The following is a 576,716-nucleotide window of genomic DNA, read 5'->3' as shown; positions in this document are numbered from 1 at the left end:
AGGCTCCCTGCTCAGCAGGAAGCCTGCTTCTCTCCCTCTCCCACTCCCTCTGCTTGTGTTCCTGCTCTGGCTATCTCTCTCTCTTTCAAATAAATAAATAAAATCTTTAAAAAAAAAAAGTAAAACATTTTGCTCTTTGGGCTTCCAAGGACAAAAAGCATTCATCCAAGGAAGCAAAACAAAGTCAAGAAACTGTAGATATGAATCACTTGTTTCATGAGTGTGTGTATATGCATATATGTATACACATATAATATACATACACTAATCACAAATGTAAAATAAGGATTTTATACATAGGATTGTGTGTAACATAGGAATTATAAACATACAATTCCTTTTTAGTGTTTAAGGACCACAGCTTAACTGAGGACAACTTGGGGAGAAATATTACCTATTAAGTTTGATGCTTTGGGTCCATTTATGTAACTCTTTCTTTTCGGGACTTGTTTCATAACAAATAATGGCAGAATTTACTCAATGTTTCTAATAAAAACTATCGTAAATTGTGAGAAATGAAATAAAAATGTTGGTAAATGACCACTAAGAAATAATAAATGGGAGCTAAAAACAGATCGAAGACACAGCTGTGTCTCAATAATTAAAAGGGTTTTAGTCTAGCTGGATAACTGCCTTAATTCTCTGTCTCACTTTGACCCCGATAAAGGAGTTGATGAATGACATGAATTTTAAGAGGTTACTCAGTGACTTCAAAAGAGGTGTCCCAATAATGATCGTACTAATGACTCAATTGAATTTCTAGCTATAAAAATGATGCTTATTTGCTCTAATTATATATGTATATATTCAAGCTGTAAGATCTTTTTTATATAGAACAGCTCCTAAGGAGGAGAAATTAAGGTGTGGCCATCAAGAGCCAAATGGCCTGACATGTAGAAATGCTCAGGTTTTCCTTTGAAGGTTCAACCACTTTACCCTAAGTCTTTTCATGTGTATTATGTATATTGCTCAGCAGTGTGGCATAGACACATTCCTCCCTCCTTTCACAAAGAGAAGCATTATGGTGATTTCTTGATACTTCATGCCAAAGACAACGGTAGGTTATCCAAAAATGGTCTAATTTGAGTATGAGAGAAATATTCTAAAAATTCAGAGTCTTTGAGATTAAATAATAAAGATCTAAGGCAAGAGGAACTGTAAAGCTATTCAACTACCTCATGTTGACTCCTGCTCAGAGAACTTTTTTCCCCAGATAATGCAGAGAATGTGCATAGCACTAATTAGACAGGTATTTATTGATTCATCACTCAGAGAGCTACATGTATGTATAGGATTATTCATAAATAGTAGCATGTATTAATTTTTAAATATTTTTTCTAGATCCTGTTGGGTTAGACAGGCATCATGTTATAGTGATAAGAATAGGGAATGGATAAACTGACAGACAAGAAAAGAGGGAAGAAGGGACAGTCAAGGGGAAATGGATCCACTATGACATGCAAATGTAAAGTTCCCTAGCTAAGAACAATGAAGCGTTAAAAAAAATACATGTAAAGGTATTGTGGTACTTTTCCATTAATTTTTCAAAGGTCTTGACCTCCTAAAGAAAAATTTCTGACTAAAAGGGGTTTTCCTCGCCACCCAGTTACTTCTTCTGCTGGGTCCTACAGAGAAATAATGCTCCTATATTTGGCCCTTAAGACAGTTGCCACGGAAATGAGAGCTGCAAACACTTTCAGCTTTCTGGCTTCGCTGTGGGATCCAGCGTAACCATGATTAAGCTGTCAGAGAACATCCTTAAGTACAGTTTTACCTGATAAGTAAGAGTTTCCAGAAAAATGGTGACACATACAGGAAGGAAAATAGATTGTTTAACTCACTCTGAAAAATCCCTTTGATTCATAGACTGTCTACATGATTGAAACCATCTCTTTCTCTACACAGATTCTTCTCAATTCACAGACAAGTATCTCAGGGAGCAAATAAAACGCCCCTAGCTTTGCATAAGGAAGTATTACACTAACGAAAGGAAAATAGGGTGCCTGAGTGCTGAAGAAGAAAGCAAAATGTTAAAATTGGGGGAAACCAGAGTGAATGAGAGGGAGAGAATCAAATGCCGTTTAAACCATTTTGAGGAATATTAAATACGCTATTGGAAAAAAGAAAAACCACTGTGGATGTTAGAGAACACTGACTTTTCACAACTGGAACCAGAAATGATTGGATATGGAGGGGCTCTACAGCAGTGGACTTGAAACTTTGTTATCTTTCTGTTCCCAGCAAAGGAGACCGGGCTTCTCTGGGAAAGAACTCTAGCTTTCACTCTGAAACCACTGAGTAGTTCTACTCCACGTCATTGACCCCTAATGAAACTCTATTGATTCAGGTCAGTGTTTTTCATTAGTTTTGGGATTAGAAAAGAGAACACACCACTCCATGTGGTATCATGGCTGCAAATGAAAGAGCTGGTTGGCAGAAGCCAATGTTTAGACAGCTACTTGGAAGAAGACTTTCCAGATAATGGTGGAATAGGAAAAAGAAGTGGCAACTTGAAAAGATTGTACCCTCCATCTTACATTCGGAATTTATAAGTTCTTTTAGTTAAAAATACCCCTGTCATCTATATGCTTGCTGGTGGGTGTCTAAATTATTGCCACCATTTTGGAGAGCAATTTGGAAATATCTAGAATATTTGAAGATGTGGATTCCATACAAACTAACAATTTTACTACAGGTGGATGCTATGGACTGCATTGTGTCCTCCCAAAAATCATATGTTGAAGCCCTGACCCCCAGTGTGGCTCTATCTGCTGATTGGGTCTTTAGTAGATAATTAAGGTTAAATGAGGTCGTATGGGTGGGGCCTTAACTGATAGCATAAAAAGAGATATATCTCTTTCTCCCCCTCTCTCTCATTGCCCCTCTTTCTGCCATGTGATTACATAAGCTAGAAGGTGACTATCTACAAGCCAGCGGAGACCTCTCACCAGACCCCAACCATGCGAGTACCCTGATCTTGCACTTCCAGCCTCTAGGACCATGAGAAAATAAATATCTGTTGTTTAAACCACCCAGTGTATGGCATTTGGTTATGGTAGACCAAGCTAACTAAGATAGTGGCTATCCTAGAAAATGTAAAGATATTCATTATATTGTTGTTCCTAAACGTACAAATATGGAAACAACCTAACTTCTTGTAGAAAAATAAATATATACACTGTTCACATAACAGAATTGTACTGAGCAGTTGAAATGAATGAACAAGGGCGCCTGGGTGGCTCAGTTGGTTAAGCGACTGCTTTCGGCTCAGGTCATGATCCTGGAGTCCCGGGATTGAGTCCCACATCGGGCTTCCTGCTCAGCAGGGAGTCTGCTTCTCCCTCTGACCCTCTTCCCTCTCGTGCTTTCTATCTCTCATTCTCTCTCTCTCTCAAATAAATAAATAAATAAATCTTAAAAAAAAAAATGAATGAACAATAGTAACAAGTATCATGAATCTCAAAAATATAATGTCAAGCAAAAAATCAAGCTGTAAAGGATATTTATACATGCTATCATGTAAATTTTGAAATACCTAAAACAATAGTTTATAATTTTAGGGATACATACTTGCATAGTAAAAGTACAAACATCTGCCTGGAAGATGTTTGTACACCAACTACTTCTAAGAAGAAAGGGAAAAATAATAGTGAAGGACAAGGGAGTAACTTTTGCTATATGTGTAATGTTTTCTTTCTTAATAAAAAATGAGATTTGTGCAAATTTCAGCAAATTGCATCTTTTCAGTCTAAGTGGTAAATGCATGGTGCCTGTTATATTATTTTCTGTTGGTTTCACATATTTGATAAGTAAAAGATGTTTTCCCTTGTCATCTGGGTTTTCAGCAGTATGGTAGTACTTTTTAGACAGATAATTCTTATCCACCTTTTATATATGCTGCAATAGGAAGCCCAGAGAAGTTAAGTCATATGGCCAAAGTGTCCCATCTAGTTAAACAGTGACTTGAGGATAGAAATGAGTTGTCTGTCCATAGCACACTCCATACGTCTGTTAATTTTCTGCTGTAGAGACAGTGACTCCAACTTTGTCATCTAAGACAGAAATAATCCAAATCACATCCAACTGTGGAATAGCACATTTGAGCTCACTGGATCTTTTCTGTCCCCCAAGTCATACTCCACGGTTGATGTGTTACTTATTTTGCTTACTCACAGGCATCCACACAACTTAGGAGAGTTCAGATTTTCCACTTTTGAAAAAAAGGATATGAGGAAACAAGACTGCTTACTGATCTACAAATTTTCTGAAACAATCAAGAAGTTGGCTGAAGCTTTATAAATGGGAGTTTTACTGATTATAATTAAGTTTGGTTAGAAGATTTTGGTTAGGAAATTTATATTCTTTGTAAAACAGATTTTTAATACTGTTCAACATAGATTTACAGCATGAGAATTAGAAGCCATTTATACTGAATTTCCAAATTAATCCTAGTAATTGAGTTTTTGAAAAATGAATGACATGAAGGATTGCGCGATATAATATTGAAACAATAGGTAGGAAATATTCAGGGACATTAAGAGTAAGTGTTTTTTCTGCCAACACCTAACATATTCAGACAAAAATAATCATTATCTAATCTTTATCACGTTTTACATAGTTGGGGCAAGAAATTTTGGCTTTGTAAATTAGGTAGTGTCAACTCACTTTAGATAACTGATAGGATTCTTTAACCTACATTTTATAAAAAAATAAATAAATACATAGGACTTGAAGGAAGACTGAACTTATTTTGAGAAATAATGATAAATACACAACTTTTGCATAATTTCATACTAAAATTTACTAAGAATACAAAGCTGAGGATAGGTGATATTATTTACACACAATGGCTGGTGCACAGACACACACAACTACATGCTTAGCCAGCCATAAGTAAGAACATGGTCTCCACACTTGCTCAAATTAGATAGCTGTTTTTTTTTCCATTATCTACATTCTGCTGATTCTTTAGTGTGTCCCAAAGTATTCTCATCTGTTCTTTCCATCATCAAAGGCCTTATCTCTATTTGCTTATCTGACTGCTCAAAATTAATTTAAAATCTTATCTTGATAAGTAGTATTCCTAAAATGTTCTTTCCGTTCAACATGCTTGGCAAAAAGTTGTGTGCCCTTTGTTCTCTGGCCAAATGCCTCAATGATATTCCCATACTGTGTTGATGGAAGGGATATTTTAACTCTAGTCCTTTGGGCAGGAAGAGTGTCTTTTTTGATTGGAATTGAGCACTGTGAATTGTGTAAGACCGATGAATCACAGACCTGTACCTCTGAAACAAATAATACATTGTATGTTTAAAAAAAAAGAAGATAGTAGGAAGGGAAGAAATCGGAGGAGATGAACCATGAGAGACTATGGACTTTGAGAAACAAACTGAGGGTTCTGGAGGGGAGGGGGGTGGGGGAATGGGTTAGCCTGGTGATGGGTATTAAAGAGGGCACGTATTGGGGCTCTTGGGTGGCTCAGTAGATTAAGTGTCGGCCTTCGGCTCAGGTCATGATCCCAGGGTTCTGGGATCGAGTCCCACATCCGGCTCCCTGCTCAGCGGGAAGCCTGCTTCTCCCTCTCCCTCTGCCTGCTGCTCTCTCTCTCTGTCAAATAAATAAATAAAATCTTAAAAAATAAAAAAAATAAAGAGGGCATGTATTGAATAGAGCACTGGGTGTTACAGGCAAACAATGAATCATGGGACACTACATCAAAATAAATAAATAAGTAGGAAAAAAATATTTAAAAAAAACAGTAAAAACATAAGAATGATGACACTTCTTTTTTTTTTTTTTTAAGATTTTATTTATTTGACAGAGACACAGCAAGAGAGGGAACACAAGCAGTGGGAGTGGGAGAGGGAGAAGCAGCCTTCCCGCCGAGCAGGGAGCCAGATGCAGGGCTCGATCCCAGGACCTGGAATCATGACCTGAGCTAGAGGCAGACACTTAACGACTGAGCCACCCGGGCGCCCCAGAACCATGACACTTCTTGTGTCCAACCCCTAAACACTTCTAGGGGCACGGCAGTTCAGGGGTGTTTTGTAAATGATAGCATGGGGTTGCTACTCGCATGCTACTTTATGGGTTTTTACTTCATTATTTTTATATGGTTTGATAAGTGACTTATCCACAGTATTTCCAAGAGAAGTAAAATGTACTTACATATTTCTAATAACAAGACAGAAAGAAATAATGTAATACAGTCTACTTATATATTTTTTCATTCCCTTAAAATTAATTTAAAAGACCTTATTTGGGAACATAATTTATTTTGACTATGGTGTTTCTTTGTTTATATATAGTTAATTCTTTTGTACATGCCATTTTTTCCCAAACTGAATTCTGTAGAACTGTGTTATTAACTCTTTTGTTAAGTGTGAAGGAAAAAAAAAGTGTTCAATTCTCAAGTAAACTGGTATATTTAGGGTTAGAACAAATTAAATAAATTTCATTTTTGAAGACCTCAGAGCCTATATGTGACTATCCATTATACAACACAAGAGATGCTAAAATATACAGGGTAACACCCTTCCTTTTTGATTCTTATTATAGAATGCTTATTTGTATCATTTAGACACTGTATTCATATTTAGGCAGATTATATAAATTTGGACTTACATTTCTAAATTGGCATCCTAACCCAGTTTTTAAATGCAGCTGAATTTTTTACTTTTTTATTTAAATTATAAAATTTATGTTCATAGAAATTCAAACCATATATAGGTATGATGAACAAAAAGCAAATACCTCTACCTTCTCCTCCCCCAGAAGTAACCACTGTCATCAGCTTAGTAAGTCTCTCTTTCTAGTCATTTTTATATGAAACAATTGGATTCCTACTTCATAGGGGAAAATGTCAAACATCTTCAAAATTGGATTGGAGGGAAAATATTTTTTAAAAATCTTCAGATAATATATTTCCCCCATAATTCCATGGCTTACATTTTGAATAGTGTTAGATTTTATTTTAAGTGCAATTCTTGACTTTTAATTAACAAAAGTAATTAGTTACCATGAAAGTGAGATAAAGAATAATACAATTTCTGTAAATCTTTCCCCAAATTGTGCTAGATAAATTACATCTTTAATTTTGATCTTTCCTTAAATCCTTCTCTGATTTACATCAAACTACCAAAATAAGCATAAATCAAACCACACCTTCATTCACCAAACTGAGATAAGACCTCAACGCCCTCTAGTGGGGTGACTGCCATCCTCCATCGTGTATGACCAACCCCCTGAGTCCAGTGGGTAAGATGAAGTAACATGAGCTCTTACTCTTAGAATTGTACTTCCCTCTTTCATTCATCCAACAAATATTTAAAGTTGTACTTAAAATTTTCTGGTAGAAATGAGTCATCACCAAGAAAGCAAGGGAAAATTATTTTGGAAGGAAATGTTCATATATAAAATATCAAATAAATTTTATCACTATAATCAGTCTCTGATCTTCCAAGTTATTCCACTTGCCTTGACTGCCTACTCTTGGCCACCTCATGACTGTCTACTTTTTAAGCTACAAAGATTTAAATCTATTCTTTCATTTAAAAAAGAAAAACAGATTCATCTTTTTCATTGGTTTCACTTCTCTGGATTTATCACTTTCCTTAAGTATTACTCCACTCACTTTTCCAAACAATAACAGAAAGTGTTAGGAACCACTGGATCCATTTGTCTGCTTTTCTCCCTTTGGAATATGGGCTATCAACCTCCCCCACTTAAAAGATAACACCTGTTGCAAGGAATGATGAGAGCACAGTGCTTAAGAGCACAGAGGGTGGATGGACATCTTGGCTCTTTCCATAGTTTGGCTATTGTGGACATTGCTGCTATAAACATTGGGGTGCACATACCCCTTCGGATCCCTACATTTGTATCTTTGGGGTAAATACCCAGTAGTGCAATTGCTGGGTCATAGGGCAGCTCTATTTTCGTCTTTTTGAGTAACTTCCGTACCGTTTTCCTGAGTGGCTGCACCAGCTTGCATTCCCACCAACAGTGTAGGAGGGTTCCCCTTTCTCCGCATCCCCGCCAACATCTGTCGTTTCCTGACTTGTTAATTTTAGCCATTCTGACTGGTCTGAGGTGGTATCTCATTGAGGTTTTGATTTGGATTTCCCTGATGCCGAGCAATGTTGAGCACTTTCATGTCCATCGACAAATGAATGGATAAAGCAGATGTGTATATTCCACACAATGGAATATTATGCAGCCATCAAAAGGAATGAAATCTTGCCACTTGCAACGATGTGGATGGAACTGGAGGGTGTTATGCTGAGTGAAATAAGTCAATCAGAGAAAGACATGTATCATATGATCTCACTGATATGAGGAATTCTTAATCTCAGGAAACAAACTGAGGGTTGCTGGAGTGGTGGGGGGTGGGAGGGATAGGGTGGCTGGGTGATAGACATTGGGGAGGGTATGTGCTATGGTGAGCGCTGTGAACTGTGTAAGACTGTTGACTCACAGACCTGTACCTCTGAAACAAATAATACATTATATGTTAAAAAAAAAAAAAAGAAGAATATAGCAGGAAGGGAAAAATGAAGGGGGGGAATCGAAGGGGGAGAAAAACCATGAGAGACTATGGACTCTGAGAAAGAAACTGAGGGTTCTAGAGGGGAGGGGGTGGGGGGATGGGTTAGCCTGGTGATGGGTATTAAAGAGGGCACGTATTGAATGGAGCACTGGGTGTTAATATGCAAACAATGAATCATGGAACACTACATCAAAAACTAATGATGTAATGTATGGTGATTAACATAACATAATAAAAAATAAAAGAAATTTTCTAATAAAAAAAAGAGCACAGAGGATGGAGCCAGCAGGCCTGACTCAAAGTCCAAATGAGCTATTTATTGTCCTTGTGACTTTGAGCCAGTCACTTAAACCATCTCTGTCTTAGTTTTCTTGTCTGTAAAATCAGAATGATAATAATAGGATCCATAGGCAAAGGATTTAAGAAAGTCCATGTACAGGAGGTAGAACAGTGCCTAACTCAGTAACTGTTACTTAATATTACTCTTTCATCAGAGTTCTGTGAATGAAAATAAGATAGCAAGAATGAAAGATTTGAATCATGCCTCTTTTTTTCCCAAACCAAATGCAGCTATCCATTAGGTCCTCACCATCCCTTGTTTAAATGATTGTAGTAGCCTCTTAACTGGCCTTTCAGCCAGCAATCTCTACCAATGCCAGTCCAGGGTGATCCATAAGATTTATTTTCCTGAAAAGAATATTGATATTTCTAATTCAGGTATGATGAACTCATCTTCCTATTGAAGACAACTATAAAATCTACTATATGAAAAAAACTGTGTGAGGGAACAGGAAAGTGCCCAGTTCAGGCAAGATTGGAAAGGAAAAGCTGCAATCCTTGAGAGAAGAGAAGCACTGGAAAGGAGCGCCATACTCATCATGACTTTTTCCCTGAGGGCATTTTCCAATTCAAAAAAATAGGGGAAGATCCCTGATGATGAATAATGTTGAGCACCTCTTCATGTGTCTGTTGGCCAATCCACATGTCTTCTTTGGGAAAATGTCTACTTCTGTCCATTTTTTTTAACTGGATTGTTTTTTGGATGTTGAGTTTTATAAATTCTTTGGATATCATCTCACACCAGTCAGAATGGCTAATATTAAGAACACAAGAAACAACAGGTGTTGGCAAGGATGCAGAGAAAGGGCAACACTCTTACATTGTTGGTGGGAATGCAAACTGGTGAAGCTACTCTGGAAAACCGTATGAAGATTCCTCAAAAAGTTAAAAATAGATCTACCCTATGATCTAGCAATTGTACTACTAGGTATTTACCCAAAGAATACAAAAATACTAATTCAAAGGGATACATGCAGCCCAATGTTTATAGCAGCATTATCAACAATAGCCAAATTATGGAAAGAGCCCAAATGTCCATCAACTGGTGAATGGATAAAGAAGTGAATAATAGATTACTCAGCCATAAAAGAGAATGAAATCTTGCCATTTGCAACAATGTGGATGGAGCTAGAGAGTACTGTGCTAAGCGAAGTAAGCCAGTCAGAGAAAGACAAATACCATATGATTTCACTCATATGTGGAATTGAAGAAACAAAACAAATGAATAAAAGGAAAAAGAGAGAGAGAGAGAGGCAAACCAAGAAATGGACTCTTAACTATAGAGAATAAATGATGGTCACCAGAGGGGAAGGGGGTGGGGGATGGGAAAAATAGGTGATGGAGATTAAGGAGCTCACTTGTGATGAGCACTGGGCATTGTATGGAAGTGTTGAATCACTCTATTGTACACCTGAAACTAATATTACACTGTATGTTAACTAACTGGAATTTAAATAAAAACTTAATAAATAAACAACTATAACAATCAAACGGGAGAAATAGGCCCCAAGCAGAAAGGCAGGAATCTTATTGAGCTCAAGGAGAAACAGGTTGGAATTTCGGAATGCCAAAGTATCTAGCACTTGGGAAGAAAAATTACACAGAGCAGGGATTCAAATTTGAGTTCAAGCCCAGGCAAGATAAAGGGGAGCAGAGCTGTGTCAGTAAGTACCCTGGGCTTTCAGTCAATGCAGAAGTATCACATCTGGGAGTAAGGGCAAACATGAAATAGAAAATCCTTAATAATGATGAAAACCATTTCTCAAAAAACAAAATTATTTTCCTATATTTTATATACCTCCTGGAAGAAAACGTAACCTTCTGTGAAAGAAGATGATAACATTTATAGTCTCTCCAATTTTTCATCCACAATATCTAGCTAAGAAAAAAAAGAGCCAAATAACTAAAAACCACAATTTAAAAGAAAAACAAAAATCAACCTAGAGACAAGATATTGAAGTAATCAGACAGGGACTTTAAAATAAAGATAATTTATGTGTTCAGTAAACCTAAGGAGAATATGGATAATTTCAACAGAGACCTGGAATCTGTTAGAGAACTTCTGGTAAACTGGAAAACAAGTCAGTAAACTATATTTAGTTTAAAGCACAGGGAGAAAGGGGGATAGAAAACACCAAAAAGCGTGTGAGAGACATAAGAAGAAAAGTGATAAAGTCTAACATACATTTATTTAATTGGAGTTCTAGAAAGAGGAGATGATGGCTCAGAAACAGTATTTGATGAAATACTGGCTAAAGTAGTTTCAAAGCTGATTAAAAGCCATCTAACCACAGAATTAAGATACTATGAATCTCATGTAGAATACAAGTATAAGGAAAACCACACCTGGGTACATCATAGTTATGCTGCTAATAACCAAGACAAACAAAAATCTTGAAAGCACTCAGAGGAGAAAAACCCCCACACATTATCTTCAAAGAACCAACAGGAGCACCTAGGTGGCTCAGTCGTCAAGCGTCTGCCTTTGGCTCAGGTCATGATCCCAGGGTCCTGGGATCGAGCCCCGTGTCAGGCTCCCTGCTTGGTGGGAAGCCTGTTTCTCCCTCTCCCGCTCCCCCTTCTTGTGTTCCCTCTCTCTCTCTGTCAGATAAATAAATAAAATTAAAAAAAGAATCAACAATAAAGCTATAAGCTCACTTTTCAACAGAAATTATGGAAATCAGCACATAATGGAATGACATTAAAAGGTTAAAGGTTTTTTAATAAAGACCTTCCTATCATTTCACCTAGAATTCTATACACAGTAGAAATGTTATTAAAAAAAAAAAAAGAAGGCAGGCGCCTGGGTGGCTCAGATGGTTAAGCGTCTGCCCTCGGCTCAGGTCATGATCCCAGGGTCCTGGAATCGAGTCCCGCATCGGGCTCCCTGCTTCTTGGGAGCCTGCTTCTCCCTCTGCCTCTCTCTCTCTCTCTCTCTCTGTCTCTCATGAATAAATAAATAAAATCTTTAAAAAAAAAAGGAAGAAGGCAAAAATCAAGGTCTTTTCAGACAAACAAAATCTGAGAGAATTTATCACTAGTAGCTCTTCACCACAACAAATGCTAAAGACTTATTTAGCCTGAAGAAATAATCCCAGACGGAACCACAGGCTTGCATAAAGGAAGAGCACCAGAAAGGGTATATAAGTAATCTAAATGAAATAGACTGGTTTATAAAAGACAAATAATAATAATCTGATTATAAATAGAAGTAAAATGCATGACAAAAGCACAATAGATCAGAAAGAGAAATGGAGTTAAGCTGTTGTAAAATTCTGTTTGGGGGGAATTGTAGAAGTACTAATCAAAGGTAAATTATAAGAAGTCTAAGATGCATGTTGTAGTCTATTGTTGCTCAACAAACAACCCCAAAATGTACTGGTTTAAAACAATAACAGCATTTATTTTGCTTACAAATCAACAATTCAAGCAAGACTGGGTGGGGACATCTTGTCTCTACTCGGAATCAGCTATGGTGGCTCAAAGGCTGGATGCTGGAACCATCCGAAGACTTAATAATTTATCTGTCTGGCAGTTGGTGTTAGCCATGGGCTAGAACCCTCAGCTATGCCCAGAATACCTCCATGTGGTTGTTCCATGTGGCTACCTACCATAGCATTGTGGCTGGAGTCTCAGGTTGGGTGCTTGGAAAGAGAGCCAGGCAGAAGTTATATCACCTTTCCTAACCTATTATCACAAGTCCTGCAGTGTCACTTCACTACGTTTTATTAGTTTAGAAGCACGTCACTATGAACAACTCATATTCAAAGGGAGGGAAAGGAGGACTCTTTCTGTTGTTGGGAGGAACATCAAAGAATTTGTGAACATGTTTTAAAAACACAAGAGTAAGTTTCAACAATTATCAAATAATTGTTATTATACAGATGACACCTCCTGACAATAATGCAATTCAGCTATAAATCATTATCAAAAAGCAGCATTTAAAAATTTAAAAATTCCCTGTATATTTGGAAAATAAAGAGCACACTTGCATTAATAACTTATTGGTCAAATAATAAATCAATAAAAATTTTAAAACTTAGGATGAAATAACAGTAAACTTACTGCATATTTAAATATATTTAGAGGAGATATTTGAAGAAAAATTTTACCCTTAGGGAAAAAAAATGCTGAACATTAGTAACAGAAGGATGTAACCTTAAAAGTAAAAAGCAAAAAAACCAATAAACCGAGAGGAGGAAGTAAAATAAAAATAAAATTAATAAAATAGAAAACAAAGACACAATAGGATAAACAAAGTCAGTAGTCCATGCTTTAAAAGTTCTAACAAAACTGGCAAAACCTCTAGCAAGATTGATCAAGGGGTAAAAAGGGCATAATTATACAACACTAGCATAAAAATGGATATAACCAAGATGTAACAGAAATGTATTTGGCTGAAAATGTTTGCATGTTCATTACAGACTTTTCCTTTCCAATATTGGCTCTGATGATTAATAAGGAGTGGAGAACAAATGAAGGTTCACTAGGTCCTGTTGCAATTGAATGTTTGGCAGCCCTCTCTAATATGTCAGTGATCAATTTTCCTTACCCTGGGACTATCTCTATGTTGCTAGTGTAAATGACACAAAATCATGATGCCTAACAATGGGCACATGAATGATTTTTTAAACTTTTTTATTGAAATACAGTACTCACACAAATGCACAAGCCAAATAAACAGATCAATGGGTTAAGACAATGTAAACACTTAGGTAATTACTATATAAGCCAAGATACATGAAGTTGCCAAGAATTCAGAAATCCCTTGCAAACCCCCTCCTTCCTCCTATTTCCTCCTTTTTCCCACTATCATGACTTCTAACTCTATGGTTTTAAACTTTATAGAGATGGCATCTCTGCAGAACATATATTTTTGTTCTTGATTTCTTTCAGTCAATGCTGTTTGCAATTCATCTATGTGGCTGTATGTAGGTGAATTTTTTTCATTGCTATGTGCATTCCATTATGTAAATACATAACAATTTATACATTTAACTGTTGATGAACATTTAGAGTGGTTTCAGTTTTTGACTATTATGTATATTGCTGCCATGGAACATTTTTTGTATGTCTCATGGCACACATGAGCACATACTTCTGTTGGGTATGTAAGTAGAAATACATGCTGGTCGTGACATATGCATATGTTCATCTTTATTGAATTACGCCAACTGTTTCCAAAACAGTTGAAGCAATATAGAGCAGTAGTTGAGAATTTCCACTGTTTCACATACTTATCAACACTTTGAATTATTATTTTAGTTTACCCATTCTGCTGGATTTATAGTGCTATCTCAGGATGCTATTAACTTGTATTGCCCATGTATTAATTTTTTGTGACTGTTGTAACAAATTATCACAGACTTGGTGTCTTAAAACAACAGAAATCTATTCTCTCACAGCACTGGAGTCCAGAAATTCAAAATCAGTTTTACTGGGCCCAGATCAAGGTGCCAGCCAGGATACTGTCCCTCCTGAAGCTTATTCTTTAACTGTTCCAGCTCCTGACAGCTACCAGCATTCCTTGGCTTATAGGTGCATTGCTTCATCAGATCTTTAGTAATTCTATTTTTCTTCGGTCTAGAAGGAAATGCTACATAATTAGGAATTAAAGATACTGTGAAACACTTAAGAATGTTCATGAGCATCCATGCCATTCTAGCAACAATAATTTCTGCCTCCATGATTACATTACCTTCTCTTCTATGTGTCAAATGTCCTTCTGCCTCTCTTTTTTTTTTATTATGTTATGTTAATCACCATATATTACATCATTGGTTTTTGATGTAGTGTTCCATGATTCATTGTTTGCGTATAACACCCAGTGCTCCATTCAATATGTGCCCTCTTTAATACCCATCACCAGGCTAAGCCATCCCCCACCCCCCTCCCCTCTAGAACCCTCAGTTTGTTTCTCAGAGTCCACAGTCTCTCATGGTTCGTCTCCCCCTCCAGTTTCCCTCCCTTCATTTTCCCTTCTTACTATCTTTTTTTTTTAACATATAATGTATTATTTGTTTCAGAAATACAGGTCTGTAATTCAATAGTCTTACACAATTCACAGTGCTCACCATAGCACATACCCTCCCCAATGTCTATCACCCAGCCATCCATCCCTCCGACCCCCGTCCGCTCCAGCAACCCTCAGTTTGTTTCCTGAGATTAAAAATTCCTCATATCAGTGAGATCATATGATACATGTCTTTCTCTGATTGACTTATTTCAGTCAACATATGAGTGAAATACCCTCCAGTTCCATCCACATCACTGCAAATGGCAAGATTTCATTCCTTTTGATGGCTGCATAATATTCCATGTGTGTGTGTGTGTGTGTGTGTGTGTGTGTGTGTGTGTGTGTGTGTGTGTGTGTATATATATATATATATCACATCTTCTTTATCCATTCATCTGTCGATGGACATCTTGGCTCTTTCCATAGTTTGGCTATTGTGGACATTGCTGCTATAAACATCGAGGTGCATGTACCCCTTCAGATCACTACATTTGTATCTTTGGGGTAAATACCCAGTAGTGCAATTGCTGGGTCATATGGTAACTCTATTTTTGACTTTTTGAGGAACCTCCATACTGTTTTCCAGAGTGGCTATACCTGCTTGCATTCCCACCAACAGTGTAGGAGGGTTCCCCTTTCTCCGCATCCCCGCCAACAACTGTCGTTTCCCGACTTGTTAATTTTAGCCATTCAGAACATTCCAACCCAAAGCAACAGAATACACATTCTTCTCTAGTGCCCATGGAACATTCTCCAGAATAGATCACATCCTAGGTCACAAATCAGGTCTCAACCGGTACCAAAAGATTGGGATCATTCCCTGCGTATTTTTGGACCACAATGCTTTGAAACTAGAACTCAGTCACAAGAGAAAAGTCAGAAAGAACTCAAATACATGGAGGCTAAAGAGCATCCTACTAAAGAATGAATGGGTTAACCAGGAAATTGACTTAAAAAAAAAATTCATGGAAACAAATGAAAATGAAAACACAACTATTCAAAATCTTTGGGATGCAGCAAAGGCAGTCCTAAGAGGAAAGTATATAGCAATACAAGCCTTTCTCAAGAAACAAGAAAGGTCTCAAATACACAACCTAATCCTACACCTAAAGGAGCTGGAGAAAGAACAGCCAATAAAGCCTAACCCCAGCAGGAGAAGAGAAATAATAAAGATCAGAGCAGAAATCAATGAAATAGAAACCAAAGAACAGTAGAACAGATCAACGAAACTAGGAGCTGGTTCTTTGAAAGAATTAATAAGATTGATAAACCCCTGGCCAGTCTTATCAAAAAAAAAAAAAAAGAGAGAGAGAGAGAGAAAGGACCCAAATAAATAAAATCATGAATGAGAGAGGAGAGATCACAACCAACACCAAAGAAATACAAACAATTATAAGAACATATTATGAGCAACTATATGCCAGCAAATTAGATAATCTGGAAGAAATTGATGCATTCCTAGAGATGTATAAGCTACTGAAACTGAACCAGGAAGAAATAGAAAACCTGAACAGACCCATAACCACTAAGGAAATTGAAGCAGTAATCAAAAATCTTCCAATAAACAAGAGCCCAGGGCCAGATGGCTTCCCAGGAGAATTCTACCAAACATTTAAAGAAGAATTAATACCTATTCTTCTGAAACTGTTCCAAAAAATAAAAATGGAAGGAAAACTTCCAAACTCATTTTATGAGGCCACCATTACCTTGATCCCAAAACCAAAGACCCCTTCAAAAAGGAGAATTACAGACCAATATTCCTGATGAACATGGATGCAAAAATTCTCACCAAAGTACTAGCCAATAGGATCCAACAGTACATTAAAAGGATTATTCACCATGACCAAGTGGGGTTTATTCCTGGGCTGCAAGTTTGGTTCAACATCCGCAAATCAATCAATGTGATACAATACATTAATAAAAGAACAAGAACCGTATGATCCTCTCACTAGATGCAGAAAAAGCATTTGACAAAGTATAGCATCCTTTCTTGATCAAAACTCTTCAGAGTATAGGGATAGAGGGTACATACCTCAATATCATAAAAACCATCTATGAAAAACCTACAGCGAATATCATTCTCAATGGGGAAAAACTGAGAGCTTTCCCCCTAAGGTCAGGAACATGGCAGGGATGTCCACTATCACCACTGCTATTCAACATAGTACTAGAAGTCCTAGCCACAGCAATCAGACAACAAAAAGAAATAAAAGGCATCCAAATCGGCAAAGAAGTCAAACTCTCACTCTTTGCAGATGATATGATACTTTATGTGGAAAACCCAAAAGACTCCACCCCAAAACTGCTAGAACTCATACAGGAATTCAGTAAAGTGGCAGGATACAAAATCAATTCTGCCTCTCTTTTATAAAGATACTTGTGGTTGCATTTCAGGCCCACTAGATAATCCAGGAAATCTAACTCATAGTCCTTAATTTGATCATAATGCAAAGTTGCTTTTTGTTTGTGTGGGGTTTTTATGTTTTTGTTTTTTGTTTTTTTGTCATATAACATTCATGGGTTCCAGGGATTAGAACATGAATCTTTTTGGAGACCATTATTCAGCCAACTACTTTCCTTATTTTGATTGATTTTTCACATATTTTTGACCATTTCCATATCCTTTTCTATGGAGTGCCTACTCAAGTCTTTAGCTCACTTTTAAAAATTGGGCTTTTTCTTACAGATTTTTATAAAAGTTCTATGTTTTACATACAAGTATTTAGTCAGGTAGATTTATTGAAAGTATCTTTTTCCACTTATAGCTTATGTCTTCATTCTCTCCTTTCATGAAGAGAAATTCTTATAGTACAATTTATCAGTGTTTTTCTTTAAAGTTAGTGGGTTTTGTTTCCTAATTAGGAATCTGATCTCAAGGTCATGGTCATATATTCTTACCTTGCATGTCTTGATCAACAATAATTTAGACTTAGTTTTTATGTATAGTGTCAGGTTGGGGTCATGTTTTCTTTTATTCTTTTTGGATATCCTATTGACTTGGAACAATTTATTATAATGTTCCACCACTCTGCAGTTACCTGTATCCTAAATCAATGGCCATATACATATGAGTCTGTTTCAGGACTTTCTGTTCTATTCCATTGGTCCATTAGTCTATCCTAGTTAACACCACACTATTCTAATTACTATGACCGTACAATAAATCTTGATAGTCAGGCAAGCTAGCCTCTCACCTTTTTCTTTATTGGTCCCTTAAATTTCCATATAAATTTTAGGCTTGTCAAGTTTCACATAGGCTAGGATTTTGATTGCACTATAAGCTATAGATCAATAAAGGGAGAATTGACATCTGTATAATATTGAGTTTTCCAATCCATGAACATAATATTCCTCCATTTATTTAGGTCTTCTTCGGTACACTTCTATAGTTTTTGAGGTTGAAGATCTGTGTATCTTCATTAGATTCAGTGATGAGATTTTTATATTTTAATACTATTAATAGTCTCTTAAATTTCATTTTCTAATTACTCATACCTGGTTTGTAAAAATAGAATTGTGCTTATATTTGTATTTGCATAACAACTTTGCATCCAGCAATCTCCAAATTCTTTGGGATATTCTATGTATATACTGTCATCTGCAAATAGAATTTTATTCCTTCCTATTTCTTCCTTTCTGATCTCTTTTTTTCTGTTTCTTGCCTTAATGTACTATCTAGAACTTCTGTACAATGTTGAACAGAGGTAGTGATAAAGGACATTCTGTCCTGGGGAGACCTGGGGATTGAATGAGAAGGAACTCTTTGAACTTGTACATGTATATTTAGAACTCTTTGAACTTGTTCATGTGTATTTTTAAGTATGCTACCCACTTAAAAATATAAATCATTTAACAACTTAAAGGCCATAATTTTCACATATGAAGCATGTTTAATAGTTATGTCTTAGCCTAGAAGGAAATGCTGCATAATTAGGAATTAAAGATACTGTGAAACACTTAATGAGCATAAGCATATATACCATTATAGTTTCAATTGAATAAACCTCTCGTATTGACAAAACCTTGAGTCTTCATTTCAGTTGAGCTAAAAATGAACTAGGTGGGGCAATTAAAGTTACATTTTCTATAATCCTTTCTTGCTCCAAAGACAATTATTTAGATTTAGGAAGAGTTTGTATCCAGCAAGTGGCATCTGTTGCCTATTATCAGGAGCAGAAACCTGAGAGCTTCTGCCAGTGCATCTTGGTATCAGTTTAATTGCCAAGGAAAACACAATGCAGTCAACTACTGGGTGGAAAAATGCTTCATTCATATAGAGAAAAGACAGAGCAGTATCAGTTTCAGTAGTGAATGTCAGTTTCCCATGGCCAGCAGGTCCCTCCCAGAAGCCAATAGAGGGCAACTGGCTTGTAAACAGCCATCTTGTTGTGCTGCAAAAGGACCCCACCCTCTCTGAAGGGGACATCACCTTTCCAAAGTGGGGTTTCCAAAGATACACACACAGGCACCATATTATACACATGGTTAAGCAGAAAAAAGTACATATGGAGTCTGAAATGGAAAGATATTCACAGACTATTCCAGCATAAGCTATAGAGACTGTCTCTTGGTAAAGAAGTGTTCTAGGCCCAAGGCCCAGTCTTGTGTGACCCAGTGGGAGATCAAAAGACTGTATCTTGAGACTGCCTTTCCCAACAGTTTGGCTCTTTCATAAAAACAAAACAAAACAAAGTTAAATTACAAGAGTCGTAACATTAAATGAGTTAGAAAATATACACATAAATTACCCTGAGATTTTTTATCCATAGGGAAGCTGCATAGTGAAGCATAAGGATACAAGATTTAGAATCTATGTTTTATTTATTATCTATGAACAACTGAGCAATTTTTAAGTTCTCTGAACTTTAGTTTCCTCATATGTAGTAAAATGGAGCTAATACTACCAGCTTCCCCAAATTGTAACATTGAGATAACATATGTAAAATCCCTAGCACCTCCCTTGCAGAGGTATTAAAAACTCACTTGCAGGGTCAAACTTACAGGAAAATCTAGGTAGTACAAATACTGCTTTGCATTTCTTTATAAGAGGAAAACTAGCAAATAATGCAGTTGCTAGGAAATTTTATTTAATACTTTACATATCTGAGTAACTGATTAAAAAGCAAATATTTATCAGTTTTAAAGAGTTGCACAAAAAGAAAATAATAGGGAAACTAATTGCTTTTTTGCCAAATTCATTTGGATGTGGGGTCAATTTCATTAAACTTAAAAAAATTCTAAGTCTTCAGACCCTGGAGCTTTAAAAGTAGCAGTTGGAATTAATACTGGTTTGGGATCCATGGTTCACAGAAATCGTTACATTTCCTTTGTTTCTTGATGCTGCAGATTTAACAACATATTGGTAGAAACATGTAATTTCTCACATGGATTAAACATCAAGAGACCAATTTGTGCATATAAACTAAAAATTGAAAATACATTCAGATATGATGGAACTGTGTAGCAAATACAAAGTTGTTAACAACTTTCCAGAAGGAATAAAAAAAGTATTAATAAAGAGTGGTCTTTTTCATCATTCTCAAAAATTCTTCCTCATTTATTTCTCCATCCCTGTCACGATCAGCTTCATCAAGCATTTCCTGTAAAACAAAATATAAATATATGTGAAATCATTAAAAATGAATGATATAAATTAATATTCAAATACACATATTTTGAATGTATTTGACCAACTAAATTAAGATTTATATACATGTAAATTATAATTATAAAAATAAAAAATTACCTGAAGCTCATCATCTGTTAAATTTTCCCCCAGTTCTTTAGCAACCCTCTTGATATTGTTTAGTGTTATGCTTCCAGTATCATCATCATCAAATAATTTGAAAGCCTTCAATATTTCTTTTTCATCTTTTTCACTCTTTAAAAACAGAAGCAATTAAATGTCATTAATCTTTCATTTATTCTATCGAATTGGACTTATGGGGTGTTTGAGGTCTAGAGTAGCAATGTACCAGATAGCTGAGTTCTGACTTTACTGCTATAACTTTTTTTTATTATTATGTTATGTTAATCACCATACATTACATCATTAGTTTTTGATGTAGTGTTCCACGATTCATTGTTTGCATATAACACCCAGTGCTCCATGCAGAATGTGCCCTCTTTTAATACCCATCACCAGGCCAACCCATCCCCTACCTTCCTCCCCTCTAGAAACCTCACTGGTATAACTTTTAACAATTATTCCAAATGCACTCACATTTGCTCTCAAGGTATCTTAAATTCAGGGTTTGTTAAAGTGGAAGAGGCAAGGTTGATAAAGAGAATGTATCTCTTATTAACACCAGTAACTGATAACCATTATGAAAAATGTAAGCTCTAAATTCTGAGAACAGGGAGGTTGTCTCATCCAATGCTCTCTAGAATAGTGCCTGGCAAAAACGGGCACTCAGGAGATGTTTGTTGAATTCAAGGCTTCAAAATTCTGACCCTATTCTCTCTATCCAGCCATATATCCTTATTATTTCCTAACAACCTTCTCCACACTGGACAGTCTTCATCACTATCCTGAAAACATCTTTAATCTTGCTATTCCTATCTACCTAAATCCTACCCATCTTTAAAGACCTAGTTCCAATTCTTCCTCTATGAAACCTCTGATTGTTCCAGCCAAAAAAAAATGTAGAAGGCTATTGCTTGTATTTCTTTGAAAAACAAAATCACTACTATACCATTTTTACACTCATTATGGCAAAAAAATCTTCAAAAGTAATGGTGCCAATTCCTTCTTTGTTGATTTCAGCTATCATTTTTTTTATTTCTTCTTTCTTTGGTTCAAATCCTAAGGCTTGCATTGCAATCTGAAATAGGAAGCAAATAAATTATAATACGTCACATTCTCATTCCTAGGTTTTAAAAGACCTATTAATGACTAGATTTTCTCTTTTTCACTATGGACAAGGCATAAACCTAGAAAGTCAGGTCAGGAGGCTTAGGTTCCAGTCCTACTATGCCACAGGATATGTCATTGTCACATGCTGGGTTTTGTTGTACTCATTCATAAAACAAGAATAAAATGCCTAACAAGATACTATTTTGTTAGTACAAGGCAGGTATATATATTGAAGGTGTAGGTGTCCACACTGATGAGTTTTTATATCAAGCTTTTAAGACAGCTGCTGTTAAAGACTGGAAGATTGTCACAAATAAATGATGGTTTTTAAAATGTCTTAGAATTAGAAGTAATTTCAAAACCTTCAGTTCTTTCACATCTATGGTTCCAGATCCATCAACATCAAATAAATCAAAGGCCTCTTTAATTTCTTGCTTTTGGGTTTCATTCAGTTCAAGTTTTGCTGCTCTTTTCTTCCCTTGGTCTGAACCTGTGCAGTAGTTGGATGCCTGTAATAAATACACATGTGCATGAAAAACTATGTAACTGGAAAACTTACCAGAACCAGAATCATTGATGATAAAGATAATAAATAAGCATATTCAAGAACCTATTCCCTACTATATAATGACTATCAGCAATTTCCCTTTTCCCTTTGCTAATATTTATGCTTTTAGTTATTAATATCTTGGTGGAAAGCCTGGTTCTTTCTACCACTTAAATTTTTCTTGCAAACTAGTGCTTTTTTTTCTTAAGATTTTATGTATTTATTCGAGAGAATGAGAGAGTGAGAGAGAGCACGAGAGGGGGTAGGGTCAGAGGGAGAAGCAGACTCCCCGCTGTGCAGGGAGCCTGATGTGGGACTCCATCCTGGGACCCCCGGATCATGACCTGAGCCGAAGGCACATGCTTAATCAACTGAGCCACCCAGGTGCCCAAACTAGTGCTTTTTGAGAGAGAGAAGAGGCAAAGGCATGCATGCTCCAACAGATGTTATGTCCAAGTACGAGTACGAGCCTTACTTGGTATATCTAAAAAGTAGTGTCTAAGGCACACCTTTCATCTAGGCCTATCTGTCTCATAACAAAATTTATTTTGTGGGATATGCTTGCTTGAAACATAATACACTCGCCCACCTATTTTAGCGTACTTTTCTATATTGCAGAAGCTGAGAGATGAAAACTACATTTTCCAGGTGAAAAACTACTCCAGGGATCGGAGTAAGAGTAAAAGTTGGGCCAATTATCAGTATCCAGGTAGGGTGGAGGTCATCTTCCTGCTATGTGCCATTTTCCCGCTAACAAGCAAGGTCACAGAGTTACTCCTGGGGTTTTTCTGCAGCCTCATTTCACTATCTTGTCTCCAGCTTCGGGTTAAGAAGCAGTGGCAGCAGAGATGGCAACTGGACATCACGGTCCTGTGCGCCTCGCCTCCGGTTTCACGTGGGTTTCACGTGGCGGCGGCGGCTTCTTGGTCCCTGGACGGCAGATACACAGGTGTGTAGTTCCAGCCTTCAGAACCTTCACCTCCCCAAACGTGGCGGAGTGAGGAACTACCCTGGCCACTTTTTCAGAGTTCAGGACCTCTTTCCTAGAGGACCCTCCAACAGTTTCTAAGCCTCTTATTCTCCGTATTCAATTCCTTTCTGGCTAACCAGTGGTTTCTGTTTCCATCACGGAACCTATCGCGGTTGGCGGCGACGACGAGGAACGAATGAACTGGAGGCCCGCTCTTGCGTCCCTAGAGCCACGGGCAACGTGCTTCTAGTTGGCCACGAGAGGAGGGGTTACTAAATGACACTCGAGGATCAGGGGGTGAATAATACATTTCATAAACCAAAAAAAAATTCCTTCCTTGCTCCGGGTTGAAATTTCAGCCCTAGCCCCGGCCCAGCAAGGGGTTACGGCTTGGCACTCACCATGTCACCAACCGGTGCCCTCAGCTGGGACCTCCGGGTCTCAGGCGCCAGCCGCGCAGCCCAACTGCCGTCTACACAGTTCAGAAACCGTTGCTAAGGCAGCTTTAGCCACTCTCTCAGGCAGCCCCGCCCACCCAGGCTTGCCTACTGATTGACAGTTATTTTACCCAATGGTAAAAAAAAGAAGGCGCTTGAAGCCCGCCCTCTCTCTCTACTCTCTACCAATAGAATAACGCTCTGCCTTTCCTAGCCGACCGTTAAGCAGAACTTTCCCTCTGGTATCTTAGCGACCAGACCCACCTGGGCAGCCCGCTTGCTCCGCTTCGCACATGCGCAAAATGCGGGCGGAGAAGGGGGCGTCTTTGTCCCGGGGCTTTGGTGTCCCAGTGCTAGCCCTAACGTCGTCTGAGGTGGGAAGCTGGGATCTGAAGCCTCGCGTGAAGATGGAGAAAAGAATGAGGTTAGTAACGAGGTGCTTCCACCGACTGCTAAGTCTTTAGTGCAGACGCGGAGAGCCTTTCTTTGCTTTTTTGACCTCTTCGTGCCCCGGGAAAGGATGAGAATCCAGGGCCTGGCGGGCCGGGTAAATTGGTCCAGTTTTGGTTTACCGTCCGGCGGGGATTAACAGAGGTGGGAGGGGACTGACCTTTCCAGGGCCGCTAGATATTTCTCTGCCTCCACAGTGCCTGAGGCTTGGCCTTTAGCTTTTCCCTTTTACCTGGTTCAGAGGGATTCTGGCGCGGTAGCCGAATGGCTGGAAGCAAGTAGGTATGGGGGCAGGATGGGTGTTGGGATGCACCAAGCCTCACTGCATAGGAGCTTTTACCAATGTTGTATGTATTTGCCGGGTAGGACTTTGGCTCCAACCATAATCACGATCAGACACCTATCCCTCCTCCCCCACCCCACTCTCTCACCCTCAGCCATTCTTGTGGTTGAATCCCAAGATGTGGCCGGCTTTCCAGCCATATCCAGCATAGATCCACAGTCATGAGTCAGACATAGGTAGCCTGATAATCCAATTGACTCAGTCATTGCCGAGATGTAGAAGCCCATAACTACTGTAAATCAAAGCAAATTCCTGTCCAGAGGGCCAGACTTGTTGGTTTGCCCAGTCGTGAATCTGGTCAGGGACCAGCAAAAGGGTGGGATAGAATGAGGTGGACTGACTTCCTGGTAGAAATGAAGAGGTGATAGTCCTTTAAAACTTCTAACCCTAATTCCTCACACATCAGGACTCTTTTATACCTCCTGCAGTACCTTCTGCCGAGTAAGTCCTTTATTTCCCAAAAATCATACTGGATTCTCCAGTAGTGGATTCATGAGGAACATTAACTTTTGCCTAGTATTTTTTTTCTCCCTTTATCCCACTTATCTCCTTGAAGGCAGGGCAAGAAAAATGTGCAAAGTACATTCTTGAAGCAGTCTCCCAAATCAGTGTTCATACTGTAGTATGTAAAGCATGGCACATTTTCCAAAACCATCATCCTGTCTGGTTCACATTATATCCCAGTCAGACACCCAAGCTTTGTAATCATAGATAAACAACACATTAGGATTCTGGAAAATGGGTAAGTTATTCTAATATTAGAAGTGATTTTTCCATATAAAGTTGTCCCAGTGGAAATTAAAATTATGCAAGTTCAAGATATTTTGTGAATTAAGTAAAATGTTCATTCACTTAATTATAATACAGTAGACCCTTAAACAACAAGGATTTGAACTGTGTGGGCCTACTTATACATGGATTTTTTTTTTTTTTTTGGAGGTTTGCCACAATTTGAAAAAACTCCCTCTTGAACCCTGTAGCCTAGATGTACTGAAAAAATTTTTTATTAAAGGTATTATTGTAAGAATACAGCATATAATACATGTAACATATAAAATATGTGTTAATTGACTGTTTCTGTTATCGGTAAGGCTTCCAAACAACAGTAGGCTATTAGTAGTTAAGTTTTGGGGGAGTCAAGAGTTAATATTTGGATTTTCAGTTGTGCAGTGGTGCTTGTCCTTAGCCCCAGGTGTTTAAGGGTTAATTGTATTTTGATTTTTCAGGCCATTAACCTCACCGGGAAGTTTGCCCTTGATGAGTTTCAAGGACATTTACTTCATCTTTACTACTAATGTTAAGGGGATTTCTGAGACCCAGAAATGAATAGGGATCAAATATATAGAACCGAATTCTAACCTAGATCAGTTTTGATCTTATGGCAATTAAAAGGCTGAGTAATATGTTAACCTGCTTTTATATCACTTTATGATTTAGGTTCTTATATTTGGGAAATTAACTTCTAGTAAAAATGATTTTTTTATTATAGTCTCAGATTGCGATTTCTAGGTCTTGGGTCTAAGAAGTACTTAGTCTTGAAAAATAGCTGTGACTAATCCAGTTGTATTGTAAAACATTAGTAGTAGTAATAATAATTAGTCTAGGAAAATATTAAATCCATTGGTACTCTTAATTCTACTAAATTTACTTAACACTTTCCACATGTCCTATACTGTGCCAACTATTGGGTGAGTTTGAAAGGAGCTGAGTGTAGAGTATAAAGATGAATAAAAGTAAGGAACCCACAGGTTAGTGGGAGAGAAAGGACAGACATAAATACAGAGTTTTAAATTCAGGGTGCTAAGTGCTTTAGTAGATGTGTGTAGAAAGTGCTTGAGTACAGGAAGGAGGCACTACTTCTTACTGGGGCATTGAAGAAGGTTGTATCAAAAATGTAGAGCCCTGCATCAGGCTCCCTGCTCAGCAGGAAGTCTGCTTCTCCCTCTTCCTCTGCTCCTCCCCCCACTCATGCACGCTCTCTCTCTCTCACTCTCTCTCAAATAAATAAATAAAATTTTAAAAAATGTGGTATTTGTCTTGGGTCATGAAAGATAATATAGCACTTGCCAAGATGAAGAAAGGGTAGGATATTCAAATCTGAATATAGCATGTGTGAAAATGAAAATAAATGTATGTTCTAGTGTGGCAAGATCATAGGGTTATAAGGAAAGGTGGAAAATGAGTCATAAATTACATTGAGGTCCAATTATGGGACACCTTTGTCAAACTAAGGAGTAAAGATTTTTATTTTCTAAGATAGATAGATGTTTTTAGGCAATGGACTACTTTGATTAGGTTTGTGCTTTGCAAAGATAATTCTGACAACCATGTGAAGGAGGAACCATTCTGGAAGCAATTAAAGGATCTCAACTAAGGTAGTGCCAAATAGGAAGCATGTCAACACTAAAGGTGATTGAAACTTAAATTTTGGTGGAGTAATACTGACAGCAATCTGTTTAATCTTGTCAGTTTTGTACTTAAAAGTTAAGTTAGCAAATAAGGTGAAAACCATTCATTCATTTGTTCATGAAATATTTATTGAGTGTCAGCAGCATGTCAGACAATATTCTTGGTATGTGGGATACCTCAGTCCTCGTGGGAATTACATTCCAACAGAGGGAGATGGTCAATAAATAATAAATAGATATGTAAACTGTGTACTACTTTATAAGGTGGTAAGTTTTATGGAAAAGAGGACTAGAGCAGTTAAAGGGAATCCAAGTGTAGAGGAAAAAAAGGAGTTTGTTGTGTTATATAGGGTGCTCAAGGAAGGCCTCACTGAAAAGGGTAAATGTGAGTAAATATTTAGAGGTGGTAAGGCAATAGATTTCTCAGGGATGAACATCCCAGAGGGAATAACTAGAACAGAAACTCTTAAGTTAGGGAGCGTGACTTGGAGATTGCTCGAGGGATAGCGTAGTAGAAAACAAAGAAGAGTAAGAGGGAGGAGTGCAGATTATTAAGGCTTTAGTAAGACCTTGATTTTCATTCCTAGTGAAATGAGAAGGCATAGCAAAACTTTGAGCAAAAGACTGAAAGGATCTGGGTGGATTTTTTAAAGGGGCTCCTGTGTCAGACAAAGGAGTAAAGACCTTTATGTTCCAAGTTGAAGGTTTTTAAGTAATGGAATATGATTTAGACTGCTATATTGGGTATAGACTGGAGATATGCAAACTGTTGATTTTGATAATGAAAAAAGCTAATCATACCTGTCAGAAAATATTAATATATTTTTAATTAATTTATTTATTTATTTTTGATGTAGTGTTCCATGATTCATTGTTTGCATATAACACCCAGTGCTCCACGCAGAATGTGCCCTCTTTAATACCCATCACCAGGCTAACCCATCCCCCCATCCCCCTCCCCTCTAGAACGCTCAGTTTGTTTCTCAGAGTCCATAGTCTCTCATGGTTCATCTCCCCTCCGATTTCCCCCGCTTCATTTTTCCCTTCCTATCTTTTTTTTTTTAACATATAATGTATTATTTGTTTCAGAGGTACAGTTCTGTGATTCATCAGTCTTACACAATTCACAGTGCTCACCAAAGCACATACCCTCCCCAATGTCTATCACCCAGCCACTCCATCCCTCCCTCCCCCCACCACTCCAGCAACCCTGTTTGTTTCCTGAGATTAAGAATTCTTCATATCAGTGAGATCATATGATACATGTCTTTCTCTGACTGACTTATTTCGCTCAGCATAATACCCTCCAGTTCCATCCACGTCGTTGCAAATGGCAGGATTTTTCTTTGATGGCTGCACAATATTCCATTGTATATATATATACCACATCTTCTTTATCCATTCATGTGTTGATGGACGTCTTGGCTCTTTCCATAGTTTGGCTATTGTGGACATTGCTGCTATAAAGATTGGGGTGCACGTACCCCTTTGGATCACCACATTTGTATCTTTGAGGTAAATACCCAGTAGTGCAATTGCTGGGTCATAGGGTAGCTCTATTTTCAACTTTTTGAAGAACCGCCCTACTGTTTTCCAGAGTGGTTGCACCAGCTTGCATTCCCACCAACAGTGTAGGAGGGTTCCCCTTTCTCTGCATCCTCGCCAACATCTGTCCTTTCCTGACTTGTTAATTTTAGCCATTCTGACTGGTGTGAGGTGGTATCTCATTGAAGTTTTGATTTGGATTTCCCTGATGCCGAGCGATGTTGAGCACTTTTTCATGTGTCTGTTGGCCATTTGGATGACTTCTTTGCAGAAATGTCTGTTCATGTCTTCTGCCCATTTCTTGATTGGATTATTTGTTCTTTGGGTTTTGAGTTTGATAAGTTCTTTATAGATTTTGGATACTAGCCCATTATCTGACATGTCATTTGCAAATATCTTCTCCCATTCTCTCAGTTTTCTTTTGGTTTTGTTGACTGTTTCCTTTGCGTTCAAAAGCTTTTTATCTTGATGAAGTCCCAATAGTTCACTTTTGCCCTTGCTTCCCTTGCCTTTGGAGATGTGTCTAGGGAGAAGTTGCTGCAGCTGAGGTCGAAGAGGTTGCTGCCTGTGTTCTCCTCTAGGATTTTGATGGACTCCTGCCTCACATTTAGGTCTTTCATCCATTTTGAGTCTATTTTTGTGTGTGGTGTAAGGAAATGGGCCAGTTTCATTCTACATGTGGCTGTCCAATTTTCCCAACACCATTTGTTGAAGAGACTGTCTTTTTTCCATTGGACATTCTTTCCTGCTTTGTCGAAGATTAGTTGACCATAGACTTGAGGGTCCATTTCTGGGCCCTCTATTCTGTTCCCTTGATCTATGTGTCTGTTTTTGTGCCAGTACCATACTGTCTTGATGATGACAGCTTTGTAATAGAGCTGGGAGTCCGGAATTGTGATGCTGCCAGCTTTGCTTTTCTTTTTCAACATTCCTCTGGCTATTCGGGCTCTTTTCTGGTTCCATACAAATTTTAGTATTATTTGTTCCATTTCTTTGAAAAAAGTGGATGGTATTTTGATAGGGATTGCATTCAATGTGTGGATTACTCTAGGTAGCATTGACATCTTCACAATCTTTGTTCTTCCAATCCATGAGCATGGAACATTTTTCCATTTCTTTGTGTCTTCCTCAATTTCTTTCATGAGTATTTTATAGTTTTCTGAGTAAAAACTGAGAGCTTTCCCTCTAAGGTCAGAAACAGGGCAGGGATGTCCACTATCACCACTGCTATTCAACATAGTACTAGAAGTCCTAAACACAGCAATCAGAAAACAAAAAGAAATAAAAGGCATCCGAATCAGCAAAGAAGAAGTCAAACGCTCACTCTTTGCAGATGATATGTTGCTTTATGTGGAAAACCCAAAAGACTCCACCTCAAAACTGCTAGAACTCATACAAGAATTCAGTGAAATGGTAGGATATAAAATCAATGCACGGAAATCAGTTGTATTTATATACACCAACAACAAGACAGAAGAAAGAGAAATTAAGGAGTCGATCCCTGTTACAATTGTACCCAAAACCATAAGATACCTAGGAATAAATCTAACCAAAGAGGCAAAGAATCTGTACTCAGAAAATATTAATATTTTTAAAAACCTCAACTCCTGAAAAGTATTGCATGTCATGGTATTCTAAACCAAATGCCTTAAACAAGACTAGGCATATTAGGAAAAGAAGGATGCTTTTGATGTCACATTAAGCTGGCAAGTTAAAGTTGTTAGGGAACCCAATAATAAAACAGCTGTTTGTGGAAAACATTGGTGCTGATGTATTGCAGAACAAAAATCAGAGTGTGTCAATTCAATGCCAAGAAAAGTTATCAGAGATGTTTTTTTGATCTTTGAAATTATTTATTTCACCATTCTCTTTGCTGTCTTTGCCTTTTTATACTCAACTTTTTAGAAGATGAGGGATTTTTGTTTGAGTTTTTATTTTATGTTAGTTAACTAATGTCTCCAAAATAATTATTTAGGAGCTTTTCTAAACTTAGGAATGCTAAGACTTTTTTTTTTTTTTAATTACTGCTGAAACTTGGAATAGAGTCTTCAAATGCTGAAATGGCATTTCTCTTGAATATTTATTTGTTTATTCATATTTTATTGAATATAGTTGACACAATATTATATTAGTTTCAGGTGTACAACATAGTGATTCGACAACTCTATATGTTATGCTATACTTATCACAAGTATAGCCACCATCTGTAACCATACAGTGCTCTTACAATACCATTGATGATATTCTTCATGCTGTACCTTTCATCCCTGTGACTTATTCCTTCCATAATTGGAAGCCTGTACCCCCCACTCCCTTTTGCCCCTTTTTGCCCATCCCCTACACCCCTTCCCTCTAGCAACCACCAGTGTGTTCTGTGTATTTATGGGTCTGTTTCTGCCTTTTCTGTTTGTTTTGTTTTTTAGGTTCCACATATAAGTGAAATAATTGAATATTTTGAGATCAGTTTTATGTAACTTTTTGCTTGTAAATTTTGTTTTGTTTAAATAATTTCATGTCTTCTCTGGGAAAACTGTTTTCACATAAATACAGACTTTGAAAGTTTGAAATAGTCCATGACTTTTTCCTTTTGCTCTAAATTCTGTAGGACTTTCCCATTCATATGGTAATATGTTGTGATTTAAACATAGTATAAAGAGGAAACCATAAACAGAGACTCTGATGCTTGGGGGAAAAAGGGCATATCCATATCAAGGGTATGAACAGGCTTGAAAGAAGGCAAGAAAGTTTGGAAGTGCAAAATGCAGTGGAAAATTCTACAGGAGAAAAGGTGAATCACTATCATGTCGGGTAGAGGGGCAGCCAGAAGGCAGTATTGTATGGTAGTTAATAGCATGGGACTCTGGCATTAGACAAATCTGAATTTTAGTTCATAACCTACTAGCTTTGAGGTTTGGTATGTTACTTATCTGTTTTTCATTTTAATAGGTTAAGTGTAGTACCTACCTCATAATATTATGAGAACTATATTACATAATGCATGTAAAGTGCCTCATACTTAATGAGCTGTCAGAACACGTTAGAAATGAAAAAACAAACAAAAAGCCAGTCCTTTCAAGCTTGTCTTTTCAACAAATTATTCTGGAGTACCTGGATATCCAGGAGGAAACAAAATGACCCTTCCTCACACCATTTACAGAAAATCAGTTTAAGATGAATTATAAATATAAATGTTAAAGCTAAAACAAAAAGAGCTAAGTTGGAGGATTCATACTCCCTCACTTCAAAACCCATCACAAAGCTACAGTAATCAAAAAAGTGTGGTCCTTGGGCACCTGGGTGACTTAGTCGATTAAGCATATGACTCTTGATTTTGGCTCAGGTCATGATGATCTCAGGGTCATGGGATCATGTGTTCCTGGCTTAAGGATGAACATATAGACCAATCAGATAGAATTGAGAGTCTAGAAATAAACCCAAAAATCTGTTGCCATTGATTTTTTACAAAGACGCCAAAACCAGTCAATTGGGAAAAGAATTGTCTTTCAACAAATGATGCTGGGACAATTTGACATCCAAATGCAAAAAAATGAAGTTGGACCCCTACTTCATCCCATGTACAAAAATCAAATGTATCAGTGAACTTAATATAAGATATAAAACTATAAAACTCTTTGAAGAAAACACTGGGTCAAATCTTTATGACTTTGGATTTGGCAATAGATTCTTAGATATGATACCAAGAGCATGAGCAACAAAAGAAAAAATAGACAAATTCAACTTCATTAAAATGGGAAACTTTAATGCATCAAAATGATTATCAAAAATGGAAAATACAACCTACAGAAAGAGAAAATATTTGTAAATTGTATTTTGATAAGATTCTTGTTTCCAGAATATGTAAAGAATTCTTACAATTCAACAACAAAAAGACAACCCAATTTTAAAATGGGCAAAAGATTTGAATAGATAATATACAAATAGCCAACCAGTACATGAAAAGATGCTTAACATCACTAGTCATTAGAGAAAGACAAAATCAAAACCGAAATGAAATATCACTTCACATCCATTAGGATGTCTATGATTAAAAAAACAAAAAACAAAAAAACATAAGATATGTATTGGTGCGCATACTGGGTTGAATAGTGTTCCCTCCAGAATTCATGTCCACCCAGAATCTCAGAATGTGATTTTATTTGGAAATAGGGTCTTTATAGAAGTAGCTAGTTAAGATAAGGTCATGCAAGATTAGGGTTGACCCTAAATACAATGAATGGTGTCCTTTTAAGAAAGCTATATGAAGGAAAAGCAGATACTGAGTTTTGTTACCAAAAGCCATGGACCTCCAGGAGCCAAGTAGAAGCTGGAAGAGCCTTCCCTAGAGCCTTCAGAAGAATCATGGCCCTGCAGATACCTTGATTTCAGACTTCTGGACTCCAGAACCATGAGAGAATAAAAATGTATTGTTTTTTGGGGTTTTTTTTTAAGGTTTTATTTATTTATTTGACAGAGAGAGACACAGCGAGAGAGGGAACACAAGCAGAGGGAGTGGGAGAGGGAGAAGCAGGCTTCCTGCAGAGCAGGGAGCCCAATGCGGGGCTCGATCCCAGGACCCTGGGATCATGACCTGAGCCAAAGGCAGACGCTTAACGACTGAGCCACCCAGGCGCCCCTAAAAATGTATTGTTTTAAGCACCCAGTTTTTGGTAATTTGGTATAGCAGCCCTAGGAAATCAATACAGCAAGGATGTGGAGAAAGTAAAACCCTCATATATTGCCGGTGGGAAAGTAAAATGATTTAGCTGTATGGAAGACAGTTTGGCAGTTCCTCAGAAAGTTAAACATAAAGTGACCATGTGACCACTCCTAGGTGTATACCCAAAAGAATTGAAAACAGATACTCAGATACTTGTACACAAATGTTCATAGTAGCACAATTCACAATAGATAAAAGGTAGAAACAACTGAAATGTCCATCAACAGATAAACAAGGTGATACATACATACAGTGGAATATTACTCAGCCATAAAAAGGAATGAAGTACTGATACCTAATACTGTGTGGATGAACCTCAAAAACATTATGCTAAATGAAAGAAGCCAGACACAAAAGGTCACATATTGTGTGATTCTATTTATATGAAATATCCAGAATAGGTAGGTCCATAGACATGAAAGACTAAAACCATAACATTTTTAGAAGATTATCTCAGGGGCTAGGCAAAACTTTTAAAAATAGAACCCAAAAAGCAATAGCCTTTTATAAAAAGGAAAAAAAAAAAAGATAAATGAACTAGGAAAGTAGATTGCCAAGCAACAATAAGGGCCACTTGAGGTTTGAAATGATACCAGCATGGTTGTGTTTGTCTTTCTTTTTATTTTCAGCTGCGGCAAGGTAAGCATGGAGTAGAGAGTTGGATTTCATCAAGATTAGTGTCTTTGCAAGGTGAGTAGGATGAACCTGAAGAGGGATAAGGATTTTGAGGATATGTGTGCAAGGGAGTGAATGTAATAATTGACAGATAGGAATTTAAACTGGGTAAGAAGAGAATTGATAATATGGGGTAGGGGGTGAAGGACAGCGAAAACATGGTAGGATCAAATAATTGTAAATACTACCAGAATCACTGCCTGCGTGATCCACTTCCCCTACTGGATGAAGTGTTCCTTCTCCACATGACCATACCTTTATCGAAATATCATTATAGTACTGTTATCATTGCACTGACCATATTTAGTGGAAACTATATATACCAGAAACTCCTCAAAGGCAGGGACTATATCTGATTTTTCTTTTATAAGCAATTATAACCATGAGTTACACTGAATAAATTTCCAAGTGTTTATTTTATTTGCAGATGATGATTCATGGTGATGGCTTGCAGGGTCATAAATAAAAGAAGGCACATGGGACTTCAACAACTTTCATCATTTGCAGGAACAGGAAGAACTTTCCTAGGCCCATTAAAATCATCTAAATTTATTATAGATGCAGAGTGTCATGAAAGTGTGTTAATCAGTTCAACAGTAAGGCTTCTCGAAAGTTTGGATTTAACCAGCGCAGTGGGACAACTTCTCAATGAAGCAGTTCAAGCACAAAATAACACATACAAAACTGGAACCAGTACTCTTCTGTTCCTCGTCGGTGCATGGAGCAGTGCTGCTGAAGAATGTCTCCATTTAGGTGTCCCCATTTCATTAATAGTGTCTGCAATGTCAGAAGGCTTGACCTCTTGCATTGAAGAGGTAGTTTCCCTTCAAGTACCTATCCACAATGTATTTGACCATATAGACAGCACAAAGACATTTTCTGGACTTGAAACATTTAGTGGCAGTTTGTGCCCTTTTCTACAAATCCCTTCAGATACTGGTTTACAGAAAGAGCATGATCTCAAAGATGTTGCCTCTCCATCACTGACCATTTACAATCTTTCTGGGATACCTGTTAAATCACCTAAACTCTTTAGACCTCAGGCTGAAGTTGAAGCAGATAAAAACACGTTACAAAATCCTCAAACTCTGAAAAACAGTCTGCTCACAGGCAACCATTATAGAAAGTCAATACTAATCCACAGTAGGCATTTTAATAGGACAGATAATAATCAGTGGATAAACAAACCAGATGGATTTCTAGAACAACATGGTGCAGCTTCTCCCCATACTTACAGATGTAATGATTTGGTAGAGTTGGAGATGGGTTTAAGTCATGGAGATCACAACAGCATGAAATTGGTAGATGAAGCAGTACGGCTGCAGTATCAGAATGCAAGTATGCGGCAAGGCAGCTGTACGATGCCATTTAGGTTTGACATTTCAAGACTCTTCACTTGCTGTTTACCAGGTGTACCTGAAGCTTTCTCTTGTGTCTGCCCAGGATTTGTCACTGTAGTATCAATATCTAATTCTGCTCTGATTAGGGAATTACAGAATCAGCCTCTCCGGATTATTCTCATTGAGGGTGACCTCACAGAGTATTATCGCCACCTGGGATTTAACAAGGCTACAAATATTAACACAGTACTGGAAAGCATGAAGGTTCAAGACAGCTCAGAAGAACTGTGGACAAATTATGTATTACAGGTACTAATTAAGTTCCATGTGAACCTTGTCCTGGTACAAGGAAATGTGTCTGAACACTTAATTGAAAAGTGCATACACAATAAGCGGTTGGTACTTGGGGCAGTGAATAGCAATGTGATGCAGGCTTTTGCAGAAGCTTCAGGAGCAGTACAGGTGACCTATATCACACAAGTGAATGAAAACTGTGTGGGCAGTGGGGTCTACGTGACCTTCTGGAGAAGTATTCCTTCGGATGTCATGGATAGAATCAACATAATCACAATCGTGATAAAAATAGAAGGAATTAATTTGGTTACAGTAGTGCTCACTAGCCCAGTCACTGCACAGATGCAATCCAAAGAAGATAGGTTCTGGACTTGTGCCTCTCGTCTGTATTATGCTCTAAAAGAGCAACAGGTCTTCCTTGGAGGTGGTGCAGTTGAATTTTTGTGTCTTAGCCATCTTCAAATTCTTGCAGAGCAATCACTGAGTAAAAGAAACCACATCTGTTCAGGATGGCTTCATAATACTTCCTCTTGGCTGGCCTCATCTCTGGCACTATACAGATCAACTGTGCTTAAATGCCTGGCAAATGGATGGCACAAATACCTTTCAACTCTCATATATAACACGGCCAATTGCTCATCAGAATTCGAAGCCAGCACATTCATTCAACAGCATCTACAAAATGCCACAGACTCTGGCTCTCCTTCATCTTACATCTTGAATGAATATAGTAAATTAAATAGTGGAATTTTTAATTCAGGCATTTCAAATAAACTGGAACAGATTCCAAGCATTTATGACGTTGTTATACCAAAGATTGAGGCATGGCGCCGAGCTTTGGATTTAGTACTATTAGTACTTCAGACAGACAGTGAAATTATTACTGGACTTGGACACACACGGTTAAATTCACAGGAAACAGAGGGCTTTTTATTTTTGTAGTGTTATTGGCTAAGTCTTTGGAAAATAATATTTTGTTATATATCATGCTAATAATAAATTTCCTAGTAGCCAAGTCGTAGTGCCTAAAATGCCAGCCATTAAAGATTATTGATGTCTGTCAGTAATTGCAGGGTCTGAGATTTCACCCAACTTACAAGCTAACAGGTTAGCCTGTTAACTATTTCGTGGTATGCTACAGGATACATGAGACACTTGGACAGAGACAAAGCACTTTTATTATTCACAGCAAAAGTGGTAGCCAGAGCTTCCTGTTGGTTTGTATCGGTTCCCATTTCTCTGAGCCCCATAAGAGCAACATAAAAGGCCAGTGATGGAAGCCTGCACATACAGTGGGTTGTGTTACAGAAAAGGAACACTGAGCTTGGGACATTGACTGCTTTTATAGTTGCAACTTGCAGTTGCAAGGGGGTAGTTGCTACCTCATGCCTCAAGGTTGCTTAGTGTAAACGCAAGCCTAAGACATGGACTGGGTAAAGATAGGTCAGGTCCTTGCATTCAAGGCACACCCAGAAAGTATGCAGTGTCATTCAGAGCCCATAATGGATAACCTCTTCCATTTACTCACTTCTTAACCTGACATGTTCTTGGCCAAACTTGAATTTTCATGGAAGAATGCCACTCTGTTTACTAGTCTGATTAATCTGATAAACAGGTTGTTTCGTCAATACCAGATCTATTCAGTTGGTTTCATATAGCAGTTAATTAAGGCTACTGTCAACAGACTCTGAGCAGCAGGATGAAACCAATCTGCAGTATTGACCTCAGTCATGTCCCCTTGGGTCTTGAATTTAGTCAATTTTAAATTCCAACGGGGTCTTTTTATTAGGCTGAATGTATTGTAAGACCAATGTATCATATATTATGACCCTCACAAGGGAGCTTTGACTGAGTTGCTGATCTTCGGTGTCAATGACAAAATGACAGGAGGCAATAGGTGGGCCAAAAACAAATCCCCCCTCCCTGATGGAGAGGCCTACTATGGCCCATTTTTCCCACATACAAGCACATAACCCCAACAAGGGCACGGTCACTCTACTTCGGGATTTGTTGTGAAACCTGATTTGAATCACCATTATATAGATTTGATTAAGTCACATAGGTAGTGCCACCCAGTAGTTGCAGCCTCAGTTGCCATAATGGCAAAATCCAAGGCTACTCAAACATTTAAGAGAAGCATAAGATCAGTTAGATTGAAACAAGGTTGTCCTGGTTTCTGTGTTTGTACATTTTCACATCTTGCAGCTGCCATCGATCGCATTATGAACTGCCTCCAATACTGAATAAGTCTTAATAAGGAGAAAACATTTGTTTGTTTGACTCCCAGGGGGATTAAGTGCTATGACTCTGTCTAAACAATGCTGAGAAATGGCTTGGCAAACAGAGTTCTGGATTTTGTTTGGGTTTAGCAGCCACTTTTACTGGTGGAGGTTGTTAATGGCCACAGTCAAAACCATTGAGACAAGCTTCTAACTTGACCAGAACATCATCTATATAGTGAACATTTGGGATATCAGAGCATAGAGGCGCTCACACTAAACCCCAACTCGCCAATAGGTTAGGATGGGTTAGAGCATGGTAGTAGATGGCAGGAAGTTTGTCTCATTTCTCTATATAGAGCAGCAATACCCTGGATGGGAGGATCTCCTCTGGCACTCTATGAGCATTTACAATATAAGCATATAACACCTCAATACCAATTACATATTTTCATAACAATTCGTTCTAATCCCATCAATTGACTTCAGTCACTTTATCCCCTGTATGGGAATATGGCAAGTTTAACATTGGCACATTAGGAGCTTTAACTGTGGTGAGGAGATTATGTTAGCTCCCTGGTTGGGAGCTCCAGAAAGGAGCAAGGGGTAAAGGTTGCATCCAAGGAGCCTCTTTTTTTCTTTTTTTGGCCCCTTGCTTCAGTGTTGGTACCAGCTTCTTTCCTGTGCACTTCCCAGTATCTGGGGAACCCCCACACTCTGGGGATCTTTCTTTTTGCCCTCCATGTAACTAACCTTGCACCTCCTCAGTGTCCTGCAGCCTTTGGTACCTTTGACCACCCTGTGCCCGATACCAGCTTCCCCTATGGGACTGGGTAGAATGGTGACGAGCACCTGTATCTAACAGCTGTAAAAGTTTGAGTCACTTTCTTCCCCCATGTATTCCCATCATACTTGGCTTTCTCCTTAAAGCAACTGAGGTCAGGGTAGAGGGTGAAGGAGTTACCAAAAGTGTAAAGGGAAAGAATGGCTCCAATATTGCATTTACTTTTGTTTTTGATCAGCTGTCCAACTTGTACTCAACAAACTTGCAATTTTATTTCCTCCTTGCTGGTAGCATTTGTTTTAGCTTTGAGGACCCCTTCACTTAGCAGGAATAGCCACACTTCTTGGCTAGAGCCCTGGGGCATGCTGCCTTGTTATCATATTAATATTGCTCTTCCCACCCTGAGGTGAGTGAGCAACAACCAATACACCATTTGGGTGGCTTGTTTTAATCCTACTTCTCACTGCTTAGCCTCCAAACATAAATTAACAGGCAGGACAGTGGGAGACTCATTCCCCTACCCCTTTCCCACTACTTAATATTTACTGTTGGATCCCAGGGAGTCATATCTCTTAACCCAGAGCAGTGGGGCCCTCATCTTTTTCAGAAACCATGGCTCTCTCAGCCAAAGCAGTAAAGAACTGTGTAGGGTCTGAGATTTTGCCCTGTTTATAAGCTATCAGTTAAAATGTAATGGGATACAGCCAGAAAACAATCCTGGATCAGAAATGACTTTACAGTAGCCAGAGCTTTGTGTTGGCTTATTTTGGTCCTCTGTCCTTTCAAGTCCCACAGAGGTGACATAAAGGGCCCATGATGAATGCATGCGCAAGAGGTGGTGTTACGGGAGAGGAGTGCATAACTTGGGCAAATCACAACTTTTACAGTAAGCAGAAGTAAGCCTGTTCTTGGTCTGGAGTGAGATGTTACATCATCATTCAGGGTTACTCGCTAGAAACACATCCCTGAGAAATGGCCTGGAAAAAGAGTGCTCAAACCCAGCAAGAATATGCTGAGAGTCCATAGCATTCTGTGTATCCCAACAAAGTCTTGCTCTTTTGCCACTTAGCCATTAAATGAACATCTTAAGAATGGAATTATGTGTGGAGTTGAATATTAGAAAAGCTCTGGGGAAATAACAGTAGTAATTAAGTTATTGATTACCTACCATGTCCCAGGCACTATTCTAAATTCTTCACATATTGTATTAATGTTCTAGGGTTGCCATAACAAAATACCATGTATTAGGGGGCTTAAACAACAGAAATTTATTTTCTCACAATTCCGGGGGCTAGAATTTGAGATAAAGGTGTTGGCAGAGTCGGTTTCTTCTGAGGCCTCTTTCCTTCACTTGTAGATGGATATCTTTTCCCTGTGTCTCACAATGTCTTCCCTCTGTATCTGTCTGTGTCCTAATTTCCTCTTCTTGTAAGGACATTAAGTCATAATGGGTGAGGCCTTCCCTAATGACCTCATTTTAACTTAATTAACTCTTAAAGAGCCTGTCTCTAGTACAGTCACATTCTGAGGTATTGGGGATTAGGACTTCAACATATGAATGGGGGGGACACAATTCACATATATTCACATATGTATTCACATATATTATCTCAATCTTTGAAACATTTATTTTCTCCATTGTATGATGAGGAAATGAGTTTAGGAAGGTTAAGAAACTAGCCCAAAGTCTTAAAGCTAGTAGGTAGAAGAGCTGGAGTTTACGATTTTATCTGGCTCCAAAGTATATTTCTAAGTATTAACTGTGAAAGGAAGCTTTTTCTGTAAAGTAACAACAACAAAAGAATGTCTAGTTTATTTATAAGGATAATTTAAATGTACCAGAATATATGACTTGGTTATCTTCTACTCAGGTAAAAGTATTAACTTTTGGTTTGGTGGTTGTCTTAAATGTGGTCACCTGAAAACCTTGCACAGATAATCATTCCAGTTATATACACCATCTTTGTTCTAAGTTAGAATAACAACAACATTAAATGTTGAATTGTTTTTTAAAATAAGTGTATTTTACTTGTTTAGGTATTGATACTTTTACTCTCCTGTGTATTATTAACATTTAGTTTTTGTTAAAATAATACGAAGATTATGAGCACTACTAATATTAATGTAGATGTTTATTTATATAATAGATTTTTTGTGAAGTTGGTATTTGCATGTATTGGTACTATTAAATATTTAGTAAAATCTTGTTATAAATACTTTCCTTTGACACTAGAAGTCTCATTTTAATACAGATTGTGTAAGTTCATTTTGTTTTCAGATTGTAAAAAACTTTGTACTGTTATGTGGTTTATCAGCTATTTTTCTAATTCTTACCAGGGATACCTTTTAAGTTTTAATTACTCAAGGAACTGTTCTTCCTTGCATAGGGCAGTCCCTCATATAAACTTGATTCATTTAAGTAAGTGGGTTTTCCAAGAAACCCTGTGCATAAGCAGGTAGACATTTCTCAAAAGACCAAAGAAGTGTTGACATCTTTGAGACCAATCTGCTGCTTTAATATTATAAACTACAAAGAGGTTTGCAGTTATTCTACATCCCATCCACATTATAGCCAGTCTTCCCAAAGATAAATAACCCTTCCTGGACCAGGGGTTAACCGGCTCTTCAAAAAATAATCTTTAAGAAATTCCAGCAATGGAATCCCTGCATATTCAGAGTATGGGCAGGTATACCTGCCTACCCAGACACTGGACAGATGCAGGAGCAAAAAGGAAGTGGGAAGCAGCAAGAGTGAAGGGGTTACTGACAGGTCATTGTGAGTCCCCAAAATTGTTGAAAGACTCTACCTGAATGGAAATATGATAAATTTGAGAAGTAGCTCATAGGCATCACATTCTGGGTAAGTACAAAGCAACAACAAAAAGCAAAAACAACCCCACTTCTATGTGTATATGTAGATGGAAGAGAATTGACTAGTGTTGTAGTGATCTAAGCTCTGAAGAATATCAAAAATATCCAACACATGCTTCCTTCCAGGATGACTGAGCCACACTCTGAGGAAAAAATGTTGAAAAGAAATAAAATAGAGCAGGACAGGAATATTTGGAATAAAGGAGAGGGAAAATTTACATTGGGAATGATAAAACAATGTCATTTTCTATTAGGCTGGGTGGCCAGCAGACTCAAGATGAAAAGATCTCTGAAAATAAATGTAACCTTGAAGGCAAGGTCTGTAGACTTCTAGGAAACACAGAGCTAAAGGCAGAAAAATTTTTCCAACCGGTCTTAGCTTTGACAAATAGAGAAGGGTTACACAAAAAGGCTCTATTTCTGGTTCGTCATTTATAACAGGACAGAGACCATGAGCCACGAAGCTGAGAAATTGACCCTGGCCCATCCACATCTCCATAGGAGACCCCTCGATGATGGATACACAAAAATCCATGTAATTTGGACATGAGGGAAGAAAGAAATGCTATTTAACCTCAGATGACCTGAGTGCAAGAGAAGAGATTAAAATGGATGAAAGAATTTTTAACAGAACATGAGAACTCACAATAAAAAAAACTCTAGCTATAATGCAGATCAGAATATTTTTAAATGAGTTAAATCATTTAGATAAAAGTTTTTGAAAAAACAGCATGCATTAGAAATGAAGTTCTCGGAAATTAGATGGCAAACAACAGGTTATGGAATGACAACTGACACAACTCGGAAAAGAACTGGATGAAATCACAGGTAAAACGAGCACATAGAGTCCACCAAAAGCATGATAAAGGAAGTAAATTTCTTTCCCAGGAACTCAGGAGAGGAATCTCTTTCATATCTCATATCTCATATCTCATTTCCATAACAGAGATCTGCACTGTATCAATTTTTTTTTAAAGATTTTATTTATTTGACAGAGGGAGAGAGAGCAAGAGCAGGAACACAAGCAGGGGGAGCGGGAGAGGGAGAAGCAGGCTTCCCGCAGAGCAGGGAGCCCGATGCGGGGCTTAACCCCAGAACCTTGGGATCATGACCTAAGCCAAAGGCAGACGCTTAACGACTGAGCCACCCAGGCGCCCCTGTATCAATTTTTTTTAAGATACTGACTTAAATGGCCAAACTTTACAAAGGATGACTTCCCTGTATAACGCACAGACCGGTATAACATTAGGGTCACCCTCTGGAACTTCACAAAGCCACTAATGACTCATTTAACTTCAGGAGCCATCCTTGGCTGGCTAGTTCATGCCATTGTTCGACTCTACAAGGCTTTGTTTCATGAGGGGAAAGCGATGGTGGGTCAGAGGAGTCCAGAGCCTCTCAGGGTGCCAGAGCCTTGCAGTCACCAAAAGTCAGGGTTTCCAGGAGCATTGCTTTCCAGGCCCACAAACTTTTGTCAAGTAAACAGGAGGTAATCATCATCACAGGGATTAACTCATAACTTGTACTAACCAAATTCACAGAGAACTGTGTAAACCAAGACACTAACTTCGTATTAGTATTTGTAACATAACTCCTAGAAAAAGCAGAATACTCATATGAACTGAACCAAGAATTGTTTCCTCCTGTGTCTGAAAGCCTCTGGGGAGCTAGGAACATTGCTTGTTGAGGCTGAAATTGAAGCCAAGGGACCACTCTGATGCAGCACTAGCCAGACACCTCTCTTCAGGACAATGCTGAACACCCACCACTAACCAGGAAGGTCAGCTTTTTGCTCACTTCTGTTGTCATACTCTTTATTCAGGTATTAAGTTAATGAGACACTGCTTTCTTTTTACTCAGTTATATTTCAGACTTGCTCTCTGGGGGGGCAGCATCCTGTGGCCCCTCTGAATGTTAACTTACTGATTGGGGAGACATCTCCCCTGTAGTGATATCTAATAACCACAATCACCCACTTCGTGATGTTTGTTAAACCCACCAGAACTTAACCTTATCTCCAGGTTCTGGAAGCAACAGATCAGTCTCCTTTGGACCAGCTAAAAGTTCTCTCTTCTATGGTAAAAGAATGATAAAAAGGAGGTATCTGTCAGCTTCCAGGATGTACTTATAGTGTAGTCAGATAAGCATTAGACTTTAAACTAGAAGAAATTTTTCATAATCTGACTTTGCCCCCTGTGTGACCTTGGGCAAGTCACTTAACCTTCTGAAATCTGTTTATCTGTAAAATATATTCTTAAAGCAACTTTGAGGTTTGAGTTAAATATACATTATGATAACTCAATGTAAACTGTGTGCAAATACCCAGGGAAATAAGTCAAGCAATTGAAACTTTGTTATAAAAGAGTTTCTTTTTTTTTTTAAGATTTTATTTATTTATTTGAGAGAGAGAGAATGAGAGATATCATGAGAGGGAAGAGGGTCAGAGGGAGAAGCCGACTCCCTGCTGAGCAGGGAGGCCGATGTGGGACTCGATCCCAGGACTCCGGGATCATGACCCGAGCCAAAGGCAGTTGCTTAACCATCTGAGCCACCCAGGCGCCCCATAAAAGAGTTTCGTGAGATTTCTGTTCCTTTTGTAGCTTTACAATTTTAATGGTTCTTTGTGCCCCTTCCTCCTTTGCCCTCCTTATAAGTGATTAGAAATAATGCCCATGAACTTAAAAGGTCAGTGTGCCTACTTTGGAGATAAGAGCAATAGGAGAGGTGAGTACTGGGCAAGATGTATTTCACTTCTCAAGATGGCTGGAGGAGAGAACCCAGGCAGTTGAAGATAATAATGACAAAAATTAATAATAGTAGATTTGGTGTAGTGCTTTACCCTTTTAAATAGTTACTGACCCTAGCCACTTCTGAGAGTAGCAGGACTACTGTCTACCACATGGATTTGCTGGCCTAAGGGAGCAAAGCCAAGCCCCAGCTAGGGAGACTCAAGAGTAAGCAACATATGATTGTAGACCACAACACCCTTCAATCAGCCTCGACGTGTGCATGTGTCATCTGTTCCGAATCATGTTGTCAAGTTCTTATGATTGCCAACTACTTTACTTTAGTATTTTGTTTATATAGAGTAACAGTTCTCAACCTTGGCTTCAAATAAGAATCAACTGGGGAGCTTTTATGACTGCTAATGTCCTGACTACATCTACAGATATTTAATTAGTCTGAAATTAGAGTGCCAGGCATCGGTATTTTTAAGAGCTCCCCAGGTGATTGGAATATGTAGCCAAGACTGAGAATCACTGACATGAAGTGATCATTTTTCCCTTGCTCAATGGTCCTCAGTCCCTAGCTGCACTTTAGTATCACTTGGGGAGCCTTTAGACAAATTAAATCAGAAGCTCTGGAATTGGGGCCTGGGTATGTCGGTTTTTAAAGCTTCCTGTATGATTATAATGTGTAGCCAGAACTGATGATCACTGCTATAATTTAAATAGAATATGAAGAGATGGTCTTTTTAATACAATGTTAATTGCTATCCTTCCTTGGGGAAACTGAATCTACATGTTCAGGGGAAATACACAGTTGCAACTTGGCAAAAATATGAAAAATCATGCACTTAGCTCCAGGCTAAGGAGATAATGTAGGAAAAGAGCACAGAGATAAGGAAGAATAAGGAAAGATAACAAATCTCCATGAATTATAGGAAACAACTTGAATTTCTGAAGTACCAGATATAATCAACTTGAATTCAGCAATCATCTAAAGAAGGATCATTCCTTGCAAATTGTCAATCACAGATCATATCTACCATTAAAGACCACTTCTTCATGATGGGGAGCACTTTCCAGGCACTGGCTCACGTAATCTTCACAACAGTTCTGTGAGGCAGGCTGTTATTTTCATTTTACAGATAAACCGAGACACAGAGGCTAAGTGTCTTGCCCAAGATACACAGCTATTTAGAGGTAGAGTTTGGCAGTGGGTCTTGAGAGACCCTAATGGCAGCCAGTGGTCTCTGAAGAAGGGTGGAGGCACAGACAGGAAGGTACAATGTGGTGCAAGAGGAATATATTAGAATTTCTACTGTCTATTTTTTTTTTTTGTAATTTTAACTTTTTTCTTTAGGTTATATAATTTACATATATTAGTTTGGAAGGACATATATATATAGAGAGAGAGATATAAGTATGCATATAGATATATGCATTGGGTCATATGATCAAAAATGGTTGAATATCACACTAATAAACACAAATATACAAATTCTGCATATGGCATAATATCCATCTATGTTGATAGAGTAGAAAGGAATCTAGGAGCAAATTCATTAAAGGGTGAAAATCAGGGGCTCCTGGTTGGCTCGTCAAGAGTCATGGGGCTCAGGGGTGCCTGGGTGGCTCAGTCAGTTAGGCAGCTGCCTTCAGCTCAGGTCATGATCCCACAGTCCCTGGATTGAGCCCGCATTGGGGTCCCTGCTCAGCTGGGTGTCTGCTTCTCCCTCTCCCTCTACTCCTGCCCGACTAATGTTCTCTCTCTCTCTCTCTCACTCACTCTCTCTCAAATAAATAAGTAAAATCTTTTTAAAAAGAAAAAAGTCGTGGGACTCTTGATCTCATGGTCATTGAGTTTGAGCCTTGTGTTGGGTATAGCGATTACTTAAATAAATCAATAAGTACATATTTAAAAAAATAAATAAAGGGTGAAAATCAAATGAATTTTGGTTAACTCTATCTTCTATATATAAAAATATTGAGACTTAAAAAAATACATTTTAGTGACATACCCTCAAACATTTTGAAATACCTTTCAATGAGCCATTCTAAAAACTCTAGTTTCTTTGTTATTTTTAAATGAGTTTTCACCTGTGACCTTTTAGCAATATGTTTTTATGGAGCTTTTTTTTAAAAAAAGATTTTATTTATTTATTTGACAGAGAGGGAGACAGTGAGAGAGGGAACACAAGCAGAGGGAGTGGGAGAGGGAGAAGCAGGCTTCCCACGGAGCAAGGAGCCTGATGTGGGGCTCGATCCCAGGACCCTGGGATCATGACCTGAGCTGAAGACAGTCGCTTAATGACTGAGCCACCCAGGTGCCCCATTTTATGGAGATTTTTAGACAGTTTAGGACTTTATTTAAACTGGATACTTTCAAACTGTTTAGACTGACTCCTAAGATAACAAAGTCCATTCTGTGTGAGTAGCAAGCATGCTGATTTACCTGGGCTGCTTTGTGGCCTTACTTCCAGGCTTCTAGATCATGATGTTCCAGCTCTTACTTCACATCTGATTGTGTCCTTGATCAATTTTATTACATGTTCTGGTACCTCCATCCTTCCTAAGTACTTTTAGTTCCTTCCTCATAGCCAGACCCCATTCTTTTTATCTTTAACTATGTACCACCTTTTTCTCTTCCCTATTCACACTTCCATCCTGGGAGCTGGTTTGTTTGTCTGAATGTTTGTTTTTTAAAGTACATTCATCTTTAAATTCTTTCCATTATTCCTCAAGAACATTTTTATTTATTTATTTATTTATTTACTCTTTTTTAAGATTTTGTTTATTTGAGAGAGAGAACACAAGATGGGGGGAGGTCAGAGGGAGAAGGAGACTCCCTACTGAGCAGGGAGCCCGATGTGGGACTTGATCCTGGGACTCCAGGATCGTGACCTGAGCCGAAGGTAGTCGCTTAACCAACTGAGCCACCCAGGCACCCCTTCAAGAACATTTTTAGAGTAAACTCTTAATCTCTTTTTCCCCTACACACCAAAGTAACCATTATTAATATTTGCTGTACAGTTTTCTAAGGTCTTGTCTGTGTATATGGATGCATATATGTTTTTTCTAATCAATAAGTGGGCTCATACTAAACATACTGCCATATAACCTATTTCTGTCCAATAATGTATTAGTGGATTTCCCCAATATTATTAAATAGAGTTCAGTTAAATAATTTTAATGGCATCATATTATCCCAGTGTAATAACTTACTATAATTTATTTAACCCATATCCTATCATTTAGTTCAATTCAGCTTGACCAGTATTATAAACAAGATTATAAAAAATGTATTTGTACTGAATCTTACCTCTTCTGATTATATCCTTTGGATAAGTTCTTAAAGACAGATATTTGGCCAACAGTTAGGTGGACATTTTAGCATTTCTCGTATATTTTTGCCAAATTGTTCTTTTAAAAGGCTCTGCAAATTAAAGAGTCATTTCCACAGCCATTGTCAACATTGGATATCATTATTAAAATTTTGTTTGACTAATTTGTGAGAAAATGCAATCTCAAATAATCTTTACAAAAGAACAGTGATTTTCTTTATAGTTTTAATGTTTGTAAAATATCTAAATTTTCCTTTGATTTTCTTCCTTTAGTGTTATGTTTAGACAGGGCTTCTCTACTCCAAGATTATGTTACAATCACCTATACAGACTTCTAGGAATTTTATGGTCTTGTTCATCTTTCACATTTAAATATTAACCCATCTGGGATTTATTTTAGTAGGAGATATAAGACTCTAAAAGAACTTTTTCCAAATGGTTATCCAGTTGTCCCAACATCATTATAGGGCTTTTGTTGCCCACTTAGGTATTTCTTAGCAGTGAGGAGGAAATTCTAACTGAAAAAGGAAGATGGTCTCAGTTGCTAAGAAACATTTTCATGGCCTTCTAATTATGGATTCATACTGTTCAGTGTTCTATCATTCTTTTCTACAAACATAGCGCCATATACTGTTGGAAAAGGAACACTATAGAAACCTGTCAGACTAACAGTGATGAGAATGAAGGCGACATCCCCTTGATAAAGTCTTCCCGTGCTATATTGAGAGCTACTCTCCCAAAGAATGTTTTAGAACACATTTTGCTTTGTAAATGTCATCAGAGCTTTACCCTGGAAAAACCTGAAAGATTTCTTCTTTCTTTTGACCTGTAGGTGGCAAACTTCCACTCTCATCCTCTTAAAATTTTGACCTGCTCGTTTAAAGTCCACACAAATAAAAGGTAAGATGATTTTAGTGTGGGTTAGCATAAAAATAAAGGTGAGGAGATTTAAAGTAAAAGGATAATGAAAGTGAAAGGCAGTTCCTTTTTTATTCTTGTATGTCTTGAGATGATCAGAGACATGGGTCATAGTACCAGCTCTGCTAATATTAACTAGCTTTGACTTTGGGAAGGTAATTCAAGTTCTCTTGGCCTCTATTTTCTTACCTTTAAACCACAAGGTTGAATGAAGTCATCCTTATTTTCAGCTCTAAATTTTATGATTCTTGGTACCAATTTAAATCCCTGACAGATTTGGAGTGATAGTGAAACTCATTTGAAAAGGGGCAAAAAGGTCAAATTGTTCTTTCAAAAGTCCCTGAAAAAATTCTTAAAAGATTATAGTGATTAGGCCAGACTTTAAAGTTGATTACAAAAGCTTTAGTGCATGATGTTTGAACACTGGGGTTTCAAACCTGGCCAATTATAGATTCAAACCTTTATGATGACTTATTTTATTACAAACCAGAAGTAATACAATAGAAAGCGAAATAACTTTTTTTTTTTTGAGTAGGCTGCATGCCTAGCACAGGGCCTAGTGCAGGGCTTAAACTCACGACCCAGAGATCAAGACCTGGGCTAAAATCAAGAATCGGACGCTTAACCAACTGAGCCACTTAGGTGCCCCATAATTTTTTTAATGATATGAAAAAGAATTAACTTAGATCTATTGTTACCACAGCCATATCCACAAATTACAATGGATTCAAAAGAAGCAAATAAGTTATAAACCTGCAAGAAACCAGAATGTAAAATATAAAACCCAAAGAAACTGGAATACATATGCATCCCTTTTGTGGGTGGGAGATAAATTAGTGGATATTAAAAGAGAGGACACCATTGACTGTAGATATATATTTCGATACTACAAGAATAAAAATATTTTGAAATGACAGGAAGAACTAAATGTGATACACTATTAAAAGCTTGCTATTTTAAATATATAAATATATATAATCCAGGCAGCAGTCAGGTACCCTAAACTCAGGTTAAACCTGACCCAAATCTTAAACCCAGTTACTGTGATATCAAAAACACTGGCTCAGTGGGTGGAGCGTGAGACTATTGATCTTGGGGTTGTGGGTTCAAGCCCTACATTGGGGGTGGACATTACTTAAAAAATTAAAAAGACTGAGAATTGTATTGTGCCCCCCCAAACACACACACACACACACACACACACACACACACACACGCACACATTTTTGCTTCTCTCTGTCCTCTGTATTTTATTGGCAAACTATTTTTTTCTTTCCTCCTCCCACCCTTTACTTCTCTAATCTTAGTTTCTACAACTAATCTACCCATTCATATTATGCACTTCATGAGTTTTTAAAAGTACTTTAAGATCTGAGTAAGTTATAGAGAGGGTAAATGTCAAAATGTGTAGTGCTGACCTTTCACTATTTCCTCTTTACCCACCCTTCTTTCTTGCTTTTCCCTCTCTCATCCCCCATCCTTCTTAACAAATTTATCCCTAGCCTCAAAAGAGCTCTTCTTATATTTGCTGATGACTACAAACTCCCATTTTCCAAAAAGGGCAGTTCTACCTAAGAGGATATTAGTAAATAAAATTTTCTTCACCTAATTTCATCCATAAGATTGGCATTTAAGTTCCTATTTGAAAAAGAAGAAACAGGGGCACCTGGGTGGCTCAGTAGGTTAAGTGTCTGCCTTCGGCTCAGGTCATGATCCCAGGGTCCTGGGGTCCAGTCCTTCATTGGGCTCCTTGCTCAGCAGGGAGACTGCTTCTCCCTCTCCCTCTGCCTGCCACTCCCCCCTGCTTGTGCTCTCTCTCTCTCTGACAAATAAATAATAAATAAAATCTTTAAACAAAAGAAGAAGAAACAGTTTCCACAAGGAGACATGGAAAAATGAACAACTTTTCTCCAATAATAACAGTGTATAGCAAAGCAAATTTAAAACAGCATTAAATACTAGATAGAGAATATATGAAAGAATTCAGGGTTGGTGACTGTGCAGAAAAGCTTGCATTATATGCATTGCTGGAGAAAATGCAAATTGGTTCAACTTTAAGTTGTTCTTGTGTAAAGATGTTAATAGTAGTATTATAAAAAACAGAAACAAACCAAGTATTCAACAATGGGAGTAGTTAGACAAATATTTTAACATAATAGAATGAGCCCTATTAGGCTGCTTTTAAAAATGTCAAGTATACATTTTACTTCAACACGTGAACAAGTCTATAAATAGTGAAAAATTAAAAAAACAGAACTCAAGATAAAATGAACTTTATGGCAATGTAAGCAAAAATAATAGCAAAGGTTGGTACCCAGAGGAATGTAAATAATTTTGTTTCTTATTAATTTCTAAAGTTAATTTCCAGTTTTTAGAAATGACAATAATTCTATTAGTCATAAGTAGTCTATCTTATGTTATACCTTTATATACACTAAGACCAATTGTTCAAGTCTATTTGAATTGATCCTAATAGTTTGAATCATTTCCAAAAGAATTTTTTTCCTTTTAGGATTACTTTAAATCAAATTTTTCTAATTTGTCAATTGAATCTAAGAATAAATTATCTTTAAAAGTTTATTAGTATGTGACACTCTAAAACTCATCTGACCAGCACTGCTCAAAACTGTCAATATTATTTTAAAAAACAACAAACAAACAAAACAACAAGGAAAGTCTGAAAAACAGTCACAGCCCACCAGAGTGTAAGGAGATATGACAAAAATAATGTGGTATCTTGGATTGGATCCTGGAACAGGAAAAGGACATATGGTAAAGACTAAGGAAATCAGAACAAAGTATGGATTCTGGATTCTAGTTAAAAATTATGTATAAATACCAGCTCATTAGTTGTAATAAACCATATGGGGTATATAGAAATTCTCTGGGCTATTTTCACAATTTTTCTGTGTATCTAAACTATCCTACAATTAAAATTTTATTTTAGAAATGTTAGTATGTTTAGACAACTAAATACCATCTAATGTGTTGAATTAGTGTACTAAGTAACAGAACCTAGTTTACTGTTAGTGACCAATTGACAAGGTGAAAATTTGCTATTGATAATCATGCAGTAGATCAAGAGAACACTTCAATAAGGGAAGCTGTCCTTCAATAATGAGAATGATACATTATTAAGAGCTGAGGATGTAAAGAATACTGTATATGAAGCACTGTCTTTGCCCCATGTATGTATAAACTATTACCCAGCGGGACCAGATGATAAAAATACATTCCAAGGGCCAAGGCCAACTCTAGCTTCTAATAAAATGTTCTCCCTTATCAATAGGTAAAGTTGTTACTTTCATACTACAATATATAATGATGTCTGTTTCAGACTGTTTTGGGATGTCTTTTCCTTTCCTGCATTTTCTTTTCCTTTTCCATTTTGTTTGCCATTTTTCTTGGCAATTGCATTTAAAAAATTTCCCAACGTGTTTATCTGGTGATGTGAAGAAGATTCTTTGTATGTTGTCCACTACGAATGGAAAGCAAATTGCAAATTTCAGAGTCTGTTGACAACCCTAAGACTGGATTGATGTCTAAAAAAAGGAGACCTGTTTCCTGTGTTAACCTCAGAGCAGGAGGTGGAAAAGGCTACTTCCCAATGGGTTTTTACTTTGGACTGATATCAAATTAAAAGAAATGAGGCAGATATAATATATTTTTCCTCTCATCACTCTAATTAAGTCAGACATGAAAATGGTTTCTTTTTAATGTAGTAAGAGTATCTTAAATTGGCATCTGTGTTTTCTCGTTTAAAAGCAATAGAAACCTCTGTTGATGAAGTCATTTATTTTTTTAGAAATAATTATTGGTTTCCTGCAATATTTCTGAAACTGCCTTATAAGAAACACATGGGTCACTTGTCAAAATGCAGATTCTCACTGTCTCAAGAATCTAATTCAGTATGCCTGAGGGCCCAAGAGACTGTCTTTTGAGTTAGAGCCACCTTCTTGTCAGGCTATCTTTTACTGATTAGTTGTTTGTGGTAGTTCTTAGCTCTGGCAAACAACAGAATCATCTGGACAATTTTTAAAACTACTAAAGCCGCAGCCAGCCTACCCCTACCGTACCCCCAGATTATAATTTATTTATCTGGAATGGAGCCTACACATCAATTTTTTTAACTCTTCCTGGTTGATACTACTGCAATCAGAGTCTAAACCATTAGTTTTGGTATGGAACCATAATTAGTTAGAAAAACCTGTACTTAACTCCTTAGGCTCTATTCAAAAAAATATTGGCTACTGAACACAGCAATGAATCTCGCAAGCATAATTTTGAGCAAAAGGAGCCAAAAGCAAAAAAGAACATATAATTGGGACTAACTGCTAGTAGGTCCTGGCTGTTTGTGGGGTAAAATAGGAGATGGAAATATTCTGGAATTAGATAGTGGTGATGATTGCACAACAGAGACTACAGTAAAAACTGCTGAAGCGTACACTTTAAAGTGGTGAACTTTATGTTGTGGAAGTATATCTCAATTTAAAAAGCTACTAAAAAAGAGACAACATATGGTTTAGCCATTCTTGTAAATTTCAAAAAAAAAATAGGCATATCTAAACGAAAGTGTTTGAAATCAGGTTCCTGGTTATCTTTGGGGAGGCAGGGAGGGTCGTGCCTGGCAAGGAGAATAGGAAGACTCAGGAGGTGCTAGCAGGGTTCTTATTTCATGACCTGAACTGTGGTTACAGGGGTGAATTCACTTTGTGATCATCCATTTAGGGGCTGTGTATTTATGATTTGTGCTCTCAGAAATCCGAGTTGTCAAGAAAACATTAAAAGATAATTTAGACTCCTCCACTTAAAAATACAGGGAAAATTAGCTAGTTATCTAAATCTATAATAATCTGATGAGACGAAGATAATGTTTGACAGTACAGGTCATTTAGTATTAGACTTGTTTTCCAGAGATGGCTATAGAATCTCTGTCTTCAGAACTCATGAAAAATAATCTTGCAGTAAAATCAGTTCTATTATGGGATGGTATCTTGTGTAATTAGCCAGATAATATTTTGAGACTTGATCTAGTTCTTTGAGTCTACCTTTAGTTTACATTTACTTTTTACTCTGGGAAATAAATAGACAAAATAAAAGAAAAACTAGGAGAACTTTGAATTCCCATAGAGAATTGGCTAATTCATAATATATTTTTTAGTTTCAGCAAAACTTATTATAATCTGTTTCACCAGTCATTAAACTGAATCTTTCTAAGCTCAATTTAATTTCCTTTCTTTTATGTTATCACCAATAATTTTTTTCTTAATTGTCATTAATATGCCGACAGTCCTAGATTCTCCTTCCTTTCTTTGCTTATTGATTTTCCAGGTTCTATGAATTTTGTTGTTCCCACTTTCTTTCTTCATATGTTCCAGGGTTTAATTACCTTATTGGCTCTTTTATATTTCTTTAGCTCTGCTCACATTTCTAAGATCTTTGGTTTCCAGAGATGAGTACAATATTAGAAGGTTCTGGAACATGTCTCCTTCCTTTTGCAGCAATGTTTGTAGGCTACAATATGGTTCAACATTGACTCCTCTGGTTCCAGGATTACATCTTTAGAATTGAGTCAATTTAACATTGCCACTGATTTCATAAGCTTTGTTTTGCATGCAGTCTATTACCTTTGAAATCTTTTCATGAATTTCCAGAACTCCTTATTCCATTAGCCACTTGTAGACTATGCTTTTATATTCTTATATCTAATGTTTGCTTGTTTTTTACAAAAAAACACCCAAACATCATTTTAAATTTGCTTTGTTCATAATTGTTCTAATTTTTCTGAAGACATCACCAATAATATAAGTACCCATGCTATTAGCCAGATTCAGAGATAATGAGTAATTTTTTCTAGTTCTTAATTTTTCCAGTTGTTTCTTCATTGTCTGACAGATATTTTTTCAATGATTTTATTAATGGTGCTATTTACACTTAAGGAAAATAAAACTGCAGAAAAAAGATTGTATCTTGTTTCTTAACAACTAAGCAAGTATATATTTTATATGTATTCTCCCTCATTGAGGATCAAATTTTGTGGTAACCAAAAATAATTTTGTAGCTAGAAGGAATTTTATAGATTCTTTTTTCCAATTTCCGTAACTACAGATGAGGAAACAGACCCAGAGAAATCCATATAGTTAATTACTGATAAAGCCATTTTTCTTCCATTGTTTATTGCTTCATTGTATTTTATTTACATCTTTTTTTTCTATGTAATATATATATTTTTAAAGATTTTATTTATTCATTTGTCAGAGAGAGAGAGCACGAGCAGGGGGAGCGGCAGGCAGAGGGAGAGGGAGAAACAGGCTTCCGGCTGAGCAGGGAGCCGGATATGGGACTCAATCCTAGGACCCTGGGACCATGACGTGAGCCAAAGGCAGACGCTTAACCTACTGAGCCACTCAGGCATCCCAATGCAATATATTTTTTTTAAAGATTTTATTTATTTACAGAGAGAGACAGAGAGAGAACCTGGGGAGGGACAGAAGGAGAGGGAGAGAGAATTTCAAACAGACTCCCCACTGAGTGCAGAACCCCATATGGGGCTCAATCTCACCACCCTGGGATCATGACCTGAGCCAAAATCAAGAGTTGGACACAACCAACTGAGCCACCCAGGAGCCCCTCTATGCAATATTTTTAACATGTAAGCACACTGCATCATTTTAGCTTTTTTTCTCTTAATTTCTTTAAAACTTTTTGGTAAATTAGTTAACTCCTTTTTAGTAGCAAACATTCAAGCTATTTCAGCACCATTTACTACATTATTATATTAGCACAACTTTAAGAACTTCCTCGGAGCAAAGCACTTTTCTTTGTTGTTGGTTTTTAATGTATTACATTTTTTCCCCACCCTTACTGAATTTTCCAAATCCAGCCACTCCCAGAAAAGACCCATCCCTTCACACTCTCAAGCTCTATTTCCTTTTTTAGATACACATTGTATAATAATAACAGCTGACAGATATTGAGCTCCATGCTAACTGTTCCCATTTTGCTGACAAGATAACTGAAACACAAAGATTTTTTTATGGCAGAGTGAGATGAGACCTAGGCTTCCTTATTCTGGATTTGGTATTTAACTTTCTATATATTCCTCCAATAAATTCTATTTTTATGTGTTTCATAATGTCCATTATATACTTGTATGTCATACTTGTATATAATTTATTAATTTATAAAGGTAAAGAATTAGCCTAATCTAAAGAGAAGCCTGGCCTTTGCCCTCAGCTCCCAGGAAATGATCTCCCAGCAAATGAACTCTTGGAATGTCCTGGCTGATAACACTGTCTTTGTTTACCTGAGGACATTGGACTACACTGGATGGTTTAACAATGTGATACATGGTAGGGGCTTTGGACCAAGTAGTATCAGCTTAACCTTCAGTGGAATTGGACACTAAAGGTATGATCAAACCCCAGTAAAAACTCTGGACACCAAGGCTCAGGTGAGCTTCCCTAGTTGGCAATACTCCAAGTGTAATGTCACACATTGCCAGAAGTTAATGTTGTTTATGACTCCACAAGGAGAGGACAGTTGGAAGCTCCATCCATAGAATTCTCCTGGACATTGCTCTATATATGTCTCTTCTCTTGGCTGATTTTAACCTGTATCCTTTCACTGTAATAAACCATAACTGAACATAACAGATTTCAGTGAGTTCTGTGAATTCTTCTAGTGAATTATCAAAACTAAGAGTAGTCTTGGGGACCACCTGAACTTGCAGTTGTTGTCAGAAGTGAGTGTGGTCCTGGGAACTCTGAAACATGTGATCAGAAAAGTTTGGAGCCATTAGTCTAGACCATGTTAGCAAATGATTATCTAGTTTCTTCTTAAAGATCTATGGAGATATAAATTTCATCAGTGATCTATTTTACCGTGATGGTATAAATGTAAAATCACGGCAATACTAGAGTCAAATTTCAACAGCTCTAAAAATGTGAGTCCTTTTCCTTTTCTTTTCTCTTAATTTACTTGGGGTATTTTGTTCTCCTCTTCTTGGTTCTAATGACTGCATTAAAAAGTGTTGATGGCTCCATCCCTCTTAAAACTTTCTCCTAGCTGATCTCATAGAATCAAAGGCCCCTAAAGGCTAAGACCACAATTTATTTATATTTTTAGTCCTAACACTTAATACAATGCCTCAGTTCCTTTTGTCAGGAGAAAAACAAAATCATTGTCTCTAATATAGAGATAGTATTGGAGGAAGAGGCTGATTTCTAGTCCCTGGTTTTTTATTTGTTCTGTCAGCAGTGAGCAAGCCACTTACCTTCTCTGAATCTCTGTTTCATCATCTATAAAACAGAATGTGGGCTCAATGTTTTTTGACTTTCTTTCCTTCTCTTCTCTTCTCTTTCCTTCCTTTCCCTTCCCTTCCCTTTTCTTTCTATAGCTATTGCACTATTTTCTTTTCTTTTTTTTTTAAACATTTTATTTATTTATTTGAGAGAGTGAGAATGAGAGAGAGAGAGCACATGAGAGGGGGGAGGGTCAGAGGGAGAAGCAGACTCCCTGCTGAGCAGGGAGCCCGATGTGGAACTCGATCCCGGGACTCCAGGATCATGACCTGAGCCTAAGGCAGTCGCTCAACCAACTGAGCCACCCAGGCGCCCGCTATTGCACTATTTTCAAATGAAATCTCACACAGAAGCCCAGTTGAAGCCTAAACAAGTTGAAGAAGCAATGAGAAGGCACCTGGAGCCTCTTCTGCTCAGAATCCTAGCCCCTCCTTCCCATGGCCTCGAAGGCCCTGCAGATCCCTATGACTCTTTAGAGCAACACCAGAAACCCACTGAGCTAGAAAGTTTTCACAGTTCTATCAGGCTTTAAAATGCTGTATTCTGGAAGCAGTACCAAAGTATTTTTTATAGTATTATCACCCCAAATGTTATTTAATTACCAAAAAAATTTCATTTGATCCAATTTTGCTTTGTATTTTTAACACAATTTTTACATTGTAAAACAGATTCAATTGAATTCCTGAAGAGATGGAACAAAGGACAAAGTAAATTGGAAGCCAAATCCATCGTTTTCCTTTTTTTCCAACTTAAGTCCAGTAACACTAAACATTTGGTGAGAAATTAACAAGCCCGGAAATCTTCAATGACATGGGTTCTTCATCTTGTCCTGAGGCTGCCATTTCTGTCTTCTGGAAGAATGGGAAATCATTAGATGAGAGGCACTTATACAAGTTGAGTACTGAACTTTCTAAATGCTTTGGGAACAGTCTTCCGGTTAGTTTGTCTTAAAGGTTATTGGTAAAACCTGAACTTGGATTGAGAGTGAAAAGCATTTGGCATTGTACCTAACAATAAGCATTTACATAACATTTATTTCACTTAAATTTACAACTTTATGAGCTGAATATTAATATATTATTATTATCATTATTGTCACTATTTTTTATTTAAATTTAATTAGCCAACATATAGTACATCATTAGTTTCAGATGTAGAATTCAGTAATTCATCAGTTGCGTACAACACACAGTGCTCATCACAACACGTGCCCTCCTTAATACCCATCCTCCAGTTACCCCATCCCCCACCCACCTCCCTCCAGCAACCCTCAGTTTGTTTCCTAGAGTTAAGAGTCTCTCATGGTTTGTCTCCCTCTCTGATTTCTTACCATTCAGTTTTTATTATTGTCACTATTAATTCACTAATAAGTTTAATGCATTTATTTTTATTGTGATTATTACTGTTTGAACTGACATTCACCATCTTATCCTATATTATTTACCATAATTTTCTTTACTGTCTGTTATTGATCTATTAGACAAGAGGAAGATTAACATACTATTTCTGTTCTTTAAGTGGTTGCTCTTAAATTTTAATATGCATATTTAATTTAATGAAGTTTAATTGATATAAAATCCTCCTACCAAACAATGATCTTTAATATACAATTGACTTTTTTTCATACCTATCTCTGGATCAGAGGCCTCTCAGGCCTCTCAGACCCCTAGGTTTATGAAAGGACCCCCGCTATAGCACCTAACATGCATGGAGCCATGCATACCTTAACTTCCTTCCTCTCATGATTATAATCTCCAGCTCTTTAGCTGTATATCTTGTTCTAATGCCCCTCTGGCTGTATTTAGCACTAGCTTTCCCTCCACATCCTGATTTTTATTTCCTCTTTATTTCATTATTTGGAGATCTCCCTTTCTTACTTCAAACCTATTTTAAAACTTTTAAAACTTTGTGGAATGAGCAGATCTCCAATGTTGGTTTAATCTACCATATTAACTGGAAATCTCAGAGCTACTTTATTACTTCTTTACAATTATGGAAGCAAGCATAGAGAAGTTATGACTAGCCCATGCCAGTATTGAAAAAGAATAAGCAGACTTTATTTTAGCTCTTATAATTCCAGATCCAATATTATTTCCATAATACTGAGATTCATTCTTTTTCCCTTCCTCCTGTAAAGTTTTTCCTAGATTCCTATTGACTCGTAACACCAGTCAAATTTTACCTTTCCAAAGAAAGTTCTGTGCATTCATTATGGCCCCAGAAGCTTTAGCCCCATTTTTGCCAGTATAATTTTTTAAAGCCATGTTAAGCATTTTTTTCCAAGCCCAGAGTCAGGAAGAATAAGTAGATGCTAAGGTTTTAGATGAATCATGAAAACTAAGGTTTACTTTAGCCCTCTTTTCCTCTCATAGCCCGATACAAAGCCATGTGAACCTCGTCTGCTTTATTCATAAGTCCACACCTTTCTTTTAGCCTCACAAATAAGAACTCGTAGTCTCTGGACTCCTGTGAACCATGCATGAGAGACTTCGCATCCATAGCTATCAGTATAATTAGCTTTTGAAAATTCATACCTCTTTGCCATTTTTAAAAGCATACTCTTTCTCTGAAGAATTCTTCTCATCTTCACTATAACAAACACTTCCATTGTCTCAGCTCACACCAAAATCACACTCAGCTCACACTCATACACATTTCTTAAAGTTCACTATTAATCTGATAATCATTTTTTGACTGCTATTCCTGGCTAAGCACTAGAGTCCAAGGATGAGGGAGGGAGCAAGTTCACTGTGAAATCAGTGCTGGCATAGTTATAGGCAGATTATACTACAGAATAAGAAGGAGCATTTATTCTTTTGGAGATAGAAAGGGTAGGGATTGGAAAAGGCTACAGCACGTGCAAAGGCATGGAAGTAAGGGCACCTCCGGGAAGGTCAAGTCTGTCTGGGGCAGGGGATCCAAGATGGGAAAGAAGCCTGGCAGGGAGGATCCCAGAGAGGCTGGCAAGGGCTGGGCTGTTTGCCCCAGATTCAAGTGTTTGTGTTTCATTCTGGAAGCACTGGGCAGCCCTGGAATAATTTTAAGCAGAGAAGTGGATTACAGTAGGGAAAGCTAGAGCCAAGGAGACAAATGGGATAATTATAATGCCTGGCTCGTGGTTAGCACTCAGTTGAATTGTTACATTTTTATTCATGGATGAATACCCCATCCCCATATTGGCCTGCACACACTTAAAAATTTTTAAGTGTAGAAGAATGAATGGTGTCTGCATAAAGTAGAAACTAGTTTGGCTAGACCACGTTCATTGCTTACATTCCACATGGCTCAAATACCCTCTTAATAAAGATGGGCTCATTTAGCTTGCTATTTACTTAGAGCAAAAGTAGCTCTCTATCTGGCCAGAGTGGGCAGAATCCTTGCTTAGGTTTTGCACAGGATGTGTTCACAGGTACTTTTTGATTACTCAGAGCCTCTTTTATTCTATTTATAATCCAAGTTCTTTGCTTTTCTTCTTATTCCTCCTGGTGTCCAATGTTTCAAATTTACATTTAAGGACTCTTCACCTTCACAGGTAGTGGGGAGAATGAAAGAACAAAATAAGTTCATTTTAATAAGCATTTTTGGAATGGGAATTCTCACTAAAAGTTTCCCTAAATTCTACATGCTTCCCTAAAGACTTTAATATCAGTGGTATATTTATGCACTTTGAGAGTCAGGTTCTTTTGTACAGAAAATATCCATTCCAAATTTTGTTTATTTGGAAAATTATTTACATAGCAGTAAAATTAAATTCCTGGTATTACTGATTTATTTTTCTTACTTGTTTCTCTTTATGGGCAGTTAACAATGACAAGAAAAAAGAGAATTCATGAGTTTTGTCTTAAATATTTCAGTAACTTGAGAATTTATGACAAAGTATATACACTTTCCCTGAGATATGAGTTAAAATTTTAAATATTTGCTGTACCTTTGCTTCTAAGCCAATCCAGACTATCTTTTTAAAGGAATATGTAGGTTTTTCATTTATTGAGATGCATTTATTGATGGTACAGATGAACTTATAAAGGTTAGTTAGGGGTATGGATGACAAAAAACTGAAGTGTTGATAATCCATGTATTCATTACTGAAGATGAGATTTGGGATAGGGTGGGGAACAGAAAATATGTCAAATTTTCATCCTACTTCAACTACAAAATTATGGTTTGTTGTTTTTAATTCTTTATGACAAGTTTTGTTTTGTTTTGTTTTTCATTAACGACCTGTGTCAGACAGCAGGCAAGGCCACGGCCAAGGCCTCTGAGAATTGGCCAGTAAAGACCATGAGCCCTTTTTAGCTTTAGAGGGTTTATTACTTACACAGACATGGAAGAGTAGCCAAAGGTACCTGTTTTACAGACCAAAAAGGATGGCACTGAAACAAAAGGGCCAGATGATTACAAATCAACTCGAAATACTCTCTGTTGCCAAGGAGGGAATTCTAGATTGCCACTAAACAATTTTATAGCCTGCGCTTCCTTCTAAGGGGGAGTGAGGCAGAATGCCTCACACCTCATGAGAACCAGGGAGACAGTGAGATACTGTCTCATGTCAGTCTCCCTGACAGATAGGAAAGCAAGTGAGAAATGTCCTGGTAGCCCCTCCTCACAAGCCTTCAGCTTCTCGCATTCCAAGAACAGAAGGAGGCTCATCAAACTTAGGGTAGGCTGCAGACCAAATCTGGCCTATTTGGATACATGCAGGGCCACCAAGGAGCAATGACAGAGCTGTCCCCCCCCCTCCACAATTTACTGGTTACCTCCCTTATCTGCAGAGTCACTCATCTCTTCTAATCTGCAATGATATTTTCTTCATTTTTCCCCTTTCCTGTTGCTGAAGTAAAGCTGTATGATCCATCTGCATAGAACTTACTCACTGTCTGTTCTCCTTTGTTCACTACCTTTTCCCAAATTATCTAATATTTTTCACTATGCTCCCAGGAATAAGAAGAAAAAGTATGAGCTATGTATTTCAGTGTAATAAAGCACACCAAAACTTAGTGGTTTAAACCAACAACAATTTACTATTTCTCAAATTCTATGTGTTGGCTGGGTGCTACTGGTTTTTCCTGGGTTTATAGCCAGAGGTTCAAGATGGCCTCAGGCACATATCTGGCAGCTGGTGCAAGGCTAATCAGTAGGGGCACTTGGTTCTCCTGTGGCCTCTCATCCTCAGTAAGCTAGACTGGCTGCCTCACATGTCAGTCTCAGGGCAGCATTCTCAAAGAACCAAGGCGGAAGCTTAAGTTCTAGTTTGAAAGTCATAACTTCACTTCTACTATATTCTTTTGGTCAAAGCAAGTGAAAGAACAGTCTAGATTTGAAGGGTAGGGAATAGATTCCTCTTGATAGGATGAGTTGCAAAAGGAGTGTCCTTGTGCTTTTCAATCTACAAAGTAAAAAGGCTTGACTAAGTGTCTTCAGGTGAATAGGTTCATTGAAACCCAAACAAAATATGACTTCCCTTTTAATCAGTTGACTAAACATCTTCAATTCTGATCATAGCAATAAAATCCCTGTAACACTAACAAGTCACAAGGGTAGAAAATTAAGGAAATTGTCATAGACCTAGAAAATATTTGCCAGAGGAAATGGAGGGTACTAAGTCTTATTTCTGTAGGCAAAGTGACCAAAGTGTGGTTTCCAAACCTCAGAAAGTTATTCCAAACCTCTTTAGTTAATAATAGAATGGAGAACACCAGCCAAAGATTTTGTTACTTACAGGGAATTTGCAAATTAACTGTCTTAAGTAACTATTGGTTGACCAATACTCACTGATAGAAGTTTGCATTTTTACCATCTACCTTGCATAACTGTTGAAAGTGAAATGAGATAATGTGCCTAGTGTAATACCTGGCTTACCTTTGTCTCCTGGCTTAGTCGTTAAGCGTCTGCCTTCAGCTCAGGTCATGATCCCAGGGTCCTGGGATCAAGCCCCGCATCGGGTTCCCTGCTCCATGGGAAGCCTGCTTCTCCCTCTCCCACTCCCCCTGCTTGTGTTCCCTCTCTTGCTGTGTCTCTCTCTGTCAAATAAATAAATAAAAATCTTAAAAAAATAAAAATAAAAAGATATAGTTGTTACTATTATTTTATTTAAGGCTTCAAGAATTTACATTGTTTAATGATAGACATTGTGTTAGGTAGTTTCTTAATATATTTTGTAGTCCAAGTGGGTGCTTTGATAAACTTGCTTTATTTTTTTATCTTTGATTTATTTTATTTTATTTTATTATGTTATGTTAGTCACCATACAATACATCATTAGTTTTTGATACAGTGTTCCACGATTCATTGTTTGCGTATAACACCCAGTGCTCCATTCAATATGTGCCCTCCTTAATACCCATCACCAGGCTAACCCATCCCCCCACTCCCTCCCCTCTAGAACCCTCAGTTTGTTTCTCAGAGTCCATAGTCTCTCATGGTTCATCTCTCCCTCTGATTCCCCCCCCTTTCATTTTTCCCTTCCTTCTCCTAATGTCCTCCACGCTATTCCTTATGTTCCACAAATAAGTGAAACCGTATGATAATTGACTTTCTCTGCTTGACTTATTTCACTTAGCATAATCTTCTCCAGTCTCATCCATGTTGATGTAAAAGTTGGGTATTCATCCTTTCTGATGGCAGAGTAATATTCCATTGTATATATGGACCACTATCTTCATTACCCATTCATCTGCTGAAGGGCATCTCGGCTCTTTCCGCAGTTTGGCTATTGCGGACATTGCTGCTATGAACATTGAGGTGCATATGGCCCTCTTTTCACTACATCTGTGTCTTCACAGATGACATGATACTTTATGTGGAAAACCCAAAAGATTCCACCCCCAAATTACTAGAACTCATACAACAATTCAGTAATGTGGCAGGATACAAAATCAATGCACAGAAATCAGTTGCTTTCTTATACAATAACAATGCAACTATAGAAAGAGAAATTAGAGAATCGATTCCATTTACAATAGCACCAAAACCCATAAGATACCTTGGAATAAACCTTACCAAAGAGGTAAAGGATCTATACTCTAGGAACTACAGAACACTCGTGAAACAAATTGAAGAAGACACAAAAAGGTGGAAAAGCACTCCATGCTCATGGATCAGAAGAATAAACATTGTTAAAATGTCTATGCTACCCAGAGCAATCTATACTTTCAGTGCCATCCCAATCAAAATTCCAATGACATTTTTCAAAGTGCTAGAACAAACAATCCTAAAATTTATATGATATCAGAAAAGACCCTGAATCACCAAGGAAATGTTGAAAAAGAAAAACAAAGCTGGGGGCATCACGTTGCCTGATTTCAAGCTATATTACAAAGCAGTGATCACCAAGACAGCATGGTACTGGCACAAAAACAGACATATAGACCAGTGGAACAGAATAGAAAGCCCAGGTATGGACCCTCAACTCTATGGTCAACTAATCTTCAACAAAGCGGGAAAAAATATGCAATAAACTTGCTTTAAAAACTCTCCAAGGTAAAATTATCATTGTGATATTCTATGGGATAAAAATTTAGAACCTCCATTTTCCAGCTCTTCATGTGTTGGAAACTGACCTAGCACAATTGCAATAGTCAGCCATTGGTGTGTAACAAATAACCACACCACACACACACACACAAATCCCAGTGCCATTTAACAAAAGCTTTTATTTTTCTCAGAGGTCTGTGAAGTAGCTAGGGAAGATGTGCCTTCACCTGCAGCACCTGGCTCTGTCTCATGCTAAAGGCCTACAAATAGGTTAGAACATCTCTGCTCAACACCTGTTTATTTTTAGGCCCAGATGAAAGGGGCAGCAACTATCCAAAGTAAGTTCATCTCATGGTAATGGCATAGGCTCAAGAGAACAAGCAAAAATATATAGGGTCTCTTAAGGTCTAGGTTGAAACTGGCATACTGTAATTTCTGTCCAAGACACTGAAATAGCCAACGTCACCTTTAGTAGGAGGAACTATTAAGCAACAGGGCAAGCTCCAAGTTACAATAAGATATGGGGAATTGAAGCCAATAGTGCAAACTACCACAGCAGTATTAAAGAATTTTGGCCTGTTGCAAGACACTCCCTACTCCTACCTCCATAAAGAGGCATGCATCCTGGTTAGGTTTCTCATACTTTCTCAATAGGACATGAATCTTTTGGCTGGTTGACTGTTGAATCTTACGATTCCATCCTCAAATAATAACATGGGATGACTGCCTGTTAGTTACCTGATAGTATATCTTTGAATTCTGAATTATGCTGCCTCATAATTATAAAATCTCAGTTTGGAAAATCACATTTATGAGGATTTTCTAATGGATCATCTCTTTCTCAAAATAGTCTAAATTTCATACTTGGATCAAGTCAGGTTCCAGAAGAATTTCTATGTACAGCATATCATGTTGGCCTCTTATAAAACTGCTTTTACTCAACTACGCTTGGGTGTTAAGCTCTCTGCCTATGTTAAAGAAAATTATAAGGAAATTAGTTTATGGATCTAATTATTAAAATCAAGGTTGACATTGGTGTGCTCTACACATTCCAGTTTTTTAAGATCCATGGAAGAATTTTTTCTTGGCTCACAAAAACAAGAATTTTCTGGGCTCTTCCTGACAAACTGGCTTATTTTTAATTATAGTCACTGTGATGTAACTTTTCATTGTTCCATTCTTAAATTGGCCACTAAGAAGCTCTGATACAGATTTACAAGCCATCTCTGCTGGAGCAGAGCTTCTGCATAGTATAGTCATTATGTGTCAAGCTTTAAGTGAGTTGACACATATTAAGTTCTTAGAAGTTGCTTGACAAAGAATAAGTGCTATTTTGCCATTTTGATAATTGTTATTTACTTATTTATTTATTTATTTAGAGTATAGTTGACACACAATGTTACATTAGTTTCAGGTGTACAACTTAGTGATTTGACAAGTTTATACGTTATGCTATGTTCACAACAGGTGTAGCTACCATGTGTCCCATTACATCACTATAACAATATTGTTGGCTGTATTCCTTATGCTGTGACTTTTATTCCTGTGACTTCTTCATTCCATAACTGGACTTCTGTATCTCCCACCCTTCTTCACCCATTTTGTCTATCCCCCATTCCCTCCCCTCTGGCAACCGTCAGTTTGTTCTCTCTACTTATAGTTCTGATTTAGCTTTTTGTTTGTTTATTTACTTTTTTTTTAGATTCCACATGTGGGTGAAATCAAATGGTATCTGTCTTTCTCAGTCTGACTTATTTAACTTAGCATAATACCCTCTAGCTCCAACTGTCATCTCAAATGATGCCATCTCATCCTTTTTTATTACATTGTGTGTGTGTGTGTGTGTGTGTGTGTGTGTGTGTGTGTGTGTGTGTGTATCACATCTTCCTTATCCATTTGTCTATTGATGGACACTTAGGTTGTTTCCATGTCTTGACTACTGTAAATAATGCTGCTATAATACATGGGGGTACATACATTTTTTCAAGTCAGTGTTTTCGTTTTCCCTAGGTAAATACCCAATAATGGAGTTATTGGATCATATGGTATTTCTATTTTTATTTTTTTGAGGAATCTCCATACTGTTTTCCACAGTGGCTGTACCAATTTATATTCCCACCAATAGTGCACAGGGGTTCTTTTTTCTCCACATCCTTGCCAACACTTGTTGTTTCTTGTCTTCTTGATTTTAACAGGTATGAGGTGATATTTCATTGTGGTTTTGATTTGTATTTCCCTGATAACTAATGATATTAAGCATCTTTTCATGTGTCTGTTGGCCATCTGTATGTCTTCTCTGGAGAAATATCTGTTCATGTTTCACATATTTTAATTGGATTATTTGGTTTTTTGGTATTCAGTTGTATAAGTTCTTTATATATTTTGCATACTAACCCTTTATCACATATTTCATTTGCAAAATAACTTCTCACATTTTCTTGATGGATTCATTTGCAGTGCAAAAGCTTTTTATTTTGATGTAGTCCCAATAGTTTATTTTTGCTTTTGTTTCTTTTGCCTTGGGAGACATATCTAGAAGAACGTTGCTATGGCAGATGTCAGAAATATTACTGCCTATATTCTTTTCTAGGACATTTATGTTTTTAGGCCTCATATTTAGGTCTTTAATCCATTTTTTAAAGACTTTTTTATTTATTAGAAAGAGAGAGAGATATATCACAAGCAGGGGAGAAGGGTAGAGGGAGAAGCAGATTCCCCACTGCGCAGGGAGCCCAACGTGGGGCTGGATCCCAGGACCCTGGAATCATGACCTGAGCTGAAGGCAGACGCTTAACTGACTAAGCCATCCAGGCACCCCTCTTTAATCCACTTTGAGTTTATTTTTGTATATGATGTTAGAACATAGTCCAGTTTCATTCTTTTGTATGTATCTGTCCAGTTTTTCCAGCACCATTTATTGAAAAGACTCTTTTCCCCATTGTATATTCTTGCCTCCTTTGTCATAGAGTAATTGGCCATATAAACCTGGGTTTATTTCTGGGGTCTTTATTTGGTTCCATTGATCTATGTATCTATTTTTGTGCTAGTACCACACTGTTTTAATTACTACAGATTTGTAGTACATCTTGAAATCTGGAATTGTGTTAACTCCAGCTCTGTTCTTTCTCAGAATTGCTTTGGCTATTTGGGGTCTTTTGTGGTTCCATGCAAATTTTAGTATTATTTGTTCTAGTTTTGTGAAAAATGCTGTTAGTATTTTCGTAGGGATTGCTTTGAGTCTGTGAATTGCTTTGCATAATATGGACATTTTGACAATATTAATTCTTCCAGTCCATGAGCATGGTCTATCTTTCTATTTGCTTATGTAATCTTCAATTTCTTTCAATAGTGTTTTGTAGCTTTCAATCTTTCTATTTGTTTATGTAATCTTCAATTTCTTTTAACAGTGTTTTGTAGTTTTCAGGCTTCAGGTCTTTCGCTTCTTTGGTTAAATTTATTCTGGGTATTTTGTTATTTTTGGTGCAATTGTAAATGATATATTTTTTTTAATTTCTCTTTCCATGACTTCACTGTTAGTGTATAAAAATGCCCCTGAATTCTGGGTATTAATTTTTTATCCTGCCACTTGCTGAACACATTTATTACTTCTAGTAGTTTTTTGGATTTTCTAAGTATATATCATGTCATCTGCAAATAGTGACAATTTAGCTTCTTTACCAATATGGATGCCTCTTATTTCCTTTTTCTTGTCTGACTGCTGTGGCTAGGACTTCCAGTACTACATTGAATAAAAGTGGCAAGAGTGGACATCTTTGTCTTGTTCCTAACCTTAGAGGGAAAGCTCTCAGTTTTTCACCACTGAGGATGATGTTAGCTGTGGGCTTTTCATATATGGCCTTTATTATGTTGAGGTATGTTCTCTCTAACTCCATCTGAGGGTTTTTTTTCTCATGAATGGATGTTGAATCATGTCAAATGCTTTTTCTGCATTTATTGAGATGATCATATGATTTTTATTCTTTGTTTTGTTGGTGTGTTATATGACATTGATTGATTTGTGAATATTGGCCCATCCTTGCATCTTGGGAATAAATCCCACCTAATCGTGGTGAGTGATCTTTTTAATATATTGTTGTATGCAGTTTGCTAATATTTTGTTGAGGATTTTTGCATTTATGTTCATCATGGATATTGGCCTATAGTTTTCTTTTTTATGTGGTGTCTTTGTCTGGTTTTGGTATCAGGGTAACCCTGGCCTCATAGAATATATGTGGATGCTTTCCTTCCTCTTCTATTTTTTGGAATAGTTTAATGAGAATAGGAATTAGCTCTTCTTTAAATGTCTGATAGAATTTACATGTGAATCTATCTCATCCTGGACTTTTATTAATTTGGTAGTTTCCTGATTACCAAGTCACTTTTATTATTTGTAATTGATCTGTTCAGATTTTCTATTTCTGCCTGGTTCAGTTTTGGAAGATTTCCAAGTATTTTTTATTTCTTCTATGACTGCTTCATTGACCCATTCATTGTTTAGTATCATGTTATTTAGTCTCCATGTGTTTGTGTTTTTCCAGTTTTTTCTTGTGATTTATTTCAGTTTCATATCATTGTGGTCAGAAGATATGCATGGTATAGTTTCAATCTTAAATTTATTGAGGCTTGTTTTGTGGCCTACTATGTGATCTGTTATGGAGAATGATCCATGTGCACTTGAAAAGAATGTGCAGTCTGTTGTTTTTGGATGGAATGTTCTGTATATATCTGTTACATCCATCTGGTCCAATGTGTCATTCAAAAATACTCTTTCCTGGGCGCCTGGGTGGCTCAGTTGGTTAAGCGACTGCCTTCGGCTCAGGTCATGATCCTGGAGTCCTGGGATTGAGTCCCGCATCAGGCTCCTTGCTCAGCAGGGAGTCTGCTTCTCCCTCTGACCCTCTTCCCTCTCGTGCTCTCTATCTCATTCTCTCTCTCTCAAATAAATAAATAAAATCTTTAAAAAAAAACAAAAAACAAAGATACTCTTTCCTTTTTTATTTTCTGCTGGATGATCTATCCATTGATGTAAGTGAAATGGTAAAGTCCCCTACTATTATTGTATTACCATCAATTTCTCTCTATATGTCCATTAGTATTTTCTTTATGTATTTAAGTGTTCCAGTGTTGGGTGTGTAGAGATTTACAATTGTTACATGCTTTTATTGGATTGATCCCTCCATCATTTGCAATGCCTTCTTTGTCTTTTGTACAGTCTTTTTTTTCCTATTTTGTCTGATACTGCTACCCCAGCTTTTCTTTTTTTCTTTTCTCTCTCTCTTTGCACAGAGAATATTTTCAATCCTTTCACTTTCAGTGTGTATGCATCTTTAGGTCTGAGGTGAGTCTCTTGTATGCAGCATACAGATTGGTCTTGTTTTTTTTGTTTTATCCCTTCTGCCACTCTGTGTCTTTTGATTGGAGCATTTAGGCCATTTACATTAAGGTAATTATTAATAGGTATGTACTTATTGCCACTTTAAAAATTTGTTTTCTAGTTGTTTTTATAGTTCTTTGTTTTCTTCTCTTGCTCTCTTTCTTTGCATGATGAGTATCTATAGTGTTTTGTTTGGCTTTCTTTCCCTTTATTTTTTGCATATCTATCATAGGCTTGGGGTTTGTGGTTACCAAGATGTTCATATATAACATCCTAAGTAAATAGCAATCCATATTAATTTGATGGTCATTTAAGTTCTAACACATTCTTAAAAAATAAAACAAAACAAAAACAAAAAAGAAACTCTTCCTTTTTCTTTTTCCTTTTATTTCCCTTCTTACTCCCTTCACATTTTATGTATGTGTTGTCATATTTTACATCTTTTTATTCGTATTTTTCTTATGTCTAATTATGGCCATATCTTGTCCACTTAAAGAAGTCTAGTTTAGTGGTGATAAACTCCTTTATCTTTTGTTTGTCTGGGGAACTCTTTATCTTTCCCTCAAATCTGAATGATAACCTTGCCAGGTAAAGTAGGTTGTAGGTTTTTTTCCCTTTAGCACTTTGAATATATCATGCCACTCCTCTCTGGCTTGTGAAGTTTCTGCTGAAAAATCGGCTGATGGCCTTATAGGTTTCTCCTTGTAAGTAACTTTTTGTTACCAACTTTCCTGTTACCAAGAAGCACAGAGAATTCCAAACAAGATGAACCCAAAGAAGTCCATGCCATGGTACATAATAATTAAAATGTCAAAGATTAGGGGCGCCTGGGTGGTTCAGTCGTTAGGCGTCTGCCTTCAGCTCAGGTCATGATCCCAGGGTCCTGGGATCGAGCCCCACATTGGGCTCCCTGCTCGGCGGGAAGCCTGCTTCTCCCTCTCCCACTCCCCCTGCTTGTGTTCCCTCTCTCGCTGTGTCTCCCTCTGCCAAATAAATAAATAAAATCTTTTTAAAAAATGTCAAAGATTAAAGATAGAGAATTTTAAAGCAGCAAGAGAGAAACCAAAAGTTACCTACAAGGGCAAACCATTTTTATTATTTTATTATTATTACAGGTAATAATGGAATTAGCTGAATATAAATAAAGTTCAACAAAATAAGAGAATATGATCCTATTTTCTGACCTCCTATTTCATTTTGGAATAAAAAGAGCTGAATTCATCTGTTGCTTTTCAAGACTTTTGTAATCAAATTATCTAATAAATAAACAGGCCAAGTATTAGATGGGAAAATTTTATTTCCTTCCACTTAACTGATGTTTTACTGATTAAGTTTAAGTTTGTATCATTTGGACCAAAATAGATTTCCACTTCTTGCCAAGAACATTTAGAATGAAATAAGTGAGAGCTTCAGTAAAGACTGGAGTAAATATTACTAAAGGATGGACAAGAGATTGAAACTCTCTTTAATGGTTTGGTGGGATTGGGGTTTTGGTGGGTTGGGGAGGGTAACAGTTCCAATGTGGGAACTCTCTTCTTTAAAATTGCTAGTTTTTGGCCCCAACTGGGCCACTAAAATATCACTTTCTTCCCTTGTACTGTGGCTCAGAGAAATAAAGGATAGAGTGGAAGTGAGGATATTTGGAACTGAATCCAAAATCAGTTAAGATTGATAATCTCACTAACAAAAACACTACTCCCACAAGGGTCTTACAGGGGCAACAAACCAAAGCTCCAGTGTTCTTCCTATCAAGTTTTATGCACCCTTGCCTTGATGGTGTCCACAGTCTAACAACACAGGGAAAGAAAACAGCTGTTTTGCCCACAGCCAACGAGCAAAACAAAGAACACAAACTGTCAACCCCCAGCCCTCAAACTCTTGACCAGAAGGAAAAACTCAAATAGTTTACTGGAATCAAGGAGGAAAAAATTAAGGAAAAATGTCCCAAACAATTTGAGGCTAATTCTGTTATTCAAAAGAACAGATTTTGGTTAAAGAACAGAAGCTGAATAAATGTAAAAGACATATGAAAAATCCATACTAGAAGAAGACAATCCAGGATACAATTTCAGGTAATAAATTGGAAAGACTTTATACTTTAAGTAAATTAAAGAGTATATTTATAATGAGGAGTCTACAAATACTTTATACTCAATGAAAAGAGTATAGGGAAAAAGTTAAATGTAGATAACTAAAATTAGATATTAAAATGCAGACTATTTAATTATCTACATTATATTAAATTGTAGTTAAATTAAATGTAGATAGTTGGTTTTTAAAAACAATACCAGGCAGTTTTTATGGGAAATAATCACTATAAAGATATCTACAAAAAGGACAAATGCCAGTAGGACTTTATCCTATGTGTCATATGTGTGTAAAATATGTGTAAAATCATATGTTTTTAAAACGATGTATACATGAGGTTATTTACTGCAACATTGTTTGTGAGAGTAAGATATTGGAAATGAGATAAAAATGCCCATTAATTGGAGACCAGCTAAATAAGTTTGACAATCATACATTGGAATATACAGCCATTAACAAGAATGAGGCAGATCTTTATGAAATAATAATGCTAACTCTCCAAGATGTATTGTAAAGAAGGTTTAGGAGAGAAGCTGGTTAGTATTCTATAGAATACTAACATTCGTGTAAAAATACTTATTTGCATTTATTTGTTTACACATACATACCTCTGGAAGGATCCACAAGAAAATGGCAAAAGTGCTAGCTTCTAGGCAGGACCTGGGTATCAGGTGGACAGGGATAGAGGGAGTTTTTCACTCTATACCTTTGAGTTCCTTTTGAAGTTGATGTCATATACATTTAAATTCATTAAAAATAATATCATTAAGGAAAGAATTTATCTGAAACAGCAAGTAGCAAAATTGACAAGGTACAGTCTGTGATGTGAAGGACAAGCTTCAGAAAAATCATGCAGAATGCAGAGAAAAAAGTCAGAGAAATTGTCCAGAGAGATATGGAGGCCACATCACAAAGTTTCAAACTATGATCAGTATCACCAAAGTATGTATACTATGATTCTAATTTTATAAAGATGATGCTATAAATATAAATTACCTTATATTTTTGTGTGTAAATATCTACTTATATGTAATTGTATAATCATCATCATCAACAAAAACCACACTTGCTATGTACCAGGCGCTATTCTAAGTGCTCTATGTATGCTATTGTTAATCCTCACAACAACTCTATGAGGGGTGGGATCCCATCCCTGTACAGAAGGGATTCCAAGACACTGAGAGTCCTTGCCCCACAGTTGCACAGCTAGTAAGTGACAGAGCTAAAATTTGCACCCAAGTAGTTTGGCTCTCCAGTCTGCCTTCTCACAGGAAGATAAGCAGCAGTCAGTTAATATCTGGAGAATGAGACTGTTGGGAATTTTTATTTTTATTTTCTAGATTAACATGTCTGAATCATTTGGATTTTTATAATAAAGTAGTGCTTTTGTAATTTACAAAAAAGGAGCTATGAATTAAAGAAGGGGTATAAAACATTAAGCAAATGTCTGAGACCATTCACCATAACTCACTCTTATTAACTGAAGTTTTGTAAGAAATCTATGTACCTATAAAGTGGCCTATAATACCACTTCCTCCAAGTGCAGTGTTTGGGGTTCACTCTGATGCTCACTGATTAGCTACTTAATCAAGCTCTCTGACCTCAGGAAATTAATACCAGTTTTGCTCAATGTGCCACTCTCTTAAAACAGAGTATGGTCAGGATTCATGGTCTTTCTAACCTCTGTCAGACACCTAAACCACTGGGTTCTGGCTCCTACATTTATGTGTATAGTTGAACATTGTTGCTCCTCTTCTAATTGTCATGTCAGCATGAAAACTCTAGCCTGGACATCATGGTCCTCTCGGCAAGAATTCCTGTTCTGTATCTTCCTCTTTCAGTTAAACAATACCATCATGTCTTGGTTCAGGAGGCTCTAACAGAATACCATAAACTGGGTGGCATATAAATGACAGAAATTTACGTCTCACAGTTTGGGAAGCTGGGAAGGCCAAGATCAAGGAGCCCGCAGATGCAGTGTCTGGTGGGAGCCTGCTTCCTGGTTCATAGATGGCTCTCTCACTGTGTCCTCACTCGGCAGAAGGGGCAAGGTCTGTCTCCGGGCTCTCTCTTCTAAGGGCTTTAATGCCATTCTTGAGGACTTCACCCTCATAGACCTAACCACCTCCCAAAGGCCTCAACTCCTATCACCATCACATTGGGGATTAGGATTTCAGCATATGAATTGTGGGGAGACACAAACATTCAGTCTATAGCAAGCAACAGCAAATTTATGAGGGTGGACGTTATTATTATTATTATTTTTTAAAGATTTTATTTATTTGACAGAGAAAGACACAGTGAGAGAGGGAACACAAGCAGGGGGAGTGGGAGAGGGAGAAGCAGGCTTCCCGTGGAGCAGGGAGCCCGATGTGAGGCTCAATCCCAGGACCCTGGGACCATGACCTGAGCTGAAGGCAGCCGCCTATCAACTGAGCCACCCAGGCGCCCGAGGGTGGACATTATTGACAGCAATTGCAGCATTTCCAAATTTCGGAGATATTCCAGACCAAAAGCAATGATATAAATAACCCTTCCCTGCCTGCAATTCCTATACTATAATGCAGTTCTTAAAATACTTTAATACAACCTCTATAATAGCATACTATACTATTCTATTATTTGTAAATACATTTATAATAGTGTGTACTATTATATACACACACACTAGATATTTACCATATTAATGATGAGGGATAAAGATAATTGAGGTCTGTTTGAAACATAAGCTTTTCACCAGAGCATTGTTTGAATAGCTATATTATTTGTATCTTAAGACTTCTACTGCTTGTGGCATTTACTCTTTTCATGACAATGGGTCATCACTTAGTAAGACATTAAGGCTTAAATGCAACATTTAAAATTATTAAGAATAAGCAATTAGAAAAATCTTAAGAGCATCTTTCCCTCTCAAGAGCCTAGATCTCTGTCAAGAGCCTAGATCACCTTAAGAGTTAAGATGATGGTAGAATTAAAAAAATCAACTTATTCCTGGTCTCAGTCAGGTTTATTTAGATACAATAACTACTGTATATGGGCATACACTGAGAATATAGATATGACAAGATGTAGCTGTAATAAATGTAGGTATAATAAGAGCTTCTATGTATCTGTGTGGAGTGGGGATCCCAGCTTGAACTTAAAGTGTATCTACAGTTTTATTGACAATCCCCACCCACCTTCTCCCACCACTAAGATTATCATTAGTCCTCGGGGAGCTTGGTTTGGAACAAATCTAATTACCAAACATGCCCAGACATGTTGGAACCACGTAAGATTCCACTGCTTATAATTTAGTACAGTTAATATTATGAGTCTTCTATATAATGTAGGTATAATAGAGAGAGGTTTTTCTTTTACTCTTTCGAGCGGATCCTGTAGATGCCTGTTTGTCTCTGTGTATTGCCTAAAGATCAGAAATTACAAAAGGCCATTGGACGGGAAATTAGCCTCTAGTTGGCCCAGTTTCTTTAGTATTTCAGCCTAATGGGTTAAGCTTGTGTTTCATTCTTTTAATTCTGGAATCTGGTTCTTATTTAGCCATCTGATTCCTAGGAATTACTTTTGAGGGATAATAGCACAAGAGACACAGGCTAGAAGAAGGCATTACATATAGGATTTCCTGCTTATAGGTTTGCAAAGTACTTTAAGCCTCTAATTAAGTAACTAATGGGGGAGAATAGAATATATCTAAACAACGTACTCACCACCAGTTTCTACACAAATGTGCTGGATGGCTTGCTCTAATGTCTGACTCAGAGTAAAACATTCTGGTGCATTTGTGTACACAAGAGAAGAAATCCGACCTGATGATAGACGGACCCAAATGTGGTGTCTACTGGGAAAGAAGTGGCAGTGTTTAGCACTTCATTAAAAAGATCTCACCCAAAATATAATACTGGGGTGCTGAATTTCTTCTTTTTTTAATTTTTTATTTAAATTCAATTTAGTTAACATATAGTCTGTTGCTAGCTTCAGAGGTAGAATTTAGTGATTCATCAGTCTTATATAACACCCAGTGCTCATTCCATCACGTGCCCTCCTTAATGCCCATCACCCAGTTACCCCATCTCCCCATCCCCCTCCCCTCCAGCAACCCTCAGTTTGTTTCCTACAGTTAAGAGTCTCTTATGGTTTGCCTCCCTGTTTCCATCTTATTTTATTTTTTCCTTCCCTTCCTCTACGTTCATCAGTTCTGTTTCCTAAATTCCACATACAAGTGAAATCATATTGTATTTGTCTTTCTCTGACTTATTTCACTTAGCATAATACTCTCTAGTTACATCCACGTTGTTACAAATGGCAAGATTTTCTTCTTTTTGAAGTAGTAGTATTCTATTGTATATCCTGTAGATGCCTGTTTGTCTCACCTCTTCTTTATCCATTCATTTGTTGATGGACACCTGGGTTCTTTCCATAGTTTGGTTACTGTGGACATTGCTGCTATAAACATTGGAGTGCATGTGCCCCTTCAAATCACTATGTGTGTATCCTTTGGATAAATACCTAGTAGTGCACTTGCTGGGTCATTGGGTCGCTCTATTTTTAACTTTTTGAGGGACCTCCAAACTGTTTTCCGGAGTGGCTGCACCAGTTTGCACTCCCGCCAACAGAGTAGGAAGGTTCCCCTTTCTCCACATCCTCGCCAACATCTGTTGTTTCCTGTTTTGTTAATTTTAGCCATTCTGACTGGAGGGATTCTGAATTTCTTAATTGACAAGATATTATGCTGTCAAATCATCTATCAGCAATATTCAGTGTCTCTTTCCTTATAACTTCAACTTCAATTCTCTGTTCTTTTTTCCCACCATTTTTTGAAAATAAATATGCAAGAAAGTCACCAACAACAAACTGTCATCATTTTTTTCTTGCTAACCTCATGCAGGTGTTGACCGCTCCTTCTTTCTACAGTATTTCTGATTGTAGAGCAGAGAGATTTTCTGATTTCCTAATAACAGTAACAATACTTGGAATTTCAGTATTTTGGGTTTTTTTTTTCTCTGAAGGGCACATTAATCTTATATACTCTCTCCAAGAATTACTATATGATAATTTCCAATCTCATTAAGACTTTTATCTATGCACAGAGAATTCAAAGAAAATTAATATTCAGTACTCATTATCAATTTTTTTAAAAAGAAGTCTGCATTTTTATTTCTTTTCTCCACATCTATAGCAAATATTACAAGGAGTTCCTCAAAGTGTTTAGAGAAGAAAAAGGAAAGTAAATTAAAAAAAAAAAAAGAAATGGATTCTGTTCAAGCTCAGAAGGTTCTTGACTTTGATGAAGTTATAATATAAACAGCTTAAGGGAACATGGGATTTAAAAGCAGTTTTATATGTTGGAAAACAAGCAGCATTTTTATGAGGCTACTATTGGAACATATACCAAGGCCAACTCCTGCTTTTAGAGCAAATGAAGTCTTCCATTACCAGTTGCTTAGCCAACCTGTTCCGTTCCAGCTTAAGTTTTGTAGTGTATGTTTTCCCAAGTAAAAGACAAAACAAAATGACAACAAAATCCTGTCACTAAATGAGCATTTTATTAAATATACTGTTTTTCAGCGATTTTTTGTTGTTGTTGTTGCTCAATTACAAGGATAAACAAGTTATTCTTCTGGGCTCCATGTCTGAAACTCTTTCTAGTGATGGGATTGTTGTAAATACCAGAAAGACACTATATAATGAGAATGCTTTTAAATATAAAAAGAACCCTACAAATATAAGTCAGCATCATACCAAATCACTTTGTGATATGTACATTTTCTCCTTTTGTTTTTATTTTTCTCTTTTATCCCATCATTATTTTTTGAATAATCAAAAATCAAAACTATTATATTGGAATTATAATGTTATTCAGTTAGTTTGAAAATGTTTAAAAGATTGGTTTTGCCTTTCTGTAAAACTAACAAAAGTACTCTACACTACAAATTTTTACTTCCAATTAAGGCTGGCATATTTAAAAAGATCAGAAAACATGATCTGAAGATCTCATTTTCTTTTTTTAATTTTCTTTTTTTTAATTTATTTCAATTCTAGTGAAGTTAACATACAATGTTATATTAGTTTCAGGCTTACAATATAGTAATTCAACAATTCCATATATTACTCAGTGCTCCTAAGTGTACTCTTGATCCCTGTCACCTGTTTCACCCAACCTCCCACCCACCTCCCCTCTGGTAACCATCGGTTTGTTCTCTATAGTTAAGAGTCTCAAGAAAAAAGAAAAGCCTCTTTTTTCTTTGTTCATTTGCTTTGTTTCTTAAATTCCCACATATAAGTGAATATAAGTGAAATCATACACACACACACACACACATACACACACACTACATCTTCTTTATCCATTTATCTATTGGTGGACACTTGAACTCCTTCCATCATTTGGCTATTGTAGATAATGCTGCACTAAACATACTGCATGTATCCCTTCGAATTAGTGTTTTTGTATTCTTTGGGTAAGTACCCAGAAGTGCAATTACTGGATCATAGGTCAGTTCCATTTTTAATTTTTTCCCACCAACAGTGCAAGAGTGTTCCTTGCCAACACTTGGTGTTTCTTGTCTTCTGATTTTAGCCATTCTGACAGGTGGAGTGTGATATCTCATTGTAGTTTTCATTTATATTTCCCCGATGATGAGTGATGTTAAGCATCTTTTCATGTGGTTGTTGGCCATCTGGATGTCTTCTTTGGAGAAATGTCTGTTCATCTCTTCTGCCCATTTTTAATTGGGTCATTTGTGGATTTTTTGGTGTTGATTTGTGTAAGTTCTTTATATAATTTGGATATTAACCCTTTATCATGTATGTCATTTGCAAATATCTTCTCCCATTAAGTAGGTTGTCTTTTAGTTTTGTTGATGATTTCCTTGCTGTGCAGAAGCTATTTTGATATGGTCCTAATAGTTTATTTTTATGTTTGTGTCCCTTGCCTCAGGAGACATTTCAAGAAAGAAGTTGTGGGGTGCCTCGGTGGCTCAGTTGGTTAAGCGTCTGCCTTCAGCTCAGGTCATGATCCCAGGGTCCTGACATGGAACCCTGTGTCAGGTTCCCTGCTCAGCAGGGAGCCTGCTTCTCCCTCTCCCTCTCCCCCTCCCCCCTGCTTGTGTTCTCTCTCCCTCTCTCTCTCTGTCAAATAAGTAAAAATCTTTAAAAAAAAAAAAAAGTTGCTATGGTCGATGTCAGAGAAATTACTGCCTGTGCTCTCTTCTAGAATCTTTATCGTTTCAGGTCTCACATTTAGGTCCTTAATCCCTTTTCAGTTTATTTTTGTGTATGGTGTGAGAAAGTAGTCCAGTTTCATTCTTTTGCGTGTGGCTGTCCGGTTTTCCTAACACCATTTATTGAAGAGACTGTTTCTCCCATACTATCACAATATCATTGGATATTCTTTTTTGCTTTGTTGAAGATTAATTGACCATATAATTGTGGGTTCATTTTTGGGTTTTCTATTCTGTTCCATTGATCTATGTGTCTGTTTTTGTGCCAGTACCATACTGTTTTGAATACTATAGCTTTTTTGTTTTTTTGGTTTTGTTTTTTAAAGATTTTTATTTACTTATTTGACAGAGAGAGAGAGAGAACACAAGCAGGGGGAGTGGCAGGCAGAGAGAGAGGGAGAAGCAGGCTCCCCACTGAGCAGGGAACCTGATGCAAGGCTCTATCCCAGGACCCTGAGATCATGACCTGAGCTGAAGGTAGACACTTAACTGATTGAGCCACCCAGGCACCCAAATACTATAGTTTTGTAATATAACTTGAAGTCTGGAATTGTGATACTTCCAGTTTTTCTTTTTCTTTTTCAAAATTGCTTTGGCTATTTGGAGTCTTTTGTGGTTCTATACAAATTTTAGAATTGTTCTAGCTCTGTGAAAAATTCTGTTGGTATTTTGATATGATTGCATTAACTCTGTAGATTGCTTTGGGTAGTATATTTCAACAATATTTGTTAACATTTTAATAATATTTGTTCTTCCAATCCATGAGCATGGAATGTCTTTCCATTTGTTTGGGTCAGTAAAGATCTCATTTTCTAAATACTAGTTTTTCTCTTCAGTTTTCAGTGATTAACCAGCTGCTTTTGTTGTTGTTGTTAAAATTGCCATGGAAGTAAAATTTCACAGCATGGTATGCATCCCTCAGAAATCTCATCTTATACTTCAAGGTAATTCAAATTGTTCCAAAGGCATTTAGAGGAGAGAAATCAATGGTTGTAATACATTATTTCTTTTCTTGGTGTTTATAAACAAAGATCTCCTTTGGGAAACGAAACCAAGTGTGTACAAAAGAAGGCAGAGAAAATAAGAAAAAATTGTCAGATGCCTACAGACCCAGGGAGTATGGTCTGTGTTTGGCCTGTGTCCCATTCCTAGGGGTTTCTGTTCAGACCAGTACTATAGTGAGCATATATTTTGTATATTAAACATGCAAAAAGGAAACACTAAAACCTGAAATGTAGTCCACTTCCAGTTATCTACATGCTTATTAATTTTTTTAAGTATTTATTTATTTGACAGAGAGAGAAAGAGAGAGAGAGCACAGGCAGGGGGAGAGGGAGAAGCAGGCTCCCCGCTGAGCAGGGATCCTGACTCAGAACTCGATCCCAGGATGCTGGGACCATGACCTGAGCCAAAGGCAGACACTTAACCGACTGAGCCATCCAGGAGCCCCTGCTTATTAATTTCTTTTTCTGGTTTATCAAAAAAAATGTTTCATATGAGATGGAGGTTCTGGCTTACTCCTTTGCTGCTTCCCCTAATGATTAGTGTTTACTATTATATCATAACCTAATTTTTTATTATTAGCCTAAGTAAAAATAAGAGAGAAAGAAGGAAACCCATTCTTTAAAAATCAATGCATTGCAATGAAAAAATAGAATTTGGGAGTTAGTACAGTTCATGTCTCTAGGATGGATAATTATGAGGAGCTCTCAGGTCAGAGTATACTAAGCAGAGCAGAAACATATGCAGAAAACAGACCTGCTTCACTGTTAGTTACTAGCCCTTAGTTTGTCTTCACTCAGTTTTTACTCATCTAGAGGACAAAAGCGTGAAGAACCAATGCCAATAAAAGAATGTTCTACAGGGGCGCTTGGGTGGCTCAGTTGGTTAAGTGTCTGCCTTCAGCTCAGGTTATGATCCCAGGGTCCTGGGATTGAGCCCTGCATTGGGCTCTGCTCAGTCAGGAGTCTGCTTGTCTCTCTCCCTCTGCCCTGCTTGTGTTCTCTCTCTCTCAGTCTGTCTCTCAAATAAATACATACATACATACATACATAAAGTCTTTTTAAAAAAATGTTCTACATTCTTTACCATATCCCTTCTTCTGAAGGTCCTTTTTTCCTACAGCTTGATCATTTTGCTCTCTTCATCTTTAAAAACCCATCAAAATGAACTTACCTTAGAATCGCATTGAGTTGAAGAATGGTGGAATATGCCCTGCCAAAATATGCCATTTTGGCAAAGGATTATTTCTAGCTAAACGCACTTGAAAAACAGCACATGCAAGAAGGGCACTCTGGTCTCCCCCATTTCTTCCTGAAAGCAGGAGATAAAATTCCCCCTTGAAAGGTGCCGTCCCAGGACCAGGAGGAAAGGAACATTCTTATCACCAGAGATTGGGAGTGGAGGCTGAGAGAAATCCGTAAAAACGAACCTTGTTAAAATAACTCTTAACTTCCTTTAGTTTCTCCATAGGTTTTAGTTACTTTTCCACAACTGTTTCTCCTTGTTCAACCTAGTATATAAACAGTTAGGTCTAGCCACTTCCTTGGGTCTTCATTTTCTTGTGATGTCTCCTATGTACATGAAAAATAAAATTTGTATGCTTTTCTCCTCTTAATCTGTTTTATTTCAACTTACTTCTCAGGCCCAGCTGGAGACTCTAAGAGAGCAGGAGAAAAGTTTTGTTCCCCCCAAGTGTAGACATTATGTAATGGCTCAGATTCTTTTAAACTACCTTTTCTTTATTGCTTGATGGTCCTCTAGTCTGTCTGGGATGAGTATACCTAAAATTGAAATTGTAGTAATCATAGAGCTCATCTTCCAAATGATTCTACTTACTTTCCGGTTTCTTGCTTTTTATTTGAGCCTCAGCCTTGGGTGGGCATTAAAGAGGGAGGTACTTAAGGAGGAAATGTGATAAAAACTTTCAAATGATACACTTCAATAAAATAAAATATGCACACATTTCACAGATGAATGTTGTATATTTTGATAGTCAAAATTTCTGTTAGTAACTCATGCTGATCTGCTTAATACTTTTGTTATGCAAAAGTTTTTCTCTTGAAAAATTACCATTAATATTTGGGTAAAAATGAAAAATTCATACTATCTATATATTTTAAGCAAAATATTTTATTTTTGTGGGCAATTTTTTTTTTCTTGAGAGAGTGCATGTGCAGGAGGGGAAGGGCAGAGGAGATGGAGAGAGAGAATCTCAAACCTCAGTGTGGAGCCCGACTCGGGGCTCAATCTCGTGACTCTGAGATCATGACCTGAGCCGAACCAAAAGTAGGGCATTTAACCACCTGAGCCACCAGGCACACCGTGGGTAATTATTTTTAATAATATTAAAAATTTTCCAGAATAAACAGTACTTTCTTACATTTTTAAGTTCTCATTTAAAAGATCAGTTTATCCTGAAATATGTTACAGAGGAGAAATGGAAGGATTTTTTTGAAAAAGTAAGTATTTCATATATTACATAAAACCTCTGCATTTCCAATTATTACTTGCTGCATTAAATTAAGTATGCAATCGTTTAAGATAATAGGAAACATTTGGTTTGAAGCTTTTTATTGATTTTGACTAAAGCACAATTTGCCTTTATTACATTGGTAAGAACCATATGTAATAAGATAAAAAGTATGTTTTGGATTTTTTGTAAAGTTAGAATTTGAATTATAAAATTATAACACTTCATAAAAATAAAACACAAAGAAACTTGGAAGAAAATTAAATAGAATATGAACTAAGGTAAAAATGTACTAAATCAGTTTGTTATAGTGATGAACAAAAATAGCAATACAAGGTAAAATTGGCATCACTGGCCAAATTGAATGCATCTTGAATTCATTTGTAGTGTGGAAATTAATTCAGTTCTTTAAATATGTCTCTCTCTTTACACACACACACACGCTCACATATACTTATATTCAACTACTTTGTGCCCAATCTACCAGAGAACATTTTTTCTTTTTTTTTTATTTGAGTATAGTTGACACACAATGTTACATTAGTTTCAGGTGTACAACACAGTGATTCCACAAGTTTGTATATTATGCTGTGCTCACCACAGTGTAGCTACCACCTGCTCTTACAGTTTTAGTGTATATGTGCTGTGGAGGCGAGCATGAGAATGTTTTTTTCTCAATTCAGTTATCTCCAACAAATGTGTTTTGAATGCCCTCTATGTAGTACTAGTCCCTTCGGGGGCTATCAAGTTAAGTAAGACGCTGGTCCTCTGAGAACTTACTGTCTAGTGGAAGAAATGAATTATGCACCCCCACACACACAATTATAATAGAAAATGTAGTCAAATAAACACCATACATGAGAACTTAATGGTATAGGAATTCAAGGAGTTCATTTTGCTTAGGGAAACCAGAAATCTCACTTGAAGTAAAAGTGTGGTCTTTTGCAGGAGGGTGAGATTTTTATAGAAATGATGGCAGAAAAGCTGAGAGGACTGATGTAAAACCAGCAGCACAAGTAATGGCACAGAGACAGCCCCACGTAGAGGAATTAGGAGCCAGTCATTCTGTTTCACTGCAATGTGTAAAGTGGCGAGTAGCTGGCGAGGCAGGAGGGTGGGCAGAAGCCTGAGAATGGAAGTGAAACCACTGGTAGAAAATGGTCCTTTATTCAGAACATGGTGTGTATTCTTTGGAGGTTCTGGAGGAAGAATATGGCATACTCAAGTAGCAGTTCAAAAAAATTATTTTCAAATGAGACTACAGGTTAGACTGTAGCTACAGAGATTGATGAGCAGGTACTTGCATTGCCCAGAAAAACAAAGGAAGCAGTGGAAGTAAACAAGAAGACACAAAGCCAGACATATTTCAGAAGCAGAATCTTTAGGACACGGTAATCAGAAGAACTGGGGAGCTAAAGGAGTTAGTTATTCTGACAGGTAACAGAAGGTTAAATTGAACTAGCTTAGGCAGAGTTCACAAAATCCAGCCCTGGGAGCACTGAGATCCAAGTAGAGGCAGGGAGCCAAATGCCACCAGGTCTCTCATTTCCTGTCTTCCTGTAGGCTAACACCAATCTTTCCTTCTCCAGAAGAGTTTTTTCCACATGGCAAATGTGGCACTAATATCCCCTGAGGTTTATGTCTGAGAGGACACTGAGAGGAACTGACAGACAGATACTGCTTTCTTTTCAAGTCCAAACATCCCAGAGTATAACTGTAACATTTTTAGATCTTCCCATATACCAGGCACTGTGCTAAGCAATTTGCATGTATTATCTCATTTAATATTCATAAACTTTCTATGAAGTAGGTACTATTACCATACTGACTTTATAATTAGAAAAACCCATTAGAGGACAGTAGCCCAGTGATGGAAATCCTGGCATTTGACTCCACAGAGTCAAGCATTTACCACTGTGTACTATTGTTCTTTGGAAGCACACTGTGGATCTGCCCTGGAACCAATCCACTGAGGCCAGAGAAAGAATCCTGGAAGACCATGGCTGTGTAGCTAGGATGGGACTGTACTTGAAGAAGCAGGGGTGGCAGACAAAAAAGCCTCTAGAAAGCCATCAAACAAAGGAAAATCCAATGTATGAGCCAGGGAGCCAAAAAGTAAATCATCAAGAAGTAATCATCTGCAAGGGAACATAAGGAGTGTGCCTTGGACTAGTTTAGTTTGTGCTGGCCGCTTATGGAGGTGGATATAGCTACCAGCTCAGTGGGGATGGGAGGGCTGTGCAATCCAGAGAGAGGCTAAGTCTGTAAAGCTAGAACTGACGCTCAGAGCAGTGCTGATTGAAGTAAAGGGAGTGCATGTTTTTTGAGGAAGAAAGTATGGAAAGGGATCTAAAAATGCAAGAAAGAGTGTGAATGCTTGGTGGAGGAGCTGGGGAAAGGAACCTGGGAAATACTGTATTTGGAGAACAGGAAAAGGAACAGGCAGTAATAATGGAAGCAGAGAAGAAGCCAGCAGGAGAAGAGAAGGATGGGAGAGGAAACCCAAAGACAAGAACACTGCAAGATGACGTGCATCATCCTACACCAGGGCGGGGCCAAGAACGTCTAATCACGTACATCTGTTCTTCAGCAAAGTGTGGGAAGGAATAGTCAAACTAATAACTGTATATAGAAGGGGGAGGGCAGCGGGTCAGGAAGCAGCTTGCAGGTGTAGATAAGTCTCTGAAAAGGGTCAGTGAGGAAGGAAAGGAGAGAAATGGGGTGGGAAAAAAAGCATTTTACAGTAGGGAATCCCAAAGTCTGCTGTAGGCCCGGGGAGAGAGCCAATAGAAAAGGAGGAATCACATGTGGAGAGCCCCGGAAAGGAAGGCCTGTCTGGAAGCTGGCTCTCCAGCAACCTCTACTATCTGGAATACAATGAAGAACCAAGAAGCAAAAATAGTCTGAACAGCTGAAATCAATGTCTGTAATTATAGTTATTCAATTAAGTTCATGGGTTTTACATAAAAGAAAATGGATTCTTTTGCAAAATAGAATTAAACTTACTCTAGCTAGATCAGAGATGAAGAAATGTTTCTCCTCAGCTCTAGTCTGACAACAGGAAACTACACCCACATATACACTTAATAAAATGTCAAATAAATTAAATTCCCATTTAATGAGCTAAAGATGGCCACAGAGCACAAACAGACGTAGTGTATTTCAACACGGCTTTTTTTGAGCCCAGAGGCCCTGGGATAAGAGAGGAGGGACAAGAGCAAGGGCATGAAACTGACACTGTCCATACAAGGTAGGGTTTTTCCACCTAGAAGCATCATTCTAGAACTTACACTAACACCATATGTCATTACATTTAATGAAAGGCTTATAAATACCAGGCTTTCTGGTTCTTGAACCAAACTCGGCACCAGCAGGACACATCAGTGTACAGTCGGTACCCAGGTCACCCCAGATGATCGCTCTGCTTCCGGTTCTCTAGTATGCTAGAAAGTACACTTCCTGTCTATGCCAGAGATTCTTTGGTGCCCCTGCATCCCTTCTCCTGCCTGCTATGTGCTCTGGGAGGCAGATCAGTATGGACTGCGTCAAAGGAATTTATCTTGGCTCCTACTTGGGTTAACCATTGGGAAGAACTGAAAGGACACTAGAGAATATGAGGAGAATGAGGGAGGTCAAGGACTTATTGTCACATCTCTCTTCTAGCAGGGTCTTCTTAAGTTAGCTGCAGCCTCCCACCCAGACCATAGCTCCTGGGAGCAGTTAGATCTAGGTTCTAGAATCTAACTTCTCCCTCTCCTTCAGACCTAGAGTTTGTATTCATTCCCATCATTAGTAACTCCAGGATATGGCACGGTGCTGTTTCCTTAAACCCTACTCAGACTTCTTAGACTCTCATCAAATCACCCAAGTTTGAGGTGCTATTTATTTCTTGCAGGATTTGACTGCTATCACCATCCCATGGCAGGTAGGTTTCAGCTCCCGTGCCAATTCTAATCAATTAGTAGGAGCTACTTTGAGCATCTTTTGTGAATGATTCTGAAGACTACGTCCAGGGTTTCAGTGATTGATGGGTAGTGATGAAGACGAGTAGCTCTTGTTGTAATGGCAATCCTTGTTCTGGATTTTCCCAGTTACGATCACCTCGTGTCCAAATTCTCAGAAGATTCAAAACCAAACAGAGAGAGATTTGTTACAAGTAGGTACACTGAGAACAGTTATAAAGGGGTGGTTAATAGACTAGCAGAAGAACAGTGAAAGGAAAGCTCAAAAGTAGACAGACAAACGTACAAGCAAACAAAACCACACATGCGGACAATAGCAGAGCGCAGGCCAATCTAGAGTTCAATCTGCCCCGTTAATCGTGCTCTTGAGCAATTAAAGAAAAGTCTAAATATGTTTGGCATTCTTGCTTTGAAAAAGACAAAAAGCATATCATACATTTGATAAAGAGTTCTATCCCGAAGGTCTAAAATGTTTATCAGTGATCTGAAAAGCTGTCTTATACCTTGCTGTCTGGTTTGTACTCCATGTCAGTTCATCAGTATCTAGAGAGATTTCATGAAGAGATTTCACTTACCCATTTATTCCCCACTATTGCCATTGCCAACATTCCTAAAATTCTGGTTCATTACAATAGACAATGAGAGCTGATGATTTCAGCCCTACCATGTGTCAAGAGCCAGTGATACCAGGGGCGCATGGGTGGCTCAGTCATTAAGTGTCTGCCTTTGGCTCAGGTCATGATCCCAGCCGGGGTCCTGGGATCAAGCCCCGCATCGGGCTCCCTGCTCAGTTGGGAGCCTGTTTCTCCCTCTCCCACTCCCCCTGCTTGTGTTCCCTCTCTCTTTCTGTCTCTCTGTCAAATAAATAAATAAAATCTTAAAAAAAAAGAAAAAGAGCCAATGATGCCAAACTAGTGACCACGAGACAGTGAGCTGTCTGTTCTTCCCCTGAGGTACTTGGGGCCCTTGCTTACTCTACACCTCCCAGATCCTGTTGCTACCATTCCCTTTTTCACCCCATTGAAATGTACTGCTCGGGGCAGACTCTGTGTTTTAGACAGTGTAATGCCAATAGTTTCTTCAAGGTTAATAAACTCATGAGAAAAGATAAGTGAGCCTTCCTCTGATCTGAGAGAACAGAGATCCCACTTCACATCAACCTTCTGGAGCTATGTGGCAGCCACTCTTGAGGCTGTGTCATGCAAGAAACAGCTAAACAGTTGTTATGCTGCTTACTTAAACCCTACTCAGACTTCTGTAATAGCTTTGTAGGGGGTGCAAAATTGTGTGAGAACTTGGGGCTCATTTGACAAGCTTCCAGTCTGGTGAAGAAGGCAAGCATGGGCACTACTAACTACGATTAAAGAAAAAACATTGCTTGGGGTGCCTGGGTGGCAAAGTCGGTTAAGCGGCTGCCTTTGGTTCAGGTCATGATCTCAGGGTCCTTGGATCCAGCCCCACATCGGGCTCCCTGCTCAGCGGGGAGCCTGCTTCTCCCTCTGCCTCTCCCCACCTCACACACTCTCTCACTATCTCTGTCTCTCTCTCTCTCTCAATAAATAAAATTTTTAAAAAATAAAAAAAACTTTGCCAAAGCAGTAGGGTCACCATGCAACCCTGAGCATGCTAGAAAGCCCAATGTACTCAGCCCTGGACCTCTCTGGGAACTACAAGAGCTGTGGGAGCTCTGAGAACTGGACCTCCCTTCCATGATAGGGCCAATATGATCCAGCTGGAAAGAAGAGTCTACAATCTGCCTTGTGAGCCAACCAGAGATGTGAACCCAGGCTTCATTGGTGAATTTCCTCCTTTGTGCTTTATCCTACCTCTAATCTTAAATTCCTGTTCAAGTCATTTCTTGACACCTGTGCCACATAGATGTGCTATTACATTTGGTTTTCAAGTGGCCATCAACAGAGACATAACTGAGAATTCTTCTGATCCCCAGATGTAGCCACTATAGCACTTCTGCATCCTAGCCCTAAGAGCTCTACTGCCCACCCCCCCACCCATAACCCTTTCCCTGATCCCAGGGCCTGAAAAGCACTGACTATGCTCTGTACCTTGCTGGATGCACAAGGTGGGTGAGGCTGCACCAAGCTTATTGCCATCCGAGAGCTACATCTTAGGACATGAAGCTCCCTAATCTTGGCATTCTGAAAACTTTTTGGTAGACACTTTCCTCTCCTCTGCTGGGGCAATGCCACCTAGGCTGTGGCCTGGGTGATTCTTTATCTACTTTTTCAACAAGATATTGTTTCTGTTAAACTTCATTTGGGGGATTCTTTTTATTGATACTTAAAATTAGCCTGTTGGAACTAAAAAAAAATCTTTTCTCTCCTAAAAAGCCCTGATTGTTTTTTCTATATTAACTATTGTCCCAGCTATGGGTTTCACAGTCTATTCTTGAAACACAAAAGCTGAACAGTAATTGCTTCTTTGTTTTTGCATTCCTGCTTTAAGAATTCTAATCCTCCTTGAGGCACTGGATGCCTCCAACCAAATTAATAGACCCTCTGGAACAAGGAGGTTTTCAGAAGAGAGGGCACAACCCTGCCACAGCCATGAGAGGCACAGAAAAATGCACATCCCATCTTGGAGACACTTGAAGGATAGGAAATTTGTTAAAGAGGAGTAAGTGTGTCAGAAACGCAACTGGAAAATGAATGTGGAAAGAAGTTAGGATGAGAGATTTTAGAACTTTTAGTTTCATGCTCAGTAGGGGAAATCCCTAGATCACTTTACCTCCCCTAGGGCTCCCTGCAGGAGGGCATGTCCAGACTTGCAGAATGTGAACCCTGGAGAAGAGAACAAGATGGGAAAGAATAGGAAGAGAAAACATTTTAGAGTTGTTCAAGATATTCAAAATAGGCAGCACTGAATATTTGGCCTACTGATGCCTACTACTCGATAAAAATTTAAAAGACATGAGAATTTAGTTCAAAATATATGTGACAGCTAAATAAAAAGAGTAATATGGAACCAGTCAGAGGAAAATATTACTTTTCTTCATTCTAGGAAACACAGATGAAGAGGGAATGTTACTTGGGTTTAAAAACCCAAATTAATGGCATGGTTGAAAAGGGGCTTAGTACTTTATTTTTTTATTTTTAAAGATTTTATTTATTTATTTGACAGAGAGAGACACAGCGAGAGAGGGAACACAGGCAGGGGGAGTGGGAGAGGGAGAAGCAGGCTCCCAGCTGAGCAGGGAGCCCAATGTGGGGCTCGACCCCAGGACCCTGGGATCATGACCTGAGCGGAAGGCAGATGCTTAACAACTGAGCCACCCAGGTGCCTCGGGGCTTAGTACTTTAAATAAAAAGTACAACTATCCAGTGTCTTCCAGAAACTCACCCATGTAAACTAAAGCTTGGCTACATAATCTTTCTGAGCTTCAGATATTTGTGTCAAAGAAATTTGGCAGAGGAAAAATTTTCCCTACCCTTCAAGATTCTTCTAGCTGGTCTAAGAATTAAACTGAATTGAGGTAGGTTAACAGAAGGAAAAAAAAAGTTTAATTACATGCTCATGGAGGTCCAATAATAAAACTGAGATCTAAAGAAATGACTAAGGCAAGCAGTTTTTATACTTTATTTAGACAAAGAAACAGTAAGTGAGGAATTAAGAGGACCAAGAAAACGTATGTTGGGAGCTCCAATTATTAAGGAATTCTAAACAAAATTTGGGCTGGGGTAGTAAATTAGTAAAAAATAACAAGGTTTGTGTATATAGCCTTTTCAGCTTTAAATTCCCTATCTCTGGTGAAAAGGATATCTCTTTACCTCCTGGTATAGGGAGAGTACCTTTCATGTGGGATATTTATTTCCTGTTTTTTGGAGACAAAAGGGACTCAGCGTGTCCCCCCAGCCCCATACTGGTGTTTCTTAAGTAACTTTTACTTCAAAATAATCAATATGCCAAAGTGGCACATTTTATTTTATTTTATTTTATTTTATTTTATTTTATTTTATTTTATTTTATTTTATTTTATTTGAGAGCGTGAGAGTGATCGGGGGTGGGGGAAGGGCAGAGGGAGAGGGGGGGAAAATTCCAAGCAGGTTCCATACCCAGCACAGAGCTGGAGCCAACACAGGGCTCAATCTCACAACCCTGAGATCATGACCAGAGCTGAAATCAAGAGTCATATGCTAAACTAACCGAGCCACCCAAGCACCCCGGCACATTTTAGGGCTGGCTGCCCTTGGCCCATACAGAAACATATGCAAAATTTTTAAAGCATTTTTGTCTGTTTATAAGTAAATATGAGTTTGTCTTTTACTATTTTGGCCTTTAATTGATAATTATCAGTCAGTCAGCTCTGAATTGGTTTAAAGTAGATAATCATATTGTTAACATTTACTAAATGTTTATTATATGCACTTTACCTGGAATAATTCATTTAATCCTCACAGAAACCTGGTGAGATGGATACCATAGTATGCCCATTTAATAGCTGAGGAAAGTGAGGAAAAATTAACTAAGCAAACACTATGTACAGATACTATGTGCTTTGTATTTGGTATTTCATATACTCCTTTAAAAAATAGCTATGAAGAGCACTCAGTCAGTTAAGCATCTGCCTTCAGCTCAGGTCATGACTGTGGGGTCCAAGAATCGAGTCCTCCATCGGGCTCCCTGCTCAGCGGGGAGCCTACTGCTCCCTCTCCTTCTGTCCCTCTGCCTGCTTGGGTGCTCTCTCTCTCTCAAATAAATAAAATCTTTAAAAGAAAGTTAAAAAATTAAAAATAGCTATGAGATTCGATTATTTTTCCTATTTTATAGACAAGGAAATTGAGACTCTGGTGAATTTGTTTTGAGGTGGTACAACTAGTAAGTGATGGCAGAAGGATTTTAATCCAAATCTACCTATTAAACCAAATTCCTGGCTCATGTAATTTTGAAAAGCTAGAAACAATAACAGCAACCCTTACTAAAGAAGTCTTGTCTCCTATAAATTTCCTAAGCACCTTCCCACAATTTACCACTATTAGGATCCCAACCCCCCCTTTTCCTTTGTTTATTCACTGCTTCACAATCTATTGCTCTTTGTTAAAATGGCACATAAACACCCAGGTCTAACTGCCTCTTTAGGTTTTCATCTCTTTTCTGTGGAGCCCCTTTACACATAAGAATATTAACATCAGTGAAGAAACATATGGTTTTTCTCCTGTTAATCTGTTTTCTGTCAATTTAATTTGCAGGCCTCCAGTAACTAAATCTAAAAGGGTAGAGAAAGGTTTTTTTTTTCTCTCCCCTATACTTGTCAGCATTGTGTTACTTGTATGTCTTATTTTGGTAATAAGAAAAAAATAATAAAAGAAGTAATAAAAGAAAAGGCATTAAATGTGGTGGTGGGAGTGTATGTGTATATATATGTATATATGTGTATATGTACATGTATATATACACATATATATATGTGTATATGTATATGTACATATACATATATAGAGATACTTTTTTTTCCTAATTGCCTGCCTGTCTTCTCTCTTGCCTAAATGGAGTTGAGCAAAACTCCTCTACAACATACATGAACAAACAATTCACACAAAGACTATTAGTAAATTATGTACATGAAGTACTTTACCACAGCAGTATTTGTAACAATGGCAAAACACCACCTAAATGGCCTGAAATAGTAAATAGTGAAATGAAGTATACACATACCAACTCGATGACATTTAATTCTTAAAATATGAATTCTGTAAATAATGGAGCAAGATAGGAAATTATAACGGTAAGTAAGGAGAATATAAAATAAAAGTATTCCTAGACTATGATTGCAACAGTGCAAAAAACAAAACAAAACAAAACAAAAGGACATTAGCCAATGAGCAAAATAAGAAGGGAGCACAAATAAAATGAGAATAACTGATGTCTGAGACCAGAGGAATGCGGGTGAAGTCTTTTTTGTATTCATTACTGTTGTTGTCATACAGTTGCTTAAGCCATAGATGAAATCCAAGGTCTAGAACAGAAACAAATGGGTGGAAGTGGAAGAGGCAGCCATTAGGCAGTCCTTTAGGAATTTTGCAGTAGATGAAGCAGAAAATGGATAGTATCTGAAAAGCAGTGGTGTGTGCTGTCAAGGGAAGGGAGGGGCTTTTTTGAAGATTGGAAAAGGATCTACATGTTTTTATGCTGATGGGAATAATCTACTAAAAAGGAGGAAAAGTGATGCTGGAGAAAATTCTTTCATCCAGGGAGAGGAAATGTGACCCAAGGCTTAGGTGGGAGTGGGCAGAAGGCAGGTCAGGGGCCGGGTGATGTATATGAGAGCAGATGCAGGTAGTCGGATGGTTATTTGACGGTGGGAAGGTAAAGAAATTCTATGCTGATTGATTCCATTATCTTCAGTAAAATAAGAAGCAAACAAGGTGTGAACTGAAAGTGAGGGTTGTTGGAAGTTCAAGCAAAAAGAAGTGTGAAATTGTCTTAGAGATTGAAAGAGTTAATGGATCAACACAGTATGGTCGGATTTCCTGAGAACTGAGGGTCTGTTCGAGGTTAGGGCAATAACAGGTCTTATTGACATCTCCCATGCAAGACAATCTGTCTCAACTATATAATGGCAACGCTTTTCACACAGGCTTTCTTTTTTCTAGGACTTTTTTTTTTTAAGATTCATTTATTTATTTTAGAGACAGAAAGAGAGAGAGCAGGGGGAGGGGCAGAGGGAAAGGAAGAGAATCCCAAGCAGACTGAGTGTGGAGCCTGATGCAAGGCTTGATCCCATAATCCTGAGATCATGACCGGAGCCAAAATCAAGAGTCAGAAGCTCAACTGACTGAGCCACCCAGGCGCCTCTCTTTTTTCTATGATTCTTAAAGAAAAGAGTTCAGTTTCAGTATGATAAGTTGATATTATATTCCCTTTTCATTTTATGTGTGAACAGTGATGTTGAAAATACACTGAGCAGTTGTCTTGAAGTCTCAGCTTACATTTACTCTCTGAATGTTTTATCATTATACAAGAACATCCTCTAGAAACATCAGAATGAGCTGACCCTAGGCACTGACAACACCACCCATCAGAAGCCATGACCTGTGATTTATGGGTGTGAATTAGATTGTAGAATCTCAAGAGATTTGATACCCCTCAGCAACTGCAAAAAATAAAGAAGTCTGTATCATATTGCTTCATATGAATGATGTAGTTTGGGTTTTTTAATTTGATGGCTTTAAGTGAAGACAGGGCCACACAAATAGCATGACTAACCCCTCTCAAAAGTTAAGATACTTTTTGCAGCCTGCACACTGATGTCATTAAGAGTACTTAATACCAGTGATGTAGATATGATTGCACACTGTAATTTATTCTAAGTGGATCAGGAGATGGGGAAGAGAAATGAATAGGGAACTCTGAGGGAAAACAAACACATTAAAAGAAAAAATAAAGTTAAGACTAGATAATTGACCAGAAAAATGATCAGTGTATATTTTATCTTTTGTTCCTTTAAAAATATATATTATATGGGGAACACAATGAGCAGGAAAGAACAGTTAAAAAGTAGATGTACCTGACTGGGATTTCCTTTTTATTTCCCCAAATGTCCAGCTCATAGGGACTTCTGTGGTCCATCTTTGTGCAGAGATGAGACTCTTTCCCTTCCAGACTAAAAGTTAAAATTCCGGATGTTTATAGCCTAAAGTTATTGCCTGTGAATCTGGTAACTTGACCAGAGAGTGTTGCTTTGAACATTGGTGTTTTAGGCACTTCTTGGATAACTGAAATGACTGTGCCTTAGCACTTGCCACACATAAGACTAACGACTCACAAAATAAAACAAAACAAAAAAATAAATGTCCAATAAACTCATGAAAAAAGTGTTCAATTTCTATAATAACTTTAAAAATCCAAGCTAAACCAATAGTGAACTGCTATTTTTTTTATGTCAAGTTGTTCAACAACTGTATTTAAGACAATACTGAGATAAAGAGAATGTAGAAAAAGAGAGATTCCCACCACGCTTTTGGAAAAAGTATAAATTGACACAATTTTTTCAAACCAACTTGATAAAATGTACCCAAAGTCTTAAATTATTCATCTATTCCATCAAAAGTACTATTGAGTGTTTTCTATATCAAGGCCTGGAAATCACATTCTATCAGTGAATTTACATAAATAATTACAAGTACAATGAGTCTTGTGAAAGGGAAATCAAAAGGAAATAAAAGCAAGGAATTAATCCTAAAAAGTAACCAGCATGATGTAATAAAATGTAATTGAAACAGTGAGAACTACCTAAATGTCCACAGTGGATTAAATAAATTATGGTATATCCATGCAATGAAATAATGTGATGTCATGAAGAACAAACTTACAGGAAAATACTTAATGACATATAAAAATGTTCATAATATACGGACAAATGGTTAACCGTGGTATAGAAGTGTGTTCAGTATGGCCCAATTTTGAAAAACAGAACAAAACTATCTATCTCTATCTTTACCCACTTATCTAAGAAGGATGTCCCAGCAAAATGTTACCAAATGATAACTGCTGCAACAATATTTTCTTCTTTGTGTTTATTGTCATGAACATTCCCTACAGTTGCAAAAAAAAATAGTAACAAGTATTTAATTGAACTCAGGGTAACTGATATTTGCAAGAGAAGACTTAAGGAACATATTACTCAGCCACCCTTCCAAATTATCTAAAATCTGGCCTAATTTAAATAAGATCAACAGAATACAATGTTTCTCCTACAGAAATGCTTTTACAGAGTTGTGACTGTTGAATTCAGCTTTATTAAGGCATTCTGAAGAACATTTCTTAATCTTAGGCAAAATTACAGTCCACTTACATTGATCCTTATGTTACTCACTGCTCATTTTATAAGGAGCCGCTCAGCATGTTTGTAAAGAATTCATGCCAGGAAAGCCTACTTTCCAGTGAGTTTTATCAAACAACACAGATTTTAGAGCATGTCTTGCTTTTTTTATTATCTTGTCTGCCAGGAAGTTTAGAGCTAAATTCAGTGATTGATTAATGTAAAGATCCAGCCCCTAGTCCAGTTAGTTCTATCTGCTTATTTTTATAATTTTGAACTCTGTTTTTTCATAGGCAAATTACCTCAAATTAGTTTTCAAAATAGACATGCTAAGTAGAGAGATGTAGAATTGGAAACTAGTACTCTTTTGCTGTTTGTATATGTGCAGAATGTTAAAGGGTTGTAAAATAGTTGTCCTTGTAATAGTCAAAATGTTTTTCCTGATTAGCTTAGCCTTTTGCATGGACAGTGAAAACATTAACTTTAGCTCAGTCTATTTGAATTGCAGTGGTTCTAAATTGAATCTACACTGTAATTTCATTTCTCGATGAGTAAACTACTGGCCAAAACATTAGCTTTTCAGAAAGCATAATGTTCTAGAGAATTTGAATTAATTAAATACATTTTAAAAAATTTATTTTATTTTTTCTTGATTCCGATATAATTAACATACAGTGTTATATTAGTTTCAGATATACAATACAATGATTCAGCAACTCTATACATTACTCAGTGCTCATCATGATAAGTGATGAAGATGATCTTCATCCCCTGCACCTATAATGAAATGCATTTTTCTATCATAGAGGGAATATTGAGAAAACATTTGAAGTTTTCAAGTCTAGTTAACTCCTGTTCCAGCTTTTTTTTTTTTTTATAAATCATTACTCATTCTTTCTGTATTTCTTTTGTGAGAAGACCTTAACCTTAAGAATACTGATTTGAGATAAAATTTTGTTTTCTCCAAATGACTAGGGGCTGCGGTGTTTAAATGACCTTCTTCATCCCAGGGGATGACTGCTATAGGTCAGCCTTGAAATCATTGGCTGAAGAGTTACAAAGTCATAGTTTTGGCTGAGGTTATAGTAAACTTGGACTACAGACAAAGCTGATGCTTCCTCACTGATGAAAGAAAAAAATATTCAATCCTGTCCTCTGAACACAAATAAACACTGGCTATACCCAGCCAGTTTTGGTGGGTTGGAGTTTATAATATTTCTAAATGTGGTATGCATTGCTGTTTGACCATATGTGGTCAGGTTAAAGTTAAATGTGTGGGAAGATATCTGGGAAAATAGAAGTATTTCCAAGGAAGGAGAAAGAATCTTAAAACTGAAGAGATGAAAGAACTCTATTCTTGGTCTATTCCATTCTTTTGTATCCAGACAGACTAACAAAGGAAGAGTCTATAAGTGGATATCATATTAGGAGAACTGCAGGAAAAGTGTTCTTGTAACTTCCTGCTGTAATGCTCCCTAATTCAGTCTTTGACTAGAAGAAGCTGATGATACATGGGAATTTGCATGATTACCACAATACATGATTATGGTAATGAGAATTGCCCCGTTTCAAAAACCATCTGTCTTATCAGTGTCCCTTTAAGAAGTGAATGTTCCACATGTGATCTGTTCAAAGTTCAGAGGAACTGTAACCGCTGATCATCTGGTCACTAAACATTGTAGCTTTTTTTGGCAATTATTTACCCTCCTGGTTCCTACTAACCATATGTTCTTATAGGGAGGTAGGGGGTGCAGAAGTCATCAGAGAGCTGTCCCCTAGAACCCCACAGGACATAGCCACAGATGGCTGACTCACAGCATCTTCACTTTCTGGACCCTCTGCATTTACCTTTTTGTGTGTGTGTTTTCGGTTTTTTTTTAAGGAATTTCACATCAAATTCTTATATTTTTCTTACTACATGTATGATAAAATAAGTTATTTAAATGGGAAAATAATGCATATAATATATGCATATGGTTAAAAAATCAACGAGCACAAAAACAAGACAATTGAGAAGTCTTTTGTAGTTTCTAGTCCCCAGTTCTCCCTAGAGACAGGCATTCCTGAAATACTCTGTGCCAATAAAAGCATATATATTGTGGGTGCATGTATTTTTTCCCACCATGAAAATGGAAGCACACTATACACATGGCAGCACACCTAATATTTTTCACTTGTTTTCCACTTTTCAATATATCTTGGAGATCATTCCATAGCCATACCTAAAGATCGACTTCATTTTTTAAAAAAAACTACATTAGTTCACTACAGAATCGCATCTGGTAGTGATAGGCTCTGAAAAAAGTATTTATTAAATGAATGACTCTACCATAATTTCTTTTACAGGCCCCTACTGATACCCCCCACCCCAATCCCTGCTTTCTTTTCTTCTGTCGCAGCATGAAGCCCAACAAGAGATCAAGACCTGAGCTGAAATCGAGAGTTGGATGCTTAACCAACTAAGCCCCCCAGGTGCCCCTGATAACCATTTTTATTGCTTAATTCCAGGCTTTTGCAACCATTAGCAAAGCTGAAGTACGTGTGTTCACACATCTTTGGACACATGTATGAATATGTTGGTAGGATAAATTCCTAGAAAAGAAACTGCTGGTTCAAAAGGCACACTTATTTCAAATTTTGAATGCTCTTGCCAATTTGATCTCCCACCAGCAGTGACAGAGAGAGTGCCTGTTTCCTCCTGTTCTCTAAAGCTATATATTAAACTTTCTTACTATGTCCATCTGAGAAGTAGAACGGTATCTCTCATTCTAGGTTTAATTTGCATTTCTTTTACTCACATGTTTGATATTTCATTTATATATTTTACAAGATTATCTATGTAAATATTATGTGCTTATCTATATATTTTGTATCTCTTTTTCTATAAACTACTTGTTCATATTCCTTTGCCCATGGGTCTTTTCTCGGTGATATTTAAGGTCTCTTTACGATTTAGAAGGTTCACTTTGATGTCATGGACACTGCATATCCTCCCAGTTTGTCATTTATCTTTTGAGTTTGTTTAGAACAGGGACAACACTGGTGGTGGGTACTTGCACTAAACCTACATAATCAAAGGTTTCATTCATAGCACTTTCCCCAAACCAAGGAGCAGTTTGTCCCAAAGATAAATTCAGGTTCCCACTTCTTTCAAGGTTGCTTTAAGATGACAGGTTTTCTGTTGTTGTTTTCATTTTAAAGTCCCAAATGGGAGCCCTGTCTATGCCCACAAGCCCCAGACTCAGGGTGCCATCTCAGGCTGACAGAACGTTGAGTCCCAGAGGCTCCCACATGCACACACCCCCTCAGCTATCCAGCCCTCAGGACTGTTGGACAGGCCATGCCATAGCCTGCCAGAACATCTTGGGAAAGCATTTCCCACCCTGCGCCCTTGTTGCGTAGGTTTGAATGCTGTTTCCGGTCAGCCCCCATGTGTGGGACTAGTGGCCAGTAAGGCCACCTTGATGGATTCCCAGGTGTCTCCCATCTCACACAGCCCAATTCAGGCCCAGCATCTAAGATAACAGGTTTTTTCTTAGTTTTGGAACATTAAAAGAAAAAAAAGTACCTTGAATTGAGGGTCAGGATGCTCCTTTAAACTAATGTCAAAATAAAAACAAATGGACAATGAAATTAGCATCTGAGCAGATTACACAGAAGATAAAGAATAACAGGGCCTTCAGGTAAAGGACCATCTTTGTAATATATTTATTACTAATAACAATTTTTGAATGGAATTAATATAAGGATGGCTGAGCTCCTTCTTTGATTTGCTAGCTCTTCCCACTCAATTCTTACTCTAGAGTTGAGCTAATTAAAAAATATAGACCATATGAATAAACCTATTCCTTCTAGCATCACTCTCTATAAAAAAATAAAAGAACGAGTCTTTGTGGTTGTCCATTGGTCCTCAGGAAAGCCCCAAAGATAGTTTAAGAGTAAAAGACATCATGATGTTTTAATTTTTCTGAGCTTAGGGGTTGAACTTGGGAAAGGAAAATCACAGAGTCTAATGAGAAGAGACTAGTTACTTGATTAATAGAGTCACAGAGATGCCTGAAAACAGTGAATGACTAGGTTGGCTATTTAGTTAGAGTGACAATACAATATTTAAGAATAAAAATTGCCAAATGTACCATAATTAAGTCTTGGCTATTTCAGAAACCTTCAGGTGTATGTAGTTTGTTTATTTGTTTTTCAAAATCAAGAATACAAAGTCAACTTAAGGCACAGAACATTATTCTGGTGAGATCAGGATCTGCTACCTGGGCATAAAAGGTGAAGGGTATCTTTTTATTATCTCTTAGGGAAAAAAAATAGAGTGGCTCACTGTATTATATCACAGCTGATAGTCATAATGATGACTTGAGAACTGATAAAATTATTTCTGATGTACAAGGTTTTAGAAGATAGTCATTTCTGCATTTTAGTGGGATTTCATAAGGAAATAAGTTTAGTGTGGTTTCATTAAAAAACAGTTAACATTTAGAGTTCCACAGTCACTGACCACACCCATACATAATGTAGATGAGGAGTGGTTTTCAAAAACAATTTTTTAAAACGAACTTAATGCATGCACTCATTTAAAAATATTTGTTCAGGGCGCCTGGGTGGCTCAGTTGGTTAAGCGACTGCCTTCGGCTCGGGTCATGATCCTGGAGTCCCGGGATCGACTCCCGCATCGGGCTCCCTGCTCAGCGGGGAGTCTGCCTCTCCCTCTGACCTTCTTCCCTCTCATGCTCTCTCTCTACCATTCTCTCTCTCTCTCAATAAATAAATAAAAATCTTAAAAAAATAAAATAAAATAAATAAAAACTTTAAAAAAATATTTGTTCAGGCCCTGCTTAGTGCCACAAGGCCCAAGGATACAACAATATTTAGGGTAGAAAGATCCCTCCTTTAAGGGATCTTGTGTTCTATTGAAGTAAAGGGACTGACAATAAATAAGGATACAAATAAACAAGATACAGTTTTAGATAATAAGTTTTATGTGATAGGGGCGCCTGGGTGGCTCAGTCGTTAAGCATCTGCCTTCTGCTCAGGTCATGATCGGATCGAGCCCCGCATCGGGCTCCCTGCTCGGCAGGAAGCCTGCTTCTCCCTCTCCCACTCCCCCTGCTTGTGTTCCCTCTCTCGCTGTGTTTCTTTCTATCAAATAAATAAATAAAATCTTTTTAAAAAATAATAAGTTTTATGTGATAGTAGCCAGAGGTTATTTATATAAAATAAAAATAATTTGACCACCCAGAATAATCAGTACTAACATTTTAATATATCTCCTCCTAATATGTGTTTGGGAGTATCTATATGGCTGCATAGCACACATTAGTTTGTATGAAATACAACATGATTTATTCAAATTAATTTGTTCACTTTTATTTAGATGGTCTCTCATTTTTCTCCATTAATAATCAATGTTATAATGAAACCAAAGTTGCTAACATCTGTGATTTTTTTCTTTAAATTTCTTGCACCAAAATTTGTTGGCTCAAATGAAATTTAATTTCAAAAATTGAAGGACTTGACGCACATACTTTTAAACTGTCCTTCCAAAATGCTACAATAATTTATCCTCCATCCATCAGTTCATGAAGTCTCCAGTTCACCTAATTCTGTTTTCTTATATGCACCCCTATGTTTACTGCAGCATTATTTAGAATAGCCAAGATGTAGAAGCAACCCAAGTGTCTGAAGACAGATGAATGGATAAAGATGTGTTATGTACACACACACACACACACACACAAATGGGATATTAGCCATAAAGAAGAATGTAGATAAACCTAGAGGGCATTATACCAAGTGAAAGAAACCAGACAGAGAAAGACAAATACCATATGATTTCACCCATATGTGGAATAAAAAAATAAATAAATAGATAAACAAATACCAGAAACAGAATCATAAATACAGAGAACAGACTGGGGAGGATGTTGGGGGGACAGGTGAAGTAGATGAAGGGGATTATGAGGTATGAACTTCCAGTTATAAAAGAAGGAAATCATGGGGATGAAAAGTACGGCATAGAGAATATAGGCACTAGTATTTTAATAACATTCTATGCTGACAGACGGTAACTACACTTACCGTGATGAGCATAGTGTAATGTATAGACTTATTGAATCACTGTATTGTACCCCTGAAACTAATGTAACACTATATGCCAACTATACTTCAATAGCAGTTCACCTCATTCTTGACAATACTGACTAATACCAGTTCTTTTTTTCTCTCAACTTTAGGGGAGAAAATTTTCATTTTTATTCTAACATGCATGTCTTCGTTCTAAAATGTAATTTACATACCATAACATTCACCATTTTAAAGCGTACAATTCAGTGTGTTTTTAGTATATTCATAAAGTCGTGCGACTGTCACAACTATCGAATTCCAGAGCTTTTCCATCACTCCAAACAACCACCACAAACCCATACCTACCTCAGTCACTCCCGATTTCGCTCTTCTTCCAGGCCCTGGTAACTGCTAATCTGCTCTGTGTTTCTACGGATTTACCTGGTCTGGACATTTTGTATACACTACAATATGTGGGCTTTTCCATCTGGCTTCTTTGACATAGCATAATGTTTTAAGGTTCATCCATGTTTTAGCATGTATCAGTACTTCATTTCTTTTAATTGCCAAATAATATTCCATCATACGGACATACACATTTTGTTTACCCATTCACCAGTTGATAGACATTTTGGGTTGTTTCTACTTTTTGGCTATTATGAATGATGCTGCTATAAACAGTCATTGACTTATTTTTGTGTGGCCATATGTTTTCATTTCTTTTGTATATATATGTACGAATGGAATTGCAAGGTCATATGGTGACTCTGTGTTTAATTTTTTGAGGAACTACCATACCAGACTGTTTTCTACATCAGTTTTGTGTTCCCACCAGCAATGTGCAGAGGTTTCAATTGTTCCACACCCTTGACAACACTTGTTATTTTCTATTTTTTAAAATTATAATGATCTTGGTGTGAAGTAATATCTCATTGTGGTTTTGATTTACAGTTCCCAATGATTAATTATGTCGAACACCTTTTCATGTACTTATTGGCTATTTTTTTCAAAGATTTTTTATTTATTCACTTGAGAGAGAGAGAGAGTGAGCAAGAGCATGAGCAGGTGGGGAGGGTCAGAGGCAGAGGGAGAAGCAGACTCCCCACTGAGGGAGCCCGATGTGGGGCTCCATCCCAGGACCCCGGGATCATGACCTGAGCTGAAGGCAGATGCTGAACCTACTGAACCACCCTGGTGCCTCTGGCTATTTTTATACTTCTTTGGAGAAATGTCTATTCAAATACTTTACCTACATTTACTTTTAAAATGGGTTGTCTTTTTATTGTTGAGTTGTAAGAGTTCTTTATATATTTTAGAGACTAGATTCTCATCATATATATGATTTGTAAATATTTTCCCTTATTCTCTGGGTTCTTTTTCATTTTCTGAATAGTGTGATGCACAAAAGCTTTTAATTTGGATGAAGTACAATTTATCTATTTTCTTTTGTTGCTTGTATCTTTAGTGTCACATCTAAGAAACCATTGCTAATCCATGGTTGCACAGAATTACACCTATATTTTCTTTTAAGAGTTTTAGAGTTTTAGCTCTTACATTTAAGTCTATGATCTTTGTTAATTTTTTAATATGGTATAAGAGGTCCAAATTCATTTTTTTTCAACATGAATATCAGTGTTCCAGCACTATTTGTTGGAAAGACTATTCTTTCCTCATTGAATGGTCTTGACACCATTGTTGAAAGTCAGTTGATCATGAATATCAGTTTATTTCCTGACTGTCAATTCTATTCCTTTGATATATATGTCTATCTTTATTCTAGTACATTGTAGCTTTGCAGAAAATTTTGAAATCAAGTCTTTCAACTTTGCTTTTCTTGTTTAAGATTGTTTGGGCTATTCTGGGTTCTTTGTGTGTCCATATTAATTTTAGGATCAGCTTGTCAATTTCTTAAAAATAAAAGAAGTTGGAAATCTTGACAGAATGCGTTTAGTCTGTGGATCAATCATCTTAACAATATTAAGTGTGCCAATCTATGAATACAGATGTCTTTCCATTTATTTACATCTTCTTTAATTTCTTTCAAACAATGTTTTCTAGTTTTCAGTACACAAGTCTTGAAATTTTTGGTTAAATTCATTCCTAAATATTTTATTCTTTTTTGATGATATTATAAATGAAATTGTTTTCTTAATTTCATTTTCAAGTTGTTCTTTGTGAGTATAAAGAAGTACAACTGATTTTAATATATTGATCTTGTACCCTGCAACCTTGCTGAAGTCATTTATTGACTCTGATTGTGTATGTGTGGGTGAATTCTTTAGGGTTTTCCATCAGATCATAACATCTGAAAATATGGTTTTACTTCTTTGTGATCTAGGTGACTTTTATTTCCATTTCTTGCCCAATTCCCCTTGCTAAACTATAGTGTTAAGTAGAAGTGGTGAGAGTAAACATCCTTCTTTTGTTCCTGATTGTAGGAGGCAAATTTTCTTTTCTTTTTTTCTTTTTTTACTATTTTACGTATTATGTTAGCTGTGAGTTTTTCATAAATGCCCATATCATTTTGAGGAAGTTCTCTTCTATTCCTAGTTTGTTGTGTGTTTGGTTTTGCTTTTATCATGAAAAGGTGTTGGATTTTGTCAAATACTTTTAAAATGTCCATTGAGATGATCGTGTTTTTTTATCCTTTAAACCTTTAAGCACCTATTAAAATGGTGTTTTACTTTGACTGATTTTGCTATGTTTAACCAAACTTGCATTTCTGGAATAAATCCCACTTGGATATGATGTATAATCCTTTTTCTATGTTGCTAGATTCTGTTCGATAGTAATTTATTGAGAATTTTTGCATCTGTATTCATAAGGAATATTGGTCTATAATTTTGTATTCTTGTGATGTCTTTATCTGGTTTTGATGTCAGTAAAATAGTAGCCTCTCGAATGAGTTAGAAAGTATTACATCCTCTTCTATTTTGTTCTTGTTTTTGGAAGAATTTCTGAAGGAGTGGTGTTAATTCTTCTTTAAACATTTGGTAGAATTCACCAATGATGCCATTTGATCTTAAGCTTTTTTCTATGGGGGGTTTTATTAGTTGACATGCATTTTTTGTTGCTAGTGACACTAAAATTTTATTTTTACTGTTGTCTCTACTTGTTACTTTTTTCCTTTTTAATTTTAATTCCAGTAGAGTTAACATACAGTGTTATATTTGTTTCAAGTAATAGTGACTCAACAGTTCCATACATCACCCAGTGCGAATCACAAGTTATTCCTTAATCCCCATCACCTATCGACACTAACATTTTAAAATATATTGTTTTCATTTATAATCCTTTTAGGTACATCTGAAATTTTAATCCTTGCATTGATCTTTCACAATGTTTTATATAAAATAGGTGTATACAGGTATTCCCCACTTTTTGAAAGTTCACGTTGTACCACTTCACTTTTGTGAAAGACCTACCTTAGTACTTGTTTTAGTAACTGAAAGAAATCTGAAGATGATTTTCACTTTCACACAAAAAAGTCAAAGTTGAAGATTGCACTCTGCATTGGTTTTGCAGCAAGTCACTATAGAGGCAGTGCACACCCCAAGCAGAGATTGGCCCCGCCAGGCTCCTTCCCTGGAAACTGTACACAGGAGCTCAGCATCAAGCCGTCATAGCTTTGAGTTCTGTGAGCATCTGAGCTTTATCTCCATTTATTTTGTGCATGTATTAGCAAGATGTGTCCTAAGGTATCAGAAAAGGCTTTACAAGGTTATTTTTTCGGTCTGGGAATACCCCAAAAATTTTCCAATACCTTAGTGATAATTGCTTCTTCACTTTACATCATTTTGACTTAACAAAAGGTTTCACAGGAATGGTCTACTTTTGGATAGTGGAGGAAACCTGTAGTACTTTTGAATAGTGGAGGAAGTCTGCAAAGGGCAAGTTTCTCCTCATTACTCTTATTATTTTAAAGGATATTTACTTTTTAAAAGGTAAAATCATAACTGTCATACAGGAAAAAGTGAATATTAACATTTATATCTTATAAAAGATAGAGTTGATATCTCATTAATTCATGAGGAAACCAGTAAGATGTGACAACAGGTTTGAAAAAGAATTCAATGAGCCACACATCTCAAGGCAGAAGGAATGCTGAGCTGAATTTACGAATAGATGCAGAACTAGCTTATTCCATAGGTAGAAGAGGTATATTCATCAGAGTTCTCCAGAGATAAGAACTACTAAGATATATAGATATATAGAGATGATAGAGCTATATCAGAGATTTTTATAGGATCTGGCTTACATAGTCAACGAATGTTGAGAAGTTTCATAGTCTGCCATGAGCAAACTGGAGGACTAGAAAATCTGATGGTTTAACTTCTTCTGAGGCTGAAGGCTTGAGAACCAGGAATTTCAATGTTTGAGGGCAGGAGAAGATGGATGTCCCAGCTCAAGGAAAAAGAGAAATAATTCACCATTCCTTCACCTTTTTGTTCTATTTAGCCGTCACTGGATTGGATGATGCCCACAGCATTAGAGTGAATCTTCTTTACTTGTTCTACTGATTCAAATGTTAATCTCTTCTGGAAACACGTTCACAGACATACCCAAAAACAATGTTTTACCAGCTCTGTAGGCTTATCTTAGCCCAGCCAAGTTGACACGTGAAATTAACCATCACAGAAGGGAACTCAATGTCCTTCATTAAATATACTTCATTTGAGTGTTACTGGTTAATGTATTAGTTTGCTAGAGGTGCCTTAATATAATGCCACAAGACTGGAGGGTTTAAACAATGTAAATCTTTAAACAATGGAAATTCTCACAGTTCTGGAGGCTGGAAGTCCAAGATTAAGGCCCTGCAGGTTTGGTTTCCGGTGAGACCTCTTTCCTTGTCCTGCAGACAGCAGGCTTTTTGCTGTCCTCATAGGGTATTTTCTCTATGTGCACACTCCTGGTGTCTTTCCTCTTTGTATAAACACACCAATCCTATTGGATTAGGACCCCACCCTATGACCTCATTTAATCTTAAGTATCTCCTTAAAAGGCCCTATCACCAGATATAGTCACATTGGAGGTTAGAGCTTCAACATAGGAATTTGGGGGAGAGAGTGACAAAATTCAGTCCATGATAGTTATCTACAATTTACAAGAGTTGTAAAGTTGCTCAAAGACAATGAAAAGTGTAGAGACCCCATACACTTAGATACCTAGATGATGCCTAATTTTCCACTGAAGATATTTCTTTTGAAGATATTCCATTGAAGATATTTCCATTGAAGAAAGTAATTTACATTTTTCCCTACAATGAAAAAAAAAGTATTTGCTAGTCTTATGTTTATTTATCCAAATGAATTTTACAATACTGTTGTAGAGTTTTTACAATTGTGCTAAAATTTAAACTAGTATGGAATTTTACATTGGTATTTTACTATATGTTTCTATCCAGGAACATTTGAGGGTTTTGTTTGGTTGGTTGGTTTTAAACTCTCATTAAATCTTTGCAGTTTTCATCATTTGGATTCTGAACAATTCTTAACTTTAAAGTAATTTATCTTGGTATTGTGAGGGAAATTCCTATTTCCTTTATAGTTTTATAATAGTTATCACTGGAACCTAGTGGTTTTTAAAAATAATGAGCTTTGTACCCACCATCTTACATTTATTTTCATCCTTATAGCTGGGTAAATTGATGATGTAATTTGACTACTCATGGTTCCAGTAAGAGCAAACTGATTGCATCTAAGAATAGTGTGTCTGTCTCTGCACGTGTACAAGTGTGTGTTGGGAGAGGGCTGGGTAGGAACTAGAGAAAACTATCTTAAGGATATCTTATTGGAATTAACGGTATTTATCTTGGAGACCTAGATTCCCAGAGCTGGATTAACCATTTCCTGTGATATGGCCTCTCCTGGTTTTGGAAGGAACTAGGAAACAAGGGTTAATTGTACAAGTAATGAAGTTCCTTGAGATCCGTGGTCCATTAGCATACAAGTTACTTAAACTGCATATAGCTCTTCTCCAGATTTCTGGATACTACTGTTAAAAAAATGTTTTGATTTAGATTTTATTCTTTTGTTCTTGGAATACTCAGCTTTCTCTGACACAGAGTTCCAGGCTTATTCAAGTCTACCTAAGTCAAAGTAAGTGGCAACCTCATGAATGCTACAGTAGCATTAAGCATTCCCTGGGATAACTACAGAGATCATCTGGAAGGGATTATTTGTTTCAACAGATTTTCAATGCAGATAAAACCTGTCCATTTTGGAGAGAGAGGTCAGAGAACATATACCAGCCTAGGGACACGTGAGCAAACTGGAGGACTAGAAAATCTGATGGTTTAACTCCTTCTGAGGCTGAAGGCTTGAGAACCAGGAATTTCAATGTTTGAGAGCAGGAGAAAATGGATGTCCCAGCTCAAGGAAAAAGGGAGGAATATGCCAGGTTTTAAAGCTCCAATCGCTTCATACTTCTATTTAACATTCTAGTCAGGCATCTAGAGTTAAACCCCTCGCGGAGACTTATGAACAAATGCTTTCATCTTTTGATACACTGATGTTTTGAAACCAAACATGTTCCTAAATAAAGGAACACTGTACTCTCACATCTTCCTAGAAGCTTTCCCTAACCCCAGCCTACCCCCCAAATTGAATTAGCCCTTGTCTGAAATCTTACACCACCTCATTTTATTCTTCTATGGCCTTGGCACTGTATCCATTTGTGTTGTTCATGCTGCCGATCTTACCTTCCGCACTGTGCAGACAAGATCCTGCCTGATTGGGCATCTCCCACTGCACTTACCCAAATGCTTTGCATATAGGAGACGCTCAAGATTAAGAAATTTTCGGGATGGATATTTTGCTAATCTGTAGTACCTGGAATTTTCTACTGAAAATTACCAACGTCCAATGAACTTCAATTTCGTAGTTTGGGATTTTCAGAAAACTACGCCCCCCCCCCTTCAAGAAATGCCTAAAAATTTAACCAGGGCTAGTGCCAGTTTAGGAATAAGACATTATTAACCCACTTCTATCACATAAGGATTTGAGGCCTATCTTCATCTCTCCACGTTGTCTAATTCAAGTTAGGGTGGTAAAAGAAAACCTTTTTTCTTTTAGCAGTCTGGTCTGCTCCCCTCCTCTGGCCTCATTCTTTCCTTTTGTTAGTCAATGACTTCAGCCTCTGCCTTCAAGTTTAACGGTTTGTGCCCCACGCGTACCCCCTCGTCTCTTTTGGTGATTAGAGGTGTTCAAAACTTATTCTGACACAGAATCCTCCCTCATTTCCGATTCCTTTACTTCTTGGGGGTGGGAAGAGTTTCTTCGCTTTGAAACGCTGACAAGGAAAAAGAATGGGAGAGAAAGTTGCACTTAAACGTTTCAAAGTTGCGTCACGGCTGGTTGCACAGCAAAGGCTCCGCAGTGTGGAGGAAGACTAAACGTGGCTTGGATGGCGCAGGGTTGGGCTGGGGCGACTTCTGGGGAACGTAGCCGGGGTCGAGCCCCTAGAGCTGCGGAGGCCCCTGCGGTCGTCTGCCTAGCGGCTGCCCCCCCGCAACCTCCCCCGCCCCCGGCTGCGTTGGGCTCCCCGCCGGGCCTGATGTCGCGCGCTTGCGTGCTGCGGCCAGAGCTCCCGACCCAGAGGCCGGCCCCAGAAAGCCCCGAGCGAGTAGGGGGCGGTGCGCAGGAAGGGAGGAGGGCCGGGGGCGTGGGGGGGTGTGGGTGTTCGGGGGTGGAGATGTAGAAGATGTGACGCCGCGGCCCGGCGGGTGCCAGACCAGCGGACGCGGTGCCCGCGGTTGCTGCCGGATCCCAGCTAGGGCAGGCGGCCCTCTCGAGAGCGGCGGCCGCGGAGACACCCGGCCGTAAACCCCAGCTCCCGAGCCCCCCGGCGCACCGCGCACTCGGGCAGCCGGAGAGGGGAGCGGCCGAGCGGCTCGAGGCTGGGGGCCCGCGGGCGCGGCCGTGCGCTGCCGGGCGGGAGGCTGGGGGGCCGGGGCCGTGGCCGTGCCCCGGACCGGGTCAGGGGCCGGGGCCGGGGGGCGGCGGCTCCCCGCGCAGCTCCAGGGGCGCGGGCACCCCGGCAGAGCCCCGGTGGGGCCATGGCAGCCGGGAGCATCACCACGCTGCCCGCCCTGCCGGAGGACGGCGGCAGCGGCGCCTTCCCGCCCGGCCACTTCAAGGACCCCAAGCGGCTGTACTGCAAAAACGGGGGCTTCTTCCTGCGCATCCACCCCGATGGCCGAGTGGACGGGGTCCGGGAGAAGAGCGATCCTCACAGTGAGTGCTGGCCGGCTCTTCCTCCCCCATCCCATTTCCATCTCCTGTGGTTCATCTCCCCCGCCCCTCCATTCCAGCTTCTTCCTTCTCTTCACTCCGACCTTAGTGGGACGTGTGGTTTCTTTCCGCGCAGCCCTCGGCGGTTTCGGGTTCACCACTCGCCCTCTCCTCCCCCGGAGCTGCGGTGTCGGGTTAGACACTTCCCCGGGCTTCAGAGTGTGCCAGTTTCCCCTGGTAAACCAGTCCCCTGGGCCCAGAGCCGCAGGGTGCCCGGGCCCGGCCCGCGGACTCCCTTCGCGCACACAACCTGTTGCTTAGGGATGTTCGGCGGCGGAGGGGTGAGCGGGCTCGCCGAATTGCCGCCCGGGTCCCCACCCTGAAGTTCCAATCCCTTCTGTGTTGGGGGCGCGCAGTCCCGCGGACAAAGACAGAGGGACCAAAGCTGAATTAAGTTCTCTTTATCGGAAAAATACCTTCCCAGGGTCGTGCCCCGAAACTCCGACTTGGTAGGATCCGAGCCAGCGGGCACACTGCTCTCACCCATCTATTTCTGTTTTTTCCCTTATTGCCGAAAGCTTTCAGAGCAAAAGATACGGACTTTGTTAATAAAGTGCGACACACTTTTGTTTTAATAGTGACAAAAGGTGCAAAAACTTTAATCCTCCTGCAGTTATTAGCTTGGGGACCCTGGGCCTGTTTCCTCATACCTAAAGTGGGGGTAACGTCTACCTTGCATCAGGTTTGAGGATCAAATGAGAATTTATATAAAGTGCGCAGAGGACTCATTTCACTAGTGTACACTTTCCTGTTCTGTAAAAAACAAATATATATTTGTGGCTATAGAAATAACACTGGCCTACAGTTACTGGTTCTCAAACTTGAGGGGTGCATTAGAATCACCTGGGGGGTTATAACACAATGCTGAACCTTGTCTCCCAGAGTTTGATTCCTTAGGTCTGGAGTGGGGCCTGATGATTTGCATCTCTGACAAGTTCCCAGGTGATGCTGACCTGGGACCACACTTTGAGACCAACTGGTCTATAAAGAAGAGGAGGAAAAGGGCATAAAATGGGCTGATTAACAACACTGGTGGAATCTGAAAGAGGATCAGGGTATATTTTAACGGTCATCCTGTAAGTGTAGGTGAGACCTCCTTTTTAAAAGCTGTGTGTTTGGCCTTCCTTCCTGGGTTTGAGGTGAAGGATCTGCCCGGGTGCAGAGCTTCACTCCCCAGTAGTTACCTCTTTAGCATAGGATGCTGATGGAATGTCATTCACACCTGTGAGGTGACTGAGGACGGGGCCAAAGCTTTGCCATCAAACCTCGGTTGTTGAATGAGAAATGTGCTTTTATATTACTTGGGTCTTTATTGATTCCAAAATAACAACAAGCAAAAGATGCAGGTCTAGTTTTTTCAGGCCTGCCGTAATTTTTAAATTTTATCAACCACTTATATTATCCAGTAAAACTGAAAAGATACTTGTAACCCAATATATATGGGTTAGTGCTATTTCTCTATTTTAGTAACTTGAATAGGTTTCCCGAAATTAGGTTTTAAACATTGTTTGAAGTTTGTTTTGCAGTTGTCTTCTAGGCCTGCACAGCTGATTATGGTCAGGTACATATATGTCCTAAATAGTTTTGTTCTTTTCTAGTAGCACAAACTGTAATAAAAAAGGAGCATGTTCTATGACTAGAAGACAGAAGAACTCTCCTCCAGACGAGGTTCATGGTGGGGCTTCCCCTAGTCCTTTTTTAAAGACACTTCATTAATTGCAGAATCATTTCTTTTTTCTTTGAAGCTTTTGATACTCTTTCCTTTAGAATAAAATGGTATAGGGGCTAGTGAGTGAGGATAATCTGAATTGCATAGCACACTACCACCCTTGTAATAACAGCTGTTAAATTTTTCTTCCCAACTATGAGTTTTTCATAATCTTCTTTTAACTCACTGGTTCTCAAAGGGCGGTGATTTTGCCCCTGCCCCTCACCCCCAACATTTGGCAAGGCCTGGAGACACTTTTGGTTTATATTTGGAATTGTGCTACTAGTACCTAGTAGGTAGAGGCCAGGGATGCTGTTAACCATCCTACAATGCCCAGGATACCTCCATTATACCCAGCAAAAAATTTCCTGACCCCAAATGTTAATTTTGCTAAGGTTGAGAGTCCTGCCAACTTGATAACTAGCTATAGACAGCATGTTGAAAGTGAAGAGTAGAATACTTATCCAGATTTGTGGAAGATAGGGATTTTTAACAAATCATCTTTTACCGGGCAATAGGCTGACAAGAATAAAAACCTTAAAATGATGATTTAGACCACGTCTGTGTAGCTCAACCTGGACATAAGTTTAAGTACAGTATATTTTTCTGGCATGTAAAAGATGTACTGATAGTTGACCAAACCAGGGCAAGACTGATGGGAAAGATACAAGAAAAAAATGATTATGGACGTGATATAACAATATCTTCGCAACCACATCTCCATTACCCAAACAAATAAGACTGACCAGAAAACGTGGAGAAAGAAAAGCAGAGTTAATGGTTGCCATAATTTCCCACTAAATTATGGCTCAGATATCCAGACCTCTTTGAAAAGTTGAAAAACCCATGGCCTTATTCCTCAAACGGTTTTGTCCAGTTGACCTGAAAATCTCTCGGAGGTTTATTACTTTGGCATTAACATTTTTTGCCCAGATGTCTTCTAAAATCCAAATACCTTTGAAAAGAACAGTTCAGTCATTATCAGATTTTAACATTTAGTGTGAGTTAAATTGTGAGTATAATTTCTTCCCCCATAGCTGACTAGGACTGGAATTTAGGGAGGGATGGTATAAATGTGGGGTGCTGGTTAGGTATGGGGGTGTGGCTCAGGTGCTGAAAGAGAGACAGGGCAGGGAGGTGTGGGGCAGGGAGGGCAGAGGTAGAAATAAAAGGGGAGGAAGAAGATGACTGAACATCAATTTTCCAACTTCTCAGTGTTGTTGAAGGTCACTTTTGCTTCACACCTGGGTATTCTGTGTTGTTTTCACTTGAAAGGGCTGATTTTCCTCCACTTTTTTTTTATAGAATCTATAATAACTATTATATATACCATATAGCAATATATACGATTTGTTATGTTACTTGTGTTTTTAACTTAAAGTTCAAACTTGATACAGTGTCTATCTTGACAAAATGGGATTTAATAGATCTTTTGGATTTAAATAACTAGTTACAGTTTAGTTTCTCACCCCATGTGTGTCAGTTAAGATTCTTCAGTTGCAAGCAACAGAAACTAATTCTAGCTGCTTAAACAAAATCTGTTGTAAGAGTATGGGAGAGCAGGGGCACCTGGGTGGCTCAGTCAGTTGAGTGACCAGCTTTGGATTTTCATTCGCGTTGTGATCTCAGGGTCATGGGATTGAGCCCTATACATCAGGCTCTGCACTCAGCAGAGTCTGCTTGTCCCTCTTCCTCTGCTCCTCCTGCTGCACTCATGCTCGCACTCTCTAATAAGTAAATGGATAAATAAAATATTTAAAAAAAAAGGAGTATGGGGGAGCAGACAGGACCAAAGGGAAGCCTTGGAGAAGCAAAGGCAGGTAACCACTGAGAAGGTCTACTCCACTGAGTGTAAGGTCCTGCTGTAGTCCTGGAGTAACTTTCTTTTGACATGAGAATTTTGATAAAAGCAAGATGTGGTGACAGAGTCTATGTTTCTCCAGTGTGTGTGCTGCTCACCCAGCTTACTTGTGGTGTCCTGGATATTTTGATTGGCCTCTTCAAATGCCCATGGGATTGTGTAACATTAAGTATATACTTTAAAGCTGTGAACCATGTAAAAACTTCAGAAGAAAGAACACTTTATCCCAAAGAGCACATACATACACCACGTACTGGAGAGCAGTGAGTGAAATGTATGCTGCTTATGGACAGTTTAGTGTTAAATGTGTTCCAGATGCTCTTATTTAGGAAAAAATGGCGGTAGTTAGCCGTGCTGTTTCTACCCTTGGGCTTCTCCTAGGAGGTGGCGGCCTGTTTGCCATACTTCTCTGCTTCCAGACTCCAGTGGACACTGAGACTGGGAAAGGCAGGGGGACCTGCCCGCTCCTGTGTGGAGCAGGGATGGGATCCTGGCCCGCTTGACACCCGTGCCCTTTGCCACGGCACGTATTCCATGCAATTCCAGGCATAAAAACAAGGGCTTGTGAAATTCAGAGGGAGGCGTCAGACCTTGTAGTTCACTGATCTTGTTTTATAGAGGAGAGGATTGAGGTTCAGAACAGTAACTGATGACCTGAGTTCATCTGCTGGTTTACCCATTGATCATCCTGAGTGAGCTTCTTGCCCACTTGGTCCCTTGCCTTCTCTTCCTGCCCTCCCCCAGCCTCACTGCACTCTTCCGTTCAGTCCCAAGAGCACTCCCCAGGGCCCCCCCTTTGTGGGCTTCCTCCATTTCTTAGCACTGTGGCCAAGTGCGGAGTGGAGTTCTTACTAGTTCACAGGTTGCCTCTAGTTGTGTTCCTTGGGTATTGGATAAAGTCACCTTTCTTCTCTTCCTTTAGGTAAATAGCACTATTGATGCAGTGATACTAGATTCTCTCCTGCCATCTTTTTTGGGTAATATCTGGCAAGTGGATGCCACGAATTTGCCTTAAAAAACACAGTGTTTACTGTAATGCTGTTTATGTGCAGTAAACAAATGAAGTAAGAATGTAATAGCTCATTTAATCATGGAAATCATGTAACTGCATGAAAGGACAATTCATGAGTCATAGATATTACCACACCTTAGAAGCCTTTTAAGAAGTGTTTGATGCCAAGTGACTTCAGTGTAGAAAAGGCAGTAGCCCCTTGTGACACACCCTGAGGGCTCTCCTTGTGTTTATAAAATGGCCAGTATGTAATTAGACTTTGACAATGGTATAACAATGGTGTTCTAAGTATTCTCACTTAGATTTATGACGCCATTTTAAATGGATGGCCATGATTTTTAAGTTTAATTTGAAAATAAAACATTACAGATGTAGTAAACAAAACACAAATCATTCTTTATATGTTATAATTATAAAACTGACTTTATTCATCCATGCATTGATTGTCAGAAATCACCATCTATGATACCGAGAAAGGTAATTTTTAGGTCTCGCATCACTGGAACTGTTATTTTTCAACCACAAGATGCCTGTACAACAGGATAATAACTACACATGTGCCATGGCCTTTGCTTGTTTTTCCAAATTCCAGTGTTTGTTGATTTTCTAAAAACCCTGATTGGGCCCCTTTGTCCTGTAGCACACATCTGTTAGAAGGCTGGCCTGGGGTAACAGTCGAAGACATGAACTGGAACAAGGCAAATCAGCACATTCAGGGCAAAAACCTGAACCCCATGACTATATTCTGCCCAAGCAAATGTATTTTGTTTTGCTCGTTTTTGAGCTGATCATTTTCTGCACTCTGAGATCCGAGAGCTGGTCTTGTAAATGCTGTCAATGCTCAATAAATATTTAATGCTTGATTGTTTGTAAATCATTTGGAAGATTGTATCGTTAGGAAATTCAGTTGTGGCAGCATGATTTGCAGTGTTTCCTTGTTGTATCCATTGTTAGATTCGCTATTGTGTTCTCTTTTGCTATCAAACTCCTCCTCTAAGCTAGGTTATTTATAGCCCCAGAAATTTAGGGGAAGACTAAAAGTGGTGACTCCCAGGGAACCTTACCTCTTGAGCCATAGACTGGTTCTTAGAAGCCAGACTAGTCCCATTCTAAATTCCTGTAGGATATTTTTAGTTTGAAGAAATTTGGAGGACCTGGAGGCAACAGACAGCCAATATGCAGTGTTTAATTTATGTCTCATCCCGGCCGTCCCCCGTCACTCTTCCTGTGCAAGGTGACTTTTGCCCAGTGTATCCTTAATGCTTGCTTATTCATTTACAGAAATCTGTAGTGCATGTGTGATTTATTTTCAAAGGGCTACTTACTTCCCCATATTAACTTTACCCTCTAGATGGAATTATTCTGTAGAATCCTGAGGTGAAAGTTTTCCAGATTTTTAAGATATTCCAGAGATGATAAAATGAGGAGGAAGTTCCAAGTGTAATTGAACTATTGAAAGAAATGTTCCTGTTTAATTTATAATTTAATTAATTTTTTAAAAAAAATTTTTGTTTATCTGACAGAGAGAGTGAGAGAGCACAAGCAGGGGTAACAGCAGAGGCTTCCCGCTGAGCAGGGAGCCCAGTGCAGGGCTCAATCCCAGGACCCCGGGATCATGACCTGAGCCAAAGGCAGCCGCTTAATGACTGAGCCACCCAGGTGCCCCTCTTTAATTATTTAAATTAAGCTATACATTAATTTGTAGTTGAAATTTATAATTAAACAATAAAATGAGTCAAGAAAGAAGTGTTTGTGTTGTTTTTTCCTTAAAGGAAATTTGTACAGAGTAATAATGATCTGGCTAGATTCTCTGAATACGTTGTTCTCAGTTCCTCGTTTAGGCACTTTGAGAAGATGCCAGCACCTTAGGGTAGGAACCAGGAATTCTCCATATAAATAAGCATCATAAAGCCTTAGGACCTTTTCCTCAGGAAGTGCTTACTAAACGTCAGCTGCTGATGAAAACATTTTGTGTGGACCACCCACCCTGTGTAATCACTGCTCATGGGCCCTATGCTGTAGAAAGCTTAGTTGAGGTTTCTTGTTCTCTTGGTGCAGTAATGCATACATTTAGACACTTGGTCAGTCTTTTAATGAAGATGATTATATGTAACAAAGAAAGTTATATTTGAAAAGTATTTGGGAATCTTAGAGGCTGCCTATTAACATTTCTTAGAGTAATCTGTATAGAAAGTTGAATCATTTTTCAGGATTAATAGTTTAAACTTGTTAGGAATTCTGTTTTCTTTAAGAAGCATTTTGGATTTTTTTATCATGTACTATGTGGTATAAAATTCCTTAGGTGTGCTGTGCATTGTTCATTCTTTTGTGGCCAATATCCTGGAATCCTGTGCTCTCTTCTTCTACTTCATCTTCTTTTCTCTCTCTCTCTCTTTTTTTTTAAGATTTTATTTATTTTTGACAGAGAGAGAGTGTACAAGCAGGGGAAGCATCAGGCAGAGGGAGAGGGAGAAGCAGGCTTCCCACCCCGCAGGGAGCCCGATGCGGGGCTCCATCCCAGGACCCTGGGACCATGACCTGAGCTGAAGGCACGCGCTTCACGACTGAGCCACCCAAGCGTCCCTCTTCTTTTCTCTCTTTAACTCTGGATCCTGCCCCCCAAAATTCTACTTAAATCATTTTGGGCCCCACCAGCCTTTCACTTCACACATGTGGCCTCATCCAATCTGTCAGCCTATTTGACAGCCTACTTGGTACTTGACACCCTACAATTTGGCACTTGATATTATTTCCTGCCTTTATCTTCTTGAGAATTCTTTGGTTCTGTTCCACCACATCAACTTGGTTTTCTCACCCATCCAACTGTCCTTTCTTCTGGTTTCTCATCTTTTTAGTCTTTTGCTTTCATATTCCCCAAGGCTCCATTTTTGGCTCTCTACTCTTCTTTCTGTTTACTCCTATTCCTTCAGCAGATCATTTGTAGTCTCTGTCTCAGTCCCCGATTTCCCATCTCTGTGTTAGGACTGTGTTTCCCCTGCTTGAAGGACAGATAAACCACCATAGTCTCAACTCAAAATGCATAAAAAAAAAAGAACTTAACATCTTTTCCTGAAACTAGCATCCCTTTCTACCAAATTTCTGTTTGTAGTGAAATTATTCTTCTCATTCTCAAAGCTAGACACCTCGGAGTCTTCCCTGCCTTAGTGATTTTTCTTTGCTCTGTCTTTTGATTTCCCCTTCCCTTTACTTACCTATGACCAGACCCTATCTGACTTCCCTTTTCAAATGTAATCTATCTGCTCAATCTTATTTTCTACGATTTACCATGCATACTCTCCTGATGCTGCCAGTGCTCTTGCTTAATTATAGTCTCTCATCTGACAGACCATCACTGTTACAATGATTGGCCTTTGCTTATGTGAGCCTTGTTTTTGGAAAATCCTTTTTCCTATCAATTCCTCTCTTTCCGTTCCCACCTTTCTCTTCAAAAATCCTTTAAGACCTAGCTCAGCAATCTTCTATGTGAGACGTTCCCTACCTTCCCAGGGAAAATTGTTTTTATCTGTTTTCCCCATGGTGCTTGGTACATATTCTACTTCAGAACCTGATGATTTCTGTTGTTGGACATTGTTGATGTGTTTCTCTCCAGCAGTGGGACTGAGCTTCTCGGAGTGGGCAAGGACTGGGATGGATTTTTTTGTATCTGACCTCATTCACGGTGGCCACTCAAAGAGTGTTTGTTAAATTCTACAGGTAGCTGACAGATCAGCCGCTGCTTCTCACTTCCGTTCTCACCTTCTCACACCCTCCTGCTCTTTGCTTTAATCCGCTGTTTCCTTGAGCTGGGAAGTCCTCTCATCCTTTTTCCTGATCCTGGTCCGAATCGTGCTTCAGGCCACCTTTCTTTCACAACATCCTGGACCATCTTTCCTTTCCCACATGCTTCTAATAGTTTGATGTGTTTTAATTTCATGTCCCCTAATGTTACTGGAAATTCCTAGTTGGGAAGGGTTTTAAAAAAAAAAAAACAGGGGCGCCTGGGTGGCTCAGTCGTTAAGCGTCTGCCTTCAGCTCAGGTCATGGTCCCAGGGTCCTGGGATCGAGTCCCCGCATTGGGCTCCCTGCTCAGCGGGGAGTCTGCTTCTCCCTCTCCCACTCCCCCTGCTTGTGTTCCCTCTCTCTCTGTCTCTCTCTATGTCAAATACATAAATAAAATCTTTTAAAAAAAAAGTAAATTAAAAAAAATACAGACATAACCTAGCAATCTCTTACTCTCTTTTCTTCTCTGAGGGTCTGAGACTGAATTGATTCATCCCAGATCCTTTTTGGCTCCATTTGCTGAATGACTGACCAGGCTGAAGCCTATGAAGGGGTTCAATCAATATTTGTAGAACGAGCTAGAACTTTAAATAAATAAACATAAATACTTCAGTATGAGGCATGTAAAGGCGATAAATTGAATGCAGCATCGCTGTAGTTCTTTCTGCAGACACTTTTCACATTATTCAAAAGAAGAAATAATGGTAAAACATAATCATTTGTTGGGATTACTTTTTATGATGGAAGTTTTTCTTTTCAGCTATTGAATAACATCAATATTTCTCGCCAATTCCAGAACTAGTTCTAATCCTCTAAATAAGGAGTACAGATCTGACAATTCATACTTGAATCAGACACTTTAATCCTTAAACCTCTCTCTTGGGGTGCCCGGGTGGCTCAGTCATTAAGCAGCTGCCTTTGGCTCAGGTCATGATCCCAGGGTCCTGGGATTGAGTCCCTCATCATGCTCTCTGCTCCACGGGAAGCCTGCTTCTCCCTCTCCCACTCCCCCTGCTTGTGTACCTGCTCTCTCTCTCTCTCTCTCTCTCTGTGTCAAATAAATAAATAAAATTAAAAAAAAATCCTTAAACCTCTCTCTCTCAAATCTAAGACCAGTTAATCGTTTTATAAATTAGGATTAAGAACTATCTGGTACCATTGTTAGTATCCTCTTTGGCTGTGAGGGAATGGCCCAAATAGTTTAATCCTAATGTTCAGATTTATAAGCCAAAATTCATTACCACAACTTAAAACTCTTAAAAGGACAGAAATTGTATGACAAGGTGAGTCAGTCTTTGTGATGTGATGTCTGTAACGATGGGTGGGAGAAATTGTTGAATGACCAGTCTTACTCTACTCCTTTCTAAGCTGAATCATTTTGCAAATAGAAAACAATTCATAGGTTTTTCACTGGTCATTCCAGAAATAGAAAATGGAAGAGAGTAACAGAATCAAATAATACCTCCATTTAAAAAATTACTTTTTGAAATGTATCAGTTGATGAACAATCTGTCTTGAATTAGAAATAAAATTAATTTATTTACTGCTTAATAACATATATCTTTTAATCTAACACCTCCAGTCCCATCTATTAATTATATTAGTTTTCTTGCCTAGATTTTTTTTTTCATTCTCCTGTGTAATTTGATCTTTCTCCTTATAGCTATTTCTAGCTTTGACTCATTTGAAGATGGTGTATGTGTGTTGGGGAAAGGTGTCATTTACTTACTGGCTCAATGGCTACTTGAAATAGATGGGGACTCAAGGAAAGAAAGTCTCTTTAATCTTGGAAATTATGATCTGGGATGGTATAATCTTGCATTTTGCACGGTTGGTCCTCTTTTGTTACTTCTTGTTAGAAACAGAAGTTTGGAGAGCCTTTCTCAGAGTCTTTAATCTTTAAATGTAAGATTAATTAACCTTATTTCCTTATCTTCTTTGGGGGTAAAGCGTTTGTCCAAAAAAATTATGTGAAAAAAGAAATACTCTGTGTTTCTAAGTTTTAGAAGTTCTTTTTACATACTTACATTTTTACATTACTCTAAACTCAATAATTTAGTAATGGGAATATAATGCAAGCAAAATTGGGAAGACAGTCTTGCTAACTGGTTTAATAGAGATACTATATATAAAGAGGACATGTACAGTAAATGTTGGATTAAAAAATGATGAATTACAGCAACTCTTTCGGCTGGTACACGGTGGGAAAAGTGAGGCACAGATTATTTTGTGGGGAGGGTATTAAAGCCACAAAGTATTCATGGGATCTGTCCAACCTTGGCCAGATTCCTAAGGAGATTGCTGTAGTGATAGGCAGTCTCTGCACAGGGCAGGAGAGGAAGGGCCAGTTGTTTGACCTTCACCTCTATATTCCTGGGACCTTGGTATTTACAGAGTATTTTTTGAATGAATGAAATTCTTGAGCATATGCTCTATGTCAGCTGTACAAATAATATGTTTAATCTTGATTACATACAAGCTTATGAAGCACAAGTATCATTAACCTCGTTTATAGATAATACAGTTTTGGTATTACCTTTTCAGAACACGATCTCTTTGTGACAACAAGTAATGAATTATAACTTCTAGACTTCTTGGTGTTTAGAATACAGATTCATGGTCAGAATTCTAGATCGACAATGTAGCAGAAATTTGAACAGAGCAATTTAAAAAAAGAATTTAAACTCTTCCCAGAGGCTTTGCCATGTCCAGCAAAGTTAAGGTTTCTGCCATCTTTTCTCCCATGATTTTATTGCATTACTTTTGTTTAGAAAATATTAGTCATTTAATATGAAACAATATCTTGGGCGCCTGGGTGGCTCAGTCAAGTGTCTGCCTTCGGCTCTGGCCATGATCCCAGGGTTCTGGGATCGAGGCCTGCATTGGGCTCCCTGCTCAGTGGGGAGTCTGTTTCTCCCTCTCCTTCTGTGGGTCCCCCTGCTTGTGCTCTCACTCTCTTTCTCACAAATAAATTAAGTCTTTAAAAAAAATAAAACAATTCCTTAAAATTTAGGGATTATTTTCTGAAGAGCTCAAAGATTTTTAAATGCATGTACAAAAATAGACTAGGACATAATTAAAGGTAAATACTATATAAGGATGTAATGAACCTTGGGGCACTTGGGTGGCTCAGATGGCTAAGTGTCTACATTTGGCTCAGGTCATGATCCCAGGGTCCTGGGATCGAGGCCCACATTGGGCTCCCTGCTCAGCGGGGAGCCTGCTTCTCCCCCTCCCTCTGCTTCTCCCCCTGCTCATGCTCTCTCTCTCTGTATCTCTGTGTCTCAAATGAATTAAAAAAAAAAAAAAAGAATGGAATGAACCTTGAAGACAGGGTCTGGAAGGTTAAAATGCAGGATAAGCTGAGGCATACAGAAAGTGCAAAGAGAATAACTGAAAGGGTGTTTTAAAAGTTAGTTCCTGGGGCGCCTGGGTGGCTCAGTCGTTAAGCATCTGCCTTCAGCTCAGGGCATGGTCCCAGGGCCCTGGGATGGGGAGCCCTGCATCGGGCTCCCTGCTCCGCGGGAAGCCTGCTTCTCTCTCTCCTACTGCCCCTGCTTGCGTTCCCTCTCTCACTGTCTCTCTCTGTCAAATAAATAAATAAAATCTTTAAAAAAAATAAACAAGTTAGTTCCTTTCAAGGAAATTTGAGATAGGCTCACTATTTAAGAACATGTGGTATAAGACTAAAAACCAACCCCCCAAAAGCAGTTGTAGTTGGACCGACCTATTTTATTTTAATCTTCCATTTCATTTAAAAACTTCTTTTAATCTGGTCCATCAGTAATTTTTTGGTGTCTGCTGTGTGAAGAAATAAAGACCAAGACTGACAAAGACATGTCAAGAAAGCACTTAACCAGACACATCCAGAAATGTGTCTAAAATTAAACAACTCTTTCCTTGAAATCACTTGCCCCCCTTTTCCGACTCCCCAATATTTTTAAACAGTATCACCATCTTTCTTGCCAGCCGGGCCCATCTCTTGGAGCAAATGTGTACTCTTCATCTTCCTCAGTGCTCACATCCTTTTCTCAAGCCCTATGCATTTCAGTTATGCAGTGTCTTCCACACTTGGGCTGGTCTCCACACCCTTGCCGCAGCTGCCCTGGTTCTGTCCCTGACTGTTGCAACTGCCTGCTAACCCATCCCATCTGTATGAGTCCGCTAGGGCTGCCATAACGAAATACCATGGACTGAGTGGCTCAAGCAACAGAAATTTATTTTCTCATAGTTCTGGAGGCTACAAGTCCAAGATCAAGGTGTCTGTAGGTTTCTTGTCTTCTGAGGATCCTCCTTGGTTAGCAGATGGCTGCCTTCTTGCTGCCTCTTCACTTGGTCATCCTTCTGTGCACACACAAAGTTCGTCTTATAAAAGACACCAGTCAGGTTGGGTTAGGGCCCTCTCTAATGACCTCGTTTTAACTTAACCACCTCTCTAGTAGCCTGGTTTCCAAATACGGTCATTTTCTGAGGTAGTGGGAGTTAGGGCTTAAACATATGAATTTGGGGGGCAGTGAGATATAATTCAGGCAGAGTAATCTTTCTGAAGACCAGCTCTGATCATGTTATTCCTCTCCTCTGTGAAACATATGGACTTAAAAGGGTCCAACCCCTGGTACACACATTACTTACAGATGTGGGAACTGTTGAAAGTTTGTAAGAATCATAGAGAATAGGAAATTTACCAGCAGATGGGTAGTTGTCATAGATATCAAAAAGTGGAATAAAGATGTTTTCTGGAAACTAGAGACAGGTAGTAAGCTTAATGTAGGTCCTTGTTAAAAAAAAAATCCCAAGAGGCTTAAGAATACTGAGAAAAAACAATAAGTAGTATATAGGGTAAAATAACAAGAATAGTAACATGCATAAGCTTGATATGTTGATTTCAGTGGGCTATCTGACCTTTTTTTTTTTTCAGGTTTTATATTTATACTGTTTTTTTTTTAAGTATTTTAATTCCAGTAACATACATTGTTATAATATTTTCAGGTGTACAATATAGTGATTCAGCACTTCCATACATCACCCTGTGCTCATTATGACAAGTGCACTCCTTCCTTAATCCCCATCACCTATTTCACCATCCCTCACCCACCTCCCCTCTGGTGACCATCAGTTTGTTCTCTACAGTTAGAGTCTGTTTCTTGATTTGTCTCTCTCCTTTTTCCCCCTTTCTTGTTTGTTTTATTTCTTAAATTCCACATATGAATGAAATCATACAGTATTTGTCTTTCTCTGACTCAATTCTCTTAGCATTATACTCGAACTCCATCCATTGTTGCAAACAGCAAGATTTCATTCATTTTTATGGCTGAATAATATTCCATTGTGTGTGTACACACACACACACACACACACACACACACACACACACACACACCACATTTTCTTTATCAGTCCATCAACTGATGGACACTTGAGCTGCTTCCATATCTTGGCTAATGTAAATAATGCTGCTATAAACATAGGGGTGCATATATCCCTTTGAATTAGTGTTTTATATTCTTCTGTAAATATCCAGTAGTGGAATTACTTGATCAGGTGGTAATTCTATTTTTAACTTTTGGAGAAACCTCCATACTGTTTTCCACAGTGGCTGTACCAGCTTGCATTCCCACCAACAGCATGAGTGTTCCTTTTTCTCCACATCCACGCCACCTTCTGTTGTTTCTTGTGTTTTTTAATTTTAGCCATTCTGACAGGTATGAGGTGATATCTCATTGTGGTTTTGATTTGCATTTCCCTGATGATAAGTGATGATGAGAATCTTCATGTATCTGTTGGTCATCTGTATGTCTTTGGAGAAATGTCTATTTATGTCTTATGTCCATTTTTTAATTGGATGATTTGTGGGTATTGAGTTATAGAAGTTCTTTTGTATAAGTATATTTTGGATACTTAACGCTTTATCAGCTGTGTCATTGCAAATATCTTCTATTCTGTAGATTGCCTTTTACTTTTGTTGATTGTTTCCTTCACTGTGCAGAAGCTTTTTATTTTGATGTAGTCCCAATAGTTTATTTTTGCTTTTGTGTCCTTTGCCTCAGGAGATATATCTAGAAAGAAGTTGCTATAGCTGATGTCAAAGAAGTTATTCCCTATGTTCTCTTCTAGGATTTTTATGGTTTCAGGTTTCACGTTTAGGTCTTTCATCCGTTTTGAATTTATTTTTTGTGTATGGTGTAAGAAAATGGTCCAGTTTCATTTTTTGTATGTTGCTATCCAGTTTTCCCAACATTATTTGTTGAAGAGATGGTCTTTTTTCCCACTGGATGTTCTGTCCTGCTTTGTTAAAGATTAATTGACTGTGTAATTGTGGGTTTATTTCTGCGTTTTCTATTCTGTTTGACTGATGTATGTATCTGTTTTTGTGCCAGTACTGTACTGTTTTGATTATTACAGCATTGTAATAGAACTTGAAGTTCAGAATCGTGATACCTCCGGCTTTGCTTTTTTTTTTTCCTTCAAGATTGCTTTGGCTATTTGGGGTATTTTGTGGTTCCATACAAATTATAGGATTGTTTGTTTTGGTTCTGTGAAAAATGCTGTTGGTATTTTGATATGGATTGCATTAAATGTATAGATTACTTTGGGTAATATGGACATTTTAACAATATTCTCCCATTCAGTGAGCATGTATTGTCTTCCCATTTCTTTGTGTCATCTTTAACTTCTTTCATCAGTGTTTTTTAGTTTTCAGAGTACAGGTCTTTCACCTCTTTGGTTAGGTTTATTTCTAGGTATCTTATTATTTTGGGTACAATTGTAAATGGGATTGTTTTCTTAATTTCTCTTTTTGCTTCTTCATTATTGGCATATAGAAATGCAACAGATTTCTGTACATTGATTTTTGTATCCTGCAACTTTACTGAATTTGTTTATCAGTTTTAGCAGTTTTTTGGTGGAGTCTTTAGGATTTTCTATATACAGTATCACGTCATCTGCCAATAGTGGAAGTTTTACTTCTTCCTTATGGATTTGGATGTCTTTTATTTCTTTCTGTTGTCTGACTGCTGTGACTAGGACTTCCAATACTATGAGAGTGGACGTCCTTGTCTTGTTGCTGACCTTAGGGAAAAACTCTCAGTTTTTCCCCATTGACAATGATGTTAGCTGTGGGTTTTTTATATGTGGCCTTTATTATGTTGAGGTATGTTCCCTCTAACCTACTTTTTTGAGGCTTTTCCTCATGAATGGATGTTGTACTTTGTTAAATGCTTTTTCTATGTCTATTGAAATAATCATATGGTTCTTTTCTTTTATTGGTATGACGTATCATATTGATCAATTTGCAGATATTGAACCACCCTTGCAACCCAGTAATATATTCTACTTGATCATGGTGAATGATTTTTTTAAGGTATTGTTGAATTTGGTTGGCTAGTATTTTCTAGAGAATTTTTGCATCTGTATTCATCAGGGATATTGGCCTGTAGTTCTCTTTTTTAGTGGTGTCTTTATCTGGCTTTGGAATCAGGGTAATTCTGGCCTCGTAGAATAAATTTGGAAGTTTTCTATTTTTTGGAATAGCTTAAGAATAGGTATTAATTCTTCTTTAAATATTTGGTAGAATTCCCCTGGGAAGCCATCTGTTCCTGGACTTTTGTTTGTTGGGAGTTTTTTTTTATTACTGACTCATTTTCTTTCCTGGTTATCAATCTGTTCAAATTTTCTATTTCTTCCTGTTTCAGGTTTGGTAGTGTATATGTTTCTAGGACTTTATCCATCTCTTCTTGGTTGTACAATTTGTTGGCATATAGTTTTTTGTAATATTCTCTTATGATTGCATTCCTGGAGTGTTTGTTGTTATCTCTCCTCTCTCATTTGTAATTTTATTTGAGTCCTTTCTCTGTTTTTCATGGTAAATCTGTCTAGGGGTTTATAAATTTTATTGATTTTTCTCAAAAAAACAGCTCCTGGTTTATTCATCTGTTCTATTATTTTTTTAGTTTCTATATCATTTCTTTTTTTTTTTAAGATTTTATTTATTTATTTGACAGAGAGAGAGACAGCAAGAGAGGGAACACAAGCAGGGGGAGTGAGAGAGGGACAAGCAGGCTTCCTGCGGAGCAGGGAGCCTGATGCGGGGCTCGATCCCAGGATCCTGGGATCATGACCTGAGCCGAAGGCAGACGCTTAACGACTGAGCCACCCAGGCGCCCCTATATCATTTATTTCTGCTCTGATCTTTATTCCTTCCTTCTGCTGGTATTAGTTTTTTTTTTTTTTCTTTTTTCTTTTTATGGCTCCCTTAGGTATTAGGTTAGGTTGTCTATTTGGATTTTTCTTGCTTCTTGAGGTAGGCCTATATTTCTATAAACTTGCCTCGTAGAACTGCTTTTGCTGCATCCCAGCCATTTTAGATTGTTGTGTTTTCATTTTCATTTGTTTCCATGAACTGTTTTGTTTCTTCTTTATTTCCTGGTTGACCCATTTATTGTTTGGTAGCATGTTATTTAACCTCCATGTATATGTGGTCTTTCCAGATTTTTTTCTTGTGGTTGACTTCTTGTAGTGGTTAGAAAATATGCATGGTATGATTTCAATCTTCTTGAATTTGTTGAGACTTGTTTTATGGGCAAGTGTTCCATGTATACTTGAAAAGAATGTGTATTCTGCTGTTTTAGGATGGAATGTTCTAAATGTATCTGTTAAATTCTTCTGGTTCAGGGTGTCATTCAAAGCAATTGTTTCCTTGATTTTCTGTTTAGATGTTCTGTGTATTGATATAAGTGGGATATTAAAGTCCCCTACTCTTATTGTATTATTATCGGTTAGATCCTTTATGTTTGTTTTTAATTGTTTTATGTGTTTGGGTGCTCCTGTGTTGGGTGCATAAATATTTACAATTTTTGTACCTTGTTGGATTGTCCTCTATTATTATATAGTGTCCTTCCTTGTCTCTTGTTACAGTCTTTGTTTTAAAGTCTACTGCGGGGCACCTGGGTGGCTCATATGGTTGGGCATCTGCCTTCAGCTCGGGTCATGATCCCAGGGTCCTGGGATTGAGTCCCACGTCGGGCTCCTTGCTCGGCAGTGAGCCTGCTTCTCCCTCTCCCTCTATTGCTCCTCTTGCTTGTGCTTTCTCTCTCTGCCGGATAAATAAATAAAAACTTTAAAAAAAATAACAAAGTCTACTTTGTCTGATATAAGTATTGCTACTCCGGCTTTCTTTTGATATCCATCTGCATGATAGATGTTTTTCCACCCCCTCACTTTCAGTCTGCAGGTGTCTTTAGGGCTCAAATAAGTCTTTTGTAGACAGCATATAAATGGGTCTTGTTTGTTTTTTATCCATTCTGTCACCTTATGTCTTTTGATTGGAGCATTTAGTCCATTTATATTCAAAACAATTATTGATGTGTATTGATTATTTTATTATTTTTTTTGTGGTGGTTTCTGAAGATCTTTTCTGATCCTTTCTTGTCTTTCTCTCATGGTTTGCTGATTTTCTTTAGTGATATAACTGGATTTCTTTCTCCTTATTTTTTGCGTATTTGTTAGTGGTTTTTGATATATGGTTACCATTAGGTTTGTATATAACTTCTGCATATAGCAGTCTACATTAAGGAGATGGTCATTTAAGTTTGAACCCATTCTTTACACCTCTCCTCTCCATGTTTTAGGTATATGCTGTTATATTTTATATCCTTTTATATTGCGACTTTCTTGACTGATTTTTTTTACATAAATATTCACTTTTTTTTTTTTTAACTGCTTTTGTGTTTTCTACCTTATACTGTCACTTTTAGTTTCTCCTTTCCACTCAAAGATCCTCTTAATATTTATTACAGGGTTGGCTTAGTGGTCATGAACTCCTTTAGTATTTGTTTATCTGGGAAACTCTGTATCTATGTGTTCTAAATGAGGGCCTTGCTGGGTAGAATATTCTTGGCCACAGATTTTCCCCATTCATGCTATTGCCTTCTTGCTTGCCACGTTTCTGTTGAAAAACCTCCTGTCAGCCTTATGGGTTTTCCCTTATAAGTTACTGTCTTTTGTCTTGCTGCTTTTAAGTTTTTTTCTTTATCACTATAATTTGGCAATTTAATTACAATATGTCTTTGTATGGGTCTGCTTTTGTTGATTTTGATGGGAGTTCTCTATGCCTCCTGGATTGGGAGATCTGTTTTCTCCCCCAGATTATGGAATTTTTCAGCTATTATTTCTTCAAATAAATGATCTGCTCCCTTCTCTCTCTCTTTTTCTGGGACTCCTATAATGCAAATGTTATTACGCTTGATGGAGTCACTGAATTCTCTAGGCCTATTTTCATTTTGCATAATTCTTTTTTCTCTTTTTTGTTCAGCTTGATTACTTTCTAGCACTCTGTCTTGTAGGTTTTTAATTCATTCCTCGGCTTCTTCCAGCCTGCTGTTCTTTCCATCAAGCACATTTCTCATTTCATTTTTGTGCCCTTTATTTCTGCTATGTTACTCCTTATCTCTGTGTTATGGGTCTTACTCATGTTTTCCACTCTTTTGTCTGAGTGTCCTTATGATCATTACTTTAAATTCTCTATCAGGCATGTGACTTACAGCTTTTTCACTTACATCTCTGGTCATGGCCTTGTCCTGTTCTTTTGTTTGGGATGAATTTATCTGTCTTCTTATTTTATCTAATTAGTCTCTTTGCATGTTTATTTGTGTTGGGAAAGTCAGCTACATCTCCCGTTCTTGAGGGTAATGATCTTATGAAGAAGAGGTCTGGGAGTGCCCTGCCATGTACTGGCCCCCACTCCCCAGGGTCTGGTGCTTCCAGGAGTGTGTCCAGTGTGTGTTGCATGTGCTCTGCTGTTGTGTCCTGGCCGCTTCATCCTCAGGCCACTAGTCTGCAGAGGCTCTCTGTGTCTGTTGTGGGCAGTGTTTGGTCCCCGGCCTGAAGGTGGTGCGTTTTAAGTAGGTATGCTTGGTGTATTTGTGAAACGAGACCTGTCACCACTACTGCCCAACTGAGGCCCTGCAAAACCCCCGTGTCAGGAGCCGTGGTGTGGGCAGGGGTTTGGGCTGGTCTTCTGGCAGAGGGGGTCTGCTGTGCTGGGACTGAGGCAAGTGTGATTGGGAGGCGTGGTTCCACTTGGGTGGGATGGGGTTTGGTGTAAGCAAGTTAGGTAGCCAGTGTCTGAGCTGTGCTGGTTCCTGCAGGTGGCTGGGGAGGAAAAGGGTACCTAGCAGTTCCTTTGTTTCTTGAGGCGTCTCTCTGTGAATGCTGCCTCTCTGGGACATGCTCTGAGATAAGCAACTAACCTCCTTATGTGTGCCCCAGGTGCTCTTAAGATCGCTGTTTCCATGCTGTATGTCTGTAGGCTGTTTGCCCTGCCTTTTCTTCAAGAGCAGTACATTGCCTTCTGACCTCTCCCAGAGCCAAGCATGCTGACCTTTAAAACTCTAGGCTTTAAATCCCACTGGTTGCAAGAACTCATGAAATTGTTTTCCAAGCCAATTGCTGTGGTGATTCGTTTTCCCCTTGGGCTCCCCTGTGTGTTAGTCTGTCTCTCGCCCTTCTCTACTATTGTGACTCCCTCCCCACCCCATTGGCCACGATCCTCCGTTTCTCTCCCAAACCATATCTCTGCACTTCCTACCTTCTTTGATGTGTCCTCTTCTCTACCTTTAGTTGTGGAGTTTGTTCTGCCAGTCTTCAGGCCAATTTCTGGGGTATTTAGGATGATTTGATAGTTATCTGGTTGTATTCGTGGGACAAGGGGAGCCTAGGGTCCTCCTACTCCACTGCCATTTTTTCTCTCTCCTGACTGAATTTTTCATACCAACCTTTTACAAAAGAAGTGTGTTTTCTTTGGGAGAGAGTCTAGAGTTTTTCATGTTTGGGCTTGTTAGGCCAGGGTCCATGAACCCCTTCACTTTTAATGCACAGGAAGATAAAAAAAAAATGAAGATAAAGAAAATTGGTGATAGGGATTTATTGCTATGATCTAAAAGTATTCTTAATAGCTGACTGTATTATCTAATTACCACCAAAGTGATACTTTAGATTCTTATTCTAAATCAAAGTTATAATTTTGGTGAGACCCTCCACCCAGCTTTTAACAGCAATGTAGCTAATCTTCCTGTACAATAGGAGAATTCATTTACTTATTTACATACGTGTTTTGCAAAAATAATTTTTCTTGAAAGTCACTTCAGGAAGTTACATTACTCAAAGTTGGATATTCTTTGAGTGTTTTAATGAGATTAGAAGAAAAAAATCTATTTGATTATACCTACATTGCATATTTTCCAGACTTAAATTATTTTTGGCCTTGTTTAATGATGTAGAGCTGTAGAGATTTTATGTTGTAGAATTCTGAAGAACTTTGGCCTTAGCCACCAGTCTCACCTCCAGAAGTGGAGTTAGGCACCTCTGTTTTTCCGGAAGGAGCCTCACTCCAACCATGGCTGACAGTTAAAGCATCTGGTCCTGCTCTCTAGAAAGGGCAGAGAGCGGAACCTTTTAAAAAACCTGCTGTGGGGAATAATATTTATGGAAGCCTCACTCAAGGATATATAGTATAGCTTTACTCCAGGTTGGAGAGTCTAACCTGAGGGGTCCATCCATGGACAAGCTTTAGGTTTCCATGATTCCAATTCTTAATCTCAGGAAACAAACTGAGGGTTGCTGGAGTGGTGGGGGATGGGAGGGATGGGGTGGCTGGGTGATAGACATTGGGGAGTGTATGTGCTATGGTGAGCGCTGTGAACTGTGTAAGACTGTTGACTCACAGACCTGTACCTCTGAAACAAATAATATATTAAATGTTTAAAAAAAAAGATAGTAGGAAGGGAAAAATGAAGGGGGGGAATCAGAGGGGGAGATGAACCATGAGAGACTATGGATTCTGAGAAACAAACTGAGGGTTCTAGAGAGGAGGGGGGTCGGGGAATGGGTTAGTCTGGTGATGGGTATTAAAGAGGGCATGTAGTGAATGGAGCACTGGGTGTTATACACAAACAATGAATCATGGAACACTACATCAAAATCTAATGATGCATGGTGATTAACATAACATAATAAAATAAAATTTAAAAAAGTAAGTGCAAAATATCATGTCAGGGTGTTTTTCAAGAGGATACATAGTATTTTATCAAGATTCTCAGAGTTGTCCATGATCCAAATTATGTTAAGGACAGTACACTAGAATCACTAAAGTATATCTTCTATTTAACCTGACCAGCAGTGAGAGAACCAATTTGAATGCATTGGTTGGTGTGAGCCTTTAGCTTATGGTGAGTGATTTTTTTTAGTATAACACCTGTATGAAACTCATCTCTGTACTAATTCTAAGAAGTGTTTAAAGCTGCTGTTTATCTCACTTCATAGTATCCACTTTGAATCCCTTGGGAAAAATTTCTCTTTGGTAACTGTGTCAGGAGTCCTTACCCTTCTCCTTAACAGCCAGTTTGTTTTAACCTTACTGTCTCTGAGAAACTTGTTCCTGCTATTGGCTTCTGGAAAGCCAAATACATGGTCTGCTCCTTGCATGTATAATGATCTCAAACCTGGCTTCACCATTTTTCAGCACTTGAATTTGTTTGCCTCATTTAAAAACCATTTTTAACATTTTTTTTTGTCTTGGTATGTTGTCAGTATCTTTAACTCATCTTACATATTATTTGGGACCTGACAAGTTTTATCTCAAGAAAAATAATGTATTTTTTTTTTTGGAGGGACTACTTGTTTTTACTGATACTTATTTTATTTAACAAGGCTGCTATATGGTAATGCAGTATTTTATTCTGTTAACAATACTCAAGAACTTTTATAATATCAATAGAACTTAATCTAAAAGAATCAACTTACTTTGTTTACATTTCAATATTGGGTATGAGAGAGAGTCAAAATAATTACATAAAAAATTATAGTAAATGCTCGTTGTTAGTCTACATACAACTTAGTTTTTGGCATAAAGTTATTTAGTTGCCAGGAAGAACATTTGGTTTACTTCACTAATAGGAATATCTCTTAATGCTGGGATGGCCTCTTGGTATTTCTTCTGCTGTTGATTTTTAGCATAGTTATCTGTGATTGTATGAATGGAGTTGAGTGGAGAGCTACTCATTATGTTTATTCCAAATAACAGTAGGTAACCAATTACTATAGTAATGAGGAAGTAGACGGACAATGCAACTGCCCAGTATTTTTGAGGCCAATAGGTTAATCCTAAGGAGTTTAGCCAAGATTCAGGAATAAATGCCCACACAAGATACAGGATGAAGCCAAATTGGGAGCTTAAGAAAAGAACAGGGCACCTGGGTGGCTCAGTTGGTTAAGCAACTGCCTTCGGCTCAGGTCATGATCCTGGAGTCCCGGGATCGAGTCCCGCCCGCATTGGGCTCCCTGCTCAGCAGGGAGTCTGCTTCTCCCTCTGACCCTCCCCCCTCTCATGTGCTCTCTCTCTCTCTCTCTCTCTCATTCTTTCTCTCAAATAAATAAATCTTTAAGAAAAGAAAAGAACAAAGCCATAAACCTCTCTTTCTGGCAATGGCGACGGTGAATTTTCCACCATTTTTCCTGTGGCTTTAGACAACTTTGCAGGATTTGCCTCCCTGTGGAAAGGGCTTGGCAGGGCTGGCTTGGGGCACGCGCGCCTCCCCAGGTCTGGGCCACCGTGCCTGGGACCGGGCCCTGCCCTCTCGGGGGAGCTTCAGTTTCTTATTCAAGGGTTGGGGGGTGGGGGAGGCCCTTGACCTTGGGTCCTCGAAGCGGCCACTCAGGCCCTTCCCGACAGCTCAGCCACTTCAGCGCTGAGTCTCCCCCCCCCCCGCCCCCCCGCACAAGTGCCTTCCCGAAAGCCTGCGCGGGGGCGAGAAAGGGGAAAACTAAAAGGCCGGGTCACTGCGGCGCACCCCACCTCCGCCCAGGTGCAGGTGCAGGCGCGGGCACAGGCGCACCACGACCCTTGCCGGCCTGGAGCTCGCGAGCGCCGGGGACGGCCGGATCCAAAAATAATGTATTTATTGATTTGGTATTTTAACCACAGGTGTCTAATATATTGTCATGTATTGCATTAGATACTGGGAATTAAAAAAGTCCAATAAGATAGGCCCATACCCCCTTAAAACATGTGTTGTCTGGGAGGACAAGAGGTGCAAAATGTTATGGCTGCTTTGCTTGTGTCATGTCCTTGTGTTGTAACAAAGTGAGGTCATTCCAAGGAGGATAGTCAATTCTGACAGGAAAGTCAGAAAAGACTTGGAACAGGAGTGACTGCCGAACTGGATCCTGGGAGGCAAGGAGGTGTTACCACCAGAGTGATGCTTTAGATTTTTATTCTAAATCAAAGTTACAACATTTTGGTAGACCCTCCACCCAACTTTTAACAGCAGTGTGGCTAATATCCCCATTCAGCAGAAGTCATTTAGTTATTTACATACATGTTTTGCAACTCAACTAATTTTTCTTGGAAGGCAAATAAAGGCATGAAGGCCAAGGAAACAGTGCCAGGTCTGGTATGTTTTGGAAACTGCAAATAGTTTGGCATGGCTGGAGTGTAGGGTTATGGTAAACAGCAAGGCCAGCCACATAGGAAGGGCCTGGGTTCTGATAGGCCTTGTAAACCAGGCTGAACAATTTGATCTTTATCCTCAAGGCTGTGGGGAGTCAATGAAATATTTTAATCAGGGGAATAAGAGTAGCAAATTTGGGCTTTTATAAAATCACTGGGGTGTGTGGGATGGATTGGAGGGTGTAAGCTGGGAGTAGGGAGGACAGTTAGGAAATTAAGGTAGTCCAGTTTCACACCATTGCCTGGCACACTGTAAATGATGTATGTGCCCTAGAGGGGAAGGGTCTCCATTTTGTCAGGAGAAAAAAGGAAATTATTGGAGCAATACTGAAAATATTACCCCATTTATGAAAATGCATGCACACAAAAGGGTTATCTTCTTATGGACTATTTAAGACTAAGGTCTGAAAGGGATACACACTGGACTGCTAACAAGTGGTTATAACTTTGGAGAGAGGAATGGAATTGGGAGAGAAGAGATGAAGGCGAATCTTTACTTCTTTACCCATTTATTGTGAAAATTAAAAAATATATATATATCCATATTTATTTACATAAAAATTTCTGAGAAGAATGAATGGGGAGTGAGGGAGTGGAGGCAGGTGTTGGATACTATTCTTTGTGGGGTATGAATGTGAAGGGTGGAGATAAATGAGATAGTGACCCACAGGGTACTGTCTCAGGAAGAAGAGGTGAACACAGCCCATCAGTTGACTGTTGGAGCACTGCTTGTGAGCAGGGCTCAGGCCTATGCCTTCCTCTCAGAAGGAGCCCACTTCTCATTTACCTATCGCTTGGCTTCTCTCCTCTTCACTCCCACTCAAGGGATGCATGGCCTTGGTTACTCTCACTGTAACTGCTTTACTTTGCTAAGGGAAATGATGCTTAATTAGTACTTGAAAGCAGAGCATTATTTCTAATTCACTGTATGGTCCAAGTCAAAGCACACCAAAAATCTATATCTGAACATATTTTGCATAATGCAATTTACTCTTCTAAAGTGTGAAAATCATAACTCTGTTCTTTGGGATGATTTGGGACAGATGTGAAGGGCCTGGATCAGAACACATGGTGGGGAGGGGGAAGCATGTCACTGTGCACTGGGCTTGATGTATGAACATCAGTGCCCACCGAAGGTCAGCCTGGCTTTGGAGTCTCATTAGAGGTGGGCTCTGCTCGGCGGCGGGGGGGGGGGGGGGGTGTTGGGGTGGACCCTGCTGCCTAGGGCTGCAACCAGATGACCTAGCAATGTGATTTTTAGGAGGCCTGTATGAGTGAGTTTTCCAGAGAAACAGAAACAATAGGAGAAACACATGAGATAGAGAGGGAAGGAGAAGGGGAGGGAAAGAGGGAAAGAGATTTATTTTAAGGAATTGGTTCATGTGATTATGGAAGCCGGCAACCTGTCAGCTGGACACCCAGAGAAAAGCCAATGTTGTGATTCAATTCCAAAAGCTATCTTCTAGCGGAATTCCTTCTTATTCAGGGAAGGTCAGTCTTTTGTTCTATTCAGGCCTTCAACTGATTGGATGAGGGCCCCCCACATTTTGGAGGAGGGTAATCTGCTTTACTCAAAGTCTAGTGATTTAAATGTAAATCTCAAACAAAAACACCTCCACAGAAACATCCAGAATAATGTTTGACCAGATATCTGGGTACCATGGCACTGCCGAAGTGACACATAAAATTAACAATCACAGGGCCCTTACTGGCATAAATTCTAGAGTGTCCTGACATATCCAACCCTGGTTTGGATAGGACCAGCTTGTTCACTGTGATGCCTCAAGGACGTGAGTCAGAGTTCCTAACAGAGGGACTAGACTGACCTCCTGTTAATACCGAGGGGTTTAGTTTTGCTTTGGTCCCCAGGTCGTCACTGAGGCCCTAAGGAGATTCCCCCTTGTATGACTGGTGCTTTCTTTTTTTAAAGATTTTATTTATTTATTTGACAGAGACAGAGACAGCGAGAGCAGGGGCACAAGCAGGGGGAGTGGGAGAGGGAGAAGCAGGCTTCCTGCTGAGCAGGGAGCCCGATGCGGGGCTCGATCCCAGGACCCTGGGATCATGACCCGAGCCGAAGGCAGACGCTTAATGGACTGAGCCACCCAGGTGCCCTGACTGGTGCTTTCCATGGAACATGGAGTCTAGCTTATTTTTTCTTTCTCCCCTCCGCCCCCCTTCCTCCCCCTTCTTCACTACAATTGACATACAGCATTATATTAGTTTTAGGTTTACAACATAATGATTTGATATACATATACATTGCAAAATGATTATCAGTTTAGTTAATGTCCATCACCTCACAGAGTTACAGATTTTTTTTCTTGATGTGAGAACTCTTAGGATCTACTCTTTTAGACACTTTCATATGATATCATTAATTATAGTCACCATGCTGTACATTATAACCCCGGGACTTACTTATCTTCTAATTGGAAGTTTGTGCCTTTTGACCACCTTGATGCATTTTGCCCACCTTCCCACCCCCTGCCTCTGGCAACCACTAATCTGTTCCCTGTATCTTTGAGCCCATGTGTGTTTTAGATTCCACATACAGTATGTCTTTGTCAGTCTGACTTATTTCACAGAGCATAATGCTCTCAAGGTTCATTCATGTTGTCACAAATGGCAAGATTTTGTTCTTTTTTTTATGGTGGAATAATAATTCATTGTGTGTGGGTGTGCATATGTCTATCACATTTTCTTAATCCATTTACCCAACAGGCAGTGAGGTTGTCTCCATGTCTTGGCTATTGTAAATAATGCTGCAATGAACATGGGGATGTGGATACCTTTTTAGATGGTGATTTGTTTTCTTTGGATAGATACCCAGACTTGGAATTGCTGGATCATACGGTGTTTTTAGTTTTAATTTTTTGAGGAACCTCCACAGTGTCTTTCATTAACTTTTTCTGGTTCTCTTTTCCTTTCCTGGACATGTATCAGTTAACTTTGCTTCTTTAGGATTCCTGAAACCCAGAATGATGATCCTATTCTAGAAAAAACAGTGTGTTATCAGAGCAAACAAACAGAGGATTCCCAGCAAGATCACAGTGATACACGTGGAGCTGTTTCAGGCTGTTCTTGTCTGTGATCCTGGTAGGACTACTGCTGTCCCTGGCCTCTGTCACTGCCATCTGCCCCACAGGCTGCCTTGCTCTTCTCTTTTCATACAACTGAACTGGGCCTCAGAGGCCTGTTCCTGAGGACTGGTCAGCAGAGGGGAGTGGAGGCTGTAGTCTGATTAGGTAGGACAAGTGCTAGTTTTTTTTTTTTTTTTTTTAAAGTCCCATTCTGGGCTCTTATGGGGAATGTCTGTTGCTTCTATCATAGCATCAGCTTCTTTTTTTTTGTAGAGAAAAAATCACCATTGATTAGAAGCAGGGATGTCAGCATAACTAGAGGCATTTCTGCTCTAGGTTTTTGAGCCTCATGGAAAGTCCAAGATGATCTCTGTCTCTGTCTCTGTCTCTCTCTCCCCCTCTCCCCCTGGCACTGCTGGGAGAAAGCTGAGGATGTGAGGGAGTGGGATTAGGTGCTGGGCCAGCAGCAGGGGAGTTCTTCCATGTCTGCACATCTTCCTTATCTGTACCCTGGACACTTGGATGAGGCTTGGGTCTCCTGGACTGGCTCTCCTTATCTTTATAACCTCAGGAGCAAAGTGACTTCCCACTAGGAAGCCAAAAGGCCATACCAGAATACCACCAGATACACAGATTTCAGGGTGCTGATTTTGTAGCAAAATGGCACAACATGACAAACTCTCTTTGGTAGCTTAGTTGCTGTAAAAAAATAGATGAATGTGTTCCACTAATTTATGAGCTTAGCTTGGCTAGGACAGTGTGGGCAAGTAAGATTTTAGGTATGGGAACATTTAGAGACTTTATGTCTGTGATAATCAGATTTTTCTTTGAAGTAAGGGGCAACACTATGTCCAGGAGAGAGGTGTGGCTGTGGGCCGGGAAGCCTTAAAGCATGGTGGGAGTTTATATTGCTGCTGTAGCGAATGGGAGAGGAAGACACCTGGGATATGCCCCTGGCAGCTGAACACTTGCCGAGGGCCCACCCAACACTGGGGACCTCACATTTCTAATAACACCTAATGACACTAATAATTGTGTCACTTCCTCATAGATTTCCTGATAGATCTCCATTGCATATGTTAAATAGTTTGAATGCAGGAGTGGAGAAGTTAGATGGGTATATTGATCTACAATTGGGGCTTGGCTTTAGAAGTGCTCGGAAGAAAAAGCAGGAGAGTTGAATGCTACCCCACAGAGTTGAGACTGGTAATGAAGTGAAGTCCAAGAGGCTAAGAACTGGCAGATCAGTGGTGGAGTCTGGGTCCGTAAAGTCAATGAGGCTGAAAAACCAGCAGAGGGAAATGAGGCTATACTGTCCTGGAGATGAAGATGAAGCTGCAGCCCTCGGATGATGGCACGGCCATGGGAGTAGTGAGTACAGGGTGCTGGGTTTGATAAGCTGAGGATCGCTGAGGCTAGGTTGTTGTTGGGGCTTCTACATGAATGGTGAGGTCTTTCAAGATGATGAGAAGAGATGTGGGGTGCCAAATCCCAAAGGTTTCTGTGCGTGACTGTGACCAATCAGTGGATAGCACCAACGAGAGGAAGTGAGGGTATGAACCTCGAAGGAGGAAAGACTTCTTCATTCAGTATGGTAGCAGGAAAGTAAGAGTTGTAGATGCTGGGTACGGGAAGCCAGAAAAAGGCTTCATACAGGAGGAGGGGAAAGGCCTGATCCCAGTTGAATATGGCTGTTCAGAAGAATTAACTGGACCCCAGTGTGCTTAGCTCCCAGTGGTGTTGCAATGGCCTGTGGTGACCAGCAAGCCCTTAGGATTTGAGTGTTGCAAGGGAGAGAGGTCTGGATGGCGTAAGAAAACATCTTTGGGTAGGGAGCCTATTTTCTGTTTTTAAAAACATCAGCATTGGAACAGGTGATCTCCAAGGCATCTTCCTGGCTTAAAAGTTCTTTCCCGAATCTGAAAAAATGCTAATCAGGAGTTTGATCCCTTGTATTGCCCAGCTGAAAGACTATGGCTAGATTCTCAATAATATTTTCTTCATGTGAAAATCACTATTCCCTTAGAGGTAGAAAGTAGTGTACTTTAGAAATTCATGGGAAAAATAGTTATAGTAAAAAGTGTGAGTTGATTAAATGAGATATATTTGTGTCTGGTCTTGGAACAGTTTACTTAGGAGGGCCAGACTCCCTTCCGTGCCCAAGATAAGAAATTTCAATTCAGGGCATCTCAAACAGAATCACTTTTTTTTTTTTTAAGATTTTATTTATTTGACAGAGAGACACAACGAGAGAGGGAACACTAGCAGGGGGAGTGGGAGAGGGAGAAGAAGGCTTCCCGCGGAGCAGGGAGCCTGATGTGGGGCTCAATCCCAGGACCCTGGGATCATGACCTGAGCTGAAGGCAGACGCTTAACAAGTGAGCCACCCAGGTGCCCCCAGAATCACTTTTTGTGCATAAAACCTTTGTTTATTCCTCCAAGAATAATATTGAGATAATGTTGGATGCCTTTATAGATGTCTGGGTTTTTTTTCTCTTACTCAGCCTCATATATCTTTCGAAAGAAGCAGAAAGAATAAGTCAGGGGAGCCAACAGAATAAGGGAGGTGGAAAGTTGAAGGGGGAAAGGAAGAAAGGAAAAACAAATACGCCCTCCCCCCAGATGCGCAAGAGAAGATCTAGGCTGAAACAGACTTTCATATTCAAAACTCGTAAGTAATGAGTTGTATGGGACTCTTGGCACGCTCTTTAGAGAGTGGTTCCAAGTCTGACAAGGAGAAAGGAGCAAAAGAAAACAAAGTGACAGATTTTGTGGTACAGGGGAAGGAAGAACATTCAATAATTGTGTTTTTAGGGTCCTTTTTGGGAGACGGAAGTATGGATAGAGCCTGAGCTCTATTTGCTTTACCACTTGCATACTTTTATGATTTTTTTTAACTTTACAAACTATAGTAATTAACTCTTTGTCTTCGGATTATAAAGAATGAGGAGAGATCATACAAGATTTTCTTTGGGAACATGAGCCCTCTTATTTCTTGGTATTTTCATCCGTTCCCCTGCTTTTCCACCACCCCCTCTACCCGCCCCCCCACAACTAATTACTTGGAACAAGGCACAATTTAAGCATTATTTCAACCAGCTATTCCTTGAGGAATGGCAAATGAAAAAAATGATAGTGACATGCTTCACAGAAACAATATGGTTTGGCGTCTAGCAGTAGACGAGGACTGGGACTGCTGATCTTTGGCCCTAGGTCACTACCAACCCTGGACCCTGCTTCCTTATCTTTAACCAAGAAGATGATTTCTTTGGACCGAGCTCCGAGGATTTTTGGCTCAAATTCTGCAGGAGGTTCAAAGAATCAGTTTCTGGGAAGGACTCATAATGTCATAAGAAATAGGCATGGCCAAAGGACAGGAGTAGAAGCCCAAAGAGGGCACTTCATGTCGGGCCTGTCCCCAGCGATGGCCAGAGTGATCCTAAAGTGATAGACATGTGAGGCCAGCCTCCCTTAGCCCGTAGGTGGCTCTAAATGTGGCCCTAGGAGCCACTGTTATCAGAGTGGAATTACGGAGGTAGAACAACAAGCAGGAACTGGCCTTCTAAATAGGGGCTACAAGTGATTCCTTAGCAAAAATGTGTTGAACAGCTGTTCTTGACATGAGAGAAAAATTCAAAACTATGGTCGATTGTTCTTTCCAGCCCTAGCCCTACCCTTGGTCCTTTTCTTTATTCTCACTTCTTTGTTAAGGTCATTCTCATGGATTCATCTTTCACATTTGTGCAGGTAACTGGTATCTCTGGGTTTGTGTATCAGTTGTGCCTTTTTTTAAAAAAGATTTATTTATTTGCTTATTTATTTATCTGAGAGAGAGAGCACGTGGTGGGGAGGGGCAGAGGGAGAGGGAGAGAATCCCAAGCAGACTCTGCCCTGAGCACAGAGCCTGCTATGGGCCTCAGTCTCATGACCCTGAGATCACAACCTGAGCCAAAAACCAAGAGTCAGACACTTAATCGACCGTACCACCCAGGCACAGTTGTATGATCTTGGGTATGTTGTTTAATTTCTTTAAATACCAATTTCCCCATCTGCCTGGTGGTGATACTAGCTACTAAAAGCTACTGTGTTAGTACTGTTGTGAGTATTAACACCGAATGACACAGGCAGAATATTTAGTATCGTGCTGTCAGGTAGGAACCCTAATGGATGTTAGCGGTCACAGTTTATTATTCCTGAATCTCCCTTTTACACCCTTGTCTCTCATCTGTTCTCCAGCGTTTCAGTTAGCTACTGCTATCTAACAAACATCTTGAAATCTGATGGCCTAAAATAACCATTTTATTATTTCTCATGATTATGTGGATTGACTGTGGTTCAGCTGGACGGTTTTTCTGCTAGTACAGTTTGGGATTTCTCATCGGCAGTCAAATGGTGGCTGGGTAAGGAATATCTAAAGAGGCTTTATTTACATGTCTGTCACCATGGCAGTGGTAACTGGAAGCCTGTGGATCTCTTTATGTCTTCATGTGGTCTCTCCATGAGACTAGCCTGGGCTGCTTTAAAGAGTGGCTGGATCTCATGAGCAGTTTTCAAGAGAGCAAGCTCCAGTGTGTAAACACTGTTTACATCATGTCTGCTAATGTCCCATTGACCAAATTCAGTCAACGTGGCCCAAGACTAGAGTCAGTATGGGAGAGGCTACACAAGGTATGACTATCAAAAGGTGTGGTTCATTGGAACCACCAAAATAAGTCTACCACATCCAGTTTCAAAGTCTCTGCTGTCTGGAAAACATCTTCATTTGGACGTCACTCTGTTAGCTTGAACCTAACTAACTTCTCTTCCAATCAAATGAGCAATTCATTTTTTTTTTTGGATGAGCATGGAGCTGCTGCTGGATCATAAACTGGATATCCTTATTTTATCAACTTTCTCCTTTCAGTTTTCATATTTCCAAGTTGAAACCTAAACATTTCCCCCCTTCTTTTTTTTTTTTACCAAAATTCAGACTTATGAAACTCTTACATTTATTCCTTTGTCCTCCCTGCTCACTGCCACCATCACAGTCCACATCCGTATTATCTTACACCTGAGCAGCCCCAGTAAATTTTCAGTTAGGTTTTCTTTAAACTCTACTTTTAGTATGATGTGTTTCTTTTCAAGAACCTGCAGTATGTTTATCATTCTTGTCTTGACCTAAACTTCCTGCTTGGTTTTTTTTTTTTTTTGAGGCCCTTAGTTATCTGACCCTACTCCATTTCTACAACTTTTTTTTTCTTTTTTACAATTGTGTGTCATTCACATGCCAGAACCTGAGAGTGAGGAGGGAAGATACTTAAAGTGTGTTTAAATCCATCTACACTATAAATATTTTAGAACACAGAGAGGAATGAAGGGAGCCAATGTGGAGACAGAGCAAAAGTCCTGAAAACAAGAAATAAAGTGGAAGAGATTTAATTGTTGCTATTTACATTTTTTGAGATTTAGGTAGGAGGAAAAGAGGAGATCAGATATTTCAGGGGATTCATAATTAAATCACCCTAAGTGAATTCCTTAATTAAAACAAGCTCGTGAGCTGTCTTTTGTTCATTTGGGACATGGCTCAGTTGGGTCATACATCCACAGTCTTTTCTTTTTCTTCACAGTCTTTTTTATTGTTATCAGTGGTGCCAGGGTGTATGTTCTAGTGCTGGGCTTGGTACACAGTAATGTTTGTTTTATAAATGTTTGTTAGATGGAGAGTGTAAACAAAACAGTTAAATCCATACATGTATAAACTAAATAGGCATCGACAAAGTCAAATAAAAGGGTGTATTTTTTATATATTAAATGAAGAGAGATGTAGAACCTAGGTTTATGAGTTCACCATGGAATGTAGACATCTGTTAAGCACTCAATACATATGCTCTAGACCCTGAGACTAGAACTGGGGGGAATGAAGGCTTAGCTAGTAAGACCGTACAGTGAACGTACCTGTCTCTTCCGTGGGTAGAGCGTATAAAACATGTTAGGAGTGTGAGAAGAGAAAGCCATTGTATTTTTTTTTTTTTTTTTTTTTTTGGATCTATGAGCCTTTGGATCAGATAACATTTTTAAAATGGGCGTTGATTGAATAGCTTCCTGTTCATTTGAGGAAATAACATTGTAAAGTGATAAACATAGAAAGGCATTAACCTAAGGAGGTTTAACCAGCATATTCAGTTATTCACTGGATTATTTTGATACTGTTCATTTCCATCCCAGAGCACAGTATTTTTGTGAAACCAGTCAAAGTATTTAACCTCAATAATGGAGATATTGTGTAAGGATATGGCCAACACTTTTGAAGAATCTTTCCCACCCCTCCAGCTTTTAAGCATTAATTTCAAATACCCTATTTTAGAGAACTCAAGTGCAGAGTAGTCCACTTTATTAACTTGGACTTCAAGTCCGGGACATTCTCGGGGGGTGGAGCCATGCTCTTCTTTAACAGTGATCCTGTTTTCTTCTTTTAAATTCTCCACACAGCTGAAGAAGGGGCCCTGTTTCTTACTAGAGCCTTTCAGGCAAAGGAGCGGTTTCCAGCTTCCTACTAAATCCACCCAGCTATGTCATGCAGGGGATGCAGGAAAGAATTTTCCTTGGGAGGGCCTCCTCGGAAGTTTTGGAGATGGGCCTTGAGCTCTTGGCCGGAATTAGGGTTTTCCAAAGTGGAGGCTGTAGTACTGCTCGTCACTGATTGGGAGACGTGCTGCCTGGACTATTTTCATGAGAGTCAAATAAAACTCTCTTGTCTTAAGCCTGCTTTGAAAGGTGTTTTCCTAATGATTTTACCAGTCAAATAGAATGACTGTGTGGGAGAGCGCAGTTAAATAACTGGAACACTCTGGGCAGCTTCCATTCTCCACCCTGTGCCTCTACTTGCCTGCCCCCCTCCCAAGCTCCTCCTTCCCCAGGCACACACTTGCTGCTCTGTTTTCTGTTCTGGAGCTGCCTGAATTGCATGATTTTTATAGATGAATGTGAACTCTTCAATCCAGAAAGAGGTGCCAGGAACACAAACAGTCCAGCTAATTGGCATTCACCCCTAGGGGAGGAGCATGACCAACCAAGCTGGTTGCATTATCTCCATGGGGCACTTAACTTTGAGAGAAACCTCAGGCTTTCTCAAATCATCCAAGAAGCATTTCAAAAAGAGAAAGAATCGCCAAGAAAAGACTGTAATCAGGAGGGGCTCCATCTCTTGGGTATGTTGGATTGATGGCAAAAATACTTGCTTGTGGCAGCTTATAGTTTTATTGTGCATCTTATCTGAGCTATTTGTGATTTCAGGGTACTCCAGCCTGAAATCTGGAGTACCCTGTTTTCCCAAAATAGCTTTTGGGAAGAGGGATTTCAAATTGGTGACCTACAAGCCACATCAAATTACCATCATAGACCGTGTGTGTGTGTGTGTGTGTGTGTGTGTGTGTGTGTGTGTGTGTGAGAGAGAGAGAGAGAGAGAGAGAGAGAAGGGGGGGTGAGGTAGGGAGGAGGGAAGGAAGGAGATGGGAAGTGGGGGAGATTCAAACTCTGCACTTGACTGGTACTGAGTAGTTGCTGCCCCACTAGCCAGGGACATGTGTCCTATATATAGTCCATGGTCCATGACCTCCCCACTCCTCCCTACTCCCCTTCATCTCATCAGTCAAGCTGATTCACTGTTCTGTGTTACTTGCATAGTCCCTGTAGGCCTTTGAGTGGGCTACCCTGTTTTTAGTACAAGTATTTTCATTTTTCATCGTGTTCCTTGAATTCTGAACTCCATTCTTCTGAGACAAACCAAAGGGGTTAAGGACTTTTCAAGAATTGATTTGCATTATAGAACTAAAATTTAGGAACATCAGCAGTTGTTTCTCGGGGAAAATATTTTTCAGCTATAGCAGTGGCCGACCCTGATTGAAGGTCTGACTTTCAACTACTTTTTCCATGTCAGGATATTGACTTCCTCAAGGGCCTATCTGATGCTGGCCTCCAACAACAGAGCAGCTCTTCTAAAGCTTCAGAAGGCTCTGCTGGAAGAAATCTCCTCATAAGTAGCGCAGACTTCTGCCCCAGGGGCCAGGGAGCTTCCTGCTAACTCAGTAAACATTGCAGGAGACACAAAGAAATGTGAAGTGATCACATGTTCTGTATTCACCAGAGCAGTTCTTGGAATTCTTTTGCTAATGAAAAATATAAAAACCTGTAGACATTCAGCTATGTGAGGCACAAAAAAAAACATTTTTGTCTTGTCTTTGTACCCCTTCCACCACCTAATGTTTTAATATACAACTAACAAGTAGCACAAGTGAATTTGAGCATATTTCTTTCTTCTAACCCTGTATCCTCACCTTTTAGTGGAAGTGTTCAGAGGTTATGAAGAAGAGAATGGAAGAAATGGAGAACCCATGGATGTAGAATAGCCCACAGACTATAAAATCAGCCTGTGAATCACTGAGAATTTGCTAAGTAGAATAAGCCAACAACAAAAAAAATAATTTTCAAATACTGATTCCTCTTTGAATCATCTCATATATTTTCCCTATGATTGTTAGAGTAAAATTAAAATTTAGTATTAACTGAAACTTTACATCATATTTTTATGTTGTATAATACAGTTGATCATTGAAGAACGTGGAATTTAGAAGCGCTGATTTCCCCCCACCCGACAGTCGAAAATCTGCATATAACTTTTGACTCCCCAAAACCTTAACTACTGATAGCTTACGGTTAATCAGAAGTCTTACCGATAACATAAACTGTCAATTAACAACCATTTTGTATGTTGCATGGATTTATATACTTTGTTCTTAAAGTAAGCTAGAGAAAAGAAAATGTTAAAATCAGAAAGAAGAGAAAATACATTTCCAGGGCTGTACTGTAAAAATTCTGCATATAAGTGGAACCACACTGTTCAAACCTGTGCTATTCAGGGCTCAACTGTATTGTGTTTTATTCCATGTGCCCAGATAGGACCGAGCTCGAAGTGGGTCAACAATAAAATGAAAATACCTACGTACCATGGAGGCCAGTTATTTGGTCTAAGGGCTGTTCTACCTGTGGGTTCTCAATTTATTCCATTCCTTTTTACCATAGAAACTAAAGTTATAGTAAAAATAATGTCTAGAGGCATCGATCTTCCTTACATTCCTTGGCTTTTATTGTCTTCCCTCAAATAATTCTATGTATCTTAAAATATATATTTCAAATGTTAATTATTAAACTAGATGAGATTTTTAACTAAGCTGACTTTTTAAAATTAATTTTATTTATTTTGAGGTAATGATAGATTCACATTCAATTGTAAGGAATAATACAGAGAGATTCTATGTACTCTTAGTTTTCCCCAGTTGTAACATCTTGTATAGTACCATAGTGCGATATCACAACTGGGATATTGACATTGACCCAGTCAAGATACAGAACATTTCCATCAAAAGGTTGCCCTTTTATAGCCATATTCAATTCCTCAACCCCACTTCTGGAAACTACCCGTCTGTTCTCCATTTCTATAATTTTGTGGCCAACTTATTTTTAGAAACATTTCTCTAACCATTGGTCTCTGGGGAGAAAAGACCATTTAACACTTGTATAGGGTTGATGCCTTTTGTAGGTGGAAGCCTATGTTTATCGGTGCAGGCTGTCATCGATGCTTTGTGTTGGTGTGCCAGGAGACAGTGTGGGCTCCTGAAATCCAGATGACTGAGACATCAGTACTGCAGTTCTTGCCAGGGAATGCCCCTGCCAATGGTTGATGGAATTTTCCTGCCTAATGATGCTGCCTCCACAAAGCTGGCCAAGAAGTGCCCTTGGTAGCAGAGCACTTCAGGCCTCTTCCTGATGCTGGGCTAGTCAGATACTCTCTGGAGGCACCGGCAGCTGTGGAAAGGGTGTGGGAAGACGCTTTCTCTACCTATCAACCTGTTGTGACTATTTCCTGAGGAGTGCTGAGACTTTCCTTTTCTCTCCATCTTTGAAGTTATGTGCAGCTCTGCTTTGACCCTGTATTACACTTGGGACTTCTGGAATGCCTCAAGATACCAAATAATAGGCTTTTCTTTCTTGCTGTCAGTCTGACTTAATTATCTGGTGCCACTATAGAAGTAAAACCAACCGCCATTCTTAAATGAGCAGCTGTGTTATTAGAAGAGCCAGGGATCATCTGACGTCTGCCGCCATTTGGGCCTTGTATTACACTTGCTCTTATCTGTAGCTCAGCTAGCCTGACTGCTTCCATTTTAGGTCATGACGTATGCCCTCCAGTAGAGGAGATATTGGAAGAATTTGATTTTTGTAATTCTTTATGGATTAGAATTGCTCATAACAGCCTCCTCTTTGGCATAAATCAGCTGTACATTGTCAATTTTTTGTAATTGTGGAAATTAAATGGTATAGTGTAGAAGTAAAATCATGGTAAGAAATTTGGTATTTTAGATATAATGTATTTCATTTATTTTAATTTTAAATGGTTTTAAATGTTTTATCATTATTATCACATAGTAAAAACAATTTTTACTTTATGGATATAAGAGTTGATATTAATGGTATCATAAAACCATGTCCTGACTGAGTAGTAAGGAGGGAACTCATAGATTTCTAAGGTTCTTCCTGCTCTTCTTTTCTTCCTTCCTATTTTTCTTACTCTCATATATTCAATTTAACCTTTTTGCAAACTGAGGAGTTGCTAAGAATTTTAATGAACCATCTGTGTGTCAAATGTTCTTACCTATAAATTTTAACTAGTCAGTTGAGTTGTGAAGAAAATGGGGTGTGGGTTTTGGGTTCTAGGATGAAAGGCAAAAGAAAATAATTTAAAAATGAAAGTTTAATGAGAGGGGCTATGTGAAGCTTGTTTGTTGTTTGTGGTCACAAAAAGAAGAAATAAATATAGGTTGTTGATCTTTGTTGATTATCACCTCAAGTAATCCATATATATATATATATATATATATATACACACACAAATATATACATATATATATATATACACACAAATATATATATATATATAGAGAGAGAGAGAGATTTAAAGTTTTTCATTTTCAACAAATGAGTTTCTTGTGTTACCTAGGCTCCATTGTCAGTAATCTACATTAAAAAGCTCTTAGTACCTGGTCTTCAGCATTAAATTGGATAATTCCAACATATTTTTTTTGCTCAAAAATATAATTCTAGTGGAAAGCTAACACACTTTATCACTCAATTTTAAATGTAAAAGTTTGTTTTGAATGAGTAAGAAATTAAAATATGTTCAGTGTTCTGAGATGAAGATGCTAGGAAATAGGAGTACCTGTCATCTGCAGACCAGTGATATAGCATAAGAGAATCTTTTTTTGTTTTGTTTTGTTTAGAAATCTTTTTATCATTAGGGCATTACACCTTTTTCAGAACGGGTATAATTTACAGAAATTATACAAGGCAACTTTTTATCAAAGATTGATATTTTGCTACGCTTTAACTGAAATGTTATTTCATTTGTAAAAACCATCTCCGATTACAAAAAAATAATCAAAAACCTAATTGGATTTAAGTTGCTTTTCCAAATGTCCTAAGATCTTAAGCAGGCTCCATGCCCAGCGCAGAGCCCAGTGTGGGGCTCGATCTAATGACCCTGAGATCATGGCCTGAACCGAAATCAAGAGTCAGCACTTAATGACTGAGCCACTCAGGTGCCCCTAGACAACTGATTATCTTCGTGTATTGAGAGTTTCTGTTTGCTTCTGTTTCAAATTACTTAAATGATAAATAACATTAATGCTAGCCCATCTAAGAAACACTGTACAGTTGCCACTAGCAGGTAAGCTCTGTGAGGGCAGAGACTTTGCAGATGTTGGTTAAAGTTGTATTTCTAGCTCCTGGAATACTCCTGACATAACAGGCCACCAAGATCACTTTGTTGAATGAATGAATAAATAAATAGTTAACACGGGATAATAGGTTGAGAAATTAGTGTAAGTCTTTGTCTTCTCACTTTGAGAATAGTGAAACTACAAATTGATTTGCTGTAGGTAAAGAATCAGCCTCCCTCTGGTAAGATATTATATATAGGATAAATGACATATTTTTATAAGATACCCCAGACCACATTTTGTAGGTCACACTTGCCCTCTCCTAGATATTCTCATTCTCAAGTATAAGGTTTCCTAAGAAATAATATAATTCCTTGAATCTCAAAACAAAGCAATGGAAAAGAAATAGGTAGAGTAAGAGGCCAACATATTTGATGATAACTCTGTACTAAAACTTGTATATGGAGAGAGATCTAGTATCATCTCATCTTCACTGTAGCCATAGGTAATAGCAATTCTTGTCCATTGTGCAGGTGAGGAAGTAAGCTCAGCCTGTAAATGGTAAAGCCTGATTTTGAGTCCAGTTCTGTTTGACTCCAAAATCCATGCAATTTGACACCATATTTTTTCTGAATACTACATTCTAATTTCTGTGGTTTATTTCAGTCGAACTTCTTGAAGAAGTTGTTTGCACTCACTGTTCCCACATTCTTACTGTGGTTAAATCCAGTGAATACTTTTCAGTCATGTTAGCAGTCTCCTTTTGCAGCAATTGACCATGAAGGGCTTTTTGTAGGTCCCACTCGAGATTATGTCTTCACTTGGTTTTTACTCTTCCTGGTTTTCTACCGCTGACTACTCCCGTGGGGTTTCATTAAATTTATGGGTTATTTGGGGGGAAAAGTGACATCTTAACTATATTGAGTCTTCCCATTTGTAAGCATTCATACCTCCCAAGTCTTTTAAAAATGACTTTTGATAAAGTTTTAGAATTTTCTCCATAAAAGTCCCAGGAACCTTCAGTTATTATCACAAATGGTATCTTTTAAAGAAATAATTACATGTTCTATCAGTTTGTTGTGAGTTACAGAAACTCAATTGATTTTTATATATTCTATATCAAGCAACGTTGCTGAATTATTTGTAATGGTTTATTTGTATTTTATTTTGACATTTAAAACACTTTATTTAGAAGTAATCTTAGATTTACAGAAGAGTTGCAAAGATTTTAGAGTTCTCCTGTAGCCTTCACCCAACTTTCCCTAAGGTTAACTTCTTACGTGACTATGCCACTTTTGTCAAAAATAAAAAAAAAAAAATGATACTGGTACATTACTGTTAACTACAAACTTTATTTGGATTCCACCACTTTTTCCACTAATGTCCTTTTTCTGTTCCAGGATCCAGTCTAGAATATCACATTGCATTTAGTCTTTGATTTTTAATGTAGAAAATCGTACTATCTGCAAAGAACAACAGTTTTGTCCCTTTGTGTGTGTGTGTGTGTGTGTGTGTGGTGTAGGTATCAGGTGTGTATATACATACCTTCCGGTACTCGCTTGGGCTGACCACTCTTACCCAGGCTCTACTTGCTCTATGTCCTCTACTCCTCCTATAAATATTGGTGCTTCCCAAGATTCTGTCCTTTGTCCTTAATTCACACCTGCTATACATTGTTCTGGAGGATCAAAGCCACTTTTTATCTCCCTGTGTGGATTCAGTGTAGCCTCTGTGCCCCCAGGGAGTCACTTGTTTGCTACAATTACCAAATTTTTATTTCTAGTATAGATTTCTTTTTTGAGCTCCAGATTCATATAACTGTCTTCTGGATATCTCTATCTGGATTTTCCACAGACTTCCAATATGTCTTAAGGGAGCACATCTCATTGTCTTCTCTTGTCCCTCCTCTTGCTTTTCCCATCTCCATAATCTGCCAGTTATCCAAGATAGGTTCTGAACTCCCTCCCTTTTTTCCTTCCTCTTTTTTTTCTTTTTTCCCTTCCTTCCTTCTCTGCCTTCTCTCACCTCCATTCCCTTCATTCCCTTCCTACCTGCTCCTATTAATTCTGTTTCCTTCATTTCTCACATGTTTACCTTCTCTCCATTCTAACATTTCATTAAAAGCTCTCATCATTTCACGCTGTCAAACTCCTTAACACAGTATTCAGAGCCTCTGGCCTCCACTCCATCTTGTCCCATGATGCTCTTTTCCACAGCACACACAACACCCTCACTCTCTGTGCTAGCCGGACCTAGTCACCTGACGTTCCTTGGGTAAGCGTGTTTTTCCCTTTCTCCTTTGGAAGTTGTATACAGATGCTTTTGTTGTTGTTGTTGTTCTTACTCTTTTTTCCTAACTCCTGCTAATTCCTTTGGTCTGTATTCGGTTGTCACTATTTCCAGGAAACCTTTAATTTCCCACGCTGGGTTATATCTACCTTCTGAGAACTCTCAAGGTAGTTTGTATTTCTCTCATGACACTTAAAGTGTTGATCTTGTTTAGTTATTGGTCTGTATACCATTGCTCTTCTCCTCAACAATACTGTATGTTCTTCAAGGTCAAAGAACAATGTTGTATTTTGTTTTGTGCTTCCTATTGCTTAGCACAGTACCTGACACATAGCTGTTACTAATAAATGTTTATTGAATGAATGACTAAATATATTCACCATTCTTGGGAACACAGACTTGTGTATCCAAGAATGACATTCTTTCAACAGACACAAAACACCCTAAATGTCAGCTTCCTTATTTATAAATGGGAAGTGTACACTAGATGATCTCTGAAGTCCTTTACAGCTCTAACAAATTGCTATTTATGATTTTAAGATTTATCATCCTTGAGAACAAATTGATATTGTTTTCAAAAGAAAACAATACACATTCTGGGGGAAATTCCAAAGGAGTTCCAAAGTATTTTGAGCAGTGGCAATAACTCTGGAATAATACTTTGGCTTTTTGGTTATATTGAATAGTTAAATGTGTCCAGTGCTAATAATCTGAGCACTTGAACATTTGAGTGGTTTATTTAGGATGATCAGAGTTTCTGTTCCTTTGCTAACATAGCCAAATCATTTTAGGAAGACTGTTGCTGAATTTTCTTTTGCTGAAGATTTTCAAGTAAAAGTAAGACAGCTGTTTCTCATGGATATTGTAGATGAGATTTAAAATGTAACTGTATAATCATGAGACTAATTGAGCACTAAGGTCTTGCCTAGTGATGAGATCCTTCAATTTTATGGTTTACAGCTTTGGGGTTTTTTGTTTTGTTTTGTTTTGTTTTTTGGTATAACAGAAAAAAAAAGTTGGATAGCACACTGTTTTTCCAAGTTCATCTTACTGAATTTAATATTAGCATTAGAAAGCCACCAAAAGTCTATGTTTATCAAAATTGTTAACTTCTGTGTATCAAAAACTTAATATTGTGAGTGGTCTCCAGCTTGCTGAAATGATCTGGGTTACATCAGTGTCCAAGGTCCAATTTATTTATTTATTTTTAAAGATTTTTTTATTTATTTATTTGACACAGAGAGATACAGTGAGAGAGGGAACACAAGCAGGGGGACTGAGAGAGGGAGAAGCAGGCCTCCCGCTGAGCAGGGAGCCTGATGTGGGGCTTGATCCCAAAACCCTGGGATCGTGACCTGGAGTCGAAGGCAGATGTTTAACGACTGAGCCACGCAGGTGCCCCCCAAGATCCAATTTAAAAAGGTCTTTTAATGTAGTGGGTTTTTTTTATAGGATATATATGTATGTATCATTGATACAGAAAACCACATAAAACATCTCATCCTTTAATGAATTACTAGGTGAACATTCTTGTACCTGTCACTCAGATCAAAAAAACAGAATTTTGCCATCCACTCTAAAAGCCTCTCTATGTCCCTTGTCACAATCACAGTCCCTTGCTTTCCCAATAAAAGTGTACAGATTTTTATTCTAATCACTTTTTCTTTCTTTTTTTTTTTTTTTAAGATTTTTATTTATTTATTTATTTGACAGGCACAAGGGAGGGGGCAGAGGGAGAAGCAGGCTACCCACTGAGCAGGGAGCCCGATGCGGGGCTCCATCCCAGGACCCTGGGATCATGACCTGAGCCGAAGGTAGACGCTTAACTAACTGAGCCACCCAGGCGTCCCATAATCACTTATTATTTCTTAATAGTTTCATCACACCAATAGGCATCCTTAAATATTCTACTTTGTTTTGCTTTTTAAATAGGTGTGTTTTAAGCTGTCAGTCTGGATTTTGCTGATTGTTTTAGCTCTCTAGGACTTGGCTATTTAGGACAAATGTGGCTTATTTCATACCTCGGTTCTAGAATGACATTCTACCTGGAATATCATTCCTCCCTGTCTCCCTACCCTCTACCTTCTCCATGAAATTATTTCCTACTCACCCTTCAAAACTTAGCTGAAATCTCATCCCTCCTAGAAAGATTTCCTGATTTTCCATCTAATAACATGTCCTTTTCTGTAGTCCCATAGAACCTGTATAAAACTCCAGTATCACACCAAGGGCATTGCCGCAATTGTTCCTTTACCCGTTTTTCTCTTGCATGAGATGCCTTCATCCACCACACACTCACTAGATACTTCTGTACAGTAGGCACCGTGCTAATGCATGGGATATAGAGATGGATAAGTACTTCTCACTGCCCTCAAGAACTGCATAGTCAGGAAGGGGCAGATCAGTATGGTATAAAATTGTTCTGAGTGGAGAAAACAGGACAATAGGAGAGTATAGAGGAGAGGGTCCCTATCCTAAACTGTGGAGAGAAGGGAGGAGGGAAGGACCACAGAAGGTTTCCACAGTAAATTGTAATTCCAGAGTCTAGCTCAGTGTGTGCCACAGAATAGTACTTATTATATAACAAACAGGAATGTTCTATTTTATAGTCATTTATTCAGCACCTTTTAGGTGGCAAACTTTGTAGTATTATCATGGAGAAAATACCTTTTTTAATAGCTATGGAAGACACTTTTCAAGTGTATAACTGAAAACCTGTGTTTAAAGTAGGGGTTAGTTTTTATAGAAGATGAAAAACCAAGGCTTTAACATTTATCTAAGTATAAAAATATAAATTGGTTTTACATTTCCAGACACTTTTAAATTTCCAGGCTGAGGATGACAGCTTCCCTGGTTAGGTGCAGACAGAATGGATTTTTATGGTTCACAAGAGTTGATGATTAAGTCATCCTCCATTTTTCAGAACAAATTTTGTTTTGCAGTCCTGTCTGTTTATGATATTTTCTTTCCTGACAAGTGCGGAAAATTTTAAAATGTACTCTTTATATGGAAATTTAATGTAATTGCTTTCATTTCCTTTCTTAAAGTACTTAATATTTAAACCTCTTATGAAGACCTTCTTCCCCTCTTCCCCCCAGCAAATGAAATGTGTCTTTGGCTTATGCCTTTGCTAGGTCATAAGATCTACTGGCTTTGCTTATTAAGAGTCTTCTAAATCTCAAGTATGATTATTGTATCTTTCCTCCCCATGATGCCAGTGCAACATGGAACAGTGACAACTAAAAATCTAACTTGAATGCAACCAGATTTATTTTCACTGGATTGTACTGATTTCAGTATTTTTGAGTGCTCACTGAGATTTCACATTGTACAGAATCTGCAGAGTATCTGAGGGACTCTATCTGGAACATTAGCACAGTTTTTATACCTGTTATGGACTGAATGTTTGTGTCCCCCCCCCCCTCAATTTATACATTGAAGTCCTAACCCCAGTGCAAAGGTATTAGAAGGTGGGCCTTTGGGATGTCCTCTCTCACCACTTTTATTCAACACAGTCCTGGAAATCCTAGCCACAGCAATCAGATAAGAAAAAGGAATAAAAGACATCCATTGGTAAGGAAGAAGTAAAACTTTCACTATTTGCAGATGACATAATACTATATATAGAAAATCCTAAAGACTCCACCAAAAAACTACTGGAACTGATAAATGAATTTGGTAATATTGTAGGATACAAAATCAATGTACAGAAATCTGTTGTATTTCTGTCCACAAATAATGAAGCAGCAGAAAGATATTAAGAAAACAATTCTATTTACAGTTGCACCAAAAATAGTAAGATACCTAGGAATAAACCTAACCAAAGAGGTGAAAGACCTGTACTCTGAAAACTAAAAAAACACTGATGGAAGAAATTGAAGACAACGCAAATGAAAAGATACTCCATGCTCATGGATTGTAAGAACAAATATTGTTAAAATGCACATACTATCCAAAGCAATCTACAGATTCAATGCAATCCTTATCAAAATACCAACAGCATATTTCACAGAACTAGAACAAATAATCCTAAAATTTGTATGGAACCACAAAAGACCCTGAATAGCTAAAGCAGTCTTGAAAAAGAAGAACAAAGCTGGAGGTATCACAATCTAATTTCAAGTTATACTACAAAGCTGTAGTAATTAAAACAGTATGGTACTGGCACAAAAATAGACACAGATCAATGAAACAGAATAGAGAGCCCAGAAATAAACCCGTGATTATGTGGTCAATTAATCTTTGACAAATGAGGCAAGTGTATGCTATGGGAAAAAAAGATGATCTCTTCAACATATGGTATTGTGAAAACTGGACAGCTATATGCAAAAGAATGAAACTGGGCCACTTTCTTACACCATATACAAAAATAAAAGTGGATAAGGACCTAAATATGAGACTTGAAACCATAAAAATCCTAGAAGAGAGCATAGGCAATAGTCTCTCTGATACTGGCCATAGCAACTTCTTTTTTACATAGGTCCTTAGGCAAGGGAAACAAAAGCAAAAATAAACTGTTGGGACTACATTAAATAAAAGCTTCTGTTTTTATCAAGAAACTAAAAGACAACCTACTGAATGGGAGAAGGCATTTGCAATGACACATCTGATAAATGGTTAGTATCCAAAATATATAAAGAACTTATACAATTCATTGCCAAAAAAGAACTCCACCAAGTAACCCAATTAAAAAATAGAAGAAATAAACGTACATTTCTCCAGAGAAGATGTACAGATGGCCAAACAGACACCTGAAATGTTGTTCAACATCACTCATTATTGGGGAAAGGCAAATCAAAACCATAATGAGATATCCTTTCATAATTGCTGTCAGAATGGCTAAAATAAAAAACACAAGAAACAAGTGTTGGCAAGGTGTGTAGAGAAAGGGACCTCACCAGACACGAAAGCTAATAACCTTGATCTTGGATTCCTCAGCCTCCAGAACTGTGAGAAATAAGTGTTTGTAACTTACGTCACCCAGTCTATGGCATTTTTATTATTATAGGCTGAATAATCTAATTGATACAATACCTTTTAATACATTGGTACCCAAATTAGCATTAACTGCCCAATGAACTGTCTTTGGTTACCTGTTTTTGTTCTTTTATAACCTAAAAAACTCTTTATTAGAGAAAGTTTAAAATATTTACAAAAATAGAAGGACCAGTATAAAGATCCCCATGTATCCATTATCCAGCCTCAGCAGTTATCATCACATGACCAATTGTTTAAACTATACGTCCACTAGCTCTTTTTCCCCTCCCTGGTACTGCATTATTTTGAAGTATATCCTAGGTGACATATCATTTTATCAGATATTTTAGAAAATAATTATGTAAGTCATTATGTAAGTAATATGTACATGTTAGTACATATTAGATACATAAATGATTAATATGTGTCTCTAAAAGATAAGGACTTAAAAAAATAATCAGTTCCATTCTCATGCCTAAAATTTAAAAATTCCCTTAGAAGCAGAAAATATCCAGTCAGTGTTAAAATTTCCCCTTGGCCTTATATTTTTCTACAAAAAAAATTAAAACTATTTGCTTTAATCAGAATTCAAACAAGGTTTACACATTGCTTTTATTGTATGTCATTTATGTTATCTTTAAAACAATTTTTTTTAAGAGATTTTATTTGAGAGCATGAGTGGGGTGGGGGTGGAGAGGAGCAGAGGTAAAGGGAAAATCAGACTCCCTGCTAAGTAGGGAGCCCAACACAGGGCTTGATCCCAGGACCCTGAGATCATGACCTGAGCCGAAGGCAGACACTTAACTGACTGTGCCACCCAGGCGCCCCCCTTATGTATCTTTTAATTGAGAAACATCCTCTCCCTCTTGGAACTCATGAACTCATGAATGTGATTATTTTCATAGTCATGTTTAATATGGTACACACTTATATTTTATTCTAGATTATTTTAAAATGCTGACGATGCTAACATTGTTATGTTCCTCTAAAAGTAACATATACTCAATGAAGAAAAATTTCAAAATATCAAAATGTATATGAAAATAAAATATTTTTGTTTCATTCTATAACTGTTAATTCTTTGGGATAATTTTCTATTAAATTGTATATATTCAAGTGTATAATTTTTATTAGTAAGTATTCCCTCTGCTATTACTTTGGGCTTAACTGAAATTAGAGATTTTTTTTAAGATTTTATTTATTTGACAGAGAGAGATACAGTGAGAGAGAGAGAGCACAAGCGGGGGAGTGGGAGAGGGAGAAGCAGACTCCCCGCTGAATAGGCCCAATGTGGGGCTCGATCCCAGGACCCTGGGATCATGACCTGAGCCAAAGGCAGATGCTTAACGACTGAGCCACCCAGGCACCCCTGAAATTAGAGATCCTAATTAGGAATCTTTTTTTGGGTGCCTGGGTGGCTCAGTTGGTTAGGCGACTGCCTTTGGCTCAGGTCATGATCCTGGAGTCCCGGGATGGAGTCCCACATCGGGCTCCCTGCTCGGCAGGGAGTCTGCTTCTCCTTTTCCCGCTCCCCCCTCTCATGCTCTCTCTCTCTATCTCATTCTCTCTCAAATAAATAAATAAAATCTTAAAAAAAATTTTTTTTTTGTAGTTCTTACTCTTAATAATAGAGAACAAGGTGGATACCAGAGGGGAGGGGAGTGGTGGGATGGGTGAAATAGGCGATGGGGATTAAGGAGCACACTTGTGATGGGAACAGGGTGATGTATGGAACTGCTGAATTATTATACTGTACACCTGAAACTAATATAACACTGTATGCTAACTGGAATTAAAATATATATAACATAAAGTAGTAATATGGCAAAAAAGATCTTTTTCCAGTTCTTGTGGTAGAAGCTTTGATTTTTCACAATTTTTGCTTTGGTAATATAAACACTTAAAGCTATAGCTTTTCCTTTAAGCATGTTGAGTATCCATTATCATGCAGTTAGGAAATGTTTTCTAATTTCCCTTGTATTTATCTGTGTTTTTTGGAAGTGTACTGCTTAATCTCCAAATACTTGGAGGATTTTCTAGATAACATATTGGTACTATTTCTAATATAATACTTTGTTTGATTTTAATCCTTTTAAATATATTGAGACTTGTTTTATGGCCAGTATGTAATTTATTCTTGGGAGTATTCCTTAAAAAAGAATGTATATTCTGTTTGGGTGTAGTGATCTTTAAGTGTCAACATGTAAAAGTGAAGTTGGATTTTCATACCTCATAACAAAAGTTAACTCAAAATGGATCAAAACCTAAATGGATAAGGTAAAACTAAACCTCCTAAGAGAAAAGCTTAGTTGTAAATCTTCATTCATGACCTTGGATTATGCAGTGGTTTCTTAGATAGGACAATAAAAGCACAAATAATAACAAAATTGATAAACTGGATTTCATGAAAATTAAAAATTTTCTACTTCAAAGGACAACATAAAGAGTGGAAAGTCAACCCACAGGATGGGAGAAAATATTTGCAATATTAGAGTTTTTTGTCTAGAATATATAAAGAATTCTTACAACTCAGTGATAAAAAGACAACCTAATTTAAAAATGAGCCAAGGATCTGAATAGATATTTCTCTAAAGAAGATATACAAATAGCCAATGAGTACATGAAAAGATGCCTAATATCATTACCCATCAGAAAAATGCATATCAAAACTATGAGATATCACTTCACACCCAAGTAGGCTGGCTGTAATAAGAATGAACAGAAACAGAAAAACAGAAAACAAACAAACAAACAAACAAACCACCAAAAACAAAAACCCAAAACACAGACTATAACAAATGTGGTCTGCATGTGGAGAAACGGGAACCCTCAATTTCTAGCGAGGATGTAGAATGGTTGCTTTGAAAAGTCTGACAATTCCTAAATGATTAACCATAGTCACCATATGACTTAGTAATTTGACTTTTCAGTGTATATCGAGAAGAAATGAAAATATGTCTACCCAAAATTGTGTTTCCGTAGCATGTTCATAGCAGTATAATTCATAGTAGCCAAAAAATGGAAACAAAACAAATGTTCATCAACCGATGGAGGCAAATCAAATGTGGTTCATCTATTCGATGGAATGTTATTTGGCAATAAAAAGGAATTAAGTACTGATAATGGCTACCACATGGATGAACCTGGAAAACCTTATGCTAAGTGAAAGAAGCCAGTCATAAAAGACCATATATTGCATGATTCCATTTATATGAAATATCCAGGATAGAGACAGGAAGTAGATTAGTGGTAGCCTAGGCCTGGGGATGGTGGTATTGGGGACATAGGAGGTGTCCTAAAGGCTATGGGATGATGAAAATGTTCTAAAATTGATTGTAGTAATGGTTGCACAACTCTGACTATACTAAAAACCACTGAATTGTATGTACACTTTAAATGAAGTGTATCATATCTGAATTACTATAGACTGTTAAAAAACAAAGGAATCAGGAGCACCAATAGTTCAGGACAAGAGCCCTTGATATTACTTAATATCATTGAGACTTTAGAAAAAGAACTTGTCAGCTGGAGTTAATTGATTTGAACAATTCAAATTCACTAGGCAAATAAGCATAGGATAGCTTACAATGCTGGCAATTAATTTTTTTTAGCAGTTTTCAAATGACTATGATGTTAAGAGGAGAATAAAGTCTCAGGTGAATGAAAGCTACATGATGTAAAAAGAAAAAAGTCAGGTCAAGCTGGTAGATAATGTTATTCATATATTCCATATTATTGTCAATTTTTGCTTGAGATATTTTAGGATTCTATTATTAGGTGCTACACATTTAAGATTATTATGTCTTCTTGATGTATCTGACCTCTTATCATCATGGAATCACCTTCTTCATCTCCATACTACTTACCTTGAAGTCCACATTATCAGATAAAATTAATATAGCCATATCAGCATTCTTAGGGTGTGCATTTTTCCCCATGTTTTTGCTTTGTCTTTGTATTTGAAGTGCTTTTCTTATAAACAGAGTTGAGTTTTGCTTTTATATCTTGTTGACAATTTTTTCCCTTAAATGTAAATGTTTGTTTACATTTAGTGTAATTATTGATATGTTGGGTTTAATCTGCCATCTTGGAATTTGTTTTCTAATTTCCCCATCTGTTCTTTGTCCAGCTTCTCTTTTCCTTCCTTCTTTTGGATTGAGTAGTTTTTTTGTATTCTATTTTGCCTTATAGCCCAGCTGCCAACTGTTTGGGTAGGTCAGGAGTTAGCCTTGCTCTCGAACTCAACCCCTGGCTTGTCTTGGAAGATCTCTCTTCATCCTGCTTTGTATATCTCTCTTCATCCTGCTTTCCAGTTGGTGAAGGCTCAGTGCTTGTCAGAGGGATCTTACTCAGAGATTGTCCTGCTCCTAGCCTTCAGGGAACTGCTGCTTTGCACTCAGCAAAGGCCTGGGGGTACTTCGGGAAGATTTCTCAGCGCTTCTGTTCTGTCTGAGCCTTTGATGTGTAGTGGTTGTGCACTAGGTGCAAATTGTGTGAAAAAGAACTGGCAGGTGGGTATGGAGTAGTTCTTTGATTAGAGCTCCTCAGAACTCTTAATTCCTCACATCAACAGCTGTTAAGAGTTAATAAAGTTTCAGCTGGTTTCTCCATACTTTCCTTTTTGGTGGGTTTATTCTTTCTCCTGTCAGAGATAAAAGCAGTTAGGCATCTCTTTTTTGGGAAGGGATCATTTGTATGTGGAATTTAGTTCATTTAGGTTACTTTGCTTCTCAGCTTTAATGGGTTTTTAAAGAAAATTTATGATTTTATGGCTTATACAGCTTGTTGTTTTAAGCTAGGGTTATTTCTAAAGTGTATATTTTTATAATTATATGGCAATGGAAACATTTTTTAAGCATCTACAATTAATGTTTATTTTTTAGTGGCTTCTTGAGTGATAATTGCCTAGTGTGGAATACCCAAGGAATCTGTAAAAGGTCAATGAATAAATGAATGGTGGCATTTACTTTAGGTATTGAGTCACTGGTATTGGCCCCACATTAATATACATAATCTCCCTTATGATCAGTAATACACACTTAATGATGGTGAGCTACGGCTAGGGTACAGTTTATTGATTAAGCACCAAAAGAAAGTATAGTGATTATGAAATCTTGCCTCATGAGCATTTATGCAGCCTTATGAGTTAAAATATATTCATAATTATATTCATAATTAATATGGCTTATGTGGATCACTTTAGAGCTGTATACAAGGTTTGGTCATACTCATTAAGATAATTTTGGTTATATTTGTTAAAAATAAAGCTTATTTTTTACACTTCCCTGTAATGCTGTGAAAAAGACTTTATGCCCTTTGTTTAGTTTTCATGTTTTGATTGTATTTCTTTTACCTTATATTATCTTTTAAGATTCTGTAGAAGAATTTTGCCTGGTAAGTGCAGGCTTACCTAATGCTATGCTCTCTGAAATCTAGGAGTGACTGGTCCACAGAGGAGAATCAGGCATTAAATGTTCAACAGATTTTTTTAAATGTAAATTCTCAAACATTCATAAAGTAAGTAGTGCAAATAGAATAATAAACTCCCATGTTTCTAATAACTGTTGGCATAGGTTAATCAAATTTGTTTTATTTATCCTGCCCACTTTATAAAAAAAATTGGTAGAATATTTTATTTATTTTTGATTGCTAAAATGTTTTAAAGCTAATCTCAGATGTTATGTCTTGTTTTACCTGTAGGTTGCTCTGCCTGATACAGAAAATTTTAAAACATAATTACTGTGACATAATAATATCAAATAAAGTTAATAATTCCATAATTTTTCAAACATTGCTTTTTCATGTCATGTTTCCCTAGCTACCTGGCAACACCTGGGAAAATTAACTTACTTTGTTTCTAATGTTATCTGATTAATATTATGCTGATTTCTAAACATTTGAATATTTACTGTTTTTTTCTTTTTTTTTTTTTACTGTTTTTTTTCTATTGCTCTCAAGAATGCGCTAGATATGTTCATAGGCCATATAATGGCCTATGAAAAAATTCATTCTGAGACCAGGTAAATTTTATAAACAATGTATACTTGATCCCCTTATGGTGATTTATAAGATATATAATGCAGATTATAAGTAGCAAAGGTCTGAGAAGTTTGGTAATAAAGAGTTAACTTGGCTTATCCAAGAGTTTCCTAAATTTATTTAGCCCCAGAACCTGTTTTTTATGTAACCTCTGTTAGCTAAAATACATTTTGGAGAATACTATTTTAGGCAAGAGAATGCTTCCTCTGAATGGCAAAACAGAAGCTGTTAACTTCATTTATATTTGATTTAATTATCCTTATGGCATAATCATAATCATGTAATATATATTGTTTCCCTAAAATCTGCTTAATATTGATAATGCAGTACAACAGGTCATCCTCTTCAGGATCTTACATTCTGAAAATCTTTCAACACACTGTAAAAGCAAATCAAGTATGGGCATTTTGTTTTTTCATGAGATAGATATTTGCCAAAAAAAAAAAAAAGGTATACACCACAACCCGTCTGTAAAGAAAGATAAATGCATTGGTATTGTATTAAAGGGGAAGCTAGAAATAAGATATGTAGAAACTTAAGGAAATATAAACCAAAAGATAATAGTGATCAATTAGATTATATTTTATTTGTGAAGGACTGGTTAAAAATATCTTTAAAGGGGCACTGGGGTGACTTAGTTGGTTAAGTGTGGACTTTTGATTTCGGCTCAGGTCGTGATCTCAAGGTTATGAGATGGAGCCCAGGTCAGGCTCTGCACTGAGTGTGGAGTCTGGTTAAGATTCTCTCCCTCTCCCTTTGCCCCTTTCCCTGCCCCATCATCCTGCGAGCATGTGCACTGTCTCTCTCAAAAAAAAAAAAAAAAAAATTTTTTTTTAAGAAGTTTAAACTTAGGCAGTAGTGTGGAAATCTTACATTTTTATGTACTTTTATTTTTAAAAAAGATTTCTTTATTAGAGGGAGAGAAAGCATGAGCAGAGGCCAAGTGGAAGCTAATTGCTCATCAAAGGAAAACATTCTCCATTCTGCCACTCTTCTCTGCTCACTGACACTAGAGTGAGAAGGGAATCTAGAGGCACTCATGTTCTAGAGGATCTGCATCTCATCCTAATATGATCTAATTGACACTCATCCCCGGCCCCCCACCTTGCCAACCCTCCAGAGTGGATTAGCTGGTTGCCCCTGTCTTCATATAGCATAAATGTGTAGACGGTTGTTTTTTCTGTGATGCCACAAAAGCAATTTTTCCATTACAGTCAAACTGCAACTTCAAGCAGAAGAGAGAGGGGTTGTGTCCATCAAAGGAGTATGTGCAAATCGCTATCTTGCCATGAAGGAAGATGGAAGATTACTGGCTTCTGTAAGTAATACTCTTTTTGTAGTTTTTTTTTTCTTTGTTAGCTTTTGTTGCTGTTAATTTACTAGTATTGGTATTTATTCTTTATTAAGGATCTTGCAAGTATTATATAATTTAACCTTAATATTCACCCTATAAAATAGTATTACTCTCTTTATTTCACAGATACAAAAACTGAAGTTCTGAGGGAGTAAGTAACCATGGAAACACAGCTCATAAGAGGTAGAGCCTGGATGGCACTTGAGGCAGTCTTGACTCTAGAGCATGAGCTCTAATTCATTGCATTTTACTGCCTTCTCTGCAAAGCTATTAAGCTATAGTTGTTTAAAAAAAATTCTTATATTGTGCAGTTTGAAGATCAGTGGGATGGACATATACAATTTTGAGTATCAGTTTTTAAGTTTCTTTTTTCAGATTTCACATACAAAAAGTTTGCAGTATAGAATACTAGGTGAGAAAGTGGTTTCTTAACCTAGATACTGATACTGGCACTACCACATATTAGCTGTGTGTGCTTGAGCAAATTATTCCGAGTTAGTTTCCTTACCTGTAAAATAGAGACAATAATGATCCTATCTTATAGAGTTTTTGTGAGGACTAAATTAGAGAATTTATATCAAATGCCAAAATCCAGGTCATGCATAATAGGTCCTCAAAAGTTTTACTTCCTCTTCCACTACTTATTTATATATAAGCTCATTAAGGACAAGGACTGTACTTTTTCACTTTTTATCACAGCTAGTCAGTAGTCCTAGCTCCTGGCTAGTACTCTTTTCACTAAATGTAGCCTCCCTGTCAACTCCACCATTGTCATCAGAACCAGGATTAGAGGTCTGTTGGGCAGACACAATATGTGGGAAATACTGCAGAGGAATAAAGCAGTATACAGGATAGATCCCACTTCTGTCTCACTGGGGGAGTAGATGGGACATATACCCAGAAGTGTGTGTGTGTGTGTGTGTGTGTGTGTGTGTGTGTGTGTGTGTGTGTGTGTGTGTACACACAGATGATAGCCATGATACCAATACCAGGAGCCAGTTACCATTCCTTATAACTTTCCCCAATAAGAGACCCAATATTACTGAGCAGTTGTGGTGTTTTAAGCCATACACATAGTTTTTGAAATTTTTTCTGAGTGACGACCTTTGGATTTCTGAAGGTACCAAAACAGACTTCTTACAGAGAAAAAGAATATTTCAATCATCTGATCGATTGTCTGACAAGGATATATTTATGTTGATATACTATCAATTTACGTGACTTTTGTGGGATAAATAGCAACTCTGGGTGTAATGGCGTGCGGCTCCCTCTTTGGTAGTTGAATAAACTGTAGAATCCTCTTCAAGAATAGCCAATATTTACTGAGTGTACAGTGTGCCAGATGCTATGCTAGGCATCTGGGTTATAAAATTGAATACAAAATTGTCTGTGCCCTTAATGAATCACAATCTTGGGGAGGCAGAAGTGTAAGTAAGTATTTGTAATAATTGTAAGGGTTTTGATGTGTTGCTTCTATACCTTGTATGAATGCACAGTAATATTGGATAGGAAGTAAGAAGTATGACATAGGAAGTAATAGAGGAAAGGAAGTGATTAAACTTATCTTGGAAGATGACCCATCAACAGGATTTTAGATGATGTAGGAGAAGGAATTTATCAGGCAGTCAGGGAGCAGAGGAGTGGAGATGAGGGTATAGATACTTTTAGAACATAGTACGTGAAAGACATGGGTGCAGAAGGCTTAGGAGGTGTTTCTCCAGCATTATAAATAATTCACTACTGCAGGAGTGTAGAGTACAAAGGAAATGCAAACTGGAAGAGAAGAGATAAGGCTGGAGAGGTAGATAGACTACCTGCTGACATGCCTTCTACAGCATGTGTTACAAGCAGTGGAAAGCCATGAAGAGTTTTAAGAAGAGACACAATCTGTTTTGAATTTGAGAAAGATCACTCTGGCAACATTACAGAGGACGGATTTGAGGGGGCTGACATGGTGGAGACAAACCAGTTAGAAGGCCATCGTAATAGTCCAAGCAAGTCATGATGAAAACCTGGCAATGACAGGACAGAGAGGATTGAGTAAAGTACTAGCACTTGAGATTGATTAGATTTAGGAGTGAAGTAGAGGGAAAAGTCCTAGGTTTCTGGTTTGGATGAGAAGGTAGATGAGAAAGGGGAAAGAGGAAAAGAGCAAGTTCTGGGAAAAGGTAATACAGGTTCAAATTTAGACTTACCTAGTTTGAGTTGCCTAAGAGAAATTCAGGTGGGGATGTTCACTACATAGTTGTAATTTGGGTCTGGAACTTGGAAGAGAGGTCTGTGTCCATATATAGATTTGGGTGTCATCAGCATACAGGTAATAGTCAAATTGGGGAAATGGATGCGGTTCCTGGGCAAAAAATATCATCCCAAAAGATTGACTACTTGGGACTTGTACTGTTGTCTTTTTTTCCTACCAGTCTGTTGTCAACTTAAAGGGTGATGTAATATGTTGGGAATCTACCAAAGGAGCATTTTAAATATTTCCAGGACAGTGAATCAGTAATTTTGGATGACCTTGAGTTTGTAGAGAGGAGAGGTTTATTCCTACTCTTCTCACATCAGGATGTGACAAAACACATGTAGTGTGAATCATGATGGCTTCTGCAAAGGTTTGGTGTTGGTTTGGCTACTGTCAAACAGTGAAGGTGGTGGAGAAAATAAAGGAGATGCATACCTTTGCTTTTGTTATGACTAACTGTGGACAACACTAGGCAAGTGGTTTTAAAGCTCTCACTTTTTCTCTTTCTTCATCTGGTTCAGTGAATGATTTGGAACTGTTATCCTGTAGTTTTCCACTTAGATCAGAAGATCCAGTAACCTAGTAATCATGGTGGACCTGTAAGATACTCATGGGAGGGGTTATTTATCTCCAGAACATAGGCTGGAATTTATGTTCATCTGTTATGATGAAAAGCTTCATAGTTGTCAAAAGTGATGAAAACAGAAGCTACTCTATTTTAAAGCACATCTCTGAAACTACTGGGTTCCATAAAAGAGGAAATGAATTTAGAACAATAGACATGAAAACTGAACTATCTTCTCATTCTTAAGAATTCTCTACAAGTTAGAATTAAGAGAATTCTGACCTCTTCTTTTGGTGAATAGTCATTAAGCTTTCCAAACTGTTGATTCTGTGCCATCAGAAGCAGAAAGTACTCTGAAATAAAGTGTTTTATAGTTTCTTCCTTAGCTCAGCTGGACCTTTCACAAGATTAAGGTATTTTATTTAGTCTTAAATGTGTTTCTTTCTCTTTGGATATATGTTAGTTCTTCCTGATATAACAGATTTCCTTCAAGTTGATGCAGTAAGAGTTAATTTAGCAATGCTTAGAAATTTTTATCACAAACTATGTAGGGACAAAGTCACAGGTATTACACATAAATGGAAAATTTAGGATTTATCAGTTTCCTTTGAGCAATGGCACCAGCCAAGATTCAGTTGTTGTCGTTCCCATCATAGGCTTTATTCTTGCCAAGTTCACGAGTTAATCTCCAGTCTTACCATTCAGTGTATGCGGCTTGCTTCTTTGACTCTTCAGCAGCAATCCTGTTTCTTCCAAATTAGTCTGGGTGGGCTGTGTCATTTTTCAGATGAGAAGTGCCCCTACCCTCAATCAAGGAGGTGATGTCGGTGGGTCAATAAGTGACTTATTTCTTTCCAAGTCAGATCCATAGGCAGTGAGTTGTCAACAAGAGCAACTTTTAGGTAAGAAATTAAAAGTCTTGACCCTCGGCTATTAATATTATCTGTGCCAAACATTTAATGCGTTGAGATGAATCACTGATGGTAAAAGACACCATTGCCGGGGATGTCAGCAGAGACCTCACTCAGGTGACAATGAGAAGAGGCAGCTGGCATATAAAAAGCAAAGAGAACAAAAAAACCTAATAGCAACTTTTGGTAGAAGTCCAGTGTTGTGACCACTAGCCATCATGGGGATGCAGATGCCTCTTATAACCTGGAGAACCTGGGGTTTATGAACTTGCACTTGCCACAAGCATAATTCTTTCCACTCTTCTACCTGGCCCTGTTTCAAGACTGTTGTGTTATGGCACATCCCTGGATTCTTCTGCCTTCTCCCCTGTTTATGATTCTTGCAGTGATTTGCAAAACATTCTCATTTCCTCTTAGAAGACTACTCTGGACACATAAAATATTTTGGTGTCTAAGAGTCATGTTGATTGCTGCCAGTTGAGAGTATGAAAAAAGACTAAGTTTTTTTCCCCAATACCTTCACATAGTAATGGCATGAATGCTTTCAAGCTAAGGAGTCCTCACTGTTTGAAAACATTTCTTAAGGGTCTTTCCCCTGCCCCCTTTTGAAGCTAAAAAATACAAACATTTAAAGAGTAACTGTAGGGGCACCTGGGTGGCTCAGTTGTTAAGCGTCTGCCTTTGGCTCAGGTCATGGTCCCAGGGTCCTGGGATCGAGCCCCGCGTCAGGCTCCCCACTCAGCGGGAAGCATGCTTCTCCCTCTCCTGCTGCTTGTGTTCCCTCCCTCACTGTTTGTCTCTCTCTCTCTGTCAAAATAAATAAATAAAATATTTTTAAAAAAAAGAGTAACTATATTTAACTGCCAAAGCCTATATTTAGAGGCTTAACTTGAGTAGTTTTTTAATACATAACAGACTTATTCCATTCCATAGAGGATAAATTTTGTTGTCATGAATAACAGAGGTCCAGAACAAATATTAGGATTTATGATTTCTTATGTGTTCACAAAATTGTAGGTTTTAAAAAACTGCATATAGTGAGGTTAACTGTACTTTTAAATTTAAGTCACCAAACAACATCAATGTTGGCATTGGTAAAGAAAATTTGCCTGGTCTTTATGTGCTAGGAAATTGCATGTTGATTTCTATATAATGCTATAGATCATGATATCCTGAACAAGATATCTCAGTATCAAAGATGTGTATGTAACTTGTGTGGATCCATAATAGTGAAACATGAAAAAAATTTATTCTCTGAGGAGATACACTTAATTACTGTAAAAGTAAAATATATTGAGACCTACCTATACAGCAAAGTAAGGAAAATAGATTTTTGAGGGCTCAGTTATCTAGATTGACAATATATACCGATGAGGTTTGTCAAAAAAATATAGTAATTGAAGTGGAATATATATTATTTTTAAGAGGTAAAACACTAGATTAAATGCAAAGTTTACTACCTAATGAGAATTATTTTTAGAAACCAGCCTTATAAAAATTTTACACAACCTGTATGTATATACAAAGGTTAAGGTCAAATTTGCTTTTAACTTTTCACAATTTATGTGTTTTATTTTGTTCTGAAATAATCAACACTGATACTTACATCATGTCTGTTTTTAATTCTCAGAAGTGGTGTAAGCAAAGCATTTTTGGATCCATGTTGAGCAAACTCCCTCATAAGCCAAAACTGAAAAATCAAAGTACTGTAAAAGAATAAACAATCCAAAAAACAGAACATGGGGAAATGGCCATAAAGTTCACATCTAACCTTTAGCAGTGGACCAGATTTGTGCAATCGATGTGTAAGGGGAAGAGATGACAGTGAGGAGGAGAAATTAACCTGCCTCTTATTTCTTTTCTCATTGTATATCCAGACTTATGTTAATCTTGATCATCTAGCTGAGCTATTATTTGTCTCTACTATAAAGTTATTCTTTTCTCCCGCTTTCCACCCTGTATTCTTTGGAAGTAAGTCACTATACATAGTCCACATTTAAGGGATAGGGGCTAATGCTCCATCTCCTTGAGGGAGAAATATTTACAAATTTGGAATTCTTTTGCATGAGAAATCTGTCTATTCTCCATTTATTTATTTATTCAATCATTTATATCAATATACATATACTCATGGATATTTATTTTATACTTTAGGTTATAATCCAATACTGTGTTATTTATTTTGTTCAAATTGTTTTTGCTATGGTCATTGGGAGCTTTTCCAGTTGGCTCCTGTACTCTTTGACACACCGCCATCAATGCTGGAAGATTTTGAGCACTTCCTAATGGCTTACAAGATGCTCCAGGTTCATCTTCTATATTCTCTCCTGTAGTCTAGGAGGAGCCGTTTCTCTAAGGAGCCCTCATTGCTTTTATGGGAAATGGTATTAGAGACCAAGATCTGGATGTTAGGTTTGCTTTTTGCTGATGAAGTGTGTTTACTTCTAGGCCTTCTCACCTGACAGAGCAAGAAATATAGGCATATACTATCCTGGGTATATATACATCTATGATTATTTCCTTATCTGTATATTAAGCCAAACATGAGTACTTACCAATGTCTCCAACCCTAATCTGCCAGTATCATATGAATCATTTTAGCCTTCCCCTCTTGTCTGTAACTTCCCACTCCAACAGTGAGAAACCTGGTTCCCACCATCTCCTACAATCAGTTTTTTAATATGTGTAAATACCACTTTACTTTCTCTTTGAAATTTCAAAGTCAAATCTAGACAAAAACCCATTTAAAATGTTAATTATGCTTTTCCAAACTCTACTTGATTCTTTCCTCTTCAGATACCCCTACAAGGGGTCAAACTCCCAGAACCATCTTTAAAATCATTAGCACATTGTTATCACTGTGAACAAATGTTTTAGGACTATGAGCTTAGCTGGTTCATGTGGACAGCCTTCAGAGAGGTCTTGTGGTGTGCACTACCACTAACACCTGACAGGTTTATATTACTCTCATACATGTACATCTACATTCCCTTTTTAGGTTCCATACCTTTTCGAATTGAGACTAGCTCATTGGAATTATTGTAACTTAACACATTTTCTAACATTCCAAATAAATGAGAACTTTTCAACTGCCAATTCTGTGGCTGTTAGCATTAGGAAGGTGGGGGGAGGTTAAATGACGTGTCTATTGTATAGTATGTGGTCAGTACACATTATCTTCGTTAGAATGTCTAATATTCATCTCAAACTCAACATGTCCAAAACTGACTTCCTCATCTTTCCCCATGAAACCTGTTCCCACTTATAGCCTTCCCTGTCTCAGCTGATGGCAAGTCCACATTCTAGAACATAAACCTTAGTGTCATCCTTGATTCCTCTATTTCTCTTGTACTGCATGTCCAATCTGTCAGGAAACCCTGTTGATTCTACTGTCAAAATATATCCAGATGCAGACAGCTTTTTACCACCTCTGCGGCCATCCCTGTGGTCCAAGTCTCCACTGTCTCTGCCTAAGTTACCGAGCAAGCCTCTAACAGTGTCTTTGTATCTGCTTTTGGCCCTGCGTAGTTTTGGCAGCCAAAGTTATGCTGGAAAAATATGTCAGATCATTCCACTTTTCTGCTTAAAATCCTACCATGGCTTTCCATTTTCTCAGCGTAGCAGCTAAATATTTACAATAGCCTACACACCTCCTATCCCAGTACCTTTCTGACCTCATTTCCAAATACTCTTCCCTTCAGACCCTCTGCTTCGTACACTACCCTTCACACATCCTAGGCCTGGTCCTACTCTAAGGGCTTTGCACTGGCTAGTCCCTCTCTCTTCTCTGATAGCCGGATAGTTAACTCCTTCAAGTATTTGCTCAAATGTCAGTTTCTCACTGGAGCTTACTGTGACTGTGCTATTTAATATTGCAGCCTAATCTCCACCCCACCATTCCTAATCCCTCTTATCCTACTCAGCTTTACCTTTTTCTACAGGATTTATCATATTGTAACATGTAACTTGTTTAGTTATGCTTATTGCTTATTGTGTGTCTCCCCAGCTGGAATTTGAATGGCACAAAGTTCACTGATGTATCCCCGTGCCTGGAAGACAAGCTATGCATTAAATGAATGAATACATCACTTGAATTGTATGCTTTATATATCCCCAAATTACTCTTAAATTTTGTTTTTTATTTATTTTTTATTTTACTTATTTATTTGACAGAAAGAATGAGGCAGCGAGAGAGGGAACACAAGCAGGGGGAGTGGGAGAGGGAGAAGCAGGCTTCCCGCGGAGCAGGGAGCCCGATGCGGGGCTCCATCGGAGGACCCTGGGATCATGCCCTGAGCCGAAGGCAGACGCCGACTGAGCCATGCAGGCGCCCCTTACTCTTAAGTTTTAAAAAATGAAAATTTAATTTTATGAAAAGGTGTCAGACTAGATACATGGGCAGAGAGTATCCACAATCTGAAGTAAGCTACTAATAGCATGGAGTTTTAGATAATGTGTATAGGCTAATTATGTCACAGGATTGCTGTGATATTTAACTGATATGCATGAAAGAGGTCAAAAGCCATGATTAAGGAATTTCCCAGCTCATTGGCCTATATAAAATAAGGCCTCAAAGGCAGGGTACAAGTGTTATAAGCCCTTAGAAACTACTTATCCACTTCCTCTGTGATGTCATTCCTCTGAGGACCCCCTTTTCTTATAAGTTTGAAAAGGTGAGCAGTTAAACATTGAGAATAGGGAAAAAGCTCTGTAAATGTTTATAAAGATAAGCAAAAATTATATTGCATTCACTTTTAACATGAACATTGAGATCATAGTCATTAATAATGACTTGTAAACTTAGGATGGAAAGGCTTGAAAATTGTACTTATATTGGGGCTGTTAAATGCCTGCTTTACTTGAAAGCTGAATTTTGGCCCTACCACCCATTTGGAAAAATGTAGTTTGTTTTCTTTTTTTTTTTTTTAAAGATTTTATTTATTTATTTGAGAGAGAGAGAGATTGAGAGACAGAGAGCATGAGAGGGGAGAGGGTCAGAGGGAGAAGCAGACCCCCCGCTGAGCGGGGAGCCCGATGTGGGACTCGATCCCGGGACTCCAGGATCATGACCTGAGCCAAAGGCAGTCGCTTAACCAACTGAGCCACCCAGGCGCCCCTGTAGTTTGTTTTCAAGTGTGTAATAGTTTAGTAAATTTATGTATCTGAACATTCAGCACAGATGCAAGTTTTCCTCCTCTCCCCTTTGTTTTTGTAAAGATACAAGTAATTTCTATAAAAAAAAAGTGGTTTTATGATGTATTATCTACTTAATCACTGGTACTTTTGCTTTTCTCTGAAATACTAGGAACTGGCTGAGAAGGCAGATATTGTTGGCATGGTATGTATCTCAATAGGCCAGGCATTGTAGGGAATGCCAGCTTAGCAAGGTAGGGCACCCAACACTCAAAAATCAATGTCCAGAATGATGACTGAATGATGTGGCTTAAGTCTCCCTCTGGGGAACTAGCCTGTGAAGCTCAGTGATGACCATTCATGTTACCTTTATGATCACTATGATTTTTTTTCACTCTTTGTGCCTGCTTCTTCTACTCCTGATCTTAAACCTGGAATAGGGAAAGAGGAAAATTTTTATCAGGGGCACTGAAAAGTGACAAAATAAAGTAACACAGGATGACTTCCATTAATATGAAAAGCACAGTAAATTTCACCAAAGGTAAGGTGAAAGTATTGTCTACGGAATAGCCACATTTTTCTAGGTGTAAGTGTTTCACTGTTACCACACTTTTATCTTTACATGTATCACATAGCTGGGTCCTTGTGCAATGTATACTTCTCTGTAATGCTACCTGTCATTGATGTGCATGAGAAGGACTTAAGTTGCTTTATTAGTAATTTCTTGCAAAAAATGGGCAAATTAGATAAGTTTGTATTTCCATTTTTAAAAAGTTAACAGTGATCAAAACGTTAAAGCCAAGTAAATATCCGGTAAAATTCTTATCCCTTGTAGCAGATTACAAGATCTAATATCACACCCTTACTTTACATGACTGAGATGCCTGTTACTCACATTTAGATCATTTTCATTTTGGTTATTATGCCAGCTCTTTTCACTGTTCTGTTTATTGATTTATGTTTTTCTCACAGTTTGTGCCACTGTTTAGTTTATCTTAGAACTAAAGAATCTGGGAAAAGATTCAAGTCTTTTGAAAGTGTTTTATTAAACCTGAAGTTTCCTAGATTTGAGTATATAGAAATAAGCTGGAATCCGGTACACTCATTAATACAAAATTATAGGCTTATGTCATATATCTATGTGTACATATTGTATTTATATGTAGAGATACAAATATGTATAGATTTATATGGTTTTCTATATGAGTTTATAATTCTTCCTAATTGTAATATAAAAAATAATTTTTCCTTTCTTCCCTTAAAGTAAATCATTTGTTGACACCCCCCCCACCCAACACACACCCCAGAGGTCAGTAACTATCATCAGTCTATCCTGTGAAGTTGATTTTTGAACATTTATGTGAAATAATGTAGCAGCCTCTTAGACTCCATTACTTGGAATAGTATTTCCAGGTCTAAGTATTTGTGAATCTAGCTATCCCCCACCCCCCAGAAAGAGTTGAACTGAAATAAAAAGGGAGAATAGTTTCCTTTCCCACAAGAAAGACACTGCCAGAAATCAATATGGTCTACGTTACTTATTCTTCATTATCTATTAGTGTTTTGAGAATACTAATCATATAATGTTCCAGTACAATTTGGGGCATTAGCTATTTTCTGTACAATAAACTATTGTTTTTATGCCTTAGGGTAAACACGAGGGAAAAAAATTGCTATAATTTAAGGAATTGGTTCTGTTTCTGTGAGTAAAGTATTAACAAAACCCTTCTTTAGGAAGGTTACCTCTGGGTTACCCTTGCCATCACTTTCATGGAACCCTGATAAAAGTAAAAGTGATCCCTGATTGGTAACCTGCCTCTGGACTGGGAGGAATATGGATGTACCATAAGTACCTAGCTGGAAGCCACAGCTCTGTGTTTCACTAAGTGTACTGTGCCCTTTGTTACCGGATGTATCCCCCTTTGTGAAAGCTGTGTTCATGGGATGTTTGAAGTCCAAGGCAGTGTGGTTCCCAGCGCATGTGTGTGCTCTTGCTGCCTGACACCTGGTCTGTCCCCTGTGGGGGCTGGAGAATGGTCCTTGGATTCTTCCTCTGAAGAGATGTGTCTGAAAGCTCTCCTGCTGACTTGCTGTGTTCCTTCCCACATCCCTCTGCAGAGCTAAATTCTGTCAGACTTTTGGTCTGTTGAATCTTGCAAACTAGTTTGACTCTCCTGCTGAAGCCAAGAGCACTGCTGCTGGTTGAGCAGAACGGGCAGTGTAGTGTCATAAGTATTTCATATGAAAATATAAAAGTAACTACGAATTCTTCCTTTATTTTTCAGAAATGTGTTACCGACGAGTGTTTCTTTTTTGAACGATTGGAATCTAATAACTACAATACTTACCGGTCAAGGAAATACTCCAGTTGGTATGTGGCACTGAAACGAACTGGGCAGTATAAACTTGGACCCAAAACAGGACCTGGGCAGAAAGCTATACTTTTTCTTCCTATGTCTGCTAAGAGCTGATCTTAACGGCAGCATCTGATTTCATTTCACATGAAAGACGACGTATATTTTTGAAATTTGTTAATGAAAGAAAAGAAAAAAATGTGTACAGCTATCTGCTCAGTTGGCATGGATGGTCAGATAACCTTTTTTCTAATAGTAAATATTTAACCATTGCCTTACTAAGGAAAAGCAACAAAAATTCCTGGAAAATATATAGACTTCCACCTTTTGTATTGCATTTGCCTTTATCCAGTGAAGCTTACAGAGAGCTACAATCTTTTTCATACATTTGCTTCATTTGAAAAGAGGCTTATAAATTTGCAAGTTTTCGTCAAACAAGTTTTCTTCATGAAAATTATACACACTAGAAAATTAAAGTCAGATATTTAGTTAACCCCAAATGTCCACTACTTTTTATAATATGGCACACATTATTCTCCATGTACAATTTACTTACAATTTTTTAAAACATGAAAAGGATTTAATCCATTCCTGTCATGGTTCTGTAATTGTCTGGCAGTTCCTTGTGATAGAGTTTATAGAACAAGCCTGTGTAAACTGCCGGAAGTTCTTCCACGGTGAAATCAATCTTGTCAAATCCTTCTCTGTACCCATAGAGCAGCAGCCTAGCAACTCTGCTGGTGATGGGAGTTGTATTTTCAGTCTTGACCAGGTCATTGAGATCCATCCATTCACACCTTAAGCATTCATGCTGGCAAAAATTTATGGTAAATGAATGTGGCTTTAAGCGACAGATGATATACATATCTGATTTCCCAAAAGCTCTGGGATCGGTGTGCTGTTGCCGGATGCTCAGGAGGGACCTGAATTCTGATTTTATACCAGTCTCTTCAAAAACTTCTCGAACTGCTGTGTCTCCTACATAAAAGAAAGATGTACAAATCAGTAAGGATCACATTTTTAGAATTTTAATCATCAAAGATTTTCAGATAGAGTAGCATTATCTAAAGATTGAAAAGCAAACAACTTCATCCTAGGGAAGTATTCAACATAAACTCTGCCATCTGGACATCCTGGAACACCAAACTATTTTCTTACCACTGTACGTCTTAGAAGCTTTTGAAATATTGAATATTTCTTTGGCTATTTATAGGCTTACCTAGCTGTGTATTTTGGGGGTCACATTTTTAACCTCTTCTGACTCTTATTTCCCAAAAATTGAAAACATAGGTCCCTGCAGTTAATATTCCTACGTATTTCTTTATTATTATCCTGTTTGTGATCATCCATCAAAACTGCCTAAACTTAAACATATCAGTATTGAGAAAAAGTGATTCATTCCTCCTTACAAAAGTCTGTAGAGCTGCAGAATGTATTGAGCTGTGAACCGTTCAAAGCTTTCCCAGTGATCTTGGGTGGGGCTGTCAAGCCTCTGACATCCTAGAGCAGTTTCATTTATAACCATTTTGTTATGCTCCCTTAGTTATCCTGTCAGTGGAATCCCAGTATGGTAGTTTTTGGCATTTCTTTTGTTTCTTGAGATTCTAAAGAACTATTTTATCAAAAGTATTAAAAAAAAAACTTGCAGTTTACAGAATTTTATAATACAACAAGGGTTTCACATTTTATAAGGTTTTTTTCAATATTATGCAAATTTCTGGAGCAAGATTTTGATTGCCATTAATGTTTTTGCGGTTGCTTTTTCTAAATCTCCAGAAGAACCCCCTAAATGGACTTTCTCTAATTTTGTGATGCTCTGTCACCATCTCCCAAAGTGTTCATGAGAAAAACCCTTTAAAAAGCTGCCTTCTTTGCTCAAGTTTGCTGGAAGCTTCCCAATTTCACAATTGCTACAGGCATAGATTTTTGTTCAAAGACCTCTATTCAATGCTTCTGTTTCGTTTGTCAAATAGAAAATTATATTTGCCTTCTCAGTAGTCCTACTGGTGAAGAATAGGCAAGGAGGGGGAAGTCAAGGGAAAAAAGTCTCAATTTCCACATATTCTGACTGTAGACTGTCTTCATTGCCTACATATGCTTGTGGGTTTTTTCCCCCCCTAAGAAACAGCTCTGGAAATACGCACAGGAAAAGCAAAGTGTTCTAAAATATAAGACATTTGTCTGCCATTTTGAATTACATGCTGACTTCCCCTTCCCTTGAGATTTGCCATAGTTTAACATGGTTAGAACTTAACTGTTTTAAACTAAAAACATAAAAGAATTTGTGAGTAAAAGGAAAATCTTCCTTAATAAAAAAAATAATTTTCAGCTTGGAACATGTTATTTAATTGTTACAGATTTGGCACTAGTCTTAAATTTTAGACATCATTTGCTGATTTCACTTATTGTTTAAATGTTTTATTCTTTCAACGCTTTGAAAAATACCCATGGGGGTTCTGTTAAACTCTTAGTGCCACTAATCCAGAGTTTGGCATTTCATTTGGAGTCTAGCCTTTTTATGTATCATGGAGGCACAGGACAGACTAGTGAGTTCATCTACCCTACTCAGCAGTCCACCTGAGCAGTTGATTGGATATCAGCACTGCCTGGTAGTTTGATCAATTTAACTTGAATCAGCCTATCATTGACTAGAAATCGAATGGGTAAATAAGTGCTTTTGCATCCAGGGTATGAATGATTCCTTCCACCTCAAGATGGAAATCTTTACCCCAAGGCTTTTTTGCCAAGAATTAAAAAAAAATTTTTTTATGCAGATAAACTGCTTTATTCTGTTGTCCTTTATTTTAATGTACTGTAAGCCGAACTGAAATAACATTTACTGTTTTATATGTTTAAAGAACATAGGAAAAAACCAAGAGGGTTTTGTTTTTATTTTTGCTGATTGAGAGGTATGTTTAAATATGTCCCAATGTTTTGTTTAGTTACAGGACAGTGAAATGGAGTTTGTTATTTCTACTTTGTAATATTTAACAATAGGATTAGGTTGAAATAAAATAGGAAAGATTGTGCAGAAGGTGGGTTTTCCTGGTGTTTCCCTCTGCTTCTGGTGCACTGATGAGCTCTGAGCAGACCCCACTGCTTTATGGTCCTTTGTCCACGCAGGAGAGTCTCTTCCTGTCAATGGTAATGAAATTTTTTTAGGAAGGCAATTTCTCTGTTTTTAACCTTGTAGATACTTTCGTACTATTAGGGTATTATATTAAAGCCTGAAGATTGCATTCTACTTTGTATATGCCCCCCCTTAATTTTTTTAAGCACTATGGACAATAGTGCTTCATTTACCTAGTATTATCAAAGAATGAAGGATTCCAAACAAATGTGTTTTTCAGTTAACTAGTGTTTACTACTTAAGAGCTAATATGAATGTGTGTACATTTGTGATGGCTGTATTCCTAAAGTACATTACATACTTTCCTAAATACAGAGCTTAAAGAAAATAATTTTGATAATTATTGGGTAACAGACTTCATCGTTAAGAATAATCTAATCTATTGTGTTATAAGACAGAAATGCTCTAATATAGACAGACATAGTCTTTCAGAACTCTGTTGTCAGTTATCACTTCTAGCTGCTTTCAGGCAGTTCTAAGGCAAAGCTTTAATGAATACTACTACTAAGCAGTACGATGAATGCCAGTTGCTGCTTTCCTTGTAACTCCTCATGGCTGAACAGGGGGGTTGTTGTGCCAACCACAATCACTGAATTCAGAAATCATTTTTTTTTTTTTAATCTGGACTTGAAGCATTCTGGAGTACACTTAAACCTGAAACTATGCACACTTGGCTTGGAAATGTGCTTCTTCATTTGCATTACAATATAAGTATATTGAAAATTCACAAGATCTGTTAAAAACTCAAAAGGAAAAAGTCAATTCATTTGTGAAGTCAAGATGCAGAAGAGGAAGCTAAACATACCTCCTGTAGCTTGATTTTTGCCCCATGTGGATTGGGTAAGGGTGTAAGACATAAATTTAACTAGCTCACACACTCATATATCACATAAGGATAGTGTGAGATTAATTAGGTGTTCCAAAATAAATGGCCCTCTCCTTCAGCACTTGTACCACCACAAAATCTTTTATTTCAACAGAAGACCCAAGCAATGGACTCTAGGCAGAAGATCCGTAAGTACCTAAAAGCCAAAATTTGCTACGGATTTATCTCAGTGTAGGAAATTTACTTATGGCTTGTTAGGAGTTGACTATGTACTGTGTATAGGGCATTTTAATCTGTGTAACATTTAAAAAATCAAGTTTCAAGTATGTATACATTTTTAAATATTTAAAGATAACCTAGGAAGGTGCCTTTATATATAAATGTTGGCTAAATAGGGGACATGCATATGGAGGAAAAAATCATGGAGAAATAGTACTGATATCAAATGAGGCATCTACTGATTTATTATGATGCAGACTGCATTTGACCCAACCAAGGGTCAAGAATAGGTAGGAAAACTACGTTTTTATTCTTTCTTCTATTTACTGTAAATTCAGTAACATGGAGAGTTCTTAGCTTATTTCACATTTCCATGTTTGAAATATTGAGCTCAGGAAGTTGCTTTAGGGAACTCTCACTTGAGACTTTCTTGTTTGAGACATTTTACTATGTTTTGGCTTCCTGACTATTTAAATAGATAAAATTTTTATAGGGGAGCATTAAGTCACTACTGCTCTGTAACTGACTTTATGAATACTTATTTTGAGGTTCATTTAAAAGTTACTATTCATCCTTGTGTGGTGAAATGGTCAAGAATTTGTGTTTTCTTATAGTTTAATTCCAGAAACACTATTAGTCATATCCAAAATAACCCTTAATGCTAAACTTTACTAATGTATATGCAAAGCTTTTTATTTTCAAACAAATTAATCTAGAAGCAACCCTAAACAGAATAGGTGGCATGCTCCTAGTGGTATTTTTTATATTAGTGGGATAAATTGTACTATTACAAGTTTTACTGCTAATTTTATATTAGCCCTGAAGTAACCTCTCTGAAATTTCTCACTTGGTAATTTAAAATCTTATTTTCAGCTATAGAACAAAAAAAGTAAACACAAATTTCCTGAACATTTTCAAGCCAATTAAAAATATGGAAGGTGTCCACACCAATATCTTCTCCAGGCTCTGACAGGCCCCCTGGAAACTTCCACATATTCTTCAACTGCAAGATAAAAGTCAGAAAATAAAGTTAACAGAGCTTCATTCACTAACACATACACAGAGACTCCACAAAATCCACCCACAATTGGTCAAGGGGTTGAGAATTTATCTTTTGGTAATGGCATGCAAATTTCTTTCCCCTTTCTTCTTCTTGGCGGAAACTGGTTACTTATGAAATCTTTTCCTACCTTTTTCTTCAGGAAAAAGAAGTGGTTTTGTTTGGTTAATGTGATAAATTCTGTATGAATGAAGCAGTGGAGGGAAACATCTACTGAATTTGTGTAATTTTAAAAATTTTGCTGCTAGTTAACTATTAACAAATAGAGGAATCTTACAGATGCTGCTATAAATAAGTAGAAAGTACAGTATAAATTTAATAACTAAACTATGCTATTTTTAATTTTCACATTTATTTTCTGTATTGTGTCTAATCAGATTTCTCTTGTTCTGTGTGTTAATGATTTTATGTACACAAATGTAATTGCTTTTCATGGGTAGTACGAATAAATTTTATTAGTTTAAGTTTGCATTGTGTGTGTGTGTATCATTTTATTTTTTGGTGGGGGGGCAGGGGGAAGATACGATCGTAGAATGAGAGCACATATGGAAAAAAATTATAAATATGAAATGGCATGGGACAGTATTCTGATGGCTGACAGGATTATTTTTTCCTGTTACCATTCTGTTATATATATCTATTAACATGATAAAAACAGTAGAATGAAAAATTATGATGTACTCATAAACATGCTACAGCTTGGAGCCAGTACACTTTATACTTCATTCATAAAACAAGTTTATGGACCTTTTACTGGTGTGCTTTTTGACCCACTCATTGCCTGGATGAGTGCTTCATAAAGAATGCCATTTCTCAACTGTGCTAAGTTGGAGACCAATGGCATGATTCCCAGTTTCCACAGACTGTTGATTATGTGGGTATAGAATTCAGGCTTTCCATCATTCCCTGTCTGGCTCAGACTTGAGATTAATTTAGAAAGCATATTTTATTAATGTAGAAATATATCTTTGAGTTTATCACTACATTAATATACTGTCTTTGGGATTCTGTTTTGAAATGGTTCCAGAAGTTGTTTCTATAGTCTTTTTCCTGATACAATGTTATATTTACCACCAAAAATTCTATTTCTAACAAAAATGTTATAATGGGCAGGAAATGCTTCCCCAAAACAACTTTTAAAATCTTTACCTAGACTTGACTATAAATAGAATTGTTGATTAAACTATGAACTTATTAGAAGGGGAAAATGCTAGATGTAAGGACTGAAAACAGCTTACATAAATTTGATTTTGATTATTTCATAAAACAGGTATGGAAAGATTAACTATATATTTTTGTGGTACTTTGTGGTATTTTGTGGCACCACTTAAGTTTAAAGAGCTTATTTGAAAAAAGCTTTCTCCTCCCTTCCAGAAAGCTTGAGCCTGCAGTTAGTTCAAAGTGGTCGGTAGAAAGGCTCAAGTTAAGTGGTTTGAAAAACCTGGTTAATGTTGCAGATATGATCAGTGGAGGGTTGAGTATATCTTCTCACCTTTTTTAGTATTAAAATATACTCCCACTTAGGTCTTTTTTTTGTTGTTAAAGATTTATTTATTTGAGAGAGTGAGAGTCTGTGCGTGTGGGGTGGGGGTGAGGGGTGGCAGAAGGAGAGGGGCAGGGACAGGGTAAAAAGCAAACACCCCTGAGCATAGGGCCCGACCCGGGGCTTAATCTCACAACCCTGAGATTATAACCTGAGCCGAAATCAAGAACTGGACGCTTAACCAACTGAGCCACCCAGGCACCCCTTCCCATTTAGGTCTTTAATCCATTTTGAGTTTTTGTTTATGGTGTTAAAAAGTGGTCCAATTTTATTCTTTTACACGTAGTTCTCCAGTTTTCCCAACACCATTTATTGAAGAGACTGTCTTTACCCATTGTATATTCTTGCCTCCTTTGTCATAAATTAATTGATCATATAATTTTGGATTAAAAAAACATTCCCATTAACTGGGTTTAGCAATGTAAATAATAACAGCAACTTCAGGGAAGATGGTGGAGTAGGAGAACGCTAAGCTCACCTCATCCCATCATCCACCTAGATAACACAAGGAGAAGTATCCAGCAGTTCAGTGCTACCACACCTCTGGCAAATGCCTGATTCTGACTCAAGCCCAAGGTGGCCCCAGACTGGCACAACAACAACATAGGGACCAAACCCTAGCCATGACTGGACTAATGCAACGGCAGCTCAGTTACGACCGCAGGGCATATGCAATACATGTAAGAAACACCCTGAAGTTCTGGTGAACAGGGCACTCCAAGACCTCTTCTTTATAAGGCGACTACTTTCAAGAGCAGGAGACGTAGCTGACTTTCCAAACACTCAGACACAGGGAGTCAGACAAAATGGGGAGACAGAGGAATATGTTCCAAATGAAAGAACAGTCCAAAATCACAGCAAGAAACTAAATGAAACAGAGATAAGAAATATGCATGATAGAGAATTTAAAGTAACGGTCATAAAGATACTCACTGGACTTGAGAAAAGAATGGAGGACCTTAATGGGACACTCAAGAGATAGAAAACGTATGAAAGAAGCAATCAGAGATGAACACAATAACTGAAATTAAAAATACACTAGATGGAATAAATAGTAGACTAGAGGAAGCAGAAGAATGGATAAGCAACCTGGAGGACAGAGTAATGGAAAGCAGTCAAGCTGAATAGGAGAGAGAAAAAGTAATAACAGTAAATGAAAACAGGGAACTTAGTGATACCATCAAGCATATAAACATTCACATAGAAGTCCCAGAAGAAGAGAGAACAGGGGGCAGAGAATTTATTTGAAGAAATAATAGCTGAAAACTTCCTGAATCTGGGGAAGGTAACAAAAATCCAGATCCAGGAGGCACAGAGAACTTCTAACAAAAGCAATCTAAGGAGAGTCCACACCAATACACACAGTAATTAAAATGGCAAAAAGTAGTGATAGAGAATTTTACAAGAAGCAAGAGAAAACAATAACATACAAGGGAAACCTCACAAGGCTATCATCTGTTGGAGAAATCTTGACATTGAATACCCAGCCTACACTAACCTAAACAGGTTGATAGGTCAAATTGTTTTCTCCATCACTTCTTCCCTCAGATTTGATGGAGCCCTGAATGTAGATCTGACAGAATTCCAGACCAACCTGATGCCCAATCTCTGTATCCACTTCTTGGCCACATATGCCCATGTCATCTCTGTTGAGAAAACCTGCCATGAACAGCTTTCTGTTGCACAGATCACCAACGCATGCTTTGAGCCAGTCAACCAGATGGTGAAATATGACCCTCGCCATGGTAAATGCATGTCTTGCTGCAACACAGTTCCCAAAGATGTCAATGCTGCCACTGCCACCATCAAGACCAAGCATACCATCCAGTGTGTGGACTGGTGTCCTACTGGCTTCAAAGTTGGCATTAATTACCAGCCTCCCACTGTGGTACCTGGTGGAGGCCTGGTTCAAGTACAGTGAGCTGTGTGCATGCTGAGGAACACCACGTGGCCGTGGCCGAGGCCTGGGATCCACTGGACCACAAGCATCACCTGATGTATGCCAAGAGGGCCTTGTTCACTGGTGTGGGTGAGGGCACGGAGGAAGGAGAATTTTCTGAGGCCCGCGAGGACATGACTGCCCTTGAGAAGGATTATAAGGAAGTTGGTGTGGATTCTGTTGGAAGGAGAGGGTGAAGAAGAAAGGAGAGGAATAGTAAAGTTAATGACACAGAGGTGCTGCTTTTACAGGGAAGCTTATTCTGTTTTGAGCATTGAAAAGTTGTGCTCTGATCAGTTAATCTGTACGTAGCAGTGTATATTCTCATATACAATTACTGACCTGTGCTTTAAAACACAACGCCTTGTTATAGACCCAAGTTGTCTATTTCTCTGATGGATTTGAATAAAGTATTCCCTGTCTTAAAAAAAAAAAAAAGAAGAAAAAGAGTACAGACCTGCTAGCCTCTTCCTTTTGGTTCTCTTGTATGATCTGACTTTCTTGGTCTTCCCTTACTCTAATTTGGTTGAATGCCAGAAATTTGATTTTTATTTTCACTATTCTAATCTTTAATGCTACTACCCTTTCAGAATTCACAGACATTGTGTTTAGATAATTCTCACTAGCTACAGTATCATCACTGTTACCAATGAGACAGAAGATACTATAGAGATGTCTTAATACATTTGTTCATTCAACAAAAATGTATTGAGGGCTAGGCTATGGGACATATAAAAATTAATGCACAATATAGCAAGACCAGTCACTCCTTCTCCATGTACCACTGTATTTTTTTTAAAGATTTTATTTATTTATTTGACAGAGAGAATGAGAGAGAGAGAGAGAAAGCACAAGAGGGGGGAGGGTCAGAGGGAGAAGCAGACTCTCTCCGTTGAGCAGGGAGCCCAACACGGGACTCGATCCCGGGATTCCAGGATCATGACCTGAGCTGAAGGCAGTCACTTAACCAACTGAGCCACCCAGGTGCCCCATGTATTTTTCTTAATAACACCTACCACCAATTTATATATCATTTATTCACTTATTATTTGTATCTTACTCATTTGAATATAAGCTCCAGATGTAGAAATTTCGCTTTGTTCACTGTTTGCTTAGTGCTTAGAACAGAGCCTGCAACATAGTATATGTAGAACTCAGTGATCTTTAGTGAATGAATGAATAGGTTCCTACTGTTTACTCAGTTCTTTAGCCACTGTTAAGTTTTTTATTTCTCAAAATCATAGGGAAGGGACAAAGGAATGGAATATATGGGTAGGAAATGAGAAAGGATGAGTTTTAAGTATCATTTTCAGATTTGTGTTTCAGAGTATCCATATGCCTGTGGTGAGGGTTAAACTTTCCTCTAAAAGAAACACTTTATACTATTCCTGGGGAGAATGAGGCACTTAAGGGAAAGGAGAAAAACTGGCTCAGATGTCTGAAAATAATGCTAATTATTATTTATGGTTAGTAGCTATCATTTATGCTTAAATTCCACCTAATACCACAATTACAGAAATTAGATATGATTCAGTGTCTCACTTTATACTTTTTTTACAATTTTTTTTCTTTTAAGGATTTTATTTAGTTATTTGAGACCGAGAGATACAGAGAGAGAGAGCATGAGCAGGGGGAGAGGCAGAGGGAAAGGGAGAAGCAGACTCCCTGCCGAGCCAGGAGCCCGACATGGGGCTTGATCCCAGGATGCTGGGATCACAATCCAAGCCGAAGGCAGACGCTTAACCATGTGAGCCACCCAGGCACCTCTCACTTTATACTTTTTATTACAACACTGAACTATACATGAATACTGTTTTTATATTTTATTGCTCAAAAGATACTCTGTTTATAACTTAAAAAGAAGTCAAAACCCTAAGTAGGAGTATCATTCCTATTTAATTCATAAAGAAACCAAAGTCTTATATAATTTGAATTTGTGCTAGAGGCAGAGGGGGATCACAGCTAGATTCTGAAAAGTAGCACTTTCTCATTCTTAAAGAACCAATCATTAGCAAGTGTGAATATGCAGCAAATGAAGAGATTGGAAGCCTAGTGTTCTAGTTTACTGGCTCTCAAACTTGACTTGTACCTGACTCACCTGAGGGTGCTTCTTAACACAAATTGCTGAGCAGCATCCCCAGCATTTCCGATTCATCAGGTCTGGAGTGAGGCCCAAGAATGTGTATTTCTAGTAAGCTGATGCTGCTATTGTCTCTCAGCTCTAAACCCACCCTCCATGCTCCTCCTCCTGATGCTGGAGCTGGGACCCCTCTAACCAATTTCTGCTTTGCCGGCTCACTCCCTCTGAGGCTCCGCTAAACAACAGATTTTCAATGTAGATGAAAAAGCCTTGTATTGGAAGGTTTTCAATTTGCCCAGATCTATCAGGGTTCATCTACACTGAAAGCCTGTTTTTAGTATAGCCACCTTCATTAATGATCTGAGCTAGATCTTCTGGAGAACTTGCTGCAGCTTCTACATCAGCACTTGCTGCTTCACCTTGAACTTTTATGTCATGGAGATGGCTTCTTTCCTTAAACCTCATGAATCAACCTCCACTAGCTTCAAACTTTTCTGCAGCTTCCTCACCTCTCTTAGCCCTCATAGAATTGAAGAAAATTAGGGCTTTGCTCTGGATTAGACTTTGGCTTAAGGGAATGCTGTGGCTGATTTGATCTTCTATCCAGACCACTCCAACTTTCTCCATATCAGCAATAAGGCCGTTTCACTTTCTTATCATTTGTGTGTTGACTGGAGTAGCACTTTTCATTTCCTTTTAGGATTACTCCTTTAGCATTCACAACTTGGCTGTTTTGTGTCAGAGGTCTAATTTTCAGTCTGTCTTGGGTTTCAACATGCCTTACTAAGCTTAATCATTTCTAACTTTTGATTTAAAGTGAGAGATGTGTGACATTTCCTTTCATTTGAACACTTAAAGGCCACTGCAGGGTTATTAGCCTAATTTCAAGATTGTTGTGACTCAGGGAATAGGAAGGCCCGAGGGGACAGAGAGACAGAGAGGTGGCGGGTGGAGTGGGGGGAACAGGAGAATGGCTGGGAGGTGGAGTAGTCAGAACACACACAACATTTATCGACTAGGTTTGTGGTCCTATATGGGCACAGGGTGTGGTGCCCCAAAACAATTACAATAATAACATCAAAGATCACTGATCACAGATCACCATAATAAATATAGTAATAATGATAAAGTTTGAAATATTGTGAGAATTGCCAAAATGTGAAAAGAGACACAAAGTGAGCAAATGCTGTTGGACAAATGGCACTGACAGATGCTTGATGGAGGGTTGCCATAAACCTTCCATTTGTAAAAAAACCACAGTATCTGGGAATACAATAAAGCAAAGCACAATAAAAAGAGGTCTGCCTGTACATAGTTTTGACTATTGCCCTGTTTTAAAAGTATAACTCAACTCAATTCTTTCCTTTTGAACTGCTGTAATACATATCACTATAGAAACTGATTTCTACAAACTGAACCTGTTAAATCATTTGTCTTGGCAGATTTTATAAGGAAAAAAATAACTCACCCAAAAAAAATCACATTGTATAGGTTTGGGGTAAGAGCGTTCAGCCATAGCTGCCAGGGAAGCTCCTTCTTTTCTTTTTTTTTGACTGCAACCCAATTTTTAAATTATTTGACCTAGGTTTGTTCATGAATTTCTATATTTTAATAAACAAGTAACTACATAGATTCTTATTTGATAGCTCAACCAACGCTGAAAAACTGCTTAGAGTGGAGCAATCATGTTAGTCTGGCTGTTAAAATAAAAACAAGAGATGAAAATTGTTAAAGAGGAAGGGAAAAAATTATTTTATCAGGGAAACAAGCTCAGAATGGCTACGTTGCAATTGAATATCCCTTAGCTGGTCAAGTTGGCAGACGCTGATAATAATTTGGCTTTCAAATGTCATACACACACATACAAAGTAAAAAAATGAGAATAAAGAATCAGAGGTATATGTCTCTACATATAGAACCCTATTCTTCTCTAAATGATACATCCTGTACCAAAATGGAGTATGTTTACATAATTAATAATATAACTTCCTTCCAAAAGGTAACTTAGGTACAGAGAATAAGAGAACTTATGTTCCCCATGTTCTATAAAATGTTAACTTCAGTTACTAAGTGTAGAATTTGGGGCACAACTGAAGTTTAACATTTTCTGAAACAACTAAATTCAAACTTTTCCACTAAAAGACATACACATATTCACACTCCATGAACTGCACCAGACAAAAAGCTCTCTGGGTGTTTATCTTCCATTCCTTTTTTTTTGAGAGAGATTGAGAGAGCATGCATGTACACACTTGCGTGCATGAGTTCGGGGAGGGGCAGAGGAAGAGAAAGAATCTTAAGCAGGCTCCATGCCCAGTGTGGAGCCCAAAGCAGGGCTCAATCTCATGACCTGAGCCAAAATCAAAAGTTGGATGCTTAACTGAGCCACCCAGGCACCCCTATCTTCCATTCCTAAAGTGGTATCAGAGAAGTCCTCACTTCCAAATAGTTTATTTCAAAGAATGGTGAACTGACCCAGATCTAGACATGTGAAGAATATAGATCATTATGATTCAACTATTATCATGTCTTAACTCCTCCAACCTCTTTGGCCTATGAAAGACAACTGGTGTGTGTTACTCTTCCTATTTTTCAACTACTTCATCCCTGTCAACTATTTATACTGATGATACCTAAAATTATTTTCCTTTTATCCTTTATGTTTTTAGAACATTGTGCTCAGTTCTCTTTCATATGTTTGGTATGTACCTATTTTTCTTGGAGTGGCACTGTGCTATATGGCATGACTCTACAGAGGACAATTCTATAGAATAGCTAGAATTGCAGCTGTATGGAAAGTCCCCCTTCGCCCCCATTAAACCTCTTAAAGAGACCAGTGGGGCTAGGCCATGCAATCCTAGACTCAGAATATCAGTATCTTCCTTGTACCCACTCCTGCAGATGAAAGCCACTGCCCAGAGCTTTAAAGTACTGTGGGTCATGATGGCAGAAATTGTAAAAAGAAATTCATTAATTAATACGCTTCAACTCACACACCTTTTTCGTATGCAGTAACTCATCAGGAGGAGTGAGAAGAAATGTCTGGGTACTCCCACTTAAACATCTCTTTCAACTTCACCTCATACTCTCTGTAATGAATTCATTATTTCCCCTCTACCAATATCCCTGTATCTGTAGAGATACGATTATTCTAGTCCCACCCTCAACTCAAAATACCAAATGATTTAAAACTCATTCTTTTTCTTAACTGACAAATTTAATGTCATCAAATCTAACATTTAGGAGTGGACCAGATTTGTGACATCAATGCATAAGGTGAAGAGATGGAGGTGAGGAGGTGAAATAGTACCTGACTTATTTCTTTTCTCATTGTATGTCAAGACTTACAGACTGTTTTTAAAGGCTTTAAAGGCTTAAAAATTGTTAAAGACTGGGAAGGTCAAAAGAAAGCCAGAGTAGCAATACTCATATTGGACAATTAGACTTTAAAATAGACACTGTAACAAGAACAAAGAATGACACTATATGATAATAAAGGGGACAATCCAACAAGAAGATATAATGATTGTAAATATTTATTCCCCCAACATGGGACATCCAAATACATAAAAGAGTTAATAACAAATATAAAGGAACTAATCAATAATAATACAATAATGGTAGGGGACTTTAACACCTCACTTACATCAATGGACAGATCATCTAAACAGAAACTCAACAAGGAAACATTGCCTTTGAATGATACCCTGGACCAGATGGATTTAACAAATACATTCAGAACAGCCATCCTAAAACAGAATACACATTCTTTTCAAGTGCACATGGAACATCCTACAGAATAGATCGCATATTAGGCCACAAAATAAGCCTCAACAAATTTAAAAAGACCGAAGTTATACCGTATGTCTTTTCTGACCACAATGGTACAAGACTACAAGTCAACCACAAGAAAAACTCTGGAAAGACTACATATACATGGAGGTTAAATAACAGGCTACTAAACAATGAATAGGTCAACCAGGAAATAAAAGAACAAAAGAGTAAATGGAAACAAATTGAAAACAAAGGCTCAAAACCTTTGGGATGCAGCAAACGTGGTTCTAAATAGGAAGTTTATAGCAATATAGGCCACCTCAAGAAGCAAGAAAAATCTCAAACAACCTAACCTTACACATAAAGGAGCTAGAAAAAGAACAAGAAACAAAACCTAGTTTACTGAATTAATGTTGAAGCCTCTTATTCTCCTAAGCCAAAAGAAGACATTACTTTGTTGCTATTTTTAATTAACACTTATAAAGACAGAAATGGAATGATAAGCTCAAATGAATAAATAAACCAGTAGCACATGGACAAAAAAGAAACAAAAAAAACAAAACCTAAAACCAGCAGAAGGAGGGCAATAATAAAGATTAGAGCAGAAATAAATGATACAGAAACTAAAAAAACAGATCAATGAAACCAGAAACTGATTCTTTGAAAAAACTAATAAATTGATAAACTTCTAGCCAGATGTGTCAAGAAAAAAAGAGAAAGGACCCAAATAAATAAAATCACAAATGAGAGAGGAGATATAACAACCAACACCACAGAAATACAATCATAAAAGAAAAAGAACAGAAAAGAATATCCAGTCCCTGGATGGAGTCCCGCATCGGGCTCCCTGCTCGGCGGGGAGTCTGCTTCTCCCTCTGACCCTCCCCCCTCTCATGTGCTCTAATAAATAAAATCTTTAAAAAAAAAAAAGAAAACAATCCCATTTACAACTGCACCCAAAATAGGGGCACCTGAGTGGCTCAGTCGGTTAAGTGCCTGCCTTTGGCTCAGGTCATGATCCCAGGGTCCTGGGGAACAGGAAGCCTGCTTCTCCCTCTCCCACTCCCCCTGCTTAGGTTCCCTCTTGCTGTCTCTGTCAAAATAAATAAATAAAATCTTAAAAAAAAATAATTGCACCCAAAATAATAAGATACCTAGGAATAAACCTAACTAAAGAGGTGAAAGACCTGTACTCTGAAAACTGGCAGAAAACAATTATAAAAGAATATTATGAGCAATTATATGTCAACAAAATAGGCAATCTGGAAGAAATGAATGCATTTCTAGAAACATATAAACTACCAAAACTGAAACAGAAATAGAAAATATGAACAGACCCATAACCAGAAAAGAAATTGAATCAGTAATCAAAAATCTCCCAACAAACAAGAGTCCAGGGCCAGAAGGCCTCCAAGTGGAGGCCTACCAAACATTTAAAGAAGAATTAATACCTATCCTCTGAAACTGTTCCAAAAAATAGAAACGGAAGGAAAACTTCCAAACTCATTCTGAGGCCAGCATTACCTTGATCCCAAAACCAGACAAAGACCCCATCAAAAAGGAGAATTACAGAACAATATTACTGATGAACATAGATGCCAAAATACTCACCAAGATACTAGCTAATAGGGTCCAACAGGGCATTAAAAGGATTATTCACAATGAAGTGGGATTTATTCCTGGGCTGCAAGGGTGGTTCAACATCCGCAAATCAATTAATGTGATACACTTCATTAATAAAAGAAAGGACAAGAACCATATGATCCTCTCAACAGATGCAGAAAAGTCATCTGACAAAATATAGCATCTTTTCTTGATAAAAACTCTCCACCACACAATCTACACATTCAATGCAATCCCTATCAAAATACCATCAGCATTTCTCATAGAGCTGGAATCCTAAAATTTCTATGGAACCAGAAAAGACTCTGAATAGCCAAAGGAATATTGAAAAAGAAAACCAAAGTTGGAGGCATCACAATTCCAGACTTCAAGCTGTATTGCAAAGCTGTAATCATCAAGACAGTATGGTACTGGCACAAAAATAGACACAATGATCAATAGAACAGAATAGAGAACCTAGAAATGGACCCTCAACTCTACGGTCAACTAATTTTTGACAAAGCAGGAAAGAATATCCAATGGAAAAGAGACAGTCTCTTCAACAAATGGTGTTGGGAAAATTGGAGAGCCACATGCAGAAGCATGAAACTGGACCATTTCCTTACACCATCCACAAAAATAGACTCAAAATGGATGAAAGACCTGTGAGACAGGAATCCATCAAAATCCTAGAGGAGAACACAGGCAGTAGCAACTTCTTGCTAGACACGTCTCCAAAGGCAAGAGAAACAAACTATTTTTGGGACTTCATCAAGATAAAAGCTATTGCACAGCAAAGGAAACAGTCAACAAAACTAAAAGGCAACCTATGGAATGGGAGAACATATTTGCAAATTACATATCAGATAAAGACTACTATCCAAAAATCTCTAAAGAACTTATCAACACACCAAAACAAAAAAATCCAGTCAAGAAATGTGCAGAAGACATGCACAGAGATTTCTCTAAAGAAGACATCCAGGGCGCCTGGGTGGCTCAGTTGGTTAAGCGACTGCCTTCGGCTTAGGTCATGATCCTGGAGTCCCGGGATCGAGTCCCACATCGGGCTCCCTGCTCGGCAGGGAGTCTGCTTCTCCCTCTGACCCTCTTCCCTCTCATGCTACCTCTCATTCTCTCTCTCTAATAAATAAATAAAATCTTTAAAAAAAATTTAAAAAAATTAAAAAAAAAAATAAAGAAGACATCCAAATGGCCAACAGACACATGGAAAAAATACTCAACATCACTTGGCATCAGGGAAATAGAAATCAAAACCACAGTGATACCACCTCACATAGGTCAGAATGGCTAAAATAAAAAACTCAGGAAACAACAGATGCTGGCAAGGATATGGAGAAAGTGGAACCCTCTTGCATTGCTGGTGGGAATACAAACTGGTGCAGCCACTCTGGAAAACAGTATGAAGGTTCCTCAAAAAGTTAAAAATAAAGCTACCCTATGACCCAGTAAGTGCACTACTAGGTATTTACCCAAAGGATACAAACATAGTGATTCAAAGGGGCACATGCACCCCAATGTTTATAGCAGCAATGTCCACAATAGCCAAAATATGGGAAGAACCCAGATACCCACAGATGGATGAATGGACAAAGAAACACACACACACACACACACACACACACACACACACACACACACACACACACACACAATGGAATATTATGCAGCCATCAAAAAATGAAATCTTGCCATTTGCAACGACGTGGATGGAACTAGAAGGTATTATGCTAAGTGAAATAAGTCAATCAGAGAAAGACAATTATCATATGATCCACTGATATGTGGAATTTGAGAAACAGCAGAGGATCATAGGAGAAGAGAGGAAAAAATGAAACAAGACAAAAGCAGAGAGGGAGACCCTTAATCTCAGGAAACAAACTGAGGGTTGCTGGAGTGGAGGCGGGTGGGAGGGATGGGGTGGCTGGGTGATGGACATTGGAGAGGGTATGTGTTGTGGTAAGCACTGTGTATTGTGTAAGACTGATGAATCACAGACCTGTACCCCTGAAAAAATAATACATTATATGTTAATAATAAAAAAATTTTATGGTTCATCAATGTAATTACTCCTACACAAACATAGTTAATTCTTTTCTCCGTTATACTTATCCAGGAAAAATTCTAATCTAGTTAAACCTGAGTATTTGCCTTTTTTTGTGCCTGAGCAGCTGAAAATTCTTTGAGAAAGTCACAGAACTCTTTTTGATTCCTCTCATTTTCAATAATACCCACAAATCTAAGAGGACATTTAACACCATTTGTCAATCTTACTATACTTCCCTAGTTGCCTTCATTTTCTGAGATGAATATTTTATACCTTCTCTTCTATCCTCACATCTATAAATAACCTCTCCTCTCCCATCTTTCTCAGTTGGTGACTCTTCCTGCTATTTCTTTGAGGGAAATGGAAGTGCTCAGATAGGAGCTCCCATGTTGTCCCATCACTAAATCTGTATATCTCCACAAATCTTATTTTTTGTTTTTCCTCTTTTAAGAATGAAAATAACTGTCCCTCTCTCTTTCACAGCTAGTCTTTCCATTCCTGCTTTGGATTTTTATCCTCTTTTACCTTTTTTAATCTATTACTCTTCTGCATTTATCTTTCTCATTCCTTCATTATCAGTTTATTCTTCCCTACTAAATATTTCCATTCAGTTATAAACTTGCATTAGTATCTGTTGTTAAAAATTCATCTATTAATCTCAAATACCCTCATTACTACTGCATTTATCTTCTTCCCTTATAGCAAAACTTCTTAAATAAATTGTTCTCTAACTACTATCTCATTGTTTCCAATCAGGACATAGAGGCACACAATGAATTAAACAAGGAAATTTTAAAATAAAGAATTATTAAGTCACAATATGAGTAATGATAAGATCTAGGAAAAGTCCATAGGGCTGTAAGAGAGATCCAAAGAAGTAAAAACTTGAAAGGTCAGCTGTTTTAACAACCTTTGTATTCTCAGCACTTGGCTCAGAATGGGAGTTAATGAATGCTGAATGAATGGAAGAATTTCTTGACAGTCTGAGAAACACAGTTGTCTTCCCACCTAAATATAGCCATTTATAATTTTTCTGCAGCCATAATATAATAGTGAGCAACATGAGGTTATCCTGACATTTTCAAAGCCTCCATAGGTATTTTTGGAATTAAATAAATATCCTAATAATCCATAACTGCTTAGAAAGAACTTTTAAAATATCTCTCTGTAATTCCTTGAGCATATAAAAATTTCTGCATTTTATTTTTCTCTAGGGAGAACTGAAAATTTTAGAAAGCAATTTACAAAGCAGAAGCAACTTAAACAAAACAAACAATGAAAGAAAAAAGAGGCAAACAAAACAACAGACTTTTAACTATAGAGAATAAACTGGTGGTTACCAGAGGGGAGTAAGTGAAGGGATGGGTGAAATTGAGGAAGGGAATTAAGAGTACACTTACTGTGATGAGCACTGAGTAAATATAGACTTGCTGAATCACTATATTGCATACCTAAAACTAATATAACACTGTAGGTTAATTATACTAAAATTAAAAAAAGATTTTTTTAAAAGCAGAAGCAACTTACTTTATTTCGATCTTGTACAACCAATATTTTCCTAGTATTTTCATCAAATACAGCTCCTGTTGGGGGAAAAGTAAAAGATAATTGAGAAATAGTAATTTCATTCACCTTAGACTCCTCCATGCGCCTATCTGTGGTCATCAAAATCGTACCCATCCTGGAAGGCCTAGTTCAAGTACCACTTCATCCCTGACCACTTTTAAAATCTCTCCAGTAATAAAATGACTGTTCAGTTATTCACATTCTTTTAACAACTTGGAATACTAATGATGGTTCTAGCACATGCTAAGTTGTAGGATAATCAGCTGCATAAGCTTCTTCTCTAGATTATCTATTCCTGATGGTACATTGTTAAATAAATTAATCTTTCGCTTTCTATCCTTCTGTAGCATTTATTTTAATGTCAAATCTTAAGTGCTTAAAAATATTTATTGAATAAATGAAGTGACTTTTCCATTCTCATTTTTATTCCTTGAATCACTATGTATATAGAACATGGGTTGTGCCTCTGATGCTCTCTCAAATATCTCAATATTCAGTTCAGGATCTCACTGAAGTCACTTACTTTTTTTTTTTTTTTTTTAACCCCGTGTGCATATGACTTTATAACATACCAATACATTGCTTTGGGATAATTGTTTATTTTATATATGTCCTAAGTTCTAATCCTTTTCTTTTATTCATACATTCAATATACACACTGCAAGCACACTCTGCATTTGGCTAGACGTTAGGGACTCAAATAAATAAGATTTATTTGTTTTTGACAATCCTGGGTCAAAAACATAAGTGACACCTTAATGATTTGTATTAATTCCTTTAAATGCTATAATTTAAAAATATTTATATTTACATAATGTGAGGAAATATTGTTAAAAAGATATTTTCTACATACCCTTTCAATAGTAATTGAGTTCTTATATATAATACATATGGGTTCTCTATATATTATTTGAACCCTGTTATGTGTCAGGCATTTTTCTAGGTGCTAGGGACATAGTGGTAAACAAAACAAAATTCCCTATCCTCAGTGGGCTCACATTCTGGTGTGTATGAGAAGGTAACAAACAAATAGAAAACAAATTATATAGAACATGAGGTGACAATGCTATGTAGAAATAAAATATAGAAAGGGATAGGTATATATAATACAAGGAAGGACAAATTTCTCTGAAATGAAAACTCCACATTTTAGTGTTTAAAAAAAAAGAAGGAAAACCACTAAGTGAGATATAATTAACATTAATGTTGGCTTCCATTGGAAAACATAAACTATAATTTAATTGGACTTTATAAGGGTTAGAATGCCAAAGAAATGCCAAGGAAATCTACTTTTAAATTTTAATAATTTGTCATTACTCAAATTGCAATTTTCCCTAATGAATTATAAACATGAGCAAAATATTTACTTCAAAGACAAAACCAGCATGGATAAGGCACAATGTGAGCGACCCCTGCTGGTCACAACTTAAATGGCAAATAAACACAGATCAGGGATTAGAGATTTTTATTATAATATGATTAGTCAAGGTACTGTGCTAAGTGCTTTATGTGCATCATCTCAGGTATTCTTCACAATAATCGTGTGAGTGGTATCATTTTGAGTGCCCAAGTTCACACAGCCCTAAAACTGTCTGTCTGGATTCTCAGCTGGTATTCTCACTGTGCAACCGTGTCCCTTCCCCACACAATTGTGTTCTCTGGGGACTTGAGTTTCTACTTGAAGAGCTACCTAATCATTCAAGAAATATTTATTGAGTATCTGCTTTATGCCAGACACTGTCTTTAACCTGACAACACAGTGGTGGAAAAGACAAATAAAATACCTGCCTTCATGGAGTTTATATTATTGTGGGGGAAATTAAGTACATGATATAATTTCAGATTGTGGTGGGTGCTATATAGAAAAACAGACCTGGATAAAGGGACCATGAATGATGCAGGAGGACTGTATTTTAGACAGGAAGGTGGGGAGAATTTTGAGAAGATGTTGGAGCAGAAACTTCAGCTCTAAAAAGCTAGATAAACAAAGCCCTGGGAAAGAGTACTACAGGAAGACGAGCCAATAGGTGTGAAAGCTCTGAGGCAGATACAATCTTGTTGTGTTTAAAGAACAGTAACAAAACCATAGCTCACTCCATTCCAGTGTGGGGAAGGAAAGATTTTTCCTCTAATACTTAGGTTCTATGTCTAGGGCTGTGAACTGAACTGACAGAAGACAGATTAATGGAGAAAAAAAGTGTGTATATATATATGTGTATATATATATATATATTTTTTTATTATATTTACATGGCCTGGGGGTGGTGATGGAAGAATTGATTAAAAGAATTGAAAATCCCAAAAAAGTGGTTAAGCCCAGGGGCATATATACCATTTCAACAAAGAGCAATACATTATGGAGACATGACAAGACAAAAGAAAAAGAGGTTTGGGATAAGGAGGTAAATGGTGGAAAAATGATTAGGACATATACGGGGGAAATTAATGGAATACAAGAGTTATTTTAATAAGGTTTATTTGTACAGACTCATCTTGGTGTCAACTCCCCATCTTCTATAAGAATGTCTCCTCTTCCTGGTACAAAAAATGTATGCCCTGCTTTAAGGTAAAAAAGGGGAGGCAGAGGACCCTTCCTGTATCTAGTGTTTCTCGAACTCAAAATAATCAATATGCCAATGTGGTATATTTTGTGGTGGTATGTTCACCAGCCACATCTACCTTCTGCTGCTTATAACAGTAAATGTCAATTACTTTCCCTTCACCTAAAAAACACTATACCTTTCCAGAAAATTTCTTACATGATTTCATTACCACCCCTAATAGCCACTTCATATCCTAGTTATACTTCAAGACTTCAAGTTCCAGATCTCTCATTGCCTGAACTCCTATGGTATATCTTAACTATTATACATACTATTTAGTTATAAACAAGTGCTTCATAGTATACTCTATATGCATATATTACCAATTCTGTAGTAATAACTGGATTTAAAAGTCTAATTTAAAAGTCTATACCAATGAATTAATAATTATCTGCATGACTTTCTAATGAAGTGTGAGGGTGCTATCAAATTACCAGTCTTTTGAAGTAGAGCTGAATGGAAATTTCTAAATGCCTCTACTTGTTACAAGGGAGTGAGATCATGGATAGAGAAAACATTAGACATCCTTGAACAACTCCTTTTTAACTTCAAAGGTGCAAACTACCTTTAAAAACGCTTTTAAATTATATGAAGGCAAATAAAATTAAATTACTAGCTTATATATAATACTGCTTTTATTTAAGTCATAAGGACTTACTATTTCAGTTTTTTTTTACCCCTGGTTCTCAAAGGATGGTTCAGGGACCAGCATTAACATTAGCAGTAGCAGCAGAGAATTTATTAGAAATGCAAATTTTCTGGCAACCCACACCAACTGAATCAGAAACTCTTAGATGTGGGGCCCAGCAGTGGTGTTTTCAGCAAACTCTCCAGGTAATTTTGACGCACTCTACAATTTGAGAACTCCAGTCTTAACCTAAAGCAAATCTCTCAAGACCATGTCTTTGAAGTTAATCAGTGTCTTGAAAAGTCCATAATATACTTAAATCATGCTATCTTAAGCAACTGTTTGGCACCATAACTTAATGTAATTATCTTTAAGAAGTAATGTCCAAATAAAAAATCTGCTTTGCTTTACCTTAAATTTAACCTAAAAGTTATCTTTTATTTTACACATTCACATAATTAGTACTAATATGTTTTACCATAATGATTTAGCCCCTGAGCCCAATTCAGTGTTACCATTTGAGTACTGAAGTTCAAATACCTCTATAAAAGTGTTCAAAGGTATCCTCTTAAACACCAAACTTGTTTGGTGTGCTGCCCTCTGCTGATTCATAAGGCAAACTTCATCTATTTAAAGCACTCCTTAATAATCCCAAGGATAAACATTTTATCAAGCTACTCATTACACATGAATAAACTATCACTTAGCTGTAAGAAAAAATTGGCTGAACCTCTAAAAGGTTAATTTTATTGTTAGTTTGAAACTGACCTGCAACTCCTACTTGATGTGTAGCATATCCTGGTAATCTGCTGGGTCCCTCTCCCAGCCACAGTGTCAGCGTGGATGAATCCGATTCTGCATGGTGAAAGCGGAAACCCAGGGAAGCAGCAGGGGCAATAAATCGGCTTTGGAGGATGGGAATATGCAGCCATACCGCTATCCTACCTTCTGATCTCCACTGTTGTACTGCAGCTAAAATGCAGATGAGGATAAAAATCTGTAAACATTTTCCAGTGAAAGGAGTGGAAGATCTCAGGTGTTACCTCTTCTAAAAAGCCATCCTAAAACATCCACCTCCCTTAGTAGTTAGCTTGGAAGCGATGGGGGAGAGGAATCCTAAAACGCTCTGGTTCACATCAACAGCATGGGAACTATCATGTTTTACTGTAATTAGTACCTTGCTTATGTGATTTTTCCATCAGACTGAATTCCTTGAGAATAGTCAGTATAGTCAGTATATCCATATCACCTGACCACAATGCTTGGCACATAACTGGTGCTCAATATTTGTAGAATGAACAAAAAAATTCAATTTAAATAAAATACCATTTTAATGCTGTTCCTTTTAACATCCTTAGTTTTAATCTTTATAAATGACTATTATGGGCTTCTACTTACACTTTCTTTAAGAGATGTTATAATTTTTTTGGCTTATAAATTTCACGGTGGTTAAAACTCTAACTTTGTTTTTAAATAATGTATACCAGTCCTAGAAAAAACTGAAAATATAATGAAGAAATCAAAACTTCATATCTTACTAGCATGCAGTAAGTAAAATTTTTGTAAGTAAGTAAAAATTTTGACATTTTTCCATGAATATAATTTTGGAATTATCACACCATATATAATTTACAGCATATCTTTTACTACTTATTATAAACATTTTGCTGTCATCAAAATTAATGAACGTAAACTTTTAATGACTGCTTAATTTTCCTCAGATAGGTACACCAAAAGCTACTTAACCAACCTCTTACTCCTACTCCTAAATACCAAGATGAACGTAGATTTTTCTGTTTTTGACTTCTGCAAATTCTCTTATTTTATTACCTAAGATTGAGCCAGAAGAAAAAGATTCTAACATTTGGTCCTTACTAAGTTCTAGACACTCTACATATATTATCTCATTACGTTCTCACAACCTGAAAGGCAAGTATTATCGCCCCTAATTTATGGGTGAATAATATTGCAGTCTTAGAAAAACTTCTCAGATCACTTTCTCCATCCATCACCTCACTTAATCTTTAAAATAATCTTGCAAATTGTGTGCGTGGGTGGTGGGAAGGTTTGATTATTTATTTAATGGTTAAATTTCTTTTCCCCCTCTTCTCCAGCTGTGCAGTAAGTGACTCCCCCGTTGAGGACCCTGTTCTCTACCTCTTTAAAAGGCAGTGGGTCTAATACAGTGACAAACACATGGGAGCCTTTCATAAAAGCTTCTTGATTTGGGGCTATGGAGTCAGATCCTTCTCGCCCGCCTCTTTCTCTGATTTAAATCTTTTTAAAATTGATGTACAATTACATAAAGTGAAGCACACAAATCTTAAGTGTACATTTAATGAGTTCTGACATATGCATACACCTATGTAACACACTCCAATAAAGACTAAAGAACATTTCTATTATCTCAGAAAGTTCACATATCCTCCCTAGTCATTCTAATCAAGTGAAAAAGCTAGTTTGACTTAATAACAAAATTTGCACTAGCTCTTAGAGGCAGCATAATGCATTAAGAACAGATTCTAGAGCCAAGGGAAGTTACTTATCTCTCTGTGCCTCAGTACCATCACCTTTAAAGTAAAGGTAACAGTATCTACCCCAGAGTTGTTATGAGGATTAAATGAATTAATATTTGCAAAGTTCTTAAAAGTGTTTAGCAATAGGAATTCATAAATGCAATATGTTTTATTAAAACATTAAAATGTTTATTAAAAACTATAAAAAGTATATGGTACTACACAGATTATAAATTAGTTTCCTATAATTTATCTTCGAGCACATGTATCCAGTAAAGTAATTAGGGTTGGCATTATTTATGTACGCAACGTAAGAGGCAAATATTTTTAGTGGTGGTTTGCCTTCTACCCAACTAAGCACCTGTCAGAATCTGGGGCTTGAAACCCGGATGTGTGACTCTAAACCCAACCCTCAAGCTTTGACTTTCTAAGAAAGTGCTTTAACCACCTGGCTACTGATGAGTGACAAGTGTGTGCAATAAATACCTGTATCTTCCTATACTACACATAGGTAGATATATTAGAGGATGAATTTTGACTTGATTCTCCTACTGTTGATATTGTTGGAGTCAGCAATTATTCACAAGTAGGAGAGAAAATGCAGTGAAGAGGTAGTTTGGGAAGGAGAATGATTAAAGAATGAAATAACTAGCTCAATTATATTGACAAGTGATGCTCACTTGCTTTATTAATAGCTCAATAGGATAAAGATTATCTGAAGTTTCTTTTTAGAGTGAGAGAATCTTTCCATGGCTAAATTTCCGTACTAGGCCTTCAATTCTAATAGAAGAACCATCAGGGGCAGTGTGAAAAAAACCCAACCAAATCACGGGCTTCTCTCAAACTGAAGGCTTCTCCAACCAAGCTTTCTTTCCTCTTTGGACTTAGGTTCAAGGAGAGTGAGAGTTTTCTTATTGAAGACTGAAACCGCCCACTACCCTCCCTTGTTAACCATAAAAGACTTATTGCTCTGTCTCTAGCAAACTCTAGTTCTTGATGCGTCAGCCTGACCTAATTTGTGTACAAAAATAACCACTTAGTATCTCTCTGGTCCACTCATTGTCCACCACCTGTATAGTTTTGTCTCGGGCAAAGTGCCCGCAGAACTAAGGCTCGGTAAATGATAGTAAATAATAATGAAATAATATTAACATTACTGAGCGTTAAGTATGTGGCAGAGACCGTGATATGCACTTTATATGCATTACCCAACTTAACCCTCAGCAATCCTATGCGATACTAACCGGTTTTATGGTAGGGGAAATGGTAGTTTACACAACTTGCCGAAGGTCACACACTAGAAAGTGCAGCAGAAACTAGGGCTGCCGATCTCAAAGTCTGGGATAGTTACCATTTCACCCAACCGCCCCAGAAACCTCCCAGCAAGGGACACAAGAACGAAAGGGGGCGAAATTGGTACGGGTCACACCTGCCCTCTCTCCCTAGGGCTCGGTACTTGATTCGCGGAGAGCGTGTCAGGTGAACAGGGGCCCCGGTTACTTCATTACAAAGTCTCCGGAGCCAGGGAACCCCTCGGCCCAGGAACACTTGCCCTGCAAGTCCCTCTGGAATGAGGCGGCGTCCAGGCGGTCCAGTGCGCCGAGCCGCGGAAGGCGCACTGAGACGCCCCCGAATCTGTCCAGCTCTCCCCGCAGTTCTTCCGCTCCGACAGGAGGGTTCCACCTGCAACCCGGACCGCCGGAAGCCCAGTGGTGCCCCAGGAGCCTTGCGCTGCAGGTCCGCAAGAGCACAGCGCGCCAAAAACGTCCCGTTGGTAGTGGCAGCATTTACGCGTCCGCGTCCCACCACTAGCTCGGCCCCTAAAGTAACCCTCCTTTGAGTTCCAGAGCGGAGGTCTCTACCGTAAACTTTAGAAGAGTGCCACCCATCTATCTCGAGTTGGGCTGTTACCACTTTTTTTTTTTTTTTTTTTTTTTAGCTTTGTACGGAAGGGACCGCGCAGTCCTGTTCACCAGCTCCTCTCAGGAATTTGCCCGGTTTCAGGAAAGCCGGAGAGAAACTTTTCCACCGCTTTCTTTTTCTAGTTTAAGTCAACAGACGTTTGTTCAGGGATGGGATGGGAAAGGCGGGCAGAGATGCCAAAAAAATCCTTTCAGGAATTTACAATCTAAATGACGCTTGTGTCCACATAATCCGTCTTCCTTTGCAAAAGTCAGAACTTCTTCTTCCAAGATGGCGGGGTCTGAAAATGCTCGCGTCTCCCTTTTTCTACTGCGCTCCACTTGGGGTGTTACGGCGCAGGGCGGAGTCTCACTGACTTCTGCCCCGGAAGTTTTTCTTCCAGGGACCCGAGCACGTTGAGCCGGCTTTGCGGTAGCTTTTTCTAGGTTGCCTCCTGATCATGTCTTCCAAGAAGAACAGGAAACGGCTGAACCGAAGCGCAGAGAATGGTTCAACCTCGCCTTCTTCTGCTTCCTCTCCTTCGGGGCCCTCGGCTCCTTCTGCCGGGCCAGGCACGGCGGCAGCGGCCGGGATTCTGGTGGTGACCAACTTCTTAGAAAAGGGTAAATTGTTCTGGGTGGGAGACCTGAGGCCGAGGGGGCGCAGCCTGAGAAGAACGTAGACCTAGCGATGCCGCCTTTAAGGTGCAGAGGCATTTGAGAATTGGGCGAGACACGGGTGTGAGAATGGCACACAAGTTCGTACACCCGAAGCCGTGCCTGCATTGGAGAAGTTAGGCAGAAACGGCTTATCCGTGGATTAAGTCACGCTATCACTTTTGTAAATTGTTTTGAATTTGTAAGTTGCACTTGAAACGACTTTGCCTCGTTTAAGATTAACGACATATTTAACTGTAACATTGCTTAAAGGTAGCGAGCATGGGATATATATACACCAGAAAACTAAACACTCAGTAAAGATGTGGATACATCCTTCCTGAGAGATATCGCTGTGTCTCTAAGAATGAAAGGCTTTAGGGTTTTTTCCTTCTACTACACAGGTTCTGATATTTAATAACAGCTACCAGTTACATAGTATTGTTATCAGTAGGTTGGGTATGTCACATATCTCATTTAACTTTAATAGAAGCCCTGGAAGATGGGAATGTATTATTATGCCCATTTCACAGAAAAAGAATAGTTAATGTAATTGGCTCCAGGTTCCGCAGGTACCCAGTGGCAGGCGGTATTTGACTTTAAAGCCCTTATCCTAGATCACAGCTCCCTTGAGTTAGGAGAATGGATTTATCGGAAAAGTTAATTGGTAAAGCTTCTGTGTATTGAAGCTGTGTTATAGCTTTGAAAAAATGGAACACCAGTTAAACTGTGTGGCAAGAATTTTATGTCTAATGCACAACCTAATGACAATCTTAGAGTTAACACAGTGTTTTCAGTTTCATTTAGGGATCAGAGAATAATTTGTTCTGTCCTGAATATATAATCTCTTTTTCAACTGGATCCTTCCCTTGAAATTTAAACCTGATTTCTCTTACATCTTAAATCAAAACAAAAGTTCCACATTTTCTTCTTACCACCACCCTCTCTGTTTCCATCCTTTCATTGCCAAGTTTCTTTCTTTTTTTTTTTTTAAGATTTTATTTTTAAGTAATCTCCCAGCGTTGGACTTGAACTCAATACCCTGAGATCAAGAGTCGCATACTCTACTGACTGAGCCAGCCAGGTGTAGCTCATTGCCAAGTTTCATAAATGGAGTAGTCTCTGCCTACTCATCTGTCACCTACTCCTTAGCCTATTTAAGTTTTGACATCTATCCCATCATTCTATGGAAACTGTCCCTGTCATGGTCACTGATCATCTCCATGTTGATAAATATAATGGACAGTTTTTCTTTACTTCCCTTACTTGACCTCTCAGCAACTTTTGGCATTGTCTACCGTTTCCTTTTTCTTAAAACACTTTAATTTTGGGGGGCACCTGGGTGGCTCAGTAGGTTAAGCATCTGCCTTTGGCTCAGGTCATGATCCCAGGGTCCTGGGATCAAGCCCCTCATGGATCTCCCTGCTCAGTGGGAAATCTGCTTCTCTCTCCCCCCATGCCCCTCCACCTGGCTCATACTCTCTCTCGCTTCTCAAATAAATAATTAGAATCTTAAAAAAAACCAAACAAACCACACTTTAATTTTTGGCTATGTGCCATTAAACTTTCCTAGTTTTTCTCCATCCTTTTGTTGGTAGGTAGATTTTCAGTTTCCTTTGCAGGCTCATTTTCTCCTTGGCTGCCAAATGGCTAAGTTCCTCAATTCTTAGTCCTAAAACCCTCTTTTTCTCTGTATAAATCTTTCTTTGTCAAGTTCATCCAATGTCCAGAGTTTTCCATCTATACTTTCATCATTTTCTAATTTATATTTGTGACTTATACTATTTCTGAGTCTTGGTTCAGGTGCCTTCTAGGCCAATACTACTCAAACTCTGTAGGGAAAGTTTTTTAAAATATGATATATTGGGGTGCCTGGGTGGCTCAGTTGGTTAAGCAGCTGCCTTTGGCTCGGGTCATGATCCTAGGGTCCTGGGATTGAGCCCCGCATCGGGCTCCCTGCTCAGAGGGGAGTCTGCTTCTCCCTCTCCCTCTGCCCCTCCTGCAGCTTGTGCTCTCTCTCGCTGGCTCACTCTGTCTCTCAAAAAAAAAAAAAAAAAAAATATATATATATATATATATATGTCACAGCTTGGCACTGTTGTAAAATACAATAAAAAAGAAATTACTAGAAAAATAAGTTTAAAAATAGAAATTTTTATTGGATTTAGGAGATGTAGGATTACTCTGTCCAATTGTAATAAAAGCTACTAACCTCTTATTTGCTGTATTTATCCCATCATGAACCAGTAACAAATAGTTTGCTGACCACACTTTGTATAGCATTGTGCTGTACATCTTTTCTTGGATTTTTCTTTTTTTAACACTTTATTTTTTTTTAAGATTTATTTGCTTAGAGAGAAAACAAATGAGCTGCTGCTTGGTATAGCCTACTGCCCTGGGAGGTCTTGATCGTCTTATGTGGCCCCTTCTTGTCTCCTGCCATTTCGCCTGTACTCTTTTCTCAGATGCACAGTGCTGCCTTCTGTCCAGTACTTCTCTGTACAAGCTGTTCTCTTTGCCAGGAATTATCTTTTTTTCCTCTTTGTTTAGTTAATTCCTACTCTTCCTTTGGATCTAAATTTAAACATTACTTCTTTGGAGAAGCATTGTTTCTTCCAAATTAGATTCCACATAATAGGCTTTCTCAGCACTCTTAGTCATTCTTACATTGTATTAATCTTAGTTTACAGTTACACAGTTATTCAGTGATTGTTTAAGAACTCTCTCATCCTATTAGATTATAAGCTCTGTGAGTCCAAGGACCATCCACTTCTGTTCACTTTGTATCCCTAGTGCCTAACATATTATCTGCCATGTGTTGGGCACATAATAAATGTTTGTTGGATGAACAAATGAAGAGTGGGTGGTTGTTTGAAATTACCTTTACTAATCTGGCACATGAAGTGTTCAATAAATGTATAGTTAATTAATGGGGAGAGCGGATGCTGAGATGTATTTTTAAAGTACAGTATGGTGGAATGAGGACTGGTGAAAGGAATTGTTTGGAGGACAGCTTGAGTAGATTTGAATGCTGTAAGAGAACGCATGGAGATGTTTTAGGAAATAAGGTCAGTGGATGAGAATTTGATCGTGATCTTCATAGGGAGGAAGTGGAGGTGTTTAGAGAACCTGTGATTTGTCAAATCCTGGTGCATGGTGAATGTGCAGGATAGGATGGAAGGAAGAGAAGAAGAAAACCTAGAATATTGCCAAGGACTGAATACACCTGTGAGGTACTTATCAAGAGGGAAGGGTAATTCATTGAGGTTTAGGAAGAAAGAAATGGCAGACACTGAACCGTATGAGGTCATGAGAAGGATGCTTTGCTATTATTGATGAGTATGCTATGTAAGAGACCGAATGCTCATAGGAAAGTTGAATTTCTTTTCAGCCTCATTATGAAATATGCTTATTCTATAAATGCTCAGTACTGTTAATCTTAGCTCCATGAGATGCTTTGTTTTTCTAGATTTGTTCAGCTGATGAGAGAAGGAAAATACATATGTTGGGTAGTTAATTTGTAATGGCAAAAATAATTAGACATGGTTTTGCTTTTATTGACTTTGTTCCTTTTAAATTACAAAATATCTGTGTTTTTTTTTATTATGTTATGTTAATCACCATACATTCCATCATTAGTTTTTGATGTAGTGTTCCGTGATTCATTGTTTGCGTATAACACCCAGTGCTCCACGCAGAACGTGCCCTCTTTAATACCCATCACCAGGCTAACCCATCCTCTCACCCCCCTCCACTCCAGAACCCTCAGTTTGTTTTTCAGAGTCCATCGTCTCTCATGGTTCGTCTCCCCCTCCAACTTCCCCCCCTTCATTTTTCCCTTCCTGCTATCTTCTTTTTTTTAACATATAATGTATAATTTGTTTCAGAGGTACAGGTCTGTGATTCAACAGTCTTACAGAATTCACAGCACTCTTTTTTATTATTAAGGAACACTAATATTAGAGAACTATGATTATGGTATATGTGTCTAATAATAAATTTTATAACAAAGTTTGTGATGGGTTAAAATTTCGTGTCTCATGGATTTTAATGCTGAAAAGGAAAATAGTGTGTAGTCATCTACTATGTTCATTGATTTCATGGATATCTATTATGCAACTTCTATATTTGATGCACTCCTAGGCATTGGAGATACAGAGATGAATTTGACCCAGTTTGTGCCCAAAGCAGCATATGGTTTAGGAGAAAGTCAGACTATAAAATGAATGTATATTATGATGATAAATGCTAGTATCTGGGAGTATAGGGTGCTGGAAGAAGCAGAAGAAGGACCAAATGTGGACCTTGAGGAGGTGAGGGGGCAGGGTGGACATGTTAGCACATCATTTTCAGAGGTGTTGCCAGCGGGGCTGAATTCTTGTCCCCTTCCTTGGCCAAAAGTTGAAAACAATAATGGTCATTTTAGTCAGTGTGTGCTTACCTAAGGAATAAGACCTGTGTTATTATCTTACTCATGTATTCTTGGCATTAGAAAAGAAAAATCTGACTGGTATCCTGTGGATCAGAAGTGGAAATGTAATTTAACCCTCCAGAGTTAAATGCCAGTTCCCCAGCTCAAGTCTTTGAATACCAGTAGTCAACTCAACTAGAATCTGTAGCAAAAGGTTACTATGCAAGTATGAGAAGCCTATTTCATGTATGTTCAGTTTTTAAAGAAATTAGAGATATTTTTCTTAAAAGATGAAAACCAATACCTAGCCCATAAGACATCTTTTTTTAGTTAGCACTCATATTGTCAGTCAATGGACCCTCAAAAAGGTTTCGTTTTAAGTCTTTTTGTTAAAAAAAGGAGGATTGGAACTGTGGTTTCTCTAGGGTATGGTAAGTGCATTCATGTGGTTATGTGGATAGAGGATTTTTATTTACTCCAAAGAAAGCAGACTTTAACTTCAGCTATAAAAGAGTATGAAAATAATTTTCTTTCCCTTTTTGGTAGATGACAAAGTTCCTAAAACATTCCAGAATTCCCTTGTTCAACTTGGACTCAACACTATGAAATCTGCAAATATATGTATAGGTCGACCCGTGTTGCTTACCAGTTTGGATGGAAAACAAGAGGTAAAAGAGTCTTTTTCATTTCCTTAGTTGAGAAAGATTTGAGATGTTTTTTATTTTAATTTTCAACAAAGCAGTAGTAAATGAAAAACTATATTTTAAAAGATCCTCCCATCTATATAAACCTTTCCTTCCTTTGATGTCTATGACTATACTGGGAATAGTAGCCCCTAAATGTCATAATGTAGAGAGTGGCCTTTCTTCCGGAGGTAGTGACACACATAGTATCAGCCCTAGCCCCCCGAGTCTGTTAAATTTTTTTTCACAGAAATGCTGTTTGGGAATATGAAAGTCATCTCTTTTGTGTACAAATATTTGATTGCCCTCCCTGTTTTCGGCTGTTTGTTCTCGCTGCTATTCATCTTACTTGAGGCTGGAAGCCCAGAACCTTTCCTGGTTCTGCCCTGCTTCTGGCCTCTGCTTCTGACATTTTTTCTGCTGCTTCATTAGCCAGGGTCCTCTCATCCAGTGGGATCCTCTGAAAATGATTTGAAATCTGTTATGTGCTGAATGGCATACCGCTCATTCTTTTCATTGTTCTTAAAAAGAAAAAAAAAGTCCTTTGCTGTGTCTTGTGGAAGACTACAAATGTATGAGCTCAGCCCACTATTTGGAACTGGAAGTCTTTGCTTCTCTCCCTTAACATTTAAGTCTGATGAGATCCAGGTTCTCATGAAGCTCTTGTGCCAGGTCCTTCACTATTTCCTGGATGTAGTTTACGTTCCAGGCTGGATTACCTTACAGTTAGTTTGTCTTTAGTATTTTTTCCTGTTTTCTTCTTATTACATGTTAATGCCTTTGTCTCTTTTCCTAAATTACCTTTCAAATCTTCAAATCGTTTTCACTGTGGGATCATTCCTAATCTTCACAAGAAGATATAATATTTATCTTAAAAGTTTTTTCTCTGACTTCTCAGATTGTAACTCCTTGGGGTTAAGGACTGTGTTTTGCAGATCCATATGCTTAGCTGTGCTTAGTTTTCTGCTTTATAAATTAATGATACTCTATGAATATTTATTTTCTCATATTTTAATTTCCTGTCTTCTGGGCAGGTCTATACGGCCTGGCCTGTGGCAGGATTTCCTGGAGGTAAGATTGGCCTGAGTGAAAAGACACAGAAGAATGTGGACGTGAAGGTTGGTGATGCCATCCAAGTCCAGCCATTGTTGGGTGCTCTGCTACAGGCTGAGGAAATGGACCTGGCACTCAGGTTTGGCTCTTTTCTTTGGTGACAGTCTGGATCAGTGCTGCCCAGTAGAAATAGAACAAGAGTCACAAATGTGAACCACATATGTAATTTTGCATTTTCTGGTAGTCACATTTAAGAAGGAAAATGAAATTGGTGAAATATTTGAAAAGTTTGAAAATATTTGAAAAGTTTGATACTTTTCAAACTACGTCTTGAAAATCCAGTGTGTATGTTACACTTGTAGTGCATCTCAATTTGGACTAGCCACATTTAAGCGCGTGATAGCCACACATGGCGAGTGGCTAGTGGTCTACTGTATTAGGCAGCACAAGCTAGATGAGTCCACCTAAGGTATGAACTAGAGACTCTCTAATGTCCTCTGGTTAGAGTATGCCCTGATATTTTAGGTGAGAGGAATTAGTATTGATGTATATTTAACAATAGTTTTTATCTTGTTTTACGGTGTAATCACGGCTGTTGTAAAGGAGGGAGTAGAGTACTGTTAATAGGCAAGAAACAAGTTTTAATCAAGACTGTTCCAGGGGCGCCAGGTGGCTCAGTCGGTTAAGTGTCCGCCTCTTGGTTTCAGCTCAGGTGTGATCTCATGGGTCATGAGAGTGAGCCCCTCACCCTCCCACTGGCTCTGCGGCTCAGTGGGGAGCCCACTTGAAGATTTTCTCCTTCTGCCCCTCCCCTGACTCATGCATGTGCTCATGCTTTCTTTCTCTGTCTCTCTCAAATAAATAACTCTTTAAAAAAAAAAAAAAGGACTTCAAGCAAAGTACCCGTTTATATATTTTAACTCGTTGATTATTCAATCTAATAAAACAGTTATTTCTGTCAGACTTTGAAATAGTCCCTTACCAAAGACTAATTGAATCACCTTATCAATACAGTTAACGTTTATCACTGATCCTCTTGGATACTCTGTATCTAATAGGATTGTAATTCAGTTTGCATATGCAAGTCTTACCAAAATTTGCTTACAAAAAGCATCTTTTGATACTTTAATACTACCTTACTAACAGTTTGGGGGGTGTGTTTATATGCAAGAATCACAAAACATTTAACAATCATTAGCTTGATTTTATTTATTTTTTAAAATATTTATTTGAGAGAAAGAGTGCGCGCCAGTGCGTGCGCAGAAGCAGGGGGGAGGGGCAAAGGCAGAGGGAGAAGCAGGCTCCCCCCCCCCCCCCCCCAGCAGGGAGGCGGATTCGGGGCTGGATCCCAGGACCCTGGGATCATGACCTGAACCGAAGGCAGACGCTTAACGACTGAGCCACTCAGGTGCCCCTCATTAGCTTGATTTTATTATGTTTTTGTCTCTGTTGCTACTTTTGTAGATTACAGGCTTGAGCGTCATCATATTTTTTTATAAACCAGGAAACTTTTTTCAGAGGAATTAATAACATTTTAACTAACAATAAAATAAAAGGAAGAGGGAAAAGAGAACTCAACATGTGTTGTGCACCAGCACACACAGGCACACACACTTTTTCCCCTCTTCTCTCATTTAATTCTCCTGCAAGGTGCCCATATTGTCCCTTTCTTAAAGATGAGGAAATAGGCTCTGTGAGTTAGGTAGTAGTTCTACTCAGATTAAACAGTATTAATCTTTAGACTGTTCTGAAACAGTGCTGCAGGTTGCAGTCACCAGTTGACTGGAATTTTTGATATCTAACTAGTGTGACCTCTTCAGGGCACAGCAGTCTTAGGTGGTAACAGTTGTCTACTACAGAGGAACTGTATGTTTTAAATGGAAGCTTGGTTTTTAAAATTTTACTAAAAAAAAATCTTGTGTTTTAAATGTGGCAACAGAGCTTAGATAAGAAACTTAATTTCCAATCAGAAGAATCAGTAATTTTATTCTGATTAAATCCTTCAGTTGCTTCTGAGTTTTATTAGTAAGGTTAGGGCTCCTTCTAGTGGAAGTGATTTTATCTGCACCCATTCTTTTTTTAAAAGCAAAACTCAGTATTTTTACTCTTCTTACACATATTTCTAAATATCTTCTATTCAGAGTTTAATAAATAGGAATGATTTAAGTAAGTATAACTGGTTTCAGAGTTCTATAGACAGAAGTGAATTTAAGCATTAAAGGAGCTACAACTTCCTACATAGTCTATATGTACCTTTGATTTGAAATTTCTTTCTTGTTCTATTTTTCTCTCTCTCCTTTTTATGAATATGCAGTCAGTTTTCATTTTTAGCGGCAAGTATGTGCTATAAAGTTGCTGTGAACACTACATTAGCAAATACTGAACCATTGCTCCTAGGTTTATATTTAAATGTATATTTAATGTATATTATTTGCAATATATACTAATATTAATATGTTTAGTGCATATTTAATATACAAATATGTATGTCTTATATACATTATAATCTTAAAGCAACTAATTCTGATAGATTTTATCTTCTTTATTGTATAAAAGAGAAGCAGTAGTTTAGAAGTGTTATGTGACTTGCCTGAGGCCACCTCACTAAGAGATGTCAGAGTTGGAATTCAAATCTCCAGCTGGCACAAGACCTGGGACTTTTTGCTGTACACTGCACTGCCTCCTACTGTCTCCACTCTCCATCCTCTTGTTACCTCTGAGAGAATTGAAGCAAGAGTACTTTCTCAGCCTCAGCCAGGAAAGTGCTTAGCAACTCGAATTTTTTTGCATGTCTATGACGAGGAAAGCTCTGCTAGTATTGATTTTAGGGTTACAAATAAATTTTAGCAAGTAGGTGAATCTACAAATAATGAAGTTGACTTTGTTGGTTTTGTTTTTTGCTGATAAAGTATTTGGAGAACAAGGCTTAGATTTGGACCAGATGGGTCTGCTAATATACCTCTTCCTGAGCTAAACTATTGCTTCTCCACTGATCTCTGGCAGAGCTCTCAACTGTGGGCCTCCTCTGCTGGTATGGGCTACTTGCATGTGGGGAAGAAGGAAAAATGCACATATTCTGAGAACTCTCCAAGGACGTGTCTCTTTACAAGTGTAATGATTTTTAGATATACCTACTTCCTGTACTCAAGCAACCTTCTAGGAAGATAGTCATTAGTAGAAGAAGGGGTTCTCATTTTTCCCCTTCTGGATTAAATTCCATTATGCTATTACTCTCCTTTTTTCTTATTTCTACCTTTTCATGTCCTATCCTATAAAGGACTTAATTTTCCTGAAAGTTAATTTATAAATTATAGAAAGGGAATGAAGTAAGCTATTAATAAAAGCCTTTCTCCAAGCTAGGCAGTTTCAGAAATGGAATGATTAATTCAGGCTGGTGTTTTTCAAATGTTTTTGGCTATGACACACAATAAAAAATACATTTCATTGTGATTCAGTGTATGCATGCATCCACAGATACAGGGCACATACGCACTCACATGTGTAGCTGTAAACATGAGTATATAGATGTGTGTGTGTAAGATGTGTATGTATAAGGAAGTAATGCTTTTCTAAGCAGTATCTTCCCTTTCTATGTGTGATATACTTTGACATTTTGTATTCTATCAAAAAAAAAAATGCTGGATGGGATTGACTGAAATGATTTCATGATCCACTAATGGATGGTATTCAGTATTTTGAAGAACATTAGTTTAAGTCATTAGGACAGCAAATTGCAAATGATATTTTCATGGCTATAAGAAGTATCTGAGAAGCACAGATCATTCCCAAATTGTATGAACCATTTCCAGTTTGTAAATTATTCTTTTGACTAGGTCTGTATTACAGCCATGTACTTGTAATTTTATATTACATTTAGTTTCTGGTGTACTTAATGCTGATTTCTATTTCCCCCACCCTTTACAGTGACAAAAATGTGGATATTAATAAAGAACAACTGACTGGTTGTCTTCTGAGAAAACTAGGTGAGGCATATATTTTAAATAGTTTTTTAAATTGTAAGAAGCAAGGTAGCAGTAAATAAAGTAATGTGTCTTTGAGGTCTTGTATAGATCATAATTTTCTTCAACATAATATGGAGAGTGTTCTCAATGAATTCATGTTCTTTTGGGATGGGAAGTTTTTTCTCCCCAGTTAATTGGCCGCTGAGCATTGGAGAGAATATATGACTTATCTGTGGACAAAGTCAGTGGGAGAACTGAGACTTTTAACCCTTGAGCTTTGTATTCTTTTCCAGTGAGAAATGTTATCTTGGAGTACTAGTTAGGTGTGCCATTTCAGGTTCATTTATTATTGGGTGTGGACTGTCAGGTTATTCGTTGATACAGTGGATAGAATCCTAGATGTATTGAGTGTGGAGAATTGTAAAGAATTATCTTGTCCTTCTGTCTCCAGACAGTGCTCTATCAAATGAGAATTGTCTCTTTTTCGGCAACTATTTTATTAATACTCTTACCTTTGATTTAGTCTTTTCAGTCAGACAGTTTTGTTAATAGATGGAATAAATTACTGTTTAAACATGAAATGGGTGAAAAGCTATGCTAACACATATATTTAAAAAATTATTTTCTAGATGGCAAGATTGTTTTACCAGGCAACTTTCTGTATTGTACATTCTACGGACGACCATGCAAATTGCAAGTGTTGCGAGTGAAAGGGACAGATGGCAAGATATTGAGAAGGCCTCAGAATGACTCTGACATTGATGCCCAGGGAATGGCCTGTGAACAGTCCAGCATAGAAACCAGTACCCTGGATGTATCCCTACAGCTAAGCCAGTTAGATCTGGAAGAGCCTCGGGACCCAACATCAAGCAGTACTCCCTGCAAACCAGTAGATGACAGAATGATAAATAAAGCTAGTGACATTTTGTCGGATGTTACCCAGAGTCCTGGGGACAGCAGCAGACTTGGACTAGGGGAAGTCCCAGGACTTAAATGTAGTTTTGAGTCAGCCAGAGGAGGAAATGAGCAACTTGTCAATGAAGAGAGATTGCTAAAGTCATCATGTGTGGGAACAAAGTGCAACACTGATATTTTTTATTTTATTTCTTCAACTACAAGAGTCAATTTTACAAAGATTTGTACAAATTCAAAAGAGCAAGACAACCAATTCAAAGTAACTTATGACATGATAGGAGGCTTAAGTAGTCAGCTGAAAGCAATTAGAGAGATTATTGAATTGCCTCTCAAACAGCCTGAACTTTTCAAGAGTTATGGTATGATTTCTTCAGTGTATTGCACCAAAAGCATTAAATTCAAATTAAAAAACAGTTGGCTCATTCCACTTATATAATAATTGCTAACCTTCTTTTCTTGTTTTTCTTTCCTGAGTGGTAGGTATGGTAGGAGGTGTGAGTTGCTTTGGGACATGCCAGTTAAGTGAGCCTTTTTCCATGCTTGATCTTTTTAGGTTGTAATGTGAGTTAGTTGCAGCCTTCCACAGTTGTTTGTATTAGGACTAGAATTAGTATCTTGTCATTCTAGATCAGCTGTAATGACCAAAGAAGTAAACCAAACATTCAAATATGTTAGATAAAACTTCTTTGTTAGGAAATATAATTGTGTGCAGATCTCTTTGCATTGAAGCAAGTGGTAAAGGGAGTGATTGGCTCTTAGGAAACTCAGGGCTTCCTGTGTGGTAACTGCCCAGATCCTCTGCATGTATTTGGTGCCTACCATCTCTTTCTCTGCCTTTTCATTTTTCACGAATCTTTGTATATATATAAAGATTATAAAATATATGAACCCTTTGATTAACGTTTTGCTAGTAATGCTTATATAGTCTAAGGTGGCTAGTTGGATGAAAATGAGGATTTATGGCTTGCTCTGGATGCCCTTGTTCTTGTCTGAGCTTTGTGTTCTGATCATTGAGCTTTGCTGTGTGGGATGGGGCGTGGCAGTTGTGTGGCTGGTGTCCAGCCAGTTTTTTACCAGTGTGCCTGGCCTGTCTATAGAGAGAGAGAAAGTCATTGCTGGAGATCAGTGTTTGGGCCAGTTAGTACGTTTTGGGGGGAGGGGGCTGGGGCAGAAAGTCTGACTCTTACTTTAGTTTTGTGATACAAGGTAAATTTATATTTTATAACTCATATTTGCAGTCATATGACAACACAAGAAACCTAATAATGCTGAATCCATTTTTCTCTTCTTTTTCTTCTAGGAATTCCCCCACCTAGAGGAGTGTTACTCTATGGCCCTCCAGGTACTGGAAAGACAATGATTGCCAGGGCGGTTGCTAATGAAGTTGGAGCCTATGTTTCTGTAATTAATGGTCCTGAAATTATAAGCAAGTAGGTGCATAATTTAATAGAATAAACAGTGTTATTAAATCACTTCTTAAAAGTGATTTTTAAAAATGACTGCATAGCATTCTGTCTGGATATTTCATATGTTGAAATACTTTAAATTTGCTTTTAATTGTGTATACAAATTAAGTTTGGAAAATAATTTTTGAAAGCAATTTTAAGTATTCTGGAAGTATTTGAAAAGTTAGATGAGCCTTTTTAGACAAAACTTTAAAAACACTAAGAGTTGATCCTTAAATGTATTTTATTTGTTACAGATTCTATGGGGAGACAGAAGCAAGGTTACGTCAGATATTTGCTGAAGCCACTCTACGGTATTTACGTTTAGATGTTTGTAATTAGTAGTCAAGTCTATGTTAATCAAAGTAGAGTTACTAACACTTCATATGAAACATGAAAGAAAACTACAAAAATAATACTGATAGCACTAGAAATGATTGTAAATCTAATGAAGTTGTATTTAATCTGTTTTTATCTAATATTGTTTTGGAAGTTTGATCAATGAGTTATTGAATTACATAAAGTAGGAGAACTAAGACAGTGTTGTATGATAAGTCATAGGATTTTACTTGAGCATATATATATATTTATGATTTTCTTTCTTTAGAGTACCTATAGTACTTAGGCGTATCCAGTTTGTGTTATAGTAGCCCTTTATGCTTAAAACTTTTATTATAGTTTGCTTCAAAGGGACAATTTTTAATCAATAAAAATCAATAAAAAATCAATAATCAATAAATCAACAATCAATCAAAAAATCAATAATCAATAAAAACAATTTTTATTGATTATTCCTCAGTTTAGACTACCATATTACAATGCAGTGAGTATAAGAGTGTGGTCTATAACTTGGTCTAATATATTCATAATAAGGCTATGTCCCTACCATTGTTTTGGTATTCAACTTATCATAATTCAGCTCTCATCAAAAGAACTTTCATTTTTTTTTAAAGATTTTATTTATTTATTTGAGATAGAGTGAGAGCAAGTGAGAGAGAGAGCGAGAGAACATGAGTGTAGGGGGAGGGGGAGGGGCAGAGGGAGAAGCAGGCTGTCCACTGAGCAGGGACCCCAACATGGGAATCAGTCTTAAGACTCTGGGATCATGACCTGAGTTGAAGGCAGACGCTCAGCTGACCAAGCCACCCAGGCACCGCCAAAGAACTTTCATTTTTAAAGTTTTTTTTTTTCCAGAGATAGCAGATGAAATAAGGTAGTCCCTTATAAAGTTGGTAGTCCCAATACTGAAAATTTGAGAACCAGTGGTATACCGTATAGTGTAGTGTGTTTTCATTGTTGTTTTGTTCCTGGCAGTTGAAGCTTTCTATTGTGAGAGAATTCACACCTTTTTATGGGAGAACTGATCACCTTGAAAGTTTTTTTTTAATAGGCCAAAAAAAAGAGAGAGAGAGAGCACATTTGGAATTTCTATACCTTGGACTTTACACCTGCTCCAGGGGACATCTCTGGCCTCAGATTCTGAATTGATGCAATCATAACAATTTACTGGGTATTAGCGGGCAAGGTCTGTTTGGGCATAGACTCATCTCATGAGCAGTAGACTATTCTTTTTTTTTTTTAAAGATTTTATTTATTTATTTGACAGAGAGAGACACAGCCAGAGAGGGAACACAAGCAGGGGGAGTGGGAGAGGGGGAAGCAGGCTTCCCGCGGAGCACGGAGCCCGATGTGGGACTTGATCCCAGGACCCTGGGATAATGACCTGAGCCAAAGGCAGATAGATGCTTAACGACTGAGCCACCCAGGCGCCCCAAGCAGTAGACTATTCTTAATAGTCTGCTTTTTATTGAATTCAGATTTGCTAGAATGTGATGAATTAATAAATTGGGTTAGAATTAATGTAAGGTTTTTCAGTTTAACATCCAATTGTCTTTGTCTTTAATATTATTAACTGAGTCCTAAATTTAATACATTGCATTTCTTTTTTTAAATTAAGTTTTTATTTTAATTCCAGTATAGTTTACAGTGTTGTATTAGTTTCAGACGTACAACATAATGATTCAACAATTCCATATATCAGCCTGTGCTCCTCATGACAATTGCGCTCCTTAATCCCCATCACCTATTTCACCCTTCCCTCTGGTAACCATCAGTTTGTTCTCTATAGTTAAGAGTCTGTCTTTTGGTTTCTCTCTCTCTCTCTTTTTCCCCTTTGCTCATTTGTTTTCTTTCTTTCTTTCTTTTTTAAGATTTTATTTATTTATTTGACAGAGAGAGACACAGCGAGAGAGGGAACACAAGCAGGGGAGTGGGAGAGGAAGAAGCAGGCTTCCCACCGAGCAGAGAGCCTGATGTGGGGCTCGATCCCAGGACCCTGGGATCATGACCTGAGCCAAAGGCAGATGCTTAACGACTGAGCCACCCAGGCGCCCCTCATTTGTTTTATTTCTTAAATTCAACAGATAATCATATGATTTTTGTCTGTTACTTATTTCACTTAGCATTATACTTTCTAGCTCTGTCCACGTTATTGCAAATGGCAAGATTTCATTCTCTTATATGGCTGAATAATATTCCATAGTGTAGATATACCACATCTTCTTTATTCATTTATCAGTTGATAGACACCTGGGCTGCTTTCATAATTTCACGATTGTAAATAACGTTGCTATAAACATAGGGGTGCGTGTATCCCTTTGAATTAGTGTTTTTGTATTTTTTGGGTAAATACCCAGTAGTGCAGTTGCTGGGTTGCAGGGTAGTTGTATTTTTAACTTTTTGAGGAACCTCCTCAGTGGCTGCACCAGTTTGCATTCCCACCAGCAGTGCATGAGGGTTCCTTTTCCTCCACATCCTCACCTACACTTGTTTCTTGTGTTGTTTTCAGCCGTTCTGACAGCTGTGAGGTGATATCTCATTGTAGTTTTGATTTGCATTTTCCTGATAAGTGATGTTGAGCATCTTTGCATGTGTCTGTTAGTCATCTGTATATCTTCTTTGGAGAAATGTCTGTTTGTGTTTCTGTCCATTTCCAGTTGGATTATTTGTTTTTTGGGTGTTGAGGTGTATCAGTTCTTTACACATTTTGGATAGTAACTCTTTACCGGATATGTCATTTGCAAATATCTTTTTCCATCTAGTTCTGTTGATTGTTTGCTTTGCTGTTCAGGAGCTTTTTATTTGATGTAGACCCAACAGTTTATTTTTGCTTTTATTTCCCTTGCCTCAGGAGACATCTAAAAAAATGTTTCTATGGCTGATATCAGAGAAATTACTGCCTGTGGTCTCTTCTAGGATTTTTATAGTTTTAGGTCTCACATTTAGGTTTTTAATCCATTTTGGATTTATTTTTGAATATGGTTAAGTTTCATTCTTTTGCATGTGCATTTCAATTAAAAACTTAAAAGTATTCAGTTTCAATCGAAATGCAATAAATCAAATTTAAAAATCAGATGTAGGGGCGTCCGGGTGGCTCATTTGGTTGGGCGACTGCCTTTGGCTCGTGTCATGATCCTGGAGTCCCGGGATCGAGTTCCACATCGGGCTCCCTGCTCAGCGGGGAGTCTGCTTCTCCTTCTCCCGCTCCCCCCCTCTTGTGCTCTCTCTCTCTCTCTCTCTCATTCTCTCTCTCAAATAAATAAAATCTTTAAAAATATAAATAGATAAAAATCAGATGTATATTAAAGAATTCATTTTACTTGTTTGTTTTTAGGCACCCATCAATTATTTTTATTGATGAACTGGATGCACTTTGTCCTAAAAGAGAAGGGGCTCAGAACGAAGTGGAAAAGAGAGTGGTAGCGTCACTCTTAACACTGATGGATGGTATTGGTTCAGTAAGTATAGCACCAGTATTGATTCTGTGTAGGAAAGGGTTGACTCCTAATAATATGTATGTAGTAGCAAAAAGTATCAAATATGTCTGAGTTTTGGGGTATTCTAGGATAGGGAAAAATATTAAAAAATAAAGGAAAGACCCATAAAATAATTTTCTTCAACAGTTACCTTAGTAACTTCTAGGAGGGTGTACTGCCGTGTTTTTCTAGCGTATAAAATAATATACAATGATGGATTTCTTTTGTAGTAAATGGTATTAACTTAAAAGCCTGAAGCATAAATCAGTAAGGTTCAGATCAATGAGAAATTTCGTAAGTCGTATATGCTCATGTAAAAATTGATTCTTTTGGGGCTTTAAGTTTAACAAGTGAAAGGAAAGAGTAAGAATAATGGAAAATATGTACAACATTTAAAAATAATCTACCCATGTTACCAGTTTCTTTGATAGGGCATACACTCGCATATTAATAAAAACTATGTGCTGATTATGAAAGGAAGATTCATAGGAGTAGTGACAAGAATGAAGAAAAATTCTCTCAGACCCCTGACAGCCATTTACCAGATACATTTCTTATGCAGGATTGTAAATAACTCATTTTTTTAGAGTTATAATATGTTAGAACCAAAAGAAATTTTAGAAATTGTGTAGTCCCAAACCCTCCTTTCTTTGCACATTAAAACCTGGATAGTTAGAACTTTCTGGTTTTTACTACCTATTGGTAGAAACTAAACATGTGAAAATAATGTGAGGGTTGGGTTTTAAGTCTCCATTATTTGCTAACATGTGTTAGTTTTTTTTAAAAAACTTATTTATTTTAGAGAAAGAGCATGAGCGCTTGTGAGTGTATGTGCGCAGGTCGGGGGAAGGACCGAGGGAGAGAGAATGTTAAGCAGACTCCCCACTGAGCGTGGAGCCCAGGTTCCGTAACCCATGAGATCATGACCTGAGACGAAATCCAGAGTCAGACACTCAACTGACTAAGCCACCCAGGAGCCCCAACATGTGTTAGAATTTTAAGAGTAACAGAAGAGTTGATACCTGAGGGAGGCTGGATGACTACCTGGTTCTTAGTCTTGGTGCTGTAACTTGCTGTGATTATGTCCCAGGTTTGGTTCTCAGCCTTTAAAATTGGAGAATTCAATGATGCTAGTATGTGGGGGGTGGCAGGGCTCTGAGGACTGCACCACAGTAACAACACTCACAAGAGACATACATAAACTGGGCTGCCAGTTTGTCTGTTTACAGTAAGTAGAATCATTAAGCCGACCAAATATCTTTGTTTATGGATGACTCTTTCCACCTTGAAGGCTAATATGAATAGAGAGCTGTATTAGAAGAGTTCTGGTGAGTATGAAATCAGATAGAAGGCTTCGTTTTAGAGGATCTTAATTACTACATTATCGCTGCCTCTTTTTCTGCTGCTGGGATAGGTCTGCTGTGGACTTGTGTTTTTGCCTTTACGCAGGAGTGGGAGCATGTGACATGGATGTTTTAGTATGAAAATGCTTAAGGGCCTGTATTTGTCTTCTAAATTCATAATTCATGGATTTATTGTAATCCATGCATTTTCTCTTGGCACAGCCAGTATAAGTGAATAGGTTTGAGCTTCCTTACTTTGAATCACATGTCAGTTAAGCTTGTCTCTGTGAGATTATACGTGGGTCATCAGAATAAAATGTTGGATAATTTTCACAGATGGTTGATCATTATCTTAGTTCTTTATAATTTGTGGTTTCAAATTTCATTCCTATGTGAAAAATTCATATGTATTCAAGGGTGGCTGATACTCAGGTGTTGGTTATATCGTCTGTATTTCCCGGAATTTAAGCATTTATCAGAATAAAAAAGTACAGTCCATATATGAATAAGATTTCTTAGACAACTGTATAATAGAGCCTTGTTCTATTTGAATAATATGCAGGTCATAGTCTTTGCTTTAAAGTAGGGGAAAAGGACAACTTAAACAAATTAGAACAACTGTATGGTACAATGTTATATGTTCCTATTTACGAAATGGTGAAGTTTAGATGCCAAGGGTGGGAGAGACATCACTTACTGTAGTTGGAAAGGTATGTAGTGGAAAATTTTCTAGGTGAGGGAATATTTAGGCTGAACTTAGGCAAATGTGGGGTGAGTAATTAAAGTGTAAAGGATAAGACTTAGCAGCCTGGGCACTTAGATCTTGTTTATATAGCTAGTGCCTATATATATATATATATATATATATATATATATATATATACATACACACATACACACACACACACACACATATATTAGAAAAATGTGTAATTTATTCTCATTTTATTTTGTAAGGAAGGAAGTGAAGGACAGGTGTTGGTCCTTGGGGCCACAAATCGCCCTCATGCCTTAGATGCTGCACTTCGAAGACCTGGACGATTTGATAAAGAGATTGAGATTGGAGTTCCTAATGCTGCAGATCGGCTAGATATTCTCCAGAAACTGCTTCAAAGGGTACCCCATTTGCTCACTGAAGTTGAACTGTTACAGCTGGCAAATAGTGCTCATGGATACGTTGGAGCAGACTTGAAAGCCTTGTGTAATGAAGCAGGTGAGAGTGCTTTGCTACTGTGAGTCTGTATTGATGGGCTTCATAAATCTGGTTTATTTACATACTTACAATTTATATCTTATTTCTTAATGGAAATAGCTAATTTTTTTCTTATCATAAAATATATATTTATTGAAAACTAGATAATTCAGAAAACTATAAAAAAATAAAAATCACTCATACCTCCTAAAGGTAACCCACTATGACAGCATATATCCTTTCACACTTTTCCTAAGTACACACAGACACACACATACATATGTATCAGATGCCTTAACGGCAGTATTGATGATAACTATTTATTGATATTGTGCTATGGAAATTAGGGAGCAGTGCCTACAGGAGGATCAAAATTTTCCTTAAGGAGCAGCTTTGTATTTTTTGAAGTGCTGAAAAAGTACTTATCAAAATCTAAGAATTCTGTGCCTCAGAGTATGTGATGGTGATGTTTAAGTCTGAAAATGTATAAGGACTGTTATTAATCAGTTGACTCTTTGACTTTAAGAACTTCACCACGGCATAAACTGTCTTTGCTTTGGAAGCCCTTAAGACGTTTTAACATTTGTGTAATTTTTCAGAGTAATTTTAACCATGAAAAATGTATTCAAATCAGGGCAGTTTTTATAAGCTATTGAAATATTTCATCAGGCAAATAAGAATTTACTGAAAAAATACCTGATTGTTGTTTTTGTTTTTGTTTGTTTGTTTTTTGGTCCTAAGAGGATGTGTTTATTTTCTGGTAACCTCTAAAGGCTGTTCCAGTTTGTGACCTATCCAACAATTATAAAAGGTATTTTTAAAAAAGGTTAGCCCTTTTAGGTAGTGGAAGAAATTGAATTTTTGAGTTGGAACTTTAGTTATTTTAGAGCTTTAGTATAGAAATATGGTAACTTCTTCCAAATTATTGATTCATAGTTAATATAGTAGGCTTTAAAAACCCTTCCTTAAGTCCTTTCATCTTTCTAATCTGGCTCTATATGTGCAGAGAAGAGAATATAGAACAAAAAACAGGTTGGAAAAGAAAACTTGGGAGGGATATTTAGGGGTCTTTGAATATCTTACTCTTGTTGGAGCAAATCAGTTTTGTTTTATTCTTTTTGAGCACTATCACAATTTCCATGTTAGAGGACTCACAATTGGGGAAAACTATAGGTTATGTAGATTACAAGGCAAACGTAAATATTCTTTTGGGGCATTTTAGTCTAGGACAGGTCCCTTTCTAACTAGTTTCTTGTGCTTTGCAAGAAATTGTGGATTTAGTCATGGAAATGAATTCCTTAGCAATCAAGAAGCAGAATTATCAGTGGATAACTTTGCTTCCTTCATTCCGTTAGGTGAAAATGAAGAATGTGGATTGCTATGTAGGTATTGCTTTGGACTTGCCCATCTAGGCAAGGATTCATTCTTCAGTATCCTTTCATCAGACATTTTTTTTACTTTCTCATATATTTCATGCACTCTAGAAGGCTCTGGGATTCTTGCTGTCCAGAAACACACAGTCCGATGAAAGAAAGAGATTTGTGAATAACTACTTACACAGTGAAATATGTACTCATAAAACTATGGAGAATGTAGTGACTTTCCCTTTGGGGAAAGGAAATGCTGTGGTTATTTAGAAAAAATCATATCTAAGAAGAAGCTTAAAAAAAAAGTCCTATAGACAGAATGGGGGGGGTGAGAAGGTGGGAAAGGGTAAACATTTTTTTGACTGATCCTCACATCAACCCTGTGATACAAGTATCACGCTCAGGAGAGGTCTCATAGCTGGTATGTGGCAGAGTTAGGGTATAAACTTAAGGTCATTTTATTCCAAATCTGTGCTCTGCATCAAAATTAAATCATAAAACACACATTTTTGTCAAAGTGGTGTAAGGCTTTTTTAATTTAACTTTTTATTTCAAAGGTAAGTATAGTCCATAAATTTTGTCCTAAGACATTGAGGGGAAATGTGATCATCTAATTTACATACTAGATGTAAATAGGACCATCTACTTTCATGGGCACTATAGTACCCCCAAGAACTTTAGGAGGATGACAAGAAGATTTGAGAGATTTCACCCTTTACTATGTTACATTAATTGGAAAAGTGAGCGGATCAGAAGGAAGGATGGAAAGGGGCCTTCAACCTGAAGATAGATAGATAGATAGATAGATAGATAGATAGATAGATAGGTATGTGGGATATACTTGGCACATACGAGCAGTAAATAAATATTAACTTCTGTTAATGTGACTTAATAGTAATTTCAAATTATCAGTATTGAACTGATTTTCTTTTTTCCTCTAGTCTAGCAATGAATTGGTTTATGAGAAGATAGTTTTTAAAAAGATTAGCATTATAAATAAAGTGTCCAGTAGGGAAAGTATGTGGTTTTGTGTATACTGTCTTAAATACTTACGTATGTTGTGTTATGTAGTATCATTCTCTATATAGCAGAATAAAGTTTAAGAACAGTGTACTAGAATTTTTTTGCAAGGCATTTTTCTAAAGAAGCAGGGAATGTAGTAGAAAACAGATTGTGAGAGTTGGACAGACCTGCTTTTAAAATCAGGCTTGTGATCTTGGGCACGTTCTTTGCCTTATCTGAGCCTTAGTTTTCTCTATTGGTAGATTTAGGCAGTTGTGGCAGATGATATCTAAGTGTTCTTGTAAATATGATATTCCCTAGATATAAGGGAGGACAAGAAAGAAAGGGGGGAAATCAAAAGGAAAGGATAGGAAGGATTAGAAAAAGGAAAGGGGAAAATAAATACCCAAGTTATTTACTAAATGTGTGCTGGCCTTATTAGCTACTTTCTTCTTACACCTGACATTTCTGCCCTTTATTATGTTCTCTTTTGTACCTGTTTTTCTGAATAATTTAAACATAAGTGATTAGTCAGGGCTTTCTTCCCCAGCATTCTTAGAGATAATGCCACAAAGCAGACTAGTGTCAATTGTGAAGTTAACTGCATTTTCTGATTGAAACAATTTTATAATTTCTGCCTATGGACTTTACTTGAGTAAATTATAAATTTGGTTAATAGTGCAACTCAAAAGGAAAGATAAAACAACTCTAAAACTCGATAAGCATTAAAAATAGTAGGATTACACATAGACATAAGCATATCCTACATACTGAACACATGGGTATCTCCATATATTATGAGGTATTATTGAACATAAGAATAAACTCAGCTCTGTGGTAAATTTGAACTAGTCTCCTACTTATTCTTCACGAAATCCACATTCATTTCATATGTTCTCCATTCAGGATGGATCACCTGGAGCAGAGGTTCTCAGACTTCACCATTTATCAGAATCTCCTGGAGAGCTTAGTAAAACAGATTGCTGGGCGTGCTCCACTCCAGGAGTTGCTGATTCAATCTTGGCTGCTGCTTGTGAATTCTAACAAGTTCCCAGCCGATGCTGTTGGTTTGGGGACCACACTTTGAGAGCCACTAACTTAGGACTTTGGTTCTTAAACCTCATTATGCATCGGGTTCACCTGCGAAGCTATACACACATTGCCTCTCCATGTTTAATTAAGGGAAGTAGGGAACTGGAGCCAGTATTTATGTTTCCCAACTGATTTTAAAGCAGCCAGTCTTGCAGTTGCTGTGAGCAAATATTCTAAATTATTGGTTTAGACCAGTAGTTCTCCAGTTTAAACCTGTCTAAGAATCACTTGTAGAGCTTGTTAAAACACAATTCTGGGCCCCATCCTACAGGTTCGTTAGGTCCAGGTGGGGCCCAAGAATTTGCATTTCTATAAAGTTATAGGAGATACCAATGCTGTGGGTGCAGGGGCTATACTATGAGAAGCAGTGATCTTGGCCCACTAACCCTGATTTTTGGAGACTGTAACTGATTTAAATAACTGGATAAATTTAGAGACTGTAAATCTCTGCCAACCTCTGATGGTGTTGAGTTTTTCCCAGAGTGTTTATGTGACAGTAATGTACTATTCTGAACTATATCATTTAACTCTCCTTCTAGGAGAAAATAAATGTCTAAGTTTGTCTTGTAGGTACATATAATGGTTCTGAATAAAACTTTAAAATGACAATTCTGAAAGATAGAAAAGCTACAATTAAGGGAACAGTTAAGAATTAACAAGAATACAAATAAAAATATAGATATATGTTTTTCCTAGAATGTTTGCTTGCTTAAGATTTGTGGACCTGTGTGTTCTTTGAGTTTTTTGTGCATTGGCTCTCTGATGATTTTTCTTCTTCTTGGACTGCCTTCTAGCCAGAGAAACCTTGCCCTTTTTAACAAAGGGTGGTACACAGATGTCTAATAATAGCATACGTTGAAGTGGTTCAGAATTTCATATGACCTAAGTGAATTATGTTTCCCATTGTTTTTGTAATTTAAAGGTTATTGTTTGTGGGATACTAATACAAAAGATCAAAGTCCCTGTAGAATATATTTGTGCATGCTTTTCCAGAGGCTAGAAGGTTTACAGTCCATTCCATAGTTTGTGAGAGTAATACTTCATCTTCTACAGTGTGCTTATATCAGTTTTTTAATTTTTTATTCCAGTGTTACTAAATATTTTCTGTATCTTTTGTTTCCATAATGAATGTGAAAATTGGAAATACTACAGTAGTGTTGCTTTCAACACTTGGATCTTTTATCTGAGCAGATACAATGTTTAATGTTGAGCATTGGGTGTGAAACTTACTTTCAAATGTTATGTTTTTTTTTATAATTAATTTTTGAGCTAGAGTGTGGTTTGATATGTTGTGACTTGTCCAAAAGCCTAATGTTTTGTAGCTCACCTTTTTAAGCAAAGAGCAGCTGCATTTTGAAATGTTTTATCTCAAGTGGACAAGTTGTTTACAAGTTCAACTCTGACACATCCTGACATTTAATGTCTATGTTTGTATTCTTCCTGGGATTAGGCTGCCTTTCTAATTAATTAGTTGCATAGCCTTTTATTAATTCCTTCAAAATTTATAATGTTTTAAATTAACAACATAGATAAGCATACCACACTTTTTTGGAAAACATGAAATGTTAATTATGTAGCAGAGACATGAATTATATAAACTCTGCTGAATGTTAGAAGATGCTTAGCAACAATGTTTTCCAAATATAGGGATTTATTATAAACTTACCCTTCTAAGGCTGCCTGTGCCATTTCAAGAGAGTGAATATAAATAGAGCTTGATTTCTTCAAGAAGTGGACTCAGTCATTTTGTTTACAGTGAAAGGAAGTACTTGCTTCACATCCTAAGAATTTATCTTTAGCATCCTTGTTGATTACATATCATTTCAACATGTTCATACCAAATATTTGGGCCTTGATAAGATAGCATCACAGACAGGAAGAATTAAAAGTCTTATTTAAACAATGATTTTGTCATTATTACACTTAAGTAGGTCTAAGTAACAATCCTGAGTCTAATTACTATAACATAACTTTTTTTGAGGTGGAAAATTTTATCTGTCTTATACCAGAATTCAGAGATATTTATCTGTTACTCCCCTCTCCCACCCTTCACTAGCTAATTTTAACAGGAATTTATGGAAGATCTACTATGTACAAAGTATGCAACTGTCCAGCTCTTACGAAAGGATTTTTCTAAAATTTTCCACCATTTCTTGAATTCTGCCAATGTTGTTTTCTAAGTTAGAATTAAAATATTGATTCTGCAAAAATTCAGTATTTTTAAATGAAGTTCAGGTAAGTAATGGTGTTTTGTGGTAAGCTTATGGTGAGCTGTAGATTCGAATGCTACACTACTCATTTAATTTCTTATTTTCTGTTTCCCCACCTGCTAACCAGGGATACCATATTTTTTTAAGAGTTCTTAGGAGGTTTAAAAATGTAGTCTGGCTGCAGTAGTTATGATTTATACAGAAGCTCATAATGTCACTGTCTCTCTTTAAAAAAAAATCATATTTTGTGTGTATTTGTTCATTTCTCTGGTGGATGCTTATTTTCATTTTGGTAGTACTGGTATTTTATGGAGTATTCCTGGTTATCCTAGTACTGGAGATGTTAGGGAAATCTGGCAGAATCCTTTACTTGCTAGAGAAGTAATTTTTCCTGAATTTGGATCAGTAAAAGTCTTGCCCATCAATAACAAAATGCAAACTAGAGATAATTTGATAGGACTTGTTTTGGGGTGCCTCCATGACAGATTTTCTTGCTGAACTTGGGACCTCTCATGTCATACACAGGCAGAGTCGCAGACTCTTCCTGCCCCTCCCCATTCCACATTGAGTCTGCCGCAGGCCTGCAGTACAGCAACAAAATTAAATTGATGTATCACTATCATCTTTCTTTAATTAATGCTTCTTATAATGGATCCTATCTTTATTCATTATTGTAGCTGGGTAAACAAGCAGTAATTATGCAGTGTAAAATCTCAAGAAACAATGAATTTTCTCCTCTGTTTTGTAATTATGAAATGTAGTGATAGTTTTATCTGTGATGTTGTGAACAACACTGCATACATACTGTGGATTTTTTTTTATAAGAGGTAGAATTTTTTTTTTTTTTTTTTTTTTGGTCAGTGAATTGGGTATCTTAATATTACTTTTGTTCTTCATTTGAAATGACTGAAGCCAAATGGTTTGTTTCAGAGAAACAGGTGGTAGTTTTGATTCTGTGTAAGCTCTCAGTGATATATACCATTTACTTCACTAGTGGAAACTTTTCTGAGTTGTCTTGCCAATATAAAAGTAGGAAACTTGAGGAAGGGTTTTCTTCCTAATTAAAGCAATCACAGAAATAAAAAATCAGTCTGTCTAAGTAAGTTATTTCTAAGAGTTATTTTTTATTTATTTTTTACTCTTTCTTTATCAGATTCTTTCAGCTTGATTTTCAAAATTTATTCAGAATTTGAGCTTTCAAAAAAAACTGAACTCTTTCTTTTGCTCTTGTCTGGACTATGGTGTTACCTGCTTCCTGCCCAGTCTGTCTACCACCTCCCAACCCTCCTTATCCTTACATTATCTGAGGTACAGGACTGAATTGCAGGCTTTGGAGATGAGAGTCTTGGTTAGAGATAACTGTCTGCAGTTAGATGGTGATGGAAGCCATTGAAATGAATGAAAATCACTTAGACTAAGTGGAATTCAGACATTTATTCATTTATTGAGCCACACACTGCACTGGGTGCTAGGTCTGCCTCAATGAACAAGATGGACTTGGACCCTCTCCTCTTAGAGCTCAGCGTGCACAGGCAAGTACTGCAGAGTAACAGGTAATCACAGTACCTGTGTGTGTTGTGTGTTTGTAAGTGATCAGGGAGGTTTTAGAATGCTAATAAGGAGAGAAGAAGGGTCCTGGGGAATACCACCATTCAGTGTTTGGCTTGTTAGAAAAGATCTGGTAGGGGCGCCTGGGTGGCTCACTTGTTAAGCGTCTGCCTTCGGCTCAGGTCATGATCCCAGGGTCCTGGGATCGAGCCCGGCATGGGGCTCCCTGCTCGGCGGGAAGCCTGCTTCTCCCTCTCCCACTCCCCCTGCTTGTGTTCCCTCTCTCGCTGTGTCTCTCTCTGTCAAATAAATAAATAAAATCTTAAAAAAAAAAAAAAGAAAAGATCTGGTATAGAAGACTGGGGAGTGGCTAGGAGATGGGAAGAGAACCAAAAGAAAATGGTGACCCAAATGAGGGAAGATTGCAGAGAGGAAGCAATTAAAATTAATATTGTATTAGTTACCACTAATCCAGTGTGTTAGCCATTGCTTGAATTGCCTTACACATATTAATGCACTTTTTAACTCACCGCATGCCTTATAAGGTTATGGTCATTTTATAGGTGAGGAAACTTAGGTCGGAGAGGTTAAGGAACTTTCCTAAGATCACATAGGAAATAAGTAGTGGAGCTAGGATCAACAGTATTCGTGACCACAGTGACATCAATTGCTTAATTTCTTACCTGGGAAATCATGGGGGCCTGGGAAGAGAGTAGTTCTAGTGGGGTCCTGTGGCTAGGTGCTCGACTGTAATAAATTGAGAAGTGATTGAAAGTTGAGGGAACAGAGATAGTACTTGTGAACTACTTTTTAAATTTTAATGTTGTGTTGTTATTTAGAGTTTTGTACCTTCCGGAAAAAGGGGATGAATATAGTGGCCTGCCCTCTGCCTTTGCCGCATCTGTGCCCCTTTTCCTCCTCATGTCAAAATCAGATCAGGTTATATTCCATCATTATTTTCCTGGTTCTTCTTCTCTGACCTGGGCCTTGCTGTAGTCCACCAAGCCGTAAATCTTCATCCTGTCTTGACATAAGAATTGTGCTGTAGTCAACTATCTTTTTTTTTTTTAACTCAACATTGTAACATAAGTAAATAATTTGATATTAAAAATTTGAAACTAAAAGCTGTATTTTTAGGAAAGTTTGTTAAACCTGGGACTGGTGAAGTGAATTTATCTCGATGTTTTAGAACTAGAAGACCCTTTCAGAAATCATTACTAAATTCCCTTATTTCATAGATGAGGACAGACTATGTGGTCCATCCAGGTTCAAGCAGTGGGTGAAATCTTGGCCCAAGATTCAGGTCTTGAGACCAGTATGCCTTGTGTAGTGCTACTACTTTTAAAAGCAACTTTTGAAAGTGATAGTGGCTTCAGAATAGACCTGGCTTCTGCAGTCAGCCTGCATTACACCAATCACTTGAGGTTAAATAAAGCAAGAACCACAATACCCTCGGGGTGCCTGGGTGGCTCAGTTGGTTAAGCCGCTGCCTTCAGCCCAGGTCATGATTCCAGAGTCCTGGGATCGAGCCCCACATCGGGCTCCTTGCTCTGTGGGGAGCCGGCTTCTCCCTCTCCCTCTGCCTGCGGCTCCCCCTGCTTGTCATCTCTCTCTCTCTCTGTGTCAAATAAATAAATAAAATCTTAAAAAAAAGAAAAAGAACCACAGTACCCTCTTTGAGGGTATTTTGTTTGATTTCTTTTCTATTAATGAGCAGTGAGAAATGGAACTCTCCCAGTGATGTATCAAGTGATACTTATCACCTTGTCTGTTCTTAATACTGAGTTGAGGGAGAGTAAAGACTCCAGATAAAACAGAAATTTTCTATAGTTTGGATATTTAAAAAATATATTTTAAAAAAGGAGACTTAGATTTTATTGTAGTTGCTTTCAGTCATCATGTGCCTGAGGAAATTTTACATTCAACTTTTATAATTCAAATCTGACATCCAGATGCCATGTTTCATGTTACTTTGTCATATAATTAAATGTCTGTAGGGTAAGTAGTAATTCTGAAAAGCATTATTATTCCTGTGATCAGTTTAAGCTCATTGTTAGTTTCCAATGAAGGAACTTAATTGCAGTCTCAAAAATAATGTCATTATTTAGTAAGCATTGGGTATAAAATTGTCGATTCCATATGTGTAAGGCAAGATGATATTTGTTGATTGAATTTGGAGCAGATGGTTTTGAAGAACATGAATTTAGAGTAATTGCTCTTATCCGGAAGTGATTATTTCTGGATAGTGATGCAGAGCTTGAGGGGGAACATGTTTTAGACTGGAAAGAATGTGTTGGCATTAGGCTTGCCTGAGGCATTTTGACTCTTCTTCATTGTGTCTTGTTTTCCATTCTCAAAACTTTTGAGAGCACTGGAAAATAGAATAATTAAAACAAAATGACCCAAATTTATTGTTTAATTAACTACACCTGTTTTTTGTCTCTTAAAGTTGTTTTTTAAGAACATAGATGTACTGCTTCTGTTTTTGTTTACATTTTAAAAATTAACTTTAAACTTAGTAAGGAGAGGAAATGTCATAGATTGCTTGCCCTAAGCTATATTCGCTGATGGTGTACATGTGTCCATTTGCTCCTCTAGGTAATTGTGTACTTCTGGTTTATAAAAATATGTGTATTTTTTAAAAATTTAATTTCTTGGCAAAGATTCTAGTATGGCCTTACTAGGAATGGATGATGTCCAGTCATTTAAGCTTAGCATCATAGAATTTTAAAGCTGAAAAAATAATTTAGATAAAGTATATTTTATTTTTTCCATTTAATAAATTATTGAGATAACATATGACCAAAGAGGCTAAGCTTTATATAGTGACACCTGAGCTAGTGGCAGATCTAGGACGACAGAGAATTGGTTGCATTAATAATAGCTCCAGGGATCTTTAATTTTTGCAAGCTCTGATATACATTTAATATTTAATTCATATAAATTCTGTTTCAACTTGTACATTATTTTCAAAAAGCATTTGTATAAAATAGAATAGCTCTATATAGAGTCTAGAATCATGGAACCTTAGATTGGGAAAGAATTAGAAGGCCAATGGCAGGAATTTCATGGATCCCTTAAATTTTTATAGCTTGTACAAATCTGTAATTTTCCATTTTTTTTTTTTAAGATTTTATTTATTTATTTGACAGAGAGAGAGACAGCAAGAAAGGGAACACAAGCAGGGGGAGTGGGAGAGGGAGAAGCAGGCTTACCACCGAGCAGGGAGCCGGATTCCAGGACCCTGGGATCATGACCTGAGCCGAAGGCAGACGCTTAACGACGGAGCCACCCAGGCGCCCCTCCATTTTGTTTTTTTTTTTTCCCCGTTTCTGACAGTGCTGCATGTTGTCTTCTCAAATATCTGTAAATAGATTAATAGAGATGGATTTAGGTTTATTTAAAACATGTTGTTTTATGTTTCTAAGTGTGAATTCTTTTAAGGACAGGGGTTTTGTCTTTTATTGTTCTACAGGGCCTCATAATCTCTAAAGTTATGCTAATTCTTGTCCCTATGCCTTTGTGTATACTATTCCCTCTGTCTAGAATATTCTGCTGCCTCTGTGGCCTCAATTCTCACGTTACCAGTTTAATATCAGCTCATTTTTCAGGTCTGACTAGGTTGGACCCACATTTTAGTCTCTCTTCATTTGTGAAATAGAAGAATATACTAAATGATTTCTCTGAAGGTTGTCTAACTCCAAACTGTGACTAATCCCACAAAACTGGGTTAGATGTCCCTGACATGTGTTTTTGTACCACTTTGTTCTTTCCATGTCATAATATTCAGCACAGTTTATAATAATTGCTATTATGTGTCTTCTCTTTTAAACTGTTAGACTATGAGAGTCTTATCTGCTTCTTGCTCTTGTGGACTTGTACATGTAAGAGCTCAATACATTTGTTGAATAAATTATGTTTAGGAGGTACTCAGTGAATATTTTGAATGAGTGAATAAATGAATTAATATTGAAGAAGAGTGCCCGTGAAGGAGTAACTTGTGGTTGATGAATATATATTTTCTCAGTGGCTTCGTGATATAGTATTTTAATAGTTGCCTTACTTTAATATGAACTGTAACTGAATTGGCGAGTAAGTAATGCAGGTATGGCATAGTGCTTCTCTTATCGAGAACTGTTTTTTAAAAAATACTTTCACATTAATTAAACATAAGGAATGCTCTTATCTCTCCTCAAGTCCTGTTCTTTCCTTCTTTCTCACTCCCAGTCCCATACCAAACATATCCATTTGTATAAACATATTCTGAAAACTGAAAACTCACTGTGAGGACTGTAAATTGTATACACAATACATACTGTGCAAAGTAGTATATTTTGCACACAAGTCAACTTATTTACTAAGTCCTCACTGATACTAAGACTAATAAAGGCTTCTGTATAGACAATTAACAGAACCTTTTTTACTATTTAGGTATGTATTCAACTTTTCCATTGTGTTGTTTTTTTAAAAAAATCATTGATTTGTAGGAATTCTTAATGTAGTTTGGTTATGAGACCTTTGGATATATATATATGTATATTTTAATGTCTTCTGATTTTTATTCTCTTCATATTGTCTTTGGAGGAACAGAAGTTTGTGACTATATGTAATATATTTATTATAATGTATATAAATATAACGAAACTAGTTTATCAGTATTTTCCCTTGTGACTAGTGATTTTTGAATTCTTTTTAAGAAATCTGTCGGGGCACCTGGGTGGCTCAGTTGGTTAAGCATCTGACTCTTGATTTTGGCTCAGGTCATGATCTCGGGGTCGTGAGATCAAGCCCTGAGTTTCACTCTGTGTGCTGGGCATGGAGCCTGCTTAAGATTCTCTCTCTCTGTGCCCCACCCTGCTCACGCACTCTGTTTCTCTCTTAAAAAAAAAAAAAAGAAAGGAAGAAAAAAGAAATCTATGTTAATTCCACTGTCATGAATATTTTATATTATCTTCTTTAATTCTAAAGATGTTTTATTGTCTTACCTTTCACATTACCATCTATAATTTATACACTTTTTCCATGTAGATAATCAGTTTTAACCAGCACCAGTTAGCGAAATGAGCATCTGTCTTTCCTTGCTCTGCAGTGTTACCTTTGTTATAAATCAAGAGTTTGAGTTTACTCTGAATTCTCTGTTCTGTTTCTTTGACCTCTTTATCCTTCCCATCTTTGTATTTTTAGAATACATCTTTTATAAATGGCACAAATTTGGGTTTTTTTTTACTTGGGGGAGGGGTTATTTTTTTAATCCATCTGTGCTGTCAGTCTTAAATCACGTATTTAATACATTTAAATTTGGATGATATCTTAAATATTTAGATTTAATCTGCCTTCTTTCTATTTGTCCCACCTTTTCTGTTCCGCCCCCCCCCACCGTTTTCTTGCCTTCTCTTGGAATAGGCAAGTATTTTTATTATTTTATCTTCTTCCTGTTATCTTTTTCATTATATATTTTAATTTTTTTTAGTGGTTATCCTATATATTATATTATGTCTCCTTGGCTTATTAAGAGATTAATGCAAGAACAGTACAAACACTTTGGGAATACTTTGATTCTCTTTACCCCCCAAACGTTGTTTTATACAATTCTTATTCATTTGTATTTGTCTACATATTTGCTGTCACTATGACCATGCCTAAGTTTGATGCTTCACCAGGAGGAGTCACAGGACTTAGCATATAGTTATACTGACTACTGTGACTTATTATGATGTAAAGGATACAAGGAAGAGTCAACAAAAGGAGAAGGCACATGGGGCAAGGTGTGGAAGAAACTTGGTACAAACTTCTAAGAGTTCTCTCCTAGTGAAGACACATAGGACATGTTTAATTCCTCCAGCAATGAGTTGAGTCAGCATGTATGAAATGTTGTCTACGGGGATAATTCATTAGAGACCCAGTGCCTAGGGAGTCACACAATGAACCAATTTTCCCGTTATTCAGTTGCCAACTACTAAAGACTCTATGCTTTCTTCACTGATTTGTGATAGATTATCAGAGCTTTATCATATATTAAATTTGTATATCTATGGATCTGTCTCTGAACCCTGTGTCCCATTGTGGTGTCTTTGGTTTTATAACTTTTACATGCTATTTGTAATACTACTAATTGTAGTATATCTTAATATCTGGTAAGATAAATGCTACTTATTTACTTGCATTATTGTTGACTTGGTTATATATAGACCTTTATTCTTCAATCCTATTTTTAGTGAAAGTTTATTCTGATTTACCAAAAATATACAATTGGCATTTTGATTGGGATTGCATTTAAAATAAGTAGATTGTTTTGAATGTAATGGATATTTTTATGGTATTGTTTTCCCATTCAAGAACTTGGAATGTCACTCTTTTATTCATATCTTCCTCTTTATTAAAATTTCTCCATAGAGGTCTTATATGTTTCTTTGTTAGGTTAATTTCTAGCTAATATATCATTTTTGTGATTATTGCAAATGGTTTCTTTTTTTTTTTAGTTGTATTTTAAATTTGCTCTTCTTGGTGTAGAGAAGTTTTATATTGATAATTTCTTTGTCAGTTTTCAGCCTTGTTTAATTCTCTTACTAATTCGACTAGTTTTCTTCTGATCTTTTTGGCTTTTCTGGTTAGATGATTGTCATATGCAAATAATGGAAGTTTTGTCTCTTTCCATCCTTTTACCTTTCTCTCACTTTTATTTTTTTATATTCTTAGTAGCCAGGACCTCCACGATTAAATTATCCAGTAATAGTAATAGTGGCATCTTTGTCTTGTTGCCAATTTTAGAGAATGCATATAAAGTCTTTTCATTAAGTGTAATGTTTGTTAAAGATTTCTGGAATATAATCTTAATCAAATACACTTTGCTAAGAGCATTTTAAATTATTTTTATCATTACAAATAGATGTTGAATCTTACCAAATATTTTTTTTCTAGATCAGTAAAAATAATTACTCCCAATTTAGTCAGTGTGGTGGGTTTATAGTTTTTCTGATGAACTGGCCTTTTATTTCAGAGATAAACTCTTTGTGAATATGTGGATTTTTTAATACACTGTTAGATTTAGTTAACTAATATCTTCTTTAGAACCTTTGCCCCATGCCCATAAGTGAGAAACGTTTTTTTCTTGTTCAAATTTGGATTTGGGGAGTCAAGTTACATTATCCTCCTAAAATGTTTGAGTGATTTTGCTTTCACTTAATAAAAACTTCAGTCAATATATATATAATCAGGAGAGAGAAAAAGGATAATTCTAAAAAAATCTCATTGAATTGTTATTTCTGGCATGATCCAGTTAGGAGATAGAACCTATACCAGTTACTTTTACAGAGAAAATTTCATATAAAGAATTGATAACCAATTATAAAATTGTTAACTAGGTAATTGAAAGGAAGGTAGCAGCTACAGGAAGGAGCTATCGCTCCTGAGGCTGGGAAAACAAAGGGAAAAGTTGAAATTATTAAAACCTAGGAGATGAGCTGTAACTCAGATGCCTGAAGAGCAATAGCCTGATATTCTGAAGGCTAACTCAGTGTTCTGAGAAGGTAGCACTGCTACGTTTGTGCTGGTGTCCCTTAAGGGTTGGTAGAATGATGGTCAAAGGAATAGCAAACAGACCGGAAGTCTGCGGGATATAAAGTCCATTCTTCACTCGTCAGTTTTGTTATCTCCCTCTAGAGCTTTGCTCTAGCATTGGCAAAGTCTGCTGTGGAGCAAAAAAGTAGTTCGCAGTCTCAGCCTCAGAGCTGGGTATGGAAGCATGATTTTCAAGCTAAAAGTCAGTAATTTAATAAGTGGTACAATTGAAAACTAAATCAGATAATATTTAAATAATCTCTCTGTGAGCTACAAAAGACATCATACAGCAAATTAGATATTAAGAATAGAATGTTAGTAAAAATTGTTTTAAATATTCTCTAAGATAAAATCAGAACAAATATATTTTATTAGGAAATAAGGGTTAAAAATAACTTCATTCAGCTTGAGTATTTGGAAAATATCAATAGAATAAACCCAAGAGGAGGGAAATTAAAAATAAGGTTAGATTTAATGGAATAAAGAGCAAAACAACAAAGTTAAAAAAATTCAAAGGTTAGATTTAATGGAATAAAGAGCAAAACAACAAAGTTAAAAAAATTCATTCTTTGAAAAGATTTTTAAGATTATGAAGTCAGACCAAGATCCATTCAAGAGACAGGAGTATACTATTGATATTTTTGGTGAGAGAGAAAAGAAGATACAAATGAAGGGATGCTTGGGTGGCTCAGTTGGTTAAGTGTCTGCCTTCGACTCAGGTCATGATCCCAGGGTCCTGGGATCGAGTGCCACTTCGGGTTCCTTGTTCACCGGGGAGCCTGCTTCTCCCTCTGCCTGCTGCTCTCCCTGTTTGTGCGCGCGCTCTCTCTCTCTCTCTGTCTCTCTGACAAATAAATAAAATCTTTAAAAAAATATTTTTAAAAAGTTACAAATGAAATACAGAGAGCAGAATTAACTACGGACAAAAGAGAGGTTTAAAAAACAAACCAGTGTTCTCCTAGATGTTAAAAACCCTCTCTGCAGAAAAATAATGTGGGATATCTATCTCACTGACTTTTCCTATTAATTTCCTGGCAGCTTGACTTTGCTTAGATTCACTCTACTCTTCTAATGTAAATACATGCATTAACATTTCCAGTGTAATTACTAAAATAATAGAAAAAGAGTATAACTTCAAAACTAGTAGGAGGAAAAATGGAATATAAAAAGAACAAAACAAAAATCAGTCTGAAAGAACCCAAGAAAAGGAGAAGGTAAGGATTATACTATAGTCATGTTAATATTAGACCAAATAATTTTAAGGCAAAAAGCATCCCTGCAGATAAAGATGAGTACTGCATGTTGATAAAATGTTCAGTTAATTGGGAAGGCATAACTATTTTAAAGGTAGCTGTGAAATTTATAAAGCAAAACTTTTTGTAACTACAAGAAGAAATGAACAAAACAGCCATTTTAGTGAGAGAATTTTAATGCATTTCTGTCAGTGGTTGAGGATAGAGAAGATTTGAACAACAAAATCAACAAACTTGAACTAAGGGATATATGTTTAGAACACTGAAACCAAAAATATATATACTGAAGCACACAAAGAACATTTATGAATTTGCAATTCAAAAAATTTCTTAATACAAACCTTATTCTCTGACCAAAATTCATTTAAGTTAAAAATCAATAAATTAGAAAATTTTATTGTTTGGAAATTAGAAAACTCTAAAAACTCATTGATTGAATTATAATATGCACATTAAAAGCTGTTTAGTATTGAACAATAGAGATATATCAAAATATGTGGTATATAGCTAAAGCAGTGCTTACAGGGGAATTTATAACCTGAAATTCTTAAATTAGAAATGAGGAAAGGTTGAAAAATAACAAGCCGGGCATTGTAATTAAAGAATAATAGGCTCTAGGGGCACCTGGGTGGCTCAGATGGTTAAGTATCTGCCTTCAGCTCAGGTCATGATCCCAGGGTCCTGGGATTGAGCCCCCCATAGGGCTCCCTGCTCAGTGGGGAGCCTGCTTTTCCCTATCCCTCTGTGGCTCCCCCTGTTAGTGCTTTCTTGCTCTGGCAAATAAATAAATTAAAAAATCTTTAAAAAAAATAATAGGCTCTAGAAAACAAATATTTAATACAGATTGGGCAGAAATGAACAGAAAAGGAAGACAGTTAAAAGGAGAAGTAGAGTGTTTTGTGTACTGTTTCATACTAACTGCATGCTCCCTTTGTTGCTACCTCTACATGGTCATAGTGGGCTCTGGGGTTATCTCAGCCTCTGCTCAGCCTCTCTTGTTGATCCTATTACTTCATTAGAAACTCATCTTGAGCAGATTCTTTACCTCTATTTGAAGAATAGTTCTTGGTTTTACTGGGGCGGAGAGGCAAAAACTTGCTAGCCTTTCTCTAGGTCCCAACTGCTTGCAGTCCTTAAATTACCCAAATCATCTTTCAGGGCACCACTGCTCTTGTATTTGTTTCTTCTTACATTATCGCTGGTTCTTCTAGGTTGCCTTTTTTTTTTTTTCCCCTGTGTATTTTGTTTCTTTATAGTGCTTGTTAGAAGGCATCCTTAGATATCTAGTGATCTTCAGGTGTTTTCTCATATTTGAGAGTGGAGTTCCCAAAAATTGGTTAGGTGCTCTGAATTGCTGGGGCTTGTGAGCTTGTGGTTTTCCGTGTAGTGAGCTCTGCATGGGCCCTTTCCTTGAGTGAACGAACCCGTCGTTATCCTTAGTCTTTCCTCTTGGGCTGGTACCTTTGTAGAAGGATCTTTGACCTACATATGTGGCAGGTGTATCCTGATAGTAAACTCTGGGAGCCCCGAGGAAGAACAGAGTGGAGGAGGAGGGAGGGCAGTCTTACTAATTTCTCTATTCAGTATGATTCCCTTGTCTCTGGCTGTACTTTGGGTCCCCTCAATTCAGAAATGGTTTGTGTTACTTACTGAGAGAAGACATCTTTAGAGGTAGGGTACAGGAGAAGATATTTGACTCCATGCAATTAGGGTGGGGATCTTGATGATCTAACTGCTTCCTAATAGACTTCTCTCCTAACCTTCCATTTTTCTATTTCTAACCCCGATTTTTCTCTCTTTTTTTTTTCCAGAAGTGATTTATGCTGTCCAACTTTGACCTTTTTCGATTATACGTGGGTAGGGTGAATAGGAGCGGCATCTATTGGCATAAATCTGGTTTCTCTCAGATTTTTCTCACTATATGTTAGTGTGTCAGCTTTCCTGAGTGAGTTATGTTCAGTTACTACTTGTTCATTTGCTATTCAGGTTCCAAAATTTTTGTTGGTATTATATTGTTTTCTCTCCTGTTTGCCCTTCCAGCTTTATGTTTCTTTTTAAAAAAATCCCCTTATACTCATTGTAGTGGGGTTTTAGGAGGGAGCAAAAGTAAGTGCTTGGATTTAATCTGTCTTTACTAGCTTGAATGACTTTACTTCAAACCTTTATTTTTTAACTCTTGATTGATATGCTCAGTAATGGCTCTGGCTCACTTTCATCTTTTAATTTTAAATTTATTTGAGAAATAGTAGGTAAATATATGTTATCTCTCATTTGGATATGTTCATCACAGAATCAGTCTTTCTGTTTTACTATTTCTTAACTTTTGAAAACTCCTGTCTTTATTTTTTTGCCTTTCCTGTCTTTGGGAATTACTCCTTTTTTTCTTGCTATCTTCATAGATATGGAGATTTTTGCCCAGCTCTAAATTCTGTAGTTTGTATTTGAAATCACAGATGTTTTGCTATTTCATAAATATATACTTATAATATTGTATATGCTTTTCAAAACCATATATTGTCTTTTTTTCCAAACCCCTTCCTCACATGAAAATAATTGATAGTTTCCTGGGAAAGATTACTATAGATCAATTTTCTGAATATTGTTGAGATATTCACTTTTTTTTTCTTACTAGCAAGGATACCTAGTCTTCTGTTTTGGGAGTTTGTGTCTGCTTTCCTTGCACCAATGCTTCTGTTTCTCTATAAAAGTTCAAATAAATGAAAGCAAGTAAAATGGTAGTTATGGTATCATTTTATCTTTGTAAAAAAATTCACGGAGGCGTAGCATCCATGTTTTAGACAAAAGACCATTAACATTATGGAACTAGCTCCTGTCCTAGGACAAGTTTCGATATTTAGACTGAATTTCTAAGGGGTCTCTGAGACCAGAATTCATCTAAGTGGACCTTCATCATTCGCTGGAACACAAAAGTCTCACTTTATTAAACAAAGCCAAGGCAAAGAGCACATACCTAGGGACTTTGCTGCCTAGAGTTCTTTGTCACAGATCAAAGGGCTCTAAATCTGGCAATTTAGCTGTGAAGGAAGGGGAATTAGGACATTTAGTTCTGTCAGTGTTTAAACTGCAAGCAAATAGTAAAAACAAAGAATTTGCATCTGTCACTTTCCAGGTCAGCATGATCATTTTTAAGTTATTCTTGATTTCTCTAAATTTGAGTTAGTTGAACATCTTTTTGGCTCCTGCAGTATTTTACTATTCTGATTCCACTCCTCCATCTCTTTGTATCCTTTTTTTAAAGCCATCATTTCTTCTTATGCTTTTCAAATGATAGGCTTTCTTAAGATTGAGACTTTAGCTCTCATTCTTTCATCCCTGGTCTCTTTCTAGCCTCATTTTATAGGTCTCTCCTATTCCTGTAATACCAGATCTCATGTGTATGCACACAATTCTAAAGTCGGATTCTTTCTTGAGTTCCAAAACCAGTTTCCAACTGCTGAATATTTCCTTTAAGATGTTCTGCCAATACCTTACAAAATGTATGACTCTGGGTTAATTTGTTAATAAAAAGGGCAGAGGCAAGAGGTGTGTTATTCTCTAGGTTATTTAGATAACTCTTTAATGGTCTTTTTTGCGGATGTTTTGTATGTATTATTTCATGTTTATAAAGTATCTGTCTTTTCATATTTCATTTCAGTTTGTCATATTTTTACCACCCAAACTAAGCATTTGGAGTTTTGCCTTCATCTCCCATATTCGTCAGGCACCTCCCCCCACCTCCATATGTACACACACAAGCACACACAATTTTAAATGCTATAATATGTGTGAAGTTTGGGTTCATTATTCATTTTTTGGTAATGATTTAGTCTATTTATGGGACAGAAGATAAATCTTGTATTATTTTTCTCTTTACAGGTCTTTATGCCTTAAGGAGAGTCCTGAAGAAACAACCTAATCTCTCTGATAGCAAGCTGGCTGGATTGGTGAAGATTACTCTGAATGATTTCTTACAGGGGATGAATGACATCAGGCCCAGTGCCATGAGGGAAGTAGCAATTGATGTACCAAATGTAAGTCATTTGTACTCCCATGCTAGCTACACTGTTTGAATTGAACTCTGAAGAAACTGAGACTCCAGGGAAAGAACCTACCTAGGCTAAACTTTAAAAAAACATTTTTTTTAAATGAAAATTTTTATGGATGTAATCAGCTTCAGTGCAGTTGTAAGAAATACTTTAGGGAGATCCTGTGTATTCTTCACTTACTTTCCCTGCAGTGGTAACATCTTGTAAACAGTACTGCAGGATCACAAGCAGTATATTCATATTGATATAACCACTATCTTATTCAGATTTCCATGGTGTTACTTGTACTGTGTGTGTGTGTGTGTGTGTGTGTGTTTAGTCTGTGCAGTTTTATTACTTATAAAGGTTTGTGTGTCCATCACCAGAATCAAGATACTGAATAGTTCCATCACCACGATGATCCCTTGCTTTGCTCCTTCATGACTATACTTAGCTTGTTCCTGCACCCATTTCTAAAATTCTGTCATTTTAGAAGTGCTATAAAATGGAATTGTATAGTAGCAACCATTTGGTATTAGTTTTTCCCCATTTAGCATAATTCCCAGGAGATTCATCCAAGTTGCTATGTGCAACAGTACTTTGTTCCTTTCTATTGCTGAGTAGTATGCCATGGTATGGCTGTACCATAGTTTGTTTAACTATTCATCTGTTGAAGGACATCTGGTCTGTTTCTAGTTGGGGGCAATTGTGAATAAACCTGCTATAAACATTCATGTGCAGGTATTGTGTAAATGTAAATTTTTATTTCTCTGGAATAAATGCACAAGAGTGCAACTCCTGGGTTCTATGCTAATTGTATATTTACTCTTAAAATGTCTACTAGGCTCATTTTAGAACAAAAAAAAGTCTATTTATGATGCCTCTACTATAGATGCCTGGTGTTTCTTCAGGTTCCTTTACATTTTCTTCATCACTGACATGCTTTGCAAAGTTCACACACAGATCACCACAAGGGCAACAGAAGCTACCTTTTATGGGTGAATCATCTGCTAAGTTATCACCCGAGTGGGCCTAACATTCTGGAAAAAAATGGCCTTATAATTCTCTTTGAATATATTAATATTTCTGGAAAATGAACATTGAAACAAGGCATTGATGGCATGTCCTACATTATATTGGGATAGGGAATGGACTGTTAAATTTGGCTTGATCATTAGGATGTTTATATCTTAGTGTAGCTTGAGGAAAGTTTACAGATTGCTCTCTGACGGTTTTAGGAGAGCTCTGATGGAAGAATGGAATTTTGTGACTATTCTTTCCCTTTGCTTCAGTCAGATCACTCCATTAGTTTTTCTTTTTTGAGTTAGTCTTATTGCTTCTGAGATACTCCCTAGCTCTAACATGACAGTTATTTGAAAACTTAGAGCCTTTTTAGAGAGTCAGGCATAGTTTTGTGCCCTTTGCCCCATTGTGTATATATTTATAGTTCTCTTGGTCATTAACTAATGTTTTTTAATTGCTGTAAGCTGAAACAAACAAAAAAAACCCCCCAAAAGTTAAAGAGACTAAAAGGGTATTAAGTCAGTGGAATAGACTGTGTGGAATGATATAGTGGGGCAAAATCAGTGGATTTGTTTTCACTTTTTTTGTTGTTATCTTGTTTTGCTTTTCTTGTTTTTACTTGTAAGAATGTTCTTGGAAAATATGTTTTGTAGCCAATAAGTCTGGGAAATACTGGTTTATATAAAATCAGTTGTATTTCTTTGCTGCAGAGCTTTTCAGTGTCAAAAGAGAGCTATTACAGAAACTTATTTGGCCCTGGACCGTGTGGAGCAGATACCTTCTCCGTTTTACAGTGTGGTAGATTGCAAAAACAATGACGGCAGATTCTTCCCATCACTGTATGGTGGCTCTTTTTGCACAGCAACTTTGTAGCTCCCACCATAAAAGAGATGAAGTCAAGCTTTCCATCCCTTGAGTTTGTACTTGGCCATGTAACTCGCTTTGGCTGATAGAATATTAGCAATCATGATGCAATCAGGCTTGAAAGCACTGGGGCTTGCCTTTTCTTGCTGTTCTTTGAAACCCAGCATTAGTTATGCTAAGAAAACTGTGCTGGTGTCTTGGAGGATGAGAGACCATGTGGAGCAGAAGTGAGCCCTCTTAGCAGAAATCCCCTCCTTGCAGCCACCCTGCCAGTTGTCACACATGTGACGGACACCGTGCTTAACTGTCTCACCCCAGGCCAGAAGTTTACCCAGACCAGAAGAGCCACCCAGTTAACTCTTAGAATTGTCAGAAATGAGGAATGTCTGTGGTTTTGAGCCACTAAGTTTTATGGTAGTTAGCAAAAGCTTAAGTGGCAAAGACTCTTCTTGTTAACTTCCTACAGAACACAATTGTTTTGTAAATTAAGGTGGGAAACAGTGCCCTAGAGACAGGAACATCCCCAAGGACTAGCTTCTAGTTTAAGCAGCTTTATGTAATTTTAAATTCTTTTTGAAACTTTTTCAAATTCACTAATGAATTTACAGCTTAACTTTGGGGTTTTATCGAAGCTGTGTAACACAATGTGCTAATTTAGTATGAATAATTTCACAACTGGAATTATGGAATAATGAATGATTGATGTTGGATTAGTAGAAGTTTTCCATTTCTTTGGAATTTATGGTCTAAAGTTTGGGCACATTGGTATGAATACTTTTACTTGTAGTATTTACCTGTATTTTATTGGCTACTGTTGCATCAACTAATGGGTCAAGTAGAAGTCATCAAATGCCACATGTGAAAATTTGGGGTGATACGGTTATAAACCACTGCACCATCCAAAAACACTTTAGTGTTTAAAAAAGTTTAGGAACTAAAGAAACACAGTAAGTTTTTTAAACTTAAAATTACTGCCAATGGAGAATGTGTTTAAGCAGTGGCTATCCACTCTTGGAATTGCTGAACTGATTTATTCATCACAGGAACTGGTACTACAACTGCATTTTTAATTGCTCTAATGAAAGATTTTTTTTTCCCTTTATTTTCTTTTGATACAGTATTTACAATCCATGGACTTGTGCCATTTTCCATTTGGCACTTTATTACTTGGCCTAAGGCCATGGTGTACTGTGATGTTACTCATGAGCTCCAGAGTGATTAGCCCTGGTCAAAATACTTCTTTTACATTGCTTTTTATGTTCACTTCAGATTATAAAAATTTTCCTGAGAAGTCAACATTTCTATAATTGAATTCCTAAACTTTACTCTTCTGCTGTCAGACTATTTCATCGACAAAAATATCTCCAAATTATTTCTGCAGAAGGTTTACTACTTAACTTTGCTATAGAAAACCTGTTTCAAGTAGGTAGTTAATTGTGAACATTTTTTAATAGTAAATTAAGCATTCAACATCTTTTGAGAAAAGATTTCAGTGTGTGAAATTACAACTTGTAAATCACACTTGCCTAGTTATATTTAAGTTTAAAAGAAATGTCTTAAGATGGGAATATTGCCATTTATAATATAATGAATTATTAATTTCAGGAGACCACAAGTGTTAGCCACTTACTTAAATGTAATGTTTCCTTTTTGAGGACTTTGTGAATTGGTGATTATACCAATTGGTATATTAAAAGTCAAATGTATTTTACAGTTGATTGGTAATTAAAATCAAATGTATTTCTTTACCACAGGAATCCTCAGAATCTTTGACTCTGCCACTATGAATTTTGAAATTTCAATTTTTCACCCAGAAATAACAACTGTTAACATTTTATTGTAGTTCCAATAGATTTTTAAAATTTTGATAGGTTGTTTTTCTGTGCATATAGTTAATCTTAGGATACATACGGTTTTATGTTTTGCTTTATTCACTTAAAATTATATGGTCAACATTTTACTTTAAAATTTCTCAGCAAACATCTTTTTAATGACTGTATACTAGACTGTTATGTGGATAAACTGTAATTGTTTTATCCTTCTTCTCAAATATCTGGGTTTTTTTCTGTTTTTCTCTAAAGTGATTATACATACATTTATATCCAAATCTTTGCATTTATGATTCCTAGAAGTGGAATTACCACACTAAAATATGTGGTTTTAAGGCTTGGGACAAATGTTATTAAGCTCTTCCCCCCCTCCCATAATGATTATTTTAATCTATAATTATGTGATAAAAATTTAAAATTACAAGGAGCTTAAGTAAAATCTCATTTTATTTTTACTTTAGTCCTTTTCTCTTTTATTTGCCACTAGAGTTTTTCTTGACTGAAAAGATCTTTTTCATTATGAGGAATAATACTGGATAATCTTTTTAAAAAGATTTAAAAAAAAAGAAAATGAACTGTCAATTGTATATCTTCTCCTTCCTATAAAAATGTTAAATTTTTAAATAATGGGGTGTAAACTGGATGATTTCTTTTTATGGGATTTTAAGTTCCATGAGAGCATAAGTTCTTACCTTTTATTTTTATCCTAGCACATAATAGATGTCCGATCAATATTTGTTCAATGGACAAGTGAAAAACTATAATTTTCACAAAAAAAACATAGTTAATTTCACATATATTTAAATATTGCATCATTCTTCTATACTAAAGTATAATATAGTCTATTATTGCCTTCATGTAACATTCTTCAGATTCTTCGTATTTTATAAAGCAAGTTTCTTTATTTTTTAAGATTTTATTTATTTATTTGAGAGAGACAGAGAGAGACAGAGACAGCGAGAGTGAGAGAGAGAACACAAGCGGGGTGAGGGGCAGGAGGAGAAGCAGACTCCCCGCTGAGCAGGGAAACCAGCGTGGGCGCTCCATCCCAGGACCCTGGGATCACGACCTGAGCTGGAAGGCAGACGCTTAACTGACTGAGCCACCCAGGTGCCCAAGCAAGCTGTTTCTTTAGTGAATTTTAACCTTAGTGAATTTTAACTTAACTGTTCAGTGAATTTAACAATTTTGAATAAAGATGCATGTAATAGTGCCAAGCTGCCTATCCTGGAAGGATACAAAGTAGTCCTTTATATTTTCTGCTAAAACATGTTGCTTTCTTGTATTGAAAATTCTTTTTATTAAGGTAACCAAAAAAGAAAAAAAAAGAAAAAATACAATGCTTTTAATAGTTGTATTTACATATTATCTTTGCGATGTCATTTTATGTATACCATAACAATTATCACTGAAAAATGGCATTCTTAACCAAATATATACAGATTGATTACCATCAGGTTTAATTGATTTATGCATCTTAAACCATCCCCACCCATACCCCCAGGCTTTCCCTATTTCATGTAGCTTTAGGTTGTTTTATTATTTGGAAATAATCTATCTTTATACTTTTGGTATTGCTTTTGGATTGCAGTTTTCAGAATTTGGACATTTGGTTCAGAATAAGCTAAAAGCCAATAAAAAGAGAGGGTTCTACTTTCATGTGAACCCACTTTTGTAAAGTGAACTGCAACCAGAGCCTCAAGACTAATTGTATAGCCCCAAACCTCTTTGTAAACTTGGATCCAGGTTAAACTTAGAGGTAGGCTGCAGTCAAGTTGAGTGTATACCAAATGTCATCAGTTAAATAAACATATCTCATTGACTCCCATTTTAAAAAGTAGCAAACTTAATTATAAAAATAAAGACTGGGTGTTTAATTACATATTCAAAATTTACTGATGTATTTTCATTTGGCATTTTTTCAGATGAGAATAGAACATCAGAATGTGACAAGGCAGTTGAATTTCGAAGGATGAGCTCATTAGCATTACTTTTCTCTTGCAGAGATTTGAGTTAAATAGTTTAATTGACCATAATTACATTTCATTCCTCATGTACCCTCAGGATAATTAGAAGGAATTTGAGTTTCTATTCTTTAAAAACAGTACTGTATTCCGTGTGTTCTTTATTTTTTACAGATTCAAAGGATTGAGGGTTTTGTGATACTTTACTAAATAACAGATTGCTTTTTTTGGAATAGATATACAATCTGTGGAAATTCTATTAATTCCATATTGGTTCTTGGCAGGGCTTTTGAATTCGGTTTCTTTTGATTTTGCTTCTTGTTGTCTAGACAGAAGAGTGTCTTCTATCACTCCCAAGATCCCAGTCTTCCCTGCCAACTTCTCTTGTGCATTTTTATAGTTTCAAGTAATAACAATTGAACAGGAAAGCACATTTGGGAAAGTAGATTACTTTTAACCAGGAAATACTCTGTGCCAAAATCAAGATTGTAGTTTTAACTGTATTAAATATTTTAGAAGTTTAACTCTTTCATTCTACCTTACTTTTCTCAGGCTTATAGTCTTGAGGAGGAATGAGAGAGATACAAAAGTTAGTGTAAAGATCAACAGTTTCTGTTCTCAGCTCTGATCCTGGTTAACTTTGGTGAAATCTGACACCCTTCCTTTCAGATGATAGAATGAAAGAAAGTTCTTAATTTGCTGTTTCTGATGTCTGTCTTCTTTTGAATTTATAATGTTGAGATTATCATAGAGGCATATGCTGCACTTGTATGTTATATTTGGTTGGTACTCAATACTTGAGTGTTTGCTAAAAACACAGATTTTCATTTACTGTAATTATGGGTTCCATTGGTAGGGTTGATGTGGTTCTTTTGTGGAACCACACGTCTTTACTTCATCTTGTACAGATATGGAGTAATTGCTCCCTCCCAACACTTCGTTGAGTAATTTTTCCAACAGAAATTACTGATCCGGCTTAAAAGCCATCAGCCTGACTACCTGTTGATCATCTCTAGAATGAAGTCTAAGCTCTTTAGCTTGCTATTCATAACCTGGTTCATGCCTCCTTCACTTTTCTTCTATTATGCTCTTGTCTTGTTGAACCACTCCTGTTTTTGCATGTGTTATCTTCTCTGCCTGAAAAAGTTGTTTTCTGACCTCTCAGTTAAAAAGATGTTGTAACGTGATCCCTTACACATACACACACACACAAAATACACATATATGCCTTGTGGACATAATATACCTAATACACAAAATACACATATATCCCTGTGGACCTTTTGTCTTATTCACATTTGTTTCCCCACTGCTTGGCAAATGGTAATAACTAAATAATAGAAGTTCGTTAAATGACTGAATATTTTGTGAAGCATTTTGGTTCGTAAAGGTTCTTATTTTTCAGAAATAGTTTTTTTGCCCTTCCATATAAATATGTTTATTTTTTGGTAATAGCTTTATTGCAATACAATTCACATATCAATTCAATCATTTAAAGTGTATATTTTCATGGTCGAGTATATTTAAAGAGCTGTACAGCCATTACTGCAGTCAAGTTTAGAATCTTTTTATCATCCCAAAAGGAAATCCTATTCCCATTACCCATCATCTCCCAACCTGCCCGTCCTCACCAGCCTTAGGCAAACATTTATCTATTTTATATCTCTATAGATTTGCCTATTATAGACATTTCATATAAATGGAATATAGGATATTTGATTCTTTGTGACTGGTTTCTTTTACTTAGCATAAAACTTTTGAAGTTCATCCATGCATCATGTATCAATACTTTATTGCTTTTTATTGCCAAGTAATACTCTGTTGTGTGGATGTAGCACATTTGATTTATCCATTCATAGACATTTGAATTGCTTCTACTTTTTGGCTGTCATAATTAAAGGTACATTTGAACATTGGTGTACAAGTTTTTGTTTGAGCACCTCTTTTCAATTCTTTTGGATCTATAAGTAGTAGAATTGCTGGGTCATTGGGGACTCTGTGTTTAACTGAGGAACTAACAGTTTTCCAAACTGACTGCACCATTTTCTATCCCCACCAGCAGTGTATGGCGTGTTCCTCTTTCCTTATGCTCTCACTAAAACTCATCTATCTATTTTATTGTCTTTTTTATTATAGCTAGCTTAGTGGGTGTGATATGATAACTCATTGTGGTTTTTGATTTACCTTTCTTTAGTGGCTAATGATATTGAGCATCTTTTTATTTGTTTATTGGCCATTATGTGTATGTTCTTTGGAAAAATATCTCTTCAGATCCTTTGCCCATTTTTATTTGGGTTATTTGTCTTTTTATTATTGAGTAATAAGCATTCTTAGATATTCTGGATAAAGTCCTTTATCAGATATATGATATCTGATATCAGATAGGTGATTTGCAATATTTTCTCTCATTCAGTGGGCTGCCTCTTTCATTTTCTTTATTTTTTTTAAAAAAGATTTTATTTATTTGACAGAGAGAGCACAAGCAGGGGGAGTGGCAGGCAGAGGGAGAGGGAGAAGCAGGCTTCCCGCAGAGCAGGGGGAGCCCAGTGTGGGACTCGATCCCAGGACCCCAGGATCATGACCTGAGCTGAAGGCAGTCGTTCAACTAACTGAGCCACCTAGGCACCCTGCCTCTTTCATTTTCTTGGTACTGACCTTGGAGGCACAAGTTTTTAATTTTGATGAAGTCCAGTGTACCTTTTTTTCTTTTGTTGTGTGTACTTCTGGTACCACATTTGAGAAACCATTGCCAAATCCAAGGTCATGAAAATTTACCTTATATTTTAGGAATTTATAGTTTTAGCTTTTACATTTATGTCTTTGAGTAATTTTCCACCCAGCTAGGGTTAACCCTGCTCTTGTGTTTGTAACCATAGCATTATAGAAACTACAATTATAGCTTGCAGCCATGAGAACCCTATATGGGAAAAGTGGTTTTTTTTAACCTGTGGTAAAATATACATAACATAAAATTTACCATTTTAACCATTTTTAAATGTATAATTTGGTGGCATTAAGTATGCTTACATTGCTGTGCAATCATTACCACCATCCATCTCCAGATCTCCAGAACTTTTTCCTCTCCCAAACTGAAACTCCATACGTATTGAACAACAGCTCTTTATTCCTTCCCTCATCATTAAGTATTATGCTAGCTTTTTTTTTCTTAAGTTCTTTATTAGGTTAAGTTCCTTTTTATTTCTAGTTTGCTGAGAGATTTTTTTTTAATCCTAAATGGATGTTGAATTCTGTTGAATGCATTTTCAACATCTTTGAAATGATCATAATGTGTTTTTTTAGTCTGTCAGTATTATGAATTACATTGATTTTCAGTGTTGAATCAGTCTTGTATTTCTGGATGAATTTCACTTGACTGTGATATAGTACCCTTTTTATATAATTGCTGGATTTTATTTGCTAATATTTTATTGAAAATTTTTACATACATGTTTATGAGAGATAATGGTCTGTAGCTATTTTATGAAGTTTTTTTATCTGGTTTTGGTATTAGGGCAATGCTGGCATTATGAAATGAGTTGGAAAGTGTTCTCTTATCATTTATGTGTTAGAATAAATTGTGTAGAATTAGTATTATTTCCTTAAATATACTCCACTGAAACCATCTGGGCGTAGAATTTTCATTACTTGGAAGACATAAGTACAATTTAATTTCTTAATAGTTGGATTGATGGAATTAGTCATTTATAGATTTCTATTGTTATCATTTTACTGTCTGCAGGATCAGTAATGATGTTCTATCTTCTATTTCTCATTTCCACCCAAATTGCTTTTGTTCCACCCTTCTTTCTTTCTTGCAGTAGTTTTGAAAAGACATCTGCTGTCTCCATTTTCTTTGTTTTCCATATGTAATATATCTTTTTTCCTCTGGTTGCTTTTAATATTTCCTCTTTATCACTGGTTTTAAGCAATTCAGTTATGTGCCTTGGTAGTTTTCTTCATTCTTGTGCTGGTTCATTGATAATCTTGTATGTGTGGGTCTTTAGTTTTAATCAAATTTGGGGGGGAAATCTTGGCCATTATTTCTTGTATTTAGTTTGTTTCTTGCCTCCCTCCCTCATTGGGGACTCAAAATATATATGTATATTTGTCTGATTGAGATTGTCCCAAAGTTCAGTAATGCTGTGTCCATTTTTTTCTTTTATTTTTCTCTGTTTTTTTTAATGTCTGTTGTTGTGCCTACCAGTTCACTAACCTGTTTTACCCCCCTGAAATATCTATTAGTCTATCCATTGCATTTTAAAAATTATAGACATTAAATTAGTTTTCTTCTCCAGAAATTTGATTTTAACCTTTTTATGTTTTCTTTTCTACTTAGTGTTTTCAGTGTTTCCTTTATTTGAACATACGGAATACATTTATAACAACTGTTTTAATGTCTTTATTCTGTCATCTGTAATTTCTGGATCAGCTTCAATTTATTGATCTTATGGGCTGTCTTTTCCTGCTTCTTTGCATGCCTGATACTTTTTTTTATTAAATTCCAGAAATTTTGGGGTGCCTGGGTGGCTCAGTCGTTAAGCGTCTGCCTTCAGCTTAGGTCATGATCCCAGGGTCCTGGGATCGAGTCCCACATTGGGCTCCCTGCTCAACGGGAAGCCTGCTTCTCCCTCCCCCACTCCCCTTGCTTGTGTTCCCTCTCTCGCTGTCTCTCTCTCTCTGTTGAAAAATAAATAAAATCTTAAATAAATAAATAAATAAATAAAATTAAAATTAAAAAAATTCCAGAAATTTTGAATTTTACCTTGTTGGCAGCTGAATAATTTTTATATTAATACTCCTAAAGTTTGTTCTGGGATGTGGTTAAGTTACTTGGAAATAGCTTGATTATTGGGGTGGGGGGTGCATCTTGCCTTTAAATTTTCTTAGGTAGGACCAGAACAGTGTTCTATCTAGTACTGGGATAAGATGCTTTTCAGTATTATACCCAATGCCTGGTGAATTATGAGAGCAGACACTATTCCTTCTATTCATTTTGGGTCTCTGGCCTCTCTCACCCACCTTCCCCTGCCTCAGTTTGTTTTTCTCACATGCGTTCACTGATAACAGGATATATGAAGGAGACCCTCATCAGAATTCAGGAGTTCTCTCCCTATGGACTTCTGTTATCTCTAAACCTCTGCTCTGTGATACCTAGCCTCTTTGGCTTCCCCATACTCCTATCTTTACCTTCTCATCTCAGGGAGGCTGTGGGTTCTGCCTATGTTTCCCCTTCATTACTGTAACCTGTGACCTTTTTCCAGGCAGCTTGTTGAGTATAATCAGCTCGTGTCCTTTCTCTCAGGGATCATTGTCCTTTGTTGTGTTCTGAGAATTAATGTTTCATATATTTTGTCAGTTTCTTCAATTTTTTTTCTTTTTCAGACAGAAAAATCTTTTTTTCTTATCTCTTTTACTCATTGGCCAGAAACAAAGGTCTCTATTTGGCAGGGTTTTTTTGTTTTGTTTTGTTTTTAAGATTTTATTTATTTATTTGTGAGAGAATGGGAGGGAGAGAGAGAGCATAAGCAGGGGGAGCGGCAGGCAGAGGGAGAAGTAGGTTCCCCGCTGAGCAGGGAGCCTGATGTGGGACTTGATCCCAGGACCCTGGGGTCATGACCCAAGCCGAAGGCAGATGCTTAACCGACTGAGCCACCCCGGCATCCCTATTTGGCAGTTTTTAAAAGTGTCTCATATTTAATGATTTATATCCAAGCCACAGAGTGGAATGTATTCCAATATCCCATGTTAAAATTGCATCAGAATTTCATGTACTTTTCAGAGAAATGCTTTATAGTTTTTTATGTAGTTTTTATTTGTTTTGTTTTGGGTATTAAGAATGAACCTTCTGGTTTTGACCCAGTAGAAAGACCAGTGCTATAAAGTGGAATGGGATATGATGCTAAAGTGGAAAAATATGGTAGAGTGATTAAACTTAATCTGAAAATTAGCAGATGTCTGAGAACTCCACTATAAACTGGAGGTAAATTTAAAAAATAAGTTTAGAGGCCCGAGATAAAAGTTTTTTTTCTAATGTCCAGGGCTGTAGATGGGTACTAGGAGGTAGGAGGGGAGTATGTGAGAATATGAGTTCTAGAGAATTCTAAGTTTTTTTTATAATGTAATCATCTGTCTGTCTTTATTGGGGAGCCCCAAGACCACCCTCAGGCTTGATTCACTAGGATGACTCAAAAGCCATTACACTCATGGTTATGATTTATTACAGTGAAAGGATACAGATCAGTATCAGCAAAGGGAAAAGACCCATGGGGTGAAGTCAGAGAAATTAGGCACAAGCTTCGAGGTGTCCTCTCACAATGGAGTTACATGGGAACATACTTAATTCTACCTGAAACGATGTGACAATATGTGTAAAGTGTTATTCACCAGGGAGAATCATCTGAATTTTGGTGTCCAGGGTTTTATTGGAGGTCAGTCATGTAGGCACACATCACCTCCATGTTTGACTTAGCTACTTAAATTCCAGCCATTTCCAGAGCAAAAACAGATGTTCTTAAATCACATTGTCAGGGTAAGCTTATCTGGTCAAACTGGTACAGCTTAGCCTAAGGCTTCAGGTATAAAAACGCTCTTATTGGGCACAATATTTAAAAGGCCAGAGATTATCCCTCAGAAGGGTGCCAATGGCCAGTCCTAAAGATTGGCCTTTCTTTAGAATGTGCAGGGTTTAAGCAAGCCAGGCCTTCTGAATTAAACTTTTTTGAACACTCTGTCTACTTACTAACTGCTTTCTTTATTTGGATTTCACTAGTTTTTTTCTTAATGTCCTTTGTGTATTTCAGGATTCCATCTAGGTTATCATATTACATTTAGTTAGCATGTCTCCTTAGGCTTCCTTCCCTGGTCTGTGACAGCATTTATTCTTAGCTTGTTTTTGATGGCCTTGACAGTTTTGAGTATACTGTCAGGTCTTTTGTAGAGTGCTCCTTAATTTGAGTTTGGCTGATGTTTTTATTATGGTTAGGCTAGGATATTACAGGTTTTAGAGAGGAACACCACTGAGGTAAAATGCCATTTTCATCCTGGCTTGACAAGGATATATTATTAATTTTGAACCTTTAATGATCTGATTTAAAAATCCCTCAACCCCTCATGAGTACTTAACTAGATTTTAGGTGGATGCACTGCTCACATGCAGAATTTGTTTTCCGTGTTGTTGTTTTTTTTAAATCCATGTTTAACTGTCTGGCTACTTTGCTTTTTTCAGTGAAGTATGAGGATGTCTAATGTGCACAACTTTAGATTTCCCTAGCGATAGCAAAGAAAGGAAGCCGGGAATGAAAATAGTCTTATTTGCTTAAGTCACAGATTAGGGAAGCTAAAACGGGTCTCTTTTATCAGATTGGAATCTGGAGTAAAACTCAAGTCCCTCAGTATGATTCTGCCATTATCCTCATATGCATCTCTTCTTTCATGTTATTCAGTTATTAATGCATTTGTTTGATGTCTGCCTCTTCTTCCAGACAGTAAACTCAGTGATGTAGAGACCATGTCAGTCTTGTGTATTCTTCATACCTTATTCTGTATACCTACCTATATTCCTAGAACCTGGCCAGACATTTCAAACATAGCAACCTTGCAGTAAAATGAATATATCAGAGTGAATGAGTGATTAAATAAATAAGTGAATGGATATTTGATATTAAAACCTCTACCAACTATACCTATGGGAGTCTGGCTCTCTCGTTGATACCTGTAACACATGAGCCTCCATACCTATCAGAAGTTATAAAAGATACACAAAATCTCCCCTAGGTTAGTCAAGTTTTGCTCAACAGTCTACACGTAGGCTTGCTTAGTTCCTGAGACTTGCTTGACTTGTCTCACTGAACTTACTACATGCCTAAAATATATGTCTCATTTCTCTAGGCAGCTTATTCCCCAGAATTGTCTTGTGGTATCTTTCAGACCTGGTTCCCAAGTTGGTTCTGTCCCACTAACATTCATACCCTCAGTTGTTACATGTAGCACATTCAGCATCCTTGACAAGCTTTAACTATAAGGTAACATCGTTTGTTGTTTTTCTAAATATTGACCATCAGGACTGTGCTGTAAGAATTATTTTCTGATATCCCCTTTCTTCTGTCAGGGCTTTCTCCTCATACCTGTTGCCTCAAACCAAAACATCAATAGTAGTCTTCTTCCTCAACATCTTGACTCTCTGGCCAGCACTGGCTTTTCTTCCATGTGGGAACTTCCTTTCTGGTCTATATCTCAAGACACAGAGTTGAAGCTCCTTAATAAGTTTGATCAATTTTCTGACATAGAGGGGACCTCCTCCCTTTGCTTCCTATTTCTCAAAAATTTGGAGCATCTCTTTGGACAGTCTTGGCAGGGGAGGGTTTTTCTTTCCATTATGCAAAAATTTTTATTGTCAGAGGAAATGGTTTGAATTTATGATCCAGCTATTTGGACAGATCTGGGCTAGAAAATGTGATGCAGGGCATATGTATAGCCTTTGTACACTTTTACATGTTAGCAACATTTTTCCATTAGGTCTGACCATACATGCTGGTTTATTCCTAATTCTCTCCTATTTTTCCTGTCTCACCTCCTACCAGCCCATCCCCCTGCTATTTCTCCCTCTTTTGCCACTTTATTTTTAAAATAATACGAGTGAAATATGTCTGCTTATTAATTTATTCCTTTACTAGACATTGAGCATCTGTAATATACAAGGCATTATCTTAAGAAGGTCCTGGTGATACATGCCTATATAACAAAAGAGTCCTTCTGTTTGACTGTTCACTTGTAAATTCCCACAGAAGATAATCAGGACAAAACTCATTTTAAAATTTTTACTATTTAAAACATCTTTTCTGGACATTTTATATTTCTTTAATATTGGGACATTTTGTTACCTATTACCTGTGGTTAATTTAAAATTCACTTGAGAAACTTGTAGAACATAAGCTTCTTTAGCACCTCAGTTTGGGGGGCCAGTCTGTAAAAAGTCCCTTTCTCTTTGTTCTTATATTTTTCATTTCCTTTATCCATATTCCTTTGTCTTTTCGCAGTTCTGCTATGCCAGAGAAGGAATGGCAGGGATTTTCTAAGCAGTTTCCTTAAATATTCAAAGCATTTTCTTCTCTTCACAGTTAAATTATTTAAGGAATTTGGTAAATTAGAAAAAATATAAAATATTTTAATGAAATAGAAAGAATTTTCTAGGTGAGACTTTATATTATTTTCATGGTGAGTTTTTACTTTTTTTTTTTTAATTGCTGCTGTTGTTTTTTTTCTTGTTTAAAGTTTCCATTTTTTATGAAATTTTTCCTGGACTTGCTTATCTGGCAAAAGTAGGTTGTGTTTTAAAAGCTCATTTTGGAAATGAGTAACTTTTTTTTTTTTTAAGATTTATTTATTTATTTTAGAAACAGAGCAAGTGAGAGAACATGCTCACTGTGAGGAGGTACAGAGGGAGAGGACAGAGAGAATTCCAAGCAGACTCCCTGCCAACTGTGGAGTCCCTGGGGGTGGGAATCGATCCCATGACCCTGAGATCACGACCAGAACCGAAATTACAAGCCAGATGCTTAACCGACTAAGCCACCCAGGCACACCTAACTACTTTTAAGTTGAATTAAATTATAGAGTTTTGTTATCTAAGGCAGTCTTATTTAAATAATAATATAATAAATAATATAATATATAATAATATTTATAAGATTCATACATACCCAGTTCTCTGAGAACAGATCATTAAAGTATGATTGTAAGGTAATATTTTAGAAATTGAACTCAGGTTTTAATGTGACCATTCAACTGATTATGAAATTTATACCGTTTGAAATTTGGTTAAAACATTTGCCTTTAAGTTGCTCATATTTTCCATTATCTCCCATATTTGCAACTGTGGGAGATATCTGTAATTTTTTTATTTGAATAGTTTATTTCTTCTTTATCTTAATTTTTTTTCCTTATTAGGAGTTATAGGAGCATCTGGCTCCCATAGCCTTCATATGTTTCAGTGAGGTCCTTAAAGTGATTTACTAAAGAACAAAATCACCGAGATTAGTGGCAGTTTGCAATTAGTGGCAAAGTTTTGGTATACAGTTTCTTTTATTCTTTCTCATCTACTTTTTTAAGCTCCCTGTACTCTTACCTCTGATATTGTTAGATATTTTCAACTAAGCTTGCTTATGCAAAATGGAAGTGAAACAGGAAGCGGGGGTGGGGGGGTGGGGGGGGAAACAGAGTGGAGAGAGAAAAGAAAAGGAAAACATACTTAAAATACTTAGCCCCTCTTACCACCCGGTGCAGAGTACTTCTCTATATTTGTACTTCCCTCACAGTTCACCTACTTTACTTTTCAGAGTCCTCACTTAGTTGTCTTTTTTGTTGTTGTATTTTTTCTGCAATTTTTATTTTTAATGGATTGGGTGGAGAGAAAGAGACTGTAGATGGTTTATGGCACTGTAGTACAACTGAAACTTTGACTTGTTTTTTAAAAAAAAAAACCTGCATAGACTGTGTTTTGAAAGCATGGGGGAAAATATTTTTTGTCTTTTCACTATATAAAGCTAATGGCTTTCACTTATTTTCACTTAGGTCTAAGAGCACATTTTGAATACTTACTGCTTCCTAATTTTGCTTTATCTCCATTAAAGAAGCATCTGGAAATGTATTGATCTTTCTTTTGGATCTTGGAGGTTGGGTTTTCTCAACTTACTTCTTTCTGCATTATTTAGTATCTTTAGTAATTTGAAATGTTTATGGTTTCTAAACAAAGTGAATGTATTTTAAATATTTGAGTTGGTTAAAAGTTAACATGTGACCCCGCGGAAAATTTTGAACAGGTGCCAACCCACTTGCTACTCCTGGCTCCTTGTCCTCCTGCTGGGACTTGTTAGCATGAAAGAACAAAATGAAAAGTACTCTTTGTCACAATATTTTCTATAAAAATAACACTTTCAAAAGAATTTTTTGTACCTGGCAGTATAAAACTTGGCATGTAACAAACATGAGCATCTTGACTCAGAAATGTTGTAAAGACACTCAGTCCCCCTGGAGCTACTGAATTCCTCTCTCATAGTATATCTCTTAATATCTGCAGTTCGGTTCATTACTTTTTACTTTGTCCTTGTGGAACTTCTTTGTAAGTTGTTGTTTTTGTTTGTTTTTTAAATCTGATCATCAAGTCTTTTGGCCTCCGTGGGTATGCACTTTGAGGGGTTCTTTTGTTTTGGTGTTGGTTTGTATATTGCTGGATGGATGCTTGTCCAGAAAGTACTGTAAGAGGTTTGTGGAGGGCATTTCCCTTGGGAAATTTATCTCACTGCTCCGTCTATACTTGTTTGACAGCTGTTCCTTTACTTCTAACTTTATTATTAATTCAAAAAGTTATAAAGCCATATCTGAGCAGCTGTTCACTGTTTTCACCAGGACCCAGTAAGAAAGAAAGGACCCAGCTATTATCAGGAGTGATTTTAAGTTAGATTGTAGGAATAATTTTCTGGCAGTTATGATATAGTGTAACTTATTAAAAAGAGAGTTACAGATTTTTTTAAATTTTTTTAAAGAGCATAAAATAGTATTTGTTGAAAGATGAGAGGAGTTGAAAGATGAAATACTGTCTGAAGGTGGGATAGTGAACCAGCTAGTTTTTGAATTCCTGCTCTAGTTTTAGGATTTTATGATTTCATGCTGGTATTTATTCTTCTCTGACAGACTAACTTTTCCCATGACTTTCTCTGCTTTAAGATTCTTCCGTGCAATAGTAAGCTCTTTAAGCTGATTTATATTCATTTTTGAATTGATATCTTAGCTGTAGATTTATTCATCATTTATTTGGCATTTAGGTGCTAAATTAAAATGCAAAACTTATTTACCGTTAGTTTAAGAAATGTAATGATCAGACAACAAAGGAAAAGAAAAGAAAAGTTATGGTAGTTCAGGATTGCTCATGAAACTACAAATGCAACTGCCTGTTGGCTTTGATCTTTTGTCACTAAGCCTTCAAAATATAACTCTTCATTGTAATCATCTTTCAGACATTTAAATAAACTAATACCTAGTATTTATTAAATAGTTACTGTGTGCCAGGCAACGTGCAATTAATATAAACTATACTGTTTAATTATCATAATGAAACTGGGGGCTTAGATTTTATTATCCCCATATTCTAGATGAGAAAGTTTAGAGAGATCAAGTAAATTACCCAAAGTCATACAGTAACTGGAAGATCTATAATATGAAAAAATATATGAAGTTAAAAAAAGCAGAATATAAAATTGTGAATACATTATGATCTCAGTGAAAACACACACACACACATTTGAAAGACTAGAGGGTACCATTAACAATGACTACTTTTAGGTGTTGGGAAAACAGATAATTCTTATTATATTGTCCTTCCTAATTTCTTACAGGCTGTACCTATTATAAGGATAGCTGATACATAATCATATGAGGTGGGAATTGCCAATTTTTTTTCAGGAGTTACCCATGATTGCTCTCATTCCCTCACATTCTATTCAGTAAGTCCTACTGGTTCTACCTCCAGAATATATTCTCATGCCCAAATTGGCCCTCCTTGCCATCTCACTGCTGTAATCCTGCTCCAAGCCACCATCTAACTGCATCTTCCATATCCAGTCTTGCCTACCCGCCCCCCCCACTAAGTTCATTCCCCATGCAGTAACTAGAGTGATTTTCTTATTTACTGTATTTTAACCCTGAGAGCAAGGATTTTATAGACCATTACCTGGTATGGGACTGAGTATGGAGTAGGCACTTAGTGGTTTTTTGAATGGATGATGGTGGCATGGAAAGGTGGTCAGCTTCATTGCTCCCAGCTCACCTTGCAGCCAGTTGGCAAGGGACAATAAGAAACTGCTTTAGACTTAGTTGTAGCTAGCTCTCTATGTGACTAACCACAGTAGTGGTTTTTTGGATGCATTTCTTGTATTGCTTTTTTTTTTCACTCATTTGCTGTCATTTTCACATTCTAACACCTAGACATAAGTCTTACATATATGCACAATTTCCAAATGTCGGTCCTCACCATCTCACATATTTGAGAGCTGTAGAACTGTTTTGTATTTTTTTCAGTAGATTTTGTATTACTTTGTTTGAAGACAGCTATTTTATGTCTTTAGACAAAGACTTTTCTTATTTCTTTTTCTGGAGTACAAAATTTTGAGGACATTTTCTCACTCATCTTTGTGCCCCTACAGTTACTAACACAAGTCCAGCACATAGAAGACATTTCTTGTTTTATTGAATTTATTTCACTCATAAATTCCAATCACAGTATAATAATTGGAAACTGTTCCTTAATTTCCAAACATGTTCCTTTTACTGTAATTTCTAATTACTTAGTTGTCCAAGTCTGAATCGTGGCTGTTGCCCTTGATTCCATGTTCTTTTTTACCACCTCTTCTTCAGATCTAATTAATTTTTAAAACTCAATTGATTTGCCTTATTTAATGTAGTTTACTATGGTTTAATAAAGCTTTCATTTTTTTTTCTCTGTATAGCCCCACTGCTACTACTTTAGTGCAGATAATCACCATCTCTTATCTGAATTACTGTAGAAGCCCCCTCCAAGTTCTAATCCCTACTCTGTCTTGTAGCCACAGTTGTCTTCCAGAAATCTGATCATGTCATTTCCATTATTAACTTGTTCTCCATATCTCTCAAGATAAAGTCTAAACTTCTTGATGCCCTATGAGTCTTCAAGGTCTGATAGCTTCCTCTGTTGCTAACCTTTCTTTCTACTCCTTTCTATCCTTTCCTGGCTCCCTAAATTCTAGCCATACTGAATTACTTTTAGTTCTCCTAATTTATGATTTTTTTTTTCTCTTTCTCCTCCCATGGCACCTACTGTTACTTTCAGCTGGCTAGTTTCATCTGATCCCACCTCATATATAACCTCTGAAAAGTTTTTTTTGACCATGTATTTAAATTCTGTGACTATAGCATGTACCATGCTATATAGTAATTGCCTAATTATGGAAATATATCCCTTTAAGGAAGTATTCCATCAGGTCAGAAGCTCAGTATGGACAAGAATTATTTTGTCTCCAGCAACCAGCATATTATGAAATAGGCATTTAGTCAGTATTTATTAGATTAATTGATATTTCTGCAAATGATGTTGCCTCATGTTTTCCTGAGAAGCTAGAGACCTTCTGGTGTAACTCCCTCAACTCCCTGCGTTCCCACCAGTCTTAAACTTTTTATCTTTATCCTTTTATTTTTGAAGATTTTATTTATTTATTTGACAGAGAGAGAGTGAGCATGAGCGGGGGGAGGGGCATAGGGAGAAGCAGACTCCCCGCTGAGCAGGGGGCCCGATGTGGGGCTCAATCCCAGGACCCTGAGATCACGGCCTGAACTGAAGGCAGACGCTTAACCGACTGAGCCACCCAGGCGCCCCTATCTTTATCCTTTTACACTCCTTTCCTACTACTGTTTGACAAGATAAATACTTAACTAAAATATAAAGTGGGAGATACAAATACAGTAGGAATAGAGGAGTATTAACTATCTTTCAAAAAGTTGAGTGGTGAAAAAGAAGGCGATAGAACATTAGATAGAAACAGTATCGAAGGAAGGTTGTTTTGAAGGAGAGGGAGAAACTGAATGTTTGTAGGCTGAGGAAAGAATATAGGGAAAAATACAATCAAGGCAGTAACAGAGAAAGTACAACCAATGAAGCAAGAGCTCTCTCTTGGCAGAGAGGGAGGGGACGGGATTGTTTCAGTCTTCTTCTGCTTCAGCCTTCAGGGCAGTGGAACAACTCCTCAGCAAGACTACTAGGTCCATACAGTGGCATCGGTGGTTTGGCCTCTTCCATGCTAGTGAACACTCAGTTTTCCGATAAAATCATCCTAATTTCTCTTGGCGGACAAGCCCTCTCCAACTCCAGGTCCAGCTGACTCTGTTTGCTAGTACTCCCTAATCCTTATTAACTACAGAGATCATCTTTTATCACATGGATTTCTTTGTGTTTATATTAGTGATTTCCATGTGTGGTTCATGGAGGTACTTAGTATCTGATATTAAGTTCTTTTAAAAAACTCTTTTTTCAAGACTCTTTAAAAGACTGATTAAAAACCAAACACACACAAATGTATTGAAAACCAAATTTTATCGTAATGAAGATTTGCCAGATCTGTTTAGTTTCATACAAACCTGAGAAAAAATACTCCCTAGGCATTTATAGGCATATAATTGAATTTTATATTTATAAAATGTCATTGATTAAGAAAGATATAATTCTATATTAACCTTTAAGAAAATTTTATCTGTATATGTGTACTTATTTAAATTAGCTTAAATAAGTATTCTGTATAATGCTACATTACTTAAAGTAAAACTCAGGGTGCCTGGGTGGCTCAGTTGGTGAAGCATCTGACTCTGGATTTTGGCTCAGGTCATGATCTCAGGTTTGTGAGATCAAGCCCCGAGTTGGGTTCACACACTGGGTGTGGAGCCTGTTTAAGATTCTCTCTCTCTCTCCCTCTCTGTCTCTCTCTCTCCCTCTCTCTTAAAAAAAAAAAAAAGTAAACTCAAATGTGCTCTAAGACGTGGAAAGTCCACTCCTAGTGGAGTACATTGACAGTGTGCTCTTCTCATTGTATAGGTATAATAATTGCATAGTAACAATTGAATGAGCATCATGCAGGATCATAACAGTAACACATTATCATTTTAATTTTCACAAGTTTAAGGAGTGCTTCTCTGACTTTTACATTTCTGGTAGTTATTATAAATACAGCTTTGATACATTATATATAACATATATACTGTCTGTGTGTGCTCATAAATGTGTGTGTGTGCTGTGTGTGTATGTATGTTCCACTGCTAAAAGGCATAAAAACAAAAACTGTATAATTAAAGCATTCAGTTCAGTAACTGTTGTTAAATCTACTGACCACAGTTTCTTTAATACTCTATACTTTCTGATCTATTTAGTTTTTTTTTTTTTTAAGATTTTATTTATTTATTTGACAGAGAGAGAGACAGCGAGAGAGGGAACACAACTAGGGGGAGTGGGAGAGGGAGAAGCAAGCTTCCTGCTGAGCAGGGAGCAGGAGCACAGAGCCTGAGCAGGGAGCCCCGATGTGGGACTCGACCCCAGTACCGCGGGATTGTGACCTGCCTGAGCTGAACGACTGAGCCACCCAGGCGCCCCTCTATTTAGTTTTTGATAGTTGTTGACTACCCTCCTTAACACTCTCTTCCCAGAATGTTTATTTCTATGAGAGTATGCTGCAGTATTTTGAAGTGTCTTGATATCTGCATCCTACTTTATTTTTTTTTAAGATTTTATTTATTTGAGAGAGAGAATGAGCAGTGGGGTGGAACAGAGGGAAAGGGAGTAGCAGACTCCCCGCTGAGCAGGGAGCCCAATGCAGGGCTTGATCCAAGGACCTTGGGATCATGATGTGAGCCAAAGGTAGACACTTAACTAACTGAGCTACCCAGGCATCCCCATCCTACTTTAAAAAGATTCAGTGGCAAATTTAAAAATTGATAAAGTATGTGTGTTTGTGTGTGTACTCTTGGTGTGTGTGTAGAGAGAAAGCGAGAGCATGCATTAAAGCATGTGTGGCAAATATTAAAAATTGGTGAATTTTGGCAAAATGTATATATATACTTACTGTATTAATTTTTCAACTTTTGTGTATGTTGAAAATTTTCAAAATTTTATTTAAAAAGAAAAAGGAAAAGAAAGACACAAGAAAGCAGAAGCAGGAACTACCCCTCGGGGTGTGACAACTCGGCTGCACTTTCAGGCAGGCCTGGTTTTAACAGTAACAGTCACCTTCTGTAGTAAACAGTCAACTTTGATCCTGTATTTTTAGGGCCATAAGCTTATGTGCATTGATCTCAAGTTTAATTTTAGTTTTATTAATTGGTGAAATCAGAAATCAGGAAAAAAAAAAGGCAAAATAAAACCCAAGGCTGATGATACTGTAGGGAAACTTAGACAGGTATCACTCATGCTACTAAAATAGATAAGGCAGTTGGGATAGCAAACTGACATTATGCATCAAGAGACCTAAAAATATGTTCATCCCTTTTAATCCAGTAATCTTACTTTTTAAAAATAAATCCCAGGAAAACAATTTAGAAAAGGATAATTAAATCTGCTTTCAGGATTATGGTTCATAATATAGCATTCTTCTGGTTCCGTGGACGAAAAACGAAAACAACAAAGTCCCCCTCTCTAAAACCATGCAAGTTCTTTTAAAAAAAAATAACCTTTTCCTGATACTAGCAAAGAAAACTTTTCTCTTTTTTGGATTTGTGAATTGTTTGTTTTTCTGAACTTTTTCTTCCTCTTTTTTTTCCCCTTTTGCCTCTTGAATGTGGGTGGTGCCCAGCAAGCTGCCTTTCACCCACATCTCTCCTCTCCTGGTGGCAATTTTGATTGATGTCATAATTTTTATTGTTTGTATGTAGAGCTCTCTGAAATTGAAATTCAGTTCTGCCCTCTTCCCGGGGCTCCATCTGTGATGCTTACATTCCCACTGCTCCCTTTTTGTCTCTTGAATATCCTGTCCTGTCTCAACTCTTCATATCCAGAAATAAAAATCTATCATATATTTTTCCTCTTAAAATTTATTTTTCTCTTCATAGTCTATCAACTCATCTTGAAATCTTCAGCTTTAAATTCTCCGTCTTTCTTACTCTAACCTCAGAACCCTCCTACTGTGGACCTGCAGTATCCCTCTGGTGTGTCTTCATCCTCTGCATGTGGTTACCCTAGTTTAGGTTTGTTTTTTTAAGAATGTTTGTGATAGGTCCTTAATTGATCTCCCCACATTCTTTCTCCTCTCTAAGTGAATCTTGTCAGAGAAGTCTTCCTAAAGCACAGATCAGACCATATCACTTTCCAGATTAAAAATCTTCAAAGACTTTTTATGAAGAGAGAGGTTCTTGAACTCCATCATCTAGTCTTCAGGGTCCCCCACTATATAGTTTCAACTTAGTTTCCTTTTTAAATTTTTCTCCCTCATATCTTTTTTCTCTTACTCCTTCATACTTTCCTCTGAGCCTTTTGTGATTTTTTTTGCCTCTACTTGACCATTCCCCTGTTTTCACATTTCCAGATCTCATCTGTGCTTTAGAAGTTGACTTTCAGATTTGCCTTCCAGCTGGAAGTAATCTTTTCTTCCTGGGAACTCCCAAAAGCTTTCTCTGTGTCTTTGTTACTGTGTTTAGCATCCTTTCCATTGTACTGTGATTATTTATGTACACATTACTGGTGGTTGTTAAGTTCTTTAAAGTTTTTATTCATGTCTTATGTTTCTATTTCCTGTGTATATGATCTGATATGTAGTTCTTAATGGATATTTACTAAGTAAACACCATGTAAAGAGTTGTCTTATTTTGGTGGGTTTCTTTGTTGAGAAAAAGGAACAAAATTTTGAGGATACTTCATGAATATATCAAAGACAGAAAAAAATCGTATGTTCCCTAAGAACCTACAGAAATATTTTTGGAAGTAATACATAATGCAGATAAATTTGCTAAAAGATATATGTAGATGAGACCTTGCATCACTAATTCAAACCATTTTCAGACAGATGAAACTTAATTTTTTAAGCCATCTAGAAAAGAAGATAAACTTAACACCGTGTTCAATCATTTAAACAGTTATTTATACAAGCAGAAACTTTTTTCTTTAGTATTTCTGTAATATATAGCTCACATTTCATGTACTCTAATTTACTTCTAGAACTTTTTAAGGATCTTCTAGATTCTTAAATGGTTCTATTCCCCCTCTTGCACTTTTTATTGATTCTTTTTTTTTTCCCCTCTGTTTCTCCTGGCAAAACTTACATTTAGGTAATGCTCTGTTTTTGTTTTTTTTTTTAGGTATCCTGGTCAGATATAGGAGGACTGGAAAATATCAAACTGAAATTGAAACAGGCTGTAGAATGGCCCTTGAAACATCCAGAGTCTTTCATTCGAATGGGTATTCAACCACCTAAAGGAGTTCTTCTGTATGGACCACCTGGATGCTCTAAAACAATGATTGCAAAGGCTTTGGCCAATGAGAGTGGCCTGAATTTCCTAGCTATAAAGGTAAGGTGTTAAATTTTTTAATTGCTACTTTCTCTTCCAGCGCCACTAACACCCATCCTTTGATTCTTACCCTTAGAAAAACATGAAAAGGCATCCTAAGGAGTGGCTGAGGTTTAAATAAACTAGTGCTTGTAATCAGCAAAAATGGTGGACTACTTTATTTAGTTTTGTGATTTTCAATATTTCTTATGTCTGTGTATCATAGAAACCAGTCTTGTTTAGTTTCTGTATTTTTTAATTGTGCTAATAACCTCTTTTGCTTAACTAAGACTTAATTTAAATATGACATAAATTTAATATTTATATAGGGAGAGTTTTCAAAGAAATCTGATCATTTATATGGTAAAACTAAATTCCTTAAAACATTTTTCTAGTCAGGGAATATCTGTACAAGGTTTTTATTCTGAAACACACACATACATTATTTGTTCATTGCCCTACCCTGTTACTTGGGGTAGATAATCTTATCTGACATGTAAGTAAGTCTTACTTGACTTGACTTTAGGGCCAGATATTTTTTTTTTAAAGGTTTACTTATTTATTTTAGAGAGAGAGAGAGAGAGAGAGCATGTGAGCAGGGGGAGGGGCAGAGGGAGAGGGAGAGAGAATCCTCAAGCAGACTCCCCTTGAGTGTGGAGCCCAACATAGGGCTCCATCCCAGGACCCTGAGATCATGACCTGAGCTAAAATCAAGAGTTGGATACTTAACCATTGACTGAGCCACGCAGGCACCCCAGGACAAGATATTAATTTTTTAATTAACTTTTATGTAATATGATCATATATCCAGTTACTAAATATACATATATAGAACCTTAAATCCATTAGTGGAAGGATTTTATCACAAAAATATGTACTTCAGTCTGTTAAATATCAAATTCATTTCAGAAAAAGCACATGATAAAAGGCTCTGTTTTGATAGTACCGGGGAATTTTTTTCATAACAAAATATGTTTTCTATCTTAGAACACTGATATCCTTGGCAGTTTGAAAGCATAAAATTTATTTCAGAGTAGCGTCAATTTTTTACTTAAAATTTTTTTGGAATAATGTTTAGGTATGTTTAGTCTATTTGCTTTTTAAAAATCAGTATCTTTGCAATCACTAGTGTTTGCATATTTGTGATTATCTTGTGGAAGATATTAGATACTGAAGATAGGGGAGGGGACCATTTTTACTATGATCACTTACACTGAATCACCACCACAGTTTTAAAGTTTGCAGCTTTAAACGTTGGAGTAATGAGTGATTTTGAAATTTCAGAGACATCTTGATTTCTCTTTGGTTCCTTTTCTCTTATGTCATGGTAATGGACATAACTGTTTTACTGGCACTTCCTACTCTTTTTACTGTCATCTCCATTTTTCTGTGCCTACCTTGTGTTTTCCACAATTGTATATTCATAATCCTTGAATTTTTTTCTGTCTTCTGGATATCTGAAACCTACTTGATGAGGTCTGCACTCAGAGTTATTTATACTGGAATCTCAAAGAGGAGCACATGTATTTTCCTACGAACTAGTATCTCATTCTTATGTGATCTAAGATAACTGTTCCAGATGTTACCAGGACTGCTTTCTGGCCTATCTTAGGATTACTTAGAGAAACATTTATTACTGTTTTTGAGTATGAAACATTTCAGAACTTTAGGCAGTTTTACTTTTCTCACTGTGAGAAAATGTACAAAGATTCTTTGAAAGGTTTATCTTGCACACTGTTCATGTAAAATAGCCATGCGTGTGTTAACGTATTTGAGCTTTTTCACTAAACTCATGTTCATTTTTCTTTTAGGTCATACTCACACAAAGGATAAGTTATGTTGAGAAATTTTCTTATTCAATTGAGTTCATACTTGCTTAAAGATAATTACGTATCCTACTTACTAGTTTTTATTTAAGGTAGATTTTTATTCAATATACATTTTAGTATAGTTTGGCAGTATTATTCAGTTTTTGAATCTGGGTGGAGATTATATTTAATGAACAATGAATGTTCATTTTACTATTTTTTAAGTTTTCCTACATGTTTAAAAATTTCCAAAAGAAAAGATTGGGAACACGAAAAAATTTTTGTTTTTCTCTGCATTTTCAGTTGTCTTTTCATCTTGTCTGATCATTGCTAATGAGAAAAGTTTAAAGTAGCTATGTTATACAGCTTATGTATGCACAAATGAAGTCAGAGAAGTTGGGAATTTATATTATATTCTTCCTAGTTTTTTTTTTTCTATGAAGGAAAAGTTGTTTTTTTTTTGCAACATATATGTTTCTTTTCCAAGTGATTTAAGTGTTAAGTTTGAGCTTTTGAAATCACAAGTCTGACACATTTTGAAAATGACCAAAGAGGGGCGCCTGGGTGGCTCAGCTGGTAAGTAAGCCTTTGGCTCAGGTCATGATCCCAGGGTTCTGGGATCCAGCCCCGCATCGGGCTCCCTGCTCTGCAGGAAGCCTGCTTCTCCCTCCTTCACTCCCCCTGCTTGTGTTCCGTTTCTCGCTGTGTCTCTCTCTGTCAGATAAATAAATTAAAAAAAAAAAAAAAGAAAGAAAATGACCAGAGAAACGTACATAGACAATGAAATTTTCTAGCCTATTGGAAAATACAAGTATCTTACATGTATTGAAGGGGAAAACTCCCTAACATTTTTTACAGTTGTAGTTACCTTTAATTCCCAAAATAAAGAATTTAAAGATTTGAAACATTTCTTTCTCTGACTTTATGAAAGAACACTTTAGCTTCCCCTGTGCATCTTTCCTAAACAGTGATTAAAAGATGTATACTCAGAGTTCAGATTTCACCTTGGCTTGTGTGGACTCTTAATATCTTTTGGCATCTGTATGTGTTGTTGTGTAGACTGTTAACACTTGACATACGGTTAAGTTTGGTTTGTCATCTGTGTCAATTATATCAAAATATTTTCCAGTTTGAAGTTTCCTCTCTGCTTCTCTCTTGCTTTTGTCTGGAGTGCTGCAATAGATTAATTACCCTTGTGTAGCTGGGCTGCTTTACTTTATGGAGAACTGTTACTGATTCTGGAAGAAAGATGGTTAGGCATCTGACAGGGATTTTGAGCAAGTCCTTTATTAGCTATTATTGGTGAGTACAAGAATGTAATGAGCTTACTGTATGCTTGATTTTTGGGGGGGAAAGTTTCTTTCTGATAACTTGTCTCAAGGAGGAATTACATAAAATACATCCCATTTCAGGAAACTTTTATTCAAAAGCATGCACAATTCCAAGTACTTACTGTTCTTTATTTAACTAGATCCCCTACTATTCTATTATCAAAGGTACAAAGTAATCTGAATTTGGTAAGTTCCAAGTTTATATTTAAGCTTTTGTTTTTAAATTTTGTGGGCTAGCCTATAAATCATAGTTTCCATTTTGCAGATACTGTGTGGAAAACTGCATAGATATACCTCTTTTATATACTGAATGCTTTAAGATTAGTTTCTGGGATTGCAAATGAAGATAATAATGTTTCAGACAGTGAAATGACTTTTCCAAGGTCAGAATTGTAGTGATGAAACTGATATTTGATCTCAGGACTTTCTGAGTGCAGAGTCTAAACTCTGAACCACTGCATTATACAGTCTTTTATTCCCTGCCCCCACCCCCCTTTTAAATTTAATGCCCAGTCCTTTTTTTCATTATTTACACCATGATACTGGAGGAGGTAGTTCAGGCAGTTTCTATTGGGCAGGTTCAGAGAAATGGAAAGATGTTTCTGGGACAGTTAAAAAAAAAATTGTTCTTGTAGGACAAAGAAAACTGAGAAAACATGGCTTTGGAGTAGAAGTTGGTGAAATTAATAAGAAAGAGTAATCACTGCCAAAGAAACAGGAACCTGATGAATAAAATGGAAGTATATGGAAGGAGACTAGTGGTTGAATAAGGTGGAGCTTGAAATTTACCTATTACTATATAATTTGTGGTCTTTTTTTTTAAGATTTTATTTATTTATTTGAGAGAGAGAATGAGAGATAGAGAGCACGAGAGGGAAGAGGGTCAGAGGGAGAAGCAGACTCCCTGCCAAGCAGGGAGCCCGATGTGGGACTCGATCCCGGGACTCCAGGATCATGACCTGAGCCGAAGGCAGTCGCTTAACCGACTGAGCCACCCAGGTGCCCGTAATTTGTGGTCTTGAAATCGTGTTACAATGAAAAGAGTACTAAGCCAGGATTCAGATAGCTTTGGTTTGGTTCCTAACCCTTGCTTTTTTTAGCTCTGTAGCCTTAAAGAAGTTCTCTTGGTCAGATTTTTTTGTTTTGTTTTGTTTTGTTTTAATCTGTATAAGCTCTTTGAGAGGATTTGTATATTAAGTGAAAAAGTTTTGTAAGGCGTAACTACTCAATTCTTTAAGTGCAGCCTGCGTATAGTTATAGGCGTAACTACTCAATTCTTTAAGTGCAGCCTGCGTATAGTTATGACTTCCTGTCAAAGAGTTCAGTGTGAAAAGGGGAAGACTTACTTACTTGACAGTGTAGAAACCTGGCAAACACTACCTTAGCCAGGTGATCAAGGTTAACATCTTCAGTGATTAGTCATGTTGACAGTGTGTACCCTTGTATGATGTGACAAGAATGGTACTTTATTTCTGGGGTCTTCCTCCATAAGACTTATAATCTGTGTCTGACCATGAGAAAAACATTAGGCAAAACCAAATTGAAAGACATTCTATAAAATATCTGACTAGTACTCCTGAACCTGTCAAGGCCATCAAAAACAAGGAAAGTCTGAGAAACTCGCAATAAGAGGAGCCCAAGGAGACCTGACCTGACAGCTAAATATAATGTTATTGTGGTTTTCTGATGAGATCCTGGAACAGAAAAAGGACATTAGATAAAAACTAATCTGAGTAAACTATGGATTCATTTTAATGAACTATGATTCATTTTAATGAATCAATATGGATACATTATTATTAGTTGATTATAACAAATGTACTGTACTAATATATGATAATAATAGGGGAAACTAAGTGTGCAGTGGGGGTTTAGGGGTGGTGTATATAGGAACTCAGTACTATCTTAATTCTTCTGTAAATGTTAAACTTTACCAGAAAAGGTCTTTTAATTAAAGAGTTTTAATTAAATAAAAGAGTCAGTATCACAGATCCAGACATAGTTCAGACATTTAATGAATGTAACTGAAGTTAAAAAGCCTGGCTCATAACTCTGTACTGCACTACAGGAAGAGTGGAATGTATGGAAGGAGAAAAGCCATGGGGAGATTGCCAATTCCTTGGGTGAGGGCTTTAGGGGAGACCTTCTTTCCTGTTCATCATCCTGCTGTTCATGGTGATAATGGAAAGTTCCTGGGAAAAGAAAGCCCTGAGAGGAAATTGGCTGGGGAATCTGGGTTTGGGGCTTCCCTGAGCTTGCCTGTTTCACTGCAGTTCTCAGCCTATAAAGGAGTGTTTTGGTTCTGGCCCCAGACCCCACCATTATAAAGAATACTTTCTTTTAGTGTTTTGGTTATTTTTTCTTTCACCTTGGATATAGCTTCTAATTTAGTCTCACCAGGAACTATGTCCAGATTCATGCCTTTTGTGGACCCTAACTCATTATTCTCCTTCTACAGGTCTATTGCCATTTGAGCTCATCTAGAGTCTGAAATCTTTTGAGTTTCTATTTAATTTCCTTTAGGGCTTTTTTTTTTTAACTTTAATAATTCCCTTGGCTTCTCCAAATACTGTTGTCTTATATGCCCCATATGCCTAAATTGGCAGTTATTAGCATCATTATTAAATATATACTTAGTTTTATCACTGTTTGAATGGCTCTTAGGGAATAACTAATGGTAATTGATTATTAGGACAAATAGAATGATGTGCCATTGTCAGTATCACAAAATTATGTAGAAGTTAGATTGGATTTACTTAACTTTGGCATGATTTGTACACTATATAAGCTGAGATGTTAAAGTTGAAACATCATATGTTAAAACTTCATGTTAATAATTTTTTTTGAGTTGGGCTTGTATCAGTCAATAAAACTGCTATATAAAAAATGTCCCTTGACATGAAAATACTTTATAACATTTGGCTAAATGCAAAAAATGATAATATGACCTGTAATAACAAAACTTATAGCATTTGGAATCTTAGAAGACCTAGATTTAAAAAGAGAAGAATGCTTTCAGACTTCTAAGAAGTTTGCCTAATAACAAAATTTTAAGTTGGATTGATTTAACTTTTTATTCATGGATTCCAGCTAAGAGAGATTAGTCATTTTTTCCTTCTTTTAAATCTCTTGAATAAAATTTAATTAAAGTTGAAATGTTACAGCTTCATGTCTATAATGCTTTAAAAACTATTTGTAAATGTTTTACAATAGCAACAGTTGTGTAACTCGGATTATTAAGCTCCTTCTATGTGTTCTGTGTTCTCTTATTTCTGTACATGGTAAATAAAGATGCATTAGATGCTGTCTATCAACTCATAGTTCAGTGAGAGACACATTTGACTAAACAAGTGATATAATGAAATGGGTAATATTTAGAATCTTGATGATTAAATGTATGTGAGAAATGAGAAAGAAAGAGAGACGTCAAAGGTGATTAAAATTTTCACTTTCAGTGACTGGTAGATGGAAATTCCCAAACTTTTGGAAGAGTTAGCACGTGAGGAAGAGAGGCAAATTAGAGGTGGGAGAGCAGATACCAGACTGGGATTTAGACATGTGGAGTTTGAAATGCCTGTGGAACAACATGGCAGGTAATATCCAAAAGGCCATTTTTAGTATGGGTTTGTAGCTCAAGAGAATGGTCATTTCTAGTGGTGAAAGCGTGGAAGCTGAAACCCAGTGTTTGCAATTCTGCATATTAGTCAATAAAGGAGTTGGAGAGTGACTAGAGTGGTCAGCAGTAATGTAAGGGGTTTCTGGAGCCATGTCTACATTCATACTTTATAGCTAGCTGAATGGTACTGCTGTGCAGATTCTGAAATGTATCATTTTTGTTTCCTGAATTAATAAATTGTGGGGGAAGGTTTGTGTTGTACTTTTTTTGAGAGGAACAGCTTGAATTGTTCCCTTCTCTGCTAGCTCTTCTCTCTTTTTAGGGTTTTTACTTGCCCAAGGCATTTCTTGCCTGGTACTTAATGCCTGTTTTCAAACCTTTTGATGTACTTTCCCAAAATGGCCTTCTGTATGTGCTGATGCCGTACTTTTTGTTAATTTTCAAGATCTTTTACTCACATTACATATATGTAATTCTATCTCATGTGAGTTTGGGTTTTTATGAGTATATTCCATAACATTTAACCATAGTTAACACTTAGGTTAACTTGCCTTCCCTAGACATTTTAGAACTTATAAAAACTTGGTTTGAATTGTAATGGCCAAAAGCAACAGGCAGGTGTCAGACACATTTAAAAAGCCCTTAGGAAGACAGGAAAAAACCCAGTACTGATTAAAGGGGCAAAATTGCAGGGCAGTTTTTTTGAGGTGTAAATATTATACTTGAGTTTGTGACTGATAGGATATAAAATCATGAAACAATAAAAGATAAGTCAGATTTAGTTCTCACTGGATTAATAGCACAGCTGGACAAATCTTTATGTGAATTTATGTTGTTTTGTAAACTTGAACACTTGAAATCTTAACCGTGGAAACATGAAAAATAACATTACTCCAAAATAAGCCTACTTATGGTACTTAATTTGCTTTGGTAGTATTTCTTGATTACCCTTATGGGTGAAGCACATTATCTGGGCAGGTGAAATGTGGCAGGACAAATATACCACAGTTATTTGGTAACTAAAACTGGAAAAGAAATAACCTTATCTAGTCCCATCCACCCTATCTCTTCTCTGGATTTATATATTACTTTTTTAAAGAGTTAACCTATCAGCAAATGTGGCACTCATAGACCATACTATTTATACCTAACCCTTATATTTTGATGTAAATGGTCTCTTGTTTATAATGGAAATTAATAAAATTCTTATTTTCAAATTAACCCATGTTAGCAGCTATTTATTGACAGTTACACTTCGCATTTACCGCTTGTTCTGCTCCCGGAAATACCTTTGAATTTGAATTGCTGGTACCATGTAAAATCTTTTTTTTTTTTTCAAAGATTTTTTTTTATTTATTTGACAGGGCACACACAAGCAGGGGGAACAGCAGGCAGAGGGAGAAGGGAGGGTGAAGCTGGCTCTCCCCACTGAGCAGGGAGCCCGATGGGGGACTTGATCCCAGAACCCTGGGATCGTGACCTAAGCCAAAGGCAGATGCTTAACCGACTGAGCCACCTAGGTGCCCCACCATGTAAAAATCTTAAGGGCACATTTCCTTTTTTAAAATTTTTTTTTTATTTTTAGAAGGGCGTGGAGCAAATAGAAGACATCATAGTTTTTAGAAAGAGTAGTGTCTGTGAACCAAAACCCTGCATTATCATTATTTTCTGCCATTTAACTTTTCTAGGGGTTTTGGCATTTCATTCAACTTCTTTGCACTTTGTTTTCCTCAGGTTTTAAATGAGGTAGGTTAGACTAAATGACTCCTAAAGCCCTTCCACTAACACCATTCTGAGTATGCTTAACATAGTGCTTATATTCTAATCTATTGTTTATCCCTTGTTCTTGTTGATTGCTAAACTTTTAGGGCATTTCCTCTAACTGTGAGGTGTGATACTTAAGAGACTTGTATGCCCACTCTGCGTGACTTTTGCAAATTACTTAAACTTCTTTCACTTCATATTTTTTTTCTGTAAAGTTATGATAAGAATATCCATCTCAGAGGACTGGTGTAAGCAGTGGAGGATAATACAAATGAAACATTTAGCAAGATTTCATGAAATTAGTTGACAGTAGTTGCTGCTTTCTTCTGTTTTTAAGAATTGGATATATATTGGGCCTCAAATGAAACAAAAAAGTATAGCATAATAGCTTATAATTCCTTAAGTTTTCTGTTAGAATAAAATGTAATATATGTCTTTGAAACTGAATTTAATCTTTTGCAACTCTTTGTACCAGAATACAGTGATTTTTGGCTATTTGAACTTTAAGCTCAAAACAGACCTTCCTTGGTTATGATATTGCCTTGACTTCTTATAGAATTCTGGATCCATGTAACATATCAGTGTAGCTACTGGGTCGCATTTTGCAGGCCAGTCATCTAGGTAAGATTTATCAGCATGTTGGTCTCTGCAAAATCATATGTTCTGTAGGGATCCTACGGAAGTCTTTTTTTTTTTTTTTTTTAAGATTTCTTAAATATTTATTAGAGAGAGAACGCGATTACACATCTGGAGGTTGAAGCAGACTCCCCGCTGAGTAGGGAGCCCGACTGGGGGCTTGATCTTAGGACGCTGGGATCATGACCTGAGCCAAAGGCAGCTGCTCAACTGACTGAGCCACCCAGGTGCCTCTCCTACAGAAGTCTTTTTATTATTGCTATGACTTATTAGTAATACTTGAATTATTCCAACCCATATTTTCTTTATAGTGCAAAATTCTTAGGTTAGATTTTCAAATCTATTTTTTTTCTTTTTGTTTTTTGAAGAAAAAGACATTGTTTCTTATTTACAGTTTTCTTGTGGCTTACCTCTATGTAGTAGAGGAATGACCCTTTACTGGTTAAGGTTATGTGCCGTATTGTCATATTTCAACAAAATATCAAGTCTGTTTGCCTAAACCTCATATATTTAAAACATTAATTTTTTTGTTATTAGTAGCAGGGTATTGATATATTCTCAGAGATCATGAAATGATATAATCTTATACTTTTCAACACTGATGTTCAAGTCATCTTTTTTAGATAATCTATGGAGAACAATAATCATTGCTCCAGATTCTCTAGTTACTTTCCTTCAGTTAAGCCAGATAATTAGAAAGCAGTATTATATGCGTTGTATATATTGCCTGAATATAAAGATATGTCTTCACTGGATTACTATTTTATGTCATGCCCTTGACATTTATCGAGAGTTGCTGTAAAAACAATTAACAGTAATTCAGATGTGGCATGATAATAATTACATTAAACACAACAGTGACACCAGCAATTTCCTTCCTGATTATTATCAGGGCACACTTGATTAATTAGTTACCCTATATGGAATAACATTCTACATAAAAGTTTCTCACCCTTTCTTCACTGTACCCTCTGACCTCCTCCCCAACAAAAACCCATTTTCCTAATTATCTAAGGTTTGTGTTTTTGAGCAGACCCTGATTCTTGTTTTATTGTTCACTTTCTTAAGTGTTTGTCCACAGTCTCCTTTGGGTAAAAGTGTAATTTATCATATTGCAAATGAATAGCACCTGCTTTATTTATTTGACTTTATGTATTATGAACCAGCAGACATTGTTTTGCACTGTAGTACCGGACTAAAAATGATCGTGTGAGGTGAAGCCACACAAAAATGATCAATGGGGATAATTACAACTGTTCTACAATCTTTAAAAATTTGGCAAAAACATTAAAACTCTCTTACTCTTGGTTATAAATATGTAAGGCAGTGCATTTTGGCTGCATAACGACAGCTTTCTTGCTGGTCTCTCTGCTTCCAAACTGTCTCCTTAGTGTAGCCATTCATTTACACTCTAATGGTATAAAACTCCATTTTATGAGGACACTGCAATTTACCCATTTTTTTAATTGAAGTATAATTGGCATACAGTGTTATACTAGTTTCAAGTGTACAGCATATTGCTTCAACAATTCTGTACGTTACTCAGTGCTCACCACAATAAGTGTAGTCACCGTCTGTCACCGTACCGTGTTATTACAATATTGACTATATTCCCTATGCTGTGCTTTATATTTCCATGACTTACTTATTTTATAATTGGAAGTTTATACCTCTTCATCTATTTCACCCATTTTTATATTAATGATTTCCAGGATTAGGATTTATTTTTGGTTGCAAACAAACAGTGCTTCTGTAATATTCTTGTATATGTCTCCTTTGGTGTATGTACAAGAGTTTCTCTATGGTATTTATACCTAGAAGTTATTGTCATTGGGCATGAGCATCTTAAACATAACTAGGTGAAATTGCTTTTTAAAGTCATTAATTTTTTTCCCTTAATGTTTTAATCAGTTTTCTTAATATTTTTAAGTCCAAGTTTTTTACTTACCAATCGTGTCATTGATATTTTCAGTGACTTTTGATCTTGTTGACAGAAATGAACTGTTTAAAATTGTGTGAGATTAATCTAGATCAAGGGTCAGCAAATTACACAGCCTTTGGGCTAAATCCAGCCTGCAGCTTGTTTTAATCTAGCCCTCTAGTTAAGTATGAATTTTACATTTTTAATGGGATGTTAAAAAAGAGGAATATGTGACACAAGCTATATGTGGCCCATAGAGTCTAAAATATTTACTGTCTGGCTCTTTATATTTTGTCTTCTCAATTCCACAGTACTCAGGAAAATGCCTTCAAGTTTATTTATCTCACTGATGGCTATATAAGTGTAAATTTTGTGTTCCTATTACATGGTTTAACATGTGTCTTAAAAACAAGCTTGAGGCACCTGGGTGGCTCAGTCATTAAGCGTCTGCCTTCGGCTCAGGTCATGATCCCAGGGTCCTGGGATCGAGCCCTGCGTCAGGCTCCCTGCTCGGCGAGGGGCCTGCTTCTCCCTCTAACCCTCCCCGCTCTCATGTACTCTCTCTCTCTCTCATTCTCACTCTCTCAAAATAAATAAATCTTTAAAAATAAATAAATAAGTAAATAAAATGTTTAAAAAAAAAAGCTTGTAAAATTGATTTGGTATTAAGTCGTTGCTATTTTTTCAAAATCCTTTTTTTAAAAATGTTTTTATTATTGTTATGTTAATCACCATACATTACATCATTAGTTTTTGATGTAGTGTTCCATGATTCATTGTTTGTGTATAACACCCAGGGCTCCATGCAGAACGTGCCCTCCTTAATCCTTTAAAAAGTGAGAACACTCTGCTTCAGCATAACTAATGTTTCATCCTTTGTCTTCATTGAAATTAAATCTATTTTGGGTTGCACTGTTTAAGAAATTAAGATAATTAAATCATTAGTGACGAGATTAGAGTCAGGAAGTCTCTCTGTAGCATTTTTGGGGAAATAAGCTTAAAAACAATTTCATTATGTAAACATTTCTTGGAGACAGTTTAGGTACCAATGTATAAACAGTTGGTATACTAATTATAAAGTGTAGTCATCAAATGCACTGTCCCAAGCAAGTTTTCTTAAAAATGTGTTTGCTTACTGATGGTTTATGTGTTTCCTGGTTGTTTGTAGATTTCAGTCACAGATGTAGAAGTACCTTAAGTGTTAGATGTTATTTTATAATATGTCATAATTATGTTTTTAATACATCTGCCCCCTAATTAGCCTCAAGTACTAACTTTTTAGATTATATATAATCTATTACTCTGAAATAATTTTGGAAAGATTATTTTTAAAGACAAGAAAACAGACATAAATAGATGAGAGGTTTTTTTGTTTTGTTTTTTAGGGAAACAACTTTGTTAATGTTATATAAAATTTACTATGTATCATCTTGGATTAATAAAAAAATCAGGCAGAAAGATAAAACTGTCTCTCTTATTATTTAAGGATTTCTGTGTTGATGCTATCAAATAATTCTTCTTAAGTGAACATGACTGACGGCAGTATCCTTGGAGCAGCTGGGTTTTGTCAGCCTGAACGTTAAGATACTCTTCCTGTTCTTTTCTTATCTTTATCCTTGACTGTTCCACCCTAATCCCCATGTGTTCTAATGCATTCATTTGTTGCCATACTATCATATTTCAATATTTTTGAAGCACCCGTTGTGGTGGTAGTATATAAAAAACAGTATTAAAGATCATCTCCTTTTTATCAGGCATATTTATAATTTGAAAGACTTTTAATGCCTATAATTTTTGTCCATCTTTCCCATCTGTTTTTTTATTTTTTTTTCCCTCCTGTCTTCTTTTGGATTAGTTGAGTATATTTTGGTATCCTGTCTTATCTCCCCTATTTTCTTAACAGCTAAACCTCTTTGTTTTACTTTTTAAAAAATACTTGCTCTAGGTTTATAGTATACAATTTATAGTTTACCTTCAAATAATATCATACTACTTTATGTTGTAAGACTCTTACAATTTACTTTCCTTTATGATGTATTTGTTCTATACTTTATCTCTACATATATATAAACCCCACAGTATATTATTACTTTTGCTTTAGATGGTCACTTGTCTTTTTAAGAAATTAATGAAATATATTTAGCCACGTATTTACCATTTCCAACAATCTTCATTTCTTTGTATTTGATACATATTCCCTCCCGGCTTTTTTTTTTTTTTTTTTTTTTTTAAGAGAGGGGGGAGAGAGAGAGAGAGAGAGAGAGAGAGAGAGAGAGAGAGAGATGGGGGAGGGGCAGAGGGAGAGGGAGAAAGAGAATCTTTTATTTTTTTGCTTTAAATCTTTTTTGGGGGGAAAGGACACCACACTTCTACTCATTTAAGAGAAACATTTTTACAGTCTTGAGGTCTTTCATTTTCTTTACATTTATCATGCCATGAATGCATAGGGAATGGGTTCCAGCAGTTTAGGCTCCTTTCCATTGGTCCTCACAAAGTGTGCTTCTTTGAGTGGGGCAGGCTGGCACTTCAGTTGAACTCAAGTACCTTTCTCTTTGGCCTCCTTTCTCTGATCATTTTCCTTCACACGCTTCAGGAAGCTATCTCGGCTCTTTGAGTGTTTAATATGCTTACGTTAATTCTCTTGGCAAGAATCTGGTGCTTAACTTGTTTGTTTACAACAATGCCAACAGAACTCTAACATCGTAGACTCTTCCAGTTTTGCTATGGTAACATTTGCTATGGGCATTCCTTTTTGAACAGTGCCCATTCCCTTGATGTCCACAACATCACCTTTCTTTACAGATTTGCATGTATGTGGCCAAAGGAACAACTCCATGTTTTCTAAAAGGCCTAGAGAACATATAGTGGGTACCTCTCCTCTTTCCCTTTGTGTTGGTCATTTTGGTGAATTCCTGGAAGATGGCGGTTCCACAAAAGAGAATCCTAAGCAGGCTCCACACCCAGCACAGAGCCCAACGTGGGGCTCAGTCTCACAACCCTGAGATCATGACCTGAGCTGAAATCAAGAGTCCGAGGCTTAACCTACTGAGCCACCCAAGCGCCCCTCCTTCCTTTAACATTTGGAGATTTGTTGGTGATACTTTCCCTCAGCTTCTGTTTATCTCATATAGTCTTTAGTTTGCTTGCAGTTTTTAAGGATATGCTATTCTAGCTTGACGGTTGTTTTTTTGCAGTGCTTTTGTGCTAATGTCACCTGGCTTATATGGTTTTGTATGAGAAACCAGTACTGATTCTTTTTTTTCCGCTTACATGTAATGTGTCTTTATGTTCTCTCACTTCTCGGAAGATTGTATCTTTATTGCTGGTTTCCAGCAACTTGATCTTGATGTGCTTAGTGTGATGTTTTTTTCTCCCATCATATTTGGGGTTCGTTGAGCTTTTTAGATGTGTGGTTTCATTGATTTTATCAAATTTGTATGTATTTTTGTTTGTCTCCTTATGCTTTTGTCTGGATCTCTAATTACACATATTTTAAATCTTTTGACATTGTTATATAGATCCCTGAAGTCTCGTCATTTTTATTAAATCTTTTTTGTTTCTGTGCTTCAGTTTGAATAGTTGCTCTGTCTTCAAGTGTATTGATTGTTTCACTATAGTGGCTATTATATTTATAATACCTGTTTTTAAGACATTGTCTGCTAATTTAATCATTTCTGTTATTTCTGGGCCTGTGTGTATCAAATCTTTGTTACTTGTCTCTAATATTTCTGTCTGTGGATCAAGTGTTTTTTTCTTCAACTTCCTTGAACTGTCTAAACTTTATAGAAAGTTTGCAGTAGTCACAAATAATTTTTTTTCCTTAGAGCATTTGAGAATAAGTTGCTGCTGTATGCTGTATCACCCTGAATACTTTAGTGTATATATCTATAGAAAATACATCCTGTCACATAACCATAGTACAACCATCAAATTAGAAAAGAACATTATTATTGCCACTTAAGTTTTATCACTTGTCCCTGTACTGTCCTTTATGACAGAATGATCTGGTCCATAATCATGTGCTGTATTTGTCATGTCTCTTAAGTCTTCTTCAGTTGGGAACAGTTCCTCACTCCTTCCTTTGCTTTCATGACCTTGACAGTTTTGAACATTACAGGACAATTATTGTGTAAAATATCTCTCAATTTGGTTTTTTTTTTGATATTTACTCATGATTAGATTCAGATTTTTCATAGAAATAATGCTGTGTTCTCATTGCATCCTTTCAGGTGATACTTGATTTTAAATTGTCCCATTGCTACTAATGTTAACCTTGATTATGGTGGTGTCTGCCAGGCTTCCCCATTGCAAAATTACTGTTATCCCCATGAAGTTAATATTGCTTTGTGGGTAGTTACTGTGAGACTGTATAAATAGCTTGTTTTTAACAAATGTTAATGGCAGGTTTCCATCCCTTTGAGCACTTTCTTACTATCTAGGCAGTAAGATTTCCAGACTCATTTTGTATATCGCCTATCCCAGCCTTGGAATCTGCCATTTCTTTAAGAGGCCCTGATACCTTTTGGTGGAGAATTTGGAAGCCAAGTTTTTAGAATTTAAAGCCATGCTCTGGGTGCTAGGTGTCCTTATAATTATTGGGATTCGGCTACTCTCAGGTTCTCCCAGGGAACAGAGCTCAGGAATACGAGTGTGTGTGTATATACACACATGCACACACACACACACACACACATGTACACACATACAGGTGTGTGTATATATATATATATATATATGCACACATGCTTTTATATTTATTTACCTAAATATATTGAAAATCTTGATTTTATACTAATAATTCCAATTTCAGTTCAATACAGCAGAATTCGTTCTCAGTTTCTTTATTTAAATATTTACCAGTCCTCTAATAGTGAGGAACCTGGCTACTATTATCCTTAATTATTTATTTGATCAGTCCTTTTAAATATAATTCCCCTTTACTGCCTCTGCCCCTTTTCTTCCAGAACAAACATACTCCTCACCTGTCAGGATGGTCAGGGTGCCACCATCTTCCTTTCCCATCACTCCCCACCTCTTGTAGCACCATCCTCATCCCACTGACTTGAGCAGCCTCTGCTGGGCTGCTCTTCCCCATGTGTACTTTTCTTACTCCACTAGGGCTCTGGTACCAAGTACGAGGCCACCCTGTCGCTCCAATGCTTTCCTTATCCTGTCCCGCCCCTCCATGTTCTTCCTTGACATCTTCCATACTGTACACCTGGCCGTGTCCTACCCTTCCATGAGGATACCTGTCTTACCCCACCAGGGCTACAATATTCGGTACAATATTGCACTGCCTGCCTTCTCATGTGGACACTTTCCTCTGTTTGCTTTGTGTCAGTCCTCCATGCTGTTCTGCTCCCTTGTATGGGAACTCTCCATATCATACCTTGTCCAGACCCTACTGGAATGCCCCCCTCATTCCACTCAGACTGGGACACCTCGTGTTGAGCCACCCTTCCCACTGCGCCAGAGTTCTCCTTACCCTCTTGATCTCTGATACCTCATGTTAGGTTGGCTGCTACCACTACCCCCGTGCTGATGTCCACTTGTCCGTCTGCGTTCCTCCCAACCCCCTCTCCAGCCAGAGGAGATAACTCCCTTAGAACAAAGTCTCAGGACCACCAACACTGCTCACCCTCAGTCAGAGCATCACACCATGTCATTGACAATGATTCTTGTCACCTTCAATGTGTCCATTCATTCAGCCTCTGTCTGAATCTCCCTTCAGGTATCTGCCACTCAGCACTTCATCCAGCTGATAGAAAAGCTCTTTTGCCTGCTTGTGTCCAGGTATTTTAGAAGGGGTAGCAAGGGTGAAATGTGTGCACTTCTAGTAATAAAGTTCTATAAATTTTTACTAACTGGTCATCAACAGGGAGAATCCCTATAAAAGTGGCTTGTCTCCAAGTGATACACTGCATATTGCTGATTCAAAGATGCACATTTTTTTGTTTGTTTGTTCTGGAGGGTTTTTTTTTTTTTTGGACATTTAACATTTTTGAATGTTAACATTTTTTTCTTTCTTAAATATCTAAAGTATCACACATTGAATGAAAAACAGTAGGCTTTCCTTTTTTATTGCATACCTATCTCATGACACATAGTCATCACATGACAAAAGTCATGAGATAGTGAAAACAAAACAAGGGGCGCCTGTGTGGCTCACTCAGTTAAACATCCGTTGAATTCGGCTCAGGTCATGATCTCTGGGTTGTAAGACTGAGCCCTGTGTTGGGCTCACTCACTGGGCGTGGAGCCTGCTTAAGATTCTCTCTCTCCCTCTCCCTTTGCCCCTGCCCCACCCCCAAAAAATTAAAAAAATAAATAACTAAAAACAAAACCCACAAAACCCTGTTGTCCTGAGACCACAACTGTTCCCTTCAGACACTGGTAGAAAGTTTGTGCTATCATGCCACATGTCTTTCTCAGCTGTGGGAACTTTCTCTCACTGTACTCTTTTAAATCAGCTGAGAAGAGCATGTTTAGCCCTGCAGATTCATATAGTCAGTGTCTACATGGCCAAGTCAAGTGAGAGCAGAGAGCTCGAGAGTGGCATTTACACAGGAAATACTCAGGGACTGTAAGATAATATCATGGATTACATGCCTTCCATTCCATTCTCAAGAATTATTACGGAGTCATAAGAAGAATAGCCCTGAGGTCTTGTTTCTTGTCAGAGAAGGATATTGATCTAGGATCAATATCCTTGGACTAGGATCCAAAATGACATGTAGACCTGCTCAGAGCCAGCCACTGGTTAGATCTGGGAATACATGGATGGTATCTCTGCTGGTCTTCCAAATTAGACTGTTCCTCCTTCAGTACCCAGCACCACGGACCTGATAACATAGTAAAAATATGCATTGACAGATAGATGACGAAGAAGAAGTTAAACTATTATGTTTAGTCACAGCCTTTCCTTTGCATTGATGTTTAGTTTTTGGAATATGTTCCAAAATATTTTGGAAATATTTTTAATATTTGAGGCATAAATAACACCCAATGAAAATAAGTATGCTAAAGGAGCCAATTTAGTTAAGAGCAAATTTTTATTTTTTTCCTCTTTTTCTTTATGTATTCATTTTCTCTTTCATCGAAAGACATACATGTGGTTGCATTTACAAGGACATTGAACGGTTGTTTTCTTTTCATGCAGGGGCCTGAATTAATGAATAAATATGTTGGTGAATCTGAAAGAGCAGTTAGAGAGGTAAGATGATTAGCCTTGAAGTGGACTCTGCATGGGGGAGCCATCCTTCTGTCCTTCTCTATGGTCTCCATTTTGTTTTGGGTTTTAGATTCTGAAATTTCCAAATCTAAATTCTGCTACATTTGTTCTTCAGGCAAACATTATTTTATTATTTAAAAATGCAGTTTCGATCATCTATAATACTTTGTGTTTAAACATCATAATACTACCAGCCTTCAGTCTTACCAAATGAAGATTTTTGACAACTGCCATCATTTCATTAAAAAAAAAACAAAACAAAACATCTGTACTTACAAGGATTGCTTGATCTCAGAATGAGATTTAAATCCTTTAAACTATGTAGTCCTTTAAATTGAATAAGCCTTAGTATGTGAAAATTTCACTGTACTCTCCTTATTTTAATTATTTTACCTTTGCCTGGTGATTTAGACAATGCATCCCCCCTTCTAAGATTTAAAGCCAGTGCCTAATTGATAGGCCACTCATTCATATTGTGGAAGTTGCACAACTGGTAAATTCATGCAAAATCAGGGCACTTGGAGTTGGGTAACTACAGCAATTTGACCACAGGTCTTGGCTTCCCTAGGCAGAGGTTGGCCTGCCTCACACAGACACCCTGTATTCTTACAGAAGCTAAGCAAGGACAAGAACACACTAACAGCAATGGAATGGATGGTCTCCCATTTGTGAATACCTGGGTGCCAACCCAAGAGTATTAGAGATTGGAATACTTGGTTTTTCATCTAAGAAAAAATCTTAAGTTACTTTTTGTCCTTTTTTTTTCCCCTTTAAAATGTAGATAGTGGTAATTGTAGGAAACATTAACAACAGTATCATCATTGATTACGATAAGAAAAAGACAATGTTTATTAATATTAATGTTTTGGTAACTGTTCTTTATTTTTATGGTAGTGATCCTTGTGACCAGAAAATGGGGGCCTAGGTACAGATAACACACGTTTGGATTTCTTTCTGCCTGTGCTGACTTTTTCTAGCCTGTTTCCACATTTTGCCCCCGTGGCTATTTGGCCAGTCCCTATTGTTGATAGTCTGAATGACTTCTGGTCTAATCAGTCTGTGCTCTTCCAAGGTTTGGTCATTTTTCTTGTCCTGGCTTTACATCAACCATTACTTTCCTGCACAGTCTTCAGAGAAATGAGCAAGGAGTGTGGCTTTTGGGTTTATGGGTATTTTACATGCTAAGCTATAATTGATTTTACATGTTTATGGTTTTTTTTTAAATGTGTTTATGATCGTTAATAATAGCTGTCATTTACTGAGCTCTTACTATGTTCCAGGCATTGTGCTAAATGCTTTGCATTCTTTTTTTAACTCAGTTCTTAAAATAATCTTCTGAGGCAAGTATTTATCATTATCTCCATTTTCTAGATGTGGAAATTGAAGTTTAGAGAAGTACAGTTACCGGCCGAAGGTCACGATTAGGCTCTTGACTTGCATATAATAGATTTAGTTCCTAACATAGTTTTCAAACTAAAGCCAACTGCAGAATTTTCTGAAATTTGCTGATCTTTAACTGATATGGCACTCTTTTCACCAGATCTTCCGAAAAGCGAGAGCAGTGGCCCCTTCCATTATTTTCTTTGATGAACTTGATGCCTTAGCAATTGAAAGGGGCAGGTAAGAAATATTTAAAATACTGTCAATTACATTGTAAAGTAAATAGCATTTCATATACAAATTTTATTTATTAATACATTTAGCCTAAATAAAACCATTTTTATAATTCACGTAGTTTTTTTCTCTTACACCCAACTGTTTCATGTTATCACTTTATAATACTTTCATATACATTTTTTTTAAAACACTGATATCCATTTAGGGCATTTGAGTTCATTTTTATAGCTTATTATATATTATATATATATTATATATATAAATGTTGACTGCCTGTCAACATTTGGGTTGTTATATACATATGATAAATGTAAACAAAACTCCATTAAGAATAATTATACAATACAGTAAAACCAATTATAATAAAAGGTGTTATTTTACTGATTTTAGTATTCTCTGGATTATGTTTCCTAAAATATAGTTACAGTAGAATAAAAAATAGTATTAATAGTTTTGTTCCTGAATCTCAAGCAATAAAGATTATTTATATCATTTCAAACAGATGTGTGTATATATATACATATATAGATGTGTATATATATACATATACATCTATAGATGTATACAGATGTATATGTGTGTGTGTGTGTGTATGCGTATGTGTGCGTGTATCTGAACTGTTTACAAGTATGCGTTTTTTTCTTCTACAAATGTTTGGAGGTCCTTTTAAGGATTATATATTATAAGTACTTCATGTGGAGAATGTTAATTTGTGTGCTTTGTGCATACCTTCTTGATGTATATATTGATTAGAAAAGTTTTGCTTGGGATGCCTGGGTGGCTCAGTCGGTTAAGCGTCTGCCTTCGGCTCAGGTCACAATCCCAGGGTCCTGGGATCGAGCCCCACATTGGGCTTCCTGCTCAGTGGGGAGCCTGCTCCTCCCTCTGCGTGCTACTCCCCCTGCTTGTGCTCTCTCTCTTTGATAAATAAGTAAATAAAATCTTAAAAAAATAAAAGTTTTGCTGATGGTAATTACAGTGAAGGTAGAAGGCACCTTTTAGGTCCCCAGCATAGTAAGAGGCATTGGTGCTCTCTTCCTTCCCGGGTAGAGCTGCCTCATCAGATGAGAATATGAACTGTCATTAAGAGACTATTATTAAGAGGTAGTCTGCCCTGCTCATCACTCTAGCCATTCGATATCCTATAAATACCTACTGGTCTTTTTATTTTATGAGTTGAAGTACTTGGACTCTTTTATTACTTCTGAGGTGAGGTGTCACAAAAGGTTACAAACAGCTCAAGTTCACCTTAACTACAAGAGAAGAAAAAGAAGCCAGAGAAGTTTGCTGAAGCAGTGTGACCTGCCACATTTATGTGACATCAGAGACATTTTTGGAGCCTAAAAAGGAACAGGGTGGGATACATTGTTAAATATGAACCAGATGGGAGGTAGTATATGTAGCAGAGTTCTCATAAAATGCCTTTGAAATAAAATGGTGTGAGAAACCAGACAGGGCACTTGATAGGAATATCCTATTTTTGCAGGCAATTTGGCCCAGTAGGAATTTGCAAATATTTTAGAGTTGCTAGTGATTTGCAGCCTCCAGATATCGTTTCTCCTAATAGTCTTCATCATATTGTGTATTGTATACCTCCCTCCCTCAGTGTCTTACTCAAACCAAGATCAAATAAATTCTATGGTGTTTCCTTTGTATAGAAAAATTTTTGGTCGGGTTCATTGATGTTTCAGAAAACAACGATGAGGGGCGCCAGGGTGGCTCAGTTAAGTGTCTAACTCTTGGTATCTCAGCTCTGGTCTTGATCTCAGGGTCATGAGTTCAAGTCCCCCCATTGGGCTCCACACTGAGTGTGGAGCCTACTTGAAGGGAGGGAGGGAGGAAGGAAGGAAACAACAAAACAACAAAACAACAGTGAGGCTGATAAACAAATGTAATGCTAATGGTCCAAAGTAGAGACTTGGTTGTTATCTTAGGTGCACTAAGGCTTACATAGATTGTTTTTTATAGCCATAAGAATCTCAAAGAGTGATAGTCTGTTTTCTCTTGTGGGTTTTTTTTTTCCTGTTTTTGTTTTTTTAAATTGTGGGATGGCCAGCATTGCCTAGAAAGTGATTGTTTTATCTAATGAGAATGGCTGGCACCTAAAAACCAAAACATATAAACCTCCACATGTATATTTTTGTTCTTCAGCTATTTGAATTGGACAGTTCCTAGAAATTGAAAAAACAGCTATTGATAGATACCAAAAGCATAAAATTCCCAAGATACTAAACCAATTTTATGCATTGTTAAAGAAATAGAAAACATAGAAAGATTAAGAACTCCATAACCTAGGAGGCATTTCTACATAATATTGGGCTATAGAATAGTTATTGCTTTAATTTATTGTTTTTATGTTTTCTATGATAACATTCAGGTCAAACCCATATGACTAGTTAAAAAATGACAGTGCATAAAAAGACTGTTTCTTCTTATCAAGATTTTAATTTCTAAACTTAAAATGTTTAACAAATTATGATATACTCTAGCCCCTATTACCTGTGTGTGTTAAATTAATTATTTTGATTATTTGAAGTTACTCATGAGGTTTGCAGCCAGGAAGCACATTGTAAATAAAGCACTGATATATTGTTTGCTTAGCTTTAGAAATATTTGTGCTTTCAGAACGAAAGATTTTTTCATGCTTATAGAAGTATCCAGTTACAACCACTATTTTCTCCTCCTTCCTGTTCCCATTAAATTTCTTGACTTGAAAAATAAATAAGCCTGTTTGTTCACTTTTTTTTCTGAATGCCATTTAAATTATGGGTGTTCTGAATTCATATTGTGAGTTGGAGAAAATGTTATAAGATTCCCTTTATGAAGTGCTTTAATGATCTCTAAGACTTGGGAGAATTGAAAATGCTGTTAAAGTAGCAGAGCTCTTTGGAAAATAGATATTATATCAGGGAGTAAAGCACTGAGGTAGAGAAGAGATTTAAATTATACTGGGCTAATAATGATATTAGGTAATATTCATTTAGTGCTTGTTAGATACTAGAAACTATTCTAAGTGCTTTATAGGTAAAGAAACTCACAGAAAGTCCCCTGCAAGGTAGGATATTATACTGTTGACAATTGGCTCCAGTACTCTGCCTCACCTCCCAACTAGCTTAAATATTTACCCTTTTCAGGGTCATAGTCAGGAGGGGAGAGCAAGCTGAGCAGTAAATCATTAGCCTTGTCTTAGGCAGCAGTCCTGTCCTCAGAAGTGGAGAGATATAGAGCGAGTCCCCATATGCTGTATTCTCTTAGCCCAGTCCCCTCTGATGGAGAAAATGACCACTGACTAACCTGGAGATGCCTAGAAGAACTTTTTCTGTCTAGGACATTTTAGCTAGTCCCAGGATCCTAAATCATCCTCATTTGCTGACATTGATTGCCTGGTAATGCCAAACCTCAGGCAGGATTAGAAGAGGTTCGAAATCAGGAACGTACCTCTGAAGCTAAAGAGGCTCATCTTGTTTGTTTAATTAGCTTCCAAATAATGTGACTCTCTTTGTTTGGACCTCACTCACTATGTTATGGTCTTTTTTTTGTTCTAACTTCTAATCATCACAACAACCTTAGAAAGTATAGGTCCTGTTTTCATCTCCATTTTACAGGTGAGAAAGCTTAGACGTATAGATGCCCAAATACCTTAGCTCAAGGTCATGTATCACTAAGAGCAGAGCCGGGATTTGAATTTAGGTATTTTGACTCCAGAACAGATACTCTGAGCCACTTTTTGACGCAACCACCATACCACAGGTGCTAGGATTCCAGGTGTAAGTAGTTAACTAACCTTTCAAGCTTGTGTTTATTGTGCATTTTCTCTGTGACTTACTTTAGTAAGGACCCTGTTTGTCTAACTGGGCTGTTGTTACATTTCTCATTCATTCACTTGTTCAGTAAATATTTATTGAATGCTTAGTCTGTAACAGGCTAATTTATGTTGGGGATAAAACAGTGAACAGTACCTAGGGCAATTTCCTTAATTTCCTTAACCTCTCTATGCCTTTGTTTCTTCATTTGTGAATTGGAGATGATAGTACTAACAAATTTTAGGTTGTTAGAATTAAATAGACATAAAGTGCTTGACACAGTACCTGGCATTTTAGTAACTGCTTAAAAAACTTTAGTGTTTCTTATAATGTCTGCCTAGATACTCTACTACTAATAGTAATTATTTCCGTATAGATAGAAATATAGTAATAGACATAGAAATGAATCCTGTCCCAACAGAGTTTACATTCTAGTGGATGAAACTGAAACATTCGGGAAATTAGAGAAAATGTTCTACAGATGACAGGCACTATGGCATTTCATCAATCTAAGATGCCTTTAGTTGTAAGACACATCATTATTGTATGTACCATTACTGATGAAAAATGTAGCCTTAAACTGTGATATGGTGCCAAGAAGTCACCAACTCCAAGAGACATCTGATTTCAAAAATTTAAAATATGAAAAAAAGGTTGTATCTTAGAAATTGAAGAATGTGGGGTGCCTGGGTGGAATAGTCACTTTGAGCATCTGACTCTTGGTTTCAGCTCAGGTCACAATCTCCTGGGTCATGGGATCGAGCCCCGTGTTGGGCTCTGCACTCAGCAGAGAATCTGCTTGATTCACATGCATGCATACATTCTCTCTCTCTCTCTCTCAAATAAATAAAATCTTAAAAAAAGAAATAGAAGAAAGATAATAATTGTTATTTGGGAGAAAGAGGATAATCTATTCTGTTTTATAAAGGCAATGCTATTAAATATAAAAAATGTTCAGGATATTGTTTTATGACCAGAATGTAAAAAAGATGATTAGATATACAGAAAAATGGAAAAGATTAAGTGCCCAGTTAAAAGCTGACTGAATGATAGCTTCTGTGAGGTGTTGGAGAATCTGTGATATTAACTACTTCCTTGTTATTGCACTTAATCGTCTGAAATTAGTACTTGGAGTGGTTGGGGGAAAAAGTAAGAAGTTCTGAGGCAGCTTTCATTGAAAAGGAAGATTTCAGGCTTAGCAACATCCTGAAAAGCTCTGAATTTTAAAATAATGATCAGGAAATGGAATACCCTCTTTTAACAGATTTCAGGTAAATTCAGTGAATTCACGACACTAAGCACTGTAGAAGAAATTTTTGTGGCTATCATTTCTCTAAATGACACTTTCAAGGAGGGTTATACATTTTTCTAATGTGATATTTGTGGTAGTTTTAAAAATTTAATAAAATCATAAAATTTTGTAGCTGAAAAAGTTCTTCGAAGTCATCTAGTGCAACTTTTGTTCTTCCAGGCAACAGAAGCCCCTAGATTTTAAGGCAAGAGGCACATAACTCCTTTGTGGCCTAGACAAGACTAGAGTTCGTGTCTTCTGATTCACTGCTCTTTGAACTATACTGTTGTTGCCTCTTACACTACCAGGATGTGAAATAGAAAAAGTGTGTTGTTTATGCTGTAGTAAAAATTCTCATGTATCTAAATGTTTAAAGAATAGTTTTTATGTTTAAGAAACTCTAACCGCTAATTAAATACTTCTGACCACTCTTTTGTAAATCTGTATTTCAAGTTACTAAATTAAATGCCTAGTTCCTGGTATGCAGATTTTCCTAATTTATACTTAATTGCCTCAGATATAACATAGTTTTCACATTTGTAAACTCTTAATATTAAACAAATGCTGGGGAAAAGAGAGCAAAAGAAGATAACATATAACATTTTTCATTATAATAGTTCCATAAAGTATGGCAGAGTTCTGTGACTGTTTTTTGCTTTGTGTTTTGTCTGTGCACTGTGGCTGAATACTATACCACAGATTAAAGGTACAACTTAGAGAGATGGTCTGTTGTAGCATTTTATTAGAAATTGGGAATTATTTTTTGTTGTTGTAGGACAAATAGGTCTCATTATGGCTGTCTTGTCTTTGAAATGAAAGCTTGCTTGTGTTTCACATGCACTAAGAGAATTATCATACGTAATGCTTATGTTCAGAGTAGTGTGTGTTTGGCTAGCCTTCTGTAGGCCTTTCTTAGGTCTCTTCCAAACATGAATACTGACTATAGGGGTGTGGGAGGTAGTTTTAAGAAACAGAGTCAGATGCCTACCATTTAGAACTCCATGACATTTAAAAATGTATACTGGAAAAAATTTAACTTGGATAGATGAGATGCTGGTCTATAATTTAGAAATCATGTCAAGGGGCAAATGATGGGGCATTTTATTTTATTGAAGGAGTTGAAAAGGAGATGTATATATCATTTTTGTGAAAATTTTAGTATTGAAGAATAAAATCTGTTTAATCACTACCATCACAGCAGTGAGATTTTCTTAGGCTAGTGGTTGGCACACCTTTTCTGTAACAGGCCAGTTAGTAAATATTTTCGTCTTTTTGGTCCATGGTCTATTGCAGTTCTTCATCTCTGCTGCTGTAGTGCAAAAGCAGCCATGGAGAATACGTAATCAAGTAAGAAAACAGTCGGCTGGCCACATTTAGACTGTGGCTATAGTTTACTGACCCATTTTAAGATATCATAAACATCCCTTCGGTCGATGGCACTGTAAGACTTTTGAATAGGAATAATTTGGAAAAGGGGCTTGACTTCTGAAGGGAAAAGAGAATTAATGTTTTAGGAAAGCCTAGCTTCAATATTTTCTACAGCTGAACATCTTTTTTCCATTGTTGTGTTGCCTATCTCTAGCAGATAATAAAGTTTTATAAAATCATTTCATTATGTTAGTGATTACACATTTGTTTTTAAACTTTTTCTTGGAGTTGGTTTTGATTTCCTAGAATGTCAGTTTTATGGTTTTTGTTTCCTACTGCAGCTTTGAAAGTCAGCCAAGAATATTTCTCAGCCCATAAAACATTTTCACTATGCTATTCTCCAGCTAACTCTCAATGATCTGTGGAAATAAAGGGCAAAGGAAGCATGGGTAATGGGAATCCAAAGAATTTCCTTCACCTAATCATCAACATTAAATACAGCCACCATTTCCTCTTATAACAAATAGCAAATTGTACAAGTAGGAGTTTCACCTCTTTCTGTTTAGAAGTGCCAGTTGGAGGTGTCAGTAATAAGTTTTCGAATATGAATATTTTTATTAAAAATAATGAATTAAATAAATTTTCTCGGGGCTACGCAATACCAACACAGAATGCAGAATTTTAAAACTATAAGGATCTATCACTCTATATATTTTCTAATTTAACTCCCTTATTCATACATGCCAGTAATTACAAAGTCCTCAAGGGAACAATAATATCTTCATGCTCTTATCTCAGATGTCTAGCATAGTGCTTAGTAAAGAAGCACCCAGACATTTATTTTTTGAATAAAGGAATGCAGGCTTAGAGAAACTAGAGATTAAGTTCACTTAGCTGGTTGTTAGCGGAGTCTGACTTCACTATGTTTTAGTGTCTTTTGTGAACCAATTTTCTTTTAAAATTAAACACTGAGACTGTCTTTCAGAATTTTCTCACCTGTCTAATGTTCACAGAAGCACCATCATCTTCATTATAAAGAACCATTTGTAAGCTTTGGAATATATTCACCTGTCAAAGAGCTCTAAAAAGAATTAAATGAAGTGCTAAGTGATGCTTTTTTCAAAAAAACTCAATAGTTTTTATACACACTAACTCTGAAAGTGGAGCTGGACTCATTAAACTTTGTCAGTCGTGTTAAGGATGCAGGATGATAAATATTCTTTATAATGTACCTGATAGCAATGTAATCAAATGATAACAAAGGATAGCAACAATAATGAAGATCATATTTTTAAGTCAGTGAGGAGGCGTTTTGAAAAAGATTCTTGCCTGCCTTGGTATACTAATTAATTTTGTAGAAGGGTCACCAAGTTACCCTCTACCCGGAAGGCTACTCAGTAAGACTTACTTTATAGTAGTCCAGCTTATTTTAATCAAGTTTCTTCTCAAGCCTTTGGGTTCCAAATCCTGGGTGTCTGTAGCTATACTTAGAGCATATAAATGAAGATCCTGCCTGAATCAGTATCCATCCCCCTCCACGCAAAAAAAAAAAAAAAACAAAAAAAAGCTGACTTCATTGAGAAGGCAAAAGAGAGCAGAAAAAAAACAGATGAAGAGAACTTCTTTTGGTATAGATCCAAGAAATCAAACAAGTAGAGATTTTCTTCTAATTAGTGTTTCTTGATCCAAGCATTTCTGTATATGTGAACACAATCTTATAATGTATTATATTTGTTTTAGAAGGTTTTTCATTTAAAAAAATAATTTTTAAAAAAATATCTGAGAAGTATAAAAATATTCTTATCTGGAAATTTTAGCTATTCAAAATAAATCATTCCTTGAGGACTCTTGAGGAGCCCAAGCTACTATTACATTTGAACAGCTAATACACAGTTAACATTAAAATGTAAAGAACTCTAAGTACCAATGTATAGCAATCTCCTACTAATATGTCTTACAGAAACAAAGTATCTTAGTTTAGTTTATTAGGCTTACCGGCTTGGGCATGCCTAATAGTTATGAAGAGCTTCAGAAGATCAGTTCTTATCTTAGTATTATGTTGGTGGTTCTCCTGGCAAAATTAAGGAAGTTTGATAACTTTCTACCATGTTGTAAGTAAATCTAGGTAGGGAACTGGCAATATGAATCTGTATGTATGTACTGACCTGTGCTATACTAACTTCTGAAAATCTTCTACCAATGGTGTCAGCAACCATTTATATACCGGTCTCCCCTTTATTAGTTTACTTGTTAAGGTAACTTTAAAAAGTTATAGATTTCTTGGTTAAGCCAATTATAACAGTGATAATTATAATAATGATAATGCTTATAATTCCTACCTGTTAACATTTTCTTTGTGCTGAGTGTTGTGCTAGAACCTTTATACGTTTCATCTAATTTTGAGGAAGGTATGAGCCTACCCATGTTTTGAGAAAACTGAGGTTCAGAGAGATTTAAATACCTTTTCCATAAGATTACACAAAAAAGTAAGTGGTAAAGCTGGTATTTGAACTCAAGCTCAGTGACTATCAAAGCTCTTTCCCAAATTCAAAGCAACCTTCTCAATGAGTACTAACCAGTGAAGTCTTTACTGGGATGATTTTTAAAACTTCATATTATATAATAGTTCATTATATCCTGTGACTTTAACTGAATTCATTTATCAGTTCTAACAGTTTTTTGCTTGAATCTTTCAAGTTTTCTATATATAGAATAATATGTCATCTGCAAATAGTGAAAGTTTTACTTCTTCCTGGCTCATTTGGATTCCTTTATTTCTTTTTGTTGTCTGATTGCTGTGGCTAGTACTTTCAATGCTATTTTAAATAACAGTGGTGAGAGTGGACATCCCTGTCTTGTTCCTGACTGTAGAGGAAAAGCTCTCAGTTTTTCCCCATTTAGATGGGAATTAGTTGTGGATTTTTCATATATGGCCTTTATTATGTTCCCTCTAAACCTACTTTGTTGAGGGTTTTCCTTATGAATGGTGGTTGTATTTTGTCAGATGCTTTTTCTGCATCCATTGAAATATTCATATGGTTTTTATCCTCTCTTTTATTAATGTGGTATATCACATTGATCGATTAGCGATTGAATCACCCTTGCAACCCAGGAATAAATCCCACTTGATCGTGGTGAATGATTTTTTTAAGGTATTGTCGGATTTGGTTTGCTAGTATTTTCTTGAGAATTTTTGCATCTGTGTTCATCAGGGATATTGGCCTGTAGTTCTCTTTTTTTGTGGTGTCTTTACCTGGTTTGGATATCAGGATAATGCCATACAACAATAATGAAGCAGCAGAAAGAGAAATTAAGGAATCAATCCCATTTACAATTGCACCAAAAACAATACGGTACCTAGGAATAAACCTAACCAAAGAGGTGAAAGACCTATACTCTGAAAACTATAAAACATTGATAAAAGAAGTTGAAGATGTCACAAAAAATGGAAAGATATTTCATGTTCATGGATTGGAAACACGTATTATGAAAATGTCTATACTGCCCAAAGCATCTACACATTTAATGCAATCCCTATCAAAATACCACCAGCATTACTGCTGGATATTTACCCCAGAGATACAAATGTAGTGATCCGAAGGGGTACATGCTCCCCAATGTTTATAGCAGCAATGTCCACAGTAGCCAAACTATGGAAAGAGCCAAGATGTCTATCAACAGATGAATGGACAAAGAAGATGTGTGTGTGTGTGTGTGTGTGTGTGTGTGTGTGTGTGTGTGTGTGTGATGGAATATTATGCAGCCATCAAAAAAAAACCCCACAAAAAGTGAAATCTTGCCATTTGCAATGACGTGGATGGAACTAGAGGGTATTATGCTAAGTGAAATAAGTCAATCAGAGAAAGACATGTATCATATGACCTCACTGATATGAGGAATTCTTAATCTCAAGAAACAAACTGAGGGTTGCTGGAGTGGTGAGGGGTGGGAGAGATGGGGTGGCTGGGTGATAGACATTGGGGAGGGTATGTGCTATGGTGAGCACTGTGAATAGTGTAAGACTGATGAATCACAGACCTGTACCTCTGAAACAAATAATACATTATATGTTAAAAAAAAAAAAAGAAGATAGTAGGAAGGGAAAAATGAAGGGGGGGAAATCGGAGGGGGAGACAAACCATGAGAGACTGTGGACTCTGAGAAACAAACTGAGGGTTCTAGAGGGGAGAGGGGTGGGGGGATGGGTTAGCCTGGTGATGGATATTAAAGAGGGCATGTATTGAATGGAGCACTGGGTGTTATATGCAAACAATGAATCATGGAACACGACATCAAAAACTAATGATGTAATGTATGGTGGTTAACATAATAAAATAAAATTAAAAAAATACCACCAGCATTTTTCACAGAACTAGAACAAATATTCCTTTTTTAAAAAAAAAGATTGTATTTATTTATTTATTTGACAGAGGTAGACAGAACAAGAGAGGGAACACAAGCAGGGGGAAGTGGGGAGGGAGAAGCAGGCTTCCTGTGGGGCAGGGAGCCTGATGTGGGGCTCGATTCCAGGACCTTGGGATCATGACCTGAGCTGAAGGCAGACGCTTAATGACTGAGCCACCCAGGCGCCCCTAGAACAAATAATCCTAAAATTTGTATGGAACCACAAAAGATCCTGAATAGCCAAAGCAACCTTGAAAAAGAAAAGGCTGGAGGCATCACAATTCCAGACTTCACGTTATATTACAGAGATGTTAGTAATTAAAACAGTATGACACTGGCATAAAAACAGACACATAGATTCAATAGAACAGAATAGAAAACCCGGAAAAGAACCCACAGGTATATAGTCAATTAATCTTCAACAAAGTAGGAAAGAATATGCAGTGGGAAAAAAGACCATCTCTTCAACAAATGGTGTTGGGAAAACTGGAGAGCAACATGCAGAAGAATGAAACTGGACTACTTTTTTACACCATACACAAAAATAAATTCAAAATGGATTAAAGACCTAAATGTGAGATCTGAAATCATAAAACTCCGAGGAGTAAACCCAGGCTATAACTTCTTTCACATTGGCTTTAGTAAATTCTTTCTAGATATGTCTCCTGAGGCAAGGGAAACAAAAGCAAAAATAAAGTATTGGAATTTCATCAAAATAAAAATCTTCTACACTGCAAAGGAAACAATCAACAATGCTAAAAGGCAGCCTATAGAATAGGAGAAGATATGCAAATGACATATCTGATAAAGGGTTAGTATACAAAATATGTAAAGAATGTATTAAACTAAACACCCCCCAAATGAATTATGCAGTTAAATGGGCAGAAGACGTGAATAGATGTTTTTCCAAAGAAGATATACAGATGGTGAACAGACACATGAAAAGATTCTCAACATCACTCATTACCAGGGAAATGCAAATCAAAACTGCAATGAGATACCACCTCACACCTGTCAGAATGGCTAACAACAACACAGGAAAGAACAGGTGTTGGGGATGTGGAGAAAGGGGAGCCCACTTGTACTGTTCATGGGAATGCAAACAGGTGCAGGCACTCTGGAAAACAGTATGGAGGTTCCTCAAAAAGTTAAAAATAGAACTACCATGTGATCCAGCAATTGCTGTTCTTGTTATTTACCCAAAGAATACAAAAATACTAATTCCAAAGGATACATGCACCCCAATCTTTACAGCAGCATTGTCTACAATAGCCAAATTATGGAAACAGCCCAAGTGTCCATCGACTGATGAATGGATAGAGAAGATGTGGTATATGTATACAATGGAATATTACTCAGCCATAGAAAAGAATGAAATCTTGCCGTTTGCAAGGACATGGATGGAGCTAAAGAGTATTATGCTAAGTGTAATAAGTCAGAGAAAGGCAAATACTATATGATTTCACTTATATGTGGAATTTAAGAAACAGAACAAATGAGCAAAGGAAAAGGGGGCAGGGCAAACCAAAAAATAGACTCTTGGCTGTAGAAAACAAACAGATGGTTCCCAGAAGTCAGTTGGGTGGGGGATGGGGTGAGTGTGTGATGGGGATTAAGGAGTACACTTGTTTTGATGAGCACCTTGTGTTGTATGGCAGTGTTGAATCACTGTGTTGTACACCTGAAACTAATATTATGCTGTATGTTAACTAAGTGAAAGTTAAATAAAAACTTAAAAAAAATAATTCATTATAGTAATTACAGAATTTTAATTTTCTGTGTCACCATTTCTAGATCTAGGGCACCAAGAAATGATGCATGTTTAGAAGCATTTTCTCTGCTTCAATTATTAGACCGCCTTTTTTCAGAAAATTAGTTTGAGCCAACATATATTAATTTTCCTTATTATTTATTTTATTGGATTACGTTCATGACAAATAGCATGGGGATGTCCAGGAGTGTGAAAAAAATTCTCTTCAAAAAACTGCTTTTGGCAAAGAGTGAATTGAACTGTGAGATTAAGGATCACTTGTTTCTCTAACATTGTGTTTCAGTTAAAACTATACAGATGTAATGAGTATTGCCTTTGTTAGCTTGGAATTTTTACTGGAAGTCATGGCAAAATGGAAAAATTCATACTTTTATGTCATTCTCTATGTTAACAGTTTATACAAAGCTACAGTTATGCAGAGCACATGCAGCTTCCAGAGCTTAGGACAGCTGGAGAATAGAATTCACTATGTATGTCTCTACTTTTATAGGATATCCTGTTAATCTAAAATAGCTTATTTACTTTCAGGTTCATGCTGAATATTGATCATACTCTGACAGCATAGTTTTAAGCTAGAAAACTCAAGGCAGTATTGATTTTTGACATTCATTAGTTTTTGCTTTCAGGTTTTGAATTTTGGTGGTTATTTCTTCTTAATTGGCATCTATTTATTTCTTCAGTACAGTTAAATGTTTTCTTTCAACTGTAATCAATAGGTCTCCCCCCTCACTGTGTGATGGTTTAAAAGATGGCTGTTATAGATATTTCAACCTTACTTTGGCACATTAGTGTATTTGGTTTGCAAAACTCTGAAGTTGTTTATGCTTTGTAGTATTATGGAAAGAGTATAGACTCTGGAATCAAGTAGATATGTATTCAGATCCTGCCTCTGCCATTTGTTAGCTGTGGAATCTTGGGCAAATTACTCAACCTCTCTGTGCCTCAGTTTTCTTATATATATATGATGAGAATAAAAGTAGTATTTACCTCACAGTGCTGTTACTGGGATGAATAAAGTAGTACATGGGATGCATGGCACAGAGCAAGTTAAATACGTGTCATTTGTTATTAACACAGTGTCTGGGAGGTATTCAGTGAACAGTAGGTAGTTTTTATAATTACTTATGAAGGTTTTCCCTCACATCTTCTGGGAGAGATCAGAACTCTCCATATTCCTGAGGCTTTAGGTAAGGTACAGATAAACTGCCTTATGCAAGCATAATATATACTGAGTTTTAATACTATAAGCAAATGATTTATCAGGAACCAAAGAGCTTAATTTTTTTTTTAATGGGAATCAGAGATCTTGTTCAAGAGATTATTTTTAAGTCATCCCAATAAGGTGAGCAAGGAATCTTAAGAAATATCTGATTTTGATAGACTCTTCAAATGTTTCATTATTAAGTGTTATTGTCAGCTGGACAACATAGGTAGAATTTTAAATATATGGAATATTGTTTACAGGAAAATGGAATATGTGGAATATGATACAGTTTTTCTTTTCTCTAGAATTTTTTTTCAAAGTTAGTTTAACATGAGTTAGATTTCTTCAGTTTAAGAGTTTTGTGGTATTGGAAATGACTTATTAAAAATAATGCATTTGTGGGGCTCCTGGGTGGCACAAAGTGTCTAACTCTTGGTTTTGGTTCAGGTTGTGGTCTCAGGGTGATGAGATGGAGCCCTGTCTTGAGCTCAGCACTGAGTCTGCTTGACTTTCTCTCTCCATCTCCCTCAGCCCCTCCTACTTGTGTGCTCGCTCTCTCCTCTCTAAAATAAATAAATAAATCTAAAAAATATATAATGCATTTGTTTATGGAAGAGCCAACTTCTTTCTGAGGGATAGACTTGTATTTTGTAGATGAATTTATTACTATAATATCAACACTTTTTATTTGGAGTATAAAAGGCTTATATTCAAAAAAATTTTAATTGTTTAAAACATGTTTAATTATCAAAACAAATTGTTTAAACTGGTTAAATGTTTAAAACTTTAAAATTTTTTTAAAGTAAAAAAAAAAATCTGCTTACCTTTCCCAGCCTCTTTTGTCTTTCTTTTTCTTTGCCTATAAGAAAAGATATTAATAATTTTAGTGTTTTCATAACTTACAAGCTGTATCTTTATAATAGATTTTTACTTTTTTAACAGAATACTGGCAAAACTAATGTTTCATGTGATTTTATTTTTAAAGAATTATAGCTTATTTAAGTATTCTTATGCTTGGAATTTTTTAAAATACAAAATAGTTTCTCCCTTAAATTTTTTTTATTTTATTTTAAAGAAATGTGTATAGAGGAGCCAGAAACGTAGTTATTGTTCCTGTAGTGTTATCATCTTCATGGTATTTATTTGAAGAAAGTATAATTCATACTCTTTCTGAACTTTGCTTTAAAACGGGGGGAAAAATAAAAACCTTTTTCTATTTCTTTGTCTCCCCAATTCATTTTCTTTCAGGTGGTTATACCCACCTTTCATCCAAAAAATCCCAACTCCTTCCCAAGTATATAGGTTTCCTAATGAGATGATTCATTTTAAAAGACGTTCACATTAGGCTTGTCAGGGTCAGGTAAAGAAAGTAAAAGCAAAATAGGACCTAGAACACTTGGATCTATTCTTGACATTTTTACTGAGTAAGCAGTTACTGGTATGTATGCAGACAAATGGTGCCATAAAATCTACAGTTTCTATTACTAGTGAAATTGATACTTAGACTGAGAAATACCCTGTTTGTACCTGTTTCAATATTAGCTGCTGATTGAAGAGGTCATTTTACAAAGAAAACTTTTGAAATAAACCTTAACTGTAAATTTTGATTGTAGACTGTTATGTCTCGTTAGCAATAATTTTATTGGCTTCAGCATTTGAGAATCCTGAGTACATTCTTTTTTTTTAAAGATTTTTATTTGTTTATTCATGAGAGACAGAGAGAGAGAGGCAGAGGGAGAAGCAGGCTCCCAAGGAGCAAGGAGCCCGATGCGGGACTCGATCCCAGGAATCTGGGATCATGACCTGAGGTGAAGGCAGACGCTTAACCATCTGAGCCACCCAAGCACCCTCCTGAGTACATTCTTGATCTCTTTGATTCTTTTGATAGTTCTGGGGGAATTCTCAGGTTTTATTTTTTCAGATATGAGCTTTTATTTTATTCTCTTTTCTCTCTATGGAACTGTCTCATATGGCACTATATGTTTCTTAGGTTTTCCACTGGATTCCATATGTCTGTTACACTGTTTTTATTCTTTCTTTTTTCTCTTTTTGTGCATCAGTTTGGATATTTTCACTAGCCTGTTTTCCAGTTCAAGAATCCTCTGTTCTCCTGTGTTGTGTTCCTCCAAAATTTATGTGTTGAAGTCCTAACCCCCACATGATGGTATTTGGAAATGGGACTTTGGGGAGGTAGTTAGGTGTGGATGAGGTCATGAGAGTATGGTCCTCATGATGGATTAATGCTCTTTTAAGAAGAGACATCAGAGAGCTTGCTCTCTCTCTCTCCCATATCCGTGAGGATGTATCAAGAAGGCCACCATCTTCAAGCCAGGAAGAGTACTTCCATCAGACTCTAGCTATCCAGAATTACACGAAAATAAATTTCTTTTGTTTAAAGAGCATTGTCTATAGTATTTTGTTATGTAGGTGTGAGCTGTCTAATACACACGCCTTCTTCTTTGCAAATTCCTCTACCACTTCTTTTTTCTTTTAAAATTTTAAAAATTTTAATTCCAGTGTAGTTAATACACAGTATTCATTTCGGGTGTACAATATGGTGATTCAACTCTACCTCTTTGTTCATTATTCATGTATCTTTCATCACTCATTGTACACTTTTTACTTGCATCAATCTTTTTGGTAAAGATTCCAGGATGTGCATTTCTGCCTCACACCTCTTTCTTTTATGTCTAAACCTCAGGTTGTTTTATTGGCATTTCACATCTAACATGTTCACACTTAAAGTCCTTTTTACTCGGTGACTCAATGGAAACATTGGTTTAGCAGCTCTATTGATTGTATCCTCTTAATATTTTTCATATCTATCCACTTCTTTTATCCCTGTTGCCATGATACTTGTTCATACAACTCTCTGTATTGGATTACTGAGAACTTGTTCTAACTGAATGGCTTCAAAATAGCTTAATATTTTTTTATATATTTTTCTAAGTAAACTTTATTTTTTAGAGCAGTTTTAGGTTCACAGCAAAATTGAGTAGGAAATACAGAGTTCCCATATACCCCTTTCCCCCTGACACGTATAGTCTGTCCACTGTCATCATCCCAAATTAGAGAGGTACATTTGTTACAGTTGATAAACCTGCATTGACACATCATCACCCAAAGTCCAGAGTTTACATTAGGGTTCACTCTTGGTGTAGAACATTCTGTGGGTTTTGACAAATGTGTAATGATGTGTTACCCATTTTTGTAGCATACAGAGTACTTTCACTGTCCTAAAGATCCTTCATACTCTATTTGTCCCTCTTCCACCTTTAACCCCTAGCAACCACTAATCCTTTTATTGTCTCCATAGTTTTACCTTTTCCAGAATGTTACATAGTTAGAATCATGTAATATGTAGCCCTTTCAGATTGGCTTCTTTCACTTAGTAATATGCATATAGGGTTCCTGCATGTCTTTTCATGGTTTGGTAGCTCCTTTTTTTTTTTTTTTTTAAAGCATTGAGTAATACATTGTATGGATATACCAGTTTATTTATCTATTCACCTACTGAAGCACATCTTGGTTGTTTTCTGGTTTTAGCAATTTGAATAAAGCGGCTATAAACATCCATGTACAGGTTTTGAAGTAGTTGTAAGTTTTTGACTCATTTGGGTAAATACCAAGATTCATGATTGCTGGATGACACAGTAGGAGTATGTTTAGTTTTTTAAGAAACTTCCAAACTGTCTTCCAAAGTAGCTGCACCATTTTGTAATCCCACCAGGAGTGAATGAGAGTTCTTGGTTTTCCACATCTTCATCAGCATTTGGTGGTGTCAGTATTTTGGATTTGGGCTATTCTAATAGGTATATAGTAATATCTCATTGTTTTAATTTGCAAGTTCCCTAATGATGTGATGTTGAGCATCTTTTTATGTTTACTGCCATCTGTATAACTCTTCGGTGAAAGGTTTGTTCAGGTCTTTTGTCTACTTTTTTAATTGGGCTTTTCATTTTTGAGTTTTAAGAGTTCTTTTTATATTTTGGATATCAGTCCTTTATGAGACCTGTCTTCTGCAAATATTTTCCCCCAGCTTCTGGCTTGTTTTCTCATTCTTTTGATAGTGTCTTTTGCAGAGCATATGTTTTTTGTTTTTTGTTTTTTAAAGATTTTATTTATTTATTTGAGAGAGAGAGAATGAGAGATAGCATGAGAGGGAAGAGGGTCAGAGGGAGAAGCTGACTCCCTGCTGAGCAGGGAGGCTGATGTGGGACTCGATCCCAGGACCCTGGGATCATGACCTGAGCCAAAGGCAGTTGCCCAACCATCTGAGCCACCCAGGCGCCCCGCAGAGCATATGTTTTTAATTTTAGTGAAGTCCAGCTGTTATTTCTGTCATGGATCATGCCTTTGGTGTTGTATCTAAAAAGTCATCAGCATAGCCAAGATCATTTAGATTTTCTTCTCTGTTATTTTCTAGGAGTTTTATAGTTTTACATTTTGTATTTAGGTCTGTGATCCAGGTTGAGTTAATCTTTGTGAGGAGTGTAAGCTCTGTGTCTAGATTCTTTTTTGCAGATGGAGGTCCAGTTCTAGCAGTATTTGTTGGCAGGAGTTTTTGGTTGATGACTTATTTTCTATATAGACAGTCATTTCACCTGCACACAAACACAGTTTTATTTATTCCTTCCCAATCTGTATATCATTTCTTGCCTTTTCTTGTCCTGTTGCACTATCTGGGACTTGTAGTACATTGTTGAAAAATAATGGTGAGAGGGAACATCTTTGCCTTGTTCTTGATATTAGTGGGAAAGATTTTTGTTTCTCAACATTAAGTATGATGTTATAGGTTTTTTTGTAGTTATTTTTTTATCAAGTTGAAGAAGTTCTCTTTATTATTAGTTAGCTGACTTTGTATCATGACTGGGTGTTGGATATTTTTTTTTTTTTATTGAAGTATAGTTGACATACAATGTTAAATTAGCTTCAGGTGTACAACATAGTGATTCCACAAGTTTTATACATTATGCTGTACTCTCCACAAGTATAGCTACTGTCTCTCATCATACAATGCTATTATACCATTGACTATATTCCCTGTGTTGTACCTTTCATTTACATTACTTATTCATTCCGTAACTGGAAGCCCACTCTCTTCACCTACTCTCCTTCACCCATTTTGCCTGACCCCCTCTTCTCTGGCAACCATTAGTTTATTCTCTGTATTTTTGGGTCTGTTTCTGCTTTTTATTTATTTGCTTATTCATTTGTTTTGTTTTTAAGTTCGATGTATAAGTGGAATCATATGGTATTTGTCTTTCTCTGACTTATTTAACATAATACCTTCTGAGAGTCCATTCATGTTGTCACAAATGGCAAGATCTTACTTTATCATGACTGTGTAACATTACGTTGTGTGTGTGTATGTGTGAGTTTTCGTGTGTATGTACGTCACTTGGGTTGCTTCCATATCTTGGCTTTTGTAAATAATGCTGTAATAAACATAGGGGTGCATATATGTTTTCGAATTAGTGTTTTAATTTCCTTTGGGTAAATACCCAGTAGTGGAATTACTGGAACTGGATCAAATGGTATTTCTATTTCTAATTTTTTGAGGAACCTTTATACTGTTTTCCACAGTGGCTATACCAATTTGCACTCCCATCCACAGTGTACACAAGGTTTCCTTTTTATCGACATCCTCACTGATTCTTATTCTTTCTTCTGTTTTTAATTTTAGCCATTCTGACAGGTGGAAGGTGATATCTCATTGTGGTTTTGATTTGCATTTCCCTGATGATTAGTGATATTGAGCATCTTTTCATATGTCTATTGGCCATCTGTATGTCTTCTTTGGAAAAATGTCTATTTAGATCCTCTGCCCATTTTTTAATTGGATTATTTGTGTTTTTTTGGTTTTGAGTGTTTTGAATTCCTTATATCTTTTGGATATAACTACTTATCAGCAATATCATTTGCACATATCTTCTTTCATTCACTATCATTTGCAAATATCAACTCCCATTCAATTGCCTTTTTGTTTGTTGATAGTTTCATTCACTGTGCAAAAGCTTTTTATTTTGTTGTAGTCCCAATAGTTTATTTTTGCTTTTATTTCCTTTGCCTTAAGAGATATACCTAGAAAAATGTTGCTATGACCAATGTAAAGAAAATTACCACCTATGGTTTTTTTTTTTTTTTTTTTGGAGTTTTATGGTTTTAGGTCTTACATTTAGATCTTTAATCTGTTTTGAGTTTATTTTTGGGTATAGTGTAAGAAAGGGATCATTTCATTCTTTTGCATGTTGCTGTCTAGTTTTCCCAGCACTGTTTATTGAAGAGACTGTCTTTTTTCCATCGTATATTCTTGTCTCCTCAGTCATAGATTACTTAACCATATAAACATAGGTTTATTTCTGGGCTTTTTAATCTGTTCTATTGCTTTATATGTGAGTTTTTGTGCCAGTACCGTGTTGTTTTGATTCCTACAGCTTTGTAGTATCTCTTAAAATCTGGAATTGTAGTATCTTCAGCTTCGTTCCTCCTTCGTAAGATTTCTTTGGGTATTTAGGGTCTCTGTGGTTCCACACAAATTTTAGGATTATTTGTTCTACTTCTGTGAAAAATGCTGTTGGTATTTTGATAGCAATTGTATTAAATCTGTAGATTACTTTGGGTAGTATGGACATTTTAACAATATTTGTTTTTCCAATCCTTGAGCATAAAATACCTTTCTATTTGTGTTGTTTTCAATTTCTTTCATCAGTGTTTTACAGTTTTCAGAGTATAGGTCTTTCACCTCCTTAGTTAAGTTTATTTCTAGGTATTTTATTCTTTTTGATGCAATTGTAAATAGAATTGTTTATTTCCCTTTCTACTACTTTGTTATTAGTGTATAGAAATTCAACCAATTTCTGTGTATTAATTTTGTATCCTACAATTTTACTGAATTCATTTATTCTAATAGTTTTTTTGGTGAAGTCTTTAGTGTTTTCTATGTATAGTACCATGTCATTTGCAGATAGTGACAGTTTAACTTCTTCCTTATCAATATGGATGTTTTTTATTTCTTTTTCTTGTGGATTGCTGTGGCTAGGACTTTTCAGCCCTGTGTTAAATAAAAGTGGCAGGAGTGGACATCCTTGTCTTGTTACTGATCTTAGAGGAAAACCTCTTAGTTTTTCACCATTGAGTATGATGTTAGCTGTGGGCTTTTCATATATGGCTTTTATTATGTTGAGGTATGTTCCCTTTAAACCCACTTTGTGGAGAGTTTTTATCATGCACAGACTGGGTGTTGGATTTTGTCAAATGCTTTTTCTACATCCATTGATATGATTATATGATTTTTTGTCTTTTAGCCTGTATGATATGATAGATTACATTCATTGATTTTTGAATGTTGAACAAGTGAACCATACATGAGATAAATTCCACTTCATCACAATGTACAAACTTTTTACACATCGTTGAATTATACGTACATTATTATACTTTGTTGAATTCAATTTGCTAATATTTTGCATATTTGTATAGTTACTGGTCTGTAATTTTCTTGTTATGTCTTTGTCTGGTTTTGGTATTAGGATAATGGTGCTCTCATAGAATGATTGAACAAGTATTCCTTTTACTTCTGTCTTCTAATAGAAATTGTAGAGAATTGGTAAAATTTCTTCCTTAAATGATTGTTAGAATTTACTGTAAGCTCATCTGGGTCTGATGCTTTCTGTTTAGAAGATTATTAATTCTTTTTTATTAATTCTTGATTCAATTTCTTTAATTGATATAGGCCTATTCAGATTGTCTGTTTCTTCTTTTGACAGATTGTCATTTCATCTAGATGATCAAGTATGTGGCCATAAAAGTTTTCTTGTATTATATTTCATAATTTAGTTGACTCTTGAACAATGTGGGGGTTAGAGGTGCTGACCCCCTGTGCAGTTAAAAATCTACGTATAACTTTGACTTCCCAAAAACTTAACTACTAATAGCCTACTGTTGACCAAAAGCCTTACTGATAACAGAAACAGTCAGTCAACACATACTTTGTATATGTATTATATACTATTTTCTTACAATAATGTAAGGTAGAGAAAAAAATGTTAAGAATATCATAAGGAAGAGAACATAAAGTACTGTAATGTATTTATCAAAAAGAAACCCGCTTATAAGTGGACCTGCGCAGTTCAAACCCATGTTTAAGGGTCAACTGTCAATCCATTATTAAACTTTTAAGATCTGTGAAACCTGCAGTGATGTCCCTTCTTTCATTTGTGTATTAGTAATCTGTCTTCTCTTGTTTTTCTTAGTTATCCTGGCTATAAGCTTATCGTTTTTATTGATCTCTTCAAAGAATGAGCTTTTGCTTTTGCTGATTTTTCTCTTTTGACTTCCTGTTATCAATTTTATTTCTGCTCTAATTTTCCTACTTTTTTCTTGTGTTTACTTTGGATTTAATTTGCTCTTTTTTTTTAATTTCCTGAGGCGGAAGCTTACTGATTTTAGATCTTTCTGTTTTTCTAATATATACATTCAGTGCTATAAATTTCCCTTTAAGCACTACTTTTACTACATCCCACGAATTTTGATTAGTTGTATTTTCATTTTCATTTAAACTATTTTTTTTTATTTCTGTTGAAATTTCTTCTGTAATCCATGTATTATTTAGGAGTGTGTTTTTTAATCCATGTATTTTGTAATTTTCCAAATGTCATTTTGCTATTGATTTTTAGTTTAATTTCTGGTCTGATAGCACACATTGTATGATGTCTGTTCTTTATAATTTGTTAAGGTAGATTTTATGGCCTAGAACGTAGTCTGTCTTGGTAAATACTCCATATGCTCTTGAGATGAATGTGTATTCTGCTGTTGGATGAAGTAGCATTTGGATAGCAATTATATTGAGTTGGTTGAAGTTGCTGTTGAGTTCAACTGTGTTAAAGTAGAATTTTTGTCAACAACATATAGTTGGGTCTTGTTCTTTGATCCACTATGACAATGTCTGTCTCAATGATTTGTTTAGACCATTGATGTTTTAAAGTGATTATTGATATAGTTGTATTAATATTACCATATTTGTTACTCTTTGTTCTTTGTTCCTGTTTTTGTCTTTGACTATTTTTCTGCCTTTTCTGATTTTAACTGAGCATTTTATGATTCCATTTTCTCTCCTTTCTTGGTGTATGAAATATGTATTTCTATTTTTTCCCCTTTTTTCAGTGGTTGTCCTGGAATTTGCAATATACATTTACAACTAATCTGCATCCACTTTCAAATAACACTGTTCTGCTTCACAGGTAGTACAAGTGCTTTATAATAACAAAAATTTGAATTTCTCCCTCTAGTTCCTTGTATCATTTCTGTCATTCATTTCACTTATACATAGGCTGTAGTCATTGAATACATTGTTACTACCATTATTTTGGACAAACTATTATCTGTTAGATCGATTAAGTTGAAGTTTTTATTTTACCTTCACTCATTCCTCTCTAGTGCTCTTTCTTTATGTACATTCAAGTTTCAACCTATATCATTTTCCTTTTCCTAGAACAACTTTTTGAGATTTATTTTTTTAAAGAGAGACAGCATGAGTGGTGGGGAGGTACAGAGGGAGAGAGAAAAAGAGAACTTCCAGCAGACTCCCTACATGGGGCTCAATCTCAAAACCCTGAGATCATGACCTGAGCCAAAATCAAGAGTAGGAAAACCGCCTGAGCCACCTAAGTGCCCCTCTTGGAACAACTTTTTAAAACGTTTCTTGCAAGGCAGTCCTACTAACAACAAATTCCCTCAATTTTTGTTTGAAGAAGTCTTTATTTCTCCTTCATTTCTGAAAGATAATTTCAGAGAATACAGAAATTTAGGTCGGTGTTTTTTCTCTCTCAACACTTTAAATATTTCACTCTACTCTCCTTGGTTGCATGGTTGCTGAGGAGTTATCTAATATAATTCTTATTTTTGCACCTCTACAGTGAACTGTATAAGTCCTCTGACTTCTTAAAAGATTTATTTATTTAATTTTTTTTTGGTCTTTGCTTTTCTGTAGTTTGAATATGATGTGCCTAGAGGTAGTTTTTTGCCAGGTATCCTACTTGATGTTCTCTGGGCTTCCTGGATCTATAGTTTGGTGTCAGACATTAATCTGGAGAAATTCTCAGTCATTATTTCTTCAAGTATTTCTTCTATTCCATTCTCTTTTCTCCTTCTGGTATTTCAGTTGCACATATATTACACCTTTTATAGCTTCCATAATTCTTGGATATTCTCTTGTTTCTTTTTTTTCATCAGTCTTTTTTCTCTTTGCTTTTTCATTTTGGAAGTTTTTATTGGCAAATAATTAAGCTCAGGAATTTTTTCTCAGTCATGTCTAGTCTAACAAGCCCATCAAAGGTATTCTTTATTTCTGCTATAGTGTCTTGATTTCTACCATTTCTTTTTGAGTGTTAGAATTTCCATCGCTCTGCCTATGTTGCCCCTTTCTTGAGTGTTGTCTATTTTGTCTGTTAGAACCCTTAGCATATTAATCATAATTTTAAATAATTTCTGTTCTGACAATAGCAGCATTTTTGCTGGTTCTCTGGTTCATTGATGCTTATTCAGTTTCTTCAATTTGTGTTTTGTCTTTTAGTATGCCTTATAAAAGTTTTGATTTTATTTTGTTTTATTTTGATAGATGGACATGATGATCTGCATAAAAGGAACTATGGTAAATAGGCCTTTGGTGATGTAGTAGTAAGAGTATAAGAGGCCAGGTGTTCTTTGGTCCTATGATTAAGTTGTAGTCTTTTAGTTAGTCTGTGTTACTGGACTGTGAACTTCACAATTGCTTTTTAGTAACCTTCCTTCCCTTCGAGTAATACAGGATGGCTGAGAGGGCTGGAGTTGGATATATCCCTTCTTCCAGCTCAGTTGGGTTCTGAGAAATCTGTCATAGTTTAGGCTCTGGTAAAATAGTTTCTCTTAAAGGCAGGACTTGTTAAGAAGTACAGAATATTCTGGCATATTCAAAATAGCTACTTTTCCCTTCCTCCTGCCACATGCACAAGATTTTCCTCAGGTCTTCATTGTGAGAACCTGGTATGGCTTCTGGAGGTAAAGTCACAAAAAATGTAAGGGTCCCTCAATGATTGTGTTTTCTGGAGTATTTAACTCTCAGGCTTGTCCACACTGTCCTAGAAATTCATCATTTACATTTCCAGTATCCTTACCCCAGCACTGGTTCCTGTGGAGGTTTCTGCTTATTGGTTTCTTTGTATCCAGCTTGTCTGTCTCTCCAGTTTGGGGGTCAGTGGTTTGTCTTATTGCTATGGTCTAAATGTTTGTGTCCTCCCCGAATTCATATGTTGAAATTCTAAGAGGTGGAGCCTTTGGGAGGTACTTAGGTCATGAAGGTGGAGACCTCATGAGTAGAATTTGTGTCTTTATAAAAGAGGCCTCACAGAGCTTACCCACCATCTTCATATGAGGACGTGAAAAGGTGTCAGTTATGAACCAGGAAAAGACCCCTCACTTAACCATGCTGGTGCCTTGATCTTGGACTTTCCAGTATCCGGATTGAGAAATAAATTTCTATTGTTTATAAGCTATCTAGTCTCTGATATTTTGTAATAGCAGCCTAAACAGATGAAGACACTTGTGATCTCACATCTCAGAAGGGTCTAAGAAGAGCTGTTATTGGACTGGAAAACAGACCATTATCGCCCTTTTATAATCTGTTCTCCATACTGTGGCCGTACTGGTCCTCAAAAACATGAATCTGATTTTGTCATATTTCTAGTGGAAACTTCCCATTTATGTTAGGATAAAATCCAAACTCAGTAATTTGGATAACAAAGCCTTTGTTATCTAGCCTTAATTTCTCTCTCTACATTGATCTTTTGCATTTTTCACCTTAACTTCTGTGTGCAGCTATTCTGAACTGATTTCCATTTTCAGTGTTCTGTATTCTCTTTCCTCCCTTTTCCTCTTAACCTGTTTGGTTCTCACTCATTTTTCAAGGTTTAAGTTAGAAACCATCTCCCTGGACAGCCCACCTTGACTCTCCCAAAATCTGTTCAATGTGACCTTCCTTAGTGTCTGAAAATATAGGATCATGACTAATTAGCATAGTAGATACAATTAAAGGCCTTAGATGTAATCAGTTGGCAGCCTTAAATATTTAGGTGCTTGTAGTTGTTATGAAGGAGTCCTTAGAGCTTTTGCTAACAGTGTTTCTGACAATTAAGCTCTCATGTGGAAAAGTTACATTAGGGAGGATATTTTTTGAAGGGTATATAATCCATTTATTCAGAATGTTCAGAGTTTATTCTTACAATCAGAGGAGCAAATCCATGCACCTGCCAATTAGTTATTTGCAAGAATTAGTGCTAGCCAAAATAAATCTCAGTGGTTTCTCTGGTATTCCTTGATCCCAAACTTTTTAGACATTGGGAAGGACCATTTAATTTAATAAATTGACAGTCTGACTTACATAACAACCTCATGTGTGTTTGATTGATGTGAGTTAGAGGCTACTCTCCTGTGCATACACTGCATCAAGTTTTTGAAGTTGTAATGCATGTTGAGATCTGCATTCTGTTAGAGATCCTCATTATCTCATTAAGTCCGTTACATGGTGATTATACTAAGGTCCACCTGTTCTGTCAGCAGTGACAGGGGTGTGAGGTGGTACCTTCGGTCCTCTTTTCCTCTTCTCCCTCACCCCATTCATCGGCTTGGGTTCATACGTTTACTACACTTAACAGTGCTGTTACGCTCTGTAATCATCCATGCACGTGTCTATTACATATTTCTCAATTCTGAACGGTTCTTAGTAAATCCCAGCTGGTGCTAATGAGAATTGTTATTGTAGGGCCTTGACTGTGCAATATAAGGTTTTGTTCATTGGTAAGACCTGTTGAATTTCCTTATTAATAATCAGTATTTAGTTTTGTTTTGGATTTTTTTGTCAAAGGAAATGTGATTAAATTCTAGTATGTCTGGTAGTAGCTTTGTAATTGACCTGCTACGTTAACAAAAGGAACATAATAACTTATCTTCCTTTGCCTGTTTCTCCAGATATGGGGATTGTGATCACTACCTACCTGCTGATGTTGCTTAAAAACATTAATATTTTAAAATACCAAGATACATTAGAAATATCCCATTTGTTATGGGTAAAGAGCGTAAAGAGTTTTTTTGTTTCATAGAGGTTTTAAACTTCATGTGAGGAATGGGTTTTTATTTTGTTTCTTTATTCCCAATTCCTTTCAGTATGTTTTCCATATAAAATGTAAATATTGTTTAAATTACACAATTGTGTATTTGATGAACTGCTTTAAATAATCTTATAACTTGCTTCCCAGATCTTGTATATTTCATTATTGGAGAGAAAATGAACATGGTTGTTGAAGGAGGAAAAGAAATTATTTGAATATAATTAATTTTAGGGTACGGTAATTCAACAAGTAATGAATTCTGAAGCAAGCATTTTATATTTTGAAACAGACATAATTTTTCGTGTTATAGAGTACACAGTCTTTTAAAAGTAATAAAGTACTTGGGGATAGGTAAAGAGTTTTACAACTATATTTTTTAAAAATCAGTTCTTTAGGTGCTGGGAACGTAGCTGACCGTGTTCTGGCTCAGCTCTTAACAGAAATGGATGGCATTGAACAGTTAAAGGATGTGACAATTTTGGCAGCTACTAACCGCCCAGATAGGCTAGACAAGGTAAGAAAGAAAGCAGTACGAGTGTTGTAAAATCAGAACTGGATTATTTGATTATGTGAGCTTTTTTTCATTTAGTAATTACAAATTACTTTGTAATCACTTTTTCATTTAGAGGATCCTGAAAATCTTAAAGGAAATGAAAAGAACAGTAAAGCTTCTATGTTTTTATTGCTTATGGTTTGGTATTAATGAAACTATTTTGTAACCCCTTGAATTCCCCCCCCCATTGCATCAGACTTTCAGATGGAGAATTGAAGTTCTGAAATTCTTTTTTTGTTTGTTTATGTCATCTGATTTATTTTTGAGAAGTTTTTCCCATTTTCATTCATACTAAGGTAAATTTCTGGATATTTAGGACAAGTTAGACTGAAGTTATTATTAACAACTTTTTAGAATTCTTTGTCTGCAGTTGGTTTCAAAGTGATTAGAATAAGAGTGACAATGGATTTTATCTAAGAAATTACTTAGCCTGTAGCATTAAACTAAGCTATACAGTTGCAAAATTAACCCTTTCAGGGTATTGCTACCACTTTTTCTCCCTAGGTCAGAGTTTAATAAAGGGAATTCACTAAATTTTAAATGTCTAATTTCTACCTAATGTACAATTTTTTGCAAGGATTTAAATTAAGAGTAAAAATTTTCTCCTGTAGCATGAACTAATTTTTCTTTTTTCTGTTCACATTATTGCTCATATAAATGACCTTATGAGCTCCTCTCTCCTTCCCTGTGCATATATATACCAACTTTTAATTTTGAAAATGGGATTTAGAAAAAATCCTTGCAAAGATATGAAAGAAGCTTTTATGTGGAAAGCAAGCTTTGCTTTCATTCAATTAGGTATTTTACTATGCGACAAAGACCTTTGAGTCAAATACAGGTGAGAAAGCTTTGGACTTTAATAAATTGTTCACTTTCTGATACAGTATTTTTTTAAGAAGGAAGGTGTGTTCTGAGCACTTACAGGATCTGGGTCTATGCTCAGATACCTTTGATGTCTATGGGGAAAAAAAAAAAAGATAGTAGGACTGTATTTTAACAAGTATCATAGAAAGTACTAAAAGTACCCTAGAAGTTACCTAATCCCACCTTTCAGTTTTACAAATAAAGGTGCTGAATCCAGAAAAAAAACTCCTGGTAAGAATATATTATATTTTATGATATTTTCTCCTGGTTACCCCATGGCTAATGAGCTCTAAAATTTCTTTGGTTTCCTTCTCTACAATGCCTAATCTAATAGTTGTCTTCTTTGGTTTCTTAATAGAGTGTGTCTTCACTGTTAGATACATTTCTTGAAATAGGGCTTTTGGGTTTACAATAAACTTCTCTGGGTTCATCTAAATCAAGCCATATGATTCAGTTTGATTGGTGCTTGTATTAGTTTTCTCTTGCTGTGTTACAGATTACCTCAAATTTAGCAGTTTTACACAACACCCATTTATTAGTATTTCTATAGGTAAGTCAAAATCTGGGAACGGCACAACAGAGTTGTCTGTTCCAGAGGCTCACTACAGGCTAAAAACAGGGAGTTGGCAGGACTATATCATTGTCAGGAGCTGGTATTCTTCCCATCCAAGTATTACCCAGGGCTGGTATTCCTTTTCTAATCTCACATGATTGGGTCAGAATTCATTTCTTGTGATTGTAGGCCTAAGGACTAAATTTCCTTACTGGCTGTCAGCTGGGAGCTACTGTCGCTCCTAGAGACCCCCACATGGCCTCTAACATCTTCAAAGACAGCAGTGAGAGTTGCCATCATATTTTATCCCTCTTATGCTTTAAAATTATGTTTCCAGGAAAAGCCCAGTGTCTTTTAGTGTCATCTAATCAGGTTAGGCCCAACAAAGGAAAATCTCTCCACCTTCAAGTTAGTGGTTTCAGGACCTTAATTAATTACATTTGCAAAAGCCCCTCACAGTAGCACCTAAATTAGCATTTGATTGAATAACTGGGAGAAGGTGTGAGTCCACTAGGGGACCAGAATCTTGTGACTCTACTAGAAGTCTTCCTACCACAGTGCTCTTCAGCTTCTTCCCCCCACTACTCTCAATTCTGTTCCAAGTCCTAAGAACAACTTCTGACTTCCTGGGAGACCAGCTTATCCTTGCCTGTCATATAATTGACTTTGAACCAGCTCCTCTGAAATGTTCTGGTTCTGTGGAATCTGCTGTTTTCTCAGATGCTGCATTTCTTTGCCTTGCCTTGTCCAAATATATCTTTCTTCAAATTATACATATAATCTCTCTTAAAATAGAAAAGGATAAATAAATTTAAACTCCTGTTGTAAAGGATACATTTTTTCATGTTCTTTATATGTGTAACACTTGATAGGTTTGTTACTTAATTCAGTGGAATTGTTGATTTATAATCTGTTTCGCTTACTTCCCCCCCCCGTAAGACCTAAACTGAACCCTAACTGTTGTGTTTTACAGTAGATCTAATTTATCCTAGTTTTTTACCAACACCTGGTACAAGAGACCTTTAGAAATTTTAAAGATTAACCTAGAGATTAGACGTTATTCTTGGGCCACTGTAAGGTTTGGGGCCTTTTTTAAAAGCTCAGCTTTCTAAAGTCAAAACCTCCAAGGTGATTGTAGAGAGTTTCCATTCTCTTTAGGATAAGTTTAGTCTGTGGATATCTTGGATCTCTTGGAAAAAATACTTAACTGGATTTTGGGCAGAAGTTGTTTCCAAAGACAGGAGATTTAAGGGATAGAAGTGGTTTTTCTTTTTTTTTTTACATTTCAAAGATTTTGCATTGTTTTCCTGTTTCTTGCCTGGTGATAATATTTGCCTTAGGAAGGCATATGCTCTGTTTCATTAACAGCAACTCGTAAGTAAGTCTTCAACATCACAGAGTTTCAGAAATTGAAGTTTGGGAAATATCTTGCCAAACTTCTAGCCATGTTTTTTTATCCTTTATAAAATGTTACCTTGAATTCATCAGTTCTGAAAATGTGATTGTACAAAATAAGTGTTTTAAGTATCAATATTAATTCACACTGTTAATACCTTGATTTATTGACCTCTTTAAGATGTTTCAGAGAGAAGTATAAACATATGCAAACATACAATATGTATATATCCATATTTATATGTATGCTTGTATGTTTGTATGTATATGCATTTACACACATACTTTGATTAGTTTTTGAATATTAGAAATCCAACTTTTTTTAACCAACTAATTTTGGATGAGCACATTTAAATTAAGATATCGAAAGTATTTGCTAACTAGATACAAAGACTTATTTTCACTAGGTCAGGGAGATCTAAAGGTTTTTAATTTAGTATTCAAATTTTTCAAAATTTATAATGTTTAATTTGTAAAGGATTAAATAATAAAATTATTCCTGGTAGCAAAACATAAAATTGGTAAATGGGAAAAAGCATTTCTGAGTGGTGTAAGAATGGTTTCAAGATCATCAAATGATGTGCTATGCTTTCAAGTACAACTTTGAATTTAGTACATTGCACCAGGGTCTAAATGTTCTGCCTACTGTATTCTGTAATTGTGCAAAAAAAAAAAAAACAAAAACCCAAAACTTTAAATAATCAGTGATTTTTGTAAAAAAAATTCTTTTCTGTTTCAAGTAGAATTCCATATTTGTGTGGAATATGGATTTTTTTTAAGATTTTATTTATTTATTTGACAGAGAGAGAGAGATCACAAGTAGACAGGCAGGCAGAGGGAGAGGGAGAAGCAGGGAGCCTGATGCAGGGCTCGATCCCAGGATGCTGGGATCATGACCTGAGCCAAAGGCAGACACTTAACTGACTGAGCCACCCAGGTGCCCCGGATTTTTTTTCTTAATTGTACTTTTGTTACTACTCATATGATACATACTATATCAAAAGTCATTTTTCTTTGCAGATTTTTTCCTCTGAAGAACTATTTTAGAGCATTATTTGTATATTATTTAATACTACTATAAAACAAAAGTTTCAGTGCATGTGTGATTATAACATGGTGTTTGTTCAAAATGTGTCCTGAAGGTCCTGGTAGAAACAAAACAATCTTAAGAGACAATACAGAAACAAACTTCCTGTTATGAAATGAATAGACAGTTTCCACCACCTGCCTTGTCTGGAGGAAACTGTGATAGGAAGAGTATGGGTGACAGAAGAATTAAATTTCATGTGCTGCTAAAAAGTAGAGATTTTTTTTTAGCTTAAAACTGGAATTAAAAAAAAAGACTGGTCTAGTGTCAAAGAAATAATACATTTGGTATAACTTTGGCTAAATTTAATTAGGGTGTTTGGCCTGGTAAATTAGCTGGCATACTTTACCCTCCTGTTGTCTGTTAACCCACAACCTCTATGTCATGGTGACCTTAAGTTAGTATGTCAAAAGGGTGAGAATTCTTGGACTGCCAGAGGAGTGAAATCGACATCATTGTGTGACCCATATGTTGTGTGTATTTATTGTCTTTTATGGACAGTATTTCAATTTCATGTAGTTTGGGGAAACTAAAGCTGGAGTTTCTTGGGGATTCTGGTGATTCAGCAAAGGAAGTAAGACAAATAGCTCAAGAATCACATTGTTCTATTTCCTGCTATTTCATATTTACATGTCAAATACATTAGTTGTGATGTAGCATACTAGGCTAAGTAAAGTGATTGCTTGTGGTTCCTGGTGGTATCCTGAAGTCTCCATAGACATTTATGCCTTACCCTCTCCTTCAGCTGATAAGTGAGGGAAGAGAAGTCATATCCTCAAGTGTCCATTTTACATAAGAATGACAAGATGTGAAGGATAGAAGAAGATTAATGAGATTGTATAATGTCAAGTTGACACATTGTCTTTAGATGGATGATGGTCTGGATTTCCTCAGCATGGAGAGAATTTAGAATAGCAAACAACTGAATTTTTATTGATGCCCAAATAACAAAGAGCCCAAGCTGTAGGAGTTTATATTGTTCTCTGTTAGGCTGTTGATTATGTGGCCACTTTAGAAGAATATAATGTCCAATCCATGGCATTTCATGCATTTGTGTTGAATATTAAGAAATGGTCATGTCTTCTTTCCCAGACATTAAAAAAAACCTCAAAATAGTTTAGTTTTATGAATATTTTTTAATTTAGTCATTTGGTTACTTTTAGTACTGATGCCTAGTATATAACAGGCTTTCAATAATTATCACTACTATAAAGTATATAGCCTATCAACCTAGTTTTCTTATAATAGTAAATTGGTAGAATTTTGAAAATTCTGCTCTGAGTCATCTATGGAAAAGATTGTTCAATTGAGAAAAATTTTGGAAGTTATATAGAAATATTCAATAATTCAGGGTTCAGAATCATTTTCTAACTTAGTATGTTTAGCTCATGGATATGATAAACTGGCATTAATTTTCCTTCCAGTTTTCCTGGAAGAGGAAATGTGCTTGATGGGCTAAATATGACATAACATTTTTATTTCTTAAATATTGCAAATTAAAAGTTGGTTTTATGGATATCTTTGTAACATGGGAAAAACTTAATTAGCATGTTTAGAAATGTTGGCAAATGAGAAGCTAAATATATGTGGCTCCCAATTTTCAAGTGACTTGGGTTCCAAAAATACCTTTAGAAGAGTACAGGTATGTTTGTGGATGGCTTTTCTCCTTACCTTTTGTAGTTGTAAGTGCCATTCTTTTAATATTGCTGTTCTCAGCTAAGTTGGAACTAAAAAACAAGCTGCTTGACCTAACAGACAATCCTTAATATTAATTAATATTAACAATTAATATTAATCCTTAATATTGTTTATTAAAATGATGTGGAGAGTCTTGGGGATTATAAGGTGAACTGCAATGTGGTCAGGCCTGGAAGGCCTCCTCCAAGTTCATCTCCCAGTTTCATCTTTACCTTCATTTTACAGGACTCTCAGAAGTGGTTTTATCATTATCGATAGGTATTTGTGTGTTTGTTTTGTTTTTTTAAAGCTCTAAGTGTTTTCACCATACCTATTATGGTAGCAGCTGTAAGGGTTTCAGCTTTGGGGATGGATGACTGGGAGAAATGACAAGAGGAGTGGGTCAGATGTTGTATGTATATATGGGTCATACCTCATTTAGATGCTAATTGGTAAAGGCTGTTTATCCCAGCGGTCAGCAAACTGGCCAACTACTTGTTTTTGTACCTCTTGTGATCTAAGAATGGTTTTTATATATTTAAATGGTTGAAAAATATGAAAAAGAAAAATTATTTTGTGAGATGTAAAAATGAGATGAAATTCAAATTTCAGTAAGTAAAACTATTGGGATACAGTTACCCTAATTTATTAATGTATTGTCTATGACTTCACTTGTACTACTGTAGTAGTTACAGTATTGTACAGTATTTATGGCCCATAAAGCCTAAATTATTTACCATTTGGATCTTTACAGAACAAATTTACAGACCATTGATCTGTCCTTGTAGGCTTTTATAAGTTTTAGTAATGTCTCTTAATGTGTGTCCTTCATAGATGAGTCACAATGTTTTTCTAAAGATTGTTTAAATATATTGCATTAATTTTCTAGGGCGCCTGGGTGGCTCAGTTGCTTAAACATCTGCCTTTGGCTCAGGTCATGATCCCAGGGTCCTGGGATTGGGTCCTGTGTTGGGCTCGCTCTTAGCTGGGAGCCTGTTTCTCCCTCTCCCTCTGCCCGCTCATTCTCTCTCTCTCTCCCTCTCTCTCTTAAATAAATAATAAATAAAATCATTAAAAACATATATTGCATTAATGGCTTAAAATAAATAATAGGAAGGTTTTGTTCTTTCAAGTACATTCCATCTTGAGAGTTCTTTTAATATTTAACCTTTTAAAATATGTTTTTTGGACTAAATAATTATTATTTTCAATTGAATGACTCACCAAAATCCATAAATCTAGAAATGCAGTTTTTTAATTGTATGAATCGTGTATTTCTTCATGGCACTTGAATCTTAAAGTTTCATTGATTTTTAGTTTTTTTATAATTGTGAGTTGAATGTCCTTTTTAGTATTATCATAGGAATTTTCAGGCTGAGATATTTAAATTTTAAGAAATTAAGATTCTATGTTTAGATGTTTGGGGAATAATATTTGATTTCAACATGCAAATAGGAGTACATTTAATCTTCTGTTAGAGAAAGTGCAAATAACAGTGCGTATTGCCCTTGACACCCAGGTTGTGAAAGAAATTAATTTTTTCAAGATTGGAGAGAACTTGGAAGGCTTTGATAGTATAGTTATCCTTCTGATACATTGTAAAATTTCTCCCCATCACTTCTCCATCCTTTGCTTACTCACCAAACTGATGGGAGAGTGGAGACTTATTATCTCATGAAATAGACTACTACATCTTTGTCTCAGACTATTTTTAGGAATTTTGTTGTTCTACTGAACCAGCTGCTGTGTGTCTCCCCAAAGCTTCAACATACCAGCCGGAAGTACAGTTTTTAATTCTTCTTCTAATATGGTTCTTCTTTATTTTTGAAAACTATTATGTGTTTTATCTTTACATTCTATCTCGCCAACTAGTCTTCTCTTCTCTAGGCTTGACATCTTGTTTTATTTTGTCTTTGGCATTCTTATCCTTTTTTTTTCCCCCTCTGAACTGTTGTCCATTTGTTCCTTTCTCTCTGAAATTATGGCATCCACAGATGAATATACTGTAATAGGTTGTAGTCTGATGCCTTTAATCTGAATACCATGTCTTCTGCTAATGGATTGCAGGATTGTGTTAGTTTATTTGCCAGCTGAATCACACTGTGGACTGCTGTTGAATTTAAAGTCATCAAGAACAAAACAAAAACAAAACCAAGAAGCCCAAGTCTTTCCTCAGAATCTTCTGCTAAGTTATAGCTTCCCCGCCTTGGGCTTGTGTTATTAATTTGATTTAAGTCTTAGAAGTTGAGCCACAGTGCGATTAGATCTAGAGGTCTTCCTTCAATTTCAGCTCCTCTGAGCTTTTCCTACTTTTCATATGCTTCCCAGAGATTTGTTTTTCCTTAAGTCCAAGTGGTTTCCCAATAGTTTCTGCTAGCCAGCTGCTAGGGCTTTCATCCTTAGAAGTAGAGGAATTAACTCTTACAGAATTTATCATATTAGATCAGATCTTTCTGATTTGTCATTTGTGGGATTCTTTTTCTGCCATTCCCTATGTGTGTTTTATATGTATGAATAGTAGAGGCATTATATATCTTAATTATCAAGAAGAATTTCTGTATTCTGTAGCTTTCTGACTTTTTGAAAAATAGTTTAACCTACATAATTTAAGAAAGTAAAATTCACCTAATTTACCTTAAGAATACATATTCTGAAATGCTTTCTGTTTTCTCCAATGAAAATAGACAAGATAAGACTTAAATTATATTCAATGAAATTTAGAAATGAAATTATTTAAAAGTACTTTTTTAGCTTTAAAACGGTGCTGAAATATGTAGTTAATGCCCTCATCACTTCCACTTTTACAGCTGCAGTTTCATGAATCTGTGATACTACAGGTATTGTATTGTATGAGGAGTTGTGTGATTTTCTTCTTTAAACATTTTGTTTATGGTGTTTTGGCCTCAGGCCTTCCCAAACCTTAGCATTTCTAGATGAGTTTTTGGAGTATGCATAGCATTGGAGAGGGGCCTTTGCATCATGTAAGCAGTTTAACTGGAGAAATGAGTCTAGAGGAAAAGGAGATTGGCACACGTAATGGATGCCAAAGATGATAGGGACTAGAATGTTATATGTAGAATGTGATAGAAAGGCCTGAAATTGATAGCGAGAAATGAGCAATGGGAGAAATGAGGCAGACAGACACAGATTTGGGGATCTTTGTTTCTCATTCTAGCTCTGTTGCTCACAAACTATGTATCCTTTGAAATTATTTAGCCTCTCTGGACAACTATTTCTGAACCTGTCAAAAATGTACTAGATAATTTGGGATATGTCATTAATGACCCAAAATTCTCTTATGTTGTGACTTAGAGACAGATAATAATAGATTTTCCAAATGCTACATAAAAGGATGCTATTTACCAAACAAATTTCTGAGTTTTTTTTTTTTAAGGCTTTTTCAGGTGTCACCTCCCCAAACTTTCATGTTGCTGAAAAGTTCTTTTCTTCAAACATGTTATAAAGCAAGCAAATATCCAGGTGTGCAAAAATGACTTTTCTTTTTAACCACTTGATTGTCAGAAAAGGGGGAAAAGCCATAAATCAGCCTTAAGGCTGCTGTTGTGTAATAAAAACTTCGGTTGACAGTTGAAGAACACCTTAACTTTTTCACTGAAAATTTATTACTCTTAGAAAAAGGAAAACTTGTTGAGCTGCATATTTTCTCCTTTCACAGATGTCTGATCAGTTTTACAATATCTGTAATGTTTTGGTCTACTTAATATGCTGTTTTTTTAAAACTTCAAATGAATGTAAAAATGATTTTGAGTTAGAGCAGAAATGTCTAAATATATGATTATTTAAAGTTGAGTCACTTTTAAATTTGAAAAAGCTTCTTCACATGTATTTTTAATGCTCCTAGGATCTCATATTTGATGTTCAGTGTAGCCAAAAACTAAATCTGAAGCCCTGTATTGAATGTTTAAGGTCATTTGTAGAAGGGCTAATTTGGGGATTATTTTTTAAGTGCATAGAGAGTATTAACAATACTGTGCCATTTTGGTGCCTGGCATTCTATTCAGAGAGAGAGAGAGAGAGAGAGAGAGAGAGAGAGTGTGTGTGTGTGTGTGTGTGTGTGTGTGTGTGTGTGTGCGCGCGCGCGCGCGCACTTTTGGAAGGGGTATGCAAAAGTATCAGAGAGGTACGTAATAAAAGAAACCTCAGTTCTTTTCTTTAGGATATGTATGATCTAATAAGAAATACAGGCAAATTTTGAAGCATTATTATCATAAAACATGCACAGTCTACACCTTGTTTGCAATATTGTACTGGCATATACATTCACCGTAGATTTGGAAAAAAATGGATCTTCAATCTAATAGCCTCTGGTCTCTATTATGTGTTGGGCTCCGTGAATTTGGTATTGCAGTTACTTTGTTTGGACACAAGGTGGTGATACTTACCTGAAATGTTTTCTGAGTGCTGCATCTGCTGCCTTTAGAGGCTTCCCCTCCTCCATCCGGAGGATGAGTGGCTTAAGGAAATGAGTGGAACTGGCTTTGCTTTAAAAAAATAATAGTTGAAATTTGTGTGTGTGTGTCCTACTGTATATAATTTATTTAACAAATTGTGATTTAATATTAAGTGTAGGTTTATGTAAGTTTGGGTTGGGGTGAGGTAAGAACATTGAGAAAAGGGAAAGTTGAACAGCAGAGAGGGAACTAGCAATCATTAGGTATATACTCGGCCCTTGTGTGCTGAGCGATATGCTTATCATCTCTGATTCTAGTCAGTTATAAGCATATGTATTTTACACAATGCCATTGTATTCCTTAGCTCAATAAATTGTGTAATATTAGTAGTGCTGTGTATGTTCTCTCTTGTAAAAACTATGGTATACCATCAGCCAGTGCAGTAGCTTTTTTTTTTTCAAAGTTTAAGTGAACTTATCAATCTTTTTTAATAAAAAGTTTACTATATAGTTAAATGTACACTTAAATATGTAGCAATTCTACTCCTAGGTATTTATCCAAAAGAAATGAAAACATTTGTCTACACAAAGACCTGTAAGTAAATGTTTATAGCAGCTTTATTCATAATCACTAAACAGCCCCAAATATCTGTCTATCAACTGATGAATGGATAAAGAAATTCTGCTATGTTCATACAATGAAATGGCACTTAGCCATAAAAAAAGAAACACATTTCTAATATATGCAGTAAGATGAAAGAATTTTAAAAGCATTATGCCAGGTGAAAGAAGCCAAACACAAAAGGTCACAGAATATGCTGACTGATTCTATTTATGCGACAGTCTGGAGGAGGCAGGACCACAGGGACAGAAATCAGATCCGGGAGTTGGGGGGAAGGTATTGACCACAAAGTGCCATGAGGAAACTTTTGGGGATGATGGAAATATTCTACATTTTGGTTGTGGTGGTGATTAAAGGACTACATGTGTTTGACCGAAAACTCTTCTAACTATAAAACTAAACTTGGTGAATTTTACAGTATGTAAAGCATACCTCAATAAACCTGACGATTAAACACACTTGAAAAAAAACCTTTTTAATTGTAAATGCAAAGGAAAATGTCAGCTCTGCTTCAGCAACAGTTTCTCTTCACTTGGAGGTAAAGCATTTTGCATCTCAGCTCTTTCCCAGCCTTTGCTTATCTTTTGATAACCCATTTACACAGACCTCTTTGTCACTGCCTTAGTAGTAGACTCAGAACTACCCTAGCAAAGATTGTGCTTTCAAGCATTGCTACCCAGCTTTCAGTGCAGAAGGAGGTAGAATTTTAGTGCTAAAGATTCTTAGAGAATTTGGCTGGCAAACTAGAGATTTTACAAATAAATCTTCTAGAGAAGTTATTCAGTAACAAAAGTCAGTTTGTTATGCATGTATTAAGGACAGTTTCCAGTCTGGTTCTTATTCTAATAAAATATAGCTAAAATTATTAAAATATACTTTTATCCACCCCCCCTTTCCTGTGCTAGATTATACTTCTGTCTCCTGGAATTGACAGTGCATGTGAACCAAACAAGTGCTTTGGATCATTATGTTACATATCAAGTAATAGTGTTTACCTTTTAGCAGCTTTTCAATCTATTAAGCCAGTAAAATCTATGGCCTGAAGGTTATGTTTGATGACAGACTTATTCAGAAGTATGTTTTGTTATGGAAAAAATGCTAAGCCATTTATAATACTAGTGCCTTTTGGAAATCTTGATTCTGAAGCTTCTTTTTTTTTTTTTTTAATTGAAGTACCAAAAAAAGCATATTTTAAGATAAAAGCAAGAGACAGTATATTTTATCGAAGTAGAAAGGTGAAGAAAATTGAATATTAATGTTTGAGAAGCACACTTAGGATACTTTTGGATATTCAGGAGTTCTTCATTAATTCCATATTTTCAGGCTTAATGATGTATTTGCTTCCTCTTGATGAAATATAGATGTGTTTTTTCAAAGGCCAAGTAGAAGGCTCATATTTTATTAAAAGTAGTATCCTATGAGGTAGTCATAGGTCATTACTGCTGAGGAACTGTTAGTTGGAAAGATTTAGTAAATGGCCTAATTCAGTGGAGCTGGCAGTGTAACAAATCCAAGCAGTTTAATTTCAGAACTCATACTTTAAACCACTAAACTAAATAAATTCTTAAATTCTGTGTTGGACTTAATGTCTTTGAATTGATTGTATATTTAATATTTTGATCAGCTTTTGCTTTGTATTTATAAACTTGACTTCCATCTCTGACATTTGCATTGTATTATCAGATGACTGGTAGGCCTCTGTATGTGTTCTCTCTCATAAAAACTATGGTATACCATCAGGCAGTGTGGTAGCTTTATTCACAGTTTAAGTGAAGTTATCAGTTTTCACTTAACAAGCAAAAAGGGAGAAAATGAAAGAGGGAAAGGAGAGAAGGAAGGAGAACTGGGGTTTGTGTGTGTTGTTGTTGTTGTTGTAGTTATGTTTTGTTTACTCGATTTAGTTGATTAGAATTGAAAAAGTAAACATTAGCAAATAATAAATTTACTTTTATATATCTAGGAAAACTTAACAGAAGATTTAAAGCAATTAGATAGATACAGAATAAACTAAGCAGAGATTAGAAAACTGTGCTCTCTGCCTGTTTTTGTAAATAAAGTTTTATTGGAACATAGCCACACCTATTGTTGTATAGACCATTTAACCAACAAGATAAAAATATTTGCTCTCTGGCCTTAGGAGAAAAAGTTTGCCAACCCTTGAACTAAATTTTGGATTAGTACTATTCAGATAAACTGTTTATTGGCTTAGAATGAGTCATCCACCAAATATTTATTGAGCACCTGCTATGTGCCAGCCAATGTCTTAGGTGATGGAGAGGCAAAAACAAACATGTCCTACAAAAATGTTTGACTTTCTTTTTTATTAACAATTATAACACAGGTTACAAAATGCTAGGAATTCTAAGAACTGGGAAATGCTCATAAGACAGATCTCATTTGTCTGAACCAATAATAATACTCCACCTCTTGGGCAGTGACCCTATTAGTTATCTGATGCTACAGATTCTCCAGCTCCTTTTCTCTCTCTGGTTCTTCTGATCCCCTTTTATACTACTCCGCTGTTTTTTCTATAGATTTATTACCATACAGTTTACTTAATTATAGCATTTATTATTGTCTCTCTCCGCATGTAAGCTTCATAAGGGCAAGGATTTTTATTTACTGATTTATCCAAGTGCCTAGAACTCATAGTAAGCAGTTAGTATGGAGACCTGGCTTACATATTCTTATTAGCTTTATCAGTGTATTTGGAAAATATCAGCTTTTTCATGTCAGCTATAATTTTGGTGATTTGAAATGAAAATAATTTGCTGAGCTAACTTGTATATCTCTTTAACTTGTTTTATATGTTCTTCATTGAGAAAACTAGTATTTCTTACTTTATTACCTCCTCATTTTATCACCAGTAATATACTGTTTATGTAGATTTTTCTTGGGAGTGATAAATATTTAGTAAAAGATGTTTTGGATAGTTCAGTAATATATTTATTGAATAGAAAAATACACACCAAGATCAAAGCTTATGTTAACTACTCTGATGGCCTTGTGGAAGTAATGTGAGTGCACGCTTAATCACCATTAAAATAATTAAAAATAATTTCTCGTGAAACTTTTTTCTTTTAGTTATATTCTTGAGCATATTTTGGTGACAGTTGATTGCTCTGCCTACACAGTTTGCAGAATGGGTAAGAAGAAGAGTGTTCTGCAGCCACGTTTCCTTATGTTGATATTTCACATTCACATTTGTGACCTAAACCAGCGTCCAGTGAGAAAAGCCAAATGTTCTCATAAGCAACAAGGATTTTGTTCATGGAAAACAAAGAAGTAAAAATGTAGTACAAACAAAGCTGTAATGTGTATATTGAATATTATAGATAGATCTATCTATATAAATATGAATATATTAATATTATATGCCTTATGCATTTAACTGTAGGATGTTTCATTGGTATTGTATTAAAGGAAAAAAATACAAAATTGAATACATGCAGGGAATCCAAAATCCAGAAATATAGCTGATAACAATTATCACCACTTTTAATTAGGCAGGCATACATCATCTGTAATTCTAATGACCCTGCAAAGCAATATTTCTGTTTACAATTTGAAGATCAGGAAATTGATATTTAGAGAGATTAAATGACTTGCCATGGTTCAAGAACTAAGTCATAAAGGCAGTATTGCAAGGCAGGGCTTCCTGTTCCTCTAAATACCTTATTTTTTATCCTATAGCATGTCGATTTCTCATGCATTGTCATAATGTGCTACCACATGACTATATTCTATATCTGTATTTGTTTAAAAATTTTACATTTTGTAACATTTACACTATATAGTTGTTTTTTAAATTTTTTACCATTGTTTTATTGTTTATTTACTTTTTTTAAATTTTATTTTAATTCCAGTATAGGTAACATACAGTGTTGTATTAGTTTCAGGTGTATAATATAGTGATTCGTCAATTCTATACATTACTCAGTGCTTATCATGATAAATGTACTCTTAATCCCCTTCACCTATTTCATGCATTCTCCCACCCACCTCCCTCTGGTAACCATCAGTTTGTTCTCTATAGTTAAGAGTGTTTCTTGGTTTGGTTTGTCTCTCTCTTTTGTCTCCTTTGTTCATTTGTATTGTTTCTTAAGTTCCACATATGAGTGAGGTCATATGGTATTTGTCTTTCTCTGACTGACTTATTTCATTTAGCATTACAGCCTCTAGATCCATGTTGTTGCAAATGGCAAGATTTCATTCTTTTTTGGGGCTGAATAATATTCCTCTGTGTGTGTGTGTGTGTGTGTGTGTGTGTGTGTGTGTGTGTACACAATCTTTGTTATCCATTCATCAATCAGTGGGATACTTGAGTTGCTTCTGTAATTTGGCTATTGTAGATAATACTGCAGTAAACATAGGAGTGAATATATCTTTTTGAATCAGTGTTTTTGTGTTCTTTGGGTACATACCCTGTAGTGGGATTAGTGGATCATAAGGTAATTCTGTTTTTAATTTTTTGAGGAACCTCCATACTCTCTTCCACAGTGGCTGCACTAGGTTGCATTCCCACCAAGAGTGTAAGAGGGTTCCTTTTTCTCCACATCCTCACCAACACCTGTTGTTTCTTGTGTTTTCTATTTTAGCCATTCTGACAGGTGTGAGGTGATACCTCATTATGGTTTTGATTTCTATTTCCCTGATGATTAATGATGTTGAGCTTCTTTTCATGTGTCTGTTGGCCATCTGGATGTCTTCTTTGGAGAAATGTCTATTCATGTCTTCTGCCCATTTTAATTGGATTATTTGTTTTTTGAGTGTTGAACTGTATAACCTCTTTATGTATTTTGGATACAAACCCATTACTGAATATGTCATTTGCAAATCTCTTCTCCCATTCAGTCAGTTGTCTTTAGTTTTGTTGATTGTTTCCTTCGCTGTGCAGAAGCTTTTTATTTTGATGTAGTCCCATAAGTTTATTTTTTCTCTCTCTAAAAATAAATCTTAAAAAAAAAAAAACCTGACACACACACACACACAAAACAGAGGACATAATCAAAGAACCAGTTATTTCAAGACAAAGAATCACATGTACAAAGACTGAATATACTGGAAATTTTTTTGAAGCTGAATATAAAATGACTATACTTAATATGCATAAAGAAATAAAGTAATTGAAAGCATAACAATAGAACAAAATAAGACACAGTAACAACTGGAAACTAAAAGGCAGAAGTCCCTAATTATGATAAAACACACACACACACACTATAAAAATATACATGGTAGAGAAGAAAAGTTAAAGCCCTGGACTTTCAAGTCAGACAGTATGGTTCCATCACTTACCTGTAATATAAATTTGATCTAATTATTTAAGCCCTGTGCCTCAATTTCTTTATCTATAGAAGGAATCAAGAGTACCTTATAACCTCATATGATTGCTATAAGAACTAAATGAGTGGGCTGATCTATATAAAGAACTTAGAACAGTATCAGCACATAAAAAATCCTCAATTAATGATGGTAGTAGTATTTTACAGAAATATATCCATACCCAAAGTTCTTAGAGTCTCTTATTATTAGAAATCAAATATAGCAGGATCACTATTGTTGAAAATAAATTAAAAACTTAATAATTTGTGTGTGAGTCAGAAGCTCTCTGAATCCTCTTAAATACTTTCTTACATAGTATTTCTTTCTCACAACTGAAACAGTCCAGGGTTTTCTTCCTAAGCCACTTCTACTTCAACCCACTCAGGCTATCTCACCTAATCAACAGCCTTTCCTCATTCTGGGCTTCCATAATGTTACTCATTGAAATACTGAATTGGGAGTGCACGTAGCTTTAATTATGCTGCCTTAATACAAGGTATACTGTGTCATTGAACATAAGAACCAAAAAGGACCTGAGGGATCTAGCATGCTATTTCTGGAAGAGTGGAATCCCTAACATTAAAATTTTATTCCCTTTTTAATTTTCCAATATTCACAGGATCATTTTTTTGGCGTTATCCAAATTTATGTGTCATTTTTTTACCTGCATTATCAATTTATTTTTTGCATTTTTAAAAATTTAAACTCAATTAATTAACATATAATGTATTATTAGTTTCAGCATCAGTTGTATAAAATAGCCAGTGCTCATTACATCACGTGTTCTCCTTAATACCCATCACCCTGTTACCCACAAACAACCCTCAGTTTGTTTCCTATGGTAAAGAGGCTCTTACGGTTTGTCTCCCTCTCTGATTATGTCTTGTTTTGTTTTTCCCTCCCTTCTTCTACGCTCCTCTGTTTTGTTTCTTAAATTCCACATATGAGCAAAACCATACGCTAATTGCCTTTCTCTGATTGACTTATAATACCTTCTAGTTCCATCCACATCATTGCAAATGGCAAGACTTCATTTTTGATGGCTGAGTAATATTCCAGTGTATATATTAAATTTCTTTTTTAGAGATTATTTCAAATTCACATTAAAGTTTTAAGAATAGTAAGAGTATAAAGAACCCCTACATAACCTTTACTCGAATTCACCTACTATTAACATTTACCCTTTCTGCCTTATCTTTGATCTTGTACTCTGTGGTACTTTTTTTTTTTGGTATATGTGGGGGGCACATAACACTTTGCTAATCTTGTTTCACTCAGAGCCATCTGCAAAGATCACACAACTTTCATTTAATAGCACTGTTTTGTTTTCATTGTATTTACTTTTTACTGTTGTTTTTATTTATGGCAAGTATCCCTTTTGGGAGATGTAAATTATCCTTATTCATTAAATTTATCTAAGTGTTTAAAATATTAATTGAAGAAAAATAGTAAATAGTAGTAAAGTGACATATGAATATGGCAAATTCATGGATGATGGATGGGGAAAAATAAAATTTAGAAAATACTCAACTAGTCCCAGTATCTTTTTAAAAAATAAGCTGCTGGCTGGGCAAGAATATAATACAAAGATGTCTAGCCCAGTCTGACACTTATGCTAAGTAAATGAGTTAGAACTTAGAATTAAGCCTTCCTTTAGGCCACCACCCTTTCAATTTCTTTATGGAAGAAGTATTGTAAAAGTCTTAATTTTTCAACACATGATTGTACCTGCCATGGTACAATCACTGGCCAGTAAGATTACCTCTGCTATGCCCCCACTTCCTCCTCCTCCCCAAACCTTTGCTCTCTTGTCCTGGGTGCATAGCAAAAGTCAGTTGAGTCTGTTCCCACACTATCTCTTTCCTGCCTCTTTTCTATTCAATAAGTTTTACTGAGCACTTAATACGGCCAGGAGATTAATAAGCACAATGATACATCAGTAAATAAAAACGATTATGAAATCATGATTCAGAAATTACAGCTTAACAATTACGTGACATTAAAATAATGTGATGTAAATAAATATTATATAAACCATTAAAATATGACTGTTACAAGAACATGACTATTTCTGTAAAAACCAAGGCAAATGCTTAGGAAAATTCAATAAAGGTGAATAACTAAAATAACTATTTTGGTAAAGCAGAACATCTGTAAAAGAATGGGGAAACTCAGAGTGCCCTAAATTCTCACTATATAAAAGTCAAACACTGAAATCAATACAGTGAGGTTTAGAAAAGGGATATCATGGAACTTCAGTCAGTGGATTATTCTCAAAGAAACACATTTGCCCTGAAATAAATAACAAATTAATGCATATTTAAATGTCTATGTTAAGGAAAAATCAGACTTTACCTAAAATATTTTAATAATTTCTCTTTTGATTTTTTCAATTAACTAACTATTGATTACCAACCAGTAGTTACCTGGAAATTACCAACCCGCAAATCTTGACACATTAAAAATTACCAGTGAAACAGTGAAATGGTAGAACCACTGTAGAAGGAAATAATACCAAAAATACAAAAGCATTTACCCTTTAACACAGTACTCTCACTTTATGACAAACCCACACAACTACAAAATAACGCTTAAACAAGGTTGTTAGTAATGGCAAAAGACTGGCAACAGTCCAAGTGTCCATTGATAGGGTACTGTTTGTATGTAGTTCTGCGTTTATGCAGCCTACAAAATGATGAAGGAAATAGCCATGTACTGAGAAAGAAAGATCTCTAATATATGGTGCTAAGTGAAAAAAGCAAAGCACTTGACAGCATATGCATAGTTTCCTCTATCTTATATTTTTGGGGAATATGAGTATTGGAAACAATAAATAAATATACGTATTTGCTTGTATTAAAAACATTAGAAGAAAAAAGAAACTGATAAAAATGAGGTAAAGGAGACAAGAATGAGATACAGAAGTGGGAGTAAGGTATCCCTATGTATATCTTTCTACAGATTTGATCTTTAAAGCATTTAAATATATACTACCTATTCAAAGTATCACCTAAACAAAATATTCTTTAGAAATGAAAAAAATAATAACTAAAAGAATATACAGAATAACAATGAAATTTATTCCTTTGCTTTCTGTTAGCGGAACAACTAGTTTTATACATTACAGTCTCTAATCAATAAACTTTACGTTTTTCATCTCTAGCTGAGATCCAGTTTCTTCTCTGAATTTTCTTCTATACTAACATAGCTATGGCTGGGTTTATTTACTTAAAAAACAAAACAAAACAAAAAACCCAAGAGGACTTTTGGTGGTGATAGAATACAGATTTCCTGTCTGTCTCCACCAAAGAGACAACTTCTTAAACACGTAAACAAAGGTAAAATGATTGGCTGTGATTTTTTACTTCAAGCTGCATTTTTTTTTCCCACCCTCTCCTTTACAAAAAGCATGACTTTTTCAACAGCATGCATTCAGTTCATTAATGGGGTGTGGGTGGTGTGGCAGATAACATGATTATTTAAAAATAAGATCAACTGCAATTTTTTTTTAATATAGTAGGTTTAAGAATATCACTTACATTTAGTCTCCAATGTCTGTTTTTGTTTTAGCACAATGGATGGATTATTATTAAATCTCTTTAGAAGCTATATATTCTACCCCATGTACTACCTCCCTGAACCTCAGTGGTTGTTATGGGCATGCCCTGGATCCCAGGTCAGGTTCCCAAATCCCAAATCTCTGGAAGGCAATGTAAACAAACACTTTCTGTCTCTAACTTCCCTACCACTACTAAGTTACTAGGTGTGTTTGTGTTTATACATGTGGGGTTACATATACTTCTTTCTACTGCAAATTATTATGATTGAGTAGACAATATCAAAATGAATGGAAGCACTGTTGAACTCCACTTGAGAAATGAACAAGGGCATGCCTATTCCTTACATTGAGGCCCAGCAGTCAATTAAAGACTGGACATTCTTTTAATTCATCTAAAAAAAAAAAAAACAACAAAATTTAGTGTCAATACAAGTTACCAAACAGAAATTAATAAACACCCATCTGACAAGTTTAAAACAACACCTGACTTCCTGGATGTGTTAACTGAAGCTTAGACAGTAAATAAATTACCAACAGTCACATCTAAGAAATGAATTCAGAGCTTCAGGTTACTGAATATTTTACCAAAATAATTAATTTTACATATTGTGATTACTTTTTTATTAAGTGATTTAATTCACCAATATAGAAATAATTCTGTATAACCCCATCTCCTACAAAGTAGAACTTTCCTTTAATATTTGTGAAGGTAAAAAAAATATAAAGTTTCTCACATCCTTCTATGATGAAATAGTACTGTTTTCCATTTCTTTGTATCATGAGATCAGCATATGTCTCCATGAATATTTTTCAAAGAATGTTTGTGTTTACCATGTTCATAAATCCCCCAGTCAATGTCTAAAGCCTCTTTTTTCTCTTATTAGTAACTCAAACAAATAAACTCTCCCTATAAAACATTGTAAACATCAGTGGGGCTATTCATTTGGAAAAACTCCCATCAAGATAAAAATCCATGCTTGAGAGCAGGGTTTCTCAACTTCAACCCTACTGACTTTGGGGCTGGTTAATACTTTGTTGTCGGAACTCTCCTGTACATTATAATAGGGTGTTCAGCAGCATCTGTGGCCTCTACCTACTGGCGGCCAATATCATCAATCCATTTGCCACAACCAAAAATGTCTTCTGATACTACCAAATGGCGGGGGCGGGGGCGGGCTGGGGAGAAGAATCGTCAGGTTGAGAACCACAGAAGGTTATAAAATCCGTATTAGCAGAAATCTTTCAGAAAAAAATAGATAATCACCTTCCTGGATAGTTCAGACATTCACTGCTTGATGAAGAAGCTGGTTCTAACTGGTCTTGTTTGGTTTACAGAATCTTCTGAGATTTTTCCTATTGTTGTTGTTCTTTGTGACTATAATTCTATCCTTAGACCTTCATGCAGAATCAAAATTCTTACAACCTTTTTTTATTAAAAAAAAAAAATGTCCTCAAAAATAACTTGAATTAGCAGTACACCCATCACTGTAAGTATTCAAATCAGGCCCATAGTTGGGGGTTGTGAGGAGTTATATATGGAAACTAAAACTGATATCCAGGTGATTAGCAATTTAATTATGATATACCTATTTGATTTATCAGCGTAATCACTCTCCCCAAAGGTTGAACTGGTGAGGATTTTGCAAGCTATAAAAAACTGTTTATAACAGATTTTTTTTTTTTTAAGCTGGACATGAGGCTGCAGTGTACTAAAGGCTATCACTAATGCAGAGGGAAGTTTTAATCCCTGTGGAGATTGTCTGGGTAAGTGAGCAAAGACTCTAGCTGACAGCACAGATAATACAATTCAGTTCCAGGCCAAAGCACTGTATTTGTTTTTGTTGTTTTTCTCCTATCCTATCAGCAGCCTGTCTCCATGGATTTGTCTGGGAAAATGATAAATAGTAAAGCAAGCAAGCTTCTCCGTGCATCTAAATCATCTTCCTAGCAAAGACCACAAGCAAAGCTTTAGAAGGATCATCTTTTAAAATGTACATTTATACGTATAGTAAGTTACTCAAAACCAATGAATATAAATGTAACGAAATGCACAAAAAGATAAGTATTTACACAGAGCCTTAAATCCTTGAAGTTCAGAACACATTAAAGAAAAAATAACAATCACCAGATATTTATAAATATGTGAAACAGAAAATACAAACATGTAAATGACTCCCCATCGGTCCCTGGTAACTGAATTCAGGTAGGGATGCAGTCCTCTTTTGAGTTAAAGTGAGAGGGTTTCATATTGGTGTTCTCCATATCAGACAGTAATAATATAGTTCTTGATTTCAGGATGTGATTTTTTTTGATAGTCTATTATTTCTGTATTATTTAAGTCCTGTGAAACTTAATTATTTCCATTATCAAAATTACAGTTTCTTTTCTATCAGAGAGAATAGTGATATGGAATCCTTTTGTTTTAATGGTTGCTAAAAATACAAAATGTGGAGGATAGAAACTTAAATAGAGAATAGTGAATTTTTAAGTTCTTTTTTATCTGATTCCCAAGCATTAACATTTTTTCGTTTGTTTCCAGTGTTTTAAAGGTCCTTCCAAAAGTGTCCCTAGGGCAAAGAAACTCTGTTTAGATTTTTCCTATGTGCTTTATTTTCTTGATATTTTTATTTTGCAGAAGGAATTTGCCATTTACTTTTGATGAAGTTAATAAATGTATCTTTAGATTCTATTTCTTGGATTTAGAGGATAATTTGAATGTTAGATTTCAAAAGGTTTGTATGTAAATGGCCTGTGGTGGTCAAATGTGGCTTGTAATTTTAATCTTGATGAATTGAGGAATACATAAAACAAACAAAAATTAACAATTTAGCTCATTGTGTTTTTTCTTTATCTCCTTATTTGTCTTGAGGAGGACTGTACAGCTTCTTTTTGACGATTATAGAAAATAGCTCAATGCCAACATTAAGATACCGAAAAAAAAATATTTTATTTATGTATTTATTTGAGAGAGAGAGAGAGTCCATGCACGTGGGCAGGGTGAGGGGCAGAGGGAGAGGGGGAAAGAGAGAGAGAGAGAGAGAGAGAGAGAATCTCAAGCAGACTCCATGCTCAGTGTGGAACCCAACATGGGGTTCTAATCCCAAGACCCTGAGATCGTGACCTGAGCTGAAATCAAGAGTCAGATGTTTAACTGACTGAGCCACCGACACACCCCCCTAAGATACCTTTTAATTTAATGTTTTCAAAACCAAGGAGAAGGATCTTCCATTCCAAGGGAGGCTCTAAATAATGTAGGAGTCCAGGGTCCAAAATTCATTCATCTATCCATCCATCCATCCATCCATCCATATACTCAGCAATACATAAACTTATAGCAATCTTTGGTATTAAGGAACAGTATTCATAAAGTCCTTGTATTATAATAATTATAATAAGAACATTTATATCATGTTTAAATATGTACAAAACATCTTCATTATATAACTGACAACTCTTTCCTGGCTTTATAATCTACTATAGAAAGGGGAAAAGTTAAATTTGTGGTAAGAGGTAGGAATGGGAGGCAGCCATAGGGAGCCATTTTAAAGTTACAGAATTAAATACACTACTAAAAGTTAAATTTCCCAATTTTTCAAGACTAGTGGTCTTTTTCTTAAGCCATCACAAGATTTTAAATATATAACCTTCATCAGAAATGCTTCTTCCTACACTGCCCTGTGGCTTCTCAGTCACTTTCACCAAATAAATAGTTTAATGAGTCCTTTTCATTGTCTTATTAAAAGTAAAATTTGAAGACTATCCACAAATTTAGGTGTCTATGCTAACCAGATAATATAAAATTCTCTACTAAATCAGAACACAAGGGTTCATAGGTCATATACCCTCAAATCATGGTGAACACAATACATTATTTCTTAATGCTTTAAAAAAGGAAAACATCAACGAAGCAAAGAATTCATTCTTAGAACTAAACATCGGAATTTAGAAGAACTAGAAGAGAATCTTAATATTAAGGGCTTCAGAATGAAGTTATCTCAATTTCCTGGCTAACATGGCATTCTAGTCCTGATTAATGATATGAACAAAATAGATTACAGTGATAAAAGTACCATATAACATCCCAGTCTCTTCATCAATTGATTTATGTAATAAAGATGTTCTTTGTGGAAGCCTGGGTGGCTCAGTCGGTTAAGCATCTGCCTTCAGCTCAGGTCATGATCCCAGGGTCCTGGGATCAAGTCCCATGTCGGGCTCCCTGCTCAGTGGGGAGTCTGCTTCTCCCTCTCCCTCAGCCCCTCCCCCTGTTCATGTTCTCTCTCTAATAAATAAATAAAATCCTTAAAAAAAAATTAAAGATGTTCTTTGGGTAATTCCTTTATGTACAAAACTCTTATTTAAAAACATTTGAATCATTAAGTATTTTAAACAAAAACAAACTTAAAAAATCATGTTGGTGATTATATGTATGTATATACATGGCTATATAAGGGCTAATAAATATTATAGGGATGAGAAAGGTAAAATAAAAGAACATATGTCAGCTTAAAATTGGATAGCAACATTTTTAAAAAGATTTTATTTATTTGACAGAGAGAGCACAAGCAGGTGGAGCAGCAGGCAGAGGGAGAGAAAAAAGAAAAACAAAACTGGAGGTGTCACAATCCCAGATTTAAAGATATATTGCAAAGGTGTAGTAATCAAAACAGTATGGTACTAGCACAAAAACAGACACATAGATCAATGGAACAGAATAGAGAGCCCAGAATAAGCCCACAATTACATGGTCAGTTGATCTTCAACAAAGGAGGCAAGAATACTCAACAGGGAAAAAGACAGTCCCTTCAACAAATGGTGTTGGGAAAACTGGACAGCCACATGCAAAAGAATGAAACTGAACCACTTTCTTACACCATACACAAAAATAAACTCAAAAGGGATGAAGGATCTAAATGTGAAACCTGAAATAATAAAACTCCTAGAAGAGAGCACAGGCAGTTTCTGACACTGGTCATAGCAACATTTTTCTAGACATGTTTCCTGAGGCAAGGAAAACAAAAGCAAAAATAAACTTATGGGACTACATCAAAATAAAAAGCTTCTGCACAGCGAAGGAAACAATCAACAAAACTAAAGACAACTGACTGAATGGGAGAAGAGATTTGCAAATGACATATTCAGTAATGGGTTTGTATCCAAAATACATAAAGAGGTTATACAGTTCAACACTCAAAAAACAAATAATCCAATTAAAATGGGCAGAAGACATGAATAGACATTTCTCCAAAGAAGACATCCAGATGGCCAACAGACACATGAAAAGAAGCTCAACATCATTAATCATCAGGGAAATAGAAATCAAAACCATAATGAGGTATCACCTCACACCTGTCAGAATGGCTAAAATAGAAAACACAAGAAACAACAGGTGTTGGTGAGGATGTGGAGAAAAAGGAACCCTCTTACACTCTTGGTGGGAATGCAACCTAGTGCAGCCACTGTGGAAGAGAGTATGGAGGTTCCTCAAAAAATTAAAAACAGAATTACCTTATGATCCACTAATCCCACTACAGGGTATGTACCCAAAGAACACAAAAACACTGATTCAAAAAGATATATTCACTCCTATGTTTACTGCAGTATTATCTACAATAGCCAAATTACAGAAGCAACTCAAGTATCCCACTGATTGATGAATGGATAACAAAGATTGTGTACACACACACACACACACACACACACACACACACACACAGAGGAATATTATTCAGCCCCAAAAAAGAATGAAATCTTGCCATTTGCAACAACATGGATCTAGAGGCTGTAATGCTAAATGAAATAAGTCAGTCAGAGAAAGACAAATACCATATGACCTCACTCATATGTGGAACTTAAGAAACAAGACAAATGAACAAAGGAGACAAAAGAGAGAGACAAACCAAACCAAGAAACACTCTTAACTATAGAGAACAAACTGATGGTTACCAGAGGGAGGTGGGTGGGAGAATGCATGAAATAGGTGAAGGGGATTAAGAGTACACTTATCCTGGGGCACCTAGGTGGCACAGTCTGTTAAGCATCCAACTCTCGGTTTCGTCTTAGGTTGTGATGTCAGGGTCATAAGATGGAGTCTTGTGTAAGGCTCTGCTCTTGGTATGGAGTCTGCTTAAGACTCTCTCTAGAATAAATAAATCTTTTTTAAAAAACTACACTTATCTTGATGAACACTGAGTAATATATAGAATTGTTGAATCACTATATTTTACACCTGAAACTAATATAACACTGATAACTATACTGGAATTAAAATTTTAAAAAAATAAGTAAAAATAAAAAATAGTAAAAGACAACTTTAAAATTTTGTGTCTGATATTGCTGTGTATAGGATTTTCTCTTTTTTGGAAAGAATAAGTCTAAAATTTTTAAGTTAGAAATATTTGAGACTCTTCAGTGATTTTTCTTAAATTATTTATAAAAATGTTAAAGTAAAAACCAAGATTGAATGGATGTCTTGTAAAGAAGGAAGTATTTATGGTGAGTTTTAGCTGATTAATTTAGTGTTGAAAGTGAAAACGTAGTCTAAGTGTAAGCAAGTTTCTTGTATCATTTAGATGGTGTTTGTTCCACCTTTTCAGTCCATGCCCTGTGTCTTACTTTCATCTAGGAGGAGCCTGTGAATCAGTCTTAACACTCGCTTTGAGAAAAGTGAGATAAGCATGAAATATCCTTGATCTTTTCTAAGGAGTCTAGGAAATCATGTACTTTGCTCTCCATTTTCCAAACTTACTCTTCTTAGACATAAAAAAAATTTAGATGCAATAGTGTAGTATGTAGGCCCAGTCTTCACTCCTCATTTGGCTCTAATTTGCCACCTTGTTTATTCTTGAAAATCATGACATTTCCTGCCAGAATTGACGTCAGGATGTGCCAGGGCTTACCTAACTTTAAACCGGATTACAAAGATGAAGGTTCAGTGTAGATAGTATTGTGTTAATGAGGCCATAATTATGGGATATTTCCTTGTAGTGACCAGTGATTTTCATCTTCTGCCAAATTTAACAGAATTTGTCATCAATCCTGACCAGCCACTTTGGTTTTGTCTTAGTTCCAAGTATTGAATGTAAATGGATCACTGTGAATGAATCACTCCTGTTGAGCAAATATTCCATTATATTTGAATTTCTACAGTGATTCATTAACATAATTCCCATATTTAAAGTTCTACTTTTACCTTTTCTGACCTCTTCTGTCTAGTGTTTATCCAAATAACTTCTCAGAAAAATTCTTAAAAAATGCAATAATAATTAAGGGCTAATAATGAAGAAATAACTTCAGTGTGCTGGTAATATCATTTTATCCATTACTGTTTACCAGTAAAATTATACATTAGCATTAACCATCCTTTCAGTTTATATTTACATAAATTATTTTTCTTATTGTTTGTGCTGCCATCATAAACATGGCTTGTACATTGCCCTCAGGCAAGACTGAGTCTTGGTGTCAGGATTGTTACTGCTGTCAAATTCAAGATACTTTGTTTTGTAACCTTCTTGCCCAAATAGACTATTTTAATTGAGTCAAATTCAATAGGCCTTTTTGAGTCTCCTTGGAGTATAATGATCCTTTTCCTTCTAAGTTCTTAAAAGAGTAATATATTCAAGGGTGATTGTTTACAAAACTTCATAGAGGGTAAATTTGACTTTTTATTTTAAACTAGTTTTGTCACTCAGGGATGTCATCGCCCTGTATCTTTAATTCTTGACACAGGTCCCATTCTACTTCCCCAATTGTCTGCTTGGTTTTTTGTTTGTTTGTTTGCTGTGTTTTGATGCCTTACTCATTTCCACATATCAGCCTCTACTTCAATCTGTAGATTCAAAGCTTATGTGTTTTAGTGTCTAGGGTAATATTTAGATAATCAGATAAATATTTCCCAAGGATTTGTGATGGGAAAGAACTGGATGTGCTCTGAGATACATTTTTTTTTTTAAATGCTACACCTTTGGATATAATAATGCCTACTTAGGTTGTCTAATGCAGTAGTAAGTAATGAAAAAAAATACCAGAAAGATTTTTGAGGTATTGATAAACTGTTCTTTTACACATAAGACCATCTCTTTACATTTGTAATCTCCTTTAATGAATAGAGTATAAAGTTATTATTTTGGCCATGTCCTCTTCATTGATTACACATTTGTTAGAGAACATATTCAGTTGTTGGTAATGTTTTGAAATCTACCTCTACTTTATACAGATGTGTCCTACATGCAGTGTGGATTAAAATCTGCTTTGCATTCCTCAGTTTTAAATTGTCATTCCTATTGTTTTATTATGTACCTTCTGAAAACTGACCTTTCTTTTTGTGTGTGGGGTGGGGAAGGGGGGGAAATCTTTTGTCAGAGGAACTTTTGTTTTTCAAAAGGCAATTACCTTGGAAAAATTCATTTTACTTGAGTTTGAAAATGGAAAACTGACACTTTTATTTTTTTTTAAAGATTTTTATTTATTTATTTGACAGAGAGCGAGACAGTGAGAGAGGGAACACAAGCAGGGGGAGAGAGAGAGGGAGAAGCAGGCTTCCCGCCAAGCAGGGAGCCCGATGTGGGGCTCCATCCCAGGACCCTGGGACCATGACCTGAGCCAAAGGCAGACGCTTAAGGAGTGAGCCACCCAGGTGCCCCAGAAAACTGACACTTTTAATTACAAAAGTTGTTTAAAATATCCAAAATATAACCGTTGCTATAAAATGTGTTCATATATCTGAAGACTAGAGGATAATATTCAAAGAAGAAAACAATAGTTAATTCTTTTTTCTTTCTCTAAAATTTTATTTAATAACTTGTTTACTCTTTTTCTATTTAAAAGAAAAAAGATGTTATCAGATCCCTGCCTATTTAACTTTAGAGAGAACTTAGTTTGATCTATAGTATAGACATGTAATCAGTGTAGCACTTTTATTCATTCCACAAATACTTAAGGGGTTTTGATGATTTTTCGTCTTTTCTAGGATATACTAATTAGTGTTAACATCTCTATCAATTTATTGTGATATTTGGAATATTTGGTCATGAAGAAAAACAAGGCCTTGCTTCAAAACAACTGGTATACTCTCCAGTAAGTGTAATATGTTCTTTTTTTTTTAAGATTTTTATTTATTTATTTGACAGAGAGACAGCAAGAGAGGGAACACAAGCAGGGGGAGTGGGAGAGGGAGAAGCAGGCTTCGTGCTGAGCCCCCCGATGTGGGGCTCGATCCCAGGACCCTGGGATCATGACCTGAGCCAAAGGCAGATGCTTAGCAACTGAGCCACCCAGGCGTCCCAGTGTAATTATGTTCTTATTGGACTTAATGTACATCATAATGTTTACTTCATTACTTTATGCATGTTAGTTTTGAGAGGAAACTTCATTATTATGATACTCATTTTTTAACAGTGACATTACAATGATAGAATATAGTGACCTTGGGCCAGAAGAATTACAAATGGATCTGCTCTCAAAGAAAATGAATTAATTGAAATCTAACTTCAAGTATTGTAATTCTTTTAACAAAAATTCTTTGCAAAGAAAAAATAACGTAAAATCTAGAAATGATTTTCCGTTAGGTTTTTTTGTAATTTCAGAATAAGTCTACTCTTTTATCTTAGGAAACATTACTTTTCCATGAGTTCTTAACCATTACCACTTTTACCTGTGGCCTGTGAATATTGTCTGCTCTTGAGTTGCATACTTGATTCCAGATGTCTTCATATAACTGTGTTTGGAAAGACTATATTTATATGTGTAGGAAACAGTGTCATTAGTGGGTCAGCTTTGAACATTTTTATGAAATAGCACACAGATTTTTCTAGACAGGAATAGAAAAATGAGAAGTCTTGGCCAAGGAAGCCATCCCTTGGGACTGAACATCTCCAGGAGAAACTGCACTCCTGGATAGAAAAGTTATATCAAATATTTTCCAGTTTTGCTGCTTACTTGAGAAATGAGTCTGGAAACCAGTTTTTGAGATAATTGAGACCATTTGCCATGAACTTCCTTATATATCCCAATCTTTAACTAAACATTGCTATGCCCTGGTCTTTAAATGCTCCTCCTTTACTCTCAAGAGACCGACATGTTCTCCTTAAAGTGAATTGTTCCACTTAGTTTCTCTGTCTCATCTCAATTTTAAAAAATTTTCGACTCTCCCGGTGCCTGGGTGGTTCAGTGAGTTAAGCATCTGCCTTCGGCTTAGGTCATGATCCTGGAGTCCTGGGATGGAGCCCCACGTAGGGCTCCCTGCTCAGTGGGGAGTCTGCTTCTCCCTCTCCCTCTGCCTCTCCCTCAGCTTGTGCTAACCTCTCTCTGTCAAATAAAGAAATAAATAAAATCTTAAAAAAAAAGTTTCGACTCTCTAGTTCCTCCTGACTGTACTTTATTAATAAAATGAACTTATGTAAGTCACCAATGACTATTAAACAAAATTTAATGGCTTCTTCAGGGTTCTTATTTTCTCAAATTCCACAAACTTGATCCTACTGACTACCCACATCTTGAAGCTCCAGTGATACCCCAGTTTCCCTTCTGTTAACTGTTTGTCTCCTACTTTTTTATTTCAGTTGAATTCAGCAGCCACAATATGGCAAAAGAATCAGACAAAAATCCGAGTCCAGTCGAGGACACCTAGTTTTGTTTTTAACTCAGGATATTTCTCAATGTCACTCTTGTTTTTCATTCCCATTGCTTCTATTCTGGTTCAGTTCTTTCTTTGGATTGCTAGAGTTGCCTCTTAACTTGTTTCTCTGCCTCCAATCTCTTCTTTCCTCTATTTCGTCTTTGTTCTATTTCACAGTAGTCTTCCTAAAGGAATGTCTAACCAGGTTATTCTGCTGCTTTACCAGATTACCATACTGCCAAGGAGCCTGCAGTGGCTCCCTGTTGTTTGCCTCAAGTCCAGCTCTTCATTCTGACCTTTTGAGTTTGCAAAAGTTGGGCCTACCTTTCACCATTATTTTCTGTGTTCATGGAACAGATTTTATCCATTTATTCTGGCAATTAAGTCTTCTAGTGTCGTGCGTTCTGCACATGCCGTGTTCATTATTTCCTCCAGGCGTTTGCTGCTTTTGTCTCTTTTCCATTTATCTGACACCATCCTCATTACTGTTTCTCAGCTGTTTCAAGTCTTAACAACCTTTTCCTTTTTTAAAAAAACTGAATTGACTTTACCAGTATCTTTTTCTCTAGCTTGCTTCTCTTGGGGACCACTTAGTTCAGTTCTTGATTTTTCTCTAGTAGTTTATTCTTTTCTAGATTTTTTTTAACCATCTAATAACTTCGAGGTATTTTGAGGTCAAAGAAATAAAACCCTCTAAATGTCAGGTAATAGACCACAAATATATGACCATTGAGTGAAAATATGCCCAGATCAAATATTTAAATCTCCTTAGTTTTCACTAAAAAATTGAAAATAATTTCTGAGTAGAAACAGGTTTTAAAAAAATGATTAACATCACAATTTTATCAAATCAACATTTGTATTTTTAAAATTCTCACATCAGCAGGGGGCACTCAAACCAAAGTTCATTCTCCCATTTTATGGAAGATTAAAATTTATCTCTGTAAGAGTTTATTCTGCTTGGGGTACCAGCTATACTTTATAATCAATTTGTAAATAAATTTTAAAATTCTTCAGTAGGTAATTTTGTAGAATTGTATTAATTTTTTTTTTTAATCCATAGAAGATAAATTGTGGCTTTGGTGGAAAAATGTGTTTTAGAACATGAAATCCTTCATCTGGTGCTTTCGTTGGATGGCCACTTTACATAGAAATTTGTTTTTCCTGCCTCAGAAACTGTATTTCAATTAAATTAACATATTATTAAGCTGTTTCTCATTCAATAAAATGTTAACTTTTATAGAACAGTACTTTCATTTTCCCCTGTGAACTTGAGAAAAATAAGTTTTTATTAGAGGCTATAGTTTAACACTGACTAAAACATAGTTTGGCAAATTCATAAAGTTTCATTGAATTTTTCTTCCTGAGCCTTTCTTCTGGCGGACTGCAAACTAGGGGTACGTGTTTATAGATGTGCTCATTTTCACCTCCTCCTCTTGGAGGTTAACCTAGTACTTATTAAGGGAGAAACACAGTTTATACTAAACAGTGTTTAACATATACTGATGGTATTACTGTATTTCCTGTTTTGTGTTCACAATAAGAAGATTCTGAAAAACTGCCTTTGTATAAATACTTCACTGACATTCCAGACAAGTATAATCTTGTCTGCTGGTAGGCAGGAAAGAGTGATGTCCTGGAATGCTGTTACAGAAGGAAATCTCTTTGTGTTCCACAAATGATACCCCTAAACCTTTTAAGAATATAATTTAAAAATGACAACTCTATATTTGCTTTTCCTTCCGTTTATTAACTTTGCATGCATTTAGTTCAGAAATGCAATTAGTCCAAAAAAAAAAAAAATTCCATTATGTCTGAGAAAGAAGCATCTTCCTGATGGTTTGCTGGAAATTTGCTGGTAGATATGTCAGAGGTAAACATAAAAACTGATTTGATAAGTCATTACTAGTTCTTGTTATTTTAGCTTAAAACTATTTTTGATACTTGAATGCGGCTTTTGTGAATTCTCTGCAGGCTTAAAAGGTGCAGTTTCCTACTCCCTTCCAAAATTTCCAGTGAAGAAATAATTTGGAGATTGTTTTTAGAATACAGATTATGTTTTTTAAGAGTTAGATTTGGAGTTTTTATGTTATTATTTAATGTGAGTCATTAAGATATATCACAATCAGTTGTGTAACTTAACCTTTAATACACTAACGAATAGATTTTCTTGTACTTAATTATGATAGCTAAAATCAGAATTGCACTGAAGTTTCTTTTCAGTGACTGAAAAAAATAGTTATGATTTAAACCCCTGAATTATGCCAAAGCAGACGTCATAAACTAGACCTGTGTCTAATTTCTAGGTTGGTGGTTCTTTTTCTTCTATCTCATTACTGCTACCATTAACATGGAAAGTAACAATTACTTGCATGGATTCTCTCCTTCAGCCCCCACTCACTCTAAACCCCAGCAAAAAGAAGAATCACCTGTAAGAATTTCCAAAACTTTTAAAATGCGTGTTGACCACTTTCAAAATGTAAAAAAATATCATAAGCTTTTTATGATCAGATAGTTCTTATGTTATTAATGTATTGGCCATACTGTACCTTTCATTTAAATATGTGCTTAGGAATATGTTGACATTATTCTTTGTATGTGTCCCTTCTCATAAATCTGTTGTGTTGAATTCTGAAATACTAAAGCTACTCATCCTTAGTTAAACAGAGTACCTTAAGACAACAGAGCTAATAACTGATAAGGTGGTTCTTTTGATGGTGTCAGAAACTCAGATTCCTTCTGTCTTGCTGCAGTACCATCCCTTAGCCACATGTTTAAAAATCTCACTGTTACCTCAATTGGATTCTCATTAAGTGAACAGGAATCAGGAGGTGAGGTAATAGAGAACTTACTCCCTCACTTTAAGGACATAACCCATAAACTGTATGTATCATTTACATCCCAATGACTGATCTTAGCTGCATGACCATATTCAGGTACAAGAGAGGCTGTAAAATAAATATGTTCTCTATTTTGAGTGCTGAGCACACAGCTTAAATTGAGGGGCTTTATTACTAAAGGAAAAAGGAAAAGCTAGCAGTCTTAGTCATTATCTGTTATTTTTGTTCACTTTCATTGTCCACTCCTTTTTCAAACTACTCTGGCTTAGTTTTACATGACACAATAGTCTCCTGATTTTTCTTCTATTTCTGCCCCTCTTGACTCCTTTACATATTCTCCTTTGCCTAATCATAAAATGTTGCAGTTCATCAAGGGTGAGTGCTAGGACCCCTCTTCTTTCTTCTTTGTCTTCAGACATCTCCATCTATGGCTTTAGGTATCATGTGATTGCAGTTGATTTAGCTGACCTTTGTTCTGACCTCTCCAATGAACTGCCTACTTAGATATCTCAAAGGCATTTCAATTCAACATATCTAAATTTTAGTCCTCCTCTAAGTATTTTAATCAATAAATCTTAACTTTATGAGGTAAATACAATTACCATTACTGATTGTATAGATGAGAAATTGAGATATAGAGAGAAGTTCAGAAACTTGACCAAGTCACAGACCTACTAACTGGTGTATAGTCTGTGAGGTTTTTGACAAATGTGCAGAATTGTGTAATTACAATACAAAGCAATTTATTCACTCCAGTAATTCTTTCATGCTACCCCTTTGTAGTTAACCCTCTTTCCACCACTAACCCCTGACAACTACTGATCTGTCCCTCAAGTTGCCATTTCCCAAATGTTATATAAGTGGAACCATGCAGTATGTAACCTTTTGAGTATGGTTTCTTTTACTTAACATGTTTTTAAAATTTGTGTTGTTATTATATCAATAGTTTGTTCCTTTTCTATTGCTGGGTCGTATTCCACTATATGGATGTACTACAGTTTGCTTATCCATACACCCATTGAAGGACATTTTAGATTGTTTCCAGGTTTTCTGTGAATAATGCTACAGTAAACATTAGCAGACAGGTTTTTGTGTGGACATAAGTTTTCATATCTCTAGGATAATTACTAAGAGTGGAACTACTGAGTCATAGGGTATCTGCGTGTATAACTTTATTGATTTCTAGACTGTCAGAACTTTGTTGCCCCACCAGCAATATATGAATTCCACGTCCTCTGCATTCTTGCTAGCACTTTGTATTGGCATTTTTTTTAAAAACTTAACCATTATAATAAGTGTGTAGTGTTATCTTACTTAAATTTGCATTTGTCTAATGACTGATGATAGTGGGCATCTTTTTGTGTGCCATCTTTCATTACAATATTTTCTTTGGAGAAATGTTTTAGATTCTTTTGAGCAGTTTTTACTTTTTTAATTGGGCTTTTTTTTCTTTTATTCTTTATATTCTGATTACAGATCCTTTGTCAGGTATATTGCAAGTATTTTCTAGTGTGTAGCTTCTCTTTTCTTTCTCTTAACAGTGTATTTCACAGAGTAAAAGTTCTGGATCTTGAAGAATCCCAGTTTCCTCTTTTTGCGTTTTGTGGTTTGTTTGTATTTTTTTAAATCAACTCTTTGCTTAACCCAAGATCATGAAAAATTTTTTAAGTTTTTTGTTGTAAAAAGCATATAACAGAATATATCTTAACCATTTCTAAGTGTACAGTTCAGTAATGTTAAGTATATTCACATTGTTGTGCAGACAGTTGCCAGAACTTTTTCATCTTGCAGAAGTGAAACTCTATACCCATTAAACAACAACTCTCTATTGCCCTCTCCACCCAGCCCCTGGCAACCACCATTGTATTTTATGTTTTTATGAATTTGACTACCCTAGATAAGTGGAAGTATGTGCCTTTTTGTGGCTGGTTTCTTTTTTTTCTTTTTTAAGATTTTATTTATTTGAGAGAGAGCATGGGTTGGGGAGGAGGCCTCCAGAGGCAGAGGGAGAAGCAGACTCCCCGCTGAGCGGAGAGCCTGAGATGGGCCTCAATCCCAGGACACTGGGATCGTGATCTGAGCCACCCAGACACCCCAATGACTGGTTTATTTCACTTGGCATAATGTTTTTGTGTCATCCATGTTGTAGCATATATCAGAATTTCTTTCCTTATTAAGGATGAATAGTATTCTGTTGTATGTATATAGTACATTTTGCTTATCTATTCAGTTGTCAGTGGACACTTGTTTCTTCCACCTCTTGGTTATTTTGAGTAGTGCTACTATGAACATGAGTGTGCAAATATCTCTTTGAGATCCTGTTTTCAGTTATTTTGGATATATACCCAGAAGTGGGATTGCCTAATTTTATGATAATTTAATCTTAATTTTTTGAAGAACTACCATACTGTTTTCTACAGCACCTGTACCATTTTGTTCTTACCAGCAATGCCCATGGTTTCCAGTTTTTCCCCATCCTTGCTAACACTTGTTTTTTGTTTGTTTGTTTTTTATTTTTTATTTATTTATTTTTTGAGAGTGAGTAAAATGATAGAAGTTTATTAAGTGAAGATACAGAGAAAGCTCTCAAGAGTGAGAGGGGTCCTGGCAGAGTTGCACTGTTTGTTTTTTTTAAAAATAGCCATTCTAATAAGTGTGAGGTGGTACCTCCTTGTGATTTTGATTTGCATTTCCCTAATAATTAGTGGTGTTGACCATATTTTCATATGCTTATTAGCCTTTTGTGTATCATCTCTGGAGAAGTATCTATTCAAGACTTTTGCCTATTTTTAAACTTTTTTTGTTGTTGAATTCTAGAAGTCTTTTATATCCTCTAGATATTAGCCTCTTATCAAATATATGATTTGCAGGTATTTTCTCCCATTCTGTAGGTTGCCTTTTTTACTCTGTTGATTTTGTCCTTTGATTCACGAATTTATTCATTTTGATGTCAAATTTGTCTAGTTTTACTTTGTTGACTATTCTTTTGTTGTCATTGGGAAACACTTGCCAAATCCAGTGGCACTGAGCCTTTCCCTTTTTGTTTTCTTCTGAGAATTATATAGTTTGGGACCTTATGTTTATTTAGGTCTTTAATCCATTTTGCGTTATTTTGTGTATAAGGTATAAGTTAAGATTCCAGCTTCTTTCTTTTGCATGTGATGTCTGGTTTTCCCAGCACCATTTGTTGAAGAGATTCCTATGGGTTTTTTTGTAAATTTTTACATTTCACATTTAGATCTGTAACCTAGTTTTGATCTAAGTTTTGAATCTAGTGTGAATTAAAAGTAAAGGCCCATGTTTGCATATGGATGCAAAGTTGTTCTGGCATTTAGCTTATATATTATATTAAAAATATTAAGCTTATTATTTCAATGAATGTTTTCCTGTTTTCAAATTGAGATCCATTTCTTTTCAGCCATAGTAAAGGAATAGGTTTCCAGAATAAAACCAATAGTTTAAAATACTGTGCCCCAATAGGGATAGGGCTAAAGTAGCAGAACTCACATTCTCCCTTCTTTTCAGTTCACACAAAGCATAAAACAAGATAATTTGCCCTGTTCATTGCCATCAAGACACGTCAGATTTGTATGTCAAAGTAATAGCCCACTCTGTCGGCCCTGTGTTCAGTACTCTCCAGAATACTGTGTAAATCACAGGTGGATTGTTCAGGTGCTCAAAGAGCCCCCAGGAATAGGCAAATAATGAACTGACAGGTTATTGCTGCATCAAGGAATTTACCCTTTTCTTTAGCATATCATAGCTCATGAAGGCTAACTTGGTAACTGTTTCAGGAAAAAAAAAAACAAAACTGCAGTATATTTTCTTTCCCTCCTGTCCCTGCACAAAGCAAACAAACTTGTTTACAGAACATCCAGCATTTAGTTGAGTAAATGACGGGTAGGAAATTAAGCTGTTAATACAGGAGGATGACTAAGTGAGGAAATCCGTCTTTTGTCAACTACTCTTATATTATTATTATTATTATTATTATTATTATTAAAATAGAATCTGCTTTCAGTTTCAGTGGTTGGGAGTGTTTAGATGTACCTGGTTTAATGGATTTTGCACTTAAAATTCTGGTTTCTCTCTTTTACTTACAATTCAACATCATAATAGAAAATAGTGCAAATAGTCTTCTAAATGATTGATATAGGATGATGGCTTAGGCTTAGTTATTGAGTCAAAGCTCCACACCTGTTTTATGTCATAGCAACTTCCTCAGAGGATGAGTTTTAAAAAAATACCATTCTTTCTAGCAATTGCCAGAGGCATTATAAATCTCTAAATTGAAAAATGCTGAATTTAATTTGATTCTTATTTAAATCTGCTTAAAATTAACTCTTTGGGTACTTTCTGGTTTTTTAAAATGAACTGCTGATTGCCACATGCTATATATGTATTTCCTTTTTTATAAACCTTGATAAGATATTATTCTTGATATTCATGGTAATATGGAAAATAATCTTAAAATTATATACATTCTCCCCCTAAAATGAAGTTTACTGAAAACAAATTTAAAATTTAATAATTAAGTTGGGGGGCCTGGGTGGCTCAGTCATTAAGTGTCTGCCTTTGGCTCAGGTCATGATCCCAAGGTCCTGGGATCCAGCCTTACATTGGGCTCCCTGCTCCGCGGGAAGCCTGCTTCTCCCTCTCCCACTCCCCCTGCTTGGGTTGCCTCTCTGGCTGTGTCTCTCTGTGAAATAAATAAATAAAATCTTGAAAAAAAATTTAATAATTAAGTTCACCAAAGTAAACACATACAGAGTGAAAAAGATTTTACTTGTTTGGTGGTACATGTACATTTGAGCTCATATTTAATATAAGTTAAAATTATCATGAACCTACCAAAAAATACTCATGTCATTTTAGACTGCACTAACTATAGCATCCAGATTGCATAAACTAACAATTTTGGGATCTCATGGTTTGTAAATAATTTTAGATATAACAGGTGTGGACCAGAGTATGTTTTTACCCAGGAGAAAAGAAGAATACATGCAGTACAGTTATTTGTTTAAATAACTTTGTATGTTTAAAAGTCCATCCTGTAGAAAAGACAATTAAAAAGATTCAGTAAAACAAATGGAATAACTTTCCAGTGAACTACCGTTGTTCACTTAGTTGACTTCCTTGTTCTGGGAGGCATTGATCTCCCTGATACTCCAAGTGTTTTAAAAAAAGAGTTGTGCTAAACTTCTGTTATATTGATTAGGAAGTTGGAAAAGATAACTTTTTTTTTTAAGATTTTATTTATTTATTTGATAGAGAGAGACAGCGAGAGAGGGAACACAAGCAGGGGGAGTAGAAAAGGGAGAAGCAGGCCTCCCGCAGAGTGGGGAGGACCAGGACCCTGGGATCATGACCTGAGCCAAAGGTAGACGCTTAACAACTGAGCCACCCAGGTGCCCCAGAAAAGATAACTTCTGATCTCTTCAATTTTAAATTGAATCAGCAAGCATAAAATGATTTCATGACTCAGTCACTTAGCACATATGTGAGTATTTGCAAATTTGGGTTTTGAATTTTGAGATTAAGAAAATTACGTTTGGTTGGCCCTATGAACTTTCCAAATATTTTTGCTCTTCTATATTTTTCCTGTTTTTAAAAATAATTCAAAGTATTTATCAAAAAGAAAAAACGTCAAATTCTGGCCCAGGTCCTATAAATCCAGTCTGAAGTTAGAGGAAGGAATAAGAATGAATAATACAGGTCCTCTGTTTAACATGTGAACCCCACTTACCCTGTCATGTGTGAAAGTTGCACATAAGGAACTTTATAGCACAATCTTAAGAACTTGATACTTTATTTGTAGCAAACATGGCCCTCCTAACAAGGGCGCATGGGCAATATATTTGTAGATCATTCCTTGGCAGTGTTGTCCTTTGAATGGATAGGCTTTTTGCATCATGCAAAACATCTTGACATTCTTAATGTTACATATATTTAAAAGAGCAGACGTGACTAGAGGTACTATGTTTGCAGAATTCAGCAAAGAGAGGCTGTTTAGCATTAAATATCTATATTACTATAGTTTTTCATTGCATTTAGATACTAATTAACACTGAGCATGCAGAAAATACTTATTACTTTGAGTTGCTCATTTGTGGAACATAGGCTTGAAAGAATGAATGTATATATGCATGCATCTATGTATGCATGTGTGCATCTTTGGTAGTACACTAAGTGCAGTAATCACTTTTTATTCATGGTTAGAATAGTTCTTGGCACTCTTAAATCTTGGTGAACATTTGTCATGTAACTAAATATATTCAGTTTAGATAGTATCAGATAGATGTTAGCTTTTGAATAAAGCAAATATATTATTTTTTAATTATATAAATGAGTAATTTTATTTCATCTTTAGATTATGATTTTTCTAAGGAATATATATTATGTGTATATTGCTTATATTACCGAGTCTAAAACAATTTCTTTATAGATCTTTTAACTTAGGCAATCTGCCATAAATGTCACTCCATTCTTGTGGTCATTAATTTAGAAGGATGACAGTTCTTAATAGATGACCACTCAGTATTAACCTCCCAAGAGCTAAAAAACCAAGAGCAGTTATAAAAAATAGTTCTTACATAATACAGGATGGCATAGCTGTTTTTTCTTTGTTTTTCCCATAAAATAGTCTACAGTATAAATAGGTCTTAAATCATTTGAAGTTGGATTTGAGTTCTATTTTGGCCTTTACTGAGTAATATGAAGCACTATTTGCTCATCTGTAAAGTAGGAATACTACCTTCTTTGCAGAAATGTTAGAGGATTATATGTGGTAACTTACAAGAAATTTTAGCACAGAGCCTATTGCAAAGTGAGCTCTGGAGACACAATAGCTATTGTTACTATTTTCTCCAGAAAAAAAAAAACAAAACACAAAAAACGGAAGATTAAAATATGGATAAATACCTGTCTTTAGCACTTAAAATTTTAAATTGTTATGCCTTCAGTTTTACTTATTTTTCACTTCTATTTTTCTTCTGTTTTATTTTTCTCTTTGAATTCTAATATTCAAAAAATTCCTCCTGTTATACAGAATATATCAGCAGTTACCCATTAGTCATCACTATTAAATGAATTGTACATTAAGTATTCCTTTGGGAGACCTGATGACATCTCCTTTTTCTCTCACGTTGTGATGGCCAATACGTGTCATATCTATGTCCCTTTCTTACGCCCTCCTGCACAAAAGTTTCTGAGTACTCAAAGAATCTGCAATTGTTTTATATATATATGGTCTTCATCCATTGTCAGGAAACCAGCTTCTTAGGGGCGTTTCTGGTTTTTTGGTAAATACCTAAATAGATTGTTCTGATTACCTAAACTTGGAGACTGATCTTTTTGTATTTTTAAAATGGCCTGGACTGATAAGAGTCTGTTTAGTAGAGGATAGGCTGGAAATTGGTAAGCTAGAAATAGGAAGACTGAAGATTCAACCACCCTGGTTGTACATATTCATCATACACATAGTACATTATTTTCTCTCAGGTTCCTTTTAGCCTTTCTATGGCTCAGTATTGACCCAGCAAGGGGCGCCTGGGTGGCTCAGTTGTTAAGCGTCTGCCTTTGGCTCAGGTCATGATCCCAGGGTCCTGGGTTTGAGCCCTGCATCAGGCACCCTGCTCCATGGGAAGCCTGCTTCTTCCTCTCCCACTCCCCCTGCTTGTGTCGCCTCTCTTGCTGTCTCTCTCTCTGTCAAATAAATAAATAAAATAAAATCTTTTTAAAAAATATTGACCCGACAGATTTCCTTTTCCCTTCTTCCCACAACCCTATGGCTTGCTTTATACACATACACATATACACATTTGCCAATATAATCTATAATATGTACTGAATAAACTACCGTCTATATCTTTCTATTCTAATCTTGGTTAACATCTGCACAGCACATCTGATAGAATTGCATGGAACTTATGAGCTTAAAATAAAACATGATGAAGTTTTCTTTATTCTAGGAACATTCATTACCCATTTCCAAAATACTTAAAATATTATTTTCCTACTACGAAATCATAGAACAAAAATTGTATCGTCTCTTCATATCAGAACCTTTTTCAATTTATGACTATTTGAAATAAGGACAAGTGTTTAAGAAAGCATGGTTTTTAAGTATTATTAGGGGAAAATAGGAGAAAGTGTTATGTTAACAAATTTACATTGCATGCTCATTGTCAGTCTCCCAATCTGTATAAACATGAAGACTAAAATTCAGTGATTTGCATGTCTCAGAGAGTGAAAGACCAATTGGATTTTTAAACATAACTGGAGGAGAAAAGAAAAACTTTTGAACCTAAAGCCTTGCTTTATCCAGGGATGGCATTAGTTTTTTCTTTGTCTGGCTTTAACCTAAAAGTATATTCGTAATGTCAGGCCTCACCAGAAACACTACAGATGCTTTGTAGGGACTGTAGTTTTATCAGCTTGTATTTCTTAGCTGACACTTTCTTTTAACACTAGAAAGCACTCACACCAATGTCGAATAAATGAATTTATGTGAAAATATATGCCTGAGGAAAAAGCAGTATAGAAGCTTTTGATATTTAGTACTTTTCCTAATTACTCTGACTTTCCATAATCTCTCTGTTGTCTGAACGATAACATTTACTAGTACCAGGTGGTATTATATAGTAAATATTACAATTCAGGCAACAGAGAGATTATGGAAAGTTAGAATAGTTAAGAAAAGATAAACACACATTAAGTATGTTTCTAATTTTTAAAAAATAATTATGTGTCAGACTAGGTAGTTTGCATAATAAAGCAGTTAAGGTAGATCTTTTTCATACTATTTTGTAGATAAAGAAACAGGCTTAATAAAGGTTAAGTAACTTGTCCACTGTCTAACAGCTAGTAAATGACTCTATAAGGAATGTTACTTTGGTACATTTAGATATTCTTTCCAGAAATCAGTGATTTTTGATGGTCTTCAAAGAATTGGACTGGTTAGCAGGGTTGCTACTGACCTTGGGAGTTGGTAATGGATTTAATGGCTCTTGAGTGGGAAGTTGAGTAATCAACTTAATTCTGTGTGCTAAACATATTGAATGGAGCACTGGATGTTATACGCAGACAATGAATTATGGAACACTACATCAAAAACTAATGATGTAATGTATGGTTATTAACAGAACATAATAAAATTTTAAAAAAGAATTAAAATTCTGTGTGCTAAAAATAAGGCCAATTATAATATATGCCTTTATCACTGACCTGAAAATTTTCTGAGTGTCTCATCCTATGGTAAGTGATATTTATCATCTAAAATTGCTTTACCTTTGGGAGGTACCAGTCAAATCAAAGAAGTATTTACTTCTTGTTTAAGGTTTTAATTTGCTTGAGTGACAGAAATATATATTTGCAGCTTGAGAGGTTTTTCATGAATGGAGGTGTCCAGTAATATCTTTCAGATAAGTATTTCTTAGAATCATTAACAATGACATTTATGAGTTGAAGTAGAAATCATTTTATAATAGGCATATTAAGGGTGCCTGAGTAGTGCAGTCAGTTAAGCGTCCAGCTCTTGGTTTTGGCTCAGGTCATGATCTCAGGACCGTGAGATCAAGTCCTGAGTCAGGCTCCACACTCAGTGCAGAGTCTGCTTGAGATTCTCTCTTTCCTTCTAACCCTCCTGTGCATGCATGTACTACTCCCTTTCTCTTCTGTCTCTCTCTCCAAAATAAATCTTTAAAAAAAAATAATGGGCACTGTTAACTATGACATTGTTGGCGTCTTTTTAGCATACCAATAAATATTACAGAGCCATTTTTGCATGGTAATTTAAAAATTTTTTGTTGATTGATTGGATCTAAACTGCTACAGCTTGCTATATAATGATTAAGAGCACAGACTCAAGACGTAGGTTTGAATCCCAGTTCCATCCCGTACCATATGTATGACCTTGGGCAAATTATTGAATCTGTGTGACTGTTTCTTCACCTATAAAATGTAAACAGTAGTACCTACCACAGAGAGTTGTTATAAGGATTAAATGAATAATAAATTTGAAATAACTTAAAATAATACTTAATATTGTTTACTACTTTTTTATTTTTTTATTTTTATTTATTTTCTTTTAAAGATTTTATTTATTTATTTGACAGAGAGAGACACAGCGAGAGAGGGAATACAAGTGTGGGAGTGGGAGAGGGAGAAGCAGGCTCCCCGCTGAGCAGGGAGCCCGATGCAGGGCTCGATCCCAGGACCCTGAGATCATGACCTGGGCCAAAGGCAGACGCTTAACGATTGAGCCACCCAGGCACCCTTACTACTTTTTTTTTTTTTAATTTGCCTCAGTTTATATTTGATTAAGCTAGGAGGCCATGAAGTTCTTTATGGATATTTTGTTCACTATGGTGTTGAAATAACATCATTGAATGTGGTTGATTTATATGTATTAGATCATCTATATATTTATATTCTTTATTATATCATTGGTATCTTAATCTGGTAGGCTAATACAACTGTATTCTTTTTGAAAATTACCTATGCTTTTAGAAATCTGAGATCCTTCCCAATATTTGTATGTAATGAATTCGCAAAAGGAAACCAAAGTCCCAATGTACAAAGTTGAACATCAGATTTATGAGATACATAGGAAGATTCTATTCCCAGAGAGTTAGTAATTATTATGAAATTCCTAATTATACTTTGTCATTCATAAAATACTTAACATTTTGAATTTTTTTGTTCGCTAGGTTTTTTGTTTGCCTGTTTTTACCTGCTAAGAGTATTTATTTGAGGCTTTAGTATTCACCATGCCAGGCTGTAGGAATATAAGAGTGAATAGCAAAAAAAAAAAAAGAGTGAATAGCAGATAAAGTCTCTTCTGATCAGGTGTACGGTTTAGTAAGTGGTGCTTATAGACAAGCAAGCGGGGAACTGCAGTAAAAGATGCTAAATAAATGCTCTGAGGGCAGAAGTACAGAGTAGTCCAAGAGGAAGAGAGATGGAATAAAGAGAATACTGAAACTAGATTTGGGAAAAAGGAAAAGTTTCTTAGAATGAGCCTGCTAAGAGGACTAGAAGTGATGGGGTGGAAGGGATTGGATATTTCAAGAAGAGAGTAGCATTAGGTGGAAAGGCCTAAAATAGAGAGAACACATGATACATTTGTAGTTCAGGATGACTGGGCCATAGAGGGAAAGCTGAGAATGGCAGAAGTGAGGCTGAAGAGATAATCCATGGCCCAGTCATGAGAGTCTTTGAATGCTGTGGCAAGGAATTTTTACTTTATCCCGGGAGCAAGGATAACCATTAAGGCTTTTAAGCAGGAAGCGATACAATCAGATTTGTGTTTTAGAATTCTCTTGTACTAAAAGGATGGACAGTGAAGATCTGTTAGTAAGAGTAATACTCCAGCAATCTAGGAGGAGAGTCAATGGCCTGTACCAAGGAATGATGACGATGGGATGAAAGGAAGTAATTGGCTTCAAGAGATCCTTAGTAGTAGAATATGCAGAACAGCATAGTTGGTTAGAATCAGTCTTATTTTCCCTAGAAATTTCCAGTATATAGTACAAAAAATAAACATGTGTATGGATATTTGTGTATACATAAGCCTTTGTAGAAAAAAACCTAAAAGGATATATATTCAAATATTAAAAAGTGATTATCTGTAGAAATAATTGTGTGTGTGTGTGTGTGTGTGTGTATCCCTCTAGTTTCTAATTTTTCTGCAGTGGACATGCATTTTTCTTGAAATTATTTTTAAAAGAGTAATTATATAATACAGATATAAAAACCTACTATCATAAAATTTTGATAATATTATAAATTAAGTCTCCCGAGCTAAATTTTCTGCCATACCCTGGCACCATAACCAGACACACAAACATGATCTTACTTCCACAATGAGTTAAAGACAAATTCAACAATCATTGGGCAATGAAGAACTTACTCAGATGAAGCAAATGATCTTTTCCTTAAGTTCCAGTAGATGACCTATTTTATATAGGCATATTATTTTTCAGAAAGTACTTAGGTGACTCCAGCTCATTATAATTATCTGCATTAATGATTAAAATCTCTAATAGTTATTATGGGAAAACTATAAAGACCTGTATCTCTGTAGAGAAAACTTACGAACACAACTGAAATAAACCAAGTGTTATGGGTTTTGAGATTCATAATTAGTTCTACAATTCTTAAATATGTTATACTGAAAATTAGGGCTAGCAAAAGTTAAAAATATTAATTTAACAGTCATAAAAATGAAACTGTGAATATTCAGGTTTTGAGAATGTTTATTACTAAATCATCTGTTATCTTTTTTGAACCTAAACCAAGCCACAAATAGTGGTTTCTATTGATTTTAACAATAAATACGTTTAATCAAAGTACTTTGCAAATAAAAACTCCTTTTACTCCTTAATGTTACTTTAATCTGTTCAAGTCAAGAAAGTACATTTATAAATATGTATTGTCTCAGGAATTAAACTGTGTCCTATTTGCATCTCCAGAAAGAGACTAGTTTACTGTCTCTCACTAGGAGCATCAGGACAATTGTCTTAATTTGCTAAGACATACTATGAAGTTATTAAGTGGTTGTTATTCCCTTTTATAAATGGAAAGACTTAGGGACAGAGTGTGTTAGGCAATTTGCCAGGAGGCAAATAATAAACCAGGGGAAAAGCCCAAGTATTTTCTAGGCCTGTGGAATTCACAATTTTTCTAGTTGCTGTAGGAATCATTGAAATTATTTTGTTATTATTATACTGCCTTACAGACATGACAGAAATTTTGCAAAGAGCACACATCTTGGAATTTTTTAACTCTCTATATAATGTTTCATTTTTGAATATTCTCTCTAATAAATACATTTCTTTCTTGCTCAGCAAAGTTCAGTTAATTTAAGGATAAGCTGTATAAATGATCTAATTCAATTCATTTACATGGTTTAAGTAATATAGTAACGCTAATTATGCTTTCTCTGGCTTTTGTTCTGTTATTATGTGAGGCCAGATTTATAGTTTTATATACTGTGTCCTTCACTGGGTACCAGATGCAAGGGAAGCCAGTAAATAACTTAATAATATTCAGAGAGATCCCAGCTTTAGTTGAAAATAGAAGATACCTTGTAAGTGGGACTGTTGTAAACCACACAGTAATTATAAAGCTCCATAATTACAAAGGGGCATTTTCTCTCCTTTCTTTAACCTGTCTTAAGTGTTAGTTATGATTAAAAGCAGAAGTGTTTCCCTCAATAAGGAAAAAAAAAAACTACTTATTTTTACAGTCAGTTTTTCAAACAAAAGAAAAAGCTCCTCTGGGATAAAAATGTGTCCACACAGGGCCTGTCATGTAAAATTTTCCAGACTCATAGGGAGTTGAACCTTTTTTCTTGTTTTTTTTTTTTTTTTATGAAATTGTAATTGTCCTTGTATTCTTTTTTTTTTAAGATTTTATTTATTTATTTGAGAGAGAGAAGGAGAGAGAACAGGGGGAGTGGCAGGCAGAGGGAGAGGGAGAAGCAGACTCCCCACTGAGCAGGGAGCACAACGTGGGGCTTGATCCCGGGACCGTGAGATCATGACCTGAGCCAAAGGCAGATGCCCAACTGACTGAGCCACCTAGGAGCCTCCTATTCTTCTTTTTTATATATAATATTACAAACTCTGTCAGTTTTGGTTTCTCACATCAGTGGGCAGACCTATGGAAAATAGAACTTATTTAGAAAATGCATTGAAAGCAAGTATTTTGCCAGCCTTGAATAATTTATTTTCTCCTTCTTCCAATCTCTTGTAGAACATACTACCCAGAGTGTTTGCTGAACATTTAATGTGTATGGCTTTATCTTTTTGTTTATCCCTAAATTACAAGTTTCTAAAAGGCAGAGATTCACTCCCTTACTTGTGATGTTCCTAGGGCATGTATCTTACATAGAATTAGTTTTTAACAAATCGTTAATAAATTATTGTTATGAAAATTTCTCTTACCTATTATACAGTTTGAGGAATAATTTTATCTAGCTACACTGACAGATCTGACATATATATACCAACTCTCTTTTACTCAGTTGCTCAGTTCTCTAATTAAAACTGAAGCTGGGGATAAGTCCCAGAAGAGGACCATGCAGCCTGTGATAAAGACATAGGAGCTTTAAAGTAGGCTTCAGTTTCTTTATTTAATCTTGTAAATGACATAGGAGTTCTTTAAATAAATCTCATTAATGACAGATTGAACAGTTGGTGATACTGCACAACTAATAATAGCAAATGGTGTACTTTCAATCTGTTAATATGCTAAGCACTTTGCATTACCTCTTTCTTTTCAAGAGAGGAATCTGAAGCTTGTAGAGTTTAGAGCGTCCACAAAATAATTGTTAGCCGTGTATAGATTAATATTGTGTGAATTCAAAGCCAATGATTTTAACAATGTCCAAACAACAATAATAACACAAATGAGAAACATTAGTACCGTTTCTTGAGAGTTCTTGAGACAGACATTATCTCACTGAATTTTCCCAGCAATTCTCTCACAAATATTTTCTTTTTATAGATAAGAAAATTGATCCCCAGTGAGGTATATCTATTTGGTATACAGGTTTAAAAAATAATATAGCTCATTTAAGAGTGGCATTCTAATGAATGGCGACAGAACTACTAAATTTTTTAGATTTAATTAGCAATCATTTAATTTCAAGTATATTTTATACAGTATTTCTTAGTCCTTAGACTTTTTTTTTTTCTTTTTGGAGGTTGCATATGGATTATGCTTAATGATTTATAGCAGTGCTTTGAAGCAGTTTAGAAAGGTCCCAGCCTGGAAGTGTCTGAAATGTTTGTATAGGAGTAATGCAATTTTAGTATCTAGAATCCTGCTAATGTATATGATAAATGTCACTAGAAAAACATATATTTGCTGACTTTTTTATTTACATTTTATAAAAGAAAGCATTTCTGTTATGTTAGAAAATAACCAGGATTTCTCGTTTCAAAAAGAAATCACATGTGGGGGCGCCTGGGTGGCTCAGTCATTAAGCATCTGCCTTCGGCTCAGGTCATGATCCCAGGGTCCTGGGATCCAGCCCCCCCGCTTCTCCGTCTCCCACTCCCCCTGCTTGTGTTCCCTCTCTAGCTGTCTCTCTCTCTCTGTCAAATAAATAAATAAAATCTTAAAAAAAAAAAGAAATCACATGTAAGTTCCTGTAAGTTGTAACTTTATATGTTTTATAATATATTAACTGTTCTAGCAGCATTCAGAAATCCTAGCGTTTATGAGTATGACTTGCTATAGATTCCCATGGCCCCTCAGAGCCCCAGGTCCTTGAAACAAATAAACAAGGCTTTACATAATAAAAATTGAAATAAAATTTAAAATATGACCCATCATAGGTGTGAACTTGCTTAAACTGTGGTTGCTTCCTGCTAGTGCATGAATTTGCAGGATGTCATCGCTATTTGTATAAGTACTTCAGGAGTCTAGTAAGAAATGATTTCAGAGCAAATCAGTGCTATGTTAAAAAGAAAAAGGAAAAAGGAAAAAATTTACTCTTTACTCAGTTTTAGAACCAGGAAATGTTAGACCTTAAAGAGACCTTAGAGATGATCTTAGCCCACCTCCCAAACAGGGAAGTGGAATCAGCTTTCTCATGTAGGTGAAAGTCACCAACCATAAACCAGGGATAATAAGCTAAGACAAAACTTTCTGAGCCCTTTTCTATCCTCCATAATACCCTAGTACTTGCTCACCCTGTCTTTAGTATAAAGCAAGAAAGTAGCAGTCCATTGCCAGCTAGAGGCAGAACAATAGATCAGTACAGTGAGAGAGTTGTGTTAATTATAAGTTGAGGCATCCCTACTCTCTCAACTCTCCTCACTCTGTGGATTTGACAACTATTATAGAAGCAGGAAAGCCCCAATAATAATAATAAATGCCTAGAGTGGAGGTCCTAAGAGATTTGCTAGTGGATAGAGGCCATGGGGAAGCAGAGGTGAGATTAGAGAGTAAAAATAGGAAGTTATTGAGTCGACACTGTGACATCAGAGGAACCCTTTAAAACTCATTTGGAAAGCACAAACTAGGGCTCCTCCTCCCAAGCAGAAATTACTACGTGGGTCAACTAAAAGTCACAACAGAATAAAATAAGCAAAGCCAGTGGTACAGACAGAATGTGAATTTATTTATTTATTTTTTAAAGATTTTATTTATTTGACAGAAAGAGACACAGAGAGAGAGTGAACACAAGCAGGGGGAGTGGGAGAGGGAGAAGCAGACTCCCCGTGGAGCAGGGAGCCCGATGCAGGGCTCGATCCCAGGACCCTGGGATCATGACCTGAGTTGAAGAAGGTGCTTAACGACTGAGCCACCCAGGCACCCCAGAATGTGAATTTAAAAATAACTATAATAGAATAAAAAAAAAAAACTGGATGAGTTGAATAACAGAAGGGTTGCAGCCAAAAATGAATTCATAATGTGGAAAATCAAGTCCAGAAATTCTTCTAGAAACATCAGGAAAAGGTAGTAAGATGAAAAGAATGTAAGAAAAGTCAAGGGGCACCTGGGTGGCTCAGTCGGTTAAGTGTCTGCCTTCTGCTCAGGTCATGATCCCAGAGTCCTGGGATTGAGCCCCCTCACTGGGCTCCCTGCTCAGCCAGGGGAGTTTGCTTCTCCCTCTCCCTCTGCCCCTGCTTGGGCTCTCTCTCTCTCTCCCTCTCTCTCTCTCTCACTCAAATAAGTAAATTAAAAAAAAATCTTTAATTTAAAAACAAAGTCAAGAAATATGAATGATAGAAAAGACACATCATCATTCATCCACTGTAAGTCTCAGAAGAAGAGACGAAGTAAACTGAGGGGAGGAGATGTTAAGTCACTTAATAACTAAGAATTTTTTGGAACTGAATACAGCAATTAAGATTTGAAGAGTTCAGAGAGAGCTGAAGAGTATAGATAGGAGGAAAACTTACATCTCTAGACCTATTCTATTCAAATATTAAGATGTCAAAGCTTAGGAAAAAACTCTAATAAAAGCTTTCAGGTTTAAGGAAAAACAGACAACCTATATAGGAAGCATGAATCAGACTGACATTAGATTAATCAACAATAACAGATTCAAAGGGAAACTGAAATGACATCTTTAAAATCTTGAAGGAAAACAACTGTGAACCTAAAATTTTATCCAACTTAACTGTCAAATGTGAGCGATAAGGAAGGATATTTTCTGATATACAAGATCTCAGAAAACCTACTATACAAAGACGCTTGCTGAAAGCTCTCAGAACATATATTCTGACAAGAAGAGAAGTGTATTCAGGAGGAAGTAGTAAGATATATAGATAGTAATAGAGAATACAGAATCCAAGGATGTGTGTAGTTTCATAGACAAGCAATGGCAAAAAACAACAACAACAAAACAAACAGAAGAAGGAGAGAAAAAGAAATACTAATAACTAAGTATCTCATCAGTCTAGAATTAAAACCAGGTAATATTAATCTTTTGGGAGTTGTGGGGGCAAGAGGGGTAAGGGAAGGGTGGGGTTAGAGACCAGAGGAGGTGAAACTGAGATAAGGTTATTTTCTTTAGGGAGAGTATGCAGACATTAACTTTAGACATTTACAGTGAAGAATAAATACAGTTATAGAATTCAAAATGAATCTCTTTGGTAATAGACATCATAGATAACATGAACGGATTGTGATAAATTAGAAAAAGTTCCAGTATCAAATAAAATAAAGAACATTGATTTCCAGATGATTTATTATCTGCCATGTTTGAGAACCATTGTGTTACTAAAACCAGGGCTCTAATATTTTTATTCCTTGAGATAACAAGGGGTGGGCACCAAATCTCTAATTTTTACCTAATTATTACACCCCAAGTCAAGTGCACAGTGTTTGAAGTGGTTACAGTTGCTAGGGACATATACTGAAGGGCTGCTAAGACAGTTTTAATATGTTGTCATGTTACTGTTTGTAGAACCTTGAGTAAATCTCTCATGAGCACACATCGGCAGTTCAAGACCCTTTTCTATCTTGAACCGATTTTTCCTTTCTCCCAGCTGGAAGCTCTAAGATACATTTTATGAAAACCTTGATCTTGTTTTATTAATATAACATATTTGTGTTACAATTTTGCCCCTCAGTTATCTTGACTCTAACAATTAAATGATATCTAACCAATCTTGCAGAAGTTAGATTCTTTAATTTCATTAAACCAGGACATTCCACATGTAGGGTTGCATGGTATACATAGGAATGATAGTTTAAGGGAATCCATTTCTAGATCTCTGATGCCTAAAGTGATCTGCCTGAGAGTCCATTTATGATGAGAGGGGAGATTTCCCCTTTGCACACTTCTCTTTATAAACCTGTGAGGCACCAAACAAGAGGACAATGGGAAACAGAGGTTATGGGTCTGAGAAACTGGATGATTCTGAAGCACCAGTTTTCTACACATGGTCTGGAGATCATAATTACTATTTGCCTTTTTCACTCTTTCTCAGGAGTTACAGTGAGAAAGGACTTTCCATTGTCATTTGTTTGTCATCTTTTCTGTTATTAACTCAAATTTCAAAGAATGTATGTAACAAACTTTCTTCTCATCCCTACTTATTTATGTGAACAAGTTCTCTGTACTTTATTATATAAAAAATTGAAATAGAATTGAAAATGAATACTAGCAATAAGTAGTCGTTAGTCCCCCATGTTTACAAGAACTTAACAGGAAGGAGGAGACTAATGAGATAATTCCATCTGTCTCATTAAGAAATGAATCTGCAATAAACTTTAACCTTTTATGTGTAATATTTCCTCTAAATCTTTAATATTTATAATTTTACATAAATAATTGTAATGTTAATTCAACCCAGAAGAAATTTAATACTTAAAACCTTATGTTCATGTGAAATTTTTTTAAAAAATCAATGTATATATATAATTTTATTCCTGAAAATTATTACAAGATGATCAGTGAACAAAGGAAATTCTCTTGGGGTAGCGGAATGGAATATAAATTTAAGGAGAAAAAAAGCAATGCAAAGTTTCTCAAAGCTAGTTTTCAAATGGATGCTAGTATTAAATCACTGTGGTTTCAAATCTACTGAATACATTGGAAAGAGTTGATGTAAAGGTCTTATTTTAAAATCTCAATATTTATAGTACTCTGGAAATTACATCCTTCACAACTATTTAAACATGGATACATATGAGAAGGCAACTATCTCAATTTTCTTTTTTAAGTATACATACAGTTCCTTTTTAGCACTAGTAAGAGCTACATGTGCACATTGATTGAGACCAGAACTCTACATTTTTGGAGAAAGAAAGGGCAGTAAAGAGAGAGAAATGCTTTTAAAATTAAACAGTGAAACTTTTCCAGGGAGTGGTAGAGTGGGTGGTTAAAAAAACGATTAAGGAAGCAGATCAGCCAGAAAGGCGAAAGGATCAGAATGCAGATATGGCAAAAGATAATGGCGTTAGTCCCTAGCCAGCCTGTGGCAACAGCCTTATTATATTTTAATATAGGCCATTAAGTTGTGTATCTTGATTCCTTCAACTTTCTGCCAAGATGAATGACTTTCAGTAGTAACTAGAGTTGTGTTGACTGGACAACTGATAGCACCACAGCCTTTTCAAACCCATTGTGTATTTTTAAAGTGGGATGGGAGGATGGTGGTGTTCCTTTGATTACCATTAAAAAAGTACCCACCTTGGCAAAATTTGTGATGTGATAGAATTGAAGTCAGTATAGGACATAAGCACACACACAAATAACTACTGGATTTTGCAGGTGGAAATGTGCTTTCATGTCAGTGATGTGGAAGTGTAAACAATATGATTTTTATCATGCAGCAAACATGTAAAAATTTTAACTTTCCTAAGCATTATTTTAGGAAGTAGTTTTTTAAAATGCCTTTTTTAAAAAAATAAAGATTTATTTATTTAGAGAGAGAGTGTGTGCACACGCACGAGCTGGGGGGAGGGGCAGAGGGAGAGGGTGAGATTCTCAAGCAAACTCCCCACTGAGTGCAGAGCCCGTTCTGGGGCTCGATCTCAGGACCCCTGAGATCATAACCTGAGCTGAAACCAAGAGTCGGCGCTCAAACGGCTGAGCCATCCAGGCGCCCCTAAAATGTTTTTTTAAAAAGAAAGCTTTTTAGCTAGAATAATTTTGATACTACTCATTTGACAGAATTACAAGTAAAATATGAAGAAATATGGCAGCCATTTAAAATATGTAATCCCCAACGTTCCTTAAGGGGAAGGGGGTGCTGGTAGGTGGAATGCTTTCTGCTCTATGCGGGCGCACCTGAAAAGAGGAAAGCTAGGATTGGCCAAATTGCCCACCCAGGCAAGGGAATTGTTGACTTGACAGATAAAATAATAAAAAACAGGGAAACTCGGGATATTTCTATGGCAATAGTTATAATAGCTAACATTTATTGAACAGGATATGTCAGGCACAGTTTTAAATATTTTACACATGTTAAATTATTTAATTGCCACAATAATAACCACACGTGTATCTTACTGTCAAAGAAATGTCCCGAATATTCTTATGTATTCTTCTATTGTTCAGATATTTATTAGCCCTTCTGATGTTCGAATGGGCATTTGAGCCCAGTCCTAACTTCCTCTTTAAATGGAAGCTTGACTGGCCTAGAATGTCCATAATGGCTCCTCCTTATGTCTGGCTCATCTGGGGCATTCTGCTGGAGTACCTTGGAGCTCTTCCACATAACCTTTCTATAAGCATGGGCTTCTGCAGACGTGGCAGCTAGCTTTTAAAATGGAGCCATTTCAGCCTAGAAAGGCTAAAGTTGAAGATCTCTTGAAGCTATACTGTGTCACTTGACACAGTTCCTTTGCCCTTATTTTGGACAGAGCATCTCCCAGTGCTGGCCCCAAAGGGAGTGGGAGGAGAATAGGTTCATTCTCTTGATGTGAGAGGAATGGGAAAGGTTTTGCAGCCATCTTTAATCCATCATAGATAATATGATGCTTTCTATGTTATTAATATTCGTTCTATTTATGAGAGTGAGCCATCTCTTTTACTTGCAATACAAAAATATCTTGCCTCTGATCATTTTAAGTCTTTAGACTGTTTGATAGTTGGATAAGATTTTAGTCCTGGAAGGATGGAAAGGGATGGGGCTGAAGGTGCTTGTGCAGAGTTTGCCTTAGACCTGCCTGACTCTTTACTCAGCCTCAGCATTCAAATGAACCACTAAGGAGTATGAGGTAGAGAATTTAAGATACTTTATCACGCTACTTTCTGGAATGCAGAAGTTTCTGTTTTATGGGGAGACAGGCAGAGAGGAAAGTATCACTTAGTGTATATGCGTCTGCATCTGTACTCTTCATTTTTGTATCTATTTCCACTTAGTTTTATCCCTAGTAATACCTGCTCATATATTTCAAAATCAAAAAGACCTACAAGGCTAAACAAACAAAAAACCAAAAAGACTAAGAAAGAAAACAGAAGTCTTTTGCACTTTCCTCCCCATTCTCAAATTTCTGCTTCCCAAGGTGAACCACTTTCTACTTCTCAGGGCCCTCCCCCGCCCCAACTTAACTTTTAGAATACCACATTTCTGCTCTTATTTCTTGAAAAAAGAACCAAATGAAACTTACAGATCCGAGAAATACAAAATCTGAAATGAAGCATTCACTAAGTAAGTTTTACAGCAGATGAGACACTACAAAAGAAAGATCAGTACACATAGCAACCTACTGGCAAATGAATCATTCCACCTGAAGCACAGAGGCGAAAAAAAGGCAAAAAACCAAAACAAAACCACACACACAAACACGAAAAAACAGAGCCTCAGTGACCTGTGGGACATAATATTAGATAAATTAACAAATGAAATTGAATTCCTGGGGGCGGAGTGGGAAAAGGATCAGAAAAAATATATTTGAAGAAAAAAAAATGCCCCAGATTTGTTCAGATTTGATGAAAATATCAACCCAACAGGAAAAAAAAAAAGTAGCTCCAAGGATAAGCAGGCACAAGGAAATTCAAGCAAGAAAAGTACAAGAAAACCACACCAGCGTATATCATAATAAAGTTGCTGAAAACCCATGATAAAAAGAAAACCTTAAAAGCAAAAGAAGGAAAAAAAGCCATGTTAAATGCAGGCACACAGGTGGGAATGATAGAAACAGTGCAAGCCAGGGAACAGTAAAATGATATCTTTACAATGCTGAAAGAAAAACTGTCCACATAGAGCAAAACCTATTCAACTTAATGAAACGTGTTCTTGTAGAAAGAGTCCTTTCCATTTATAGTCACAGAGAGTGATGCTGGAAAGGACCTTTGAACATTAGTCTGTAGCAATGAGAGTGGAACTACAGGGGGGATTAGAATGACTGCTCCATAAACAGACACACTCTAGATTTGTCAGATACACCTGGAAGCCTTGTCACAGGCACACACACACCCCTTACCCTTACCTCTCACTGTAATGAGAGTAGTGAGCCTGTGAATAATGAGACTGAGTAGGATCATCTCTGGTATGTTGAGGCAGAAAATAGGGTGAAAACCACTGACAGTCCAAATCCTCACTTTTTTATGACCATTAAAGCTTTGAGAGGATAAAATGACTAGTCCCAAATCACTTCTGGCAGAGAAAATAGTAAACCTGCATCTCAGATCAGGTTGTTCTCTTTCTTTTGGACATTTAAAAGTTTAGTAATCCCCTTAGAATTAGTCTGTGACAGTGTATTTGCAATGAAAGGTGAACATCAGGAATTTCAGACCAAAGGTTGTGTTTATGTATGTGTACGTTGAGGGTGGATACTTACAGTTTTTGTATCAATGCAATTTTATATAAACTCTCAGTATAAAGAGTGGAGTTTATTAAGCTATTAATTTATTGAGGCCTAACAATAGTAGAGATGAATAAAACATCTTTTCAGTATTTCGTCTCTTCTTGACAAGTAAAGTTCCGGATGTTGTAATACCTATTATGCAGTGGCTCCCTAAAGAAGTTCAAGTCAAGAAGCACAGAGTACAGAGGCAGTATATAAACATGCTTATTGCTGCATCATGTCAGTGGAGGAAAATACAGAAGGAACACTTGAGCACAATAAATCTCTCCTGAAGAGAGCATTACTTGCTACAACCTGTCTGCAGCAATCAGAGGAAGGAAGTTAGCAAGAAAGGGAAAGAATGCCAGGTTGCAAGTGCCAGAATGTCTCATCACTTGCAACTGAAGGGAGAGAGCAGATTCCTTTAACTCAAAACAATGTTCAAATTCAGCTGCTAAAATTACAATAGTGTCCTAGATTTTAGAATCCATTCACCCCCCCTTTTTTTAACCAATAAAAGTGATCTTTATCAAAAACATCAATACTGAAAACCACAGAGATTAAGTGTTAAAAGGGACTTAAATCATGTCTAACCCTCTTATTTTCAGATAAGGTAACATGGATCAGAGAACATTATTTGACTCCTAGTCCAGCGTTGTGTCCATTACATTCTGCTGTGAAGAATAATTCTAACCAAATCACTTTTAGATTCCAGGTAAATCATGCCCCACCAAAGGTGTGTGTCTTTTGGTATTTGATTATAACTACTAAGTGGTTCTGAGGAACTAATTCAGAAGGATCTACAGATAATATTATTTGTTTTTTGTTTTTGTTTTGTAAAGGTTTTGAAAAGTTTTTAATCTGATATTCTGATTCATTTGGGAGCTACCAGATGGTGCTTTTAGAAGTCTGTGTCAACAAAACAAAACAAAACAAACAACAATAAAAAGATGTCTGTCAACTGTAATTTTTTTTTAAAAAGTCTCCTTTTTTACTCAATTACGGTTTTGATAAAACAGATTTGATTCTGTGGGGGAGTCTTTTGGGTGCATAGGAGCCAAGTTAGATGGAAGTCATAGAAGCATTAAGAAGCCACTGATCGGAAGGTCCACAATTACTTTATAGTGGACTTACTAAGAAAATGTAGCCAGTTAAGCTGTGATATGCATTGATTGCAAGACACATAGTGATTTCTGTGGTGTTAAGGGACGAAGAGATGTGCTTCTTAGAATCACTGAAATATTGGAGGTGGTTGATTAGGAAAAGTAAGAACCTTTCTGAAGGAGAGGAAGCAGACAGGAGACAGGAATGCCGAGTGGAGGCTGGGCTGCAGAGTAGAGGGGCCTGGCTGAAGCTCACTCTTCTGGGGAACAACGAGAGGCAACTGCAAGGCGGCAGCAGCACGGGGGGCTCCTTGGGGGAGGAGGGTGAAGAAAGTGAGGACCTTGCCCAGACCAGAGCCCTTGGTCTTGAGCTTCAGCCTCCTGCTTCTGTTCAGTTATGAACAGGGGAACGTATCAGAAATCGAGTCTTAACAATTTAAATGGGAGAGCAACTCTCAAAATCTTTGGGACTCTCCTAGGATTTAGAAGACAAGTTAAAGGATTGAATGAGAGCCTAAAGCATTTAATCCTCATTTTTTAGTCTATAATGAGCCTCTGAAAAAGAGCAAAGTAAAGTTAAACAGTGTTTTAAGAAGATGAATCTAACTAGGAAGGGTGTGAATAACTGTAATCTGCCAAAACTCTTGTCTTTTTCTTTCTTTCTTTCCTTCTTTCTTTCTTTTTCTTTTCTTTCTTTCTCTTTCTTTCCTTCTTTCTTTCCTCCTTTCTTTCTCTCTCTCTCTCTCTCTCTCTTTCTTTCCTTTTCTTTTCTTTTTTTTCCTCACAGCAGTACTCCCTTTGGAAAAATAGTAGTAGTGTTAGCAGTGTGATGACTAGCCTTTTTCCTTTCTATTTTACCAAGTTGTGCTACTTTTGAGAAAAATCCAAGTTCTACACATGGTAGTAAGGAAGCTAGTAGTTATTTACATGAGATTTTAATCCACCCTCACCAGTAAACTCAGTTCTAAAACACAACATTCAGTTACATCCTTAAAACAATGATTCACTTTGGGTGGAGTACAGACTTGCCCATAGTCATCAGTTTTACTGCAGGCAAAATAAAGACACACCTCTTCCTGAAACACAGACAGCACAAATTACTGTGCCCAGCTTCTTGCACTATCACCTTTACATCAGCTCATCCCAACTGCTAATCACCTAATACTGCTAATGTAAACGCTGCCCTTTCCAAGCACCTGGCTTCCTTTGGTAGTATTCTGGGATAACCTCTCATTCTGCAGTATCTTCTGTGACATTTCTTATTCCTACAAATTCTCTAATCTCTGGTAATAGTTTTTATCACCTCCATCATATCACTGTGAACAATAACTTGCTGAGCTATTTGCTTGCTAAATTCCTACTCATCCTTTGAGGATCAGGTCTCCTAACCACCCAACCAGAGATTTGGGCTGCTTCTGTGCATAAAAGAGTATTTGTTTGTTTATTTTAAATAAATACCTCAGTTCTCTCATTGTATTGCATGCTCCCCAAAGGTAAGGACCACATTTATTCAGATTCACATCCCAAAAACTTAGCAAAGTGCCTGGCATATAACAGATGATTACTAAATAGTTGTTGAAACAATTGATGAGATGGAGGTTTATAGCTTATGCCAACTACAAAGTTTGTGTTCACCACACAGAGTATTAGCTTAGTAGACTATATCCTCTAGCTTCACTATTAGAATCTAATGGAAGACTTAAGACACACAACTAAACTGAGGACAAGGAAGCATGAAATAGTCTTCTAAAAAGAGGGTCAGGAACATCTAGATAGGACAGATTGCTCCCAGCAGGGTTGACTAAGAGATAATAATTATACTAAGTCTTGGGGAAAAGGATGGGAATAGTAGGCATTCTGCATGGAACTAGCACTAGGCAAGGGACAAAGACGTGAAAGCAAGGAACGTGTTGGGAGACTGGTGACTATCCTAATTGCATGGTTCAGAATTATAAATAGACCAAGGGGTGCATGGACAGCTCAGTCGGTTAGGCATCCTTAAGCATCCAACTCTTGATTTCTGCTCAGCTCATGATCTCAGGGCTGTGAGATCGAGCCCCACCTCAGGCTCTGTGCTGGGCATGAAGCCTGCTTAAGATTCTCTCTCTCTCCCTCTGTCCTTCCCCCACCCCCCCCCCCTTAAAAATAAATAAATAAATAAATAAAAGAGATCAGTGGCTGATAAAGCTGGGCAAGTTGAAATCAGCATCTAGGAGAAGTTCAGATTTTAGTGTAGGCAATTGAGATACATAATTTCTGAGTAGAAGAAAGATATATCATGAGATTTTAGGAAGATTAATCAATGTTCAGGCTGGATTAGAAGAGGCAGAAACTACAGGCTAGGATGAAGGCTTATAGTGTTTCTATAGGAAAGTAATTTAAGACAAGAATCTAAATTAAAAACAAGAGAAGTGTATATATGAATGACGTTGTTAATGTAAAAAGAAAAAAGAAGTCTCACTGCATTGCCTGTTAGTCAGCTTATATTTGAATCACCACATTTTAAGAGAAACCCAGACAAACCAGAGTAAATCCAAAGGAGAGTAACCAGGGTTTGGGCAGGAGGGAGGGGCAAGGGTCTACAAACTGAATTCCTGATTAATGAGGAAGGGAAACAAAGATTCTGAAGGAGAGTGTGAGAGGCAGCTTCAGTTTTTCAGAGGACTCTCTTCTGGAAGAGACAACAAAATCCTTACTCTGTCACTCCAGAGGGGCAAAATACTAGACTGCATCAAGAAGAGTATGACCTAGATGTGGAAAGATTTGGAAACCATGTCACACAGGAAGAGTCGATGTATTTTGAGATGTTTAATTTATGGTAAAGATTTGTATGAAATTTGAACACTATCTTCAAATACATGAAAAGTCTGCCACATGGAAATGGGACTTGTAAACAGATTCAGTTAACTATACACATCAGAACCACTTGTAAGTTGTAGATAAGCAGCTTTTTTCTTTTGTAGGAACTGTTAATTATAACAGCCCATCCATCAGAAATATTATTAAAAGTGTGGGCATGTTAAAAATGGATATTGATGGTATCAGTTTTAAAAGGACAAATTAATAGTGTCCATTGGATTTATTTTATCAATATCTCTAATATTAAAGGGTAAAAAAAGAATCAATGGGCCCACCACATCTTAGAACTGAGGTCAATACTTTTTACTTATGTTTGCGAGTATTTCAGAATTTATAGTTCTCAGATGAACAGAAAATACAAAGAGACATATAAGTAAGTTTAGGTACCCATGTATAAATAACAAAATTTCTCTCTTAAAATGCATACCAAATAAGAAGGTATGGAATAATGTGAAGAGTGGTGGGTTGACATCAAGCACACCTGAATTTGAAGCCAGCTCTGCCACTTAGCTATTTTCACTCTGGCATATTATTTGACCTCTCTGGGCCATGGTTTAATCATCTGTAAAACAGGGATATAATTGCTCTCTTTCAGGGTTTTAATACAGATTAATAATGCTTATGCAGTACATACAAAAGAACGTGGAACATTTTGATATTAAAAACTGGCAACTATTAAAATTATTATCTGAAAAGGTTTTAAATAAGCATACTACATAGGCACAAAGTGGTTAAGTGGAAAAAGAACATAGGCGTTGGAGTCAGACTGACCTGACTTTGAAGCCTAGTTCAGTCATGTATTAGCAGTATGTCCATACTTAACCAATATGATTCCGATTCTTTATCTGTAAAACGAGAACATAGATTCAGAGTATCAACTTAGGTCATGTTTATTATTTCTGTGTTTAACAAAGTCTGATACATAGTAAAACTTCAGTGTTCATTTCATTTCATTTCTTCAAATGTATGTACAGGTAGTACCCCACTCATGACCTGTTAACACGTATTTTGTAGACTTAGACGTACTGGGAGTCCTGGCTGGGCTCCACAGTCCCTGAGGAAAGGGAGAGCTGTTCCTGTTTGCCAATGCCAACTCCTGGGACTGATTCATCTAATGGATTGCCCTCAATTATGCAACCCTTGAAAGGAAATGTCTGAGTTTTAATAGATGAAGAGAGGATAGAGACTCATATCTTATTTTATACGAAAGGAAAGGGTTGAAGTTACTAGATGTTCAGGCACACTTATTATAATTCCTTTTCTCTAACCCTTATCCAGTACTTCTAAAGCTCTACCTTTTCCAGAAGGGGATAGCAACCAGAAGAGAGATTTGAAGTCTGCCACTTATACCTACCTTTTTACCCTCTCATTTTCAGCCAAGCATCATAGTCCACTTATATTGACTGTTCTAAATCAGGCTCATTTCCTTATGCTTGAAATAACTTCACTTCTTTCCTCTGTGCAAATTGACCATAATATTTTTCTTATTTAGAAGACCACCCTCTTTGGGCCCTTACATAATTCTGAACCACACTTTAAGAGTCACCCTAAGTTCTGCTTCCTCTGTGACCTCTAGTGATCTTTCTAGCCCCCAGTATTTTTCCCCACCTGACTTCTCTCAGCCCCACATCTGACCTCACATTTTGTCACTTGTTCTCTATTTTGAGTTCTTCTCTAAGTATTTCATGTGTGTGACTTATTTTTCCCAATAGAAATTTAAACCCTTGAAGGGTAAAAAACTATCTTAGTGTATTTCTATTATGTCCCCCCCCCCCCGTTGTGCCTAGGGAAAAAAACTGTAGTTTTTTTATGGTAAATATTTGATTAGGATTTATTGAGTTGTTTAAAGTTTTTTGGTATTTGTTGAGGTCTCTATGCCAACATTTCAGTACTTTGGTTAGTTTATTTGCCTTTGAGAATTTTCTGAGCACTTCTGACTTATTTTCATAAGAGGCAACACTTTGAGGTGTCATGACTAGGAATCACTTAGTATGAAAAAAATATTCTAAATGTTCTGATTCCTAGTCCAGTTTTCTTTCTCTTTGATATGATACTGAAGAAAATAACAAGTGGAACTTCTACTTAATGATTCTGTAATTCTGCCTATGTATTTTAATGGCAATAAGAAAGTGAAGTTTGAAGGTTCTTTTAGTATCTCTGAAAAGTCTTAAAATTTTCCTTTTCATTTAACGTACTGATGGTTACAATCCCTGATAAACATCTGGGATATTCATTTTTAGTTGACTTTAGGTTAATTTTTTTCTGAAAGTCCTATAAAAAGGTACTTTGGGCCTTAGAAAGATTATTCTTGGTGTAAAAATAACAAATTATATGATTCCATCTATATGAAATGTCCAGATAAGGCAAATCTGTGGAGATAAAAAGTAGATCAGTAGTTGCTTGGGCTTACGAGATGCTTAGGGGATTAACTGTAAACAGGCATAAGGCAACTTTTGGGGCCAACAAAAATGTTCTAAAACTAGTTTATGATAACAGTTACACAATGTAAATTTACTAGAAATCATTGGATTGTATACTTAAACTTGGTGAATATTATGGCATATAAATTGTTTCTCAATAAGGTTGTTAAAAATAACTTTTATGAGATTACATGGTTAAATTTTATTTTATAATAAATTGTCCAGAGTGATATTTCCATTATGAAAGGCAAAGATGTTGATTCAAATTATTCTATTAGAAAAACTATTGCTACTCTTTAATTGCTGTATCAGTATATTCTTTTATGTATTATTGCTCTTAATAAATTTATATTGCACTGTTTAGTAGAATTTTCAAAAATAAAAGTACTCATGTAAAAAATACCAGAATGATCTTTTTATTGTTTTATTTTTCTGACCTTTTTATGTCCATGGAATTCAGATGATTTCTCACTGTTATCTGTGATTTTCTATTCTGAAAATAATTATTACTCGCCCTTTTATTTTTAAAGATTTTATTTATTTATTTGAGAGAGAGAGACAGAGATAGCGAGAGAGGACACAAGTGGGGAAGAGAGGGAGAAGCAGACTCCCTGCTGAGCAGGGTGGGGCTCAATCCCAAGACCCTGGGATCATGACCTGAGCTGAAGGCAGATGCTTAACTGACTGAGCCACCCAGATTCCCCTTCACTTTCCTTAGTATTCTTCCAGAGTTGACTATAAAGTGATTTTTTTCAAGGGAAATCTTAATTTTTCATATATTTCTAAGATTAAGTTTGAGAGCTGTTCACATGGGGGGGAATCTAATTTAGTAAGCTATAAACTTTTGACAATGGAAGATTGAACTACTGGCTTAAATATTTGGTAATTTCTGCACACTATTCTGTTCCCAAGCATAATAATTATGTCCCCTATGTCTGATATCTTTTCACTTCATGCTTTTCGCTTCTTTTTCTACACTTGTGTTCTTATGTCCAGTTGAACAAAATGCTGATTTTTTTTTTTTTTACCTCACAAATACGTGCTTCCCGAACAGGAAAATTTGAAACCACAAGAGAATTTAGATATCATCCAGTCCAACTTATTAAATTGTGCATTTGATATGAGACCCTCAGTAGTTAATGGACCTATTTGAATATATAGAGTTAAATAGTTAGCTTAATTTTCAAGGAATATTTACAATAAACCAGCACAATTCCCTCATCTGGTCAAGGAGAAGAGAGATTGATTTTTTCACTTCCTTGAACTTCAGAATTTCACAGATTTATGAATGGTACCATGGCTATGTGTTTGCTCAGAGTCCATCTAACACTAATTTCAAATTATAATATGTAGAAGCTATTTATCTGGCTCCTTGCACTTTTTATAAGGAGTATACCATAATAGTAAGAGGTCAGGATTCATATGTGCTTGATCTGAGTCTAGATCTGCCATTCATTTACTCTATGACTTTGGACAAGTTATTCTCTCCTTGGTATGGGGTAAACAGGCAGATATATTTTTTTAAAATAATCTTTATTTATTTATGAGAGAAAGAGAGCAAGAGAAAGCACAAGCAGGGGGAGAAACAAAGGGAGAAGCAGGCTCCCCGCTCAGCAGGGAGCCTGATGCGATGTGGGGCTCGATCCCAGGACCCCGGGGTCGTGATCTAAGCCTAAAGCAGACGTTTAACTGACTGAGCCACACCGGCAGTCCCAGATAGATATTAATGGCTTTTTTCCCTATCCTTTTTAGCTTTTTTCTCTTCATAGATTTAGCTCTGGGACTCTCTCTTAAATTTTAATTGTTTGGTGAAAATAACTTAAATTTTTTTTCTATACTTTTATTAATCATTTGATTTTCTTTTGTGACAAAAATTTAAAAATAAATTTACTTTTTATATCCTTGCTCATTAAGCTATTGAAACCTTGATATTTTTCTTTATAAATTGTTTAAAGTCTTTATACAGTTAGGTTATTAATCTTTTCTTGGAGATATTTTCCCAGATGGCTGTTTACTTTGGAATTGCATTTGTAATGTTCACTAACTTGCGTAAGTCATCTCTACAGATTCTTCCTGTGCTTTTAAACTTAGAAGATCTTGACGGTAAGATATTTGGAGATAAGATGGGGCTTCTATTACATTACAAACTATTAAGCTTTATGTTTTTAAAAAATATAAACTTCTCCTTTAAGCAGTTCATTAATGAAGAGACAAATAATTTCAGAGGTCCATGTGGAATCTTCTTAACTATAACAGCTAAAGGGAAAATGAGAAAGCAAATCTCAACTAATTGTTTACATTTTAATTTTTATTTCAAATGATACAGTAAATGGTATAATGTCCAGCCAAAAATGTTTGCAAGATGGGATTGCTAGTACTGAAAATAATTTGTCCAACTACGGTGATAAGAGGTTAACTTTCAAAACCTGGGACAGTTTTCCAAAATAAGAATAAAGTTAAATTTTAAAACCTGACACATTAATGATATATCATTGTCATTAATGCTCCTAGGAGAAAAGGCAGAGTAGTTCCCATTTTCCTGTAACTGAAGCTTATTTATATAAAGATAAAGATCGTAAAGGATTATTGACTACTTGAAATGGAGGATAATTATATATAGAATATTTTGGGTATGTATGAGATAGAAGTCATTTAAAAAAGAATAAGCATTATATCATTTTATAAGTTCCTTTCTATAACTAAGGGAGAAAGCCAAAGATTCCTTTTGTATAGACAAAAAATGTAAATATTATTAATTTATGTCTATGGAAAAGGAAAAATTGGTATTTCCATAAACGTGCTCTGTTCTTCATTTGAATAGTTGAAACTAATTGTGGGTGATTGGGATTTCATTTTGTCTTAGGTTATCATGTTCAGAGTCTTATCTTGTGACATGATTTGTTTTAGAGTAATGCCTGCTTGCAGTTAAGTACATCCATTAGCAGTAAGCCTGGTTAAACAGTGCCTGTCCTCAGTTGGTAAACATCTACTTGGATAATGATAATGCAGTAACAATCTGATGATATAGCAACTGCAGTATTAAATGTGCCATGATGAGATAGAAACTGTCTTGTCAGCTGATATCATTTTCAGAGGGTTGCACTTTCAGTGGGGAAGGGAAAAGGACATTGAAATAACTTCTTGTTAGAAGTACAGTAAGTGAAAGCTTATATGAAGATCTCTTACCTTCCTTGAATGACCCCTTAAAAGGTGACATTTTTCACTTTTGCTTTCAATTCATGCTTATATAATGAAAACAAAGTGAGGAACCCAGAAGTATGGGTTTAGTAAACTCTCACTTTTATATACACATACTGTTTTATTTCAATCAATGAGGAAGTGAATTTATATTTAATACCAGCTTATAGAAATGTGCCTATATTTTAAATTACTAATCCCCACAATAACTCCATATGAGCACTTGTCCAAGGTCATATAATCCTGAACCGGTAGAGCCTGGCCTAGAGCCATGTTCTTTCTGACTGTAAGACCTAACTCCTTTCCTCTTAAAGAAGTAGATATGTAGATATGTGATGCATAATATAAAATAGATATAGAAAAGGTAACTACCAATATAGTGTGGTTTCTGGTTAGTGCCAAATGATTGGAACAAGCAGAGAAAGGAGAGATTGCTCCAAACTGGAATACTAAGGAAGAGTAGTTATATGAGGACACAACTTGAATTGGACTATGAACTCTTGGTGGCTTATCATTAGATAGAGATAATGATTCCTATGGAATGAAGACTAAGAGATTTTTGGAAGATAATTATATGTGTTTGAAGACAAAAGGGAGGATGGTCTCTGGGTTACTTAAGAGCGCGCCATCTCAGTTATGCGTGTCTCAATACCTAACACAGTACCTAACACCTAGGTAGGTACTTAACAGTGTTTAAATGGTACTTAAAAGTGTTTGTTGAATTGAAGACGTTCTGGGAGATAAGAGAAACATAGTTGAGAATGTATAGTCTTGCAGTGTTGAAGGTAGCAGAATTAATAATGCTTTTTTACGAGTTGTTAGCCTGGTATGGGGTTCGGGGGATGAGAATGGTGAGGAAGAAGAGAGTGAGGGCAAGTCAGCTTTTCCGCTAATTTAGAATGATAGGTCCAAAAAAGGAGGAATTTTGAGGTCATGAACAACATCGATGAAAGAGTTAACACCTCGGGCGCCTGGGTGGCTCAGATGGTTAAGCGTCTGCCTTCGGCTCAGGTCATGATCCCAGGGTCCTGGGATCGGGTCCCACGTCAGGCTCCCTGCTCCTCGGGAGCCTGCTTCTCCCTCTGCCTCTCTCTCTCTCTCTCGCTCTCTCTCATGAATAAATAAATAAAATCTTTAAAAAAAAAAAAAAGAAAGAGTTAACACCTCATACCCTCGGTCAACTTTGAAGGATAGGAGACATCCTTGGAACTTTGAGGGGAACATAAAGGATTTGGATTAGCCACAGAGGCAAGGGCAAATAGGTTCATAAAAGAATAGCCCAATAGCAAGGAGCAAAGACCAAGTTGAAATTTTAAGAACTAAGTTTGGATTATGTTTATTCCATGAGGTTTTTCTATTTTCTTCTTAGAAATCAGAGGTGCACTGCAGAGCAAATAATTCTGCCTTAATATTTACCATTACAAATCTAACATATGCAATCCTATCAGGTTCCACCCTTTTTTAAGGTCATGGGATTTGGCTGCCAATCTATCCCTAAGTCTTTGTACAGGGTTGAAACAGTGTGTAGGCACAAATTAAAAATATTCACCCTCAACAGTTTCCCTCTAGAATGCTTAGAAAAGGGGCACCTGGGTGGCTCAGTCGTTAAGCATCTGCCTTCAGCTCAGGTCATGAGCCCAGGGTCCTGGGATCAAGCCCCGCATCGGGCTTCCTGCTGCATGGGAAGCCTGCTTCTCCCTCTCCCACTCCCCCTGCTTGTGTTCCCTCTTTCGCTGTGTCTCTCTCTGTCAAATAAATAAATAAAATCTTTAAAAAAAAAAAAAAGAATGCTTAGAAAAGCTTTTGGTCACACAGCTTAGGTAGCAGAACTGGAAAAACAATTTGGTGCGGAAAGCTAATGGGTTCATTTTCTCACTTCTGATGATTGTAGTATTTTCAGTAGTTGTGATGTAGAGCTCTGTCCTTCCCATCATCTAATTATAATGTGCAAGGACTGATTGCATGTTCTCTTTGCTGTCCTTGGCACTAATAACCCTAAACAAAGCTGCAGGCACTAATTACCTCCCTTTCCTACTCCGAATTTTGACGTGCTTTTGAACTAGTAAGTCTTCTAGTGTTCTAAGAGGGCTTTCCTCATCATTGGAGAGATATTTACTTCCCCTGAATTCAGGGAACTAGATTTTGAATTATTTTTTGGAGGAGTTTGTAATGCTTATAATTTTGTAGCAGCACAGATAAATCAGTATGTCTTTGTTTTTATATACCCAAACTAGCATTGCCTGCATATAAGAAGGAGATAATTATAAAAGTTTACTTTAAGATATATTCTTGAGATGTGTGTGCATGTTGATGACATGGAGACAAAGAGGGTTCATTTGTCTCCTGATTGTCAGATTCCATCTATCTAATCAATAGTGTGATCCTGTATCTCTTATTTTTTTTTTTTTTTGTGATCCTGTATCTCTTTTTGATGTGCTATAACCTGAATTTCTTGTGGTAATACTAAGAAGTTAGAATAAAAATTGACTTTGGGTGTATCTCAGTTGAAAGAAGGTGATTCGCTGAATTAGCGCATGCGAAAAATGACAAGGTAGAGTCTATTTATTCCTTTTTGGCTAAAGAACCAGCAAACACTTTTGACTGATGACATTGCAGTGAGTCAGAATTATTAGCTTGAAGCACAGAACTGTTGTTTTTCTTCAAAGCCTTGACCAAGAGAATATGGTCTTGTGTGAAAATAAAGATAATTTAGTTTGTGATTTTTCTTCTCTCCTAAAATTTTAATTTTTCTTAACTTTTTTTTCTCACTTTTTAAAAATTATTTTTAGTTATGTGACTTGGGCAACCCATTCTGCTTTAATTTCTTTAACTTTAAATGGGGTTATTAACCTACCTATTTAACAGAGCCATTGTAAAGATTAAATGAGATCATATATGTGGAATGATTGGAATGACTAGAACAGTGCCTGGTAAATACTGTTTTCATTTAAACCAGTATGGCTTCAACCACAATGGCTTGGCCCTTTACTAGCTATGCAATTTTCCAGCTTGGCCCTTTACTAGCTATGCAACCTTAGGAAATCTACTTAACCTCTTTGTACCTCAGTTTCCACATCTGTAACATAAAAGTAATATTGATGTCTACCTTATTAGATTTTTGTGAAAACTTAGTGAGTTAATGCATGTTAAAGTTCTTAGAACAACCTGACACATAGTAAGCCTATTATTGAAATTATTTTCAACATTATCACTGTTTTTATTAGGACACATTTTAACAATGCAAAAAAGTACTTAAATGTATATTGTTCTGCATCATGGCCAAGTAGGGAAATTAAAAAAAAAGATAAGGTGAATTAGTAAGACATAAGGGACAAGAAAAGAAGGCACACTGATAGGAATAGCCAGGAGCGTAAGTACTACGGGAGCAAACAGTGCAAAACAGAAACACCCAGAAGGAGAAGACAGATGAGATAGGAGAGTTCCAGAAAGTTCTTCCTACTTCTAAAATTCATTTGTTTATACCCATGCGCACACACAAGATAAAAATCCTAGACTGGGTTACATGCTCTATAGGCTACTATCTCCCAACACTTAATAAAATTTTTTTATACTGTATTTATTCTGTTTACTTGGTTAACTGAGCACCTTCCCCATCAGACCGCAAATTCTTTGAAGGCAAGAAACATGTATGTCTTGTTCATCTTTGGAATCATTGTATCTTGCCCACAAAAGACATTCAGTAAAAAAAAGTTCAAAAATAGGGCTTTGCAATACTAATTTGTATTTTTCTTTGAAAATTTTACCTAATACTTCCCATAAATATGCCTTGAATATAAAATGTATTTGTGTGTGTGTAGGTACCTTTACTGTGTGTTAATATTTTTGTTTCTGAATTTTTATTTTCTTTTTAATTTGGAAGTCTCAGTACTTACTAAAATTACATACCTATGCTCTTTGACGTAATAATGCCACCACATCTTTAGGAAAATACAGTTATCTTGTTCACCGCACTTTATGTCATATGTTAATTTTCCTATTATTTCTTTTCTTTTTAGTCTATTGTTCTTTTTTGTTTGTTAAACAGTATACTTGATGCTGCAACCAGTGGCTTTTTGCCATGCGTTCTTAGTAGTTCTTGGAACATTTGGTTTAGGAAGTAGGATAATTAGTATATAAACATTGTGTAGCAGAACTACTCTAATTAGTGCCTTTTGGCTGGGGTTGAGTGATAAAGTAAGATGCACGTTTATAAAAATCCTGTTATGGACCTATGGGACAGCATACACAAGCTATACGGAATATTGTAGTAGTTGAGACCATGAGAAAAGGTTCCATCATATCAATTTAATAGTCTCTATGTAATAAATTAGCTAACCCTGCAGACTTTCATTAGTCTTAATTATTCAGAAATCTTAAATTTAGTCATCAAAGTATATCCCTTTATCTTTAGTGAAATGTTTCCTCTTTAATCTATACCTGAACCCATTTCTTTATGTTCCTGTAATCTACTAGTTAAAAGAAGAGCATTGATTTAAACCATCAAAATGAAATAGATTAAAAAACCAGGTACAGACGCAAAAAATTTTCACTTACTTTATGGGGCCTTCAACAAATTTTCTTAAGTTGAATTTACTGTTTAAGTCCTTTATTGCTATAAAGCATTTCTTATATTTAAAGTATAAATGCTCAGAACATTTTTCCCATTAAGATGTTGTCCTGTCAGTCCACATTATTCAAGCTGCTATCTACATATGGACAGATAATTTTTTATAGAGGGTAAGAACAGAACTTTCTGCTGGACAGCTCATTTTTTTAGAGGCACTTTGAGTTTCAATTTGGGGCTAGGGTATAAAATCTAGGCACCAGTTTTTAGTAACCTCATTTGTACTCAGACTGTCATTTGTTCAGAAACTTCTTTGTGATTAATTTCCTTGTATGAAACTGCTGAAAACAGAAAGCAAATATCTTTTAAAAAGTAGAAAACTTAATAAAAAATTTGTCAAAGAAATAGAAATGATAATCAAATCTCTCCCTAAATTTTACACTTGAAATAAACCCTTGAATAAACAGATGTACTTTCCCAAGTTGAATAAGTTATACAAGATACTTCTACTAAACTTTTAGGAGATACAGCTCCTGTCTCATGCAGATAATCAAAGAAAAAAAAAGTTGGATGAAGGAATGCTTTCTGGCTAATTTTGCAAGACTTGTACAACCTTAATTCCAAAAGGATAGTACAACAAAAGAGAATTGTAGGTCAATGTTTTACAATGGTAAGTGTGGGAATTCTAAATGAAATGTTAGCTAACTAAATCTAACAAATTTTTTTAAAATGCAGTTATTTATCTCTGGACAGAAAGGATGGTTTAACATAAGAAAAATCAATGAAATTAGATTGATGGTGAAAATATATAACAGACAAAAAATTACATAATTATCTAAAAGAAGATTTTCAAAGTATTTGGTAAAATTTAACTCCAATTTACGACTAGTAGTCATAATTCTAGAAAACTAGGAATAGAAAGATACTACAATTGATAAAGGCTAAATACTAAAGTCTATAGCAAACATCAAAACTAAATCTTTGAACTTTAAACAAGTTTTAGACAAAGCAAGACAATTATACCTAAGACTGATATTCTTGATAATAGGTCTGGCTAGTCTAAAAAGGGGGGGGGAAAGTGAAATAAAGATGAGAGGAAAGAGGGGGAGGACAGAAAAATATAACCATCTTTATTTGGAGATTATATGATGTCTACATAGACAAATTATTAGGACTAGCAAAAGCAACTTACATACTTTCAGAAATCAGTAGTTTTGTTTTTCTCCACTAGCAGTAACTACAGTCCAAAGTTCACAATAGTTATAAAAATTATAATGCGTTTAGGCATTAGCCTAAAAAATGCATAACAGCTTTATAAAACAAATTGTAAAAATTTACTAAAGGACATAAATGAAGCCTTGAATAAATGAAGAGCTCTAACATGTTCATTGGTTAGGCGCATAACACAAAGATGTCAATTCTCACCAAATGCAATTACAGTTAAAATTTTAATAGGATTTGGGTGGTGGGGGGGAGACTCAAACTGACTGTGATAAAGAATAAAAATCCACAAATAGCTAAGCCTCTTTTGAAATATATCTGGAAGAAGAATGATATTTTGACCAGATTTTAATCCATATTAATAAAAGCAGTTAGGAACTGGCACAGAAGCAGTCAGACTAATGAAACAGAGGTGAGTGCTCAAAAACACCCAACATGGGGAAGAGGTGTGTTGCTTAATAGGTTCTTGGAAAGACCTACTTATCACATGAAACAAATAAATTTGGACCCCTCCCTCATATCATGTACTATATGAAATCCAGAGAGAACAAAGACTTAAAAGTGACAGGTAAAACTGGAGGGCCAATAAAAGAAAATGTTAGAGAAGATCTTTGTGACCTCGGTATGTGGAAGAATTTTAACTCTACTCCAAAAGCACAAACTATCGAGGATAAATTTGTAGCTTTACAATGGCAAGACTAATATTGTTTTTTGTAATTTCTGTACAGTGAGTTCTAGGATAATTTGGTTTTTGTAATTTCTGTACAGTGAGTTCTAGGATAAAACAAACTTCACACGGAAGGAGCCTCCTGAATGGCCAAGTGTATGAAGAAAGATATTCAACCTTATAAGTAATTAGAGAAGTGCTAATTAAAATAACAGTAACATATCACCTCACACCCATCTAATTGGAAAAAAAGTTTTTGAAAAATCAGTAGGTAAATAAAAATGTAGATGAAGATTTGAGGTAATGGGACATTTAAGTACCACTGGTGGAAATCTAGACTGATGTAGCTGGTCTGAAGAGCAATCTCATAATCCTTAGTAAAAGGAGGGTCTAACTTGTCACTCAGTAGTCCCATATCTGTGGACATACTACAGTGAAATACAGCTCAGGTCTATAATGGGGTATACTCCAGGATGTTTATCTGAGTTGTTTGTGGTAGAGTTGAGACAAAGTGTCTGTCATTACGGGAATGGTTACAGTGTGATGGGTGCATCCTGTGGCACACTCACACTCTGTAGCAGTCAGGAGCAATAAAATAACGGGGGGCAATGCCCTCTAGCCAGAGACCCTTGGGAACACATACCTGTAGTGGAACAAATTGCTCATCACAAGTGCGCTCCCTAATCCTCATCACCTATTTCATCCATCCCCCCGACCAGCCTCCCCCCGATAATCATCAATTTGTTCTCTATTGTTGAGTCTGTTTCTTGGTTTGCCTCTCTCTCTTTTTTTTACCCTTTGCTCATTTGTTTCATTTCTTAAATTCCACATATAAGTGAAATCATATGGTATTTGTCTTACTCTGAGTTATTTCACTTAGCATAATACTCTGTAGCTCCATCCATGTCATTGCAAATGGCAATATTTCATTCTTTTTATGGCTGAGTAATATTCCGTTGTGTATATGTATACCACTTCTTTATCCATTCATCAGTCAATGGACATTAGGGCTCTTTCCATAATTTGGCTATTGTTGATAATGCTGCTGTAAACATGTACCCCTTTGAGTTTTTTTTATTTGAGTAAACACCTCCCACTACAATTGCTGGATCATAGGGTAGCTCTATTTTTTTAATTTTTATTAATTTTTATTTTATTTTTAAGTAAGCTCTACGCCCATTGTGGGGCTTGAACTCATGACCGTGAAATCAAGGGTCGCATGCTCCACCAACTGAGCCAGCCAGGCACCCCTCTCTGCTTCTTTTAAGTTGCTGGCAAAATCAGAGGGTCAGTGGATACATATTGGATTAAAGATAGAGTTCTTGGGGTGCTTGGGTGGCTTCAGATAGGGTCATAGTCCTGGCGTCCTGGGATCGAACCCCACGTCGGACTCCCTGCTTGGTGGGGAGCCTGCTTCTCCCTCTCCCTCTGCCTGCCTGTCTGCCTACTTGTGATCTCTCTCTCTGTGTCAAATCAAATAAATAAAATCTTTAAAAAAAAATAGAGTTCTTAATTTGCCATCCACACTTGGTTGTGTGTGTACAGTGTTGTCTCTTTCCCCAAGGTGGGAGGGTGTATATGTAAAAGGCGATAATAGTACAAGGTGATGCTTGTTAATCGCCAAACACGGGTGCAGAAAGTGCCCAGGGAATCAGGGAAGGAAGAAGAGTTCAACCACAGGTAAATCAAATGATAGGAAAAGATGAAAAAACAGAAAACCTAGTGTCTCTTACTACATGAACTCATTTCTTCACTTGCTCACTCAGCCTGTCCAAGGCTGCTTTTAGATAGAGTTGCAGTGAGTTCTGCTACTATTTCCTCTGTTTGTTAGGTCTTAAATATGCCTGGTCAGCTCCTTCAGCATCTTCGGTTTTGTTTTGTTTTTTTGGGGGGGGGGCGGGTGTTATTTATTAACATATAATGTATTATTTGTTTCAGGGGTACAGGTCTGTGATTCGTCAGTCTTACACAATTCACAGCACTCACCATAGCACATAACCTCCGCAATGTCCATCACTCAGCCACCCCATCCCTCCCACCCTCCTCCACTCCAGCAACCCTCAGTTTGTTTCCTGAGATTGAAGAGTCATGGTTTGTCCCTCTCTGGTTTCATCTTGTTTCATTTTTCCCTCCCTTCCCCTATGATCCTCTGTCTTGTTTCTCAAATTCCTCATATCAGTGAGATCATATGATACTTGTCTTTCCCTGATTGACTTATTTTGCTTAGCATAATACCCTCTAGTTCCATCCATATCGTTGCAGATGGCAAGATTTCATTTATTTGATGGCTGCATAATATTCCACTGTATATATACACCACATCTTCTTTATCCATTCATCTGTCGATGGACATCTAGGCTCTTCCCATATTTGGCTATTGTGGACATTGCTGCTATAAACATTGGGGTTCACGTGCCCCTTCAGATCCCTACATTTGTATCTTTGGGGTAAATGCCCAATAGTGCAATTGCTGGGTTGTAGGGTAGGTCTGTTTTCAACTTTTTGAGGAACCTCCATCCTGTTTTCCAGAGTGGCTGCACCAGCTTGCATTCCCACCACCAGTATAGGAGGGTTCCCCTCTCTCTGCATCCTCGCCAACATCTGTCATTTCCTGACTTGTTAATTTTAGGCATTCTGAGTGGTATGAGGTGGTACCTCATTGAGGTTTTTGTTTTGTTTTGTTTTGTTTTAAAGATTTTATTTATTTATTTGAGAGAGAGTGAGAGAGAGCACGAGAGGGAAGAGGGTCAGAGGGAGAAGCAGACTCCCTGCTGAGCAGGGAGTCCGATGTGGGACTCAATCCCGGGACTCCAGGATCATGACCTGAGCCGAAGGCAGTCGCTTAACCAACTGAGCCACCCAGGCGCCCCTTCATTGAGGTTTTGATTTGGATTTCCCTGATGCCCAGTGAACACTTTTTCATGTGTCTGTTGGCAATTTGATGTCTTCTTTGTAGAAGTGTCTGTTGATGTCTTCTGCCCATTTCTTGATTAGATTATCTGTTCTCTGGGTGTTGCGTTTGATAGGTTCTTTATAGATTTTGGATACTAGCCCTTTATCTGATATGTCATTTGCAAATATCTTACTCGCATTCTTTCCCTTGTCTTTTGGTTTTGTTGACTGTTTCCTTTGCTGTGCAAAAGCTTTTTATCTTGATGAAATCCCTACAGTTCCTTTTTGCCCTTGCTTCCCTTGCCTTTGGCAATGTGTCTAGGAGGAAGTTGCTGCAGCTGAAGTCGAAGAGGTTGCTGCCTGTGTTCTCCTCCAGGATTTTGATGGATTCCTGTCTCACATTTACGTCTTTCATCCATTCTGAGTCTATTTTTGTGTGTGGTGTAAGGAAATGGTCGAGTTTCATTCCTCTGCACGTGGCTGTCCAGTTTTCCCAACACCATTTGTTGAAGAGACTGTCTTTTCTCCATTGGACATTCTTTCTTGCTTTGTCAAAGATTAGTTGACTGTGGAGTTGAGGGTCCATTTCTGGGCTCTCTATTCTGTTCCATTGATCTATGTGTCTGTTTTTGTGCCAGTACCATACTGTCTTGATGATTAGAGCTTTGTAATAGAGCTTGACGTCTGGAATTGTGATGCCACCGGCTTTGCTTTTCTTTTTCAACATTCCTCTGGCTATTCGGGGTCTTTTCTGGTTCCATATAAATTTTAGGATTATTTGTTATATTTCTTTGAAAAAAGTTGATGGTATTTTGATAGGGATTGCATTAAATGTGTAGATTGCTCTAGGTAGCATAGACATTTTCACAATACTTGTTCTTCCAATCCATGAGCATGGAACGTTTTTCCATTTCTTTGTGTCTTCCTCAATTTCTGACTATACAGATTCTTTGCCTCTTTGGTTAGATTTATTCTTAGGTATCCTGTGGTTTGGGGTGCAATTGTAAATGGGATCAACTCCTTAATTTCTCTTTCTTCTGTCTTGTTGGTGCTGTATAGAAATGCCACTGTTTTCTGTGCATTGATTTTATATCCTGCCACTTTACTGAATTCCTGTATGAGTTCTAGCAGTTTTGGGGTGGAGTCTTTTGAGTTTTCCACATAAAATACCATATCGTCTGCAAAGAGTGAGAATTTGACTTCTTCTTTGCCGATTCAGATGCCTTTTATTTCTTTTTGTTGTCTGATTGCTGAGGCTAGGACTTCTAGTAATATGTTGAATAGCAGTGGTGATAGTGGACATCCTGCTGTGTTCCTGACCTTAGGGGAAGAGCTCTCAGTTTTTCCCCATTGAGAATGATACTTGCTGTGGGTTTTTCATTGATGGTTTTTATGATATTGAGGTATGTACACCTATCCCTACACTGTAAAGAGTTTTGATCAAGAAAGAATGCTGTACTTTGTCAAGTGCTTTTTCTGCATCTACTGAGCATATCATATGGTTCTTTTTCTTTCTTTTATTAATGTATTAAATCACACTGATTGATTTGCGGATGTTGAACCCACCTTGCAGCCCAGGAATAAATCCCACTTGGTCGTGGTGAGTAATCCTTTTAATGTACTGTTGGATCCTACTGGCTAGTAATTTGGTGAGAATTTCTGCATCCATGTTCATCAGGGATATTGGTCTGTAATTCTTTCTGATGGGGTCTTTGTCTGGTTTTGGGATCAAGGTAATGCTGGCCTCATAAAATGACTTTGGAAGTTTTCCTTCCATTTCTATTTTTTTGGAACAGTTTCAGAAGAATAGGTATTAATTCTTCTTTAAATGTTTAGTAGAATTCCCCTGGGAAGCCATCTGGCCCTGCACTCTTGTTTATTGGGAGCTTTTTGATTACTGCTTCAATTTCCTTAGTGGTTATGGGTCTGTTCAGATTTTCTATTTCTTCCTGGTCCAGTTTTCATAGTTTATGTCTCTAGGAATGCATCCATTTCTTCCAGATTGCCTAATTTGTTGCATGTAGTTGCTCATAACATGTTCTTATAATTGTTTGTATTTCTTTGGTGTTAGTTGTGATCTCCTCTTTCATTTATGATTTTATTCATTTGCGTCCTTTCTCTTTTCTTTTTGATAAGTCTGGCCAGGGGTTTATCAATCTTGTTAATTCTTTCAAAGAACCAGCTCCGAGTTTTGTTGATCTGTTCTACTGTTCTTTGGGTTTCTATTTCATTGATTTCTGCTCTGATCTTTACTGTTTCTCTTCTCCTGCTGGGTTTAGGCTTTATTTGCTGTTCTTTTTCCAACTCCTTTAGGTGTAGGGTTAGGTTGTATATTTGAGAACTTTCTTGTTTCTTGAGGAAGGCTTGTATTGCTGTATACTTTCCTCTTAGGACTGCCTTTGCTGCATCCCAAAGATTTTGAACAGTTGTTTTTTCATTTTCATTTGTTTCCATGAATTTTTTTAATTCTTTAATTTCCTGGTTGACCCATTCCTTCTGTTTTTTTTAAATTATGTTATGTTAATCACCATACATTACATCATTAGTTTTTTTTTTTTTTTTTAAGATTTTATTTATTCACTTGACAGAGAGAGACACAGTGAGAGAGGGAACACAAGCAGGAGGAGTGGGAGAGGGAGAAGCGAAGCAGGCTTCCCGCAGAGCAGGGAGCCCGATGTGGGGCTCGATCCCAAGACCCTAGGAACATGACCTGAGCCGAAGGCAGACGCTTAACAACTGAGCCACCCAGGCGCCCCGACATCATTAGTTTTTGATGTAGTGTTCCATGATTCATTGTTTGCTTATAACACCCAGTGCTCCATTCAGTACATGCCCTCTTTAATACCCATCACCAGGCTAACCCATCCCCCCACCCCCTCCCCTCTAGAACCCTCAGTTTGTTTCTCAGAGTCCATAGTCTCCCATGGTTTGTCGCCCCCATTTATTCTTTAGTAGGAAGCTCTTTAGCCTCCATATATTTGAGTTCTTTTCAACTTTCCTCTTGTGATTGAGTTCTAGTTTGAAAGCATTGTGGTCCAAAAATACGCAGGGAATGATCCCAGTCTTTTGGTAGTGGTTGAGACCTGATTTGTGACCTAGCATGTGATCTGTTCTGGAGAATGTTCCATGGGCACTAGAGAAGAATGCGTATTCTGTTTCTTTGGGATGGAATGTTCTGAATATATCTGTGAAGTCCATCTGGTCCAGTGTGTCATTTAAAGCCTTTATTTCCTTGTTGATCTTTTGCTTAGGTGATCTGTCCATTTCAGTGAGGGTGGTGTTAAAGTGCCCTACTATTATTGTATTATTGTCAATGTGTTTCTTTGATTTTCTTGTTAATTGGCTTATATAATTGGCTGCTCCCATGTTAGGGGAATAGATATTTACAATTGTTTGATCTTCTTGTTGGATAGACCCTTTAAGTATGTTGACCTATTTTTATTGATTTTGAGGGGGGGCTCTCTGTGCCTCCTGATTTTGATGCCTGTTTCCTTCCCCAAATTAGGGAAGTTCTCTGCTATAATTTGCTCCAGTATACCTTCTGCCCCTCTCTCTCTTTCTTCTTCTTCTGGGATCCCAATTGTTCTAATGTTGTTTTGCTTTATGGTATCACTTATCTCTCAAATTCTCCCCTCGTGATCCAGTAGTTATTTCTCTCTCTTTTTCTCAGCTTCTTTATTCTCCATCATTTGGTCTTCTATATTACTAATTCTCTCTTCTGCCTCATTTATCCTAGCAGTTAGAGCCTCCATTTTTTATTGCACCTCATTAATAGCCTTTTTGATTTCGACTTGGTTAGATTTTAGTTCTTTTATTTCTCCAGAAAGGGATTCTGTAGTATCTTCCATGCTTTTTTCAAGCCCAGCTAGTATCTTTATAAACGTCATTCTGAGCTCTAGTTCCGACATCTTACTAATGTCCGTATTGATTAGGTCCATGGCAGTCAGTACTGCCTCTCATTCTTTTTTTTGAGGTGAGTTTTTCTGTCTTGTCATTTTGTCCAGAGAAGAATAGATGAATAAGAGAACAAAATGTCAAAAGGGTAACAACGTCCCCAGAAAAATATACACTTAAATCAGAAGAGACTTGAAACTGGAAGGAAAAGAAAGGAAAAAAAAAAAAGAATATGATGAGGTTGGTGAATAGAACAGAGCCACACACTAGATTTTGAGTGTATTTTGGTCTGTTAGAAGAAATTGCCTCTCAAAAATTTAATGAAAGAAAAACATATATATACAAAAATAAGGGTAAATACAATGAAGGGATGAAATATGACTATAAATATGAAAATTTGAAAAGATTTTTCTAAAAAAATTGATAAGAAGTTGGTTGAAAAAAGAAGAAAAAAAAATATAGGAGAGAATGTGATCAGGCGGGAGACTAGAACAAAGCCATACACTAGATTTAGGGTATATTTTGGTCTGCTAGAAGAAACTGTATCCCAAAATTTTAAAGAACAAAAACCTTATACACACACACACACAATAATAAGGTTAAATACAATGAAGGGATGAGAACATGATTGTAAAAATGAAAATTGGAAAAGATTTTTAAAAAAGGAATTGGTAAGATGTTTGATGAAAAAGGAAAGAAGAAAAATTTAAAAAGAAAATAGAAAAAGAAAAAATAAAGAAAATTTTAAAAATTAACTTTGAAAGACTAAAGAATCATGGGAAAAAAGCCATGAATTCTATGTGCTGTATTCCCCTAGTGCTGGAGTTTTTCAGTTCTCATTGATCAGTAAACTGGATCTTGGCTGGATGTTTTTGCTGATCTTCTGGGAGAGGGGCCTGTTGCAGTGATTCTCAAATGTCTTTGCCCGAGACTGAATTGCACCGCCCTTGCCAGGGGGCAGGCTCAGTAATCTGCTCGGGTTTGCTCTCGGGAGCTTTTGTTCCTTGCAAGCTTTCCATACAACTTTGGATGATGAGGATGAAAATGGCGGCTCCCCAATCTCTGGTCCTGGAGGAGCCGAGAACTTGGGGCCCCACTCCTCAGTGAGCCCCCAGAGGAAAACATTCAATCACTCCCATCTCCCTGGTCTCCGGCCACACTCCGTGCTCACCCAGCCTGTGACCAAGCGTTTCTATCTCTGGCACACAACGCCGTTTACAGTCTCCAAACCTAGCAGATCCCTGTGGTGCATTCCCATGCCGCTCCTCCCGGTGGAGGAAGGGGAATCTCCCCGGATCTGCCACTTAATGGGTTCCTGCTCAAAGAGTAGTAGCCCGACTGTGCTACGGATCATGTTTTATGGCAACCCCGAGCTGAGAGCCCACTCCTTGGCTCCATCTTTGCAGCCGGCTTCCCCGCTCCGATACCTGGGAGCCCTGCCACACTCAGGCACCCCCAGTCTTTCTGTAACCCCGAGGGTCCTGAGACCACACTGTTCTGGTGAGGGTTCCACCCCCCGCTTAAGCTACTAGAGCAACGTCCCTCAGTGGAACAGACTTCTAAAAGTTCCGATTTTGTGCTCCGCTGTTCTATCACTTGCCGGTAGCGGCTGACGGAGGGTCCATCCCCCCCCCCCCCGGTCTATATTCCCGAATATTGCCTCAGATTCACTTCTCCACACATCCTACCTTCCAGAAAGTGGTTGCTTTTCTGTTCATAGAGTTGCTGTTATTTTCTTCGATCTCCTGTTGAGTTCATAGGTGTTCAGAATGGTTTGATAACTATCTGGGTGAATTCCTGGGATGAGATGAAATTTAGGTCTCCTACTCCTCTGCTATCTTGCTCGTCCTTCCCAGGGTAGCTCTATTTTTAACTTTTTAAGGAACCTACATACTGTTTTCCAGAGTGGCTGTACCAGTTTGCATTCCCAAGAGGGTACCCCTTTCTCTACATCCTCGCCAACACCTATTGTTTCTTGTTTTTTGATTTTAGCCATTCTGACAGGTGTGAGGTGATATCTCATTGTAGTTTTGATTTGCATTTCCCTGATAATGAGAGATGTTGAGCATCAGATGTGTCTGTTGGCCATCTGTGTGTCTTTTTTGGAAAAATGTCTATTCATGTCTTCTGTCCATACTATGATAGTTCTTATGTCATCAAATATTGTTTCGTCATCTCTATAGTTATTTGAGCCTTCATTAACATTATAGGAACAAATATAGAGTTTAGTTTCTAAGCATTCAAAACCTTAAAATTAGTTTTTAAGGATAATTACTCTTTATACACTACCTTTATAAATCCCTGTCAGACCCCCTGGTTTCTTCCATGTCTGCTAGTAAATATAATGAATTTTGATTTAAGAAACAAACATACCTCCTTTCACATTCTTACACAGTCCCTCAATTGGTGAATTACTCTGGAATTTTGCTTATTAAAACATAAATGATGACATCTCAGAAGCTAAGCAGGGTCGGGCCTGGTTAGTACTTGGATGGGAGACATCTCTGTATTGTATAAGACCTCTCTTTTCTCGGGAGAAACCACATTGTTTCCAATAGAACTTATTCAGACTTCTGGATTTGATCTCAAATTTCTATGTGTTTCATCTCTAACACTGTTTACAAATTCCACATTTGTTTTATGGAGATAGGGTTGGATATAAATTATTTTAATTCACGTTTTCCTATAAAACAGTATGAAGAACGATAGCTTACAACCTATTTAAAACACATAGCATGATGGACATAGTACTTTTCCAATAAAGAATAGTAAGAATAAAATGTTGCTGCAAGCATACAGAACACTTTTTAATTCCACATGCCCCTGTGCTTCATTAATACCTGCTGATAGGCTTCCCACAGCTGCATATGGTCCATTCCAGATTCTGAAACTTGGTTGCATTAAAATATGAGTGAAAGGGTGATGGGTATTAAGGAGGGCACCTATGGCGATGAGCACTGGGTGTTATACACAACTAATGAATTGTTGAACACTACATCAAAAACTAAGGATGTACTATATGTTGACTAACTGAACATAATAAAAGAATAAATTAAAAAAATATGAGTGAAAATGATAGAATCCCCTTTGAGCTTACGGAATAAAGGGAGCTAGTGGACAGCATTATGCTTTTATCCACCCCCTGCAGCCAGCTTGCCTTCCAAGACCTATTTATGTTTTTTATATCCCCTACATCCTTGGGTCCACCATTATAAAGCACAGAGAGGAGCCAAAAAAAAAACCTTTTGAGAAACTGTTTTCAAGTTAGTGTACCTATATAGACAAGGACCATATAGGTACACTGCGTCCTGTACATCTGCATCCTGCACATCTGCATCCTGCAGATGCTCACAGTATGGAAGAAGGAGTAGAATAGGAGCAGACAGGTTGCCTCCTCACCTAAATATCTGAATGGTTTTGTTTTGTTTTGTTTTTTATAAAATCTTCAAATCATCAACTCACACACCACACTTTAAGTAAGACTTTATTTAGTATCTCCAAATCAGGAATGGAACTTGACACAATTTTCCATACATGTGCACACACATAATAAATGTCTCCCTCTTGTAACTGCTATAAGATTAGTGCTTACAGCATTGGGCATTCTGTTAAAATCATTAACTTGAAATAGTGTTCTTTCCAGGGGAATTTTATCAGAAAGAATAGAAGGTGTTTTGAGCATGTGATTCCAAAGGAAAGGGAAAGCTAATAAAGAACTTAGTAGTATAACCACTGATTTAGCTATTTTACAAGTACAATTTGGAACTGAAGCGATTTTTTAAAAAATAGCTACTTTAGCCACTATGGTGGTAGGAGACAGATTTAATGTTTATAGAGGTTCATATGTGGTACATTTGGCTTTAAAAGTAATTGTGGTTGGCACTGTAGTAGGAAGTCATCTTGGGTCACTACTGACAACTAATATCCAATGTTTCTAGTAGGTGTGGGCCAGAGTTTGATTTGCTTTTTGAGGAGGGGATTATATATCTATTTAGGCAAGGTAAGTTTTATTTTTGGCATTCATACTAGAATTCTCTATTCTGGTTCTTATGTTTTTACACATTGTAGACAAGTAGTAAATCCCATGATTCTCCAATCAGAGAAATTCCTGATAACACAGGCGTTTAAAATCAGAAAATAGTTTACTTTAAAACATTTTAATGTTTTGAAGGAAAAAAGAATACTGTCTTTAATTCCTTCTTTATAGAGCAGTTTTAACTACATTTTCAAATTGTATTTTATTACCTGATACACTAGTGTGTATGGGTGGTATTCTTTCTGTTCTTAGGTCTCAGTGTCTCTGCTTTTCTTTTAAATGAGGGTCTGCAAACTTTTTCTGTAAAGGCCCAGATGGTAAGTATTTTAGACTATGCAGGCCACATATGGCCTCTGTCGCATCCCCTCCCACCCCATCATCTTTTTCCCCTCTTTCTCCTCCTCCTCTGTTTTTTACAACCTTTTAAAAATGTAGAAAGCATTCCAAGCTTGAGTGGCCTACAAAAGCAGATTTTGACCCACTGACTGTTTTAAGTGAGCCCCTCATTCCCAAACCCAATTTTGCCCAAGCTCCCTTGTGATTTGGGACCATTGGTATGTTCGGCTTTGGCTTCTCTGACTCATTTATGAAGAGAACCTAATAGTCTCTTCCAGCTTGCATGATCTATGAAATGTCTATATTTATACATTTGCTTTTGTTTTGTCATTTTAAGTACATAGTTTAATTGTTACAGAAGATACATTTGTTGCATTTCATGTATCTGGGTTAGTATCATCTAGGGCTAAGCTATCTGGCATGTGAACTTCAGTGTCAGAAATTCTGATTTTGAGTCCTTGATTTGCCACTTACTAGATTCTGGTCTCAAGCAAGCCACCAACCACTGTAAGTTTCAATTTCCTCTTCATCAAATTGAGGAAATGACACGAACTCTACCTACCTCTTAAAATTGATAATTATTTTCTAATTGAAATGTAGATACTGAAAATGCTTTGTAAACTACTAACATAAAATATTATAAATCATTCTTTTAAGCTACATGCTTTTTGTAACTGTGAATTTCCCTAGAATTTTTTATTATAGGAATAAAAAATTTTTTTTTAATTTAAAACTGCTAACTTAAATAACATTAGACAATAAGGCCAGTAGTTCTTAGTATAAGATTTGGAAACGAGTAGACATTCAAATGCCTAGTTCTTCAAGGTAACAGTAATTTTTTCCAACCAGAATACTTAAATTTTAATTATACTATTCCTTTTCTAATGGTATCAGGTGTTCTCTAGAATATAGATAACTCAGTTCTTAATATAATGCCTTGCGCACAGTAGCCTCTCAGATATTTGCTGACTCTCTAGGACCTTCGTCTGCTTCGGCGTCAGATGTTCCTGTTTAACCTCTCAGCTGTAAATAATTGCAGTTTTATACTTGGAGTATAAAACTGTTGGCTTTCCTTCCTTCGTAGTTGTTATTAAATTCTCCACAGATGTTTGCTCCATTCCCTCAATAGTTCTCCTTTCTTCTTTCTTCAGTGACAGAAGAATGGAAAGAAAAATATTCCCTAAGACTGGACAAGTCTTAACAATTACAAGATAGCTAATTCCCAGTTTGCTTTTTTTCTTAAACCCCTCCCATCAGTTTTTTCCATCAAAAGCTACTTTAAACCAATTTTCTTGTAATAAAAGCTATGCCTTGGTTAATGGAAGCCAGTCCGAGTGGGGGCAGGTGGAAAGGAAACTCTAGAAATCTGAGATGGATTTCTCAGATTTATTTAGTTTTGTGATATATACAACTTAAAGGGGGCAAAAGAAGCAGACCTAGTTCTGTACTTCCAAAATCTGACTGTACATTAGAATCACCAGGTGAACTTTGAAAAACCAAGGATTTCCTGGCCCTGCTGCAGACTTACTGAATTAGAATCTTAGAAGGGGTCAGGCCTTAGAATCCATATTTTTAAAAAGACTCAGCCAGTTTGAAAAACAGTAGAGTAGTCACTAGCCTGGTCCTTAGAGTAGGACAGTTGTAAGTTTGAATTCTGGCTCTGTTATTTACTACTGATATTAATTTGAGCAAATTATTTTATCCAAAAAAGTAAAGATAATAATAAAATTTTATGTTGTATAAGTTTTCAAGGATTAAATGAGTTAGTATAGCATTTAAGTGCTTGACACATAACACTCAATAAATTGTTTATTATTGTACATAACTGTATTATTATTTTTCTTACAGATCCTATATTTCTTAGAAAAATGTTAAGCAGAATTTAAATTTTGAATAGAATTTTACTTGAATTAGAATTAGAAATTTTTTTTAAGATTTTATTTATTTGACAGAGATTGAGAGAGAGAGAGAGAGCACAAGCAAGGGGATCAGCAGACAGAGAGAGAGGGAGAAGCAGATTCCCCGCCAAGCAGGGAGCTTGACGTGGGGCTCAGTCCCAGGACCCTGAGATCATGACCCGAGTCTAAGGCAAACGCTTAACCGACTGAGCTACCCAGGTGCCCCATTGAATTAGAATTTGAAAAGAAATTTATTTCATCACAATCCCATATTAAATTAGTTATGCTACCTCTGAATTTTCAGCATCATCTTAATAAAAGTATCAAGCTATATATTCTCTCTGTAGTTTTCTTATGAAAACTTGGCGCTTTTTATAGTGGTAGCATTTACATGTTGCCAGTAGGCCAAAGAGAATAGACCTGTTCATTTGGCAGAAACTATTTCAAATTCTAATCTAATGCAGTAAAAAAAAAAAAAAAGATTGAAAAGAAAGAGTACAATTTTTTTTTTAACATTCTTAGTTTATTGATCCTCTCATGAAAAATCTGCACAACCACCACAGATAAAGCCACTGCAGCATCTTTACTCCTTCTGTTGTCCAATCTCCAGCTCACTTCTTTTTGCCAGCACCAACGTTGGCTTTTGCAGTCCCCCTGACTTTCTTCATTCTGTTCTTATGTTCCTTTCGCTGTTTTCTTGATGTCTTTTTCTTCTCATACAGGCCATGTCTTGCAAGTCTGTGTTTGGGTTCATTTTTCTTTGCATAATCCAAAGAATCATAAATCATGCCAAAGCCGGTTGTCTTGTCACCACCAAAATGGGTTCTGAATCCAAACACAAATATGACATCTGGTGTGGTCTTGTACATTTTGGCTAGTTTTTCCCCAATTTTTTTTTTTTTATGTTCACTGCTTGATTTCCAGTGGCTCAACTAATTTTTTTTTAAGACTAAAGCCACAAGGGGAAGCTAGTGCATGTGAGAATATGAGCTATAGATGTTAATTTTAGTGAACATTTAGTTTTCTTTAAAAAACTAATTTCAAGTACTATAGGAGAAAGAAAGAAATGATATGTCTGTTACATGTGTTAAAATAAGTATCTGCATAGACTTCTTTGGTTTTTAGTATCCTAAATATTGTGAGATCCTTTAAGAATATTTTTACCCTTGGGGCGCCTGGGTGGCTTAGTCAGTTGGGCGTCTGCCTTCGGTTCAGGTCATGATCCCAGCTGGAGTCCCGGGATCAAGCCCCGCATCGGGCTCTCTGCTCGGCGGGGAGTCTGCCTCTCCCTCCCTCTGCCTCTTCCCCTGCTTGTGATCGCTCTGTCTCTCTCTCACCCTCTCAAATAAATAAATAAAATCTTAAAAAAAAAAAAGAATATTTTTACCCTTTTATGTTTGCCCATGCTTTGAGGAAATAAGTCCAGTCATGAAAAGTAAGAGTGCTTCATGCTTCACACATTATGCCATGCTAAGTATTGTCTTACTTTTGAAAAAAAAAAATCACTTGCCTGGTAGTTTGGATGTGTTGTATGAAACACTGAATTTCCTACCACAGTTAAGTACCGAGAGGGTTCCATTCAATAAGGTCTAGGATAACCATTTCTAAAATGAAAATAAGCAGTGAAAAGCCATTATAAAACAGCCAATCATGTTGGTTCTTTGGTTTAGAATAATAAATTCCTAGACATAGCTGTATAAATTATTGCATCAGTTAAATGTGGCCAAGTCAAAGCTCTAGTTTACAGAAGAGGCAAGCTTAAAACTCGGGTCTTCTGCTGGAAGCTATCCCTTTATTTACAGGATGAGGCCTCAGTTATGACAATTTGGTGCTCACCTCTTCCAAGAAATAGATTTGGTTGATGAATTCTCAAGAGAATTGAGACCAGGTATCCAAAGAATTGGAATAATATTAGTAGTAACAGTTCACCTTTATTCAGACACTGAGTTGATGTTTTACCTATTTCTAATTTAATTCGTGTCCTATCATCTTATGGGATATTGTTATTATGTCCATTTTAGAGTTTATTATCTACCTAATATTGTAATTACGTAACATTAAAAACAACCATAATATTAAGTATTATTAGAGTAGCTACTGTAGGACCTTGTATTTGACACTGCCCTTTACTTTGTGTTTTACATATTATTTCCTTTAACATTCAGGATGACCTTGTGTGAGTATAAGTATGAGTAGTCACGTTTCAAACATATCTCCTGACACTAAACAGGTTACAGTAACTTACTCAAATTCATACAAATTGAGGCTTGAACTCAGGTTTGATTCCAGATTTCATTCCTGTACCACAGCTTTTTTTGCTTCTTCAGAGCTACACTCAGTGCTTATTAAAGTAAAAGTGGTATTACTTAGGCAATAGGGTAGGAACATTAGAGCAGGACATCATCTTTTCTTAAACATGTAGGAGTTTTCCCAGTTTGTATGCTTTAATTTGCTAAGATAAAAATATGTTACTGTTTTATTGTTGTCCAATTGTAGAAAGTCAGTTTAGTGCTACAATATAAAAGGACTTTAAAAAGTTACTTAGAAGCTAAGTGTTGTATTGGGCTCTTTATGAATTATTCAGAAATTTTCTCCAGGTATGTTTCAAGGGGACTTTTGTTAGGTGAAGTTGGAGCATAGTTTAAAAGTGCTAAGCTTTTGGGTCTTCTGTAGCCAATCTGATTAAACATTAAACATTTGAAGTCACAAATTCAAGACACCTGGGTGGCTCAGTTGGTTAAGTGTCTGCCTTCCGCTCAGGTCATGATCCCGGGCGTCCTGGGAAGGAGGCTTGTGTTGGGCTCTGTGCTCAGCAGGGAGCCTGCTTCTCTGCCCCCCACCCTTCCCCCCGCTTATGCTTGCTTGCTCTCTCTCTTGCACTCTTTCTCTCTCTCAAATAAATAAATGAAATCTTTAAAAAAAAAATAAAGTCACAAATTCATGATAAGTATGTAATATCAAGGGGCTCCCAGGTGACTCAGTCGGTTTAGCATCTGCCTTCGGCTCAGGTCATGATCCCAGGGTCCTGGAATCGAGCCCCACATGGGGCTCCCTGCTCAGCAGGGAGTCTGCTTCTCCTCTCCCTCTGCCCCTCCCCCTGCTTGTGCTCGCTGTCTCTCTGTCAAATGAATAAATAAAATCTTTAAAAAGAAAGAATGTAATATCAAAATTTTTATATGTTTTAATAATTAATAACATAGTAGCCTAGGAAATCCTATGTAAAAATTATTTAGGAGACAGATGATACATACATTTCTATTTTAATTCACAACTGCTGATAGTATGATTGGTACTGATAATATATTGATTCATCTTAGATGGATATTATGACTACAGAATAATTAAGGGATGATTTTAACACAAGCAGTGGAAAACTGAATAAAAATTATTAAGGATAGAAGTTTTATGTTTCCAAGATCATGGCTTTTCAGAACATGAGGCAGTTTCACATTATTATATTCTGCCTAAGACAGCTTTTATTTACTAAAATACTAGCTTTTAGTAAATAATTATAACATGCTCCAGTAGAAGTTGGTGGGCATGTCAAAGCTGGATGCTTCATTTTCTTTAAAGGTAATGTGCTCTTCTGATTTGTAGGCTTTAGTTTTCTAAAATCGAATAACCTTGTAAAAGATATATCATTTTTAATTTGAACTCTAGTTGGAGTGTCTAACTGAATGCCTTCAGTCATGGTTTGTAGTTTGCCTTAAAGCTTCATTCTTTAAAAATATTGACCTTGGGGAGGCGGAGCAAGATGGCGGAGGAGTAGGAGACCTAGATTTCGTCTGGTCTCAGGAATTCAGCTGAATAGGGATCAAACCATTCTGAACACCTACGAACTCAACAGGAGATCGAACAGGAGAGTAGCAACAACTCTCTGAACAGAGAAGCGACCACTTACTGGAAGGTAGGGCTTGCGGAGAAGTGAATCCGAGGCGATATTCGGGAGGATAGACGGCGGGGGAGGGGCCTCCGCCGGCCGCTTCTGGCAAGTGATAGAACCGCGGAGCACAAAATTGGACCTTTTAGAAGTTGGCTCGGCGGAGGGAAGTCGCTGCAGTGGCTAAGCGGGGGGTGGAATCCTCCCGGGACAGTGTGGTCTCAGGACCCTTGGGGTCACAGAGAGACCGGGGTGCCTGAGTGCAGCAGAGCTCCCAGGTATCAGAGCAGGGAAGCCGGCTGCAGAGACGGAGCAGAGTCGCAGGCTCTCAGCTCGGGGTTGCCATAAACTGTGATCTGCGGCCCAGTCGGGGCACGGCTCCCCCAGCAGGGACCCAACAAGCAGCAGATCCGGGGAGACTCCCCTTCCTTCCCGGGGAGGAGCGGTGCGGGAACGCACTGCAGGGATCTGCTGGGTTTGGAGACTCCGCGCGGGGTCGGGTGCCAGAGATAGCAACGCTCGGTCACAGGCCGGGTGAGCACGGAGTGCGGCCGGAGACCGGGGACACGGAAGTGACTGCTTTTCTCTGGGGGCACACTGAGGAGCGGGGCCCCGAGTTCTCAGCTCCTCCAAGTGGAGATTGGGAGGCCACCATTTCTGCCCTGGGCCTCCAAAGCTGTGCCGAGAGCTTGCAGGGAACAAAAGCTCCTGAGAGCAAACCGGAGCAGCTTCCTTAGCCCGGACCGACAAGGGCGGGGCAATTCCGCCTCCAGCAAAGACATTTGGAAACCACAGCAACAGGCCCCTCCCCCAGAAGATCAGCACAAACAGCCAGCAAGCCAAGACCAAGTTGATCGATCAAGGAGACTAGGAGAACTCCAGCGCTAGGGGAATACTGCACATAGATTCATGGCGTTTTTTGTTTTTTTTTTTTTACCATGATTCATTATTTCATCAAAGTTAATTTTTGTTGACTGTTTTTTTTTATTTTTCTTTTTCCCTTTTTCAACCAACATCTTATAAATCCCTTTAAAAAAAAAAACATTTTTTATTTTTCATTTTTAGAGTCATATTTTATCCCTTCATAGTAGTTACCCTTATTTTTGGCATATATATATATATATAAGTTGTTCTCTCTTTAAAGTTTTGAGGTACAGTTTCTTCTAACAGATCAAAATATACCCTAAATCACTAGTGTATGGCTTTGTTCTAGTCTCCTGCCTGATCACATTCTCTCCCTTTTTCCTTTTTTTTTTTCTTAAATCTTCTTTCTTTTTTCAAACAACTTATCTTACCAAGTCCTTTTATAAAATCTTTTATAATTTTCATCTTTACAGTCATCTTCCATCCCTTCATTGTATCAACCCTTATTTTGTACATATATGTCTTTCTTCCTTTAAAATTTTAGGAGGCACTTTTTTCTAACAGACCAAAATACGCCCAAAATCTAGTGTGTGGCACTGATCTATGCACTAGCCTGATCATATTTGATCATATTCTGCCTTTTTTGTATTGTTTTGTTTTAGTTTTTATCTTTTTTTTTCTTTTTTTTTTTTTCTTTTTCTCTTTCTTTTTTCTTTCTTTCCCTTTCTTTTCCCCTGGTGTCAGGTCTTTTCTGATTTGTATACAGTATATTTGCTGGGGACGTTGTAAACCTGTTAGCATTTTGTTCTCTCATTCATCTATTCTCCTCTGGACAAAATGACAAGACGAAAGAAATCACCTCAGCAAAAAGAACAAGAGGTAGTACCGTCAGCCAGGGACCTACTCAATACGGATATTAGTACGATGTCGGACCTAGAGTTCAGAATCATGATTTTAAAGATACTAGCTGGGCTTGAAAAAAGCGTGGAAGTTATTAGAGAAACCCTTTCTGGAGAAATAAAAGAACTAAAATCTAACCAAATCGAAATCAAAAAGGCTATTGATGAGGTGCAATAAAAAATGGGGGCACTAAATGCTAGGATAAATGAGGCAAAAGAGAGAATCAGTGATATAGAAGACCAAATGATGGAAAATAAAGAGGCTGAGAAAAAGAGAGAGAAACAACTACAGGATCACGAGGGCAGAATTCGAGAGATAAGTGATATGATAAGACGAAACAACATTAGAATAATTGGGATCCCAGAAGAAGAAGAGAGAGAGAGAGGGGCAGAAGGTATATTGGAGCAAATTATAGCAGAGAACTTCCCTAATGTGAGGAAGGAAACAGGCCTTAAAATCCAGGAGGCACAGAGAACCCCTCTCAAAATCAATAATAATAGGTCAACACCCCGACATCTAATAGTAAAACTTACGAGTCTCAGAGACAAAGAGAAAATCCTGAAAGCAGCTCGGGAGAAGAGATATGTAACCTACAATGGTAGAAACATTAGATTGGCAACAGACCTATCCACAGAGACCTGGCAGGCCAGAAAGGACTGGCAAGATATCTTCAGAGCACTAAACGAGAAAAATATGCAGCCAAGAATACTATATCCAGCTAGGCTATCATTGAAAATAGAAGGAGAGATAAAAAGCTTCCAGAACAAACAAAAACTAAAGGAATTTGCAAACACGAAACCAGCCCTCCAAGAAATATTGAGAGGGGTCCTCTAAGCAAAGAAAGAACCTAAAAGCAGCAAAGAGCAGAAACGAACACAGACAACAGACAGTTAACAGTCACCTTACAGGTAATACAATGACACTAAATTCATACCTTTCAATAGTTACCCTGAATGTAAATGGGCTAAATGCCCCAATCAAAAGACACAGGCTATCAGATTGGATTAAAAAACAAGACCCATCAATATGCTGTCTGCAAGAGACTCATTTTAGACCCAAAGACACCCCCAGATTGAAAGTGAGGGGGTGGAAAACCATTTACCATGCTAATGGACACCAAAAGAAAGCTGGGGTGGCAATCCTTATATCAGACAAACTAGATTTTAAAACAAAGACTGTAATAAGAGATGAGGAAGGACACTATATCCTACTTAAAGGGTCTATCCAACAAGAAGATCTAACAATTGTAAATATCTATGCCCCGAACATGGGAGCAGCCAATTATATAAGGCAATTAATAACAAAAGCAAAGAAACACATTGATAACAATACAATAATAGTGGGGGACTTTAACACCCCCCTGACTGAAATGGACAGGTCATCTAAGCAAAAGATCAACAAGGAAATAAAGACTTTAAATGACACACTGGACCAAATGGACTTCACAGACATATTCAGAACATTCCATCCCAAAACAAAGGAATACACATTCTTCTCTAGTGCCCATGGAACATTCTCCAGAATTGATCACATCCTAGGTCACAAATCAGGTCTCAATCGGTACCAAAAGATTGGGATCATTCCCTGCATATTTTCAGACCACAATGCTTTGAAACTAGAACTCAACCACAAGAGGAAAGTCGGAAAGAACTCAAATACATGGAGGCTAAAGAGCATCCTACTAAAGAATGAATGGGTCAACCAAGAAATCAAAGAAGAATTAAAAAAATTCCTGGAAACCAATGAAAATGAAAACACAACTGTTCAAAATCTTTGGGATACAGCAAAGGCAGTCCTGAGAGGAAAGTATATAGCAATACAAGCCTTTCTCAAGAAACAAGAGAGGTCTCAAATACACAACCTAACCCTACACCTAAAGGAGCTGGAGAAAGAACAGCAAATAAAGCCTAAACCCAGCAGGAGAAGAGAAATCATAAAGATCAGAGCAGAAATCAATGAACTAGAAACCAAAAGAACAGTAGAACAGATCAACGAAACTAGGAGCTGGTTCTTTGAAAGAATTAACAAGATTGATAAACCCCTGGCCAGACTGATCAAAAAGAAAAGAGAAATGACCCAAATCAACAAAATCATGAATGAAAGAGGAGAGATCACAACCAACACCAAAGAAATACAAACAATTATAAGAACATATTATGAGCAACTCTATGCCAACAAATTAGATAACCTGGAAGAAATGGGTGCATTCCTAGAGATGTATCAACTACCAAAATTGAACCAGGAAGAAATAGAAAACCTGAACAGACCTATAACCACTAAGGAAATTGAAACAGTCATCAAAAATCTCCCAAGAAACAAAAGCCCAGGGCCAGATGGCTTCCCAGGGGAATTCTATCAGACATTTCAAGAAGAATTAATACCTATTCTCCTGAAACTGTTCCAAAAAATAGAAATGGAAGGGAAACTTCCAAACTCATTCTATGAGGCCAGCATTACCTTGATCCCAAAACCAGACAAAGACCCCATCAAAAAAGAGAATTACAGACCAATATCCTTGATGAACATGGATGCAAAAATTCTCACCAAAATACTAGCCAATAGGATCCAACAGTACATTAAAAGGATTATTCACCAGGACCAAGTGGGATTTATTCCTGGGCTGCAAGGCTGGTTCAACATCCGCAAATCAATCAATGTGATACAATACATTAACAAAAGAAAGAACAAGAATCATATGATCCTCTCAATAGATGCAGAAAAAGCATTTGACAAAGTACAACATCCTTTCTTGATCAAAACTCTTCAGAGTATAGGGATAGAGGGTACATACCTCAATATCATAAAAGCCATCTATGAAAAACCTACAGCGAATATCATTCTCAATGGGGAAAGGCTGAGAGCTTTTCCCCTAAGGTCAGGAACGCGGCAGGGATGTCCACTATCACCACTGCTATTCAACATAGTATTAGAAGTCCTAGCCACAGCAATCAGACAACAAAAAGAAATCAAAGGCATCCAAATCGGCAAAGAGGAAGTCAAACTCTCACTCTTTGCAGATGATATGATACTGTATGTGGAAAACCCAAAAGACTCCACCCCAAAACTGCTAGAACTCATACAGGAATTCAGTAAAGTAGCAGGATATAAAATCAATGCATAGAAATCAGTGGCATTCCTATACACCAACAAGACAGAAGAGAGACAAATCAAGGAGTCGATCCCATTTACAATTGCACCCAAAACCATTAGATACCTAGGAATAAATCTAACCAAAGAGGCAAAGGATCTGTACTCAGAAAACTATAAAATACTCATGAAAGAAATTGAAGAAGACACAAAGAAATGGAAAAACGTTCCATGCACATGGATTGGGAGAATCAACATTGTGAAGATGTCAATGCTACCTAGAGCAATCTACACATTCAATGCAATCCCCATCAAAATACCATCCACTTTTTTCAAAGAAATGGAACAAATAATCCTAAAATTTGTATGGAACCAGAAGAGACCCAGAATAGCCAGAGGAATACTGAAAAAGAAAAGCAAAGCTGGCGGCATCACAATTCCGGACTTCCAGCTCTATTACAAAGCTGTCATCATCAAGACAGTATGGTACTGGCACAAAAACAGACACATAGATCAATGGAACAGAATCGAGAGCCCAGAAATGGACCCTCAACTCTATGGTCAACTTATCTTTGACAAAGCAGGAAAGAATGTCCAATGGCAAAAAGACAGTCTCTTCAACAAATGGTGTTGGGAAAATTGGACAGCCACATGCAGAAGAATGAAACTGGACCATTTCCTTACACCACACACAAAAATAGACTCCAAATGGTTGAAAGACCTAAACGTGAGACAGGAGTCCATCCAAATCCTAAAGGAGAACACAGGTAGCAACCTTTTCGACCTTAGCCGCAGCAACTTCTTCCTAGAAACATCGCCAAAAGCACGGGAAGCCAAGGCAAAAATGAACTATTGGGATTTCATCAAGATAAAAAGCTTTTGCACAGCAAAAGAAACAGTCCACAAAACCAAAAGACAACCGACAGAATGGGAGAAAATATTTGCAAATGACATATCAGATAAAGGGCTAGTATCCAAAATCTATAAAGAACTTATCAAACTCAACACCCAAAGAACAAATAATCCAATCAAGAAATGGGCAGAAGCCATGAACAGACATTTCTCCAAAGAAGACATCCAAATGGCCAACAGGCACATGAAAAAGTGCTCAACATCGCTCAGCATCAGGGAAATCCAAATCAAAACCTCAATGAGATACCACCTCACACCCGTTAGAATGGCTAAAATTAACAAGTCAGGGAACGACAGATGTTGGCGGGGATGTGGAGAAAGGGGAACCCTCCTACACTGTTGGTGGGAATGCAAGCTGGTGCAACCCCTCTGGAAAACAGTATGGAGGTTCCTCAAACAGTTGAAATTAGAGCTACCGTTCGATCCAGCAATTGCACTACTGGGTATTTACCACAAAGACACAAATGTAGGGACCCGAAGGGGTACGTGTACCCCAATGTTTATAGCGGCAATGTCCACCATAGCCAAACTGTGGAAAGAGCCAAGATGCCCATCGACAGATGAATGGATAAAGAAGATGTGGTATATATACACAATGGAATATTATGCAGCCATCAAAAGGAATGAGATCTTGCCATTTGCAACGACGTGGATGGAACTGGAGGGTGTTATGCTGAGTGAAATAAGTCAATCAGAGAAAGACATGTATCACATGACCTCACTGATATGAGGAATTCTTAATCTCAGGAAACAAACTGAGTGTTACTGGAGTGGTGGGGGGTGGGAGGGATGGGGTGGCTGGGTGATAGACATTGGGGAGGGTATGTGCTACGGTGAGCGCTGTGAATTGTGCAAGACTGTTGAATCACAGTTCTGTACTTCTGAAACAAATAACGCAACATATTTTAAGAAAAAAGAAAAAGAAGAAGATAACAGGAGAGGAAGAAAAGGGGAGTATGTCAGAGGGGGAGACGAACCATGAGAGATGATGGACTCTGAAAAACAAACTGAGGGTTCTAGAGGGGAGGGGGGTAGGGGGATGGGTTAGCCTGGTGATGGGTATTGAGGAGGGCACGTTCTGCATGGAGCACTGGGTGTTATGAACAAACAATGAATCATGGAACACTGCACCAAAAACTAATGATGTAATATATGGTGATTAACATAACAATAAAAAAATTTAAAAAAAAAATCATTCCTGTTACCAGCAAAAGGAAAGTAAAAAAAAAAAAAAAAAAATATTGACCTTTAGGATCATGAAAGGAAAATAATGAAAACTGTATTTATGAAGTGTAAAAAATGAACCGAACATATATGTCTTTGGGGATGAGGAGTGTAAAGCCTTTTGAGATGTTCCTAAAAACACCACATGCTATTTGACCATTTAAAAATGGGAGTACAGGTATGGGCGGTGGGGGGAGGGGTGCAGAATATGTACTTGCAAAGCTCTGATGAATGGCACCCGCTGACATGTGAGAGGAGCGTTCCTTATGATTGCCCAGTTATGCTTTTGACCAGGAATATGCTGATATTTTCGTTTTCTCATTGTAATTAGAGTATTACAGAGACAGTACAGTCTTTATTTATTAAGAATATTAAGGGGCGCCTGGGTGGCTCAGTTGTTAAGCATCTGCCTTCGGCTCAGGTCATAATTCCAGGCTCCGGGGATCGAGCCCCACATCGGGCTCTCTGCTCCACGGGAAGCCTGCTTCTCCCTCTCCCTCTCCCTCTCCCCCTGTTTGTGTTCCCTCTCTCGCTGTGTCTCTCTGTGTCAAATAAATAAATAAAATCTTTAAAAAAATTATTAATATTCTTTTGGATATTTCTATTTCAAGCTTAGAAAATTCTGGCACCAAAACTATATTTATTACTGACTCTATGTAATAATTGAATCATTTTATCGATTGTATCTAAGCTAAAGATCCTCCACAACTCTTTATGCCCTAAGGAAAAAAGGCCGAATTTAATATTTAAGTTATATATGTATAAATATAATATACAATATTTAAATATTAACATTATTTATTTAAATATTATCCTTCTGGATTTTAAGAAAAAAAATGAAATTCCTCTTTTATTCTTAATCTTTGGCTTTTATTCCCTATTGTTAAATATATAGATTATGTAGTCCATGTAAATTAATATTCTGTATATTTTGAGGATTTATATATTCTTGTATCTGTTCCTTAATAGAATGGATGCATTCCTACAAATGTGCTCTGCAGCAACTTCCTATTTGTTAGAGTGATTTTTTCCCAGTAATTTCCATTATAACATTAAAATTATATAAGCCATTCTATTTCTGGCATCTAACTATCAAAATCATTTTCTTATTGAAGTATAGTTGAGAAATTATGTTTGCTTTAAACATCTATATCCTTAAAAGCAATAACTCTCCCATAAAATATTAACAATCTTGATATATTAATAACATTTCTGCAGTACACTCAAAAGCCAGAATCTTTGGCAGAAAGATTATTATTCTCATTGTTTTCTTTAATCATGGACGATCACATGAGCTTTAGTGATTAGGCTACACTTTTATGCTAAGTATGGAACTACTTTGTCACTTCAAATATTATCTCCAGGTTAACAGTATTTTTTTCCCTTAGTCTTTTTCCTTCCTCAGAACCTACTGATCTTTTCCAAAAGTCTTGATTTGAATCATTCTATTTTAAAATGCTAGTCATAAAAATTAATTGTGTTTTGATGGTTTATCTCTTATATATCAAATCATAAAAGCATCAGATTATATATCATATATATATATGATATTATATCAAATTACAGTTAGGCATCATAATAGTTGTAGACTATTAGATGTTGTATTGGGCTCCCAAGTTCTGTAAATCAGCTAGTTCTTGCTCTGTAAAACAATGTTGAGGCAGTTGACAAATTCCTTAAATTTGCAGCTTTATCAGATAAGTTACTGTTCATTATTCCTAAATGCACATCCTTCTTACATGACTAAGTATATGAGATAATTTCTGTAAAACACTAAAGAACCAAACATATTTGTTGGTTATGGCTATCATGACTTCATGTCGTCATTCTTCCCTGGGTCTCACTTTCCCTTTTTTTCAAGGGCTTTCTGGGGCTTTTATATGCAGCTTCAAAAAAATGAATGAACAAACAAACAAAAAACACTATTATTTTCTCAAATCAATATATTATACACCTGAAACTAATATAACATTGTATGTCAGTAATTTTTAAAAAATAGCATTATTTTGTGTTGATTCAAGTTAACTCAGCTGCTGGGCAGAGGTGCATGATGAATGGCTGTAAAAGGTTAAGAAATGCTGAGACTATTGCGCAAACACTTTTCCAGTCTCTTCCTTATAGGAAAAAAGTTCTTGTATTTGTCTTTCTAGTAGTGTCACTGTAACCCATTTAATAATACATGAAAAAGAAGGATCATTTAGATGGAAGAAATAAAACAGGCAGAGGCAAATAGTGGAAATTACTTATTAGTCCCCAACTTTTCTTTGAACATCACCCTATGTAAAACTATATTAACGTAAAATAGCAGAAAAGTAATAATAAATATGAATACTCCCTGGTATTCCTGGCCAGCCTTGGTTATTGTCTTCTTGATATAATTCCTGAATTTCAGAATCCAGGTATTAACATGTGCTTAGTTAAATATTTTTAAAAATTTGAGATTCAGGATGTAGCATTACATATTTGGTTTCTGGATATTAAAATCCTAAGCTCCCAAACACAGCTTTATGTAACAGTCTCCCTCGATTTTACTAATTTACCATGTAGGGAAGGGTCTTAAGATCTTCAGGAGCCAATTAATTGAAGGTAAACCTTATGCTCCAGATCCTTTGGTTCAGAAAAATGAGTATGTACATATCTCCATTGCTTTGCATTTGTACATCCTTTCCCCTTCATGGAATGCCCTGTCCCCTCTCAGCCTAGTGAGCCCTGGCTCATCCTATAAAACACAGTGTAGGTGTCATATGTGCCCCAGTGCATCTTTCTGCCCTGCTCACACCTCAGAGATATTCAGATCAAGTTGTTAACAACAAGTAGATGCTTTCACTTTCCACACAAATATTAAGATGGACTATCCAGTATGACTATACCCTAAGTTTCCTGCCACTGTCTCTCTCCAGTTCCCTGACCATGCCTGCTCACTTTGACTTCCACCTTAGCCTTCATTCCTGATCGCTGCCTTCCCCTTGTCTACACTGACCTGTTGCCTGGATTGCTTCTACCACTTCAGTCTGGGTTCATTTTAATCTTAATCCATTTGCTAAAGTCACTTGAATGTTAGAAATACATTCTTCCTAAGTAATAGGCTAAGGATATTATAACAATACTGTATTCTCTTTTCAAAAATGTACATCAGTTTAAATGTTTAAGGGATGGTGAAGAGAAGCTCCTAATGATGTTGTATGCACCAGCACTTGAAGTAGTGGACATATCTCTGCTTCAGTAATAGCACTTTTGGCATCATACCAGCATCCGAATTAATTCCGGAAAAATATGTGTCACGTTTTGTTTCATCAGTCTTCCATCTCAGCACTAATGATTGAGGCAAAAAATAAAGCGGTGTTCTTTCTGTATCTAACCTCATCTGATTTCATGGTCATGGCCAGATTTCACAGAGATGAATAGAGGACTTTGAAGTATCACTTTTCTAGTTAGATTTCCATCTTTCCTGTGTATGTTTCATAGAGCCAGCAGAATGAGAAAGGGTCTGAAGGGTACCTCTATCTTCTCTTCCTCCTCCGCCTCCTCCAATGAAAAGACTTCCTCTCATAGATTAGTGGTTGGAGTTAATAATACCAGTATTCACAGGAATAAAAGAAGAATTGACGACTCCTGAAGGAAATCAGGTGCTACTCTGGGTGGGTTTATCAGATAGAATCATGACTTCTATACTGTCTAGTAGTATTGGGGGCATTTTGTTGTTCATATTTGTTACAAAATCCACTCTTTGGTTGTGTGGATGTTGTAAAGAATGTTCATAAGCCAGTTTGTGGATGAATCCTGCCTCAGATTTCATCAAGATCTGTGCTTACGGGATTCATCCCTTTCACTCTGATGCTACAGAAGGGTTCCATCTCTTTGTTAGCTGAAAATTGCGTGAAAGAGTACAGAGATTTTAAAAACTGCTTCCATGCAATATTTGCAGAGATGTCACTTTCTATCCATTACTCTAATAAATGCCCTCCTCATGCTGTCCAGGCAGCACTTTTCGTAGACTGCTAACTTGTGGTAGTCATGTATCGATTACAGGCAGTTTAGCAAAATAAATCAGAAAAGTAAAGGAACGGACAGTGTTGTTTGTATTCATTTAGTCATTTTAAAAGTGAAATTACTATTTGACTCATACAAGTGGTATTATTGCAGAAGAAATATAAACTCTGTCTTTAGATATTTTTGTCAAGTATTATTAACTCCATAATGTTAGCTCAATTCTATGAGAAGGAATGTCTTAACTGATTGATCGATTGGTTTGGGTAAAGGAACTGACCATGCCCACCTCCACCCATCTGAGCTTTTCTCTTTGGAACTGCGTAGAGGCAGAGAAGTTCTGTGATGCCTACTGTCCCTTACTGTTAGTTTATAGAGAGAATTTTGCCCCCGAAGAAGAGCTTGCAGAGGCTGAATAGGTAAAAGCATCTAACTTAGGGGTGAAATGTTAAGAAGCCCATGTGACTATACACAGAAGCTACATTCTCCAGTAAGAAAATAACCATTTTGATAAGTTGATCTCTGTATTTCTTTCTCGTCTGTGTTCTCTCATCCTCTCATATCTTTCTCCCTCTCTTCTTTTCTCCCTCCCTCCCCATCTATCCCCTGCTGTGTTCAGATCCATGGGGAAGATAGGATTATATTGTAGCACACACTCCCTCCCAAAATTTTAACAGTATCAGTGCCATTTTTTTATTGTTTTCTGTGAATAATTGTCCTTTTCCTATTACTTTGTGGGTCTTCATATATTCTGATTACTAATCCTTTGCCAGTTATATGTAACTCCGATGTCCTCTCCCAGTTCTGTTACTTACCTTTACTTTGTTTATATTTTATGTAGTCTTAATTGTAGGGGAATTTTGTACTTTTATGCAGTCAGATTTATCAGTCTTTTCCTTTTTGTGTTCTTTGTCTTCTTACAGAAATCCTTCTGTACACCCCAAATTATACTTCTTATTAAATGCTTTAAAGTTGCCTTTATCTGTAGGTCTTTAATTAGTCTGGAGTTTTGACATAATATTCAGTGCTGCAATAAATACTCATGCATCTCCTCATACAGATTTGCATTGTCTAATCAGAGGCTACTGGCCACATATAAACTCTTTAAATCAAAATTGAAGGAAATTTAAAATTCCATTCTTCAATCTCATGCTAGCCTTATTTCAAGTGCTCCATAGCCACTTGTGGTTAATGAGCATTCTGTTGGACAGTACGGATACAGAACATCTCCATCACTACACTAAGGCGTCTTTTGCTCTCTCCTAGTGTCTTTACCAGGATCCTCTTCATAGTAGGCTTTGACTGCAATTTCTCTCCTCCTGGACCCTTTTCAAGTGTGTTGAAAAGGCAGCTAGCTTCTCATTTTTCAGGAGCTTCTTCCATGAATTAGAGCTGCTCCCAGGTGAAAAGCTGCTCTAAATACAGGACTCATCCCAGTAGTCCTCCTTCTCCCATTATTACTTGTTCATTTTCTGATTCCTTCAATTAAATGTTTTTCTCCAGTTTTTCTATTATTCTGAGTGAGGAGGAAGGTTTGTTTAAATTACCCAGATCTCCATTATCAAAAATGCAACTTACTCAGCATTCAAGCTTGCATTCATTCCTTAACTAAAATATTATTCATTTGTATAAAAGTTTGATTCTTTTACCCTTAATCTGGAGCTGACTCTATTTGAATTAAATATTTTATTTTTAAGTCAATATATTTTTCTTTCTAAATCCAAATCTAGTTTTTTATCCTACCTTTGATTAGGCCTATTTGTCAAGTAAACAAATTGGTTCATTAAAAAATATACCAATTCAGCATTAACTTTAAGCATAAACATAAATTATAATAGAATATCTGCTTAATATTTCTAAGGTACTCGTGAATAAGTAAAAATAAGTCTAGGTTTTATCTGAAAAAGTACATTGTTCATTTCTTTTTATTGTTTTCCTTGCTCAATTATTGAACAACTTTAATTCTTCTGAGGATCCCAGTAAACTGCCTGAGAATACAAGTGGTCTTGGAAACCTGAAGCTTCTAGTAAAACTTTGCTGAAACATGATTTTGTGGTGAGAATTATAAACTTTGCAGATTAACACAGTGAGAACAGTCCAACTTGCAGCATTAAAAGCTGAACTGCCTGATACTGATTTCAATAAGGCTATTGTTAATGTAAGTACATGTTAACATCCTTAGTGACATTAATGCAGTGCTACTAACTTTAAAATAAATATTCCAGACTTCGGTGCATTCAGAAAGCATGTAGGAAATTGAAAACACTGTTCTTAAAGTTTTTTAAGCACTCCCTAATGTTACAACATTTTTATATTTTTATCCATATGAATTGTTGACCTGCAATGCAATATGCAGAGAATATGATTGAAGATAACTGTTATTACTGATTATTGCTAATAAACTTTTAGTTGCTGAATGCTATAATAATAACAAGCTTCACTTTGAAGTGCTTTAGATAAGAGAAAAGCGTATCATTCAATAGCCAATGAATAAATGATTTCACAGTTTAAAGCATTTAATAAGACTGAAATCCACAACAAAGCTGTTCTCTGGTATACGATTACCAGAGAGGTTCACTAGGTCAAAGTAAAAGCAAGGAAGATTGGTCTTAACATCTAATATGCAGTGTACCTTTGTCTCTTAATCAAAATGTGAAAAAGGACATGAAATATACAGACTTGGACTTTCATCAAGACTTAAACCAGAGTTGACATCTTTAAAATATGCCTCAAAAATTAGAAGTATAGAAATGTCATCACTTACACAAATAAAAAAATAACACATATATAGCCCACTGAATCATTCCTGAAAACAGACCACACACAAACTTAACATTTTTAAGCCAAGAAGGCTTTAAAATGTAAGGGGGAAAAAGAGACTTAATGGCATCAGAACTAATGTCCCCTGTGTATTGAACGGAAAGGTATAGTGTAATAGGGCAAGTATTCTTCCATCAGCCTCTCAGTTTACTTTCCACTGTTTCCTAGGGCGAGAAAGTAATTAATTCTCTGTACTTTATTGAATCATAAGGCTCTATTAAGCAACAACTTGAAATGACCATATAAAATGTCTTATTATATATGAACTGTAGTCTTGGACAAACTAATCATCAAATTTCTTTTTATAAGGTAACTTACAGAGTTGTACGGTTTTTATGTTAATACGTAACTCACAGGCTGCTTTATGTTTTACCATATTTTATAAGTGATTCCTGGAAATTTTAAAGAATTTGTACAATTCATTATTTGTTCTTGGGTGGCTTTGGGGATTTAAGGGCAGGAGAATGCCAAAGGGAATCATCTGCTTTCCTGCCATCAGAAACAGTAGCATTAACAGAGAGAAAGCATGTTTGATGTAAGAGCTAGAGAAAAACTCACTGAAACCTCAGGATTTCTTTTTACTTTTTACAGTAGCTTTTTTTTTTTAAGGATATTTGATATTACATTAAGACTAAGCCATTTAAAAAGTATATAGGGAAAGCAAATTTGTCTCAATGAGTTATATAAAATCTAAGGGGTTTCAAAAATTCAAAAAGATATAAAGGAAATATCAGTATTTCAGTTGCATTTTGATTAAGAAGTTCACTTATTTGGATTTTTTAAGAATGTTTAAATTTTCTAATAGCTATTCAAACTTGATGATCAGCGTATGACCTTAACCATGGGATTTCCTAGTTTTATGGTGATGACAAAAATAAGTAGCTCCTTGGCTCTTGGGCAAGACTGGTACTGATTAACAGAAGTAGAAGTAGTGGGGCGCCTGGGTGGCTCAGTCATTAAGCGTCTGCCTTCGGCTCAGGTCATGATCCCAGGGTCCTGGGATCGAGCCCCCCATCAGGCTCCCTGCTCCGCGGAGAGCCTGCTTCTCCCTCTCCCACTCCCCTCTGCTGTGTTCCCTCTCTTGCTGTGTTTCTCTCTGTCAGATAAATAAATAAAATCTTAAAAAAAAAAAGAAGTAGAAGTAGTAATGAAAATAATGATCTCTTATAATTAGAATAATACTCCTTACTTAATTACCATCTATTTTTTCCAATTTTCTTTTAGGATATCCCCATAATATTATTATTCCTAAATACTAATAGGGAAGATAAGGCCAAGACAAATCAAGTAACTATAAATCTTCATCATCCTTTCATTCATTCACTCATGAATTTTTTTAATTCCACACCTAGATATTAAACTACTACTCTCTTAATGATAGACATCATATGGTGACTGAAGCAGTTAAGCAAAACAGTTGACAAAGTAAAACAAAAGCATAAATATTTTACACACTTCTCTCATCACTGGGGCATTATGCCAGTTAATCAAGTAAAAAATAAGCAAATAAATATATCAAACCAATTTGTTTTATGTAGAGAAGAGCTGATCCAAGACATTCCCTTGCCTCACGTTTATTTGCTATCCTGAGAATTCAGTCTGAATCATGTTAAAGCTAATGTATAAGATATATACCAGAATGTATCACAAATATAAAGCTCCATGAGGTCAGTCATACAAGTTTCAAATTTTGTTTTTTTCTAAAACTAAAATAAATTGTTTAAAACTTACAATAAGAAGTGTCAGATTCAATTAACAGGTAATACTTTTGCATGGAAGTACTTCAGTGGAAGAATCTCAATAGTAAATGAATGTTTGAAAATATAGGGCATGTAGAGAGAGGGTTTATAAGTTTATATATGTGCAGTATACATTTATGTTTTTAAAATCTAGATTACAAAACTGACATAAAATTCAAGTTTAACGACATACCTCATTAAGATAAGAATCTTAATCCTCTATGAAAAGAAAAACAAAACAAAACAAAGCCCAGATAACAGGTTTCTTTTGGTGGTGATCTACCAGGTATTAGAGATGTGATTTCCCTCTTGTTCTGCTGTCTCCGTGTCCTTCAGTCATCATAGGTAGAGCATCACTCCAGTAACTCTTCCTGTCAGTATTGGTGGCGACAGCCAGTCTGACCTGAAAAGAAACCAATACTCCTTCCCAACCTGGAAATGCTGGTAATTTATTTCACTAGTCCCCACTCCCTGAAATCCACCCCCACCCCCACCACCAGCAGCAGGTTTTGTTTACTTAAAATGCAGAATACCTCTTTCACATGTAAGACAATTGGATTCTTTAAATACTAAGTGACTTAACATAGGTTTCCTGAGCATTTCACATGAAAAGAAAAAGCATATAATTTTTTTTCCCCACATCTAAACTTTAAAGAATTTCATATGGTGCATGCTCAATAGGATCTTGGTTTATTTGCTCTTTGTTGTTCAACTATAACCAGATGGGAGAATGAAGAGAGTAAAGTGAAAATTACAGAAGTATGCTTCTGATACTTTGGGTTTGTTACCATTTAATAATATTAGAAATAGTGTCACTGTAATTTCCATTTCCAGCCCCGTGTGTAGTGTTAGATTCTTGCCATGGGTGTCTTTACTATTTCTAGATTTGTAGCAGCCATTTTTCTGTCAATCCAAACCTCTCTCTTAAACGTAAAACCCTGAATAAAATGAGTTGAAAAGATTATTAATAATATTCAGCAAGGGGACGCCTGGGTGGCTTGGTTGCTTGGTCTGCCTTCAGCTCAGGTCATGGTCCTAGGGTCTTGGCATTGAGTCCCGCATCGGGCTCCCTGCCCAGCGAGGAGCCTCCTTCTCCCTCTGCCTGCTGCTCTCCCTTCTTGTGTGCTTGTGCTCTCTCTCTCTCTCTCTCTCTGACAAATAAATAAATAAAATCTTTAAATATATATATATATGTATATATCCAGCAAGAATGCTGTCCTTTCACCTCAAAGAAGATGATGTTATCAGTACCAATATTAACAGTGGCACTTGCTTTAAAAGACTAATATCCTCCTCCCGTTTCTCGTTAGAACTATAAGCAAGAATACTAACAGTCTTTATTGCAATAGTCAGTCACTTGAAAGTGTTGTCTAAAACCGTTGGATTTACACGCTTTACATTGGCCATACCCAAGTTTATTATAGATAGTTAAATACATTTAAAGTATATATTGAAACCCATCAATCCAGTCAATATGACAAGGAGGGCATTGGTTTTTGTATTTTAGACAGCGTGAGTTCAAATAATATGAATAACCATTAGTTTTTATTGTGTATTTTTCCCTACTTATCCCTAGTTCATTTCTGTTATTTCTTAAATCCATCCCTAGGTTGAGAACAAAGATGTTTGCATGTGGCAGATACCGTAAAGACAAATAAGATTTAAAAAAAAAAAGGTCAAAACATATTAAATTCCCTGTTAGGCTCACTGACCATGCTCACTAGTTTGACTTTAGTTCCTTTTTCAAAAGCATATGTACTTGACTTTCAACAGTACTTTAAGAGGGAGGCAAGTGTTAACTTACATAAAATTCAAAGCATTAACTCTATAAATTAAGTTTTTGAATGCTGACTTACAAATTCTATTTAAATAACATTAACAGTAAGATCTCTGGGATCTTGAAGTCTCCAACATAACCGTGCTTAAGATGATAAGAAACCCAAGTTGAGGCATCCAGCATACAGTTGTCCAGAGCCCCCTCCCTACATCACGTGCCCAGTTTGCTTGGTATTGGGGGAGGGGTACTCATACATGTGTGTGATTATATCTGTCTCATTAGAGTGTTCTTGTCTCCCTTGGGTCTCTGGCTCCCTAGTTGAACCCTGCTTGAGACCACTGCCCTGTTTGAAGGAATCCTGCCAGACTCTTTCTAGAAGTTATCTTCATTTTTTGAGTTTATTTCTTCTCAGATGGATATCTTTAACTGAAGCAGGACTTTACACAATACTAAAAATCACCACTAAGTAGGACCATTGAAAGTCAAAATATCTTCCTACCCTAGGATTGGGTTCTTTTCCCAATGAAAAGATTAGTATGTGTTAAAATTGACTTATATTTTTTAATGTATTCTCTTTCACTTTTTATAAAATAGAGTAAGGGAGGGTTGGGAGAAGAAAACAGGTTAGGGAATATATTGACATTTGTGGGGATTTGATCTAGATGATGAGGGATGATCTGGAAGGCTGGGGCTTCTTGTGGTAGTCTGACATAACATAGATGAAGGGCAACATGAAATTAGTGCTGCTAGATTCAAGGCACAGATAGTAGTGGTGACAGTGTGAGTGGTGGGAGGAAGGGAGTTTAGGTGTTTGTGGCTCCCTCTTGAACCTATCTATGAAGGCTTTAATGGTCTAGGGCAGTAAATCTAAGCCTCAGTGCATCGAGTTCATGCTTAACCTCTCTGGAGCAGGGCATGCTCCTTCTCTTATAGGTCAGGGTTACTCCTTGACCTCTGTGGGTTATAGACATTCTGGATCAGTTCATAGATGATAGGTATAGAAAGAGAGCCTGGTTAGGCATATAAAATACAAATCCTGATCTCTCCAGACAAAATATAAAATAACATAAATGTTTGTAATTATACAAAAGGACTTTTATACAAACTGAACTTGGAGAATTTAGATGACCCACAGAAACTGAGTGATTTTCAGATTTGTTGATAACATCCTTGTTTTGAAATTATGAAAGGAATTATACTGGTAATATAAAGAGCCTATATAGCTCTAAATAGATAATGCCACATTAATTTTTCCACATTAAAATTTTAATTTGAGATAAATGCTACCATATTATAAGCACTAGTTATAATAAATTATAGAATTTTTCAATGATATACCCAGATATTTAATGTTTTATCTGTTGTCTTTCCTACAAACCCAAAGCCACATATAGACCTATTAATCCTTTTGGCAAAGTATATAAAAATATTTGCCTTTATGTAGTCCATATTTTGTGTGGAATATTTGTCTAAACAAGACTTAGGCTTTCTTCTGGAGTTTTTCAAAGGTATTTTAACATATACAGTTAACATTATTCTAAAGGAATGAAAAACATCTTTTAGATTCCTTTGCATACCACGGAACACTTTTGTTAATTCTGTGTCCTTATAGGTATCTACCTCTCTACTTTCTTTATTGATATGTAGAGCAAGACCTAATTTTTCTCTTTTTCAAATTTTGAAGTAAGAGGTATGTAGTAGTTTACATGTTTTGATTATTTCAGAGATGAACCTGACTTCACAGGACTTTAGTATACACAAACCCTGAAGAAAATGAATAAATAAAATACTAGCACCAGTTACTGTGTTTCAAAAGGAAAGTCCACATTATGTGAGTTAATTTATCTTCTATCATAAGCATTTCATACAATACTCAGTATCATGGGAGGAGTTATATTTATTTTCTCCACTCTTCCTTTAATTGTCTTAGAAATCCAAGGGAATGTTGTGTTCAGGACAGCAATTTGTGCTTATTACCAGTGCATACTGATAACATACTGCTAACATTACTGAGGGTAGCTGAAGAGCTGAAGCATATGTAATCTGCTAAAACATTTCTTTGAAGAGAAAACTTGTGTTCGCCCATGGTGCCCAGTTGGGAATGCTCCTTTGTATACCATAAGCTTGGCCCTCAGTTTGTCATTGCTCATGATTTGGAGTAGCTCCTTTCATTGTTTGAATTTGGTTACACTGAAAAAGTAAGCCTGTTACTTCGTTGTAAAAAGAAAGTGCTTGTCCAAGCACGTTGCGTGTTGGCAGTTTAGAGGCTGCTCTTTTGCTGTCTGGAACTTGGACAACTTTTTAACAAACTCTCCAAGGCAAGGTAGCTGTGACAAGGTGTCAGTTACTTTCAAAAAGCAAATAAATCACAGGCTTTGAGTCTCAGTATAATAATAAAGATCTAATGTCCTCACGTGAGTTTCTCATTCCATGATTTTGAATCATATTTTTTGTAGTGAATGCTCTACCTTCAAAGTAAAATCTTAAAAAGCCCAGTTTAGAGAGCCAAGTACCCTAAGAGGAAGATTTTTAAGAATTCACAATGAAAGAACAGTGAGTTAACTTTAATAAAATGAACTAAAGAACAGAAAAATGAAAAGTGTATTTGAAATTTAATCTTTCCTTGCCTATTTTCCTCACCAAATCAGGAAAGACCAGTATAGCTGTAGAGTGAACATCCTTGTATTTGAAGAGTGACTTTAAATGTTTTAAATGTTTTGTAAGCCAGTTAATCACTTGCTATAAGTTCACCTAAGACCTAACAAACTTCCATGAATAATTCTAAACTTACTCTGTTGAACAGTATCTCAAAAACTGACAAACACAGAGATAAGAGTCTTTATGGCTTAACTCTTTGATTAGCTAATATCTAACAACAGTCTGCATTTGCCAGGTTCCACTCCAAAACCATAAATTGTATTTTTTCAGAAAGACATTAAAAACACTAATCATTAGTTGCATAAAGAGAGTATTTGGTTGAGAACAAAATGGTCTGCAAATAAATGAAGATTGAGTTTGCTAATATTTATCGGTAATTTCCAGTGCTCTTCAAGTATGTGCTGTAGAGCAAACATACCTTGCTAAGCAAAAATTGGGTGTTTCAGTTCATTTTCATGTGTTCTTATAACCTCCAAAACTATTGCTAGGGTTAATTCTAAGTCACAAATTATCTAAAAAAGAATAAGAATATACAAAGTATTGCTAATAATAATAACATACATAAATTACATGAAAAGGGCTTTTTATAGCTGATTGAAAAGTGTGTTAGGATTGCCTTTTCTAGAAAGAAGCAATATAAACTACTAATTGCTAGAGTTGGTGGTGCTTCATTTCACTGCTACTTACCATTTTTAAAATGTTAGTTTTAGGATACTTGCTGTTATTGCTTAATGCTAGATTAATATTTTGGAGATGACATTATATAGGAATGCCATATTGCATTTTGTTTTTCACTGTTTAATAAAGATATTTTAATAATACTTAAGAGCAGTGGCCTCTAAACTTTTTTTTTTTTTAAAGATTTTATTTATTTCACAGAGAGAGACAGCAAGAGCAGGAACACAAGCAGGGGGAGTGGGAGAGAGAGAAGCAGGCTTCCCGCCGAGCAGGGAGCCCGATGTGGGACTCGATCCCAGGACCCTGGGATCATGACCCGAGCCGAAGGCAGATGCTTAATGACTGAGCCACCCAGGCGCCCCTCTAAACTTTTTTATTGCATGTATCTATGAGAACATTATAGCATGAACCACCAATATATGCATATTTATTTATAAATTATATCCAGGTACATTATACAACGTTAAAAAACATAAACACAAAAATTTAAAGGGATAAAATTTTATATCTTAAATATCTATTCTAGTATCTTAGTTTTATACCCAACAGATTATTTTTTATTTCCTCTTATTTTCTGACATTTTATTTTGACATAATTATAGACTCACAGAAGGTTGCAAAAAATAACACATAGAGGGGCACCTGGATGGCTCAGTTGGTTAAGCATCTGACTCTTGATTTCAGCTCAGGTCATGACACTGGGCGTGGAGACTGCTTAAGATTCTCTCTCTCCCGGTGCGCCTGGGTGGCTCAGTCAGTTAAGTGTCTGCCTTCGGCTCAGGTCATGGTCCCAGAGTCCTGCTCAGCTGGGAGCTGGCTTCTCTTTCTCCTTCTGCCTGCCTCTCTGCCTACTTGTGCTCTCTCTCTCTCTCCATCAAATAAATAAATAAAAATCTTAAAAAAAAAAAGTCTCTCCCTCTCCCCATCCCTACCCCTTTCTCCCTTTCTCTCTCTTAAAAAAAAAAAAAAGGTACATAGAATCCCATGAAACCTTTGATGAGAAAATGGAGATTCAAAGACTTTAATTTCACAAAACCATACACCTCCTCAGTTTCAGAGCTGGAATTCAAATCTGCTTTACAGGAGATATCCAGGAACAACTATTAGAAAACTTGAAAAGCAGTAAGGAAGACATACTGAAATATGTTTTAAATGGATGTAGTGTCATATTGTTTTCGATTAAATGTCCTTTCCATCCCGTCCGCCCCTACAGGAAGTTTTAATCCTTGTCTCCAAATGTCATTATATAAGATGGAATTTGCAAATTTGTGCTTTCTGGTCTAACAGTAGCTGTTTTCCATTATGCTAGTACAGCATCCTTTCGTAAATATTTTTGAAGTGTCTGCTACAAAAGAATTAACAAAATGTGTTGGGAAGTTTGCTAGAGCTTTTTGCTCTTGCTTATCTCATGGAATCAAGTGAAAAATTAGACTTTCTTAATATATTTCATTTACCATGTATTTCAATTCACAAGAAAGTCTACTTTAATATGGCAGTTAAACTGTGTATATTCCTAACTGCCATCCTCATGGAATCATATGGTATTGAAGCAATGACTTTTCATTTATGTTAGGAAGAAATAAATTAGGATGAAAATTATAAATGAAATGTTGAAGCATTCTAGAGAATTCTATTGAAAATTAGCTACTAGATCACCTTTGCATGAAATGTTCCAGATAAAAGCAATATGATATTCACTCAAAAGTGAGACCACATTCTGGCCATCGTGTTTCCTAGGTGACACTCAAATTACCTTAGGTTGTGTTTCTATACACCAACAGTGAACAATCAGAAAATGAAATAAGAAAGCAATTTCAGGGTGCCTGGGTGGCTCAGTTGGTTAAGCATCTGACTCTTGATCTCAGCTCAGATCTTGATCTCAGGATTGTGAGTTCAAGCCCCACATTTGACTCCCCACTGGGCATGGAACCTACTTGAAGGAAGGAAGGAAGGAAAGGAAGAAAGGAAGAAAGAAAGAATGAAAACAGGGAGGGGGAGGGAGGGAGGGAGGAATGAAGAAAGGAAGGAAGGGAAAGAAAGAAGAAAGAAAAGAAAAAAAAGAAGTTTCATTTACAGTAGCATCCAAAAGAATAAAATACCCAATAATAAACTTACCCAAGGAGGCGGAGTTGAAATATTTGAACACTAAAAACTACAAAACATTCCTGAAAGGAAATAAAGAAGATCTAAATAAATGGAGAGATGGCCCATGTTCATGGATTAAAGACCTAATATTGTAAAGATGTAGGTATCACCCAAAACAACCTACAAGTTTAATATAATCCCTATTAAAATTACAGCAATGTTTATTACAGAAGTGGAAAGGTTAGACCTCAAATTCATATGGAATACAAGGGGTCCTGAATAGTCAAAACAATACTGAAAAAAAAAGAACAGAGTTAGAGGACTTAAACTCTTCCCAATTTCAAACTTACTACAGTCTACGGTAATCAAAACAGTGTGGTACTGAGGCGCCTGGGTGGCTCAGTCAGTTAAGCATCTGTACATCACCAGCCTTTCTTATCTTAACTGTTCCAGTTATTCCATTATTTTTTACTATGCCTTTGAGAATGTATTGTTTACAAATAACTTAGTTTGTTTTTAGGTACCCTCAAAACATAATAGTAGGCAAGAACATATATAAATTCCTCTGAAAGGAGTTTATCATAACTAGGAAATGTTGGCTTTCAATCTTAGATGAGAATAAAATTGGAAATTGTTGATATTTTATAATATAGCTATAAGTCCTTCAGCAAGGATTCAGAGCCACAGATATTTTTAGTCTCAAACTAAAGAGGAAAGTAGATACAGATATGTATTGTTTCAGAGATCTACATTACCAGAGTAGCAGCTTTCACCTGGAGAGTCATTTGTGTGGAAATACACTGTGGTTTGAGCTTAGCCTCTGCATCTGACTACTCTTTTCAGTGTCTGACCTCGCTGAGTTACTTAGGCTCTTTGAGCCTTAACTATATAATGTTAAAAAAAATTCAGAATTTTGGGGCACCTGGGTGGCACAGTCGGTTAAGCATCTGCCTTCAGCTCGGTCGTGATCCCGGGGTCCTGGGATCCCAGGTGGGAAGCCTGCTTCTCCCTCCCCCACTCCCCCTGCTTGTGTTCCTTCTCTCGCTGTGTCTTTCTCTGTCAAATAAATAAAATCTTTAAAAAAATAAAAATAAAAAAAAACTCTGCATAACCTTGCTATTTATTAAAAGTATGACTTTTAATTTGTTTTAAATTTCCTTGTGTGTAAAAAGAGGGTAAAAATAAACCTTAAGCGTAAATGTCAGTTCTAATCCTCCTCCCATCTTCCTCCTTGTTTAGGAGTCCTGAGCCATTCTTGGCTCCATAATAGCTGAAGTGAATTCCTTCCCAAAGGGTGTGGGGTCATATTTCTCATCAGCAACTTCCTTAGCAAAAGTAATGCTGCCAGAGAAGTGGAAAGGGTGTAGAGGGAAACCAAGATATTGACAGAGCCCAGGGGAGAAGTCAGCATGGTGATCCAGAGCAGTATTGGCAAAGTCCAGAATTATGTGGCAATTTTAAAACTGTCTTTAGTTTTACTCATTGTTTAGAACTTGGTCATGTTTTAAACATTCTCTTGGTGAATTTCAGGAAAGAGACACCATCTCTTTCCATTCATTTGGACTCAGCAGTTTTATTTTTTGGTGTGTGTATATATATATATACATATATATATATATGAGAAATTCCCTCGGTTAAAAAATAAATTTTTGAAAGAAGAAACTTTAGACAGCTAACTGAAATAGATGGTACTCTAAGCTTATATGTGGAGGATGTAGTGAGTGACAATGTGTCATACCCCTCCCACCCACACCAGAACTTTTACCTTGAGACATGAGTGCCCTTCCCTGACTATTTTTAGAAATAATCATGTTATTTTAGGAGTACTGTATCATCAACTCTGAGGGGTTTAAAAAACAAGTCAGACAGGGTATCCTGCACTGCAGCATGTGACTCAAGCGTTCATGTTTTTTTTTTTTTCCTCTCTCTTTTTCCTTCCCTATCTAGTTAATGCCAGGCAATAATAAACCCATATCAGAATTATTCACTGAGAAGGAAATGGCATAACTATTCACAGCTGTAGCTGCATAGGTCCTCAACAGCTCTCTGGGGCTTAGAATCAAATCTGAGTTGATCCTATCAGACTCCCTCTGCCCAAGATAATAAAATTTGAAGTCCTGTGTGTCAGGACGACTGCATATGTGCAAGTACTTGAGGAAGTTTATTTAAAGCATTTCCTTTTCAAAAAGCAGGAATTTAGAGAAGCTGGGGTGCAGGACCAGGATGGTGTACTGGGGATTTTAGTTTAAGTTTTCCTTTACAGTTTCCTCCTCTGAGGAATTTTAGTTCTCTTTAGCGACCTGGTTGTCAAGTATAATCGTGAATCTTGCAGAAAATATGAAACTGGAGAAATGAAGAAATTCATTTGCTATTTGTACTGAATTGTGTGCAGGTGTAATAAAAGTAGGCAACTGAAACAAGAAAAAAGAGAATTCTCCTTTTTGTTGAGCTGAACTGAATCCCATCTCATTAGATAGTTTGACATGTTGAAAGGTTTTTGCTATGATTATTTTGTTTTGGCAGGTTAACAGATGTTGCCTTTAAGAACAAAATTATCAGGGGCGCCTGCGTGGCTCAGTCATTAAGCGTCTGCCTTCAGCTCAGGTCATGATCCCAGGGTCCTGGGATCGAGCCCCGCATCGGGCTCCCTGCTCTGTGGGAAGCCTGCTTCTCCCTCTCCCACTCCCCCCCTGCTTGTGTTCCCTCTCTCGCTGTGTCTCTCTGTCAAATAAATAAATAAAACTTTAAAAAAAAAATTCTTTTTTTCAAATCTCTCCAAGATGTCTCATCTTGAATTGAAATTGTTTACCTGTCATGTCCATTCTTCTATAAGCTCCTCCAAGCCAAGAGGGGTATTATCTATCTTTGATAAATCCAGTACCAGACTCGTAAATATTTAGTTAGTTGGCTAATTAAGTGGCCTTTTAATGCAGGTGAACAGTAGTTTCACACACACACGGGCCTGTCTTCTAATTTCTGCTGCTTCCAACTTCAGAAGCTTGGGAATGGGAATTTTATTTGCTATAGCAATTTACAAAGTTTTAGCATTAAAAGATGAAATCACCCTAAATTGAATGGGAATTGGAGGGAACAGTAATATTGGGTGTTGCTTTGTATTTTAATATCGATGTGCTAGACAGTAGGAAATGGTCAGCTGTGGCCATCACTACATCCAAACATATCAAAATCCATGACAAAATGAATTAGCCACCATTTCCCCATATTGACACTTAGTGTTCCAAGATAGCACAAACTGTGGGACAATTAATTTACATAAAAAACAATTTACATAATTTCTTTCCAAATTTTAATTCCTATGGATAGTTTCTGTGCCCATAATTTATGTACATATAAAGATAAATATGGGAAAACACTTGGTGGTATCTATTTCAGCAGTTAAAATAAAATTTTGTTTCTTATATGTGCTATGTGCATGTATGTATTTACAAGTAAATATATAAATACGTGCATATATATTTCTAAAGGAGACCTTGGCCTTATTGCTTAAAATGAGTACAAAGCTCTAATAAATAGGCATTTGTTCATGTCTCTGAACTATTCAACTGGAATGAGTTGAAAATCTTGAATCTGTAATATAAAGTCTATGACAAGAATTTGGGACCCAGTGTCATAGAAACAGTGCAATTCCATTATATATTTCTCTTTAACAAGTAAAAGTCCACATAGTTTACAGTTTCCCTTGCTTTCTCTAATAATGAATGACTCTAGTAGAAATCTAAACCAGATTTAAAACTGAATTTAGCATATAACCAAACAAATTAAAATTCTACTTGCAACACATTTCTTTTGTCACAGAGTCTGGTTTCTAGTGATTTTTAGCAGTGATTCTTTTGCTATTATTAATGAGCTGAATATTCTTCAGCTGATAATACTTAATCTGTTTTTTAATGAATTTCCTCATTTTTTAATTTAACAAAATTGATCATCTTGGATATTCGGGTGGGCCTAATATTATGTTTCAAATGTGATGCTGTATAGAAATTGAGATTCAATGGAAACTGATCATTTGGCAACATGAGAAGATTGATCTTTCTATCAGTTAACAAAAGTCTTTGGAAGAGAAAGACGCTCTCTTGTGTGAAGCAAGTTGATGAGACTAGTCATTGCTTTCATAAGGGTAATGTATCTAGTGCGCTAACAATTTAGTATGTATTTGGGGGATAGTCTCTTCATTGAAGATCTCCACAAACCTTAGAGCTAACAGTTCCAATTTAGTAACCACTGGCCACATGCGGTTGTTGAGCTTTTAAAATGTGACTTATCCAAATGCTGTAAATATAAAATATACACCAGATTTCAAAGGCTATATACCAAAAAAAGAATGTAAAATGTTTCTTTAATAATTTTTACATTGATATTTAAGTAACAGTTTAGATATGTTGGACTAAATAAAATATATTATTAAAAAAGTAATTTTACCTTTTTTAAAAACTTCAAATATAGGGACTAGAAAATTTAAAAATTATATATTAGTTCACACTGTATTTCTGTTGGACAACTCTGATCTAGAGTTTTACCTTTTTCAATTGTCAGAGTTTAAATGGATGACGATCTGTGATGCCACAGGTATAATCAGATTAGAGATAGCAAATGTTTTAGAGCTAAAAGGTCCTGGGTCAGCGGTGGGCTCCAACTTTTACTTACCTTTGTTCTGGCTGCAGTTGTGTCTTACTTTTTGTAAGAAATGCAGTTTTTCCTGAGCTCATAGGATAACAGAATTTTTCTTTCCTTTTATAGATCTGGTAAAATAAGTTAGTATATTATGTCAGGAATGGCTCTTTACAACATAACACTTTCTTGTATGTCTGTTATTTTAAATTTCAAATTCTCCTTTAAAGCTCTGGGATGGGTTTAGCACATGTTTCTCCTGTTCTAAAAGGTGTCATTTTGAGGCACCAAAAATTCTTAAGCACTACTATTCTGGTGTGTAGTTGCTATATATTTTATGTTACTGTAATAACAACTATGCATGGTTTTAATCTTTGACATGGTATTATTTTTTTAGTTTTGTTAAAGGACTTTCCTCATAATCACAACTGAACATCATTGTTGTGACTAACTTTGGGGATTCATATTGAGCAAGCGAAGGCCCCAAAATTTTAGAGATGTTTAAACTACTTCTTACAGTCTTTCTAATTTATTGTTAAGCTCATAGATTATTTATAGTTTCTTTCTGTATGAATAGTATTGGGCAGATAGATTTATAAGAAACGATAATTTTCAATAAGTCTTTCCAGTTAATTCTTTCACCACAAGGCCATGGAATGGGTGAAGGGGGAGGGGGTTTGAAGGGTAGGACAATATCAGATAGGTCTGTGAACTGAAGAAATTTGAGCCAAGAGAACACTGCTTCAAGATAAAGGCCAAGTAGACCCATTTTTGTTACTGCCTCTGTTGTACTCCTCCAGATTATTTTTTCCAAAGTTCTTGAAATCTCTAGTCAAGCTTGAACTGATACCCAAAACTGATGGTGATTTGCTTCCTAGATTTGTAAAAGGATGACTTAGAGGCCCTACTCTTTCAGCAGAGATCTGGCAGAAGTTTCCTAACTCCCATTAGCATTAGGGAATGGTTAAAGACCCTAAAGCATTTTGTGAAGCTGGAGTTCTTGGTATTGAGTGTCTGGGCCAACATTCTTTAATAAACTAAATCTTATGAAAAATAAAAAAGGGCAGGGGCACCTGGGTGGCTCAGTCAGTTAAGCGTCTGCCTTCGGCTCAGGTCATGATCCCAGCCAGGGTCCTGGGATTGAGCCCCGCATCAGGTTCCCTGCTCAGCCAGGAGCCTGCTTCCTCCTCCCCCTCTGCCTGCATCTCTCCCTGCCTGTGCGCACTCTCTCTTTCTCTCTCTGTCAAATGATAAAATCTTTAATAAAAATAAAAATAAAAGGGTGTAATCCCTTTGGAGAAATAAAATTAAAAAAATATGGAAGGGCAGCCCATGTATTACATTGGAACAGATATCTAGCAGTATAATGGTAATTCCTGTTGTGTACAATGATCATATTGTTTCTTCTTATCTTTTACTTTTGAGCTCCTTTCAATTTCTTAAAATTACTTAAAATAGGGTGCCTGGGTGGCTCAGTTGGTTAAGCGACTGCCTTCGGCTCAGGTCATGATCCTGGAGTCCCGGGATCGAGTCCCGCATCGGGCTCCCTGCTCAGCAGGGAGTCTGCTTCTCCCTCTGACCCTCTTCCCTCTCGTGCTCTCTATCTCTCATTCTCTCTCTCTCAAATAAATAAATAAAATCTTAAAAAAAAAATTACTTAAAATAGTCAGATGCTTTATCTGTTACTTTGAGAACCTCCTCCTCAAAAAAATGTAAACATTCCATTCAAGCTCCTTAAAGGTAATTAAACTGTGATTTCCCGGGGTTTTTTTTTTTTCCCCTGATCTCAGTCCCTTCTAGAGTAACATTTCATTTATTCCAAATCTATTTTCCAACTTTTAGACAATCATCTCATATGATATCTTCTCTCTCTTCAAACTTCTTGTACCATCTTCTCTTACCTCAGTCACACCTGATGTCTTTTTGTTTTTTACCTGATGTCTTTTTATAAGAAAACTGAATAATAGGAAAATCAGTCAAGAGAAATAGACAGCAACTAATAAGAATGATAGAATTAGCAGACTTTAAAATAGCTATTATAGGGCACCTGGGTGGCTCAGTCAGTTGAGCGTCTGCCTTCAACTCAGGTCATGATCCCGGGGTCCTGGGATCGAGCCCCGCATCAGCTTCTCCCTCTGCCTGCCGCTCCCCCTGCTTGTGCACTCTCTCCCTCTCTCTGACAAATAAATAAAAATCTTTTAATAAGTAAGTAAGTAAATAAATAAATAAAATAGCTATTATAGATGTATTTAAGGGTATAAAGCATAATAGGAGATAAATGCGAGCTATGAAATAAATCAAATGGAAATTCTAGAGCTGGAAAATATAGTATCTGAAGTAAAAAGTCACTGATTGGACTTACCAACAGATGAAATATTACATAGCAATAAAACTATCCAAACTGAAGCACAGAAAGAAAAAAACTGTTGGGAGGTGGGGATAATGGGAGGGAGAACAGAGCCTTAGTAATCTGTGGGACAGTATTATGTAGTTGGAGTACTTAAACAGAAATAGACTGGAACAGAAAATTATTAAAGTCACAAAAATCTCCCAATATGAAAAATACGTATCTTAATAAAGCCCATGCAGAATATACATAAAGAAAATTACACAAGACACACCATGCAAATTGTGTAAAACTAATGATGAAGAGAAAAATCTTAAAAGCAGCTGGAGTAAGAAGAGATATTACATACAAATTAACAAGGTAATTCTGCTGATTACTTACAGAAACCGTGCAAAGCGGAACACAGTGTGATGACAAATACTGAATAATGAATGCATGAGTCCACATTATTCTGAATAATGATAGCTTCCATTTAGTTAGACATGTTCTATACCAAAAATTGTGCTGATATTTTTAATACACATTATCTCATTTAATCCTTAGAACAACCTGAGAGGTAGCAGAATTACCACATCTTAGAAGTGAAGAAGATGAGGCTCAGATAAGGCAAAAGACCTGGCTAATAAATGTTACACACTTAGCCAATGGAAAATTAATGCTTTGTAACTAGATATGATTGACATAAAGCTACTTCTCCTTCTACTACAAACCATATGAAGTAGAACATTTATATAACTTTGATTTACTTGGTAAGCTGATTGGAGGCTATTTGATGTGGTTTGTATTTTGTAAACTGCCCTCAGTCAGTCAACAAATATTTATCGAGCACATAAGATAGTCCTGGCTGGATATTGGAATGAAATAATAAACAATACAAATATGGTTCCCCATTCTCATGGAACTTATAGTCTAGCAAAGAAGAAAAATGTAATTCTAGCTACCTCTCAGGGGTTTTCCAGGATTAAGTGAAATAATGTATAAGAACCAGCACAATATCTGGTATATAGCATTTTTATTAAATCATTTTATATTTAATGTGTATAAGAAAGTAATTATAGGTATTCAGAGTGCTGCAAATAAATAACAAGCATGTAGGAGGGGGAATCTAACTTAGTCTGGAAAATTAGAGAAGGCTTCCCTGAGTTGTTGGTTTTTAAGCCAAATCTGAAGAATGAATAGGCTGTTAGCCAGAAAACAGTGGAGCGATAATTCTTTTCAGAGGACCCAGCATTTGAAAAGACATAGAGGTTAGAGAGAACATAGTATGTCCTTTATACTAAAGACAGTGGAAAACAATGGAAGGTATTAAGGATGTGGGTAGAGAGTGGCTGGCAATGACCACATCTGCATCAAAAAGCCATTTCATCATACCAGCATTCTGTATGAACAATTGCTGAGGGGTGTGACAAGAGCAGACACAAGAATAACCACAAGAAAGTGATTCAAACAGTGGGAGTGGAACAAAGTGGACAGAGTTATTTATTTGGAATCCACAGAATCTGGCAGTTTTGAAAGTGGGAAGTGAGAAAGAAGATGCATAGTTCCTAGATTTCTGGGTTGGTCTAAAGGTCGTTTTCTGAGAGTGGGAATCTTAGAAATATCAAAGCTTTAGAAAAGAAAATTATGAATTAGGTTGGGGATGTTTATTTGTATATACTTATTTAACATCCAAGTAGAGATGTCAAATAGAAAGTTTGACCTGAGTCTGGAGTTCAAAAGACAAATGTGGACCTGGTATGTAGATTTGGGGAATCATTTTTTTGTAGATGATAGTTGAAGTCAAAGGAATGGATGGGAAAGTGAAGAGAAAGAAAAGAAGGTTAGGTGTAAGATCTACGGAACTTCAACCTTTAAGTTTAGGTAAAGTAGAGGGAGAGGAACCTGCCCCAAATATGGCTGAATAAGAATATCCAGAGAAATAAGAGGCATAATATGGAGTGTCAGAAGCCAAGAGAGAAGTGTTCTAAGAATAAAGGAGTAATTCGGCTTCTTAAATCCTGTGGAAAGTTCGGGGAAGATATGTGCAGAAAAAGTAATTTCTTAAAATTTAACAATCTGGAGGTCATTGGCGATTGTAACAAGAGTCATTTTGGTTCAGTGATTCGGACAGATTGGAGTCAACTGAGATAAGAGTGACAAGTGAGAAAGTAGAAACAGTGCTTTAACCACTCTCTAGCAATGCATGGGGAAGAAAGAGGTTGGGCAGTAGCTAAGATAGCATGACATGTTGAACAGGATGTTTAGTAGCAGAAGGTACCTGGTATGTTTAAATGAGGATGGAAAACAGCAAATAGAGTAGAGTTTGAAGATACCCCAAAGGGAGCAAATAATTGCAGTGACACATTCCACCATGGCAAGATGAGGTAAGATTTGGAGGGAATGCTTTCTACATAAGGAGACTACCTGGTCAGATATAAAGTTAGGTAAAATACATAAAAACATACCATTGAGTCTAAATGTCAGTTCTTATCATCACACTGAAATGAAAACCAGGCAAGCACTTTGTAATTCCTAAAGAAAATCGTCTTTATCACAACAAAAAAACAAAACAAAAGCAAAAGAAGACACTGAACTGACATGAAGGAGCAGTATATCAAGTAATGAAAAACAAAATCCATTTTTTAAATCATTTAAACAGAATTGCCTGTTTGAGAACTTACGTATCTTTTTCTTTCTTTCTTTTTTTTTTAAAGTAAACTCTGTGCCCAAAGTGGGGCCTGAACTCACAACCCCAAGATCAAGAGCCATATACTCTACCAGCCACGCGCCCCTCTCCACAGTCTTACTAATTTTATTGCCTGAGACAGTGTTGATTCCATGGCCCACATAAAAGATTTTTAAAAATACTTTGTTAGAGAATGTGGTGGACTTGTAGTTGCAACTTCCAAACTCCTCTTTAAAAATTTGTAATATTTGGCTGGAGTTCCATTTTTTTTCTTTTTCTTTCATAAAAAGAAATCACTGCTCCCCCCACCCTCAGAGTAAGTTTGAGATGATACAGCCGCATCTGTCAGAGCTGTACTAAACTTGGTTGCCTACTTGTTCTGGTTATATTTTCCTTCCCTTTCCTCTCTTCTCTCTCCTATTCTCCCATACCTTAAGCAAAGGAAGGGAGTGAGGGAGGGAGGGAGGGAGGAAGGAAAGAGTTGAGGGAAAAAAATCCAAATTATCTCTCTTTTTCATATTGACATTTAAGGTGGAATAAAAGTGGTTATTAAAAGCATCTATCAACACAACACTGACTTGCCAAGAAAGAAAGAAAGAGAAAGAGTTGAGGAAAAAAAAACAAATCATCTCTCTTCATATTGATATTTAAGGTGAAATAAAAGTGGTTATAAAAGCATCTATCAACACAACACTGACTTGCCAAGCTAAGTATTTGGGTTGGAAATCATGCTTTCCCAACTGCTTAAAAACAGGAAGTATCTCTGGTAAATGACAGCTCTCTGTTGCTGTAAGGAAGGCTGCTTTTGTTTCTTTGTACATATTTGAGCAATAAAATGAGTTCTGCAGTTTCGTACATACTACATACATATATCCTTACATATATATGTTGCTGAAACCCATCTGCAGTATGTATGCATGCACACTCATCAATATATGTAAATATATGTTAAAACATCTTCAAAGGCTTTAAATAGAATCTCTTCTCATAAGCTAGTCCAGACACATCTTATCCAACAATTCACGCAAAGCCCTTGGATCTGTCAGAACCAGCCTATAGGTAGCACTAAGTGATTGATTGCCAGGAGAATCTGGTTCTGTATTCCATTACATATAATTGTTATCTTTTCTAAAGGTGTCCTTTTAGTAAGATTCCATCTCAAACAGGGTTAAATACACGCACATAACTTACATTCCTGATGTTTAGCACTTATTACCAAAACAAAGAAGACTTCATAACAAAGGCATATTTGGGTTCATAGACACTTTTTTCCCCAAATTTTTTCTAAAACTTTAATGATATTTTAATTTGCCTAGAAATTTGTCTTAGGATAGCAGTATGGAATAATGGAATATAGTTTAGTTACCATGGTCTGAGGGTATGGAATCAGACCGTAGTTCAAATTCCAGCTTTACTGCTTAATGTCCCCCTGACCTTCGGCAATTATTTAACCTCTTCAAACCTTATTTCCTTTCTCGTAAAACTGGTATAAGAATATCTCCTTCTGGGTGTTATTGTGAGAATTGCATGAATTACCAGAGGAAAGCACTTATCACAGTTCTGAATATATAGTAGGCGTTCAATAACATTATTATTTACATTAATCGACTATTTCTTCTAAGCTCTCCCACTTAATCATGTATTATGACTCTTGCCATAATTAAACCTCTCTGGACCTCAGTCTTCTCAGTAAATGCAAGAGATTAAAAATAGAAGGAATCTTTGTGATACAAATACCCTGTGATTCTCTAATTATCTTCATATCAAATTAAGAAAAGATGTTTGCTTTCGATAAAAATTATCCTTACCCTCAGGGCACCTGGGTGATGTACTCAGTTAAGGTCTGACTCTTGATTTCTTCTCAGGTCATGATCTCAGAGTGGTGAGATCGAGCCCCAAGTTAGGCTCCGCGCTTAGCAGGGAGTCTGCTTGAGATTCTTTCCCTCTCCCTCTGCCCTTCCCGTTCACACTCTCTCTTTCTCGCTCTCTCTAAAATGGATGGATAAATCTTAGAAAAAAAAAATGATCCTTACCCTCATTACTGACAAAGCAAGGACCCTGACTTCTGTTTACAGTGTAATCTTTGCTTTACTTTTGACTGTGAACTTAAGTCAGGTGTACCTTGGTGTAGTGGTGTAGTCGCTAGACTGCTAGTGTTCCCCTCCGGGCTCTACTACTTACTAGCTATATGACTTTGGGCAAATCACTTAGCCTCTGCTATCTCAGTTTTGTTATCTGTAAGGTGGGACTAATAATAGTAATACCTAACTCACATTTGGAGGATTAAATGAGTTAGGTTATATAAAGGCCTTAGAACAGTGTCAGGCATATAGTACATTTCACGTGCAGGTATTGTTTATCATTGTCATCATCATCATCATCATCCTGGAACAGCCTCTCCATTGCTTCTTAACCATAGCATGGGGATATTATAATAGGTGGATAAGCATTTGGTTCTCCGAAATACAGAGATAGACCTGTACACTTTGATACATGCTGCCTATTTCTTGGGAGTGAGATCTCTAAAAATGCATGCACACACCTTAGGGTGGGGAAGAAAATATTAGAAACTTGTATTCGTGATTATTATTTTATGTAGCATTCTTTTTATTTATTTTTTTGAGAGAGAGTGAGCGAACACACAAGTGGGGGATAGGGGGCAGGGGAAGGGCAGAGGGAGAGGGAGAGAATCTTTTTTTTTTTTTAAGATTTTATTTATTTGACAGAGAGAGACACAGCGAGAGAGGGAACACAAGCAGGGGGAGTGGGAGAGGGAGAAGCAGGCCCCCCGCGGAGCAGGGAGCCCCAGCAGGGCTCGATCCCAGGACACTGGGATCACGACCTGAGCCGAAGGCAAACATCTAGCAACTGAGCCACCCAGGCGCCCCGAGGGAGAGAATCTTAAGCAGACTCCACACTGAGCGCAAGCCCAAAGCAGGACTCAGTCTCACAATCCTGAGATCATGACTGAGCCAAAATTAAGAGTCAGATGCTTAACCAACTGAGCCACCCACACGCCCCTGTAGCATTCTTTTTAAAAAATGTATGTGTGTGTGATATAGTATATACAGTATATTAATACAGGGACACATATATATACTTTTTGAATAAATATAGAACTACTGGGGGTAAGTGCTCAAATTAATTTTAATAATATGAATGAGTGATCACAAAAGTTTAGAGACAACAGTCCTTAGGAGACAGTATCTTCCAAAGGTGATGTTAACTTGATGTAATTTTCAGGCTCAGTTGTCTACTGTACTAGATAAAGATGAACATTTACTAAAGAAGCAAGTTAGACTTCTTTTCTTAACTCCAGAGCATTTGGAAAGACCACAACCAGTGAGTCCTTTGCTAAAGATAGAGTAATCATGGTGTGGAATCCAGGTTATTCTTCTGGGTGTGTCACCTACTTGACGTGACTGAATAATGAGATGTCTGAGCAGTGTCGGGTCAGCCACTACTTACATTTGGACTTGGCCATGTAAGAAAATGCTGCTGTCCTCAATGCCCAGGAACCACAAAAACATACTTCCACGGGATAACCAAATTCCTTTTTTTGCTTATATTTAATAACAATGAAACTGAGACTTTTCTGGCACATTAAAAAAATTTTATTATAAATATTGTTACCTTTACAGAAATGGAAAAGTTATTATAAATTTTTTTACCTACTTTGTTTAGAAAACACCAGAAATAAAGGAAAGCCAAAGATGTCTTTCTTAAATGGATTCGTTTTAAACCAGGACACCAACATTTGGAAATAACTCATAATGGACTTTGTTTTTCTCACCGTTAGAAGTTCTCATAATGAGCTGATATGACCCAGATCTTAGGGCATAGAAACTTAGGGTAAATGACTGCCTTTATTCTCTTTCGGAGATTGGATTCTTTTGGGAATCTAATAGATACACTCTCCTGAAAAAATATGCAGGCAAAATTTGGCCTACAATTTCAAGGGTTTACAGGTAGTCCTTTCCCTAAGCCTATCCAAGAACCTTTAGGTAATTGAAATCCTCTCGACAACGAAAAGGATTTAGCTACGTTTGTGTTCCAACCTAGGAGCCACTGTGTAATCAGTACAGTATGTGACCAGCTTTCTGGAAACCCTTCATTATCCAGGTTTGATTTCAGAAAGTCATTGACACAAATCTTAGTTATGTCTTGTTTTTATACTTGAGATAGTATGCAAATTATGGTATATGCATTTTCTGCTTATTATGTGATGTCTGCTTATTATATGTTGATCATCTAAATTTTTTAGAAGGCCATATCAGATATAATCTGAATCTTCCAAAAGTATTATCATCTTAATTTGGTCAGGGAATTAGAGACTGACAAATCTAATTGACAGAGAACTTCTCATAGCAAGCCTATGAGGTAGGCAAGGCAGGTAAAGAATAAGCCCCATTTTACAGATGAGAAACCTGAGGCTTAAGAGCAATTAGAATGATTTGATTTATTACTGGGAACAGGGGACTGTTCAAAATATACCTGTGAGGCTTTTTCAAAGCAACCTCTATAAGCCATAGCTCTCAAAATTGGGTCTAGAGACTCCCTGCATCAGAGTCCGCAGGCATTTTTAGAGTTCTGATCTCTCCTTCCAGAAGTTATAAGTCCAAATGGAGTGTAAATAGGTCACAGGAGTCTCCTAGATTCACAAATAAGTCAGATTCCTGTGCACACTGAGGTTTGAGAAATCCTGCGCAGTAGTTTGACTTTGCACATTAGAGTCACTAGAGGAGCTTTGGAAAAATAATTTCCCTGGACTTGGGCTGATTGAATAAAAATCTCTGGAGAAAGAACCCCAAGGAAACCTATTTTTCAGAAGTTCACCAGGTGATTGTGATGCACAATGAGGATTAAGGATCACTACTCTAAGGGCGCCTCAATGACTCAGTCTGTTAAGCGGCTGCCATTGGCTTGGGTCATGATTCCGGGATCCTGGGTTTGAGCCCCATATCGGGCTCCCTGCTCATTGGGGAGCCTGCTTCTCCCTCTCCCTCTGCCTGCCACTCTCCCTGCTTGTGTTCTCTCTTGTTCTCTCAAATAAATAAATAAAATCTTTAAAAGAAAGAAAGGAGAGAGGGAGGGAGGAAGGATGGATGACTACTGTAAGGGATTTAGAACCTTTTTCTGTAAAGAACCGGATAGTAAATATGTTAGGCTTTGCAGCTACATTAGTTATCAGGTATCAGTCTGTATCAGTTATAAGTTGCAGCTGCTCAGGTTTGCTGTCCTAGAGTGAAAACAGCCATAGATAATCCTTAAATGACCAAACATGTCTGGGTTCCAATGCAATTTTGTTTATAATAACAGGAGACGGGATAGATTTGGCCTATGGGGTGTAGCTTACCAAAATATATGGTCCCGCCCCATATGTCTCACAGAGCCAGAACTAAACTGTGTTCTGTATCTCAGATGCTTCTGGTTATTGCACGTGAGTGTTGAAAACTACTGTATTAAAATTCAATTAGTAAGGTATAGAGCCAGAATTTTGAACTATGAAAGAGTTAAAAATTAAAAAAAAAAAGCCTATAGTATGTATTATCAAAGATAAGTTAAAAAAGAAAAGGTATACTAGACGAGGAAGAAGAAAGTACACTAAATAGCCAAACCCAATGCAGTAAGGATAGTCACAGAGCTCAGAAGTGCACCAGCACCAGCCTGAGAGGTTTCATTCCAAAAAAGGGGGCAAAGAAAAAGGGTAAAACAGCCCTGCACTATTAGGTGTTGGGATTATAAGAAATACCTTCCTAGGGGCACCTGGGTGTTTCAGTTAGCGTCTGGCTCTTGGATTCTGTCCAGGACATGATCTCATGGGTCGTGAGATGGAGCCCATAAAGGGCTCCACCTCAGCGGCAAGTGTGCTCAAGATTCTCTCCCTCTGCCCCTCCACCCACACATATGCACGCGCTCGCTCTTTTTCAACTAAATAAATCTGTAAAAGAAAAGAAAGAACTTCTTATACTTTGATATTTTGCACCCTAAAAATTGGGGTGTTGGCAGGAGGGGAAAAAGGAAATGATCAGTCCACTGGGGCAGGGAGGCAGGAAAACACCAATGTTCAGCGTAGTGACTGTAGAAAAATTGTGAACCCTACAAGTGTGGGCAAGGAGGCAGTCTGTCCAGCCCTCCAGTGGTGCTCGGCAGTCAGTCCCATCAGTCCTGTGGTGCCCCTTCAAGTCACATTGCATAAATCTGTCTTGCTACCTCTATCCTTAACAGTTTCCTTTAGCACTAAATAATGTTTAATCGTGAGAGAGGTGGAAAACTTTGAATCAACAAGAAAAGTATCACTTACATTTAACATATCATCCATTATACATGTATACATCAGAAGATTTCTGTTTTAACTTTTTAAAAATGATTTGTATGTAATTAGTTAAAAAATCCAACTATCCAGAAAATTCATATTCTCAGCAATGTATTTTTGGTACCACCTGATATCTTACATATTTCTTGTCTGCATGCTTTTGCATCTGGTAGCTGTGTGTCTGCAGGTAGACCGCTTTACATTTTGATGAACTGATTTTTTTTTTAATTTAGAAAAATATATGTCCCTTGAATACCTTATAGTCCAATGGGGGCATTAGAACATGTAAACAAATCTTGTAGTGTAATATGTGCAACAGACATGTGAACGGTGTTTAGAATTAATATAGAGAAGAAAATATTCTTTTGTGTTTGCAGAAGTGATTTGAAGAAAGAACTAGAGTTTTCCTGGAGTACATGGCATAGGGGTGAGTAGGACTGTTCAGACAGAGAGATCAGCACACACAGAGGTACAAAGGTGTGAGGGGATGTGCTGCTTCCAGGGAACTGTAAGGAGTTTGGTATTAGCAGAAAGTAAAAGGCAGGGAGGGGCCAAATAATTGGAAATGATACTGGAGAAGTAAGCAGGGGACAGATGATTTTTCCCCATCACCACCACCCCTCACCCTTCACTCCTGTTTAGAGCCTGTGGGTTTGTTATTTAAATACCCTAAAAAAATCAATGTATACATGTAAGGAAGTCCACCTCTCCATCCTTCTACCCTATGGAGAACTTTTAAAAGATGGAATTTTATAGAGATAGTCAAAAGATTAATTGCATTGTTTTCAGTTTTCCTCTGTTGTTTACTAGAAAGCAAATTCACTTTTTATAAGAGGAAAAATTAGGATTAGTTCTAGATAAATACTTTTTGGGCTTTGTAAAAGGGCCTTTTGAATAGAAATGGATGGAAAACATTCTAGTAAAAGAACTTGAGAGTATATGTGTTGTTCTGTTTTCTTTGCTCTTTTGTATTCATCAAGTACTGCCATATACCGTGCTACGTTCTGCACCCCTGCTGTCAAATGCATCAAGTCTTTTCTTGCACAGTGCTACGGGTTTTTACAAAACTGAGCAAGCCCAACATTAGACAGATCGCCTACAGACCAATTGACTTATTTGTTTTAATACAAACACATGCTCAGATGTTGCCATACAGAAATCCTTTTTAAAAGAATTATTTTTCAAAGAACAAAGAACGTTGTAACCCTAGTACCTAATCCTGTGCCTGGCATATAAGTAGATACTCAGCATATGTTTGTGGACTTGAACTGCTCTGTGAAGTCTCAAACTGAGCACTAAAAACTCCCTCAACTCTAGGAGTAACTGAATATTGTAAGTAGCTGTTACATGAATTGAAATGTTTAAAAAAGCATTTCCAGAAGTTGAAAAACTGCTTATAAGATCCAGATTTAACTTGGCAAGTATTGTTCTCTCTGCAGAATACAAATACAAATACAAATCTATCAAAAAAGAAAAAATTCCTGCTTTATCTTTATCTTCCTTTGCAAAATGGAGAGGCATTGTCAAAGGGGGAAATGTCTAATAATAAGTTGAAAACTTCGGGCAGTTCTACTTCAAAGATATCTCTTAAATCGTCTTTTACAGGTTCACTGCCTCTGTTATTATTATTCATGTTCTAATTTAAGACCTCAAGATTGTATTAGCTTCCTAACTGGAAGTTACACTTCATTCCTGTGCCACCTCCACACCACTGCCAGAATTGTTTACTTTCTTAAACAGAAATTGAACCTGTCCTTCACTTGATGAAAAATCTTCCATGGTTTCCTATGGGCTGTAAGATGAAGACCACCGCCCTTGACATTACCCACTAGATGTATGTAATCATCCCCCTGGAGTTGTTTTTTGTTTGTTTTTACTTCATCTACCTTCGTATCCCCATGTTTCCGAGAATCCTCTGCCAGTGCCTCTTAAACTTTTTCGTGACTTGTCACATATGGAATGATAACCAGATAAAGTCACTGACTGCCTAGAGGCTCTGGCTTCTCTGGGTTCCTGGCCCACCTGAGAGCTGAAGGAAGCAGTATCTTAAGCACAACTGTAATCCATTCCCCGTGTAGCAGTTGGGAAGGTCTGTCTCACCTTGTGACCACAGGAAACCTTTTTCCCTCCCAGGAATGGTTTTTACATTGCTGTACCTTTAGTTTTTTGTGCAGAGTCTTTGCCTTTTCCTACCTTCTCAACCCAGTAAATTTAAGGTCCAGCTTACTTAGATCAGGGAAGTGTTTCTAGATTTTTTAAAGGAAATTGGAAGTGCCTGGTTTCCAAAGTCTTAAGTCAACTAATCTTAACTTAACTTGAAAATTCTCACTTTCTGTTTTCTGAGCCAGATGTAATCATTTAATTTTCAGCTTAGACATTACCTACTGTACCAATAATGATCTTATGTTCTTAAAAATACAAATAAAAAGTCTCACTTCCTTGACTTTTGTAAACCATTTCTGTCCCCATAGATTATATTCCCCATGGTATCAAATATACCCATCTCAAAGGGGTTACTTATTTAAAGGATGATGAGCATAGTATAAATATATATCATTACTACTTACTCAGTTATACTATAAAGTTAAAAGATGTCAAGTTATTTCTTATAAAAAGATTTACTAAGCTAAAAGCTATAAAAGAAGAATTCTAAAAATTGGTTTCCGTGGTTCAACAGATCCTATTGCTTATTTTAACTCTCATTGATCTTGATCTCTAACATATTCTTCTCAAATATTTCTGTCTTTCTAAAAATGTTTTATAGGGGTGCCTGGGTGGCTCAGTTGGTTAAGCATCTGCCTTCAGCTCAGGTCATGATCCCAGGGTCCTGGGATATAGTCCCGCGACAGGCTTCCCAGCCCCGCGAGGAGTTTGCTTCTCCCTCTGCCTCTCTCCCTGCTCATTCTCTCTCAAAAATAAATCAATCTTTTTAAAAAATAAAATAAATATAAAAATGTCTTATATATCCATTTGGTAAATATTGCTGATTTTATCTCATTAAATGATTGGCTTTTAGTATCACAGCGTTCATCAAGTTCCAATTGAATTCTCATCCTTAAATTTTTTATTAATGTGGTAATTATTCATGTATTTTCTCATCTTTTCTGTTACTATCTTAGCCTGTTGATTAAAACTTGCACTTAACTCTGTATGTTAACTGTTTTCTGCTTTTCATATGTTAAGTTCTTAAAAGTAAGGACCAAGTATTATGCCTCTTTATATTGTTAATAGTGCTTTGCACAAAAAATTTTATCAATTTTTTTAGTTACTTTCAAAATATCATGTGGATAGTTAAGGTTTTTTGTTCAAATTTTATATAAAATCCATTTCTGTTTCCTGATACCTGTTCAGCAGATATTTCCCCAACTTAAGTACAATTTATATTTTTTTCTCATTGTCTCAAAGTTTAATTACCAGATAATATAATGAAGAGTGATTCTTGCAAGGGCTTGAATGGGTTTTGCAAAATATTGCTTATTTTATTGTCTCTAAAACTATTCTTCCTTCAGTCTAATTAAACTTTTGGATTACTGAATTGCATAAAAGATTATGAAATTGTATTCCTGAAACATTGAGAACTTCAAGCCTTAAAAGATAGTAGCTAAAGTGAAATAAACCAGACAGAGAAAAACAAATTCTGTATGGTTTCACTTACAGTGGAATCTTAAACACACATGCATACACAATTTCTGGAAACCAAAAGTAGAATGGTTGTTGCCAAGGGGTTATGGGGAAATGGGGACAATTTGGTCAAAGGGTACACTTTCAGCTATAAGATGAGTAAGTTCTGAGGATTTGATGTTCAACATAGTGAGTATAGTTAATAATAAGGGGTTGTATACTTGAAATTTGCTGAGATTAGATCTTAAGAGTTCTCACTATATACAAAAGTGAGTTCACTATGTTGGATATGTTGATGGATATGTTAATTACTTTGATTTTGGTAATCATTTCATAATGTATATGTATATCAAATCATGTTGTACACTTAAATATATGCAATTATATTTGTCAATTATTCCTCAATAAAGTTGGAAATAAAAATTTTTGAAGATAGCAGCTAAAGTCAAAGATAAAAAACATTTCCAGAAGTCAACTATGTCCATCTCTAGGCTAAGTAATGTGGGCCAGCAACATGGAAAGATTTAATAAATACACGCATGTTCTAGGGCCTCCTCTCTTTTAGTGATTCCTTTATCAGATCGATCGATCATTCTTTCTTTCTTTCTTTCTTTCTTTCTTTCTTTCTTTCTTTCTTTCTTTCTTTTTTTCTTTCTTTCTTTCTTTTTCTTTTCTTTCTTTTCTTTCTTCAGAGAGAGACACAGCGAGAGAGGGAACACAAGCAGGGGGAGTGGGAGAAGGAAAAGGAGACCTCCCGCCGAGCAGGGAGCCCGATGGAGGGCTTGATTCCAGGACCCTGGGATCATAACCTGAGCTGAAGGCAGACGCCTAACGACTGAGCCACCCAGGCGCCCACCCTTTATCAGATTTCTATTGAAGAGAGCAAGCATGTTGCTATAAGTTCTCCTTTCTCTATTACGAAAGGGCTGTGAATTGAGCATTTCAGGGGCTATGATAAAAAGCAGGGAGAGGAAAAAGCAAGTAGGGTTGTTAAATAGCAACCCTTTTTAACATTGAGATTTAGAAATAGACATCAAGAATCTGTGCTTTGGACGCCTGGGTGGCATAGTCAGTTAAGTGTTGGACTCTGGTTTTGGCTCAGGTCGTGATCTCAGGGTCATGAGATCGAGCCCCATATTAGGCTCTGTGCTCTGCAGGGAGTCTGCTTAAGATTCTCTCTGCCCCTCCCCCCCAAATAAATAAATAAATCTTAAACAAAAATCTGTGTTTTAATTAAGCCTACCTTTCTAACATTCTAATCTCATAGTTTTGGAACATTTATTCTTTCATTCATTCAAAGAACATTAATGTCTACCATGTGCTAGTATCGAAAGATAACAAGCATTTCCTATGTTTAAGGAGCTCGGTCAAGTCCTAGGGATAATTATACAGGAACAGTAATGATGATAATAGCATCTTGATTGAAGCACCCATGCCATGTGCCAAGCACTGTGCTGAGCACTTTATATAGATTATATTATTCAATTCATAGAGCCATCTTCTGAGTAGAGACGAGGACTGTTAAGGATTTTAAGGTACCAACAGGTTTAAATGATCTGTCCACACACACAGCTAATAAATGGGGGACTTAGAATTTTAACCCAGTTAGGGTGAGTTTTTTTATCCTCACTTTTAACATGTATGCCAAATTACAAGTTATATGTACCTGGTAGAGTCATAGAAGGTTATAAAGAGAAGACTTTTAAGCTGAGACTTGAACAAGAAGTAGAATTTGTCAGATAGACCAGAAGAGAAAATAGTCTGAGCAGAGAGAGAAATATGTGTGAGGACAAGGACGCGGAGAGCAGCATGGTGATTTTGGCTAACTGTGAGTGCTTAGGTGCACTTAGATAGCTGCAGGTAAGGTAGGAGAGTTACAGCAAAATTATAGAGACCTGAAAGCCTATGAACTTGACTCTTTCCCTTAAAGTGCCATTAAATGGTTATAAAATAGGTTACAGTATTTGCAGTATAAGAATGATCACTTTTGGGGCGCCTGGGTGGCTCAGTCCATTAAGTGTCTGCCTTCGGTTCAGGTCATGATCCCGGGGTTCTGGAATCGACCCCCAATTGGGCTCTCTGCTCAGCGGGGAGCCTGCTTCTCCCTCTCCCTCTCCCTCTGCCTGCCTCTCTCTTTCTCACTGTCAAATAAAAAAATAAATAAATCTTAAAAAAAAAAAAGAATGATCACTTTAGCACTGATGTAGGTCAGGAGAGGGAGAAGGAAAGAATAAGACTACATGCAGAAAAACAACTAGCAAGGCACTTAAGATATTCTAGACAAGAGAATGTGTTGTCTTGACTATATTGAGTGCCTTGTATGTGCTGTTGCCGAGTTTACAGTGTTGAACAAAAGAATGTGATACCTGCCATTATATACAGCCTACAGTCTGTTGGGAAGACAGCAGTAAACAAACACATAAATATGTAGTAAAGAAGATGGAGGAGAAATGACCATTTTAAGAGAGAATTAAGAAATAGCATTAACCATGCCTATTGCCTATCTGTCAAATTTAGAAGGAGAGGGAGATGCCTAGAGTAAGTTCAGGGTTTCTTTTAAATAAATTAGAGCTGTTACCAAGGATCCACCTCTTCCCAGTTTCTGGAACTATTTTCTCCATGAATCATGATACATTGATATGTTTTTATTAGAGTAAAATGTGAAGACTCAGTGCTGCTTTTCTTTCCTTAGAGGAAGGCACTCCCTACAGTCACATACACACCCTGTTGATCATTTGAAATGAATGGGAGTCATGGGACCTGATTTTTTCAAAGGGTCTATTTTAATGCCTTGGTGTGAACAAGTATTTCTATGCTAACTGAATTAGATTTGAGCATTTAATAGAATATGAAATTATAAGTGTCAAATTTCAGAATTTATAAAAAGGAAAAGGTAGCCCTGTAACTGTGGTAATACAGTTGGATCATTAAGAATCCTTAATATGCAATACCAGAAATGCTTTTAAGTCCTTTTTGTAAAGGTCAGAAGAAGAAAAGATAATGGTATTAGTTTAATTAATTGGTGTAATCACTAAAATAATAATAACACATTTTCAGTAATGACCATGTAACATAAGCTGTGGGCGTTTCCTTGGGAAAGATACTAAATGGAGTGCTAGAATCAGGGTTGGAACCTTATATAAAAGTTTATCTAATAATTCATAGTCTTGGGTGCACAAGCACATTTCAGGTGAAAACTTTCTGGAATTATTTAACAAAATTGTGCGGGGATGTTTCTTCATCTGTATATTTTGAGGAGAATTCTTGTCAGATATACACAGCCATCTCTGAGTAAAGAACTGCCTTCTCACACATGAAGAGACTAGGGCTGAGATGTAGGGACTTGCCAAGGTCTTGAGTAAGTTCTCTTGAAAAGGCAGTTTGCCCTATAATATTTTTAAATAGAGTTTTAAGGTAGTAGCCACAGTATCTATGACCTTGGGGCTAGAAGGGCTCAGAGTAGTATTAGGAAGACTTGGCTTATTTTTTCATTGAGAGTTGTCATGTGTTGATTTTAAAATAACAGAACATGCCATCATTCAGAATACATTCTTCCACCCTAATATCCCAGAAGAGTATTTTTAAAGAAATTCTAGGAAGGGTGTTAACTCATTCAGGGTTCTACAGGAAGGAAAGCTCTTTCCTACTATTTTTTTAAGCTAACTTTCACTGACAAGATCAGACCAGAAAAAGACCAGCTCTGGCTGTTGGCCCAGACAATGTTATAATCATTGAAGTGTACTCAACCTGCACTGCCCAGGGACAGTTACAACTTGGCGGTGGCGGGGGGGAGGGGGGGCACAGATGCATGTTGAATGTTGTTCGAGTGACTTAGATGACGTGTGCTTTATATCCTTTGCTGTGTTGTTCTTTCAACTATTAGAAAGGAAATTTTAAAATAGCCTAGAATATGAGTTTTCCCTAAGGGTAAAAAGGATAACTTTTTGATGCAAGAATTATTTAAATTTCTTTTGTTACCTATATCGTATTTCAGAACAAGAGTTTTTTTCATTTGTCCATCTATACTGTGTATCATTGTCCTGGTAGGATAATAAAGTAAAAAGAGGAGTGATTCAACATCCAGCCTACTTTGTGCCATTTGTTGTGTGTTCTTGGGCTTCATTTCCTTTTTCTTAACGAGGGTATGACAATAACTACTTCACACAGGATTTGGAGAAATAGTAAGTAAAATACAGTATGTGAAAAGTGCTTTATAGATTCTTAAGGGCCATATAAACATTAATGTTATTTGCCTTAACTAACATTTTTAATAATTTTAAAACATATATTTACCAGAATCATTCTAATTTACTGAATCCTGTGTTTGTTTTAGGTAGGGGAGAAGTGACTCCCCATAATTGACATGCAGTTTGAGTACTTAATTATAAAGTACATTTCAAGGAAGCTGATCATGCATCATTTTTACCTAATGTTCTATTGTTGGGTGTGGAGAATAGTCTACAAATAATTAAAACAGTCATTTTTAAGCAAAGCAGGTTATCTTTACTGTGTATTTGTTAATTGACTTTTTGCTTGCCAATTTATATATAATTTAAGAATTAATAGTTATCTGGTAGACATTCACCATATTGTAGATATTGAGACATATGCAGAAAGTACACACCAGCATTCTCCAAAGTGAAAATGGAATATTAACTTTTGAGATGTTTTACGATTAGAATTTTGGATAAAATTTGCATATACTACTGTAGTCTTCTCTTGGAAATTTGTAATATCTATTAGTATGGGTTCCAAAAATTTTTGCACATGGAAGGAAACCTGTTTAATTTTGCTTCTACCCATTGTTACCCAAAAAATTATTTAATAAGAAAATCTGTTTCTGTATTACACCTGTTAACATTTACTGGAGTATTTTATGAAGCACTGGTATGAGATATAATGGAATTGATCCCATGAGTTTTAACAATCGATTTAGAACTCTAAACAGAAACATGATAAAGCAAATTTTTAAAAAGAGAGAGAAAGAGTTGACTATAGGATTTAAATGGTTGTGATACCTGCCAATCTATCATCATGGCCAAATCATAAAAAATTGATGTTATTAAATAAGTATTTCTTCTCTTATTGACCACTTCTTCTTTTATTTTTGTTTTATTGACCACTTGTGCATGACTTTTTTCAAACTGCTTAGTTGAGGAGATAATCTTTCCAGATAGAGACAATCTAAGAACATCTCCAATGCCCTTGAATTTACTGATTGTTTGATAAATACTGAGAATCTAACAAATACAAGTTACTACTTTTTTTAATCAGCTTTATTTATCCCTCAATAAACTGCATCAACTTAAAGTGTACAATTAATGTAAACATATATATAAACCTGTGATACCACATTTGCAATCAAGGTATAGAATATTTCAATCAACCCCAAAAGATTACTTTTGCCCCCTTGATAATCCATCTTTTCTTCTGTCCCAGGTTTCAAACTACCACTGGTCTGCTTTTTGTAATTATAGATTAGATTGGCTTTTTCTAATATTTTAGATAAATAGAATTATATATATTCTTTCATATCTGATTTCTTTAACTCAACAAAATGATTTGAGGCCTCATGCATGTTAAGTGTATTGGTAGTTTGTTCATTTTTATTGCCAATTAGTGTTCGCTTATAGGTGTATACATACTTTGTTTATCCATGCATGAATTGGTGGACATTTGGGTTGTTTACAGTTCGAGGCTGTTGTGAATAAAACTGCTATGAACATCCATGTGCAAGTCTGGATGTGTTTTTGTTCCTCTTGGGTAAATGCCTAAGAGTAGAGTAGCTAGGTTGTTATGGTGGGAAATGTTTAACTTTTATAGAAACTGACAGTTTTCCAAAGTGGTTGTTGTATTTTATATTCCCATTAACAGTGTACAAGTTCTTGTTGCTTCTGTATCCTTTTTCAATCTTTGGTATTGTCAGTGTCTTTAACTTTAGTCATTTTTATAAGTATGTAATGATGTCATCACATTGTGGTTTAAATTTGCTTTGATCTGATAACTAGTGATGTTGAACATCTTTTCATTTACTTCCCAACCATATCGTTTCCTTTATGAAATTCTGTTCAGATTTTTCCCCATTTTCTGTTGGTTGTGTTCTTATTTATTCTTAAGGGTTCTTTATATATTTTCGATCCAAAATTTTTTTGTCGGATATGCCTATTGACATTTTATCCCGGTCTGTAGCTTGCATTTTTATTTTCTTAAAGGTATCTTTTGAAGAGAAAAAAATTTAATTTTTTAAAGACCAGTTTGTTAATTTTTTATGCTTCTAGAAGTTTGTAGTTTTATCTCATACATTGAGGTTTATGATCCATGTCAGGTTAATTTTTGAAATGTCAAATAAGGATCAGTGCTCATTTTTAAAATATGAGTATCTAGGGGCACTTGGGTGGCATAGTTGGCTAAGCATCCAGCTCTCTCTCTCTTTCTCTCTAAAATAAAATAATAAGGGACGCCTGGGTGATTCAGTCGGTTAAGTGTCCGCCTTCGGCTCAGGTCATGATCCCAGGGTCCTGGGATCAAGTCCCGCAAGAGGCTCCTTGCTCAGCAGGGAGCCTGCTTCTCCCTCTGTCTGCTGCTCCCCCTGCTTGTACATTCTTTCTCTCTGACAAATAAATAAATAAAATCTTTTTAAAAAATAAATAAAATAATAAATCTTTTTTATAAATAAATATATATGAGTGTCTAATTGTTACAGCATTATTTTCTTAATGCTTTCCTTTCCTAGTTGAATGCCTTAAGAATAAAAACCATTATGGACTCTCTTATCTGTTCTGTTGATCTATATTTATCTCCGCTGGACCTTTTCACACTGTCTTGGTTTTTTTTAGCATTATAAGTTTTGAAATCAGGTAGTATAAGCCCTTCAACTTTTTTCTTTTTTGACTTGCTTTCACTATTCTCATTTGCATTTCCATATAAATTTTATAATGTTTGTCAGTTTTTTTAAAAAAGCTCTTGTGAAATTTTTATTGGAATTACATTGAGTCTATAGATAAATTTGAAAAGAACGAATATCTTAATATTGAGTCTTCTAATTCACAAACATGTTGTATCTCTCTTTATGTAGCTCTCTAATTTTTCTCAATAGTGTTCTAGTTTCCAGTGAAGTGTTCATTAATTTTATTCCTGTCTTTTATGTTTTATGCTTTTCATGTATTCTCATAAAGTGGATTTTTAAAACTTCATTTTCTATTAGTTTACTGCTTAATATATAAAATACAATTTTTTATAATAAACTTGTATTCTGTAATCTTGCTAGTAGTTTTGTAGATTCCCTAGTATTTCTACATAAAAAATCATGTCGTCTTCAAATGAGGATAGTTTTACCTTTTCTTCTTCCAAGTTCTCTATGTCTCCCCCCCCCAGTTTTTGTCTTTTCATAAAGACTATTACCTCTATTATATTTTTCAGTAGAAGTGGTGAGTTTTTACCTTGTTCTTGATAGAAAGCATTCAATATTTCAACATTAATTATCATATTAGCTGTTGGTTTTTCTAGATACCACCTCTCATATTGAAGTTCTCTTCTATTACTAATTTGCTGAAGATTTCTTAACATGAGTGGGTCTTGAATTTTGTCATAAAGCTTTTTTGTGCATACTAAAAAGATCATGTGAATTTCCTCCTTTATTCTGTTAATATGGTGAATTATACCAATTGGATTTGGTTAAGATGATTTATTCATTTTATACATTGTGAGATTCTATTTGCTAATATTTTTAAAGTATTTTTGGGTCTGTGTCCATGAGGGTCATTAATCTGTAATTTTCATTTTTTGTGATATCTTTGTTAGGTTTTGGAGTTAGTATTATGTTGGCCTTCTAAAACAACTTGGGAAGTGTTCTCTTCTCTTTATTCTGAAATGGTTGTACAATCTTGGTGTTATTTCTTCTCTAATAGAATTCAGAAGTGAAACCATCTAGGCCTAGGTGTAAAAGTCATAATAAATTAAATTTTTAATTCAGTTCCATTTAAAAAATAAATATAAGGTCATTCTGATTTTTTTAATTTCATTTTGTGTCCATTTTGACAACTGGATTTTTTAAGAAACTTATTTTTTTATCAAAGTTGTTGAATTTATTGTTATAAAGTTGTTCATAGTGTTCTCTTATTATTCTTTTTGTTATCTGTAGGATCTGAGTGATAACTTCTCTTCCATTTCTGATGTTGGTGATTTGTTCTCTTTTTATCCTTGTTCAATCTAATTAGAATTTAATCAGTTTTTTAAAATCTTTCCAGATTTCGGCTCAGGTCATGATCTCATGGGTCTTGAGATTAAGCCCGACATTGGGCTCTGCACTGAGCATGAAGTCTGCTTGGAGATTCTCTCCCTCTGCCCCTCCCCACATTCATGTGCTCTCTCTCTCTCTCTCTCTCTCTCTCTCTCTTTCTCTCAAATAAATCAATAAATCTTAAAAAAAAATCTTTCCAGAGAACTACCCTTGACTTTCAATTTTCTCTGTTGTTTCCTATTTCATTGATTTCTGCTCTCATCTTTATTATTTCCTTCCTTGTACTTAACTCTTGAACCTTAGGTCATTAATTTTGGAATTCATTCCTACCATAAACATTTAAAGTTATAAACTTGTCTCTAACACTGCTTTTAACTATATTCCACAAATCTTGTTATGTTAGATTTGCATTATCATTCAACTTGAAACACTTTCTAATTTCCTCATGATTTCTTCTTTGACCTGTGGTTTATTTAGAAGGGTGTTGTTTAATTTTCATGTGCTTGAGGTTTTCCTCTATGCCTGACTGTTATTTATTCTAATTTACCCTCTTGTAGTCAGAGCACTACTTTGTATGATTTCAGTCCTTTTGAATTTGTTGGGTTTTGTTTAATGGCTTATCATATGAGCTGATTATACCATGTAAACTTGAAAAAAATATGTGTTCTGCAGTTGTTGGGTATAATGGTCCATAAATAAATATCAGTTAGGTCACAGGGATTGATAGTCTTGTTCAGATCCTCAGTCCTTCCTATCTTTACTGATTTGTTTTCTAGTTGTTCTGTAATTGCTAAGAGAAGAGTTAAAATCTCATACTGTGATTGTGGAATTATCTTTTTATCTCTTTAATCCTGTCAATTTTTGCTTTATATTATTTTGAGGCTCCATTATTAGGAACATACATGTCAAGAACTATAAAGGTTCTGAGACTTTACCCTATTTGAAAGCTAACAAGTTAGCCTGCCACAATTTCATGGGGACTTGGCTAAAGACATGAGATTCTTGGGTCAGAGACAGAGGACAACTTATTACTCACAGTTTATTACTTACAGAATATCATGATTTGTGTTTGTGTGTTTGTGTGTGTGCATGCACGCATGCGTGTGCTGATTCTCTAAGACTTAAATTCTACCATGCAACCATATAAGGTTTTGATGTTTGTATTTTCTATAATGTTTTATGTGTGGTATCAGCTACATTTTCAGGGTTTTTGTTTTTTGTTTCTTTAACTAGAAGATGTTCATGTTAGAGTCCCTGTCTTCTTATTTTCTGTATTTACTTCTTTTTTTTTTTTTTTAAAGATTTTATTTATTTATTTGAGAGAGAGAGAATGAGAGATAGAGAGCACGAGAGGGAAGAGGGTCAGAGGGAGAAGCAGACTCCCCGCTGAGTAGGGAGCCCGATGTGGGACTCGATCCCGGGACTCCAGGATCATGACCTGAGCCGAAGGCAGTCGCTTAACCAACTGAGCCACCTAGGCGCCCCTGTATTTACTTCTATCAAACCTTTTTTCTGGGTATTTTATTCAAAAGTGCACATATAGAAATGTGCTGTGTTTCACTATTTATAAGTGTCTCTTAAATCTTCAAGAAATGCCATTTTTTTTTTTATTATGTCAGCAACAAGAATAATTTTCTGGAAGTGGAAGGCATGTACAGTTTTGTAGTGTTTCATTCCCAGTGCTCTTCATTTCTTCCTGAAGATTCAATTTTCCATCTTATGTCATTTCCCTTTAATCTGAAGAACATCATTTAGCATTTTCTGTAATGCCGTTCTGCTAGAAACAAGTTTTCTTGGTTTCTTTTATCTGAAAATGACTTAATTTTTCCTTCATTATTTTTTTTAAGATTTTATTTATTTATTTGGGAGAGAGAGCACAAGAGAGCAGGGTGAGGGGATGAGGGGTAGAGGGAGAAGCAGAATCCCTGCTGAGCAGGGAGCCTGATGTGGGGCTCGATCTGGGGACTCCAGGATCATGACCCGAGCCGAAGGCAGGTGCTTAACCGACTGAGCCACTCAGGTGCCCCTTTCCTTCATTATTAAAGAATATTTTCACCTGGTACTAGAATTCTAGAATGACATTTTTATTCTTTCAGCACTTTAAAGATGTTGTTCTGCTGGTTTCTGCCCTTCATTGTTTTGATTGAGAGTCCTTGGTGATTCAAATTATTGTTCCCTGTATTCAGTCTGGCAGCTTTCAAGATTTTGTCTTTGGTTTCCAGCAGTTTGCTATGACATGTCTAGGTGTGGTTTTCTTTATATTTATTTTATTCTGAATTCACTGAGCTTGATTGTGTAAATTTGTTTGTTTACTAATTTGGAGAAATTTTGGCTCATTCTTCTTCAAGTATTTTTTCTGCCCCATCTTCTCTTTCCTTTCCTTCTGGGACTGTAGTTACACAAATTAGACCTTTTGATATCATCCCATGAGTGATCTTTTAATGTAAATCTTACCAATTCACCTTCTACTTAAAACTTTCTAATGACTTCTCTTTACAAGGAGAATACAGTCCAGACTCTTTACCATGTCTTTTATGGTGTTATGATCTGCCTATGACTATAGGACCTCATTTCCTACCGCTTTTCCCTTTATTCACTCTACCACAGATTTTTTTTCTCCCCCTGGAACATATCAGTCATTCTTGCTCTTTGTACATGATACCTTGAATTCTCCTCCTCCCATATCTTTCTAAAGTTGGCTCCTTTGGGTATCTGCATAAGTTACCTCCTCAGAGAGACTTTCTCACACCACCCCAGCTAAAAGTTGCCCCAGCCCCTTAATACACACACACATTTTAGACCCATATCTGTTTTAATAACTTTATTGAGAAAGAATTTACATAACAAATTTAACCCATTTAAAATACACAATTCAGTGGCTTTTAGTATATCCACAGACATATGTAATCATCACCACAATCACTTTTACACATATCTATCTTATTCATACTATTTTCTAGTACCAAGAACAATGTCTGGTATATAGTGCATGCTCAATAAAGTTTCCTGAATAGATGAGTTCATTAGCTCTAAGATAATTTAGGCATTAGCCTCCAGTAAAATATGAGGGAAGTTCATTTGACTACTTTCAGCTCTAGAAGTATTCTTTTATCAGAGCTGTGCTATTTTGAGGGCTCTCTGAAACAGCTTAACCCATATTTTAAGAGTTATTGCAGGAAGTTCCAAAAAAAAGTCTTTTGATATAATGAATACAAGTCATATTACACATTTCCCTAAGAGAAAATAGCCATCTTTTATTGACCTGACAGTTGCTGAGAAGCAGAAAGCCTCTCAGAAGTATTGCTTTGCTACTTTCAAAAGTACTCTGAACATTGTTGATTTGTTTGAATCTTTGAAATAGATTATAGAATCACTAGTACTTGTTTTATGTACTAATTATGGGTAATAGTGGGTTATTCATGAGATTCTAGACATCCCCTCTCTTTGGTACCTTTCATGTGGAATGTCAGTCGTGAGCTTGCTTAATCTGCATTATCTCATCTTCTTTACAGGCTTTGATGCGGCCTGGAAGAATTGACAGAATCATCTATGTGCCTTTACCAGATGCAGCAACAAGAAGGGAAATATTTAACCTGCAATTTCACTCTATGCCAATCAGTAATGATGTGGATCTGGATGAACTCATCCTCCAAACAGATACATATTCAGGAGCAGAGGTAAGATAGTTCTGCTCAAAATACCTTGGTGGCCGGAAAGCAGTGAGTTGGGGTCATTAGCAAAAAAGACTGCTTGATACCAACTGTTTTAAATAAACTGTATGTTAAGAAATCTTAAAACAGGAAATGCACTATGACAGGTAATCACTAAATTAAATTACATTTTACTGGCCTCTATTATATCTGTTTTTTTTTTTTACCTGTCTTCTATTACTTCTCAAAATGTAGTCTTCAGAGAATTAACATGATATAGTAGGGAGAACACTGGACTAGAAGTAGAAGTTTCTTCTTTGGGGTTTCTTGATACATCAGCTTCCAACCATTCAGCTTCTCTGAACTTTGATTTCTTGACCTATCAAATGGAAATGAAACAAACTTTACATACTGTTTTCTTACAGAAATCATAAAAATGAAATTAGTATATCATGCAAGTGCTCAGAAGTATAAGAATTGGCAGAGAGATTGTATTATTACCATAGTTTATCATCTTGGAAAATTATGTCAGTCTACTTATGTATTAACAAAAATTCTCTCGTAAAAACGGCAAGAGAGGGGCACCTGGGTGGCTCAGTCATTAAGTGTCTGCCTTCGACTCAGGTCATGATCCCAGGGTCCTGAGATCGAGCCCCACATGGGGCTCCCTGCTCAGCGAGGAGTCTGCTTCTCCCTCTCCCATTCCACCTGCTTGTATTCCTTCTCTCACTGTCTCTCTTTCTGTCAAATAAATAAATAAAATCTTAAAAAAAAACAAAAACAAAAACACAACGGTAAAAGAGGGTGCCTGGGTGGCTCAGTCAGTTAAGCATCTGCCTTTGGCTTAGGTCATGATCCCAGGGTTCTGGGACCGAGTCCCACATCGGGCTCCCTGCTCTGTGGGGAGTCTGCTCTCACACATGCGCTCTCTCTCTCTTTCTCTCTCGAACATGCACACTCTTGCTTTCTCAAATAAATAAAATTTAAAAATAAATAAATAATAATAACTCTAAAGGGGACAATCTATAATCTACCCTTAGCTGTGAAAGTGTACTCTCAATAAGAACAGTAAGACCTCTGTGAAAAAATGAAAGTTTTCAAGTATGGCAGGTAAACATTTTTTCCTCTCCATGGCAACTTTTTGCTTAGGCCATTTTTATTTACAAAATAAAATTCTAATTAAAATAATCGTGCATCTTTTCTACATGCATTTCTCAATAAAGGACAGGCTGTAGTCCTCAACACAGAAATATCTTCTGAATACCACTAATAGGTATTTGTACTGGGAAATTAATATCTTTTTAAATAAGAAATTATAAATTCTTTTTATTCTGAATTATCCATCAGACAGACTTCACATTCTGTCTGCTTGCTATTGTTTATAATCTGTCCTCTGTGAAAACCAAAGAGATTACTACATAATATTAGTGTACTCAGAGTATTGTGGGTAAATTTACATGTAGAATTGGAGTGAGTGTATCATTCAGTCATAGCTAACAACTAAAATAAATCCCAAATCTCCTCATTGTTTTGTCTCAACTATGAACTATGTATATTTGATTTTCCCCCTGTACGTTTTTCATTTTCACTGAGAGAGGAATAAGAGTCATATAGAAAGAACCTTGAGAAGCAGTTGAAGTACATACGTTTTTAAGTCCTATCTGAAAAAATAATCCTTATGATCATCTTCTTGACATGACAGTCCATTAAGTTAAAATGAACATATAGTTGCTGTTAACTGACTGCTCCAGCATTTCTAGAATTCAGTTTTGGTTATGAGACCAAGAGTAGGCATCGTATGTGTGATATGTCAGTTTACAGGAAACAGCAAAGAGAAGAAACTGTAAATCTTCCACTTGAGCTGAGTAAAGTGGAAGAGCAGTTAGCAAGGTAGAAATGTGCCTTTCTCACTTTGAAATAAATAATGGTAGGTACTAGCATAGAAGTGCAAAACAAAAATCAAAGCCAATGAGATTCTGTCTGGCTGAAAGGAAAAAACTCATTTGGTGCCAGAAATTACTGGAGCAGCTCGCCAGTTCTTATGGAGTACATGTCTTACTCAATCTGTAATATAAGCATATTCATTTCTGATTAATTTTTATATCACATCTTCTAAAAATAGTCACAAGGAAAAGTAGCAGAAAATTCTGTCCCTCCTTGAATTACATTTGTGGGTCCCATAATTGTTGGTGGGGGAAATATACCCTACCCTGATCCTAATTATAATCCATATTTTATTACAACTTCATAGAAATTTTATTCAGAGCTATTTCTTAGTAGTTCTGGAATTTTCAGTTTGGGCCAGACAGATTTGTTCCATATTGTTTGTTTTGGGTTTTTGTTTTTTGTTTTTTGTTTTTGTTTTTGTTTTGTCTGATTATTTAGGCAGTTCACACAGGTGCCCTTTTGTTTCAAGAGAACTATGATTTTCTTAAGTCTTAAAATTAAATAAATAGGAAATTTAAGACAGACAGCATTTAGCTTCAAATAAAATATAAGATCCCATCTTTCCCCCCACCTCTTTCCTTCAGAATGAAAATGGTGCAGCAATGTGGAAAGCCAAAATTAGTTTTATTTTTTTTTTTTAGCAGTAAGACAGATTCAACCTGGAACCCTCAGTCACCTGACTCCTACAGATCCAGTGCTTTACCACTGATGTAACTAATTTATTTCGTCCTCAGTGTAAGGCCAGATCCTTCAGCACAGAACCTATTACATAGTACATACTTAAATAAGCATTTAACAAACTGAAAAAGAAAAAAGATTTTTAAAGTTATATTTAGGAAGAATAGACATCCCTTTGTCATTATCATAAGGAGAGCCCTCTAACTTTGTAGCAATACACCTTGCTACAGCCATAGCTACTTTTTCAAATGTAGAGTGTCTCAGTGGCCACTTTTGATACAAATGAAAATACTGATAAATTCATTGTCTTCACAGGAGAGTATTATCATCAGTTTTACATAATTAATATATTGTATATTATATATTAATTTAAACTGTACAGTCTTAGCTGTATGAACAAGAATTTGGCCAGGTGAGCCAGAGATGAGGAAATGTCTGACTCTGGTGTCTGTGTTTTAGAAACAGAAAAATGTTTAACTGTAGTGAATATTTTTTTATCTTTATTTTTAATTAAAAAGCTATAGAGAGGGGGGCCAGGCTGGCTCAGAGGTAGATCATGTGACTCTTGACCGTGGGGTCATGAATTCAAGCCCTACATTGGGCATAGAGTTTACTTAAAAAAATAAATTACAACAACAACAAAAAGCTATAGAGTGGTTGGAGATGATATGGGTACTTTTAATAACTGAAATGGAGGAGTTACTTTTTAAAAATGTTTTCTCTCAACCTAGTGCTTTATTCTGCCCAGTCAACATTGTTTCTTAAAAGTTTACACAGGCCGTGTTTCAAATGGCCCCTTAGACCCTGCTGAGTTACTCCATTTTCCCTCCCTGAAGAGGGTAGACAGAGAACTGAAGCATTTCTTTAATTCTCAGGCGAGTCCCAAGGGGAAGTTTGTTGCCAGCTGGAAGGGCAATAGGGTCACAAGGGAGCAGCCTCCAAGGAGAGGCTGAAGCAGGTAGTAGCATCCTTCAGCCATCCCTGCGCCTGCCGCTCCCGGGTGGCCAGAACCTCATTGTCTTTGTGGCTTCTTGGCTGTAGCTCCCAGTTAATAGAAAAACATGTTGCCATTTAAAAGCAGATGGGAATTCAGTTCAGGAGGAAATAAGAAGTCTTTTTTGGTTATACCCATTGTTTTCTTTTGCTTTGATTTTTGTTTTTTAAGTTATTTGTAGCAGATTCCATTTCATTTTTTCATTTGTCTTTTATCCAATTATCTGGGTTACTTTAGGAAAACTTTTATCTTACCCACCAACAGGAAATCAACAGTCACAAATGTGTGCGCATGAAAGGCATAACCCGGCCCATTACCCATATGCCATGTGCTTGGGAACAGAGGTGACGAGTAAGATATATAATTTCCTCTCTGTATAGGAATTTGCTGACACAGGCTCACACCTAGTATCTGTAAAATTGGAGTTGAATGTTTACTTGCATTTGGATGTTATCTTCCTATTAGTGATTATCTCATCAAGTGAAATTGATAATATATATCTAAGAGCCAGGTATCAGCTGCATATTTTATAAATAATATAGGCAATCATAGCATTTGTTTCATACATCCAGATTTGAGGATTCAACTTCCAAGAGAGGCAGTAAAGGGAAAACAAAACAGAATTTTAATGTTGTATTTGAGTAAACTTTTTTTTTTAAGATTTTATTTATTTATTTGACAGAGAGAGACACAGCGAGAGAGGGAACAGAGGTGGGGGAGAGGGAGAAGCAGGCTTCCCGCTGAGCGGGGAGCCCGAGCGGGGCTCGATTCCAGGACCCTGAGATCAAGACCTGAGCCGAAGGCAGACACTTAACAACTGAGCCACACAGGCACCCCTCATTTGAGTAGACTTTTAAAAGAATTGTAGTCTTTTTCTTTCAGGGTGGTTTCAGGCAAGTTATTTTAACCTCTTTGGACCTCAGTTTTCTCATTTTTAAATTATCTAAGTGACTGAAATTGTTTTGAGGGTTAAAGGAGGTAACAAATATAAAAGCACCAAGAAACAGTGCCTGACACATAAAGAGTGCTTCATAAATGCTACGTTCCTTTATTCTTTCTTCCTCTTATCTGTTCAGTTTTTATATTTACCACTCAAATATTAGATGATGTTGCTATAAGGTGGCAATGTTTTGCATTGCCTCAGTAACCAGATAATGTATCTGAAAGCTAAGTTATAAATGAATTGCTTCTTGTTCTTTTCTAAAGAATATAACATCTGCTTAATATGGTGATTTTTAGGGGTGCCTGGGTGGCTCAGTCGGTTAAGCAGCTGCCTTCGGCTCAGGTCATGATCTCAGGGTCCTGGGATCAAGGCCCACATCGGGCTCCTTGCTCAGCAGGGAGCCTGCTTCTCCCTCTCCCTCTGCCTGCCTCTCTGCCTACTTGTGCTCTCTATCTCTCTGTCAACTTTAAAAAAAAAAAAAAATGGTGATTTTTAGAGTAATTTAATGAACCTAGTACTAGAAAGTCCTCTTAAAGCAATTTATTAAATACATTCCACACTAAGTTTTTAAAAAGCTTTAATTTCATGTAAATATAGTCTATTTTTGTTTTACTAAAATCATGTGTCTTACCCTAGATTTTGTTTTGTAGTTTCTGCCTTTCTGGGTCTAATAGCTCAAGGTCTTAATGCCAGCTTGACATTAAAAAATTACCTTCCATTGTGGGGCACCTGGGTGGCTCAGTCGTTAAGCGAGCGTCTGCCTTTGGCTCAGGTCATGATCCCAGGGTCCTGGGATTGAGCCCCGTGTTGGGCTCCCTGCTCAGCGGGAAGCCTGCTTCTCCCTCTCCCACTTCTCTGCTTGTGTTCCCTCTCTCGCTCTCTCTCTGTCAAATAAATAAAATCTTTAAAAAAAATAAAAGATTACCTTCCAGTGTGCCTCATTAATTCAAGAAGGTTCTAGTCACCATGCTTACACTATTATAGTTTTAGAAAGAGAGAACTAAATTTTCTATCTCACTGATTAATATTTCTTCTGACATTCTCTCTCTTTTCTCCAACACAATGAAAACAGGAAAAAAAAAATCACCATTTCGGATGTCTGTACTCTTCCTACATGAAATCTCTTGTGGCAAATTTTCCCAAACTAAAAATCAAGATCAGTGTATTTGAATTTGGCATAGATTGACTCTATCTAACAACACATCTGAGATAATAATAAAGACCCTCTGTTAGCTGGTCTTGGGCCCTCTGATTAATATTATTAGGGAGCACCCTGGCAGCCCTGTTCCTGTCCCCAAAGTGAAGCAGGGTGCCACAGTACTTAGCAACCTCTTGTACACTCTCTGCAACATACTCATCCTGCCTAATCAGAAACTGCCCTCTGAATACGTACTGTTATAGCCCACTGGTCTGCTGTTCTTAGTTGAGGTCCTTGTTATCTCTCTACTCCTCTTTGTGCATTTACCCTAAAATCCTATATCCCAGAATGTCAGAATACTCTTTTCTTACACAGCCTGGTGAAATCACTGCTTTGTCATTAAAACATCATGACCACCCCACCAGAAGTGGCTTCTCGTTTTGAACGCTTTTACACTGATTTCTGTTTTACTTGTTTAGCTCTTCGTACCTTTTTTCCTCGTAGTTATTTTGATACGAGCAGCCACCTCATCTCCCCAGACAAACTGGAAGATTCCCTGAAGCGGAAGCCAGGTTTTGTACTTCCCAGAGTGCAGCAAAGCACCCATTATATCCCAGTGAGTGGCTGAGTCACAGATTTATGTGTTGAATCTGTCAGTCTCCCAACAAAAAATGTCAGTTTTAACTTTCACCTAAAGTGGCATTTTCTGGTTGCAAATGTGTTTTTGTATACATTATCTATTTGAGTATCTTAATGCTATGGGAACACACCAGAGCCAAACAAGAAGAGTGGATTTCTCCGAAGTCCCACAGCAAATAAGTGACAAACCCAGGACGAGAAACCAAATCTTTCAACTGCTCCTGAAGGACTTTTTATGATCTCTTCATGCCTTGGAGTCAACTGAGGAGTCTTTGAAAGCATTTCATTATTCTCTTTGACATGTCTGAATTTTTAGTAAAGGTTTGCCTGCTCTTATGGACAGTGACTTAGCAAACTAAGCAGCAGATAGGAAACATCTTTACATTTTTATGTGTCCTTATCTTATATGTGATTATCTTTAGTTACCCTGTTGTCAAACTTCCCAAATAAGTATAAGCTACTTGAAGTTAGGAACTATGTTTTTCTTTATTTGTGTTACTCTATTTTCCAGGTAGTTAGAATAAGACCTACAGTTTTGAAGGGAAAACATATAAATGACTAAGTTCCATATAATGTGTTCATGTGGCATGATCTAATGATGTGCAGAATACTATGAGAGAAAGAAGAGGGTATGACTCACACTGGATTTGAGCGAGGGGGTAGTTGATCTGAGTGTTAATGGATGAATAGGAGTTCCCTAAGTCAAGTGGGGCTGGGGAGAGACCATTCCTGGCTGTTAGAAAGGCAGAGATACATAAAAGAACATTGTGTGTCCTAGATTTTGTTAAAGGTTGAAATATGACTTCTTCTAGAAATATAATTCTATAAAATAAGAAAAGTATGTAAGACAAATACGAAGGACCTTGAATATCATCTGGACTTGCTTTTCTCCTTTAAGCATTGGAGAGCCATTGAAAAGGTTAATAAAAAATGTTGTGATCAAACTTGTATTATCAAAAGATTGGTGGTGGTTTGTGTCCAAAACCACCATTAGCCCCACGCAGCACTATTATGTGAATTAGAAAAAGGTGCTCCTTTGCCCCAGTTAATGACAGCTACCTGCCAGAGCAAAAGCTTTGTCAAGCAGAGCATGAGCTTATAAAGTCCCCATTTCAGTCCATATTCGCCCCCTCAGCTGGGCATCCTGGTATGGACACAACCTTCACATCTCTATAAGACTGTCTCATTTTTGGCTTACCCACTTTTAAATATCTCTTAAAGAGCCTAGCATAATAGCTCATATAAAGTTGATATGTATGCATTGAATACAGAAACTTAGATTTTATATCCTAAGTAGATAAACTACTTTCTGTGATTTTAAGATTTGCTTCATGAACCCTTGGGCAAACATGTTATGTGAATGGGATAAATTATGGGAATTCGTTATTTATTATAAATTATGGGGGGGAGATGAAAGTATTAAGGATGTCTTTTGTGTAATGTCTTTTTGGACGTGAGGGTGATCTGACTGTGACATCTGTCACCCCATTGATCATTAGCGTTGATTCAGTTGATCTGGCTGGCTAGGCAGGTGTCTCCTTCCTCCTGCACCGCTCCATGTGCGTCCCTCCCAAAGCCACATGCATGCTCAGTTGAAGAGGACCCTTCTTTGGTCAGGGGTATACGAGTAGCTGTGCTCCAATGCTAGAACCTTCAGACAAGCTCTCAAGTAGCATTGGTAGGAGAACATAGGGTAGTCAAGCTTCCAAGACTGAGACACATACAAATGAGGCACTACATTGTAGTAGTCTGCCTTTCTTTAAAACAACAACAAAATGGTGTCTTTTGTGCAATGTTAAACCAGCCATGAGGTGCAGCACCTGGTATGAATGGCCAAAATTATGAAAGTCAGGTGCTTTATGCCCTCTGAGCCATCTTATCACATATAACATTGTATAAAAGCTCCTAGGGCCAACACCTTACCTCCACAGCTCTTTTCAGTTGCTAAAATGTGGCTACCCTGTTGCAAATGAATTGTGATGGAATCCTCAGAGCAAAAATCAGCATATACCAAAAGCAGATATTTAGGCTGTAACTTTTATGCCAGCCCACCACCCCTTCCCTTCCCCTGTCCCCACAATTTTACAATCTACATACTAAGTGAAGAAGTTTGGTAAAAGCCAAAACTTAAATCTTCATCCTATCTTGACCATGCATTACAGTATTAGTTGGGTCAAATCAGATGATAACTAATAGAACTCAGTTTTCATATTTCAACAGGGGAGGTGAGAATATGGTCTCTGTGATCCTTCCTAGTGTTAAAAATCTATGTGTTATATACCTATCATAGATTAAATTAATTGTATAAGGAATCTCTTAGGGATTGGACTTCCAGGGATATATAACGTGGTTTTGTTTCCTTTACAGTGCTTCTAGAAACCTGGGATCTTAGGGTCTTAGTCACTGTCTCTATATACTTGCTACTGTGGCCTAGAGATCCTAATCATAGCACCAAAGGAATAGGAACATTGGGAGACTGTGCATAGAATTCGGATTTTAATAAAATTCTGCTTAGCAAACTTTCACAGTTTTCCACTGAATGGAAATGAAAGTTTTATCTGCTCAGAGAGTCCCAGTAATTTTTTTTTTTTTTTCTGAGAACTTTGGCTTCTCTGCTTTTCACCTTCCTTAAGAACAGTTAGTCAAGTTCAATATCTGTGATTCTGGAGGCACTATGGTAAAAGGTGTTATAAAATGGGAATAAGCCACCAGTCCACTTTTTCCCTAAACTCTTTGTTAGGAAAGTAAGCAAAAGTTACAAGGTTATAATACTCATTTTAGTGTAGTTTTTTAAAACTTCCAATGTATGGAGATGTAAACATCCTCTGTATTTCCAAACTTCAGCACCTACTCAAACTGGCAATACAAGAACCTTAATTCAACTTACCTGAAGGCTATTTCAGATAGGATGTTTACACCAAAGCAAATAATTTTCCAGAACACCTTGTGCTGTGATACCTGTATTACTGACTCCTTGCCAGGTGTTTAAAGCGGCTGTCAGCTTATAAGAAGTATTAGTCAGAAAGGAAATGGATGTTGAATGAGAGGCTGGCTGGCAACAAACTTAATAGAGCATTTTATAACCAAGTAGTGAAGCCCTTTATAAGGAAGCAGTGTATCAAGGCAAGTTAGTCAAGACCTAATCATCTAGAACCCCAAACCTAGGTTCCAGGCTGTATATGTGAAGAATTACTCAAGCCAGTAGTAATGCTGATTTAAGCATTTTAACATTCTGCCTTGTTTCTCCTCTTCCAGATTCTCAGTCTCTATTGACACTTGCTGGTTCCCCAGAATTTTTGCACATTTAATCTGTATTTCTTCATCTTCAAAAGAGTGATAAAATTTAGGGGTTCTACTAACTTGAGAGGAACACAATTTTAAAATGATGTGTAAAGCATGCTATTAATTCTGTATTTATAGATTCTGGTAGACTTGGATATTTTTGTTTGGTTATTTGAGGTGATGGAAGGCTAATTTCTAATAATTCTTATTGATCCGTGTGTGAAAAGAATGCCACAAATATGTGTAAAAACCGTTTTTTCTTTTAAGAATATTTTTTACCAGGTGCCTGGGTAGCTCAGTTCCTTAGGCGTCCAACTCTTGATTTCAGCTCAGGTCATGATCTTTCAGGGTTGTGGGATCGGCCCTGCATCAGGCTCCTCACTGGGCGTGGAGCCTCCTTAAAATTGTCTCCCCCTCTGCCCCTCCTCTCTCACTCTCTCCCTCACTTAAAAAAAAAAAAAAAAAGATGTTTAAATAGAATATTTTTTAGTATGCAAAACTGCCTTATAGTTAAGCAAATGGGTTATGGAATGAGAAAGATTTAAATCCAAATGCCTAGTATGCCCATTTTTTTACCTTGTGATCAGTTTCTTTATATGTAAATAAGGATAAGAAAAATCTCTACTTCATAGATCTGTTGTCCAGATTAGATGAAATAATTCCTATAAGGGACTTACCCTTGTAAGTACATAGCAAGGGCTCAGTAAGTCATTTTTGTTATATTTTTTTAATCAAATTCAGTCTAACTAATTGATCCACAGTCAGCTTAATTTTTTCATATTTCATTGCCTTAGATTTTATGAATACTCATAATGAGTGTTTCATGTGCATTCATGTTTTTTAGTCTTAATATGTGTCCTCAAACTGCATTTCATAGTTACATGCAGTATTTATTTCAGCTAGTTTCTATTTATAAACATTTGTAATCCCTATTTTTATTTTTTTCCTGTTAAACATGTATACTATTTTTTACTCTCAAGTGTGCAAAGCTGTTTCCTTAGAAACTGTTAACATAATATCCCTATATCAGCATATTCTTCAAGGTAATACTAGTTACTAGTATACAGGTTAATTCTAACTTGTTTTAACATAAATTTTGTTGGTTAAGAGAAGTGAAACTAGCAACTTTAGAAAGTTGAGGGTTTTTTGGTTTTTTTTCTTTTTGTTTTTTTTTTAAGATTTATTTATTTCAGAGAGAGGGAGAGAGCATGAACAGGAGGGGCAGAGAGAGAGAGGGAATCCAAAGCATACTCCGGGCTGAGCACAGAGCTGATGCGGGACTTGATCCCATGATCATGAGATCATGACCCCAGCGGAAACCAAGAGTCAGGTGCTTAACCGACTGCACCACCCAGGCGCCCCTAGAATAATCACTTAGGAAATAAGCATACCTAATTACTGTGCCCTTTCATTTAGGTTAGGATTAAATCCAGGTATCTAGGTAAGGCTCAGATATCTAACACTAGGGGCACCTGGGTGGCTCAGTTGGGTAAGCGACTGCCTTCGGCTCAGGTCATGATCTCAGGGTCCTGGGATCGAGCCCCGCATCGGGCTCCCTGCTCCATGGGAGGCCTGCTTTTCCCTCTCCCCCTCCCCCTGCTTGTGTTCCCTCTCACGCTGTCTCTTCTCTGTCAAATGAATAAAATCTTAAAAAAAAATAAAAATCTAACACTAATGACAAAAGCACTACATGTCATTTGGTGTCTAATGGTGACAATGGGATGTTCTCCTTCTTCATCCCCAAATGACAGTAATTCCGAGTTCTGAAAGGCGTCATTCTATTAAAGTGTTACTAAAACTCTATCAAATGGTTGTTCAGAGTTGCACTGTAGTCATTAGGTTGTTCTTAAATATAACCTTCACTATGTTTTTAAAAATTTAAAAATAAAATCTAACCTTTCCTTAAGCTAGAAAGAAAAGTAGAAAGAATTATTAAGACTTTCAGAATTCTCTTTTTTTGTTTTGTTTATGTTTTCAACCTCCAAATATTATTGCTGGTGTTCTGTAACAACAGTTAACTCTCTTTTTGCTATTAAAATCTAGAAAGTGGATTTTGCTTTTATACTTGTAGGAAGGTTTCCTTATTCAAGACATTAGGCATAGTGCACATGCCACATTTACTATTGTGGAAGTTTCAAATCATAAATTAATTATGTTCTTTTTTTCTTCAGAATTAAAAAAAAATCACTTAAACTGGTTTTGGCATTAGGACAAGACATTTTTTCAGCAGTAGGAAAGTAGCCCTTTGGCATATTTTTTATTCACTTCAAAAGAGTCCTTAAGGAGTTGTTTTATATTTTAAAATCAAGAATTGTATTTAGTTTGCCTAACATTAATTTCTTGCCAGAATCATTAAAAATATAAAAGGTCACACATATACTCTCAGATATAAAAATAGTAGTCCCCAGCATTTATTTTGTTGTTGTTGTTGTGTACCGTAAGCCTGTGTCAGAACTGGAGATTAGGGGGAAATAAACCTAAAAGTTGTCAATTGAAAATTAACTTTCTTGTTATACAACCGAGTTGATCATAATTGGTATGAAATATGCACACATGCACAGGTTCACAAACGCTGGTCTGATGATTCCCTTATGGCTTCCTTGTAGTTTAATAAAAGACACTTAAGCTATGATTTCACCATTCATTTATGAAATTAGTATTGTGCATCTGCTTTGTACAGCACATCAAAAAATTCCTGCCATGTCTAGTCCACTTCAATTTTGAACCCTTGGGATACTTTCATGGGTAGTTAATAACCTTCAGTGCCTTTAAATTAGGCTTTTTTTTTTTTCAAAAATATTTACTTACAAAATTTTAGTACATTTATTATGTAAAGCAATTTACATTAATATTTTCATTTTGTACTTGTATATAAAACTAGAAGCCAATAGTTGAATTTTAGGGACATAATAAAATAACTCGAGGATAAGACTTGGTTGATGTTATGCATTATAAATTATGTAAAAATTAAAACACATTGAAGTTCAACTCTTACATCATCTAGCTTAGTATACAATTTGGTTTAATGTGGGTATGACTTGGATCCTACCCCAGGTGGCTCTGTAATGGATAGTTTCCCATGCAAGTCCCCTGAAATGTATTACATCCCTAGTATAACTAATCCCAAAAGAGTAAACATAAGTTTTAGCTCCTGGAAGCAGGAGAACATACACTATTAAAGCCAACCAACAGGGGAAAAAAGGGAGATTTTCTTTTCTTTTTTAGGCACAGAGCAAGTCCGATGCAAGATTAGATTAGACAAAGTTTGTCTTCACTTTTCACCGTTTATCTTCCAAGTTTGCTGCCTCACCCCGGTGTCCTCTAGACCTACTTTTCTGAGGGCTTTTTTTGACAGTCCCAATCAATTGTCTCAGAAAACAATCTAATTGAATCAAATCACTATAAATCCAAATAATCAGTATTACTTCTGGGGGCATCTGCATTTTAAAAAATTTTACTTTTCCAAATAAATTTCCAACTGGTCAGTGTACAGATTGTTTAAGAACAAGTGAATAAAAAAAAACCTCCAAAGTATTCCAGTCTGCTTCCTGTCGCTTTCTTGCTCTTAACTCCTTTACCTTCCCTCTTCTGCTGACTTTCAGGATACTTGAAGGGCTCAAGTTTCCTTGTAAAAAAGATTTATTCTACACCAACAATTTTTACATTAAAAAGCATCCAATGAACATAAGTAAAAGTATTTACAATTTGTTGAAAGGACTTCCAATCTTTTCTATTGTATGCAATTACATTTTCACATGGTTATAATCAAATTGCATAATAAGTTTTATTGACTCTGGTATTAGTCTAACCTCATCTTAAACACTGCTATTATATTTTACTGAGCCTTATTAGCATCAGGGACTTTGGGGTGGAAGCTAAAAGGTAGGTAATAGTAAGTGATTTTATAATTGGGAAATCCTTATATTTTAGAGGATCATTTAAAATTTTATCTCTGAAAGCATTAGGGTTCTTCAGTCGGGGGAGCTCAAATTTAATCTCTAAGATTTTGTTTGATAACAAGGATTTTTTTCCTAGAAGAATTTTGGTTTGGGGCGCCTGGCTGGTTTAGTCAGTGGACTAGTCAGTCATGCCACTCTTAATCTCAGGGTCATGGGTTTGAGTCCCATGTTGGGGGTAGAGATTACTTTTTTAAAAAAAGAAAGAAAAAGAGAGAGAAGGAAAAAAGGAAGGAAGGGAGGGAGGAAGTGAAGGAAGGAAGGAAAGAAAGAAGAAAAAGGAAGGAAGGAAAGAAGAGGAGGAGGGAGGGAAGGAGGAAGGAAGGAATTTTGGTTTGAAGGCCCCAATGTAAGAGGAAATTCATAGTTAAAAATACAGAAAATTGAGTTTTCTACAAAGGCACCAAAAAGACAACTGAGATAGAGAATAAAATTCATAACCAGTTTCTGCCCTTTGTAAGAAGCTTTTCTTTATTAGACATTTTTAGATAAAATTTTTGGAAATGTATTAGGTATAGAAGTCATCACTTCCAAAGAGAAATATTACATCACCAATCCTTAAGCATGACCCCTAAAACTAGGATATACATACTTAACACTGTATTTCTCTACTATTTGTATACAAAATTTGAAAAGTAATATTTTCTATTATCAAGAACCAATTTTTTTTTTCTTTTTCAGTAATACATTTTTATGACTGGAAAGTTACGTATGGGAATCTTATCTCCAAACATTTATCTCACTAGAAAAATTAGAAGTGTTTCTCCTACCTTATTATAAGATATGCTTTTGGTAGCTAGAATTATCTCTTAAATGTCATATTTAATAATGTATATATTTCTTATTAATAGATTTTAGGGTTTTTTTAAAGATTTTATTTATTTATTTTGAGAGAGAGAGAGCGAGAAAGAGCAAGCATGAGCAGGGTGGGGAGAGGCAGAGGGAGAAGCAGACTCCCCACTGAGCAGGGAGCCTGACGCGGGGCTCAATCCCAGGACCCTGAGATCACCACCTGCGCCAAAGGCAGACGCTTAACCACCTGAGCCACCCAGGCGCCCAAATAGATTTTAGTTTTGAGCAATTTTAGGCTTACAGAAAAATAAGTGGAAAATGCAGAGTTCCCATTTACCCTCTCGCCTCCTCCTCCCAGTTTCCCCCGTCATTAATATCTTGCATTATTGTGATATGTTTGTTAAAAATTGTTGACCCAATATTGATAAATTATTAACTAAGGTCTGTAGTTTACATTAGGGTTCACTCTTGATGCTGTACTTTCTATGGATTTGACAAATGTATAATGACATTAGTATCTACCATTACTGTATCATGTAGAATAATTTCACTGCCCTAAAAATCCCATGGCTTCACCTATTCATCCCTACCTCCCTCATCCCAAACCTTTGATCTTTTTACTGTCTCCATAGTTTAGCCTTTTCCAGAATGCAATATTGTTGGACTCTTCTTTAACATAGTACTATGCATTTAAGTTTCCTTAGTGTCTTTTTGTGGCTTGATAGCTCATTTCTTTTTACTTTTGAACAATATTCCATTATCTGCATGTACCATAGTTTGTTTATCCATTCACCTACTGAAGAACATCTTGGTTGCTTAACAAGTTTGGGTGATTAAAGCTGCTATAACCATTACGTGAAAGTTTTTTTATGGACTTAAGATTTTAGCTCTTTGGGGTAAATACTTATGAGTGTGATGGCTGGATCATATGGTAAGAATATGTTTACTTTTATAAGAAACTGACAAACTCTCTTCCAATGTGGCTGTGCCATTTTGCATTTCCATCAACAGTGAATGAAAGTTCTTATTGCTGCATATCCTCAACAGCATTTGATGATGTCAGTGTCTTAGATCAGAGCCATTCTAATATGCATATAGTGGTATCTCATTGTTAATCTGCAATTCCCTAATGACATATGTGTAGCATATTTTCATATGCTTATTTGCTATCTGTACATCTTCTTTGGTAAGCTATCTGTTCAGATCTTTTGCCCATTTTTTAATTGGGTCATTTGTTTTCTTATTTGAATTTTAAGAGTTCTTTGTATATTTTAGATGCCACTCCTTTATTACGTTTGTGTTTTCTAAAAATTTTCTCCTAGTCTGTGACTTATTTTTTCACTCTAGTATCTTTCATACAGCAGAAATTTTTAATTTCAATGAATATCAAATTTTTCTTACAAAATATATTTAATAAGGTATTAAATGTATTATTTCTAGAAAAAGATCTATTTAGAATCCATTTATGCTTTGTAAATGTTTATAGATAAAAATCACCATATTTGCCCAATAGTTTATTTTTGTCCTCATTTTATAATTGTGGTGATTTATAACTTTTAATGGCAAGGGAGAATTTTTCCCTCAAAGAACTGTTAAACCATGAAGAAAACCATTCTCTTTTCTTTGAACATTATGCTACTGTATTTGAATCAGATATTCTGCCTGCATGAATAGAAAAACATTCTCCTCAGAAACTGGGACTCCCTACTCAACAGGAGCAGTTTTAACTTGGGTACATGCGGTATTTTATATGTAGATCACACACTACACAATGGCAGTACTATATAGCTGTGTTTTAAAACACAGGAGAACTGTACTAGGATGTGATAAATGAGGGGAGGGACATTTTAAATGAAGAAGTCATTATAGAAAGAAGTTTTTACATTTTTGAAGTTTTCTCTGATTCAAAACCCTTGTCACATCACATATTAGCAGTGATGTAGTGGAGTCTCATTCTCTAAGTTCTGCTGCTAAGTCACCTTATGACCTCAAACAGGTCTTAATTTCTTTGTATTTCTATTTCCTTATATTGAAAGAAATAATTCCCAAGAGCCTTTTCCTCTTTACATATATTTGTGACTCTTAGTTTGTACTACTACCTATTATTTTTAAACAGTATTAGAGCTAATGTTAGAAGAAACGGTCTATAGAAAACACAAATACGCCCACATTATAAAATGGTAAGACAGAAATTTAAAGCAACTAATTTTTTTCACTTACAGTATTTTCTGTTTTTAACATCTTCTTCAAAAGATAGCTGAGGATTTTTATTTTTATTTATTTGTGGTTTGTTTTTTTGTTTGTTTTTTGTTTTTAAGAAGGCTCCATGCCCAGTGTGGAGCTCAGTGTGGGGCTTGAAATCACAACCCTGAGATTGGAGACCTGAGCTGGGATCAAGGGTGGCTGACTGACCAAGGCGCCCCAGGATTTTTAAATGACATCAGTTTGCTGACATGTCTCTTGGACATATGTCTATTTGGAATATATCCCAGTAGGTATAGGGCAGCAATACATGATCATTTGTTAGTAATTCTATACAAGTTAGAAAAGCTCCAAGTATAACATTTATAGACTAAGATTCTTTCTTGCTTACCTCTATGAAGAAAACAGAGGGAAGGCAGATTTAAAAACTGAGGAACCATTACTAAATGGCATCCAGGTTACACAAATATACTGCCCTAAAATATTGGGATTCTTTCGGCCTAATGTTTTCATGCCCCACCTTGTTCTTTATTTGATTCTAGCTAGAACTACATTCTTAATATTTTTGTGATTAGAACTCAAGTTCACTTAGCAGTTATATGTAGTGCATCCATGAAGAACAAAATAACTGTCACCTGTTATGGAACCCTGAGTTACTGTCTCAGTAAAGAAAGGGCAGATTTGTATCAACAATACCCTTCTCCTTTCCCTGGCAATCTATATTATTTTCTGGTGTCTTAATAAGAGTTTGCATTGCTCCTCTTTAAACAACATGTGTTTTTAATTCTGAATCTTTCAAGTAAGCTAAGTCTCAAAAAAATTCTAGAAGAGATTTATAAATCATCAATGATGAGAACATCGAAAGTCTGCCCATAAAACTTTACAGTTTGTGAGGAAAGTTTGGAACTTCGGACATGCACTTTAGACTTTGAAGACAGTGTCCATCTTTATTTTTTTGTTGTTGTTTATTTTTTTTAATTTTTTATTAAATTCAATTAGTTAACATATAATATATTATTGGTTTTAGAGGTAGAGGTCAGTGATTCATCAGTCTTATATAATACCCAGTGCTCATCACATCATGGGCCCTCCTTAATGTCCATCACCCTGTTACCCCATCCCCCCACACCCCTCCCCTCCAGCAACCCTCAGTTTGTTTCCTATGATTAAGAGTCTCTTATGGTTTGTCTCCCTCTCTGATCTCATCTTATTTTATTTTTTCCTCTCTTCCCCTATGATTCTGTTTTGTTTCTTAAGTTCCACATATGAGTGAGATCATATAATTGTCTTTCTCTGATTGACTTATTTCACTTAGCATAAGTGAATAATCTAGTTCCATCCGCGTCATTGCAAATGGCAAGATTTCATTTTTTTGATGACTAAGTAGTATTCCAGTGTGTATGTGTGTGTGTGTATACATATACATACATACATACCACATATTCTTTATCCATTCATCTGTCAGTGGACATCTGGCCTCTCTCCATAGTTTGGCTATTGTGGACATTGCTGCTATAAACATTGGGGTGCAGATGCCCCTTCAGATCACTACATTTGTATCCTTGGGGGGAGTACCCAGTAGTGCAATTGTGAGTCATAGGTTAGCTCTATTTTTAACTTTTTGAGGAAAATCCATACTGTTTTCCAGAGTGGCTGCACCAGCTTACATTCCCACCAGCAGTGTAGGAGGTTCCTCTTTCTCCACATCCTTGCCAACATCTGTCGTCTCCTGACTGGTGTGAGGTGGTATCTCATTTGGGTTTTGATTATTTGATTGGGATTTGAGACATTTCCCTGATGCTGAGTGATGTTGAGCATTTTTTCATGCATCTGTTGGCCATTTGAATGTCTTCTTTGAAGAAATGTCTGTTCATGCCTTTTGCCCATTTCTTAACTGGATTATTTGTTGTTTGGGTGTTGCATTTGATAAGTTCTTTATACATTTTGGATACCAGCCCTTTATCTGATATATCATTTTCAAATATCTTCTCGCATTCTGTAGGTTGCCTTTTGGTTTTGTTAACTGTTTCCTTTGCTGTGCAAAAGCTTTTTATCTTGATGAAGTCCCAATATTTCATTTTTGCCTTTGTTTCCCTTGCCATTGGAGTCTTGTCTAGCACAAAGTTGGTGCAGTCGAGGTCACAGAGGTTGCTACCTCTGTTCTCCTCTAGGATTTTGATGGATTCCTGTTTTACATTTAGGTCTTTCATCCATTTTGAGTCTATTTTTGTGTATGGTGTAAGGGAATGGTCCAGTTTCATTCTTCTGCATGTGGCTGTACAATTTTCCCAACACCATTTGTTGAAGAGGCTGTCTTTTTTCCATTGGATATTCTTTCCTGCTTTGTCAAAGATTAGTTGACTATAGAGTTGAGGGTCCATTTCTGGGCTCTCTCTTCTGTTCCATTGATCTATGTGTCTGTTTTTATGCCAGTACCATACTGTCTTGATGATTACAGCTTTGTAATAGAGCTTGAAGTCTGGAAATGTGATGCCACCAGTTTTGATTTTTCAACATTCCTTTGACTATCCAGGGCTGTTGTTGGTTCCATACAAATGTTAGGACTATTTTTTCCAGCTCTGTAAAAAATGTTGATGGCATTTTGTTAGGGATTGCATTAAATGTATACATTGCTCTAGGTAGCATAGACGTTTTAACAATATTTGTTCTTCCAGTTCATGAGCAGGGTACGTTTTTCCATTTGTATGTGTCTTCCTCAATTTCTTTCATAAGTGTTCTATAATTTTCTGAGTACAGATCCTTCACCTCTTTGGTTAGGCTTATTCTAGGTATCTTGTGGATTTTGGTGCAATGGTAAATGGGATTGACTCCTTAATTTGTCTTTCTTCTGTCCCATTGTTAGTGTATAGAAATGCAACTGATTCCATGCACTGATTTTATATCCTGCCACTTTGCTGAATTACTGTATGACTTCTAGCAATTTTGGGATGGAGTCTTTTGGGTTTTCCACATTGAGTGTCATGTCATCTGTGAAGAGTGAGAGTTTGACTTCTTTTCTGATTCAGATGCCTTTTATTTCTTTTTGTTGTCTGATTGCTGAGGCTAGGACTTCTAGTACTATGTTGAACAGCAGTGGTGATTGTGGACATCCCTGCCATGTTCCTGACCTTAGGGAAAAAGCTCTCAGTTTTCCTCATTGAGAATATTTGCTATGGGCTTTTCATAGATGGCTTTTATGATATTGAGGTATGTTCCCTCTATCCCTACACTGTGAAGAATTTTAATCAAGAAAGGATACTGTACTTTGTCAAATACTTTCTCTGCATCTATTCAGAGGATCATATGGTTCTTGTCCTTTCTTTTATTAACGTAGTGTGTCACATTGATTGATTTGCGGATGTTGAACCAACCTTGCAGCCCAGGAATAAATCCCACTTGGTCGTGGTGAATAATCCTTTAACTGTATTGTTGGATCCTATTGGCTAGTATCTTGGTGAGAATGTTTGCATCCATGTTCATCAGGGATATTGCTCTCTAATTCTCCTTTTGGTGGGGTCTTTGTCTGGTTTTGGGATCAAGGTAATGCTGGCCTCACAGAAAGAATTTGGAAGTTTCCCTTCCATTTCTATTTTTTAAACAGCTTCAGAAGAATAGGTATTAATTCTTCTTTAAACGTTGGTAGAATTCCCCTGGAAAGCCATTGGCCCTGCACTCTTTGTTTGTTGGGAGATTATTGATTACTGCCTCAATTTCTTTGCTGGTTATGGGTCTGCTCAGGTTTTCTGTTTCTTCCTGGTTCAGTTTTGGTAATTTACAGTCTCTAGGAATGCATTCATTTCTTCCAGATTGCCTAATTTGTTGGCATACAGTTGCTCATAACATGTTCTTATAATTGTTTATATTTCTTTGGTGTTAGTTGTGATCTCTCCTCTTTCATTCATGATTTTATTTATTTGGGTCTTTTCTCTTCTCTTTTTGATAAGTCTGGCCAGGGGTTTATCGATCTTATTAATTCTTTCAAAGAACCAGCTCCTAGTTTCATTGATCTGTTTTACTGTTTTTCGGTTTCTATTTCATTGATTTCTGCTCTAATCTTTATTAATTCCCGTCTCCTGCTGGGTTTAGGCTTTATTTACTGTTCTTTCACCAGCTCCTTTAGGTGTATGGTTAGGTTGTGTATTTCAGACCTTTCTTGTTTCTTGAGAAAGGTTTGTATTACTATATACTTCCCTCTTAGGACCACCTTTGCTGCATCCAAAAGATTTCAAACAGTTGTGTTTTCATTTGTTTCCATGAATTTTTTTCTTAATTTCCTGGCTGACCCATTCATTCTTTAGTAAGATGCTCTTAGCCTCCATGTATTTGAGTTCTTTCCAAATTTCCTCCTGTAATTGAGTTCCAGTTTCAAAGCATTGTGGTCCAAAAATATGCAGGGAATGATCCCAGTCTTTTGCTACCAGTTGAGACCTGATCTGTGCCCCATTGTGTGATCTATTCTGGAGCATGTTCCACGTGCACTCGAGAAGAACGTGTATTCTGATGCTTTAGGATGGAATGCTCTGAATGTATCTGTGAAGTCCATCTGGTCCAGTGTGTCATTCAAAGCCCTTGTTTCCTTATTGATCTTCTGCTTAGATGATCTGTCCATTGCAGTGAGTGGGGTGTTAAAGCCCCTTACTATTATTGTATTATTATCGATGTGTTTCTTTGATTTTGTTATTAATTGGTTTATATAATTGGCTGCTCCCATGTTAGGGGCATAAATATTTACAATTGTTAGATCTTGTTGGATAGACCCTCTAATTATAATATACTCTCCTTCCTCATCTCTTATTACACTCTTTGGTTTAAAATCTAATTTGTCTGATGTAAGAATTGCCACCCCAGCCTTCTTTTGATGTCCGTTAGCATGATAAGTGATTTTGCACCCCCTCACTTTCAATCTGGAGGTGTCTTTGGGTCTAAAATGAGTATCTTTCAGAAGCATATCAATGGGTCTGATACCTATGTCTTTTGTTGAGGCATTCAGCCCATTTACACTCAGAGTAACTATTGAAACGTATGAATTTAGTGCCATTGTATTAGCTGTAAAATCACTGTTTCTGTATATTGTCTCTGTTCCTTTCCGGTCTGTGTTACTTGGGGTTCTCTCTTCACTTAAAGGATCCCTTTTAATATTTCTTATAGGGCTGGTTTAGTGATCACAGATCTTTTAGTTTCTGTTTGTCCTGGAAGCTTTTTATCTCTCCTTCTACTTTGAATGACATCCTAGCTGAATAAAGTATTCTTGGCTGCATATTTTTCTCATTTAGCACCCTGAATGTATCATGCCAGTCCTTTCTGGCCTGCCAGGTCTCTGTGGATAGGTCTGCTGCCAGTGTAATGTTTCTATCTTTGTAGGTTACAGACCTCTTATCCTGAGCTGCTTTCAGGATTTTCTCTTTGTCTCTGAGATTTGCAAGTTTCACTAGTATATGTCGGGGTGTTGACCTATTTTTATTGATTTTGAGGGGGGTTCTCTGTGCCTCCTGGACTAAATACCTGTCTCCTTCCCCAGATTAGGGAAGTTCTCTGCTATAATTTGCTCCAATAAACTTCTGCCCTTTCTTTCCTCTTCTTTTGGGATCCCAATTATTGTAATATTGTTTTGCTTTATGGTATCACTTAAGTCTCAGATTTTCCCCTCGTGATCCAGTAGGTGTTTATCTCTCTTTTTCTCGGCTTCTTTATTCTCCATCATTTTGTCTTCTATATCACTAATTCTCTCTTCTGCCTCATTTATCGTAGCAGTTAAAGCCTGCATTTTTTATTGCATCTCATTAATAGCCTTTTTGTTTTCGACATCATTAGATTTTGATGTGATTAGATTAGATTTAGATTTAGATGTGATTAGATCCAGAAAGGGATTCTCTAGTGTTTTCTCTGCTTTTTTCAAGCTCAGCTAGTATCGTTATAATTGTTATTCTGAACTCAGATTCCAACATCTTACTTATCTCCATACTGATTGGGTCCCTGGCAGTCATTACTGCCTCTTCTCTTTTTTGAGGTGAGTTTTTCCATCTTGCCATTCTGTCCAGAGAAGAATAGGTGAACAAGAGAACAAAATACTAAAATGGCAACAATAACCCCAGAAAAATATATGCCTAAACAAATCAGAAGAAACCTGAAACTGAAAAAAAAGTAATAAAAATTTTTAAAAGAGAGAGAGAATATAATCAGGTGAACAGAATAGAGCAATACACTAGATCCTGTGTGTATTTTGGTCTGTTTGTTAGAAAACTAGATCCAAAAATTGTAAAGAAAGAAAAACATATATGTACAAAAATAAAATTAAATACAATGAAAGAATAGAGTTTAACTGTAAAAATGAAAATTAAAAGAGAAAAAAGAAAGAAGGAATATAAACAGACAAGTGAACAGAACAGGGTAATACCCTATCCTGAGTGTATTTTGTTTTTTTTTTTTAAGATTTTATTTATTTATTTGAGAGAGAGAGAATGAGAGAGAGAGCACATGAGAGGGGGGGAGGGTCAGAGGGAGAAGCAGGCTCCCCGCCGAGCAGGGAGCCTGATGCGGGACTCGATCCCGGGACTCCGGGATCATGACCTGAGCTGAAGGCAGTCGCTCAACCGACTGAGCCACCCAGGCGCCCCCTGAGTGTATTTTGGTTGGCTTGTTAGAAGAAACTACATCTCAAAATTGTTAAGAAAGAAAAACTTATATATACAAAAGTAAAATGAAATGCATTGAAAGGAATGAATGTAACTATAAAGATGAAAATTTTAAAAAAAGGCTTTAACAAAAAAAAAAAGAAGAAAAAGAGCGAATATATTCATACAGGTGAAGAGAACAGAGCCATACACTAGATTTTGGGTGTATTTTGATCTGTTTGTTAGAAGAAACTGCATCCCAAAATTGTAAAGAAAGAAAAACTTATATACATACAAAGATAAAATTAAATACAATGAAAGTATAGAATGTAACTGTAAAAGTGAAAATTAAAAAATTTTTAAGAAGAGTTGATAAAATAAGCAATTGGTTAAAAAAGGAAAGAGAAAAAAATTAAAATTGAAAGACTAAAGAATCGTGGGGGGGAAAAAACCATGAATTCAATATACTATTTTCCCTTAGCGCTGGAGTTTTGCAGTTCTCTGTGATTGGTAAACTTGGTCTTAGCCAGATGTTCTTGCTGATCTTCTGGGGGAGGGGCCTGTTACATTGATTCTCAAGTGTCTTTGCCCCAGGCAGAATTGCACCGCCTTTGCCAGGGGGCCAGGCTAAGTAATCTGCTCCAGTTTGCTCTAAGTGGCTTTTGTTCACTGAAGCTTTTCTGCGCTGCTTTAGGGATGAGAATGAAAATAGCAACCCTCCAGTCTCCATCCCTGGAGCCAAAAGCTTACGGCCCCACTCCTCAGTGAGCCCTCAGAGAAAAGCAACCAGTCACCCCTGTCTCCCTCTTCTCCAGCCACCACTGCATGCTCACCCAGCCTGTGACCAACCATTTCCATCTCAGGCGTGTGACCCCGTTTGGAGTCTCCAAAACCTGCAGACTCTTGCGGGGCACACACGCACGCACCACTACTCCTGGGAAAAGAAAGGGTCTCACCAGTTCTGCCATTTGTTGGGCCCCTGTTCAGAGAACAGTCGCCCCATCGTGCTTCAGTTCTCAGTTTATGGCTGAAAGCCCACTCCTGGGCTCTCTGTTTGCAGCCAGCTTCCCCTCTCCAATGCCTGGGAACTCTGCCGCACTCAGGCACCTCCAGTCTTCTTGTGACCTCAAAGATCCTAAGACCACACTACCCCACCCTAGGATTCCCACTTGGTCACCTGAGCACCTTTCAGGCAGGGACATCCCTTACCCAAGCCAACTTTTAAAAGTTCTGATTTTGCACTCCGCTGCTATATCACTTTCCAATAACTGGCTTACAGAGGCTCCCTCCCCACCCCCATGGTTTATCTTCCCATATATCACCTCGGATTCACTTCTTCACACCTTCTACCTTGTAGAAAGTGGCCACTCTTCTATTTGTAGAGTTGCAGCTCTTCTTTTCTTAGATCAGCAGTTGAGTTCATAGGTGTTCAGAATGATTTGATAGCCATCTAGCTGAATTCCTGGGACCAGAAGAAACTAAGGTCTCCTACCCTTCACCATCTTGGACTCAGACCAGTGTCTATCTTTAGACCTTCCCATCTCTCAATATGAAATTCTGCCCCTCCTACTAATTAATATATACTGAGCCCACCAAAACCCATTTTTTACCCCAAAAGTATTTCCCAAGCCTACAGCATCATTATCGGGAAAATACCTGGGACTAGGAAGGAAAAAGCAGCAGAGGAGCTAAAGGTGGCTGAGAATAACCAAAGAGACCTGGAGTGACAGGATGTATGGTTGGTTCACTTTCTCTTCCTGTTTCAATAACTGACACATTATCATTTTCAACCTCTGTTGGTAAAATTTTTCTGTAGGATGAATTGTATAATTAATAGATTAAAAAGGAATGAAATTAGATGGATGAACAATATTTGAAAACATACTCTTAAGGAAGAAAGGACTTATAAAGACAAGGATTTGAAAGAGTCCTTTTATTTCAAAAAAAATGAATTAGTATGAAAATGAAAATTAATTATCTTAGGTAAAGTCAGATATTACAATTAATCTGAAGATTTCTGTTTCCAAATGAGTATCAGTGTATCCCTTTATTTATTCAGCAATCTCTTTTTGGTGACACAATAAAAAAAAAAAAAGACCTTATTACAAAATACTATGTAAAGTAATACAGAGCAATCTAAGGTAATTTTTCTTGTTACATGGACTTAACTTTACCTATATTTTGTGGAGTGTTCTGTTACCATAGCACATATATGTGTGTTTATGTTCACCTGTATATCCAGACCATAAAGAGATCATAGAAATTAGAACTTCAAACTTAGCATAAACCAAATTATTTTTCATATCATGCAAGTTTCCCAGAATTGACAAAGCTACCTTATTAGAGTCATAGAGTAAACTAGTGCCTTTCATTACACTGCTAAAAATGCCCGTAGAATAGGTCATGCCCTGCATGTTACAACAACTCCAGAGAATGAAAGCCTAGCAGGAGAACTAAATACACAGTTTCATTTGAGTGGCAATAGCAGACAAGCTGTCATTGGAGTTTAGTATAGACCATAAACATTCACCTTTGTTTTTTCTACTCTCCCTCTCCTGCTTTCCTTTTTTTTTTCTTCCCAGCTTTACTGGGGCATAATTAACAAAATTATAAGATATTTAAAGTGTACAATATGATGGTTTGATCTATATTGTGAAAGGAGATCCCTCCTTCAAGTTAATTATCACATCCATCTCCTCACATATTTACTTTTTTGTGTGTATATGTGAGAAAATTTAGCTTCTACTGTCTTAGCAAATTTCAGTTATATAATAGTTTTATCAACTCTAGTCATTATGGTATACATTAGATCCTCAGACCTTTTATTAGTCTCATTACTTAAAGTTTGTAGCCTTTTACTCACTTCTTTCTCTTTCCCCAACTCTCCATCCCCTGGCAACCACTTTTCTATTCTCTGTTTCAGAGTTCAATTTACTTTTTATCTATTTATATTTATTTAGACTCCACATATAAGTAATACCATGTAATATTTGACATTGGCTCATGTATTTCACTTAGCATAATGACCCCAGGTTCATCCATGTTGTTGCAAATGGTGGGATTTCCTTTTTTAAGGCTGTATAATACTCCACGTGTGTATATGTATGTATACACACACACACACACACACACCCCACATTGTATTTATCCATTCCTCTGTTGATGGACACTTTGGTTGTTTTTATACTTTGGCCATCATAATTAATGCTGCAAAGAACATGGGAGTACAGGTATCTCTTCAAGAGAATGCTTTCATTTTCTTTGGCTATATACCCAGAAGTGGGAGTCCTGAATCATATGGTTGTACTTTTAAATTTTTGAGGAACCCCCATACTGTTTTCCATAATGCTTGTACCAGTTGACATTCCCACTAGCAATGCACAAGGGTTCCCTTTTCTCCACATCTCTACCTGCATTTGCTATATCTTATCTTTTTGATAATAGCTGTTCTAACAGGTGTGACATGATGTCTCATTGTGATTTGCTTTGCATTTCCCTGATTAGTGATGTTGAGTACCTTTTAATTTACCTGTTGGCTATTTGTATGTATTCTTCGGAAAAATGTCTATTCAGGTCCTTTGCCCATTTTTAAAATTGGGTTATTTGGGGGTTTTTTTGTTTGTTTGTTTCTTTTACTATTGAGTTATGTGAGTACCATGTATATTTTGGATATTAACCCTTTTTTGGAAATATAGTTTGCACATATTTTCCCCTATTCCATAGGTTGCTGTTTCATTGTCCGATGGTTTTCTTTGCTGTGCAGTAGTTTTCTAGTTTGATGTAGTCCCAGTTGTTATTTTTACTTTTGTTTGCTTTGCCTTTGTTATCAAATCCAAAATATCATCACCAAGAAAGACCAGTCAAGGAGCTTAGTCCCTATGTTTTCTTCTAGGGATTTTATATATGGTTTCACATCTTATGTTCAAGTGTTTAATCCATTTCAAGTTGATTTTTGTGTATGGTGTAAGATAAGGGTTGGGTTTCATCCTTTTGCATGAGAATACCCAGTTTTCCCAACACCATTTATTGAAGACACTATTTTCCCCAGTGTTTCCCATTTCTGGTTCCTTTATTGAAAATTAATTGACCACATATGCACAGGTGTATTTCTGGGCTATTATGTTCTATTGATCTATGTGTCTGTTTTTATGCCAATACCATGCTGTTTTGATTACTATAGCTCTGTAATATAATTTGAAATCAGGAAGTGTGATATAGGAGAGGGAGAAGCAGGCTCCCCGCTGTACATGGAAACCAATGTGGGGCTGGATCCCAGGACCCTGGGACCATGACCTAAGCCAAAGGCAGATGCTTAACCAACTGAGCCACCCATGCGCCCCTTTGTTCTTCTTTCTTAAGATTACTTTGACTATTCAGGGTCTTTTGTGGTTCCATACAAATCATAGGATTATTTGTTCTATTCTCTGAAAAAATGCCCTTGGAATTTTGATTGGGATTGCACTGTATCTGTAGATCACTTTGGGTAGTACGGACATTTCAAGAGTATTAATTCTTTCAGTCCACAACATGGAATATGTTTCCATTTACTTGTGTCTTCTTCAACTTCTTTCATCACTGTCTTATAGTTTTCAGTGTACAGATGTTTTTTATCTCCTTGGATAAATTTATTCCTAAGTATTTTATTCTTTTTGAAGCTATTATAAATGAGATCGTTTTCTTAATTTCTCTTTCTGGTAGTTCAGAACTGGGTCACCAGACGTGTACTAGGTCCTTCCAGGGAGATACTGGCAACTTGGTTTTATTGTTTGGGCAAGTCAGAAAGAGAAGGCAGGGAAATGTCTGCCAGCTTCCCCCAGGGATTGCAGCCTACCCTAAATTCATGCTATAATTAGACGCCAGACCCTCAGGGAGCAGCTTGTAAAGTATACATTAAGACCCCTTTCAGAGAAAGACTAGAAGATGTGCATTTTTGTCTGTTCCCTCTGTGCTAAGCCCTGGGGGGAGAGCTGCAGTGAGTGCTCATCTACCCATGAAACACTGTGTCTTTGTTTGCTATAGTCTTATGGGTCTCATGTATGCCAATCGTGTTGGCTTTCAGAGCTAGATGTTTGGGGGACCCAGTCTTCAGGTGAGGCCCTAGAATGTGGTCCAAACCCTTCACTCGTCAGGGAAAAGTTGAGAGTTGGGGGGGTTTCTCCAGATTGTATGGTGCTGTGCCAGGAGTAGAGAGTTTTTAGCAAGAGTGCCTGTTGGCTTTCCTACCCATTTCAATATATTTTCTTATTTGCCCGATGTATAGGAGTCTGTCATAGAGGAATGCTCCACATGTATACATTTTGTGTATCTGCAGGAAGAGAGAAGTTCAGGAACTTCCTATGTTGCCATGTTGGTTGACTTCCCTACTGCTTTCCTTTTTACAGTATAAAATCAAAATTCTTTTAGTGATATGAGGCAATACAAGGGATAAGCAAAGACCAGACCAGAAATGGATGTTTCTTTGCCAGGTCTTGTTGCCTACATAATAGAAACTAACAGGTGCCAAGTGGAAGTTACTACAAGAGCAGAATGTAATTTATAATCTAGATTTATCTTTTGCATTTTTAAATGAGTAATTTAGAAGTTTTGTTTAAGGACTGGTGATCTTAAGAAAACTCTAAGAAATATTGTTTCTTTCATCTGGGAGACCATTGGGCTTTGCTTAGGATTATTTAATTTCTTCCCTTATTTCTCTGAAGAGACCCTTGGACTTCATTTGTGGACCTTATTACAGCATTCATTTACATTAGCATATTAAGGATTGAAGATTCGCCTGCTATCAGTTTTATTCCCTGTGTAATACCTTGTCTTAAAGTATTATGCTTTGCTTTCGCCCCTGCCTATCACCTATAGAGCTGCTATTGCCTCCCTTGTTTTAAAGGATACATTCACTCCACCTCTGAAATGGGGATAAATTTATCTTAGTGGTTGAGGAATACAAGGATATTTAGAACATTTTCTTATATAGCTGCAACTTCATACAACTTTCAATTGAATCTTCTGTAGCCACTCAACTTAGATCCTGGAAGTCATTTTTTTTTTAAGATTTTAATTATTTATTTGACAGAGAGAAATAGCGAGAGAGGGAACAGAAGCAGGGGGAGCTGGAGAGGGAGAAGCAGGCTTCCCGCCGACCAGAGAGCCCGATGTGGGACTTGATCCCAGGACCCTGAGATCATGACCTGAGCCAAAGGCAGACACTTAATGGCTGAGCCACCCACGTGCCCCCAGAAAGTCATTTCTGATCACCTCCAGCCCAGATTAGGTACCCATACTCTGTATCCCATAATACCTTGTACATTTTTCTTTCATATCTAGATTTTTGGTTTTTTAAACCTTTGTTAAGACAGAATCAGTAAAAGTAGCTGTAACTGGTTTTGAGAAACTAATGAGTTAGGATCCACCCAGGCCAGTTTATTTTGGTAACTTTAAGCTAAAATGGGTTCCTCAGCTTAACACTTGGTGATGATGGGAAAAGTTATTGAAAATAACATAAACAGTGTAATAAAGCTCCAGCAGATTTTACTGACATACCTGTCTTATAATAGTTTCTGATAGTTTCTCATTCCTGCAGTACGGCTGTGGGAAATATCCTGGTTCACTTTCTCATCTCAACCACATGTCTTGGTGCTATGATCTCATACTGTGTCTACAAGTCCTTTTCTTATTTCAGGGCTGTTATTGCAAAGTCCTAGAATGTGTGCTTCCTCAGTGTAGCCTTTAAGAATAGAGCCCTTAAAAATTAGTTTGTTTCTCCAATTTGTACATCAGAGTGCTGGCCGTGCCCGGACGGTGCAGCTCTGTCTCTTCTGACTGGGGCCTGTGTCTGTGTCTGTGCTCCCTTTGCTGGCCACATCCTGCCCTCAGACCAGCATTCCACTGCACGGCACGGCAAAAAGAAAGATGTTTACGTGCCCTTTGACAAAGAATTCCTTCTTTCATGGGCTCTCAACTGAAGTCATATCCCCCTAGTTTATAGAAATATGGTACTCTCAGTATGTAACTTTTGGTATGATACCATTAAATACGTCCCCAGAATCAGTATAAACCAGTTCAGCCATTAAGAACATCATGACTTCTGTTGCATGGGCCACTCAACACCCTACATCGTAGTTATGTGCAACTGCTGAATTGTAAGCTTCCCTAAGAGAGGATTTATATCATATCTTTGTATCCCCAGAGCTTAACCACTTAAGAGAAGCTTTATAACTTTTTTAAGTAAAAGAATAAATGACCAAATGAAAAATTAAGTGCCTCATGGGTCCAGATGCTGTGAACTTCATACTGACTCTCATCTCACTTTTTTCAGAAGACAGCAACTATTTATACATATACATATTTTTAAAAATAAACCAGCAACTCATTATGTGCTGTCTGGTGATTTTATATACTTTATGATGTGTTAACATACCAACCTATCTTAACAGAATAATAGAAGAAGTTTAGTGGGAAAGTATTTCATCATGCAGAAGCATGCTGGAAAAACTAATAAGAGCAACTAAAGTATAAGCACATAGTATCTCTCTGCCACTGTTCTTACTTAAGATTTTGTAAGCATTATTTTATCTGTCTTCTAACAACCCTTTCAAATAGGTGCTACCTCATATCCTTGATTCTAAGATGCCATCAATTGTAAGAGACATCATCAAATTAGGAATAGGTTTTTTACTTTTTAAAAAATTTTTATTGTTATGTTAATCACCATACATTACATCATTAGTTTTTGATGTAGTGTTCCATGATTCATTGTTTGTGTATAACACCCAGTGCTCTATGCAGAACGTGCCCTCTTTAATACCCATCACCAGGCTAACCCATCCTCCCACCCCCTCCCCTCTAGAACCCTCAGTTTGTTTCTCAGAGTCCACAGTCTCTCATGGTTCGTCTCCCCCTCCGATTTCCCCCCTTTTACAGTGATTGTGTGTGTTGGAGGCATAGAGACTTCCCCTTCGATATGCATATCTATTTTATGACAGATACTAATTTTAAATGTTAAACATTCAGAAAAGTATATCTTTGTAATGCCATTAAGTACTTCAGAAATTGATGTCCAGGCCACAAGATAGAGAATGCTGGCATGGTCCTGCATGCAGGTAGCTCTGCATGTTGCGTGCTGACTTCTGAGACACAGGTGTGTTGAATGTTATGGGGTGACCTGTAGAAACTGTCTGAACTTTATTAAACAAAATCATGAAACTTTTCATTAAACATGGTAACCTGGGGTGCCTGTGTGGCTCAGTTGGTGGGCAGCTGCCTTCTGCTCAGGTCGTTATCCCGGGGTCCTGGGATTGAGTCCCACCTCGGGCTCCCCCTGCTCTGCGGGGAGCCTGCTTCTCCCTCTCCCTCTACTGTTCCTCCTGCTTGTGCTCTCTCTCTGTCAAATAAATAAAAAAAATTTTTTTTAATATTTTATTTATTTGACAAAGAAAGACACAGCGAGAGAGGGAACACAAGCAGGGGAAATGGGAGAGGGAGAAGCAGGCTTCCCACCAAGCAGAGAGCCCGATGTGGGGCTCGATTCCAGGACCCCGGGATAATGACCTGAGCCGAAGACAGACGCTTAATGACTGAGCCACCCAGGTGTCCCATAAATAAAATCTTAAAAAAAAAAAACCATGGTAACCTGAACATACTCATTTATATCAGTTCCCTTCTAAAACTATACTAAAATGAAAGTAAAAAATAAGAAAGGCATAAACCAGTAATGACAAAGAGAATGAGGAAGAAAATGATCACAGATGAAAATATAAATTAAATTTTTGAAGCTGGACAATAAATGAGCAGATTAGAGAATGCTGAAACCTACAGGCAAGAGAAACCAGTAAGAAGCAGCTGATTGCTGCAACAGAAGTCAAGAAAGACTCAAGAAATCATAGACAGGAGACAATCCCCAACAGAAAAGTGGAGCTTTATTTTTTTAGAAAAGTTGAACTACAGAGGTTCTAGACACGAAGGCAACCAGTTCCATATGAGGATGAGGGGAAAGGTAATGTGTCAGATCAAAAACAAAGTATTTTTTTTAAAGATTTTATTTATTTATTTGACAGAGAGAGACACAGCAAGAGAGGGAACACAAGCAGGGGGAATGGGAGAGGGAGAAGCAGGCTTTCCGCTGCCAAGCAGGGAGCCCTATGCAGGGCTCGATCCCAGGACCGCAGGATCATGACTCGAGCCGAAGGCAGATGCTTAACTGAGCCACCCAGGTGCCCCAAAAACAAAGTATTAAATGACAAGCGATATACTTCATGCTAAAACTTCCACACCCCTTCCCTTCCTCTGCCCCTGTCATGCTGTCAGACAGGCAGATGATTGGAAGATTGTTCTCTGGAGTCTAAAAGAACAGCTCTGCAGATACTTACATTTGGGAGAATTACAAAGTACAGACCACCAACTGACAAGCCTCATCATGTACACAGTTTCCAATTAGAATTTCAGTGCCTCATTCCTAAATATGAATGGAGAACTAGGGATCACCAATATTTAAAGAAAGCTTCCAATATGAAAGACACTCTAAAACAAACACAGGGGAAATAGAGGGATGATAAAAAGTACAAGCATGAAACAAGCACCACAAGCTCTACAAAAGAATATACAGTTGTTCTTTAATTCAAATTTTTAAATGTTCAGGTAAAAATTTTTTTAATGCAGTAGAAGAATTGGAAGAAAAAATTGAGTAAGTCTGCCAGAAAATTAAATAAAAAGACAGAGATGAGAATTGGAGAAATGGATACAGATGACTAATAGTAGTCTCAGAGCAAACAGAAAATCAGAGAAGAAAAAACTGTCAGAATTTCTTTCTAAGAATTGAAGAACATATGTTTCTATATTGAAAGACTCTACCAAGTGTCCAGCCCCAACCCATCATATACAAAAGACCAAGAATTTGCATTGCCCTGGCTTTCCTCTATAGCAGCAGTAGAAGCCATAAGACAGGAGAGCTACCCTTCAAATTCTCAGGGGAAATGATTTCCAACCTAGAGTTCTATATCTAGCTGAACTATGAAGTCAAATGTGAGGATGAAATAAATACATTTCAGACATGAAGGAACTAAAACATTTATTTCCATGTACCCCTTTTTGGGAAGCTACTGGTGGATGTGTTCCACCAAAAACAAGGAAAAGACATGGGATCCAGGAAATAAGCAGTTAAACATAGAAGAGTGGTAAAGGGAATTCCCAGGGTGATGTTGAAGAGAAGTTCCAGGAAAAAAAAAAAAGTTTTTAAGCTTCTTTATATAAGCTGGCAAGGAAGAGGCATTCTTACCAGGTTGGCACTATCTGGCTGACTTTGCTTTCTAATTGAGAATAAGTATTAAAAAGACTAGTACATGAAGATTACATTAGCTACACTTAGAAAGTATAAAAGCAAAATATTGTTTCAAGAAATGATCATATGTTCTTTCCACGTTCTCATTCCAATCCAGGACCATATTTCTCCATGAAAGCTTTATTTTAGAATTCAGTGTTAGTTTTTCCTATCATTTTTGAAACTAAAGATGAGTAGTTTCCAAAAGATTTTAGTAGCAGAACCTTTTTCCCCTCCAAATAAAATGTTGTGTGGAAAAACTATTATATAAAAAAGATAAGAAAGAATCTGTTTTGATTGGTGCCTGTCCCCCCTATATACCTTTCCCTACTCCTCCTGCTGTTATTTCTGCGGCACGTTGGAGATTCTGTAAAGCAGTTTAAAAACTATTACTCTAGCTAAAACTACTGAACACATGACTTATTTCACTATTATTTCTCAGAATTATAACCTGAGCACCTGTGAGTTTTATGAACTCAAGAAGCAGAACATTGATGTAGCATTGCTTACATAGTGAGGTTGTGTGTCTGGGTAAATGTGAAATGCCACTAAAATTCTATCTTGACAAGTGTGCACCCATCAGTCTTGTTCTTAACAAAATGTCTTTGCCTCAGTTTCAAATAAAAGTTGGAACTTCCAATTTTTACATTCCTGGCATTTTTCAGTTTGAAATTAGTGATTCATATTTCATTTCCCTTGTAAGCATGAGCTAAGGCAAACATAGAGCATCCAAATAACACTGTATTTGGGGTGGGAAGTCCTGCATCTCAAGTGTTCCTTGCAATACATCCTTTGTCCCTCTTAATGCTATCCTTTCTTTTTCCCATGTCGCTCCTATAAAAGCAACTGTTGACAGATTTATAGTTTTAAATAGCTTTCCAGATACAATCTCCTCTGATAAATAAAACTAAAAGATGAAATTAAAGAATAAAAACATAACTTAATGCTATGAGAATTTGAGTTTTTGTACAGTGTGGTCATTATGGGATGCCCATGACATCAGGTTTCAATCTGCCTGCATACCATGAAAATATAAAACAAGCATAGCAATAGCTTTTCTATCTAAAAATGATTTATAATTGGCAAGTATTAAAAATACCTAATTCATTGCCTGCATACTTTCTGTGAGGAAGGGTAGTCCCTAACCAAACATTTTTTTAAAAGATTTTATTTATTTATTTGACAGAGACATAGCAACCCAGGCGCCCCCCCAACCAAACATTTTGAGAACTGGTTAATTTTTAATATTTATTTGTAAATACAGAAGTATAATGAAGATATAACTGTAAATCTTTTTTGCTGTGTGCATCAAAGAATTTAAGTTCATGTTGCTTTTAGATTTTTCAACTAAATAATGCAGAAAACATAGCTTATGAAATTAAAAGAGGAACATAACATTTTAAAAAAACACCTGTAATTTTGAAGAATGAAAACCTTGAGCAAGTGCATATCTTGTCAGACAAATTATTTTAACCTGAAACTTGATGAGGTTACAATTAGAAGTACAAGTACAATTAGAATACCCTGAATCACAGAGATATTATTATCTTTTTATGCTCAACCTAAAAAGCGGATGCACTGGTTACTATTTCAACGCAGAGGGTGAGTTTTTATCTTGAAGACTATGAAAATAAGTTACATGTGAAAATCAGCAGAGCAGCCCATCATTTTTATCCCTTGGTCCTTCTCTAAGGACTTATTTGTGACACCTGTGAAAAAGCAGAGTTATGTCCACATCAGTAATAGGATATACCCAAATTTAGCACAGTTGATGATATCGTTATAGTCTACTGCAGCACAATGCTGGAGAGTGACTGTAGCACTCCAGAAAAAAAAAAAAAAAACCATTTAGGGGCTATTTCAAGGTCAAAGCATTACTTAGATATACCTTTAAGGAAAATTATACCTTCCCAACTTGGCAAGAAAATAGTTGGGATGGCTTGAAGATAGGTATCTTCAGCTGTTTTTTGCCATCTCCTGGCTTTCCACCTGTAGAAACAGTTTAAAATATCCATCTTTTGTGTTTTTTGTAATTTAAAAAATTAAGTGAGGATCCTTTTGTTATCAAAAGTTGATGACACTAATGAATTCCTGCCAGTGGAACCCAGCAATACATGGCTCCCAGGAGGCAAGGCCACAGTGACTGAGCACTGCCTAGCTATTTCACCCCTGCATTGATTTGCAGATAGTCCTCTCACATTAGACCCTCACTTAACAGTTTCAGTTATTTTCTGGAAAATGCTGCAGAAGAGCTGGAACTTCAGGAATTAGAGACAAGTTACAACTAGAAGGGGAGCATATCCACCTGTGGAAGTTTATAAGGATACATAAACTGTAAGCCTCCTAGACCACTCACAGTGACGTCTACTTGAATTAGGTTATAAATCATTTTTGTTGGGGAAAATATGGTAGATAAATGCATAGCCACCAGATTTTTTTTATTGGCTATATGTTAAATACTAAGGTAATATATTAAGAATATTAGGAATGTTTGCCACAGTTTTGTTGAGTACTTACTATGTGCTAGACATAATAATAAGTACTTTACATAAGTTATCTAATTTAATACAACAACCCTCTAAGGTACAAAATTAGTATATTCATTTTACAGAAGAGAAGTCTATAGCTTAAAGTAACTTTTTTAAGGTCTCACAACTAACATCTAGTGAAATCAATATTTGAACCCAATGTGACTCCAAAGCCTATGTCCTTAAATTCTAATTTCCTTGGATATCCATTGTTCCTTTAGAATGATTTTGAATGTTTAGTAAATGGGAGTGGGGTGGGGGAGGGGATGGTTGGGAGAAGACAAAGGTACTGACAATGGAAGATTTCCTTCAAAACCTTGAGGAAAATGATTTTTAACTTAGCATTATATGCCAAACCAAACTTTAGAAACGTGAGAATTGAATAAAGGCATTTTATAATACTCCAGAAGGGACTCAACATGTACTTGTTTTTTACAAAGTTACTTAAGGTTGTATGCCAGCTAAACAAAGGAATAACTCAAGAAATGGAAAGACATGGAAAGAGTAATAATGGAGGGTCTTAGGATGAACACTGTGCTGCAAGGCTGGAGAGCAGGCAGTCCATGTGGAACAGGAGGAAAAATTGAGCTTGCCTCTAGAGGCTTCCAGATGAAATTTAACCCTCACTGAAGAAAAAGATCACAAAAGTTTCAACATAAATGGTGAAGAGCATTATGAGAGCCCTGTAGGAAGTCCAGAAAGGGAAATAAATGCAATGAAATTCTAAAGGAAGTAGAGAACACATCCAGTGGGGGAACATCAGAAAAGCCTTCATGGAAGAAGTAACATTTTGATGAGCCTTCAAAAGATAAGCATAGTTTTATGAGGCTATAGGAGAGAATGCATTTTATGCAGAGGCAGAAACGAAGGATATGTGATTCAGTCGAGCCTAGGCATACTGAGAAATGGGCTGTCCAGTGTTTGGAGGTAAGGCTCTAAATAGGTTGGTAAGGAATATTTTGTAGGGAGCCTAGAATATGCACATTCTGGAAGCTTATCATTTACCAGGTAAGCACTAAAGAACTTTTGAAGATTTTTGAAGTGATAATCAGAGCTATGATTTTGGAAAATTAGTCTAGAAACAAGATGGCTAGTCAGGAAGCTCCTAGAAGGTAAGAGTGACATAAAGTAGAAAGAAGACAGTGTAAATGAAAAAAAAAGACGAGAGTCCATGTCAACAGTTGTAAAAGTTAGTAATTGATGAATAACAAGAAGTAAAAGTCAAGCATCAAAACTGACTCTTAATATTTTCAGCCTGAAGACTGGGCAAATGGTATTTCTGTACCAGCAAGTGTAAGAATATAGTAGTTAAGGGGTGCCTGGGTGGCTCATTCGGTTAAGCCTTGGGCTCTTTATTTTGGCTCAGGTCATGATGTCAGGGTCATGAAATTGAGCTCCACGTTGGGCTCCACTGATTCTCTCCCTCTCTCTCTAAAATAAATAAATTAATAAATTAATTAAGTAATTAAAATCTTGAAAAATATATATATACACACACATATGGTAGTTAAGTTTTTATTTGTTGTAAGTAAAAGATACCAGTGAGAACTGACTTAAGCCAAAACAAAGAGTATTTTCAAAATGAACTATATCTCAGGATTTTAGGAATAGGACTTTGGACTGTCAGGGACTAGAAGGACTCCACAACCCTCAACAACAATTTACCCTTAACTTTTCTTTGTTTCTCTCAGGTCCAAAGTCCCTGGAGAAAGAATCTGTTTGGCTCATTCGGAGTCATGTGTCTGCCTCTTAACTAATTAATTCTGATAGGGGAATAAGGTCATACCTTTGAAGACTAATTTCAGACGTATGTCCCAGAGAAAAGGAAAATGTTGTGAGATAGGCCATATATAATTGATCAGTGTATATATTCTATTCTTGAATGCACTGATTAGGCACACTTACCTTCCCATACTTCCATATGTGAAACATAATATCTTGTTATTCTGTAAACAACTGTAAATGTACTCTGCCCTCCCCAGCTAAAGATAGCATTCAGAAGTGGTACTGTGTGACCATTATTCTCTAACTCTATAACCTCCTAGTCATTCCTGTTCTTTCTATGGCTCCATCATGATTCCATCTTGCCTGTCACCTTGCAAGATGCTATAACTTAGATCTTTTGGCTTTTGACTTGGAGGCCCAGGTACAACTGTCTTTGGTCCTCCCGAATCTGGGCTTATCTGACACCAGTCGCCTCCACCATGCCACCCAGGTTTGACCCCAATAAGATCAAAGTCATATACCTGAGGTACACCAGTGGGGAAGCTAGTGCCACATCTGCCTTACCCCAAAATTGGCCCCCTGGGTCTGTCTCCAGAAAAGGTTGGTAATGACATCTCCAAGGCAACCAATGATTGGAAGGATAGTACTGAAATTGACCATTCAGAACAGATAGGCCCAGATTAAAGTGATACCTTCTGCCTCTGCTCTGATTATCAAAATCCTCAAGGAACCACCAAGAACAGAAGGAAGCAGAAAAACATTAAGCACAGTGGAAATATCATTTTTGATGAGATTGTCAACATTGCCTGATAGATGCAGCACCAATCTTTAGCCAGAGAATTCTCTGGAACCATTATAGAGATCTATGGGCTGCAGTGTTGATGGCCACCACCCTCATGACATCATAGATGACATCAAGAGTGGTGTAGTAGAGGGCGCCTGGGTGGCTCAGTTGGTTAAGCGACTGCCTTCAGCTCAGGTCATGATCCTGGAGTCCTGGGATCGAGTCCCGCATCCGACTCCCTACTCGGCAGGGAGTCTGCTTCTCCCTCTGACCCTCCTCCCTCTCATGCTCTCTCTGTCTCATTATTTCTCTCTCAAATAAATAAATAAAATCTTTAAAAAAAAAAAAAAGTGGTGCAGTAGAATGCCCAGCTAGTTAAGAACTACAAAGGCGAATATTTCATAATAGAGGATCATTTGATGACAACAACAACAAAAATGCTCTAACTTAGGGATTAAATTGTAAATTTAACTATCACTAGTATCCTCTATGTACAATAGTTACAAAAAGGAAGAGGATAGAAGAAAAGCTAATGACAAAGTATCATTTAAAAAGAGGAAAATAAAAATGAATGGAGTAAGATTTTTTTAGATACTATAGCTAATAGCTATAAGCAAGGACAAAGTGATAAAGGCTACACTCATAATTTCTGCACTTGGCAATGGGGCCGTAGTATTTATGACTTACTTTCTCCACTGACACTTCATGTTCCTCTTTGCCTTTGATTAGTATTTCATCAAGTCAAAGTAGAGGTTTTTTTGTTTTGTTTTGTTTTGGGGTTTTTTTGTTGTTAAAAAAAGAAAGATAGTAGGAAGGGAAAAATGAAGGGGGGGAATCGGAGGGGGAGACGAACCATGAGAGACTATGGACTCTGAGAAACAAACTGAGGTTCTAGAGGGGAGGTGGGAGGGGGATGGGTTAGCCTGGTGATGGGTATTAAAGAGGGCATGTATTCCCTCTCCCAACATGGTGGCCTCAGCAAAAAAGAAGAATAAGAAAGGGAAAACTATCTCCCTAACAGACTTACTGGCTGAGGATGGAGGGACTGGGGGAGGAAGCACTTATGTCCCTAAACCAGCCAGCTGGGCTGATAAAACAGATAACCTGGAAGGAGATGTTTCAACCACTTGGCACAGTAATGACGACAACGTGTATAGGGCACCTCCAACTGACCGTTCCATCCTGCCCACTGCTCCACAGGCTGCTCAGGAACGCAATATCGACCGGAGCCATCTTCCAAAATTGCCATCCTGTACTGCTTTTCTAGGGAACCTGCCCTATGATGTAACAGAAGAATCCATTAAGGAATTCTTTAGAGGATTAAATATCAGTGCAGTGCATTTACCACGTGAATCCAGCAATCCAGAGAGGTTAAAAGGTTTTGGTTATGCTGAGTTTGAGGACCTGGATTCTTTGCTCAGTGCCCTGAGCCTCAACAAAGAGTCTCTAGGTAACAGGAGAATTCAAGTGGACCTTGCTGATCAAACACAGGATAAAGACAGGGATGATCATTCTTTTGGCCGAGATAGAAATTGGGATTTTGACAAAACAGATACAGACTGGAGGGCCCGTCCTGCCACAGATAGCTTTGATGACTACCCGCCAAGGAGAGGTGATGATAACTTTGGAGACAAGTATCAAGATCGTTATGATTCAGACTGATATTGTGATGGGTATCTGGACGGGTATTGTGATGGCCCACGCCGAGATATGGATCGATAATGGGGGCTGGGATCGCTATGATGACCGAGGCAGCAGGGAATATGACAGAGGCTATGATTCCAGGATAGGCAGTGGTAGAAGAGCATTTGGTAGTGGGTGCCGTAGGGATGATGACTACAGAGGAGGTGGGGACCGCTATGAAGACAGATGCGACGAGACGAGCGGTCACGGAGCTCCAGAGAGGATTACTCTCGGGATGACTATAAGCATGACGATAGAGGTCCCCCCCAAAGAACCAAACTGAATCTAAAGCCTTGGAGTACTCCTAAGGAAGATGATTCCTTTGCTGGCACCTCCCAGTCCAGTCGAGTGGCCTCTGTCTTTGGAGGGGTAAAGCCTGTTGACACAGCTGCTAGGGAGTGAGAAGTAGAAGAGCGGCTGCAGAAGGAGCAGGAGAAGCTGCAGTGCCAGCTGGATGAGCCAAAACTAGAACAACGGCCCCAGGAGAGACACCCAAGCTGGCGAAGTGAAGAGACTCAGAAACGGGGAATGGTCCAGGACAGGAAGTGAGTCATCATAGACTGGGACCTCGGCCACATCTGGCAGAAATGCACGAAGGAGAGAGAGTGAGAAGTCTCTAGAAAACGAAGCACCCAATAAGGGGGAAGACTGTCACTCTCCAACTTCTAAGCCTCCCAAATCTGAACAGCCTTTCCAGCTCCTCCACCAAAGGAGAATGCTTGGGTGAAGTGAAGTTCTAACCTTCCTGCTTGATCTCAGAGCTCAGACACAGAGCAGCAGTCCCCTACAAGTGGTGGGGGGAAAGTAGTTCCAGCTCAGCCACCTGAGGAAGGACCAACAAGGAGAGATGAAAACAAAGTAGATGGGGTGAATGTCCCCAAAAGACCAAAGTGGGAATTCCGGCCGTGGTCCAGGAGATGGATGGAACAAAGACCACTGGAAGGAGTCCGATAGGAAAGATGGCAAAAAGGATCAAGACTCCCGATCTGCACCTGAGCCAAAGAAACGTGAAGAAAATCCAGCTTCCAAGTTCAGTTCACAAGCAAATATGCTGCTCTCTCTGTTGATGGTGAAGATGAGAACAAGGGAGATTACACCGAACAGACCTCTGCATCCTATGCTTTCTCCTAGTCTCTCCACCCTGGAATATTCAAGAGCAAATAAAACCTCTATCCAGACAAGATAATAAAACTCACCATCTCCTGGAAAAAAAAAAGAGGGCACGTATTGCATGGAGCATTGGGTGTTATATGCAAACAATGAATCATGGAACACTACATCAAGAACTAATGATGTAATGTATGGTGATTAACATAACATAATAAAATAAAATTTAAAAAAGAAAACAAAAAAGGGAAAGGTGAGAGAAATGGAGAAATCAGGCATAACTTCTAGGTTTCTGCCTTTTCTGCTGGCTCGGAAACTATGATTCAAATTTCTAGACTTCAGTTGTAAAATAAATAAGAAAAGATGAAAAACACTAAAAATGAGAAATAATTGAATTATTATTATCATTATAACACATAATTTCAAGAACTACTGTATTTGACTACTTAAAACTGATCCTGGTTTTTGTTTGAAAACCAGTCTGGTTATCAGTAAAGCTAGACAGATATTTAGTAATATTGATAAAGCGGAGTCTATTGGCATGAGCCAAACCTACATTCCTAAAGAGTCTGAGCTCTGGGTGGAATTGTTTGTTTAATGTTGTGATAATCATCAATTAGTCCTAACCAGTGGTCATGGTAGTACAAGATATTCTGCCTCAGAGGTTACCAAGGTCCAATACCAACTCATTATTAACTCAGCTCTGTCCTCTTTGGCTACAATTATCTGGTACTACCCCCATCCATCCTGATATTGGGTCTGTGAATGAGCCTCAAAACAATACTTGGCTTAATTGCTCTACTGGAAGGTTTAACAAATATCCCTAGTTGTGGTATGAAAAGAAGAGTTAAGGTAGACATGAGTAGAAGCCTAGGTAATAGCCCATAGGAGGGAATATTGGGAACTAAACTTGTATTAGTTAAAGGTAGTGAAATGAGGGAAATGCATAAAGCATTTAGGAAGCAAGACTTACAGGATTAATTAGAGAAAAGAATCAAAGGTGACTAACAGGTAGCTACCTTGGGTTATGATAGTGCCATCAAGTGAGAGAAGAAAATATAAGCCGGTTTGAGGATAAAAGTAAATAAATCCAGTTTGAGATACGTTCAGTATCAAGAACTTTTGAATCATCCAAGGAGAGATGTCAGCAGGTGGTAGTTGAATATCCAAGTTAGGAGATGAGACCAAGAGAATATAGGAGATTATACTGTAGAATATATAAAATGAGAAGAGTAAAGGGTCCAAGAAGAAATCTGGAACACCCAAATCTAAAAGGTAGACATAAGAAACAGAACAGAAATGATTGGAGAGAGATGTGTTCTGAAAACCAGTGGAATAAAGAGCATTACCAAATGCAACTGAAAGATTCAGGTCTATTGAGTTTAGCAATATGAAAGTCATTAGTGACTTCATTGAGAGCGGTATCAGTGGAGTAGTGAAGGCAAAATCTAGATTGTGGAGAACTGAAATGAAAATGGAAAGTGAGGTATTATTATAGGTATCTCTTTTAAGAAATTTGAACAAAAAGGATGGGGATTAGATTGGTATCTGGAGAAATATTGGTAGGGTAGGGACTAAGATGGGAGAGACAAGCATGTTTATAGGCTGAGGAGGAAGAGTCAGATGGAGAATGAAAATATACAGGCAGGAAAATGGAGAAAGGGATGACTAATGAAGGAAGGTAACAGAGGATTGGGATTGTGAGCACAAAGTAAGGTGTGGCCTTCAGCTGAAGGAAAGGAGCCCTGTTCTCTTTCACTATTGAGAAAGAAGTAAGGATCATAGTGGATATAGATGATTTTGTAGGTAGGGGGCCTGGAAAGTTGAAGAAGGGGATTGGACTCAGTGATCCAAGTTGAGTTGCAAGCCTCAACTTGAGCTTATTTCATGAGTCTTTTATCTGATCCATAGAATTACTAAATCCATATATATATAATGAACGGTCATAAAAATGAGTTTTACCCTTTACTATGTGTGGTATAGTACATGGACTTTACTGTCCAGTCCCTCTTTTTGAAAAATACTATGCAGAAATTCAAATTTTAAAAATGTAAACATACTGAGTTGAGGTGTCTATGGATCCTCTTAATGGAGTTGATCATCTAGACTAGTTTTTATTTTGTTGGAATTTCTCCTCAAGTGAAAATATCCATTATGTAACATTTTAATTAATGTAGATCTATATGCATAAAGAGAAAGGAGAAGCTCTCTATATGTGGATGATCATATACTTATAGAAGGATTTTTTTTTTACTATAGATTAATACTGTTTTCTAGCTAAGAAAGACTGAATATACTGATGTGACAAATGATCCTTTGGTCTCCTAGTTGTACATACTTACTATTTAGGTCAGAACTTGTCTGTGTTAGTTATCTTGTCTGTGCAACATATTTGCTCAAGTGAAACTTCTCCTTTTTCTTACATTCTGACCTACTTGGTAATCTAGTATCATATTCACTCACAAAGAATTATTCTGTATAGTATGTTAGCTGTAACTCAATGTAGTTCTTAGAAGGTTTTCTCAATTATTTTAATACTTGCCCTTCTGCAATGATCTGAAAACCATTTCCACTTTCCAGAAAGAATGCCTTTGTAATAGTGTTAAAGCTTCAGAATCTGAGAGCGAATTGATTGATCAGAGAAGATTTAACAGTGCCTAGCTCACAGTCTGTACTTAGTAAATGTCTGATGAGTGAAAGACTGAATGCATGCAGTTTCATTTTTGTGAAAATTTACTACACTGAAAACTCTGATTGTCTCTGGAAAGAAGTAGCCCATGTTCTTTTTAGAATATCTGAAACCACTGAATCTTAACTCTATTAACAAATACTTTTGAGTCCCAGGCACAAGACACTCAAGTAAAGAGACCTTGCTTACTTCCTTCTACATTGGGTATGAGTTTTGATTTTTGATAACAAGTTTGGATCAGTGCTGGTTTGGGCAAGGTTCAGATTAATTATATAAAAGAGTACATTTAAAAAAAAAAAAACCCTATCATATCCTGTTACCCAGTTTTCTAACACAAGTGCTTTAGGCACTGATTTAATCTGGAAATGATCATTAGAGTCCCCATTAAAATAGTTCATGTATTTGAGAGGCTCTCTGGTAATGACAGAATATCATTCTTTCATGAAAGAATGTGAGGCAATAATCTAGAATGAAGAACCATCAGTTGATCTCATGAGAGTTATCTGAAACATTTTGGTCAAAGTCAAGTTTACTGAGGGTCATATTTTCACTAAGAAGATTCCCAGAGTAAGTTCCAGGAATGGAATAAAAAACAACTCATATGCTGCTGTTTTAATTGAATTATATCTACCTTCGTTTTTCTCCATAGTATGTTTTCTTCAGATAGACCCTTGGATGATTGTCTTTATTTATTTATTTTTTTAAACCTCATGGTGTTCCAGTTACATGTAAACAACCACAAACAGTGACACTTTGTAAAATATCCCATTTCTACCCTTGAGTCTATACATTCACTTTTCTGGCAGATGACTTCGGGAGCCTACAGAAACCAAAATGATGAGACCCCTAGAAGTAGTACAGATGAGTTTGCTAGCAGTGTTTGCATAAAGTTCTAGTAGCCTCTTCTATTGTCTTTGGTTTATTCTTTTAAAAGGTTCTTACCTACAATTGTGTCTTCTTTAGTTTAGCCTCTTTTGGGGCCAGGAAAATGAGCTGGAAGAAATCTGACCTGTGGCAATCTGACTTACATTCTTAGCTAACTGACTTAATTGGCTTATGTCTTAATTTTTGTTTATGAAACCAAAAATATAAAGTATGTGATAAATGCATAAGTACAATATGATGCTTTTTCTTGGGTATATACATTCCAGAAATTGGCTATATTTCCAAATTAGGGTGTCTTGTGTACTGAAGTTTTAAGGGGAAATTTTAAATCTTAATCTCTCTGTTTCTTACATAAATGCACCTTGCATCTTGTGGATGCTGAAATAGACCTCAAGATTTAGGACCGTGGTAAAGAAATCTGAAATTTCTTAATTATTTCTTTACTCCGAGTTCATATGGTCTCTGATTAAAAAGACCATTTCTTTTGAAGCTTCAACTAGGAGAAAGGTATATAAAATATATCTACAAATTGGCAGTATTGCAGGGATAAAGAGCTCAGTCTCAGGAATTAGGCAGACCTGGATTCGAATCCCATCTCTGACATTTACTAGCCCTATGACCCTCACACGTGTAGTTACAGTAATAGTACCTACTTCCTAGAGTCATTGTGAAGACTAAATTATTACCTGAATATTTTATCTGTAATATGAGTTAATACACGGCTGGTAAATTTTTTCAAGGTGTAGGAGTCGTATTATTTAAAATACTAGATGTATCAAAACAAACTATTTTAGAAAGTGACATTTGGGGTGTTAAACCTTGAGTGAACATCCTAATACAGAGATAGCATTATCTTTCAACCTGCAGGCTGCCAGTGGGCCCAGACAAATGAAGTAGGAAGGGAAAACCTCCATGGACCAGTCACTTAACTCCTGGGCCTCAGTTTCCTCATACCTGTTTTGAGGATTATATGGGTTGCTAATTAAGTCTCTGTCTACTTTTGATACTTGGACTTTTTTTTTATATGATTAATCATGCATACTTTATTTTTTTTTATTTGAGTATACCTGACACACAACATTACACACAATTAGTTTCAGGTGTACAACATAGTGATTTGACAGCTCTATACATTGTGCTGTGCTCACCACAAGCGTAGCCACCATCTGTCACCATACAACACTTAAAATATTATTAACTATATTCCTTATGCTGTACCTTTTATTCCCATGATTTATTTCATAACTGGAAACCTGTGATACTTTGACTTTAAAGCAAAAGAAAGATGAAAATAAAAGAACAAGGACTACAAAAAATATGGAAGTAACCAAGAAGTCCTTCAGTAGGTGAATGGATAAATAAACTAGTACATTTAGACAATGGAATATTATTCCAAACTAAAAAAGAAATGAACTCTCAAGCCATAAAAAGACATGGAGAAATCTTAAATGCACATTACTAAATGAAAGAAGTGAATTCTGAAACGGCTACATACTGCATGATTCCAACTCTATGAAATTCTGGAAAAGGCAAAATTATAGAAACAGTAAAGAGATCAGTGGTTTCCCAGGGTTATAAGGGAGGGAGGGATGAATAGGCAAAACACAGGGGCTTTTTAGGGCAGTGAAAATATTCTGTATGATAGTATAATGGTGGATACATATTATACATTTGCCCAAACCCATAGAATGTACACCACCAAGAAGAGTAAACCCTAATATAAACTATGAACCTTGGGTGCTAATGATGTGTCAGTGTGGATTTGATTGTAACAAATGTACCACTCTGGTGGAGGATGTTGATAATGGGGGATGCTGTGTGTATGTAGGTACAGAAGATATCTGTACTTTCCACTCAGTTTTACTATGAGTCTAAAACTGCTCTAAAAAATTAAAGTCTACTAAAAAAAAAAAAAGCAGCAGGATGAGAGAAAATAAAAGGCTCCTCACTGAGCCTGCCCTCATTACCACTGCCTGTTGTACACACTCAGCCTTTGCATTCTCTGTGGCCCTCCCTCTCCTCCAGCCTCAGTCACATCCATGTGGATGGTTAAAGCAGCTTTTTTCCCTACCTTCAACTCCTAGAAACTGTGCCATAAAGGAGACCATCACAAAACAGATCATTGTTGAAAGAATTATATTTCCTTATACAAAGGATATTATAATGGAGGATTGCATTCCTGCCCAAAACTTGCCATCAAATAAAAAAGTATGCTCCAAGTTCTCTTTAATGAGCATGAGTATACACTACAACATCGATCAGGATCCTGTATACCATGGGTGATTGGTCCATAAAGAAATACAGCTCTGGAAATAATCATGTTTTATAACTATTTTTGGATAGGGTATTCCTTTTAAACCTTGCTTGGATCATTGTTACCCTTAGGATGCAGCCTGTCTGCACCAGCTGCCTCATGCAGCTACCCTTGTGGCCTGAGGGACAGGGCACTATGACTGGCTTATCATAGGGTTACAATGGTTGAGGAGCAGTTCCCTAAAGAAGGGGGCTTCATTTGCTCAGAGAACTAGGGAGAAGTACTGGGGTTATCAACCCCCCCCCAGATAAAAATAATAAAAAGAAGAAGAAAGAGACAGGAAAGGGAAGGGAAAAGAAAGAATGACGTATTTCCCAGTTCAAGGTTGTGAGACAGCTACCAGGATGTTTTACAAGACTTTCTCTTTTAATACAGAAAGGGAAAGTCCGTGTCTGTTCCATAACAGGACATTTAATATGTAAACATTATTTTGCTTCCCAAAAACTATGAACATAGATGCCTTGCACTTTTATATTTCCTTTGTTTCTGATAGTCTAGGTCAGACGCTCCATAAAGTTTTTATCACCATGTGATCTGTAAAGCATATGTTCCACCAGAAAATCCTAGTCACCAGCTCTCTGGTTTCCATAGAGGTGATGATAGAAACTTATGTATAATTCCAGACTAGCATTATGCTGCAAAGGATGTTTATAAAACGTTAAATTCTGATAAGGGGGATAAAGTTTTAAAAATCATTCTTGATCCCTGACTAATACTGCACATTAATGGTTATGTAGCATTTGGCTTCAAAATTTCATACTACATAAACTTTGATCTCATACTAGTGTTAAGTATTCTGCTAGAAAAAAGTAGAGATACTTGTCTTTTTTATAGGCTTAGAGAAGATCTGCTGTATCTTTCAAATAAATGCTTCCTACCATTATTAGCATCCTCTTGTTCATCTACTGGGAAAAAAAACAAACACCAGTTTCTCTTACCCAGAGTCCAAAATTTGAGTCAATCCCAGTTTCATAGGAATGTTCTGTGGAATGGGGAGTTAACTATCTTAAATTAGGGGTCAGCAAACTATGGTGTGCAGGTCAAATCTGCCCCACAATGTTTTTGTAAGAACTGTAGGCTAAGAATAGTTTTCCATTTTTAAGTGTTTGAAGAAAAATCAAAAGTAGAAATAAGGGGCGCCTGGGTGGCTCAGTCGGTTAAGCAGCTGCCTTTGGCTCAGGTCATGATCCCAGGGTCCTGAGATCGAGCCCCACATCCGGCTCCCTGCTTAGTGGAGAGCCTGCTTCTCCCTCTCCCCCTGCCTGCCGCTCTGCCTACTTGTGCTCTCTCTGTCAAATAAATAAATAAAATCTTTAAAAAAAAAGTAGAAATAAAATACATGAAATTCTAATTTCAGTGTCCATAAAGTTTTATTGGCACCCAGCTACCCACATTCATTTTCATATTGCCTGTGGCTGCTTTCACACTACAGGGACAGATTTGAGTAGTTACAGGCGGGACTGTGTTCTCCACAAAGTCTAAAACATTTGCTGTCTGGCCCTTTAGAGAATAAATTTGCTGGCCCCTAACCTAAATAATTTCATCTACCACTCGACCCACATACTTATACTCATTTCTTCTTCCCTGCCCCTTCCTCTTTTCCTCTTCACACAGGGACATCGTTTTGAATTTGGTAATTACAATTACAAAGACATCAAATTCTGAGCCTATAATAACTCATAAGCGGAAACATGTTTTAATTTCCCTTTGACTTGTCAACTCTCTTCTCCCTGTCTGCTTTCCCTTTCCTCTGCCGCCTTTATATAGAGTTTCTAAGGCCATGCCATTTTCCCAACATGTTTTGTTTTTAAGGTGGGGGTTAGATCTTGATACATTTTTTAACTTCCATGGAAAGTTCCCTGTTAGTATGTGGTCCCATTTTTAACCTATTTGCAGACACCCCCGATTATCTAAAATCACTTTCACATGGGGCTGAGGTTAAGCTTTATTTCTCTTGGCATGTCTCTGCCACAGCAGACACTTCCTCTTTGCCTTGAAAGGACAAAACGATGCTCAGCTGTCTGGGCTTAGGCCCAGTGTTGGATTTCTACATTATTTAATTTCCTCCTGAAAATTGGAAGCAGGGCTTTCAGGAATGGAAGTTGGTAGTTTTCATTTGTTTAAGAACACTTTTAGGTCTAATATAATCATCAGTAGTAGATGTCAGCATGATTGGGGGTGACTTAAGGTAAAACAAATAAAACATGAATACAAAGAAAATGACAGTGGAGAAGATCTGAAGTTTTTGAGTAATCATTATTGTATGTGTTATTAAGTTTTTTTGTGCTAGTGTTCATTCAACAAACTTTTCTGAGCTACCTTTTGGGGCACCTGTCTTTACCCACTGGAGGAAAGACCTTTCGCTATTATGTTATAGTTGAAATTTGGAGGTGATTAGAAGTTCGGGGGGGACTTAATGTAACCATTCCGTAATTTTACAGAGGATTTTTGGTTTCTGTCTGAGCTGCTACTGCATTTTATCTCCACAATTAAGTTCATGCATATGCCAGGATATATATATATATGCAAACCACCAGAGTGGTTTGCAATTCTTACAGCAGTAAACTCAGGAAATTAAAAATTAACTCTGGAAATACCATTTCTTGTCCTACATCCACTTTTGGGTAGTGTGTTCCTTTTTAAATTTTACTTAGATTGTTGTTACTCTTAGTTTACAACCTGTCTCCTTTTCACCACCAAAGTTCTCAAAAAGTCTGGCACACCTTGTGCCTCCACTTCCTCGCTTCAAATTCACTTCACAAACGGTGGATGGCCTCTCCCTTCCGCCACCGCTGCTGAGCTGATCTCTCTTGCCTGTTTCCTCATCTCCGATCCAGTAAGTCCTTGGCCTCCATGGCCTTTCTGCCCATCTCCCAGAATTCATACCCCCTTCTTGAGACCTTCTTCCGGTTTCATGTGGACTGTTCAGGTTCCTCTAATTCTTCGTCTCATATACACACTCCTCCCTAGTATCAAGCTAAGCTAAAGTATTCCCAGAATTCTGTTTCTTGGACCTCTTCTCTCCCTACACTCTTAGCCTTTCCCTTCCCATCCTTCCTCGGTGCCTGAGATACTTGAAGAGAACTTAGAGGTGGTCTGAACTTATGTGAGAGGCCTGCTGAAGCTGGTGGATGTGACTGACAGACCATCAGTAGTGGTCATAGCTGGCTGTGCTGGGTCTACATCAGAGCATGAGTGTACAAGTGCACTGGTTCTGAAGCTTGTGTGATAGTTGGGTTTTTAGCGTTTGGTAAGCCTTATTATTCTACCAAAGTTAAGTAGAGCACCTGCTCTAAGGCATAAAGGCCATATTTAGTCAAAAAGTAAATTGTTAGGACTGAAGTCCTAACTTTAGTTAACATTGTCAAATATCAGACCTTATTCTTTTCATTTATTCTCCTTCTTTCTTTCATTGTCCTCATTCATTCATTCAACACATATTTATTGAGTACCTATTATGTGCCTGGTAAGGTTCTAGGCACTAGAATATGTTAGCGAACAAAATAAACAAAAGTCTGTTCTCTGTGTGTGCTTCATTTTTGTGAGGGGAACAAACCAACAAAATAAGTTAAAAAGCAATATATGGGGGGGGAGTGCCTGGCTGGTTCAGTCAGAGGAACACACGACTCTTGATTGCAGGGTCATGATTTTGAGCCTTATGTTGGGTGTAGAGATTATTTAAAATAACTAAAACTTAAAAAATCATTAAAAGAGGGGCGCCTGGGTGGCTCAGTCGTTAAGCGTCTGCCTTTGGCTCGGATCATGATCCCAAGGTCCTGGGATCCAGCCCCACATCGGGCTCCCTGCTCAGCGGGGAGCCTGCTTCTCCCCTCTCCCACTCCCCCGCTTGTGTTCCTTCTCTCGCTGTCTGTCTCTCTGTCAATTAAATAAATAAATATTTTTTAAAAATCATAAAAGAGTTAATTTAAAAAAGAAAATGCAGTATATGTTATGGCAGTATCAAGATAGGGAGCAAAATAAAGCAAGAAAGGAAAAGAGGTTGGCAAGGGAGGAGGCAGCAGCTGTAAATAAGGTGGCCAGGGAAAACCTCACTGAAAAGGTGACATTTGAGTAAAGACCTAAGGCAAGTTAGTTATCCAAGCAAAGAGCATTTCAGAAGAAGGAACAGGTGCCAATGCTTTGAACAAGACTGGGTTTTTTGTATTTAAGAACAGTCAAGAAGCCACTGTCACTGGAGTGAAGAGACTGGGGGGGGGGGTGTTCCAGTGTCCAAATGAAAAGAAAGTGGGAAGGCGTGATTGGTATCAAATGCTGCTGATGGATCAAGTAGAGAATTGAGGACTGATCATTGGATTATGATCTTGACAGAGCGATTCACTAGAGGGTCACAAGTCTCATTTCAGTGGGTTTGAGTGAGAATTGGGCAGAGAGGAACTAGAGAACAACAAATAAAGACAGCTCTTCCAAGGACTTTTGCTGGTGGTGGATTGAAGCAGGTCTGGAGACAAGGGAGGGATTATGCTTTTAAGATGAGTAACTGCAACATATTTTTATGCTGGTGGGAAAAGTTGGTTGTATGTGGGGAGAACAATTATAGCAGCAAATCTTGACTTAGGAAAAAGAGAATGAAATCCAGCACATAAATAGAAGGACTGATCTTAGCAACCGATAGTTCATCCATTGAAACAGGAAGGAAAGGTAAGTGTGCAAGTACAAGTAAATGGAAGAGGGCAGATTGAATGGCGGTAGCATACTGAATGTTCTTTTCTGCCATGTAAATAAAGTTAATTTCCAGTGTTTGAGTAAAATCTACAGTATCCCTGTCATATGTTCATTTACTTACTATCTCTAGAGCTATTTCCATATTTGGCCAGCTTGTAAATAATTTTTTTTTGCTTTTATTGAGCAAAAACCTATCTCCTACAGCTTTGGTCCTAGTTCTGCTTCCTAGAGCCTCACAAGAATGACAGTTTCAATCCTTCTCCAGGACTTGAGTCTTTCAAGTACTGGAGGGTTGACCTGATTCTTACTGCTGACCTCATTTATCCTGACTACCACACCTACCCCTCAGCATTTCTGTTGGCATGTGCTGTAAGCCCCCTCTCACATCTGATCACTTGCTCTCCTGACAGGGGCCAGGCTTATTTCATCAGTTTCATTTGTTAATCAGGACTCATTTGTCCTGGCCTTTGGGGTCTTTTTTCTCTTATGCTTATTTTTTTCCCACATATTCAATGTTTCTAACAAATATTTATGCCCAAGCGTGCCGGCAAGGTTTTTATCTAATGCATTTATCCTACAGACAAAGGATGGCTATTAAAGAATCACCTCTAATCCAACTTTTATCCACTAGTTAGTCCCTTGTGATAGGATTGTCAATTCTCAGTTTTCACATGACTCCAGGTAAATTAATATCTAATCCAGAAGATTTAGCCAGATTAAGTGATACAGGGCAAAGAAAAAAGGATATATTACCAATGGATTTAAGCTTGGGTGGCTGGGAGAATGGTATATCCCTGAAAATGAGTTAGTGGGGCAGGCAGTTTGCAGATCAAGATGACACATCTGATGTTGAATATTTTGGGTTGTAGTACCTGGAGAGAGGCCTGAACAAAGATGAATATTTCAAAGACATTTGCATAGGAGTGATACTTGAAGAGATGAGAGTAGATTCATTTTTCAAGAGGTGATAGGTAAAAGACTAGAAACCAGAGGCCAAGAATAATGTATCTATATTGGAAATGTCTATGGCACGTAAGCATGTGATCTTCTGAGAATTAGAAGCTAGTCCTAGCACATTACCATGTACATGAAAAATTGCTATAGGAGACCTACACTGGTTTGAATCACCAGGATAAAGAAGGGTCCTGATTTTCCTGTTATCACTTCCCTAAACCCAAGCATGCTACTGTGTCTGAGCTGACCTTAATCCCCCTAGTATCCCCATTAGCACTACTACTGCCTTAACCCTTACAACAGAGTGCTAGTGGCAATAGTGATCACCAGGAGGCAGTGACTGAGTGTGAGCTTCAACAGCCAGGTTTCAGAGAAAAGCCAGGTGAGTTCTGTAGCATAAAGCCACTTGACCATGTGGAGAGGTTGAGAGGTGACTAGAGCTGGTAGAGCCTGGAGGCCTTCAAAGGCGGGTTAGAGCTGAGAAAAGTGGAAAATTGGAAGAACAGAGGCAAATAAAGGAGACAGAAAATATGATTTTTAAGACTCACCTTTTCGGGGCGCCTGGGTGGCTCAGTTGTAAGCGTCTGCCTTCGGCTCAGGTCATGATCCCAGGGTCCTGGGATCCAGCCTTGCATCGGGCCAGCTCAGCAGGAAGCCTGCTTCTCCCTCTCCCACTCCCCCTTTTTGTGTTCCCTCTCTTGCTGTCTCTCTCTGTCAAATAAATAAAATCTTCAAAAAAAAAAAAGACTCACCTTTTCTAAAATTTTGAATAAGCGGTAGTTTAAAAAAAGATTTTATAATCCTATCCATGCTACAGTGAATAGGAGCATCTTACCAGTTCTTTGCTTTTTACTTTTGTACTACATGACCATTTTAGACTTTGATCAACATATAAATGAATCTTAAAAGGGAACAAAAGACTGGAAATAACCCAGGGGAGCCTGGGTAGCTCAGGAGTTAAGCGTCTGCCTTCAGCTAAGGTCATGATCCCAGGGTCCTGGGATCGAGCCCCGCATTGGGCTCCCTGCTCTGTGGAAGCCTGCTTCTCCCTCTCCCATTCCCCCTGCTTATGTTCCCTCTCTCGCTGTGTCTCTGTCAAATAAATAAATAAGTAATCTTTAAAAAAAAAAAAAAAAGACTGGAAATAACTCAAATGTACAGTATTTGGGACCTGATTGAATAAACTATGCAGTTTTTTTTTAAAGATTTTATTTATTTATTTGAGAGAGCGAGAATGAGAGATAGCACAAGAGGGAAGAGGGTCAGAGGGAGAAGCAGACTCCCTGCTGAGCAGGGAACCCGATGCGGGACTCGATCCCGGGAGTCCAGGATCATGACCTGAGCCGAAGGCAGTCGCTTAACCAACTGAGCCACCCAGCCGCCCTAAACTATGCAGTTTTAAACAAAATAAGAAATAGCTCTCTATGTAGCTTTAAAGTGATTTCTAGGATAAATTATTACATAAAAAAGGCAAGACAGGGAAAAGTGTGAATAGTATGCAAACTAAGACAATGGCAAGACGGGGTAGGAAAGCTTCCCTTTGTAAATATATCCCAGCCAATAAATAGGGAATAACAAATAAGATAGCACCATTTTGCTATCTTTAATGAAGTAAAGGACTTAGACAATCACAAGTGACTATTAAACCATAAAAGACTACTAAACCCTATGTATTCCAATATCACATATGAAGTATTTGTTCCCAAAACACAAAACCACTCAAGCCTCTAGATCTTATTGTGAGTTTACAGGAAATACAGGAGACAGAGGAACATGTTAAATCACACACAGAGATGCTATCAAGAAAATAAAGAATGTGGGAAACTATATAAGACATATAATCTAGTTTCTTCAATATAAATTGTAAAGAAGAGAGGGAGAGAATTTTTTAGAAATGAGATACATTAACTAATACAAGGTGTAGGTCTTATTTTGATCTCTAAACAAAATAGCTATGGAATACATTTATGAATAATTGGCAAAATTTTAATACTGACTAAATATTGATAATATTAAGGAATTGCTATTTTTAATGTGAAATAATGATGTGGTTATGCTTTTTAAAAAAAGAAACATTCCTTTAGGGGTGCCTGGGTGGCTCAGTTAAGTGTCTGCCTTCAGCTCAGGTCATGATCCCAGGGTCCTGGGATCAAGCCCCACATTGGGCTCCCTTCTCAATGGGGAGTCTGCTTCTCTCTCTCCCTCCACCTGCCATTCCCCCTGCTTGTGCTCTCTGTCTCTGTCAAATAAATAAATGAAATCTTTTTTCAAAATTCCTTTAGACATATGCTGAAATATTTATGGATTAAATGCTGTGATTCTGGGATTTGCTTCAAAAAACTAGTGCCATGTTGGGGTGAGGATTAGAGGGTAGATGAAACAAGATCGGTCATGGGTTGCTCGTTGCTAGAGCTGGGGATCAGGCAAGTGAGAGTTCACTGTATGTTACTCTCTCTTACTATGGTATATGTTTGAATTTTCTCTAGTATAAAAAGAAAATAAGGGCGGGGGGGTAATTATTGTCTCCCTAAATGTTTGCTAAGGATTTTAGTCTCCTGTATCTCCCCTTTCTCCTCTGTTCTCAGGGGCAAGAATTGGGCAAGTTTACAAAGTAGGGTGGCACTGTTGTGAAAGACACTTCCAATCCTCTTTCAACCACTTAGCTGGTAGAATGAAGTCAGAGTACTCCAAGCTTCGAATGCTGTCTATTTCATTCCCCCCTCCCTGCTCCGTAAGCCTTGTCAACACATATTTCCAGTTACATGCATTTCCAGTTACAATTGAATTTAGGGACTGTCTCCAAATAAAATTTCCATAAACTTCCAAACTAAACAGCTCCAGACTTGAGGCTTGTATCTATTAACTATTTATGACCCCTCCCCCACAAAAAAGTTGAGTTTTTGTTTGCTTTCTTTTCTGATTTTCACTGTGACTTCTCCAGTTGCTAAGAAAGAGAATGGTTTAACACAAAGATAACTTTGACCATAACCCATGTTGAAATCATCATCATTCAAAAGAATAGCTTTAATTTTTCCTATAGATTCCATAATCATTTCCAAAGAAGTTGACAGGTGGCCCCTAAGGCTTTTCAACTTTATCATATTTTGGATAATATCTATGGCCTGGAAATCAGTTGTACAGCTCAGAATGTTATCTGGACCCCTGACGAGCAGCGAGGTCTAAGAAAATGGCAGCTGGGAGCAAGGGAGGCAGTTGTACCACTGGGCATGAGTTCCAGAGTAGCACCTTCTCAACAGAACGGTTAGAGGTACTATGCTCTAAATGTTGCCAAGATAGCATTTGAAAAGAAGCAATATATAAGCCATGTAAGTTGACTTATCCAGAGGGGAGGATAAAAGCCACTTTTTACATTCTCTCTCTCTTTCCCTCCACCCACCAACATAAGCCTGCCTTAAATCACCTGTACTTCCAGCCTCCAAGAATCTTCACCTCCTGCCCCCAAAAAACTACGGAGTTGCTATGTCATCACAGTGTGACCGCACACACACCCAGTTGATTTGGTACAGAGGAATGAGCTCCCTCAACTTGCCCCATCTTCATAACCTCTTCCCCAGCCACAGTGAGTGGGCCAGGCTACTCAGACACTTTCCACAGGAGTTTTCATTACTGGAACTGAGAAAATGAGGACTTTGTGGTGGCTGAAGCTGTAAGATATAAAACATGTTTGCCATGTTTTCTTCCATGTGGGGAAAACCACTCTGTAGTTAAGGAGGAATAAAACTCAACCAAGGACAGAGAGAAGCAGAGATCAAAATTATGGGGAGACAATCCTGATAACATCCCAGTCTCTGGTTCCGGTTGGTCTGTTGAGCCCAGCCTCACTCTTGTCCTTAGGTCTGTTAGATTCAATAATATTTTTATAATAAATACCTCCTTTTGATTCAAATTAGGTTTCTGTCCCTAGCAGTTTAGCCCTAATATACAGCAGATGTCGCAGCTGATTGCACATATTTGCAGACATAATTGAGAAGCTGAGGCAGAATTCAGTCCACCTTGCTCAGAGGCATTCACAAATGTAGTGTGAAAACTACTCATGAGTCTCCTTTGATTAAAGTTAGCCTGGTCGCATTTGTTATGGCAATTAAAGAATACATAGCCTTAAAGTGTTTTCAAGACTCGGGTTTCTTCTTAAAATAAATCAAAAGTGTTCATTAAAAGATTGATATAAAAATTTAATAATTCTGAGGTTAACCTAAAACTCAGCCTAATCTTCCATGGGAACATTTGTATGTGTGTGGGGGGGGTTAAATTCCACAAATACTACTAAAATGAGCAGTCGGCAGAAAGATGTTTTAAAATATTTTGTTTCAGCATGTAAAATCTCGTTTTATTACAGAAATCTTTTGTTAAAGGCACAGCCATGCTGGGTTGCTGCCAGAGTGATGGGATTTTAAGAGCTCAGTTAATTTTAAAAGATTTACAAATGCTGGGCTGCAGAACTACTGATGGTAAAATGTACTTCACACTTTTTAAAGACTATTTACTTATTTATTTTATAGAGATAGCACAAAGGAGGGAAGGAGGACAGGGACAAGCAGACTGAGCACAGAACCCCATGTGGGGCTCCATCCCACAACCCTGAGATCACAACCTGAGCTGAAATCAGGAGTCGGCTGCTCAACACACAGAGCCACCCACGTGCCCCTTTAGTATAGTGCTTAAACTCACATCACATCTTGTGAACTTACATTGCATCTGCAAATGAGTGTACACATGCATGTGTGCTTAATGTGTGTATGTGCATATACACAGTTGTCTACATTCCTATGTATGTGTGTATATGTTTCAAAGGGAACAGAGTGGGGTTGGGGGGAAGAGAACAGGACAGACCTGTAAAATAATCCAGAATTTCCTTGGCTTTCATATTCTTTGTGTAAATATGGAATGAATACAAAAGACATCTTGAACACACTGTAGGAAAGGTGGTATGGGTTTATTTCCAGTTAGACACCAGCATGCTAAAATAGAGGTGCTCATTACCAAGGTGTACCCTATCTAAAGTCTAGTGATTAGATCTCCATGAAAAAGTACACTCATAAGAGGAAAGTCTTGACACTTGCTTCTGTTTTCTCTACTTTACATCATAGAGTGCTTTTATGTGCATATTTATCATTTATAATGGAAGATTGCAAAATTGGTTTCATTGTATCGTAATCCCCTTGTGTTCAGTTGATTCATCTCTATGAAAAAAAATTCCATTCATTAGAAATGTCTACTGGTTTCTTTCCAATGATACATTTTTTGATGATTAGAAATCTGAGGAAAACTCACCTCGTATAAAATGAGGTAGAAATATGGATACAGTCTTGAAATACACATACTCCGATTCACTCAATTTTATGTCTTTAGGTTTTAAGAACTAGATGAATAATCTGTGCTTTAAAAATTCACCATTAGCTCTTTACATGTACTGACTGCTGCATTTCCGATAACCAAACCAGTCCCACTGGTTTAAGGCACCTTTTAAAATTTTTTTGAAACATGATTTCTTTAATATCAATAAGTCTTTCCCCACAATGCTTTCCATATCTGTTGATTGCTCTGCTGGCTTTTCTCATAGTTTTTAGTTTAGTCTTTACAAGTAGACATTTTTCAGTCTTTCCTTGGGAGACTTTCTGGCTTTTTCATTGCTGAACTTGACATAAGCCTTATTGTGTCATAAGGATTTTTGCAAAGGAGTTTGGGTAACAGTAGTTAAGAAGGAATGGTTAGGTTTCATAGTCCAACTTAATGGTCAGAAGAGAGTGTTTTGGTTAAAGCCTTCATAAGCTGAATTATCTTTATTCCCCACCTTGACCTGGATTATGAGTAACTAATGAAAATGATTGTGCTATGTGGCTTTTACAGGTATTTGTAACTTCTACTAAGTTAGAATCACATATATATATTTTTTTTATTGTCAAAAGGTAAGAGCTGTATCTCACTACTGGCTTTCAAATCAGTAAAATCAATTTCCTTTGTTTTGTTTTTTAATGGACATGCAGTTAATAGAGTTCAAAGTGTTTCTCACTCCTTACAAGACAATAGGCCATATAATTTTGCAGATAAGAAAACAAACCCATCAATTTCTAAATACCCAGTATGTACTGTTACTAGCTTTTTTTTTACCTTAGCTTTTTTTTAATAAGTAAAATAGGATATTGGTCTTTAGGTTCCTCTTCATGTCAATAAAGACCTAAGAAAGTTATACCTAGGGGCAGCTGTTGAATGTTTAAAAGGTACAAGAGGAAGGTCTAAAAAAGCAAAAACTACTTTCCCTTTACAGTGATTAACTCCATATTGTAACTCCTGTACTCCTCAACTGTGATAATTCTAGCCAAATTACATTCTGGAAAGAGGAAGATAGACGGCGCCTGGGTGGCTCACTTGGTTAAGCGACTGCCTTCAGCTCAGGTCATGATCCTGGAGTCCCGGGATTGAGTCCCACATCGGGCTCCCTGCTCAGCAGGAAGTCTGCTTCTCCCTCTGACCCTCCCCCCACCTCATGTGCCCTCTCTCTCTCATTCTCGCTCTCTCAAATAAATAAATAAAATCTTAAAAAAAAAGAGGAAGATAGATATTATGAAGCATTCATAGGACTTAAGAAGGTTTGAAATATAGTTACTATAGAACAGTGGTTCTTAAGCCTTTTGGGGTAATGGTTTCTTTTTAGAATATGATGAACACTTTGAACTGTCTCTCTAGAAAAAAAGAAAATTTATATAGAAGTTTTCATAGGTTTCATGATATCCTTAGGCCCATCTGGATATCCAAGGACCCTAGGTTAAAAATCTTTGTTAGGGGCGCCTGGGTGGCTCAGTTGGCTAAGCAACTGCCTTCGGCTCAGGTCATGATCCTGGAGTCCCTGGATCGAGTCCCGCATCGGGCTCCCTGCTCAGCGAGGAGCCTGCTTCTCCCTCTAACCCTCCCCCCCATGTACTCTCTCTCTCTCTCTCTCATTCTCGCTCTCTCAAATAAATAAATAAATCTTTAAAAAAAAAATCTTTGTTATATGGCCAATAAATGCACAAAACTGGTGATGTTTTGTATAAAATATGATATGCATAAAATAAGTACAAGATAAGTAATTGTATAGTCTTTTCACTCCCTGTCATGTGCTGATGGTATACTTGGCGTTTGCTCACTAGGACCTATCTTCAGATGCCCCTCAGACTAGCTACAAATTGTCAAGTCATTTTTTTCTGTTTAACACAGATAGCCATTAACACCATACCGTACTCTTTAAAATGATTTTATTTTTTTAAAGATTTTATTTATTTATTTGACAGAGAGGGAACACAAGCAGGGGGAGTGGGAGAGGGAGAAGCAGGCTTCCCGCGGAGCAGGGAGCCCAGTGCGGGGCTCGAGCCCAGGACCCTGTGATTGTGACCTGAGCCGAAGGCAGACGCTTAACGACTGAGCCACCCAGGCTCTTTAAAATGATTTTAGAGGTGCCATGCAAGATTGCTGATCAGCTGGACCAGCATGCAGCTGCTCAGAGAATGGAAAAAGAGAAAGGAGTTTATTAGAGATTAAGACTGGTAGGGTGGCTGAAATAGGTGAAGGTGGTCAAAAGGTACAAAAATCCAGTTAAGAAATAAAATTTCCTGGAGATGTAATGTATAGCATAGTGACTATAGTTAATAAGAGTGTATTGTATATTTCAAAATCATTAAGAGAGTAGATCTTAGAAGTCCTTATCACAAGAAAAAAAATGTGGATAGGTGTTATACTGTGGTGATCGTTTCACAATATATACATGTATTGAATCATGTTATATACCTGAAACTAATATAATGTCATATGTCAATTATAGTTCAAAAAAAAAAGGACTGGCTTAAAGGGGGATAAGTTTCTAACTCCCAAATACTCCACTATGTGAATGTTCAAAGATCCCAAACTAGACAAAATCCAGAGAAGGCTACCCAGGGTATCTGTGAGGCTACAGAGTTTCAGAGGAGGCATTTTTATGTTTGTGTTGGTAGGGCAAGATATGGGGGCTGGCAGTGAAGATGGCTGACAGGTGAGGAAACATAGGGTGTGGTTTAACACCACTACCTACACCCTCCACACCCCCACGACCCCCCCACCCCAGCCATTTTCTCCCTGTCTCCCACAACAGTGGCACGGAGAACCAAACCCTCCAGTCTTAGAGGGGAGTCCTACAGCAAGCTGACCTTTGCTGGGTCTCGTCTCCCAAAAACATGCCCTGCCCTGCTCTTCTCTCCTCTTTGCCTGGGGCCAACCTCAAGCTCTCCCATTCCTGGATGCTTTTACCCAAAGTCTTGTGCCTCTTCCAGCTTTCTGGCCATAGCTTGGTCATCAGCCTTACAAGATTCACAAATACACACCTCAATTGTTCTCAAGACATTTTTACTTTTTTAGTCAATTGTAGACAATTATTTTGGCTGCAGTTGTCACAGCACTGTGTGTGTGTGTGTGTGTGTGTGTGTGTGTGTGTTTAAGGCAAAAACTAATTTATATCACTGTTCAGAGATACCTCAGCAGGAGACCTTTTTGCAGATTCCCAGAGGTCAAGGGACATGCTAACCTGGTATGTTTGAGTAGAGCAGAGTAGACTAAAGAGCCTCCCTGGGACTTCCAGTCTAGTGAGGGAGATGGACATTTACCACAAATAACTCTATATCCCTGCTGACAATTGTAATATGATAGAATAGATCAAGTTGCTACCAGACCATAAAACAAGTGATCCTAAAGCAATCAGGCCTGGGGATTTAGTGAAGTTGGCCTCCAGGAATGCCTCCTAATGGAAACATTTACACTGAACCTTGAAGAGTAAATAGATTAGCCAGTACTTTGCACATCTTGTTCCATGAAAGTATTGTTTTCTTCACTGCTGTATTCCCCCTGGGTACCTTGTACCTGGTACCTTGTAGGTGGTCAATAAAGACTTCTTGGATAAAGGAATGAATAGGGGTTCAACATCTATTTGCCCTCTCACCCCTCTCCTTCCTTACCACGTGGTTCCTGCTTTCTCTTCCATTCCCATTCCAGTTGGTATGTTTTTTTCAAAACTAAAAATACCCTTTTTGATCTTGTATGGTTCAATTAATGTTAGAAACATTTAAGAGGGGCACCTGGGTGGCTCAGTCGTTAAGCGTCTGCCTTCGGTTCAGGTCATGATCCCAGGGTCCTGGGATCAAGCCCCACATCGGGCTCTCCGCTCAGTGGAAAGCCTGCTTCTCCCTCTCCCTCTGCCCCTGCTTGTGTTCCCTCTCTTGCTGTGTCTCTCTCTCTGTCAAATAAATAAAATCTTAAAAAAAAAAACATTTAAGATTCCCCTAAGTGCTGATGGTTGTAGAAACAGTAAGAATGCAAACTCCAGGTCTTTCCTGCCCCAAGGCTCTGTGGAATGATGGATTCCTTTGTAAATTTTTTAAAAAGAACTAGTCTGGCCTTCTCCATGCAGATAGTCATGAGAGGTTGCACACTTGATGTACATATACTTCAGCTATATATTTTAGAAACCTCAGAATAACTTTAAATCAGAAAAATTAAGCAACGAAGGGCTTTTTCCACCTTCTTTGATGTCATTATGCTTTTATGTGTTTTTACAGAAATTCTTACTTTCTTTTGACTCAGTACCTTGTGTGGCATTCTAAGTAGTATGACCCTAACATAATCCCAGGTGGATTGATTATCCTAAGGCTTATTCTGCAGACAGTCCAGAGGAATTTAACCCCAGGGCAATAGGTAGTTTCCTTAAATCTGAAATTTGCCCCCCAAAAGCCTCACTTCTAAGCCTCATCACGTTGTGGTGAGGTGTCATTTTAAAGTGCCCTGAAGAAGTGCGGCTGGCCTCCGCTCTGAATTCCCGGCGCCCGCGCTGTGCGGCGCTCTGAGCGGCTTTCTTGGCAGTGCGGGGCGCCCCTGCCCGGGCGTGCCTGCCCGTGGCAGTGTGGCTTCCATCTGCAGCTCTGCGGCCCGGAGCCTGCTGCGCTGCCTTCAGGCACATCTTTCATGCCCAGCCACTCAGCCACCTTTCGGCGCGCCTCAATGGGCCGGGGAGAATGGGCCCTCGGCGTCCACGGGAGCACATAATCTCCCAGGTAGCCTCCTCCTTGAAGCACCTCCAGCGCATGCTGTTCTCAAACAGCAGGACGCCCCTCGCTCCTGGGCTCCTAATCCCTCCGACACACAGGGGAAGGAGGTCGCGGGGCTGTGAAAGAGACAAGAAAGGCGAGGGGCCGGCCGGGCGGGAGCGCACACAATGTCCGCCCGCGGCCGCCGGCGGCTGAGCCACAATCAGCGCCAGCTGCAGCCCAATTAAGCTCAACAGGTCACAGGTGTTCCAGACAGAAGATGCTTTTCACAAAACCACTTTCTTGAAAGTACCTAAAACTTTTTAAAGCACTGCAGCCCATTTCTTTTGGTAGATTCTTTAAAGCTATTTAGTACCCTAGAAATACAAAGAAGCTGAAAAGCACATTTAGGCCTCACTGGAAGGCGCGCTTTCTTCTTGCCAAACAGCAGGAGCCGCGGCGCAGCCGCCGCGGGGCCCGGGACGCGCGGCCCGGGCTCCGCGTGGACTCTTGGAGCGGCTCCGGGCAGGGCCGGGCCGGCTCTCATCGGCGGCCCGGGCTCTGCGCACACTCTGCTCGGTGCTCGCGCAGGTAACTGGCGCCCGGGCCCTCTCCACGTCCTCAGCATGACAATCCCGAGGCGGCCGGGAGCCCAGGAAACCAGGCATATGCATTCAACTGTCCAGAGCCACGTTTCTCGTCCTGTGAGGTCACCCTATAAATCAGCCTTGATTTATATCGCCGACTTATTTCTCTCCTCAGATCCGAGCGCTTCCTTTGCCTGCAGAGTGGGGTGATGGGAACCAAGCAGAACTTCAGCCGGGGGCTAAGCTGCCTTCAGAACTTTGTTACCCTCCCGCCTTTCTTGGAGGACACAGATAATCTCAGCGAGGCAGTTAGGAAGGAACGTGGTGACGGTTCGGTTAGAATCTCAGCCTGCCTGTTGGAAGTGAGCAGTTCTTAGCTCCCCTGTTAGGCCTACTTGGGGCAGCATGCCTTTTTCCCAACCTTACAAGCCGCTGGTGGGTTTGTGTTCCTGATGTCCTTCTCATAATCTGTTTACAGTCAGCAGAAAAGAAGGGCACGTACTAGGCTTTATCTGGAAAATAGAAGCAACTCTCCTTAATCTTGGGGTTCCTAGTCTGTCAGTGCCCCCAGAAAAGAACATGGTGCTACTGTTAAACTGGAAAGAACAAGGGCAGGGGTAGAGCACAGGAGGATGAATACCCAAAGTAGTGTCCAGCACTCTCATGTTTTCCTTCCTACTGATTAGGTTTTGGTAAAGTCTTTGCCTTGACTATCACATCATTTTTTTTTTTTTTTAATTACTACTGCCTGCTTAGAAACCATGTGGGTTTTAATTTTCACAGTAGGCCTGTTTCTCTTTTACTAAGCTGAGCCACCTGTTTAAACTCTTCTTGTCCCGTGGATTGGGGGAAAGAACCGTAGGCTATGTGTAAGAGGTTTCATTTTTTTTTCCATAGTGAAAGTAAGACATTGTTCTTATTCTTCATGGCATTCAGAATTCTGCACAATTGCCTCTTTTGCCCTTTTGCATTTAAAAGTGAGGTAATTAGATTTCCCAAGGTTCAATGGTCAAGAGCCTTCTCATCCTGGGAAGTTGCTTCCCCACACCCCTCCCAAGTGGAGTTGTCTCACGTAATCCAGTTATTGCTGTATTGTTGTTCTAAAGGCACTGCTTTTTCAGAGGGCAAGCATAGCATGAAAATTCATACTTGTATGTCCTCTTTCATTGCTGAGTTACTTTTTTTCCTGCATTGAAAACGATTACTATTTTCCTCAGTGACTTTGTTTTGAGGATTTCTAAATACTTTCATTAAGAATCTTTTCCTTTCCTACCTCTTAGGAACTCAGTTCAGATATGCCTAAATCTTTCATATAGAGAGTTCCTGCTTATTTTATATTGTTTTTCAGATATCTGACAGCTCTATTATTATTGCAGAATCAATGGAAAGGGAATTTGTGACATGTTGGCACCAAATAAACGGGTGTCATGGCCACTGCAACAACAATGTGTCTTAGTTTAGCTCTGACGGTGAAATCTTGGGCCCACTCTGCTTGTCTTTTGTCTCATTTTCTCATTTTCCCAAACAAATAATAGTCAATTTTGCAGCAAGGCATATATAGATCTTAAAAGTTTGGGTAGTGATTTTTTAGTCAAAACTGAAAAAGAACACATACTACAGACACTGAGTTTTACAGAGCCGGCCAAAATAGTGTTGCTTTTACAACCTAATGGCAAAAGCAACCTTGCTGGTAGTTGCCTAATAATTCATTTGAATGATGTAGTCTGAAGCCTATGGGGGAAGAGGAGGACATGGTGAACGGATTAAGGGGAAAACTTCCAAAATCCTTTTTGCCAAAGATGTTAAGGCATTCGAGTGCCAAGCATTTTCTTTCTAAACGGGTTGGTTTCACATTCCAGACAGTCTGTGATTCAAATTTATCTATTCTACACGTCTTCTCATGAGGTTCTTCTGTGGCCTCATGGGAGAAATTCAACTGAATTCCCCCATCACTGACCGGTCCCAGCAGAATGTTTGTGAGGCCAGCAGAATGATGAGTTGTGTGGGCCCTGTATACACTATAGAGAGGTATATGCATAGATGTACATGCACTTACCTCATTACGTTGTCTCACAGACTTCAGAGATAAAGGTCCTACTACTTTTTCTATAGAATCCAGTCCCCAATAGAGAGAGAGAGAGAGAGAGAGATTGGCAAATTTATCTAAAATGCCATCAGCATTTCATTGATGCCACATTATTTTCATCAAATGGGACAACAGATTAGCATTTGTACAGTTTTGTTGTTGTTGTTTTTGTCCCAAACCTTCCATTTCAGTCCTCTAACCCAATATGTATTACTGTATTATCAGTAAATTTTCAGGGATGTTTCTCAATGACTGTGCAGCTTTCCCCTTGACAACCCAGCAGAAAAGTTCCTGTCCCTGTGTAACAAATTTTGATACCTAAGGAAGCCTCCCTCAAAATAACACAGGCATACTTGTATTCTTGATAAAATTCCTAACTTATATTATTTCTAAGGACAGAACTAGATTCAAAGTAGTACCCCAAACGGAAACATTGCTTCAGATAACATATATCACAGTGTTAAACAACTTTTGTGACTGACATTACCATTCCAGAGACTTAAGTATAACTGACAAAGTATAGGCTATATGAAACGTAAGTAAAAATATTACAGCATATGGGCCAAATCTGAAAAAGATGCATATAATGTATACTTTGTGGAAACTTGTTTATGTTTAAGGGACTGTTGAGTTCGATTCAACAGATATGACCGTTTGCTTCTCCAGAGCACAAGTGTGTGCTGTGGCTACTGCCCTTTGGCCCCATTAAACAGACTGGTCCTTCTCCAGTCTCTTTTTTCCTCCCTTTCCCTCTTTTCTCTCTTCTGGACTAGGAGCAAGCAAAAGAAAAGAAGGATATGCAATAGGCAAAAGCCATTTCGTGTCCTGGTTGAATTGTTTGGTATGAGTTAACACCTCCCAGAGTGCGTGCTGAAGGTCACCACTAACTCGAAAGACAGCCATCTCTAGGTTGTTCTGCCAAAACCAGGGCAAGGGGAGACTTCTGTGGGAAACCCCGGGTTAAAGAAAATTAAGCAGATTAGCAGATTGCCATTGCCAGCCTTCACAAAAATCTTTCAAATTCCCATACTGTGCAGTATGGGAAACAGAGTCTGTGCACTGTTACCTAAAATTTATTGATCTTGAAATACTTCTTCCTCTGAAAAGACACTGATATGTCAAGGGAAATGTTGGCATGGGCCCCGAGAGCAAGCAGTAAAGTGACACTGTTCCTGAGAAGTATGAGTGACCTCAGAGCAAATAGAAACCAGCCATCATGAAATGAGCTCCCCAAGAATACTTCCATTTTCAGGCCTACCTTTTTATTTGGGTTAGGAGAGAAGAACCAGTATTCGAATTAATGATTTTCCTTTTGGAATTTCTAAGAAGCCCTTTCATGAGGAAAAAATAAAAACAAAGGAACCTTTAGGAATTATTCTCTGTCAGCTGCTTGTGCATCAGCTGCTTGTGAATTGGGTTTAAAGCTTTAGAGATGACTGTCAGTGACTAGCCTTCACTGTCATTATGGCCCACATGACTTCTGAAAACTATCATTTTATTTTTAGTGACATTTTGATGACAGAACTACTCTTCTCTTTCTTTTTTTTAATTCCCCATTTTGGCTGCTGAGGCTAAATCAATACAATCTCTGGTCTCTTTCTCCCCATCTTGCTGTTTCTTTGCCCATTTTATTCTTCCTGCTCAAAATGCCCTTTTCTGTCCTATATGAATATCTAAATTCTGTCCTTTCTGCTTCGGTTTATGAAGCAGTAATTTCTCTCTTCTTTCCATACCAAAGCACTTTGCCTGTAGCCTTGCTTAACTGTACCTCTAATACCATGCCACATGGGGCAGTTAATTGATGTCCATGCCCTGCTGGTTGGGGAGCACCAGAAGACAGATAGCCATGTCTTAGACATCTCTGGATCCTCCTGGGTTCATCTAGTGGTTGTACAGAGTAGCTATGCAGTGAATGTTGACTGATGAAAGAGTGACTGGTTAATTATTTGTAGTGTCCTACTTCCTCTCAGTTACTGGTTGTATATTGGTAAAGCAGATATGATAGGAAAATAAAAGTGGCAGAAAGTATTGCCTAATTGGTTCTTCAGGGCATCCCTTATAAATACTACGGAACAGGAAAACATTTCTTGAGGCAAGTGTTGAATTCAGACTGTCCTCCTGCTACTCTGGAAGGGAGACAACTATGGTCCTTCTTCTGGACAGAGGAAGACACCTTTCTATGAGGTGCTCAAAAGTATCAGTCAGTATCCAGCTGCTCTGTTTCCCTGGTCGTTGTCTCTCAGAGGTTCCAAGGGTCATCTCTATTGAATTCAAACACTTCTCAGTGCTCTTGTCAAAACTCTGTCCAAGTTTTCTCTACCTCACAATTTTGTAGTTCTCCAAATTGGATGGAATTGTTAATTAAGGGTCAGGCCAGGACTAAATATAGTAGGACAATTACTCTTGAATGTTAACATATGCTAGAGGCTCTAAGTTACAGACATCCAGCTTTCAAGCGGCTGTTACTGCTCTGACCACATCTCACTCCCAGTGACCCCTCTGTCACTGCCCTGAAAGCTACCACAGAAAGGCAAAAAGCAAGTTATAGCTTGGGAAGATCTATGGACAAAGATGCAAAGGAAAGAAAGTTGACCTGCAAAGAGGAATTGCTCAGTGTTGCTGACCCCAAGGACAGCAGCCTTCAGGGCCTGGGTGACCTGTCACTTCCCACTACCTACATTTCTCTACCCTGCCTTGTTAGGCCACCTGAGATTCCAGTGATTAGAGAAGTATAACCATTCTTTCTCCAGTCTGATAACTATGTGCTGAGAGAGGAAACCTACTAGACCGCTGGTTCACTTTCTCAGATGTACCAGCAGTAGGAGCTACTCACTATGCGGCCATGTGAACTAAATTCTGGGAACTTGGAGAGGGTCCAGGCAGCCTTGCAGTCACCTCTCCTTTCCTCAGCCCAGCCTCCCCACACCCCACCCCACCACCTTACATGTGTTTATCTGGCCCCTCCATTTGCCATGCTCACATCAGATGGTACACACTATGAGTGGCATCACTGCATTATACAAAACTTGGGGGGGGGCACTGTTCACATAGCAGTGAATTAGCACAGTCATTAGTAATTGTCTAGCACGTGTGGTAGGAATTCAGTAAATGTTTGTAGCCATTGTGTGCTGGGTCCAGGATTCTCTGAGATAAGTCTCAGATATGAAGTGCACAAGACACGGCATTGGCCCAGGGCTGGTGACTTCTCTACTCCACTTAGCTGGGGCAGGGTCCACATAATGGAAACATTCCCTGTACTATCTCAGAGAAAGAGCTAAAAGTCTGCCAGGCCAGCAGGAAATTCAGGCCTTTTTGCCTCTCCCAGTGATTCTTCTTCAAACTTTTCAGCCTTGCAACCATTGCTTCAGAGTCTTGCAGATAACAGGGGCACCTGAGTGACTCAGTCAGTTAAGGCTTCAGCTCAGGTCATGATCTCAGGATCCTTGGATGGAGCTCCACATTGGGCTCCCTGCTCAGCAGGGAGTCTGCTTCTCCCTCTGCCCCTCCCCACCCCCAATCGTGCTTTCTCTCCCTCTCTCTCAAATAAATAGATAAAATCTTTTTTAAAAAAATTCTTGCAGATAACAGAAGTGCTACTCGGAGGGAAGGAGAGAGTTGAGGCTTTTCCCTACTTGGTCACTTTACCTCCCTTCATGGAGGTCCTCAGGGTCGCTTTGCAACAGAGTGGAACCATTGGATAGCCAGTTTACCATGCTGGGCATTTCATGTGCTTTTACTATGCTTATTAATTATTACATCTTGTTTTCAAAATAACTCTTTTTTGCACCAGAATGTGTGGTGAAGTTGTTTTACAAATCCCTGGAAGTTTTGTTCTTTCCTTCAAACAAGTTGATAGCCACTCTTTTTGGAAAAGCATTAACATGCATAAACACTGTAGTCAACTTCCGTGCTCATTAATGAAGCCCAGAACTAATAGTTACATTGTCGTAATTTGACAAAGCCATCTAAATCTATGCATGTTTTTTGAAAGCTCCCTAAACATGCTGCTAAATCCCCTAAAAAGCTCCTAAACTGCTTTGGCAGCCATTAGCCCAGCATAAGCAGAGGAACTCTTTTCAGTAAGTGAACAAACAGAGAAAATATGCTGAATGGCTGGACAAATGTGTTTCAGCTGGCCCTTTCATTTATCGATATAAAGGTGCAGTCAGTATCAATCACTGTTTTCCCTGTTGCCCTGAAAATCACAATATCTCTTTTCATCCCACAAGCTCTTTTCACCACAGTAATGTGTCTTTAGAATGACACTGGCATCAGCCTGCTTCCGCTGTCTGAAGTCCAGAGAGCTTAAAAACACATTTCAGGATTCAAGACTTGAACCTTCCTCCCCTTCCGTTTTCCGACCGCCCACTCTGCCCTCCCTCCCTCTGCAACCACTCCACCCCCTCCCCAGATTCTTTTCAGTTCTTCCAGCTTTCCTCACTGAATAAACAAAATTCAGCTCTCCAAAGTAAACGTAGAAAACTTCTATCCGATATTCCCAAGATCTAAGAAGTCAGTTCAAGAGATGCACATAAAGAAATGCTCTTATGTGTCGGTAATAGCTCAAAGGTCAAAAGGAATGTGGAAATTCTATGACCTGACAGGGTGTGCTGAGGAAGCAGGACCTCGGTGTCTATCAGAGTATCTCCTTCCTCTGCCCTCACCCCCTTATCACTCGGTTCCTACCTGCCCCCACCGCAAATACACACTCACCTTTTGTCGTCTCGTATCAGAAGTGTGTGCCCGCACGTGTGTTCACCTTTACCGTTGCGAGCTTCTTAAGAGCATATGCAGTGTCTTGTATCTCTTTTGGCCGCTCCTGATTCTGAGTACTTAATACATTGCTTTGGAATGAAGGCGATTACTTTTTATCCTTCTGAAAACTGAAGCGGAATAAGTGCAAAGATCCATGTTAGCGATGTGCTTATAGTTGTAGAAGTTGTCGGGGAGGAATATTTGAAACACATTTCTAAAAAACAGTATTGATTGTTTTTTCTCCCCCTTTTTTTTGTATGTTTGTTTTTATTTCTTTGTTTTGCTTCAGATTATAGCAGTCTGTAGAGAGGCAGCCCTTCTGGCTCTGGAAGAAGACATTCAAGCCAACTGCATTATGAGAAGACATTTTACTCAAGCTTTGAGCACTGTGACACCGAGAATTCCTAAATCACTGAGACGTTTCTATGAAGAGTATCAAGAGAAGAGTGGGCTACATACACTCTGAGAAAGTATACATATTCAGTATGCTAAAATGCTTACTAGAGAAAACGTTTCTTTTTTAAGAATTTTGTCTTGAGAGTGTCAAAAAAATCCTTTATAAGCAAAGTGTCTGAAATACATTGACTGGAAATTGAGAGGCTTCAGTTAAAGACATTTTAAATGATATGGATACAATGAAAATATCCATGAAAGTCTCTGGACACAAGTTTAAATCAGTTTTATCTGGAAATGTGTGCTGAGTTTTAAAAATCAAACTTAGCTTTTTCATTTTTGACCTAGTTTATTCATCCCATGAAATGCTCTCTTAACTCCAGAATCATTTTCACTGCATTCCTAAGTGCCCGGCCTGTGAGCATCAGTTTAAACAAGAACATAAAGAATGCATGTGGATTAGTCCATAGTGAGAAAGATTTACAGATCTTTATTTTTAAAGGCCAGCCAGTGAAATAGCCAAATGCACCAACCAGGTTTATAATTTTTTTTTAAGATTTTATTTATTTATTTGACAGAGACACAGCAAGAGAGGGAACACAAGCAGGGGGACTGGGAGAGGGAGAGGGAGAAGCAGGCTTCCCGCGGAGCAGGGAGCCCTACGTGGGGCTTGATCCCAGGACCCTGGAATCATGACCTGAGCCAAAGGCAGACGCTTAACTGACTGAGCCACCCAGGCATCCCTGCACCAACCAGGTTTATATGGCGTGTTTCCAGATATGTTTTGTTTTCACTATAATTCACACCTACATTTTTGCTTTGGCCTTCTTAATCTGTGCTTATGGTGATTAAAAAAAAAAGAATTAAAAGTTATTTCATGTAATGTCCTTTGCAAATTTAAAAAGTTGGAAATATAATCCCAATCCAGGCCTAGAGCAACAGACTTGTTTTGTTTCATAAAATACTATAAATAAATTGTATGTTAGTGTTTTAATTTGCCCCCATTTTCAGGTCACCAATAAACTTTTTCAGTTCAAAGACAAACCAAATTGTACTCTTAATCATACTGTCTTATGCTGCATTCGAAATATGTATATTTGTGCTCCTAATTATTTCTCTTTAGGGTTTCTTGACACTTTAATATTCCATAAATATCTTTGAAAAACTGTCAGAAATTGACTCCCTGACTTCCAGTTGAGAAGGTGAAAATGGAAAGAATGTGCACTGAGACATGCTCACTGTAGATCTTTGAAAATTTCCAGAAAGACAAGTCAGGCGAGAAATACCTGATTATCACAATAATGGGACTATACAGTGTTGTATTCTGAAGTCATGTCTCAAAATATCTTATCCTTTGACTATCAAAAATAGATTTGTAAGACATTTTTCCCAGACTACATTGGGTTTATTAGTATATACATAAAACCACCCAGGTAACAAAGAATATGACCACTACTTACAGCTGTGCTGTCAAATACAATAGCTACTAGTCACATGTGGCTATTTAAGTTTAAATATTAATGAATTAAAATTAAATACTATTAAAAATTTAGTTCACCAGACACGTCAACCCCATTTCAAGTGTTCAGTAGCCACCTGTGACAAGTGTCTGCCATGTGGACAGAATAGATTGTAGAACATTTCCATTACTAGAACATTCTGTTGGTTTCTGCTGATTTAGAATATAAGGCTTACACAATGACATAAACAGGACCTCAAGATTACTTTTATGCTTCCCATTTTTAGAAAATAAGAGAAAAACCTTATCCCCAAAGGCCTAAACAGAAAAAAATTTAAATTCTCACTGCCGATAAAATAAAAACCAGCAGTAAGCTTGAACTAGCACAGGCTCTCAGGCTGGAAGCTGGCTGGTGGGGAGGAAGAGGGCAGTATCAGTCAACGAGGAGCTCAGCTGTTAATGACCACTCAGACCCTCCAGCCCATGTGACACAGAAGTCATAACCAAGGCTCGTGTATGATGCCCGGATCACTAAAGACCAACACCTTCAGTGTAAGGGCAAATTAGAAAAAAATTCCTCCTGCTGACCAGAGAAATCACAAGGAGCCTCTCTTGACTTGGTCTGTGCTTTGGATTTGAAAAGAAAAGAAGCAGCTCCTCTGAGAATTCTTTGAGCTTACCTGACCACAGCTTCTGGGTTTGAATTCACACCACCTTTGTGGTACAGAAGCTTGAAACCTAAAAATTAACATGAAAATATGGATCCACGCTAGAAATATCCTTGGGATGAGTAGCAGTTCCAATAGTTGGAGGAATATAGCCTCACCCAGGCCACAAAGTATTCCAACAGCTAAAACCCTGCTTACAGAGTTTATAATCCCAAAGGATGTGGAGCAGTGGAGCATAAATTGGTACAGCTACTTCAGAAAGCAACTAGCATATCTAGTAATGTTGAAGACCCCTATAGTCTCAGAGTTCTCCTCAGTGTATGCCTCAGAGCAAGTTGTTTTCAATGAGGTCATGATTAAGAAAATCATAGCACTAGTATTTAAATAGTAAGAAACTGGAAATGATCTATCCATCAGTCAGAGAATGGATTTCTATGGGATACCCATACAATGCAATACTTATGGCAGTAAAAAAGTAATTAGAGCTACATGGAAAATGGGAATTTGAAAAAGAACATTTCAGAAGAATATATTTATTTAAAGTTTAAGGCATGCAAAATAATATATGTTGTTTATGGGAACACATGTAGTAGAAGACTACATGGAAGGAAATGAAAAGCATCAAATACCAGGGAGAATTTCCTCAGGGAAGAAAAGTTGAAATGTCCTATCTTAAACTGTGTGATGTGAATACAGGTGTTGATTGTAATCCAGTCTACACTTTTTTATGCCTAAGTATTTCATAATAATGTTTAAAAGATCAGCCTTAAACTGACACGTTATGCTGCAAAGGGCAAAATGCATCTCAAGCCCTGTTCTGCGTTCCTAACCAGCATCACCATCCTATCCCTCCACCCAATCAGTGGACTTCCAGTGCAATCCACGATGCCTACTACCCCGTGTGTCTGGAAAATCAGAAGTACCAGGATGATGGAATAAAACCCAAGAAGGCAAAAAAAAGATCAGGCTTTAGGACCCAGGAAACGAGAAATTTGTTGGTGAGAGTTAGTGGTTAGGGGGTCCTCCTCTGATGGGGGGGTAAACTGGAGTGAGACATCTGTTTCCATGGCACTGTGGTCGCTCAAGGAGCAGGAAGTTAAGAATTTAAAAAGATTTTAGAGCATTACATCTTTAATCTATTACAAACCAATTATTTTTTATATCTTTAGATAGCTAATTATTACCATTGAAAAGGCAATGATCATCTTTATTTGAAGTTTGTGCCCTTTTTATAACAGTACCAGTAAAAATCTGAGTCATGGAAAAGAGCAGGTCAGGTGTCCCTAATAACAGTTTACCCCAGCTTCATCTGTGTGAGGGCTTTACTTCTGATGCCCAAGTCTCCTATGTATGGATTTAAAGTCATGTGTATTATTTGGGTTTGTTTGTGATTGAATTACACAGTATAGTTCATGGAAAATTTAAGTGCAGCAAGAAAAGAAAATGTCCAGCTTCCTGTCTTAAAACAATTTGCTTTATTGGCATCTGGTCAAATGTTTGTCGTTGGTCCAGATTCTCTTCAGGGTTTCAGGATACTCACATTGACACTTTTTTTTTTTTTTCAGTGTTCCAAGATGGTTTCGTTTCAATAGTCAAATTAGTGTTTCTTTCTAACAACAAAATTTAGAAGAATGGCTTCTAATTTTTTACTCCTTTATGACAAAGAAAGTGTATTTCTAAGCTTAATTCTGACTGCCCCAATTTTGCTTGAAAAATGTTTAATTCTGTGTTATTTCTAATGTATAAAACAGGTTTTTAAAATAATGTATAGGTTTTCCACTTTGGAAAAATAATTATTGAATTTATAGAAACACGAAGCTTGAGTGTATGTTTAATTTATCTTAATCAGGAGAAAGCTGCAGAAAAGTTGCTATAAAGATAGAATGAAGTTATTTCCCTGGCCTGTTGTTACTTAAATTTCTGAAGGTGAGGTTGTTAGAGTTTTGGTTCGTTTTGTCATGTTTCCCTGAGTCCTCCTGTTAAAGATGAGCACACACCAAAACACCCTTTGAAATTATAGATGGGTTGAATTTGCAGGTCCACATGGAAATTCTAATGCTCCAAGTCGATTTGCTTTCCTTCCTTCAGTTTTCATTATAACAGTTGTGTGCTTGGTTAGGCTTTTTACCTACTATCTATGTCAAATATACCCCGGTAGCCTATATCTTCTAGGGCTCACTTTTGGGGAAAAGAATTCATTCTAGCAAATTTAGGCAGAAAGAGTTGTTACAAGGTTTTAAATGGGTTACAAATTATTGAGAAATTTGTAGACTCCTCTTTCAAGACCCAGTGGTAAACATTTCTGGAAAGATGGTTAAAATGACACACTTAAGGTACCACACACAAAGCCCAAAGAAATGAAAAGAATGAAAAATAGAGTTCATCTATGCTGAAATCAGGGAACGGATTAAACCCCAGGTAAATTATTTCAAAGGCTATCCATCAAGTACAACACATTTTGGACCAACTTTTTAAGTTGGTTAATTCCATGAATTCCAGGAAATTCAACATCTGCTCTGCTTCAGAACACATATGATGTGGTAAGACTCCATCAATTTTAAGACTATTAACTTAAAAAAAACACTTTTTTTGGAAAAAATAATAAATTACTGTGATTTTAATATTATTACATCCTGATTTCAGAAGCTTTACAATGTGAAAAATATTTGGGGCACCTGGATGGCTCAGTGAGTTAAGCGTCCAACTTTTGGTTTCAGTTCAGGTAACGATCTCAGCATCCTGGGATGGAGTGTAGTGTCAGGTTCCATGCTCAGAGGGAGTCTGCTTAAGGATTCTCTCTCTCCTCTCCCTCTGCCCTTGGCCCCGCTTCCCTCCCCCCCCCCCCCCCCCCGCTCACAGAGTCTCTCTCTCTCTCTCTCTCTCAAATAAATAAATCCTTTTTAAAAATGTGAAAAATACTCATATTAAAATCAGTGAAATACAGTTAAGTGAGATGGGAACTGACATGTAATAGTATGTTCATATGTTTGTCATAAACCCACGGCAATTAAGATACTATTTGTACCAACATAATCATAAATAATAACAAAAATGTTGACAGGTAAAAAAGAGAGTCAAGGTTATGGAGCATAGATTATTTGGAGCCAGGAATAATCACAGATTGAAATATCCCAGAGGGAAATAGCAACAGGAGAACTTATGCCAAAAATCTGGGGGGGAAGTTTGGCAGTCGGGGAGAAACAAAGTACTGAAAGCTAGAGTACATTAGGAGAGACGTTTTCTGAGGAAAGAGGGAAAAAGTTTAGAATACAACTGCTTTGAAATCTCACAAATGTTAAAATATAGGCAATGTGATATGGGATATAATAAAACATTGAATAAGATTCAAAAGGAACAGAGCTCATGGAATTTATTTATAATTTATTCCACAAATATGCTCCCACAGATACAAAATGGCATATTATTTTCCATCTAATGGTGAAGTATTTATTATAGCCTTATTTGTTATAATAGCAAAGTATTAGAACAATTCAAGTATCTATCAGTAGGGTCTATTTAAATAAATTATAGTATGTCCATACAATGGAACATTATAGTGCTATAAAAAAATAAATAAGCTCTTTATAAACTGATCTAGTAATTTTCTCCAAGATACAGAGAATCTAAATAACTTATAACAGATAAATATATGCTTAAACTCTACAAACACAATGCACATATTTTATTCTCTCACATAATCTATATAAATTATATAATAGGGTGTATACACACACACATACACAAAATATTTACAGATGCAGAAATGTTGTAGAATGTGCCCTTTAATCACCATGTAATAAAACTAAAACTGAGAGGGACACCTGGGTGGCTCAGTCGTTCAGCGTCTGCCTTCAGCTCAGGTCATGGTCCCAGGGTCCTGGGATCAAGCCCTGCGTGGTGTGGCTCCCTGCTCAGCGGGAAGCCTGCTTCTCCCTCTCCCACTCCCCCTGCTTGTGTTCCCTCTCTCGCTGTCTCTCTCTCTCAAATAAATAAAATCCTTAAAAAAAAAAAAAAAACAACTAGGACTGAGAACGGGCGTCTGGGTAGCGCAGTCAGTTCAGTGGCTGCCTTCAGCTCAGGTCAGGATCTCAGGGTCCTGGGATTGAGCCCCACATTGGGGTCCCTGCTCAGGGGGGAGTCTGCTTCTCCCTTTCTCTCTGCTGCTTCCCCACCCCCTGTTTCTCCTGCATGCTTTCCCTCTCTCTAAAATAAATAAATAAAATCTTTAAAAAAAAAAAACACCTAAAACTGAGAAATGTAGAAATAACAAAACCCCAACTGTTTAGAAATTCAAAATTCATCTTGAAATGATTCTTTGATCAAAGAGGAAATCAAAATAATAGAATATCTGGAAAATAATGAAAATACTACACAGAAGATAATTTATAAATCTAAATACTTTCATTAATAGAATAAGATTAAGAAATCTCCTCAAAAAGCTATCGTAAATAACTCCAACATTAATTTTAGGAAAATATAAAGGTAAAAGCTTAAATTAAAAAAAAAAAAAACAGAAATGATTGATCCAATAGCCCATTCTTTGGAGAACAAAATCCAAAACAAATTAACCTTTTTGTGGTGGACAGAATGATGCCCCCCACACACATACACACACAAAGACATCCACGTTCTAGTGCCCAGAGATCGTGTAAATGATATGTTACCTTAAATGCCAAAAGGGACTTTACAGATGTGATTGAATTAAGGGTCTTGAGAGTACCCTGGATTTTCTGCATAGGCCCAATGTAATCATAAAGGCCCTTATAAGGAGGAAAAGAAGAAAGCAAGAGAATCAGAATCAGAATCAGAGGAGAGATCAGAGAAATTTGAAGATGCTACACTGCTGGCTTTGAAGATGGAGGAGGGGACCAGGAGCCAGGGAATGCGCAGCCTCTGGAAGCTGGAAAAGACAAGGAGAGGGATTTCCCGCCCCCCTAATGCCTCCAGGACAGCCCTGCCAACACCTTGATTTTAGTCCCATTTCATAGACTTATTGCAGACTGCAGACCTCCAGAACTGTTACAGAGTAAGTTTGTGTTGTTTTAAGCCACTGTTTGTGATAATGTATTACAGCAGCAATAGTAAACTAATATGGTTTCTGGCTTGCTTTTTAAAAGATAACAAGGCCACAAATACATAAAGTTGAAGGGAAAAGAAACTACATTTATGAATGAAATAAATTAAGGATTTTGTATAATCGTGCCAATAAATGTGAAAACCCTGGTGAAATTGTTGACTTTCATATAGCTACCTCTCACAAATTCTTAAGCTCGGATGGTTCTATAGGCTAAAATTAATTCAGGTTTTCAATCCAATCATCATTATGCTACTGAAACTGTTTCAGAGCATAAAGAAAAAGGAAGTTTTCCTAATTCCTGCTGTGACTGACCTAGCGCCACCCCCCTTTCACTAGCTACATACCTTTAAAAGAAGCACCTTTAAAAGATTACTACTCAGAATCAAATAATTTAGCATATTAATTGATCAAAACAGAAAACAATGCATTCAGTATGGAATTCAACATTCATTTCTCAGTTTTTCGAAAGGTAAAGATAAGATTAACCTGCTAAAAATAGTAATACTAAATCCATGGCCTGTAACGTAATTAAATATCAGAAACTAGGGCAATTGTTTATCATTGTTCTTTGAGAGCTAGTGCATGAAGTCATACAAGGGAATAAAGTAAAAATCCCAAGATAATTAACTGAGGGGTTATTATGTAACTAGTGTAGTCTCAGACTTCACGGGCTCTTAACAACAAAATAAGGGCACATTTCCTTTCGCATCCAATTTAACGTCTTTAAGGTTTCATTCTCCTATAACCGAAAGTCCATTCTACTGGTTTTACTCCTTCAAATACTTACTGGGATTCCTGATGAATACTTCAATGTTTGTCAAGTCCAGCCAGCAGTAGCTTAACACCCTCTTCAATGCCCACCTCTATCCCACAGTCTCCCCCACGTAAGCCACTCCTCACCTGAGGGCTCTTGATGCTATCTCTTAACAAGCTCCTCAGGTCACCAGCAATTCCCTATTACTTTGTCCCGAGTGTGGGCAAGGACCTTGCCTCAGCGGCCCCCAGTGCACAGGTTAAGGCCAGATCTTGGATTTTTACAAAACTACTACTAATAAGGAACAATTACAATGATGAAAAGAAAACACTTTAATTTCAGATTGGCTATCAGAGCTCCTAGTGTCTATATGCATGTTCCTCCATGGGCATATATATGCTCTGTCTTGCACTATCTCTTTCAACCACCCTGTTCAAAGAGCCAGTCTATCACATACTGAATGTCCACAGAGGAGGGGACAGGGGTGAGGGGCTGGAGGTTGGATCCATGCCAATGGCCAATGATTTCATCCGTTATACCACGTAGCTGGGAGTTAGTAAACACATGGAGATTTGGGGAGAGTGGCTCAGAGAGCATGAAAGCTCCGTGCCCTTTCCCCACACCTTGCCCTATGCATCTTTTCCATCTGGCTGTTTCTGAGTTTTATCTTTTATAATAAGCCAGTGATCTAGTAAGCAAAATGCTTCCTTGAGTTCTGTGAGCTTCTCTAGCAAATTAATCAACCCAAGGAGTGGGTCATGGGAACCTCTGATTTATAGATGGTCATAAGCACAGGTGATAACCTGGACTGATGATTGGCATCTGCAGGTGGCAGGATGTGAGGGGGATGGTGTGGAGGCTGTGGGGGTGGGGTGGGGGAAGCAGTCCTAAAGGACTAAGTTCTTAACCTGTGGAAGCTGACTCTATCACCAGGTAGTGTTGGAATTGAATTGAATTGAGTTAATAGCTCAATGGTTGGAAGAAAAATCCCCACATCAGAACTGGTGTCAGAATAATATTTGTTTTTTTCTGGACTTCTGAAAAGGAGTGCCAAAAAAATGTATGCTACATTAACGATAAGGCTGCAGTAATTATTATGGTGCTGATTTTCATATAGTAATGATATATATGCTCTCTTATTATAGGAAAGGACTCCGTTTCCTGAATTTCATTCGTTGTTCAAAAATTGTCTTTAAAATGCACATGGTCAAAATCTTTTCTGCAGGTTCTCATGATATAAACAAACAAATAAAAATAAACTCAACAATATTTAGAATTGGAAGCAAGTTATATAACCTGGTTTCACCATAATTACACAACTTTGTTTTCCACCACTCCCAAACAATACCTTCTATATTTGCTAAAAATTAGGAGTTTAGATCTTACTCAGTTTACAGTGAGAAGCCCATGTTCACTTCTGATGGTCTTTGATGTCTTTGGTGTTTGATGATCTACATAGATTTCACATTTCTAATCTCTTGGAATCCTTTTAGCCAAAGTATCTCTTTCCTCTCCCTCTCTCTTCCTCTCTCTCTCCCTGTCCGATGCCCATCAACAGTTTGGTATTTGCATGAAATATCACAAGGACTGTGGAATTTACTTGGCTGTTTGTCTGAAATGGTCTCAATGGTGGCCAATATTTCATAAGATTAAGATGCCAGAGCTTTCCCGACATAATAAAGATGAAGGAATTTAGCCCTAGATCCTGATAAGTGGCAGAGCCAGGGAAGATGAGAGGCCCCAGGCCCTAGGGCAGGCTTGGCTTCTAAGAGGAGCACAAAAAGGTGCTCTGTGGCTATAGAGAGAAAGGCAGGGTAGATGGTACTGGGCAGTAAGTGGAGAGATTTGATGGAAACTTAGGACTATTTTTCTTAATGAAATAGGAAGCTCTGTTCTCAGCTAAGTATAGGGATGGAGGAGGAAGTTTTGGAGGTTTTGAAAGAAAGAGTAAATGGCCCATGAAAGTGTAGTAAGATGGCAGGGCAGCATTAAGTTCCCACAGAGGTCAGTGGTCAGGGAAATTAGAGCACAACGAATTTTCTGTCATTGGTCAAATTCTTATATTTTACCTTAAATTCATACCATTTTTATAGTTTTCTTCTACGTTTTTTTCTCCATCTTATTTTAGCATGTAACAGCCTAAAACCAGTCCAAATTTAATCCTCAATTTCCATTGTAAGTGAAGGAAAATTCCTTGACTTCTATGCCAAATAAAAAATTTTTTAAATCCTTTTTTATTTGCATGTTTCCACAAAAAAATTTTGTGGCCTTCTGTGCTTTCCCCCCTCCAAGGAACTTCTCAGTAGGAGTTCCTCAGAAAGCTTGATGAGGGTGATTGAATGAGTGCAGAAGAGCGTATTGGCTGAGCATTAAAGGACAATGGTTAGCCATTTCAAGGGCTCCTACTCAGCTCTCTTGCCTTCAGTCAAAAGGGAAATCTGATCCTACGTCTCCTGGGTTCACCTTCAACAAATTGCCACTTTATTCCTCCACATAGCTCCCATTCTAGCAATAAAATGTGTGGTAAAAGTTAGGACTTGGAATCATTTGAGTAGATACAGAAATATTAACACACATTTTCAAATATTTTGTAAGTCATAAAGACCCACACTTTTGTAAAATGTTGCGATTTTTGGTAAGTTTTCTTAGAAAAAGCTGGTGAAAACAAAATATATTACAGCGAAGTTTTAGCACAGAGCCAGATTGTACTAAACCCGAAGAACTGTGAGGATTTTTCCAGTGGCTTCTGGGGTAACACGTCCTTTTCACCTTTTAGGGTGGGTGAGAGTTCATCACCACAGAGCCCACCAGCCCTGGCAATGGCCCCGTAGCTCAGAATCACAGGAATTTGCCCATCGCTCTGGGCGGAAGTTGTCTGTCACTGCCACCCCGTGTCAGGTTTCTCCTCTGGTCTCAGGGATGAGAAGTTCCCCACACACTTATCTCCTCTGCCCTTTCCCGGGCAGAGTGGAGGTGGGGAATAAGGAGGGTGCTTCCACTCCCCACCACATGCTGGTCCACCAAGCTTCCTGTATACCACTCTTCACATCTTTCTTCGCTGCTTCCTTTTGCTGCAGTTCGTTCCTTTACCAAGCACTTAGCTGGCCAACTCCAGCGGACTGAAGGTGAATTCCAGTAGGAAGCACACTGGGGAAGAAAGGACAAGAATTTTGGCAAAATCACAAAATGTGGATAATAATATACCAATCGGAAGGGAATACTCACCCATTTCAAGGGGGTGCTGTGAGAACTGATTCGTGTTTGTAAAGGCCTTTGAGTTCCTTGGAGGGAAGGTGCCACCAGAGTGCTAAGCATTATTGTGAAGGGATTATGTGCACAAATACAATACCGGGAGCCAGGATATTACTAAAAATAAAGCAGAACTTTCTGTGAGGAAGGTAAGGAAGGAAATGCCTCACTGAAAAAAGCTTAACTGTCTTTTAATACAAATGCCTAGGCTACCGGGTAATGGAACAGCAACTCTGAGATTCTATTCTAAGTAAAGGATTATGTTTTCTCGGCATTGTCAAGGTGCAGTGGAACAAAACAAAATGACTGCTTTACTCAAAAGAGGGTTATAGTCTCTGAAAAAGAGAGTAAGAGGATATTTGGCTATTGCACTGTGCAGTCCATCCAGGAGGAAAAAGGCAACAGTAAAGCAAACGTTGGTTTGCACTTGAGGGGACAGGAGTTTTAAAAATTAAAGAAAGGAGATTGTTCCAAGTTGAAATAACTACTGGAGATTGCTCCCAATGAATCTAGTGATAAAGATTAAAGCTTGTTAGAAACCTAAATGCATTTCGCAGTTGCTTCTTTCTGAAACAGCTGCTTGAAACCCTTAGATTGAAATTATAGGAGTAATATATTCTTGCTTGTGTCTATACAGAGAATGATCACATCAACTGTATAAAAACAAAACAGAACAAACAAACAGAACCCCTCTACATTGTCCATATCGTAAGTAATACAGGCCGTATTACGGACGGGTGTGCTTTAGGAGTCCCCTGTAGACGTTGGGTTAGCAAAACTAAGAGCCGAAACGGGAATAACAACGGTCTCCTTTTCCTTAACTTCTTTCTGATCATTTCCTTCTCCTCCACCTGTTTATTTTATAACAAGGCCTCTGAGGTCTGAAGCAGATTAGCAAACAAATGAATCCTTTAATGTCATGGAATACCTTCCCCAGCATAGATGGGATTAATCTGCCAGGCCAGCAAATTGTACATTTCAAATACCTCAGCTGCATAATAAGCCATTTCTGCCAATTCCCTAATTTATGGCACAAAGGTCATTTTATTTTCATGTTTGCACTGCTTAGACCTTCTTTCCTCATTCTCCTTTCCCATTCCATCTCCAATTCTCTCTGTTTTCTACCTTTGAAAATGTCCTGTACATAGCGTTTAGAGAAGCGTCAAAGAGCGCACACAGTAGCCTGTGGTTCTCTGAGAAGGCAGAAGAGAGAAAGAATGTGACACATGAACCACCTTCCACCAGCCCAGAGGATACATCTTCAGAGACTCCCAAGGCAACTCCATCATTCTGGCTCTGGTTGTGCAACTCTGGTTAAGGGGACTGAACATCATGGCCAAGCATGAGGGCAATATAGCCACCAGTCCTTTTTTCTTAAAAATTTTGCTATAATAATGAGGAACCCTGGGCTGGTTCCATAGACCCTACTTAGACATTTTAAGAACTAGAAATAGGATGGGACGCTTGGGTGGCTCAGTTGTTAAGCGTCTGCCTTCGGCTCAGGTCATGATTCCGGGGTCCTGGGATTGACCCCCACGTTGGGTTCCCTGCTCAGCGGGGAGCCTGCTTCTTCCTTTGCCTGCTGCTCCCTCTGTTCATACTCTCTCTTCCTCTATCTCTCTCTTCCTCTATCTCTCTCTGACAACTCAAATGGATTGAGTTTTCTACAAATAGAGAAGGCAAGCAAGTTCTAAGGTCTCTCTGATCTTAGAACTAGAAGGTATTTCTAACAACCATTTAATTCAATGACTTGCCCAAGGTCACAAAGTAAGAGGTAGGGGCAGTTTGGTGGATTACAGCCACATCTTCTGCCTGCCAGAGCCATCCTGTTCTTACCACACCGTACTGCTTCCCTAAAAAAGGATCACCATGCTGCTCTCACTCAGGAACCCAAGGGGGAAAAGACTATTTTGGGGGTATTTACTCAAAACCACTGGGTAAATTCTGACTCATATTAACATTTCCCTTTACTCAGCCTTTGAAATCTGAGCGACATGAGTCACTAAACTATTCTATCCTCTCAGTTGATGACCAAAGGGAAATGCTTCATTTTAAGAAGTAGGTCCTCATAGCCGTTATGGATAAATTTCTGAGAGTCACAATGAACAAAGATGTGACGAATAACGAAGCAGGAAGATCCCCGCAGCTGTGAGCCCCACGAGTCCTCATGGCACGTGGGCCAGAGAGACTCCTCTTTCCTGAATTACAAGGTCCCCATCAGGCCTTTAAATTAAAATAGTAGGAACAATGGGGTAAGGAAGAATGAGGATGGAAGCATGATTCTAAAGAACAGCCATGACATCAGGACATTTTATTTCAAAACACCAAAATAGAATAACCAATGAAGTACAGCAACATGCAACAAGATGGCTGAATCTTAGCAGTGTGATATTAAATAAACAAGAGAGTTCCAAAAGATTATATACTATACTATACTATGATACCCTTTATAAAATAGTTTAAAGCAACTAAAATTTTTAAAAATATGTGCAGTTTAGGAATACAATAAAACCATGTAGAAAGAAAAGCGAGGAAATGAGTTCAGAATTCAGACTGATGGGTGGGGAGGTCAGGGGTCACATCTGTGGGGAGAATGTATGATTAGGTGTGAGTCATTTTCTGGTCCTATTTTTGTTTTGAAAGATGGGTTCATAGATGTTTATTACATTATTAAAAATAACAAATAAATTTAGGCCAAATAGTCACAGCCCAATGATAGCAATGTATCATGAACCAAGGATCTTGATTAATCCAATTGACACAGACCAAATTAAAAAATTTTTATTCTTATGCCATTTTTATGACAATTACATTAGTTTCTTAAAGCTGCCATAACACAGAGTGGCTTAACATCAGAAACTCGGTGTCTCACATTCCTGGAGGCTCTGGAAGTCCAAAATGAAGAGTTGGTTCCTTCCCAGGGCTCTGAGGAAGGATGTTTTCCAAACCTCTCTCCATGTTTTATAGACGCTCTCTTCTCCCTGTGTCTTCACATCATCTTCTCTCTGCGCTGTGTCCAACTTTCCACCTTTGTAAGATGCTAGTCATATTAGATTAAGAATCCCTCTGCTGCCTTAATTTGAACATGATTACATCTCTCAAGATCCTTTGTCCAAATGAGTCACATTCTGTGGTTACTGGGGTTAGGATTCAACATACCATTTTGGGGAGGACACAATTCAACCTATACCAACAACAATATGCAATACTTGACTTGTTAAGATTCATGGCATTGGGAAGGAAAGAAGATAGTTACTTTAATTGTGCATCAACAAGACAGTTTTCAAAGTTTTTTTGTTTTGTTTTTTTTCATTTTGGCACTGCTGGCTTAAATGTTGTTAATGGAAGAAAGCATAGAAAGATCATCAGAATACTCTAAGAGTTTGCAAGAGAGAGAGAGAGAGAGAGGAATCTCATTCCTTGAAAGTCTTTTGAACTGATCACAAGTTCATGCATACCTCAGAGATAGTGCAGCTTTGGATCCAGACTACCCCAATAAAACAAACATCGCAAAAAACTGAACTCTGTAATACAGTGAGTCAAATGAATGTTTTGGTTTCCCAGAGCAAATAAAAGTTATGTTTATACCAGACTGTAGCTTTTTAAATGTGCAACAGTATTATGTCTAAAAAAACAATATGCCCCCTTAATTAAAAAATACTTTATTGCTAAAAAAAATTCCTTTATTGCTAACCATCATCCAAGCTTTCAGTGAGTCATAATGACTGATCACAAATCATACAAATATAATAATAATGAAAATGTTCAAAATACTGTGAGAATTACCAAAACGGGACACAGAGACATGAAGTGAGTGTGTGCTGTTGAAAAAAATGGTACCAGTAGACTTGACACAGGGTTGCCACCACCTTCAGTTGGTAACAACACACAGTATCTGCGATGAACAAGAACATGAGGTCGGCCCGGAGTGGTTACACATCTTTACGCCAACTTCGATTCATTCTCCTTAAACAGCTGCTGAATCCTAGGTATCCTTTTTAATATGCAACCTCTATCAACATTGAAAATGTGCCAGCTTGGGCGCCTGGGTGGCTCAGATGGTTAAGCGTCTGCCTTCAGCTCGGGTCATGATCCCAGGGTCCTGGGATCGAGTCCCGCATCGGGCTCCCTGCTCCTTGGGAGCCTGCTTCTCCCTCTGCCTCTCTCTCTCTCTCTCTCTTTCTCTCTCTGTCTCTCATGAATAAATAAATAAAGTCTTTAAAAAAATAAATAAATAAAAATAAAAATAAAAATAAAATGTGCCAGCTTCTCTCTTTCTGGAATCAGTTCATAACACAGGTTTTTAAAAGTTGTATGTACAAGGTTGTTTATGGCAACATTGTCTGTAGTGACAACAACAACAACAAAAGAAATACTATCCTAAAAAGTGTACCAGTGAGGGAATGGTTGAATAAATGATGGTATACCCACTCTGGGCAAGCATAAAAATGAACAATATAGAATTAATAAGAATAGCCAAGTAATGATTGAGCATTGGCTATGTGCAAGGTCTGTGCTAAGTGAACTTACGTAGACGGTCTGGTTTATTCCCCACAAGGTGGCTAATCTGCCCCATGTGCCATTGAGGAAAGTGGGAACTAGGAGACTTGAGAGGCCCAGTAACTTGCTGGAGCTCACACAGCTAGGAACCTAGCAGAGCAGCACTCAAACCAAGGAAGTATATAAGTGAGAAAAAGAAAAGCTTTAGAAAATGCGTACCAAGGTCTGAACAGCGGTTATCACTCTAAAGCAGTAGGGCTTATGGCCAAATTTTCTTTTCTTTTTTAAAAAATCCAAATGTGTGTTTCTCAGACCCATTCCTATCTTCCTTTCCATCCCCACTGCTCCCACTCAGATCCGGGTTTCGTCATCCCATGCTTAGTGTACACATCAGTCTCCGGCTCCCCGCTTTTCTCTAAACATCCTGCATGAGCCTGGCATCTGGCAGTCACCTCCTGTCTTCCAAGGAAGTCCAACTCTTCAGACTGGAAGTACCGAGCCACTTCCTTATAATGTTTTCCTCTCGGGTTCGGCGTAATCAGAACTGCTACGAGAAGCCTTGTCTTCCTCCTGCCCACCCCCATCCACGTTTCTGCCACCTCGGGGTCCTTACATAGTTTGCACCCTCAGCCACCATGCCCGTTTCTTCCTTGTCTGCTGAGCTGAAGCCTTCAGCACACAGCCCAAGACCTCCCACCCCATGAAACTGCCCACACCTCCCGCCCCACTCTGCCAGCCTTCAGCGTCCTCTCCTTTCCATGAGCTCCCGTGTCACCCGCACGAGTCATTTTGGCACTTAATAGATGCTCGTGCATTATCATTTTACTATTTCATTTGTGCTTTCTTCCTTGTGGGACAGTAGCTCGTGAAGGCAGATAGGACTTATTTTCCTTTTTTGAAACCCTGTACCACTCAGCACCGTGCTGTATGTCCACCTGGTGTCCAAGAAACGTATATTTAATAATGCCAATGAATTAAGGTTGCTACGTTTAAAATAGAAATCTCATGGGTACTATCCACAAACAAATTAATAAATAGTTTACATAAAGTAAGCTATGAAGCCTAAATTTTGCCCCAGAGTAAATCGACCTGGCATAGGTTTATGATGTAATGGTGAGCTGTGCTTCTATTCCTGTAACCCTCTAAACCTCATGCCTCATCTAACTGAGGTTCCCGCCCCAGTCTTTGAGTAGAGGGAGCAGAGAGGACCATGGGTTTGTAGCTCTAATCAGTTTAATGTTGACTTTGATATCCTAGCTCTCTCCTGCCACTGGGTTTCTTCCTACCTCTTTTCCAACAGACATACTTTCTGCTTGTGACCCTGATCCTTCAGTGACTGGCTTTCCCACCCCTGAACTGAACCCTCTCCTTGGCTGAGGCCCCATGCCAGCTGTGCATTTCCTATGTCACCATCTGCCTGGCGGGACATCTATAAGAGCTTGTAGCTAGACCTTTCCTTGGATTTTGAACTAGGTTTGAACCTTTAGTTAATGGCATTTAAATTCCATGCACCCTTTCCTGATACAGATTTTTCTCCTGAATTAATACCTAGTATGGGATTCATAGTGGAGAATTACTGGAATCTCAATTTTCAAAATGTTGCTGTGTACAGGCTCAGGATTATATAAGACCTTTTCTTGATGAAGGGAGGCTGGTTAGCTTGATCGCTGAGAGAAGACAATCGGAGTTAGGTCAGGGGGACAGACTGGTAGGAACAGCAATATTAAGAAGGGAGCAGATGCCAGGCTGTGGCGTCGAGCCTGCAGCACCAGGATGGGGGTGCATTCCTCCTGCTCAGCCCTCGCTTTGGTGACATTGACTCTTGGCCGCCTCCACTGTCCAGTCCATCTTCGAAAGTTGAGAGAGTGTGAAGAAAACACTCATTTAAGGAAGAGGAAGCAAAATATCTATGTGGCACCAAAAGCACTCCTGGCCCCCTACTCTCAACATTCAGGTTGAAGGTCATTCTGCTGAAGAAAAGGCAGTCTGAGCTGTGGTAAAGAGCTTAGACTTCACATTCAGACAGTTCTAGAATTTAATCCCAGCTCTATGGTCGACTTCCTGTGTGATCCCCAGTAAATCCCCCAACCTCACCATTCTGTCCTAGGAAGACCTGTTTTTACCCACAGGACATTTCTGACACCAGTTGTGCAGGCTTTCCAGACCAAACAATTTTCTGTGGGTACCAACAGAGTGTCCTACAGGTCAATTAGACCTGGACATGAACTACCTGAACTTAGCACAAATCCTACAGGCTAAGGGTTCATCCCATAAGGCTGCCCTCCATTTCAGATGCCAACTGCAAGTCTGGGTCACTTTTGTTTCTGACTGACGGGCTATAAATCAGAGATTCCCATGAACCCTCCTCAGGTTCAGTAATTTGCTAGAACAGCTCACAGAACTCAGGAAGGCAGCTACTCACTACCACCAGTTTACTATAAAAGGATATGGCTCAGGGGTAGCCAAATGCAAGAGATGCATAGGGCAAGTTACGGAGGAAAGGGAACAGAGCTTCCATGCCCTCTCCAGGCCCACCACCCTCCCAGCACCTCTATACGTTCACCAACCTGAAGTTCTCTGAACCCCGTTGTTTGTGAAAGGGAGGGTTATGGAGGTTCCAATATGTAAGGATGATTGATTAAACCTTAAACCATTGGCCATTGTTGATTAACTCCATCTCCAGGCTCTCTCCACTCCTCAGAGATTGGGGGTGGGGCTGAAAGTTCTGTCTAATTACATGCTTGGCTCCTCAGGCAACCACCACTCCCATCCAAAGCTATTTAGGGGCTAACCTAGAGTCACCTCATTAGCATAAACTCAGGTGTGTTTGATGGGGCTTATTATGAATAACAAAAGGTGCTCCTCTCACTCCCATCACTTAGGAAATTACAAGTGTTTTAGGAGGTCTGTGCCAGGAACCGGGATCAAAGACCAAATATATATTTCTTATCATATCCCAATATTACACTCCGAAACACAAAACTCATAACATCTACCTTTTAAGGTTGTGAAGGATAAAAGAAAATAACATATATAAAGTGTGGCCCAGACTCATCTTCAGTGAGAGCTCACTGGCCTACCATTCCCACTGCTCTCCCAGCCTGGGCTTGGAGCACAGGGGCATGGCCTCCCTAAGTAGACATCCTTCTGCCCTTTATACACATCCTGTGGACATATGAACAATTCAGAGAAGTTTTTCTGCAGCAGCTCTCACCTGTTCCTTTCCACAGGAATTATTTACGAGTGTTCGACGTGACGTGGGTTTTCTATTTGTGGTTGCTGTTGTTTCTGCAGAATCCCCCTTCTCGGGAATGATATTTCTGGTCAATGGGAGCATATCCATCATTTTTCTGAACTTTCTAAAGTCTGTTTTCCAAAATCCAGGACTCGCGTCAGCTCAGCCTGATGGTGCTTTTCCTCTCTTTGACCCAGAATGACGCAGTCAGTTTTTCCATAGGATCCTGGAAGTTACACAATAGCCATCAAGTTCTTTGTCGTCAGAATTAAGTCAAGAATAGTAGTTCCTTTGTTGTTTCCTCTGTCTTTCTGGTGATGAGAGTTTTATGAAGACTGGCAAGGGCTTATTACACTTTACTTTTAGCAGAACAACACTTCTAGTAAACTCTGAACCTTTGAAACTAAGTCCCCATCATCATCCAGTTTGCCCGTTTATTATCTGGTATTGATAAAGCATTTTCCCACACCGCTTTCACAATAATAAAACGGTAATAGCTTATATTTATTGTGCGTTTTCAATGTGTGTACCAGGCACTTGCTAAGCACTTTTAAGTACATCGTAATTTTTAAGCTTAAAAACAACCCAGCAAGTATGTATACACCGTGGAATATTGTACAGTCTTAAAAAAGAAGGGGATCCTAGGGGTGCCTGGCTGGCTGAGTTAGTAGAGCGTGTGACTCTTCATCTTGGGGTTGTGGATTTCAGCCCCACACTGGGTGTTGAGATGATTTGAAAATAAAATCTTAGGGGCACCTGGGTGGCTCAGTTAGTTATGCGTCTGCCTTTGGCTCTGGTGAAGATCCCGGAGTCTTGGGATGGAGCCCCACTTTGGGCTCTCTGCTCAATGGGGAGCCTGCTTCTCCCTCTGCCTGCCACTCCCCCTGCTTGTGCTCTCTCTCTCTCTCTCTCTGTCAAATAAATAAATAAATTAATTAATTAATTAAATCTTTTTAAAAATAAATAAAAAATAAAATAAAATCTTTAAAAAAAAGAAGGGAATCCTGCCATTTGCAACAACCTGGATGGAACCTGAGGGCATTACGCAAAGTAAAATAAGCCAGACAGAGAAAGACAAGTCCTGCACAGTATTACTTATATATGAAATCTTAAAAAACTCGAATTCATAAAAACAGTAGAAAAGGAGTTGCCAGGGCCCGTGGGGTAGGGGAAATAGGGAGAGGTTGGTAAAAGGGTACAAACTTTCAGTTCTAAGATGAGTAAGTTCTAAGGATCCAGTGTATAACGTGGTGACTACAGTTGATAACACTGTATTGCATAATCGAAATTTGCTAAGAAAGTAGAACTTAAATGCTCTCCTCCAAAAAAAGAGGCAAACACATGAGATGATGAATGTGTTAATAAACTCAATGGCCGGGTCCTTTTGGAATGCGCATGTACATCAGATCATCACATGATACACTTTCAATACCTTACGATTTTGTCAATTACACCTCAAAGACACAGAGAAAAACAACACTCTAAGGTAAGTGCTATTACTAGATCCCATTTCACAGATACGGAAACTGAAGCACAAAGACATGATGTAATTTGCCCATAGCTACACCTACTAGTAGGGCAGCCAGGATTCTAAACCCAGAGCCCATCTTAGAACCATCAGTTCTCTACCACTTCTCACACTTGGGTTCTAACGCCAAGCTCCCTCACTCACCAGCTTTATGACTTTGGAAAAGTTGCTTAACATCTGTCTCTCAATTTCCTTATTTGTAAAAATGAGAATAACAATATCAACTTCCCAGGGGCGCCTGGGTGGCTCAGTCGTTAAGTGTCTGCCTTTGGCTCAGGTCATGATCCCAGGGACCTGGAATCGAGCCCAGCATCGGGCTCCCTGCTCAACGGGAAGCCTGCTTCTCCCTCTCGCACTCCCCCTGCTTGTGCTCCCTTTCTCGCCGTGTCTCTCTCTGTCAAATAAATAATAAAATCTTAAAAAAAAAAAAATCAACTTCCCAGGGGTCGTTAGGCAAATGAAATGAGATCACGTTTGGGGCAGCTCCTTCTCTGGTGAGCAGGTGCACACCCGCTGCAGTGGTCAGGAGTCCAAGTATCCCTCCTACTCTTGCAGCCACCGCATATCCCTTGCTCTCAAGCTGCTCCTTTTCTTCACATGTTCATATTTCTTTTTTATTTTATTTTTTTATTTTAGAGAGAGAGCAAGCGGGCATGAGTTGGGGGAAGAGCAGAGGGAGAGAGAAAATCTCAAGCAGACTCCACCCTGAGCGGGGAGCCTGACCTGAGATCATGACCTGAGCGGAAATCAAGAGTCAGCGCTTAACCAACTGAGCCACCCAGGTGCTCCCCACATGTTCGTATTTCCGAAGCCAGATTCTATCTTATAACCAATGCATGCATGTGATGACGTTTAGCTTTTTTCCCAGAAAGTTACTACTTGATGGTATGTCTTTCTATAAATGGCATCTCTGAATCAAGGAAATATAGTATTTCCATGTGTATTTGTTTTTTTGTCTAACTAGTTTATTGATGACTTAAGGGCAAGGGGCATTTCTTAAATTTTTCTGGGTTCTCTCAACACCCAATAGCAAGTCTCACACACTCTTAAATGCTAAATAAATAGCTATAGGACACATGAGTGTTTGTCAAAAGGGAATTCAGCTGTCTGTGTCGTGCTGGGTAAAACATCCCCCCATACCCCACCCCCTCCCACCCCCAGTGCAGGGCCTGGAGTCAGGGTGAGGTGGGCAGGGTATATTTTCCTGCAGAGTTTTTGCACCTTCCAGCAGAGTGGGCCGCCCAGGTGCTTTCCAGAAGGATTTGAGACAATAGCAGCCAGAAGAGCCCCTGTGTCTATGGAGCCTTTCCGAGTCCTGGGCTTTACCAGGAAATGTAGAACATTAAGGCAAAGGAGACAGAGAAGCCAGAGAGCAAAAGGAAAATTGATTTTTCTGGGCCCCTGTGCTGAGCTCCAGCTCCCAGGAGTGCCCAGGAAGAGGAGGTAGGCTGAGCCAGCTTCTGCTCTCCTAGGTTTGTGTACTTCTGCTTCCACACCCTGCTGGCGACTAGGACATGCTGATGCGAATGTCTTAAAGGGACTTTGGAAGACAGTTCCTGCGTGCAGGAAGCGGGCCCTGCTGAGAGCGCTGCTGTCAGGACCAGGTTCAGGCCGAGCGAAGGCATTGCTTATATGGGGCCGGTGTCCTTGGGCTGTACCCACAGCTGTCATGTCCAGCCTTGTCGAGGCTTTTATAACCACAACTAGGGAGCCAACGAATAAATAAAAATTAACTCGTCTGAAAGTCAGTCTGCTAACTCTCAAACCGGAGATAATCTTTTCCCCTGAAATTAAGAAAGCTTCTAAATTAGTGATCTGTAAATGAGTAAAGTGGTGTCTTGGTGGGGAGAACATTGTTAAAGTTTTCAAAATTAGAAAGAGCAGGGGCGCCTGGGTGGCTCAGTTGGTTAAGCGACTGCCTTCGGCTCAGGTCATGATCCTGGAGTCCCGGGATAGAGTCCCACATCGGGCTCCGTGCTCAGCAGGGAGTCTGCTTCTCCCTCTGACCCTCCACCCTCTCATGTCCTCTCTCTCTCTCTCATTCTCGCTCTCTCAAATAAATAAATAAAATATTTAAAAAAACAAAATTAGAAAGAGCAGATTGCTGAATTGTACCTTCCTCCAGGATTACCTCCTCCTTTTTATTAGAAAGTGTGTTCGTGGGAACAAACTTCTGCAGCGCATCTGTTTTATAAAAATTCTACAAAATTTCACTAATTGGATTTTGGAAAAGATCAAGTGTTGTCCAACCTCCATTGTACACACTGAAACTTATCTTGGGGTTTACAGGGGTCTCCTTTGTGTTTTCTTCTCCAGTTTCTCTTTTGACTGACACTGCCAAATGCCGTGCTGCTTATGTGTGTGTGTGTGTGTGTGTGTGTGTGTTTATAGAAATTGAGACATACTCCTCCATGAGGTCAACTCTCCCAATAAAAGGGAGATAGACCTATTTTCTCCTTCTTAAGTCAAGTAGATGAGGTCAGGTGCAGAAGCAGCCCAAACAGTCCTCACAATGGGAGTGACCCATGGGGGTGGTGGCGGCACCACCCACCCCCCCATCCAATAGGGACTATTTGCTTTGGTAATTAATGGAAGAGTCTTTTTTTGGACTTTTTTTTTTTTCCTAAAAATTTACATTTTCGCCTCTTCTCAAATGTTTATCTTGGCCCACTTCTTGTCCATTCTGCTGGATGACTGCTTTACCAAATCCAGGGGCAGCATTCCCTCTGGGGTCCACATGCCGGCAGTCCCAGGAAACTCACTGGTTCGTGGGAACAGTCTTCTTTCTCCCCTGCCACGCCAGTTCTCTTCTTCCTGATGCCCTTCCAAAGAGTCCTGCCCCCGGAAGTTCTTTCCTCCCTGCTCTTTGGCTTTCCCCTCCCCCACAGCTTTCTGCCAGGAAAGTATCTCTCCTGGGAAGAGCCTCAAATCTCATGACAGACTTCGGAAAAGAATTAAAGAGTCGTGTTTTCCAGAGTGTCTTCCTTGGGACATTAGTCCTGAGGAATGCTTCTTGATAAAAGGGGTTTCTGGTCATTTTGGGAAAAGCCTCATAACCGATCTCACTTTTGGATAGTCAACCTTTTTAGTCAAGCTTAAAATAAGTGTGGGAGAAGTTCTGTGCTTAAAAAACAATGAACCAACCAACAACAACAAAAATAAATGAGGTTTAACTTTGTTTACCCCAGAATTTCCCAGATGATTTGTACTCGCATGTTTCATACCAGTGGCTTGTAGAAAAGGCTTTGGACATTGCTGTCCTAGAGCATCCCAGCCACCTTCTAGGCCCAAGGAAGTCATAGCAATTTAGCAGAACTGTTTAATCAGGTTCCAGGGAGCTGCATGTGATCTTGATTGTTTAACTTTTACCATGTTGTCTTAAAATAGATGGCACTTAGAAATCAAGTTGGATTATTAATCTTCTAGCCCCCTTATGTGGAAACCATCCTGCCCGTACACATGAGGAAAGGCAGTTGCTACACTGGACCAAATCTAAGCAGTCAGATTAGAAATAGACAAACTCAAAATGCTGTAGACCAAGACCTGCTGAGCCAAGAACAGCCTCTTGAGGAAACAACACCCAGACCTGGTCCTTAGTTACATTCATGTAAAGAAATGTGATTTCGCCAGGGCACTCAGAAGCGATCGGTCTCAAAACAAATGACTCCCATTAAGAAACCACACACACAACACCAAATATTGGCGAGGATGTGGAGCAACAGGGACTCTCATTTATTACTGATGGGAATGCAAAATGGTACAGCCACCCTGGAAGACAGTTTGGCAGTTTTGTAGAAAACTAAACATCCTCTTACATGTGGTCCAGGAATCATGCTCCTAGATATTGACCCAAGGGAGTGGAAAACCTATATATCCACATAAAGCCCTGCATGCAGATGTTTATAGCAGCTTTATTGATAATTACTAAAACTCAGAAACAACTCAGATGTCCTTTAGTAAGTATGTGGATACATCTTGGTAGGTCCAGACAATGGAATATAGAGGGCTAGAAAGAAATGAGCTATCGAGCTATAAAAAAGACATGGAAGAAACTAAATGCATATTACGAAGTGAAAGAAGCCAATCTGAATTGTCTACATATGGTACGATTCCAACTCTATGACATTCTGGAAAAAGTAAAACTATGGAGACAGTAAAAAGATGAGTGGTTGCCAGAATTCAGGTTGGAAAGATGTATAGGCAGAGTACAGATGATTTTTAGTGCAATGAAACTATTCTGTATGATACTGTAGTGATGGATACAGGTCATTATATGTTTGCCTAAATCCATAGAATTTACAACACCAAGAGTGAACCCTAAGGTAAACTTTGGCCTTTGGGTGATGATGTCTCAAAGTAGGTTCCTCATAATAAAAGTATCCCTCTGGTGGGGGAGTGTGTGGATAATAGGGGAAGCTATGCATGAGTGGGGGCAGGGGATAGATGGGAAATCTCTGTTATCTTCCTCTCAATTTTACTATGAACTTAAAAATGCCCTAAAAAAAATGGTCTTAATGAAAAAGAATGCAACTCAGGAAAGTAAAAAGGAAATTTCACACAAGATTGACATATAAACCAGAATACTGATTATTTCTGTTCAGTAAGAACAGAAATGTGAAGGGTTGCCCAGCCACATTGGCTGGTCAGTACACTCTCTTTCTGTGGGAAAGGGGGGAAGGTGCACAGAAGCCAGAAATTATAATCACAATGTGCTTTTGTGAGCAAGAAATCTGAGCAAGGGAATTTCACTGGATGGAAATGTTCTACAGAGGGGTAGACTTGATAAATAGAAGGATAATTACATTAGCAGATCTAGACATACCTCTCCCCTGGAGATGCACTGAAACATTCTTCCTAGGAGAGAATCCCTTTTACTTCATTGAAGACCACACCTAGAAAGAAAGTTTCCAAATCAGATTCCAGGCCGGAATTCCAGCACCCACACCCTAATTGTCTGAGCTGTACTTGATTCTTCTCTAGAACATCTCTACTTAACATTTCCAGGTAGTCTCCAGACGGTTGTCTTCAGTAGATGGTTGGTCCCCAAAACCACTCTCACTCTCAGAGATTATTTTTATATTTGGGCTACCTTATTTCATCCCATACTCTATGGTCCAGCCTGGCTGTCAGGACTGGTCTATCAGAGACAGGAGAATGTATGGATAATGCTCCTTATAGATTTGCCATTCAGGCACTTCTCAAAACAAATAACTCCCCCTCCCCCACAGTTTGTTATGCTTTTTGGGCTCATTCAGGTCAACAAATATAACAAATATTTGCTTACCAAGTGTTGTGGACTGAATGTTTATGTCCCCAGAAAATTCATATGTTGAAACCCTAACTCCCATAGGATGTCGTTAGGAGATGGGTCCTTTGGAAAATAATTAGGTCATAAGGGCCGAGCCCCCGTGGTGGGATCACTGTCCTCATAAGAAGAAGAGACCTAACCCTCTCTCTGCTCTCTACCGTGTGAGGATACAAGGAGAAGATGTCCCTCTGCAAATCAAGAGGAGAATTCTGACCAGACACTGGATCTACTGACAACCTGACCTTAGATTTCTCAGCCTCCAGAATGGTATGAAATACATTCTTGTTGTTTAAGCCACCCAGTCGATGCTACTCTGTTATAGCAGTCCAAACTGACCAAGATCCCAAGCTTCTATTATGTTTAAGTAGCACCGTGGAGGAACTGGAAACAGAAAGTCAGGAATTCTGACCCATGTTCCAGGATTCCGCTCACATACTGACCTTAGCAAATAGTTGTCAAAACATCTCTTGAGTGTGCATGAATTCTATTTGCACTGAGTGATTGAAAATACTTCCTCCCATCTGTATCGTTCTATTTTTCTGTCACCTTTACTATTTCACTCTTGTTTTGTTTCTCTCTCAGTACCAGACTTGGATGCTTCAAACTTTTATCATTGACTTCTATAACCACTCTCTCTGAAGTGATGGTCCATCACTCCCCATCCTTATTTTGCTTTTTGAAGCACTCATTAGCAAAATTGTTTCACCCACTCGTTAATTGGTAGTCTCTGTCTTCCCCATTTAGAAAAAATAAGCTCCACGAAGGTAAAGACATTCACTGTCTCTTATTTATGGTGGTACTCCTACTCCCCACAGCTTTAGTACATGGTAGGTGCTCAGTCAATACACACTATAGGGGAGAGTGAGTGAGTCAGTGAGACTTGTCTTGTAACCACCACACCTAAAACCTTCAGTCGGAAGCCAATTATCTACGGAGACAGGGAGTGCACATTCCGCGACTCCCACAAGACAACATATCTAGCAGGTGGTAGTAGGGGCTGCTATCTGTTCTGTCAAACAAGACGCACTCAAAGTCCATGTTCTTTCAAGGCCGGGGCAGACGACTCAGCCATGGAAGTGTGGGACTGGCAGAAACAGGTGGGCCCTGGTTTACACGGAGCTGAGTGGGAGGACAAGCGGGAACTTGCCTTTGTTTTGCTCAAGGGAGGAAAGGTTTTTAACAGGAAAGAGAGGAGGGAGACTGAATTAAAGATAAATCATGTGATAGAAAGTGTAGTGTCAAGGATGGAATAAAGAGTTATGAAATTATCATTGTAGGGACCCTTCAAGGACATCAAAGTCAACCCTCTACCTTTGCTATCCTCTACAGCCACCCTGATAAGTGGCCATCTTTTCTTAGTACAAGTTTGCCCCATGATAGGAAGTTTAATACCCAGTGTTACTAATAGCAGCTGACATTTATTGAGCACCTACTATGGGCCGTACTGAGCTACCAGGAGTGTCTGCACAGGGAGTGCACTGCATTTTGCAGGGACTGTGACATGAATAGTGGCTCCTGAATGTGCACAGCACAATGCCTCTGACGGCGGATCATTGGTGTCCTACCCCACTGGGGTAGGTACATGGTAATCAGTGGCAAAGATGGGAGTTAAACCCCAGAGTTCCTCCTAAAAGTGATCTGATCCCCTGACATCAACCTCCTTGTAACTTCCACCTAATGGCCCTGACTTTGCCCTCTGAGATCCTCCAGAATACCATCAGCCCTTCCCTTTTCCATGCCCAGCTCCTGCCTCCACACACATACCCCACTCATTTATTCTTGAACTCCTCAAAACATAAATCGGCCAAACCACTTCCCACCTAAAATTCTTCAGTGGCTCACCACTGGTCTTGAACCAAAGGCCAAATTCCTCCCATGGTTGTTCCTAAGGCCTGCGTGACTTCCCCTGCCTATCTCTCCATTCCCAGCCTGAGCCACTCTCTTTATCACTTGCTTCCCTGAATCCACACTATCCTCTTCTGGGATCCCAAATACACCAAGATCCTTGCCACTCAGAGCCTTTACATTCTTGGACGCTTCCTTAGCATTCTCTTTACCTCTCTCCTTATGTGCTCATTCCTTCTGTTTTTAGGTCTCCCATTAATATCACAACCTCAAAGGGGTCTTTTCTAACCATAGTAGCTAAATATTCCAACAGCATTTTCTATCTCCTATGGCCCTTTCTATCTCATTTTCATGTTTATTTCTTTCCCAGGATTTTAAAGTTCACATGAAAATAATAATAATAATAATAATAATAACAACAAATCTGCTTACTGTTTATATCATTCTGCTCTACCTGAATGTAAACTCAAGAAGACAGAGGCTGTCATCTTATACACCACTGAATCCCCAATTCACTCACAGAAAACATTCCATGAATATTTGTTGAATGAGTGAATGAATGAATGAATGAATGCTAATAAGCTGACTCTTGATTGGCCCCTAGAGAGCTTTAGGATGGGGGCTGGTTGCCAGAGGAACCAACCATATAATTAGAGGGTTAAGACCTTCAGCCCCACCCCCTGACCTCTGGGAGTGGAGAAGCTAGAGATTAAGTTATCTTTAATTCTTCTCCCAGATGAAATGTGCTCAGTTCTTTCAACTATTCCTCATATGCCACGATACTTCCGGCACGGAGTAATTTTTCTACCTTGTCCTTAAAGTACAACTCTCCAGGTGTGATTGAACTTGAACAGAACACAGTGGGATGGGATCATCTTCTCCCCTTTCTGTCCATGCTGGGGCCCAAGAATTAACTTTTGTTAGGGGAGGTGGTTGAATGAGTGAGTGAAAAAACTGCCCTGTCTATACAGTAACCTCAGATTTTGCCTAGACCACTGCTCAGTGGTACACTAGTTAATATTTATTGACTTTTCACTAGTTAATATTTAATAACCAGCTGTCTTCACTCCCCACCTGCTAAAGCCATGATCTGTAGTGCTTGCCATTTCAGTGGTGTGGACACTCCCACCATGGCTGATTTCAAGTTACAAAATGAGGTGTCTGGACATGGATTTGGGGAGAGCTGCTAACGGTCCCAGAGCTGGCTGCAGTACACCACTGCCCCTCCCCCACGTACTTCCACCCCACACAGACCAACACTCTCCCACATCATTCAGAAACATCACCTGAGAGAACCCACACATCAGTCTAGTGCAAACACTCTGAGTTTCTCCATAAAACCAGAGATCTGTAAAAATCAGGGATAAAGGGAATCAGAAGGGAAAGAAGGAATGTATTAAATCTCTTTCAGGTCTACTACTTGTGTCTCATTAGGCCTTTGGGCACATGGACACACGCCTATTTTTGTGGCTTCTCTAAAACATCTCAACTTATTAAAACTTCTTTGTTTTCTTTTTCTGACCTATACCAGTGGGCAAGAGAGAAGTAGTTCTTTTGTTCTTGTTTTGATTTCTTTTATTCAGTACATTCATTTCTTTTTCTCCCCTTAACTCTCCCAACAGGTGGTATGACTTAAAAAGACATAATTTAGCATCAAGCTCTTCAGTGAGTATGCGGAGTCCCAACACATAGGGCTGTGATGTCATTTGAATGCCATGTTGTGTGTTGCTTTCTTTCCTTTTTTTTTTTTTTAGAGCATGCTTTGGAACTGTAATTTATTTACCATGTTTTTTATTTGGGTCAGTGGGAAAAGACTGGCAATTAGTTATTTTGGCAAAGTTTCAGTTATGCCTGAAAAAGGAACACAGACTTAACATGTTATATAATCACTCTTAAACCACCTCTGGGAAGTTCTCCAAGCCCTGTGTGTCAGTCTCCATTGTGCATGTCTGGACATAACCTCTACAAGAATTTCCATTTTGTGAAGCAGGGAGGGGAAATGCTGTGAGACAGAACTGAGTTTAATTGTGAGGTTGACTTGTTATGGGAGAAGTAAAAGGAAGAGCTTATCTTAACCTGAAACCCACCACCTGAATCTTTAGGCAATGCTGGGCCACAGACTATCTTCCAGACCACTGGACTCCATGTTGTAAAATAATTTTCCTTCAGAATCTAATTGTGTCTATGGGTGATTTTTCATTTTCCTGTGGTAAACTTTTTATTTAAGTTACCATGCTTATGGAAAAGTGCACAAATCATAGATATATAGCTCAATAAATTATCACACAGTGAATAGTCCCATCTAACCACTTCCCAGGGCAAAAAAAAAAAAAAAAAAAAAAAATTTCCAGAAGTTCTCATGGCTCCCCCATGCAGTACCTCCCCACTCTCCCACAAATGGGACCACTCACACTTCTATGGAAAAGTTTTCATTTTACTTCTCTGATTCTAAATCAAAGTTCTAATTCTTTCCTCACAATTGTCTTAAAGAACTCTAACTTTTTCATGTTTTTAAACTAGAGATTGAGAAGTTGGGGAGCATGTTTGGGGGCATCACTGATCAGATGTTGAAATCTAGTAGAGGTCAGGGCCCCCCCTTAGGGCATGTAGGAAACTGAACTTATATTTTTTGCAAGGTCCCTGTCTATACACACAATTTAACTTAGAAGTGTACTACAGGCGTCCTAGAGCCATGTGAGAGATAGTGACTGATCATAAAGATTTATAATAATGGTTACAGGACAAGTACTTAAGTGTTTGTTTATTGTCCAATTGATGCAGCTGGAGAGTTAGTACCGTCCAGGCACCATGTATTCCTTTTCAGGTCCAAGAAATATCTCTTCTTATCCTTTATTGTCAAATGCCTTGTTTCTGGCTAATTTTACATCTCCTACCACAAGAAAAGATAGCAATGCTGACATTATTTACAAACTGCCGAGGCTCTTCTGGACCATGAAACAATATAACTCTTCTTGCCTGTTCCTAATTCTGTTTATTTAATTCTGGCTACGTTATTCCTTGTGATGCTGAATGGTTTACCACGCCGTCCTTGAATACTGGCTTCCAGTGACACTCTCCAGGTTATTGTACCTTGTTGAGATGCCTAAGAATGCAAGTCTTATCCAAAGCATGCAGGAAATTGTGAATAAGGATTCTTTTTTTTGGTCATGCTAAATTTGCCGCTAGGAATTTTACATTCACATAGAACGATACATCTTCCAATCATGTTTTCTTGAACTATGTAAGGCCACATTCATCACATCTGTAGAATGTGACTTCTGTCATGGTGACGTACTTCTGTCATGGTGGTGTACTTCTGTCATGGTGGCGTACTTCTGTCATGGTGGCGTACTTCTGTCATACGTGCCCACCAGCAGGGAGGACGGCTGAAGGGCAAGGGAATAATGTTTCCATTCATAGGGTCGTGTCTGCACCTCACCTTGCACAGTTTAAGATGGACCCAAAGAGTGTTAATGTTACCACATCAATAGGAGGCAAGAGAAGACATTGATCAGAAGGAGTTGTTGGCTTTGCTCTGCAAGGATCTTAAAAGCCCTTGGATGAGATAAAGGTTGCCACCTCTGGAGGAGTGCCCAAAATGTAGGGTGTGGTGTATAGATTGTCCTAGGCACCAGCAGTAAGCAAAGTAAGGGATGCCTGCCACTACCCCCACAGATTTCAGGTGCCATAGATCAGAGGCACTGCCACAGTTGGAACATGGATAGGCAAGAACCAAAGCACAGGCTCAAATATGCAGCTCAAGCCCAAGAACCCATTGCTGCCCCCCAGGAGCCTGAAGTCCTGAACTTTTGCTGTGTCTGACATGAATGAGAGTCATCTAAAATCAGTGTGTCAATACCATTCTTCTGGACCAGTCTTGCATGATTCCATAACTAAATACCATGTTAGCTGCAGGGCCCCATATGGTGCCATAGATGTGATCCCAGAGTTCCTTGGAGCCCCTGGTCAATCCGAAGAGTAAGGCAGGGGCTCAGAGAATGCCTTAAGAGAAGGACGGGTTACCTGAGGGTCCTGGCCTGAGTGTGGGTCTTTCTTTCCGAATGCATCTGCAGGCCCTGGGTGGTTCCAGGCACCACACTGAGACTTAGAAATTTTCAAAGACTGCACTTCAAAGTGTGGGGGCTCCTGAGGCTTGTGACCTGGGAGAGGGGCCTTGCCTCACAGGCATAAGAAAGGTACTGATGTTGATAAGATTACTAAGGTAGGGCTCTTATGTCAGTTTTCTTGCACCCAAGGTTTTCCCCTCTACTCCCTATTTCCTGAAAGATCTGCTATGGTACCAAGAAAGAAAGAAAGAAAAAGGTGTGTTTATGTTTTGGGTTTTTTTTTTTTTAGTGAGGAAGTATGACATTGCAGAAATTGTCTGTCTTTTTTTTTTTTAAGTTTTTATTTATTTATTTGAGAGAAAGAATGAGAGAGAGAGAGAGCACATGGGAGAGGGGAGGGTCAGAGGGAGAAGCAGTCTCCCCGCTGAGCAGGGAGCCTGATGCGGGACTCGATCCGGGGACTCCAGGATCATGACCTGAGCCGAAGGCAGTCGCTCAACCGACTGAGCCACCCAGGTGCCCAGAAATTGTCTGTCTTAAGGTCGGTCAGTCTTGGCTACTTGCTAGATGCGTATCTTCAGGTATGTTATTAACCACCATTTGACTTGGTTTCTTTGTCTATAAAATGGGCATAAAATAATACACAATAAAACTCACAAGATGTTGCCAGAATTAATATGAGATAATGTGAATAAAAAATATTTTGCTAACTGGAAAGGACTATCCAAATATATAAGCTTGTGTTTTTTAAATGGTTACATGTACTAACTGTCTAACTGAGTTCTTTCAATTCACTCTCTTTTGAATCATAATTAAGAATTTATGCTGATTATATGATTTGAAATCTCTATCCTGAGCCCAGTAAAGGCTACCATGGTCCCTTCTTCTGTTCCCCTTCACTCTTGCCCGGATAGTTCCTTGACTTTGAGTCCCTGATTCTGGCCTGCCCCAAGCACTAACTTATGTGTTACACTTGCGTTGAAGTAGAATAAACATAATATTCTACCTATTTTTCTAACTAAAATGTATTATCAAACCCATCAGTCTTGATAATAAGGGATACATACTTACTTGACCCAGGTGCCTAAAAAGAAGTGAATGAACAAGGGCACCCTGGGCACAGCCTTGACTGGCCCTGAGCTTCTGGCACCCAGGTGAGAAGGAGGAGCCTGGGGGAGCAGGGTTTTCGAGTAAGGTGTGGGAGGTGGCCTTTAGAAGGGCCTCCAAGGATCCCCACCTCCCTCCTCTACCCCCTGCCCCCTGAGGGTGGGCTGGCCTACTGGCTTGCTCCTAATGAAGAGTGCATAAAAGGAAACAGCTCGTCACCTCCAGGATCGGACTCTAGAAGATTATAACTTTCATCTTCCTAATGGACTCTCTTCTTTTTTGGTTTTAATGAAGAAAGCAGCCATGGTGGAGAGGCCCACATAGCAAGGAATTGAGGACAGTCAACAACCTGCAAGAAACTGAATCCTACCGACAACCATGTAAATATAGGAAGGGGATTTTTCCCTAGCTAAATCTGATGCGATCCCAGCCCCGGGGGAAACTCTGACTACAGCCATGTGGGGAACCCTCAAGGAGGAGATCCAGCTACGCAAGTCTGTAAGAAACTGAGAGAAAGTAAATGTGTGCTATTTCAAGGTGCTAATTCTGTGGCAACTTGTTATGTTGCAATAGATAACTAATACATTAAAACAGTTCTAAGAATTACTAACTGTAATGCGTAAATGTAACTCTAATGAAAACAGTCCCCTACTGGAGAAGACCAAATATTTATATTAGCTTTCAAACGGTATAGCTTAATTCTGTTACAATGAATGCTGCTACAAACACACTTACAAAATTATCCCAGGGTTCATTTTTAAAATATTTCTAAGTTCCGGGCGCCTGGGTGGCTCAGTTGGTTAAGCGACTGCCTTCGGCTCAGGTCATGATCCTGGAGTCCCTGGATCGAGTCCCGCATCAGGCTCCCTGCTCGGCAGGGAGTCTGTTTCTCCCTCTGACCATCCCCCCATCTCATGTGCTTTCTCTCATTCTCTCTCTCTCTCAAATAAATAAATAAAATCTTTAAAAAATATAAAATAAAATAAAATATTTCTAAGTTCCAGGAATAATATTTCTTGGTCAAATGAATCAGCACATCTGACATGAACTTAACTGTGTCTGCCTTCAGAACTAAGTCCCCTGCTCGCTCAGTGCCTACTGTTTCTGTCAAAGAAAATATTCTTTTGACTTCACCTGGAGACTACTCGTCGGTTCATTTTACGGTCAAAATGAACTGGGATTCCCGAGAGTGAGAAGCCACATGCTCATTAAGGCAGAGGCAGCGCGCAAAGAATTCTAGCTCTTTCTGTGACGGCCTCTTCTTCACCAAACACGGGCGATTCTTTGGTGACCATGTGTGGCACCTCTGCCTCTTCCCCAGTCGTGCTGTCCCACTTCACATCTCCGTCCTGCTGGAGCCTTCCAGTCGGTCCTCTGCATTCCTTCCAGTTCGTTCTGCATACCACGTGAAGACGAATCTTCTTACAACCTCACTTTCATTCTGCCCCTCCCTTGGTCAAGAATCACTAAAAGCTACGTATAGTTTTCTAAATCAAATTCAAACTCCTCTGCTCCTTGTCAAGTCCTCCTGAAACCGGCCCCAGCTTACACGCACATCCATCTTGGTCCCCACTCGGCCCAGCACACACATCCTCGGAACCATTGCCCACGCCTCTCTTGTGCCCTGCTGTGACACACTTCTCCCCACTTGCCTTTTTTAAACTTAGGTTAGTCTCTCCTCTCCCCTAATGCCTTTCCTTCTTCCTGCGACAGTCCTTAAAGAACAACTTTAAAGAGCACCTTTAGCTCCATTCTTTTCCCTCAAGGCTTATCATTACCTAAATACAATATACTCACCTGTTTATCCTGTTTATTGTTTTTCTTCCCCCTGTGGAATGTAAGCTCCATGATGACAGGGACATTTTTGCTATTTTATTCACTGCAACTGTCCCGGGGTCTAGAATAATGCCTGGCACAGAGGAAGCACTCAATGCACATTTGAATTAATGAATTAATAAATGAAATTCTACTTGCTCTATGAAGTTCTTGCTCACGCTGCTATCTTTTTATCAGCAAATACCTAAACATTCTGTCTCTCTAGCACCCAGTCAGGCTTTAATTGTCTCATGAGCTCTGTTCTGTTTCTCTGAATTGTAGACTTATTTGTGTATGTTTGTTTGTATATGTCCAACCTCCTTTCCTCCCCTCTTGTTCTAGAAATATACTTGCCACCCCATTTCACCTAACTCCACAGAGGTGGATCCTAAGCTGGTTCATTCCTCTGGCCACAGACAATGGTCAAGGGATGGGTGTAAGACCCATGCAAAGACAGTTGGAAGCCTCCCATGACTTCATTATTGAGGTTCCTATAGCTCTTCCTTTGATTCCACAATCTACCCTTCTAATAAATCCCCCTTTGTGCTTAAGTTGGTTTGAGTTAGGTTTCTGTCACGTGCAACTTGTAATCTGTGTCTTGTATTTTCCTTATATTTTTCCGACTTGCAGGCCAATACATGCATTTGGTTGTATATAGACTTCTATATTTTAAATGATAGCTAGTTCAGGACAATGCATTCTCCCCACTTGTTATGCAAGTAGTGAATTACTACAGTGAAAAAATGTATCAAATAGCTTTCTGAGTTTCTTTCTTTCTTTCTTTCTTTCTTTCTTTCTTTCTTTCTTTCTTTCTTTCTTTCTTTCTTTCTTTTTCTTTCTTTCTTTTTCTTTTTCTTTCTTTTTCTTTCTCTTTCTTTCTTTCTTTCTTTCTTTCTTTCTTTCTTTCTTTCTTTCTTTCTTTCGAGAGAGTGTGTGTGAGCAGGGGAAGAGCAGAGGGAGAGAGGGAGAGAGACAATCTCGAGCAGACTCCCACCTGCACACAGAGCCTGACGTCGGGCTTGATGCCAGGACGCTGAGATCATGACCTGAGCTGAAAGCAAGCATGGGCCACCCAACCCACTGAACCACCCAGGTGCCCTGCAGCTTTCTGGTCTCTTCAGTGGTGATGGACCTGGGTGAATTCTGGTTCAGTTTTTAATCTCTTGGCTAGGTTATTTACCACCGATATTCTCATTTTTTTCATTAGTATAAATGAAGACGACAACCACTTATTTCTTGGAATTGTTTGAGGATTTTTTTTTTTTTTTTAGGTAATATATTTAACTGATTTAGCCTAGTTTCCTGAGGAAACAGAACTTGAGGCAAAAGCTTACATGCTAACACTTTTATGGGGGATGCAATCCCAGGGAAGCTTGTGTGAAGGTTAAAGGGCAGAGAGGCCAGGAAGGAAGGAAATAAACCTGCCAGATTTTGCTAATCCTCATGGTTCTGTTTCCAAATATTCTGCAACTGCTGGTATAGTCTATCTGGATGGAGAGAGAAGAAATCACGTGCTGGTTCCTACTCCCACTGGTCAAAGTTGGCCCACAGCGTGTCCGCTCCCTGCACTTCCAGGGTGTATGACCTACCCTCTCTGGCAACTGACACAGGAGACCTCAGAGTGAGAACCACAAAAAGTCATCGGGACTCCTACTTGCCTATCTTCACTCTACAGACCGATGGGGCAGCCAAGTGAGCTATTGAAAAGGCATGGGCACCAAGAGGGCTCACAGAATCTCCCATCTCAGTGGCAACAAGCAGTCCCAGAACAGGAACTGGAGAAGTTCGTACAGCATGAGGCCCACCCAGCTAAGCAGGCGGAGCCATCACAACATGATCCTGCCAAAAAGGCAGCAACAAGCCTTCCTCCTACCAACATCAAAATGTTTCTTCCAATCCATAAGAATGTGGCTGGTGCCAGGCCTGCTGGGTTATGAACAGAAAGCCATGGCTGAGCACCTCTGGGGAGCCTTCCAGGCTGGCCCCAGAACAGTGACTATGCCTAGTATGGTGGCTGGTGCTGGAAGATGTTATGTAATGTTGGTTTTCTTCCTTACTTAGGAAGCTCAGACACATGCTGTAGCTCTGACGTTCTTAAAATGAAATTCTATTAAGAACAAATAATGCAAGATGGCTTAAGCTGACTACAATGGACATTCACTTTAATACTGTGAAGATCAGTGAGACTGTATTAGTGAGGTACTCTTGAACTCAGAAGATAAAAAGACCTTAGCCTAGAAATATGAGTGTTATTATTCCTCTCCTTGTTTTACCTAGCCAGTGGTAGGTGAGCCATCCATTGGGTGATATGCTGACAACACACTTGACAAAATTCCCCCTTTCGATACACCACCAATGGTGTCTAAGATTTTGTGCCTATCTGGGTAAAAGAATGACTTAATTTCTTAGACATTTGGCTCTTTGGGGTGAGTCCCTGAGGCATTGATGACTTTCTAATTTCTATAATGGCCTAGGGTCTTTTTGACTTCTTTTTTCCTATTGAAATCTCTGCCAGAGTTGGCCACTTTTCAAGAATGAACTCCAGGAAAGTGTGAAAGTAGGCAGCTAGTTAGACTCTGACTGTTAAAACACCTAGAGTTGAAAGACCACCTCATGGACCCGATGAAGGGACATGGCAGCAACAATACCTACAGGCCAGGTGACCCCACAAGATGTCTTTAACATGAAGTTGGCAATTTCTCACGGAGACGTTTAATCTCCCAAAATTCCACACATGATTTCCCAAACCTGGCCAAGTAATGTGTTACCAGCTTTTTCCTTAACTTGGAATCATTTGTGGTAGTTCTAAAAACTGCCTCAATGTGTGAGTTTCCTTGGACTAAAAGAAAAAAAAATAGGATTTGTAAGTTCCAACTGCCTGAACATTTTCTACTTAAAAAAAAAAAAAAGAATTAGGAAGACATTGGTACATGACTCATGGTAAACAAACACCAAACACATGTTATCTTAATCATTCTGTACCAAAGTCAGGAAACTGTGTGAAATGAAAAAGGAATTGTCCAGAAAGGAAGAATGAAGGATATCCAGAAAACAAATTTGAAGGTTTTATTTTTTCAAATTGTCAATTTGCATAACTTCAAACAACCACATCAATCAGAGTCAGTCAGAATATAGATAAAAGAACACTTAGCTATCTTGAGATCTACCCCTGTTTCAACAAACTAGGTTTTAATTAATGAAGTATCTATTTATGAAAGTCTCCATTAACTTTTTGCAATCCTATTCTATTTTGAATGATCAGAATTATAACTCATACTCCTATAATAAGCAACATCCTTAAAATCTATTGACAGCTAATTTCATTTCATGCTTCTATTAGATGATCTAACATACAAAATGTTTAAGTTATCCTTGTCTTAGTGGAGTTCTCAGTGTAGTTCAGTAAGTGGACATTATGTGAAAATTCCATATTTCATGAAGCATAAGAAGCTAGCTTGGAACAGGGATAGAATTCCTCTCTACAAGGTAATCTGACATATCTCCCCCTAGACATAAGTCAAGGTGGCCAGTGAGGGATGGTGGCAGTTTACTCAAAGCTATAGAAAACTCTTATATAGGATTGTTATTTTTTTTAATATGTATCTAGACATATTTACTCCCAGAACAATATAAGTAGCTTATAATGTTGCATAAAATATCTAAAGCACATACATTTAGAGCGAAAGAAGAAAAGTAAGAGGCCCAAAATTAGAACCAGGAGTTAAATGAAAGCAAACATGTACATTTAATGATGCTAGAGAGGAGTGACAAATTTGAACTTAAGCTTTCTATCAGTTATTATGCAAAAGGGAAATCCAGGCAGTTATGCAATTTACAATGTGCATGAGCCGAAAATCTACCAAGTGCTTAGAAAAAGTGAAATTGTTCTTGAGAGAAAGAGCAAAGAGGAATTTCTTCTATGGTTGTTGATAAAGAAGGCAGCAAGTGAGGTAATGAGCAATGCGTTTTAGAAAACATTATTAGAGTAGACACAAAAGTTAGTTTAATAGGCTGGTTTTCTTATATTGCCCTCTCAATATGTATCAAGGGTATCCCACAAAACGTTCAGGAAGCAGTTAGCTCTACAGGTGTGTGGGTGTATAAATAAAAAAAAAATAAAAATAAAAAAATTTTATTTATTTTTTTGAGAGAGAGAGAGAAGACACAAGCAGGGAAGAGGGGGAGAGGGAGAGGGAGAAACAGACTCCCCGCTGAGCAGGGAGCCCGACGCGGGGCTCGATCCCAGGACCCTGGAATCATGACCTGAGCCAAAGGCAGACCCTTAACTGACTGAGCCACCCAGGCGCCCCTGGGCCGATTTTTAAACACATGCTCCAGAGCCTTGTTAGTCAATGTGGTCCTCAAACTAGCAGCATCACCCCTACGCGGGAGCCTATTGAAAATGTTGAATCTCAGGCCCCACCTCAGAACTATTGAATTAGAATCTGCATTTTCACAAAGTTCCCAAGTAATTTGTATGCACTATAATGTTTTAAAAAGTATTGTTCAGAGGACAGAAGGTATATGCTCTCAGAATATTGTTTTTCTTAACTAAGCTTTTGATAAATAAAATTTATTTCACAATTGCATCCTGTGTGTCTAGTTCACTACCTGGTGTATATTACGTACTCCCTAAATGTATGTTGACTCGCTAATTGACCGATACATTTGTATTTTGGAAAATTTTAAGGCAAATATAATAAAATATTCTTTGTTTTGGACGTTAAATATAAATTAGAGTCAACATGGTCCCCAGGACTATTGCAAAGATGCCATCTTTGCCTTCCACCGCATGATGTCCTCTTTCTACAACCTGTATGTTCTTTCACGTAAAAGAGGACAAGATATGTCCCAGATGCTATCAGTGTGTTGAACACGGCTGACAAAAATCCAGGGGAAGGGAAGGACACCAGACTCTCCTTGAGCACAACTCCCCCACCCCAATTCCATGGAATTCCTCAATCCTTGACCTAACTCACATTATGTAACAAACTTGAGCGTCTATTTTAAGTATGCCTAAGGCTGATACAAGCTCTTTGTTCCAAACCTGTTGAATTCCTTGGGAGGGAAGAAGATGCAAAACTCCCAAAGCTCCTCCCCTCCTTCCCCACTGTGTCTGTGGCTCCAAGAGTTCTGTTAGGGCAGTCCTCACACAGACCCAGAAGCACCAGCTTCCTTGTCCATTATCCCTATGCGGCTGTGAGCGGGATCAATATAGACTAACTGACACATAAGTGTATCTTCACCTTACTCTTTAAAACTCACCCAATACATTTTAAACTTCTATAAAGTTAGTTAGAAACTATCAGCCTGATTTTATTTTAAATTATGCATTTTTATTTAATATAAATGTTTCAATTATAGCTGAAGTTTACTATAAAATTTTTAAAACAAACTTTCCAACTATCATAAAAGTCTTTGTCATAATCTTAAAGGCAAGACATGTGTCTTATTCATCTTTGTATTCCTAATACCTAGTACACTGTTTAGAACATACTAAACCCTTGGTAAATAGTTATAGACCGAGTGGATAAATGAGTCGACTCCTTTGGTGAAGAGTCTGAGCTAGAACACAGGCAGTCTCCTTATGGACACTGAGCTCGACAACCTTTAGGTCCCACCAAACACTGTGAATGGAAATCAACAGAGAATCAAGAAATGGTATTATATACCATTTTTAACGTAACTTGTATGAGACTCATCAAACATTTGAAAATCAGAGATGATCAAAAAGTAAATGAAGCCTCAGCGAGACCCAGTGACTTATGCATTTACATTCCTGATTATAAGAGATTCTGAAATAGATTTTATATGGCTTCAAAGTATACACTTTAAAACTGCAATTAGCCAGAGCGTGTGTGACATAGGAATTCTGACCTCTCTCTGCGCTTGGAAGAGTTGGACGCGGACCTCAAGGACACACATACCTAATGGGATATTTAGAATAGAGCCTCCATAGGGTTGAGAGTCACAGAGTCTGATAACTTGGTGTTGCCCACCCTTGTAGTGCGTCATGACATTAACTTGGGGGGAGAACTATAGTACTCTGAGAGTTTCTGGAAAATTAAGGGGCATCTTTTGCAAATAAGTCACTGAAGGCCATAGTGGAAGGACAACAGGACTCAGATGGATTTGGTGCATTCTGAGCGTAGAGTTAGTGACAGAGGCAGACACCTGACAAGAGAACAGCTTCTTTGCACAGAAACCCTAAAGGATGTGATTCCCCAGGGTGGTGGGAACCAGAAGACACAAAGTGGAGAGTTGCCAAAAGCTGAGAGGATAGACTTAAAGGAGGCCTTGTTTTATCAGCATCACATAAAGGAAACAGTCTTTGAGAAATGTTAGGGAAAGAGATCGGGGGAACCTTTGCTGGCAGGTGTAATCCCCATTCAGCTGCACAGCTCAGGAAGAGCTCCCAAAACTTCCTATAAAATTTCCCAAACTAAGGAAGGTATCTGGAAGCAAGAGTGGACCAAAAGGTCATAAGAGCCAAGCGTGACCCCTGGGGCCACAGGGAAGCCCAACAGAAAACTGGGGCAGAACCTGTCACAAACCTGGGAGACAGTCCAATACAGTTTGGTGGATCGGCTCCTCCATTTCAGGGCTGAACGTTCACAAAGCAGTTTGAACTGAGCATTTCCCCCAGCCTGTGAGCAGGACTCAGAGCACAGAGCAATTTTGACAGCTGTTATTTGTCCGATGCTCAAAATCAAAAGTGGTGCATTTTCTTCTCTTTTAATAAAGAGAAGAAAATGCCCCATTGTAGACATTATGTATGCCCCTTTGCCCCATTGTAGACATTATGTTTGCAAGTGGGGTATTAGTGCCAGGTACTTACAGGAGTCCCCCCTTATCCACACTTTCAGTTACCTGCGGTCAGCTGTGGCCTGGAAGCAGCTGATCCTCCTTCCTGCATGCCGTCAGAAGGTCAGTAGCAGCCTTGCACTGTCACAATGCCTACGTCATTCATCTCACTTCACCATGTAGGCATTTTATCATCTGACATCATCACAAGAAGGGTGAGTACAGTACAATAGGATATTTTGAGAGAGAGAGAGAGACCACAGTTACATAATTTTTATTACAGTAAATTGTTATCATTGTGCTATTGTATTATTTGTTATTGTTGTTAAGGTTTTGCTGTGCCTAATTTATAAATTAAACTATCATAGATACATATGTATAAGAAGAAAACATAGTCTATATAGGGTTCAGCACCTTGCACAGTCTCGGGTATCAACTGGTGGTCTTAGAATGTATCCCCTGCAGAGAAGGAGGGACTCCTGTGTAATGATCTTCAGGGAGATAGTTGCTCAGTTTGTCCACCAGGAGCCAGAGCCATTAAAGTGCCCAATCCTTGTAAAGGGGCCTGGGTCCACAGAGGCATTTCTATGCAATACTCTTAGTAATAGGATCAAAGTCTCTGGAATAGCTAGCATAATTGGCTGTACTCATATAAACCCTATCTGTTTCTCTATGTATCTAGGTCACACACAGGTGACCCATGGGTCAAACTGTGATTTGGCATGCAGAGTAGTTTGAAAAATGAAATGAACATTTAAAAATCTGGGGACTTCATGTTAAGAACCTTGATTATACTTTTTCTGCAAAACCTGGAAAAGTTGCCCTCGCTGGGCCCATATTCCCACAGGGTGGCATTTGGCTGGAGTTGAGTAGCAGCTACCCCCTTTAGAAGGAGCCCATAACAGGCCCCATCACTCTGGATCAGGTGACTGACCATGAGGGGAGTGAAAGTAGCTGGAGAAGGTCATGTGGGTCAAGGGGTCACCAGGCCCCCTTCACCCAAGCAGACCCGTGCCTGGGCCTGGTAGCCTGAGATGTCCTCATGACATTGTTCCCCTTCAAAATGTTTACTATTAGTACCAGCCATCTCTAGTTCCTTGTTCTTCACACTTGCCTTCCCCACCCAGGAAGAATGTCTCATTGTCATTGCTTATCAACTCACACATTCTGTGGTTCCTACATATCAAAAGAGTGGGACAGATTCTTTTCTCCAGTTGGTAAATCTGAAATTGGAGAGTAGGAAGTATATTTGAATTATCAGAATTTGGCACCTTCAGCTTAGCTCAGGGAAAAGTGATTTGGCAAAAGTGAAGAGTCCCTACGGTGTGGTCTGGGAGCAGGAAAGAGGGACCAATGCCTCCAAACCATCTTATATGTCGCATCTGTGGCACAATATTCACATTCATGATTTGCTAGTCACAATATTCCATGTACTCATGTCCTGAGAATCTTTTTTTATTTTTATTTTTATTTATTTATTTATTTGTTTGTTTTCTTTTTCTGAGGATCTTTTTTAATTGAGCTTATAGTTGCAAAGTGATTAAAACCAAAAAAGAAATCTGAATCCATCTATGGCTTTACTGGGTTCTGAAGTTTATCTTTGATGATGAGCTGGAGATACAAATATGTCACTTTCCTTTCCAGTCAACATTTTTTAAGTTTCTTCTTTGAATACCTGTCTATTTGTGGTTGTAGAAGAAAGATAGTCACTGGGGAAATTAAGCACAAGATACATATTTGCTAATTGAATGAATGAGTGAACATCACAGGGACTATCTGGAAGGTTGATTTGTAGCCTGGAGCATATTGGCAGTCAAGATTGAGAGGCAGAGAATGGTGTTATGAAAGCATGCAGGTGTTATAATGGCCCAGGTGAACTATGTAAACCCAGTGGCATCAGTTACCAACCAAAGCTGGGTTGGGGGGGACTGGAGGCACAGAAAAAAACTCAGAGAAAGGGGAGACAAATGACTGACGTTGTGCTGGTGATCCTTTTTCCTGGATATTTTGCAGAATTGCTAGAGAGCAATCATAGAACAATAGTGGTAGGGTTCTATCGCAAATACTCCGACTGCACAAAGAAGGGAAAAAAAATAAGAGAAACTAATGAACAATTCTACTCACTTAAAAAGAAAAGGCCCAGCATGATTCTCCAAATGTAAAACTAGAAAAATTTTCAAGCATTTAATCCCACTAGTCAAGTTACAGTTTGTGGGCTTCTCATGTTCTACTATAGCCTGCCATGACACAGTGATGCAGTTCAAGAAGGTATGGCTGCATACATCAGAATTTCCCCCTTTGCCTCCTGGAAATCATCCAAAAACAACAAGGAGAATGAAAAAAAAAAACACCAAAAAACACAAACCCCATTTTTGGTGAGATTAGGAGACAGGTATATTCTCCAGAATCCAAAATATGTAAAAGGTCACCAAATGCCACTGAGTTAGTAGGAGAAAGGGGAAAACGCAGAGAGAGGCCTTACAGGGTAAGAGAACACAGGGTGGAAGATCTAGGTGAGAAACAGCAAAAATACACCTATTAAATGGGAGAGGCTGATCCTGAGAGGTGAAGTTTTCCCCCTGTGTGATAGATTATGTTAATTGTTCAAAATATTAACTGACCCCTCCTACCAGTCTCTCCTACCACCCTGAACTTTCTAGCCGTTTCCTAAACAGGGCTATCCCTGCTGAAGATTGATAAATCCCACTCCACTGGCATCAGGGGTGGCCATGAAATGTGCTTTAGCTGATGAAATGTGAATGGAGTGCCAGGTACCACTTTGGAGCAGAAGTTTTAAAGAGCCACCGTATGGTTCTACCACCTCTCTTTCCCCTCAGTTATAGACCAGCAATGGTCTATAACTGATAGGGGTATTTGGATTAAAGAGGATGTGTTTCAGAATCACAGTCAACCCATGGGTCAACAGCTGTAAAAGGAGCGGGAAACAAACCTTTGTTGAAGCCAGTAGGATTTGGTGGCCATTTGTTACAACATAACTTAGCCTAAGCTTACTGGTATAAATGTTTTCAACAGGTGGTCTAGCAGTTGTGTTGAGCTGGGTTTAGAGCAGAAACCTCCCTGGATCTGGGCTGGTTTGGAGCAGAAGGGAGAAGTCTAAGAGTCACACAAAAGGCCATATGTACAGGGAAAAGTCTGTCTCTGCAGCAGCAGAAAAGAAGCAGCTAGCATGGGATACTATGGGGAAATATACTAATGTTATCATTCTCATAGCAGGACACTAGTAGAGATTTCTAAAGAAATAGAAGACTAAGGTTAGTAAAAATTTGTTAATATGGTAATGATTATGAAGAGCAAAATAGAACAAAAGTAAAAAAACCTTCCTAAATATTAGAACATACCTCCTCCCCCCCCCAAGAAAAGTCCACATAATAGAAGACTTCTTTAAACACCACGAAAACAAAAAACACCAAGTTCTATGATTCTATAGAATGAAACCCAAATATACACACAAAGGGGCTAGACTCACAAATGAAAGAAAAAGACTTTCAGATTTGATTATTGTGTTGGCAGACTCTAAGGTGGCCCCCATAATCTCTGCCTCCTGGGGTTCATGCCTTTGGGTAGTGCCATCACTTGAGTGTGGGAAGGAATGGGGAGCTGTGACTTACTTCTAACTAATACAATATGGCAAAGGTGATGGAACGTAACTGCCATAATTATGTTAGGTTATATAAGATTCCATTTTGCTAGCCTACTCCCTCTAAAGATTTTCTTTACTGGCTTGATGAATTAAACAGCCACATTGGAAAGTCCATGTAGCAAGGAACCGTAGGTGGCCCCTAAGAACTGTGGGCAGCCTCTAGGAACTGTGGTTGGCCTCTAGCAGCCAAGGATGGCCCTCAGACTCCAGCCGACAGGAAGCTGGAACCCTCAGTCCTACAACCATAAGGAAATAAATTCTGCCAACAACCTAAGTGAGTTTGGAAGACTATTCTTCCCCAATGGAGCTTTTAGTTCTGCCAACACCTTAGTTGAAGCTTTGTTAGACTCTAAGCACAGGACCCAGCTAAGGCATGCCTGAACTCTTGACCCACATAAATGGTAAAACAATAAATTTATATTGTTTTAAGCTGTAATTTGTGATGCAACAATAAAAAAATTTAGTATAATCACAAAGCAGAATTTAATGCTACGCTCTATACAGGAGATATATCTAAAAGAGAATTATTCAAAAATGTTGAAAATAAAGGATGAGAAAAGGTGTGTTGGGCAAATGCACACAAAAGGTAAACACAGATTGCAATCATCAGGCAAGATAGAATTTGAAACAAAAACATTATTTAAGGCAAATAAAAAGATGAAGCATACAATTCAAAGTAAAATCATAATAGTAATGACTTTTAGATACTAAATAACGTAGTGGCAACATTCATAAAGCAGAAATATAGAAGTCAAGGAGAAAGTGACAGAAAAATATTAGTAGTAGATTTGTTTTCTCTCAGTTTGGACGAGATCAAGGGTTCAAAAAATATGTAAAGGTACTGAAGACCTAAATAATGTCATTAATGGGGCGCCTGGGTGGCTCAGTCATTAAGTGTCTGCCTTCGGCTCAGGTCATGGTCCCAGGGTCCCGGGATCGAGCCCAGCATCGGGCTCCCAGCTCGGCGGGAAGCCTGCTTCTCCCTCTCCCACTCCCCCTGCTTGTGTTCCCTCTCTTGCTGTCTCTCTCTCTGTCAAATGAATAAATAAAATCTTTAAAAAAAAATAATGTCATTAGTAAGTAAATAGTTCCATAATACATATCAAGCTTTCCTTCCTAATAATAGGGAATGTATCCCCTTCTTAAGTATCCAGAACTAACACATTATATTAGCCTGCAAAGGAAACCTCAACAAACTCCCCAAAGTTAAGTAGTATATTCAAAATTCTCTGATTGCAATGAAAACCACCCAGAAACTGATAACAATAAAAGACCCTGCTACCTAAAAATGAAAATACGAAACAAACAAACCCATAATATCTTCAACTGTTGGCTCAAAGAAGGGATACAAACTGAAATATATGGAGAAAATATATAGAAAATACAAGAAATAGAAAACATACATATCAAAACATATAAGATAGGGGTGAGGGGATGGGTTAGCCTGGTGATGGGTGTAAAAGAAGGTGCGTTCTGCATGGAGCACCGGGTGTTATACTCAAACAATGAATCACAGAACACCACATCAAAAACTAATGATGTAACATATGGTCATTAACATAACTTAATAAAAAAAAACATAAGATAGAGCTAAGTCAATTTTAGAGGGACGCTTCTTAGCCTCATGTGCTTAGATCAATAAACAAGGGTGTAAAACAAGCATCTTAAGAACAACATAATAAACTGAGAAATGCAAAAGGAAGGCATACAAAAATAAAAGTAGAAATTAATAAATTAAAAAAACGGGAAACCAGTAGCAAATATAAATATATTCAAAATAAGTCTTTGGCATATACAGTAAAATAGACAAATTGATAGCTGAATAATTAGTTCACAGGAAATATTCACAGCCTTTAAGATACTCTGAAAAGATGTTCAACCTTAATGCTCCTATAAGAGAAATAGAAAATGAAACCACACCAAGGTACCATGTTTTACTTATCTGATTGGCAAACATTCAAACACTTGATGACATACTGTGCTGGAGAGGCCTTGAGGAAATAAACTCTCTTTAACAGTTCTAATGGGTGTGAAAAAACCGTACCATCTCTGGAGATGGGAATTTGGATATATCTAGCAAAACAACAACTCCAAAAACCTCAACAATCCACTTCCGGGATTTTATCCTGCAGATATGTTCATGCAAGGATGAACAAGTTTATTCACTGAAGCATTGCTTGTCAAAGCAAAAGATTAGCAAAATCCAATGCTCATGATTTAATAAACTATAATCATCTATGTAAAAGTATACTATCCCGCTGCAAACAAGAGGGAGAAAGTTATTTACACACTGATATGAAAAGATCTCCAAAATAGAATATGAATTGAAAGGGGCAAGGTAAAGAACAGTGTGTAGAATATTCTGCCATTTATCTAAAAAGGAGAAAATATGTATGTTCATAATTCCCTGTGTGAGCATTAAAAAGTTCTAAAACCCAAGAGTGTAATAGCTGTGGTTACTTATTCAGGAGGGTTAGGAACTAGGTAGGTGGGGAATGTAAACAGTTTTATACTTTTTGGTGAAAGATTTTAAAATATAATTTTTCAAAAGCTGTAAAGTTTTAAAATCTGATATGTGCTGCTAGATTAAAGTACAAATTAACAATATTTATATAGCAAAAGAAATGTCCATAGCACATAATTTTGCAATTTATTTCTTCCGTGATAAGAGTCTGTTTGACTCAGAGATACTATTTCTTTTTTTTTTTTTAAATGACATAATTTTTATTTTTATTTTTATTTTTTTTTTAAAGATCCTATTTATTCATTTGAGAGAGAGAATGAGAGATAGAAAGCACGAGAAGGAAGAGGGTCAGAGGGAGAAGCAGACTCCCCGCCGAGCAGGGAGCCCGACGCGGGACTCGATCCCGGGACTCCAGGATCATGACCTGAGCCGAAGGCAGTCGCTTAACCAACTGAGCCACCCAGGCGCCCTCAGAGATACTATTTCTAAGTAATAATTTAAATAACTAGAAATTTAACTATAGATATGGACCTGTTGATGGATTGTGAAGATTAAAACTTGTCTTAAAATAAGATAATTTTGAATAAATGAATGAATATGTGAAATCCATTATGCATACCTATATTCATCTACATTTTAATAAGTTGTTTTGTTGTAAACAAACTACCCCATGGTTTGTTTATAAATATATAAAATATATATAAATATAAATATATGTATATAAAACAGATGTCATCACCAGGGTCTGCAGTAGATCAATTAAATCAGTAGGATGAGTCTCAAATTAAATGTGAGTAGAGTTTGGGCACTATTAAGTGAGTTGTGTTTTCAGCCTTTGTAGCTAGAAACTGGAGAGTGGGAAGCTTCCATAACAAAGATGCCCAAGTGACTACGCCCGGCCCCACAGCATACGAAAGGACCAGCTCTAAGATAGTCTTGTCTCTCTGTCTCAGGAAGTAGACTGTAGGCTACCAGCACCCACGTTCTAGAAGATGCTTATAGAATGTAGATTTTTGTGCCTCACCTCATCATCATAGTCTCTGGGAGTGGGATCTGTGAATCTGATCACCTTTGCCCCATGGAAGCTAAAGAAAACGAATTTAATCCTAATCTTTTTAGGAATAATAATAGTGGTTCCCAGTGAAAACTCAGTTTATGAGAGCTCAGTTTATGCAGGCATTGTCATAACTCTATGGAATTTTCCTGAAAGAAGCTTTAGATAAGTAAGTACATTTCTTTAGTACTGAAATTTACAATCTGCTTGGGATTCTCTCTCTCCCTCTGCCCCTGCCCTTCCATGTGCACACGCGTGCATGCACATATTTTCTCTCTTTCTCTCTCTCTCTCTCTCACACACACACATAAATAAATAAAATCTTAAAAAAAAAAAAAGGAAGCAATGGCCAACTAAGTTTAAGTATTTCCATGTTCCTGAGTAATGGAAACAAAAATGTACATGCAGCCTTAGATAATCTAGTTTAAGTTTAGTTAAGTATGTTTTAAATGTCTTAACTGGCAAAACACTTTTGGCAAAAGTGAGGTGCAATGTCAGAAATAACACTGTTTGTAAATGTGACATTATTTTTAAAAAATGCATTAAACTCACTGCAGAATGAAGATATGTGAAAGGTAGCTAATTAAAGCTAGAAAATGGAATATGAAAGTATCTTTTGTCCTTGAATCAAATGAACAGAAGGAACTAGAAGCTATTAACAAATCTTTTTTGCTTCTCTTGGGTAGAATGAACTATTCCATTCCAACAGGCAAAGACTTATTTCATCTGTCACTTTATTAGTCACAGAAAACTCCTGTTCTATATTTAAGAAGTAGAAGGGGAGATTTCTGTTTAAATTTAAAGAAAGGAAGTAGTATTATGTCAATAATTTCGTCTTCTAATTTCTATATATAATACCTGAAATTATTAATGTAGCTAGTGAATATTCACCAAGTAATATGTCTCATGAATTAGCAAGGCAGTACACATTAATGTTCTTTTTAATATTATGATTTCTGTCATAACTTTTTGTTTTTCTGCCTCAAATTTAGGAATTCTGATTTGGAAGACTGGAAAGAGCACTGCACCAAGTGTCAGCAACTTGGAATCTCATTATAGCTTTGGTACTGAAAGCTAAAGGAGTTTGGGAAAGGTTTGGTTTGTTTCTGCTGAGGAGGGAAGGGAATTGATTGAACATCTATAATAATTCAGACAATTCATACATATATCTCAGTTAATTCTGAGAATAATACAGTGATGTATTATTCTTTCCATTTTGTAAACAAAGCCACCCAGGCTAAGAGAGATACATCACTTGTCAAGGTTACTTGGGTAGTGGATGCCAGAACTGGTTCCAAATGTTACTTTGATCTGTCTGATTCTAAAAGTATCCCACATGGACTCTCAGGTATTATGCGTAAGTATCTGTAAAAACCAAAGGATTGATGAACTTGAATTTCCCTTCAACTCTGACCCTGAACACAAACCCACTTCCCTTTTGTCT

General features: G+C 37.3%; 6 protein-coding genes and 1 pseudogene across 15 annotated transcripts; 4 read left to right on the top strand and 3 right to left on the bottom strand.

The window, feature by feature from the left end:
* Nucleotides 1–20,413: 20,413 nt before the first annotated feature.
* LOC114208279 (centrin-4-like) lies at nucleotides 20,414–23,753 on the bottom strand. Its single transcript, XM_028102350.1, has 5 exons — nucleotides 23,678–23,753; nucleotides 22,122–22,268; nucleotides 21,599–21,727; nucleotides 20,650–20,784; nucleotides 20,414–20,503 (listed from the first exon to the last, which is right to left on the bottom strand). Exons 1-5 carry the CDS (start codon nucleotides 23,678–23,680, stop codon nucleotides 20,414–20,416), a joined length of 504 nt encoding a protein of 167 aa, XP_027958151.1. The 5' UTR covers nucleotides 23,681–23,753.
* A 291-nt stretch (nucleotides 23,754–24,044) lies between these two features.
* Nucleotides 24,045–40,496, top strand: BBS12 (Bardet-Biedl syndrome 12). Its single transcript, XM_028102221.2, has 3 exons — nucleotides 24,045–24,137; nucleotides 33,806–33,866; nucleotides 34,279–40,496. The coding sequence occupies exon 3, from the start codon at nucleotides 34,289–34,291 to the stop codon at nucleotides 36,425–36,427; it is 2,139 nt and encodes a 712-aa protein (XP_027958022.1). The 5' UTR covers nucleotides 24,045–24,137; nucleotides 33,806–33,866; nucleotides 34,279–34,288; the 3' UTR covers nucleotides 36,428–40,496.
* Nucleotides 40,497–109,125: 68,629 nt separating this feature from the next.
* FGF2 (fibroblast growth factor 2) lies at nucleotides 109,126–174,052 on the top strand. Its single transcript, XM_028102250.2, has 3 exons — nucleotides 109,126–109,318; nucleotides 162,591–162,694; nucleotides 173,867–174,052. The coding sequence occupies exons 1-3, from the start codon at nucleotides 109,141–109,143 to the stop codon at nucleotides 174,050–174,052; spliced, it is 468 nt and encodes a 155-aa protein (XP_027958051.2). The 5' UTR covers nucleotides 109,126–109,140.
* LOC114208236 (phosphatidylinositol N-acetylglucosaminyltransferase subunit P-like) lies at nucleotides 131,643–132,254 on the bottom strand. Its single transcript, XM_028102287.2, has 2 exons — nucleotides 132,189–132,254; nucleotides 131,643–131,990 (listed from the first exon to the last, which is right to left on the bottom strand). Exons 1-2 carry the CDS (start codon nucleotides 132,237–132,239, stop codon nucleotides 131,643–131,645), a joined length of 399 nt encoding a protein of 132 aa, XP_027958088.1. The 5' UTR covers nucleotides 132,240–132,254.
* NUDT6 (nudix hydrolase 6) lies at nucleotides 170,597–201,328 on the bottom strand. Of its 3 annotated transcripts, XM_028102285.2 has the most exons (6): nucleotides 201,039–201,328; nucleotides 197,739–197,942; nucleotides 193,701–193,756; nucleotides 179,059–179,113; nucleotides 174,492–174,913; nucleotides 170,597–172,012 (listed from the first exon to the last, which is right to left on the bottom strand). In XM_028102285.2, exons 1-5 carry the CDS (start codon nucleotides 201,271–201,273, stop codon nucleotides 174,516–174,518), a joined length of 948 nt encoding a protein of 315 aa, XP_027958086.1. In that variant the 5' UTR covers nucleotides 201,274–201,328; the 3' UTR covers nucleotides 170,597–172,012; nucleotides 174,492–174,515. The 3 variants fall into 3 exon arrangements, with proteins under 3 accessions (XP_027958086.1, XP_027958085.1, XP_027958087.1); XM_028102284.2 differs by lacking the exon at nucleotides 170,597–172,012 and having other exon boundaries at nucleotides 174,247–174,913; XM_028102286.2 differs by lacking the exons at nucleotides 170,597–172,012; nucleotides 193,701–193,756; nucleotides 197,739–197,942; nucleotides 201,039–201,328 and adding an exon at nucleotides 182,308–182,807 and having other exon boundaries at nucleotides 174,247–174,913.
* A 480-nt stretch (nucleotides 201,329–201,808) lies between these two features.
* AFG2A (AAA ATPase AFG2A) lies at nucleotides 201,809–529,919 on the top strand. Of its 8 annotated transcripts, none has more exons than XM_028102266.2 (16): nucleotides 201,809–202,011; nucleotides 207,002–207,123; nucleotides 208,173–208,330; nucleotides 212,116–212,174; nucleotides 212,783–213,427; nucleotides 214,369–214,498; nucleotides 214,771–214,827; nucleotides 218,187–218,310; nucleotides 220,629–220,884; nucleotides 240,769–240,923; nucleotides 265,453–265,662; nucleotides 283,877–283,930; nucleotides 285,489–285,568; nucleotides 312,936–313,062; nucleotides 455,839–456,003; nucleotides 526,574–529,919. In XM_028102266.2, exons 1-16 carry the CDS (start codon nucleotides 201,849–201,851, stop codon nucleotides 526,748–526,750), a joined length of 2,682 nt encoding a protein of 893 aa, XP_027958067.1. In that variant the 5' UTR covers nucleotides 201,809–201,848; the 3' UTR covers nucleotides 526,751–529,919. The 8 variants fall into 8 exon arrangements, 7 of the variants coding, with proteins under 7 accessions (XP_027958067.1, XP_087877175.1, XP_087877177.1 ...); XM_088021049.1 differs by lacking the exon at nucleotides 526,574–529,919 and adding an exon at nucleotides 334,282–334,358 and having other exon boundaries at nucleotides 455,839–455,923; XM_088021051.1 differs by lacking the exons at nucleotides 455,839–456,003; nucleotides 526,574–529,919 and adding exons at nucleotides 334,282–334,358; nucleotides 341,560–341,641.
* Nucleotides 495,465–497,312, top strand: LOC114208165 (eukaryotic translation initiation factor 4B pseudogene; annotated as a pseudogene).
* Nucleotides 529,920–576,716: the final 46,797 nt, after the last annotated feature.

This window comes from Eumetopias jubatus, unplaced genomic scaffold (genome assembly GCF_037043125.1).
Source record: "Eumetopias jubatus isolate StellerSeaLion01/CBP00866 unplaced genomic scaffold, mEumJub1_p1.0 scaffold_2, whole genome shotgun sequence".
NCBI lineage: Eukaryota > Metazoa > Chordata > Mammalia > Carnivora > Otariidae > Eumetopias > Eumetopias jubatus.
The sequence above is the reverse complement of the archived record's forward strand: the minus strand, read 5'-3'. Positions and strand labels throughout refer to the sequence as shown.

What these genes read in the sequence shown, in the direction of transcription:
- LOC114208279 (XM_028102350.1), bottom strand. An exon ending in CCATAATGAGTGTAAAAATG is followed by an intron (nt 20,785 to 21,598) that starts GTATAGTAGTGA and finishes CTGTTTTTAAAG; the next exon opens with AGTGAAAAAGATGAAAAAGA. An exon ending in TAACAGATGATGAGCTTCAG is followed by an intron (nt 20,504 to 20,649) that starts GTAATTTTTTAT and finishes TTTGTTTTACAG; the next exon opens with GAAATGCTTGATGAAGCTGA.
- BBS12 (XM_028102221.2), top strand. Translation starts at nt 34,289, where the DNA reads ATGGTGATGGCTTGCAGGGTCATAAATAAAAGAAGGCACATGGGACTT.
- FGF2 (XM_028102250.2), top strand. Translation starts at nt 109,141, where the DNA reads ATGGCAGCCGGGAGCATCACCACGCTGCCCGCCCTGCCGGAGGACGGC. An exon ending in GGAGAAGAGCGATCCTCACA is followed by an intron (nt 109,319 to 162,590) that starts GTGAGTGCTGGC and finishes TTTCCATTACAG; the next exon opens with TCAAACTGCAACTTCAAGCA. An exon ending in ATGGAAGATTACTGGCTTCT is followed by an intron (nt 162,695 to 173,866) that starts GTAAGTAATACT and finishes TTTATTTTTCAG; the next exon opens with AAATGTGTTACCGACGAGTG.
- LOC114208236 (XM_028102287.2), bottom strand. Translation starts at nt 132,239, where the DNA reads ATGGTGGAAAATTCACCGTCGCCATTGCCAGAAAGAGAGGTTTATGGC. An exon ending in AAAGAGAGGTTTATGGCTTT is followed by an intron (nt 131,991 to 132,188) that starts GTTCTTTTCTTT and finishes TAACCAACTGAG; the next exon opens with CCACCCAGGTGCCCTGTTCT.
- NUDT6 (XM_028102285.2), bottom strand. Translation starts at nt 201,273, where the DNA reads ATGCTGCCACTACCAACGGGACGTTTTTGGCGCGCTGTGCTCTTGCGG. An exon ending in ATTCCAGAGGGACTTGCAGG is followed by an intron (nt 197,943 to 201,038) that starts GCAAGTGTTCCT and finishes TCTGCATTTTAG; the next exon opens with CTGCAGTACAACAGTGGAGA. An exon ending in TTGTACAAGATCGAAATAAA is followed by an intron (nt 179,114 to 193,700) that starts GTAAGTTGCTTC and finishes TTTATCTTGCAG; the next exon opens with TTGAAGAATATGTGGAAGTT.
- AFG2A (XM_028102266.2), top strand. Translation starts at nt 201,849, where the DNA reads ATGTCTTCCAAGAAGAACAGGAAACGGCTGAACCGAAGCGCAGAGAAT. An exon ending in CTGAAAGAGCAGTTAGAGAG is followed by an intron (nt 283,931 to 285,488) that starts GTAAGATGATTA and finishes TCTTTTCACCAG; the next exon opens with ATCTTCCGAAAAGCGAGAGC. An exon ending in TTAGCAATTGAAAGGGGCAG is followed by an intron (nt 285,569 to 312,935) that starts GTAAGAAATATT and finishes TTTAAAAATCAG; the next exon opens with TTCTTTAGGTGCTGGGAACG.